Source organism: Vulpes lagopus, chromosome 12 (assembly GCF_018345385.1).
Source record: "Vulpes lagopus strain Blue_001 chromosome 12, ASM1834538v1, whole genome shotgun sequence".
NCBI lineage: Eukaryota > Metazoa > Chordata > Mammalia > Carnivora > Canidae > Vulpes > Vulpes lagopus.
In genome coordinates, this window is record NC_054835.1 from 61,250,032 (window position 1) to 61,826,747 (window position 576,716).

At 45.1% G+C, this 576,716-nt stretch overlaps 3 protein-coding genes, 2 long non-coding RNA genes and 2 pseudogenes across 8 annotated transcripts; 5 read left to right on the forward strand and 2 right to left on the reverse strand.

The window, feature by feature from the left end:
• Nucleotides 1–3,878: 3,878 nt before the first annotated feature.
• Nucleotides 3,879–33,834, reverse strand: BEND4 (BEN domain containing 4). Its single transcript, XM_041726463.1, has 5 exons — nucleotides 33,313–33,834; nucleotides 25,684–26,250; nucleotides 13,786–13,877; nucleotides 8,104–8,344; nucleotides 3,879–4,705 (listed from the first exon to the last, which is right to left on the reverse strand). The coding sequence occupies exons 1-5, from the start codon at nucleotides 33,803–33,805 to the stop codon at nucleotides 4,488–4,490; spliced, it is 1,611 nt and encodes a 536-aa protein (XP_041582397.1). The 5' UTR covers nucleotides 33,806–33,834; the 3' UTR covers nucleotides 3,879–4,487.
• Nucleotides 33,835–161,508: 127,674 nt separating this feature from the next.
• On the forward strand, nucleotides 161,509–161,608 carry LOC121474324 (annotated as a pseudogene).
• Nucleotides 161,609–199,431: 37,823 nt separating this feature from the next.
• SHISA3 (shisa family member 3) lies at nucleotides 199,432–203,845 on the forward strand. Its single transcript, XM_041727210.1, has 2 exons — nucleotides 199,432–199,834; nucleotides 202,426–203,845. The coding sequence occupies exons 1-2, from the start codon at nucleotides 199,558–199,560 to the stop codon at nucleotides 202,863–202,865; spliced, it is 717 nt and encodes a 238-aa protein (XP_041583144.1). The 5' UTR covers nucleotides 199,432–199,557; the 3' UTR covers nucleotides 202,866–203,845.
• Nucleotides 203,846–207,303: 3,458 nt separating this feature from the next.
• Nucleotides 207,304–430,717, reverse strand: ATP8A1 (ATPase phospholipid transporting 8A1). Of its 4 annotated transcripts, none has more exons than XM_041727158.1 (37): nucleotides 430,556–430,717; nucleotides 396,251–396,365; nucleotides 394,195–394,294; nucleotides 393,195–393,293; nucleotides 387,199–387,244; nucleotides 372,129–372,169; nucleotides 362,626–362,699; nucleotides 360,097–360,166; nucleotides 358,811–358,938; nucleotides 354,910–355,021; nucleotides 353,477–353,642; nucleotides 352,029–352,156; nucleotides 349,040–349,117; nucleotides 347,970–348,058; nucleotides 342,094–342,138; nucleotides 333,703–333,775; nucleotides 331,092–331,197; nucleotides 329,524–329,606; nucleotides 325,841–325,890; nucleotides 321,664–321,733; nucleotides 316,097–316,181; nucleotides 313,462–313,601; nucleotides 299,545–299,683; nucleotides 296,023–296,087; nucleotides 279,069–279,241; nucleotides 262,492–262,675; nucleotides 262,272–262,382; nucleotides 254,438–254,512; nucleotides 254,162–254,284; nucleotides 250,868–250,946; nucleotides 245,475–245,536; nucleotides 242,821–242,877; nucleotides 242,151–242,258; nucleotides 223,467–223,555; nucleotides 222,362–222,454; nucleotides 213,104–213,195; nucleotides 207,304–211,882 (listed from the first exon to the last, which is right to left on the reverse strand). In XM_041727158.1, the coding sequence occupies exons 1-37, from the start codon at nucleotides 430,602–430,604 to the stop codon at nucleotides 211,785–211,787; spliced, it is 3,495 nt and encodes a 1,164-aa protein (XP_041583092.1). In that variant the 5' UTR covers nucleotides 430,605–430,717; the 3' UTR covers nucleotides 207,304–211,784. The 4 variants fall into 4 exon arrangements, with proteins under 4 accessions (XP_041583092.1, XP_041583093.1, XP_041583094.1 ...); XM_041727159.1 differs by lacking the exon at nucleotides 362,626–362,699 and adding an exon at nucleotides 366,195–366,268; XM_041727160.1 differs by lacking the exons at nucleotides 342,094–342,138; nucleotides 362,626–362,699 and adding an exon at nucleotides 366,195–366,268.
• On the forward strand, nucleotides 259,259–266,723 carry LOC121474228. Its single transcript, XR_005983292.1, has 3 exons — nucleotides 259,259–259,415; nucleotides 264,323–265,480; nucleotides 266,116–266,723. It is a non-coding gene; the product is annotated as an uncharacterized LOC121474228 (long non-coding RNA).
• Nucleotides 430,718–432,561: 1,844 nt separating the features above from the next.
• On the forward strand, nucleotides 432,562–437,648 carry LOC121474173. Its single transcript, XR_005983278.1, has 3 exons — nucleotides 432,562–432,621; nucleotides 433,057–433,155; nucleotides 437,514–437,648. It is a non-coding gene; the product is annotated as an uncharacterized LOC121474173 (long non-coding RNA).
• LOC121474389 lies at nucleotides 436,256–436,387 on the forward strand (annotated as a pseudogene).
• Nucleotides 437,649–576,716: the final 139,068 nt, after the last annotated feature.

Below are 576,716 nucleotides of genomic sequence, written 5' to 3' on the forward strand. Positions count from 1 at the left end.
TTCTAGTCAACATGGACTCTCACGCAAGTCAAGTCTTACGTGGAAACCCAGGCAGTTACCAGAACAGGTATGGTTTCTAGGGTCCTATTGAGGCGTCAACACACTTTAAAGGTGGTTTTTAATAACACAAATATCATCTTTCCCTCAATGCCATAAATCAAACACAATCCATTCCAGACTGTTGGTGGGCTTTGAGAACTCTGACTACTGGGGAAAACTGAACTAGTCATCCTGCTTCCTGAGCCCAAGGGGATCACTTACTAGCTGAGTACCTTGGGCAGCGTCCTTAAACGGATAAACTGGGGTAACGAGAGTAACCGCCTCGGAGGACAGTCACGAGGATCAAAAGGAGACGATGCGTTAAAGTGCTTTGTAGAGAACCTGGCACACGAGAACTCAAGGAGTATCAGCTGCAGTTAGTAGGGTGGTTGTTAGAGGTTTGGGGTGGGCCTGAAGGGTTTTCCAACGTGGCCAACACCCACATGGCCACTTGTACTGGGGCAATTATGCTGAAGGGGGAACTGTGACTCCGTGAACACCCAGACCTTGTATCAGTCAGCTATGGATGGTCACCAGGAAAACCAACCTGGCCACTTGTACCACAAAGATTTGGTAAATTTAGTGCTATAGGAGGCAAAGCTGGCCGTTTGTTAGACGGGCAAAGTCCAGTCCTCTCACCGTTGCCTGCAGTTGAGTTCACTATGGAGGGTGAGGTGGCCTCTAAGGTGTAGATGGTATCAGTTACGGTCTTGGGTTTTACACACTAGAAGGCAAGTACTGGGGCCTTGGTGTACGTGCACCCCGCCTTGTCTGGCATCAATCCTTCAGCCTCTAGGAAACACAAATGCCACTGACAATGCAAGTAACTGTGCAGAGGGCCACCGGCAGGGTAGCGTTTTCCTGCATCATTCCAAGGGAAGTGATTATTTGTATTCAGTACTTACACGACTGTAAGAAGCCACGGCTATGTTTACAAAAATAGATCATAATGCGACATAGCCCTGTCTAGACAGATTTACATTAGGGTTCTGACTCCAGCGTTCTAGTTGACATGCTTTGCCAAGCAGTTATGGCAAATGTTGCCACGTTAAACACACACCAGCGAGGCTTGCACCATATGTGCACAATCGTTTCCCATTACATTTCTTGAAATTTGTGTAGAAGAGCTGTCAAAAACCATAGATCTCTACTGTGAAATGACACAGCTCTGAACAAGAAAAGTTAGGTTTCAGTCTTTTCTACAAATAAAGTTATCCGAGACTGAGGTTTTAACAAATGACTGAAATCTAAGAAAAAACTAAGGAGGTAGTCCATGGGTATTAGGGTTAGAGTCTAGAGCATGGGTCGTATAGTAAAACCCAAATGAGGGCGAATGTAGGTTTGCTTTTCTGAAAACCGTGCGTGTTTCACCTCGCGTAATGCTCCGTCCGGGTTCTGAGAGCAGCAGGGAGGAGGACTAGACCTCAAAGGCGGGGGGAGAATGCAGAAGTCACGAACCTGCGGTTCACCAGGTTGGGGTTGTTGTCTAGATCTGGGGAAGACGTCAGGTATCACAAGAACAGCTACTGGGCCGCATACCCCGTTCTACCCACATCTGGCTCTCGGACGCGCCGGGCCAACTCCTGCTTCTAGCAACGTGTCCTCTACAAGGCTGACAGTCCCCCAGGCCGCTGTGCTTATGGCCGAGGAGGGGCCAACGAAGATCCGGACCGAAGTGCACCCGCCGGCTCTGCAGCTGTGAAGCAGCTCCGCGGGTCTCCCAGTTCCCTCCCGAGGAGGCGCAGCCGCGTTCTGCAGCCGCCATCAGCGGCCTCTCAGCGTCGGGCAACGGCGTCCGGCGGGGCTGCTCACGCCCAGAGGCCCTGCCCTCCGCAGCCTCCGGCCTGCTGCCTCCCGCGGGTCCCCCGAGGGCCTCCTGTGCCCAGCGCCGCTGCATCCGGGGCTTCGGGCCGCTTGGAAGGTAGGCAGAGTCCCTGTCCTGTCCCCTTACCTCAGGGCAACGAGACACGTCGAGACTGTCACCGGCGGGCTGTCGGGTCACGGTGGTCACGGAGCACACGGAGCGCTGGGCAGGCGGCAGTGAGCCTCTGGGGCCAGGCCAGCCCTGGGTAACCCCCCCGCCCCCCCGAGCAGGTGGCGCCGCCGCAGCCCGGGCTGCTCAGTCCGTCGGTGCCGGTGCCCAGCGACTCGGGGATTCCACGAGCTGACGCGACACTTTCTATCTAGCCATGAGCGATCTGCCAACTGCCAAAGGGGCCGAGCGTAAGCCACGTCCTCAGGTCTCCAAGGACATCAGGGCAAAGGGGGACAGAGCGGGGACGGCCCCCGGTCTTGGTGGTGGTGAGCTTTTGAAACCTCACTCCACACTCGCTCCACACGGTCTCACCACAAATACACAAACATCCTCTGCACACCCCGATTTAGGGATGAGGTGGCCGAGAGGCAACTGCCGTGAGCCCTTGCACAGCGGCCCCCGACGGCGGCCCCCGAGCCCCGGGGCTGGGCCGACCCGCACCAGGACAGCCAGGCCGTGAGCAGGCGGCACCCCAGCCCCACTCAGCCTAAAGCGCTCAGCCAGCTCCGGCGAGCGCCTGATGCAAAAAAGCAAGGGTGGAAGGACAGAGGAGGTTGCGGGGACAGTCTGCGTCTGGCCAGGATTTCCTGCCACCAAAGAGTCTTATAAGGCACTGACTTCCCAGACCTCTGAAAACATTTTAAGTCTCCCCTTTCCTTGGACCGCCGAAGGCAGCAGTCTCCTGGTTCCCTTAACATCACATTCGCCATCATCCTTTTACTTACAAATCTAAGCCAACGTGCCCCAAACGGGATCGAGATACTAGTTCTCCCCACACGACTCAACAGATCCGACAAAGGACCACCTCTATGAACATTAAACCCTTCAATGGATGAAGCTAGTAATAACAGAAGCTAAAGGAGAACCTACTTCCAGGGCCGTGCATACAGCTGGTGCTAATCACTGAACATAAATGATAATTTACGGTCTCATAAAAAACCCTCTTTATGAACGGATGCTCATAAACCTTCAATGAATTTCCGACCGATTTTCAAAACCCTCACACGTTGGTGGACGACGTTAGGAACCTTCAGCAACTCCTGCCCACGCAGCCCTAGGCTCTACAAAGAATGTTAATACGGAGGTCGGGGTGACGGAGGAGGCTGCTCCTCCCCCCGAACCTCAAGCCCTCAGAACCAGCTTCTAGCATCTCCAGTCTGTGGGGGAGGAACGCTCCCAAGGACAGTACTAATTTCACGGACGGAGCTCAACAAATTCAACAGGACAGAACACGTGGGAGTGGTTCAGTGTTGACTTAGCCAGAGCCTGTGTTCAACAGATCGGGTGGGGGGCCTGGGGGGTGGGGGGAAGAGGCACAAAACAGCAAAAACAGTCGGGATGAAACATTTCCAACAGTGACAACGAGAAACAAAAGCTTATGCAAAGTTGACACGTCTACTCAGAGGAAGACCCTCACGTTTCAGGGAAATTACAGACGAGCCCGTTGCATAGTTGTCAGAATGGCCTTGCGGCTGTGTATGCGATCCCAGAACGTCCGGTCAATCGGCGACCACCAGCAGTCACACCACTTGTCTGGCCTCCAGTGACTGAAATCCTCGTTGCTCAACCCATCACTTTGGCATCGCGTCGACAAAGTCTGAGTTAAGGCTGTGGGGACGGTGGGTCGGTGGACCTACGAAACCGAGCAGCTGCAAAGGGTCTTGGATCTCTGGCGGTTTCCCGACTGAACAGAATGATAACTTACTGTTTGTGAACTCCAGAGCCTTTCTGATCAACAGGGCAGATTTTTGGGCTGGGGGGTGGGTGGGGTGGGGTTCATAAAAAAACTGAAAAAAAAAAAACCAAAAAAACAACCAATCCCAGCGGGTTTCCAACGAATCGTTGTCTAGCAGCGACCTCTGTTCTCAGGCTTAATACAGGCTTTGCCAACAGGCGACAGGGTCGCCCGCCCTAGGTCTTGGCTGAGAAGTAGGAATTCAAGTCTTTGGAAAATGGAGAGACAACTTATTTGAATTAAAATAAAGAAAATGTTCATTGTCCCTTAAAATAACTGCACGTCTGTCTCTTCTCTTACGGGCAGGGCCTCTAACCCCGTCTTCTGCGGGGACGGGCTCTGCTCAGGAAGCAGTGCTTACGGGAAGATTTCAGACAGGTGACCAGTAGCTCACCGATTTTTCTTCACCCTCACTGTCTAGCTAGGAATCAATTAAATTCAATTGTTTTTTCTTTTTATAATGTACCCAAAGTCTGCTGTAGGTTCCATAGACTTCCCAGACAATCCCAAAATGGATTTCTATTTGGGAACTGTGGCAGTAGGTCAAGAGAGTTAAGGTTTGAGATGTGTACAGTCTGACAGAAGGACATGCTCTGGACTCTCAGGGGACGGGGACAGCACACGGACAACTGGAACTGTTGAGAGGACCAGCCGCTACGGTGTAAAGATTTCTGTCCACTAATCCCCAGGCCCATCCTGGGAATTTTTATTGAAGACCTCATCCTGGGAAGCCTGGTGATCGATCCCTTCATAAAACGAGCCACCGTTGTGCAGGAAAGTCCCCACCGCCCGCCCCTGCCGGGCGTGACCCACAGCGTCGCTGAACACTTTGTTTATTTGTTCCTCCGAGGGCATCCACCAGTCGGGGTTGGAGGTACAGTGCATCCTAATGAATTCTGTGGGAATATACACAACAATAAAGAGAGAAAAACAGCTGGTTTTTATGGAAGATGACAGACAGGCTGTTTAAACATTTACAGAAGCTCTATAAGAAGAACTGTATGGGAAACCCAACGTAATGCTGTGATGATGTCACTTCTAGACCCCACTAATCACACGTAAGCTTTCTACCCACGTGCAAAAGTAAAAACCACGCCAAGTGAGAGGGTGATCCTCCTAAGGAGGACCTGCCATCGAGTGGACGGTACATCTGAATGGTGAGAGGGGCCGCGGTGGACGTTGCGGAGTACGTCTGGAGCCCGTCGCACCCGCTCACGTTTCTAGGATGTCAACTCTTTCCGGGAACGTTACCTAACTACCATCAGCACGGTACTCATTAGCCCGCGAGTGATCTGCAGACTAAGTGTAACAGGATCACAACACCTCAACGACCGAGAACCTGTCTGACTGGTGGTTCCGAAGGGGTCCCCACATTCTTCCCGCGTATTAGAGGTCGTGCTTGGTTCTCTAATCGGGACACCTGCACGTGTACTGACAAGTATCTCTTAAGTGAGATTTCCTCTAAATATTTCATTTCACCAGAAAGCAATCAGCATGCCTGGAAGGGCGAATGGGTAACAGGTAACTAAGACTCTCAGGAAACACTCAGCCTCCCTCTGGGCGGCACATGGGATCCTCCCCTGTGTGCTCGGGGGGGCTGGGCATGTACACAACTCCCGCCTGGCTATTCTGACACGGACGCTGGGAAAATGAAGTGAGCAATTTTGAAAAAAGTCCTAAGTCAAACTCTGTCCTTTTTGCACGGCTGACTGGAAGCCCAGAGCGCCTATTATACACCCCGGCTCTTCTCCAACACTGCTCCCTCGACAGAAGCAGGTCTGGTCGGAGGACTGGGTTTGTCTGAAATGACTGCGTGGAATCTTGGCCCCGTTTGCCTTTAGGAGAAGCTGATGCTTCCCAAGTGTTTGGACCCCCAAAATCCTGAACTGAACCTCGCCCGTCTCGGTAGACAGAGCTTAGCAGAGAAGCGGCGGCACCGCCGACTTTGTTGGCATCCCCTTCGATCCTGAGCCTGAGGGAGGAGCCTTGCTCGCCTACCTGAGCCCCAGCCCTTTACTGAAGGGAAAGAACAGGGTTTACTCAGCATCTCATCCTGCCAAACTGTCAGGATCAGACGGCTGAGCAGGGGCCCAGGCCTGGGAAACACTGATGGGGAGCCCCCTACTGCTCTTCTGTCCCCCCCACATCCCTACTGTGTTCAGCAGGTATCGAGTAGCTGTGGTGGTTTCCCGGTCTCTGTCTGGATTCCTTACTCACACCCACACAAGGAAATAAAGGCCAATGGATGAGGATGCTGTGACCCTGCGACCCCAGGACCGTGCTGCTCTGTGATGCCTCTCGACCCCCAGCCCCGGCTCAGCGTCTGCTGCTGACACAGGACCTTCTCTGATATTGTGGAAAAGACTATTAAAGGCTAAACGCAGAGCTCTTTCGGTTACACAGACTGGACACATGTCCAGTGGCCCTCTAGGGGGGAGGTCGCCCTGAGTTTGGTTCCATTCCCCAAAGCGCCCTGCTTCCCATCACTAGCGTCCAGAGGCCTGAGGTTCCCTGGGCTGTTCCAGTCTTGCTCGCCACAACGTGGACGTCCTCTCCGGGGTTCTCCAGGCCTAAGCCTTTATGTAAAGAATCCCATCTGGGTCAGAGGAAGGGCCTGGGATTTCAGCTTTTGGGATTAGTATGTAAAAGTTCCCATCACCCTTTTTGCCTATGAATTCTCCACCTGAGGGCACAGGGAGGCCTGTGCGTGTCCCCAGGTGAGGATGAGCTGGAGAATTCAGGTTCTGGTTAGCTAGCCTGGGCTGTGTCCCTGTCACAGCAGCTCAGGCAACGTTCTCAGGGCAAAGCACTAGTGCTCTGGGATGTACGTTAATCCCTGTTTCACAGACTTGCTGGTTAAAATGTAAAACATTTAGTAAAAATTCCTGGAAAGGGATACAGCTGTGAGGCCCCTTGTCCTGATGCCCCCTACGGGCCCCAGAGCCACTTGGGGTACAGTGTCCCCAGGAGAGCCCCAAGCTCACGGCTGCCTCGGTTACTCTCCGTGAGTCACTGTCAGCTCTGATGATATTGAGGAATAAAGGAGGCTACGGATAGTTTGCTAGGACAGACCTGGCCGTGCCCATCGCCCACTCTGAGCAAGGGGAACTTTCAGGCTGGTGCACCTGTGCCTGCTTGACACAGGTGCTTTCACTCCAGATGGTTTTCTCAGTATGGGCCCCCTGCACCAGAATCACCTGGAGCGGGGCAGATGGGCAGCAGTGCCTGCCTCTCCCCTGCACACCTGCTGAGTCACAAGCTGGGGCTGGGCCTCAGCCATTTCGGCTGCTCACAAAATCTCCACGTGCCTTGGGCACGCTGGTGTTCCAGGATGCTGTGGGCCTCCCATGAGGGACTGCTGGAATGTCCTTTCTGTAAACCAAGGCCTTATCAGTAATACTGTTTCTGCGCTGTGACCTCATCAGGAAATATTTTGATCCCTGTCCAGAGTAAATTATTACTAAGTTTTCCCAACCAATAAAATTACTATTGAACCACGTACAGGCTAATACTTGAGCTTTTTGATATGGATTTTTCAGGTGTGAACAGTGTTCTCGTCGGCGCTCTAGCGCCTCTACTTGCCTACGTCTGTTTATGTGCACCTGCCGAATCAGCCGTCTACCCCCCCCCCCCCCCCCGCCTTCTCCTCCTCTCCCTCTCCTGACCTGCCATGGTGTGGATCAGCTGTTAATACTGGTGCAGCGCTATTCTCTGAGCAGGATCTTTAACATAGAAACTTAAAAAAAAAAAAAAACTAGCAGAATAAAGCTGACTGGGCAACAGATACTTGAGACAACCCAATTTTAAGGAAAACTAACTAAATAAATTTAAGGAATTGGGGCCGAGTCCTCTGGAGGAGGTAGCTGGGTGGGGGGTGGGGGCCCAGGCTGCAAATGGCAAACGGGATAGATTATTTCACTAATTTTTAAAAATATTCCACATCTCCCCTTCCTCTTGTGCGTTTCCCAATGCTCCAGTTTGCTGGCGGTGGCCTTCTGTGGCAGCAAAGAAAATCTGAATTTAAAGCGTGAAACATGAGGTGCTATACAATGCTTATGTGCCATTAAGTGAGAACGCCAAGGCTAAAGCAAACGAAGAGTTTTGAAAGGACTTCTCCATACCAAGTAGATGGGCCACATGGAAGCCTATAAAGATCTCAGCGCGGGAAAAAAAAAACATCAAAATACAGTAAAGGCTGAACACTTGCACGGGGGGGGGGGGGGGGGGGGGGAGCCACAGCCAATGCGGTGAAATGAGACCACAGATGGTGACGCTGAGCGGAAGGATGCAGTACCTCGGAGGCATGTTACTTTAACTGGATCCAGAGGGCGTCTTTCGGGACCTGTCTCTCCTGACTGCACTGACCTTTTCCTTTTCCCAAGGCCGCATGAGTACTTAAGCTCATCGGTTGTGAAAACAAATCTGATGAGGTATCGAAGGAGCCGTCTCCCGTCTTTCTTTGAAGAATTTACAGCCTCGTCCCACTGTTTGCTCGTTATGTAGACAGGATAGTTGTTCAACAGCTGCTTGCTTCCCTGGAAAAGCCAAAGTATTTTCTCATTACCTTCTTAGCCAGCCAGCCAGCCAAGGCGATCTCCATTTCAAAGGCAAGACATGCTTTTTAACCAAGTGGCTCTGCTGACAATGAACCAGGTAGTGAAGAGCACAGGTAATTGCTCACACTCAGAACGGGCACTTTTCAAATTACATTTGCATTTTCTATAACAAGAGCCAATGAGGTATAATGAACACCTCTGAAAGAGGAGCTATTTATAACTTGCATTTTAACAGGTAGGTTAAAATGTGTCAAGATCCAATGACAGGGAACACTATTTAAATATAACCCGCAACTTTCCTTTTCAATCTATTAAAATATGCAAAAAAAATGACTTTGAAGAGTGTGATCAAACAGGTCTCTCTTCATCCTTTGGTTGGCGGTTAAGTATTTTTAGAAATGATGCTGGTGGTCTAATTTTCGTAAAGGTACTACTCGTGTTTAATTTGCTTGTGACACCTGATAGCCATTGTGTAACAGTGGAAACAGCATTAAAAAGCGAATTTATAAAAGGGGGAAAACTGTGAACCCCACCCCCCAAGTCATCATGGATGATAATAATGCAAACCAGCTTTTGTCAAATTACAGCTTCTGCAAATGCCACTGTGTCAACTCAAAATTTTTCTTCCTTTTCATCTTCTTAATTTATGTCTGCTGTAAAATTCCCAGACTCAATAGCTGCAGTGGGACTAATTACAGGAATTTCTGTAACATTTATAAGGCATGTTTAGTCAATTCCACCTACACAACCATTACTTTAGTTCCGGTTGTCCATAAAATTCTACAGTCCAGGACAAATTAATTAACCCATGATCTTGCTTTTAATGTACTCCCTTCCTCGGTAATTCAGGTGTTCAAAATAAAGAAGGAAAAATTCATTCAGTTTTACAACTCTGCAAATTGACTACAGGTTATGAATTGGGCACTGTTTGGGTCCGATAGGGGTTTATTTTAGTAAGTGCCGTTAGTAAGCAGGGAGAGGGTGATGGGCCAGGCCGGAGCCCCCGGGGAGGTGGCCCCCGGGGAGGCGGCCCGCGCCGGCAGCACACGGCTGAGCCTCCTCGGGGGAGGCCACGGACGCCCGTGGTCTGTGCTCTGCGTGTAGAACAGCGGCAGCTTGCACGGAACCTGGCTCTGCGGCTCCCGTGGGTTCCTGAGTGACCTCCACTAACTGGGGGGACCAGAACTCCCCTGCGTGGGAAGCAGGAAGAAGTGAACGGTCGTGGGTTTAGGAGTGAGCACACGGGCACCACAGCAGCCCTTGGGCTGGCGCCGTCGAGGGCCAGAGGGCGGTGGGGCTGACGTGGGCCCAGGCCACTGTCTTGGGGGGCAGGGGCTGGTGGGGAAGCCAGAGGGGAGCTGTGGGGCCCAGGGGCTGGGGGCGCGTGGAGGATCCCCACGCAGGACAGCGGTGCCCCTCCCAAAGACAAGGGCCAGATGGCCACGGCGGGAGGCGCTGGCGAGCGAGGACCCCCAAGGGTTCCCACACTCGGGGAGGAGGAGCTGGGCCCCAGGGCGGGGGAGGGGGGGGCTTCCTCAGCCCACAGATGGTGTCAAGGTCTCTCCGGGGAAGGACCCACCAGGATCTGTCACCAGATCCACCAGCAGCCGGCCTGCAGGGGCACGGTGTCCCCATGGGAGACGAGCCCACGGCCGGGGCCCGGTAACAGCGGCTAAACGGGGACTCCCTTTCCTTCTTTCTACTGCTGTGGCACTGGGACGTTTGAAGAGCCTCCGACGGGTTTTCGCTGGCAACGTGAGAGAACTTTAGGGAGAGGAACAAAGACGGGGAGCCGTGGGGGGCTCCCGGGGGTGAGGGCTCCTGCCAACGCGCGCCCTGGGCGATCGCTCAGCCGTGCTCCTTGCAAGCACACCCGGCAGCCCCAGATGGGGAGACAGAGCGGCTCTTGGCAAACCTTTTATTTAATGTTGTGCAAGTTTTTTTTTTTTTTTTTTTTTTTAAGATTTTATTTAGGAGAGCAGAGCTAGAGTGAGCATGAGCACGGGGAGCAGCAGAGGGAGACGCAGGCGCCCCGCTGGGCAGGGAGCCTGAGGCGGGACTCGATCCCGGGACCCCAGGGTCATCACCTGGGCCGCTCAACCACCGAGCCTCCTGGGCGCCCCCCAGTGTGCAGGTCTGGATGTAAACCTTCCCCGTCGGCGTCTGAGTTCATCGGGCAAGCCCGGATGCCCACAGCGGTTTGACCGAAGACGCTAACTCCTTTTCCAAGGTCTCACGAGTCAAAAGGCAGAGGGGGGAGCCTGGACCCCGAATTCACAGCTTGCCCCTACGACCAGGGTCGAACCGGTTTCAAAACGAGAGGGGCCTGAGACGAAGGAGCTCCCGACCCAAGGAAGGAGCTTCCTCGAATCCTGAAGAAGAGCGCAACAGCTCTCCGTAAGCGGGGAAATACCGTGTGGAGGCGATTTTCTTCCAGAAAAAAGGGAAAGAGAGAAGAAAGTAACAGACAGCCCCCCCCCCCAACCCAGACGCTGCCCGTGTGGACGGGACTGACCACGCCGCTGCAGTCTGGCTAACAAATAAAACGGGTCAACAGCGCTAGTGAGAAAAATGCCCGAGCGCCTGAGACGGCGGTAGAACAGCGCAACGGCGATGACGGGCAATGAGGATCTAAACGTTCCCACCCCGAGGACATGTAGATGCGTCCCCTAACGTTTCGGGGAATTCTGATCGCATAGTCTCTTCAATGAACCAACAGCAGAGGTTATTAAACTCTGATCTAGGAGTCACTCAGAAAAATAAAAACCCCAAGATGAATCGCGCTCACTTCCTGCATTCACAGACCCACAAACCAAAGAAGACCAAAGTCTGCGTGAATATCTAAGTAACTTCGGAATTACTCTTAGGAACAACGTGCTGTGTGGGCACAGAGAGGGTGTGGCTACCGGGGAGTGCTGCTCGGAGGAAGCGGGCTTTTTGGAAGTATTTTTGTTTTTGTTTTTTAAAGATTTATTTATTTATTTATTTATTTATGATGGGGGGTGGGGCAGGGACCCAGGCAGAGGGAGAAGCAGGCTCCATGTAGGGAGCCTGACACGGGACTCGATCCCGGGACTCCAGGCTCACGCCCTGGGCCAAAGGCAGGTGCTAAACCGCTGAGCCACCCAGGGGTCCCAAGTATTTTTGTTTTTGTACAATAGAAATGTCAAGTTCAGAAATGTGGACCCTATTCTGGGAGCAAAAATGAGAGAGGGGGAGGATGTGCTGCCATGGAGCAGGGACAAGGGCGGGGAGGGAGGCAGAGGGAGGAGAGGCTCCTCAGCGAGGCTGCAGAGCAAGCAGGCGTCAGGGCCGAGGAAGGCGCAAGGCCGTGAGGGCCCAGGGAGTTCCGCGTGGGGTTGGTGCTGCCTTGACCCGGGAGAACCGGGTGGGGCCAGAGGGTGCAGGGCGTCCACGGTTGGTCCCAGTGGCTGGCAGCGGGGCACCCGGAGCCCAGATCTAGCTTTGGGGCCCGTTACCTGCACGGGCTCGTGGTCACAGGGAACGGACCTGAGCGGAGAGGGAGGGGACGAAGGCTGGCGCCGGACAACAGTGCACACAGGGCTCCTTCAAGCATGACGAAAGCCCAGGGAGCCAGAAGGTTCCTGACCCCAGGGCCAGAGAAACGGCGCACGGAGCAGGGAGGTCTCCCCCCGCCCCCCGCCAACAGCCGGAGCTGGGAAGGCCACCGCCGCCTGCAGACGACTCCAGCAGTGGAGGCGCAGCCAAAGGACGGGGTGAAGGCGGGACGGCGGGGGGAAGAGCAAGTGGAAACCAAGAGCGGGGTCACCAAGTCACGAATGCAGACCGATCTTTCAAGGGCTTAATGACTAGGAGAAAAATGAGGTCACCAGTGTGCAGGGGCCTTCGACACCAGGCCTGCGGGGCACACGGGAGGCCACCTGGGGAGCAGGGGCACCGCGGCGCAGGGTAAGGGCTGACGGGCCGCGCCCAACGATGGAAGCCGAGGGAAGGCAGACGATGGGGGCGGAGGGAGGGGTCAAGGCAGGCCAGTCTTCAGGGGGGGATGACTCAAGGGTGTGCACGTAGTGACCCAGTAACCAGGTGACAAGGGACGTTGGCCGTGGGAGTCCTGGGAGGGGAGTGCGGTGCTGAAAGAACGGATGCGGGTCGGGCTGGTGCAGGTGGCAACGGGGGGGGGGGGGGGGGGGGGCCCCCGCCGGGGCGGGGCAGGTACACGGACCCGGAATCCATGTGGTAGGACTCGCAGGACCGGGTTCCACGGAATTCAAGAGGCAGGGTGGTGGGGCCAGGGGCAGGGCGCTATGAGGAAGGGGCAGACAGGGACGGGGCCCCTCCTAACCGCGGGGTGGCAGGTGACCCCACACCCGGAGCTGGGAGTCCCAGGGTGTGAGACCCACTCCGCCCTTTTCACCCTCTGGTGTCTTCTGTGCAGACGTGTGCAAAGCAGCGTGTCCCCATGTGCCCTTGGCCGCGAGGCCCGGGTCAAGGTGGAAGAGCAGGTGCGTGGCCGGACGTGCGCCACGGCTGGCCCGGGGACGGAGCCTCAGGACGACCAGAACTGGGCACAGGAGTGCGGAAGGATGTGTGACGAGGACACGCGAGAGGGTCCTGCCTCGACTCCCCTTGCCACGTGAGGAAGACTTAACTCCCCAAAAGGCACTTCTGTACTGATGTCAACCCAAGACGTTTCTAACCACAATTGCTCTTCCACTGGGTGTGGGTTCTGAAGTCCGGAAGATAGGGCAGCCCGGGGGGCTCAGTGGTTTAGCGCCGCCTTGGGCCCTGGCCATGACCCCAGGGTCCTGGGTTCGAGTCCCGCATCGGGCTCCGTGCATGGAGCCTGCTTCTCCCTCTGCCTGTGTCTCTGCCTCTGTCTCTGTGTCTCTCATGAATAAATAAAATCTTAAAAAAAAAAATAAAGCCCCCAAGATAAAAATAACACCTGTCCAATCTGAGCCTTGGCAATCTGGTAAGAACGTGCCGTGTTTCACCCGACCTGTGTCCCCGCGCCCCAGCGGGGCTGTGGTGCTCCTGCGGGGCCTGAGCAGCGGCCAACGGAGCCGCGGTGCAGAGATCGTGCACCTGCGCGGGGGAGCTTGCTCCAAGAGCACCAGGGCTTTCTGGAAGCGGCTCCAGCCGGGGGAGGTGAGGCGGTCAGTCCCCGGCCCGTAGCAACGCCGCGAGAGCGGCCTCCGCCCTGTTCACTGCTCTTCCTTCCTCCCCCCGCAGCACACGGCGTGGAACCTGGCTGAGGCTGGACACCCGCGTGCTCTTCCTTCACGGGAGACCCACGCACAGGCGGGGGAACCACCAACCTCAGCCCTGCGCGGGGCTCACCGGCCCGTTGTGCCGTGTCCGCCTGCGTGAGCCATCAGGACGCCGCACCTGCGGGGCATCCGAGCGGGACCGCATTTACCTTCCTGCGAGGAGCCTACCTCGGTGGGCTGGTCTGCAGGCTGAGGGACCAGGAGCTGGTTGTGGTGCTGCAGCACGGTCTTCAGGTAATCCAGAACAGTCTGGCAGGGCACTGCGGGGAGAAACGGCAACCACGACACATTAGCTGGCTCGTGACAAGGAAACGAAAGGGCCTAAGGCTCAAAAAGAGTTTGGCTGTAAACTTCTAAAAAAAATATATATATTTTCTAAAGGAACTAGAATCTTCTTTGGTTTGACATCCGCAGTTATTTCCGTTTGTAAATACACAACAGATGCCTACAGTCTGGGGAGAATTTTTCGGCTCAGCACAATTCACCGAGAACTTTCGAGTCACACGCGCTCCAAGATGAATTTGGGCCGACAGTGACGATCATTGAGGCACTCACACGAGGGGACGGGTCCTGGAGCCTTCAAGCTGTACCGTTAGCACCCAAGGTCGCCGCAAACTAACCTCCCCAGTTTCAGATCCGTAGTACAATACTCGTTTTTTTTTTTAAATAAATTTATTTTTTATTTGTTCAATTTGACAACATACAGAATAACACCCAGTGCTCATCCCATCAAGCGCCCCCCTCAGTGCCCATCACCCAGTCACCCCCCCCGCCCACCTCCCCTTCCCCCACCCCTAGTTCATTTCCCAGAGTTAGAGGAGTCTCTCCTGTTCCATCTCCCTCTCTGATATTCCCCACCCATTTTTTCTCCTTTCCCCTTTATTCCCTTTCACTATTTTTTATATTCCCCAAATGAATGAGACCATATAACGTTCGTCCTTCTCCGATTGACTTACTTCACCCAGCATCATACCCTCCAGGTCCATCCACGTCGAAGCACATGGTGGGTATTTGTCGTTTCTAATGGCTGAGGAATACCCGTTTTTGACGACAGAGCCATTCCTAGGTCAGCGGTAGGCGGGACGGGCACGCGGGGGACACCTGCTTCCCGACCCGGAGAAAGCCGGCCAGAGCTCTCACCCCTCGGGGCCCAACGCAGATTTGGTTGCTGTGTAGCTCGCCAACTGTTGCACTAAATTCTTGGGCCTTAATCTCATCCATTCGTTGAATAATTACAATAAAACCGAACAGATATTAACCCGACATGGAGCCTTGACACCTTTTTGTACCACTGCATAAATAATTCCTATGGCGTGAGATTTATGTAAGAGCCCTTTCGGGAACAGTATTAACTAATTGCTTTTAAAGGTCTTGGTAGCTTAGTTAATAACCTAATTTATAGGAATTATTGCCACTGTGTGTCTCAGCTGTGGGGTTTTCTTAGGCTGTTTTTGTCACATTAAAGAAAATAATAAATATTTAACCTAAACCCCAATTTTAAAGTATCATTGCTGCTTTCTGCACTTTTTCCTCACTTTTTTTTTTTTTAAGATAGCATCTTTATCCACACTGCTAATAGCTTTGGGGTTTTTTTTTAGGGGACATCACACTGTGACGTAACGAATCAAAATGTCCATCCACATCCTTTCGAAGGATATGAATGATAGGAAGTAGTTGTACTTTGGCAATTTTTTCTTCTTGTCAAAAAAAAGAAAAAAGAAGTATTTTGTTGAATAACCACCTTTCTGGACCTGCGTCCCACTGTCCTTGGGTGCAGTCTTCGCGCTGGAGAAGCACTTGCTGCACAACCACGAAGCCCACGGCCTCCTGTCAAACCAGAGCCTCGTAAAGGAGGACGTTGAATTTCACGCCTATTAAAAGTCGAAGCCACCGTACTGATGCCTCAGGGAGGGAGAATGAATTTTGCTTAATGGCAGTAACGGGGGGAAGCAGAGGACCCGCGAAGCTAATGGAGCCAGGAAGCCATTCGCTGCTCCAGTTCTGGGTTTTCACTAACCGCGTGGCCCGCGGGCCCCATTTCACTCCTGTGTCCAGGTCTCCCGTACCCGGGACTGCGCGGGAGGTTCCCAACAGCAGCACTGCCCCTTCGCGGCTTGCGATTAGAATCACACGCAGCCGCACGCACGTCACTGATTTGCCAAGTGACTCGTGCAAGGTAGGACTCTCGCTTTCGTTTGTTAAGTTTCAGTAAAAGTTGCAAAAACACTGGGCAGCCCGGGGGGCTCAGCAATTTAGCACCTGCCTTTGGCCCAGGGCGTGACCCCGGGGTCCCGGGATCGAGTCCCGCATCAGGCTCCCTGCAGGGAGCCTGCTTCTCCCTCTGGCCAGTGTCCCTCATGAGTAAATAAATAAAATCTTAAAAAAAAAATTGCAAACACTCATGGACTGATTGGGATTTGAATGAAACTCCTTTGGATCCCTTACCCATATTTTATAGTCATTAAGACGTTTACGAAGGGGCGCCTGGGGGGCTTAGTCGGTTAGCATCCGACTCTTGATTTCAGCTCAGGCTGTGACCCCAGGGCTGGGCGATCGAGCCCCACACCGGGCTCCGGGCTCTTCTGTGCTCCGTGGGGACTCTCCCCTCCCTCTCCTCCTGCCCCTGCTCGTGCGCACACACTCTTTTGCGCGCTCTCAAATAAATAGATCTTTAGAAGAGATATTTATAAAGAAAGTGTTTAGACGAAGCGTTTAAAAACGCTTACGACACGGAATATTCAACATGACCTCCACCACGTTACGAATAATTACGTACATAAAGAGACTGGAAAGAAATACGCTGGAGCGTTAATAATAATAATTAGCGATGATTACGTTTTAGTAGCAGGATCAGGGTAGTTATTATTCCCACAGTCGTTGTAAAAACCAATTTAAAAAAACTTCCAAGGGGGACCCCTGGGTGGCTCAGCGGTTTAGCGCCTGCCTTTGGCCCAGGGTGTGATCCTGGAGTCTCGGGATCGAGTCCCACGTCGGGCACCCCACAGGGAGCCTGCTTCCCTCTGCCTGTGTCTCTGCCTCTCTATGTCCATCGTAAATAAATAAAATCTTTTAAAAAAATAATAAAAATAAAAAAACATCTACAGTGGCCATGTGTAATAATAACGTAAAAGTTGTCTGAAGCACGTCGATAGGATTGCTGCCCTGGTTCCCTTGCTGGTCGTCCGCACAGCCCTGGGAAGGCCCGCAAGCCAGCTCCCCCATTCCCCACACTCCCAATACTTGGGCAGCAGTGCTGAGCTAGGAGCGAGGCCGGCGGATTCAAACGTTGGGAGAAAATGGGATTTCACGTGCATTTACGGGCTGTAGGGGCAAGTGGGTCCTGTAGGTGGGTACCTGGGTCCAGGCTGAAGGCCAGGAGGCCAGGACAAGGCTCTTCCCCAGCCCTTACGATGTACACCAGCCCCTGGGTGTGGTGTGGGGCCCTCCCCGGCCCTGATGCTCACAGAGCAGAGGCCTCCAGGCCCCTTCCCAGCCCCTGCAGAGACCGCGGCCCTTCGGTGACAGATCTGGAACGTCACCCGAGTGGGCTCTTTGCAGGGCTGCCCGTGTTTATGCAAGGAAGCGGCAGAATCAGACGAAACTGTGTGTGTGTGTGTGTGTGTGTGTGTAAAACCCCAATAAAGTCCGTATGGAAAGTGGGGATAGTTGGGTCTGTTCACGAGGGAAGACCGTGGAAGGAGAGACTCGATCTTCCCCGCAGCCACACCATGCTGCCTCCCGGGGGAAGCAGTGGCCCCGAGAAGAAATCGTGGAAACGCCCCCACGGCGTGGCCTGCTGCTCTGCAGACGCTGCTCCCCTGGCTCTCACGGGGCGCGGCCGGGGGTCAGGGATGGTCCGGGAGCTGCGATGCCCCAGCCGCCTCCGCATCCCATGGCCCCCCACGCACATCCTGGACAGTAAGCAGGACGCCCGCTGCTGAGAAGCTGCGGCCGGAGACCCGCTGGGCGGCTTTCACCTACTGGCCGAAGCCTTAGGCCGAAGAAAGGCCGCGCCCCGCAGGCTTAGGGAGACCCTAGCCGAGCCAGAGCCTGTCAAAACTTCCATGAAAGGGGAGGGAGGACGTAAGGCAGCCCACAGGTCCCCAGGTGGGTCCTGCCGTCAGTAATCACGACTTCCACCCCCCCACCCCGTCCCGCACGCACCAGGATGTGGAAATGCAGAGTCCTGCAACGAGTACAATGCCCGGGAGGGAGAGAAGCTACAGGTTCGTAAGATGTCCCGTGTCCACTGAGACGGGGGGGAACCGGGTTCCAAACACCCCCCTGGGCATCCACGGCCTGCCGAGGAACGTCCTCCCCTGGGACCCAGGCCGGTGGCCTCGCCCGGATGGCTCCACTTGGTCCTGTCGGGGGGGTGGGGGGAGTTCGCCAAGTCCACACCGGCAGGGCCTGCACCACACTGTCCGCCGCTCCTAGTGCCCATCAGTTGGCTGCAGGGCCCTCCCCGCGGACATTGGTCCTCGAGTAAGTCTTGGGTGGCTTTCCCCTTCATGGTCTCTACCTGGCACTAGGAACTGTGATGGTGGGCAGGTTGGTCAACCTGTCTTAGCCTGTTACCTCCTCTGCAAAACAGGGACAATTACCTACTGCATACAGGTACTGGGGGGGCCGAAGCACCCCCGTCAAGCGGAGAGCCCCAGTGACTACCGCCCCACGTCAGCTGGTCTTGTTTTACCCCCAGGAGCCTAGCGAGTCCCCTGGGGGTCACCAGATGGACTCTGTTGGGACGAGTTAAGAGGGGCCAGCCCCAGCTCCGCGTATTCCCATTAGGGAGGCCTGGCTCTCGAGCACCTGGTTTTCACGGCACATCAGCACGTTAAAATCCCGAGCAGTTCCTCCAGCACTATTTAATTTACTTCACTGTGTAACTGTCTTTAAAGATTCACAAAATACACCCCGCCATGATTTTACGGGGAAATTGAAATGATCGACTGTCCCGATGACCACGCCGTCTGGGCGCTCATGCCATCCTTCAGTGTCCTGCTTATGCGGTGTCTGAAGCATAAGCCCCTGAGCCGTGAACACGCAGGGAGGAACGACGAGCTTTCGGTCGTACGCGGCCCTACGGGGCCCTGTGTGCGTGATGTCAGCACCACGTGCAGATGCCACGTGCCCGGTAGCGGGCTAGGCTCGGGGCACTTGGAGGACACTGACCTCGCCGGTCCTGTCAGGACGCCCGGGAGAAATGGGCAAATGCACAAAGTAAAGACCTCCCCGGACACGGACTTTCCCGGGAGCGTGTGCAGGACGGACTAGGGAGAGGGTCCGCCCGGGGCCGGGAGCTGGGGGAGAATTCGGCGCAGAGGCGAGTGTCCTCTGCACTGGGTCCTGGGGGATGAGGCAGCGTTTCTCACGTGGGGAAGAGGAGGACGTTCTGGAACCGGGAGGACAGCACGAGCAAGGGAAGACCAAGTGCCCCCTGGGGCTGGGGCTGGAACACCTGGTTCACACGTGGCGGGAACGGAGGGAGAGTCTCCAGGTGGACGGGAAGACTCGGGCAGCGAGGGCGCCGTGGTCGTAGGGCTGCTCAGCTTACCTACTGCCCCCGTGACGCCTGGAGGGGGCTTGCCGCGGGGGTGATCGGGGCTTTTCGGTCGGGGAGGCTGGGGTCTGGGAGGCCTGATGGCTACTGCCCAGGTCCATGCCCGTGCTGACAGGCCCGGATGAAAGCGGGGGCGGGGGGCAAACTGAGGAGTGTTTGAAGGGTGGAGTCCAGGGGGAGGCTGACCCGGGGGAGGTTCCTAACCCGGGGAGCTGCGTGCGGACCGCTTCACAGCCGAGAATGCGACTCACGCCCCAGGAAGACCGCGTAAGACGTCGGCGTTGCCGGGTGCAGGACAGCCCCCCCCACGGCCCCGTTCTTACCGTTGAGCACTAATTAGGGGCCCCGGGAGGCACAGCCGCTGCCGTGAGCTCCGTGCCGACACCCCAACAGCGCTACTGACCTCGCCGTTCGGAAAAAAGCCACTCAGGCTCGGAGTGGGGAAGCCGCTCGCCAAAAAGCACAGGCGGCCGATTCCAGAAGCAGAAGTCCAAGCAGAAGTCCGGCCGTGCCTCCGAGCCCATTCTTCCACCACACGTCGGTCCGTCTCTCTCGATCTCGCGGCCACCGCAAGGGCTGTGACAACGTCTACCAACCTCCAATAAAAGGACCTCAATCCTCGTACTCCGCTGTTCCCCTCTGCTAGGTTTATTCGCACAATATATTCCTGGGTCCTCCTCCTCCTTAGAACCCCCACTAAAATCTGGTTAACGTGCTTCTGAGGACCCAAAGCCACCCTGACACTTCTCCCCAGGCACGTCCGGGCACCTGCGAGCAGGAGGCTGGGAGAGGGCCCCGGCGCACCTCCACCACACTCACTCCACGGCCACTGTATAAAACCTGATCCAAAAAAGCCTGACATTCCTGATTTAGCCTTTAAAAATCATCTTAGGAGGGACGCCTGGGTAGCTCAATGGTTGAGCATCTCCCTTGGCTCAGGGTGTGACCCCGGGGTCCCGGGATCAAGTCCAGCCTGTGTCTCTGCCTCTCTCTCTCTCTGTCTCTCGTGAATAAATAAATAAAATCTTAAAAAAAAAAATCTTAGGAAATGACAACTGTGGACTAATGGGATCAGAGCTGCATAATCCAAGGTGAGTTTTCTGGTTTGTACCGAGTTAGTATGGTCAATCCCCATCATCCGCAGTTTCCACGTTTTTCCCCAGCGTGCGGAAATGTCTGTGGGACCGTCCCCGACCCCGGCCGCGGCCCCTCACCGATCATCCCAGCTGAGGCCCGGCGCCGCCTGCCTGGTTAGCTCTCGCGCCGCAGCAAGTGGGGCCCCGTGCCACATTTTTCGTACTTTTGGTGCTTTACGTGGGGGTTTTCCTGTGTCGAAGGGCTGAGGGCCACGAGGTGCTAAGTGAGGGAAGGCTGTGAGGGCCTCGGGGGGCGGGGGGGGAGGACACGGCTTAGAGGAGCTTCAGGCGGGTGGGCCAGTCAATCCCACAGCGCCACGCGTTAAATAGGCCTCTTTAAGCAAATGCATACGTAAGACAAGGCTATGTGCCTTGTTTTGATAGATTTGATAGATTTTGATCAGTTGACAGAAATGTGACCCGAGGTCCTCAGAACCCCAGCTATCACCTGCCCTGGGGGCGAGGCTTCCGCAGGTGCTAACCCTGCGTTAGAGACTCCTCCGCTGCATCTTCGGGACCCAGGGGGTCATGAACTCGGTCTGGAGTCAAGAGCTCGGAGGACAATCCTAGCTCCGCCACACACTTTGCCTGTCCCGCTGTCGAGCCCGCCTCTATCAAGGGGGAGTAGTATTGTTTGTTCAGTGTCAACGAAGGGAAGTTGAGATAATCATAAATGTGTTTTTAAAAGGCAGAAAAGCCCTTTAATAACGTCAGTCGTAGATTTCGGTATATTTGGCACTTAGAATGGCTCAAGGTAGTTTCAAGGAGTCATGATTATTTTACTTTGGAAGCTATTTTTGAAACTGCCATATTTTATGATCCTGAGACCCACATTTTTTTATATTCGCTCGTTCAAAGATAATTCTAAGGCGCAACGACGATTCACTGTTTTGTTTTTTTTTTTTTCTTAGAGGAATGTGGAGTGCTGGTGCACCTTGGGGGAGCGGCAGGCAGAGAGAGAGGAATCCCCCCCCGCCCCGCATTGTGGGGCTCGAACCCAGGACCCCAGGACCAGGACCTGAGCCAAAGGCAGATGCCTAATGGACTGAGCCACCCAAGTGCGCCTCACTGGGGTCTTTTTTTTGTTTTTAATTTTTATTTATTTATGATAGTCACACAGAGAGAGAGAGAGAGAGAGAGAGGCAGAGACATAGGCAGAGGGAGAGGGAGAAGCAGGCTCCATGCACCGGGAGCCCGACGTGGGATTCGATCCCGGGTCTCCAGGATCACGCCCTGGGCCAAAGGCAGGCGCTAAACTGCTGCGCCACCCAGGGATCCCCTCTCACTGGGGTCTTAGAGGACATCTATTTTTTTTTTATTACCCTCCCCCCCTTATGAGTTCTCTCCCCTCCTGCTGACTGTGAGCTTTCTAAACAAGCGCGCTGGCTCTAACCTGATCCCCTCTCCACTGAGGCGTTTCCCCAGTACTTTCTTTTAGTAAGGTCTCGGCTTTCTGGATTTCCGACCCAAATATCATTTCATTCCGTGGCTTTTTAAAAAGATTTCATTTATTTGAGAGAGCGAGAGCACGAGAGCAGCGAGAGGGGGTGGGAGAAGCGGGCTCCCCGCAGAGCAGGGAACCCCATGGGGGGGCTCCATCCCAAGACCGTGACCTGAGCTGAAGGCTGACGCGTCCCCCACTGAGCCACCCAGACACCCCTCCTTCTGTGGCTTTTCACTTTGAATTTATCTTCACTTTCTTTCTGAAAGTTTAGACTTTTCAACTGACTTTAATTTCTGGTGTGATAATCTAACACAAAAGAGTAAGTGCTAATGCTTGCCCCTTAGGACAGTTACCTGCCCCCGTCTGCAAGGAACCGTGGGACAGGGAGTCAGTGCTATTCTCCAGAAGCCCCGTGCTTGCGTGTGATCATCAAAACGCCTTTGCTGACTGTTTGACAAATACTACAGGAATCCAGACCCTGTCTGGGTCCTAAAAGAGCACCTTCTCCAACCTCTTTTTTTTGGGGGGGGGGTAAAATCTGCACTTTCCTGTCCCCTTTTTTAACTGCCCAAGTGAAATAATCCCCCACTGCATCCTAATAGGCTCACGTGAAGTCCTGCTTCAAGGAAAGCTCCCAGGGACGAATGGTTTATTTCAGGGAAAACCCCAAAACACCAGGAATCTCAAAGTCACTCAACAGCACAACACCGGAGCAGCCGAGAAGGAACTAAAATCAGTGTCTCAGCCGTGACCTGGGAAGGTGTCCCTACTTTTTGTTACCCTTATTTCCTCTGAACGCTTTCTCCTTTGTAACTCGTCCATCCGCTTGGCTGTTAGGCAGACTGATCCCACAACATAAGGGTACTTTCTACCACAGGAAGGCCCTAGGTCCTCCCATGGAAATGCACCCACCTTTAGAACAACAGAGGCCTACTGGGGCCGTTGGAAACCTTGATGTTGCTTAGAGAAATCCATGCCGTGTTATACAGGAGGCTACTGCTTACAAAACACTCTTGTTACATGCAAAACCAGAGGACTACTCGCTATGCTTTTCTTCAAATGGCTGTCTAAAAATAACAGATTCCCCCCAGCTACCCGGATTTGTAGCTAATGGAGTGAAAGGTGGATTCTTAAGTGACACCCACAATCTGGTTTGTTGTTTAGCCAAAGATGGAGAGTGGGTGATGAGGGCAAGGGCATAGTGATGCCTTCTCTTGCTTCAAATTTTTTCTTTTACTTTTTTTTTTTTAAGATTTTATTTATTCATGAGAGAGCGAGAGACAGAGAGAGAGGCAGAGACACAGGCAGAGGGAGAAGCAGGCTCCATGCAGGGAGCCCGACGCAGGACTCGATCCCAGGACCCCAGGGTCACGCCCTGAGCCAAAGGCAGATGCTCAACCACTGAGCCACCCAGGTGTCCCCTGCTTCAAGTTTTCATTGTTAACTGACATGTTCAACAGGATGCTCAATACTAAGCTGTCCCTAGGTAATGAGAAGTGTTAAGTAATCACAAATAAGCTAATCTTTCTTCTGTTTAGAGAGAGTGAGAGCACACAGGGGAGGGAAGGAGGGCCAGAGGGAGAGAGAGAATCTCAAGCTGACTCCAAGCCCAGAGTGGAGCCTGACACGGGGCCTGATCTCATGACCCAGGCTGAAGTCAAGTCAGATGCTCAACTGAGCTACCACCCGGGCATCCCTTAAATAAGCTAATCTTTCTTAAATTTGACACTAGTTTTTTTCTACTCATAGCTGACAAACTGATTTTCATTTATACAGTTGGGTTTCACTATGGATTATTATTTTTTTTTCCCACTATGGATTATTTACAGCAATCATGGTTCTCCACGTGAAACGGCTACTGATTCACGTTTACAGAGGGGACTGCCAACATGGCTGGAATGTTCACCCTGAGGGTGGTGACCACAGCCTCATTTCAACAGTGTCATTCAGTACTGGACCATCAAGAAGGCTCAAGAAACTGCAGCATTAAAAAAAAAAAAAAAAAAGAAACTGCAGTATTTTCATCTTTCTGGGAAACAGAGACAGGGATTACTGGAAGATCAGCAAGGAGTCATCTGCGACACAGACATTTCACCTCATATAGATTCTGAGAAATGGGAGGAGGACTACATCCCAAACTACACCTTGGTATTTGCCAAGGACAAGTATTTAGGACTGGGAATCAGACAATACCACCTGGACATCTGTGTTACTTGTCCTTGCTCTCTGAAACTCTTAGGCACAGCTCCGAATGGCTATGTCGATCTCCAGGACACTACTTGCTCCCCCATGCAAAGAAGAGGATGGGGAGCAAGATGGAAAACACACCTCTGGAGACGAAACCCCTCCTTGATCAACCATAATTTATGGAACTGTGAAAGCTGTGCAATCCCACAGTGTGTCTGCCCACCCCACTCCCTTGGACTTGGGAGAACCCAGTAGAGCGCTGGTTTCACTGCATTGAGTTCTACCCCAGTGTCTGTTGCAGCTGCTGCCTGCCTGGCTCGGGAAGACACCGCAGCCCTTCATCTAACCCCAGGGCTCAAGTGCAAAGGGAGAGACTGGATTAACTTCGCCTCTTGCTTCTCCCCCGCAACACAACTGCACTCAACCTAATTACAAAATATTCTGAACCAAACCTCAGGTCTATTTGAGGAATGTCTTTAAATGAAAGGATGGAAGGAAAATAAATGTCTGATTTGGCCATTCTTAACACCTGCTTTTGTTTTTGCTTTGTATGCGTACCAATAAACAAGTGGATAGTGTTTTTCGATATTTCCTTCTTTTTAAGTCGGCTGCCAAATTGGGTGGTTCAGAGACACTGAGTTAGGAAAAGAACAAGCTTCCTATTGATATTTATGTATCAGCCTTAAAGTTTTTTATTTTTTTATTTATTTTTTTTAGCCTTAAAGTTTTTTAATGTGCTATATATGCTTTATTTTGAACATACTATATTAGTTATAATAAACCATGTATGTAATTAACCGATAACGGTGTACATCGGTGGATACGTGCTCAAAATTTTTTATCAATGGGCTGCATGATTAAAAAGGTTTGAAGATACTGTTCTAATGATCGTACTATCTTTTGTAGGTCACAGACACGCAGGAGTGAATTAAAAGATATAAGCAAAATTGGCACCTTTTTAAGTAGTAAAAAAAAAAAAAAAAAAGATGTTTTGCAACCCAGAGACGATCTTGCCATAAAGATGACTTTACTCCACAAATCTAGTGTCTCTAAGAGGCAGAAATTGCCTGCTTCGCCAGGGGCACAAATAGTTTGGGATCAGCTTAATTACTGGTCTGTCTTTGATCTATTCCTTTCAGTTTACAGTTGCTTATTAACTTTAACGGGGAGCCGCATGCTAAAGAGAGACTGTGCCTGGTGAAACCTAACAAGAACGGCAAGAAATGGAACGGAACAGGAGAGACCACTTGATCAGAAATACTCGCGTCCCCGCTCTGGAAGATCAGTCCACTTTACTCTCTCTAACTACTGAATAAAACACATATAGCCAAGTCTTTAAATATACAAAAGCTAAAAAAATAAAAATAAAAAAGATAATAATACAAAAGCTGCTTTTAAAAAAGAGGGCCACTTTTTGACGCAGACTCAGGCTCATGGCACTTGGCCTATTCCAATCTTCAGTCTAGAATGGACATGGATAGAGATCTTTGAACAGGACAACTTAAACATACACAGGGCAAGGCTAGTAGTAGTTCATCCTGAAATTTCTGTTTGGCACCGGAAGACTAAGATCACCCTGTGCATGCCTGTTTTTTTTTTTTTTTTTTTTTTAAATAACTTTTCTCCCTCGCTGGCCAAAACCAAAACCAGAAACATGCATACACATGCACGCGGACACACAAACAGATGAGACCGGGAACGATCTGCAGGTGGCTTGTAAGAATAAGGCACGGTACCTGGTATGCTCTCTAATTTCCGTCTGAGCTCTTCATTTTCTTGTTGTAGTGAAATAACCTCCTGCTCCAGCTCTTGGCATCTAGGGCAGTAGCCTTCCTCTTCCTCCTCTTCTTCCTCCTCCGGCAGCGTAGAAGAGGACGGGTGACCGTGGGATTCGGAGGTTGCCGGGGAGGTCCAGCCACCTAGTGTATGCACGGGGGAGGTTGACAGAGGATCCACGTCGGCCAGCTGGCCATACTCACTGACTGAAGAGGTGTTTGGAGTTGGAAAGCTCCCTGAGAGCAGGTAATTCTGTAGGGAGTCAGTGAAAACCCTCAAAAAGGCAGAAGTCTGTTGTTTCCTTTGCATATATTGCATGTCTACGTCTATGTTATCTGAGGTCTGACTGTGGACCCCTTTCCCGATGGGACACTGCTCCTGTCTTTCGGTATAACTCGAGCCTTCCTGCTTTACACAAGAAATCATGGATTGAGAATGGTTGGAGTCCAGAAGCTTTCCTCCACAATTTAAGAGACTAAGAACTCGACTGCATTGCTGGGCAAAGGCATCCAAGATCATTCGACTCTCTGAAACACACGAAAAGACACATCAGAGATGGACAGCCAAAGACAAGGGAGAAGTAAGGTCCTCAATTTTGAGGTTAACGTTCAAAAATGTCAAAGATGTGCATTTCTGTCCTCCACCCCCCAACTACGGTGACAAGGCAGGATGCATTGGCTTCCTGTCATGCTGTAACCGGGTGGGTGCCCCAAGAGTTACCTCCACCCCTTACTCTGGGAATCGGCTGGACTGCGACTCTGGGCACCAGAGAGACCTCTCCCTCGCCGTGGCATTAACTGGCCTGCACAGGCCTGAATTCACACCTTTGGTTTCATTAATATCGTTACTCTAATGAATCGAGCCGGCCACTGGAGACTCAATTCCTCATTGATAGGAGGGCTCACGGCAATCATTACTTCTATTTCTGGAGTGCCCTCATGCCCTTGCTATTAATCAGCTGATACAATCCCTGCCGAGAGTACGTTGCTCCCAGATGCAAACTGGAGAAGAAAGAGAAGTCCTTCTGAAGAGCTCACTAGACCTCTGCGGTAAAACAGAGAGTGGCCTATAAGGCAAACGATGACGAGCCCGAGAGCAACACGGTGCTATCCAACATCTGTGCTCGCTACGCTTTCTTTCCATTGATCTGCGGACTTGGATTTCTGGTGAAGGCCAATGTTTATGCCAATCCGTAAGAAGCATCATGTGGAAAGCAGCAGTGCCTCTTCTGACAGCCTTCCATCAGATTGCCAAACCTCTTTAAAAATGGCACGCACGCACGGAGCGTGCTGGTTAGTTCACGGAAACGCCTTCTAATGCATATTAATTGTCAATCAGAGGAACGTAAAAACCAAATAGAAACCAATCAGCTTAGAAAAACAAACTAAAACCTCTCAAGTCGTGAAAACGTGTTTTCATGACGTCAGCCTGTGGGTCTTAAAAATTCACCCTAAATGCAAATGTCACAAGGTACATTCTCTTCTTTCCTGACCACCACCTGAGACAAGACTATCTGTACATACAGAGGTACGCTAGAAGGCTTACACAGAGGTAGTGGAGGCCTCTCATTTTCTTCTCTGCTCTACTCAGAAGAATGGCCACAAACAAAATACTATAGATCTTAGATTCCAGCAACTATTTATGATAGAAATTTAACTACCTACTTGCTATTTCTGACCATGTTGATCAGCTGTATTTTTGAGGGGGGACAAACTTTAGAAATGAAAAATGGTGAGATGCTGGAGGGCTTTTATGGGGACAACGAAATCTTTACTGAATATATGCAGGGCCTCTTGTTAAAAAAAAATAAGATTTGCGTTTATAGCATTTCATATTTCCTTGGCTGGGGTGGCAAGAGCACTCTGGGCAGGCTGTGAGTCCACAGGGCTATTTTCCTCCTGGCACAGCACATTCCCGCTCCTAGGAACAATACTGCCCTTAGGCACAGGCGGGGGGGGGCTGCCCTAACCGTCCTCCTCCATCCCACCCTCTCCCCATGGTGAAGTACCCAAGATCCAGGAGTTCCTTACTCAAACTGCTTCGAGGGCCTGTGCTGGACTCTTCCCTGAGCCATTCTCCCAAAGACAGACCATGGTGCCAGAGCGTGGAGGTTTGGACTGGGGCATCCATTCGTGTGTATGTGAGGTTCCTCCTAGTGGAAGAAGCTGGGGGTGGGGAGAGAAGGCCATGGGCTGGCTGAAAACTCCAAAGTCAAATCTGATCGTTAAGAAGGCGTCTTTGTCAGGGTAGGTGGATGGAACATATTTTATTTACCAGTTTGTTAATTATATTTAGATACGTGGTATGTAGGCCTGCATTTGTACTTTTGTTCTAAACCCCACAAATGTTAGGCACAGGCCTGTTTTTAACACAGTGATTTTTGAGTCCTGAAGAAAGAACGAGAAGTCAAGTACACGGTCAGGCTAGAACTGACCGATGGGCTGGGAACTGCGTTGAATAGGCCGGCAGGATAAAAGTCCCCTTGCTATTTTGGAGGAAAATGGATATGGATATGGGAAGTATCTTTTCACACCAAAACACTAGAATTGATGCCTCTGCCCCTGCCAGGTAGAAGGGAAGAACTGTTTGAACCCATGATTTAAACCAAAAAGTAATGGGAAAGACCTGAGGCATTTGGGTATTGACCCAAACCAAATAAACTGCCGAACCATATAAACAGGAAGACTTGAGATGTTGCATTGTCATCTTCACTTCCGGGTTTTTGTTCTTTTACTAGTAAAATCAAAGGATGATATTGATTGGGAATTTTCAATTCTAGCACACTAGCAGTTTTCATTCATTTTAATCCTATAATCCCATTCTAGACCTGAAGTTGTATTTACCGTTTGCATTTTAATCAGCACAGTCTCAATTGATTTACATCCTATGCACCTTTACCATAACCTTGATGAAAGGAACAAAATATGAAAAGAAAGGCGAAAACAGAGGTGCCTACAAGGAATTGCCCGAATAGCACACTCAGTAGCTTTCATCATATTGATAAATCACATCAGGGTATAGATTTTAAGGGAAAAAAAAACCTGATTTAGGGACAAGCATGATTTGTTTTCTTAATTGAAGGATAAATTTGTAACACGCCGAAAAAAATCATCATGCAACACACTACATTATGAAGATAATGTATTAAAGTGCACTCACAATATTAGAGAATAGCTTTAACCATAAAACAGTTCTTGCCTTCAGTGTTTTAAAACGCTTCATTCTGATTTTGTTCTAAGAGCTGACAGATGCAAAAATAGCGACCATAAGCCTTAAAGTCAAACTTCTCCTCTTTTTGGTACCTTAAGATATTTAAATAGTGTCTTAACATCAATACAAGGAAGAACATGATGAAAAATGTTACTATTACACTTGGCATTAAACAGCACATCTCTCTACCTACTACACAGCCCAGCCAGCAATACTTCAGCTTTCCAGACAGAATGTGATTAGAAATGCAAGTACTACGCAGTGCCCATTATTGCTAAGAAACGGAGAAAAGTTCTGTTTTTATATGAATACAATTGAATGGTCACTGACCCATGATTCTTAATTGAGCAAAGTGAGAACATGAACATTTTGAATTTTTTTAACTTTTTTTTTCCCCTAGTAGAACGCTGCACTCAAGCGATGGCAGGGAAGTAGAAAGTCAACAGTCTACAAAGGGGCTTTATAAAACTACCTGCCGTATTCCTAACTTCTCTAAAATCCAACACTGCAAAATGTAGATAAATCCCAATCACAAAGCACTGCAAAGTGACCACCTGTAATTTATTTTGCTCTACTGTGCAATCTGTTGGGATAATATCACGTTGCAAATTGTGCCGAGTCTTGATTCCAAAATCTGAACCCGTGGTTATCTATTTTTTTTAATTAAAAGCTTCATTTCTAGAAATTCTTGTGAATTTAAGTGGTTCAGTCTATCCTAAATCTGATAAGTGAATAAGGAGAGGGATGGGAACTCGGCAACCAAACACAGGCGCCTTTACTTTTAATGGCCTTCTTTGTAAGTAAAGCCCTGAATGGAATTTGCCCATCACAGCGGATACCCAAGAGTATTCTGTTACTATGAAGGAGATCACAGTCTTCGAGATTAGTGGTAACCTTTTGATTTTAGCCCAGTGAAGGGTGAAATATATTAATATTAAAAATGCAGAAGCAGAAAAGATTTTTTTTTTTTTTGTGATCCACTATCCTGTATCCGTACGTTCTATCTGCCAAAAGGATTTCCAGCTAGTTCAAGATAGATGGTTCCCTTAAAACATTAATGTAACTTAAGAGAGGACTTCATGCCATAGAAAATAGAAGTCAGAAAATGAAAGCATCTTTGGGAGCATCACCCTCGTCTTAAATCAGTGAACTAGGTCTTTAAAAAAAAAAAAAAACACCATCCAATTTTTTCCCATAATGGCAAACATCAACACAGCAAAACAGGATGCAATTTTTCTAAATAAATAAATCAATGATGTGTCAAAAATTAACAGATGAGTTAATATACTCGGTGCTATCAAAACCAGATGGTGCTTCCTAATATCCATCCTGCTCAGTCAATCCCTGAATATTTTCTGGACCATCGGTATATAAAATAGGATGCTGCTATTTGTGATGGCAAACAAAAGCAATCATGCCTGCCAAGCACATACTATAACAGGCAGCATTTCAGCTCTGCTAGACAGAAAGTAATTAGAATGCTTTTAATGTCCAAAAGAATGATGCTGATAGGCTGCCACAGATGTGTAGATTTATGAATATTTATATGGTGGTTTATAGCTGACACTTTTATCAGTTGAAGAAGATAAAATATCTGCCTGACTCAAAAGCTTGACAGTCAGGTTAATAAAATCTCATTAAAGAGAATGACCTATGCAATTATATAGGATTTATTGTAATTCATTTTTGATTGTACTCTGCTTAAAGATGCAATTTCCCATTTCCTGATGCCAAATTTAGGCTGCATATCAAGATCTACGTGGGTTTTAACTCTAAGCCTCCCACAGAGGGAAAATATGCTTTTAAAAACCATGGTATATTACCCCTTTTAAGGGAAATTTTACTCTCTGTGAGATTTTATAAGAATCCTGAAAAATCTATTTTTAATCACCTATTTCTCCTGTCAATGGTTTATGGCTTTTAATGGCAAATAAGATTCACTTCAACCTTTTCATCTTTTCCCTGTATTTACTCTGGACACTCAGCTGTATCTCTTCTATCCTTGGCGCGATTCATCACATGGATGTCTTGACTATTTTCCCTTTACTGGGTGGCTGGAGACGCTGCAAGAACACTTTTGTGAGGGTGCAACAAGCAACTTAACCTCCCCAGCCCCCTCCCCAATACGCTTAAATGGCGGCTGTCTGTGTGCACACAGGCTCATTGGTTCAAAGTGGAACCATTAGTTCCTCCAAGAGCCAATCAGCTCTTCAGGTGACTGTCCCTCTGATGGCCACTCACATCTCTGTGCCTGTAAAGAGCCGGCTTTGTCCATCAAGGATGAATTTTATGAACACAATTCATGAGGTCTAGTACTATGGCCTTTTTTTTCCAGCCAGACCATTTTCCTCACTGCATGGAAGGAATCTACCAACCAACCCATCTTTCCAACAAGCACATGGCATTCTGTCTTTGGTGCTATCAAGCTTACCTCTCTCTGATCTTAAAAAAACAAAAAGAGCAGCAGCAACAGCAGCCTTGAGAATAAAAGAAAACAAAAAGATATAGGGAGTTTGAGGGTGCATCAAACAAAGCCCCCTTTCACTCTTTTAGATTCAGTAGTGTGATTTCCACCTGGGAACAGAGACAAAATTAACTAAGAAACACTGAAAGAGAACATTTAGAACAAGGCGAAAAGCAAACACACACAAACTCCTTGTGAAGGGAAGACCGCAAGGGCGCTGCCAGAGTGGGAAGGGGCATGGAGAGGACATCAAGTGGCAGGTGGAGAAAAGAGACACAATGCAGGGAAAAAGAACAGGAAAAAGCAACGTTAAAACTGGCTGAAAATGGAAGTGAGGGAGCAGATTCAGAGCGTAAAAAAGAAAGTAAAAGATTGAAAGATAGCGAAGACGGAAAGGAGAAAGCAAGAGGGGGCTAAAGACAGAAAGGGGGAAGACCCTGGGGGAACGTGGTGGAGCTAAGGTCACCCAACGGGCAAGCAAAAATATTGGAAAATGGGAAAAGAACTCGAGCTGGGCAGAAACAACATAAAAAGTAACGCCAAAGCACAACTAGGGAGTGAACGTGGGCATGAATTACAAGAAAATAAGAGTCTAGCCGCAGAAAGGAAGAACACAAAGCTTCCCAAGAAGGAGAGAACAGAAGAAAAATAATGGGAAAGACGGAGGCGGGTGAGGAGCCCAAACACAAGAGAATACGGGGTGGAGACCTCAAAAAGCACCCCCGGAGCAGCAAGGAGCCCACAAGGTGCCCCCTTAGAGTCAGGCAGGGGGTGATGGAACCAGGCTCACTATTACCTGCAATCAGGTTTTCTTTCTCAAAACCAATCCTTCATGTGTCAAAATATTGACAAACAGCGTAACGTTGGCACAGGCGCCTCTAACTCCTGTAGAGACGAGCGAGGCTCCTATTTCCATTAGGACAAAAGCCTCGGCCCGCGGACACGCAGCTTCGGGGGCTCTGAACCGCCCTTTGGGGCCCGAGGAGGAAGTTTCCGACCTGGGGGCGCCCCGGGGGCGCGGGGGTGGGGCCAGGCCCGGCTCGGCCTCCCCGCCCGGGGCGCCGGCTGCGCGCGGAGGGTCCCGCAGGGGGCGGCCCCAGGTGCGGCCCCCGCCTCCCCGCGGAGCCGAGCGGCCGGCCGGGCTGGGGGGGCGCCCCGTCCCCGGAGTGCGCCGCGGGGCCGGCAGGTGCGCACCGAGGGGCGGCGGGCAGCGGGCAGCGGGCGGGCAGCGGGCGGGGCGGGAGCCGGCGGGCAGCGGGAGCCGGACGGGGCGCGGGGGGCGCGGGGCGCCGGGAGGGGCGGCGGCCCAGGGCCCAACGCGGCGGCCGTCCTGGATGCCCGGCGCCCCGGCCCTCCCGTCCTGCCCCGGGACCCGGGGACCCCGCCCGCCCTGGGACGCCCGCCCCCGCCCCCCGCCGCCCTGGGATGCCGGGCGCCCCGCCCCCCGACCCTCCCGGGACCCGGGAACCGCGCCCGCCGCCCCGGGATGCCCGCCCCGCCCCCCGCCCCGGACCCGGGGACCCCGCCCGCCCCGGGATGCCCACCGCCTCCCCGCCGCCCTAGGATGCCCGGCATCCCCGCCGCCCCGCCCCCCGCCGCGGGACCCGGGGACCCCGGGACCCCGCCCGACTTGGGACGCCCGGCGCTCCGCCCCTCCCCCCTCCCGTCCCCGGACCCGGGACCCAGCACCCCCGCCCCGGGATGCCGCCGCCCGCGGGGTCCGAGCGCGGAGCCACCTGTTAGGAGGCGCGCGGCGTCGGAAGCTGCGCACGCGGCGGCAGGTGGCGGCGGCGGCGGGGAATTCTCTAGAAGTTGCGGCGGCGCGTGGAGACCCGGGGCTGCGTAGACCCGGGGTTGCGCCCCGCCCGCCCGCCCCGCCCGCCCGCGCGCGCAAAGTTGCGTCTCGGCGCGGTACCTGCGCTGAGCTCCAGGCTGGCGCCGTCGCTGCCCGCGCTGCTGCTGCTGCTGCTGCTGCTGCTGCCCCCCGCGGCGGCCCCCGGGCCCGGGCCGTAGCGCACGACGGCGGCGAAGGACGAGCACGAGGACGCGGCGGGGGCCGGCGGCGCCGGGGTCCTCGGGGGGCCCTGGGGCGCGGCGGGCGCGCAGGACGGAGACGACGACGAGGCGGCCCGGCCGGGCCCGGGGGGGAAGGGGCCCTGCGGCGGGAACGGCGGCGGCTCGGCCGCGCTGCTGCTGCTGCTGGAGGCGGCGGCGGGCGGCGCGAAGGGCGGCGGGGGCGGCGGCGGCGGCGGGCGGGCGAGCGGCTCGAGCAGCGGGGCCCGGTCGTAGCGCTTGGCCAGCGCCGGCCGCTTGCCCGGGAACGTCCTGAGGACGCCGTAGGGGCCGCGCTGCCGGTACATCCTGGGGCCGCTGGGCCCCTCCTCCGCCGGCCGCAGCGCCCCCTCCATCCCGCGCCCGCCCTCCCCGCGCGCCGCCCGGCTCCGAGGGCGCCTCCGCCTCCCGCCCGCCGGCGCGGCCCGAGTGCGCGCGAGCGGGGGCCGGTGCGCCTGAGCCCGAGCCCGAGCCCGAGCCCGGGCCGCCGCCGCCGCCCGCCGCCGCCGCCGCTGGCATCGCTGAGCCCCCGCGCGGGGGGCCGCCGCCGAGCGCTGATTGACAGCGCGTCTCGCCAATGCCTGCGGGGAGAGCGCGGGCGCCGGGGCCGGGCCGGGCGGGGAGCGCGGGCGGGGCGGGGCGGGGCCTGCGCGGGCGGGCGCCTCCCACGGGGGAGGGCGGCGCGGGGCCCGGGGCGCGCGCCGAGGGGCCCCAGGTGCGCGCAGGTGCGGCGAGCCCGGCCTCCCCGGGGCGCGCGCGCGGGGCGGGGCGCGGGGGCGACTTTCGCCCCATTGTGCGCACGGGTAAGCCGAGGCTCTGCGACGCGGGTGCGCACCGCCGGAGCCTCCGGAGCGGGCGTGGCCGAGGGCGCACGCGGTGGGAACCCAGACCCCCCGCCCCAGCACGTCCGCGCTGGGCGGTGCAGGGAAATCTGGGACCTGGCACCATCCAGTGGGGCGGCGACGCGCACCTGCCAGGGTGGCCCTAAGACGGGTCGCGCCCTGCGTGGCCCGGCGAGCTCCCCCGTGCTCTGCGGCCACGCTCCGGGCGCACGCGCCTCTCCAGTACTTGCAAGGCGGAGGAGCCCCTGCGCTTTGGAGGAGGCTCCCCGGGGCGCACAGATGGATCTAGAGGCTCCTCGCAGGGGCTCCTTGGAGGGAGCCATCCCTCCCCCCAACCGGCAGGGAATCTGGGTGCATCTCGCCCCCGCCCCCGCCCCCGGGGGCATGACCCTGCTTCTCCCCCCTAGAGTGACATTCCTTTCCAGAGTTTTCCTTTTACTCCTGGGAAACTGACCCATTTCCTTTCTGGGGGTTCAGGGCCTCCGCCTCTTATGCCCCATCTCGCCCTTCCCTCTCTCTGCTGCTCCAGCTTCCCTGTTCCTCCACCCAGGACGGTGCCCCTCTCTCCTGCAGCCTCCTCAGATCATGCCGTGGGCAAACCCCCCCCTTTCCATTTATTAGAGATGAAATAAATAATGCCATAAATAAAAGTATTTGGGAGTCCAGGAACTGTCAGAGCTGATTAGGGCATAGAGGACATTTTCTTTCTCATTATGCAAAAGCATTTCATGGGGAAATAAAAGAGGTTTCATTGTAACTCATGCATGTCATATTTCAAGGAATTCAAGATATTAATCATATTTAACATTATTTGCAACGTTTCTCCCTGGCTTCTGAAAACTGCTAAATGAGGACACGTGGATCACTAGGAGAAAGGGAGACAAGCATGAGAGGGACAGTTAAGAAATAATGAAATGCTGGTAAAAGACGGGGAGAGAGAATGAGATGCCAGAGGGATGTTTCTTAGGGGGCACCTAAGTGAGAAATGGGGGAGCTGCTTCTGAGATGGGAGGCAGCTGAAATTGAATGATATACTGGAGGAAATAAATGATAACAAACCTCCCCACACTTTTCTCTCTATAAAGCGGTTCTGAGTTTTGCATTGACATGTTTCCCTCCCACTTTACTCCCAGATGATTTGCCAGTAGGTCCCGGCGGTTTGGAAAGAAACCGAGGTAGCGGCAGTGTTGGCGTGGGGTGGCTTCGAGGGGAGAAGTTCACGAGGGCTTCTGCTGGAGGAGTCGTTTCCAGCCCCTGAGAGCTTCTCTTTGGGTCACGTATTTTTAGTTTGTGTCATCCTCGCCGCTTAAACCCCCGGAGAGACTGGGAACAGTACTTCTGTTGTTGTATTTTACCAACTGGAAGGACCTGCCATCCTATACCTCAGAAAGTGGTCATTTCTGTAAATCTCAATGCTAAGATCAGTGATTTCGCTTTAAAAGGAAAGGTGGGGTGGGGGTGGGCTCCTAGCGGAAAAATATTAGAAATTTAGAGATGATCGATTTCCGGATCCTCATGCTAGCAGTCACCTACATCTGGGTCCGTGGAAAAACAAAGTGCTTCATAATCACCCTCGGGAAAATAAAATGGGAATTTATTCCAAGTGTGGAGTTGAACTCAATTTTAAAATTGTGACTGACCACGAGTCCCTGCCTGGGATTGCAGTTCGCTGGGTATTGCGCGTAAATGTAATGTACTGAACTGTTTATAAAATCACTGGTAGCACTTTGTAAGCATCTTTCTGTAAGTTATAGTCTAAATGATCAGATGGTGACTTTGCTGATAGCTTCTCTTTAGGGTCTCCTAGGGGCTGATGGGATGGTAATTACACCCATGTTTTAAGTCTCCTTAGATATTTACTCTTATCTCAAAAAATAAAATAAAAAGGTAGTGGACTTTTAAAAGCCAAGCGGCTATTTATGGACAGGGTGATTTTTGATTGGCAGCATGTCAATTCCTTGAGCCTTCCAGAATATAGCTCTTAAATAATAAGCCAGCCATGGGAAATGCTTTTTATTGCACCAATTTCAATGATATTTAATGAGCTTCTGATTGACTGTTTGATCTCCCAATGTTTTGTGCTACTTTTAATTCATTTCGTATAATAGAAAAAAAAGTAATTGGAATAAAATTTTGTGACAAGATAATGACCTTCTACTTTGAAATTAAATGTCTGATTAGCTTCAACATTTTAATGCTGAGATGATATTGCAGCAGGAACAGGGGTGTGCATACGATCATTTGGTGGGAAGGGCTGAGGAATACTCCTTTGCTTTTCTGCCCGCATGGCAGCGAGGGTGCAGTGGCCACAGACTCATAGCCTGGTGGTACTAGAAGGGACCCTCGTGGCTTTTTATTCTCGAGACTGACCTATGCCTATAGCTTTTCTGTGACATTGCTAAGTGTTGGACAAACCATGCCTAAATACTTCCGGTCATGGGGACCTCACTACTTCCAGAAGCATCATTCAGCCAAGGATTTGTTTGTTTGGTTTTGGTTTTTTTCAAGTAGACCATGGCAAGTTTCACAATGGCAAGATTGCGTGCTCGATGGACTGAGCCAGCCAGATGTCCCTCACCCAAGTATTTATTCAACGGGTATTTATTGAGTGCCTACTATGTGCTGGCTACTGTTTTAAGCACTGGGGGATATAATGGAAGCAGAATCTCAGATCCTACTATTATCGAATTGGGGTGGGCAGGTGATAAATAAGCTAGAAACTAACCAAATGATATATTTTTTAAATTTTTTATTTATTTATGATAGTCACACAGAGAGAGAGAGAGAGAGAGAGAGGCAGAGACATAGGCAGAGGGAGAAGCAGGCTCCATGCACCGGGAGCCCGACATGGGATTCGATCCCGGGTCTCCAGGATCGCGCCTTGAGTCAAAGGCAGGCGCCAAACTGCTGCGCCACCCAGGGATCCCTACCAAATGATATTTTACATTTATGTAATATAATAAGTAAGTGCATTATATTAATGTGCTTATATGGTTAACATTATACTAATGGAGTAAATATAGCGTATGAAACATGTATAGTATAAAATGCTAGTATTGATCATCTTGCAGATACAAATAACATTGAAAAAAATAGGACGGGGTGTTACTTTAATAGAATGGTTTGAGAAGACCTCGGAGAGGGCACCGTTGAGCTGAGAGTTTACCGGTGAAAAAGAGCCATCCATGAGAAGAGGACTCCACGTTGAGGGACAACAGGTGCAGGACACGTAAGGTGGGAACAAGTTGGAGGTCCCCGGAGGCTCAAGCAAGGGTAAGTAGTCGGAGCGTCCTGTCAAGGGGCAGGGTGAGGAGATGAGGCCCGGGGGCAGGTTGGGCCCAATGGGTGGGTGCTGTATCCTGGACCCCTTGGGAAATGTTGGGCTTTTATTTTACTTTATTTTATGTCTAAAATATTTTATTTATTTATTCATGAAACACATACACAGAGAGGCAAAGACACAGGCAGGGGGAGAAGCAGGCTCCAGGCAGGGAGCTCATTGTGGGACTTGATCCCGGGACCCCGGGATCACGCTCTGGGCTGAAGGCTCCACCCGGCATCCCTTGGGCATTAATTTTAAATGCGACAGGAAGCTTGGAAGTGGTTAAGATGGGGAGTGACATGACCTGATGGGTGCTCTTAAAAGATAATTTTCAGAAAAGATAAAATTCTGACTCTCCTATTGTACACCAAAAATGAACTGATGTTAATGATTTTATTTAACTTGTTCAATGTCCTCATGGTATTCAAAGGAAAAGTCAAAAAAGCACAACTTGATACGGAATAAAGGAATGTTGAATTGAATGTGTAAATGGTTTTATCATGCATAAACTGGTGTTTGCACAGGGTTGGAGGGGGGTGCACATGGGGGGGGAAGGGAACCTTTACCAGACAGTATGCATGTCTGTCAGTTACCTAAACTTTCAAAGTCATAAAAATAGTTCAAAGTCAATGAAAGAACAGAATCAGGTAACTTGGAGAAGGGTGTATCGCATGTAGACAATGCATGATTTTTCACCAAAAGACAATTTCTTTTCTTTTCTACAAATGCTTTTTTTAAAAAAATTTTTAAGAAAACACTTTTTGCTTTGCAGTAATTGCAGATTTGCAGGAAGTTGCAGAGATAGTACAGAGAGGTCCTGAGCGTCCTTCGTCCATTTCTTCCAACGGGAACATTCTATGTAGCTGTAGTTACAGAGATGGAATCCTGCAATATGTGATCTTTTGAGGTTTTCCACTTAGTTCAATGCCTTTGAGATCTTTCCATGTTGTGTGTAGCAAGTTTGTTCCTTTTTATTGCTGAGTAGTACTCGGTGCTATGGAGTCCCACGCATTCAACTAGGACATTCTGGTTGTTTTCCGTTTGGGGCTGTTACAAACAAGGCTGCTCTAAAAAGTCATGTACAGGTTATCGTGTGAATGTAAATTTTATTTTTTAAGGGAGTAAAAGTCCGGGAGTGGGTTGCTGGGTCACTATACGGAGTTTTAAAGGAGTCATTTTACCCCATGGGCCGTGCACTGGAGAGAATCAGATTGGCAGCCGGAGGACAATCTACTACTTTCCAAACTGTGACTGAGTGACCCTTTTGAAATATAATCCTGTCTCTCCACTGCCCTGTGTTGTTTTTCTCCTCCAGAGAAGAAAATTCAGAGTCTATGCAGTTGCCTGCTTAAGACCCTTCGTGATCCACAGCCTCCCTGCCTCTTGGCCTCGTCCCTTCCACGCTCCTCCGCTCCGCTGCAGCCTCGGTGGTCGTGAAGAGGCCCTAATGTCCTGCCTCCACACTTTTACTCTCAATCTTTCTTCTGCTTAAACCGCCCTCTCCCCAGATGTCTGCCTCATCCCCCATCTTACCTCCTTCCAGTCTTAGCTCTGGCATCTTTTTCAGTGAGGGCCTCACTGATGACTGTCTCTCTGCCGTAACCCAGCCCCCCCCCGCCCCCCACCCCACGCTCCCATCTCCCATCCTGCCTAGCCCCTCGCACCATCTGTCATGCTGTATATTGTACAGTGTTTGGCTCCCCGGTCTAGAATGAGGACTCCTTTAGGGCAGGGATTTTTGTCCATGCTGCTGCCTCCCGAGTCCTCCGCATCTAGAACCGTGCCTAGACCGAATAGAGGCTCGATGAACGTATGCCGAGTGCACGATGGACTTGAGGAGGCTCGGGTAGTGGGTGGGACGGGAGCTGAGGTGAGTGGGACCGGTGCGGAGGCAGCGGGGTTGCAAGAAAGTTAGGCATATGCGGGACACATATGCCCCTATGCGGGCCCATTCCGTCTCACACAGCTCTGGACGGCGGGCAGGTGTCCTTACCCTGAGTCCGAATTTGCTTCTTCCAGCTACTGACCCTTGGGCAATTCAGAGGGCATCTAATCCCCTCTCTTTCCTTCCTGTGACCACTTCCAGCACCTTTTTAGAATGGGCACATCATTTCAAAGAACAGTCATCTTTGATCGAATTACTATTTTTTCTTACTAATAGGATTCCATGTCTTTCTTAGGACTCGTTTAGTAGCCAGTGACAGAAACCCAATGCAAATGGATTAAGCGTAAAAATGCTTTTGGCTCACGCGACCCTGAGAATGAGAGGCATATCTGGTGCAGAGATGCTCCTGTGGTGTTAAGAATCTACCTATCTCCATTTCTCACCTCTGTGTTTTTTTTTCTTTCCTTTTTTTTTTTGTTCTCTGGCAGGCTCTGCCTTTGTGGTGTTCATCTGGCCACCAGCAGTGGTCACTTGTGTGGAAAGAGAGCATCACTTTCCATTGGCTCCAGCAAAAGTACCAGAATGGGCCAGCACCCTAGACAGAAGTATGAGCTTGAGATGTTTATGAGGACAAAGTTGGGTATTAAAGCCAGGAGGGAAAACGGTGCAAAGAAAGAAGGCATGAAGTGGAAGGTGAGGAGATGTGGTAACAAGTCAGGTGACGGGCTCAGTTTCTGAGAAGAGTTGGTTGGCACTGTCTTCCAGCAAGATGCCTCCTCCCTCTTTTCACCGCTTTGTACGAATATTGCAGTGCAGCGGGACAGGATGAGGTCGTAAGCTCATTCCAGACCCGCGGGAGGACCAGCTTCCGCCAAGAAGGTTCTGAAATGAGCCAGTGACGAGCAGCTTAGATATGCACAGCCTGAGGTTCTTCTGACATCACACGTTCCACAGTTTACTGGGATCTCCACAAATTAAGCCAGCCCAGTTGCCCTCAACCAAGAAAGCCGTTGGATTTGACCTGACCGATGCACTGGTTGGTTGGAGTATTTTGTGGTTTGCTAACAAAGCTTCTCTAAGTACCCGTCTCTGAAAAACAATAGAAATAGGGTTTTTTTTTTTTTTTCTGTAAAAATTGTGATAATTTTCTGTCCAGGCAGTTGGGCTTTTGGGATTTCTTTTCTAGGCCAGGAGAAAGGGAAGTTTTGGGTTTGGTTCCTCTTCTTTGTCTTCAAAAGGCAGCTGGTAATGAACTTCATGTGTTGCATAAAGGTCAACGATGACCTTTCACCCATGGTTGCTCAAACTTCTGGGTCTCTCCCCCCACCACTACAGACAGCATCAAAGGTGAATGATCATAGAATCACAGACTTGTCTTTTCTGCAAGGGGCTGTATTTGTTTTCTAGGGCCATCATAACTAAGTACCACAAACTGGGTGGCTCGCACCTCAGGGAGGTATTGACTCTGGAGATGAGAAGCCCGTGAGCACGGTGTCAGCCCGATTGGTTCCTTCTGACGAAGGGTGTCCCAAGACCCTCCCTTAGCCTCTAGTAGATGCTTTGCTGGCAATCTCTGGTCTTCCTGGGCTTGTAGAGGCATCACCCCCACCTCTGCCCTCATCTGCACTTGGCACACTCTGTGTGCCACTTTCCATCTGTGGTCCTGCTTTTTGGCAGCCCTAGCTAGCTAATACATATGCCATGTAGGTGGGTTGTGTGATCATCTTCATTAACCAAAATGAGTTTTGACAGAAGACTCAAGTCAAGTGTCTGATTTTTTTTAACCTTTTAAAAAAATTTTAAAATTTTTTTTCAGAGTTCAATTTGCCAACATATAGCATAACACCCCGTGCTCATCCCGTCAAGTGCCCCCCTCAGTGTCCGTCACCCAGTCACCCCCACCCCCCACCCACCTCCCTTTCCATTACCCCTTGTTTGTTTCTCAGAGTTAGGAGTCTCTCATGTTCTGTCTCCCTTTCTGATATTTCCCACTCGTTTTTTCTCCTTTTATTCCCTTTCACTATTTCTTATATTCCCCGAATGAACGAGACCATATGATGTTTGTCCTTCTCCGATTGACTTACTTCACTCAGCATCATACCCTCCAGCTCCATCCATGTCGAAGCAAATGGTGGGTATTTGTTGTTTCTAATGGCTGAGGAATATTCCACTGTATACATAGACTTCATCTTCTTTATCCATTCATCTGTCGCTGTTTTGTTTTGTTTTAAAGATTTATTTAGTTTAGAGTGGGGCCAGGGGCAGAGGCAGAGGGAGAGAGAATCTGAAGCAGATTCTGCACTCAGTGTGGAGCCTGGAACGGGGCTTGATCTCACAACTCTGAGATGTTGACCTGAGCTGAAACCAGGAGTTGGATGCTTAACCGGCTATACCACCCGGGAGCCCCAAGGTGGACTTTTTTTTTTTTAAACAAGTCTACCAGAACTTGAGTGATTTAATATGTATAGACAGAGGACCAATGCACACAACAGCTACGCACACTTGCACTAGCAGTGAGTTCCCGTGAGGCCACAGAACACAGGGCTAATGTGTAAGCGGTATTAAGAACAGGGCCTTTGATCATTCCTGTCATACCCTAGGAGATATCCACTGTGGTTTAATGAATTTTAGCATACCTTAGGAGATACTGAAGGAGAGTTATATAGGGCGAACCCGTCTGTGCCTTTTCCAACCCCACCCCAAGACATAGTAGAGAACAAGTTATTCTAGTTGCATCAAACATAAAAATCCTTAAAAACATGTATAAATGTATTTTTAGTTAGCCAAACTTAATCTTGGTTGACTTAACCTTGGCTGGGAGGATTTGGAAAAATCCTGATGCCCAGGCCCTTCCCCAGACCAACCAATTAAAATAGAATCTCTGGGGCAAGACCTTGGCCTTATTTTTTTTTTTTTAAAGAAAAATCTCTTCAGGTGATTTGAATATACAGCTATTCTGAGAACCACTGCTTGAAGCAATGGCAGTGTCACTGGAATAAGTGCATCATGGTATCAAGGTTGGAAGATGGTTCACATTGGGGTGCTTGGGCATTTCGCTGTTTATGAGCAAACAGGATATGCCCTTGCCGTCCCAAAGACAGACTAAGTTACTGCAGTTAGAGGGTAATCACACTGGCCTGAAGTCCGGGCTAAGTGGGGTGTGAAAAAGAAAGAAATGGATTAAAGTCAGGAGATGATTCAAACTAGCAAGACGACAGGTTTATTGGGTATAAAAGCAACTTGGTATTTGTAAGAGAGGGGAATACATTCAGCTCAGGCAGGCACCTTCAGGGAGAGGTCAAGGCAGTGATTGAAACTTTCAGTCTTTTATACTATGACTCATTTGGTTGCTAGAGACAGAAATCCAACGTGGGCACAAAGGGAAATTTATTGGCTCATTCAACTCAGAAGGATGCTAAGGTATCTCACAGGAAGGAAGGAAGGAAGGAAGGAAGGAAGGAAGGAAGGACGGATGGACTATGGGGATTCGAGTCTCTGAGATTAGGAAAAGGGGCTCACTGATTCCAGAATTTTCTCATCTTCCACCCAGGGAAGATGGCCTCCAGCACTCTTAAAAGTGTCATCTTTCCAAGATAAAATCTGCAACAGAAAGAGCTGTCACATCTATCCTTGGACTAGTCTTTTATTGCTTGGGAGAGAGGGTTCCGTTATAGGCTGGGCCTGGAGCACGGGGACTGGAACTGCACATGGGAAAGTGCTTCCCTAAGTAGGGGATGCAGACTAGACTAGAGCTCTTTTGGAGAGCAAACTAATAGCCCTATTTCAACCTTTAATAAAAACCATTTCTGTGGGATAAAAATGTTCCCTAAATCAAGGAAAAAGCCTTCTTTGGAATTGTAAGGGTAAAATGAAATGACAAAGGAAGACAATCTTGAATGTCAAAAGCCAGTTTCACGTTTTACTATCTCTCTTTTCTAGTTGGTGAATTTAGGAGGATTGATCTGGACTTGTTTGTTCACGGACAGATACACCTGTGCAAACAGTGAGTTGACTTGACTTGCCGCACAGTCTGCTCTGGAAAGCAAGTAATGTATTTTCTGTAATATGCATGACAGCAGCTGTTACTTAGCTGTTGCTTTCCCTTTAGTGAAAGAGCCTAGTGGTTTTGTTCTGTATTTTTTTCCTCCTCCAGCTAGGATTCTAGGCTTCTCAAGAAAGGTCGTTCATGAACCCAGAAGATAAGAGCAGATGCAGGGGTGTGACTGCCGCTAGCAGACCACCCATGTTGAACCTATCGGGGCATTTGTTTTCAGTCTGTTGACATTATCGTAGTTTTTTGAGATTTCCAAGAACATAGATATGGTTTCAAGTGTAGGCTTTTTTTTTTTTTTTTTTTTTTGGTGGAGGCAAGTTGAAAAAGAGCCAATTGTTTCCCTTAGAAATTTGTAAGTTGGGAAGTTGGGGTGCCTGGGTGGCTCAGTCAGGTAAGCATCTGTCTTCGGATCAGGTCATGATCCCGAGGTCCTGGGATCTAGCCCCCTGTGGGGCTCCCTGCTCAGTGGGGGAGCCCGCTTCTCTCCCTCTGCTTGTGCTCTCTCTTTCCCTGTCAAATGAATAAATAAAATCTTAAAAAAAAAAAAAAAACAACTTGTAAGCTACTCCATGTTCCAAGAGTCTCATTTTTGCCAGTACAAGGGTAGCATGAGTGTTGTTCTGAATAAAAGTCTGAGTGGCACTTTGTTGAATTAGGAGGTTGTAGGCTGTGGTAACTATCCATTATCCATGTATCTTAGAAGCAGGAGAACATAGAACTTAGGAGTTCTGGAGCTGGTTACTTGGGTTTTATGTTGGCTCTTCCACTTACCAGCTCTGTGTCCTTGTACCCGTTAGGTAACCTTCAGGACCTTGGTTTCCCTGTCTCTGAAATGAGGTTAATAATGCACTCGACAGCATTGTTCAAGGAATAAAAACGTGGTGCATGAAGTCTGGCACAGAGAGGACACTCAGTATATCTTAGTCCTTGCCATTGTCTTCATCATCATTAGATATAATCAAGTGACATCTTTGTGTGTATCTTAATCCCAAACAATCGCCCGTGAGAGGGCTCTGTGTGGCTTAGGCTAGTCTGCTGGCACCACTGTGTGAAGAGCGTAGACGTTTGAACCAGCACCCTTGGACCCATATTTAGGCCCCACCACGTATTGGCTCTGAGAGGGTGGTCAAGTTGTGTGACTCTGGGCAGATTAGGCACGTCTCTGAATCCCATTTTCGTCAATTCTGAGCCATGGAAAATCACACTCAACTCCTTCCTTTGCTGGCTGGGCCGATCGAGGGGACCACATTCGCTGGCTGCCCCAGGCCGGAGGCCCCGCGCCCGTGGGTGGCCCCCGGCTCAGATGCGCTCCATCTCTCCTTTCCCTACCCTGGTGATGTTTCAGTAATGGAAGACACCCTGCAATGCACGGTGACTTGTTTTTAAGTCTCCCATTTGGTCCTTGTCTCGTCCCCAAATTTTTGCTATTCTGGATTTCAGGAAATAGTTCAGTTGCCAAAATTGGTTGAATGAGCTACTTTCAAAATTAGTCAAGTGATACAAAGTACTGCTTTTCAGAGTGGTTCTAGCAATTTCCTATCACGGAGCCATTCTGTAAGAGAGTGTTTTGACAAAAGGGGAAGACTTATAAAATTCGCATTATGAGAACTCGAGAAAATCCCTGTGTCATATAAATCTCTTCCCTTCCTAAACCAGAGCATCAAGATAAATCAAGGCAGGGATCATCTTCAAGTAACCTTACACGGAGGTATCCAAAGATAGAAATTTTAAATTTATTATTCCTTGCTTCCACAGTGAGGTCCTCTCGGCCTCCCGGTTTAGTCCTATCTGTATGGCCCCAGGTTCTAACCTTAGCTATTTAATTTAAACTCAGTTCAGTAGCTCATGTTTATGGATAAATGAGCAAAACAGTAAAGATCAAAAGCAAAAAAAAAAATTACTATGGAATTCAATATTTCAGAAGCCGGAGTCGGGTAAACGGTAGTGAAGTGTGGCGTTCAGGACGAAAGGCCCTCACTTATGATAATGCGCCTAACAAGGAAATGAGATTGACACAGCAATTCTCTGTTTTTGTTGTCCCCTGAGGTTAGAGATTATGCAGTGCGTGTTTCTGTTTTTAGCTTCTTTGGTAATTCCTATGGTGAGAGACTACACTCTGCATATTTGTCAGGTCGGCTGCTGTGAGGTGCTGGGTCTGGAGGGAGTGCGGGAAGCACTGTGCCCAGCTGGGCCTTGCTCCCAGCTCCCCAGCTCCCCAGGCCAGCTGCCCCCAGGACGGCCCCCTCCTTGTGTTCAGTTGCCGGGGAGTCCCACAGAGGAAGCATTCGTCTGTCCTAGCAACAACTGTCGCCATGAGAAATGTTGAAGGGTAGCTGGGGACACACTCCCGTCCCCTAGTTGACGTCCCAGGGCGATCCTGGAGCCTTCCAGCGCCCACTGGAAGTCAGCTGTGCACCGGGGACTGGGGGAGGTCAGCATGGGCGTGAGTGAGAAGGAAACTGGGGAGCCTTCTTTCATGTACGACCAAAGATCATCCGTCCCGTGGCTCTGGATCCGAGCTGGCATAGCCGGCCGCCGGGGTAGCGTGTTGGCAGCAAGGCCGGCCAGGCCGCGCGGGTTCGGGGTCACAGGTTCCCCGGAGCAGCGGGGCTGCAGCAGTGGGACCCAGGCTGGGTGCTGGCAGGACGCCTTCCTGCCCACCGTCTAGCCACTCCTGCATGTCTCCCCTCCTCGCTGGGAGTCGTTCTCGGTCCTGCCCCTCCCCCTCCGTGAAGGTGCACCTGCTTGCGTGTCGGGCGCACACACAGCCACCCTCAGCCCCAGCTGGTACCCGGCCAGAGACGCTGCTTGCACCTGGTGCTTGTGTGTGGATCCCAGGCCGGGACGTGGATTCCCTCTACTTTGGGGTGTGTGCCCACCCCTGTTGTTAAAGAGGATAGTACAGTTGGCAGCTCTGCGTCCTGGCCAGGGCCAGGACGGCGTGTTCTCAGGAGTAGGGACTGTGAGATCATTGTCGCTGGCGTCCAGGACAGTCCACCGTCTAACTACGTGTGACATGCGTGTCATGAGGTCACAAGATTGCCTTCGTTTATCATCACTGCCCCGTCTTCAGCCAAAATACGCTCACGTGCTCCCTAGCGAGAGAGACAGCTCCGTGTCACATCCTGTTGTTACACCAGCTCCCGGGGTAGCACTCCGGGCATCACCTTTCCTCTAGGACACGCTCAAGCCTGGCTCTCTACGGTCTGGCACCCCGTGGCTAACCGTCTCCCAAATACCCAGTGTGTGATGATGCAGCTGGAGGGGTAAGTGCGGGTAAAGACTGTTGGTAAAAAGGGAAAGGGGGAAGTGGAACGCAGCTAGCCAGCCCTCGGCCTTTCCCCTGCCCTGCTAGACAGGGAGAGGGGGCTTCCTTCTCCAGCAGTGAGGCCGCTGCACAATCCCGTCACCTGCTACCAAGGGGCTTCGCTGCCAGCTCACAGTGTCTCTGCCTCTGTCTGTGTCTAGGAGAGGCGTGGCCCACTTCTCAGGGGACGCGGAGGTCATACCCCTGACGTCTGTGCCGTCCTCCGACCAGTCTTTTTCTGGTTGCGTGATGCTGGCCATACATTCCAAACCCCGGCCTGGGCCTCGTGGACCAGTGATGCCGGACCTCCCTTCAGACATGTCTAGCAGTATGTGTTTTTTTTTTTTATTATTTTTTTAAATTTTTAAAGATTTTTATTATTTATTTATTTATTCACGACACACACAGAGAGAGAGAGAGAGAGAGAGAGAGAGAGAGGCAGAGGGAGAAGCAGGCTCCACGCAGGGAGCCCGACGTGGGACTCGATCCTGAGTCTCCAGGATCACGATCTGGGCTGCAGGCGGCGCTAAACCTCTGAGCCACCGGGGCTGCCCCAGTATGTGGTTTAGATGACAAAACATTAGCTTTTTAGGGACTTTATTTTGAAACTTTTTTTTTTTAATTTGAGAGTAGTTGATTCACCGCGTTACAGTAGCTTCAGATGTGTCGGGGCCTTTCCTTTTCATGCGAACCATTTGTGTTGGAAAACTTTCTATGGTCTAACACGCACTTCTCAGCCTCTAAGAAAAATGTGAGTAATCCGGTTCATTGCGGAAAAGCAAAAACACAGAAGCATTGCCCGTGATAGCACAGCGCGGGGATGGCTGTGAAGGGCCGACCTGGAGTCTTGCGACGTCCCTTTTCACTGTATGCCTGGCGTTTGTGTGCACGTTGGGCAGGAACGGATCCCACCGCACAGCCCGCTGCTGTCCCCCTGCTCCCCGACGCGGGATAGGCCGGAGCGGGGAGAGCACTGGCCTTCATGACGCCCCGGAGGAGCCCGTCGTCTCACTCAGGATTATGAACCCAGGGGCGTAGCGGCAAGTGTTGGCCTCAGCGAGGACTGGCCCCATGCACGACCGAGCCTCCCGCTACCCCCTCCTAACCACTCCCCGGAATTAGTCCCCCTTCCCCGCCCCGGGTACAGCTGCCTTCCTCCAGCCTTCCTCCTCTTCCCGTGCTCTGTGACAGAGACCCCTGATGTTTTCCGTTTGCAGCTTTATGGGAAGTTCTCCAGGACATCCTATTGGTTTGTGGGGCCAGTAGGATGCGATATAGGAGACCATGACTGTCCTGGAATGTGTGGGACCAAAGGTCACCATGAAACGGAGATAGGGAGACTAGAGGGACAACACTTTGGTTTATTTTATTTTATGTTTTATTTTATTTATTTATTTATTTATTTATTTACTTACTTACTTATTTATTTTTTAGTTATTTTATGATAGTCACACACACACACGGAGAGAGAGAGAGAGAGGCAGAGACACAGGCAGAGGGAGGAGCAGGCTCCATGCGGGGAGCCCGACGGGGGACTCGATCCCAGGACCCCGGGGTCACGCCCTGAGCCGAAGGCAGATGCTCACCCGCTGAGCCACCGCGTGTCCCAGTACCTACTTTCGATGATTTATGCAATAACACTTATTACTCACCTGTCACTCGCCTCTGGTCAGACCCTACCCGGGATTCCTGAAGAAACGCGTAGCTGGACCCCTTGTATGCACACCCCACCCTGCGGCGAGGGCGACGCGGAGTCCCCTCCCTCTGAGCCCCGCGGACGCTCGGTCCCCTGTAATCTTTCCCCCAAAGCCATTTGGTCGACTCTGCCTTTACTTCCCGTGCCTCGCCCTTGGTGTCCACGCGTGAAGCCAAGGACCCTCCTGCCCGGTCCTGCGGGCCCGCGCTGCCCCGCTGCACCCTCTGCGTCTTGGTCACGGAGCCTGGTTCTTTCCTCAAGATCGAATTTAGGTTTGGGGTCAGATCCGGTCCTTTTGTTTCTTCCTTTTTCCTTCTCCTCGTGTTGCCCTGAGCCACGGCATGCCACGCGTCCCACGGGCCTGAGCTGTGGACACAGGCGTACATCTCGCCTGACCCGTGGGGAGGCCCCCTCTTCCATCTCGCTTCAGCCCGTGCACCTCTGCGGGGTGCTTAAAAGGACAGGACTAGGGGATCCCTGGGTGGCTCAGCAGTTTGGCGCCTGCCTTTGGCCCAGGGCGCGATCCTGGAGTCCCGGGATCAAGTCCTGCGTCGGGCTCCCTGCATGGAGCCTGCTTCTCCCTCTGCCTGTGTCTCTGCCTCTCTCTCTCTATGTCTATCATAAATAAATAAATAAATAAATAAATAAATAAATAAATAAATAAATCTTTAAAAAGAAAAAAAGGACAGAACTGCTGTTTTCCCTATTTTTGCAAAAGGAGCCCTCCGCCCAGTTGTGGGAATCTCAGTGGGAATATGGAGTTGAGGCAGTGGGTGGGTAGGAACCCCTGAAGCCAAGTCCCAATGTCTCTGGGGTCTCAGGTCATGTATGTCTGGCACCCGTGTGCCACTGCCAGAGGAATGCTTTCTAAGGGCAAGCGGGTCGTGCCGTTGCCTGGCTCGGGTGTGCAGTGCTGTCCCCTCTGCTCCCACGAAAGCCCCACGAGGCCTGGAAAGGCCTTCCTACCTGCACCTCTTTAAAAAATTTTTTTTTTATTTTTAAAGATTCTATTTATTTACTCATGAGAGACACAGAGAGAGAGGCAGAGACACAGGCAGAGGGAGAAGCAGGCTCCATTCAGGGAACCCGATGCGGGACTCGATCCTGGGACCCCGGGGTCATGCCCTGGGCCAAGGCAGCCGCTCCCCTGCGGAGCCCCCAGGCGCCCCTGTCTGTCCCTCTGGTACCAGGCCTCTGACCTCACGTCCCCCAGCCAGCACCCTCCATCTGCACCAGCTGCGCTTGTCCTGGGGCTCCCGCCCAGCAGCCCCACTTCAGGGCCTGTCCACGCGTCCACGCGTCCTGCTCCTTCAGCTTCCTCGGGTCTGCAATCTTTTTGTCAGGTGCGTGGGCCTGCCCGCGGAGACCCAAGTCCCCCTCCTGGTGAGGCCGGCCCGCGCTGCCCCCGGCTCACTGGCTTCTCGGGCCCTCGGAGCAGTCCCGTCCGTGGGTGGGCTACTGCTGCCCCTGGGCCGCAGGCCGCCAAGGCGGACTTGTTGGCTGCAGTGTCCCCGGCGCCTCCCCAGCGTCCAGAGCCTTGGGGGTGAGTCCGGTGTCCACTCCCCGAGGGAGATGATACCTTGTAGGAAGTTGGCTGTAAGATCAAATCTATTTGCCACTTGATTTTCATTATGAAATTAAAGATGCATTTCTATGAAAAAACAAAAAACAAAAAACAAACTCCCATGGAGATTAAACAAGGATTAGGAACGCTTCCAAGCTCTTGACACTCTGGGCCTCGTTGTCACGCTGGGTTTGCTCGCTGCCTTGGCGCCCACCCTCAGCTCCTACTCCTGTGTGACATTTGCAGCCCGTGATGGGGGTTCTAATGCTGGGTATCTCTCTCTCTCTCTCCAAGGACGGGATTTTTTGTTTTTTTTTTTAATGCCAGGATCCCCTCGCTTCCTACTCCCGATGTCCTGAACTTTCTTCTCTCCCTTCTCTTTCGGCCTCAGGAGCGTGGCATTACCCAGAGGTTGCCACGCGCGGCACCTTCCAGGTCCGGTGCGGTCACGACGCGGCAGCTTTGATTCCCTGCTGCGACCTCCCTGGAGTCTAGCCCTGAAAACACCTCGTGAGATTGCTGGCAGCCGGCAGGGCTGAGGCCACCACCTACGGAGCAGAATAGACGCCAGTTGGTGTCTGGCACCTTCTTCTCTCCCTTTGGATCACGTGTCACAGTCGGGGGGGGGGGCCGCAGCCTGCTCTCGGGCCTCCCCGGCGTGGGTGCTGGTGTCTCCTTGCAGCTGCTGCCCCTGATGCCCCAAGACCCAGCGCCTGGGATGCCGCGGCCTTGGCACCGAAAGCACCGCCCGGGCTTCTCTCTGTGGCTGCTCTTTGCTTCTCGTCTGCCTGAAGCTTTGGAGTCGTGGTTGACCCGACGGCTACCATTCCTACTCGTGGCTTTTTTTTTCTTCTTCTTCCTACTCATGTTCTAAACATTTTAAGGTTGAGTCTTGGTCAGAACTCAAGCCCAAGGTTCCACGAGCCTCCTGACCCTGTCGGTGTACCCGAAAGGATTTGAATGATCTCACTAGGGAGGTTGGGGATGGGAGCCTGAGAAAATGATCCACATCTTGTTCCAAGGATCACAGCCTTTTTTAAATTTTTAAATTTTTTTTTTTTTTAAACTAAAGCAACAAGTTACTAAAGAGGAACTTGTTGCTTTAGGAAAGTATCCATGGTAGTTTCGGCGCATAGTCAGGGTGTGTTCCGTTCCTTCATTCCTTTATTCACCAGATCCAGCAAACGGTCCATGCGAGGTGTTGGGGATACGTCACCGAGGCAACACGAACATGCCTCTTGCTCACCTGTGGCTCACTTATAGTCTGGTAAGAGGGGCAGATATTAAGCAGGTAAATGCACATTGACTGCAGATGAATTAAGAGTATTAAAGGAAAGTGCAGGTTTTCTGAGACTGTATGGAAGGAGGCAGGGAGGCAGCCTGCAGGGATTGGGAAAGGAGTCAGGGACAGCCTCTGCAAGGGACTAACGGTGAGGGAGGCTGAGGTGTGAGACGTGGCCAGGAGTTCTCCAGCAGTACAGAGGAGAAGAATGTTCCAGGCAGAGGAAACAAAACAAAACAAAACAAACAAACCCAAACCAAAATTTCTTAAGATTAAGGTTTTAAGGGTCTATGCACACATGTTTTAATTTTTATTATATTTATTATAAATATATTATAAACTTATTTTATTTACAATAATATTCAATATAAAACAAATTATATTTAATTTACTTATAAGAAAATGGCAGACTGGGGCATGATAGCTTGAATTTAAACGTGGATTGTAATAATATCCAAAATAACACATCTTATTGCCTGTGACTGGGGCCACATTTCTTTGCATCTGTTTCTACTCCGATAATACCAGTGTTATGTGGATATTCATGAGAATGCCAGGACTCTTTGGTTGAGCAGTTTTTGGGGTCCAGTTTTGTTTATTTAAATCATTCCTGGGCAGCCTGGGTGGCTCAGCAGTTTAACGCCTGCCTTCGGCCCAGGGCATGATCCTGGAGTCCCAGGATCGAGTCCCGCATTGGGCTCCCTGCATGGAGCCTGCTTCTCCCTCTGCCTGTGTCTGCCTCTCTCTCTTTCTCTGTGTGTGTGTGTGTGTGTTTCTCATGAATAAATAAATAAAGTCTTAAAAAAAAAATCATTCCTGAAGCTAGTCATGTGAGTAAGCCAGAGGGTTTCATGGTTTCTAGGTATGTTTTCAAAGTGCTCACCAGCCTCGTGCTTTGGTGGGCTGGGTCAGTCCGTGGAGCCCCTGCAAGTACACACGAGGGGAATCCCTGACCCGAGTCACAGTTGAAGAAAAAAGCAAGGCCTAAGAAAGGTGCAACGAGAAAAAAAAAAAAAGAAAGTTGCAACGAGGATTCCAGTAGCGAGACCCTGGATGTTGGGCCTTGGGGACGTGGCTTGATAATAACCAGAACCAAGGCCCTGTACGTGGGTACAAATTGTTTTTGGAAATTGATGTGACTTTTCTGGCAGGGAGTGGGTGAAAGCAAGAAGCCAGGGATCCCCTTTGTGTGGAGACCTTGGGCCCTTCTTCGTTTTTCACACACCATGGACCGCAAGCTTGTGAGTAACAATAATCCGCTTTCATGAGATTCTTTTCTACCATTCACAACCCCATCTCTGTTTCTTCTGAATCTCAGTCTAAGACAGAAAATATGGATGTCAAAACCACTTGTACTCTTGGGTGTTATGTAGGTGGCACCTTCAGGGTCCCTTGTTTGTGCCAGTTTTGACAGTATTCCTGTATTTGCTTAGGAGAGTGTGGACTTGCACATTGAAGAGATTTAAGCCATGCACAGGCGTCTCTTCCGTTCGTTCAATCAGCACATGTTTACTGAGGACCTACCATGTGTCAGGCACTGTTTCATGAACTGATGGTAAACCAAATGAATTTCCTGTCCTAATGGGCTCGCATTTAATTGAGAGACACAGGCAATAAAAGAGCACGTGCACAGGGACGCCCGGGTGGCCCGGTGGTTGAGCGTCTGCCTTTGGCTCAGGGCCTGACCCCGAGGTCCCGGGATCCTGTCCTGCATCGGGCTCCCTGCATGGAGCCTGCTCCTTCCTCTGCCTGTGTCTCTGCCTCTCTCTCTCTCTGTGTCTATCATAAATAAATAAATAAAAAACTCCTTTAAAAAAGTACATGCATAAATAGAGGAATGTGTTAATAATGTAAGTGCTAAGAAGGAAAAATGATGGGAGATAGAGAGTGATTCGGGGGTGGCGTCCTGCTTTGTGCAGGGTGGCCAGCAAGACTTCTCTGAGCTGAAAACAGTTTAGCAAAGATCTGAAAGAAGTAAGGGCTTCTTGGAGCATCTTACGCAGAGGAAATGGCACATGTAAAGCAGGGAGGAGCAAGTACATTTGGCTTGTTCAAGGAATAGTGAGGACTTGAGAAGTGATAGAGCGGGGCATCAACACGGTGGCTGGGGTCGGATGCTAAGTGAGCAAAGAAGGAAAATGTGTTAGGACATAAAAGACTGAGTGGTGGTCAGAGACCAGACAAGTTGGCCAAGGTTTTCTCTGTATGAGTAGCAACCATTGAAGGGTCTTTTTTTTTAGATTTTTTAAAATTTTTTACTTATTTACAATAGTCACACACACACACACACACACAGAGAGAGAGAGAGGCAGAGACATAGGCAGAGGGAGAAGCAGGCTCCATGCACCGGGACCCCGACGTGGGATTTGATCCCGGGTCTCCAGGATCGTGCCCTGGGCCAAAGGCAGGCGCTAAACCGCTGCGCCACCCAGGGATCCCCCATTGGAGGGTCTTGAACATCATCTATGACATAATCTGACTTTAGGTACTATTCAAGAGACTTTGGGGGTGGCAGAGACATTGGTTATTGGCCTGGGAATGGTTTCTAGAAGGGCTTCAGGTCTCCCAGTGTTTTTCAACCAGGGAAACTTCACTTTGACTTATTTTATGTATTTGGTTTCTGGAAAGATTAAAAAAAATTTTAATTAAAAAATTTAATTTTATCTTTATTTTTAAAAATATTGTAGTTTTTAGAAAAAGATTTTATTTGAGAGCGAGGGAGCAAGAGCGAGCAAGAGAGAAACAGAGAGAACATGAGTTGGGGTGGGGAGCAGAGGGAGAGACAGGCTCCCTGCTGATCACAGAGCTCAATCCCGATCCCGGGATCCCAGGACTCTGGGATCATGACCTGAGCCAAAGGCAGACCTTAACTGACTGAGCCACTCAGGTGCCCCGATTCATTGTATTTTTAAAGTAATCTCTACACCCAACATGGGGCTTGAATTTAACAACCCTGAGATCCAGAGTCACATGCTCTACTGACTAAATCAGCCGGGTGCCCCTGCATAGCCTTTTTTTTTTTTTTTTTTTAGATTTTCTTTTTTAAAGGAAAGGGGAAAGGTTGTTATTGTTTTAAAAACTTCTGAAAATTGGGATCCCTGGGTGGCGCAGCGGTTTGGCGCCTGCCTTTGGCCCAGGGCGCGATCCTGGAGACCCGGGATCGAATCCCACATCAGGCTCCCGGTGCATGGAGCCTGCTTCTCCCTCCGCCTGTGTCTCTGCCTCTCTCTCTCTCTCTGTGACTATCATAAATAAATAAAAAATTTAAAAAAAAATAAAAAAAAAAATAAAAACTTCTGAAAATTATTATTTTACGTAGCCTGTGATTTTTATAAAAACAAGTGGCAAGTGGGAAAATTAAAGTCATAGGAAATAAATATCATAAATTTTATTGCATTAAGGCAAGGAAGGAAACTACTATGAAATCAAGAGGTGGTCAGTCTTCACTTCAACTGGATCGCCTCCTTTTATGCCAGTTGAATTATTCCTTTGTATTAACTACAAAGGAAAATGGCAAAATTACAAGTGAGGATTATTTAATTAATTTATTATTATTATTTTTTAGTAGGCTCCATGCCTTCCATGGGGCTTGAACTCTGAGCTCAAGAGTCACAGCTGTACAGACTGAGCCTGCCAGGTGCCCCCAAAGTATGGATTATTTAGAGAATTTATAATAATTTTTTAAGTGGGTGGGAGTAGAAGTCTGATTGTTCACATCCATCTTTAGGAACATGCGTCAAGATGGTGAGTGTCTGTAGAATTTGAAGCCGAGGTTTAAAAACATACACTGTAAATAAATATCATACGTGATAGAATTAGACATTTTTTCTTCTTTCCCTTTGTGTCATGTTGGCGAATAGGAAAAAGCATATAATATTTGAATTTTAAAAAATTGATATCGGTAAGTTTTCAGGAATTTTAAAATTCATTATCCTGGAAAGGTACTGCCTTATTAACTTGTTGCCTGACATTTATTGAGCAACAACCGTATTCTAGGGCCTGTGATTTAATATTGATCTAAAAAGACATAAATCCTTTAAACCTCAAAACCCTAGTAAAAGCGTGTCATTATTTATAGGAAGCCTGCCCCTGCTAGGTTCTAGGTTGAATACTTTGCATGCGTTCGCCTCAGATTCCCACACTTGGCATTAGTTTATCCATTTCATAGATAAGGAAACTGAATCACGGAGAGTAAAGCGACCGGCCTGGCGTGAAGCAAAGGAGGAGTGGAGGTGAGCTTGGGAGGTGGGTCTGTTGGCCACACGGCTGGCCCTTTTGCTGCTGCACGCAGAGCCACCTCCCAGGGTGGGAGAGGCAGTTGGCTTGTTGAGGGAGGAGCCCAGATCTAGGTGGTAGAGAGAGAAATTTGACATCCTCCCCCTCCTGCGAGGACCGGTCTTCTTGAGCCTGTCATCTGGTGATCACATAGAAACTGTTCCTGGTGCTCCGGGTCATGGTACTTGAACTTGTCAGCACTTTTGTGGTTTTGGGGTGATGGATATTTACCATCTGAAATAGACTGCCTGAAGCATGACATAATAAAACCTCAGAACTCTGATATCCATAAAATAAAATATTAATGGTGCTTGTCAGCAAAGTATGTCCTGGGATGTGAATGAATCCCTGCTACGGAGACGTGTTTGTCAAAGTCTTTCTCCTCAAGAATTAAGAAATCTTGGAATATCTGTCATTAGGATGTTCGCTGTTCTAATAACGTTACTTCCTAGTCCCGAAGATATGAAAGCCGTATCTGTATTCATTCGACCTTACAAAGTGTTAAAGAAATTTGATTAAAGTTAGATATTGACATGAGGGGGGGGACTGACAGAACTTAGGTGATTGTGCCTACGTCCCGTTGTATTCATTAACTGTTGTTGGAAACCGAATTTCTTCAGCTGGAGTAAATCAGGCTGAGGAGGTACTAGAAGAGTCTCAGGTCATTTTATCTCCCGTGCCCTCTCCCTACCTTCTCCTTCTCTCTCTCCCTCACACTGTTGCTTTCCCTTCATCAGAAAGAAAAAAGAAAGTATGAGGGTAACCAATAAAATTTCAAACATTAGGATTAAAAAATGGGGTCCCAGCCCAGTAGCTTTTAAAACACGTCGTAAGTTTACGAATATTAAAACGGTGCTTGGCCAGGAATGAGGAACCCGCTGATGAATCAGATGAGAAGGTCCATCCGCTGGATGGATTTTATTCAGAAAATAATTTTCTGATTCCCTAGGAAAAAAGAATGACAATGTGTTTTCTTACGGCATACATCAAAATGCATTCAATTTGGAGAAGATTTTTCATGTAAAAGCAAAACTCCCTAATATGTTAGAATGAAAATAAATACTTTGGGATGGCAAAAGGCTTTTGAAGCATAATCCTGAAAGCAGAAATAAGCACAGCTGATCTATTTTATTAAATTTTAATAATTGAGGACTTCTATATGATTAAGAATATAATACCCAATTGAAAAGCGTATAAACTTGGACCAAAATGTACAGTCATATGAAAGTTAGTATCTTTATTATACAGAAAGCCTTTGTGAGTTAGAAAAGATCATCATAAAAAAAAGAAAAGATCATCATCCCAGTATCATAATTTAAGTTCATGAACAAAATTTCACTGAAGATACAACTATTAAGTAAGCGTTTTAAAAACTACTTTTAAGGTCACAAGTGTTGTATTTGAAACAAAGAAATTCCAGTTTTTGCATATCAAACTCCCAGAGATTATAAAGCATAACTTCCAGTCTTGCTTTGACTAAAGGGAAACTGGCACCAGGGATGAGAAGGTTATATAACATTTCTTTTTTTAAAAATTTTTTTTCTTATTTTTTATATAACATTTCTCATAAAAGAATTTGATGGTGTGCATCAAACTTTAAAAATGTTTATAGCTTTTGACCCAGTAATCTCAAAGTATTTGTCTTAAGAAAATAATCAGAAATGTGTACAAAAATGTCTTTTACAGATATATTTAATGATGGCTTTAAAAGTCATAAATAGTGCTATAGGAAATTGCTTATGACAAAATTATCAGTAAAAAGAAAAAGGAATTCCATTTGATTAAGAACAAATATAGATATACACCTATGGATACCAAAAGACAATACGCCAACTTGTTAATAGTGATTATTTCTGGCATTATAGATGATGTTATTTCTCTTTTTAAAAACTTTTGGGAGTTCTCTGAAATTCCTACAATGCTTATGTATTTCCTCTATACTTAAAAAGGAGCATTAAATGGTAAGAAAAAGTTCCATCTCTTTGACTTCGGACGAGTTTGAAGCAAATCTTCCTTGGATGGCTACCCAGTAAATTATCAATCTTTAGTGCTTCAGCGTCAATTAACTTATCTATTTTTTCCTTTGTGGCTACAAGAAGGGCCCTTGGCAAGGGTAGTCAGAGAGGGAAGGTTGACAAGCAGGCTGCTTTGTCCCCTAAGTATTTCTGCTTTGTGGACTCCTTCCTCTATAAAATAATATGAAAAATCATACTTTATGATGGCCCTGGCATAAAGATAAATACAGTCCACCCTGGTAGATCATATTCATCTTCTTCTTCTGACTTGAAAAGAATGTAAATTAAAACATTTTAGTGGGTTCCTGAAAGGATGGTGGTCCTAGGCACTGGCCCGGAGCCCAGGCAGGAAGCACAGAGGTGCAGGAGCTGGAGATGGGGGGGGGCGGGGGGCGGGGGGGGGGGTTGCCGCATGGAGGAGTGGTTTCCTCAAAAGCAGGTAGAACAATGCCATCGACTCCACCGAGCGGCCTTGAGCAGCTCAAGTTTCTTACATCCTTGTGAGAACAACCCAGATCTCAGGCTGCTAGGGAGCCCGCTTTGAGCTCCGTTCTGAATCGTGCACTCAGGCCCCGCCTTCCTTGGGAGGCAGTACTGGAATTCTGTGAACTGGGGCGCCTGGGTAGCTCAGCTGGTTAGGCGGCTGCCTTTGGCTCAGATCCCGGGGTCCTGGGATCGAGCTCCACGTCTGGCTCCCTGCTCAGCGGAGAGTCTGCTTCTCCCTCTCCCTCTGCCTCTCCCCATGCTTGTGCGTGTTCTCTCTCTCTCAAATAAATAAATAAAATCTTAAAAAAAAAAAAAGAATTCTGTGAACTTCTGTTTGGGGGTACGAGTGGTTAACAAGAGGCAGCTTGACTCCCAGATCTCCCATCGGGGCATCTGGCTCGGTGGCGCTCTTCAGTGCAGGTCACAGGAGGAGGAGGCTTCCTATTTAGGTATGCCGAATTTTAAGCGACTTGAGACCCGCAGAAGGACGTGGAAAGTAAAGCTCTTGGGTATGTCCCAGAACTCAGAGGGGAGCTGTGTGCCCGATTAGGCGGCTTGAGCCCCCAGCGGACGAGAGGAGCAAGGACGGGTGACTGGGAGGAGCCGGGTGACATGAGAACCGAATTCCCAGGCTGCTCCCAGAGCATGCGGTAGGGGACCCCTGGGAGCACGAAGGAGGCAAAGCTCCGCGTAGAGATGCTGATGCCAAGAGAGGATGTAGTTTCCGAAGGAGGACATGATTCACAGTTTCGGAAGCCACAGGGAGGTTTAGCAGGATCAGGATTTAAAAAGGAAGATGATTTAGGGGCCCCTGGGTGGCTTAGTTGGTTAAGCGTCAGACTCTTGATCTCAGCTCAGATCTTGAGCTCAGGGTCGTGAGTTCAGGCCCCACGTTGGGCTCCACGCTGGGCGTTTAGCCTTCTTAAAAATAAAATAAAGGGATTCCTGGGTGGCTCAGCAGTTTGGCACCTGCCTTCCGCCCAGGGCGTGATCCTGGGGTCCCGGGATTGAGTCCTGCATCGGGCTCCCTGCACGGAGCCTGCTTCTCCCTCTGCCTGTGGCTCTGCCTCTCTTTCTGTGTCTCTCAGGAATAAATAAATAAAATCTTAAAAAAATAATAAAATAAAAATTGAAAAAAAAACCCCAAGTAAGATGATGTACAAGTCAGGTGGTTATTGGTGACGTTCTGAGGATGTTTGGCGCCAGGCCAGATTGAAGTGGGTTGAAGAGTTAAGTGGATGGAGAAATGGAGAGATTACTCTTTTCGGCTGTGAAAGGGAAGAAAGAAGGGAGGTCATAGTAGGTGTTGGTAGTAGCAGCAGTGGTCGTAGTTTTATTTATAACAAGGAAGACAGTAGAGCGTGCTTGTACGTTGAACGGGTGGGAGCACTGTGGCCTGGATCGAATGGCCCAGAACGCACGTATTGAGGTCCTAACCCTTTGTGCCCCCGAATGAACCCTCTTTGGAAACAGGGTCTTTGCACAGGTCGGGATGAGGTGATGGTGGCGGGGAGCGGGTCCCCTGCGCAACAGGCCTTGGGGCTTATAGGCAAGGAGAGTGTGGACACAGCTGTGCAAACGGAGGCTGCGGAGGGGAGCGTGAAGGCGAGTCGAGGGATGTCTACACCGACGGCTTGGTGGCCTGTGAGGCACCAGACGCCAGGGAAGGGGCAGGGGTGGCTTTCCTGTAGGGCGCCCAAGAGGTCCCAGCCTCTGGCCCCAGAGCCGCCTGGACGAGGCACCACGAAGAGGGCCACGTCCCCTGCTGTGGCTGCGGCTCCTACACCCAGGAGTCGTTCCTCCGTACAGCCTGCTGGAGGCAAAGATTGTCGTGAGTGGTGCTGGTTGGTGGTTTTTTTTCTCCTTTTAATTGATCACTTCTCTATTGCATAAGTCCAATAAAATCTAACATCACGCGGCATAATTCATAGCGCTCTCGGCGATAACAGTTACAGTAACTTGGCAATATAAATCTTGGTAGTATTGACAAAAAGTGTTCATATAGATATTTCCAAGTACCCCGACTTGAGCAGAAAAGAGGGAGTGAGTAACAAATTGCACTCAACAATATCTTAACAGATTGATTTCCACTAAAATGAAAATGAAAAAAAGATTCCTATCTCGGCTGAATATTAATTCTTATGCTCTTTATAGAGAGCCAAATTAATCTTTAGGGCGAAATTCATAAGTCAGCCCAAGGAAAACTATATGCGTCAAGAAGAAGAGCTGGAAGTGTAGTCAATGAATGCAAGTGCTCTTGAATTCCAGCATGATCTTCACTTATTTATTTTTGGGGAGCAAATGCATTGTCTGACAAGCGCTACCTTATTTACTTTGCAAATGACTTTTGAGAACGTCAATCGTACTAAAAGGATATGAATAATGTGTCAAACAGGAGAAGGGCTCCTCTGTGTTTAGGGGTCGCTGGGAAAGGCTTTGTGTGGGAAGAGGGAGCAGGAGGTGGAGAGGGCGGGGGAAGGGGCGGGATGGCGGTTGCAGCCTGCGGGGCGGGCGCCCCCGGGGCAGGTCACCTGTCTGGGCCTCAGGCGGCCCTCGCTGTCTGTCGTGCGCCAACGCGTGTAGCAGAGCGTCCGGGGCAGCGTGAAGGCACAGCTGACATTGGTGGCATCAGTTTTATCCTAGAACCCGAGGCGGGAGGCCGCGTGGGAGAGCATGCAACAGGAGGACTTGCGGAATTGGTTTCCCCGGACGCAGACCCAGCTTCCTGGTAGTGTGTGCTGGAGTTTGAGCACGTCGCTGAAGTTCTCTGAGCTGCTGCTGCTTTTTTTTTTCCTTTTTTTTAAAAAAAGATTTTATTTATTTATCCATGAAAGACCCATGAGAGAGAGAGAGGCAGAGCCACAGGCAGAGGGAGAAGCAGGCTCCCTGTGGGGACCCTGATGCGGGACTGATCCTGGGACCCCAGGGTCACGCCCTGGGCCCGAGGCAGACGCTCACCCCGGAGCCCCCCGGGAGTCCCATCTGAGCTTCCCCTTCTTCATCCTAATACTCTTTATTTTATAAAGTTGCATATTGATTAAGTGAAGTCTCGTGCTCTTACTTCCGCTGGCTGACTTAAATCACGGAGATTAATTTCTTGTGGTCCTCGGTTCTGGGAGGTCGAGGTCGCAGTGCCGGCAGGGCCGCCTTCTCCCGAGGCCCCGTTCTCACCATCCGCGCGGGGCCTTTGCTCTGCACACAGCGGTGTTGTCGCCTCCTCCCCTTTGGGGACCCCAGCCCTCTTGGATTAGGGCCCACTTAACTTCACTTAACTCTGCGTCCCCTGCCAATGCATACGTTGAAGCCCTAACCCCCGCGTGACTTGGACACAGGGCTTCCACGTATGCGTTCGAGGGGGACACAGTTCGCTCCGCACACTAGTCTCTGCAGGAAAGTTGTCAGAATATATAAATGTATGGGGGGTACCTGGGGGGCTCAGTTGAAGAGCTGCCTTCGGCTCAGGCCATGAGCCCGGGGTCCTGGGGTGGAGCCCCGTGTCCGGCACCCCGCTAAGCAGGGAGTCTGCTTCTCCCTCTGCCCCTCCCCTTAGACAAACAGATAAATCCTTTAAAAAGCTCATTAAAAAGAATATATAAATATCTACGCTTTGAACAGAGTGCCTTGTGCAGTGCGCAACCTGTGGAGCCTTACGCAAGCCGGGCGCATGGCAGGTCCTGATTTCATGTGGCTCTCCCCCTGCTCCCTCTTCCTCCTGCGTCTTCCTCCTGAAGTTGCCGCGACCTGTACACCTGTACGTAGTGAGGCGGGTCCCAGGGAGCCAGACTTGTTGAGACGGCTCCCCGGCTGGTTTTCTGGCCCCCACGCCACCCAGAGGCAGGGGTGCCATTGCCACCCTCCATTTTTCTCTCTCCCACTGCCTCCTGTGTCCTCAAGCCGGCTTCCCCGGAGGGGGGAGGGTGCGGGTGAGCCAAGAAGGCTGGGCCTGGTCCGGAGCTGCCCTGCACCTGTCCTGCCCGGCCCGGGGCCTGCAGGTGGCCAGCCTCTGCGAGCTGGCCCGGCTGGGCCGAGCACCCCGGAAGGCGCCGGGCGGCACCAGGTCTGGCCCGTTTCCAGTACTCCCAGCCCCGCTGGCTGCCGTGGGCTCCCTGGCGTCGCTGCGCCGTCCAGTGCGCGGGCAGGGCCCTCCCTCGGGGGCTACTCCTTGCCCATAGCATCCCTGATGGCTGCAGTCGCTGTCACGTGGATATCCCCAATCCCCTCGGCTCCGGGATCCTTTTTCTGTTCTGTTTATCTGGCAAAGCTCTGATCTGGACCCACACGTGTGCCTTCCCTGGGCGTGGGCCCGAGCAGCTGGGCGCTGGCACGTGTGGCACGTGGCGGTCCTGTGTCACCTGGAGGTGGCCCGGCTTTGTCCTCGGCCCCTGGCCCCCGGCCCCCTTTGCTCCCTCATTTCTCCCAGGCAGCTGCGGCCCACGTTTTTCTCGGGCGATAGGAGCCCTTGGTGGCAGCGCCTGCCCTCACCATCACTGCTGTCACCGCATCGGCCGCGGATCTTCTGTGTCCGCATCTGCCCCTCGGCCTCTCCCCTGTCTCGCCCTCCTTGCACCATCACCTTGCACCCTCCCCTTTCTGCTGGGCCGCGGGGTGTCCTCACGCCCCTCCCTGGACCCCACTGTGTCCGTGTCTGGGCAGCCTCTCCGTGTCTCAGCATCTCATTGTGGTCAGACGCGTCAGCAGAGCTGCCTGGCTCTTGTCATAGGTGTCCACCAGGGAGACGCCGACCGTTCATATTGTCGCCCGGGGGTCGCACCGTCTCCAGCCCTCCCTGCGTGTGCTGAGAGCCACGGTGACCCCTGGACGCCCCTCCTCCTTCACCCGGGCACCGCTTCTCGTTTGGTACCCGCCCCCCAGGCCCTTCTCCTCTGTTCCACCGTCACTACCAGGTGGCCTCAGGAGCTGCTCATCGGTCCCCTTTGTTGTCCACAGTCTCTTTCCTGGGGACCCTCTCCTGAGGGTCCCAGGTTCCTGGCATGTGTGTGCTGACGCTTCCAGTGCCTGCCTCTCTTCCGAGCTGCAGAGCCCACGGCCCGACCGCTGCCCTGCATGTCCCACGAGCGTCCCAGTAACGCGGCGTCCAGGCCCTGGCCGTGTTGGGAGGTGCTGATTGCCCAGCAGCCCCCCTGGAAACCGGGAGGCGCTCCTGGATCTTCCCGGGGCCCCCTCTACATCTAGTGCCTAACCCGCCCCCTGGGACTTCACGGTCTACTTGGGGGGGTCTTCACCTCCCTGCTTCTCCTGCCCACTGCGCCCGCCGTCTTCCCCACCCCGTCCTCGTGGCTGCCACCCCTCTTGGGGCCGACGTGCATGTCCCCCTGCCTCCCCGGTGAAGGGCGCTCTGGCAGCAAAAGCTGGAGGCCAGGTGCCTTGCACGAGGCTGTCCCGCATGCATGGCTCCTGCGGGTGTCCCCGCTGTCCCGCTGCGCTCCTCTCCGCTCCGGCCTGAGCACCCCAAGCACCCTGAGCACCCCGATCGCCAGACGGCCTGCCCCGGTCTCCCGTTGGCACCACAGCGCACCTGCGCTGGCACCCAGTCTGCTGGCGCTTTGGCCCCCGCCCGGCCTCTGGAACCCTGACACACACGCCTCTGCCACCCGTTAGCCAGCCAGTCCCGGGCCCAGACCCCTTCCTCGGGGTTGGTGTCCGGGGTTGGCTTCTGGGCGGTCCCCTTGTCTGGCATCAGCTCCCCTCCTGTCCCAGGGAGGCTGTTTTCTCCCCGACGCGGAAACCTCTCCTGCAGTGTCCCCCTCCCCTTGTCACAGGGGGTCTCGTCCACCCTCCGCCAAGTGTCTTTGCCTCCACACACTTATCCCAGGTGGAATTTTGTACTTACTTCTTTGTCACTCATTTCAGCCTGTGCCCCCCACCGGACCATCAGCCGGACAAAGACAGGGCCTGTATTGGGTTTTACCCCCCTAGAGAAGCCCGGCCCTCGGCATCACACGTGGCTCCTCATAGGCACGTTTGCTGGATTTGTGATGGGATGAAGCAGCTGCAAAGTTTTTTATTATTTTATTTTATTTATTTTCATATTTATTTATTTACTTATTTATTTATTAGCGAGGTTTCTGGTTAAGTCCATTATCCCGGATTTGAGCTTCCTCACCTATATTCCCCGAAGTGTCACTCTGGGATTCAGGAGATGATTACAAGGAACATCATGAGTCATCATGGTTCTTAAAAGTTTCCCCTTTAATTAGTAGCTCTTCCTTCCCTGCCAGGAAGGGTGGAGGACGCAAGCACCCCCACTTCCTGCCACTCTCCCTCTCCACCTCCCGTTTTCCTTCTGGTACCTGATTACATCCTGGCAAAGCCTATGCTGTCTACACCTGTTTCGCAGCCCTGACTCCCTCAGTTACTTGATCATGGTTTTCTATCGAGATGGGGGAATTGCTCACTGTCCACATCACTTTAGGTCCTTGGTGTTAAACAACAAAATTCAGTCTTGGCTGATGCGAGCAGAGAAGGAATTGGCCGGGTGGGTGTGGGGCGACTCACAGGAGGGAAGAGGGAGGGAATTGGCTGGAAGTTGGGTGGGAACCAAGGGACATAGCGATAAAAATCTTAAAAAAAAAAAAAAAAGAAGACCTGTCTTCTGTTCTGTAATGTGATTTTGTCAAATGACCTCTATGAGAATCCACTCCAGGGTCAGAGGGTGGATTCTGTTCCATGCGCTGGGAACATTCCCTAAGTTCCAGATTATTTACCCCCCACCCCACCCCACCCCACCCATGGCCCTAGGTTCATTGAAAGGTCCTGACACCTTCATTTCTGGCGGAGAAAACAGGCCACAGGCGTCTCCTCTCTCACCCGTCCCTTCTAAGGAGCCGTTTCTATTTTCTGCAATTGGATGATGGGAAATACAAAGATACACCCTCAGTTCACCTCTGTCCAGATTTGGAGTAAAGTGGTTGCAGCGTAGGATTTTTTTTTTTTTAGCGTAGGATTTAAAAAAAAAAAAAATTATCTATTCATGAGAGACAGAGAGAGAGAGAGGCAGAGACACAGGCAGAGGAGAAGCAGGCTCCATGCAGGGAGCCCGACGTGGGACTGGATCCTGGGTCTCCAGAATCAGGCCCTGGGCCAAAGGCGGCGCTAAACCGCTGGATTTTTTTTTCTTTTTTTTTTGGTCTGGTGGGCCAGGGAGGTTGGTGGTGGAGGCTGGAGGGCGTGGGGGGAGGTCGTACTCAGGAGCTGTGCTAGGCCAGAAACCCCTGCTTGTTCCTAGGCGGCCCCTCCCCTTGTTTTGATGTGTGTGAAGTGTCTGCTAATTGCTCGACTCTGGACGTTGGTGGAGGGAGAGGCCCTGAGAGTCTCCACGGGCCCCAGCATCCCGATATTGCACCTGTCACCTCCTCTGGCTCAGGTTGGGTTTCTGTCACTTGTGAACTGGACGGTGCACACACGGGCAATGCCCTAGGTGGAGGAGGCAGCCGTTTCCCGTGCGAATGAGGGGCCCAGCCTGCAGCCTGGGAGCCTTGTACCTGGTCTGAAAGAGGCGGCCGGTGGGGGGCCGGGGGGAGGGTCAGGAGCATCTCTTTCTTCAGCGGCTTGCTGGATCTTCTGCTTAACTGCTCCCCTTGCAACCTCGTGGAGCGATGACAAGCATAAAGCGACCCGGCCCAGACTGGGTAATTTTAAGAGCGCCGTGGTGCTCGGTGCGATGCGCCAACTTGGCCAAGCCCAACTATCTGGTCAAATACCACCCTAGATGTTGCTGTGAAGGTGGTTTTGGATGCGATCAACACGGCAGTCAGTAGATTTGAGTGAAGCAGATCACCCTCCAGGACGCGCTCGGGCACAGTGGGAGGCCTTCAGGGGAGAGACGGAGCTTCCTCCCTCCTGACCGGCTGCCCCACAGTGCGGGCCTCTGGGCTGGCCGACCTGCCACCTCCCACCTCCGTGTCTGCGCGGCTGCTTCCTTAGCGTCCCCCTCGGTGTACCTGCGCTTGCACCTGCCACAGCCGATGGCTGCTGCTTCCCTGGAGGACCCCACTGAATACAGGTGGGAGGACTGCATGCCACGGTCACCACGATGCCCAGTGGGTCTCCTAAGGGGCAGGTGACTTTGCCTCCTGTGGACCCGTGTGGGGTTTGCCGAGGTGAGTTTGCTGCCGAGGGGGTGCCGACTCTGTGGTCGGGCTGCCTGGTTTCAGTCCCCAGTGCCCCCTCCTTGCTGGCGACTCGGGCAGTTGACGTGGCCTCTGTGCACCCCGGTTTCCCCACGTGTGAGATGGGACGGAGGTTCGGATTGTGTGCAGATCGAGGTGACACCTATGAAGGGATTGGAATAGCTTCTGATACAGTAGATCCTGGGGACCCTCGCAGATGCCCTGTGGCCCCGCATCCGAGCCCCGCTGGGCCGGGGGCCACCGCCACCGCCAGCCTGCCGTCCCTGTCTAAGTGGGCTGCACCCAGAGGAGGAGGAGACGCAGGGGACAAGCCCCGCATGCAGGTGGTGTCACACTTCACCTCGGGCGTGGGCTTGGGGCTCCACGAGCAGGGTACCGGGCTGCAGGGAGCGTGCACCCCGCCCCAGGCACCGGGCACTGTCCCGTGGGGCGTCGGCGGCGAGGCCCGAGGCAGCCAGGCCTGGCAGCAGCAGCTTCTGCCCAGAAGTACCCTGAGCTCAGGGGCAAGGACCCTGGTCAGCCGGGGCCCGGGGCGCGAGGCGGGGCTGGCCACCTGCTGCCTCCTCGGCCCAGCGCGGGCACCCCGTGTGCCCCCCGGTGCCTGCTGGGGGTGGAGGCCAGCCGGTAGGCGCGGGGTGGGCCGCGGAGCTCGGTGCGTTAGGGCCCAGGTGGCCGAGCCGCTCCCCTTAGGCCGGCGGTACTGGAAGCCTGCACGTCGGGGGCACCCGCTGAGCCGGCCCTCTTTGGTTTTAATAGTAATCCCGTTGTCACTGTGATTTGTGGCATAAACCGATGCACAGTTTATTCTAGAGGCTTCCCAGTAGTCTCTGTTCCAACTAGAAATACTAAGTTGCAGTAAAAAAGGGGAGAGAAAGGAACATTTAGTATGAGAAAGAATAACAGAAAATCACCAGGACTCAAAGGCAACCTGATACCGAGTCCGGGGACTCGTGAGGGCGCCTGAAATGTGACTGAACTCCCATCATCAAGGCTTTCATAAGTGACATTGTGAACCAGAATATTTATAAAGCAGTACAAATTGACTTTTTTTTAATTCCAACGTTGTGCTTATTTATTTATTAAAGGTTTTATTTATTTACTCACGAGACACAGAGAGAGAGGCAGAGGCACAGGCAGAGGGAAAAGCAGCCTCCATGCAGGGAGCCCGATGCAGGATTCGATCCCCGGACCCTGGGGTCACGCCCTGAGCCAAAGGCAGGTGCTAAACCGCTGAGCCCCCCAGGGGCCTCTCAAGGTTGTATTTAAATTCAAGTTGGTTAACATATAGTGTAGTGTTGGTTTCAGGAGTAGAATTTAGTGATTCATCACTTACACGCACCACCCAGTGCTCATCCCCACAAGTGCTGTCCTGAGTGCCCGTCACCCAGTTACCCCACCCCGCACCCCGCTCCCCTCCTGCAACCCTCAGTTCTCTGTAGTTAAGAGTTGCTTGTGGTCTGTCTCCCTCTCTGTTTTTATCTTATTTTGTTTTTCCTCCCCTTGCCCTGTGTTCATCTGCGAAGAAATACAAATTGACTTCCCTGTTCAATTTCAGTTAAACGAAGGCACTTCACAGTCCTATTATTTTGTAGGAAAATACTCTTTATCCGCTCTTCTCACAGCCACGTGGTATCTTCTCTTCCAAATGTGGGAAGGCCTGTGAACCACCACATGCTATAATATAACTAAGGTGGCTGGCGCTAGTACAACGCATTTTTCTTCTGCTGAAGTTTCAAGGGAGTATGTGTTAAACCAAGTTCTGGGATAAAGCTTGCGCTATGGTCAGGAACCAGTAAGGTCACGCCGGTTGGCTACTTTTCTGTTTTTATTTTATTTTATTTTATTTTATTTTATTTTATTTTATTTAATTAAATAAATAAATAAATAAATAAATAAATAATTTTTGGCTACTCTTCTGTTTTTATTTTATTTTGCTTTAATTAATTAATTAATTATTTTGGCTTCTTCTGTTAAACTCATTATTGCAGGGGAGAAATGGTCTACCATGTTTTTTCAGGCACAGGTGGGTCTTGTCTTCTGAGTTTCAAAGCTGCCCAGGGCCACCTTTTAGAGGATTGGCACTTCTAATGTAGTTAATGGGCCAATCATCACTTTCACCTCAAGGGTCACTGCAACTTAGAGCTCTTTTGTGGTGATAAACATCAGGCTTTTTTTTTTTTTCCTTTTTCATGCATAGCTTCTGTAGTGACAGCAGGAGCTAAGGACTCCAACCCCATCACCCCGTAGTCCTTGGGTGGCTGGAGATCATTCTTTGCCGTTGCCGAGTGATTATTGGGCAAAGATGACAGTCTTCGGCTCGATGGTGTTGCTGGAATGGCCTGTAGACTAGCGGCTACGGTAGGAACACTGCATTTGAATATTTTGAAAAACTCTCATATGTAGGACTCCAGGTGAGGCTTTGGCTGTCCCTTTGGGGAAACGGGGGTGTTTCTGTGTTTACCAAGGCCAACAGACCCACCTGTGGAGGAAGGCTATGTTTCAAGTTGTTTGTTACAGTAGGACTTTAAGTCTGAAAGCTGAGCAGTCGTGGTGCCGGGCTCTCCCAGAGTGGCCCTGTACAGTGGAGGGCTGGGATTAGGTCAAGGAGATCACAGGATGGGTTCCGCTGGTGGCGTGGGCATCTTCCTTCTAGTTCTTGTTTTGTTCCAAAATCCTTTGATGTTTTCTTTTTTTTTTTTTAATGTTTAATGATGTTTTTTTTTTTTTTTTTAAGATTTTATTTATTTATTCATGAGAGAGGCACACAGAGAGGCAGAGTCACAGGCAGAGGGAGAAGCAGGCTCCATGCGGGGAGCCCGACGTGGGACTCGATCCCGGGACTCCAGGATCCCGCCTCGGGCTGAAGGCAGTGCTAAACCGCTGAGCCACCCACGCTGCCCCCTTTGATGTTTTCAAGTAAGGCTGTCACATCCAGGGACATTTAATCCATTAAATTAGCTCAACGGTGACATCTGCATTCTCCACTACCGTGAGCAGGTCCACCATCCTGTTCTGCGTCTCCTGACCCATCGTATAAGGTTTCCGCAGTAGCTCTGTGTCTTCATGGTTTTCAGACCCAGAAGACAGTGGGTCTGCCTCAGTCGGGCGGACAGCACCGTCACGTTCATTGTCACCACATCCAATTCGCTGTGCAGTTGTCTAGTCTGTTCGGGACCGATGTAACAGTAGAGCTCTGGAGAGCAGTTCAAAAAGAAGGGCTGGTGGGGTAGGAGTCCGTGAGGTCTGGGCGGTTGCTTGTCTTGCCGATTCAGCCTCAGCATCTGAGGGAGGGAACTGAACCCCTTGAGAAGGTCGGGGTACACGTCTCTCACTGCCCTTACATCTGTTCCTCCTGGGAAACGCTGTCACCAAATCTTAATGAAACTTAAAGATTCTATCCTGAATGTCTAATAGCAGAATGTATCTGGGATCCAGTAGCTCAACTAGATTATCTTTAATGAATTCCTTCTTCACAGATTGGAAACTTGGACCACAGTCCTGCACGGACGGGCATGTCAGTAAGTGACCAGTAAGTTGGAGTTCGTTATGATTGTGGTTTTTGGAAATCCTTCACTTCAGAGTTCTTATTGTATCTTTTTGCCCATGATGGGCAGTGCTGTTTATGTCACACATGAACTGGCCCCCGTCTTCAGTCTGAATGCTAGCATATATGGCCTTTCTGTATTTTGGGGTGCTCTGTCCATCATTTGTAGGCTACGGATATAGCGCACTGTTTCAGAGGCAGGATTCTGGTCCTATGGTCGAGTCACTCAACATAGAAGGGTCTTCGTAGAACACCACTTAGGGATCCAGCCACAAAGGACATCCTTGGTGGGAAGTGTGGTTGGGAAGAAATGGAGAGTCAGAATCTTGTTCTTCAGCATGAGGCCCTACTCCTGCAGAACTCTCGTGTGTGGCTTGTTCCAAATGCTTCAGATGGTTTGCGCTCCAGTTTAACTTCCAGACTTGAGCTTTGCAGAGTGTGCACTGCTAGAGCTCTTTCACGGGAAGAAGGCTCCTCTTGCTGTGCCCTGGGGTGGTAGCAGGTTAGGAACTCCTTCTCCCCTGGTCACAGTCCTGCAAGGCCCGCAGATGTGAGCTCCACTGGCCACCTGAGCCCGGACATCTAGAGGTGCCCCTCGGCTGGTGTAAAAATCAGGGTGCCAGAGGAGGGCCTGAGCTCCTTGATACCGGTGAGCTGCAAGAGGCAGAGGGAGAGAAGGAAGACGGGCCCGCCGGCCGCCATCCCTGGAGAGCATTTCAGCAGGCTCCTCGCTGTATATTAGATTAGCTGCCTGCCCCTCGGGCCACTGCCTTCAGTCCAGCAAATATGCCTCCTTTTGAAGAGAGTCTGGGCACTTTTTAATCTGGACTCTGGGGCAAGATGAGACCTCTAGAAATGTTCTCAGTTTGCAGTATTGCCTTGTGGGTCCAGTCGATGCGAGTTCTGTTGATTTTTGAAGCACCATGCTTTGGGGCTTGTCTCTCAGGCGCAGGGCTTAAGATGTGGGGTTCCCTACGTTAGAGTCAAACCTTTTACTCCTCAGGAAGAAGCAGCTGAGCATTTTGAGTTCCTTCCATGTTGTGAGTTGTCACCCTGGAGTATAATTTATGGTGAGATTTGTCTCAGCTTCTCCTACCCGCTTGGATGTAGGTTTCTTCTCATTTGTTGGACGTGTAGGAGTCCCTCAGCTAGCTTTTGGTTTTTTTTTTTTTTTCAGAGGAGGTTGTGCCATATGTAGGGGTAGATTTGGCATGTCCACGGGAGGAGGCAAGTTCAGGATTTTCCCACGTGACCATCATGAACCGGAATATCTGTAGTGTGTACACATATTTGAACCCATAAAGGTCAGATGGTTTAGCACTCATTGGTGCCAGCCATCAAAATAGGATTGAAGTAGCTTTGGCAAAACATCTTCTCCTGGAACTTGTTTCGGTTTAAGGAGGTTAATCAGAGATTTTATTCTTCTTCTGTGGAGGCTGTGCAGCATTGCCCAGGTCCCTGCTTGAGGTAAAAGGGCTTAGTCCCCTGGCTACTGAGAAGGTTGTTGGCTAACATCTGTCTCTGGAAATTGCCACCTGCTGGAGAAAGCCTTCTTGCCCAAGGTCACACCCCTTTGGGGGCAGCCCTCGTCCGTGGTGCTGAAATATCCACGTTCCTCCCCTGCTTTCCTGGCTGGGGCTGTTCCCGCACCAGACTCGCCTGTGGGGTTGGCTGAGACCTTGTTGTACCTGCTCCATAGCCCAGCTTCTCCCCTGCCCTGTCCTGCTTCCATCCTTTTCTTCCGTGGGTATTGAACCAAAGGCAGTCCCAAATATGCCTCTGTACCTAAGTCAGCCTCTCAGAATTCGCTTCCTGGGGAATACAACCAGGTCTCAGCGGGAGGTGAAAAAATATAGTTCTCAGATCCTTACCGTGTGAGAAGATACTCACTTTAAAAAAAAATATTTTATTTATTTATTCCTGGGAGACACAGAGAGAGAGGCAGAGACCCAGGCAGAGGGAGAATCTGCAGGCTCCATGCAGGGAGCCTGACGTGGGACTCGATCCCGGGTCTCCAGGATCATACCCTGGGCTGAAGGCAGTGCTAAACCACTGAGCCACCCGGGCTGCCCGAAGATACTCACTTTTGAGACACTCTGCCTTTGATCATTAAAAGGAAAGAAAAGAAATGACTCTTTTGGAAATTTGCTGGGTCTTTCTGCTGAGCTGCACGCTCTGCTGTGTACTGTTTCCCTTTACTTAACTAACTTTCACCCTGGTTTTAATTTATCTCAAAATACGAATAGCCAGGCTGACTTGAACCCTTTTTGCAAGTGAAATTTGTTGCAGAACAGAAAATTACACGAGGAACCGGGAGCACAAGGCATTTGTTGGAAGGGGAAACTCAGAATGTTATAGCAGAAGGGAGTACTCCTGGTAATGATGCATGGGGTTGAAGCGACGTGAAAGGGAAATCATCTAACCATGTAAATTGAATGAAGAAGCATCCCATGAGAATGACCCCAGGCCCCAGTTTTCAGGAAATGAAAATGGTGGGTATCGGAATGAGGTCACCCCGGCGCATGTGGGACATTGGGTCTATCGGTCCACTTGGGTTTGGCATCCTGGTTTAATTCTCTACTGGAGCATGAATTAGTTTTCATCTCAACAGCCCTCCAGCTTCTCAGAGGGTAAAAAAAAAATAGGCCCATTTTATGATAGACTGCAAGATATCTCCGGGTAGGAGCAATTTTAGGGAAAAAGGATTTTCGCAAACAAATTGGCGACTCCATTTGACCTGGAGTCTCAATTAAAGGTTTCAGTAACAGGTTTAAACAGTTGCATTTGCTGGAGACAAGGAAGAGGAGGAAGAGCTGTTACTGTTGTCATTGTTTTTTTTTTTTTCCTAATATTTCCTAACCAAGCAACTGCTTTGGGATAATAACAAAATGATTTCACTATGGAAAAAAATGCAGAGAAGAGAAACTGGAGCCGTTTGATTGGCTAATAATGAACATAAAGGACTTCATGCTTGTTGAATGGCAGATTGAAATCCAGTGTGTATTCATGCAGATCTTATGGGGGTGGTATTGGATTGGACCACAAATTAGTGCTGGCATTAATGAGATGGAGGCTGTAAAATACAGAGAGTTCCAATAACCATGATCTCTGATAAGGCCCGATTGAAAGCACCCAGACCTTTCAGACAAGTTCTGTGTGAGAGCAGAGCAATAAACAACAAAGAGACATTATTCAAAATGGGGAAAACTGGGGATTATATAACGGACTGAAGTGGTGTTAGGACGCTTGGTTAAAATGACACAGCACAGCTGAGTGACAAACATAGCCTTGCCTAGAATAATGATTTTTAGAAACAGACACTGTTTAGATGCTACTCAAATGATCAGAGAGAAAAATTATGCCTTTTTATTGTAGGGAAGTTGGTCTAAATGAGGAACTGCTCTGTGGCAATACCACCGCTGCTACCCTTAATGCTAATCACCTTCCATGTGATGTGTATTGTGATTTATGGTTTATGACGCTCTTAACATTTGTTATCCTGTTCTGGCCTCACAATGTTTGCACACCGATAGTTGAATACATGTCTGTGCACCCGGTTAGCTCTTGCATTCCATGACTGCAGGAACTGAATCTTACTCATTTTATGAAGCTTCTCCTCTTTTGTTTGTGAATTCTCCAAATCAATTTGTTTCCAAGAACACTGTCAGGTGAAAAATCTCTCTTTTCCAGCATTTCCGGGATTAGCTGGCATACATAACAAAGACTATTATGGCAAAATCATATTACGTAATGACTTTAGGTTGACAAATGAACAGAAGACGCCATGTGCTGTTAACGTGGATGGCTTGCATTTGCTTGAGTGGAGTTCTGGGGTAACCTCAGTCTGCAAAACTCGTCCGTACCTGCTGTGGGCGTGTTCTCTTTCCTAGGCCGACCAGCAAGGTTTCGCGATACGCACGTGTGCCCCTCGAGGACCGCGTGGCTTCCCGGAGCTCTGTCAGGAACTTTTCAGGAGTTTGTCTTCGTGTTGTCTCAGGTGAACTGGCTGGTGGCTTTCCTGCTGGAGCTCCCCGTGCTTATTTGCTACTCAAACTCCCGTCTTTTATTTCCTGAGCCTCTAGCAAAGCCTTGAGTCCTAAAGTAGCTGTGGCCTGCTTTTTGTTGAAGGCACACGCAAGGTGTAGCTATAGGGAGAACTTATTTCATTTCCCTGATGGTCACTATCTTGGATTTATTCTTCCACATTCTCATTTTCCACGTAACCCGAGTTATTTCTGTCTTTCAAGGGCCTCATCAGATACGCTGGCCTTTAACCTGCCTTTTTGTAATCTCTCCTTCCTGCAGAAATTTGTTGGGTGTTTCAGCACAGAGCCTGACATACAGGGTTTGTTTATTTAGTAAATATTGAAATGAGTTGAAGTACCCTCCACGAGAGGCCCTTCTATATTCATTGAATATATAAGAACAGTTAAAACAAGAGAGATTATGTCTATGACCTTAGATAAAAATTTACAGCTTGAGAAGACCCTTAGAAATCAACTAAGCTTCTCTACTTCATCCCCATTGTTTGTTTTGATAAGAAAATTAAGTTAGAAGAAAATTGGCTTTGCCAGTATCTAGCACTCAGGGGGTGGTTTCATAAAGGCTAGAACCCCGAGCAATGGTTATTGTCTGTGTCCCCATATGTCTTCCTCAAGGTTAAACACAGTAGACATAGAGACACTCCTGTGTGCATCATATTGATCTTGATTTCAACATCTTTCTCCCAGGCGTGGCGTGCCAATGGCTTTTTATTTACATCCCTTGGTGATTTCATGTCTTTCTATACCAGGAATTTAAGAAATGTCAGGGAAGGAGAGGCTGGAAAACTTCCTGAACTGGCTGTCATGGAATCGTAGAATCTTGAGGTCAGAAGAGGTTATACAGGTCACCCAGACCAGCCATGCTCTAAAATTTGAACCCCCATCTACGACATTCTGACAACTGGTCAGTCAGATTCTATCAGAACATTCCTAGCCTCTCTCTTTGGGCAGAGCCGACTCTTGGGATTTTGCCTGAAAGCCGTCTTCCTGGAGCCTCCACGTGAGGGCCCAAGTCTACCCCTTTGGGAACACTCAGAAATACTGAATTTCTGGTCCCCATGGCAGTTCTTCCAGTGTGCTTCTCCATGATGTTTCTCTTTCTATATCAACGTTTTTTTCTTTTCTTTTTTTTTCCTACCACTGTTTCCCAGCCTTTTGAAATCCAAGGTAGACATTGAAGATATTTGCAGAGCACCCTGGGGTGAACCCGAGGGGAATTAGGGATGTCTGTCTGGGGAGTGGTGAAAAACTCATTACGTTTTTTCACTATAGTATATAATTATGATAAAATAAAGTACAAACGATTAGGGAACATGTTAAATATTGAAATTGTAGGAAGCTTCCAAATAAAATCTTTTCAAATGTTTGAAAATGCAACTTAGCTTGATTCCATGAACATAACCTTTAATACCAGGTTTTATGTTTGAAATGGCTACTTATAATTCCCGATCAAGTCTCGTTAATGATGAATTCTTCAAATTTTCAATAGTCAAGATGGACAAGAAGCTGTGATTAAGAATTCAATACCGTTTTTTTCCCCACCTATGAAAAACAGAGTAGTTGAAATTATACTTAATTAAAGACTCTAATACCGCTCTCTTTACTTTCATTGACAAATATAATGTTGAAATTTCTAATGTTGGTGAGAAAGGACTTCTACTCTGATTGCACTTTCATGTTAAGTATTTCAAAATATGCTGGAACTCTGCTTTGCAGAATGCACGTGCGTTGTTCGAGCAGACATCCAGCAGTACGGAAGCCTCCCGGAGGGGTACATCGGTGCACAGACACAGAGGGAAGTAGTTGCATGTGAAGGAAGAGACCCTGAGCAGCATGAGTCATACCTACTGGAGCAGCCGGCAGGCTCCTCCGCCTCTGCCCCCCACCCCCACCTCTAGCCAGGAGCAGGTGGGTAACTGTGCTCTCTGGGCACCTGGAGCGGGAACTACTTCGGCAGCAGCATCTCCATCTCTCTTTCAGGATGGGCAGCTGTGCTCTGCCTCTGGCTGCCAAGGTAGATGTAGAGGTGATAGATCTGGTTTATGCTCAGTACATCCAGGCTGAGTAGCAAGTACCAAGTGTCACTTTTAATGTTTTCCCGTTGGGGGACCGTGAAAGACATCCTGACCCCACTGTGCTTGGACAGTGCTTGCACAGACCGACCAGAGCTGCCTGGGCCGGAGCTGGCCGGCATAGGGTCTTCGGCTGTTCAGGTCCTGCTCAAGAGCTGAGTGATCCAGCTCCAGGCGCAGCTTTAAACGGTTCGGAGCACACCATGATGCCAGAGGCGCGTGGCCTGGGAAGATCTCTTGGACATTGCTTCCATGGTGTGCATTCAGATTCTATCATCATCATGGTCTTTCTCTGAGGTCATGTCTGATTGATCTCCATCCTTTTCACAGCCTGATGCCCAAACTTTGAACACTAGGTGCAAACTAATCAGCAACGGAGAACCCCCGTCCACCAGCCCCAGGGATCTTTACCTCTTTAGACATTGATACAGTGCTTCTAAGACGCATTCCTGGCACCTACATCGTGCTGTCTCGTATTAAGCTTCTTGAATATTTTAGCTTTTAAGCAGTTAAATTTGTCTTAAAAAAAAAAAGCCTGCTCCCCTGGCCACAAACGATTAGGCCAGTGATTTTTGTGAGAGTTAAAGGCAAAATTTTGGTTGAATACAGGGAGACCAGCTGCCTCTGAGGTGACAAAACTGAGCCACATAGATGGCGGCATGTCCTCTTGCTTTGCTTAAGGAGGGTGAGTACAAATGCTAGGTACATGAGGAGGAGGCGTGTTACTCTTTGTGAACCTAAAGAACCTTCGGGTACTCCATGACCAAGAGCTTGGACATTTTTCTTTTTTTCTTTTTTTTTTTAAATTTAAAGATTTTATTTATTCATGAGAGACACAGAGAGGGAGAGAGACAGAGACACAGGCAGAGGGAGAAGCAGGCTCCATGCAGGGAGCCCGATGTGGGACTCCATCCTGGGTCCCCAGGATCACGCCCGCCCTGGGCTGAAGGCAGCCCTAAACCACTGAGCCACCGGGGCTGCCCTTGGATATTTTTCTGTAGGCAATAGCAGTCATTATGTTTGGAAAAGCAAGTAGCCTAATCTAGTTGTACACTTTTACTTTGCTTTAGGTTAGGATTTTTTTTTCCCTTGTAATTTCTCTTCCTCTTTTAAAATAAGCCAGTAGTGTTGGAATATGTATAAAGAAGAGTGCACCAATCATACACGTACTCCCTAATTATTACAAAATAAACACACAAGTCAAGAAATAAAACATTACCAGGAACCTAGAAGATTTCTTACTACCATTTACCAACCACTTCCCCTCCTCCTTGTCCAGATGTAACCACTCTCCTTACTTCTAATATATAGATTAGTTGTGCCTGTTTGGGATGTCCTACATGGACTCATCAAATGTATATTCTTTTGTGTTCGGCCAGTGTGTCCAACATCGTGTCCACAAGGTTGATCTGTATTGTCGAGATAGCCGTAGTTTGTTCTTTTTCATTACAATGTAGTATTTCAGCGTATTGAATATACCACATTTCATTTATCATTCCATTGTTATATGGATGTTTGGGTCGCCTCCAGTATTTATCTCTCATGAATAATGCTACTAAGAGCATTTGTATACATGTCAGTGGCCCATATTTATGATTTTAAGGGATTATCATGCTTTGCTACCACTTGGAACTGATCTGCTCTGGAGCAGAGCCTAGGCGTTCTTCTCCCTGGCACAAAGGCAAGTAGTACAGATTCCTTCTCGAACCACGAAGCTATTTTTCCTGATGTATATCCCAAAGTTGTCCTCGGTGAAATAATAACTCTGAACTTCTTCTTCTTCTTCTTCTTTTTTTTTTTTGGTTTGATGCAGTATGTATGCATGTATTTTAGTTCCAGTGTAGTTCACACACAGTGCGATATTGGTTTCAGGTGTGTAACAGAGCAATTCACCAGTTCCATATATCACTTAGTGTTCCTCGAAGTAAGTGTACTCTTAATCCTCTTCAGTTTCTTAAGGTGTTTTCCTCTCTTTGAATTCCAAATGTACAGTCCACACCTGTGCAAGAGAAGAAAACACAAGACTGAGTTGTGAGATGGTGACATTGGAGGTTCTTTCCTACTCTGAGACCTACAAAGCAATGAGATATTCTAGAGGAAGGAGTGAGAGCTCAGGAAACTTGATCTTCGCCTCTGTCTCCATGGTGATTGAAGCCCAGCCCTTTCTTACCCTGTAGCACATTGTATCCCAGTCGTCTGTTTATGCTCATCTCTCTGGCCCCATAGGATCTCCTCAAGGATCCAGATGAAGTCTTCTTCATCTTTTTGGCTCCTAGCATGGCACCTGCACATGGTAGATTCTCTGTGTGAATTCCATCCTCAGGGTTACCACTGGACAGCTATAGAGGGGAGGCTGGAGATTGGCCCTGAGAATAATACATCAGAACTGCTCTCGCACCTCTAGATTTTTCAAATTTGTTTCTTAGCGTTGATGATCCAGTATTAGCACTCAGAGGCACAATGTGGCTTAAAATAATAAAAAACACATAGTTAATGCTAATTGCATCTTTCTCGTGACCAGACACCGTTCTATGTGTTTTACGTTTATTAGCTCATTTAATCCTAGCAAATCATCCCCGTCTTCAGGTGAGAAAGTTAAGGCTCCAGCAGTTAAGGCTTTAAGTCCTCCAACTAGAAGGACAAAAGCAGGATGGGAACCCGGGCTGTCTGGCTGCAGAACCCCTGTTACAGCCATTCCTCTGTGTTGTGTCCACCAAGAGACACGTAGGACAAATACCTATTGATTAGTTTTTGGTGGAGATTCTTCACCCTTTAAAGAACGAAACCATTTCCTATGTTAAAAGTTCTCTGGATAAATTCAAATGTATTCCAAATGGAAGTCTTGCATGGTAGTCGGGTACAGAATCCCAACCCGCGGTGGAGTGAGTGAGAGCATGGGCCCTGGGGACAGATGCCATGGATTTGAGTCCTCGCTCTGCCTCTTATTCCTTGTGACTTTGACAGTTTACATAACTTCTCTGAGCCCCAATTTTCTTATCTACGAATTAGAAATAGTCATTTTTACTTTAAAATTTAAAAATTTTTTTGAAAATGAAAAAAATATATAAAATACTTAGCATTACTAAAAAATAACAACAAATGGTAGTAATATTATTGGTAGTATTAGTATTTCTGTTAGTATTATTCGCTGTGGCACCACAAAGGGTCTTCATAGGGATGTTTCTTTTCTGAAAACTTGTTCATCTCTAGTCCTCTACAATCAGAACCTTTTCTCTCTCAGGCAATCTTAGAAGGAAATAGACTCTATCTTCTCCAATACCCAGTGTTGTCTTGTGGCAAAATATACATGAAATTTACTATTTTAGCCACTTTTTAATACAGTGCTCTGGTAGGAAGTACACTTAAGTTGTTGTGCAACCATCACCATCTCTAGAACCTTTTCATCTTCCCAAACAGAAGCTCAGTACCCATTAGACAATAGCTCCCCATTCTTCTTTGCTCCTGGCTCTTGGCAACCACTATTCTATTTCCTTTCTCTATGAATGTGACCACCCTAGGAGACTGGTGTAAGTGGAATCACACAATATTTGTCCTTTTGTGACTGGCTTATTTCATTTAGCAGAGTGTTTTCAAGGTTCATCCAGGTTAGAACGTGTGCCAGCATGTCCTTCCTTTTTAAGGATAACTAATACTCCATTGTGTGTATATATCACAGTTTCTTTATCCATTAATTCATCAGTTGGTTGCGTACCTTTTGGTTATTGTCAATAATGCTGCTAAGAACATGAGTATACAGATACCTATTTAAGTCCCCATTTTCAGTTATTTAGGTATATACCTAGAAGTGGAATTGTTGAATCATATATTAATTCCATGTTTAATTTTTGAGGAACTACCATGCTGTTTTCCACAGTGGCTATACCCTTTTATATACCTACTGGCAACACACTAGGGTCCCACTTTCTCTACATCCTCACCAACACTTCTTAGTTTCTGTTTTTTTTTTTTTTTAATAACAGCCATCCTAATGGGTATGAAGTGATAGCTCTTGTGATTTTTTTGTTTGTTATTTTTTATCATTGTGGTTTTGATTTGAATTTTCGTATGATTGGTAATGTTAATCATCTTTTCATGGGCTTATTGGCCATTTTTCTCCAATATCCAGTTTTATTCTTTACGAAAAACACATGCTCCCACTCAACTCTAACAGTCCACCAATTCATACCAGGCAAGTCACCATACGATATACTAGGCAGTTGTTTCATATTTTCATGATACTTCAGTGTCCTCTTAGAACGTTGCTGGACGATTGTAGGGTGAGTTACTTGCGATAGATGACTAATCTGAAATGCTAGACATTGATCTTTTTTCACCATCAGTTTTAGGGCGTGCTTTTTCATCCATCTGTTGCCTTATCTGATGGGCAAGAAAGCTTTCAGTAGGAATTACCCCTGTGTGCAAGTAAACCCCATTGAATGAATGATGAATGAATGATGCCTTTCATCCCCAAATGTACTGAATATATCTTGAGCAGTCCTTGACAATGTTGACTACTCTGTCCTTTTGAACATGTCTTCTCCTTTGGCTGCCCTGACATCATCCTCTCTGGTTCTCAGTCTACCTCTCTGACATTCCTTCTAAGTTTCCCTCTCTTTTCTTTGCTCTTTTAAATATTGGTGTTTTCCATTTCTGTTTTGGCTCTTTTGTTCATCTCCATGGTCTTTCTCCCTCACCCACCATTTTTACCTCCATTTATATATGGGGAACTTCCAAACATGTCTCTTGCCTAAAACTCAGAGCTCCAGGGTCATTTATTAAGCTCTTCATTAGAAAAATCCCACAAGCACCTCAAATTCTACATTATCTAAAAGAGAACCCAGATTCCCCCCCCCAAATAATAATCTTTCTTGAATCTTCCCTAAATTGATGAAAGACATTGCCATCAAGTCACAAAACAGGGAAATCATTCTGCATTCCCCTCTTTCCCTTACCTCCCCACATCCAGTAGGTCTCTCAGTTCCCCTCCCATCTCCTACCCAAGATTTCTGAACTCAGTAAGATGATGCTTGCAGTATGTTGGCTCTGTGCCCTGCACACCGTAAGCATGCCATTCATGATAACTTTCCTGTTAGTAGTAGTTGTTTCCAACCCTTGTTACCATCCACCAAGGCTCTTTCAATGGTCACCTCTCCTCCTGCTTCCAATCTTGCCCCCATCAACTCCATCCGTTAAATTCCTTCAGTCATTTTTAATTTTTTTCATAGCACACATCTTACCATCTCACATCCCTGCTTAAAAATGCTTTACTGGCTCCCTAATGCAATTCAGTTTTTAAGCTCAGCACACAAGGTCCTCCAGCATCTGGCTGCTGGCTAAAGTTGGATCCATCTTTGGTTGCTTCCCCATGGAACCCGATCCTATGTTCTGGCCAGAGCAAATGCCTATGCTTCCCTGAACACACCCTGTAGCTGCACAAGTTTATGGCTTTGTGCACACTCCTCCCTGTGTACAAAACGTGTTCCTCCCTCCTTTTCCTCCAACCACAGTTCATCCTTTGAGACCTCACCTAGTGACTTCTCTTACCTGTTGTCTCCCCTGAGCTCAGGTTTTCCAGGAGGGTTGGCCATCCTCTGGCTTGTGCTACTGTAACTTGTACATTATCACAGGTAATTCAGGAGTCTGATGAATAAGACAGAAACTGCTGACAGCATCTTAGATGGAAGGTTTTCTAGCATTGAAAATAAAATAAAATTTCAAGGTCTAGTCTCCACTGGAAATCCTGTCACGGTATCACTTTTCTCCCCAGATTGCTTTGTAATTGTTATTTTTTAAAATGTCTGCCTCCTGACTAATGGAAGACACGGGAAAAGGCCTGGGTCATAGTTGCCTTTACCTGGCTCAGTGTGTGATACCAGACGCTTCTTGAGCACTATCTGTGCGCCAAGCACTGCTGTAGGCACTGTGCAAATTGTAAGGAACAAAAATCCCGGCATCCCTGAGGGCAGCCTGTGCACTGCCCACCATTTCCCAGTTTCCCTCCTACCCAAAGGCTGATGTTATTCACAGAGTTTTCTATGATTAGGAATATAAAGGGGGGAAAAATCACTCAGAGAGAAAATAAGAACTGTCAGATGAGAATGAAATTATAAGTGGTAAAAGGAGAATTAAATTAAGAGCAGTAAGCATCATGGATTTATAAAAACAAGTCATGTCAGACAAACTTAATTGCTTTTCCTGATAGAATTACCAAATTAGGGGATGGCGGGATACAATATCCTGAGAGCAGTTTCCTTCAACGACCAGGTAATGAATATTATTTTTGAAGTTAGCAGAACCCTTTGAAATAGTATCTGTTGAAATTGTACAAAATGAATTCAAATTGACTTTGATGTGAGTCTGGTTCACTGACTTGACAGCAGATTGAAAAGGAGAAAAGCTAAGGCAACTACAAACAATATGGCACTAAGCTTAAAGATATTGCCTAGCAGGAGCTTGGGGGTCTTTTTATTTAGATGTGTTTATCATGATCATTATCAGGGGTCAAAGTATGATTTTGTGGCATTTAAAAGACATTGAAAGAAAATCATAGTACTTGGGGGTAGTCATTGAATGGAGCACAGAAATGAGATGGTTTTATATTACCATTCTAATGGTATGGCCCTTGGAGTGATAAAACCCAATATTTTGCAGAGTGCTTTAAACCCTTGCTACTCAAAGTGTGGGCTACAGATAGCAGGAGCCCGGAGAGCCATTATGATCTGGGAGCTTGTTAGAAATGTAGAATCTCAGTTCCCACCCCAGTGATTCCAAATCTTCATTTTAACAAAGATCCCCAGGTGATATTTGCACGCACATTCATTAGAGAAGCACTGCTAAGCTTATTTCAGATTGTTCTACATGATTTGAGTTTTAGACCCTTCTCAGAGGTGCAAGACATTGCATTCATCTAATAAGTGGGGACTAAGTCCCAGTCTCAGTAATCCCACTTATTTACCCTTTTTACTTTGCTTAAGAGCAAGCCTGTGTAGCTGATGAAGCTGTGTCCTGGGGGCAGTTAACTTCAGTGGGTCACACCATTGTCGTCTGTAAGGAGGAGCTACCCACCTGTGCCTCCTCACAGTGTTTCTGTGCGCCATGCATGTGTGCCGTCCCTTTGCATCCTTTAACATCACGGAGAAGTGTCTTACTAGTCTCATTTCACAGATGTGGACTCTGATGTTTGGAGTGTTAATATAATTGGCCTAAATTCATGTTTTTAGTAAATGGCAGAGCCAGAGCCAGAATTTAAACCTAGGCCTGTCTGATTCCCAAAGCCTTGGTGTTTCATATATAACGGGCTACATCATGGCTAGGTGTGATAGGGATTTCAGAAGATGGCACAGAGAAGGGGATTCACTGAAGAAATATTTATTGAAGGGACGCCCGGGTGGCTTAGTCAGTTAAGCCTCCGACTCTTGATTTTGGCTAGGGTCATGATCTCAGGGTCGTGAGATCTCGAGCTCTGTGTAGGCTCTGTGCTGGGAGTGGAGTCTGCTTAAATTCTCTCTCCCTCTTCCTTTGCCCCTCCCCCCCAAAAAAGAGAGAGAGAGAGAGAGAAAAGAAGAGTCTATACTCAAAAAAAAAAAAAAAGTATTGAACATCTATGATGTTGTAGGAACCTTGAGAATTTTATTAAGGAATAAAACAGACCTAGGCCCTGACTTTGTAGAGTTTACAATCTAGTAGAGATGGGAAATTGTGTGTGTGTGTGTGTTGAAGTGGGAAGAATATGAGGAATATTGCTTCCAAACGTGCCGTTTTTGGGATAATGCAGATATCAAGAACGACTTGATATGGCATTGATGATTGGTAAACATGAGGGTATGAAAACAGCTTAAAATACATAATATACTATTAACCTATTAACGACAAACTTCTAGGTAACCATTTTGCTTTTTAAGAATTTCTTCCAACTTTGTAAGGAACCTTATTGGGCTCTTAGAAAATTCTAATATCAGTGTATGTCCCAGTGAGAACTTTGGGAAGGAGAGGTGAAGGAGGAGACTGAAACGCCATCTCTTTCATCTGACCTTGGCCCCGTGTCTAGGTCCCACTCCCTTTTGGTATTTGAGGTTGAACCAAGAGAAAGATGTTTGTCTTCCATGTGAGTCTGGTCTCTAGAAAACTGCTGAGTGACAAGCATCACAGAAATGTAGACTCCAAGAGTGGGGATCCTTAGTGGGGAGGTGGTACATTGAGACATGTGGGACCAAGCATCGCTCAGAAGCTTTTCTCCTAGTGAACTGTCCTTTATCCCTCAAGTTTCTGATCCTGCAGACCTGGTTAGGAAGGTGATCTCTGCCACATGGTCCTGCACAGCTTTTCCTTTTCCTTAAAGTCCTCCTTAAATTGTATTCTTTTTAATATCCATTTCTTCCCACTAGTTCCCAGCTCCATTGAGGGTAGAGCATTTTCTCTTGGAATAAATACTACATCCCCAGGATCTAGCAGAGTGCAAGGCATATAATAGGTGATAAATCAATGATTCAATAGTTGTCCTATTTAAATTTGAAAAGGTGATATTTTTAAAAGTCTTTTCGGTTTTAAAAAATGTGGCTCAATAAATATCCTTTGTGTGTGTGTGTGTGTGTGTGTGTGTGTGTGTGTATCAAAATGCATGTAACATAAATTTACCATCCTGACCATTTTAAGCATACAATTCAGTGGCATAAAGTACATTCAGATTGTTATACAACCATCATTACTACACATGCACAGATGGATGCAAAAACGAAACTCTGTACCGATTCAACACTGACTTCCTGTTTTCCCTTCCGCCCTGCCCCTGGCCACCACCATTATGCTTTTTGCCTCTATGCGTTCCACTCCGCTAGGCACTTCACACTGGTAGGCTCGTGCAGTATTTGTCCTCTGAAGACTTTTTTACTTTTATTGTTCTGAAGGAGCAAGGAACACAAACTACATGGTGGTGTTTGTTGGAGTGAGTCTATTCTCCATCTCATTAGAAAGAAATATGCTTATTCTTGGCCTGTTCACACTGAAAGAGCCAGAGACTAGTAGAAGAGGAAGAGAAGTGGATGGATCTTCTCCAGGCTTCTTACTATTAAACTTCACGTAGAAGGTTTGTGGCTACACTGAAATTCAAGGGTGTGACCTATTGAATGTGAGAATCCAAGGCAATGGATTTAAGGTAGGGTTTCCCCAACATTACTTATTTTCACAGCTCACCTAGGCTCCTAGCATAGTATTAAAGAGAAGGCTGAAATGCAGATAATAAAGAGAAACAGAACGAACGTGGCACGGATCCTCGGCAGTAATTTAATACCTGAATCTGGGGTGTGGAGAAGGGACTGGCTCTGGTCTTTTCGATCTACCAGGGCCAAGCAGGGATTATGAGGCCTGTCTGTGTTTTGCCTGGGATATGCTTACCACACACACAAGTCAGTGGTTTAGAGATGACAGAGAGGGCTTGCGGAAGTCACATTTACCTTTGCAACATCTCTTGACTAGCGGGTGAATTGACAACAAATAGCAAGTAAAGATGAGACTTCGGGGATCTCTGTTTAGATTAGCTATCTGTACTACTCAGATTGGCCTTTCCATGGTACAGGGAGGGCGGTGTAGAGTGATGTTTGGTGGGGGCTCAGCACCATGGCTGGGACCTGAAATGGGATTCTCCCTCAAGGCTTTGAGCATCATCACATTCTGGGGAGCACATGGAGCCAGGAGCTGAATAAGACACCAGAGTCCACTAAGCCCATTTAGGAAGTGGGAAGGAGTACAAAGCATGAAGGGAGTCGGAGATTGTTATCAGAACGAAGAAGCTGAAAGATAAAGTACTCAGCATTTAAAGCATAAGTGGGCTGAGGTCTGGGGCAATAGCTGGGACGGGGTGTTTTCTGTGACCATGGCCCATCATAAGGATCATGTAGGCGAGTTTAAAGAGCTAGGAAATTTTGCCCAAATTGCTAAAGAGGTCACATTTATTTTACTGGGTAGACATAACCAAAGTGCCACATTGATGTCTCTTTCCCCTAAACCCCACCTCCTCCACATCCTAGATGCTGGCCAGCTTTATATCCCTATTACAGACCAACCACCTGGATGCCAAATGATGTACTGGTGTAATAGTGAAGGGGGCTTCTAGCAAGATAAGCTCTCTATCTCCAGTGATTTCCCTGGGATTAGAAATGTGCATTCCACTTGGAGAGCCCTGCAGGTTTCTGAGAAGCTTTGGGTCTTACACAAAACCATTTTGCATGTCTTAGGACGCGTTTTAGCTTTTACTTGTGCAGAGATGATAATGGTTTTATTTATTCCTTCAACTTTCTTTGACTATTGAAAGAAGTAGTTACAGAGTTTGCTGAGAATCTTTGCAGCCCAAGTGCAAGTAAAAATACATATATCATGAATCTGTGTCTCTCTCTCTATATCATATATCAAGTATATTTTTATCCATGAAAAAATGGCTTCTGAAATTAGTGGATGTATTTGTCTTAGCTTTTGCAACCTCAAGCCCTGCTGCCAGACCAGGTAATGCTTTTCTTCTTGGATCATATGGTATGTGCTTCAGTCTGAATAACATTAAAAATATTTCTCTTAGCAGGATGTGGTGGAGTTGTTTTCTTTTTTAATTTCAAATAACACCACTCCTTGAACTGGGAACAAACAATTCACTTGCAGCTCAGCTCTGCATTTATTTGTAATTTTCACATAAATCAACTTATATGAAAATGTATTCATAATTTGAGCTTTCTCTATAGCGATAAAATGTTTCTGCTTCTGTGGTAGAAAATAGCTTATTATGCAAACAACATTGCCACTCTTACATTATGCATGGGATTTACCTGGAGAACATCACAAAAGCTTCAAAAAAGGGGGGGACGTCCAGGGGAGGATGTAGGGTACTTCATTTACTGCACCATTTACCTATAATAATTAGCTACAAATGAGCTAATATCTGTATTTAGCAACTTATTTAATATTGCTTTGGTTAATTCAGTGAAACAATGGAGGAAAAAGAAAAAAATACAAGGGATGTCTTCTGATAAATGGTGCCTTTCAGGATGTCAGCCCAGTGAAAAATGAGATCTTGTGGTTTCAAACTTAGGCCAGTGGTGGTGAGTAATTAATGGCCAACTCATTTGAACTTGTGTGCTCGATCTAATTTGGGATATTGAGGGTTCACACTGATTTGCCTTTAAAAAGAATGTCACTGTCAAATAAGGTGATTGTATAAGATTGATATGGAGAGCTCTGTCTTGGATGTATAGCACAATTTATATTTAGAGAGGCAGCAGCAGTGTTATTCCAAACCGTGTGTGTAGTGTCACCACCATATCTGGATGGAAAGCTGGTGTTCTTTCTATATAGGATTCAAACAGGGATCACTTTAGGGTGGTATATGGTATTTATTTTTTTCAGCACATAACAGATATGTTTTAAATGTGTTTTTGCTGTGTTTGGGTGTGTGGATAAAGTAGTAATACACAATGGCCTCTGCTTTTATGTTACCTTATTGTGATTGGGGGGGGGGAGTGGGTAGGCAAAGCATAACACAAGTAAATAATTGCAATAAGATTGATAGATGCTATGAAGGAAACATACAAGGAGCACAATTTAAGGAGTATTGGGATGGTAGAGATAATCTTTGACAAATGATTTAACCTTTCTGAATTTGCTCTTTGTAAATTGTGAAGGACTATATGTGAATTATCATTACTTTACACAGTTACATACAATTCTACATGGTTGCCTCTTGTGAATCTGCCATCTTGAATCACTGTTAGTAGTCCATTTGCTCCATCTGGGTGATCCCATTTCAAAGGACCAAAAAGCAAGAAGATCACTCTGTGGTTGTGGCTTCTCAGCGGTTCCTAGCTCTTCTTTGCAAAGGCTTATGACTGTTCTATTGGGTGTTCTCCAAAGGGCAGGTTTCTTTTGTTGGTCCTGCTATAAGATTTCTGCTAACCTTTGTTTAGGGCTGAATTAGAGGCTCTTACTTGGAGAAATGACATGGTAGATCAAGATTCAGGCCTGGAATCAGAAGCCTGGTGTTCCATTCCTAGCTCTACCCTTTAATGGTTGCTTGACTTTGGTCAGCTTACATATTTTACTGAACATCTATTCCTTGTCATGTTTAAAAACTATATTACAATAATACCCTCCCTAATAGTATCTAATAATATCTTTCCAAGTTATCATAAAGTAAAATGGAAACTCCTGTTATTTAATAATTTCAGGCTTTAGAAAAAAATAGATAGTTCCTTAGTACATTTTACAAAGCCAATATAATCTGATAATTATGTATTGATTTCACTTATAAATATGGATGCAAAAAGTAAAACTAAAACTGTAGCCCTGTATAAAATGAATGACATACCATGACTAAGTAGGATTTATTTCTGTAATGTAAAGGTGTTTTAATATCAGAAAATCTACATGGTAATTCTTTAAATCAAACTAAAAGGGCAAAAAAATCATGGGATTAAATCATTGGATACTATAATGTAATTTTATAAGATTAAATAGCCATTCTTGGCAAAATAGGAATATAGGGAAATTTATTTAAGCATAAAAAGATTATCACATTATTTTAGCAAGTATAATAAGCTATCCAATGATAAAGTTATTTTGTTTAAAATTAGGAACAAAATAGGGCTCCTCTCTATGACCACAGTTATTTACCTTGATTTGAAGGTAGTAGCAAATGAAATGAGAGAAGTAAATAATGGGTATAAATATTAGAAGAGATAAAATTGCTGTATTTGGAGATAGTATGGCTGGATACTTAGCAAACCCATGAGATTAAAAAGAATACTAAATTTGGTAAGAGGTTTTGGTAAGGTGTTTGGTTATTTGATAAATATACAAAATCTGTAATTTTTTTGAAAGATTATTAATGTGTTTATTTGAGAGAGAGAGTGAGCAGGGGGAGGAACAGAGGAAGAGGAACAAGCAGACTCTGTGCTGAGCCTGGAGCCCAATGCAGGGCTTGATCTCAGGACTCTAAGATCATGACTTGAACCAAAATCAAGAGTTAGATGCTCAACTGACTGAACCATCGAGGCACCTCTGTAATTTTTTTTACTAGTGTTAGTCAACTAGAGGTAGACTTTGAAAAAAACATTCCATTTATAATAGCAACAAAAATTTAAAATACATAGGAATAATTTACAAGATTTATAGTCTTCCTTAAAAAAGCTTAAAAAATCTTGAATAAATTGAGAGACATATGATCTACATGCAAGACTTAAAACTGTAAAATTTTCAATTCTTTCAAAATCAAACACATATTTACAATTTCATTTAAAATCTTAATGGGATTTTTTAAAAAAGAAAATAATTAAGTATCTTAAAATAGTCAAGAAAATTACGCAAAAGAATAATAAGACATACTTACTAGATATTAAAACTAACTTCAGAGCCATGGTAATAAAAATTGTTTGGTATCAGCATCAAATCAGATAAATAGATCAAAGAAGCAGAGTAAAAACTCCGGAAAAAGATCCAGGTATTTATAAGACCTTACCATGGCATTACGGGGTGCCTGTGTGGCTCAGTTGGTAAGTGTCTGACTCTTGATCTCAGCTCAAGTCTTGATTTCTGGATCATGGGTTCAAGCCCTGGGTTGTAGTCTATGCTGGGTGTAGAGCCTACTTTTAAAAAAAGGTGGTATTGCAACTTATTAGAAGCTGTTATTTAATAAAAATTGCTGGCAAGAGTGGCTACCCAAGTGGAAGAAAACAAAATTTATAATCCTTACCTCATCATATAAAAAATAAAGTCTGGATGGATTAAAGAAAGTAATATGTCAATTTTTATTAAAATGAGTGATGTACTTAAGCTTTGACCTTGCAAAGTGAGTGGGATTCTAGCCAATAGACATAAAGCACGTATGTAAGGACATGTATACTAATATTTATTACAGCATTGCTTTTATTAGCAAACAAACAAGAAAACTGGAGACAACCTTAGTTTTCATCAATAGAACTATTGAGTAAGGAGATCCATTATTTGGCATTTTGTTTTTTTGGGGTTTTTTTTATGTAGCATTTTGAAAGAATGAATTCCACCTCTATTTATTGGTTTGGAAGGATGTCTTTTTTTTTTAATTTTTTATTTATTTATGATAGTCACAGAGAGAGAGAGAGAGGCAGAGACACAGGCAGAGAGAGAAGCAGGCTCCATGCACCGGGAGCCCGATGCAGGACTCGATCCCGAGTCTCCAGGATCGCGCCCTAGGCCAAAGGCAGGCGCTAAACTGCTGCGCCACCCAGGGATCCCTGGAAGGATGTCTATAAAGTAATTCAAGAAATAAAAGCAAGCTGCAAAATTATGTGACGAGTATGATCTAGTTTCTGTATCTATATTTTTATATTTGCCCAAAAAGGTTTGAAAGTGCTCACCTAGCTGTTGACTATTGGTTTTCTCTGGGAAGAAGGCAAGGATGGAGGGAAATGAAGAGGGGGATGTATATTTTCTTCTTTGCATATTGTTAGATTTTGTCACATGTTAAAATGAGCACATGTTCCTTTCAAAATTAAAACAAAAATCATTAAAAATGACCAAATGAGTTCATGGACACAAAGGCGTACTGTCTGATTGGCATTACTTTTTGCCTCTCCTTTTTTTTTTTTTTTTTTTGCCAGAGAATACAAAACTAGCTTATTGAGAATGGGCCAGTTCTCATCTAATTAGATAATATTTTTCCAAAGATACTCTAAGAAATAAACCTTCCCAAAGATCCCTAAAAGCCCAGATCCCCAAATCACAAGCACTTTCCTTTATACTCAAATAACTAATGTTTTAACAAAATACATTTGACAGTAAGAACAATTTATAAAAGTTAGATCAAAAAACCTTTGGTAGGGCAATTACATGGGGTCAGCCTCCAAAAGGAAGAGGCCTGGGGCCTAGAAGTTCTCAAAGGACACCAGTCTCATAGCTAGTAATGCGAGGCTCTGACTCTCCTTATCTGACTTGGGATATGATATCCTTTACTGCCTCATAACTGCCTCTCAATATGGTCAAAGGGCACTAAACCTATTCCAAATGGAAATGATTTTTTCTCCCACCGATTTAGTAGACCTTTGAGGACTTTACAGGCTATTGTACTAAACCATATGTATCAAAATGTTCTGCTGTTTCATAGACTGGCCATGACCATTTCTTGCCAGATCAAGTCAAATTGATGCCAGCTTCTACCTATCTCATTCTTCATTTTACTACTGTCCTAGTAAAAACTAAAGTTGGCTTGCAGTCTAGTGATAACTGGGCATCTATCTCTTGGTGCAATGCTATTAAGCTCCAGGTATCTGATGTGGGGTGAGTTATTTAGGAGATGCAAGCTGGTGGCATGGACAAAGCATACTCTCGGGTATTAGCATAGTAGCCCAGTCGTGTGTGTGTGTGTGTGTGTGTGTGTGTGTGTGTGTATGTGTGTGTGTGTGTGTGTGTGTGTTTGTAAGGCTTAGAATTGCCTCAGTAATGATCACAAGCACTTTTTTGATGTTTGCAACCTATGAACACATGCCAACAATTGACTGGCTGGCTGAGTTGGATGAGTGTCCCAGAGGACGGGTTGTTGGCAGCTGTTCTTGGTGTATCTTCAAGCATAGTTACTTGGGAGAGAAGAAATAAGATTGGAGCAAGAGAACAACTTGGCTTCATTTCTCTAGTACGAGAAAGGGTTGTGACTTGAAGTCATCTGTATGTATCCTGATGTTAAGAGTAGCTCAGATGTAAATTTCAAATTAAATAAGAAAATCTAAGAGAATGCATTATGAGCTCAGTGCTCAATGAACAAAATAAAAAATGATTTCACTAAGGGAGTTAATTTTACTCTGTGGATGAGTTTATATGTTTCCCCTTTAAGTATACTTAGAATTCAGTCCTGAGGGTCAAATATTGACATTAATGAGACGACTTCTTATACTATATGGCAATGATAATGAAAGATTGTACATGAAACATTGTGAGTGAATCTCACAACATAATGTTAAGCACAAGAAGCCAGACACCAAAGAGTATACTGTATGATTCCATTTACATAAAGTTCAAAAACAGGCAAAACTCATCAATGGTGTTAGAAGTCAGGAAAGTGGTTGCCCCTTGGGGCAGGGGTGAGAGGAAGGAGCATGATGGGAGGTGCTTGCCATATTCAATTTCTTGATCTAGGTGCAGAGTACATGAACATGTTCAATTTTTGAAAAATTCATTGACCTGCATGATTATAATAAGCATACTTTTCTCATGTATATGTCAATAAAAATAAAAATAATTAATTTCTTGGGCCTTTCTTACCTGCCCTTTCTTTAATTGGCTTTTTTATTATCCTTGGTAAATGGCAACCGTTCCTCCTCCCCTATCTCACTTTCTTCCTATGGGTAAATCTTTAAGAAAGGTTACAATTGATTAGCATGAAACTGTTTTTGAGTCCTTGACTATTTAGAATGGAGTTCTTTTTTTTTTTTTAAGATTTTATTTATTTATTCATTAGAGACACACAGAGAGAGGCAGAGACCCAGGCAGAGGGAGAAGCAGGCTCCCTGCAGGAAAAGCCCGATGAGGGACTCGATCCTCGGACTCCAGGATCACGCCCTGGGCTGAAGGCCGGCGCCAAACCATTGAGCCACCCAGGGATCCCCCAGAGTGGAGTTCATTTATTGTAGTCTTTTCACCTGACACTTACTGAGGGGGCAGCCTAATAAAACAGGTGCAGACAGCTTGAAATAAGTGTTAGGCATGAGGAAAAGATGGCCCATTAACCTCACACAGTGAAGGGTACCCTAATTGCAGGTTGAGAGGCAACTTTCACCCCGTTCACAGATTTGCTTAAGGTCTGGTCATCTAACTAAGCTTTTAATCTCTGTGCTGGGTAGTTTGCTTATTTATTCTGTCTAGAGGCAGGGCGTTGTTTGGGAAACCTCTGGAGACATATTCTGGTCTTTTCATTTCACATTAAGTCTATCAGGGAGCATGGTAGGAGATGAGGACAACTTGCATTGTGAGTGATCCAAGCAGGGAGTGCCCAGGAATGAATGAATGAAGGAGGGGATGGAATCTGGTTGACCTCTAGGTCAGGACATCCCGCCTTCAGCTCAGTAATGTCCCTACCCCAGACCCTTCCTCCTGAGTCCACTCAAGCTGCCCAAGGCTGCACTCATCTTTGGTTTGTCTGCACCTCTGCTGTTCCACCCCTACTTCTGTTGTGACCCCCTGGTACCGACCCATCTCTTGCCACCAAGTGGTGTTCCCAGGTACCATCCCTCTCAGTGAGGGATGGCTATCCACTCGCTGGCACTTCTCTACCATTATTCTCCCCTCCTTTCTGCAAGGGAACTCCATCGGAGCCTACCTTTGGATGTTTTCTCGCCACAGCTTGAACTGCCCCTTGCTCACGGATCAGTGGCCCTGAGCTGGCACTGAACAGACAGAAAGAAGGGGGGAGGGTGGGAGGAGCAAGAAGAAGGAGAAACTCTGATAAAAGTTGCTCATCTTCAGGGTGCTTCAGTTCAAATGTTACTTCCTTAGAGAAACATTCTCTAACCTCTCTTTCTATAGGGACCCCATCATTTTCTATCATATTACTCTTATTTTCCTCCTTATTCCTGAAATTCTCTTGTTCATTGTTTACTTGTTTGCTAGCTAATTCTCTACTTCACTACGACTGTGATCTCTGTAAAGAGTCCCTTACTTATCTTGTTTGCTGTGACATCCTAGCACTGTGATAGGACTCAACTCACATTTAATGAATGAGTGAATCTTTTTTTTTTATTTTAATTTTTATTTATTATTTTTAAATTAATAAATTTATTTTTTATTGGTGTTCAATTTGCCAACATACAGAATAACACCCAGTGCTCATCCCGTCAAATGCCCCCCTCAGTGCCCGTCACCCATTCACCCCCATCCCCTGCTCACCTCCCCTTCCACCACCCCTAGTTCGTTTCCCAGAGTTAGGAGTCTTCATGTTCTGTCTCCCTTTTTGATATTTCCCACACATTTCTTCTCCCTTCCCTTATATTCCCTTTCACTATTATTTACATTCCCCGAATGAATTAGACCATATAGTGTTTGTCCTTCTCTGAATGAGTGAATCTTTAAAAACACTCTGAAACTTGAAGAAAGTTTGAGTGACTCCCATTCAGAGTATAATATGTGAAAGTAAAATGGCCTCCATCAATATGAAATCCTTGTGGTTTTGTCTTGCAAAACCCAACTGGCCAAAAACTATTGAACACTTGCTCGGGTTAGTTACACTGTGATGCTGGTGTAGACTTTGTTGGGCTAAGTGTAGATCGTTGGCCTATGATGGTGATGCTGCTTCTCTAGGCTAGCTTCTGGCTCTGGCGAGGAGTGTGGCTTTTAGTTACAGAGTTGAGAAGGCATGCAAGGTTAATTCTGAGTTAAACCTTAGGATTCAACTCCCCAGGGAGACCTAGAAATGGCTAAGATCTTACATTAATATGTAACCAAAATTTAAACTCATATTTCAGCAACAAGGGATAGTAAATAATGCATTGCTTCATGAAGATTTGTTTAGTTTATTTACTTACATTATTTATAGGTTATGTTGGGAATAGACTTGGCCTGCTCTGCTTTGTTCACAGTAACATTCCATAAATATAACAGCAAGCAATAAAATAGCATTGATTCAGAAGTGAGCTCATAGCTTTGTATAACATCAAACATAAAAGCTGTGTTACAATGATAAATACTAAATCTTTAAAATATCTTTAAAATATCATTGGCTTTTTACTGCCATTACTTATGCAGTGTGTATTGCAGATTTTCATATTCAGTATTGTACGTTTTATGTGTGAGTTATGTCCCGAAGCTTTTGGTGTAGTTTGTACAAAACCGGCATTTTGAAGTTGTGGATGGGTGGCGAAAGAACTTGATTCTGGTTCAGAAGACCATTGTGAGTTGTCCAGAAAGATCTCAGTGAGAGAACAAATGGCGTTCTCTCTCTCTCTCTCTTTTTTTTTTATGTTCTCAAAACATATTGGCGTTTTTTTTTTTTTCTATGAATGTGAAGTTCAAGCAATTTAGAAAAAAAAAAGTGTGGGTTTAAACAAAACTCTTTTATTCTTCCTATAGTAGGAAGTGTCCTTGTTTTCATATTTGGCATCTAGAATTTTCTTGTGATTCTAGAGTCTCTGCATGGCCTGCTGTTGGTCTGATGGACTCCAAGATGGTGCTTAGCAGAGGCTGGGAGATAGGTATGTAGTCGTGTTAATATCTGGAATATGAAGTCAAGTAGCCCTGGCCTGGGGTTCTGGTTCTGCTGTTAACAGGTTGTGTGTTTTGGGCAAGAGACTTAATTAACCACTTGAGCCTCAGTTTGCTTGTCTGTCAGAGATCATACCATATACCTAATAATGTAATGAATATCCAGTAACATAATGTTTGTGGAGCACAGTGCCTGACACATACCGAGGGCCTTTATATGTTGCATCACCTTGGGGAAGGGCCGATGAAGAGGAGGGGGAGATATTCTGGCCATATAACCAAAATAGAAGTTGCAAATTACCTGGTATTTATGGGAAATGGTTTATATGAAATAGTCATAATTATACATCGAGGCCTCACCTTAACACTATTTGGCATAAGGCATGTCTTGGAGACCCCTTTCAAGGAAATTTATGAAAACCAGTATTACAAAAAGGCCTGCCATAAAGTACAGTTATACACATCTATTTCCCTGGCAAAGGCCTGAGGGCAGTGTGAATATATTTAAAAAAAAAAAAAAAACAATCTGCAGCATTGCTGACTCTGAGTGTTGGGTAATTTAAAAAAAAATTTTAAAGCCCTTATGAAGGCACAGTTGTGTTTTTAATATAGTGACAGACAGAAGTAGGAATGGGAACGATGGAAAAAGCAAGCCTAGGGGAGGACGGAAAGGAAGGGGGGCTGACAAATAGCCCTCGGATGGGACAAGTTGGAGCAGCTCTCAATTTATGGGCCACCACTTTCAACCCTGGGTCTGTCTTTGACATGCAGATTGGAAAGCAGTGGCTCAGATGGTTAGATCCCCATGTGAGGTGACCTAAATTACAGCCTCAGTACACTGGGACACGGGAGATTTGTTAGAAATGATTTTCTGTCTCTTATGGTACCCTCAAGACTTATTTAATCCTCTCTCAAAGTTTGAAGAATACATAAGAATTATGGTATCTTGTTGAGAGTATCTTTTTTTAAAATTTCATCTTTTAATTTGAAAAAGAAAAGTACTGAAAAGTTGCAAGACCAATACAATGAATACCGTACATGTTCACCTAGATCCACCTATTATTCCTATTTTTCCACTTTCACCTTATCTACCCATATCTATGATATAGGATGCATGACATATAACATTTTTTATTTATCCTTCTGCTGAACCTTTGGGAGTAAATTGTAGAAATCATGGTCGTATCAGCAAACATTTTCTAAGACCATAAAATGCATCAACATCATGATCCCATCAAATCTAGAAAGTTTCACATTAATACAAGGCCATTATCTAACATATGGTACATATTCAAGTCTTGTCCATTGTCCCAGAAATGTCCTTTCTGGCACCTGTTTTTTTCCACCCCAGGATAATTTATTGTATTGATGTGCCATGTTTCTTTAGCTTGCAATCATTCCGTGGTTTTTCCTCTGTATTTCCTTTTTTTCCCTCTGTATTTCCTGACAGTGACATTTTTTAAAAATATCAGCCCCTTGTTTTGTACGATGTCCTCCAATTTGGGTTTGTCTGATTGTTTCCTTATGATCCATTTCAAGTTCTGCATTTTTGTTACGACTACCACTGACATGATGTGGTGTCCTTCTCGGGGCCTCAATGCAGGTGATATGCAATGCCAAAGTCAAAAATTTTCATCAGCACTAAAATATATTTTTAATAATCTTATTTGTTAAAATGAAGACTTTGGAGTACTTCTTAATCGGAAAAATCTCCTTGAAAATCTTACTTTATGGAACATTACAGCCATAAGATCTGCCACCGTCTCTTGGAAGAATGGTTGTGGAGTCATCTTTCTAGTCTTCATCACTCGGTAGAATGACGCTGATGTGTTTAAATGTCAAAATATCTTAGGGACTTCTCTAAGATGCCTTGTTATCAGGAGAATCCAATTACGTTGGAAGTCTGAGGGTGCAAATTAATCCCCATTCCCTTTCCGCAGGTGTTTAACCAGTTGAGAACACAAGGGGCAAAATGATGATCAGCTTTATCACCAGGAGACCCGGAGCATATGGGCAAGCCTTTTCCCTCCCTCTCCGAAGCAGAACCTTCAGTGCTTTCCCAGTCCTGACCTCACCATTCTCAGCCCACATTTGGAAAGGTTGAGACCTGGCCAGGCCTGCCAGAAACTGGTTGGGAGAGGAAACAGCTATCTGTGTTGTCGAGCATACATGCAGATCTGAGAGGCCACGTGCAAATGGCAAGAGGTGGGGGCCCTCGCTGGCTCCCCACTGCCTGGAATGTGCCCACGACTGCTCTCTGTTTCCAGTCCTATCCTCTTCTGTGGAGAGGAACCAGTGACAGAGGAGAGAGAGGAAGTACAGGTGTTCTCCCTAACATTCCCCTAGAGGACGAGAGGTGAAGTCTTGTCCCTAGTGTAGGGTGGCAATGTGGGGAAGAACAGAAAAGGACTCTTCCTATAACATTGCCCACATTTATTTCTTGGGTTGCACCAAGTGGAATGGAAAATATGAAGTCTAATTGCAAAGTGAAATCTCATCTTTCTAATTAATGCTGCAGGCTGCCAGGGATGTCAACTTGCCTTTTCAACTCTGGAAAACTCATTGAAGAGCAAAACATTTGTCAGCTTTGCCAACCTAGACTGTTACTAAGATAGACTCTCCTACACTGTTTTTTTTCCCCCCTCTCTCTCTTTTTGGAAGAAATAATACATTCACATGGTTAAAAGTTTTAAAGTTACAAATTTTACAGAAATCTCCATTTCACCTTTTCTGTCTGTTGTTCAGTTCTTCTTTGAGGTTCCAGGGCTATTGCTTCTTGTTTTTAAAATCTGTTCTTCAATGGTGTGGATCCAGCATTCATTTTTCAGACAAGTCATTATCGCCTGAAGCTTCCTCACCCTTCCATCCCTCCTGTCCATCTTGGTTCCCAGTCTTTTGATATTAAAGCCAGATCCTGGAAAGGGGTCAGTACTAGACAGGGAGAAGATTCTAGGCATATGTGTATGCATATTTATGTGTCAGCATTTCAAAGTCAAATATAAATGATTTAGGAATTGCTCATTTAGTCAATAAACCAAAATATATTTATTATTTACTTATCATGTGCCAAGGATGATACAAAGAGTACAAAGAATGGTCCCCTGAATTCAGAAAGCTCCAGAGTTTACTTGTGGAAGCAGAATTAATAAACCTGTTTGCAGACAACTTCTAAGCCGTGTGGGTACTGGGGTCTTCTGGAAAGGAGAGGATTGGTGTGAACTATGGGCTCTGGCGAGAACTTCATGGAGGAGATGGGATTTGAACAGCCCTTTGAAGGACAAGTGGTACCCAGTGGGTGTTGGGGAGGAGGGGCTTTCTAGACATGACTACCTAAGTCACACCGGCCCCTCTTCCGTTCCCCTCCCGTGGAGGCTCATTGCTGACATGCACCCTTACCGTTTCCTCTGCCCGGATCCCTATCCAGTCTGCTTAGCTAATTCTCCACCCCTGGGTCACTGCTCTAATATCACCTACCTGATGACACCCCCGCCCCAACCTCCCTATTGAGAATCAGAACCCACCTCCATGCTCTGAATGCCCCTTATTCTGATCTAGTCTTTCCAGGGCTGTCAGCAGTTTATAAGACATTCTATCATTTAATTTGAGATTATTTATTTATTTATTTGAGAGAGAGAGAGAGAGAGAGAGAGAGAGAGCAAGCAGGGGGAGAGGGAGGAGCAGACTCCCCGCTGAGCAGGGAGCCGACTGCAGGGCTCCATCCCAGGATCCTGGGATCATGACCTGAGCTGAAGGCAGATGCTTAGCCGACTGAGCCCCCCAGGCGCCCCTATCATTCAATTTTAAAAACTCTATTAGTTGTTCATTTTCTGTCTACCCCCCACTAGAAGGTAAGTACTGTAAAGGCAGAGATTTTTGTTTTCTTCCCTGTTTTCTGCTAACCTCAGCCCTTAGACATTGGCCTGTCATAGGCAATCTGTAAATGCCGAGTACAAGAAGGAATAGAGCCATCCCTTCCTTTCTCTCCAAGAAATTGTGGAGAGAGAAAGCCCACGTCAAAAAAAAAAAAAAAAAATTAATCAAGTCATCCCTTTGAGCTCCAGACCTCTTTGCATTTCCTTTTTTGTGTGTGTGTGTAAGATTTTATTTATTCATGAGAGACACAGAGAGAGAGGCAGAGACCCAGGCAGAGGGAGAAGCAGGCTCCATGCAGGGAGCCCGACGTGGGACTCGATCCCGGGCCCCGGGGTCACGCCCTGAGCTGAAGGCAGATGCTCAACCACTGAGCCCCCAGGCGCCCCACCACTTTGCATTTCTAAGGGACAGTTATTGAAAGTAGGTGGCTCAACGCTGGGCCTCTGATTTTCTGCAGGCCTGAACATACACAGTTTGGAAATAGAAAATGAAGGGAAGAAAGTAAACATTGTTCCGCATATTAATGTGACACAGTGATGCTACTGAGAGAACAGCACCTTGAAATTTATGAGCAGTTAGAAACTGATTCCTCTTCATCTCTCCGGGTCTAGACGGTCTAGACGGTGTTGCTGAACTGCTTTCCCTCACTCGTTCAGCCTGGCCCTCCCCTCTGCGTTGAATCCCCCTGGATGTGCTGGTGACACCCACACTTGCATCTCTTAGCCTGACAGCCCCATTTGCATGTCATGTCTAAGTCGCCCCCGTCTTCTCCGTCTCCGTTAATGGCACCATCATGTACAAAGGCTCCGGCCCCAGGCCTCCTGGTCATCGTCCATTCTTCCTTTTCCTCCCTGCTCACATCTCATTCAGTGGCAAGTCCTGTGAGTTCTTCCTCCAAAATGTATTACATCCCAGCGCTGTTCGCCGTCCCTCTCCACCACCATCACCTCCTCCTCACCTGCTGCTGGAGACTTCCACGGATCTTCCTGCTTCCTCCCTTGTCCCCAAGAACCTATTCGCACAGATCAGGCTGCAGTAATTCTGTCAAAGATATAGCTCCAATTATGCCCCACTCCTGTTTAAGCCCTTTTAAGGTCATTGGATGGGACTTAGAATGGAATCTAAAGGGGATCCCTGGGTGGCACAGTGGTTTAGCGCCTGCCTTTGGCCCAGGGCACTATCCTGGAGACCCGGGATCCAGTCCCATGTCAGGCTCCCAGTGCATGGAGCCTGCTTCTCCCTCTGCCTATGTCTCTGCCTCTCTCTCTCTCTCTGTGTGACTATCATAAATAAATTAAAAAAAAAAAAAAAGATTGGAATCTAAAGCCTTACCATGGCCCTGGGCTTCACCTGATCTGACCTGGCCCTTGCCTGCTTCTCCATCCCATCACCATCACGCTCCTCCTTCACGATGTTGGCCTCATTTTCCTTCTTTGAATATACTGAACTCATTCCCGCTTTGGATCTTTTGCAATTGCTTTTCCCTTTGTCTGGAAGTCTTCATCCCAGGGCATTGCTGGATTCTGTTCGTTAGGTCACCCACTCAGAGAGCCCCTCCTGACTGCCCTGTATGACGCCTTTCTGCCCCCACCCTATCTCCTAGGTCTTATAAGCAGGAATCATTTTGATTGTGTGTCTGTTTCTCTTAAAGAGGTCCCACGGAAGACAGCCCGGTCACATGGGTGGATAAAAGGACCATTTACAAAGATTTAGGCAGATAAAGGGAAACGAATAAGTGATGGAAGTACTTCTTATAGCAACAATAACAGAAAACTGTTAACACCCCAAGGCCTGAATGGGGCAGGAGGTGAGAGTAGCTACTTGAACCTGGAGAAAGTAGCTGTAGTTTACAGGAGAGGCCATTTGGCACGTCTTTGGCCCAGCAGACAGGGTATCAGGGGGAAGAAACACTCAGACCTTACTTTCCTGCTTCCATCCAGACTTTTACTGCTGCTCTTCAATGACCAGATTCAACCAGAAGGTGAAGGGCATGACTACCAACTGATGCAATCCATAAAGGACTGTCTCCAAGGTGTAAAGTTGGCTTGAAAAGAGAGGAGAGAGGATCCGGGAGGGCAAACAGAAGGTATCCACACACACCCCTTACTAGAATGCATGCTTTATGGGAGAAGCAACTGTCCTCCGAATCTAGGAGAGTTCCCGGCACACATAGATGCCCAGCAAATATTGGTAGAATAAATGAATGAGAATTCTTTGTCTTTGGAGGATGTGTCTGTTCCCCCCCCCCCCCAACCATTATTAGCTATAAAATTGGAGAGAGTAAATAGATGTGCCTTCAGTTCACACTGCCGGAGCGGGAAGTTGGGAATGGATTCACTCTGGCAGGTGTGTGTCCTCCCAATGCTGGGCAGTGCTGTTGCAGCTGGAAGCCTGCCCCTCCTAACCCTCCAGCTGAAGCCCTGGTCAGGGTGTTGCTATACGCTTAACTACTCAGACTTGGAGAAGCATACCTTGGACTGGGTCGTGGGAGGGGATTGATTCTCCAAAAGGAGAGCTGAGGTTTCCCAAAGGATGGGTTGAGATTCACGAAGAGGAAGCATGAGGGAAGCACTTTTGTAAGAGTGTGTAAGTCTGAGGGTAGGAGTTCCTTGAGAAGGATGTAACTTGTTACCCTCTGTATGTGGCACCTGAAGCCCTTTAGCTGTCTGTTATGCAATCTTTTTCCTTCAAGTTGAAAGAGAGAGTATTAATATTAATACCCCCTTTTTCTTAAGGAAGATACACTAAAGGGCCATTGCACATGTGCTTGTATTAAGGAATAATGAACAGCATCTATATAGATGTGTTATCAGCAATTCTCCTCTCTTGACACCTCCTAATATATATAATGAGAGACATGTTCCTTTGTTTAAGGCCTCATGGAATTTCACCAGGCCAAAGTCTAATAGAGCTTTGTCTTGAGTAAAGGCCTAATAGGATTAGGCCTGGGGGAGAGAAAACTCATTGTGGGCCTTTTAGTTTGTGCCTCCGGAAAAGTTAGGGGTGGGGAGAGAGACGGAGACAGAGAAACTGAGAAAGGGAGAGGAAGGGCAGATGGACCAAACTTTTCAGAAAGAGGAGATAAATTTTACTACCTCCTTTGGGCCATCTCACACATACGTGATTTCATTTATCCCTTAGGACAATATTATGATGTCAGGAGTTTTATTGTTTCATTTCTACAGTTAGGTAAACAGATTAGCCAAGAAATTGAGTTCCCCAAAATGAGAAATCTGGGAACAGTTCCCTGCCTTTTTAGTCTTGTACCTCTCAAATCCATTCTGTCCACCAGTAGAAAGAACTCCAATGAAAGGTTGCTGGGAACTCAGTTGTGACAGGAGGAGTTCTCCTTTCTTTCTCTTTGCCTTGGCATTTTTCTGATACAGTAGACTTTGCCCTGGACAAGGTTCCAGGTGAGCATGAAGGATTGATGAGGCCCAAAAGGGGTGAGAGGAAGGGAGTTGGTACATTTGTATTTCATACTCTTTCTGATGTGGAGGACATGATAAATGTTTTGGTTTAAGAAAAACCTTCCATAAGAAAACTCTTCTGAGGCGCCTGGGGGGGCTCAGTCAGTTAAGCATCTACCTTCTCAGGGTCCTGGGATCGAGCCCGAGTTGGGCTCCTTGCTCAGGGGGAATCTGCTTCTCCCTCTCCCCCTCCCCCCACTTGTTCTCTCTCGTGCACCCACTCTCTCTCAGATAAATAAATAAAATCTTAAAAAAAAAGTCTCTTCTTTTAAAGAAGAGATAGCGAGTTAATGTGAAAACTATCTTCCTAACCTAATAATATCAACAATGATTAGGAAGCAATACAGATAACGCATTGAGGGTAATCAGGAGTGAATATTGCATAAGTCAGTGTAATGATCATCATTTCTTGAATTTCAAGAAGGAGAAGGAACAGAACTTTCTTAGAGAACATGGAAATATTGGCACAATGGATTATCCCCTTCTCCTGCTGTTTTTGTAGTCAGAGAACAAACACTCTTTGTGTAAAGGAAATTTGGGGTTGAGCAAGGAGAAATATGTTAACTCAGACCTTTCTTTATTACTGGGTAAAAATAAGAGAGAAAGCATGAGAGGAATAATTTTTGGAAGAAAGGTTTATGCAGGAGAAAACACAAAGCCATGCCTAGCTGTATCTGGGCTATATCGTGAGAAGGATTTATTTACTTTCAGACTGATCCTGCCCACAGAGCATGAGAGCATGAGGTGAGGCAGACCAACCCCATGTGTGATAACACTCTTGTTCTAGGCTCGATTATATTGTTTTTGAAACTTAGAGAAGATTCCACTGCCCTGGTACCAGTACTGTGTACTTACTAGTTGTGATAGATATCACTATTTTTCACTGATATTTCCAGTTTTCCTCTCCTCCTCAGACATATGAAAGACTATGTTTTCTTGCCCCTCCATTTGTTGGGTGGGACAATGTGACCAGTTCTAGCCAGTAGGCTAGGAATAAAAATGGCACGTGTCCCTTTTGGGGAAAGCAGTTAAATGCTGATGTGTTATTTTCTGTCTTTCTCTTAGCATGGTAGACCAAGAAGTATCACGTTGAGATGGAGAAACCCAAGATTGAAGCCTGGAATGCTGAGCCACTACATGGAAGACAAATGTCCCCAAAAGCCACCAGGACCTGCAGTGAATTTGTGTGAACAAATCTTTGGTTGTGTCCATGTCTGAAGATTTAAGGAGATGTTTATTACCACAGTCTAAACTAGCCTATTCTTAGAATATCTGATGGGTGGACACACACAACACACACACACACACACACACACACATATACACACACAGAAGTCAAGAAGAATGTACAAAACTGGCTCTTCATTCAGTTTCTAATTATATCTCCTAAGTCCCACAAATTACATAGAATATGATGGTCTAGAGATGACACTCCTCTCCCTTTTGCCACCAGCTACTCATCTGGGGTACCTGTAACCTTGGCTCTTAGGGCCACCTCTTGTGCTTGCTTCTCAGGTGGTCATTGCTCAAACTAGTTGTTCTAACTCCCCTCACTCCCAGAACCTGGCAGCTTCCCCTTCCTAGCCTCTGGTGTGCATTTTAGTCATTCCATTTTGTTCTAAGGCTTAAGGTATTTAGGATTCTTGCGGAAGGATCATCATTAGGGCGGTGAGGATTTTCCCATCAAGATGTCTGCTATTAGCAGGAATTCTTAGAGTTATGAGGCTGAAAGAATCCAGTATTCTGGATTGTGTGTACGTTGGTCTGCAGTGTGTCGCAGGAAGAAGTGTTTGTGTGTATGGGGAGAGGTAGCAAGAGGAGGGAAACAGACCACCTTTCCCGCCACACTAAGAGACAAGAAAATGAGGCCTATCTCTGGTAGGATTCTGTGAATGCCCAGTAAACGCCAATAATGATGATGCCTGACTTTTCATTTATATGGTCTTATTTTGTTTCTGCCCTAACCTGAATGTGGTGTCAAGGGAACTATTAATGGCTGCTATTCAGGGACATGTGACTTGGTATTTATATATTACCTGCCCACTTCATAAAGTGCTAATGAATGTTTGCAAAGCTCTTTGAAATCCTCTGGTGAAAGGTGCAACGTTAAGTAAAAAATATTATTATTATTATTAGAAGGTAATAGACAGCTTTGAATGATTGGTCATAAGAATAACTGACATAGCATTAAAAGAAGTGCCAGAAATCATCCAGACGTTTTCAGCTCCTCCGGCCCTATCAGCCTCCACATTACATATATTACACTGTTTCCCTGACACCCATTCTAATAACTGTATAATTCACACATTAAATCACCACTTCCAGGGAAAGGTTGAGCTCACTCACAGCTCTATTGATGGTGACACTGAGAGGATATTAAATGTTGGAAGGTCTAAAATGGAGGCGAAGTGCTCTTAGGTGGAGAGGCCAGATCTAGCCACTGAATGGCCACCATGTTTAAGAGGATATGAAAAGAGAATGAATCAGAGACACCTTGGAAATGGAGAGAAAACTTTAAAATAGATGCAGGATGGGAAATCCATGAAAACAATCAAAATCTAAAGTGAGATAGCCGACACATAGCCAAATTCTTTATTGTATGCCTTCTCTGGTTTGAAAAGTAGTGGCAACACAAAAGGATTTGGGTTTCCTAATTCCTTTAGCTTGGAGTTGTTTAGTATTTCTATCTTCTGCATAAAACTCAGTCTTGGTTAGGGTTGGCAAGTTACTTCCAACTTTTCTCACTAACTCTGGTTGGATGGCTGGATGGATGGCTGGATGACGGTAGCCACCTAAAGTACGGTATTGAGAATTATGGGGGCACATTTGGCCTTGGAAGGAAAGAATGCTACGATCCATTAGCAATGTCTGCCCAGGCAGAGGGAGAAGGAAGACTGGCACATATGGGGACTAGGCCCCACAGCTTGGGCTTAGTTCAAGGCTGCTTTTATTGTGACTTATAACCAAAGTTATTAAAAAGTAGTCCAGGAGATGCTTCTTGATCACCTGCCAGCAGAGGCCAGAAAAGCTTGTGTTCCTGGTCCTGTAGGAACATAATAATCCACGTCTCCTGGAAAGGAACTCCTACGTCTGTCTGGCACCGTGATCTTTCTGACTTATGTCAGGAGACACCTCTATATTGCCTGGCTTTAGTTGCCAGTGGGACTTATGCTTATGAATTCCATAGGACTGTAACCAGCCAAGAAACATTTCTTAAACATCTACCATCCTAAGGCATAGTAAGAAGCAACCAGCCCAGGAAATTTGTTTTTTCTGTGATGGAGGCCCATTAGTTTACCATCATGAATGCAACCAGGGGTAGGCTTCTGATTAGGCATGCATCTTGAGGTGGACTGTAATCCTTTCCAGAGACCTTGAAGAGCGGGTGCTGTCTTTTTTTTTTTTTTTTTCCGAGCAGGTGCTGTCTTCATGCTCACCCTCTGCTGTGCTCCAGAGTGCCAGCGTGAACTGGAGGGAGTGTTACATGATTTTGGTGCTCTACTTTTTGTGTCTGGAGATCAAGTTTTTGCAGTTGCCACCTGGGGGGGATGCCTCTTAATTGCCTGGTTCTGGTGGCCAGGGGCACTTGCATTCCTGGGTCCCAAGAGACTGTGACAATCAGAGGGATGGTTCTTGGCAGGCAGGCTATCATCCCTATGGCACTGCACACATGGCAGACCATGGTACACTCCCCAGTATTTCTGTGAAAGACACTTGTCTTGGAGGAGTTTTGGTATGAGGTGCAAGATTCAGGTTTGGCACACATTTAGTGGCTTCTGGAATTGCTCTCAAAGAACATAGGCTATGGATGCCATCTTGCTGCTTTCCCTCTGACCTGCTTCACCTCACCAGATCACCCAGAAAAGAGTTTATCTACTCTTCACAAATTATGTGACTGCTGCTCAGGGGACACCTCCAGATCCCTGGTTCTGGTGGCCAATGGGGCTTGCACTTGTAGTCCTATAGGACTGTATATATCTACACACTTCAGAAAGTTGATGCCTGAGGGTCTGGTTTTAGTCAGCCTGAATCTAAATGCTGAGATCCAAAATAAATAAATAAATAAATAAATAAATAAATAAATAAATAAATCCATGCTGAGATCCTCCCCTTTGGTACATTGACAGGTTTCGGCACATTCTCAACCACTGATAGCTATTTAAGATGTAATAGGCTACTTGGAAAAGCACAGAGGTTTGGGAGAAAACCAAGAGCTGAGGCAGGGTTAAACCAGGGTCATCTCCTATACAAGGCCACTTCTCCAAGACTGGAAGAGGTATTTGTTTCATCTACCAAATAGAAACCAACATAGAGAGTCAAGCAAAGTGAGGAAGTAGAGGAATATGCTTCAAATGAAAGAACAAGATAAGACCTCTGGGGAAAACAAAGTTAATGAAATAGAAATAAACAATTCAAGTGTTAAAGTGTGCTAATTAATGGTGATAAATATGCTGATCAAACCTGGGGAGTCAAAAGGATGAACACAGTGAGCACTTCATCAAAGAGATGAATAATATAAGAAAGTACCAAATAGAAGAAGTCCTAGAGTTGAAGAATACAATAGCCGAAGTAAAAAAAAAAAAAAAAATATATATATATATATATATATATATATATATATATATATATATATATATACTAGAGGGATTCAACAGCAGACCAGATGAAGCAGAAGAAAGAATCAGTCAACAAAAAGACAAAACAGTGGAACTCAACCAATCAGAGCAGCAAAAAAGCTAAAAGGATGAGAACAGGTGAAAATAGTGACTTACAGGGCAACATCAGATGTTCCCATCATAGGGTCCCCAGGCAACTAAAGGGAGAGGGGAAGAGAACCAAAAATCTTATTTGAAGAAATAATGGCTTAAAACTTCCCTAACATGGGAAAGGAAACAGACATCCAGATCCAGGAATCCCAGAGAGTTTTATATAAGATAAATCCAAAGAGACCCACAAGAAGACATATAATTTAAGTGTTAAAGGTTAAGGACCAGGAGAGGATCTTAAAAGCAGCCAGAGAAAAACAACTCGTCACATACAAGGGAACCTTTGTAAGACTAGCAACAGAATTTTCAGCAGAAACTTTGCAGGCCACAGGAGAGCAGTATGATATATTCAATGCGCTGAAATAGAAAAAAAAGGCTTCCAACCAAGAATTCTCTGCTTGGTGGTTATCAGTCAAAAATGAAGAAGAGATGAAGAGTTTTCCAGACAAACAGAAGCCAAAAGACTTCATCACCACTAAACTGACCTTACAAGAGACAGCAAAGGGATTTCTCTAAGCTGAAAATTAAGGGTGCTAATTAGTAACAAGAACACATGAAAGAATAAATCTCACTGGAAAGGCAAATATAGTAAAGGTAGTGGAGTAATCTTTTAAAGCTAGTATGAAGGTTAAAAGAAAAAAGTAGTAAAAAATAACTATAATTACAATAATTACTTAAGGGATACACAAGATAAAAAGATACAAAATATGATCTTAAACACGTAAAACATTGGGAGGAGAGCTTTACAATGAGATGAAACTTAGGTTGCTATCAACATAAAATAGACTCAACTATAAAATGCCAAGAGTAAAAGAATTAATCTTATATCATTGTTGCAAAGATTAAATGAGATGATACATGTAATTTAGAATAGTGCTAGACACACAGTAAGCTTTTATAATATTTTTAAAAATATTTTATTTATTTAATTGAGAGATGGCAAGCACAAGCAAGAGGAGGGGCAGAAGCAGAGGAAGAGGGACAAGCAGGCTTCCTGCTGAGCAGGAGCCCATTGAGGGGCTCCACCTCAGGACCCTGAGACCAGGACCTGAGCAAAGTCAGATGCTTAACTGACTGAGCCACTCAGGTGCCCTAATCATAATCATAATCATGATCATAAAATTTATTTTAAAATTTAAAAATATTATTAAAAGTTTATGATTTATTTGTACTATTTTGTTTTATATTTTGTTTTTTGAGGTTTTTTTTTGCTTTATACTTTGAATTTGCTTCATTTTATTCTTTTTTTACGTTTTGCCTCTTATTTTTGTTCTCGTGCTCTTTGTTAGTTTAAAGGTACACACAATTTGGCTGTAAATAGTTAGAATGTTCATCTGAAGCCTATGCGAAAACGTACTAGAACTTTCCCTATTGTCCTAGAATTGCAGCTAAAGCCCAATAGGCCATGTTGGAAATGTGCTATTATTGAGGGATGATCTCCTCCCTCCGGGGCTTACAAGAATTGCCAAGAAGTATGTTTGGCCTGGCCCTACAACCGCCTGCCTCCTTTCAAGTGACCCTAGTCAATATAAAGCGAGGATTAAGAGTGAGGAGTTAGCATTAAGGGGGTGAAGTGTTTGAGACTGTTCCCTCCACTGATCCTAACAGGGACCTCAAGAGACCCACAGGTCAGGACAGGGTGTCCTGAAGGAAGAGGAGACTAGCCTTTCATTCTCCAGTTATGATTGCATAGCCAGGAGACTTGTGATTTGTCCCCAGGGCTTGTGACCATATAGAAGATAATTATTATGAGTCAAGGCACAGAACATAATCAGTATTTAGACACAAAGAGTGCATTAGTAGCAAAGATACTAAAAAGATACTGAGGGGCACCTGGGTGGCTCAGGTGGTTAAGTGGCTAACTCTTGATTTTGGTTCAGGTCATGATCTCAGGGTCCTAGGATCAAGCCCCATTATCAGGCTCTATGCTCAGTGTGAAGTCAGCTTGAGTTTCTCTCTTTTCCTCTTCCTCTCCCTCCGCTAATGCTTGCTGTCTCTCTCTTTCCACTAAATAAATCTTTTAAAAATCTTTTTAATGTTTTTTTTTAATTTTTAAATATCCTATTTATTTATTCATGAGAGACACAGAGAGAGGCAGACACAGGCAGAGGGAGAAGCAGGATCCCTGTGAGAAGCCTGATGTGGGACTTGATCCCAGGACCTTGGGGTCATGACCTGAGCCCAAGGCAGACACTCAACCACTGAGCCCCCCAGGTGTCCCTAAATAAATCTTTTTAAAAAAGTAAAAGAAAAAAAAGGGATATTGAGCTAATTTTTGTAATTAGCATCCCATGTGTGCCAATTACAAAAAATGGTTTTTAGGCTACTATAGCAAAATCTAGAAATTTGAGGTGTTTAGCATCATATCCTTCCAAGAGATAGTGCAAGTGTAGTGGTTAAGCATTGATTTTAGAACTGGATTATATAAGTTCAAATCTTAGCTTTCTTTTTGCTTGTTGGTGGCCATTTACAGCTGGGGTCCCCATGCCTCAGTTTGCAGTAAGTGGTATTCAGCTTGAAGGGGGTGTTGGCCGAATTAAGAAAGTTGGTGTATCTAGAGCTGTGCTGTCAAATGGAAGAGACCAATGAGCCATATATGTAATTTAAAATGTTCTGGTAGCCTCATGAAAACCCAGGAAAGGGGAATAGGTGAAATTAATTGTAATAATATATTTCATTTAATCCAGTACATCCAAAATATAGTTTCAATGTGTAATTAATACAAAATTATTTTTTTTTTTTTTTTTTATTTTTTTTAACTTTTATTGGTGTTTAATTTACCAACATACAGAAAAACACCCAGTGCTCATCCCGTCAAGTGTCCACCTCAGTGCCCGTCACCCATTCCCCTCCAACACCCGCCCTCCTCCCCTTCCACCACCCCTAGTTCGTTTCCCCGAGTTAGGAGTCTTTATGTTCTGTCTCCCTTCCTGATATTTCCCAACATTTCTTTTCCCTTCCTTTATATTCCCTTTCACTATTATTCATATTCCCAAAATGAATGAGAACATACACTGTTTGTCCTTCTCCGATTGACTTATTTCACTCAGCATAATACCCTCCAGTTCCATCCACGTTGAAGCAAATGGTGGGTATTTGTCGTTTCTAATTGCTGAGTAATATTCCATTGTATACATAAACCACATCTTCTTTATCCATTCATCTTTCGATGGACACCGAGGCTCCTTCCACAGTTTGGCTATTGTGGCCATTGCTGATAGAAACATCGGGGTGCAGGTGTCCCGACGTTTCATTGCATCTGAATCTTTGGGGTAAATCCCCAACAGTGCAATTGCTGGGTCGTAGGGCAGGTCTATTTTTAACTCTTTGAGGAACCTCCACACAGTTTTCCAGAGTGGCTGCACCAGTTCACATTCCCACCAACAGTGTAAGAGGGTTCCCTTTTCTCCGCATCCTCTCCAACATTTGTTGTTTCCTGCCTTGTTAATTTTCCCCATTCTCACTGGTGTGAGGTGGTATCTCATTGTGGTTTTGATTTGTATTTCCCTGATGGCAAGTGATGCAGAGCATTTTCTCATGTGCATGTTGGCCATGTCCATGTCTTCCTCTGTGAGATTTCTCTTCATGTCTTTTGCCCATTTCATGATTGGATTGTTTGTTTCTTTGGTGTTGAGTTTAATAAGTTCTTTATAGATTTTGGAAACTAGCCCTTTATCTGATATGTCATTTGCAAATATCTTCTCCCATTCTGTAGGTTGTCTTTTAGTTTTGTTGACTGTATCCTTTGCTGTGCAAAAGCTTCTTATCTTGATGAAGTCCCAATAGTTCATTTTTGCTTTTGTTTCTTTTGCCTTCGTGGATGTATCTTGCAAGAAGTTACTGTGGCCAAGTTCAAAAAGGGTGTTGCCTGTGTTCTCCTCTAGGATTTTGATGGAATCTTGTCTCACATTTAGATCTCTGATCCATTTTGAGTTTATCTTTGTGTATGGTGAAAGAGAGTGGTCCAGTTTCATTCTTCTGCATGTGGATGTCCAATTTTCCCAGCACCATTTATTGAAGAGACTGTCTTTCTTCCAATGGATAGTCTTTCCTCCTTTATCGAATATTAGATGGCCGTACATTTCAGGGTCCACTTCTGGGTTCTCTATTCTGTTCCATTGATCTATGTGTCTGTTTTTGTGCCAGTACCACACTGTCTTGATGACCACAGCTTTGTAATACAACTTGAAATCTGGCATTGTGATGCCCCCAGCTAAGGTTTTCTTTTTTAAAATTCCCCTGGCTATTCGGGGTCTTTTCTGATTCCACACAAATCTAAAAATAATTTGTTCTAACTCTCTGAAGAAAGTCCATGGTATTTTGATAGGGATTGCATTAAACGTAATACAAAATTATTAATGAGATATTTTACATTTGTTGTTGTCTGACTCTTCGGCATCTGTAATTTATACTTACTGCACAACTCAGGTTGGACCAGCCTCATCCCATGTGCTTATAGCCATGAGCGGCTGGTGGCTACTGCGTCCGACAGCACAGCTGTAGGATGTTTAGAAGAGCGCCGGGTGCATGCAAGCTGTAATACGAGGCTTATCAATTCTTTTACCTTTCAAATATTTTTCAGATGGATCACCTTTCTCCTTCTCCACTGACATGCCCGAGACCAATTTATCATCATCATCTTTGCCAGGAAAGATGGATTAGCCTCCTGCCTTGGACCCCCCCGCCCCCGCCATATTCACTAGCCACAGCCCTTTGCTCTCTGTTCTTCATACTGAAGTTCAAGGCATACTTTCAAAATATGGGTCTGATCATACCCCCACTCCTTTGCCCCCGAACCTTCCCTGAGCCACGTTCGTGCTCCTCTGAGCTTTGCCACTAACCTTTGTTCAGTTCCTTGCGGAGTCCTTGGACATGTACCCCCATCTGTAGCCTTCCCTGCATGTCCCCCTTCCTTTGTATCTTCTTGGAAAGCCCTTTCTGGTGGCTTCGGTCTCTGTCAGATAACTTTGCTAAACTGCAGGCATAGAATCCTGTTCTTTTCCCAACGCTTTTTTCTCTGTTTGTAATTTTGCTTTCGTTAGTGCAGTAAATTAGTTAACCTGCCTGCTGCCCCGTGTAGACCATAAATTCTTTCAGGGCAGGCACTTCATTGGTCTTTGTTCACCGTTTTGTCCCCTCCATCTAGCTCAATGCCTGGCACTTTGTGGGCCCTCATGAAATATGTTTAAATGAATTACTGAAATAAGTAAACATGCAAATATTGCCCGACAGGACCCAGCAAAAACAGAGTGAGGGGAATTTAAACCAAGGAAGAAAATGACACAAAGTCAGCTTTTAGTTTAAATTATTAAAAGATAAGAACAGAAGGATTCTAGAGTAGAACGATGCACCATGTAACAAGATGCAGAAGGCTTCACAAACATGGGAGTACCAACGTTTGGACTGACGTAGACAAAGCCGTGAGCAGACGGTGTCCTTAACCACCCCAAGTGTATAAAATCAGCCTGTAAGGAAGAGAAAGAAAAGGAGGTGGGGAGCTTGGAGGAATATTGTGGGCCATCTTTTACTTCTCTGGTGCCTGAGAAAGTAAGTGAGTTGGGCATGGGGGAGTATGGCTGGAAGAGGGAGCTTGGGGCCTTTTGACCCAGATTTTACACGATAGACCTGTACTCTCTTCTCTGTAAACAGCTGAACTATAATGGAAATTCCAGGATCTCAGCAAACAGTAATGAAATGGGGCTGGTCAATGAGTCAACAAATGTTTTTATTTTCCGTAAGCTGCGTGCTGGGAACACTGTGGAAAGCAAGACAGCTTGGTGTCCGTCTCTTTGGGTCTAGGGATGACATCAGTTTCATACTTCCTTTTTCAGTTCTCTGTCAACTGAGCTCGGACCAGGCCAAGTAAGGGTTAAAGTGGAGTGTCTGGACACGTAAAGTAAGTGACAGTAAAGGTGGTTCAATGGATCCTACCAATAAGGCCGTCTACTATGTATTAGAGGATGGGGGAGACCCTGAGTTGAAGAGTTCTCCAATATTGCCCCCCTCTGGAGAGTAGACGACTACTCCCAAGAAATCACGGAAAATGGATGAGAGCGTCTACTCACTGCCGACGTGAAGTTTCTGTCCAATCGGTTGAGTGGAGTGAGAACACCAGAGAGAGGAGCAAGTCGACTCCGTGTTGGATGAGCCACCTCGTGCCCCTCCCATAAATTCATCGTGGAGACCCAGTAGGGATTTAGGCCGCGCTCACGTAGTGTCTGTCGTGCATCTGGCGGCTCTCTGGAGCAGCACGCCTTCAAGCGGTGAAAGAAACCCCGGGCTCTGTTGTCTCAGCACGACTTCCAGACCTCCAGGTGACCTCTAGGTGGCCAGGGCAGTGGAAGAGAACTGTGGCACTCACTCCCTCAGCCTGCGGGGGACATATGTCACCGTCATTCACAGCCCCCCGGGGCAGAGGGAGTCACCGTACAGCCCCTGACTGCAAACAAGTCTGTGACGGGCCAGCTTCCGTGTGCCCAGGAAGGAGGGCGACTGGATGCTCGTGAACGTGAGGAATGTCCACCACGCAGGAGATGCCCTTAGGGTGCCCCTGAAACATCCGAGTGGGACTTTCCGATAGGCAGCTGGACACAGGGGTCTGGAGCTGTGGGCCTCAAACTTGACTGTGCGTAAGAATTATCTGGAGGAGACGGTTATAAATTCAGATTCAGATTCCTAGGTCCTCCGCTCAGAGGCTCCACGGCGGTAGGCCTGGGGTAGGCCATGGGTCTGAACGTTTAGTCCCCGCGGAGACTGTAATTTGGCGAACACGAGTAGAGACTTAGAAGCTCAGCCCCGTCGGGGTGGTCCCAGGCTGCCAGTGGAGGAGACAGAATATGGGGGGGGGGGGGCAGATAAGGAGAGAAAGATGCGGCAAAGTCCAAGGGGAGAGGCCGTGTGGAGAAGGCAGCAGAGGCGGCTTTTATGGCCCGTGTGGGGTGAGGCTCAAGGGTTTCGAGGGCCAGAGCCCGAGGTCGACCGCAGCTGTGCTCGCTGAGGAGTGGGTGGAAGTGGCGGGCAGCGTGGGCCCCTCCTCGAGGTTGTTTGGCTGCAAAAAGGGGAGAGGGTAGCGGCTGAGGCGAGGGCGCGAGATCAGGGGAATCAGGAGCATCCATCGGGTGAAGCTTGGACAGGTTACGGGCTGACTGGAAGGGGCCGGGGGTGAGGGTTCAGGTGGAGGGACGGGGACCAGGCCTCAGCTGCATCTTCCCCGTGGACGGAAGGAAGGACGGACCCTCCTCCTCTGTGGTGGAGGGAAGGGGAAGGGGTGCTTGTTAGCTCCGGCCCGGGAAGCGCCAGGGAGGTGGACACGCAGGGGCCTGTCCCCTGTGACAAGCCGGGACCAGAGTCCTGCGCAAGCTCTGCCCATGGTTGGGACGCGCCTCCGACCCTTCCAGACGGCCGCTGGCTTCGAAGCAAGCCTGGTCACTAGGGTCGCAGACCCTGCTCAGACCCCAGCCCTCAGCTCCGGGACCTCGTCTAGGGGCCTGTCCCCGCCATCCCCTCTGTCCCCTCCGTCCCCACTGTCTCCACCGCCCTCTCTGTCCTCGCTGTCCCCTCCATCCCTGCCATCCCCGCCGTCCCCTCCGACCCCTCTGTCCCTGCCATGCAGTCCGTCCCCTCCATCCCTGCCATCCCCTCTGTCCCCTCCGTCCCCTTGGTCCTCACTGTCCCTGCCATCCCCACTGTCCCCTTCATCCCCTTTGTCCCTGCCATCCTCCTCCATCCTCTGTCCCCTTTGTCCCCACCATCCCTTCTGTCCCCATCATCCCCTCCGTCCCCTACGTCTCCGCCATCCCCTCCATCCCCTCTGTCCCCGCCGTCTCCTCCGTCCCCACCGTCCCCTCTGTCCCCTCCATCCCCTCTGTCCCTGCCGTCCCCTCTGCCCGGTTTCTGCTGGCTCCCCACTGGCGAGCAGGGCCCAGGCCGTGGCAGGACAGCGGAGAGGCGGGAGGGACCCGGGCCTGGCCATGGGGGCGGCGGGGGGGGGCACCTGCAGGTGCAGAACTGGCCGAGGGCGCCGACCCGAAGGCCCGCGTGGCCCACCACCCACACCGCGCACGTGGGCGCTCCCTGTAGAGCCCCGCGTGGCTACTTTGTCGGAGCCCGAGGCTGCTGGCAGTCCAGAACGAGCCCCTGGCCTGTTGGCTGCAGGCGACTATGGGGACTAGACGGGGCCCCAGGCCCGTCGCAAGCCCGTTCAGGACTAGAGCTCCGGAGGGAGGCGTCGCGGTCGCGGGTGCGGTGCTTGTGCCTCAGCCAGCAGGACACACTTTGCTCACAGCCAGACACCTGTTATTTCTTTTTTTTCACCCAAGAAGTCGAATCCTGCGTGAACCCATAGTACATACGAATGAGGAGGCGCTTGTAGTGTATGTGGCGAGGACCCAGGAAACCACGGACCTCACAACCCTTTTTAGGCAATGTTTTCCTAATTGTGCCCCCCTAAACTTTTCTTTTATTATTTACTTATTATTATTATTTTTTTAATTATCGGATTTGGTTGACGTACGACGTCACGTTGGTTTCCGGTTTACAACAAAGTGGTTTAATAGGACATCTGTTCCGTCTTCAGCCTCCATCCTGCTAAGTGGGACCACCGACCGACGCGTGTTACATGGCTGGTGGGCGGTTGGTATGGATGATGCTGCGTCATAATTATATCACCCCAGGGTTTGCAGACTTTTTCTGTACACGTCTCATGTTTTGTGGGCTGTCCAGTCTGTTGCAGCCACTCAACTCCGCTCTTGTAGCCCCAGAAGTGTCTCAGACGATAGGTCAGTGAATGGGCACGGCCACCATATTGCTTTTCTTGCTGTGTCATAAATCATCACAGACTTAGCGGCTGAAAGCAATGCGCATTTATGGCCTCACAGTTTCCGTAGGTCAGGAGTCCGCTCAACTGGGCCCTCTGCTCGGGCTACAATCAAGGTGGTTCAAGGGCTGCAGTCTCATCCGAGGCCTGGGATCCTCTTCCAAGCTCAAGGGCCCGCTGGTGGGATGCAGGACCTTGTCCGTCTAACTCACGGCTGCTTGAGAGCAACACATGAGCTCTCTACTCATCTTACTCATCTCAGCCAGACACTTGGGGAAGGCCTAAGGCATCCTTCAAGGGCTCACCCGGTTAGGGCAGGCCCGGCCAAGGCCGTCTTCCTTTGGTTACTTCACAATGAACGGATTGAAGGCCTTCATTACACCTACAGAGTATCACATCCCTTCACCTTTGCTATGCAAGGTAACATAATACTGGGGCGGCGGGGGGCACCTCATCATAGTCACAGGTCCCACCCACACTTGAGAGAAGGAGAGATTACAGAGGGAGTGGGAATACGGGGGGGCTACCTTGGACTTCTGTCTACCCCACCTGTGTCCTAACAAAATGACAGAGGTCCTGGGAAATGTGAGCGTCAGAGCTCTTTTCCCCTGTCACAAAAGTGGTATTCTTCTCTTGATTATTTTTTCGACCCTTTAAATATGTAAAAGTCACTCTTGTGGGCTGGAGAAAACAAAAAGCCAACATCATCAGGCACTCGGCTGGACCTGTGGCCTCTGGTTTGTCACAGCCTGATGCCGTCTGTGGAACGGAGTGAGACAGCTCTCGTGGCCGAGAGGGAGGTGGTTTCCAGAACCAGATGCTGGATCCGGATGTTAGGGCTCTGCAGTGTGCGGAGCAGGGCTGGAGTTTGAGGGTGACCTGTTGGGATGGAAGACGCTTGATCCCTCCAAGACCTAACAGAGAGCAGAGCCACAGCCCTGACCGTCGCCCGCACAGGGACGCGTGTGCTCAACCAGTGCTCCGCAGCCTGTGAGGCTCCGTTACCCCGTGAGGACGTGTTCTCTGTGCTTATTGATGCAAATTGTCGCTTTCCTGCATCTACCTGTTCCAGTGCTTATTTTCTTCAAGGCTTCAGTGGGATCCTCTGTGGGGCTGTTGCGACTTCACATAGTCAATCAGGGATCAGCTTGCTCTTTAGTGTTACGGAAAATAGAATTCTGCTGAAAAGGAATTTATGGCCAGAAAAACACCAAACAGAATAAAACAGGAAGCCCAAGCACTGCTTTTCATATCACAAGGCACAATCATAGTTTCAAGTATGTGGATTGTATGTCTAGGCTAATTTTCATATTGTTTAAATCCAAATTTTCGCCTGCACAAACAAAAAGATGAACAACTGTGAAAAACGTCCTTGTTCCGGAAGCTCAAGAGAACTCTGCTCGTATTGTGTGAGACATTGGATCTTAGAATCATGATCTACTCATCTAGCCATAAATATACTTAAATGCGTATATGGCGCTTACTATGTGCCAGGCACTGTTCTAAAGATTTTATTTATTTATTCATGAGAGACCCAGAGAGAGAGGCAGGCTCCATGCAGGGATCCCAATGTGGGGCCCCATCCCAGGACCCCGGGGTCACGCCCTGAGCCGAAGGCCCCCGGCGTCCCTGCCAGGCACTGTTCTAAGCCCTATGCAAGTAGTAATTTGGTTAAGCCTGGTAATAACTCTTCAAATACAGTATTATTAATATCATGACAACAAACCGAGGCACGGAGCAGAATTTAGTCACTTGACCAGTATCTCCTGACTAAGGAGTGGCTGAAATGGGTTTTGAACCCCAGCAATTTCCATCCAGGGCCCGTTCTTTCAACCACTATCCATAGTACTTCCCCAGCATATAATAATAATTTCTAAATGTCTCCTGAATATGCTGTTGTGATTCATGATGCACAACTAGTTGATAAGATATTTAAATGAAAACACTGAAATTAGTGTGAAAATTCTTGCCAGGTGACTGAAATGGCCAATTAAATGACCATCTTTCCCCTGGTCTCAGCCTTGGCAGCCTTGTTGATTAGCCTGTCAGGGTGTCCTGCGATATTTCTAATGCCAGCTTTGAGATTCTTTCCCAATAATGGCGATATCAGAATCTTGGTAAGGATCAGTTACATGGCACACATTTGCAACGACTGTATTAATAATTCATCAGATTTTTTCAATTGATGCAGAAGTTGTTATTGTAAAATTATTCAAAATTTGTTACATTTCTATAATACGAGTGAAGACATTGAAATAATTGTGTGATTTTATCAAAGACAAATTTCGTCCTATTCAAACATAAGATTTCTGATACGGATGCCTGTTCTCAGAGAATACTAATAATGTCTCGATCATCACGTGCTTAGTTTTTATCAGCTGAAAAAGTTCCATTGTCAAGACATTTTCCAAAGACCCTAAATCAAAACAAGGCCATTGCAATTTTCCATGACACTTTTTTTTAAAAAAATGGAGAGGCATAAAGTTTCTCCATGTGAATCTTTGCATTTTAATCAGAATTGAAGAGAAAGATAAAAATGTGAATGGTTTCCTTCTAAAAATAAAAGAATTTCAGAAGAAAATCGCCAGTAATGTTAACTATTTGTTGTGATGTGGATTTGGTGAAACAGCTGAGGGGATGGGAGTAGAATTACCCGCCTTGAGAAGGAATATATTGAAAAGCCTTGAACGGTTTTGCTTCACTTGGAAAAAACGACAAAAACTTGTTAAAAGGCCCTGGAAAGGATTATCTGAAGAAAGCAGGGAATAATTTCTGGGATATTTTGTTTTCTGTTGCTGCAGAGACTTTTCAAAATGGGATCCTTAAACTCTCGCTTGAATAGTTGTTTGCTGAGTGGAAGCAGAAGAAAACAAAATTCCGCAGAAAGATTTCCATGGAGAAACATTGTACTATTCCAGGGTTTCACACCACATGGTATATGGTTCCAGTTCATGAGACCATTTTTGCTGACAGCTTTTGGAGGATTACTAAAATAATTGATATAAAAATCTCTCTTGGTAATCAAGTGAATTAGACTTTCCAAGAGCTGTTTGGAAAAAAAAAAAAATTCTAACTTCACATGTTGAATTCTACAAATGGGCACAGACCCTGTCATCAGCTTTGACAGAGATGATGAAATTATATTAAAGTAAAATCATATTAATCCGTCTGTAATTTTTTTGCAGAATTTTTAATTAAGCCCCACATACATGTACCCGTGTTGGTAAAAGACAATGGGTTAAATGTATAACTCGTAAAAGTCATTTTTTTTCTAATTTCTGAGGCTTCTAAAAATAACTTCACAAATGCAAAACACTGGTTGTCAGAACATGAATTTAAATTCGGGGTCTGTCAATATGGTCACCATATGAATGTTCTGGACCAGAACGAGTGTTCTGAGCCAGAAAGAACGAAGCAGAGCAGTCACAGAGTGGATGTAGATGAGAGAACGATGAAGTGTGGGTGATTTGAGGATTAATGGGGCCTTTTTTGTGTCCAGAAGGAAAACAAGGCGGACATAAGATGATTCTTGATAAGGTAATAATCACTCACTATCATCAAAGTGTAAGTACTTCAGCCAGAGACTGCTGAGCCCCAGGAAAGGGCTATTAGGCCTTGTTAAGGCGATTGGCCGCTTCCATCATTATGTGCGTGCCTGGCATTTCACAATCAGAACTCGGCATCCGTGTTAGGAGGCCGCTGGAATTCACGAATTTGAACGGGACAGATTGGCTGGATGACGACAAAGCGGGAAGCCTGTCTCTTATGCGCTGAACCTCAGCAGAGAGTGAGAAACACCGTGAGGCACCCACGCTAGCCCGGCGCTGCGCTCGATGATGCTTCCCAAGCCGGTGCTGGGCGCGGAGAAAGGGATCCGGGGAAAGATGTGGTAGGTGGTGTTTTGGGACAACCAAAGGTGAAACACACGCCTGTTTCCTGAATAGAAAGTTATGAAATGGCTCATTTGCTCGTCCAACAAGTACTGAGTGTGTCCCGTGTGCCAGGCACCATCCCAGGCGTGACAGATAGACCAGTGAGCAAAGATGGGCCACAGGGCTACGAGTCCAGCAAAACCACAGGAAAGGAGATAAAACTATTATGTGCAGGGCAGCTCGGGCGGCTCGGCGCCTGCCTTTGGCCCAGGGCATGACCCCGGGGCCCTGGGATCGAGTCCTGCGTCGGGCTCCCTGCGTGGAGCCTGCTGCTTCCTCTGCCTGTGCCTCTGCCTCTCTCTCTCTGTGTCACGAATAAATAAATAAAATCTTTAAAAAACCTATTATGTGCAAGCTGGATTGACTGTGTATAAAAAGGCCACATACATATTAGGAGGAGGGATCTACTACCCGTGTTGTTACAGTAAACACTACTGGATGTCGTGTAAATACAGTCCAACTGCTTTTTCCTTTTAAAGACTATTTATTTATTAGAAAGAGCGCACGCGTGAGAGAGATCACGCGTGGAGCATGAGCGGAGTAGGGAGGGGCAGAGGCAGAGGGAGACTCCCTGGCTCGATCCCAGGACCCGGAGATGGTGACCTGAGCTGAAGGCGGATGCTGCACCGACTGAGCCACCCGCCCGCCCACAGTTCAACTTCTAATTAACGTTTCTTTTGCATGGAAATTATATTTGACTAATACATGCCAGGGGAGTCCGTGTGCTTCTTTTTAAAAAACAAATATTAACTATCGCATAATCCCAGAATTCTGTTCATCTAGTTTCTAAAGAAAATTTAGGTCATTATACACAATCGACCAAATTAAAACTGACTTGCAAAAAAAAAAAAAAGTGTTTTTAGCATATGTAACCTGGGAGATTTCCAACTTTGAGGAAAACTCAGACTCCATATAGTTCCACTTTAACTGCACTTCTTGTAGTTAAAAGCGTTTCCAAGAGATACACACATTTAGGAAATATTTCTCACGTACTGAATTCTAGATGTTTGCATGACTTCTCAGATGGACCAGGAAAAGATTCTGATAGTTTCCTATAAAGGAATAGCCCTGAAAAGCACATAAAAATTCTGAGCACTTTACACAGCGCTTGGCACATAGTAAGTACTCATTAAATACTTGTAGACATGAGCAAGCAAATTGGGCATACAAGTTAGCATCACGATAATTAGATAGTAGGGGCCGTCTCCGTTTTGTGAAATCGGAAGCTTTTGCAATTTTGGGAGTCCTCTAAAAAAAAAAAAGAATTCAAAATCATATGTATAAAATTAGGCATGAAAGTGAATATCCATTTAGAATGAGAAAATAAATCACTACAAATTATAATATTTAAAAGGATAGACAATTGTGAAAAAGCACTCCTTCTCGCATGTTTTTGGCTTCTCCCAGGATGTTTCATTTTGTCATATTTAATCAATAATCTGCAAAAATACACAAAACGAATCTGAAATTAAGGCATACAAAGGAAGAATGCAAATGCGTTTTTTTTTTTAATGCGATTGTGTAACCAAGTCACTGAGACCCTGGAACATGCCCCTATTGCCCTTCGGCCCCTGGCCCTGGGCTCTCATGTCCTGACGTCGGGAGAGCCAGTATGGGGGTGGGGGTGGGATGGGAAAGAAGCCAAGTTGTCCGATTCTGGGGCCCCCCGGTCACTCCTCCATTTCCAGGCCTGGGGCCGAGCACTGGCACTTGGGCTTCACGGTGTTGGGACTGTGGCCCGTGACTGGCACCACCTGCCGCGTGACGGACTCCCGTCCCCGACCTGCTCTCCAGCCAGGACAACTTTACCAACAGGGGGGCACCTAGTGTGACCTCTGATTTGCACAAATGGTGTAATAAAAGGGGTCCTTCTGGTCCTTTCTGCTCGCAGCTTCTCAGTAAAGGGACATCAGAGCTCATATGGCAACTTAGTGACCGAGGCACCTGTGACCAGTGACTGTCCTTACGGCCTCGATGCGGACTGGGCAAGAGCAGGACATTGTCGGGAGGACTCTAATCCTAAAAGGTCAGTCCTTAGCCCTGCTGTCCCGCCCGGATCCTCTGGCCCAGACCCGCCGGGGCCCTGCCTTTCAGAGCAGGAGCCTCTTCCCCGGCCCACGGGCCCTGCGGGGGCCTCTTCCCTCCCAGGGGCACCGCCCGACAGCGGCCGCCCTCCTGCCCCGGACACTCTGCTAGCTTCCCCAGCCTCCAGGCCACCGGGCCGCGTGGACCCTGAGTTCCCGGGGGTCTCTGCACTGAGGCCAAGCGGCGTCAGTTAGTTCCCCATGGAAAGCAAACCTGGGGCTCAGCTTGCCTCCCGAGCCCGGGCACTCCCCTTCCTCACCGAGTGCGGTCCTGGTTGTGGGATCTCTGGGGTTAAGGCTGGGGGGGGGTGCTTCTGGGCTTCCTGATGGGCCCCGCACTTGCTCTCCTTGCACCCATCCTTGAGGCTGGGCTCTGGTGAAGGTGACACACGGCCCCCAGGACCCAAGCTTGACCTTCTTAAGGCTCCCTGCCGAGCTAAACCACAGCTTGTCCACATGTGCAGGCTCAGGGGGGCCGCAGCTGGGGGGGGCACCCGCCCGGGGTACCAAGGGCTGAGGCCAGGCTCAGGGCTGGGGGAGCCGGTGACCTCATTACGGCGGTGGTGGCACTTCTCTGGTGTTGGAAGTGCCAGAAGCCGGGAACCGCAGGACATGTCGCACTCCTGGTTCAGGGTTCCTGTGACCACACGGGTCTGTGTCCCTGTCGTGCTCACATTTAAAACTGGACTTTTTGTGTGGTTTTTTTTTTTTTTTTGTCTCTTCTGTCTCCCTTTCCTTTTTTTTTTCTTTTTTTTTCTGTCTCCCTTTCTTCATCTGGTTGATATTTCATCCTTCAAAACACTCCGCACGCGTCGCTGCTGTAAGGAGAGCCCTCCTGATGCCCCCAGAGTCTGCACCGGGCCCCCCAGGTGCTCCCGCGGCAGCCCGCCTGCCTCCACTGTGGGCTCCCAAGGGGTCTGTGCTGTCTCGCAGGAGGAGCTACGTCTTTTGTCTTGCCGTTTCGATGTCTCGTGCCCAGTAAATATGCAATAGATGCCTGTTGAATGAATGAGTGAGTGAGAATTATTGGCTTTTGGGGCATCAAACTATTCCAGACCCTGGTGATCTCAAATCCATCATCATATTCTGCACAAACTGATTGAATATCGATCCCTTGACATTGCTTTGAGTTTTTTTTTTTAAAGGCCTTTTGAAAATATGATGCGCAACTGTAAAAAAAAAAAGAAAACCAAAACCTGTTTCTACAACACACACGTAGATACCTGTCTTATTATTTTATGATTATCCTTTGCAGGTAAGATGTGAGATGCCCAAGCTGCAGGCAGACCTGAACACATGCTTCACGAAGCTTCACTTTGTTCGCTCATAGAAGACAAATAGTTTCGATTGAAAATCTTGGAAAGAAACAGCTTGACCAGGAGAAGATTTGCAAATAGTCTTTTATTTCACTCCCGCCAAGACCCGACAACCCGGTCTGTGCCCATATGCTAATCTTCAAGTCCTGCTCTCAGTGGCCCTACCCCCTTGTCCTGGGACTCTCTTGTTGACACAAACCAGTCACACACCTAAGACGCTCGCAGTTTATTCACTTCCACGCAACTTTACTGAATACGTACTCCTCACATTCGCTGTTGTTGAGATTAGGTCACGCGGTCAGGGTACCTGTATCCAATGGTTTTTTCTTATTCTTTCGTTTCTTCAACAAATACAAAGCTTTCATGTCAGGGCACCGCGCGCTCCCGAAGCCATGAGAGGGAAAGAAAGGTCGATGCTTTCCTGATTTCAGAGAAATCTTAATTTAATTAGGAAGATAAGGGACACAGGCGTAATGTGTTGAGTATGAACGGGAGCCAACACTGTCAGGGACAACCCCTGGGGAGGTCTCTCGCTGTCCCTCCACCTGCCCCTAGGATTTTCACCCTCACAAAAGGCTGAGTTGGGTGTGAGGGCGAGGAGACGTGGGCGGGTGGGTGTGCAGGATGAGGAGACGTGGGTGAGTGGGCCAAGCCCGGGGTATGGGGTCGGGGGGAGCCAAGCCTGGAGCTCCCGGGAGATGGGGTTGGGGGGGCCAAGCCCAGGGCCTTGAGGGATGAGGTCTGGGGGAGCCAAGCCTGGAGCTCCCGGGGGAGGGGGCGGTGGGGTAGGGGGGAGCCCCCCGGGGTCCTGCTGGGCCACAGCCCAGGTGCTTCCAGGAAGTGGGAAGGGAGGGCCATGGGGGTGGGGGAGTGGGGCAGGGGGGGTGCTCAGGGTGTGACCCTGGGTGTGCGCTCAGATCCGGGTCTCAAGGTGGTGGGATGGAGCCTGTGGGGGCTCAGCGCCCAGCCCAGAGCCTGCTGCAGGTTTTCTCTGGCCTGGCCTGCCCCACTCACAGGTGTGCACTCGCTCGCCCTCCCTCCCTTCTTCCCTCCCTCCCTCCCTCCTTCGCTCTGCTCTCTGATTCTCACACACACATAAATAAGTAAAATCTTATAAAAAGCAAGTGGGGCAGGGATGAGTGAGCAAGTGAGCCGGGGAGGGGGTGGCCGGGGAGAGCCTGGCGCAGGGGCGCGGTGACCCGCAGGCTCCAGGGGAGGAGGCGCAGGGGCCTGCGGGTGCTGGGTAGCAGGTCTCAGGGGGCAGGGGCCCAGCACCCCACTGCCTCCTGGGGACCAGGACAGGAGTGAAGCCGAGCAGTGCCCAGAAGGCCGCGTCTATGCAGGAAGCCGCCAGGCGAGTACAGCCAGAGTCACAAGGAGTCTTGAGCTTGTCCTCACTGCAGGGGCCACCGTGGGGGCTGGGGACGCTCTGGGGCGACGCCACCTGCACCCCGATGTCCTCCCCGGCTCTGCGGGGACAGCTGGTGGGAAATGAGACTCATGGGCCTTCGCCGTAACCTTGACCCGGGCCTGGGCCTCTGACAAACGAGCAAGCGGAACGTTGGTTTGCGCTGCGGGATGGCCTTGTGCTCCAGGTGTGGCCTCGTGGGGGGCCGGGGTTGGGGGCTGGGTACAGCACAGCCAGGAGCAGCGAGGGGAGGGGACAGAGCGTCTCTGTATTTGTGCCGCTGGGAGCCCAGGCTCGCCCAGGTCACCCAGGAGAAGAGCGGCCGGGGCGCCCAGGGGTTCTGGCCGCGGCCTGCAGCTGCCCTCCGCCAGCTCAGCGTCCCTGCAGGACAGGACCCCCCACCACCCGCGCAGGGTGAGATCCCCGGGGCAGATGGGGCCTGGAGCCCCCTGGAGCCCCTTCGCTGGAATTTGAAGGGCCCACCCCCTACCCGACCCATGTTTCCAAGCTCAGTCTCTCTGCCTCTAAGCGGGGGGATGAAGAACTCGCCTCCCAGGTTTCCTTGGGGTTGCTTCGGAAAGAACGGAGCTCATGCTTATAGGGCGCTTAAAACAGTGCCTGTGTACAATCCCGCAATGCGTGTGAGCGTGGACGTGACTTCTACACACACTGTATGGGCACGATGTGCGCCCACACGCGGGTCAGGTAACGCACATGCGTGTGTACACATATAGATCACGAAATACATAGATAATGAGATGTTTCCTGCGTGTCCCTGCTCATAGACTGGGAATCCCGCCTGGGCCCCCCCGGTTCCTGGGGTGGCACAGTAAGAGCTCGGAGGTCGCCAGTCCTCTCCAGCCACAAGGAAACCGCGCGACGAGCTGGAAAACAGTAACTTGGCTCGGATTTAGCAGAGAAGAGCGGTCACAGGGCCGAAGCTGTCCTCAGAGCTGGAGGACAGACAGACAGACCCCTCCTGCCAGTAGGGCTGCTGCTTCCCGGGGCTGCACATACACCTGGTGGCCTCGTAGGGAGGCTCGGCGCCTTGGCCGGTTTCCCGCCCCCAGAAGGGCATTGGCCACAACGCAGGGAACGAGTGGCGAGTGGCGGCCTGCGGAGCCCAGGTAACCTTGGAGGGAACACCCGAACGTGCATATCGACACAGCCATTTGAGGAAGTATCGATTCCTGGTAGCTGGGGCCCGGATGCTTAGCTCGCGCAAGAGGTGCGAAGGGTTACCTACACATCAGGGCATAGAAAGCTTAAAAAAAACAACAACTCGATAAACCCTTGGGGGATCTTGTCGTTTTTTTCTTTATAGATACTTAGTTGATGGAGAATGCAGTGGGGCCTGTGGCTTGGTGGTTATGGATCCATAGGTATGATTAAAAGAGCCTATAGGTAGCTGCGGAGACAACCCTGAGCGGGGAGCAACCGCGATTCCCTGGTAGGAAATTGATAAGGCAAAGAGGAATTCGGAAAGGGGTGCCTACTGGACAGGAACCGGGCTGGTTTTTCTTCTGGAAGGAGGGGGGTGCAGTTTTATGAATTTATACTCTAAACCAGATCAAGGGCAAGAACCAGGGACAAGACTGAATGTGATGGGCCCTGGATTCTGCTTCTACTTCTCTTCAGTCATCCACAATTAAGCCACTTGCATTTATTTAATATCTCACGCTCTCAAAATACACTTCCAAGATCTTTTTTTTTTCCCCAGACACTGTCATACCATGAAGGAGACAGAAAAGTCTTATTTTTGGCCACACATGAGAGCAGAACAAGGCTGAGAGTCTACTGGTGGGTTCCAGGGGAATAGACAACTAATGATACCACAGTTAGAATGTCCATCTGTCCACCTGTCCACTGTCCAACCGTCCACCCATCCATCCATCCACCCATCCACTCAACCACCCACCCACCCATCCATCTACCCACCCACCATCCATACCCCCACCATTCACCCGCCCACCATCCACCTATTCATCCATCTACCCACCCACCCACCCACCCAGTCACTCACCCATCCAACAACTCATCCATCCATTCATCCATCCATCCATCCATCCATCCACCCACCCACCCAGTTCACTCACCCACCCACAACTCATCCATCCATTCATCCATCCATCCATCCACCCACCCACCCACCCATCCATCCACTCATCCATCCACTGTCTACCCACCCACCATCCACCCACCACCCATCCATCCATCCACCCACCCACCCATCTATCCACCTACCCAACCACTCTCCCACCCAACAACTCACCCATCCACCCATCCAACCATCTATCCATCCACCCACCCACCCATCCATCCACCCATCCATCCACCCATCTACCCACCCACCCAGCCACTCACCCACCCAACAACTCATCCATCCATCCATCCATCCATCCATCCATCCACCCATCCATCCATCCATCTATCCGTCCACCCAACCACCCACCCATACACCCACCCAACCACTCACCCACCCATCCATCCACCCACCCACCATCCACTGCCCACCATCCACCTGCCCACCATCCATCCATCCATCCATCCATCCATCCATCCATCCATCCTACATTTGCTGAGTGTCAGGCATTGTGTTTATGTCTGGAGATTCATAGATAAGCAAAACACAAGTCCTTAGATCAGGAGCTCATGATCTTGTAGGGGAAGAGGGAAGACAGCTGTGTAAACAAATATAGGCATCATCATTATCCACATTTAATTTTTTAAAGAAAAGTGTTGGATTGCCTATTTTCAGCAGAACCCAAGCTCTTTTGTTTTAAATTGGAAAAATAATGTGTCCCTATCCCATTCAAAAATGTCAGTTTCTCCAAGAATCTTTCAAAAACCCTTGTAAACACCTATACAACTATCCAATAAAAATGTCTGGTTTAGTATAAAACACCTTAAACAACAATAATCTAAGTTATAGCACTTCATGGATTTCTTAATCATCTTCTTGTGCAGCATACAATGATACTGAAGAGCACTAGATAGATCATGTTTTACCCCATGATATTGTGTTCAGGGAACTGGAAGTATTTTCACACGGCTGAAGTGTAAGGCACAAAGGGCCGTGAGACTGGAGAACGAGGCACGAACCTGGATTGGACGGCCTTGTCTGGAATTTATTCTGGAAGACTTGGACCCTGTACCTGAATGCCTTGGGGCGAGAGTGTCAACATCCCCTTCGAAGTTTAGAAAAGTCCTAGGGAAACAGAACAGAAGCAGTTTCTGGGGCCAGAGACCTGGGGCCCCGAGGTGATGAGGTGATGCAGCCCAGGGTGGGGGCCACTGCAGAGGGGACAAGAGGACGGGCTGGTCTGCAGCATCCTGAGGGTGGAGCTGGTGGGCGTCCTCGGTCTCTGCACTTCCCCGTGCTCGCCGTGCCCAGGCAGTTAGGATCCAGGGTAGGTCTGTTCCAGGTAGTGCCTCCCCAGCAGCCGCTGGCAGAGCCCAGCGCGACACCTGGGTAAATGCTGTCACTCAGCCAACGCGCCTTCAGCGAGGTGCTGAGGAAGGAGTCAAGTAGCCAATCCGTGAGTGAATGAGTCACTGACTCTCTTCTTGGCAGGGTCTGGGCTCCCCCCCCTCCCCCGCCTCTGGCCTCCGTCCTTCATTCCTACCCTGTCCCCATCCCGGGGAGCGCAGAAGTCTCAGCCCAGGCATCGTGAGACCCTCGTGGGCACCCTGCAGTCTCCTTTCTCCTGCCCCAAGTCCCCAAGCGCCCCTGTCTGGGGGTGGGAGCCTCCCAGTCTAGGGTTTCCTTGACCTCAGCTGAGCCCCAGGCACTCAACTGTTTTCATCATCTCTCCGTCTCCGCAGTGGAAATAATGATCCTTATTCATCCCCCTCACACGGATGTCGGACAGATTGATTATTTAATGTGCAAAAATTGCTTGGAGGATGAAAAGTGCCTATTATTATTTTTATTATTATGTTGTCCAAGAGAAATTCTCTGCCTTTTAAGGGGAGCCCCGGAGTGGTCGCTGATGTGTCGTTGGAACGCTCTGCGTCTCACAGGTGGAATATTTATTTACCAATAGAGAGAAATATCCGCGCGCAGGATGGCTCCCCGGAGCGCGTTCATCCACTTCCAGAGGAGGTGAGCGGATCGCTCCCGTGGAGTGTAGACGGGCTGCTGGGTCAGGGCACGTCTGGGCCGATGTCCGCGGGGCTCCGTCAGGCACTCTGACCCAGCTTCGCCTCTCATCTGCCACTTGTCATCTCAAGTGCCACGATGGCCTCAGTCACGGAGGGGGCGTCTCATCCATCCGTCCGTCCGTCTGTCCATTTTTCCCCCTGAACGCTTTGGACTTAGAAACTTTTACCTTGGCCGGAGGTGAGTGACGGCTTCCCAGGGGCATCCTTTTCCAGGTGCTTCTCTACGGAGGTGATTCTCATGCACGCACCTCAGGAATTTCCATATTGAACAACAACAACTAAAAAAGAATGTTTTGATTTTCTTTTTTTTTTTTTTTAATCCCTTTTTTAGTTTACGGCTTGATAGAAAGTCAGGGAAAGTCGTAAGAAAAGTTTCAATTGCTTTTTAAGTAGTGGGAAGGGGGGGACCCTTAATTCAAAGCGTGTGAATGTAGAATTGATGCTGGTGGCTTGATGTCCCAAGCTTGATTTGCTGCTAGTTTTCTTTAGCAACTTGGGCTTTTAGTGTGATTTATGCCTAAAGTTTTAGAGTGAAATTTATGAACTGCATTAAATGCTAAGGAAGAAGCATAAAAATCAGTAATTTGAGAGTCTGTGGCAGGAGAGTGCTGTAGCCTACAAATAGGCTAAATGGAAATAATAGACTAATAGATGTATCGGGGAACAGCAAATGGCTCTCTGACATCAAGTACCCAGAGCTTTGGGAAATTCTTTAATTACCATCTAATTGGCTGGACGAGGTGGCGCTGCGAAGGCTGTATGGACGCGAGGGGTGCCCTTTGCAATGGGCAGGCTGGGGTGGGGGGCGGCCAGGCCCAGTGGGGGGGCCACGGGCTCCGCTGTGCGCCAAAGCCGGGGTGTGGGCCGCCGCCTGCCTTTTTCTTTTTCTCATTTGTTTTTATTGAAGTTCGATTTGCCAACATCCAGCATCACCCCACGCATCAGGGCCCTCCTCACCCCGTCACCCGGAGCCCCATGCCCCCACCTCCCCTCCCCGACCCTTTGTTCATCTCTGGAGTCAGGGGCCTCTGTGGTTTGTCTCCCTTTCTGACCCCTCCTGCCCGGGACCCCCTGCCCCCTGTGCCTGGCTCCCCTCCTTGGGAACCCCCTGCCCCTGTGCCCGGCTCCCCTTCGTCCCCGTGGTGGCACCTGGTCCCCCCCACCCTGTGTGCGGCTCTCTCCCTCCCACCTGCGCTCCCCGAGGAGCTGCTGCGCTCCTCTGCCCTCCACTGTGCCCCCTGAAGCGCTGGCGGATGAGCAGGGCCGGGGTGCAGCTGGAGGCTGGGGTGCCCAGCCTGGAGCTCCTGGCTGCCCCCCGAGCTCCCGTGGGACAGGTGCCTTCTGGCCTTTGACTGACGGGGGCCTGAGGCTCGGGGCCCTCGGAACTTCCCCTGGGGGCGGGGGGCGGAGCAGCAGCCCTTGCCCCCCCCCCCCACCGTGCACCTCCTGCCCAGGCCCTCCACCCGGTCCCGCAGGCCCCACACCCGGCGTCCTGGGCGCTGGGCTCCGGATGCACCTGATGACCCACGTGGCTGCGAGCAGAGCCCTGGATGAGGCAGGGCGGGCGCGGTGGGGGCGTCCCGGGGGGACAGGGCCCCTTTGGGTGGATGGGTGGGGTGCACAGGGTCCCTGCCCTGAGACCCAGAGCCAGGAGGGCCGGGCCCTGAGTCCTGGTCTGGGTGGGAAAGCCCGAGAGCAGCAGCTCTGGGGTCGAGGGCCGAGGAGAGGCTCCACCGGCCACTGCGGATCTGAGCATCCTTCGCCCTTCCGTTGTGCACGGGCCCCCACCCACGGTGACACCCTCCGTGCCCCTCAGCCCAGGCAGGTGGTCGCAGTGGGCGTGGGGAGAGGAGGAGGTGGGGAGACCCGGGGGCTCAGATGCTGAGGGGGCCGTGGGGGCTAGGGGTGCAGAGCGGGGGAGTCCCGCTGGCTGGGGGTGACCCCCTCTCTGGGGGCCGCGCCCTGAGGAGCTCGACTGCGGGATGCTTGGGAGCCTGCTGATCCCCCCACTTGGGACTGATCGGTGGGAACGTGGAGGCTCTGGTCAGAGGCTGCGAGGTGAGACAGCGGGAGCTGGTGGGGCCGGGTGGGTCCGCGGCAGTGCCGGGGTGTGGATGCCCTCGGGGAGCCGAGAGGGAGCATGGGGGGGGGTTGTGCCCCCTGCGGAGTGGGCTCCCCACGGGAACACCACCCAGCAGGGAACTAAAGGTGAGGGTCTCCTGCAGGGGGCCTGGGGCCCAGCTTCCTGGCTCCAGCCACGGCTCGCGTGTCCCCCATGTTCCCCCTGGGCAGCGGTGCCACGGGACCCAGGATCCCACGCCACCTGGAGCCTCGGTGTCGCCACTGGTCCCCAGCCCTCAGCATCACACTCGGGGACAAGTGCGCTCGTATCAAGGTTGTGCTGGCAGGTGACCCTCACCCCACGGCGGCCCAACGCGCGTTGCCAGGGTTTCCTCAGCGTGTGTTTTAGTAGGCGACAGGCCCTGCCTGGAGCCGTGCAGGTGGCCTGGACGGGGTGACGGGGCCTCTGCCTCAGTGGGTCCCCTCTCTGCCTAAGGTCCGGGGGGCCCACAGCGCCTCCCCCACTGCGGGATGGTGGCTCGGCAGCAGGGACATGAGGACCGTGCACACCCGGACTTGCCAGGCCTTTTCCAGGTGGGATCCCCCAGCGGGGCTCCAGGGGTCACCCCGCAGAGGGCAGGGCCGGCGCCCTCCAGGCTCCGGCCGTCGGCCTGGCCAGCTCTTACTCTGATTACGCCGCCGGCTTGGGCCCTGGCTGCTAAGCCACGTGCAGACAAAGGGACACAGGGATGGACCTCTGAGCCTGACATGTGTCCCCAAGCGTGGATGCCCTGCAGGAGACGCGGCCTCCCCCAGAGGGCGCTCGCTGCTGCTCCTGGAGCTCCTGCAGCCCCGGCCGCGAACTCCGGCCACGCAGCTGAGGCTTGTCGTCACCGGCACCTGATGGCCCTGGTGCTTCGGGGGCACTGGTGGGCATGATGCGTGCGTGGGAGCGTGAGCTACGGAGGGGTTCCTGCTGTTTCTCTTGTGAACAAAGCCGCCCCCCGCCCGGGGACTTGGCCGCCGTGCACCCCGTGTCCCGTTGACAATCATCAGGACAGGAAGGGAAATGAAGGGCGCCCACAGCCCGAGGTCCCCGCGGTTGAGGCTGGCCCTGGGGACGTGGGGGACGGCGGAGAGTCGGCAGGCACAATGTGCTCCCGCAGCCCAGGAGCCACGTGCGGGGCGTAGAATGTGGCCGGAGCCCATGTCCCCGGCGGCTGAGCGAGAGGCCTCAGGGCCACCTGAGGGCCCGGCAACACCCCTCTAGGAATCTCTCTTCTCAAGCCCGCGAGTGGCTTGGGTCGGAGCAGCGTGGAGGGAAGCGAGTTGGGGCCTGGGCACCCGGGTGACCGCAGCCCTGCTTGTCACCCCGGCCCCGCCCTCGGCCCTCCGTCCCTGCGCACCCTGCCCGCCTTCCCCGGGGCCTGGGGTGCTGGGCGGGGGGCTGGGGCCACGGGCGGCGGGCTCCGGGAGGCCTGGGTCCCCGAGGCTCTGCAGCGTGACCTGCTGGTCGGGATGATCCTGAGGGCTCTTTTCTGCCCTTAGGGTCCAGGGCCACCAACTGGGGGGTCCTGCAGTGAGGAGAACATGGTGTGAGTCCCTGTGACGCCCGCGTCGGGAATGGGACAACTGCTTCCCGCCCTCGAGTCCAGTCCCCCCAGAAGCATTAGCCACTCGCTTTAAAACAATGTGTACTGAGGGGCCCTGGGGGCTCAGGGGTGAGCGCCTGCCTCGGCCCAGGCCGTGACCCCAGGGTCCTGGGATCTAGTCCCACGTCGGGCTCCCTGCATGGAGCCTGCTTCTCCCTCTGCCTGTGTCTCTGCCTCTCTGTGTGTGTGTCTCATGAATAAATAAATAAAATCTTGAGAAAAAAAAATAAAGAGTCCTTTCAGGGCCTGCCCCTGTCCTCCTCAGGGCCTGCCCCCGTCCTCCTCAGGGCCTGTCCCCATCCTCCCCAGGTGGCTCTCCATCCTCCTCAGGACCTGTCCTCCCCCGAGCCTGTCCCTGTCCTCCCCAGGTGGCCCCCATCCTCCCCAGGGCCTGTCCCCGTCCTCCCCAGGGCCTGCCCCCATCCTCCCCAGGTAGCCCCTTATCCTCCCCAGGGCCTGTCCCATCCTCCCCAGGTGGCTCCCAGTCCTCCCCAGGGCCTGTCCCATCCTCCCCAGGTGGCCCCCATCCTCCCCAGGGCCTGTCCCCGTCCTCCCCAGTGGCCCCCGTCCTCCCCAGGGCCTGTCCCATCCTCCCCAGGTGGCCCCCATCCTCCCCAGGGCCTGTCCCATCCTCCCCAGGTAGCCTGCTGTTTCCTCTGCTCCAGGCTTTGCCCCCCACCGCCCGCTCCATTGCCGCGGTGAGGCCTTGTCCCCTCAGCCCCACACACACACGATGCTCTGTGACCACGCAGAGGGGCCGCAGCCCTGAGGACAGTCCCCCTGAAGCCTCCTCCCCAGCCACCCGGCATCCGTCCCATCCGTGGGGAGCGAGCTGATTTTAAGTAGCGCCACAGGCATTTGGGTCTGTGTGTATTTATTTCCTGGTGTCCCGAGTTCTATGAATATGTTTGTTTTAATGTGTAATAAGGGGAAAGTACGGCAGGCCCGCGGAGTCCATGGTTCCCGTGATGTGTGTCCGTCTGGGATGAAGCCAAAGCACGTGGAAGTTCAAGGATGAGTTCATTCGTTTATTCACTTACTTACTCATTCATTCATTTATTTTAAAGATTTTATTTATTTGAGGGCGCGCATGAGGCAGGGGCACAGGGAGCTGCAGGCTCCCCCCTGAGCGGGGCCCACCCGGACTCGCCCCCCTCCCCGGGTCAGGACCTCTGGGGGGTCAGCGGGGACCAGGAAGACGGGGTCCCCTCCCCTCGTTGCTCAAGCAGGAGGAGGTTCCCGTGAGGAGGCCGCTGTGCGGGCAGCAGGGGTCGCTCGTCGCCTGGACTCGCCATCATCCTTCCCGTGCATCTATTTTGTTATTATTTTTTAATGATTTTATTTAGTCATTCATGAGGGACAGAGAGAGAGAGAGAGGCAGAGACCCAGGCAGAGGGGGGAGCAGGCTCCCTGCGGGTGGCCCGATGGGGACTCAATCCCGGGACCCCAGGGTCACGGCTTGGGCCCCCTGAGCCCCCCTGCACCCCGGCGCCCAGTGAGCATCCTCCCTGGTGCTGGTCCTTTCCTCGCTGTCCTCACAGGGTCCTCTCCAGCACCTCCCTTCCCTGGTCGCCCCAGCCACCTTGGCCTTTCCGAGCCTGCTTTGCCGCCCGCAGGATCCTCGCCTCGGCCTCCCAGGGCGGCTTCGGTCCTTGATGTGCACGAGAGGCTGCCAGGCGCTCCTGACGCTTGCCGAGGGGCAGCGGACCTGTCGCCTTCTGGCCGCTCGGACCGCAGGCTGCAGTGTCCGCGAGTGCGGGTGTGCGACCCCCAGCTCCCGAGCTGGAGCGGCCGGCGGGGAAGCCGAGGACCCATGCGTGATGCAGCCGCCTCGCCCCTCCAGGCCAGCCCCAAAGGGCTGGTGACCCACGGAGCCCTGAGTCGCCGACAGACGGGTGTCACCCGAGGCCGCGGCGTTGGGGTGCTGTTACTCGGGCAACGCATCCCTGCAGCCCCGCTCTGCTCCCCGTTGGGAGAGGACCTTGAGGGTGTCCCCATGGGACCTTGCACCGTGGACCTTGAGGGTGTCCCCACAGGAGAGCCGATGACACTGCGGTGTAGTTTCCTAGTATGTACCGGTCTGTCTTTCCCAGTAGGAAATATGAGGGTACGTGATGGTTGAGGTTTTGCCGCCCATCGTGTTTCATATATCTAGTGTCATTTCTGCAAAAAAAAAAGATATGAGCTCGATTATTTTTGAAAATGTGGGTTGAGTCGAATCAACAAAGCGGACCGCAGGGGGGGCGTGCAGGCCGCCGTGTTTGCCGGAGACCTCTGGGGCTGGTGTGGTTATCGCTGAAATCCTCCTTCAGTCTAGACTTTGAAGGATAAGTCCTCCGGACGTCCCGTTGGAGGGGCCTTCGCAGGGTCTGGGAGGCTTCCTGCGCGGTGTCCGTAGGTCTGTACGGATCCATAAGATGCCAGAGGTCGGGTTCGGCTCCGGCTGGAGAAGGATGTTAGATTTTTATTTTAATGTTTTTAAAGATTATTTCTGTATTTAGAGAGAGAGCATGAATGGGCGGGTAAGGCAGAGGAGAGGGAGAGACTCTCAAGCGCTGAGCTCAAGCCCGGCCTGTGGCTCGGCCAACGCTGGGCCCGATCCCACGACCCCAGGATCATGACCTGAGCCAAACCCAGGAGTCGGTCGCTCAGCCAGCTGAGCCACGCGGTGCCCCAGTAATGTTGAAATTTTATTTTATTTATTTATTAATTTTAATTTTATTTTTTAAAGATTTAATTTATTTATTCATGAGAGACACAGAGAGAGGCAGAGACCCAGGCAGAGGGAGGAGCAGGCTCCATGCAGGGAGCCCGATGCAGGACTCGATCCCGGGACTCCAGGGTCACGCCTGGGCTGAAGGTGGCGCTAAACCGCTGAGCCCCTGGGGATCCCATTATTTTTATTTATTTTTTAATTTTTTATTTATTTATTTGTTTGATTTTTTAAATTTAATTTAATTTTAATTTTAATTTTAATTTTTTTTAACGTTGGAATTTTAGACGGAACTTCGCAGGGGCCTGTCATTGCCCCCGTCACCGTGGTATTGTGACCACGTGCTCTGGTTAATGCTGAGAACGCGCGTGCGTGTTAACTCTCGACGGGTGTGAGCGCCCACCCTCATCCCGCTGCGATCACTCTTGGTAAAGATACTGACCCCTCTTTTATTCTCCTCACAGAATTCCTCCTCTAACTATGCTTCGGTGCCCTCTTGGCTCCGTCGTAATGTTCGGTCGCTTTGCGTGGCTCCAGTTGCAGCCTTGGGAAGCTGTGGGGCCCCCGCCCGGCGTCGTGAACAAATGTGGCAGCAACACCTGCCAGGGTGTGATGCTCGCTGCTACTTGGGAGGCCGGGGGTGGGGGTGCTCAGCGGCTTAGCATCACCTTCAGCCCAGGGTGTGACCCTGGGTCCTGGGTTCGAGTCCCGAGCCGGGCTCCCTGCGTGGAGCCTGCTTCTCTCTCTGCCTGGGTCTCTGCCTCTCTCTCTGTGTCTCTCATGAATAAATAAATAAAATCTTTAAAAAAAAAATAATCGGGATCCCTGGGTGGCGCAGCGGTTTGGCGCCTGCCTTTGGCCCAGGGCGCGATCATGGAGACCTGGGATCGAATCCCACATCGGGCTCCCGGTGCATGGAGCCTGCTTCTCCCTCTGCCTGTGTCTCTGCCTCTCTGTCTCTCTCTGTGTGACTATCATGAATAAATAAATAAAATCTTAAAAAAAAAAATTTAAAAAAAATAAAAAATAAAAAAAAAAAATAAAAAAAAAATAATCATAGCATGACTCCGAAGGGAGGCTGTGGGTGATGTGTGTCCACAGGGTGTCCTGGCGGGTGCTCCTGGCGGGTGCCAGCCGACACACCGGAGATTCCAGCGTTGGTGGCTTCCCCGCTCCCTCCCGAGTGCCCGTTGGCGTCGGTGTGAGCTCATGCGGACCGAGGCTTCCTGCTGCCGATGTCCCGGGGTGGGGGGTCAGGAAGGGAGCAGCAGCTGTCGGGGCTCGGGTGCTGGGGGACGACGGGGATGGCGGGCATGGTGTCCACTGCCGTCCGGGCCCCGGGGCACCATGTTGGTGTCGTCGGGCTGGCAGCGGGCCTGGGTGGGGGGGCGAGTTCCAGGGAGGGGTGTCTCGCCCCCTTCTCCACGGGGAGCCCGACAGCGACTCAGGAACCGCATGGCACGAGGCCCGTGGTTTGGGACACGGTGCACAGAACCGGGAGGTGCAGGTCCCGCATGCGTGGGACCCCGTGTCAGCCTGGGCCCAGCGTGCAGGTGTGCGCCCCCAGTTCTGAGGCCCTCGCCCCGTGCCCAGGACTCCAGTGCTGAGCAGGGCTGTCCTGGGGCGGGCGGTGTCCCGGGGGCCCTGGAGCGTGGGCCCTGGCACCTGCGGGCAGCCCTCCGCGTACCCCGTCGTCCCTGCCGATGCTCGCCCCACCGGCACCGCTTTTCTCTTTTTCCCCAAGATTCTAGTAGTTAACACACCGGGACGTGTGTTCCCGTGTCCGGCCCCGTGACTCCCCGACCCCACGCGCGTGAGCTGCAGGCCCGCCCCCCACTCTCCTGCCCCAGGTATCCGTCAGCCTGTTTGCCAGAGTGAACACTTTTTTTTTTGTCTCTTTTTTTCCTTTGTTCACCGGTTTTGTTTCCTGAAGTCCACCCAGGAGCGAATCACCTGGCATTTGTCCCTCCGTGACTGGCGTCGAGCGTCCTGCTCTCCAGGCCCGTCCACGTGTCGCATACATCTGGGCGATACTCCGTTACACACGCGCGTACACGCCCACGCCTTCCGCGTCCAGTCATCACCGGTGGACACTGGGGCTGCTTGCACCGTCGTAAGCGGGGCTGCGGGGACACGGCGTGCGTGCATCTTCTCAAGCGAGCCACCGTGAGTACGCTCATCGTGCTTACTTTTATGGCGGGAAATGAGGCAAGGAAGGATTGAGCACCGTCCCCCGTGTGGCGGGGCCAGCGTGCGAATCCAGGCCCGCAGGTGCCAGAGCCTCCGTCCTTAGCTGCCGTCCCACTTACCTGCTCAACACAGAGACTGGAGGGTCTCCGGAGCCCAGGTGACCTCCACCCTGCACCTGGGGCCACGCTCGGCCCGTCCTTCCCCCGCCCGGACCCCTGGCTCACAGGCCTGGGACCCGGCCCAGGCCGGGCAGCCCGTCCAGGGGCCCGTTGTTGCCGCGGAGGCCTGTGGGGCTGTGTGTCCTCCAGTCACCCCTCCAGCGCTGACAACGCGGCGACCCCCGCGAGCAGACCTGTCCCGTCCAGCATTGCGGCGAGCGTGTCCTGTCCTGCGGGGTCAGTGGCCACTGGGCCACTGCCAGGCCCAGAGTGACCACCCCGCTGCCGCAGGCTACCAGGGCGCGACCCGCGACGGGCCAGCACCCCCACTCTCGCCCTCCACGGAGAACCAGGCACCCCGGCTCCCCATGCCGACTCGGAGGCTTTCTTTACCATTATTCTATTTTTTTTACGACTTTTGGAGTAAGACTATAGTATTATTTCTTTAAAAATTTTTTTTAAAATTTATTTATTCATGATAGAGAGAGAGAGGCAGAGACACAGGCAGAGGGAGGAGCAGGCTCCATGCAGGGAGCCCAACGCGGCTCTCGATCCTGGGACCCCAGGGTCACGTCCTGGGCCCAACACAGGTGCCGAACCGCTGAGCCATATTATTTCTAAATGTTCAGGACTTTCAAACTTAAGAGGTTACTTTGTTCCTTACGTGGGATGTCAAAGATGTCTCGTCATGCGTGGACTTAAAGGGATGTTTTCCCTTGAAGGAAATACCGGAAACTGTGGGTGACGGGAGAATGGGTTATTTAAACTTTGTTCTCCGTCCTTCTCAGTAAGCATGTTGTGCTTTGATACTATGAGAGGAACTGGATTTTATTTGTATGTGTGGGTGGGTTGGTTTATTTATTTATTTATTTATTTTTTTGCTTTTTGGTTTTTTTTTTTGTTTTTTTTGAGCTTCGCTGTCTCCTCCAGTACAGCTTTATTCTATCTGGTGCAAGCAACTTGTTTTCTTAGCAGCAATTATGGTTTTTTTTTATTTTATTTTATTTTAAAAAATATTTTATTTATTTATGATAGACATAGAGAGAGAGAGAGAGGCAGAGACCCAGGCAGAGGGAAAAGCAGGCCCCATGCAGGGAGCCCGACGTGGGACTCGATCCCAGGACCCCGGGGTCACACCCTGGGCCCAAGGCAGGCGCTAGACCACTGAGCCACCCAGGGATCCCCCAATGATGGTTTTTGGTTTCTACTTCATTTTACTCCCCAAAATTCCTCCCAGACAGACCAGCTGAGAGGGAGGCAAACTAACGGCACCAGACGGCGAGGCCTCGGGGTCCTCCTGCCCCGTCCAGGGCTGACCTGTGGGGACCTGCGATGCCTTACGGAGGTCGTTATGGGAAACAGGAAAACCATTCGCCTGCAGCTCACTTGCTGGGTTCTAACAATGTAATTACCTGAAGATCCTGGTATTTCGGGGTCCCCGGGGGGGCTCAGCAGTGGAGCGTCTGCCTCTGGCCCAGGCCGTGACCCCGGGGCCCTGGGATCGAGTCCCGCATCGGGCTCCCCGCACGGAGCCTGCTTCCCCCTCTGCCTGGGTCTCTGCCTCTCTCTGCATGTCTCAGGAATAAATAAATAAAATCTTTAAAAAAGAAAAAAAGATCGTGGTAGCTCTGACTCAGTGTGAAAAAAAGGCCTTTTCAGCTTCTGGGTAAAGGTGGGAAGCTCAAGTGGTGGCGACCTGGCCGGGCAGGATTTCCAGGAACTGGTAGCGGGAGCGGTTGCATTTGAGGTCGTGTAGGGTGCCATGGGGATTCAGAGGAAGGGGGGCGGTCTGGGGCTTATGGGTAAAGGGTTGGGGCGGAAACATCCCATCCAGGCGGATGATGAACCGGAGACAAAAGGCCAAACCACAAACGGGAAGCTGGAAACGTCCTGGCTGCGGAAAGCACGAAGCCGTGGGTGTTGTCTTCTCCCTCCTGGCGTCCCCGGTAGCCACCGATGGCACCCCCCGTGGGACCCGTGACAGTTCACTAATCACCTCTGCTTTTCTTTCGTTTAGCTGTAAGTTTAAAGTAAATATTGATGTTTTCTAAGATATAAAACCAGTCACTCATCACGACGCATTTCAACAAAACCAAACGGCTCGAGGGCCTGCACTTCCAGAGGTTTCTCCTAATTGGATAAAACCATGAGGTCTGTGCTTTTTCATTTGCCTGATTAATTACTGCTCCAAAACCCTGGAAAGCAGACATGGTCTGTAAGTGGTATCTGTTGTTTAATCGGGGACAGATGTTTTGGGGCCCGGAGAGTTACTCTTAAGTGAAGTGAATCATGGAACTGTATGTTTTGAAAGTGACGGTCCCGCAGCAGCAGGAAAAAAGCACAGTGTCTTCTGAGGCTCAAATCACGGCCGTGATTGTGGTTTATCCCGAATCTAAGAGCACCAAGAAGTGGCACGGAGATGACAGTGGTAGTAACGGGTCCCCATCCACCCGGGGCCTAGGAGAAGCCCCAGCACTTGGACCCATCCACCCGGAGCCTAGGAGGACCCCCAGCACTTGGTCCCCATCCACCCGGGGCCTAGGAGAACCCCAAGCACTTGGTCCCCATTCCCCGGGGCCTAGGAGAACCCCAAGCACTTGGTCCCCATCCTCCGGGGCCTAGGAGGACCCCCAGGACTTGGTCCCCATCCACCCAGGGCCTAGGAGGACCCCCAGGACTTGGTCCCCATCCACCCAGGGCCTAGGAGGACCCCCAGGACTTGGTCCCCATCCACCTGGGGTCTAGGCGAACCCTAGCACTTGTCTTACCTGCACTCCCCTCCCTGGTCCCTGCTGAGCCCACGTCCCGTGGTCAAGCCCACCTCGAGGCGTCTCTCCAGCTGTTTCCCCCATCAGCTACCATCCTCGTCTAAGCTAACCCACCGTAGCCGTGGGCCTTGAGGGGCACTAAGTTCACTCCCATTGGTTTGAATGAAGGCTTTAAGGGGGAGGCTGTTTTGGGTGCGCGGTCAAGGCCAGGGGCCCACGCAGGGAACATGGGGCTCCCAGGGACCAGGGATGCTCTATGCCAGGACCACTCTTAGGGAGGGACGGGGGGACGCTGCTCCTGGCGCTGAGAGCTGGGGGTAGGCCGCTGTGTCAGGGAGGGGTCGGCCGCGAGCTGTGGCCCTGCAGTCCCCGATGGGGGGTGTTTACCTCCAGCGCCCCGATGCATCTCCTCTTGGCCCAACCCGCCCGAAGGCCAGCGGCGAGGGGGCCCTGGAGACGCAGCACTGGGGCCCCAGCCTTCCGGAGCGCGGCGCAGGGCGGGGGCAGGTGCGCACGACACCCCAGGTGACTCCCCATGGTTGTCAGGGTGACAGTAGGACTCCCCAACTCAGAGCCACAGAGGAACGTGTGCGCGTCCCCCAGTCAAGGGTCGAAGCCTGTCCCCAGGTGATGGCATCACAAGTGGGCCTTTGGGAGGTGGTCAGACCACGGGGTGGAGCCCCAGTGAGAGGGTCAGAGCCTCTGTGGGGACCCCTTCCCCGCCTGTGACAGCAGGTGTGTGGCCCCCCGTCGGCTGTCCTAGGATTCAGCTCCTTCTGACGCCATCCCCCTGAGGTGGCATCGTCCCCGCAGGCTGGGGGTCGGGTCTTAAGGCGCTGCCGCCCCCCGCCCCCCAGACCCGCCTGTAGGCCTGGGTTGGTGACTCCTGTGCCCAGCGCGCTGTGATGGAGCTTCCCACGCCCGCCCCCCGCCCGGGCAGCTCGCAGAGCAGCAGTTTACTCCTTGCACCACTGGTTTATTGGGAAAGGAGGGACGGCGGGACGGGTGGGAGTGGGGTCGGGTCAGCTGCGGGAGGCGGCCCCCGGCCCCCTGCTTTGCGGACCTCATGGCTCTGGGCCCCAGGCCTGCAGCCCCACGGAAGCGCTCCGAAGCCTGCCCTTTTCCTTTTTTTTTCTTTTTTTAAAAAAAGATTTTATTTATTCACGTCCTCTGCGGGCACCCCGCCTCCCGGCACCTGTCCCGCCTGGGCCTCAACGACAGACCCGGATCCCCGGGGAGAGGGCAGCGGCACCGAGGGAGCAAGTGCGTCCTGGGAGCCGCGTCTTCACGACCTCCCTGCCGGGGGCACTGGGTGCAGCTCCCTCCCGACACCCAGCCCCGTCTACACCGCTCTGCCCTACCTTACTTCCTTACTCTCCATGGCTAAATCCTGTCCCGGTTGGTTTGTTGGTTTTTTTATTTTTTGTTTGTTTTCAGACTGTCTAGGGTCCTTCATATCTTTTTTTTTTTTCTTTTTTTTTTTTTTTTGAGTTTGTAAAAATGGACCTTAATTTTTTTTAGAAGAGGTTTAGGGTCATAGGAAACTGGAACAGGAAGTTCAGGGCCTCGTCCACGTACCTCCTCGCTACTGCAGCCGGTTCCACCACGGTGGCACCTCGCCCGGTACCCGTCCCCGCTCACCAACCAACAGCAATACCTTGTTATGGACTTGCCCCACCGTTTGCATCGGGGCCCACTGTTGTGTTGTAGGTTGTGTGGCTCTGCCCAGCGCAGGACGTCGTGTCCCCGTCACTGCGGGACCTCATGGGACAGTTCCACCGCCCTGAAGTCCCCTGTGTGCCAGCCTGCCGTGCCCCACTCTCCGCCCCGAGCCTCGGCCGCTCTGGACCGTCATGCGGCCCCCGTGAGTCTTGCTCCCAGAACTTCACGTGGTTGGAGTCGTGCCGCACGCAGGCCTGGCCGGCGGGCCTCCCTCACAAGCGATTTGCACTTAGGTGTCCTGCGTGTTTCTCGTGGCGCGGTTGCGGGGGATGCGGCTCGGTCTGCTTAGCCGTCCACGTACCGGGGGACAGCCTGCTTGCTTCTCGGCTTGGGCCGTTCGGGAAAGAGCTGCATTAACCTCCGTGCGCAGGTTCTGTCCGTGGATAAACACCGAGGGCGCGGTGGCGGGACTGCCCGGGGGACCGTGCGCAGCTTCGTGAGACCCGCAAAGCTGCCCAGAGTGGCTGTGCCCCCCGGCGCGCCTGCTAAGGGTGCTCGAGGGCTCCCCTTGCTCCGGGTCCTGGTTTCTGTTCGTTGCCGCAGGGGTGCACTGGCACCGGGCTGCGGTTATAGTTGGCCTTTCCCCGACAACGACGGAGCACCTCGAGCATCTCTCCGTGGGCTTAGTTGCCGTTTCTGCTCCAGGCCGGACTCTCGGCTTCATCGACGCTTCTGCGGGAAGGCTGCTTTCCTCCACGGGCGCCAGCCTCTGCCATCTGACCAGCCTCTTGACACTCGGTAGCTGGAAGCCACAAGCGTGTCTCTGGGGGTCATGCGGGCTTCGGGCAGGGCTGGGTGGGCTGGGTGGCTGTGCTCCGGGGCTCGGGGTGAGGGCTGCTCTGCTCCCCACGGTGGCCTTACACACTCGCCCCACGTTTCACAACCTCTCTGGGACCAGTGGGAGAGCCGGCACCCACGTTCATGGCAAAGGCAGAGGTATGAGCGGGTGAGCGGAGACACGTGAGATGCCCCAGGACCTGGGCTCACGGGTACGTAGCCAGAGGAAGCCCCGTGGCTAGCCCACAGTCAAAAGCCAGGATGAGGCCCTAGGGAGGGTAAGGATGCACGGGGGAGGATAGAGAACCGGGAGGCCATTGGGCAGCACGGGCCACCCACCGTCCACCCTTTGGGTCACAATTACTCACCCCCCTCCAACACGTAAAACGTCCTTAGCCTTACCCAGAGCTTCAAAGAGTGTCACTCAATCACGACATCACGATGCCATGATCTCCACGGTCCCCACGTGCCAGAGGCCTCTAGACAAAAGTGATCAGTTATCTCCTGTACCCAAGCTTGCAGAGCTGGACAAGCGGGAATAAAATAACGGAAATAAATACTTCCGTGGGAAACGCTCCTGTTTCTGCCCACATCCCATTGGCCGTATCAAGGCGTGTGTCAAGCCCGCCGTCAGAGGGCACCCATAGCGAGGCCGTGGCAGGGCAGCGAGAAAGAATTGGGGACGATACGTCAGCCCAGGGCAAATGGCAGTGGGAGAAAGGTTGTCCTTCATTTCCATCATCTGGCCACTCTGCAAAAGGCTTGAGAAAATATACCCTTTTTGGGGGCATCTGAGCAAATTTCTCAGAATGCTTCCAACCTGGAGTCCACGGGGCAGCTCGCAGGCCATCTGACGTTTCCCATGATTGCAGTCGGTTTCAGTCAAGGCCTGAAGTGATTCTGCCCATAAGACTCTCAGAAAAAAACCTTTCTGAGTTTTTTTTTTTTTTATAAAGTGGCAAAATATTTTAATGATAATAAATACCCAGTGTTAGGAAGGTTTCAGAGAACCTTTCTGAGTTTACAAATGAAAACAAACAGGGGCAGCCTTGGGCTCAGGGCGTGACCCCGGGGTCCCGGGATCGAGTCCCGCGTCGCGCTCCCTGCATGGAGCCTGCTTCTCCCTCTCCCTGTGTCTCTAATGAATAAATAATAATAAAAAAAGACCAACTAAAATTTGATTCCATATATACTTCCTTATGCATCATGGTTTTAGGAATTTCAGCAATTCCAGGTTTGGACCAAAATATGTGTTATTTAGAATAATTTATAACAGATATTATCTTGGTAGTAGCAGTAGATTGAAATTGGTATTTTAATTTCCCCAGATCTTCCTGAGTATGTCAGATTAAACAAGGTGTCCCTCAGTGAAAACATTTGTGTAATTAGTATAATTTGTATAATTAGTGGTTAACATATTAGTCCAAGAAAAATCTGTTTAGAAGATGTCAGAAGCACGGAGAAAATGAAAGACTAATGTCTGGGTACAGGCTTTATGCAAGTCTGATGGTTCCTAATTGTTTTCATTTAAGAAAATTGCAATAGGGTTTAACTGGGTTTTCAGTTGATAGAACTTTTAAATCTAGCTTTGGTAAAAGCTTACTCTGTGATTTTAGCATTTACCCCAGAAGTTCAAAGCTTTGAATGACATGGTTCCAACCAAATTCCTTCCAGTCTCATTACATTTTAAGGGCACGATTTCTCAGCACATAGATCTGTGGTAAACAAGATTTTTTTTTTTTTTTTGTAAGCAAGAAAATTAAAGGAATACAGTGGGGAAAACATCTTTATGAGATTTTTTTTTTTTTAATTTTAGTCTGCCTGTGTGTCAAAGTTCATTCGGGACGTGCTTCTCTGTCCCCGACGCGGTCTCTCCGTCTGTCTGTCCGTCTCCGTAGTTGCCGTCAGTCCGGGCATATTGGGCTGCGGTGGGGTGATGCCCTTACATCTTCTAGGAACCCGGTTGTCCAGCTCCGAGGATCTCCTTGTAGACCAGGGTGACCCCAACGTGCAGCATCGGCATCACCGGGAGCCGCCTGGAGCCCCACGTCCTTGGGCTCCTCCCACACCTGTTGGTTCCCACCCTCCGGGGGTGGAGCCAAAGTACCTGTGTGAGCAAGGCCTGCAGGTGGCTGTGCAGCAGGTTAAGGTCTGAGAACCCTGCCCCAGCTGCCACCTTGTTTCTTCTAGAGTTTGGTCATTGCCTTGAGGACCTGGCGGACCCGGCAGTGTCCAGGGCTGGTCTTTGTCTCTAAGCCATACCTTGAGGGCCAGACCCTTGACCTCATCTTTGTCTCCAGGCTGTTCTCTTACTTGAGAATCTTCTACTGGCTGGGAAGTCTGACAATAAAAAAGGAACCATTTTCCAGACCAGCTGGTCCAAGTTCCCTGGGTGCTGTCGAAATTGTCACAGCCTGACCAGTTCTCTGAAGGGACCGGCTGCAGGCTGCCGGCTCCCGGCCGGGATCTTCGGGAGCCTCCCCAGCTCCCAGGCTCCTGGGATACGTTTTTCCGTCTTCCAGCCTCACTCCAGGGGCCCCACCCATCCCGAAAGTTTGTGAGAGGCTTAATGATTATTATTGTTCCCAGGCCCGAGGGGTGGCTGAGGTTCGGGGTGGCTCTGCGTCGCCCTGCAGGCAGGTGGGAGCGGGGAGGGCTCTCGGGTCCCGGTTAGGCCAGCAGGTCACCCGTGAGCCACTGGCCAAGGCAGGCCACGCAGTCAAGCCAAAGCTGATGAAAATGCAGCGGGAGAGCGAGGCTCTCATCTCACGGAGTCGAGGAATCAATCTTGCAAAGGAGAGTAAAGGGATAGAAGTCGATTAAGCAAGGACGCAGAGAAAGCTCTGGGGGGTGAGGGGGGTTCCCACAGGGTTGCCCACGTGTGCCTCCAGGGACAGCCTTTAATTAGAGCTGCCCAGGGAGCCTGCGGCCTTATCCTTCTTGTGACGTCCCGGACTGAGCAAGGACTGGTGAGAACATCCTTAACGGCTTCCTTCCTCCTGGGGTTCTGGTTATTCCCTTTTTTTTTTTTTTAAAGATTTATTTATTTATTTATTCATGATAGACCTAGAAAGAGAGAGAGAGAGAGAGAGGCAGAGACACAGGAGGAGGGAGAAGCAGGCTCCATGCACCGGGAGCCCGACATGGGACTTGATCCCGGGACTCCAGGATCGCGCCCTGGGCCAAAGGCAGGCGCCAAACCGCTGTGCCACCCAGGGGTCCCCTAGGGTCCTGTTATTCCTTGTTGGTTGCAGGCGACCATCACAGGAAAAGTATCTTCCCCCCCACACCCAGGGCATGGTGGTCTGGTTTGTCCCCTTATCTCTGGTTTCCTTACATCTCAGTATTTTTTGGACTTTGTTTTGTAAACAAGAAAATTAAAGGAATACAGTGGGGAAAACATCTTTATGAGCTTTTTTTTTTTTTTTAATTTTAGTCTGCCTGTGTGTCAAAGTGAGCCTGATTCCATGCCCCTGCCCGTCCCTCCCTGCCCAGCCCCGCGTGTCCCTTACTCAAAACCATGACAGTAGCAGAGATACAGGGAGGGCGTGGAGCGGAGGGCAGTACTGCAACCTGGTGTCACCCCCACCCTCCAGGGTGAGGCTGGGAATCTCTCCTATGAGCTGCCATGACTATAAAAAGTATTCTCTTTCAGAATCTTTCAACAATAAATAATATTATTGTTTTTTGTTTCTTTCTACCACCAATCAGACTAAGTTTCAGAAGCTTGGGGTCACGTCGCCATCGTGCTCTTTGAGCCCAGGTGGTGCCTGGGGTACGCAGATGCTCAGTGACTGCCCGGGGAAGCCGCACGCGACCGGATGCGCGGGCAGTGGGCCGAGATCCGCAGGGACCGGGAAGCGGGTGCTGGCTGCAAGCCGGTGGGCCTCTTGGCAGGGGCTCGTCCTGGGAGAGCAAGAGCCCGCCTTGCGTCTGAACTTCGGGGGAGCAAAGGGACGCTTAGCACTTGGAAGATCCCGAGGGCCAAAAAAGGGTAATAAAGGGGGAAAAAACGGAAGCAAAGGGAAAGTGCTGAGTGGGGAGAGCTGGGTGGGTTTCATGGGGCTCTCTCTCTTTTTCTTGAACCTTTTCTTTCGAAAAGGCTGAGGGAAGGTGCTCTGAGTCGTTGTCCCCGGCGCAGCCTGTCACCGCCCGTGTTTCGCAGCCAGGGCCAAGCGTCCACCGGGGCGGGCTCGGGGGTGAGGCCCACCTGCCCTGGGACAGCGAGTGGCGCCCTGGAGCACCTGCCCGCTTGTCCCCTCCACCCCGCACGGCTGCGCCCAGCAGGCAGGTGGCCGGGCCAGGAGCTCCCTTCCTCCTGACCTTCGGGCAGGTGAAGGGTGCTGACCCCGTGCCCTGATGACCCAACCCATCTCCCGCCTCCAGGCCGCCGGAGGGAACCTGGGCCAGGCCTCCCGAGTCTGCAGCCGCTGGGCCGCCACGGCCTCTTGCCCGGCCTCCTGCCCGGCGTCCCTGGTCCAGCGGCCCCCCACCAGGGCCAGCATTCGCGAGGGCAGCACCCGGAGGAGCACGGCCAGGAGCCCGCGTAGGCCCAGGGCTGGCTGCTGACCGACGGGGCCCCGGCCCACCTGAGGGAGTTCCCGGTTTCCCACTGGTGGCCTGGGGAGCAGCAGGGCGAGGCCGGGATGGCGGTTCAGGCCCGAGGTGCTCAGGCTGTGGGAGCCTCACGGCGGGAACTTCCACGAGGCCACGTTGGCCGTGTGACCACTGTCTGGTGCATGCTCAGGGTCGGGGGTGTCCTCTGTTGGGGACCCCAGAGGGCATGCCAGGGCCTCCTGTACACTCCTGGGGAAGGCCGCTGGCTGCCACCACCTTCCTGCGTCCCGCGAGGTTGTTCCTGCTGCCCCCAAACGGCCCAGGGTGCTCGCAGCGGCTGGCGGTCCCCACCGTGGGCCCAGGGTGGTCCTGCGAGTACCCACGACACCCACCCGAGCCCAGGGCACCCGGCGGCCTGGCTAGGCCACAACACGTGGAACCTGCCTCAGGAGGTGTCCACCTGTGGCTGCGAGGGCCCCGCCGCTGCTCCCACAAGGTCAGGCCCTGTGCACTGGCCTGTCCTGTGCCCCCTGCGCACCGTGTCGGGCCGGGGCTGCCGAGGCCTCGCTGCTCCACTGTCCCTCCCACAGGGCCACTGCTTGATGGCGTCTGCCAGCTCTGACCCCATAACACAGGAGCTCCAGTGGGGCCGCGGATGGGCTTTGTGGAGTGTGTGGGCCCCGAAGCTATGCCCGCCTTCCCTCAGTGGGGCCAGGGCATTCGCGGAGCTCTGGGACCCCCCACCCTGACCCCCTCCCAGGAAGCTCTGGGACCTCCACCCACGAAGCTCTGGGACCGCTCCACCCCCTTCCCCTCCTGGGGAAGGGTGCTCCCAGTGGAGAGTGTCCTCGGGGGAGGGTGCCCCTGGGGGGAGGGTGCCCCCAGGGGAGGGTGCCCCCAGGTGGAGGGTGTCCTCAGGGGAGGGTGCCCCTGGGGGGAGGGTGCCCCTGGGGGGAGGGTGCCCCCAGGGGAGGGTGCCCCCAGGTGGAGGGTGTCCTCAGGGGAGGGTGCCCCTGGGGGGAGGGTGCCCCCGGGGGGAGGGTGCCCCCAGGGGAGGGTGCCCCCAGGTGGAGGGTGTCCTCAGGGGAGGGTGCCCCCGCGGGGGTAGGGTGCCCCCGGGGGGAGGGTGCCCCCAGGTGGAGGGTGTCCTTAGGGGAGGGTGCCCCGGGGGGGAGGGTGCCCCCAGGGGAGGGTGCCCCCGGGGGGAGGGAGCTCCCAGGGGAGGCTGCCCTGGGGGGGTGTCCTCAGGAGAGGGTGCCCCCAGGTGGGCGCCCCCGGGGAGGCCGTCCTGCATCGCTGCCCCGGTGGGTGCCCCCGCAGCACGCGCACTCGCCCTTTCTCGACGCCCAAGGCCCTCCCCGGGGTGGGGGCCCGGGGTGGGCCGGACGCGCCCCGCGGCTGGGTCCGCGGCGTCCTGCGCGGTGACCGCCGGCCTCCTCCCTGCAGCCGCGCGTCCCCACCCCCGGGGCTCCAGCCCGCCGGCTGCCCTGACCGCCCTCCACGCCCCTCGGCGGATGCTCTGGGCGCCGGACACGGACAGCGGAGCTGCGCTGGCGCTCCACGTACTGCCCGAAACCAGCGGGGGGAGGCCCGTACGGCTGTGGGAGGGCAGCGCCCCGGGCCCCGGCCCCCAGCCCCAGACGGCGGAGGCGCCCCGGGCAGCCGGTCCTCCCGGGTGCACACTGGCCGGCAGGGTGGGGGGCGCTAGCCCAGCCCCGCGGACACCGGGCCACCCCCCTCCCGCCGTGGCCCCGCCCACAGCGACACCGACCCCGCCCCTTCCCTGTGGCCCCGCCCACAGCGACACCGACCCGCCCCTCCCGCCGTGGCCCCGCCCACAGCGACACCGGCCCCGCCCCTCCTGCCGTGGCCCCGCCCACAGCGACACCGGCCCCGCCCCTCCCGCTGTGGCCCCGCCCACAGCGACACCGGGCCCCGCCCCTCCCCTGTGGCCCCCGGAATCCCCGTGCGACATGCCCTGAGAGGTGCTTGGCCACGTTTGTCGCTGCCGCGCCGTTCGGGTTGAACCGCGTTCCCCAAGTGGGTTCAGGGCCTACTTCCCAAGGCCTGTGGAAATGGCCTTCTTTGGAACACAGGGTGTTTGCAGGTGACTGACCAACCTAAGGCCCTTGGGGTGGCCCCAGCCGCTCGCCCGGGGAGATTCGGACGGAGGGAGGCGTGCGGGGAGCGACCGCGCTCCGAGGGCGCAGGGAGGCGCAGGGGGGTGCGGCGCGCAGGGAGGGCGCAGGGAGGGCGCAGGGGGGTGCGGTGCGCAGGGAGGTGCAGGGAGGCGCAGGGGGGTGCGGTGCGCAGGGAGGTGCGGCTTGCAGGGAGGTGCAGGGAGTCGCAGGGGCGTGCAGTGCGCAGGGAGGTGCGGCTTGCAGGGAGGTGCAGGGAGTCGCAGGGGGGTGCAGTGTGCAGGGAGGGCGCAGGGGGGTGCGGTGCGCAGGGAGGGCGCAGGGAGGGCGCAGGGAGGGCGCAGGGGGGTGCGGTGCGCAGGGAGGTGCAGGGAGGCGCAGGGGGGTGCGGTGCGCAGGGAGGTGAGGCTTGCAGGGAGGTGCAGGGAGTCGCAGGGGCGTGCAGTGCGCAGGGAGGTGCGGCTTGCAGGGAGGTGCAGGGAGTCGCAGGGGGGTGCAGTGCGCAGGGAGGGCGCAGGGGGGTGCGGTGCGCAGGGAGGGCGCAGGGGGGGCGCAGGGAGGTGCGGTGCACAGGGAGGTGCAGGGTGCACAGGGAGGTGCAGGGAGTTGCAGGGGGGTGCGGTGCGCAGGGAGGTGCAGGGAGGTGCAGGGAGGGCTCAGGGAGGTGCGGCGCGCAGGGAGGAGCAGCAGTGGAGCCGCCGAGGCTGGGGCTGCGTGGCGGGCGGCCCGGGCGCTGGGGTCGTGAGCGTGTCGCTGCGCGCTGCCCCTGCGAACTAGGGAGGGTGTGGTAACTCAGCTGACATTAATAAAGATTCTGAAAAAAATAATAAAAGTGCAAATGCTAAGGGGACAAACCAAAGCAGCCGCAGCCGGTGGGAGGCCTGCGCCGGAGCCCGCAGTCCGTGCGGGAGCGCAGACGCTGCAGGAAGCTTCTCGGACCCTTTGGCTGCTGAGGGTCCCGGGGCTCCGAGCCTTTGCCGCCCCGTCTTGGGTCTTGGTCGTCGTCACCATGCTGAGCCCAGCCCTGTATTCAGTGCTTTATTTCCATTACTCCGTTTCTTCCTTAAAAGGGTGGGTGTCAACAGACCCACTTTGCTGGAGGGGGTACTGGGGTCACCTGTCGGGTCCGCGATGGGATGCGTCGAGGGGCCAGGACCTGGCCTGTGGGCCCTGAAGGACTGGGGGCAAGTGTTCAGACTAAAATACACCTGCTTGTGGGTAAAGGAGTCCTGGGGCGGGGGAGGGGGGCGGGGGGGGGGAGGGTCCTAGGAATCTTTTTTTTTTTTTTTTAATTTTTTATTTATTTATGATAGTCACAGAGAGAGAGAGAGAGGCAGAGACACAGGCGGAGGGAGAAGCAGGCTCCATGCACCGGGAGCCTGACGTGGGATTCGATCCCGGGTCTCCAGGATCGCGCCCTGGGCCAAAGGCAGGCGCCAAACCGCTGCGCCACCCAGGGATCCCGGGTCCTAGGAATCTATCCACCAAAGAAAGATTATGTTTTCGGGCAAATATATCCCGGGTTTTGTAAAATTGACTAGCTAAGGAATCTTCCAAACACGTTCCTTCCTTGCTTGTTTACAGATTACCCGAGTCACTAAATTGAAATACTGCTTTACTTATAACAATGATTCAGAAGTTTTAAACATATGCAGAGATGTGTTTGTTTTTTTTTTCTTTTCTTTTTTTTTTTTTGCTAAATAATGTCAGAAGATTCAAAATCTATCTTCTGTTGCTAGAGGAAGCAAAGTGCTGATGGGCTGTTTGATTAGGGATTAGCAGGATGGGAGCTAAATGGGGGGCCGGGGATGAAAGTTACAAATTAAAAATAGGGGGGACAAGAGAGAAATCTCTCCCCCCAACACACACAAAATCAAATAACCATCCTTTTGGGACTGATGAAGATGGCCCTCTCCATTCCCCTTTCTCCCCACAAATGTTTGATTCAAAATATGGAGCGTAATCATGACACATAAATCTGCAGAATTAGTTTTTTTCTGACTTAAAAACCCCATTTGTAGAACTACCGCAGGAAATTATCATCACAAAGTTGCCGTATGCTTTGATTAGTTATAAAAGTTACTTAGTAGATAATCAAAAGACACCTATTTTCTAGTTTTCTTGATCAGCGTAGTCTCTGTGGTGCTGTATTAATCAGATCTCAATGACATACAAGTATGAGAAGCTTGAGTCAAACTGGCTTAAAAGGAGGACAGAGTGGGATTAATCCGTTCACCTAATTGAAAAGTCTAGGGGCAATTAGTAAGGATAGATTTACGGACCTAGAAGATAACCAGTCTCGCCCATTGCTAATAAACATGTGATGTGAATATAAATCTAAATCTCCTAGTTCTCTGTACGTTGCCTTCGGATCGTGATGGTTTGAAATCACTCAGTGGCAGCCTGAAGATAACAGTCCTTGCTGTGTAATTATTATTATTATTATTTTTATCACCGCTAAAGGGTTGTTTGCTTCTGAATGCCAGGAGAGACATTTTTAAACTTGAAAAATTTAAAATTTGCTCATGATGTTTATTTTATCTTTGGATGTTAAGAAGAATGGAAAACGGACCCAAAGTTAACCTAACAGCCCCTCCAAATAAAACATGCATGACATCCCCAGATAGTACTTGACCTTCACTGTGTGCCTGAGGATGGCCAGCTCCGATGGAGTTGCGCTTGGATTGCACAATTCTCGGCAGGCCTTTATCTGGCCTGTTGGACTGTGTTGGACTCTTGTGAGCAAGCACGTGTTTTTTCCGTCCTACCTCCCAGACTCCTGAATGTCCCATAAGGGTGATGTGGGAATGTCCCTACATGCTAAAATGAGGCCCAGCGTCCGTGCTCTGGATTTAAAAGTTGGGTAAATACGAGTTAATGGGTAGACCTTGCCATTTGATGGCAGAGAAACACCTTTGTCAGGTAAAGATATCGCTCTTATTTTAGAACCATGGAACTTGAGAGAGCCAAATCCTCCAGACCCCACGTGGCAGATATTTTGGTCAGGCCTGATAAAAACTCCCCGGTTGGTAGGTGACAGTGGGATGATGTGGAGAGAGTACAGTCTGGATTTTAATTCCCATTCTGACACCATCTTGGTGGCTTTTCTGGAAGGATGGCGATGCTGGTCACCAGGGCCGAAGGTGCAGGAGGGAGAACGGGAGGGAGTTGGGAGTCCCACACCCACAGCAGAGCTGCCCAGACTTCCTGCTCGTTGCTACTTGAGGTTGGGGTTCTGTTCCCTGGATTGTCACAGCATGAAGAGAGCTTGTGAGTCCCTTTAGAGGCGGTGGGAACAAGTCTCCCTCCCTCTCGTATTGCGCTAGGCCAGGTGGTAACCAGAGGAGAGCTGCGTGGGCCCCAGGGTGTCACGACTCCCTCAGTAGTTACCTGCCCACAGACAATTAGCCCGGGCAGACGCCCATTCCTGGGTGGCTGTGGCGGGTTTCAGTATCGGCTCATTCAGAGGCCTCCGACCACAAGCTGTGACATCCTGGGTGAGGTTTTCTGAGTAGAAACCGGGCGGTATGTTCTAATAAGCAAGCCTTTAATAGGGCTGAAACTGGTTCATTGTTTTGCATCTTCCTGGTAACGAGGACAGGGATTTAGAATCTGAATTCCCTTTCCACCAGCAGGTGCAACAATGCTTAGGAAATCTGCGTGGGCACATACGTGTATGTTAAGAAGAAACGTAGCCCGTCTTCGTTCACCATCAGGCATCCAGGTCCCCAGTGAAAACAGGTTGTGAGAGATAATTCCAAATCCACCGTCAGGACCACCCTAGGCCCAAGGTCTAGCAAAAATATCCTTTTAGGTTTGTTGTCAGCCTCAGAAATCCCTCAAATGTGACCCATATGATTCTGATGAGAAGGGTCAGTGGACTCCTACAGGAGAGGCACCTTCACCTCTGCAATGTGGTTTTTTCCACATTTGTTAATTTTGAATTCATTTTTTAAAGATTTTATTTATCTGAGAGAGCTTGAGGGGTGGGGGGAGAAGGAAAGGGGGAAGCTGAGTGGGGAGTCCGACCTGGGGCTCCATCCCAGGACCCCAGCATCACAACCTGAGCCGAAGGCAGGTGCTTAACCGACTGAGCTACCCACAGGCACTCTGGTTTTCCAGGGTTTCTCATCCTGCTGTGTAGTCACTTGCTCTGGCCGAGCGCACCCTACAGCCTTGCGTGGAGCTGACAGCGACTATAATGCCGTGGGAGGCCAAGCTGGGCGGGCGGAGCGAAGACAGAGACGTTGCAGTCTTCACCAGGATGCAGCGAGTATGATTGCTCAGAGGGGAGGGTAACCATATAATGCAAAGACCAGGAATGTCGCTTCTCGCTGAAAAGATTGCACAAATCTCTCAGATTTCTCTCCAGACGGTTGGGCATGATGGTGATTGCGCTGTAATCTGCGTGTGGGTCGTTGTTGTTCTTTTTCCTATTCTTGTCTCATCCTATGGCATTTCTAACGGGTGCTCAGAAAAATACGGTTGGGACGGCATGGGCACCCAGAAGCCAGGAGTCTGAGCACCCACTACCACGTGTCAGCTGTGTGACGCTGAGCAAGTCGTTTGGCCGTCCCGCAGATTGAGGGTGATGCTTTCCAACATCCCATGTGGTGGTTGTAATCCGATGAGGGGATGTGCGAGAAAGTGATTTGTAAAACGGAAAGCCCCGGACGGATGCCACTTGCTACCACGGGTCCCTTCACCAGGGAAGTGATGCTATGCACTTAACTCCCATTGGCTTTCTCCGCCCCTCCTTTGGGTTCGCTAACTTCGAGAAGCCCCAGCAAGGTGTGCCCAAGCATAGACATACATCATTGCCCACCCTAGAAATGGTAGGAAAACACCCGGGCCCTCGAGGACGCATTCGTCGTAACATTTCTGGGCTTTGTATCAAGTTGAGAACTCACGTCAAGAGGCCTATGCTTGACCAAACTATTTTTTTTCTCACTCTCCCCAGTACCTAAAAAGGATCATATAGTCCTAATTAGGCCTAAAGAGGCCCACAAAACAAATGTGTTTCCAAGAGCTTTGGATTTATGAACTAAAGACTGTAGGCTACTGTGTATTTTAATATATTCAGAGAGACAATTAAGATGACTTTACTTACGGTTCTGAAAAACAGTCTGGGCAGCGTTCAGCTGAGCGTATAGCCGTTCTCTGTCAAAAACCAAACTGGAATGACATTTTTTGGAATCAGCTCGCTCTGTTAAAAGCAACCAACCATCTGAAAACACTCCATGAATTGGGATGAAGTCGTGTAAAGTTTTGTGATCCTCAGGAGAGGAACAAAAATCTGGAGGAAAGTTCAGCTGCCAAAGTGCAGGAGCAGACACCTCACAAAGGAGGGAGTGAAATGGCCTGCGGTGCGTGAAAGCGCTCGCCCTCACCGAACAAAGAGGTGTCCGTTGAGACAATAGCAGAATGCCTTTACCGGAGATGGACACGAGTCATCTTAATGGTCCCGTGTCCTATCCTGTGCGTGAGAGCGTCACGGCGCAAGACCTCTTTGGATGGCAATCCGGCAAGAGCTGAAATGTATAGATTGGGAAACACCATGAATGAAGGCGTTCACCGCAGTCTTGTTGGTGGTAAGGACATTGGATACACCTAAATTGGGAAAAGCCAAGTGGTCTTCGGTGCTGGGGCCTGGCTGGATCCATGGGGTGGAGCCGGGTGCCGTGGGCTGCACGCGCAGTCCAGTCATCCCCGCGTTGAAAGCCCAGCCCCGGGGATGTTAGGAGGGGGCTCTGGGGAAGTGATTCGGTCAGGACCAGGACGGTGGGGTCCCTGCGGTGGGATTAGCACCCTCATTAAGGGGGGGAGAGTCAGCGCTCTCTCTCTGCACCCCACGAGGGGCCAAGGCCAAGACGTGACTCTGTACAGCAGGGGGAAGGCCTTTCCCACATCTCAGCTGTGTTGGTACCCCGATCTTGGAATCCCAGCCTCCAGAGCCGTGCGAAACACACGATTGTGGTTTGAGCCCGTCGGTGATGCTGTGCATGGCAGCCCAGGCCGGCGCAGACCCCGACCCGACGTGAAATGTCATGCCGTCCATAAATTTCATTGTTTTGAAACGTACTTGATAACATGAGGACTATTGTTCTAGAACATTCACTATAATAAAGACAGATTGACAACCTCCATGTCGTGCGTCATGCTGCCTGGGAACTCTACGTAGAAAAGGAAGCGGGAAAGAGAATATAATAAAACGTGAGAGTTACACCATTAGGTGAGGCTACGCGTGGCTTCTGTTTTCTTTATGTATTTTTATATTTTCCAAGTTCTGTATAATTAGCAAGGACACATTGTTATGTTAATAATCAATAAAAGCGCCGTATTAAGTAGAGCAAATACTCGGCGTCCTCTCAAAACTGTCAGTGGAGCCCGACCTGCAGGTGGAGTCCCCACCTGCGCGGCAAGGGCGCTCGGTCGGCCGGATCTCCGCCTGTTTCTCCGAGAGGGATTCCAGCTGGAGCAGGACGTGTCGTCGGAGTGAACACAGGCCTTTCAGTTCTGTCAGCATCAAAACCCTATTGAGTAAGTACAACAAGAATTAAAAAGGAAGAGGGTGAAAAAAAAAACAACCCTTATGATTTTCCTATGCTTTTTCCGTTTTTTTTTCCCCTTTCCCTTCGCTGTAAATTCTGTTAAGTTTTACCTGTACATTCTGCCCAATTGATATTCCGAAAACGAAGATAAAGAGAGTCAGGCATTTGGGACTTTTTTGACAATGTTAATTAAAATGGCCCAGGGAAGACATGACTGAGACATCTTTTTATCTAAGATGGAGATGAAAACCCCGCGTGTTTCTAGGGTTTAACGGCACCTGTGTGATCCCATCGTTTCTAGTTCTGCTGACAGAATGGGCTTTCTCCTTGAAACCAAGTAGAAAGCCACTCAAATCCTATCCAGTTCCCCCTCAAAGTAGGCTAGAAATCACAATGCAGCATCAAGAAGGAAAGAGCTGGTTGGCAGCGGTGCTGGATGTTTCCTGACTGTGTCTCTACGTGCATTTTGCATCCGTCACCCTGTCCTCTGTCCAGGACTGGCCGTTGGGGCCTGCGTGGACGGCCCATGCCCCGGGGATCCCGGTTGGGTTTGGCCGATGGAAGGCCCCGCAGCAGAAGGGGAAAGACCTTCGGGTACTTCCTCCCTGGCCTGTCGGTGGCTGTAGGGCGCAGGGCCCCAGCGCTCTCCGGGCCCGGGCTCGTCCGTCGCTCTCTCCTTCAGAGGCGGTCGGAGCGACCTCCTGTTGCCCCTAGCCCATGGGTGTCCTGCCATTCCCTGTTGGCGGGGCCTTGGTAAGTAGTGGCTTCGCCAAACTCTCTTTTATCTCTGTTTTTGAATTTGCCCTCTCTTTCCCGCCAGGATGCCGAGCCTTCCACTACCTCCTGAGACGGCGCAGCCTCATTCTGTGTCACGGCTCGCCGCGAGAATATTCTGATAGCCCATTTGACAAGCCCACTTTTCATAATTGTATGGTTGGGGGAAGAGTCTGTGGACATCTCACAGTGTGACAACGGTCGGTCTCAAGCGCTTGTCTGGACGATGATGGATCTTAGCAACTGGGTTTCACAACACCCTGCTGGGTCGACACAGAGGTACGCCGCAGTCCTTGATGAGTACTGACGAAGAGCTGAGTTCTGTGCATTAAACACGTAATAAGAGTAGACGTGTTATTTTAAAAACTGTGCCATTTTTACTCACAGACATTCCAGCATGCTTTCTCCAGGCACAGGGAAAGGAAACAGAAAGTTCCAGCAAGCGTACCTGAAATTGCCTGATCCGTCATCTACGACACAGCTAGTCCAGAGGAATGGCCCTGGGAATGTGCTCCATATCCTACATGTAAGGGTGGGAAAAGGATGGGAAACTAGTGTTGGTTCACATAGCAATTTATTTATTTATTTATTTTAAAGATTTATTTATTTATTTATTTATTTATTTATTTATTTATTTATTTATGAGAGACAGAGAGAGAGAGAGAGAGGCAGAGACACAGGCAGAGGGAGAAGCAGGCTCCATGCCGGGAGCCCGACGCGGGACTCGATCCCGGGACCCTGGGGTCATGCCCTGGGCCAAAGGCATGTGCCAAACTGCTGAGCCCCCCAGGGATCCCCTACATAGCAATTTATTAAGGAATTCCCTGGACTCAGGAGCTCTACTGTTCGTCATCCAAGGTTTTCATCGGCCTGTGCAGTATAGGGTCACTAGTATTTTAATTAATATTCACCAATAGGTGCTTTAGAGGCACTGTCTTATTTAGTCCTCATACCTATTCACATCTCACCGATTAAGAGTTCGTCAGTGGGCTGAAAGGGAGACGGGCTTTGAAGCACGTGGCCCACCTTGACCAGGGAGCTCTGGGTTGGGTCCCTTGGTGCAGATGTGATCTGGGTGGAACTCAGCTCTGCCTCCTGCTGAGGCTGCGACTCATGGATCGCAAATGGTGGGTAGAACAACAACAACAAAATTTCAAATCCCTTTGGTCAGTTTAATTCAATTACGTTGCTGGATGTGGTGGATGCTGAGATGAATGAAATACGGTTCTGGCCTCCGGGGATCTGAAGCCTACTTGGTAGACAGAGATATAAACAAATAATGAGAGAGCTGTCATAAAATGTGATTCAGATGATAAAAGAAGTATGCTTAAAATTTAATGGGAAAACAGACGAGGGAGCAATTCTATCTCTGGGATGTAGAGGAGTGTCGGGAAAAATTATGCACCAGAGGTGACGGTTAAGCTTGACCTTGAAGGGTGTGTAGGAGTTCAATAGTGGAACTGGTGGAGGAAGCGGTGAAAGGGCCCGGCAGGGGTCTTCATTCTCATTCCTGACAAAGGCTCGGAGTCTCCAGTTGCCTTCGGCCTCCAGTTGCGTTTCCAACATTGGGGACTTCCTGTGACTTGTCCAGATTTCTCACTCAGTCCTGTTTGGGTCTAAGTACCATTGGAAGAGAAGCTTTGGGAGGAAGGAGAGCTGGCTGGTCTGGAATAAAATCTAACCATTGATCTTGATCTCAGCAGGACCATGTACTAACCTGAGAAAACCATCCAGAGACCCCGAGTCTGAAAGCTGACAGCCGCGTACTGTGTGAGATGTGTGCGCAGTTTGCAGGGCCTGCCTTTCGCTTGGTTTTACAGATTAATCTTGGAGACAACTATCTCCCAGAGACCCCTGTGGCCGCATGGAGTCTGGATCATGAAAGTATGAGGGAAATAGGAAGAAAGGAGAATTTATAGAAGGGATTTAGCAACTCAATACTATTACTCATTAAGGATGCTGTATTATATCAGACCCAGACGAGAGAAGAGGATTTAGAAGATTGTCCAAGATGTCATGGAAATTGATAGAGTTTACTTGACTGAGGAAAGCAGACAAGTTAAATCCAGTTTTAGATTTTTAAATATGTGAGAGCCCTGCAACTCTTATCTTTGCCCCCAGACAGATGTGAATTCTTTCTTGCTAAGACCCAAAGACCCTCTTCACCACTGTCTTATGTCATCTTGTCTTAGACCTACCGTTGTTTCTTGTTCTGCCGACGTGGCCGATGGACACACCCTCAAGTCATGCCAGTGAGACCGGTGGCCTGGGCAAAGGGCAATGAAGAGAAGAGTGGGAAGAGTGTGTTACTCTTTATTTAGAACCCAAAATCAGTGCCTGGGTGTAACAACGAAAAAAGTAAAAGGACGTAACAATGAAAAAAGAGGTGACACTTAGACATAAATGTGCAGATTTTATAAGGGGAAGAAAAAAGACCTTTAAGACACTCTTGGAAGACGTAAAAGTAAACTTGAACAAATGGAAAGAAATCCCTGTTCTTGGATGGGTAGGAAGACTCGGTATCCTGTGTTCAGAGAAAATATGGCTAACTTCCCCTATAACGTAGGCATGAGAAGATCCTTTCTAAATGCAGCTCAGAATTCAGAGAAAGACAAGAAAAAAGACAAATAATTCAAGCTGCCTGGAAATGAAATATAATTGCATGGTAAAAATTTTAAGAAAGTCATGACAAGGTCCTGAGATAATTGGGGGAATACGTTTGGAGCATATATGACAGTTAAAAGGCCGATCCCCCTAACATACGCAACGTAACCAGGTGTGGGAGGTGAGAATGCTCGTCCAGCTTTCTCCTGGCTTATCGGCCAGTCTTCACCCTGAGTTTTCCATAGAGGCCTCAGCAATTAGCTGGCTGTGGGGTTGATCTGATTTAACATTTCATGGTTACTTTGTTGTTATGTTTTCACTAACTTCTTGTACTTTCACTCCCTGGGACCTGCTTGATTTATGTGTTTTCTCAGATCACATTCTGAGCTGTGCTCTGCACCTGGTGTTTTTCCTGGGCCAGCCGTGATGACTGGTTTGCCGGGCTCTCGTTTCGTGGGTTCCTGGTGAGATCCGCCCCTGTGTGGGTGGTAGGAGGCCCGGGGAGGGGCGTTGGATTGAGGGGATCCTTCAGGAGAGATGAATACACTCCAAAATATGCTTAGTTTACAGTCTTGGGGCTTTCCAGGTGTTATTAGACCCAGAGGGCCCTTTCTGGTGTCTCAACAGGAATGGATATGTTTTCAGAGGAGAGGGGTAAAATAAATAAGTCTGAGGTTATAGATATCTAAATCAAACCTCCATTTCCATTGTTGTTATTTGAGTAATCATAGTTGAATGCACACAGACTAAATTTCATTGTCGTCGAAGTAATTAAAGTGTCACGGATGGACAGCAGGAAGATAATGGTGTTCTGGAAAGAGAATGTTCTGGAAAATTAAAGGAATGGTGCCCCCACTGCCCCACCCCCACCCCCTCATGGTGCTGGGGAGCAACTTCAGCCAGAGATTCGTGCTCGCATCAGGACAGAGGAATGCATTTTCTGGAAGTGTGGTCTTACAGATCTCTGGTCTGGATTCCGAGCTAGAGCCACAGCTGACCTGCTACTGCCACCACCACAACGCTTTGCATGAGTAGAGGGATTTCTGTTGTTTTGTCTTCAGAGAGGGAGTGAGGGTGGAGGGTGGGGCGTGCAGAAGGGCAGGAGAGAAAATCTTGGGCCTGCTCCACACACAGCAGGGAGCCCGAGGCGGGGCTCGATCTCTCAACCCTGAGATCCTGACCTGAGCTGAAATCAAGACTTGGATGCTTAACCGACTGTGCCAGCCAAGGGCTCTGAGGGCTTTCCGGTTTGGGACTGATCTCATCTGGTCTTCGTGTGGCTCCATGAAGCAGGCAGGGGCGTGTATCGCCGTCCCCGTTCTGCAGGTGGGATCATCGAGGCTGAGAAAGGCTGAGATGCGAAGAGACAACCCAGCGGATGACTCTGGATTAAGAACCAGGGCACCCAAGATGGGCTCATCTTACCACTCACCACCTGCAACGTCCTGAGCTCAGCTCCTGTGGTTTCCGCGCCCCCACCCCCACCCCCACCCCAGCTTCAACTAAATGAGAGGTTTGTGCAAGATGGTCCTTGAGGGCCCTCCCAGGGTTACTGGAGCAGGATCTGATCACTTGCTGGGCTTCACCAGGAGCTGGTTAGTGGAGGTGAAACAGTACTCGACACCCCTGAGCTGCCAAGGCCTCCCCCTACCCCACACAGAGCAGGACCAAGAGCTCACCGGGGATGGGGGAAGCCTTTTCCTTCTGTGGACCACAGATGGAAGGCATACGTTCTCCTGTGTGATTCCAGGAAATTTTTAAAGTTTACTATTTTCTTGTAATGTTTTCCAATGCCTCCTGCATACATTTTATTAATATTTTCCAGCTTTACTGTGCTCACTTCGGCAGCACATACACTAAAATTGGAATGAGAAAGAGAAGGTTAGTGTGGCCCCTGCGCAAGGTCCACACACAAACATTTTTAGCTTTATTGAAGTATGATTTGCGTGCCATAAAAATCCAACTGTTGTAAATACGTAGTTCAAATGCTTTTTAGTAAATTTATGGACTTGTGCAACTGTCACCATAATCTAGGTTGGGAACCTCTGCTTTATCTTAAATCATTCCTTTGTGCTCCCTTACATCAGCCTCCACTCCCTTCTCCAGCTCTGGGCAACCCCTGATATGCCTTCCGTATCTATAAATTTGCCTTTTTCTGGACAGTTCACAAAAATAGAATCATGCACTATGTAGCCTTTTCCATCTGGCTTGTGTAATTTAGCATACTGTTCTTAAGGCTCGCCTACATTGTAGTCCACGTCCGTAGTCCATTCCCTTTTTTATGACTGAATAATATTCCACGCTTTGGGTATAGCATAGACCATATTTTGTTTACCTGGCCATCAGTTGGATAGTTGGGTTGCATTAAAATGCTTCCACATTTTAATGATGGTGAGTAATGCCGCTATGGACACTTAAGACTGAATCTCTGTGTAGACATGGGTTTTTTATTTCTTTTGGGTACGTTCCTAGGGATAAAAATGCAGGTTGGTTTTCTTATGTTTTTATGCAGTACGTGACCCTCTACTTTTAATCCTTATACTTGAGTGAAAGATTCACAGGAAATGTGTGGTGGAGCCAATGTGTAGCCTGTCGTAATGGGCTTGCGATGCCCGGTAGCTCTTACAGGAGTGTATCTGTCTCTGGAAGTAACGCAACCACGCAGAGTAGCCGTGGTTACGGTTTGTGTCCAACCTTCGAATTCGTAGGTGGAGGCCGTCACCCCCAGCGCTCAGAATGTGACTGTCTTTGGAGACAGGGCCCGTGGCCCAGTGAGGTCTTCAGGGTGCGGCCTGCACCCACCACAGCTGCGGTCCTCCGAAGGGGGGAAGGGCCCCGGGAGCCTGCGCACAGAGGCCGCAGAGGACATAGCAAGATGGGCCATCCGGGCGGCAGAGTCCGGCTCGGGGGAGGCCAAACCTGCCTCACCTCGGGCTCCGACTTGAGCCTCCAGAACTGTGAAGAAATAGAGGTTTGTTGTTTAAGCCGCCCGGTCCGTGGGATTTAGTCTTGGCAGCGACAGGCCCACACACGGTCCCGGACTTCAAGGAATTTGGCCCAGTGCCTTCGGGAGGCTGTCTGCGGGCCGAGCCTTCACCCAGAGCAGCCTCCAGTGGCGCTGGGCTCCGTTGTCCTTCGTGCCCTCCGGCGCGGCTGCCTTCTGTGCTGTAAAATCCCGGGGGGGGGGGGTGGTCCTTGCCGTCCTCCAGGTCACAGTCACATCGCCGGCTCCCCGAGCGACCCCGAGCTGCCTCCTCCCTGGATGCCTCCTACTGTTTGGAGGCCGTTGGCCTCTAGCGACCAGCTGCCTCCACTTGGCCCCGCCACCCCGTCTGCCCGCTGCCGGGCCACCCTGTCCCTCACGTCACCCCGTCCCTCACGTCACCCCATCCCTCACTCCACCGTGAGAGCCCCTGGTGGCCAGGGGGTGGGCTTTGCATTTGCTGCCCTCTGACCTTGCCTCTGGCTCAAGGCCTGACACAGAATTGTGCCAATTCCTTAAACCCGACAACTCCAACTACCAAGATGTTCGTCAAGTTCCAGAAATGTGTCGAGACGTGAAATACTGGTCAGTGCAGTAGGAGTAGAACAAGAATGGCTACAAGCATGGGAAGAGCAGACCCAGCACGTGGGCAAGTGACTGCAAGGGCCTGGGGCCAATGACTCACCAGCCCCAAACCTTGACTGCCTTACCCCTGAGTGAAAGGGTTGACCTAGCGAGGGTCTGGGGACGGCGAACCCTCAGTAGCCACCCAACTCTTGGTGAGTTCTGCAGGACGTGCCTCCCTGGGTACGTGGCTGCTTGAAGACGCTCAAGATCCAAATTACGTCGCTCTTTGATTAAAACGAACTTAGAGTGAATTTTGAGTGCCTGGCTTCCAAGTATATGGAATTTAGAAGTGTTAGTTATTAGCCTCTGGGGGCCCAAACCCTTGAGAGGGAAAGAAGGTAGAGGAAGCTACATCATCCACCTTTTGATAATGGACAATTTAAAAAAAAAATGTGTACACGCACGCACTCACACTCGCACGCATGCACACGACTAGCTTGGATCTTTAGAGCTTCGTGTTCAAATCAGACCCCACTGGGAGAATAGTTTGTGTGGGAATTCTACCGTAAAGCAGAATAAAACACACAAATTCCCCAAATGATAAGAAAAGAAGGGCTTATGTGGTAAACAGCCCCAGAAGGGCAAGTACTTCTGTGCAAGTGGCCTCTGACTTTCTTGTCCCTAAGTTTTCCCTTTTCCCTTGGGTTACTTTAACCTCTTCCTTCACTCTCCCTACCCCACGGTCTCCAAGGATTTGGAGATCTTGATTGCTTTACGCTGAGCACAGACAACAAGTCTTTTCTTTCATTCACTCAGCAAATTTTTGAGAAAAACAAAACAAAACAAAACAAAACCAAGGCACAGAGAGGGGAGGGTGGAGGAAGGAAATGCTCATACGGGTGAGCATTCAGGATAGGGTCTCTGATCCCAAGGCAATTAAATCCCTACCCCAGGCTGGCAACCCCACCACCAAGCCCATACACCCATGATCCTTTTCTCCTACTCTTGTCTCGTGCTGGTCTATACCATCTTCCTGCTTAAGCATGAATCTACCTCATTAGCCTGAACCATCAGTGGCAAAGGAAGACCAGTTATGTGGCCTTTCAGAAGTTCCCTGATCCCCAGAAATGTCCCACCAAATTGCTTTTCTTTTTCTTTTGCTTCTATTTACAGCTGTTGTTTCATCTGCTGAGCCCTGATCGTTGGTGCCACTACAGCCCAATCTCAGTTCTTTCTCAGCTCCACGTCTCAGGTACACATTCTGGTCGGCAAATGGTGGGAAAAAGCAGATTTCCAGCCATAGTAATCATGGCAAGATGTTATTTCCTTTCTCCCTTGCCCTATCTCTGATGGGAAGGGTCTCGGTACCATAAAGAGTGTGGGACTTTGTTGGTATAATGATGTACTGAGGTTAAAGTAAATAGATGGCCAATATTAGGAGGGAAAAAAATGGACTTGCTTAGAAGAAAATGCTAGTGGTTTCCCCAGCTTTCCACGTGTCTCAGGATCTGGCTCAGGCCTTCTAAGTCAGAATCTCTGGGGATACAAAAATCTGCATTTTAATAAGCCCTCCAGATGATTCCGACACATGCTTTGGGCCGTGGAGTTACACAATATCATCCATTCTCCATTCTTCTCTTTTTAAAATATATATTACTAAGGGAAAGAAGTTTGCTTTTTTTTTTAATTGGAGTTCAATTTGCTCTTCTCTTTTTTCATAACAATAAAGCCCTCAAGGCAGCAATGTGCCCGACTAAGAGGTAACATTTCGTATCATCCTTGCTGATAGAGCTGGCGCATGAGATGCAAACAGTAGTCATTGGGTGGGGCTTCTGGGAGATGCCATGAAAGGGAGCTGCCTCCCCTGGCAGGAATCCCCTTGTTGCCTTTGCCTCCCCCTTCTTTGTACTTTCTGCCAGCAGCCGCCTTGGACCATGAGGTGACCTTGGAGCTGGAAATGACTATCATGGAGCAAGGAGACTGAAGGAGCATCGGCCCCTGGTAGCGAGGTGCTCCATATCAGCTTTGGACTGCCCTCCTTCATCTTCTTTAGAAGAGAAAGAAAAATTATCATGTTTAAGCCATGTGGGTTTTCTGTTATCTGCAGCTGAACCCAATCCTAATACATCGTGTGTTGTTTTGGATTATTTTTGTATCACCCCTCTGAAAAAAGTAGTAAGAGCTAAAAGCCTTCTCCAGCAATGCAGGACAAAGAAGAGGTATCATTTTCCAGGTTGAGGCATGGATCTCGGAGGCATGGACTGAGGATTAGGAGGAGAAAAGACGGAAAGGACAGTAGGGAAATAAAAGCATGTGGGGCAGGACCAGAGAAGGGGGTCATTCTCAGATGCTCTCCCAAGGGGGACTCTTTGCAGACTGATAATTGACTTCCTCAATAGAAGGATTATCTCTCACCAGCCTCTGCACTTTATACTTTGTATACTTATAATGAGAAATGCCTCCCAGTAATGGATGATACTTAAAAAATATAACTAAGGGGTCGTGCACTTTTATTTTCTAGCGCTCCTCTTATCGGATGCTTCGACGCCAGAGATTGTGACGGGAATATAAAGACGAATGTTGTAAAGTCTTTGCCTTGGAGATACTCAAGATTTAAAAATAATATGCAAGCTCAGTAGGAGGAAAGTCATTGTCTTTTGTAGCTGTTCAGAGACTTCGCCTCAAGCATATTTAATGTGAATTTTATTTTTTATCTTGGGCTGGAGCAGTGCCGCGTCTTGCTTAAGGTTGGCACAAGCCATCTTGCCAAGATTGGCACCATGCTTCCAGGGGTTTGCCTACATAGGTTAGGGGTTGTTTTGTAAGGTGGTCCGAACGTGGCTGGACACCTGATTCAATTTGGGATCCAAGTTCATTTCCTTCGTTTAGAAAACAATTCAGGGATTGTTTCACACTGTCCTTCTAAGTGCTCCTTGGGGTGACTTCCTCCGGATTTGGCCTTAGAAACAGCCCACCCAACCCACTTGGCTGGTGCACCCTCTTCAGAGGTCTCCCTGAACAGTTCAGAACCAAAGTAGCAAAGAGCTTCTCAGAGCAGTTTGGCTCACCAGGCTTCTCTGGAGATGATGGTCACTCATTCGCTCGTTCATTCAATAAAGGGATATTTCTTGAGTGCCTATTATGCGCCAGGTGTTATCCCTAGAGCCCTGAATTCAATTGGCGAGACCCAGCCCTTCCCTTGGAGCTCAAGGTTAGAGTCAGCAGAGAGACCAAAAGAAAACCAAAGACAAATAGTAAACTCAAGGAACTGAAAATAAATGGGACAATTGCAACTTGTGACGTGAGCTAAGAAAGACACAAATAGGATACTGATAGTGAAAACCAGGCTTGGGGGCACGGACCTCTGATGACGGTCAGGAAGGCTTCTCGAAGGAGGAAAAATTTGAACTAAAGTCAAAAATTAAGAAGAAGGCCTCCAACCTGGGAACCAGTGAAGCAGTCTCCAGGTGCAAGGAACAGCGTGCTCAAAGGCAAGGAAAGGGCTGTCAAATCCCAGGAAGTGGAAGAAAGCCAGGGAGGTGGGGCTTCAGGAATGCTTTGCTCCCTTGGGCCTTGGGGGCCTGCAGGATTAAACACTGGCCAGTTCAATTGCCTGAGGTCAGGAGTTGGGACCAGTGTCTCTTTCTCTACCCACCTGTACTTCTTCCTGTGCATTTTGTTTCAGATACACTTACTAAAAATCATGAAAGGATTCGCATGTGTACACGGAAGGACATAAAAAATGAAAAGAAAATTAGAGATGAGAGATGGAAGGAAAGAATAATTGGAAGTAGAGGGACATATGGCTTCTCTGTCTCAGAGAAATCGCAAAGCACAGCCCTTTGAAGGTATACTCTCAAGGTTCAAATCTTATTATTTTATTTTCTTAAAGCTCAGTTTGTCAAGTAGGCAATTAGAAGACTCAAATTAAAAGGCCAAAGTAAATCACAATTATGAGCTCTTAGTCTACTTAGATTCCCCTTCCCTTAAAATGCGTAATTGTGTTTCATGTCAACTTCCGTCGGAATCAGAACCAACAAAATTGTTTTCCGTGGAATGAAGGCGGGGAGGGGTCTTGTCACAAAATGTCCCCTCAACCAGAGTCCTAGGAGGATCACGTATGGGACACTATGATCATTCATATGGACAGAAGTCTAGAGAGGAGTTTTCAAATGAATTACAACAGTCAAAGAAAAGAGAAGCTGTTGGGAAAGGTTATCTTGTACCCTGAGCAGGGTAAGATGTCAGTCATGTGATTCATCAGATCTGTAAAGGGACAGCACAGTCTTCATTGGAGATTGCAGTGGGGAGACCTCAGATTGCCAGGGTCCATGGAGGGCAGGGGAGGGTTTCACCCAGGTCAGAAAGAGAGGGTGTGGGGGGGCAGGGGTGGGTGGGTAAGGACTGTCTAATCCTCTCTGGCTGCTTCCCAACCAGATGCACGTTCAGGGGAGAGAAATCGCAAGCTGACCGATCTCCACTGTGGCTGAAGACAGTAGATCACTGGGCTCAGGAAGGATCAGGGTAGCCAGGTGAGAATCAGGGTTCCCCAGGTTCTGCCTCTATGTGCCTTTTCACCTACATTAGAATTTGACTCACCACCAGAGTCCAGTCACCTAACACATTTCGAGAGCACCTTGACTTAATTTCCAAATTGCTCTTAAATCAAACCAAATTCTCAAAAAGCTGCCGACTTAGACTGTGTGGTCTTTCACTGTTTTAATTAAACTATTCCAGTTAAACTTCTCACCACTGCAGGTAGAGCATGTGGTCTGGGGAACCAGATTTAATTTGATTTATTAAAATACTCTGCTTTTGAGGGATGTTTATATCCGTTTCATTATAAATTACGATTACGAATTATATCTGCTTCATCTCTGTCGATGGCTCACCCCAAAGTCTGACCAGGAGAGGGCTTTCCTTTTCGTTTTTTCCTCATAAGCAAAGGCTACGTAGCTTCCTGCTCCCGTTTTCCTCGGGGGAAGCCTGAATGGAAACCAAAGCCAGAAGTGAAGCAGCAGGAGTGACCACAAGGCCAGGGAGGGAGGGGGAGAACCAAAATGACCTACAGGACTATGGGTGGAGGAAGAGAGTGAGAGAAACCAGCCAGAGGGACAAGGTTAAATTCAAGGGGAACAGGAGACAACTCTTGCAACACCTTCTGAAATCTGTGTTTAGCGTGAGTGTGTCATAGTAAGGCTTTCTGTCCACCAATGAACTAGACCTTCCCAGCCTTGCAACCTTGCAGTCTTGCAGCTGTTAGGATGACACTGGGTCATCAGCCAACTCCTAGAGCCCAGAGGGTGGGGCCTATTGTCTGGTCAAGCCACCGTTTCCCTCCATGTGTTGGCCTCCTTCTTGCCAACTTCCTTTGGCCCCTTAGCTCAGCAGCTCTGGTGGGAAGAAACTTTGCTCTCTCAATATCTGTTTTATAATCTCAGGAAAGCATTCTGATTGCCCTTCCTTGGGTAATGCAGGAACAAGAGCTCCCGAAGTCCGCTGGCCACAGCGAGGACGCTGGCATGGCTAGGATGGGAGGTTGTGGGCAATTAAGTGGGCCGTACCACTCAGCACAGCTCTCGGAGGCTGAGGAGTGCTAGCTGTTGGTGGTGCACGAATCCATGGTAAGAATCCATGGTAAGTTCTAACCAGAAGGAGGACCTGAGAAAATGATACCAGGGAAGCTCATTTTGGTGGAAGTATTTTGGTTTTATTAGAGGGAGAGACTACTGGAGGTCCATATGCGACAGACGAACCTTGCCCATACTTCTCACTTGATACACAAATTAACTTAAAATGGATCATGGACCTAAATGTAAAACCTAACACTTTTATAACACTGCTGGAAGAAAACATAGAAAAACACCCTCGGGACCTTGCATTGTACAAAGATTTCTTAGCTATGACACCAAAAACAAGATCCATAAAGGAGAAAAATTGGGAGACGAGGAGAGCAGCATGCTTTTCTTTCCTTGGGTTTTGTTTCATTTAGTTATGAATAATTTGACACCGCCCTCACCTTCGAGGGTGATGGAGCTCTCTGCTCTTGGAGAGCTGACGTGGTAACTTCAGGGCCTGGCCCTGGACTGGGCCCATCACAGACATGCAACAAATACTGGTGAAATAAATGAATAAGTGAAATGTAGGATGATCGCACGATAGCCAGGAGGAAATTCTCTGAACAGAGACATGAATCAGAAGTCAGATGAGCTGTCCATACATTTCAGGGCCCACTTCTGGGTTCTCTATTCTGTTCCATTGATCTATGTGTCTGTTTTTGTGCCAGTACCACACTGTCTTGATGACCACAGCTTTGTAGTACAACCTGAAATCTGGCATTGTGATGCCCCCAGCTATGGTTTTCTTTTTTAAAATTCCCCTGGCTATTCGGGGTCTTTTCTGATTCCACACAAATCTTAAAATAATTTGTTCTAACTCTCTGAAGAAAGTCCATGGTATTTTGATAGGGATTGCATTAAACGTGTAAATTGCCCTGGGTAACATGGACATTTTCACAATATTAATTCTGCCAATCCATGAGCATGGAATATTTTTCCATCTCTTTGTGTCTTCCTCTATCTCTTTCAGAAGTGTTCTATAGTTTTTAGGGTATAGATCCTTCACCTCTTTGGTTAGGTTTATTCCTAGGTATCTTATGCTTTTGGGTGCAATTGTAAATGGGATTGACTCCTTAATTTCTCTTTCTTCAGTCTCATTGTTAGTGTATAGAAATGCCATTGATTCCTGAAATGTATGGACAACTAATATTCGATAAAGGAGGAAAGACTATCCATTGGAAGAAAGACAATCTCTTCAATAAATGGTGCTGGGAAAATTGGACATCCACATGCAGAAGAATGAAACTGGACCACTCTCTTTCACCATACACAAAGATAAACTCAAAATGGATGAGAGATCTAAATGTGAGACAAGAGTCCATCAAAATCCTAGAGGAGAACACAGGCAACACCCTTTTTGAACTCGGCCACAGTAACTTCTTGCAAGATACATCCACAAAGGCAAAAGAAACAAAAGCAAAAATGAACTATTGGGACTTCATCAAGATAAGAAGCTTTTGCACAGCAAAGGATACAGTCAACAAAACTAGAAGACAACCTACAGAATGGGAGAAGATATTTGCAAATGACATATCAGATAAAGGGCTAGTTTCCAAAATCTATAAAGAACTTATTAAACTCAACACCAAAGAAACAAACAATCCAATCATGAAATGGGCAAAAGACATGAAGAGAAATCTCACAGAGGAAGACATGGACATGGCCAACATGCACATGAGAAAATGCTCTGCATCACTTGCCATCAGGGAAATACAAATCAAAACCACAATGAGATACCACCTCACACCAGTGAGCATGGGGAAAATTAACAAGGCAGGAAACAACAAATGTTGGAGAGGATGCGGAGAAAAGGGAACCCTCTTACACTGTTGGTGGGAATGTGAACTGGTGCAGCCACTCTGGAAAACTGTGTGGAGGTTCCTCAAAGAGTTAAAAATAGACCTGCCCTACGACCCAGCAATTGCACTGTTGGGGATTTACCCCAAAGATTCAGATGCAATGAAACGCCGGGACACCTGCACCCCGATGTTTCTAGCAGCAATGTCCACAATCGCCAAACTGTGGAAGGAGCCTCGGTGTCCATCGAAAGATGATGGATAAAGAAGATGTGGTTTATGTATACAATGGAATATTACTCAGCAATTAGAAACGACAAATACCCACCATTTGCTTCAACGTGGATGGAACTGGAGGGTATTATGCTGAGTGAAATAAGCCAATCGGAGAAGGACAAACAGTGTATGTTCTCATTCATTTGGGGAATATAAATAATAGTGAAAGGGAATATAAAGGAAGGGAAAAGAAATGTTGGGAAATATCAGGAAGGGAGACAGAACATAAAGACTCCTAACTCGGGGAAACGAACTAGGGGTGGTGGAAGGGGAGGAGGGCGGGGGGTGGGGGTGAGTGGGTGACGGGCACTGAGGTGGACACTTGACGGGATGAGCACTGGGTGTTTTTCTGTATGTTGGTAAATTGAACACCAATAAAAATTAATTAAAAAAAAAAAAAAAAGAAGTCAGATGAGCGAACTGAACACAGCGATAATGGAGTCAATTAGCATAGAGGTGATGGGAGCGGCTGCAGGAGGCCACGCATTCCCAAGGGAGGAGTCTAGACACAGAACAGAGAAGGCCCTGGGGTGGTCTAGTATTGGAGGATGGGAGGGCTAAGGGGTGTAGTCTGTGGAGGAGACAGGGAAAGCATGATTGAAGAGGGAGGAGGAGGGTTAGGGCCACGGAGGGTCATGCAAACCAAGGGAGGAAGCGTTTCAAAGAGTGAAGGGTCAATAGTATCAGTTGCAGAAGAGAGGTCAAAAAAGGATGAGATTGGTGGAAGAAACCAGAGTTTCTCTCAAAGGAAGTCACTGGTGAACTTAGAGAGCGATACTTTCTACCACGTGTAGAATTTTGGTTACTATCCTACAGAAAACCTATCAAAATGGCTGAGGCAATATGGAAATTCACAAACTATCAGGCAGGTGTCTGCTGATTTATGGCACAAACATAACCGAGAGCAAACTTTGTCCTCTAGTGTCACGGTCAAGAAAACATCATAGAGAACTCCAGGGACAACCGTCATTGTAAAAATGGGGAAAAATTAGACGCTGTCACCTGCCTCAGACACTCTGTATTTTTTTTCTTGTTTCATTCTTTTCCCGCTGGGAACAAAATCTGTATGTTCGCAAATTGAACACCAATAAAAAATAAATTTATTATTAAAAAAATAGATAAATTTAAAAAATGTGGATTTTGGAAAAAAAAAAAAAGAAAGTAGCTACAGAGAACTCGGGCCGAGAAGACATGTGTTTGGGAAGCAGAGGCCACCTCGACGCAGTTGACGGTGGGTTGATTCACAGAAGCAACTGTAACTGGACTCGGGAAGAGTCGTCCAGACGGAAAGTGCGGTTGCAGGTGGCGAGCGGAGGGCGCAGTACCAACGTGTGAGCGCGAGGGAACTTGGGGCGCCCTTTAAGGAGGATGATTTACTTTGGGGACTAACCCAAGGGCGCATACGGAGTGTAGGGCTTCATTTATTTCATAGAGAGGGAAAAAGCCAATGCAGTTCGCCGAGCTCTGTGGCGGATCCTGAAGAAGGACCAGGAAGGCTTCGTATTTGCCTGCAAACTGACCCCGAGCTGTCCCAGCGAGTGCTGACCTCAGACACACGGCCAGGATGCTCCGGGGCAGGGCTCTGTCCACGCGGCGGCTGAGGCCCGTCAGCCTAATAAACACCGTGGGGAAAGGAGTCAGAGCAGTGGCCTAACGTTCACTTAGAACAAAATTATTAGTGACTTAATAGTAACAGGGGGAAACGGAACAGTAACTCCTTAAAGAGGATTGACCAGAGTCTCCCAGAAGAGCAATAGAACATGCACATTTGTTTCTTGGCTTCTTATCGCTATAAATGATGGACTATCAAAGCAACAGCACACCCATTAATCAAGACTGTAAACAATTAAAATCTTTCTCCAGATCCGGGAAAGCATCAGAATGATCAAGACTGTGCCAAAAAAAAAAAAAAAAAAAAAAAAGGAACATAAATTTCAGCCAGCTCTTTGGATCTGGGAAGTGTTTGGGCTACGCAGCCAAAAAGTCAGAGAGCAAAGAGTCTAAACTAAGCTGATAACAACTGATCATTAATTAGAGCTGAAGCCAACTATCTCAGGCCAGAGAAATATCTTGGCTACTCAGCTAAGAGCCAGAGAGCCAAAGGTCCAAGTTGGGTTCGTGATAATTAATCACAGGCAAGACCACGGCCCCGAAAAGCCCCTGTTAGGGACGGGGTGCCTCTGAGAAGAAGCAGCCCCAAGAGAAGCCGGCGGGGCGGCTCCTGCTCCGGGTGCCCCCGAGGCTGAGGCCCTGGAATCAGCAATCAGAGCAGATTCCAGCATCTAAAGACAAACTGAGCAGCTGATAACTCATCCTATGGCAAGGATTTTCTTTTTTTTCTTTTTTCTAATTAGTTAACTAATTAATTTTTATTTTTAATTCATTTATTTTTTTATTTTCTTTTTTTTAAAGGGAGATTCAAGTCTTTAAACTTCATTGAAATAGGAGGAAGGCACACGAAGGAGAGCAAGCGGAAAATAATGGAGATTATTTATCTAAAGGGTGTCCAAGGGGAAATTAAATGTTGATTAACACCAAAAGTCAGTCACCAAATGGAAATGTGTAAAAATGGAAGCATGTGAGGGGCGGGGGGCGGTGGTCACGGCGTAAGGATGGCTCAGGGGGGTCGAGGATTGGATGTCACGCGGAAGTCGATGCACACAGATGCTTACCTTCCTTTCTGCATCTGCAAGGAAGCGTTTTTCCTATTTAATCAGAGAAGGCCCCAGCACCTTTTGGCACACACGTCCGCTTTCTTTCTACCGTCGTATCTCAGGGTTTCTCAGCTGCCCGTGCCCCCTCACCCCCCGCTGCCACGGAGGACCCCAGTCCTTGCCCTTGGGGTCTGCATACAGCAAGCCGGGGACCGCCTGAGGGCCCCTGATGGACGCACAGCTCAGCAGCTGGAAGAAAGGCGTGCAGGTGCCTAATACGGAGGCAGCCGGGACCTTCCGGGTGTGTTCCCGGATCTTTGCACGTAATGCAATTTTTGGCCTTCCAGCTCATTCTGTATGGAGCCCAGGTTCTTCTTGGGAACCTGGGTGAGGTGCTGGGCTGCACTGGGATCATTCTCTCACACTAAGCAATGATTTTGTGCTAATAACTCATTAAACCCTCAGTAACACAGTAGAGTTGGCAGTTTGTAGCCTTCCCATCTCACAGATGAGGAAATCTGGGTTCCAACAGGGCGGGGAACCTGCCAAAGGGTCACTGCTAGCAACTGCGGAGGTCAGTACTTGAACACAGGCCCACGTGGCTCCAGAACCCGTGGGCTCGACCCTCGTGTCACGCTGACTCTACCAGGACAGCCTTTGGACAAGAAATAGTACCGGCGATTAGAAGGACGGGAGAGGGAGAAGAGAATAGGGACAGCGGATGTCAAGCAGAAGGGTAGGTACACATGGGGGCCCGCTCGCGCTCAAGCTTTGATCCCGCCTGCAACTGCGTGTTTTCACCCCTTGAAGGCGGCTTTGTGAACCGTGGGGCTGCTGGTACCGAGCATACGGGCCCTACATCCACGTGTTCAGATCCCAGGTCCCTAAATAAGCAAGCTCTTGGCCCCGGGGATTCAGATGGTGTGGTTTCTACCACTGAAAGATTTATAAGTTATATTCCTGGAAAAGTGGATTGAAACCCTCAGTGTCTTCATTGTCCAAAGAAGGAATGACTCAGACACTATATTCGGGCCTGAAATCCCCGAGTGAACGTATGTGGAGTGTGTGTGTGCGTGTGGGCGCGTGTGCACCCTCAGAGGCACCTACCATTTGAAGAGCTATAAAATAGAATTACCTGGGTAAGCTTTGGACATGTGTGATGGTTCACGGACCCCACTCTGGGAGATCTAGGTCGTGTTTACATATTTTAAGACACATTAGGGTAATTCCCATTGGAAAAAAACAAAACAAAACAAAACGTGTATTTTCCCCCAGATTCTATGCAAATGGCGATTTTGAATGCATAAGTACATTTTCGGTTAAAGAGAACATCACTGTCACTTAATATATTACTGGAGATATGCACAGATGTTGTTTATGTTTGCACTTTATGTAAATTGCCTTTCAGTGGAGAAGAAATGTATACATAAGATTTAAACTTGCTGTGTTTTACATATTTAGTTTGTGTAGTTTGTTTATATTTCACAGGAAGCAAATATAGGAAAGCATAGAAACCAGCATATTGCATCAAGCTCTTGCGATAGTTTTAAACGAAATGCCCCGAATGGATTAACCTTTACAAATGCCGAGAAATTAGGGGACAATTTCAGTGGAGTGTGTCTGCCGCGGCTGTCCCCGCAAAGCAGTTTCAGTGCTTAACTTGTCGTTTTTCACCGTTGGCTGAAAGCAGGCCTCCCCACCATCGCTTCTTTGCTGCTCCCCCTGTCTCTTCAGATCCCATTTCTTTCTTTCCTTTTTTTTTTTTTTAATTTTATTCTTAAATCATCTCCGCACCCCACATGGGACTAGAACCTGCAATCCCAAGATCAGGAGCTGCCTGCTGCACGCACGGGGCTAGCAAGGCGCCCCCAGACAGTGCTCCTCTTAACATGGGTCGACGGCCGGCAGGACGGAGAAACAGGAAGGCCCGCTCCCCGACGGGTGGAAGGGGCAGCCAAGGCAACGTCCCCCCAGCTTCTAGAAGGAGCTGGTCCGAGGGCCGGCCGGGGGCCCGGCAGCCCGCGGTGCAGATCTTTACAGGGTAGAGGGTAACGCAGGTCGCAGAGTCAGACCAGAGACCTCGGGGTGGCCGCCGTCCGGCCTGTTAGGCCACACCAGCTGTTCCCCTAACCCGCCTCGAGTCCCGCCCTTCCCGTGAAGGCAGAGGATGGGAAACGCTCTGACGCGCAGACCAGAGGCGCTAACTTGCTGTCACTTTGGGCACCTGCTCCTCTGCACCTGCACGTCCTTGAGTGTGAGATACGTGGTGGGCTGCATAGCATTTTGTCAACAGGGCTGCCTCGGCGTTCTGGAGAATTCTTCTATGTGAAAGACTTTACTACACTTAGCATCCCTGGCCCTAAATAAAAATAGGGTCCCAGTCACCATGACGTCCCCACCGGTATTTGCCAGTACTCTGGGGTGGGGGGGATGATGCTGCCCCAGTCGAGAGCCACCAACATGAGGCAGCTCTAGGATCCCTTTTCTAGACAATGATTTATTTATTGATGATATTCCCCTCGGGGTTAGCAGCAACGTCATGCCGATTAAAAAAAATACTGGAAAATAGCTTAAGTGCCACCAGGAAGGAAAATCATCCAAGACAGTTGCCATCAGCGGTTTGACCTTGTCCATCAAGTCCCTTAAGGGTCTATTTCTTCTTTACATTTTAAAACTCAGATCGGATCTAGCCCGACGTTCTGTTTCGTGATTTGTTTGTTACCGGAAACAGTAAACTATGAACACTCTTCCACTCATGAAATACTCTCCGGCGACGATTTTTAATGAAACTTGTGAAACCTACTATTTCATATACGTCATTGATGTAACATGGAGTCGCATCACTCTCATCCCGTGAACGCCGTGCGTCTTTTCTGTTTTTGGCACCAGATTATATCGTGCTTCTTATCCTCCTTTTTTAAAAAAATGATTTTATTTATTTATTCATGAGAGAGAGAGAGAGAGGCAGAGACACAGGCAGAGGGGGGAGTAGGCTCCCTGCAGGGAGCCCAATGTGGGACTTGATCCTGGGACCCCGGGGTCACACCCTGAGCCTAAGGTGGATGCTCAAGCTCTGAGCCCCCCGGGGTGTCCCTTTATTCTCCATTTTTAAAAATAAGTGTATAAAATCACAAATTCCTTGAGAGCAAGTACTGGAGAAAAAAAACTTATTTGAACAAAAGAAATGTTGGAAGCACCTAAAAGAGCTTTAAACACTTCCTATCGAAGTGGGTGCTCTATGCTCTCCCTCCCACCCTGGGGTCCCGTCCTGGAGGCGGAAGGATCAACAATAATAGAAATTAACTCTTACCTAGCATCTTCCTGTGCGAGGCACCGTCTCAGAGCTAGTAAGTGTCTGGACTCTTTTTTTAAAAAAAAGATCTTATTTATTTTAGAGAGAGGAGAGAGAGAGAGGAAGGGAGAGGATCCCGAGCCAGCTCCACGCTGAGCACAGAGCCCAACACGGGGCTTGATCCCAGGACCCTGAGGTCATGACCTGAGCAGAAATCAGGAGTCAGATGTGCAACTGACTGAGCCTCCAGGCCGCCCTTTCGTAGCCTGTAAAGATCAGCACCTCGGGCTGCCGGGCCGCTGGCTGACCCTCGGACCAGCTCCTTCTAGAAGCTGAGGGGACGTTACCTTGGCTGCCCCTTCCACCCATTGGGGAGCGGGCCTTCCTGCTTCTCCGTCCTGCCAGCCGTCGACCCATGTTAAGAGGAGCACTGTCTGGGGGCGCCTGGCTGGCTCCGTGGCTGCAGCAGACAGCTCCTGATCTTGGGATTGTAGGTTCTAGTCCCACGTGGGGTGCAGAGATGACCTACGAATAAAATCTTTAAAAAAGAAGAGAGAGAGAGAGAGAGGGGAAAAAAAAAAAAAGAGTGACTCTCTCCAAACTAGGGAAATGGATGGTGGATCGTCAGGCCAAATATTTAAATGGCAGAAAAATGCTTCAAATTGGGAGTCATTTACAAAATGTCATGTGTGTTGTTACAATGTCAGCCGTGAGTGCTTGTTCCTTCAGGGACGGCGTGGCTCTGTTTGCAGGGACCGCACGAGGTCGGCAGGTGCACCAAGGATCTGCAGCATCTCTTCGGGCCTCCCTGCCTCCGCTCACCTTGCCTGTCTGTTCCGCATGCAGCCTCCTCTCGCCAGTAGCTCCCCTTGTGGTGTCACCCCAGTCATTGGTCCCGGGGCCGGCTCTGGCTTCCTGGTGGGCCTCGGGGGCGCCCTGGGTGCGTGGGCCTCGGGTGCGGGGCGGGGAGGTGAGGGCAGGCGCTCTCGGGGTGTCGGCCCGTACTCCTGAGCCGGGGGCTTCCTGGGTGCGCCTCAGTCATCGGCTCTCCTGCGAGGTGGGACAGCTTGGCTGCGGGTGGCTGCCATCAAGCGTGTCCCCACCCAGGTCCCTGGGACTCTGGGTGACCGACTCCCTGGGGAGGCTTGGCGTGGTGGCCCGACTTCAGAGTGGTTCCTCTCCTCCTGCCCCCGCGAAGTCCGAGGAGTTTTGTCTGGTCTGGGGGGCCAGGTGGGCACCAGGAGGTCATGGGTTGGGGGAGGCGTCCTTGTCGCTGGGTAGCCCCACAGGGTTTCCATTTCTGTTTCTGTTTAAGATCTTATTTATCTGGTTTGAGAGGGAGAAGGACGGTGGCCGCCGGCTGGGACGGCTGAGCAGAGCCCGGGTGAAGGACTGACCCGTCGGAGGGGCCTGGGGCAAGGAGGCCGGGTGCCCCGTGTGCCCCTGGGGCAGGGAAGCAGGGGCTGAGGACCTGACGGCCCTTCTATGCACCTGTCGTAGGGCCACGGGAGGGGCAGGCCTTGGGGCACAGCCCGGCGGGGCCACGCGGGTCAATCCCGAATGTGCTTTTAACGGGATGAGCACTGGGTGTTATTCTGTATGTTGGCAAATTGAACACCAATAAAAAACAAATTTATTATTAAATAAATAAATAAATAAATAAATAAATAAATAAATAAGGAAAAGTGGGGGGAAAAAAGTGGATCAGATGGGCAGCTGTGGGGTGAGGGAGGGAGGGAAGTCAAAGAAGCCTTCTGGGTTTTGACGCCTCGGGACAGACACGCTGGGGATGGAGGCCAAACGCCACCAAACCCGACACCTGGGGGGCCTGTCAGGTACCTAAGTAAAAGGCTGAATTAGCCCCGGGGCCGCAGGAGCGGGGGGAGCTGCCCCTGCAGACCTAACCCGGGCGCAGAGACAGGATCTACACCCCGAGATACGCGCGGGCCCAGCTCCCGCTTCCCGCCAGGGTAGCTGCTGGAACCACACGCGCCTGCTGAGCCCTCGAGCCGCAGCCAGCAGGACGAGGAGCTGAATTTTATTTAACGTTCATCAGTTTAAATTTAAATGCAGAAACTGACACTCGATTCGGTTATTGGAAGACTTCAAGTGTGTTTGGAAAAACACACTGTAAATATTATAACATCAGGCATTTCCTAGGAAATGGAATCTAGGCATTTCCTTGCGAAAATGCAACGTCTGAATTAAGATGTGCTGCAAGTGTAAAACCCGTTACTACACCTCAAAGACCTGGTACCCCAAAGGTAAAATAATGCATTAATAGTTATAATATTGATTACATGTTGACACGATCATACTTTGGGTATATTGACGTTAAGTGTGCCAATGAAATTAATTTCACCGGGTTCTTTTGCTTTTTTTTTTTTTTTTTTTTCAAAATGTGGCTCCTAGGAAACCAAAGATTATATATGCGGCTTGTGTGACATCTCTATCGGATAGTGCTTAGCCCGTAAAGAAGAAATGTCTGAGTGTGGCTGGAACTAGAGGGTATTATGCTGAGTGAAGTAAGTCAATCAGTGAAAGACGATCCTTATAGGATCCCACTCGTATGTGGAATTTAAGAAACAAGACAGAGGATCAGAGGGGAAGTGAGGGGAAATAAAACAAGGTGAAATCAGAGAGGGAGACAGACAAGCCCTAGGAGACTCTTAGTCATAGGAAACAAACTGCGGGTCGCTGGAGGGGAGAGGGTGGGGGACGGGGCGACTGACATGGAGGGGGCACGTGATGGGATGAGCACTGGGTGTCATAGAAAACTGATAGATCGCGGCCCTCTGCTCCCAAACCAATCATGCACTCCATGTTAATTTATCGAATTTAAATAAAAATAAAATAATGATATAGTTTGAAATTAAATAAAAAGAAATGTCTGAGGACTGACCCCTTGGGGACCTTTACTATTTAGAGATTTTGGAAAGGAGGATAATCCTATAAAGAAGCCTCAAAATAAAAAAAAAAAAAAAACAGCCTCCTAGGGAGACCGGCCAGGAGCGTGAGGTGTTGGAGAAACCAGCTGGAAAAAAATATGTCAAGAAAGAGGAAGTAAAGCAAGTGTGCTGGGGCGGCTGAGAGCTTGGGGATAATGTAGACGGGCAAGTGGCCATTTGATTTGGCACCATGGTGATCGTTTGTGAACGTGACGGTTTCACCCTGTGTGTGTGTGTGTGTGCATGTGAAGGGGGCACAAACGGCTGATGGAGGTAGATTATTTAAAAAAAAATCGATTATAACCTAGTCCTTCAAGAAATTTTGCCTTCCGGGGGAATAGAAGGATAAAAGTATTGGAGAATAGGGATAAGGGACGGTTTTTTTTTTTTCTTTCTTTCTTTTTTTTTTTTTTAGTTAATCCAATGGGAAACATATTATCATAGCACCTACTAGTTTTTTTATTCTCTATTAAGCTTTTGACCTAAATAATTCATCTTGCAAATATCTATTAGCTAGTTAGGATGATTCTAATCTTATTTAATGAGAGTTAAGGAATGCTAAGAATTCCAAATAAATACCTGTGTCGAACTTGGCCCATGAAGTCATTGTGTAGAGGTTGGTCTGGAATTGCCAAATCCCTTCCTAGGATTACTAGACTGAGTAACACTATGGATTGAACACAGTTCCCTAGAATATAGAACCGTGACATCATCTTTATTGCAGTAGAAGTGTGTCTGCCTTCTAGAACTTGAGAACAGAGCCACAGGTCCCAAACTCGTATTAAATTTCGATTGATCATTGTGTCTCATTTTAATTTCCGCAGTACTTAGTTGTCGATTTCGGCACATAATTAGCGCTTAGTATAATTGACCGAATGAGTGAAGATAACCTCAGCATCCTCAAGTACCAAGGGGACTAGCAGTACCCAAGGATTCACCGACAGATGGCACCATTCCATTCTTAATTTCAAGTGCCCGATGGATGGGGGCGGGAAGTGGAATCTCCGGTTATGTATTTTGCTACTTCAAATTTCACAATTGAGTAATTGCAGCATATTCACCTGTATTTATTTGTTGCAAATGTCTGTGTTTCTGCTCTGCATCGATCCTGTCTTTAGCTCAGATCTTGAGAGACAAGGAAACGAGATTGACCTGTAGACAAGAGAGGAAATCTCTATAGGGTTTGGCTAGTATAATACTTGTGGACGCCAAGAAGTCAGGTCCTGCTCATTCATTTCCCCCGAAGAGGTTACTGTCCCTCGGTGGCAGTAAAAGCAAGGCTGTCTAGGGTGCATCCGGGGCACCCGCGCAGCACTCCGGGCAGCACATGCTGCGTTCAGCAAGTTGGACGAAGTTCGGCGGGACAGGTGACAAGGCCTAAGCACACCCCGTGCTTCAGAAACACGAACCCATCCAACGAAGCCCCATCCGACGTGGTCTGCACATGCACAGAGCGGAAGAGTCTAGGGCCCCCTGTAAGCACCCTGATTCCTCCCAACTTGGTTGGTTGTGACTTCCACGAGCCCCCGTGCTCCTGGTCTTATCTGCAGGCCCCGTGCAGTGGTCGGCTGTGTCGTAGGACCACAGGCCTGGGTCACAGCAAGTCAGGTGGGACACAAAGACGGCCCACGCAACCACTCGGGGTCCCCCACCTACACCTGGAGGAGGGGGCTGCTGCCACGATGGTATTTTTAGACTCATCCAGAGAAGTGTCTGTGTCAGACCAGGGCAGCTGGTTTGCCGTGAGCCTGGCCGGGTCCTGCTGTCGAGGGGCCAGACGTTGCCCAGTAGCCCCCCAGCTCGTGCGGAGGGAGCCCTGTGAGCCTGCTGCCCGAGGCCTGGGGGGCATCCGTGTCGACCTGGGCCTCCCCAGAAGGGCAGGGAGGTCACCAGGCTCTGGTGTATTTGAAACAGCCACCACCTTGGGGGGAGGTTATCGCCTCGCTTCCTGCGAACGGAAGCATCGCTGTGAGCTTGGAAACCTTTGTGCGTAAGTCAGCGCATCTTCAAATGACACATCAGTTCCTTTCTCCACGGTTTCTTCCACCTGGACACCCCCCAGTCGCCTTTGTGGGTTTCTTTCATCCTCTTTTAATTGGCATTCACCGCCTTGGCAGTGCCTTCCCCGGACCCGTGACCGTGACCACGGGGGGACGGGGACTGAGCGCCGCAAGCCTCTTCCAGGCCCTGGCTCCTGCCACCTAGGAACCTCTCTCCCTGCGTGTTGCCTTAGTGCCTCCAACACAGTACGTGTGGGAAGAAGACCCCCCAGTATTCTCTTCCCGAACCTGCTGCCCATCTGCGTTCACCATGTGTGCCTGCGTGAAAGTGTTGCGGTATAATATTTGACATTTCAATGAAAACACGACTTACGGAAGTTGTGAAGCATCGTCATAAAACAGATATTCATGACCCTGCCATGTGACCTTGGAATCGGCGTTCACCTACTGTGCCGGCGTCTGCGCAGAACCGGAGCGTCTCATAGTGTGTGAAGGTCCCATCGCTGCCGTAACCGACGGGCCCAACTGAGGACCCAAAGGGGGGAGATGGGAAGTGTCCAATGGGCCAGGGGGCTGCAGGAAGAAGCTGTGCCCTGGCCTTCTCCAGCTTTTAGAGGCCGCCTGCCTTCCTTGGTTGGTTGCTCCTTCCTCCACCTTCAGAACCAGCAGGGTCACATCTTCCAACCCTCCTGTCTCTGTGTGACCGCTGCTCCTCCCTCTGATCTCTTCCCTTTCTCTTTAAGGACCCCCGGGATTGTAGGGAATCCACCATATAATCCAGGATAATCTTCCCATCTTGCGATCTTTACTTTAAATGCCTGTTTGGCCTGCAAGATATTCGCACAGCTTCTGGGGATTAGGACGTGGGCCTCTTTGGAGACGGGGGCATCATTCTGCCTACTAGCTGTGTAGTTTCTTTAAGAAGACCTTACCAAATAGGTAGATATCCATAAAATTTGTAAATTGAATTTTAAATTAACTTTCGAAGTTCATAAAAAGTATACATGGTTTTCAGTTTTTTTTTTTTTGACTCATGTTATGACTCTAAGGTCCACCTACATCATTTTAAAGTCAACTTGGTTGACATACCTCAAATCGCGTATCCATTCCACAGTTGATGCAAGGTGTCCTGCTTTGCATAGTCTTGATTCCTGGGGCAAGAATGTGCATGGGGTTCTTGAGTGTCCTCTCTCAGAGGTGCACCCTCATGGAATGTGAATTTTTCCACGTGTAGGATTTCTTTATATATTCTGTAGATTAATCCCTCATTCGTTGATTGTATTTCCAATAAATTCTGCCCCAGTGATGTCTGTTTTTCCCCCTACCTTCTTTTTTTTTTTAAATAATTGTTTTTTTATTTTATTTTATTTTTTTTATTTATGATAGTCACACAGAGAGAGAGAGAGAGGCAGAGACACAGGCAGAGGCAGAAGCAGGCTCCATACACAGGGAGCCCGACGTGGGATTCGATCCCGGGTCTCCAGGATTGCGCCCTGGGCCAAAGGCAGGCGCTAAACCGCTGCGCCACCCAGGGATCCCAGCGCCACCCAGGGATCCCTTCCCCCTACCTTCTTTACGGTGTCTGTGATAATACAAAGGATGAGCTGCTCAGATCTCACAGGAATGAGAAGTCTCATCCGGCGTTAGACTTTTTTTTAAAGCTTTATTATTAATTTAAAGGATACAGGCAATTTTGTAATAGGTGAAGCGGGAGGAGGTCTGGGACCATCAATATCATTCTTTAGATCCTTTCTCATAGGCAATCTGTGAGATTCACATCACTTCAACACCAGGAGGTCATTTTGAAAGTAAAATGTCCCCGTCTGTGCACCATCAATCCGTAGATCTCAAGTTTGTTTGCCACGATCGGTTTTAGAGAATCAGGTATATCCTGCTAGAAGCATTCCGTGGATAAAGACCTTTCCCTTCACAAATTCCAGTAATTCATTTGCCAAGGGGTCTACCATCGGTGTGTTTACAAGGACATTAGATTGGGCTCTTTCTTTCCTGGTATCATTACTCCTCACTCCCTAACTGGAGAGACTGATTTACAGACCTTCTGTTTAACCATTTATTTCCCAGTATCTTCCCTCATGTTACGGTGTGAGGTAAAGAGCCAGTGCATTTTACATATGGGTAACCAGTAACCGTCTCAGTAATGTTTATTGAATTTCATGAAATTTTTTCTTCAAAGAGAACAATCTATATGAGACTCAAGTCTTTGGAATATATGATAATTGGAGATTTAATTTATGAATTAGTATGCGGTCAAGTTTTGAAATACTCTATACATGGGGGGAAGCCCGAATATTACGGAAGTGTCCGAGAAAGGGTTCTATGACTGCCGAATAATTCTGGCCGGCTAAGCGTGTCGTTTTCAAATGGCTACTTTGCAAATTTTCACAGATTTATTGTGTTCGTGACTTGTGAACAATTGAAGTAGACGTGTTGAAATCTCCCAGTCTCTTACCTGCCAGTGTTCTTCTGTGGTTCTACTGGTTTTTCTCTCTTCATGAGAAGGTCTCATTACCGAGTGTATACAAAGTTTAGAATTATTCTGTATCTCTGTGAACTTATCATAATGTGGTGGCCTTCTCATTTCCTAATTATGCCTTTATCTCTAAGCTTTTCTTGTCTGATAGCAATATAATTATGTCAGCTTTTCAAAGTTAATATTTGCCTGGTCTTTTTTTTTTTAAAAAAAATCTTTTTATTTTCAACATTTCTAAGTCCTTATGTTTTAAGGGTGTCTCTTGTAAAGAGCCTATAATTAGTTTTATATCTCCCAGGGGGAAAAAAACCCCAAACTTTCATTGTTTTAATCAGTTTATATTTATTGTGATTGCTGACATCTGTGAAGTTATTTTTATCATTAACTTTTCTCCTTTTTCCTTTAAAAGTTGATGACATCTTGCACTTATTTTTATTTATTTATATTTTTATTTTTAAGAATTTTTAAAAAAGATTTTGTTTATTTATTCATTCATTAGAGACAGAGAGAAAGAGAGAGAGAGAGAGAGAGAGAGAGAGGCAGAGACACAAGCAGAGGGATAAGCAGGCTCCATGCAGGAGCCTGACATGGGACTTGACCCCGGGACTCCAGGATCACACCCTGGGCCAAAGGCAGGCGCTAAACCGCTGAGCCACCCAGGGATTCCCGCACTTATTTTTATTTGTTTCATTTTTTCCCCACCTGCTGGATTGAAAGCATGGATGCTTCTGTTCTTTAGTCAGTACATTTGAAACATTATTCATATTTAACAAGTTTGACTAAGTAGGGATTAAGTTCATGTCTTAGCCTTTCTTCTGAACAACACAATTATTTTAGGACATTTTATTTTTTTTATTTTATTTTTATTTTTATTATTTTTTATTTTTATTTTTTTTAGGACATTTTAATTTCAGTCACTCAGTTGTTTTTTTTTTCTTGGAATGTCTTGTTTTTTCCTTATTATTGAAATATAGTTTTTCTGGCTATACAACTTGAGATTAATTGGCATTTTTCTCAATAACTTTGAGATTTTAATTTATGGTCTTTTGACTTCCAATATTGCTATTGAGAAGTTGGCTGTAAACTAGTTGTCTTCCTTTTCTGTAAGTAATTTGTTTTTTCTCACCACCTGCTTTTAAGCTCTTCTCTTTTTCTTCGGTGTTCCTCAGGACCATTGCTATGTGTGTAGGTGTGGATTTCATTTTCTTTATTCTGCTTGATACACATCATGCTTTCTGTATATGTGGACTTGTATCTTTCATTGTCTTCCTGGAAAACTCTCAGCCTTTATATCTTTAAGAGTTGCTTCTCCTTCATTATGGCTAGCATTTCATTCTGGGGCTCAAAATAGGTGTAGGACATCTTGGTAAATCTTTACTATTTCTTACTCCTTTGTTCCTATTCATAGCTCTCTGTGCTTCCATCTAAAAATGTTTTAAAATACACTGTCCGGTTTACTAGTTCTTTCTCTCCTCACCTGTGTCTGATCTATTGTTTAATACATCCATTGTATTTTATAGTATGATAGTTTTTACTGTAAATAAGTTGTACTTGATAATTTCTTAAGCCTACTTGGCAATTTTAATAGATTCTACTCTTCTTTTTTAAAATAAGTTTTTATTTATTTATTCATGAGAGACACAGAGAGAGAAGCAGAGACACAGGCAGAGAGAGAAGAGGGCTCCCTGTGGGACTTTATCTTAGGACCCCAGGATCACACCTTGAGCAGAAGACAGACACTCAACTGCTGAGCCACCCAGGCATCCCTAGGTTCTACTCTTCTTAACTGCTTATTTTTTACTTCTATCTTCTTTCTTTTGAACCCAACATACACATTTTAAAGATATTGTTTCCAATAATTCCAAATTCTGAAGTCTTGGGAGGTCTAAATTAGATGTGTCTGTTGACTCTCACTCATAGAATCTCCCTCCACAATGTTTGACTTTGATTGTGAGTTCATATTTGTTTGAAGGCAGTTTTCTGATAGGATATGCATTTGCTTCTTCTGGTTACTGGGGGATCTCAACTACCTGGGACAACATAAGCCTCCTTTCAACTTTTCCAGCCTAATGTGAGAATTTCCAGTTCTGCTCACTTATTTTGTAACCAACACAGGGCTTGGACTCACCAAGACAGGACTTCAGGGCAAATTTTGACTCTGCCCCAGAGACCAATCATTTTCAACCCATAGCATTTAGTATGACTGGAATATCACGCAAGTGTGAATGAAAGAAATCTCCAAAGTCCATTTTAATATACTCTATAACCAATCTACTACTGAAAAAACTCTTTTTAATTGCAGAAAGAAATATCCAAGGATGAAAGCTTAATTCAGTTGTGATTCTTGGAATCTGAGCTTTTTAATTAAAAAAATGAGACTGTGGAATGGCATTCACTCCAATACTAACAAGTTTAGACTACCAGCTAGGCTAAGGTGTGCATAATATTCAGCGTAAAGGGGCTGCTTGAGAAACCTAACTCTCTAGCTTTCTGCAAATCTGCCAAGTGACTATGGGTCATAGTCACTTGGCAGATTTAATCAAAATATTAAATCAAAGTTAATCAAAATATTAAATCTCAAACTATGTTGGGTGAATTGAGTGAAAATGAAAATCTGTTTATTGAGAAAATGAATCAACTTGGATTTTTGTATCACATAAATAAAACAACCAATTGATTCAATAAATATTTCCCTATTGTTCTTATTGCGCAGCTGTCTCATAATACACAGACTACCCAGCAGATAGATTTAGACCCTGGAGTTGGTGAGACCATTGGGCAAGTTTCTTAAATTGGAGTGTTCTCATGGGATTGATGTGACCATTAAACAAGTTAACACATGGCAAACACTCACCATAGCACCTAACACAAAGTAGGAACTTAAAAAATTATTCACAAAGACCCTCCACACTAAACTCATAAAATGAATTGTCATTTTGTGACCTTTATTCAAGGGATTTTCTTTTACTTTTTTCTTTTCTTTTTTTTTTTTAACCTACAGGAACAACTTAACGCAAATAAGTTAATGTTTTATCTGCAAAAAAGTGATCACAAAGTTAATTTTAATGAACCAAAACCCCAATGTTCACTAATAATCGCCATTTTATATGAAGTTCCCCTAAACAGAGTGTTTCTTGTGTGAATAAGTTATTTTTCTTTCTTATAATGAAACCTCAGAGGTCTAGGTATACCATCAAGATGTTAGAATATTTTCATTCAATTAACTTAAATTATGTAATGTGAAAATGAATGATGGCCAGAAGGCTGATGCCAGTGTAATTCTGGTGAGAAATTATATTTCACACATTGGTTTATTTAGTTAGAATTTTCTTTGGGTAGTAAAAATAGTGTTACATAGAAATTAGTTGTATCTAACCTCACACATACTGCCATAAATGACTCTTGCAAATCCTATACTGAGTGACAGTGACAAATCTCCCAGAAGGCAATTTTACAGTAAAATAGGGCTATCCCAGCCCCACTCAGAATGAGGTGTTCTCGATAGCTGAATGTTCCAAATAGCTGATTTAAAATAACAGAACACTGAACATTTCCACTATTTGGATTGGAACATTATCTAATTGTATCATTCACTTATTTTTTTCTTAAACAGATTATATATGGATTATGATGCAAGCTTTTCTTAGTGACTTATGATACATCCTTCTGGTCTGGATGTTAAGGAATCAGACCTAGGTCTTGGTATTTGAATTATTCCCCCCATGTCACTCTTGGGTTCGCTTTTTTTTTCTTATGAATTTACCAAAAGCCCTAGACATAATAATTCTAATGACCTGTCACAAGACATTGTTCTGGCAGGAAAATAATTTAGATCAGCAAAGATGGTGGTCTCCGCAGAATGATCTTGATCTTGCAGGATCTTTCTCCTCTTGCTATTTATGCAGCATTCCCCCAAGATCTGGCCTCTGCCATCCACTGTGCAACCAGGAAAGGAACTCAGAGGACTAGTGAAGGGACATCAAGAATTGTGGCCTTTGTCTTCAACCATTTTTGTGGCTCAGTTGACTGTGTTTTGCAAATCTGGAAGGATGTCACTCAAGATGTCCAGGTCACATACTCATTGTTTAGTGCAGGTGTCTGATAGTATTTCTTCTAAGTGCCAACAAGTAGGGAGGGGGGTGTTCCAATCAGGAAGTTAAAACTGCTCATCGCTTGCTGCCATTGCTACATTAACTTGCCTCATAAATGGGAAGAAAGAGGAAATTAAAATACCTAAATTTAAAAAGGAGATCTAGGATAAGGGTTGTCAAACTACTGCTGATGGGCCAAATCCAACCCACTGCCTGTGGCGTATGGCTCACAATTAAGAATGGCCTTTACCTTTTTAAATGGTTGAAAAAAATCAAAAGAAGAGTGTTTTGTGACAAGTGAAAATTGCATGAAATTAAAATTCCAGTGCCCATAAATAAAGGCTTATTGGAATATACAATAAGCCATGCCCCTTCATTTATGTTCATCTATGGCTTTTTTTAAAAGATTTTATTTATTCATGAGACACACACAGAGAGGGGCAGAGACACAGGCAGAGGGAGAAGCAGGCTTCCTGCGGGGAGTCCGACGTGGGACTTGATCCCAGGACCCGGGGTCACAGCCTGGGCCTGGGCTCAACCACTGAGCCACCTAGTTGTCCCCATCTATGGCTGTTTTTGTGCTGTAACATCAGAGTCGAGTAGTTGCAACAGAGACTATGCAGACTGCAAATCTTAAAATATTTACTATCTGGCTTTTTTACAAAAAGGCTGCTGACCTATGGTCTAGAAGAATAAATTTTGTCTTCTGCCTAGAAAATTCATTTTTTGGACTGAGAAGTGGAGCTATCTCCATGCTTACAAAGCTTACGAGCCCACCCACTCTTATAAATAATGGTGAGGAATTCTCCTGAAATCTCATGGCGGGAATCCCAGGGATGTATGTGTATGTGCGTGTTTATGTGTACGGACACTAAGTACTTAAAAAAGACCTGAATGTAAGTTGACCACCACATGTGATGATAATTATGATCATAAATTGTTTTTGTAAAAAGGTATTTATTAAATTATGTCAATAATTTAAACAATATATCTTAAAAATGTTTTGTGACTTTCTCCCCAACCAGCTAAGGACATCCATTTACCTCAGGGCGTTCAGAATTCGTTAAAACAAGAAAAAAAGAAAAAGAAAAGGTAATGCCCAGGTTTAGACGACCAAAATGGGAATCTTTTTAAGTCCGTAGAAAGACAATTGGTTTGAGAATCTTGAGGATTTTTGAAATTCCTGAAGCTTTACTTAATAAGACCTCTGCTGTGAAACTTCAGGATTTGATAAATCATCGGTGGAGAGAATTCAGTAAATGATGTGAGGGGAAGACTCTGACCCATGGGAAAAAGGGAAAACATACCCCTTGGGCTCCAGGAGAGTATGGGTAACACAGGGATACACAGCGAAGAAGCAGTTGGTCTCCTGCCTCACAGTTAGGTCTTTGGTCCACGCCGAGTTGCTCTTCGTGTCTGGCGTGAGAAAGCGCTCCAGGTTCACCCTTCTGCGTGGGGCCGTCCAGTTTTCCCCACACCGTTTGTTGAAGAGACTCTTTCTTACTGGATAGTCTTTCCTGCTTTGTTGGAGATTGGTTGCCCACCGAGTTGAGGCCGCATTTCTGGGTTCTCTATTCTGTTCCATTGATCTATGTGTTGGTTTTTGTGCCAGGACCACACTGCCTGGATGACCACGGCTCTGTAGGTACAGCTTGACGTCCGGGATTGTGGCGCCTCCAGCTTTGGTTTTCCTTTTCAACATTCCTTTGGCTATTTGGGATCTTTACTGGTTCCATACAAACTTTAGGATTATTTGTTCCAGCTCTGTGAAAAAAAAGCTGATGGCCTTTTGCTAGGGATTGCATCGCGTGTCTAGGCTGCCTTAGGTAGCGCAGTCATTTTAACAATAGTTGCTCTTCCAATCCATAAGCATAGGGTATTTTTTGCATTTCTTTGTGTCTTCCTCAATGCCTTTCATGAGTGTTCCATAGTTTTCAGTCCTCTTTGGTTAGGTTACCTTTCTGGATTTATTCCAGAAACCAGGTCAGACCAGCAGCCCCGAGAGGGGTGACAGTAAGGACTGGTATGTGCATCCTAGACCCTCTCGGGCCCTCACAGCTGGGGTAAGCGGCTTCTCTTCCTCACCCCTCACACAGCGGGAGGACGGGGGCAAGCGGCCCTGATACAGAGATGAGCTCCAGGGAACTGAGTCGGTAGCTCGAAGGGAGCAGCTTGCACCAGGCTGCTAGGTCTCCAGCTGCCTCCGTTCCCTGCGCGAGCCCGCCCGGTCTGCCCCCATGGGCTCACGTAGCCAGGGCAGGGCCGACTGGTCAGTTATGGAAAAGGGGCAGCTAGTTTTTCTAGAACACGTTCTTTTTTAGAACATAGGAAGAGTAATGCGCTAAAGACGTCGACCCTTTTGCTCCCTTCAACACATTCAGCGTGTGACTGCAGGTTTGCTGGAGGCCTGACCTCCGGATGCCGTGACCCTGCCCTCAGCAACAAAGGCTGTGGCGCATCACTGTCCGGACATGGGGAGTCACGCATCGCTCTGAAATAAAATGCCATGAAATCAAACTTACCTTTATCACGTGTGATGTATTCTTTGCTTTGTGTCCTACTCTATCTTTAAATAAATGCCATCTGTGGGCCAGTGAATCCATTTCGTGACCCACTCAGGGTGTTCCGACTCACAACCTCAAATACGCTGTCCGAAAGCCCTAGTGAGGTGAACAGAACGTTTGATTTTTCACACCGCAGCTCCGGATGCTGTGCTTTCGTATCAACCTGTCCCGAGAACCTTAGCAACCACCCAGTCCCCCTCGCTTTCAGGCAGCAGCCAGCCCTTCATGTACCCCCATAATACCCCTGCAGCATCGGATCTGCGCTCAGGTATGTGTGATCAGAACGTAACCCAAACTGGCGTAAGCCAACCTTAAAGAAATTGGATCTGCGTGATTTTTCCTCCAGATTGTAAGTTTTTAAAAATACCTTTTGTTCTTCTTTGAAAAAGTAGTGAGGATCTTATTTTATTAATTACATAGGTACCAGCTACAGAAAATAACTGATAACATAGACCACACAGAAATCTTCGAAATTTCTCAAATACTTACTAGGCGGGTATTTGTATACATACTCTACTCTGTTGGTGTGTCCTAATCCAACCTTGTGCTTTTTTTTTTTTTTTTAATTTCCAGGGACTTTTCAAATTTGCTTCTAATCTTCGTAAGACTAAACTTGCAGTCATGTGGTAATTTTCTAAAAGGGAATTTGTTATAGGTTAACTTGATTTAGTGAAAAAATAAAAAATAGACATTTTTATTTACACTAAAAACACCAGAGGTGGGTTGATTAGTCATTATAAAACTTACCATGTGATTCTATTACGTAGCCGATCAACAGAATGTGTATTAATTCAGGCAGATAGGTGGATAGGTAGGTAGCTAGCTTTTGGGTGATTGAGGCATGCTCGTATTATGAAAAAATCATTGGTAATATTTTTTAACTCATTACTAATAAAGATAAATACTACACGTTCATAATAAAAGTTACAGTTTTCAAGAAAAAAGGCCATTTGTGAGGGCATAAAGCAGTCTCTTTTTTTCTTACCTAAACATCTAATGTTTCATAGCACTTAGCATATTTTATATTTTAATTTTTTTATTAGTTTCATATAGAAAATTCATGTAGAATGTAGTGATCCATCAGTCTTATATCACACCCAGTGCTCATCGCATCACGTGCCCTCCTTCGTGCCTGTCACCCAGTCCCCCCATGTCCCCCTCGCCCCCTCTCCTCCAGCGGCCCTCAGGGCGTTTCCTAGAGTTCAGCATCTCTTACGGCTTGTCTCCCTCTCCATTTTCATCTCATTTTATTTTTCCTTCCCTTCCTCTATGTTCATCTGTTTTGTTTCTTAAATTCCACATATGAGTGAGATCATATGGTACTTGTCTTTCTCTGGCTGACTGACTTTGCTTAGCACAATATCCTCTAGCCCCATCCACGCTGTCCATAAAGCACTCTCATCAATAAACTACATTTAGTACCGGACTTTGTGATTTTTTTATGCCTTCTTAGGAGAGGGTGTGGGGGGGCAGGGGGGACACATGTAGGTAGGGAAGGTTATTTCCTGCATTTCCCATCTTCAAGAGAGCTAAGGTTGCCAAATAAATAAGTTCTAAATGGAAGGGGCGTAATGGCACATAAATCAAAGTGTTACCGACCCCCAGCTTCTCACAGACTCCACTGCACAGGCCGCAGCCGGGCGCACAGGCCTGTGTTTCAAGCCCAGGCCAAGTGGAGAAGCCAAAGAAAAATGCAGAGGGTGAGTTTTCTCTGTACCCTGGATCACACAAAGTACGGTGAGGAAGAGTAAAATGAAGTGACCGTGCAGAGTGAACGGCTGGATAAAGGCAGGGGGTGGGGGAGGTGCTGCGCAGAGCTCCAGGGCCCAGGTGTGCGGTGGGAGGAGGCGCACCTGTGCGCTGCACACCCGGACTCCCAAGGACAACACGGGGAGCCCACTTCCCAAGCCGCATCTGGTGGTGCCTGTTGGATCCGAGGTAGCGCTCTGGGTGAGGCCTTCAAATAACCGATGGCAGGTGGCTTTTTGGTTTTTTGTTTGCTTGTTTTTAAAGATTTTATTTATTTATTCATGACATACACAGAGAGAGAGGCAGGGACCCAGGCAGAGGGAGAAGCAGGCTCCACGCAGGGAGCTGGATGCAGAACTTGATCCTGGGACCCCGGGGTCACGCCCTGGGCAGAAGGCAGGCGCTAAACTGCTGAGCCCCCCGGGGATCCCCCGAGTGTAGGTGTTTGCACGCCGGGGGCCGAGTGTGCATTCTGTGTTCCTGCAATGGAGGAAACTCAGTTGTCCCATGGGGCGGGAATTAGGGCCCTGGCCTCACCGCCCCTCACCCCTCACATCACCCGGAGAGCTCATCACATACAGGCTATTTGAAAAGGGGGCAAAATTAGAATAAGAGGTAACTCTGACAGCAACTCTGTAGCAGCTTTCCAAAGAATTCCAGATGGTTCACAAATGTTATGGGTGACTTCAAAATTTCCCAAGCATTCTGTGTGGCTGGTGAAGGTGAGAAGGAGGGAAATAAGCAGCACTGTGTGTTTCTTTGTCCCCTAAGAGCCTCTCCGTCACCAAAAACACGTGGCCACCGTCGAGCTGCTTCCCATGTGTCCAAAGCCAGAGCCCGCTGAAGGCCAGCTCCTTGGGGAGCGTCAGGGTTGGGGCTGGGCGCTCAGAAGGAAATGCCCCTTGCTGAGAAAGGAGTGGTGCAGTGGGGGGGGGGGGCATCTACTCTCAAGGAAGTTTCAATTAAATACGGATGCCAATTAATTTAATTTATATTTCTGCATGAAAAATGTCATTCCATTACACGCACGCTGGAAGGATGCCAGGAGCCCAGGTTGGTAAATCACGTCTCTACTGACATAACACGGAATCGCAGATGAATGGGATACTTACTAGGTGCCCCGCTGCGCTCGGGGGGGCGGACCCTGTAGAAACCCAGCGGGGGTGCAGCCTGTCCTGTCCCTGCGGATGGACACCCACCGCCCCCTGCTGCTGCTCCTGGCCTCCGGCTGTGGGGAGAGCAGCTCCCACGGTGGTGACTGGCAGCCCCGGGACCCCCAGCCTGGCCACCCTGTCCCAGCCCTTCCCTAGCCCTTCCCTAGGCCACCCCTGGGCCTCCCCTAGCCCTCCCCTGGACCTCCCCTGGGCCCTCCCCTAGCCTTCACCTAGGCCTCCCCTAGCCAACCCCCCCCCCTTCCCCTGGGCCTCCCCTATCCCTCCCTGGGCCCTCCCCTAGGCCTCCTCTGGGCCTCTGACGCAGGGCCAGCTCCCTGCGGCCAGGCTGGCAGGAGACCACGCGCCACGGCTCCCGCACCCCCAGGCTCCCTGGGCCTCCCCCGCTGCCCTGCGTAGGGGTGGGTGGGGGTTTGCAGGGCCTGGGGGACAGAGGTGCGGGGCCTGGGGCTCCGGGAGTGCCGGGCTGGGGTGCCAGGGGTTCTGGGGGGGTGCCGGGAGGTGGGGCCGCAGCCCAGGCGGTGGGGACTGAGTCTGTTGAGGACTCGAGGCGGGGGCCGGGCAGGCGGGGGCGCACAAGGCGAGTTGGCTGGGAATGCGGGACCTCTGGCCTCTCCATGGACCTCGGGAAGAAATCTTGCGTTTAAAAAAATGTTTTAAAGATTTTATTTATTTAGTAATATTTTAAAATTTGAATTCCATCACCTCCCATACAGTGTGGTGTTGGTTTCAGAGCTACAGGTGGGTGATCCGCCCGTCTTCCATCACACCCAGCCGACCTCCGGAGCTCTCCTTCGTGCCCCCCACTGAGTTCCCCTGGCCCCCCCCCAGTCCCCTCCACTGGGGTCCACCAGTGGGTTTCTTACCGTTGAGTCTGTTACGGTTTGCACATGTTAACAAGGTCCCAGGTACCGCCTGGGCACCTATGGTTAGAGACGCACTACTCGCGGGGCGGGGGGCACTATGTCTAATCTCCTCTTCCTAAGTCAGGTACCACCTGGACACCTATGGTGAGAGACGTACTACTCGGGGGGCGGGGGGCACTATGTCTAATCTCCTCTTCCTAAGTCAGGTACCACCTGGACACCTATGGTTAGAGACGCACTACTCTGGGGGTGCTATGTCTAATCCCCTCTTCCTAAGTGAAGCCTCGGCTGCTCCACACAGGGCAAGGGAAGGGGCAGTGGGGTGCTGGGCTGCTGGGCTACTGGGCGCTGGGTGGATGCTTCCGGGCACCCTGTTCTCCAGTGGCGGATCCATGCCCAAGCAGGTTGGAGGGAAACTACCTTTCCAGAAACTCAGATCCATGGGGCCTGGAATAATAGATCTACAGTGAATGATTCAAGAAAGGAAGTTCCAAGGGAGGTGGGCGGGGTGGAGGGGTGGAGGGGTGGGGGGGTGGGGGGTGGAGGGTGGGTGGGGGTTGGGGTGACTGGGTGACGGGCACTGAGGGGGGCACTTGGTGGATTGAACACTGGGTGTTATGCTACATGTTGGCAAATTGAACTCCAATAAAAAAAAATTAGAAAAGAAAGGAAATTCCATGAAGTCCTGGGCAAGGTTATTAAAGGAAGGTTAGTGATAAGAAGTCACTGCACGAAGGAGCTTGAGGGAGGGTTGAGAAACTTTTTGTTTTCTAGTTTATTTCCAGATCAAAATGCAAATAATGGCGGGGGGGGGGGTGGATTTCCAAAGCCAAAGTGAAGTGTCCTTCTTATTAATTAATACATTTATTTGATCACTTATTTATCTTCACTTCCGTATTCCTTTGGCCTTTTCTCCTCCTTTTCTTTAGTACATTTTGCTTCCAACCCTTTCTGGTGCATTTATTTTGCCTGATTTTTCTTTACCTCTCTGCCTTTGCTTTTCTCAAATCTTTTCTCCAAAGACTATAAAACAAGAAGGAAACAAGACAAAGTTTAAAAGTATGGTCCAGGGGTCGTTTCATGCTGCTATCAATTCTTACCAAGAAAAAATTTTAAAAATGTGTGTATGTAGTTTTTCTTCTTACATAAAAAATAGAAAGAATTGCATTTCCGTTGTACCAGCACCTTCATGCAGCTACGATGATTAGCTACTGTCCATGGTGTTCCAGTTGTTTCTATTCCATCTTTCATTTCTCCCCTACCCTCTTTTTTTTCCTCCCTTCTTTCTTTTCTTCCTCCCCCCCTCCCTGCCTCCCTCCCTCCCTCCCTTCCTCCTCCCCCTCTTGCCCCTTCCCTCCCTCCCTCCCTCCTTTCTCTCTCTCCCTCTCTCCCTCCTTCCTCACTCTCTCTTTCTCTCCCTCCCTCCCCTTCGCTCTTTCTCTCTCTCCTGCTGGTGTGGTGTTTATTAAAGCAAATCCCAGACATCATATCATTTAACTCATTTCCTATAGAATTTCCTGGAGGCAGGGCCACAAGAGAATGTAGGCTGAGGAAATGATCCCTTATAATTGTGTTATTCACCAAAATATGGAATTTGTGTTACTGAGATAAGGAAAAATATAGAATTTCCCAAACCTCCACATAATACCCCAGATGGTATAGATTTTATTTTCCATCTCCATGTCTTCCCCCTAGAGTCTTCGCGGGGGGTCTATGAGGACTTTTTGATCTTCCTTTGCTATTAAAGTAATAACAGAATAACAGAACATGTGGACGTTCATAAACCTAAAAAGAGATGCATATCCTCTTACTATTCACTAAGAGCGTTCTGAGAACATCACTTTTGGAGTTAAACTTTGTCAGTGTAGATTTTAGGAGCTCTCCTATGACAAAGATCCACCCCCCCCCCCGGGGGGCGTGCCCCCTGAGCTGACCCTTTTAATGGTTTAGAGGCACCTGGGTCTGGATGGGAAAGCGAGGCGAGAGTTGCTCTAATGCTCCCACACATCAGATCTATAGAGTATCAAGTGATTCGAAAGTCAGGTTATTTCCACTGGTAAACATCTAACTAAATTCGAAAAAAATGCCCTCTAAATAAGTCAAATGGACAGGGGCTTTGAATGAAGGAATTAATTATCCTTGGTGTCCTAAGGAAAAAGAATCCCACTGTGGCACCGAGAATGTAATTAATGGGAGGTAAGCGCCAACAAATCACTCCTTAAAATATTAATGCTATCAAAGAACAGCTGGATAATGAGCGAAACTTGACCCTTGGGGGACCAGCAAACGGTCCTGTTGCAGGACCTTTTGCAGTTGTGATGTAATGGAATTCCTTTAAATTGAACAAAAATAACGCAAAGAGGTGTGGTTCTGGGCAAGTTATTAGCAGTAAACATGTCTTTGTGGTTTTATCATCTTATTATGATCAGGGGAGCTCACTTTTGCTGTGGTTCTGAATGGCCTTTCCCCTGAGTTGTTCAGGATATGCACAATCCAAACAACGCTCCTAAAAAAACAACTTGAAAAAAACTTTAAGTCTGGCAAGAACTTTTCTTAGTTTTTGGGAATAAAAATATAGCACCCAAGAAATTTTTGCAAAAACAATCTTCCCATATGCCGAAGTCAAGAAAAACTGTACCATTGTTTGTTTGTGGATAAAAGCCAGAACTTTATTTGGTTTTATTTAATAGCTTATTATTGTCCCGAGCAGTATCTATTTCTAAGAGAGCAAGAAAGCTAAATATTTACACAGTCCTACTTAGCATCTGACATGCTGGGCATTATTTTTACATTTTCCTACCTAAATGCTAATCTCAATATTTAAAAGCAAAAGTCAGAAGTAATTTTTCTTTTTAACTTGGAATGTATTTTAACTTGGATTGAAAAAAAAAAAAAAGAAACCGTTTTATTCAGAGTTAAAAAAAAAAAAAAAGCAGCTCTGAACCGCCTGGGGACCATGGGGAAGCTGCGGGCGGGCGTGGTAGATGCTTTTGAGACCCACACTTTTTATTGCCGGTGCACAGCTCACTTTTGTCTCTTTTGTTCCACTCAACTTGCCAACATCTAAATCAGTGACACGGGCATTCAGAGTGTCTGACAAATAGGTCGGGGTACGTGGAACACATTCACACCCACCAGCGGACGAGGAGAGGAAGTTCAGGATGCAGTAAAAATAAATGCCCGCGTTTAGCCTGGTTTCACATGACGCCGATGTCCTAAGGCCCTTGCGCCACCGCCGAGGGGGCCGCGGCCCTGCAAATGGCACACAGGGGACACATCCTTTAAATAAATGTGTTTCTTTGCCCCAACAGAAGTTCAGATCGGCTCAATTGTCATTAATTTTGTTCTTTTATTTCCTTTGTGGCGTGAACGAAGTCGTGCTCTTTGAGGGTTTTGGAGCTGCCCTGGGCTGGTGGAGGTGACCGGGGAGGGCGGCACGCGGAGGGGGGAGGGTGTGCGCGCGGGTGTGCGAACTGCCCGTCCTCCTCCAAGTGGAACCTAAGTGCACAAGTTGGCGGCCCCTTGACCTCGCATCCTGAGCGCCCAGAGCAGGTGCCGCAGGCGGCGCAGGGTGCCCCTCGCCGCGGCCATCGCGCCCGCTCTTTAGCTCGTTGTCCCGAGGGGCGCGGGAAGGTCGCACGGGGTTGGTGGCCTTGGCCCGGGCTCCGTGGAGCCCGTCCCCGCCCTACCCCGTGCGGGGCGCGGTCCTGGGAGAGGGGGATCCGCGGGGAGGGATGCGCGCGCGGGGGTATGCGCGGGGGGGGGGGATGCGCGGGGGGCGATGTGGGGTGTGTGTGTGGGGGGGATGAGCGAAGCGGGGATGCGTCGGGGGGATGGGGGTATGCACGGGGGGGCATCCAGGGAAGGGATCCGCGGGGGGGATCCGTGGGGGGGATGCGCGGGGGGCGGATCCGTGGGGGGATGAGGGGGGTGGATCCGCGGGAGAGATGGGGGAGATCTATGGGAGTGATGGGGGGGATGCGGGGGGGTGATGGGGGGATGTGCCGGGGAGGGGATCTGGGGGGATCCGCTGTGGGGGGGGATCCGCGGGAGGGAAGGGGGAGATCCTGGGGGGGGATCCGCTGGGGGTATGGGGGGGTATCCGCGGGGGGGATCGAGGGGATGCGCGAGGGGGGATGCGCGGGGGGTGGATGGGGGGGATCCGCAAGGGAGGGGATTGGGGGGATCCGCGGGGTGGATGGGGGGATGCGCGGGTGGGGGTGATGCGCGGGGGGAATCCAGGGGGATGCGGATGAGCAAGGGAGGGGATGGGGGGATGCGCGGGTGGGGGGGATGCGCGGGGGGATCCGGGGGGGATCCGCGGGGGGATGAGCGGGGGGATCCGCAGGGGCGCGCGAGCCGAGAGCGGGGGACGGGCGGCCGCGCCCGCGGTGATGAGCGCCAGCGGCGACCCGGGAGGGCGGACTCTTCCCGGAGCGTCGCGGCTCCCCCGCCCTCTTCCCTTTAAAGGGCGCCCCGCGGCCGGGCGGCAGCATCCCGGGGCCGTCGGTGCCAGGCCACTCGCAGGCGGGCCGACGGCGGCGGCCGAGCAGGGGCGCGGGGCCGGGACGGGGTCGCGGGCGCGGAGGGGCGCCAGGCCGGGGCGGAGGAGGCGGGCGGCGGAATGAGCCCCGCGGCGCTGGGCCGCGGCCCCCGCAGCAGCGCCCGCCCGCCCGCGCCCTTGCCCGCGCCCTTGCCCGCGCCCTTGCCCGCGCCCCCCATGCTCACGGCCCCGCTGCGCAGCCCTCGGCGCGGCCCCCGCCGCCTCCCCGCGCCCCGCTAGCCCCGCGCCCGCGCCCGCGCCCCCGCCCGCCATGAGGCCGCTGCTGGCGCTCTGGCTCGTCCTGGGCGCGCTGCGCCGGAGCCCCGCGGCCGCCCAGCAGGCGGGGGAGTACTGCCACGGCTGGGTGGACGCGCACGGCGGCGACCACGACGGCTTCCAGTGCCCCGAGGACTTCGACACGCCGGACGCCACCATCTGCTGCGGCTCCTGCGCGCTGCGCTACTGCTGCGCCGCGGCCGACGCCAGGCTGGAGCAGGGCGGGTGCACCAACGACCGCGGCGGGCGCCAGCCCCCGGGCGTCACCGCGCGTAAGTGCCGGCCCGCCGGGTGCTCCCGCCCGGCCCGGGTCCCTGATCCCCCGGCCCCCTCCCCGGTTCCCCGGTCCCCGATGCCCCTCTCCAGCCCCGGGGCCCCATCCCCGGCTCCCGGGTGCCCATCCCTGGCTCCCGGGTCCCCATCCCCGGTTCCCCGGTCCCCGATCTCCCTCTCCAGCCTCGGGTCCCCATCCTCGGCCCCCGGGTACCTGCCCCGGCCCCCCGATGCCCCTCTCCAGCCCCGGGTCCCCTCCCCGGCTCCCGGGTCCCCCTCCGCCCCGCAGTCCCCGACCCCCGCGTGCGCCGCGGACGGCCCCGGGCCCGCGCCCCTCATTCCTTTGCGCCCCGACTCCCGCCCGGCGGGGTCTCGGCGGGTGCCCGAGCGAGGGTGGCGGACGGCGAGGAGCGCGGGCCTGCACCGGGCGGCCGCGGGAGAGGCGGCTGGAGCTCCCGGGGCCGAGGGCCGAGGGGAAGGGCCAGGGGGCGGCGGCGGGATCGCGGTCTTGGGGCGCTGGGGCCCCCGGTGCGCGCCCTGCTGGGGGGGGCGACGCCCCTCTGCAGCCCCGCGGGGCCGAGCGGCTGGGCCACGTCCCTCCCACCCGGGGGCGCGCTCGCGGGGGTCCCGAGCCGCGGACTCCCCCGCGCTCCTCCGCCTCGGGTCGGCCCCGCGGGCAGCCCCCCTGTCGCGCCCTTCGCCCGCGCGGGGCCCGGGGCGGACACGCAGAGACGCGGTCGCCCCCGTCCTCAGGCGGGAACGCGCGGGGCAGATTCCCGCTGAGTCCGGAGCGAGCGAACCCTGGCCCAGCGCAGGAACGTTACACCTAAAAGAAAGAAAACAGAAAAAAGAAAAGAAAAAGAGGGAGAGAGAGAAGAAAAAGCCTTGCACCCGAATGGGAGCGTCAGGGAACCGGGTGGGAACCCGGAGCGGGTGACACCCCAGAGCCCCCCCTCGGGAGCGGCCACGGAAGGTCCCCGGGGAACCGGGGAAGAGGGTGGATGGCGCCGGGTCACCCCGGGTCACCGTCCGCCCAGCGCCCAGCGCAGCCCCCAGGGAGCATAAGCAGGTCGCGGCTGCAGGAATTGCACCTCCAGGGGCATCTGGGGGCTGCTCTGGGGGGAAAGGGCGCTCGGGGCAAGCGGGGATCCCCAGGCCGCCCGGCTTGTTAAAAAAAAAAAAGACATACAGACCCTTTCCTCGGCTCAGCACTGCCCCTGGGGCCCTGGGGCCTGCGGGCTTGTCAGTGCGCAGTGTGCAGGGGGCTCCCCCAACCCCAATCGGCTTGGCCGCCCCAGGACAGCGGGCGGCTGGGTGACCTGGGCAGGTCCCTTAGCTGCTCTGGGCCTCGTGTCCCTCTAAAGTGGGCGCGCTGTTCTCAGGGCAGTTGGGCTGAGGACGGAGGGGGCGGGCGGGGTGCTTAGACAGGGCACAGGCACAGGCGGTGGTGGGCAGTCACTTTGCCTTTGCCTTCTTTTTTCTCTTTTTTTCTAAAGATTTTATTTATTTATTCATGAGAGACACAGGGAGAGAGGCAGAGACATAGGCAGAGGGAGAAGCAGGCTCCATGCAGGGAGCCCAATGCGGACTCGATCCTGGGACCCCGGAGTCACGCCCTGAGCTGAAGGCAGCGCTAAACCGCTGAGTCCCCCCCCCCCTCGCCCGCCCTGCCCTCACCTTCTACAGGGCGCTGTGACAGCAGGGTGGTGGGAGGGCAGGGTGCTAGACAGTGGGGTGCCGGGAGGGTGGGGGTGCTAGACGACAGGGTGGTGCAAGGGCAGGGTGCTACAAGGGGCCGAGTGGGTGGGAGGTGAGGCCGACATGCGGGAGCCACCAATCTCTGGGTTGAGTGTCACCGTCACCCAGGCTTGCACACGCGTGTCCTGGGAAGGTTAGACCCAGAGCCACTTGGGTGCGGGCCAAAGAGCCCACAGAGGTGGCTCTCCCAGATGGGGCCACTCGGAGTGGGGTCTCCTGGGGGGCAGGGGGCGGCTCAGGGTGGGACCCAGCCCCGTGGGGGCCACGGTGTGGAACGGCCACTGACTCCCACTCCCAGCTGCCTCAGGACCTAGATGAGCCTGACCGTCCAGAGCCTGGGTGGGGTGCGGGGGGTAGAGGGGTGGCGCTGCAGGAAGAACCCAGAGCTGGGGACTGCTCTGCGGGCCAGGCCAGCGGGGCCCCGGAGGGTTCCTTCCGGGGCTCCCTGCTCCTGTGAGGATGCGGCCCATGCACAGGCCAGGGTGCGCGGGCAGGAGGCGCTGGGACCCGAGGGCGTGTGCACCACCCGCTCCCACCCTCTGCCCACCCCGATGGGGTGTCCGTCCAGAGTCCCGGTGACCAGCCCGCTGGCCGTCCCCTTGCTGCAGGCAGCGGGAGGAGGCCGTTCCCCCGGGTTTCCACGGGAGCCACGCGAGGGCAAGCTGTGGGCGTGGGTGTGGGTGTGAGCCCACGTCCCCCCATGAGGAGCCGCCGGCGGGTTGCCCGGGCTGGTGGTGGGGATGGCGGGGGACAGCGGCGGGTCTGGGGCTGGGGGCCAGGCCGCCTGCCGTTTGGGGGACTCTGCTGCAGCCCGGGTGGCTTTGCCTTTCAGAGCCCGTGTACGTGCCCTTCCTCATCGTTGGCTCCATCTTCGTGGCCTTCATCATCCTGGGCTCCTTGGTGGCGGTCTACTGCTGCACCTGCCTGAGGCCCAAGGAGCCGTCCCAGCAGCCCATCCGCTTCTCGCTGCGCAGCTATCAGACGGAGGCCCTGCCCATGATCCTGCCCTCCGCCGGCCTGCGCGCGCCGTCCCGCCAGTCCAGCACGGCCACCAGCTCCAGCTCCACCGGGGGCTCCATCCGCAGGTTCTCCTTTGCCCGAGCGGAGCCCGGCTGCCTGGTGCCCTCCCCGCCCCCACCCTACACCACGGGCCACCCCATCCACCTGGCGCAGCCGTCGGGGTTCCTGGTGTCACCCCAGTACTTCGCTTACCCGCTCCAGCAGGAGCCCCCGCTGCCCGGGAAGAGCTGCCCGGACTTCAGTCCCAGCTGACCGGCTGCAGCCATTGGGCCTGCGGGTGGTGGGCCCGCCGTGGGCAGGTGCAGGGCGAGCCACCGCCGCGAGGACCTCCGGGGGCAGTGTCCCGGGACCTGGCCACGGCCCAGACGAACGTGCGAGGAGAACGCCGCACCCTCATAGCCTCCAGCTTCCCGGGCCCCGGTGCAGAATGGGGGGTGCCGCCGCCTCGGCTTTCACCCCCAGAACTGGTGGTGATGGCATTTCAGGCTGTGCTACTTTCATGCGACACGTGCAGCAGGTGGACTGCAAAGGTGCAGACTGGCTGAGGCGGCGTCGGGACAGGCTGGCTGCGCTGCCCAGAGGAGGCCGGGGCGTCCTTTGGTCCTTGTGAGTTGTTCAGTGGGTCCTAACGCCGAGAGCGTCAGGAAGCCAAGGGAAATACCCGACTGCAGTCACTGCAGCTTCTCTTAAAAGAATTAACAAGTGAGCAGCCCGAGGTAGTCGTGATTCGGGGAAGCAGCCCAACCACCAACGCCGTTAGCGTCGGGAGGACAGTTACGTGTGAAGTTAGTAACTAGACTTTGTGCATTTTCAGAACACGAGATTTCACTAATCACACGAGCAGTTTAAAGTCTTAAATCTTTGCTCCAATTTCCATCCTAACACAGACCTTAGGTCAAAGCATTTCCCCCACCCACCTGAGGGAATATTTATTGCTGGACCCTTGGTGCAGCGATGTAGAGTGTTTAAATGAAAGTCGGACAGTCCGGTCTCAAAGCATTTATTTGTAAAATGACTTATGTACAAATGTAAAGAGTTGTAACAGTGTATTTACCACGTGGACGGCACTAATTATTTAGCAGGCACACTGATTATTTATGTTGGTCACTGTGGACTCGAGGGCCCAGCAGCCGGTGGCCGCGTTCTCCGTCCCTTCCGCCGCTGCGTTCTGTGTCTGTTGATTACACACTTGGGCATGTATCCTGCTGGGTTAGAATAAATAAAATACTTTACGTTTTCGTGAACTTCATTTGAGATTTAAGATCAAAGCGCTTCGTTTTATCTTCCTAACGAGATTGTCTGCTATTCAAGAAAAAGAAATGTCTTTACATAGCACTTCAGATTTTGAAATTAAAAAAAATAAAAATCCCACGTGGATGTTGAATTACACACAAAAGCTCTTTTCTGCATCAGGGCCTGTGAAGGGCAGGGAAGGAAGTGAACTTTTATAGATTTAAAAATCGGGACATTTCTCATAAGAATCTGGCTTCTTGTGACCCCAGGAAGATGTGGCGCTGGGGGTGCCCAGTGGCCCGGGTTAGGCCGCCCACTGCTGGCGATGCACCGGCCAGTCACCAGCTCCGGCCTGGTGTCCCCAGCCTGGCCTGATTCCCTTCGTTTTGTTTTGTGACGTACCCGGCCCCTGGGGCTGTTTGGGAGCCAGGTTTATTTTTTATTTTTATTTTTTAAAGATTTTATCTATTTATTTATTCACGAGAGACACAGGGAGAGAGAGAGGCAGGGACACAGGCAGAGGGAGAAGCAGGCTCCACGCAGGGAGCCCAACGCGGAACTCGATCCCGGGCCCCCGGGGTCACGCCCTGGGCTTAAGGCAGGTGCCAGAGCGCTGAGCCACCGGGGCTGCCCTGGGAGCCCAGGTTTCGATGAATTCAGGCTGCCGTACGTCACCCTCGGTAGCTCTTTTCATTTTTATTTATTTTTTAAATACAACCCATTTTCATTTACTTTATTTTTTTTATTTTTTTATTTTTTATTTTTTAAATTTTATTTATTTATGATAGGCACACAGTGAGAGAGAGAGAAGCAGAGACACAGGCAGAGGGAGAAGCAGGCTCCATGCACCGGGAGCCCGACGTGGGACTCGATCCCGGGTCTCCAGGATCGCGCCCCGGGCCAAAGGCAGGCGCCAAACCGCTGCGCCACCCAGGGATCCCTACTTTTTAATTTTTGAAGGAAGCTCTTAGCCCAACGTGGGGCTGGGGTTCGGGGCCCTCCAATCAGGGGGGGCGTGCTGTCCACTGAGCCAGCCGGGTGCCCTCACGTGCCCTTTTTCAAGGCTTGCCCCGAGCCAGAGTCCCCACCCAAGGGGGCCGTGCGGGGCCATGTGGGGCCGTGGGGGTGCCGTGGGGTGCCGTGGGGGGGCCGCTGGGCCTGCCTTGGGCCTCCCCGCTGGGAAAGCCAGTTGAAGGTTCTGGCCTTGGGCCTTGGCCCCGGCTGATGGCCGAGGAGCTCAGACTGCTGGTCCCCAGCTTCTCCTGTGACCGAAGTGGTGGCTTCACATACGCTGTGGTCACGAAGAAAGGGAGGGAGGGAGGGAGGGAGGGCCTCCCGGAGGATGCACGGCTGAGCCCCCCCCCCTCCCCCCGGGCCCTGCGTCCTTACACTGGTTTGGGCCAGGAGACCCCGTGGGGGAGGGGGAGGGCCCCGCGGGGGCAGGAGGAGGCTGGGAGACCCCGTGGGAGAGGGAGAGGGAGGCGGAGGGGGAAGACCTGGAGGGCCCCGTGGGGGGAGGGGGAGGGCCGGGAGACCCCGGAAGAGCTAGTGGCAGGCGGGGGGGGGGGGGTGGCTGTTGCACGTGCTCTGCGACGGGCACCCCCGCGTGTCCCCTGCTTCCCGGGAGCTGGGTCACGCGGTGGCTGAGCCCGCAGCGACACCTCGGGGCGGTCTAACTGCCGCGGGACGGGCTGCGTAGACTGCGCGGAACGGCCTCCCTCCGCGGGGTTGAGACCCCCGAGCCCCGGGTAGGGTCGGGGGGGCGGGGCAGGCGGTGGCCCGGAGGGGCCAGGGCTCGGCCACGGGGGGGCGGGGCGCCCTCTGCCCCAGGTCAGCTCCCCTGGGGGGCCCCGGGCCCGCGCGCCGAGGTTGTCCTTCCCGAGCTTTCTTGGGGTTAAAGCCGCGCGTGGGGCTGTGCAGATGGACCCACAGGCCCCTCCTCCTCCCCCACCTATTTATTTTCCCTTTTCCCCGGGGATATTATTCGTCAGGTCGCAGAGTGGGGACTTTGCCAGATGGATGTGAGTTCCGCAAGAGATTGTCTAAAATGGGAAAGCCACACGGTTCCTCAAAGCAGGCACCGCCACTTAGGGATCTTATCCTCGCGCTGGGGTCAGCTCACCTTTGCATGACCGAAAAACCTAGCTCAGTGTATGTTCAGGACAACCAGGGATGTAACGATGCATTAAACTATTTTTTTAAAAAAGATTTTATTGACTTATTCATGAGAGACCCATAGAAAGACAGAGGCAGAGACCCAGGCAGAGGGAGAAGCAGACTCCATGCGGGGAGCCCGACGCGGGACTCGAACCCGGGACCTGGGGTCACGTCCTGGGCCCAAGGCAGATGCTCCACCGCTGAGACCCCCGGCACCCCAAAATGCATTAAACCATTAAGGGGACAAACTGTTGACCTACACTCTGACCTATATATGGCTCCTTTAAAATTGCAATTAGACATTCGTTATTAATGCAGCTGTTCCGACAGCGAGCCCTTACCCGAAGCCCTAGGTACAGCGTTTGTGCTGGAACGAAAAGCCGCGGCCACCAGAGCCCCGTTTCCCGGGAGCCTTGTCGCAGCCCATGGAGCATCCGCGGCAGGAAGAGCCTTCTGGGTGTCAAGGAGCGGCGCTGCGTGGGGGAGACACGCGGGGTCGGGGCAGGTGGGCCAGATGGGCCAGGTGGGCCGCCCTGCAGCCTGCAGGTGAGGTCGCCCAGGGGTCAGTACAAACACGCGAGGGGGGGGGGACCGTGTCATCAGTCGCTGGGGCCACAGGTGACTCCCACGCACCTTGTGCTGCTGCGGTTCCACGTGGGAGGCCCACACCTCGCAGGTGTCCCCGGGTTGGCCTGGAGGTCTCCGGGCCCCAGTGACACTGCTCACTTTTTTTGGAGCCTGGTTTTTGCTCAGCCTCTTAGCCTCCTTTCCAGGGTTTCTCGTGCTTTTGTCTCCCACGGCATTTCTAATGTTTTTTGGTTACTTTCTTCAGATGTTACTGGCTCAACTTAGCCACTTTTTCAGGAACTTAAAAAGAAATGTGGTGGGTTTAGAAAACTTAGGAAATTTAGGAAATCCATCCATGTTACAGGTGGAGCCAGCAATCAGCTGTCGACTTGCAGGCTGATTTAAATACCTAATGGGGACATGGGGACAATCCCGGGAGGCTTTTTGGACTGAACAACCAAAGTACAGGAATTTTGTTTGAATTTTTTTTTGGGGGGGGGGAATGCTAATTAACCATGCCTCTCCCCAAACTTGACTTCCTATTATGCTCCACTTCATGTTTCCTTTCGGTGGATTACAATGAAGGGCCATTTTCTACATCACTGGGGTGGTCAACGAAACGTTAAAACGCCATTAAGTGGATGGACCTTCTCAGACTATAATTACAGTGGCTTTGAAGGTTTTATAAACTAATCCAGTTTCTAAAATTAGCAATTAAAACTGCAACAATTTCTTTATGTAATGGTACGGTTTATTTAATTTTTAATAACAATGAGAGGACAAAATGTTTAAAATTTGCAGTTTAAAACATGCACATTCACAAAAGGCCAATGACACATAACACTGCATAGAACTGAGTATTACTCAACTTTAATAACTATTTATAAAACACAGTGCATTGAACATCGAGATAAACAAACCTGAGAAAACTATAATCACAGATTCAATAGTCTCCACTCATGCAGCTTCACAATTTCGACAGCAGTTTCAGCAGGAATGGTTTTTCATGGAGCTGAAAAAACTATTTTATCTTTAATGCAAACTTCGATTTTCCATAGTAGCTGCCTTCCAAGGCTGCCTTTTTTTTTTAAACTTAATAAACTTGAAAATGTGAAAAATGAAGCTTGAAGTAGCTAAATAAACAGCAAACAGTATTTACTGCATTTATGGCTTCTATTCTAGAACCATGAAACATAAAGATATTATTTTTTAATATTCTGCTCACGTTTTTGCAAGAGCAGATTTACCTATGGAAAGTTGCTGTTAATTCAAAGTAAGCATGTATGAAATCTAGCTTTTTTCCTACTTACGGGAGATTTATTTGCTGAGAAGTTTTGTGAGCTTTATTAAGGAAAGTTCTTAGAAGCAAGCTAAACAAAGGTTGCAGTTAAATTTGTTTGTAAAATAATTTACTTATTAAAAAAAGTTGTGCAAAGAACCAATTAATTTGTCCACTGAATATTAAATTCCAGGTAGGCCATGATAGAATTTTATAAGGCAGAAATAAACATCAAGATTTACAGCAACAGCCATGCATTGGCCCAGGCCAGTTTAAATATTAATTCATGCAAACCATAAACCTATCAAAAACACAGCTGCTTTCATACAGAAAATAAATCAAGACGAAAAATGGAAAACATTTATTTCCTTTCCTTCAAAGTTTAACTTACATTCCATTTTAATAGCCACTGAAGGTTAATTAAAATGCAGCAAAGTATAACTAAGTCTCACAAGTGACTTCAGTTATTTTAATGTGAGAAAAATCAGATTGTGATCTCTTAAAGAAGCATTATAGAAATGTTCATCATTAAAAAGCATTTATTAGGCACCGAACTGCATGGTGTTTATGAATTTACAAAAAAAGAACTCCACAGATCTGGTCCATATGATGTGAATGGGGTGGGTGTCGTCTCCATAAATTTTATAAATGGTTATTTATAAGATTATAGGCTTATTTGATAAAATAAGTTTTAGAACCAAGAACTGTCATAGGGCAACTGCACAAAAATATACACTGATGATCATTTAGTATGGTAATCGTTGGGACATTGCTACAAATAATTTAAAAACTACAAATATACAATCTACTACTTTCAGACTAGCATCCGTTTCCTGGAAGGATGTTTTAAATGGCAAGTGATAGGTGATGCACAGCGCACACACCGCGGAACAAATTTATCATGTGATGTTCGTATTTGATATTTAGAATGCTAAATGGCAAAATTAAAAAGTACAGCCTAACAATCAGAATAAATGCTGATTTCTGGAATTCAGCTTTCCCCCCGAAAATTAAGAGGAATCACGGACTCCATTCAGTGACTATATAATTCGTGTAAGTGAATAATATTGTTGACTAAGAATCCACGTTCACCTGACTTGATTAGGAAAAAGGGTTTCCGTTAGCTTTGCAACACTGCCGAGCCCATTCACACCAGCCTCCGAGTGGGGGGGTGGGAGGCTTGGGCAGCACAGAGAACATCTTAAATTTGCTACATTCCTGAGAAACAGCCATTCTCCAGTTAACAATTTCTGCCCTATTCTAGCATCTCTCTGGGTGTGAGCCACCAATATATTTTTATGTGTAAATATAAAACATTTAGAAAGTTCACGCTCGATATCGCGGTGACTATTCAACATTAAAGAAGCCAACTCGCAGCTTTTCAATGTTAAATGAATGAGGATTTTCTGCCGTCGTATTTTCTGAACTGTAAACATTGTAAAGCAACGGTGTTAGCATTTGCCAAAGTCCCTACAAGGGGCTTTTTAATTGAAGAGTATGTGTCCTCTATTTCAGAAAATACAAGTTAAAAAGTCACTTCAGCTATTTCAATCCTGGCAAAACTGCTACTTTCCCCCTCCTCTTCGGAAGGTTAAAAAATCAGAGGTTTCCTCTAACGGGAGGAAAACTGCAGTGCTGTGTTTTAAGTTTTACCAACGAGGTCACTCCCTGCTGCCCAACCCCCTCTCTCACCCAGGGACAGAGGAATTGACTTAATAATTCAAAAATAGGACTATGGAACAAAAAGACCTAAATTGGCCCTATTTCAGACCACGATCTCATGCATTACATAACCGGGGGCATTTTACTCACGTTGAAGAGCTCCATAGAAATAATCCATGTTTTAAGATCAAAAAGAAAATTTTTACTTTTTTTTTGGCCAGAAAATTCATTTCTGTCCTATTTTGATATGAAAATTTTAGAGAAGGATGCCACTGATGAGATGGAGGCAAGTGGACGTAGCTCTTGTCTGTAACTGCTCTCCAGTGTTTCTCTGCAGGGATGCACTTCATTCTTGTTTTTTGATTTGTGTCGTTTGACCTTGACTGTCATCACTGGGGGGCCCAGGAGCCTCTCTGAATATTCATTCAGTAGACAAAAATCTCCGACTTCAGAGTTTTGAAGATGGTCTTAGGCTGTTAACACCCCTGGTCTTTCTAGGTGTTTCGATTCACGGTTTTCTTACTCTCAGCTCTGAATGGGAACAGTCTGGGAAGTGACCTGTGTCACCTCCCTGCCCCCTCTAGAATTATGTATGTGTTATGACCTCTCTTATTTCAAGAAAACGGGGGAGGACCAAGTAACTACGAATACAGAGAAGGAAATGACGTGGAACCTAATTCTAAATCTAGACTAAGAAAAAGTGTAAAAAGAATGTGGAATTATATTAGACTCAAAGTCCGACCTGGAAAATCACCTCTCTTCACAATTCCAGTTGACTTTTTTTTTTTATTTGAAAAGAGGAAGTTCCACCTATTTTGCTGGTAAGTCCACTTAAAGGCAAACAGGCTTCTGAATAAAAGGCAAAAAGTTTGCTTCGATCTCTGAAGTGTATCTGAAAACTAGAATTCCTTTTTATTTTATTTTCTTTTAAATGAGAGCGTTGTTTTAAAAATAGTATAGAAAACTGGTTACGGTTTTTAAACAGCCCCTTCACCATTTATTGTCGGTAGCAAAATAGGCATTTGCAGGAAATGCCGAAAATGCTTAAACTGAACATACATTTAAAGACCTAGTAACAGAAGCTACTTGGGGTGAAGACCGACTTTGGCGGTAAAGTTACGGGTCTGAGTCCGACAGGTGTTCCTGTGTCCCACGGATCTGTCCCAGTTAGCAGCACATTAGTGTGAGTGGTTCTGGGGAGCCGCCCAACAAGCCCGGGGGGTGCTACGCACACAGCAGGCAACACGGGACAAAAGCCGAGCCCGGGGACATCACAGAAGCCCATGCACTTATCCCAAGGGGTCCCTGAAGCTCCCCGTGGAAGCCCACGGATCCCACACCAATACAGAAGCGTGTTTTGCTCGAGGGGGAAACCGTAAGACAAAGTGACGGTGCTCAGTCTTCAGCAGAAGCCAGATCTCTAGAAAAATCTACACGAGGAGGACGCCTCCTCAGAGCTGATGGGGAGACAAACAAGGCTTAGAAACCAGGACTGCGAAGGCAGCATCACGTTGCCCGTGGGCCCTCCAGCGCCGACGAGAGAACAAGACAAACGAGACAGAAGCATCTGTAAGGCCAGAGGTGCGACATCACAGAGGTTAGTAGCAAATGCCTTGAAATACTCATTTTTGCGGATCACTTCTCACATCTGAAGAATCAAGCATGCGGATCTTACAGCAGAACTGGAGGTACACGCTCTCTTAGTTTCTGGGCAAATGACTACGGGGTGGGAAATACACGTACTGAGCGTCTTTGGCAAACACTGATCAGGACGGTTTTTGACACAAACACTCATTAATGTCTTGTTTAGAAATTTTGCTCAGTGAGGGCAGTCAGTTCCTTAGAGAAGAGCGCGGCTTTTTTCAGCATGTTCTGGAATCTAATCTGGATATCAAGAGTCCCTTTAAATTATTACCACTTTAGAGGGTTTTTTTTTTTTTTTTTTTTTTTAACGGTCGGTCACCTTGTGGGTTTATATCTGCTGAATTGACAGTTACAGCCCCAGAGCAACGGCCTAAGACTTACTGACCTATCCTCAGCTTAGGAAAACGTTCGGGCAAGGTACACGGTCATTTTCACCTTCTGCTTACAAAGACTCAGCGAACACTTGAAAAAATCTGAACGAGATGGTGTTAGAGTGGCACAGGGTACTGTGGGATGGGCACGGATCTGACGGTCGGCCGATGGGATGAGCTCAGATCTCCTTCCCCTTCCTTGCGCCGGACTGGGATCGGCCGGCAGGTTCCGGAAAGACCTGGGAGCTCCCCGTGCCATCACCACTCGTCGGGTCTCTGCTTCGTGGTATCGTAGGCTCTGATCACCTCAGACTGGGACACGATTCCGTTCTCATCTTGTGAGAAAGCATACCCGTCTGTAAGTGGAGGACAAGACAGAAATGATCGCTGGGAAGTCACTGGGCAGGTCTGCTGTGGAGTTCCCAGGGCTCTTGCTCTAACTCGGGGCCCCATATGCCCGCCTGCCTTCTGCAGCACGAGGGAGACGCAGGTTTTCTTACGTCCCCCAAAGATGACCCTACTGCACCCTGAGGCTCGGGCTGGCGGAGAGGCTGTGACCGCTGTGCCCCCCCCACCGCCCTGGGTGGCTGAACAGGTGCTCGCAGCCCCCCCCACCCCCGTCCCGGGTCTCCTCTTGGCATCTCAAATCCGAGCCATCCGACTTCTGCTCCCAGGCCACTGGAGGGGGTGTCGGCTGTAGGGGTGCACGCTCTTCCTCCATCCAGATCACTGGACCGGAGACAAGCGAGAATGGGAAGGAGGCAGAGATGAACTGCGGGTGCCGGAAAAGGGGTCCCCTTCCTCGGGACGACACCGTCCTCGGCTCTCAGCATCCACAGAGAAACTCACTCTTGCCCCAGCATGGTCAGGGATAAGCCACGACCTGCCCCCACCCCCCACCCCCTGCACCCGGGACGGGGTCACATCTCTAGAAAAGGCCTCCTGAAGTACAAAAGGCAAGGGCATTAAACATGACTATAAAGATAAGTGAAAATAAATCACACGTGGAAACAACATGAAACAAAAGACAGATCACTAACACGAACCCATGCGCCACAGGGCTTTATATATTATATTCTTTTTTAGATCCTTGAAATGCTAAGAGGGCCCGATACCTAATAATTTCTTACAGCTCTGAAGATTCATAAATTTTTTTTGGGGGGGTGGGAAATAGATGTTTCGCTGTGCTGAGCGAAAGCCGCCAAAGCCCTTGCAGAGTTATTCAAGTAGAAAAGATAACAATACAGAGGGGGCTTTTAGGAGTCAAGATTTATTCCACTAGTTCTTTTTTTTCGGATTTAAGGAAGCAAGGGGGCATGTGGAAATAGTATTTCTTCCAGGGCCAGCAGCAAGACGCTAAGCTGCTTTGTCTTTGCTGCTGTGAGGGAGCGGGCTGCGGTCACAAGCTCTCCTCACGCCGGCTATTTACCTAAGTAAGGGTCGCGAGTCGGCAAGGCCCGTGGCAGGTATTAGGTAGTTGGGCGTCCCTCAAAACCGAAACGCTGCGCCCCTGAAAGCTGAAGCCCCACGATCTATGTACGGGCAATCTACCTACGAGTCACGGCTCAGATACTCACGGAGCAGGTTTTGTTGCAAGGACTCCGAGCGGTACAAGTTCACGTGGTTCTTCTTAAAGACGTTCTTGAGCAGTTGCGCCCTCTCCGTGAGGCTGTGGAGCAGGTGCAAATGTGTGAAATGAATTATCGACTCGCCAGAGACCCGGGTGTGCCCACAGGACCACCAGAGAGAGTCAGCCTTAGACAAAAGCTTGCCTGAGAAGTCCGCGGCCTAGGGATTCTTTTTACCCCATTTTCTCAGATGGCAAATGAGATTTAAAGTATTTAGATACTTTCGAGGGCGGTTTTTCCCATAGCTGAGGAGAGTTTTGTTCCCAATAATCCAGCCAAAAGATTTCCCCACCCCCCAGTTATACTGAAGTCAAAGGGGGATACAGAACCCGTACAACACAATTAACAAAAAAAAAACAAAAACAAAAAACAACAAAAAAAACAAATTGGCCAGGAGTGTCGTTGACCTCTAAAAATCTCGCTTGACTTACCACGTACGTTCTGAGCGTGGCATTTTTTTGAGTTACAAAAATGATTACCGTGCATCTTTTTACGACTTTGCACGTATTTCGGGGTAAGCTACTATTTTATTTTATTTATTTTTTTAGTTATGTAAAGAAATCCTAAAAAATTACACAAGGAAGAAATTTCATAGACTTTTTAACCAGAAAAGTTCCATTACCACTCCAATAGGAAATGTGTTCCTTGATTTCATAAAAAAAAAAAAGAAAGAAAAAAAGAAAAAACTATTTTCAGAAAGTACTAGGTAAGATGACAAGGAAAATATTTATCTTTCGATAAACGTTTAGAATCATCTCCACAGAAACAAATCCATGTAATTAATTATGTGACTTCTAAACGCACACTGCAAGAAATAACGCATCTGGTTTTTTCCACGGCACATAGAACGGTGTCTCCCACAGCAGGAAGCCAATTATTTGTCAAATAAATGAATCCGACCAATTATTGTGAAACACACTTTAAATATCACCAGTCCTCCCAATCATGCCACTTCTCCAACGGTTTAGAGAATTTTGCTTTGATACCAAAGAACGCTAATAAGCCTAAAGAGCTAATAAGTAATAATTCACATGTGTTACAGCAAATGTTTATGCAATTTTGTTTTAATCACTGGAATGGACTCAGCTGAAAAATTTCCATCTTGTGTTTTTCCCACTATGAAAGTCTCCGTTAAATTGTTCTTAGTTATGTCAGCTCTGTATTTTGCCAAATTTTTCGAAATCCTGAAAGCGAACAGTTTTCATCACACACACAAAATAAAAGGATCATCTGCAGAACGAACTTGGAATCACACAAACATTTAGGCGTTTGCCGAAGTAAAATATTTAGAAACGCTGACATCTGTAGTTATCGTCCACACATATTTTTTTAGAATCTAGGGATGTTAACTGGCACTTATTAGGCATACTTCATTGTCACTGGGAATTAGCTACGTTAAGGCAAAAAAAAAAAATCTAAATAATCTAAAACGCCAGTGGTTTTGCAAACAGTTGTAAAACTTCGTTTTTTTATCAGTGAAACAAACAGACACGGGGAGCGAGAAGACGGGCCGTGTTTAGAGTCCCTTGTCTTACTCTGTTCTTAACATGATCTAACGTTACAGACCCGGGGACCCCGAGGAGCACTAAAATATCTAAGTGCTTTGAGGAACTCGGCAGCTTTAGCAGCAGGTGGTCTGCTTTTGTTCATGGCAGACGACGGGGTGCTGGGCAGTCTCGGGGCTCAGGAGGGAAATGACTGGGGCCGCGCCAGGATGGCCACCTACGTCCTGGGGCCGCTTCTCCCCAAAACACATTTTCCAGGTTTCAGGCTGGCCTTCCTGCGATGCCCAATACTGGAATATCGTAACACGGAATGCTCAGGAGACAGATGGGAGAGCTTCGTCGCGCACGCTGGGAAACCTCCGAGTGAGATGTGGCACGTAGGGGGCGACGCGGGGCCCCGGCTGACTGTCCAGGTCACGTCTGGGGCTCCGGAAAGAGAGAAAGCGCAGCAAGAAGGCTTCTTTCTTGGAAAGGAGCACAATACTGGGGACCGAGCCTGGGCTCTGGAGTCCTTCAGCCACCCCCGCCCGCCCCGGCAAGCCCCCCGACCTCTCATCCACACCGGGAAGACAATCGCCGGCCCCAGGCCAACGGTGGGCATTCGGCGTGATGGGCGCTCGGAAGCACTCAAGGAACACTAACCCTCTCCACCTTTCCCACGGCCCCAGCTCCCGAGGAATTTATCACACGCACAAAAAAATCACCCAGAACAGAGATGGCCCCAAAACAACAAGACGACTTTGTAAGGATCCTTCCCAAGGCCCCGGCGTGGAGTCAACGTTGGCTCCACACGCCGCGCCTCCTGCTGCACCGGAGTTTTAGTCTAATGTCCCCACTAGGAAAACTACTAGGGTTTCTGTGTGTGTTTTTTCCTGAGCTCACCAAGCCCCTTGCCTTAGTTCTTGTAGGGCGGAGTCCCTCCTGCGAAACCCAAGTGCCCCCCACGGGATGGTGCTGAGTAACAAGGAGTGATGATGATGATGATGACGATGACGACGACGACGACAATGGGGCTCTAGCCTTCTCCTACCCCTTTCGGGAGCGACTCATCGTTTTAAAATGACGTAGTCCTCAGCGCTTCTTACGGGCATCGCTGCTCCTGTCAAGTCACATTATACGGTCTACGGGCAATGCGGCAACATTAACACACACGTTGAAACTCGGGTCTTTCTAGACTAGCTTAGCGCTGCGAGAAGGAGAAAAAGACTTGGAGAACTGCTCGTGTAAAGACCCCATCTAATCACGGCTCTGAGTCCCTAGTGTTAATTTTGTGTGGTCTTTCATTTACGTGCCACGCTACGCAAATTCAAAATTTGCCCAATGCAATTACGCAAGTGCCACTTAAACACCGTCCCCTTATTTCCAAGCCCATGAAAATGTTTTAGCTTCAGAATCCGGTAGAGGTAAGGTGGCTTTTTTTTTTTTTTGAAGACTTTATTTATTTATCCATGAGAGACACAGAGACAGAAGCAGAGACCCAGGCAGAGGGAGAAGCAGGCTCCACGCAGGACTCGATCCCAGGGCCCTAGAGTCACGCCCTGAGCCAAAGGCAGATGCTCACCCCCTGGGCCCCACAGGCGTCCCAGAGGTAAGGTGTTTCAAAACACCGTGTTTTAACATAAGACTTCATTTAGAAGCATTAAGCATAGGCAAAAACCTATTTACAGTCCCAGAACACGTTGCCTTCAGGTATTTTCAGTAGGTTTTGAAGAGCGGTTAATTCGCGATGGTCTTTATGCTGGGCTGGCAAGCTCTTCTGGTTGACTCATTAAAATGGATCCCCCGAGAGTGGAGGACGTGCCATCCGCGGAACGTGTAGGGACAGGACGGCCGCCCTGGTCTGTGCTCCGGAGGAGGGAACACGTCACACTCCTCCACTTCCCTTTACAAATGCCGGACACAAGGGCTCCCATCGTGGGAAGGTGTTGGGAGAAGAAATGCAAGTCTTCCCTCTGACCACTGGTTTTGGTGAAGAAAACGACGTCTATGCTATGAATCCCTGTTTTTGCCGTTACTTTTTTGCAGACAGGCTCCAACGCTAGGGAACCTAAGCATCTATAATTCCAAGATGCAAAAAAAAAAAAAAAAAAAAAAAACCCCACAAAAAAACCAAAAAAACAAAAAAACCCCCAAAACTTAGAAATTCCATTTTTTTTTTCCCTGTAGGACAAAGCTTTAGCTTTAGCTTAGGGCAAAACGCTGGGTACGTGCTCCTATCCTAGACCTCTGCCGAGATTCCGTATGTAACACGGATACAAATCCATGGGGAAACTGAGCAATATGGTTCCTTTTCTGTTGGTTGGGGAACAATGTAAAAATGGCTGTTTTGAAAGATAAATAATACAGATCAAGGTTGAAAGAGGCCACCGTCGCCGTCCGCAAGGCCAAATGACCTGACTTTTAGCCTTCCGTGCTCTGTCTTTAAAGCTAAGGGCACAGTGATGGACAAATTAAGGAGGAATGACCCGAAGACCCTAAGGTAAAACTATTTGTTTAGCAATGGCTGCTGCTGCTGTGCTGGATGACGTCTACAGTCAGATATAAAAAATTATGGGGGCGCCCGGGGGCTCAGCGGTTGAGCGTCTGCCTTTGGCCCAGGGGGTCCCGGGATCGAGTCCAGCATCGGGCTCCCAGCAGGGAGCCTGCTTCTCCCTCTGCCTGGGTCTCTGCCTCTCTCTCTCTCTCTGGGTCTCTCAGGAATAAATACATACAGTCTTTAAAAAAAAAAAAAAGATGACTCTCATGATGGTATTTGCCTGTCTGTAGGATGCCCTCCTTCCCACACTCATGAAAGGCGTCCAGAGGTGGCTGCCCTGCCCAAGCCCAGGGTCTACGATTCCTTATTTTAAAGCACTGGGGTTTTTGAATTCACATTTGTTTTTGTTATAGTTTTGTTTCTAGAAAAAGTGAGATGTCACATACAACTTATAGATGTAATACCCCCAGTGAGATCCCAGAGGCCCATATTCCAAAAAATTTACATTTTCTGCTATAAAGTGCATAAATATTTACACTACAGAAAGACATAAACACCATTAATGCCTCTATATTTATAGAACAAACAGTTTTAGGTTTTTCCAGCAAATGTTTGCTATGAACCTAAGGGGAAAAAATTGAATTCCAATTTTTTTTTTTTTTTTCATCTTGGAATTATAGATGCCTAGGCTCCCTAGTGTTGGAGCCTGTCTGCAAAAAGTAACAGCAAAAACCGGGTTTCATAGCATAGACGTTGTTTTCTTCACCAAAACCAGTAAGCCAACAGCTACACAGAGGTCAGAGGTAAGACGTGCATTCATTCTCCCAACACCTTAAACTGATTTCTACCGTGACCCGAGGTTCAAAAGCAGTTTTACTGTACTTGGGCGATGAGCTACATCTCCCTCCCCCCAATTCCCATGTTCAATTGGAATGAATATATGTAATTCTCTGGATAGTACGGTGAGGGTCCTAGCATTTCTGCTAACACAAGATTGTTTTAACCAAAACGTTTTAGTTCTTGAACACGAGCACATACGAGAAATACATGATCGTGAAAGCTAATCTGGACACAGTACTTAGAAGTTACGGTTCCTCTGATGCAGTTTCCCTTTGGGTGGAGCCCGACTCCACTGTAGCGCTTGGTGGAGGCGGCAAAAAACTGGGGCTGGGGCGCCTGGGCGGCTCCGTGGGTTGAGCGTCTGCCCTCAGCTCAGGTCGTGGTCCCGGGGTCCCGGGGTCCCGGGGTCCCGGGGTCGAGCCCCTGGTCGGGCTCCCTGCTCCGCGGGGAGTCTGCTTCTCCCTCTCCCTGCACCTGCTCCCCTCTGCTCGTGCCTCTTTCTCTCTCTGTCAAATAAATAAAATCTTTAAAAAAAAAAGACTCATAGTTAAGAAAAAAGAAAAAAAAATCGGGGCCGATCAACTTACAAGACCATTACCACTTCCGTCTAGGTGAGAGGTCAGCCACGGCTACCTCGGATGACTCGTTCGGGAGATGGAACCTATGTGGGGTTCTATGTTCTTCTGAATCGTGTTTTTACTGAGACTACCCACGGGTCAGTCATTTATTTACCACCCACTACTCAGCCATTCTTTCACCTGTTTGTTTGTTCATTCATTCATTCATTCATTCATCCATTCATTCACTCCTCTGTTCGTGCCCTGGACCATCCGATCGCCCATCGCGCTATACGGTGCTCCTGGATCTGCGCTAGGTGCTGGGTCGCGGTTCAGACTGACAAGGAGGCTGCTTCTTCAAGGCCCTCAGTCCAGTGGGGGGAACTGAGACACACGGTAAACACACACACTGTAATACCTGTAACGACAGGAGCACGAGGCGCTCAGACAGCAAAGGAGGAACTAACTTCACCCCAGGAAAGGCGAGGTAATCGCACCTGAGTTGAGTTTTGAGAAGTGTCGGGATTAGACCGCCCGTCTGTAGGAGGGCGTCAGCTTCTCAACACGGGAGCAGCAGGTGCGAAGGCGGGGGGTGTACAATAACCCGGTGTTCTGCAACCAAAATAGGTCTGATTTCGCTCGAATACGCAGAAATCACGATTTCCTCCTCCTTGGAAACGTAGATAAGATGAGCTAACTTTTTTGAGATTTTACATCAATCTCATTCTCTGAGGTTCCTAACGTCACCGTGTCCGCGGGGCACCTGCGAGTCTTGATCTCGGGGCTGTGAGCGCGCGAGCCCCACGTTGGGTATAGAGATTTCTTACAAATAAAGTCTCAAAAAAAAAAAAAAAAAAAGATCCTGGCAGTGAAATCCATGTGACTATCCCTAGTTGCTCTGGAACGTCGTTATTCCGAGCGGAGACTTTTCCAAGCAGTCGCCGTTCTCCTGCCCTCACGGGCCCCTTGGTTCCTCTCTGGCAGCCAGCGCCCCGCAGGAGGGCGCAGCATCCGCATCGGGGGCCGTGGGGCCTCCCCGGGTCTCGTCTGTGGCCTTCAGCTGACAGCAAACTCGTTCCTGAGAAAGGCTGAGCCGTCACTGTAGGCAAATGACGCAGCCGCGGAAACTTACCTGCGCACCCTCTATGGGAAGGCTGCTCGTTTACGGTGGGGCTCATGTCACTCCTTTCAGGCTCTCCCTCTCTTTTTTATTAATCTCTACACCCAACGTTGAGTCCAAACTCACAACCCAACATCAAGAGCCACATGGTCTACCTACTGAGCCAGTCAGGTGCTCCTCTGACTTATTTTTTAAAGATTTATTTTAGAGAGCGAGCAGGTAAATGTTGGGGGGGGGGCAGGAGGAGAAGGAGGCTCCCTGCCAAGCAGGGAGCCCTGATGTGGGGCTCGATCTCAAGACCCTGAGGTCATGACCGGAGCTGAAATCAAGAGTTGACGCTCAACTGACTGACCACCCAGGGGCCCCTCTGACTTATTTATTTTTTTTTCGTGGCAGGAGTGGCCCACACGGCAGAGCCACTGAATCACCAGGACACGAGGACACATCACAACCTCAGCTCGACTCCTGCACTGCCGGAGTCGCCCACGTGCTAGGAGCCGGGACGAGCAGGGATCGCACGCAGGCCTTGACCCGGGCCTTGACCTAGGCCTGTGCGCACGCTCCCAGGTACAAGCAATGTCCCGCTAGGGGCAGTGACAGCACAGGCCCCCCTCACAGTCCTCAGTCTACAGTCTGAGTCACGATTTTGTGAGCTCGGGTCCTGCACGTCCCTGTTGCAGCTACAGTGAGAGAGAGAAGGTTGGCGGAGCGACCCTCTGTGGCAGCAGCGGACCAGATGGGGACGGCTGGGGGAGCGGAGCTCAGACCTCTCAACGTAGGGGTTTTCCTTTCTCTCTCTCTCTCTCTCTTTCTTTCTTTCTTTCTTTCTTTCTTTCTTTCTTCTTTCTTTCTTTCTCTCTTTCTTTCTTTCTTCTTTCTTTCTCTTTTTCTTTCTTCTTTCTTTCTCTCTTTCTTCTTTCTTTCTTTCTTTCTTTCTTTCTTTCTTTCTTTCTTTCTTTCTTTCTTTCTTTCTTTCTTTCTTTCTTCTTCTTTTCTTCCTTCCTTCCTTCCTTCCTTCCTTTTTTTTTCTTCCTTTCTTTCTCCTTCCTGCCTTCCTTCCTCTATTTTCTTTCTCCTTCCTTCCTTCCTTTTTTTTCCTTCCTTCCTTGCTCTTTTTTCTTCCTTTCTCCTTCCTTCCTTCCTTCACTTTTTCTTTCTTTCTCTTTCTTTCTCTCTCTCTCTCTCTTTCTTCTTTCTTTCTTTCTTTCTTTCTTTTCTTCCTTCCTTCCTTTTCTTTTTTTCTTCCTTTCTTTCTCCTTCCTGCCTTCCTTCCTCTATTTTCTTTCTCCTTCCTTCCTTCCTTCCTTCCTTCCTTCCTTCCTTCCTTCCTTTTTTCCTTCCTTCCTCTTTTTCTTTCCTTCCTTGCTCTTTTTTCTTCCTTTCTCCTTCCTTCCTTCACTTTTTTTCTTTTTCTTTCTTTCTTTCTTTCTTTCTTTCTTTCTTTCTTTCTTTCTTTCTTTCTTTCTTTCTTTTGTTTTCTTTTCTTTCTTCTTTCTTATTTAATTTATTTATTCTTGAGAGACACACAGAGAGAGGCAGAGACACAGGCAGAGGGAGAAGCAGGATCCCTGCGGGGGTCCGACATGGGATTTGATCCCAGGACCCTGGGGTCACACCCTGAGCCCGAGGCAGATGCCCAACCACTGAGCCCCCCAGGGTCCAACCCAGGGATGCCAACCCAGAGGAGGGCAAGAGGTCAAGCACGCGGCCAGGCTGGTGGGGGCTGTTTTTGCTGGTATCCCCCAGTCTTGGAAGACAGCAAAGGGGGGAGAAGAGTGAATGGGTAGGAGCAGGGGCCCCAGAATTGGTCATTGTGGGCTCAAGGCCCTGCTTTGTGACTTCTGAGTGAGAACTGCAAGTCTCAGTTTCCTCCTCTGGGAAGAATGGGGTGATTAATCTGCCTGGGATCCTGGGGGGATCCCATGGGCAGCGTGTGTGCAGCGCCCAGCACCCAGGGAGTGCTCTGCGAGTGGCAGACACACACGTGTTGCCTGCGGTGTAGACTAAGCCTGAGCCCCCTTCCTGCGCCTGACTCCACCATCATCTTCGCAATCGTGTTACCACGGACCGTCTCTGAATCCTTAGATTCCTTTCCAACAATGTTTTGTGACCGCGGTGAACTTGATCAGTTTCCGACCCTGTTTGGCTGCGGCAGCGGTGGCGCGGGAGGGAACCGGGCGACAGGCCACGGCACCCGGATGCACGCGGGCTCCGTCCCCAGCGCAGCACACGCTGTCCTGTATCCGCGCTCATTTCCATCACTTACTATTTTGTTACGGAAATTGTTTCAAGCTAAAAGACTTTTTGTTTTTTACACCCTTTCATTTTAATAATACAATAATATTTGTAACGACCATTAATTTAAGGCTCATGAAGACCAGACACCTAGATACCTGCTTCGTTGATTATATCTTATTTAATTCTAAAAATGAGCCATGAGGGAAGTATTATTATCCCCATTTTATAAGCGAGAAAGTTGAGGCTCAAGGGCATTGAGCCACTTGGCTCAGGTCACACAGCTCAGTGAAGGACGGAGTTGATCTCAATCCACGTCCCTCTGATTCTGAAATGGGTCATCGACACTGCCAGCCTCATGTTAGGTGATAAATAGGAGTTTTACCACTTACTTCTAAGTTTCACCGCCTATTTCTTACCACCAGTAAAACCTAAACTTCTCTTGGGGAAGAACATGTTTGATGGGCACTTTACCTTTTTCCAAGCACAACTGCACCTGGGTCTTGAGATTTCGCCTCCAGCTCCTGAACCTCATCTACTAAGGTTTTAAAAGCAGTCCTCTTGATGCTGGGAGGGACAGAAAAAAGCATTTGCATGTAAATCTTTGTGTGCAGACTTTGTAACACTTTGCAAAACTGGTTTATTATGTGCTGCTAGGTACAACAGGAACCAGAGTACAGGCAAGTATTTTTCAATAGAATCTAAAAAATAAAAAATAAAAAAAATAAAATAAAAATCACAGTAATTTGGAGCATTATGTAATTACAGAAACAACAGTCTTCCAAGGAATGGTTTAGATTTATACTATTAAAGCTCTCACAGTTGTTTTTGTTTTTGTTTTGTTTTTTTTTTTAGCTCTCACAGTTCTTAGAAAAAGTCATGTAATTAACTTTAATGATATCTTTTTTTTTGTGGGAAGAGATACAATTTTTAAAACTGATAGTCCTTGAGGAAAACTAAAGTTTTTGGTTCATTCCAGTTTCTTCTGATCAAGTTTTAGTTTCTTCCAATCTATATTTTCTTGCTTTGAAAAAGGTAGGTAAAAACCTGTTTTTTTCCCCACAACTACTGTTCATTAATAAAATATATGTGTTTTGAGATAACAGATTTTTCTTCTACCTTGAATGGATTTTTTGAGCTGATTTCTTTCTTTCTTTTTGTTTTTTTTTTAAGATTTTATTTATTCATGAGAAACAGAGAGAGAGAGAGAGGCAGAGACACAGGCAGAGGGAGAAGCAGGGTCCCTGTGGGGAGCCTGACACGGGACTCGATCCCGGGACCCCAGGATCATGCCCTGAGCTGAAGGCAGACGCTCCCAGGCGTTCCTCGAGCTGACTTCTAACAGTGTACTGTTTAATATTCATTGAAAGTACTTGCTTTACTTCTCATTCCATCTTCACACTAATTTCCTAATTCCTTAGTCACTCATTTCTTCTTTATTTACAGATGCACAATTAATTGATATTACTAACTCCCACTTTGTGAACTCTACATCCTCGGCCTGATGTTATAAACTGGAGACCTCTGAGGACTAATATACATCTACATTTTTGCGTATATAACTGAGAACTATACTCACACTTTGTACACCACATCAAGAAGTAATGATGCCACAGGGATGAACAACAGGCCCATCCAGAAGACGCCAGAACTGAACAGCATGGCAGCCTGAGGAAACCATCAGAAACGACATTACCTGAGCAACCAAGACGCACGTCATTCATGTTTAGTTTTCGTACAATTTTAGGTAAAATAATTTTTAAAAATCTCACTCTGCGAGAGGATAAACAAGGACTTTAAATCCAAACTTGTGCACGATGTGGAATTAAAAGCCAAATGTGTTAAGACATGTCTTTACTACATCTATTTGTTTCCCCCTTAAGCAGCTAATAGAGCAAGGTTTTATCATGTGCCAAATGTTTTCATACTTTTTTACGTGAGGTTTTTATTACTGCGGTCAATATGCGAAGTAATAAACTCTGACCTTTTTTTATAACATAGAATATCAAAACCCAATCTTTTGGAGCAAATTTCAAATAATACTCTGGCTTACATTCTCTTATAATACAACATGTAAATTAAATCCTACTTAGAAACCAAATTTTCTATTCCTGGCAAATAAAAATTAACTTTTGTAAAATATTAGACAAATTTAAAAAAATCATCCAGATAAACCACGATACAGTATAGTCAAATTAAGATATCTACATTAGAATAAAATTTTGTTCAAAGATTTACATGACTCCTATTGGTATGTCCTGTTCCTGCGAAAGTCAAACCAAGTATCTAGTGTGTAAACCCCAAATAACAGTGCATTAAAAATAATTTCAACCATTCCTCTGTATTAAATAACAAATCACTATATCAGAAACTTTCAGGTTGCAAAGAAAATGATTCTATGGCTAAAAAATTAATAAATCTATTAGCTATTTGCAATTATAATAAAATAAAATTCCTCCGTAATTTAATCAGATTACACAGAGTTTAAAAGGAGTATGTCGTATAATAAAACCAAAAGAAATATTTTGTTTCACTTTGAGGCTATTTATAAGACTAAATTTGCAGTGCCCACTCAAGCGCATAAATATATTGCTGCGACTCCGTTAAAAAGCCGTCAACTCATGCATGCACATTTATACTCTGCTCAAAATCACAAGAATTTTTTTTCTTTAAATTAAGTGTGGTTCGGGAGTTAAAAATGACCTAGAGTTTCTTATGGTGTTAACGATTCTAGTCAATCTTTGCGTAATATGAGGATCACTAATTTTAAATTAAGTTTGAGATTTTTAAACTAAGTTTGAGATTACCTATCCGTTTTGACGATCAACGGAAGACCAGGAACGGTCGCTCGATTGTTTTTTTTTTGCATTAAACAGGGCCTCAATGAGATAGCCTGTCAGTTCAAGGATGTTATGGTCTTTTTTCCCCCCTTATATAGGATTAAATAGCTCTGAGCATGTTTAAAAAGATGCCATTACAAAAGAATTTCAGAAAATAAATGTGGCCACGTGGATTCAGTGAAACAGCAACTATATTCTAGACACCAACAAGACGAAAAATATTCACATAAAAGTCACTTTATTTTATAAGCAAAACATGATATTCAACATGTTTGCTGACATCTTCAATAGTGAAAACCAACAATTACTATGTAATAGGAAATGTCTATCAAATCAGTGGGTTTTGTTTAGATTGAAGGAAGCTTTTTAGTGAGGTAACTGCAAAAAAAAAAAAAAAAAAAAACGAAGCTCAAACACACACAAACCCAACCACATTTCTTTTTCTTTCTGGAGTGAAAGGTGGATAAGAGTCTAAGTCCTGCAACTGAAAATGCCTCATTTGCTTGCCTTCATTTTAATCTATTTTAGTTTAGGGGCAAAGGAAGAACGATTTATGCCTGCCTTTGCCACCTTGTACTAAACGTCGCTGGTGGAAAAGGCAAAAGTGGTGGTGGAGTCTCTGGGCTGCTAATTCTGACCATTGTGATGTTAACTATGAATGGGAAGCAACTGGCGCCCACTATTCAGTCCACCAGCCTTTGGCTTTACAAATGAACAACGTGAATTGAGGGGAAAAAAGTTTTTCTGCGTCATATCTGAAAGCCTGTCAGATTTTTTTTCTTTTGCAGAGTTAATCCAAACCTAAAAGATTTAAAGCCGACATTCGCATTAAAGACAGAGTCTCTTTGTATTTTTTGGATGGAGAAGGGAGGGGAAGAGAAAAAAATAAAATCCCACAGAGGTATTTCCTTCCTTTCTGTAGAGAAAGCTCCCCCTCAGTCTGTGGAGACCAGTTTTGTCTTTAACTTTTCACACGTCGCCCCGCAGGCAGGTCGGGGAAGGCGCCCAGACAATGGGGCCGCGGGCTCCCCCCACTGTGGGGGGCTGGGGGGTCGTGGCCAGCAGCCCCCCCACCCCCCCAGGCCCCTCTGGCCAAATGGAATGTGGGGGCCCTGGGGGGGGCCCCCAGCAAGGCCGGGGAGTGGAGGCCCCGCCCCTGCCCCAGCCACCCCGGGGCTGCCGCGGCCCAGATGGGGTGCCAGGGACCAGGGGTAGCTCGACCCTGCTGCCGGGGGTGGGGGGCGCTGGGGGGGTGGGGGTCTGCACAGCAGAGCACGGGCCTAGGTGCCTCCAGGCCAGGCAGGGGCCCTGGGTGGGGGCTGCCCCTCCGACCGCACCACGGGGCCCCTCGGCCGCCTGCTTTCCCACACCGCAGACGACTCTCCTGCCCTTCGCAGGGTCCCAAGGTCAGTTGTATAGGACACGCAGTCTACACGTGCCACCTGTCTGCACGCTCCAGGGATGCGCTGCTCACCTCCAGCCCGCCTTTCCCACCCAGGGCAGGTGGCGGAGCGCGGCCCTGTGGCCAGGATCTGGGACCAGGTGAGCCTGGGATCTGGGGCCAGGTGCAGCCCGGCTCTGGGACCAGGTGCCGTCTGGCTCTGGGACCAGGTGTGGCCGGGATCTGGGACCAGGTATGGCCCAGCACAGGGACCAGGTGTAGCCCAGCTTTGGGAGCAGGTGCGGCCTGGCTCTGGGAGCAGGTGCGGGTGCTGGCCAAAGAAGGCCCCTCGGGGAGTCCTGGGGTGCCCGGATCTCCCTGGAGCAGTCCTGGCACTGCCGTCCTGCCCGCCTCAGCCTTGGGGAGAAGCGCGGAGCCCCCGGTATTCAAGCCCCGCGCTGCGAACCGGCCGCCCTGACGACTGGCAGGACTAAGCAGCTTCGCTCGCCTCATTTAATTTTCACATTTCTTAAATCGCCCTAGGCCTCTTGTTCTTTCTGGGGCTCGCCCCCACCCCGAGCTTCAAGGAAGACCCGTTTTGTCACACTATCGAAGGAAGCGAGCGGCGGCGGCTGGCAGGTGTCCCGGCCTTCCCCACCTTACGGCTCGGTACACGCGGCTCAGCACTGCCACTGACCCGGGGACTGACCGCTCACCTCAGTTTGTTCATTCCGGAAATGGACACAAATTATCTTTCTCGTAAGGATTATTAGCGACTGCCCGGGCATAATATATCCCTTTAGGAAGGGGAAATTATTCCGAAAACAGCCCTGTAAATCTTGCTTAGTTGTTTAGCACAGGGGAGGGAAGGGCAGCGAGATAAATTAACACAAATTCCAGGGAGGTGAAGAGTTCATGCCAATAATAGTGAAAAACCAAGAGGTGATTATTAAGTGTCTAGATAAAGCTTTATGAAAGGACTTTCTAAGCTTAAGAACAGTAAAAAAACAAAACAACAAAACAAAACAACAAATATAAAAAGAGGCTTTAAAGATCGGATTCATAAAAATGTATAAGCTCCACACGTTCGAAAAGAACATAACGAAAAAGCAAATGGTAAGAAACTGGGCGAATGCCACAAATATATGAAATCCAGCTTTAATATCTGCTTATAAAAATAGACCATTTATCTTCATAAGAATAGCTAAGGACCCGACACATTAGGCCAAAAGACCAGAGAAGGTATTCACGAAAGCAGCAGCAAGTAATCAATACCACGGTGTGTCGTCATAGAAACAGGACAGATCAGATCAGATTGGAACAATTGACTGTCACGGTTGGTGTGGGAGAAACAGCCCTTTGTAAGGATTTATATTTCTGTTGGCCACGTCCTCGCCTCTGGAGAGGCATTTGGCAACGTGCATCAAGGATGTAAACATTCATTCCTGCTAATCGGATAATTCAATTTCTGGAGCTGCGTGTCGGAACTTGGGACAGCTTCTGCGGATAGGTTCGGATCCCGTGGAATTGCTCTGGGGTTACCAGGCCTGAGAGCAGGGCCCCCGAGAAGCCCGTCAGGGCCCAGGCCGTAGTAAGGGGATAACCGAACCCCAGCAGCACCCTCCTGACGCGTCACACTGCACGGCAGCACATCTGAGGCTTTGAGACACCACTGCAAAGGACCCTACTGAACATTACCTGTTTACTGATTTATGGCTTTATTTAAGTAATCTCTACACCCAACATGGCGCTCAAGCTCATGACCCCGAGATCAAGAGTCACGTGCTCTTCAGCCAGCCAGCCGGGCGCCCCTCAACGGTTTTCTAAGTCCAGGTTTCTAAATGTAGTCATCCACCACGGGGCACTTTTGCCACGTTTTGCTTACGCACGCCTCCCCCCGAAGTACTTGTGGGGAACGCGGATAGTCGCTGTGGGTTCTGGTAGGTAGGAGAGCAGCCGTGAAAGCCGTGAAAGCCGACAGGTCACCAGGCGGCTGCTTCCGATGCGCTTCCGTATGGCAGAGTAGCAGCCCAGCTGTTCAGGAGGCCGGGCAAGGCCGTAGCTCTTACACGATGGACTGTGATTGTCCAAACGAGCCCTGAATAAAGGGGAAGTAAGGGCTCCTCGCAGTGTCGGGCGGCTTCCATTACCAGTAAACATCCCCGGGAAGGCTGGCGGCTGCTCCTCTTACATGGGGACCAGTCACAACCTCGCCCTGGGGTTCCCATCTCTTGCGTGTGCTTCAAACACACCGTCCAGCTTTGAACTTGACCACCACACGGGGACTTGGAACTCGACACATCTCAAACCTCACGCACGCTGCTCCCCACCCCGCCCCCCAAACTTGCTCTGCCGTCGTGCGAACTGTCTAGGGAATGGCTTTATCACCAACCGTGTAAGACACAGACACAGACCCGGCCTCCATTCTGGTCCCTTCACACCATCGGGTTCCGTGCTGCTTGACATCTTCGGGCCTATCGGCTTTTTGGCAACCCTGCTGCCATCATCTCCATCCAAAACGTGCCCAGAAAAACAAAAACAAGAACAAAAACAAAAACAAAGACGTGCCCAGCCTCCCGACAGCCTGCAAGCTGGACTTAGTGATGCCCGTGATGCTCGGCTTCTAGCCGCGTCTCCACACTGCAGCCAAAGGGATACTTACCAAGTGCAAATTAGATTTTAGCGTTTCTTGGATTAAACCCATTCGGTGGCTTCATACTGCCCCGAGGGTAGAGTGCAAACTCCTTTATATGACCTTAAGACCCCGCCCATGTGACTTCTGCTTGCTTCCCACGTGCCATCTCTGAAGCCAGCCCCCAGCCCTTGCTACACATGGGTGCTCCAGTTCTGGGAAGGTGCCCATGCTTACTCCCATTCTTGGGCCCTTTCCTTAAAAGTAAACAATTTTCCCATCAGATGGTACCTCCCTCCTTAGACGCCGCTTAGCTGGCCCTACCCTGGGCTTCTATTTCTATCACCCATTTTCTAGGTGCTCCTTTGTCTTCCAATTAGACCATAATCTCTTTAAGAGGAAGAAGTATATCTTGATGAATTCTCACAACCAAAGTGCTCAACCACCAAGCAGGTGCTCAGTAAATGACTATTGAATAAATAAATTCTTACAACCCAGTGTTTGGAGAGACTGAAAGAAACACCAGAGCATTGGGACCCTGCTCCCGAGATGTGGCGGGGACAGTCGGCTTGGCTTTCCTGTGTCCTGGCGTGGAGCAGTTACAACTGGGTGTTTATGTGACCTGGGGAGCTGGGATAAAAGGTGGATCCATCTCCTTAACTGTCCTTTTTCAACACAGGTTGTCTTTTCTGTTAAAAAAAGGCCGAACAGCAGGACTGCCCAGCTGGCTCAGTCAGTAGAGCGTACGACTCTTGTACTTGGGGCTGTGGGTTCGAGCCTCCTGTTGAGTGTAGAGGTTACTTAAAAACAAAATTTTAAAACGAACAAAGCCGAGCAACATTCACTAAAAGCGAGGCGTGTTACACTACCCCCTGCCCCAGCCGAACCAACAGAAATATTTTAGTGAACCGGGGAAAGTATAACCGGAAATGCTGTAATTTTGAGGGGGGGGGGGTCAGGAGAGGACATAGAACGGGCAGGAAGAGAATGAAAGTCTCCTCCCAACATTAACGAAGCCTTTTATTAGCTATGTGAATCCTTTGCAATGTCAAATAATTAGAAGAATCTATTCCCCCAGTCTTCCCCATCTCAACAAACATAGACTTTATCCTTCTAGCTGCTCTGGCCAAAAAAACTTAGAGGAGTCATCCTTGCTCCCCGCTTTTCTCCCAAACTGCACATCCAGCCTTTGGCAAATCCCATCTGCTTTACTTAGTAACAAAACCTGCATCCATGGTCACAGCAGCGTCATTCACAACAGCCAGAAGGTGGAAGTATCAATAGATAAATAGGTAAGTGAAATGCGGGCAAATAGGTAAATGGATAAATGAAATAGATAAGTGGATAAACTACATACAATGGGGTATCAGTCTAAAAAAAAGTTTTGTTTTTGGACACATGCTGTAACAGATGAACCCTGCTATGAAATTGGCCGGACACAAAAGGGCACATCTTACAGATTCCATGTCTGTGAGGTATGCGCAGCCGTCAGATTCAGAGACAGAGAGTAGAGAGGTGGCTGTCAGGGGTTGGAGGGAGGAGGGAACGGGGGTAATTGTTTTCTGCGTCTGCAGTTTCAGTTTGACGCGATGGAAAAGTCCTGGAGACGGATGGTGGCGATGGCCACACAACGCGGCGAGTGCACCCCCAAACCGTACACCTATAAAGATGTTTGAACTGATCAACAGTCAATTAGGTACATTTTGTCAAATAAAAATGTTGAAAGAAATTAATAAAAACCGTCCTCCCCACCCAAATCCGGACTCTGCACACTTCACAGCCCTTCCACCCTGGCCTACGTCCCTACCAGGTCTTCTGATCTCCGGGCAAGGCCACCTTTCGGTGGTGCCTCCATGACCTCTCCACCTAGAGCTGCACCCCACTCCCACTCCCACGTCCTTCCTACCCTACGGTTCTCCGTGGCACTTGCTACCGGCCAACGCACTGCACAACAGGCCGCTGAGACGCACCCCCCGCCCCCCCGCAAGAATATAAGAGCCTGAGGGCAGGGATTTTATCTTTTGTTCCCTGCTGTATCCCCAGCAACTAGAAGAGCCCTTTGCTGTATCACTGTTGAAAGAATAAATCATTTGATCCAAGGTAAGCGTACAGATTAAGGGTAAACCCCCCGCGGGACTGGCATGTTAACGGTGCCTACCTCCGGGCAAGGGGCAGTGCTGCTTTTTCCCTCTATTTTCCAAAGTGTATTTAATGAACTCTCAGCTACTCACATAGATGAAAATCATGAATTTTACCTTAAAAAGCAGAAATACCATCAATTTTCACCGATGGGTGAAACATTCAAAATAGTTATAATAAAACCGCTATTTTCAATTAGCCCCTAGCCTCTCTTTCCACATTTAGGATTCTTTTCCTAGGCTCACTTACAATCACGCAGAGAAGATGTCTTTTCTTTTTCTTTTTCCCCAAATGGTTCTCTGATTGGGAAGAACGGATGATTGAATAGCGATCCTCCCATCCAGGAACATGGGATGTTTATTCAACTTTTTTTTAAAAATATTTCTCTCACTTCTCTAATTTTCTAGCTTTCTTCTCACTAACCATATACACAACTGGCTGAAGTCTCTCCTGTTGTTGCTGTGAATGGGATCTTTCATTTTCTTTGCAGAGGAGGGCTTATTTTTGAAGACTTAGGGCTTTTCCAAGGGAGTTAACAAATTTTGGGGAAAAAAATCCAAACGCTTATTATATATAGCTTCTATATCCCATTATAGAAGGCGCTTCTTAGGATTTTGGTCAATAGGGTGTCAGACCCAAGAGTGTAACTGTTTTTTCTAGCCACAGCATCTTTGAAATAGTTTGGTAGAGCCACCCTGCCCATGCAGGGGTGGTCTGTGCGATCATGTGGTCATCCTCACATCTCACGACCTCCTGCCCTTTTTTTTTTTTTTTTAAAGCCACCCACCGAGTTATGAGCTTGCTTAATGTCTCTTGCCTCCTCCTCTGTCTCAGTTAATCCTTCTGGTCTCCTCTGGAAGCATCTTGTTCATGAAATCATTTTCATAAAAGAAAAGTCAGTGCTCAACTTTAGGTTTTTAGGGACTGTTCCCTTTCATACAAATTTTCTGGGTCTTTCTAACCACATCGCGGCTCTCTTCTCCCTACGGCCCTTCAATGCTTCGTCTCTGCCCGGGATGCTGGACACTTCGTCGGAGAAGGCAGACTCTGTGTTGCTATGTTCCACTTTCACTCCCATCTCACCCGTCCTGTTACTCAGGTGGTCTTTCCTCCTTTGGTTCCTTTTCTCAGTCCCTCCTCTCAGGGGCCTGGGAGAGCCGGTGCTCTGAACCTGAGGTATGACGGTGACTTTTGGAGCCCTGAAAGCTGAAACCCACAACTTTAACATCTGTATTTTTATGGCAAAATAGAAATTTTATATCAACGGGACACTAGTGTATCAAGATCGTACTTTCTCCTGGCAACAGAACCACTGACGTATGGGAACCTCATATTGGCTCACCAAAATCAACGTTGCTTTCAGACAGTACCGGGCTATTTGAATTTAATCTCACAAACATTTCTGAAAGGTGTCTTTGGGTCCAAGGCCCGGGAGACACCGTGGTGTGGCATTGCCAGGGTCTCTAAGTTGTGCGAGCCTTTTTCAGAGGCTTGAGCCTTTCTGTCTAAATTAATTGTGGTTCCTAGCTCTGGGGTTGAATCTGGTGGTACCTAAGTCATCACCGGGCAGCACTCTGTCGTTCATTCACACCACTTTGTACCTTTACTGGAGACAAATTTCAAGTCCATAGAAGCGTTGGCTTGAAGACACGAACTTCCACTGAAATCCTTCAGTGGCCACACATCTTGGGTCGTCAAGCTCCACACCTCCCTCTGATAAAACCCAAAGATGGAGGAATGCACATGCCAAGGTCCACATGGGGCTTATCACTGAGAAAGGCCTTTGATGTCTTATTTTAGCTGAAAAGAAATTCTTGCAAAACTTAAGTTATGTCATATTTATGTCAAGATTTAAAATGTTTTTCCTCCTTTACTAGTTTATTATTAGCATTTATTTGTCAGGTCCTCTGACCCAAATCTTTATTGTACGGCTCTCAGATACCTTCTAGAATACTACGTATTTCACAAAGAAAAGCCATCCACCCAGGCTTAAAGGAATGACGTTAATGACATGAGAGTAGCTTTCTGTGACCTGGTCTTTGCTTAACTTTTCAGTTTTAGCTCCAACCATTTCCTGTGAGCGCGACCCCAAACCCCTCCTTTGCTTGGGCTGTTTTTTTCCTTGGAAAGTCCTTCTCCTGCTTGCCTTCTTGGACAGGCTGGGAACAGCAGTAGCAAGAAACTATCCAAACTACAGCCTGGGGGTTGAGGGTCCCCTCCTCTGCCAGCCCCTGTGCGCCGCGGGCACAATATTTAACACCCTCTGATCGGTTGTTTGGTCCGTAAGACTCAACCAACCTCAAGAGGACCCTCTTTTTCTCACCTCGTGATCCACTGACACCCAGTATAGGTCCTGAGACACGGGCGCTCTGTAAATCTCAGTTGTGTGGAGCCAACTTGGGCTCTTCTTACACAAGATGAATTATTACTTTCTCCATAAAAACAGAGCAGAACACCCAGAAAATAGGAAGGGTGTTTTGAATAAACTCCAGTATGCTTGCAATTATTCCCAGAAGCTCTTGATTATTCAGAGACAAAGGAAACCCTTGGCTTATTCCAAACAAACAAACAAACAAAAATCTGAGAAAATAGGATTGTTCCAAATCATAGAAAAAACATGCAGATCAGATCCCAGCTCATAGAATTTATGTTATTTTTGCCCCCCCCCCCCCATGGACATCTCCGGATGGTGGTGAGGGGCTGCAGTGGGAGCGATCACTCTGAGGGACTCCGAACCCATATCCAATCTAGCTGTATGATGCAAGGAGCAGCCTTTGCATCTCCACCCTCTGGCAAAGGGAAGAATGAGAAATGATTACGAAAGATGTTCAGAGGAAAGGGACAGAGAGTGAGTTAGTTGGGACCTGAATTGATAAGTCAACTTTTTTTTTTAAAAAGGAAGTAAAATTTCACTATAGACCAATATAGACCGAAAACTGAAGACGCAAAATCCTCTTTCTAAAAAAGAATAGAGACTGCCAGGATATGTGTGGCTCTGAAACTCTATTTTCTGGGGATCTAGTTCCCAGAATAGTGAAAATAATTAAGAACAGAATTTGTTTTATTTTGATTGTCCTTATTGTGCTATTTAAAAAAAAACTGAAAAGTAGAAAAATGAGGGCAGAGTTAGTAACCAAGTATTCTTTTTATTGTAAGAAATATAATTGAAAAATGTCATGCTCCTGGATGAAGTTGTGGGAGACAGGGTCCATCACTCCAGGGCTCAAGCTCCTCACTTCCTCTATCATTTCTGCAGTTCTTTAGAATTTCGTGATGGCTCTTTATTTTATCTCAAAAACTATCTCGTAGAGCATCAATTCTTCGATCACTAGTAGTGCAATCTGTGACACTGACCTATAGATTTCAAATTGTAGAAGATCATTTCTAAAAATTTTAAATTTACTTTAAGCCTTACTGAGCTATCACCGAGGTATAACATTAGGTAAGTTGAAGGTGTGCAACGTGTTGATTTGGTATGTTTATAAATTGCAAAATGCGTACCGCCATAGCATTAGTGAACACCTCCGGCCTGTCACATAGTTCCCATCTCTTTTAGGAGATTATTTTTAAAAAACTCAAAAAGTAAAAAAGCACTTAGCTGTAAGAAAGGCCTGTAAAAGCTGTTAAATGGCTTATTTTGAAAAATCACTAACTTTCATGGTAAAAACTCCTCGTTTTTCCCCAGTGCATCCCCTCTCCTCTTTTTAGGTACAGACCTTGGGTTCTTGGCTAGACACTTTGTCCTCCAGCTCTGACTATATTCCCCTGGCTCTCCTGTGGCAGCTAGCCATGGTATAGCTCTTGGCCAAGGACACCTAAGTGGAAACGTGGTGGGCAAGGTCTAGGAAAGAGCGTGAAAGAGAGAGGGTTCATCTTTCTTCTTCTCCTTCTCGTTGGCTGGAATGTTGGTAAAACAGCCAGAGCGGAAGCAGCCACTTTGGGCTGACGAGGTTGGCAGGGCAGCCAAGAGCAGAAACCTGGTTTCTTGGCGACTGCGTAGCTGCCACAGCGGCCTTGGACTCCATGGCCATCACCAAGCTTCTTTTACATTTAATCCACAATCGCTTTTTCACTGAAGCATCAAAAAATATGCCACGAAAGAACTTGGTGCAGCTGATATGTGCTAGGAAGCCAAAGTGAGAACATGGAACGAAGCGGCTCCTGACCACTCCTGGGCGATCCCTTTATCTTACTCTAACCCAGAACGCCAAGACTTGTGTTCAGTGATAGGATTTATTGAAGCAGATCACACAGCGACATGTGGTTCCCTTCATGAGCCCTTCGGATGGAATCTCTCGCTTGTCCCTCAGAACCAAGCCACACTGGTCTTAGGGGTGGGGATGCTGAGCTCGTGGGGGTGCCGCGCCCTCTGCCTGCCTCGCAGACTCCTCACAGTACCCTTGGGCGCCCTCTCGGCTCAGCATTCCTGCCCCGGGGCACAGGTACCTGCTGCTCTTTCAGTCCTGAAACGCTCTTCACACACGCATCATTCTGACTTTCAGCGTAATCTTTCCTTCTTCAACAAGACCTTCCTGGGGCGGCCGTTGTCCGTCTCCCATTTCCCACAGCCCCCCGTTTCCTTCCTGCCACTTTGTGAAATTACCCTTAGTCGCCTGTGAACTGATTTAGCGAGGGTTCCTCCCCCCACTCCCTGGTCGCCCCAGCCCTCATGCTAGCGGGGATCCGGCCGCACCAACACGTCCTCACGGGCCAGCCGGCTGGCGAGAAGGGGCGGCACTCTGCCCTACAACAGCAGGTTCCCTCCGGTCTCCTACGGTTTGCTCACCAGAGCCGCGGCGCCCCATGTTCTGACATCAACGTGCCGCGGTGGGCAGGGAGGGCCTTACGGGGACAACGGGTCGCAGTCTATCCTGCGCCCTGCTGCCCGACACGGAGCCTGGCCCGGGAAGACGCCGGGCCCACGGGCAGCAGGCCGCCCTGCAGAACGCCGACTTCTGAACGGCCCGCGTTGCACTGCAGTGTCACAGCAGCCTCTCTCCTCCCCTCCTACTGCTCCCACACGGGCTTCTCTACGCAATGGGCTTGGAAGTGGCTATGCAGCCGGCCCCTTCTGCGCTGCGAGAACCCGGCCGGCCTCCCTCTAGGCATGAGGCCTGCCGACCAGCGGCGCGTCCTGCTGCAGGAGCTCCCCACCTTTGGCTCCCTGAGGAACATCTGACCGAGTTCAGGGTACTGGTTCCCTCTAGGCTACTTGGCTCCCCCAGTAACCTTGGACGAACCTCCGTCGCATCATGACACTGCCCCACCCCGTCGGCAAGAGCTGGACTTGTGGCCTATAAATTATTTCATGCTATCTAGGTGATTAAAGGCGGACAGATGAATACAGGCTATTTTAATCAGGAAATTCCTCATATGTAAAGTAATTTATTGTGTTGGTAAAGGGGGCAGTGGCGAGACTTGGGAAAATCATGTCACTAACGTAGTGTATTAATACCTTTCCTGCGGGGGTGACACCAAAGGGCTCAACAAAGATTTTTATTGTTTTTCAGAGAGACTTTACAAACCTCAATCAAGAGATCTGAAATTCTGTAAAACACATGCTCGTTCCTTAACTTCAATTTCCTTCGGTAGTTTTATAGATCCCTTAGGCCAGGGAGAGCAGAACCAGATGGCGCTCGGGGGGACCTTATGGTGCACGTCTACAAAACCACGACACATGTTAAAGTCTTGCCGATACTAAGCTTCTGGTATCAATCGTGATATGAGATGATCCTTGATGTACGCAGCTTGCTTTTTTTTTTAGTTTTTAATCTGGTGTACTAGTCATCCTGGCTAAAATATTTTCTTCTGGAAATTAAAAAACAACAACACCCCCCAAACCCCAGTAACATCATCTAGGCACGTCGCAAAAGCAGGCCAGCATATGTTTATATAACATAGCACTTCTCACCGGGGTCTCCCTTGCCCCATAAATTGTTGTCCTGGTGTGAAAAAAATACAAGTCAGGTCTGAAAAAAAACAACAAAAAAAGTCCTTCTCTTAAATCACAACCATATTTGTGAGAGGAAGCCGGCGACATATTTAAAGTCGCAGCCGAGCCTGTCACACTGTTTTTTTCTTTTTCCCCTTCCTCGATGATTTCTTAGTGTCGCATGTTCTATCTCCGTATCATCCACTGCCCTGCCTCGCACCCCAACGGCCGCTTTTCCTCGGGACAGTTAAATATTTCAATAGTCCGCGCTACCGGGACACTCGTCAACCACCCTCGTCGAATCGCCATCCGGGACAGAGACGTAGAACGGCGGTAATAGCAACAAAAGTGCGAAACTATCAGAGGGAAGGTTCCCACAAAGAAACACCCCGGCCACCAACGGGGGGCCACCCCATCTGGCCGTAGCTGGAGACGCCAATGCCGAGGCGTTGGGCAACAGATTCCTGGGCGTTCTCGAACCATGGCAGTGGCGTTCTCGATGTTTTTTTGAATGAGAGGGGTATTATTTATACTAATATTGGTGTTAAGAAGAGGCAAGCAGCCAGGATATGGAGCGGGATGGAATTTCTTTATTTTTATTTTTATTTATTTATTTATTTTTTTGAGATGGAATTTCTAAGCATGTGTTAGGGAGTCAGGCAGGTATTGCAAAAGGAGGACTGGAAACCCAGGTGCTTTGGAGAAGAGATGGGATCACGTCTGTGACCGGCTAACTTGGGGAAACTGGTTGGGGCCGTGGGTGTCGTGGGAACAGCTGCTAAATCGGGGAAATCAGTGGAATGCAGGGAAGAAGGCTGCGGGAAGGAAGAAATTAAAAAAAAATTCCCACCTGGGAGCAAAGAATAGCAAAGGGCCCAAAGGGAAGGTGTTTAGATCACAATGCATTTGAGACAAAAACCTGGGATGAAGTCTCTGGGCCACCTGCCGTTGCTCCGCTTGCCACAAAGGTTCGTCATATGGATTTCAATCAAACAAGGAATGCCTGGGAGCAAACAGTGCCCGGCGAGCAGCGTGTGTGAGCCATTGTCCCCCCTCCGTGCTGCAAGGATTTTCCTTCTGTCTTCAGCAGGGGCTGCGGGGTGAACCGTCAGATCCGGACCCAAGTGGGAATGTGCGTCCAGCCGAACAGAGAGGCATGAGACCCGTACCTGCAAGCTGCCCGATTTGTGGGCGGTTTGCACCCTGAAGTCCCGTTGACTAGAGCGAAGGAGTCTGCGCCCCGGCGACATTTACGATGTTCCGTGGAGAGAAGGGAGTGAGGGGAAGCCCACGGAGGATCTCAATCGCAGGAGCTGGAAGGCGGCCGGGGAGACGCAGGTGAGCTCCTGCCTCAGGGTCACCAGGCCCGACCGCACGGAAAGGGTCGCTGCAGGGAGTGTGGGATCCTGCGCTGCCGCCAGGCATCACTGCCTATTGGCTCTCTAGACGCTGGAAGAAGTCCTAGGGGCGCGAAACCTGCCTCTGGGTCTTCTCTGCGTCTCGGTCCGGTCCTCTCACCCGTACACTGGTTACGACCAGTCTGCAGTGAGGACCCGGGGACCCGAGGCCCGGCTCATCCTGACAAAGTTCACGGACAGCACCGGGTGGCCGCGTGCTTTCTTTCCCTCTCGCTTCTCCCGTCCGGCCCGCGGGCACAGCTTATCCACTCTGCCTCCAAAGGGCATTGGGAGTCTGGCCACGTCCACGGCTGCCGTCCTCCTGGGCCACGCACCACGATCTCCCGCCGGGCTCACGGGGTGGCCTCTCACACGGGCTATGACCCAATAGCCACGGTCCTACCATGAAAACCTAAGTCAGATGCCCATGCCCCTCCCTCAAGTCCCTCCAATGGCTCTCGACCTGACCAGAAGTGAGAGCCACAAGGCTGTGTGGGGAGCACGGCTGACAGCTGGGTTCTCCACCCCCTTTGCCTGCTATATTTTCCTCTATATGCTCATCTCCGTTTCACTTCATTATTTTGTCTTTTTCAACCAGAAAAGTAGGTTGAAGAACCTGACGTTTTGTCTGTTTTATGCACCAACGAATCCCCAGTGTCTAGAACCGTGCCTGACACATTGAAGAATTTCAACAAACGGTTGGTGAGTAGACTACATGAATACCTCTGCACTACCCTGTAAGCCCTTATTAAGCTCTCAGGCAACCAAAACATGCACACATATTTAATTAATTGCTCTGTCTTAGGAGGGATTGCTGCCCCATTAATATAGGAAAGGACTGGAGTCCTAGGGCACATGCAGCGTTGGCATCAGACACTGAGACCCAGCAGTGGCTTTCCCAGGAAGTCAGTTCACACCACGCCACACATCCTGCAGGGTAGCCCTAAACCCCGGGGGCTGCCCAGGCCATGCTGCATTACGTGGGTCCTGTAAAGCATGTCCAGCTGAGGAGGGCTAATATTTACACTTATCCCGATCTTATTTATAATAACATATGACTACATGTAACACTCAGTAATATATGTGATCTACGACAGCATTTTGCTAGGAAAGTTAAGAGCTGAATAAGTAAGTGTTATTCAAGATGGTTGGCCAACTACGTACATGCACGTACATGCAAACACTGGCACATAAATGCATTTCTCATATATTTGCTTGTTTGTATGTATGCACGTGTGAATGTGGCTATATCTTTAAAAAAATCTTTATTTTTTGAGAGAGAGAGAGAGAAAGAGAGAAAGGAGGGGGAGGGAGAGGAACAAGCAGATTTGCACCAAGTGTGGTGTGGACGTGGGGCTTGACCCTGAGGTGATGACCTGAGCTGAAACCAAGAGTCGGCCGCTCAACCCACTGAGCCACCTGGGCGCCCTTGTATCTGGCTCTACTCTCTTTATTTATTTATTTATTTATTTATTTTGGCTCTACTCTCTTTAAAAAATTTTTTTAAAGATTAAAAAAAAATTATTTATGATAGACATAGAGAGAGAGAGAGACAGACAGAGACACAGGTAGAGGGAGAGGCAGGTTCCATGCCGGGAGCCTGACACAGGACTTGATCATGGGGCTCCAGGAATGTGCCCTGGGCCAAAGGCAGGTGCGAAAACCCTGAGCCACCCAGGGATCCCCTCTGGCTCTACTCTTGACTGAAATATAGAATTTTAAGCTTCGAAATACGTAAAACCTAAGGGTGGTTGCCTCTTTATGAAATTAACTGGATTAGAGAACTAGTGACTCTACATACAATAAAAAAGTTCAGAAATCGAGTGCTGCTACACAGATTTCTTGGCATTTCATACCCAAAGCCCAGGAAACAGTAAATGTAGACGACTACCTATCCTCCCTGAGGATCTGAGTGGCATTTTGGTTACATGCTATTTTGGGAGTTGTGGGGCTCATTTGCACGCACGCACACACACCCACACATCGAAATGCTTAGTGAGCATAAGTACTATATAAATTTAAAGCATTTTCTCTGAATAAATTCAACAGACTCACATTTCACACAAGTTAGTCAAGCCCGCAGGTAAATTAATCCACTCGTCGTATTTTCAGTGGAGCACCAGCTATTTAAACATTATATTCGAGGAATCAGTAGCCATAAAATAACAAGAAAAAGAGCCGCTGTTAGCGCTTCCCACCAAACACGAAGTGAACAGAAACGTGATGGAGTACTGACAGTCATTTCACTTTGAATTAGACACAGCATCACTGCAAGTCTCGGGAGATGATACGAAGTTTTGTGTCTGAGAAATACCAGGAATTCTACAGGCAAGGGGAGGATTATATGTGGTTGGCAAGAAGCCAACCCAACTTGACACTTGTTCTAGAAGTAGGCGGTCAAAAACTCAGCTCTTGTCATCAAAGCTGTTGGCTCCAGTTGCTTACACTACCTGACTCTCAGCACCTCTGGTGTTCCCCATCTTGAAGGTAAAACATCAAGAAATGAGACGGAAAAAAAAAAAAAAAAAAAAAAAAAAAGAAATGAGACGGAAAAGTCAGGTCTAGTGAAAATGATCTCAAATTGAAATCAGCCTCAGGGAAAAGCAGGTCCGACCAGACAGCAAACGTCAAATAAAAATAAGGAACAGAACCGACTTGCCAAGTGGCATCTTCAGACCGTGAATGGTTTTTGATTTTACTTCTTCAGGGAAAAGGGGCTCAAGCCAAGGTAAGGAGGAGATGCACTCAGAGCTTCCTCTCTGCTTTCCTCAAAATATATGCTGTGAATTTTCTAGAGTTCGCAGTACATGTTTTATCTTTTTTTTTTTTTTTTTTTTTTAGTACATGTTTTAAAAAGAGGCCTTCACTCTGGGTGGAAGGAAGTGCTTGCCCTTGATACGTCTGGTTTCACCGTAATAGTATATAATGCCTCTCTCCAATAAATTCGGCCACAAATTTTTGTTTTTAAATGTGTCTGCATTCTGCTAATTTATAAAAAGCAGGATGCTGTCAGATAAAATTTCATGAAAATGATCTATAAACCAGACTGTCAAAAGTGAAAGGTACTCAGGCAGTACTTAGGGGCAACAAATCCATGGAAACCACAGGAAAGCTTTCCTGTGGCTGCAGGACAACAATGTACTGTAACGAAGCTCACGTTTCCTTGACTTGCAAGTTACTGTGAGGTCACAGGAAATCCTGAAATGTTTTCCACATTTTCTTTTATACATTTTATGTCAAATTTCCTGCAATTGAAATCATAAACCCTCCTACTGCTGGAATCTCTTCTGAAGGGAAGGAGATCTTGTGACACTCCCCCCATGAACACCTAATAACTCAGTTCCTACCAGCGTAACAAGAAACCGAGAGACAGGGTTGAAAATGGACTGTGATAAGGCCAGAACGTCAGATGCCCCGACTCGTTCGAAACGAAAAGCAAGCCGGTATCATTAGGATGATTCTCCAGGTGCACTTAATCCAGCGACAGTAGACTTTTCTTTAGAAGAAGAGACAGCAGAAGAAATGGTGGGACTGTCCCAATGACATAAGTCCACCATTCCCCAAATCTCTTCTCCAAAATGTATTTTGTAAAAAAAAAAAAAAAAAAAAAAAAAAGGATTTTGTGCATTTACAGCCAACTTTTTTTTTTTTTGGCCAACTTTTGAAATGGCATCTTCTACGTGGAGATTCTTAATGCGACTCAAGCTCCTGATGACATTTTATCGATCTAGCTGTGCTCATAAAAGGGTGAGTCAGATTTAAGTAAAATGCCCGAGTTTAAAACATTCTCCCAAGATTCGTCCCGCGCAACTATGGAATTTAAAAACAGCGTTTAAACGGTCAAATACTACATTAATATACATCTGGGCCGAACAATCAAGGCTCATTAATGAACAGCAAGTTTTAAGATTTGTTGGGTCGTGAGCTCCTAGGACACGTTACCTCTCCTGACATATCGGGGGCCATTGGAACGGCGGGCCACAGGGAGGAGTAGATGCCGAAAAACACCACCCAGAGCGCGATGCTGCCCCAAATCGCTATGTGGCTGAACTGCGAAGGAAGGGAACACGGGTCACAAGACGTGTAGTCACAGGGCTGCGTGCAGACGCGCCACGACGCTGCTGCACCTGCCCTTAGTAATCCTATCACTACGTCCATAAAATATCATCCGTGGGAATTTCCAGTAACAACGCGTGCGCGTTCCAACTGGACCTTTCATCAGCGCCAACGCTCCTGTCCCCCCGGTGGCGGGACGTCTGCGGTTTGACGGGCATTCCTTGTCTGCTCCCTTTGGGGGCTCCCTCCTCGGACTCTCCTCTCCTACCTGCTACCATCTTCAACCTCTTTTATGTTTGCTCTGCGTGCTCTCCCCGGGGAAGTCACAGTAAAACCTTAAAGGCGCTGAAAATCTTGTGGTCAATAAACTTGAGTTTTTTTTTTTTTTTTTTTGACTCGCTGTTTCCGAACTAGACAAACTAGAGTCCCCAGCCCTCCCCACCTCCAGCCAAGACCCCTCACAAGGAACAGCCTGGGGAACAGGGCCACATAAGTTAGAATGAAGAGCCATCGTGTCAACGTGCCACGGCCCGGTGGTGGTCAGGGATGCTCTTACCCACGTCCAGTACGACGTCTCCAATCCAGCTTTCAAACACACAGTTATCACCACAAACTAAAACAGAAGGGAAAACGTTATTTCACTTGATATGTGTGAGAGTTTAAATGTTAAAAGTGAGGTGTGTAAAGACCAGGTGTTCACTGTGCTACGGGACTGGTAGGTTCTGCACAGCTTGCCGTGTGTGTCCACCGAGCAAAGGAACAGGTGAATGAGCCGGGGGCTGCCCGGGATGGCCGTGACCTGTCAGGTGGGCCCACTAGCAGCGTCCCACCACCACCGTCACCCCAGCCCTCCTCCCCGCACGCCCTCGCAGTCCATCCACGGGGTTTACGCCCGCCTGCTTCTTGCACAATTCGTGAACTGTGAGTGTATGTCTGCAGTAACTTGGATTTTTAAGCTTGCTTTCATTTTATTTTATATCAAGGCCCCCCAGGTGGCTCAGTGGTTGAGCATCTCCCTTTGTCTCCCAGAGTCCTGGGATCGAGTTCTGCATCGGGCTCCCCGCATGGAGCCTGCTTCTCCCTCTGCCCCTCTCTCTGTGTCTCTCATGAATAAATAAATAAAATCTTAAAAAAAAAAATCATTTCATATCATCTGGAATGCTAAAGCCCGTACTTTCCAAATTTTAGAGATAAATTCTAAAGATAATGTAACTGGACGTTTAGAAACCTAATAAACACTTTCTCCGTAACTTTACTTACATACGACCCCATGGCTCAGGATATAAAAGCCTGTTACATTCTCCATGACGTACACACCCGTTCCCATCGCGGACTCTGCTGCTAATTCCCAAGTAAGGGAACTAGTTTAACTAAACTAGTTTTTAATGCTTAAAAATGTAAGCACCCCTGTGCTTTCCTTTTTTAAAAAATTTATTTTTTATTTTTTATTTATTATTATTATTATTATTTTTTACCCCTGTGCTTTCCATAGGGAGGCACAAAAGTTAGCTGGGCTGGCCCTGGAGTCAGACTGTTTGTGCTCAAGCCTCCACCATTTATTGGGTGTTTTGGTTAAGGAACAAGGCAAGTTACCCAACCTCCGTGTCTCAGCTCCTTCATCTGTAACCTGGTACCTACCGCACAGGGGAGGGAGTCTAAACCCCAGTGCTTAGCACTGCACTGTTATCTATTATTATCTATTCATAGGTAAAAATGAAATTTTAAATATTGTCAGTAGTCAAGGGAACTCTGGACACTTTGAGCAGTTTGGGACGGTGGAAGCGTGATGCGGGCCTCGCACCACTGATCAATACATGCCTGCCTACCTAGTTCTACTTCTGTGTTTGCACAGCATTAGGGGCTTCCCCACGGGGTCAGCGTCAGGCTCGGGTGAAGCATTTGGGCTTTCTCAGCAAGACATCTAAAGCCAATGTAGGATTAATATCTGTAGAAATAAAACTCCTATTAAAAATCTAAGTACTCATTAACAAGCTATATAAAAAGTTTAAAACTAAGAGATATATTTTGACATTGAATTAAACAGTAACACACCCCCCCCCCCCCCCGAGACCTGAGTATCTTAATGTGTCCTTAAGGAATATTCCTGCTATATATTCGGATTAATTTCTTTTTTAAAAAACTTTATTTATTTATTCATGAGAGACAGAGAGAGAGGCAGAGACACGGGCAGAGGGAGAAGCAGGCTCCCTGCAGGGAGCCCGACGTGGGATTCAGGGTCATGCCCTGAGCCGAAGGCAGATGCTCCACCGCTGAGCCCCCCAGACATCCCTAGTTGGGCTAATTTCTAAACTTACCCTAACTTACTTATTTCCGTTGATGTCAACGGAAAGGACATCCTGGGAAAATAACTTGATCTCTCTGTTATTTAATGGCCTTACTGTCCTATCATTCAGTAGTTTTAACACTTGATATTTAAACATCACATTCTAGTTTTCTTGCCAACTGAGTCAGTCACGTTGATATCTGCTTAGTATTTGAAGCAGCACCCCGCCCTCATTCGGGAAGGAATTAGAGAAAGGAATGTGGCCTGAGAATTCAGAGTTGAAGGTTATAGTAAACGTACTAGACACCCAACTACTGACCTCGGCCTTTAGCATTCAAGTAGTGCTTTTGACTTCTAAGGGAAAAGTGGTTTTCAGACATTTTTTGGTCCTTTATGGCAGGCATGGGCTTGCACTCATGTGTGTGTCCTCCACAAGTGTTTGGATAGTGACTTAACACAGTGGGTTCCATGCCTTGTGTGGATGAAATGTCCCCAAAGAGTGATTTCTCTCCCATTTTAGTTATCAAGAGACCCTAGAATCATGACTGGCTAACCGCCCAAGAACAGTATGATAATATCTGCCATAAATTCAGGAAAGCAAAAAGAAAAAAAAATTAACAAGGGCAGTAAAATAAAAATGAAGAAAAAGAGACAAGGAAGAGAAAAATGGGAATTGGGGGAGGGCGCTAAGAGTAAAGAGGGAATACTGAAAATAACAGCAACAAAAAGTCCTATCAAGTCAGTGAGCCTAAATGACACATTAACAACCTCACATAAAATAAGCTCCTAATAGTCAAAACATCTTATATTATTTTTAAACGGAAGTGCAAGCAACCCTACGTTCAGAAATGCCCACAGTTAAATTTGGAAATACAGTGAAAGGATTTGATTTTTATATACAAACTAGGCAAGTGCTCTGTACTTACAGTGTAAACAAAGTTTCCCAACAGCAGATAATCAGAGGTTTTCCCATTTCCAAATACATTTCCTGTATGACAAGAAGAGAGGCTTATTAGAAATGAAAATCAAAGCGGTCCTTTCAGAATCCTTTCAAAGACAAATCAATTTATAATTGTTGAACAAAAGAAGGGAACCAAGGATTACAGCCTAAACTAGGCTAATTAAAAAAAAAAGTTATGAGAAGTCTCACAAAGTTGCTATAAATGTGGGTCAAAATGAAAAGCAATTTTCTAATAGCCAACAATGGAGGAGGAAACCTGACTTGTTAACCAATTCTCAGGATCCATAAGGTAGGGGAAAGAAAAAAAAAATCAAACTAATTGTTCAAGGAAAGACCAATTCTTTGGGCGCTGAGACAGGAGAAGACATCCTGAACCCTCACTAGAGACCTTTGTTAGCAACACAGGCGAGAGTTTTAGGGAACCTTCTAACTTCCTCTCAATGAAGTTGTTGGCATCAGACCAGACAGGATTCATGAATGCACATCACAGAAGACTGAGGAGCACCAATATGTGCTAGGCACATGGCTCTTGGAAGGTTTGGCTAATTTGGGGGGAATATTTTAAAGTATCTTGTCACCCAGCAATGACTAACAAATGTGGCTCTAGATGAAGGGAGTGGTGGCTAACAAACACCACGGTTACTGATTAAAAAAAAAAAAAACTGAATAACTGAATAATTGGCACCCATTGGCACCATGGGAAAAATTAAGACCTGTGGTACAATACTCAGTACAATATTTTACTTATGCAAATATTCAACAATATTTATTAAAAAATCTCGTATGTAAGGACAAAATCTGGTAGAATAAAGTATGGGACGAGACAGGCAGCGTGGCCCCGGTGTGAAGACAAGGAGTAGCTGGGTGAGTCTGGGAAGCACAGACCAGGCTCGGCGTCTGTGACTAGCTGTGCCATGTTGGTTTACATAATCAATCTCCAAGGAGACTGAGCTTCTTCACTTAAAAGAAGGAGTGGAACTACCTACCCCCAGTGGAGTTTTGCTATTACAATGAGGTCTCATATGTAAGGCTCCAAGCACAGAGCCAATGCTGGGTGCATGTGGCCCGTGCTCCATGCTGTGACCCTACTCTCTCTGGAGTTTTTGGTGAGAAGTAGTCAGGAAGGGCTGCCTCATAACAGCCCAGCCACCTAGAGACCCCTCGTCTTCATGGGGGTATTCCATGATTAAGGATATAGGATTTGGTGTGCTAGGTCTCATCTAATATATTATTAATTAAATTATTAATTAAATTATTAATTAATATATAATATTTCAAATAAATAAATAACTTATTTATTTGAAAGAAAAAGAGAGAGCAGGGATGGGGGGAGTGGCAGATGGGGAGGGAGAGGAAGGGGAAAGAATCTCAAGCGGACTCAGCCCAGAACCCAGTGTGGGACTTGATCCCACCGCCCCCCGGAGATCAGGACCCGAGCTGAAACCAACAGCTGGTTGCTCAACCAGCTGAGCCACCCACGTACTCCCCGATGTGCTGGTCTTACGAGCACAGTATTTACAAACTCGTACCTGCAATTAATCTGCAAATTTCCATGCAACCAAATTAACATACTCAGCAATCTACAGAATAACTGAAAATATCTTACGATCATTTCTGACTTGCGGGCTTTTACGCAGGTCCTTTAACCCATGTACACAAGTTATCAAGAATAATATTTGGGTCCGCGTAAGCTGCCTTCTGGTCATGACTGGTTCATCATGAAGGACCCAAAGATTCATTTTAAGATCACGCTGAGAAAAAAAATCTAAAGGCCTATTGTGGGATTTGTCAGATTCAGCATTTGGATGATTCAGGTACATGATTCATTCTCACACTTTCTGGTCTCTAGGCTCCTTTACACTTAAAAATTCTCGAGGATCCCAAAAAGCTTTTGTTCATGTGGTTATATCTACCAATGTTTATTTACCAAGTTAGAAATTAAAGCAGAATATTCAAAAAAATGTACCGATTTATCTAAAGATAATAGCAATAAACCCAATACACATAGCATGAACAGATTTTACTTTTCTCCCCAATAAAAAAGGTGAGAAAACTGGCATTGTTTTATATTTTTACAATCTCTTTAATGCTTTGCTTACGAGAAGGCAGCTGGATTCTCAGAGTCAGGTTGAAATACGGGGGAAATCCTACTTCCCAGAGAAAGTTGTAAGGGAGGAGTGTTCTAATCGTCTTTTCTCATGAGTGTGGATATTCTTTGATACTACATCAAAACTCAGCAAGTAGTTTCCTAAAGGTCAGGGTGTGGAAGCTGAAACTTGATCAGTGAGCCCTCAGTACCCTATTACATCACAATCAATGGCTCCACTGGACACCCTGATGGATCTTAAAATTCCTGCAGGATTCCGTGACCTCATGAAAGTAGCTGGTTCAGCTCACAAAAATAAATTTTTATTTTATTTATATTTATTTTATTTTTATTAAAAAATAAAAACAATGACTGGCTAATACTGCAAAAATTATGAAACTATGACCTTGGGTTCCCTAAAAAGGTCATCGTGGGTATTTATAAAGGGGTCTATAGGGCATACTTTGAGAACCACTGGAGTGTGTATCCAGATGCATCTGTAGCTGCCCTTTATATACTTCCATTTCTTGCGTACCTCATCCTTTCAAAAACCTAAGAAAAACCCCCAAAGCCTCTCCTTATTTGAAAATCAAAAACAAAGCAAAGAAACAACAAACCCCTCAACATTAGAATGTTGAGACGTAATTTACGCCACATGCCACTGACGTGTTAAGAAGAGACAGCACGTGCGCTGGGCCTCGGCGAGGTGTGGGTCCTACAGGCGGCACCCTTTCTGAACTGCCGGGGCTGAACGAATGCAAAGAGGGCCCCAGGATCTGCTCTCTAGGAGCTGGAATTACTCCGGGGGGTCTGTCCTTTCAAACCCTATTCAGGCATTTCACATGCTATTTGGCTTGAGATAACCTTTGAGATTACATTTCTCCTTTTTCTAAGAATGGCAAGAGACAGACATGCTGAGTCTCTCATAACCGTATGGGTTCTGCAATTCAAAAATAAACTTCACCTAGAGAATTTGGCTACGGTCCTGTATCATACCCTCAATTTCAATAGAGTGGAAATAATCTAAATGTCCATCAACAGACGAATGGATACACAAAACATGGTAAATCTATACAATGGAGTATCATTCAGCTATAAGGAGTGAAGTAATGATCCGGCCGTAATATGGATGAACCAAGGCCACATATGACAGGATTCCATTCTTATGAAATGTCCAAAATAGGCAAATTCAAGGACAACAATCAGTGGTTGCCAGGGGCTCAGGGCAGAGAGTGTGGGGAGTAACTGATAATGGGTATGGGTTTTTTTTAATGGGGTGATGGAAATGTTCTGGCATTGGATAGTGAGTTTTTTTTTAATAAAGATTTTATTTATTTATTCATGAGAGAAAGAGAGAGAGAGAGGCAGAGACATAGGCAGAGGGAGAAGCAGGCTCCATATAGGGAGCCCGATGCAGGATGCGATCCCAGGTCTCCAGGATCATGCCCTGGGCCGAAGGCAGGTGCTCAACCGCTGAGCCACCCAGGGATCCCCTGGATAGTGAATTTGTACAATTCTCTGAATATACTAAAAAAAACACTGAACTGTATAATTTAAAAGGGGCAATTTTATGGCATGTGAGTTATTATCTCAAAAAAAAAAAAAAAATCCACTGTGGTTCTCCCGGCCTACTGGAGCCAAGAGGCTATATTTTAATTGGGTTCTCTTACCATCATTTCTGTGGCTTAGAAAGTGAGAACCATTCAGGGCACCAGCAGAGAAATTAATGACGAGACGAGACCCTGGGGTCAGGACCCGCAGCCCGCACCCCGCCTGCAGCGCCCACCCTGCCAGGCGTGGCTCCACCGGCCAGCCGCGCACCCTTCCCTGCACTGCATGCACTCCCTGCTCTTCTGAAGTCTCATTCTTTCTTTTTTTTTGTTTTTTTAAGATTTATGTTTTGAGAGAGAGTAGAATGAGAGCGAGCTCAAGGGGGGGGGCAGAGGGTGAGGCAGGCTCCCCCAGAGCGGTGGGGCTCGATGCAGGCCCCAGGGTCACCGTCTGGGATGGAGGCACCTGACAGAGCCACACAGGCGCCCCTGCAAGTGGGATTCGAACCCAGGACATGGAGCGGCCCCGGTGGCTCAGTGCATCAGGTATCTGCCTCCATCTTCAGCCGTGACCCCGGGGCCGCGATTGAGCCCCACGGCCGGGCCCCAGCCCCGCTCCGCGGGTGAGTCTGCTTCTCCGCGGTCCATGTCCTGGCTCACTCGCTCTCCTGAAATACACCAATAACACCTTGGAAGGAAAAAAGGAGAGGAGGGAGGGGAGGGTCTGCATGGGGGAGGGACAGCCTGTGGGGGGGATGATCTGCATAGGGGTGGAATGGTCTGTGGGGGGGGTAGGGATAGTCTGGGAGGGGGGGAGGGGGATGGCCTGCGGGGGGGATGGTCTGTGGGGGGAGATGACCCTGTCTGGGAGGGGACCGTGTGCAGGGAGGGGACGGCCTGCGGAAGGGGGAACAGCCTGCAAGGGGGGCAGCCTGTGGGAGGGCCCGCGTTTCCCTCGAGGCAGAGGTCTGTGGGTTTCTGGAGACAGGCACCTGGTGGACTTACCATGTGCGGGGCCTCCTGGCAGGTGGGGCAGGACTGTGGTGGGGGGAGTTGTCCCCAATTCCCCGGTGCAGGGTGGGGGCCCGGGCAGAGCAGGTACGGGGCGGGGGCCTGGGGCCTGAGCAGGTGTGGAGCAGGGGCGCTGCGGGCAGCTCTGTGCTGAGCGGCCACCTGAGCACCTGCCCGGGCGTCGGGATGCACCGGCTCGCCCGTCTCACAACGGGCAGAGTAACGTCACCCCTCAGAACAAGCAGAGCGGACGCTGCTGCTCCGGGGAGAGCATGAAACCCTTAAAGTGTCATTGCAAACCCGGGCTCACGGAGGCGGGCGGACACTGGCATTCCTCATCAGCGTGGGGATGAAGAGCCGGGGCAGGCCTCACAGGTGTAAAGAATGGGCTACATAAAACATTAGCACTATTATGTTCAAACTACGCATCAACAGAGGAAGGAGGGAAAAAAAGAGCCCTAAAATCTAACTCTCTGCAAGTTTGGAAAACATGAGAAGTCGAGAGGAAGGCTTTGCATACATTAAATCACTTTGCTCCCAAAGGAATAATAAAAATCTTTAAAGTGTGTACAGCTTTTGGATGCATGCATTTTAGGTCAAGGAAAACAGCCTACAGTGAAACTGCTATAATTTTTAACATATATTGACAATGAGTTATTTTTCTGAAAACGCAGAAAGTCATCTCTTAGCATTCATATCCTTTCTACTCACCATACTGAAGGGCTTTCAGTGGAAACCAAAACAGAATAACTGAGTGGAAGAGGCCATTTAAACAATGAACCCAGAAAACCTGAGGGAAAACAAAAATCCATGAGAACCACTTGCGATAAACTAGCTCCATGAACTCTGACCTTTCTTTTTATCTGTGAGCTGGATTCACAAAACGTGTTTCTGTCGGGCCACGGCTGTGAATTAATAGAACTGACACTTTCTGCCTCTTAGACCTTCATGGGTCATTTATTTATTTTTATGTTTCTCAAAATGTTTTTTCAGCTTCACCGAAATTTTTTCCTGCTTTTTTTAAAAAACCAAGTACGAACAGTTTAAATTTCTGCCCGACCAAGAAAATAACACGTAACGGGAACGTGTAGCTCCGGCGATTCCTTAGGTGGGGTCGTTTTCAGAATTCTCGGAGAAGAGCCTTCGGGAAGACACAGCGATGGGGCAAGTCCCTACTTTCCCCTTCCCACGTGCAGCAGGGGTGCCAACCTCCCGAAGGTGGTAAAGCATCCCCTCCCCCCTCCCTCCCTCTCTCCCACCTTCCTCTGCACAAACTAAGAATAACGGGGTGGTGCGTAGGCCATATAATCCCTAAAGGCATCGTCGGGTGACTGGATTCCTACGAGGCTTCCAGGATTTCCAACAATCAGAACCCCATCTAATCGTTACTCCTCTTCTATACTGCATTTTAGGAGCAAAGGGAGCAGGCACCGCGGGTACTTTCTTTGTAGCCGGGATGGGAAAGATTAAGTCATAGAAAAACTGTTTAGAATTCTCATGGCCCTTTGAAGAGTCGCAGTTTTGCCATTGAAAAGGGCTGCTTGCGAGCAAAACTCACGCTAAATAAAAATCGGCATGTATTAATAGTTTTAAGCTGTTCAAACAACAGAAATTAAGTTGCCTGCCTCCCCAAATTTTCCACTGTGATCTCAATCCGCCCCGTTAGCTCACCCAGCCACCCTGGACGGTATGATCCAATTTACGCTCCAATACATTACACATTTGAACTTGTGTTACTCATTAACCTTTGTCTCTTCTCCTCACTATGTCATTACCGCAAGTTTTTATTTGACAGAAAGCACAGGTGGGTGCAAGAAAAATTAGTTCTACTTTTCCATTTTCCTGACCGATACTTATTGTCACATGCTAATCCTTTAACCCCTGTCATGACCTCGGGACCTCCGACCCTTTTTACCATAACAAACGTAATCATCGTCATTCAGGGCAACAATGCTTCTACACTGGGGACCCACAGCAACTGCTGTGTGTACAACTATGCATTTTGTAGCCATTTGTCCCTGAATTTTAAAACACTTAGAAGGGGTTTAATCAAAGATTTTTCACCGAAACCACTAGAACATCCACGTACACTATTAAGAAATGGTTGGCAGCTTGTGTATAAGTATTGAAAGGGAAGAGAAATTAGTTGCATGATCTATTGGGTTGATCTGATGACTTTTCGAAATGCACAGGCTCTGCGGATAATGAAATACTCTGTGAACAACAAAAGGACAGCAAAGGACACAAGGAACGATGCTTCCACGTGAAAACTACGGACTGCCTTTTCCTTGGCCACCAACCGTCTCAGTGGCCATGTGCGAAGGGTCTGAAACGATGGGACTTTCCAGGAATGGCTCTGGATAATCCTGTGAGGGTCGATTTCTGTTTATAAGCAAGAGTTCCCCGGCCAAGTTTGCGGCTGGGAAGCTAACACGGTGGGGAGCCTGAGCCCTGGTAGACCGCATACTTGTGGCTGAGGCTGATACAAGCCTCCAGGTCGGTGAGAATTACGGCTAGTACCCCAGTAGGCCTGGCACTTTCTCAGCTCTCAAATCTGTCTCTCCAGGAAAACAAGAGTTCACCGTCCATTGTATCTGTCTTGTGACTTGAAAATAGCCACCAGAGATCATTAAAAAAAACAAAAAACAAAGATTACAGCAAGGTGGTCCAATTTAATACAAACTGGACATAAATAAATCTTGAAAAAAATCTAAAAATAAAATGTTAAAAAAAATAAAAACATAGATACCGCATATTATAACTTACTAATCGTTTTAGGAGAGCATGGTCTAAGATAATTCTCAGCTTTTTAAATTTTTTCCCCTTTTTTTCTAAATCAACCAAGCTCAGTTATTTAAAAAAATGGCAAGGAGTTGTGTGTGCATGCCTGGACACGCATGCACGAGGTCTCCGAGGACGAACAACACCCTGGCTATCCACCGGGCACCGGCACTTACAGCTTAGAGGAGCTGGGGCATCGGTTTGCTTTATTCTCTCGGTATGCTGAGGATGAACATCAATGAGGGCTCGGCAAATTAACAGACATTAAAAATATCCTACATTAACCTTCCTAAATGGGAAGAACTGGTTACATCTAAGTATTAGTAACAGGCTAACAAACATGCACTGTATTGGATGGGAAAAGTCCTGAGAAGGTGTATTATTGTATTTGTTGCTTTTATTATTGTTTCAAAGTGGCATCGCCTTGACTGTTACGAGACTAAGCACTTTTTTTCCCTGAACTGAAACCTGAATTACTAACAAATACCAGTGGAAAGACTTTTACAACACAAACTTCGAGGAAAATAAACTATGCAAAAACAAACAAACAAACAAACAAAAAGCAAAAAAAAAAAAAAAAAAGAAAAAGAAAAAAAAGAGATTTTTGTGGTTGGTTGGGACCAATAACTGTCACGGACCCCAAGGGATCACAAATCACAAACAGTCCATGACGTGTTTTGTAGGATATAAATTCAGAATGTGATTTTAGATAAAATGTCAGATATTTTATCTTGTATTTAAAATTTTATGGCTTGGAATTACTGAGTATTATGACCTAATGAGTTATTGACCAGAGACTATAATGCAAGCTAATACTCTAATGGGGTCAAGGTGACTTGATGGAACAGAAAACCACCACTTTGCACGAGGAAGGACAGACCCTGCTGGTCCTGGACGACCCGTGTAAGGAGTGAGCCTTTCCCCAGGACGCTGCAGACACAGAACGGCGAGGGCCTGAGGACACTCATGTCTGTCTTTCAGACCCGATTAACTGCCGTCTGGCAAACTCTAGTGAACTGTGGTTATGTGTTAATTTTATAAGAAAACAAACCAATAGAAACGCTTCTGAGTCCGCATCCGAACCTGCGGCAAACACGACTTGTCACGGTCGGAACCCTGGTGTTTGTGTCCTTAGCTCTGGGAGGCCAGACGCCCCCTGTAATCACAGCAGTCGAGCGAGTCCCACCGCCCGCCCCAAACACGTGTGGGGCCGTCGTGTCCTACCTTGGTGTTGAAGTCCAGGGCGTTCTGGGAGGTTTTGTACAATTCAGGATACTTCAACATGTTCTCTTTTCTGCAGGATCTCTCAAATATTCCGAGAGTTAAGGGAGGCATTGCTGTAAACATCTAAAGGGCACACGCTGGTCATTACTTCAAGGAGCCTAGTGCGAGGTGAACTTTAACCTCAAAGTATTTAATATCATATATTAAATTATTGTAAAATTTAATATTAAATAATATTTAATAATAGTCAGGAAAAATCAAACGTCTTAAACTTACCACATTATAAAGACCTATACACCATCTCTCAAAGAGGATCTGTCCAGAAAAGCCATTCACAAAGGCAAACCAGATCTAGGAAGAAAACAACCCCAAAGCCCCCAAATTAGAACATAAAAAACATAAGTGCATCCCTTAGAATCCAAAAACTCAGCCGTTGCATTACAGCAGTGTTAACATATGATTTTCACAACTTTCTTGAAAATGGCATTTCTTTGTTTTGCTTTCTAGCCTGAAGGGGTGCTTTCAGAAGGTATTTGTTATTTAAGTCAGAATTAGTTGCAGTTGTTGAGTCAAAAAAAGAGTCATATTAATAGGCATCGTACATTTAAAGAAAATTAAATAAACCTTATTTTCTAAAAGGCACTTCGGGGAATATATTTTATGTCACTAAATTTTTAGAGCTTTAGCTCCTTTTTAAAATATGTACCTCTTGCTAATTAAAGAGATAACTATGTCCTGGTGATTAAAGAGATAAATTGTTTTGGTTACACAAAAAAACATGTTTCTGTAGAAAATGAATGACTTTCCTATAACAATATAATCATAATTATTCCATGCTGGCTGCATTCAGATAGCTCATTTATATACACTCCCAGATTTACTCTACTGGAGACCTGTCGTATATAGTGTCAGGTCCTGCTCCTTTCCCTCTTAACAGTACATAACTTTTCTTAAGTTGTTACATATCCTTTAAAATGAGATTAATAGATGTATATCCCCTACAGTGGGACTATAACCATTTCGGGATATTTAGTTTGCTTCCAGTTTTTGCCATTCTACTGAATTCTGAGCCAAATATTCTTGTTCAAAAATCCTGTACATCTTTATTTTCTAAGGACGGATTTTTTTTTTTTGTAAGTAAAAGCTACGTTAAGGTATGACTGACATACAAAAGACTGCGCACAGTCAGGGTATATAGTTTGGTAAGCTTGGACATATGTGTACGGTCGTGGAACTGTCATCGTAATGAAGGTGATACACATATCCGTCACCTCTAAAACTTTCCTTGGATTCCCTCCTTTTTTTTTTTTTAAAGGATAAATTCTTAGAAGTAGAATTAATGGGTTAAAATTTATAGACTTTTAATATTTCTTGATAAGTCTAGTCATTGGAATGTGAAATTTGAATTTATATAGTAAAAAAAACCTTGATATCTTGAGTTTATGCTTTCATTAAGCATAAATCTTCAAGTAATAAGGCGTAATGTTCTCATATATTTTGCAATTCTCTTAAAAACAAAAGCCTTCGCTTTGGATACAAAATGAAAGATGCTATCTTAAAAAAAAAACAAAAACACCCGTCTCTAACATGCTTAAGACAAATGGAAAATTAAAGTGACTGTTAGTCAAAAGCACATATATATTCTTCTAAGAAAGCAGACCTAAAATGTGATTAAAAATCAAAAAAAAAAAAAAAATCAAGCTGGTCTGGAAGAGTAAAAAGTCTGGCCTGGCAACGAGATTACATAAACGCACACTCACAAAACCAGAGCATAACGACGACACAAAACCTGTTGGAGGAAAGCAGTCTTGACATGCCAGTCAAGTGAATTTCTGAATCAGAGTTGCAGGGACTCTGCTACACTTCACGTTTCATTTAACCTCATTATGGAAGCATGAATTGCTACAAATTCACCATTTATCAATATGTACCCAGGCTGGCCTCCCTATGAACAGCTTCTGTACCCACATTGATCTTTTTCCTTTTTATAGTGGGAAGGAATGATTGAGCATATATAAAAACGAATGTCTGCTTCATGAGATGGAAAAGAACACAAAGGAGCGATAGCACATGAAAAATAAGTCCAAATTGTGTCAGGGTTGTAACACGCATTACCAACAACAATAACAACAGCATAGGAATCGGAGTCAAATCTGAAATTCTTGTGTGCTTTGCTACATCTGTTTATTGAAAAAAAAAAAAAAAAAGAAATTGAACATTTGCCCTAGACTAGGAGCCGGGTCATTCACTCGTACGTGCTTTAAAAGAACTTAGTATGTTTATGCGAAGTTAACTTTATTCTTCGGGTGGTGCTGCTGACTTTACACCTTTTTTTTTTTTTTTTAAGGGTAAGTAGACACAAGGTGACAAAACAGGCTTTAATTCTCTGTATAGTGTTTTCACATTTGGCCTTTTTTCAGATGTGGATTATGTCAATACATATTTGTGATACTCTGGGTGATGGTAATGTTCTCCCTGGAGGGGACTGTGATTTACTGCAGCAATACATGCTGAGAAGCTCTTTGAGATATCTTAGGGTATGATGGAAATACAGGGAATTTTTAAACACAGAGTTTTAAATTATGGCCTCACTAGTCTATGAAGATGTGATCCCATCATTGTTGGCCTGAAAAAAAGATGCGTACCAAACTTACCCAATGGACATGACCTGGCTCAAAAGGCTACAGTCATAAATGTATCTGCACTCATCAGTGCTATATACAATCAGAAAATTACGTTAAATTTGTGCATGAGTAAACATTTGTGAACGCGAATGGTCTCCTAGCTTTGTACGTGACATTCGGTGCTGATTCAAATGCCACCATGAGCTTGAAATTTAAGAACCTCACTCAAAAAAAAAAAAAAAAAAAAAAAAAAGAACCTCGCTCAAATCAAGTAATATTTACAGAAAGCTTAACATTCAAAATAGTTTGCGAATAAGTGAACATGTCTGCATTCAAAGTTCATTTAAAAAAATGCCCACTTTAACTGCTTTATGGAAGACATGTAGAAATTTTTAAGCGGAAAGCTATCAACACATTTTTCCCTTTTTACTTCCCCTATTGAGAGGTAGGTGAGTATGTTTTTATAAATTACCTTCCTGCAATACAAAATTCCTATTCTAATTTCTTCTTTAAAAAAGGAGACATGACTAGAAGATGAACAGAATCCTTCGATATAGTACCCTACACCTTTACAGAAATATTTTGGCGTTCAAGTTTACATATTTCAAAGGTGAAAGAGAAGGTCTTTGATAGTGAAGAGGTCTACCAAACGGCTGACTTCAAGCCCGTCCGATTTGTATTTAAAAGATATATTAGAGAGAGAGAAAAAAGATATATTAGAGACACATCCCATACTAAGTAAAACAGCACCTCGATGACTATTAACACATAAAAGCCCCTCCACTGACTCAGTCGGAAGCATGGATACAAAAATAAAACACCAGTCTTTCTGGGGAGGTGTGGAGATTATTTAAAATTCATAAGAAATCCATATCCCAGCACAGCGTGCTGGCAAAGTATCACCTCACTGACTTTAATCAAGGCTTCTGCAACTTAGAGACACTTACATTGTTTTGGGATCTTACCAGAAAACCTGGATGCGATCAATCATTTGAAAGAAAAGGTCCTATTTTGCTAGAAGGGAGTCAGATATTTCAGAGAGAGAGAGAGAAAAAGAGAGAGAAAGAGAGGGAGAAATCCCTTTAGAAAGAGCCAGTAATTTCAATGAACACCTAGGGCTGCTGCGGGGCGGCCACCTGCGTCCGCGTCTTACGCTGCCACCTGCCAAATCTGTATTTATGTGTTTGGCTGTAACTGATGGCAACAGAGGAGCTGGACAGGGACCTTCCTGGCGAGGCAGCCACGGGAAAACCCCTGGCCGCAGATAGTCTATGAAACGCACAGTGTTCCAGGCTACTCCTTTATTAGCAAAGAAACTGCAGACCTGCGTCTCCCGGTATTATTTTCTGAGTTCCACGTCCCAGCAGAGGCGTGGCAGTTAAAGCCTCACAGACTTTCTCCTCATGGACCATTTCTGCATATTAAACAGCAGCTTACAAACGGTCAATGAGTCCTCTGCTCCCACGCCTGGTCAGCACAAAACACTGAAAGGCGAGATTGGAGACTGGCAGTTGTCCTCACCAGAGACACCCCGTGATGTGTTCTCTATTCATTCACGGCGGTGACATGAGCCATTAACATCTGCAGAACTTGTTTTAGCTGGCAAAAGTTGGGTATCTGGGAATGGATTTAAAAGGTCAATTCCTTTCCAAGACAGTTGAACTATATTCAGCATATATTTCTATAAAGTGCTAAAAGAAAAATACCTTAAAAGCGAGATTTCCAGGAGAGTGTAGGACTTAACTTCCTTTCCAATGTGTGAAGAATTTGATCAGTGCTAAATATCTCATGAAGAGGCTTTAAATCCAAAGCCAAGTGAAATTCAGGGCTAATCTAACACAAATCGCATAACCCTGGGTCTGAAACAGAGCGTGCAGGCTCAGTCTTTCATGTGAGTTTAATGTATTTTATTTCCCCCATTAGTACGTTTCCCTCCACCTCATCGTCGATCATCAAATAATCTAGATTTTTAAACAGCAACAGGTTGAGCACTCGCTTCATTTGATAAGATTAAGTTTTTGTAAGAAGGATTACTCTGCCAGTGGCTTTAAGATATTTGTATAAACCGATATTCTTTTCAACAGTATTTGTAAATAAACTGTATAAAACGATATCCTTATGAATATCGGTGTGTGGGACGAGAAGAAAATTAAGAAAAACTGGGACTATAGGAGGGGATTGGGAATCGAGAACTATTAATTCAGAAAAAGAACCACAAATTTGCACATTCACCGAAGACTGCATTTCTGGATCTTGCAAGCTATTTTTATTTTTTTATTTCTATTTTTAAATTTTTTTTTGCAAGCTATTTTTAGAAGTGCATTTTGCTTCAAAAGACAAGACTACCCCGCCGAGAACTGAGCGGTAATGAACAATGAGCTCACAGATTATCCTGTTTACGTCTCCAAGGGTTTGATTATTTTACCTGACGGGTTGTAACCTAATTATAGAACCAGTGACCAGTAAATGAAACTGCCCGCATGCTTCGGAACTAAGTGTCAAGGTTTTCCTAGCTGGACTCCTAAGAACTCTGCTCCGTCAACAGCTTAATAAGGACAGAAGCATTCCGACAGAGGGACAGAGGACAGCCGGACGAAGCGGGCGGCAGGCCCCGACCGACGAGCACTGGGGTAACTGTGAAAGCCACTGAGGTCCTTGTTTGTGGTGTTTCTTGGTTGGTGCAAACTATCAGCTCTTAGTGCCCCCTGGCAAATGGTCAGGTTGTGACTCTGGGGACAGAGGTGCAGAAACAGCAGACCAGAGGGCAACGAGTGCGGGGGGGAACCTGGGCGGGCTGATGCAGGGGAGGGTGGGTGCTGTGACAGGAGAGGGAGACCAGGGCTCCCTAACCAGCTACGGGGCCCTATCCGCCTGCCGCGGAGCTGCTGGGGCAGCAAGACACTGGTAACGCCTAGAGTTTAGGACTCACAAATACAGCTGCTGTATGTATAAATGATGAAAAAATGGCTGTTTCAAAAAAAAAAAAAAAACGGGGGGGAGGCCGCCCCGGTGGCTCAGTGGCTTAGTGCTGCCTTTGGCCCAGGGTGTGATCCTGGAGACCCGGGATCGAGTCCCATGTCAGGTTACCTGCATGGAGCCAGCTTTTCCCTCTTTCTCTCCCTTTCTGTCATGAATAAATAAAATCTTAAAAAAAAAAAAAAAAAAGAAGCTAAGTCACATATCCATCATGTCCCAGTGAATCATTTAGTTTAATTTATCCACAGGCGCTGTGCTGTCCAGGATGGTGACCGTTGGCCACATGTGGCTCTTGAACACTTGAAATGGGATTAGTCCAAATTGAGATGTGCTGCTAGTGTAAAATACACACCAGAGTTTAAACACTTAGTACGAAGAATGTGAAATACTACGTTAACGATTTTTATAGCAATTCTGTGTTGAAATAGTTTTGAATATACTAAGAAAATATTATTTCATTATTTTATTTTTATTTATTTTTAAAGATTTTATTCATTTATTCACACACACTCTGTGTGTGTCTTCACGAGAGACACAGGGAGAGAGAGAGAAAGGCAGAGACACAGGCAGAGGGAGAAGCAGGCTCCCTGCAGGGAGCCCGACGTGGGACTCGATCTCGGGTCTCTACGGTCACACTGAAAATACTATTTTAAAATTAGCTGGGGCTTTCACTTTTACTTGTTGCTAATGTTAGAGCCTAGAAAATTTGAAATTACATATATTTATTTATGCACTGTGTTCCACTGGCAAGCTCCTGGAGGACGGGAACCATGCTTGGTTTACTTTGTAGTTGCTGTGTTTAAGCCCGGCGCTCGGCACCCAGTAGGTGCTGCAAAAACATTTATAAAGCAGAAGGCCGCCTTTTAGAGGTGATGTTGCTGACTGGGGTTAAGTTTTAATTTAAGTTTTTAAATGTTTTTGATTTATTCATGAGAGACGCGGACGGAGAGGCAGAGACACAGGCAGAGGGAAGAGCAGGCTCCCTGCAGGGAAATGGGGGACTCGATCCCGGGACCCCGGGGTCACATCCTGAGCCCAAGGGCAGACGCTCAACCGCTGAGTCACCCGGGCATCCCAAGTTTTAATGTTAATAATAATGTTATATTTGGCATCAGGAAAGGAATACAGAAATTCGTTGCTATCCAGACACAGGAACTGAATATTCTGAGAATTTCTAAGACAAATTTCTCATTATACCCAGCAATCAACTCAGAAGCCAAAACAGGTCTGGATAGCAAGCGATACTTGTATATTAGTAAGTCTGAAACACAGCAGGAACTACGAGATGACCAATACTAGCAAACCATGTGCGGATCCTTTCTGATTCTACCCCTTAGAACTGCTACCCTCGATTCTATGTCTGTCATTCCCGGACTTTCCTTCTAAATGGTTTTCCATGCGAGTATCCCTAAACAGTAGACTGCATTTCCTGGCATGATTTTGAGATTCATAAAAAAATGCTACGTAGTCTATAGTCTTTTAAAAACACTGAAAACAGGGGATCCCTGGGTGGCTCTGCGGTTTAGTGCCTGCCTTTGGCCCAGGGCGTGATCCTGGAGTCCCGGGATCGAGTCCCACGTCGGGCTCCCGGTATGGAGCCTGCTTCTCCCTCTGCCTGTGTCTCTGCCTCTCTCTCTCTCTCTCTCTCTCTATCATGAATAAATAAATAAGATCTCTTTTAAAAAAAAAAAAACTTAAAAAAATTAAAAAAAACACTGAAAACAGCTGAGTAATATGTATACAATGGAATCTTATTACTCAGCTGTTTTCAGTTTTTTTAAAAGACTATAGACTACATAGCATTTTTTTATGAATCTCAAAATCATGCCAGGAAATGCAGTCTACTGTTTAGCCATTAGAAACGACAAATACCCACCATTTGCTTCGTTGTGGATGGACCTGGAGGGTATGATGCTGAGTGAAATAAGTCAATCGGTGAAGGACAAACATCATATGGTCTCATTCATTTGGGGAATATAAATAATAATGAAAGAGAATAAAGGGGAAAGGAGAAAAAATGAATGGAAAATATCAGAAAGGGAGACAGACCATGAGAGACTCCTAACTGGGAAACGAACTAGGGGTGGTGGAAGGGGAGGAGGGCAGGGGGTGTGGGTGACTGGGTGATGGGCACTGAGGGGGGCACTTGATGGGATGAGCACTGGGTGTTATTCTGTATGTTGGCAAATTGAACACCAATAAAAAATAAATGTATTATTAAAAAAAAATAAAAAAATAAAAAATAAAAGCACTGAAAACAAAACCAAAAAAATAAAAACAAAATAAAAACATTGAAAACATTACTTGATTAATTCTCATTCAACATACCTTACCGAAACCATGTGACATTTTTAGCCAGAAATTTAAACATTAATTATTCTCTGTGGCCAACAGACTTCCACGTGTTTGGAAGTTGTAAAAAGTGGGCCAATGGAGGATTCACCCAAACAACGAGAAACTTTTGAAAATAACTATGCACCCGACAAGAATTTTAAACAACCCGCTATTACCTCAATAATATAGAGGACTATATTCTTGTAGAAGCAGTACAGAATGCACTTGGAGACTCTGTTATAGTTCCAGGCACCATGAACCATCAATAAATTCTTCAGATACTTGAACTAAATGAAACAAAAGCGGAGAAGAGTTAGGATGGAAAAGAATTCGTATTTTTCTCTTCATCCTGTCAGCTGAGACCAATGGTGTGTTTTTGCAGAAATGCTGCTTTACCTGAGCTATGGAGTAGTCAGAAGAGTTGGCGGCCTGCAGGCCTTCATTGCCGCTTATGCCAACTCCCACGTGTGCCGTCTGTATCATGCTGACGTCATTGGCTCCATCGCCAATCGCGAGCGTTATGACTTTGACTTGTTTCTTGACCATCTCAACAACTTCAGATTTTTGAAGAGGAGAAACCCTTAAATCAGAGCAAATGATCAATTACCTCTGCTTTCTGGAAAAAAGAAAAAAGGACTTTTGAAATGTCTTTATCTTTTTTTAGATAATCCTGGAGACCCGGGATCTTTTTTTAAAAATTTTATTCATTTATTCATGAGAGACCCAGAGAGAGAGAGAAAGAGAGGCAGGGACACATGCAGAGCGAGAAGCAGGCTCCATGCAGGGAGCCTGACGCGAGACTCGATCCCGGGACCCCGGGGTCATGGCCTGAGCCAAAGGCAGATGCTCAACCGCTGAGCCACCCGGGTGCCCTGAAATGTCATGATCTGGAAGCATAAAAGAAGCAGAAGATCCAAAAGGGCAGTTCTATGAAGTACCATTATGGAAAAGTCAGTTTTGAAAACGTTCAGGTTCCCCATTAACCTGTTTGCCGCTTTGAGAGGAAAAAAATGAAGTCTAAGAGGCAAGGCTCTAGGTCGTGGGCAGAAGCGGGGACGCCCTGTTAAACACTATTTTACCAGAATAGCTGCATTAGTTTGTTAAAGAAATAAGCCCGGGGTTTAGAAATTCCATTCCTTCCTAACAAACAACGCTGACGTTTCAAGGGCTTCGCGTCTGTGCGGCCAAGGTCAGGGAGGCGGCCGGGCCAGCCTCGGCCCGTACCAGCCCCGTCCTGTACCCGGGGCAGATCCTCGACGACGTCCCGTCCGCCTAGGACGGCTTCCACCCCAGGTTCAGGGCAGGGGCTCGGCCGCCCCCCGGGCCTGCTGTGGCCCCCACCGGCAGCTGCCCAACGCTGGGGGCTGGCGCGGGCCTCCATCTACCTCGGAAGGTCCTACGAGCCAAGGGGGTCCCGCAGCCTCCTACACCGGCGGGGGTCGAGGACAGAGGCGGCAGCACCCGCGGGAATGCCGTGCTGGGTGCTCACCTCGGACCCACGCATCACAGACTGTGGGGTCACTTAAGAGACAGACCCCAGGGCTCACGGGCGGTCGGCACCCGCGTGGTCACCATACCCGCACGACGACCGGCGACCAGGGGGAACACGACACAAGTGACACAGGGAACGAAGACGACTAATTAAATGCAGAGCAACGACCAACACACACAGTGGGAGCGACAAGGAACACAAGCCAGGTCCAGGCCTGCGTCGAGGCGGAGCGGAGCAGGTGTCCGACGCGCATCAGCCGCAGCATGCCCGGGTCCTCCGTTACTCTACGTGAAAACGGACACCGCCGCTCTGCGAGGCCATGTCTGGGGACCTTCCTGAGGCTTCCCCAGGAGCAACTCCTAGCGGCGCATTCTCTGCACGAACATGTCCCTTCCGGAGGCCTCTGCCCTCGGAGCAGCCTGGCTGTTATGTCACGCTGGAGAATCATGACATGGGCCGCGAGCTGCTCGCAGTGAGCCAGGCCCCTCACCGTGGCGTTGCCGCCCGGTCCAGGCCAGGCCCCGACCCCCGACCCCCGCCGCCTGTGGAGGAACGACGTTCAGCCCCCTCTGGGTTTCCCTTCAGAGCCCGGCAGCTGCACAAAACGACCCCACAGTGACCACAGCAGGGAGTGGGGGGAGTGTCGGCTGTCACGGGCTTCAGCGCTCAGCCCGCGTTTTCCTTCCACGCAATTTTCCCTTCGTTTTCACATTTTATTCCATTTTTTCCTAACAGGCTGATATAAATTGGCGAGCGCGCTGGCTCCAGGCCAGTGTTTAAACACGGGCCACCGCGAACACTTCGTGAACGTCAGCAAGGAGCGCTGGGCGAGAAATGGTCCAAGCAGCAAGCGGGGAGCAGACACGGAAAGAGAGCAGCAGCCGGCAGCATTCATCAAGTTCCCGTCGCAGTGTAACAGGCTCACCATGTAAGTAAGTGGGAAGTCACACCATGGGATCGATGGAGCTAGAAAACGGGGGTATTTTTTTCATCGGCTAAATGGGTAATAAAGGAGAAACCTCTGCACGGTGAGCTAACAGTTGTGACTTAAAGCAGCGTCAGAAAAGAGCTGGACCTAACTCTGTTTTCTCTTCTCATGGTCATTACAACCAACTGCTGTTTCCTCCGCCTGATGCTGCAATTTTCAGTGCCCCCAGATTAACGCTGGCTGAGGACTTTCGCCCACCTCGTGTCATTAGCTCAGGTATTAAAAATGGGAATATTAATCTCCTTTGGCAAGAAGGGGTGACGATGTGGTAGGAGGCCTCCCCGAGGCCCCCCTGCAACCGTCGCTAGCAGGGGCATCCGCTTCCTCGACAAGCTAACAGCAGACAACAGGCTTGGACGAAGATTCAAGAAACAGTGGAAGCCTTTACATCTGATGTGTTTGACCTGCCTAGGAGGTGGTTGCTTAAGAAGAAAAAAAAAAGATGTCTGATTTAAGGGAGGATTCACAAAAAAGCAAAATACACACCCATCGGACATTTAACTCCTAAGTGTACAAGCCTGTGACGTGGAGTGAAGACCCGACTTTGCACAGGGGCCTGCAGTTTGAGGTTCTGCATGTTTTTTGTGGCAAAAACCTACTCACGCTGGTTCCATCTAAGTGGAGCTCAGAGCATAATGAGGCCTCCACCCCAGTTGACGGTTCTCTCACCTGCTCTACATTAAACAGCATTTTTTATTTTTGACCACTCACAACGTCTCTCTAGAGCATCACACCTGGTTCTCCTAGCGACAGTTTTGACTGATTCGTAGGAAGCACCCAGTCAACTCACAGACGCAAAAGCGCAGGTGTGTCCTGTAGAATGTCCTTCCAGCTCTGGAGTGATGCGCGGTGGGCACCAACGGTGTGTCTTACTTAGGGAGGGAATGTGGTTCACAGGGACTCAGGTGAGTCAAGCTGAAATCGGTTAAAAATATCTGTTTTTATAGCATCCACTTAAAAAATTTTTTTTCCCTTGCTATCGGGGGTTCCATGATAGCAAAAACAGACTTACAGGACATTTGACAGGAGTGTGGCATAGAGCTCTTTGGTGTACTTGCCAGCACTCCATAATTTCAGAGGATGCGCACATCAGAGTGGGCCGCAGGAGGCTTCCTTGACCAGTTAGAATCTGACGTGGCCCTGACGAGGGGAGGAGAGCTCACGTCAGGCAAAAGGAATAGCACACACTAAGTTTCTTCACGTTCAAAATTACCTAGAATGTATTCCTTCTACCATTGTCCTTCCATCTAACCGAAGGTCGCTAACTGAATTCACACGTGACAGTTTACTTTCTTGACTTCTGTACGCATGCTCCTCTATTTGTACACTTTCCAGAATAGTCTAGAGCAACCTTACTACATGCTAATTCTTCCAAATGTCTATAAAAAAAATCATATATCCACAGTTGGAATACCTGAAACCTAAATTTTACAAATGCCAATAGTGACCCAATGTGTAATTCAAAAATATCACAAAAGCACAGCTTTCTAATCCAGATTTTTTTTTTTTTTTTTTTTTTTTTTTGGTAAACCACGCACAGATCTGCACCAGGATTTAAATTATACTTAGTCCTCTTCTCCTCCACTGTTGCTCCTTCATCTTTAGGAGAAGTCAGAGCCTCTGTGGAAAAAGACTACGTGCCCAGCCTGTGCTGTGAAGGCCCCGCAGTCTTCCTGTGACTACACAGAAGGGGGTTCTCCGTGGTGCAACCGAGCCGGGCTCTGAGTGCAAAAGTGCTCTTCAAAGAGGATTTTGGCTGTAGTTTCTGCACATGCTGTTCATTATTTTTTCTTATTTGCTACGTAATAGCTCTCATTGCCCTGTGAACATTAGATCAGAACACTGGAAAATTTTCCCATTTAAGCAGAAGGTATATAGGGTGGCACGTCTTAAAAGCCTCACTCTGCACTCTTTCAATGGGATTAGCTAAACGAGATCACCCTTTCAAATGGAATATGGATAAAGATTGTATGTGCAGAACACATAATAAAGAATATTTTAGGGGACTTTTTACAGGTAGCCAAAGGGAGTACAATAATTTACCTTACTGTATTGTGTTTTTAGGTTAATGACCTAAAAAATCTCATAGATACACTAGAAATTATGTTGATAATACATCATCTCAAAAACATAGGGTGGACTTAAAAGTTAATATAAAGTTGTCATTAGAAGTGAATCTGGAGGGATCCCTGGGTGGCGCAGCGGTTTAGCGCCTGCCTTTGGCCCAGGGCGCGATCCTGGAGACCCGGGATCGAATCCCACGTCGGGCTCCCAGTGCATGGAGCCTGCTTCTCCCTCTGCCTGTGTCTCTGCGCCTCTCTCTCTCTCTCTCTCTCTCTCTCTATCATAAATAAATAAAAATTAAAAAAAAAAAAAGAAAAAAAGAAGTGAATCTAGAAAAAAAAATGTTAAGAGCATGGAGGAAGATAGTATTTAACTATCCTGAGATTGTTTTTATAGAGCCCCCGTGTTTACTAAGCTTGGGGGCTGCTCCTAGTGACTATCTGGAGATCAGGATCATTAATTAGTGGGGGCTCTGCTGTATTTTCCTACACAACATACTTCCTAAGATTTCTCCTTGTGGATATTGGTCTGTTTATTCCCTACTGAGTCCTATTCTGAAAAAAAAAATCATAAAAAGAGAGGAAAAAAATCTAACAGAAAACCTTTTTGAGGTCTTGACTCTTCTTCGAACTAAAATGCATTAGGCTCCTTTGTAACGTTTTGAATTGAAGAGGAATTAAAATTTGGCAAAAAAAAAATTGGTTATTTGTACCAGAATCACATCAATGTGGTAACATTTCTAGAAACTCATCATCAATTTCCTTATTACTGGAATGAAAAGAGCCGCTTACATAACATCCCCCAAGCTATACTTGGCATATGGTATGTAATGAAACATTCTACCCGGAGAACTGTGTTATTCAAATGACTGGAGAGTGAGTACTTCCTCGCCTCCAAAGCAACATCTGTGGAGTCACTGTGTAGTCAGAGGCATCAAGGGGGCCTTATAATACGGGGAGTGAGTCTATGGGAATAAAATACAGAGAGCCTTTCCACAAGATAAAAAAGGCAAAGTAACTTTTAAAAAGATGTCTTTTTGCAATGCATTTTCTTTATTCATTCATTTAGTTAGTTCATTTGTTTGTGAATTAGTAGGCTCCATGCCCCAGGGTGGGTGGGGCTTGAGCTCATGACTCTGAGATCAAGACCTGAGCTGAGATTAAGAGTCTGATGCTTAACCCACTGAATCACCCACAAGCCCCTGCAATGCATTTTTGGATGCAAAACTACTACTACTATTACTACTACTACTACTACTACTACTTCTTTTTTTTAGAATTCAGGTTGTTATAGGTAAACTACTACTGTCTCCACTTTAAATGGTTCTGATAAAATTTAAATAGGGACTGATTGTATGGATAGTGGACATTTGAATACAATGTGTGTGTGTGTGTGTGTTCACACCAAACTACGAGCTGGCAACTATACCTCATACAAACCCCAAAAAGAAAATTCCTGATAATAGAAATCTTTATTATTGTATTCACACCAGAGAACCATCTGTCCACAGTGAGACTGTTTATTTTCTTTTTTTTCTTTCTCTCTCTCTTCCTTACTTTCCTTACTTTCTCTCTCTCTCTTTCTTTCCCTTTCTCCTTTCTTTTCTTTTTTTTTTTTTTCTCTCTCCTTTATTTTCTTAATATCATCTGGTTATCTGGAACCTAGCACTATATTTAGCCCAGAGCAGAGGTAAAGATGGTACTGGAACTGGATAAATGGTAATTTTGTAAAAATAAGAAATTCATCATCCTCTTATGTTATTATACGAACACTACGACTCTTACTCATTTTTCACTGTGCGCTGCTAGGAGGCCAAGTATGTTTAATCTGCTTTGTATCTAGATGGCAGATGAAGTGCATAAAGGAGATTGGATTCTCCAGGCTTTCTCACAGGGATAGGAAAAATTATTTCAATCAAGATTGAAAATTATTAAGTGGAGAAGAAACATACCACTTCTTCAAGGGAAAGTGGGCATATTCAGAATGGGTTAGAGCCAGGTGACAGGGGGCCTCTGCATGTCAGGATAAGAAAGTCTGACTATCACAGCTAGCTCTAAGCAACAGGAGATACTGATTAAAAAGCATTTCTGCCAAAAAAAAAAAAAAAAGAGCATGGGACAAGCCTTGCTTTAAAAATATGAGTTTGGGGGCATCCTGGGTGGCTCAGTGGTTTAGTGCCCCATTCAGCCCAGGGCGTGATCCTGGGGTTCCGGGATCGGCTTCTGCATCGGGCTCCCCGCAGGGAGCCTGTTTCTCCCTCTGCCTGTGTCTCTGCCTCTCTCTCTCTCTCTGTGTGTGTCTCTCATGAACGAATAAATAAAATTAAAAAAACGAATTTGGATTACCCACCAAAATGTACCTTTTTAATATAGGTAGATACCTATACCTATCTGTATATATGTATCTGAATTGAAAATGAAACACAGGGGGTGGGGTAGGGGGTTTTGAATGAAACTGGAATCAGAGATGACCCTGAGTTTTCCAATGTGAGTGACTGAGAAAATAACGGTCTAAACATTAATAGAAAAGGCCGAGAGATTTACAGAGGAAAATTCTTAGGGAAGTTCAGATAGCAGTGGGATATCCTGCTGGCATCATTAAGTACTGACTGAAGAGTCAGAACTAGGCTCAGAAAAGAAATGCAGAACTGCAGATGCGCATTCAGGCTTCACTCACTCATCAAGTATCTAATTATCCCTTAGGATGTGATGAAATTTCTGTGGAAGAATATAAAGGGCGGGAAGGAGAAGAAAGTACAAGATCTTAGGACCTTCCTTTTGCCCCTAAATGTCATTCATTTAAGAACTTTTATTCTTAAGAACTGCTGCATCAGGAGTTACTCTCATGAGCCTACATATAGGACAGTGGTTCTCTACGGACTCTTGCTGCACGGAGGCACGAGTGGCGGGAGAGACAGAAACCTCTCCGGCACGGTTCAAGGTCTAGCTACCTTTCTCCGTCTACAGAAGAGCTGTGCTGGCCGCTGGAAAGTGTATCTCCTCAAGAAGGACTAGAGCACTTCCCCTTTCTAGCTCTGTCCTTCTGTGACCTTGCTGTCAGAGTGGGGAGAGCTACGGCCTCCATCTCTTCCCATTCTCAGCCCTTGGTTGGAGCCCACGTGGGCATGGGCTCTCTTCCCTTTTCTTGTGACTCTTTAGGCTGAAAGAAAACCAGCTTTCCTTTCCTTTCTTCCTTCCCTCCCGCCTTTTTAGGAATTCTCGCCTATGTAAAATGAGTTTCACCAAATTTTCTCTCTCCTTAGAAACACCTAGTAGAAGATGAAACAAGGGGTCGTGCTGGCTACTGACAGAAATTGAAATAAAATCCTGAAGATGCCAGGAGCTAAAGAAGCTTGGTTAAAAAAAAAAGAAAAAAGAAGAAGCTTGGTAAATTTGAGGGTCACGACTAGTAAAACTCTATGAGAAACCCTTGGAGAGACATGGAGTAGAGGATACCTGTTGGGAGGTAAATGGCTTAGAAGTAAAGAGTGGTGTGCCAGGGGCCACAGATAAACAAATAGGCAAGCGAGGTTTTCAGCGGGACTGCTCACTCCCTGTGCCTGGGTAAGCCCACCTGACCAGGGGCAGGGAGGTGAGACTGGGCTGGATGGAGCAGAGGGGCTCCTCTCTCACTGTAACTGAAAACTTTGGTGTAGGCTTGGAGCTTGTGGAAACTCAGAGTCCCCCAAGTCACATGCCTGAAAGGCTCCCCAATTCCAGGAGTGTGTCCAATGCCCTAAATCCAAGACCCCAGGAAAGTTCCAACTTCATACCTTGGAACCGGAAAGTTAGAGTTTTCTAGTCAACCTTGGGGCATGGAGCCAGGCAGGGACAGGTGCCAATGACATGGGTGTGTTAACAGAGCCTTCAGTGTTGCCTTACCTGGGTAATTCCACCAAAACGTGGCTGCCTCTCACAACAGCAATATTGGGCAAAGGAACAAGGGGAAAACAGGCATTCATGAAGCTCAGACTGAGCCTGTCTCCAACTTTACCGCAGGCTGGGATGTTGCTACCAACCTTCCTCCCAAGGACTTTCCTGCCACCAGGGAAAATGAGGAACAATATGGCACAGGGAAAACAAGAGAAGATTATGAATACAAATCAGTAAAAACAGAAAGAACAAGAATTTTTAAAAAGCATGATAAAAAAAAAAAAGCCTTGGAAAGAGTTGGGAAGATACTGAAAACATCAAACTGGAAAAAGCAGTTACAATGAAGAACCAGTTGAAAATAAGTAATATAAAGATATAACTGCTAAAATAAAAAAGCCAGTAGTAAACTTGATAGTAAATATTAAACCTAGAACTTTGAATTAAAAAACTGTCCCAAAAGATATGAGGAAATTAAATGAAAATGAAAGATTCTGAGAAAAATGAAAAGAAATGGAGCAATATGGGGGACGATACATAATAGGAGTCCAATAAGAGAATAAAGAAGGACAGAATGAAGTAGAACATTTTCTAGAAGAAAGACACGTCCTTCTATTAAAAGTGCCAAAAAATAAAAAAAGAAAAAAAGAAAAGAAAAAGGGCAGCCTGGGTGGTTCAGCAGTTTAGCGCTGCCTTCAGGCCAGGATGAGATCCTGGAGACCCGGGATCGAGTCCCACATCCGGCTCCCTGCATGGAGCCTGCTTCTCCCTTTGCCTGGGTCTCTGCCTCTCTCTCTCTCTCTCTGTGTGTGTCTCTCATGAAAAGATAAATAAAATCTTTAGAAAAAAAAAAAGAAATATAAGAAAAAGGTACTTATCTCCAGACACATTCTGGTTAAATTAAGATTAAGAAAAATTTCTAAAGATTTCTAGAGAGAAAAAGTAGATTACTTACAAAAGAAGTAAGATCTGACACTAGACGCATACACAAAATTACCTTAAAGTCTTCAGTTCTCATCTCCTCACGGAGGGGGGCAGGGGAAGGAATACATACTAATCCAGAGACATTAAGCAAATACATGGTTATCAAAACCTTAGAAACAACCAGACATAGAATATAGATTGTGAAGCTTGCAAATCAGCAGAAGAAAATGTGATTTAGACAGTGGAAGGCAGGGGGAGAAGAAACAAAAGGCATAATAAATGAAAAACTCAAAATAAGATGAAAGAAATGAGGCCAACATAGTAATAATTATAATGAACGTGTAAATGTGTTAAATTCACTGACTGAAAGGGATTCTCAGCTCAGATTAAAAAAAAGAAAAAAGATCCAGCAGTATATGATGTCTAAGAGACATACCTTATAATGACACCTAGTGAGTAATTAAGTGTTCTACTACGTTCTAAGCTTTTGTTTAATTCATTCACTTCTTGGGCAGCTCCGGTGGCTCAGCGGTTTAGCGCTGCCTTCAGCCCAGGGCGTGATCCTGGAGACCCGGGATCGAGTCCCACGTCAGGCTCCCTGCATGGAGCCTGTTTCTCCTTCTGCCTGGGTCTCTGCATCTCTCTCTCTCAGTATCTCTAATAAGTAAATAAAATCTTAATTCATTCAATCCTCAGAATAGCCCTAAAAGAGACAGGTTACTGTTACTGTCATTTTATAAATGAAGGCACTGAGGCACAGAAAGATTACATAATTTAGGGCAAAAAGCAAGTAAGCGGTGAACCCAGGATTCGACCCTGAGCGGTGTGGACTGAGAGACAATATTCCTAACCACTATATTCTACAGAAGGACTGAACATAAGGGTTTAGGGAAAAGGAAAAGAGAAGACACGTATGAAACCAAGGAAAGCCAGGTTAGCATTATTAACATGAGACAAAACAGAATTCAGATCATGGAAAAGGCCGTGATGGTCAAAGAGAATATTTAGAATTTGTCGACATCCAATGAGGCCATATAAAAGAAGATTTGATAGATTTCTAAGAGTAACGTAATTTTTAATAATAGCTACCAATGCACTGAACGTACATATTAACCCATTTCTTCCTCATAACTCTGTAAAAGCGATTAATTTTAACTTTCTTTCAAGAACAAAGAAACAGCTAAAGCTGGAGAAGTTAGAGAACATACTGCTGTGCTAACGGGAGGTAGGGCCTGGACTTAGATTCTGGAGAGAGAAGGGGCAGATTGTTTAGTAGGAGGCACCAGGAGAATCTGCTACATAGAAATAACACCTGAGCCCTTCTTCCTAAGATGTACAAGAACAATCGTCGCACGGATTAAAGACCTATAAGGAAAACAGAAAGTTGTGAGGTTAACAGAAGAAATGTATGAGAACATCTTTATGAGTGGGAAGTCCTTACTATTCAAAAAGCATAAAACATACAAAGGAGCATTGATGGAACTGGACTGTGTTAAGGTCAGTGGTAGATCGTAGCTCCCCCTACTATCATCTACGCTTTGTCCAGAGCTGCTTTCGTGCCACAACGGCAGGGCTGAGTAGCTATGACAGAGACTGGACAGCCCAGAAAGCCCAAAGTATTTACTATCTGGCCTTTGGCGGAAAACGTTTGCCCACCTTTGCTCTACAAAATACTCACTTCCTTTTGGAAAATGCTATCCGGAACCACCTCCTCTTTCTCGCCTTAACATAAAGCTTGTTTTATGTCCACTGCTTGTCTCTGTGTCTGCTCCCTTGGTAATATGCCAAGGGGATGGCTGGATGGGTTTATGAGAAAGAAGGTAATCACTAGCAACCTCATGGGTTCAAGGAGACCCAACTACACCAAAGTAATTCTGTTTTCCTTTCCCCCCAAAATCAGGTCCGTAGACAGACAGATGGAAGAAATGTTGTAGGTTACATATATCATGTCTTTAAGCCGGAGAACTAAGACCTTTATCCTATCGCCGGAGAACCGCGCGTAATGTGTCAGGTGGACTTGTTTTTGACTGAAGAATGCATTAGAAGTGCTGACTTACTGATTTATGTAAAGCTTCAGGGAGTCCTTGGTGGGAAGCTGCAGAATCTGTATTTTAAACTGCTGAACAGAAGAGAATCATCAAGCATTTGAGTGCAGTGACGGAGGATACGTACACTTATTCCAAGTTGGCAAGATACAAGACAGAAAAAGAACTGAAATGAATAAGACATCACTTAGGAGGCACGATCATGGAAATCAAGATGCCAGATACTCTTGGGAGGATAATGACGCTACAGGAAACACGAGGGGGCTTCTGAGGTGCTCATTATGCTACGGTACTTGGTACAGGGGTGTATTCGCTTTATGAAAATTCACTAAGTTGCATGCTTACACATTATGTACTTTCCAATAGAGGCCAAAACTGTGTTTTATTAGAATCATACGATCTGCAATTCTAACTGGTGTGTGTGTGTGTGCTGGGCGATGGCAGTTTTCTCTAAACCGATCACATCTAAAACTACGTAATGTTGAATTACAGTGGAATTCTCAAGTGTTGAGATTTATCAATCTAAATTTAACTGTCAAACATGGACTTCCCTGGTGGGGACGTGCACATCGTAGGTGGCCAAAAGGCCGTAACACGGCCTTGCTGCTACTCTTAACATTATTCAGTAGAGACAGAGAAGCAAATGAGACAGACTGGGCTGAACCAGCTTATTATATTATGTCAAAGCAAAATATGGCTGTGTTATGAAGTTATAAAATTTATTCAGGATGTCCTCTTTTAGCCATACATGTATGAAAGAAATATTCTCTCAACATTTCCAACATTTATTCATGTTTTCTTGGACGCAAATATGGGGTTGACATTCATTAACAGTTTGTAAGTCTTCTCAAAGCCAAACATCTGCTTGGCATCCAATGGTGCTCGCGAATTTTTTTCCTTAAAGGAATGTCTGTTGAGCATTTATTAGCTTCATTTGGGCTTTATGACTACCCTTTAAGTAAAACATTTATTTAGAGAAATCCTTAAAGTTTAAGACAATCCTGAAAGATTTGAGAAGTAGATCTGTCTTGACCCTCTACTTAACGTACTCATGCTATGACAGCAAGTATTCGAAGCGTCCCCTTAGACCTCCCCTTCTAGGAGGACCCGCTGATCAGACTAAGGTGAAAGGTTTTGCCTGGAATGCCACTCCCGAGAGACGACACTCACTGAAGTCAAGTGTTTTTTTTTTGCGCTATGGGGAAAATGGCCTAAAAGGGGGTTAAACTTTGATTAGAGATGTTGCAAGTAGGGAAAAATGCTTACTTCAATTTAACTTCTGCTTTTCAGAAGACATGAGTACATAAATTATGTAGGAGAACGGTGATTGCTAGACAGTCTAAAAGCTGGAGGCTCTAGGCCAATTTTCAACCAACTGTCACAGAACATAAGTTTCAAAATATGTTTAAACTAAACTGACAACTACAGAAAAAAAATGTAAAATTCTTTGAAAGGCTGGGTTATGTGAACTGATGAGGATCTCAGAAACCACATGCTATTTAACACACAGCAATACTTCACTGCAACATTCCCACCCTCTTCTGGAGGGAATATTAAAAGAGGTAGAACAGATGCTTCCCCAAATTAAGCTGATCCGAGCAGTAGACAGACGCTTCCCAGCGGAAAGTGGCCAAGAGGAGTAGGGTCCAGAAGTAAAAGGGCTAGCGGGGGTCCTCTGTCGCGGCAGCTTTCAAGCTGGAAGGAAATTACCAAGGAAGGGTGCATGTGTGCATGCGTCTCCCACCTTTCCATGCCAGAGAAGCTCTACTCTTAGCTGCTTAGACTTCCAGGCTCTGTGAAGGATTTGAATCGCCGCTATATGCCAAGCTCTTCATTTTATAGGCCACAAAACCAAAGCCAGAGAAATTCCATTAGGTATCCAGAGTGCCAGCGAGGTAAAATTAGAACAAGAATTTCATGAATCCTCAGATAAAATGCCACTTTGCAGAACAGTTCTTGATTTTAGCTGTGTACAAAAATCTCCACAAGTCCGGGAGCAAGCTTTTCCCTTTTCTACCTACCTGTCCAGGAGTTTTAGGGGTCTGTGAAGCCCCTAACATGGTGCATTCAATTTTACCCATTTGTGTGCAGTGTTTTTGTTTTTGTTTTTGCAGGGGGGATTGGGGGGAATGATCCACAGCTTTTATGTTCTTCAAAAGTATCTGATCTCACCAGGTGATAAGATTTGGTTGTACTCGAGCAAGGGAAAAGAAGGGAAGAAGGACGACACGGAGATTACATTTATAACCAGGAAAACTTATTCGAAATTCCTGTGACATTAGATGCGTATTTCCTCTGAGATCGCTCAGGCTGTACAGGTAGATGTGCAAGGAAGTAAAAACAAAAGCTCCCTGGTAGCTATCAAAACACGGTCCTTGCTGGGCTGATCAAGACAGATTTCATTCTACTTCTTGTGTTTTACATACTTAGAAAAAATTACTTGAGGTATAACATGAAATCTCCCCTTTGTAAACCAAAACCAGGACTCCAAAGCCCCAAATAGTTTTGGAACGAGGGGATTATTTCCGTCTCTCAATAGTCCCTTCAAAAAGTGGTGGTAAGAGATATAATGATGACGGACTGAGAACAACTGTTTCTTTCAATTCTGCTGTAGGCTCTGTAGGGAAAAACGCTCATCTTCATAACCGTGTCAGTTAGACAAACACTGAAAACTGCCTTCTGCCCTTTATGCTGATAATGTCAGGGAGGAAAGTGGCTGATGTCATCCTGAAGATGGAACTAATATCGAGAGCCTCATTATCCATTATGGGAAGGCTTTCCCCTCCACTGCCACTCTAGCTGTGGCACAGAGAAGCCTGCAGTGGAGAGCAGACTCTGAATTATCTTCACGTGAGGACAAAAGGAAAAAAAAAAAAAGATTGCAAAGTAGCGTGAGGGGAAAACCCATAAAGCCAGAATGGACACAAACAAAGTGTGTGGAACAGCACCTTATTTTGAAATAATATTCAGTATTTATCTGGAGTGTCTGTTTTAGTGGAGTAAAATAGAGAATTTCCTGGGGCTCGGGGATTGTAATCCTCTGGAAGCCTGGAGTGACACTTGCATTTAATGGTAAAGAAAGATATACAGAATTGCCCACCTATTCCTCACAAGTGACAGAGCATTATCATGGAAATTATACTTCAAGGTCAGTAAGCTAAATGACAAGAAAATGGTCTGGGCCAGTAGTTGAAATGCCAAGAGGCACCAGGCCAAGAAGGTGCACAGCCGTAACTCCAGCGGGGGCACTGATGTAATTATGGGCTTAGATGAATTCTCAACACCAGACCGGAAGCTGAGCCACGGTCCTTATGGGAAAAGAGAGAGTATGAAGGCAATTAGAAGAAAAAAAGCTGAAGAAAGATATTTTACTTAAAAAAAAAAAAACCCAAAAACAACAAACCCTGAAAACTCTAAATAAAACCCAGTGTCTGCATAGGGACCTTCAGGTCCTCCAACATGCATAAAACAGGACGGAGGGAGGAAGGGGCCACACACATCTTTATAAGCTCAGTTTCCGAGCTGCTCTGCACGTGCACGGCCGAGTGTGAGTCCCTCCCCGGGGCCTGGGCCTGGTGGGGCCCTGAGCTCCACGTGACTCGTGAGCATCCAGAACAAGGATCTCGGGAGGGAATTTCACAAGCGCACAACATATTTTTTCTCCCTCGACTCCGCTTTTTACTTCTTCTCTCCCTCTGCTATTGTTTAATTTTGTGGTTCCACTTTTTGAAGAATGGTGGGAGGTACTGTGTTAAGCAATGCTCTAAGAATGAGGCTCAGCTGCAGTGACTGCATTATGAAAATTGGCCTCCCACATCTTTCAAAGCAACTGTGATTCTACTTAAAAGGCGGGGGGGGGGGGGGACGCGAAGGAGAGCAGGCAGGAAGTCTCGCTCAGCCTTGCACGCCCAGCGCACAGTAGGCCTGGCACAGGTGCGGACTCGGAGCCCGCTCACTGCATCTGGGCAGCTTTGTATTCTCTTTGGTTTTCAACCAGGAGCCAACAGTCCTAGCACTTGATGTGCTTTTGGGCAATCTTTTGTCGATTCTCGTGATCCCATTAGTAAAAGCGATTAAACAACCAGAGCTGGCACACAAGCACGCTGATGGCAGAGTGTCAGAGTTGAACATTACTAAGACGTGGTCAAGAGATTATCAGCAAGGAATCGAGAAAAGTCCCTGGAAAAGCAAATTTTACAAAATGCAAATGAGATCTCTGAGATAAATTAATTTCTAATTCTTCATCATTCAGCCTGATTATTACTGATGTTAAATACGTGTGTATGTTAGGCTCTCCAAGGGCGCTACGGGAATGTTTATTAACACACGCTACAGTGAAGAAAAATAAATGGCTAAAATAATATGGTTCCTGGAATAAGCAACTTTTAATTCTCTGAGTAGGATATAATTTTATAGGTCAAGATGATGCTTTATAAAAGGTACTTATTAAATTTTATTTCACAAACTTAGGAAATATCTATAAGGCATGACTTATAAATTATATACAGGATATTCAAGTGAATAACCCTAGACAAAGAGGGTTTAAAAAAAATAACATTCTTTTATTAGTAAATATGTTTTTAAAGATAATAATAAGATCTTAACAATAATGTTAAAAGAAAAAATTCTGGGAAATTCTTCGGAAGCCTTGCTAAGATTTCATCTCCCTAGGGGAGAAAGCAAACTGGAGACACTGCACCCTAGACCTGGGGTGACCAGCTGGGTCTAAGAGTCTCAGTGCATTGATGGCAAAGAGGGAAACCCTTAGGTTTTTCTTCTTTCTTTCTTTCTTTCTTTCTTTCTTTCTTTCTTTCTTTCTTTCTTTCTTTCTTCTTTCTTCTCTCTCTCTCTCTCTCTCTCTCTCTCTCTCTCCCTTTCTCTCTCCCTTTCTTTTCTTTCCCCCTTTCTTTCTTTCTTTCTTTCACCCTTAGGTTTCATAGTGAAGACAGCGGGCAGAGTCATGAACACACTTGAAATTTCAGGACGACACAGTGTGAACAATTTAGACCAAGATATGGGGAAGACACTTTGACAGGAAGTTCTGGAAGGACGAGAGCTAAATAGCTTACAAAAATGTAGTTCTGTGGCTTAAGCCCTGATAACGCAAAACCGATTCTCATTTAGGAAATGGGCCATATTATAAAAATCACAGGAAAGAGGAACGTCCAGTCAAGAACTCGTCTTCGGGAAAATGACTCGGCACCTCCAAAGTTAAGTCCCCGTGCCAGTCCCCAAAGTTAAGTCCTCCGAGCAGGATCAAAGATTGATGTGGAGAAAACAGAACCGTTATGGAACTAAGTCTCGATGGAAATGTGGGTAAATGACCGATGTGGAACACAGGAGATTATGAACAAGGATGACTAAGAGATCATCAGTAGGACTCACCTAAAAACAACAACAAAAAAAATCCCCAAAACTCTGCAGCTAAACTCTATTCTGGGCTGTGAACCTTGAGTGTCGAGTGAGCGGAAATCACAAATAACCTGACATGTCCAAATTCTGGATAGAATCGCTTGGAGGAAGTTTAAAAATCAAGAGAAGAGGGTCCAGGTGCTGTTCGCTGCAACCTGACAATATTAGGGAGAACTTACCTGCAGCAAATAACAGCTTTGCATGACAAAGCCAAGTCCAGGAAATACTGTCTGACTCCGAAAGTTAAGGCGTACTTGAGGGTTTTCCCATCGATTATAAGAGCAAAGTCATTCTCTTTTCGCAGAGCATCGCCGAGGATGGTGCAGTGGCGACCGAGTGTCTCCCTTGTTGCCTGCAAAACCACACAAAAGCACCCGCAACGTTTACACCCGTTTGTTCTACCGAGATGCCTTAAGGACGCTGGGCAGCTACAGCTAGTTCATCTTAGTGCTTTCAACTGTTTTAAATTGCTTTCACAGAACTCTGCTCGTTTTATTCTCGCAAAAGCCCCTCAAAGGAGATTGGACAAATGTTATCAGTAAAAGCAAATTACTCTATTAAAGTCACAGATCTGTGCCCACCAAGTCGGGCATCACAAACCACGGATGCCTCTGCAGAGGCTTTGCTCGTTATTCCAGCCACACGCTCACAACCCTGCCGAGATATTTTCGGTAAATTATCTTATTACGAGACAATCACACTGTCCTAATTTATGAACGAGTCAGAACTGCTTAGCCAGGAACCCACGGTCGGAAAAGTCGAGGAATATAATATAGATAACTTACGGGTATTTTTTTGGAATCCCTCAAATGCTATGGAAGCTTAATTCCCAGGAACCAAGAGGGGGGAACACAGTAGCTGCAATCTTTGGCCACGCCAACAGTTGGTCTCTGTGACTTTGGTCATGATTTCACGACGCTGTATTTTCGTTGGGGCTGCGGACATGTGGCGTGGTGGTCTTGATGGAGCGAGCAGAAGAACCCCTTCCATCAAGGGGTTCACCTACTGTCCACACGTAGGAACGTTCAGCCTCAAGGAAAGCTCTGCTCACCTCACCGACAGAGGCGCCGTGTTTATCTCCCCCTATCAAGGGCCGCTTCCCCGCTCCTCGGGGGCACAAAGCTTCGGGATGCTTAGGTTTGCTCCCCAAACCCCACAGACTCTGCCTGTAACCCGGTGGGGACAGCTTCCCCCCTCACTAAAGCCTGGGCGCCGCGGAGCAGCCCAGCCCTGGCTGTGCCCGGAGAACACAGGGGCGAGTCCCCTCCGGCCGGGGTTTGGTTCGGAAGCCCACGGCGGGGCAGGTGCGGGGCCGTGTACCCGGGGACCCGCGCGCACCCACGGAAGACGCTGCCATCGCGATTTTGGCCATGTCCGCGGGAGAGCGCATAGTTGCCGCCACCTGTCAACGTGGCCCAGTGGCTTCGGTCACGTTCACGAAGAGGGAGGCGCGGCGAGTGGTCGAAATCTTCGCTGGCGATTTGGGAAGGTGCTTCTGCGTTGGACTCCAACGCTGTGGGCGCCGAGCCCTGGAAGGTCGGAGTCCGTGGAGCAGCAGGCCCGGCCCCACGCACCCGGCCTTGCACCTGGCCCCCGGCTCACCTGCCAGCCCTCGCAGCTCAGTCCACGCGGCCCGCAAGGCCCCGGGGCCACCAAGGTCCACCCACGGGGCACATGGGGCACCCACTGCTTACCGACATGCACGGCACCCACGGATGCCCAGGAAGAGCCGGCTCGAGGAGGGCACCCACGAACTCTGATTTCATCCCGCCCGCGGCTCTCCAGCTCCCTGTTAGAATTCCTTTTTTTTTTTCTTAAATATTTTATTTATTTATTCCTGAGAGATACAGAGAGGGAGGCAGAGACACAGGCAGAGGGAGAAGCGGGCTCCATGCAGGGACCTGGGGTCACACCCTGGGCCCAAGCAGGTGCTCACCTGCTGAGCCACCCAGAGGCCCCCCTGTTAGCATTTCTGACTGGAGAGTGAGTGTGAGAGACAGACAGACACACACACACATGCAGAGGGAGTCCTGCGTGTCCTGCTTGCTCCGTCTCGAGAGGAATCCATCACCTCGACAGCCTTTCAAACCCAGGCACTGCTCCCTGCAGTGCCCCTGCAGGAGCCACACCTTTGCCACGAGAGTCCTGAGCTGAAACCCCACATGCAAGCCGGGGCGGCCCTCATGAGAGCTCCCCACCCTGCGAGGTCAGTGGCAGGGCGCATGGCCCAGGGCCCCCCAGCTGGTAACCCCATTCTCCCCTCTGCGAGGCATCTGTCCTCCGACCTTGCAACGGCCGCCGACTCTCTCACTTGCAGCATCAGCACCCCCGGGTTCCCTTGGTGGCCCTCACAGGTCCGCAGCAAATCAGAAGGTGTCAGGACTCGTAACAGAGGTGGCACTTCAGACGCGGGAGTCACACGCCTCCCCCCGTGACTCCTCCCGTCTGCCCGCCTAGACGGCCAGGTGACGGCCACTAAGGTGCAAACATTTCCTTATTTTAGTCCAGAGCCCTCTTTTGTAAGTGGCTCCGTGGTTGGCTGTGTGTTGCCAGCTACAAGTTATGTTTTCCTCTTATTTAGACTGCCGGGAGTATTTTAGATTATTTTATTTATGAAAGTTTATTGCTTCTCCCCTAAGCCTAGGAGCCATACTTCATGGCCACATTGCACTGAAGCTTATCTCCTGTAGCCAGAAATAAATTTATCACTATATTAGCTGTTGCTTTGTTTTCTTTTGAGCTACTGGAGGGGGAAATGTTTAAACATTTAAACTTAGTGACATGTGAAAGTGAAAATATATAAATGAGAAGCTAAATCAGAAGAAGGATAAAAGAGCATAGAGTAGAACAAAATGAAAGCTCTGTAATCTCCTTATTCTACTCGGTCTTACTTGTGGGCTGAAGGAAAAGGGGCAAGTGTTGCTATACTCGGAGACGGTGGGAGGTAAAGGCAAGCTGGGGACACAGCGTAGGCCCAGGGCCCTCTCCCGGGCAGCCATCCAGGTAAGGGAGGGACCGAGGATGTGGCCGTGCCCTGGAACCTGGCCCCATGGGTCCCTCCAGTCGCTCCGCTCAGCTCCTGCCGCCCCCGCCCCGCGCCCCGCCGGGTGCTCATCAGGGGCTCTGGGGCGCTGGCCGGCCTGCCTGCTTCCCGCCTTGCTGCTCACCCTTCGGGCCACAGCCGACGCTCCCCTCGGTCCTCAGTCTCGACAACACACGTCAGCACGAGGTCAGGCTCTTGCAGCCCTTTCTTTCTTTCTTTTTTTTTTAAAGGATTTTTTTATTTTATTTTTTTTAAAGTTTTTTTATTTTATTTTTTTTTTATTTATGATAGTCACACAGAGAGAGAGAGAGAGAGAGAGAGGCAGACACAGGCAGAGGGAGAAGCAGGCTCCATGCACTGGGAGCCCGACGTGGGACTCGATCCCGGGTCTCCAGGATCGCGCCCTGGGCCAAAGGCAGGCACTAAACCGCTGCGCCACCCAGGGATCCCCTCTTGCAGCCCTTTCTGTCGCATGGGTGCTCACTGCCCAGTGGGCGCCAGAGGCCCACCGGCTACTCCAGACCTTTCCTTCTCTCTGAGATCCCACGTTCGGCCCTCGTCACTTCGGCACACGTACACCTGCTTCACCGAGAACACCGATGCCAGGGAGGATTCCCTCAACCTCAAAACTTCCCTTCACCTCTTTCTCCCCCAATTCTTGAGGCAGGGGAAGAAATGAATTTCTTTCCCCTCGGTTTCCCTCCCTTTTCTCTTGCATTTTCACTCTCCCCGTTGTCAAGATCCGCCCTCCCCTTAAGACCAGACCCCGAAAACAGTGGACAAGTGGACAGACACGGCTCTATTTCTCCTGAGTGCTCCAGGTACGGGAGGACTTCCATCTTTTGGATTTCCCACATCCTTGTTCACACTTCTGCAATGGAGCAGGCTGTATAGTCGTTTGTTTGTTTATATCTCTTTTTCTCTTTGGGACTGAGGCCTCTGATGAAGAAATAAAAGCTTTGTAATAAAACACCAAGCAAATTATTAATGGTTACAGGATACCTTGTGGGAGGTTACAATGGTTCTTGTGTGACTATTCTGAGGATTGTTTTGCTGACTATAAAACTCCAAGAATATCTTGGATATTTTTTTTTAAAGATTTTATTTTTAGGGATGCCTGGCTAGCTCAGCAGTTGAGCGTCTGCCTTCAGCTCAGGACGTGATCCCAGAGTTCCAGAATCGAGTCCCACATCGGGCTCCCGCACGGAGCCTGCTTCTCCCTCTGCCTGGGTCTCTGCCTTCTCTCTGTCTTTGTCTCTCATGAATAAATAAATAAAAATCTTTTTAAAAAAAGATTTTATTTTTTAGTAATCTCCATAACCAGCGTGGGGCTCAAAGATCAAGAGTTGCATCTCTACTGATGGTGCCAGCCAGGTACCCCTTTGATATTCTTAATTAGAACAACAACAAAAAAAGTTAATGTGCTTATTTTTTTTTTAAGATTTATTTGAGAGAGACAAGGAGAGTGTGTGCTTGAGTGGGGAGAGGGGCAGATGTAGAGAATCTCAAGCAGACGCCCTGCTGAGCGTGGAGCCTGACGTGGGGCTTGATCCCACGACCCTAAGATCATGACTTGAGCTGAAATCAAAAGTTGGATGCTCAACCGACTGAGCCACCCAGGTGCCCCCAACGTGCTTATCTTATTATAGAGGAAATGGAGAACAAGCTGTTAGTGATGATCTAACATCTCCTTCTGTCTCAGAATATAAATCGTCTAGTAAAAATAATAAACATCTAGAATATTTAGTGATCAAACCAGGTTTTAGAACAGTGGGCCAAGTAAACAGTATTTATTTGTTTTATAAGAAATATGCTTGGAAAAGAAAAAGATGCTTGGCAGATAATGAGGCCAGGAGAATTCCTCATAAAGATGACTCTGACCAGAAGCCCCTAGTGGAGTTCTATTTCAATCTTTAGGGGATAGCCTGGCGAAACAGATAACGTGTTCATAGAATACCCTGCAATGAAATAAAATACAACAACAGTCCTTAAGAAATCAGAGACCTGATTTACGGCAATCTTTTTCATTGCTTTTACATGACTTTTACCAGGGAAACCCTTGATAAAAACCACACAGGGCACCCTAGACAGGGAAATCTGACACAGTTGTATAGTGAGATAAAGTGAAAGCCCTGATTTGTTTGGAAAGCGTCATAGCATGCAACATGTCACTTTCACTTTGGCAAAAACTCTGCCTGACGTAGTTGGAAGAACCCAGAGGCCAGATGTGCAAAGAACACGTTAGGCCACCAGAGAACTATGTTTTTGATGGCCCAAAATGTAATGCTGCAGAAAGCACCTACATAAAAGATGGCCCTTTCCAGTTTCTAGCCTTGGGTTACCCCCCACCCACTGATACTTCTCAGAGATTTATTGTATGGACAGTCTCCCTTGAGAACACATCCATGGAACACCCTCATAGAGAGATATCCCTAAGGAAAGCAGAATAAAAGCCGTTAGCCTTTGACTAGAAGACTAGTTAGCCAAGCCTAACGAGCAGAGACGAGGGAGAGATCACAGCTAAGCAGTCCAGCAGGCACCACCACATGGTCGTGGCTTCCACGCCTTGCCCAGGGCTGCAGTTACGGTGATGGGACCACTTTTCTCTGTCCCAGAGGGTAGCGTCCGCAAGGCTCAGCCCAAACGGCAAACGTTAAAGGAAAGAAGTGTACTTATTTATTCCAAAGTATTTGCTGGTGTTTGGGTGTGACAACAAACAAGCACTTGGCATTTGTATTTCTTCCCGGGAATCTGTTAAAATATGTGCGGGTCAAATGATAAACTTCTGTTTTAAGGAGAATTCTAGTCCCAGAAAGGGACTAATAATACATCAAAACTCTGAATTACACTTTGACTCTCAGACACAGTATTTAACAATGTACCTCATTGTTCTTGGATTTATTCTTTTCCTTCATGAGCTCATCACTGGTTAAGTGAAATAAGCATACAATTGGGGCTAATGATGAATCACTTTGGGGAGACACTCAACTCTCGCCCTTGTCAGGAAGACTTAAGTTTACGAAGCTGCACTTCCTACTTTCCTGTAAGCACCACAGGTTTCTGTTTTCACTTACTTTCCATAAAAAGGACAAAATGCAACACAATGCCGCAGGAAAACACCTGCAGGAATCTTGCTGAACAAAGCTGGGGACTCTGCTAACACAAGCTAACTCACTGGAGTGAGCCCCTACTGTAAACTAGTCTTCAGAAGTTGTCAGCTGATGTGCAAAGTCACCAACTGACCCAGAGAAAGCAGGCAGGGAGCTGGAGATGGAACCCAACCTCAGGACCCCGGGATCATGACCTGAGCCAAAGACAGATGCTTAATTGACTGAGTCACTCAGAAGATTTGGAATCAAAATTTTCTCATTCATAAGACTGAGTTAATATCTGTTTTAGGGTTACCGTGAGGACAAAATAACTCCTCCACTTGTGAGTCAAGTGCCCTGCCTCAGACATCCAAGGAAGACTAGTTCTTTCCCTTCCTCTGACATCAGGTTTAACGGAGGTACCACCATCTGATAAAGAAGGATCTGCAAAGCGTCAGATACCGTATAATGTTAGTACAATTCACATGGTTCCACAAAGAGAATCTTGAGTTTCCTTCTGAAATCTCCCGTTGGCAATTTATTTCAATCCACCTCTGACTGTTAATACTCAACCAGATACTTCTACTACATAAAAAGCATCTGGAAACCTGTCTTACCCTCAACTCTAGAGAAATTAGCATTATCTCTTCTCATACAACCTATCGCTCTTGGTACATGGTAGGAAGACAAGTATTTATGTAACGAAACTAGGCTGTTTTTCTGTATCTCTTAATTCTGTCTCCAAACTGATACAACTCTAGAGTGGAAAATAACTTGAAAGTTACAAATCGATTTGTCATTTTTCTATTGTTTTTTGTATAGATGACCACCTCAAGGAATATATTAGGCTTTATGCTTCCATAAAGAATGTAAAACTGTATCTATGTAAAGTTACATGCAATAGTGTTGCATATGCAAATGAGTGCTTCCTAAACACTAGGTTTAAAATAAGTAATGATAAAGAAAACACAGACGCCTTGTTTTGCTGCCATTTTCTTCAGATACGGCACCATAACTTAAATTCACAGATACTGATGGTTTACAATAGCAGAAAAATAAATATTCACAAGGGTGTGTGTGTGTGTGTGTGTGTGTGTGTGAAAATCTTACTATAACTTGCTAAAGGTCTCTCTTTTAAGACCCATTATAAGTTAATTTAAAATGTCAAATAAGAGGATATATGTAAGAATCTTAAACTAACACATATTAGCTGCTTTTGAGGTTTGCGGCCCCACCTCATCGTCATTTAAGCCATGAGGTATTTACAAATTTATGGTCCAATAACATTTCATTCTTTCTCTACTTTTACACTCTTCAAGTGTTCACACCCTAAAATTACAAATTAACAGAACATTCCAAGGACATTCTAAAATAATACGTTATGACCATATCAAGTATGGACAATGTTAGCAAGTTCTTAAAGAGTGAGTTACGGCTCCCATAATAGCAACATGGATAAACCGCTGGTTATTACTTGTTTTTCGACAACGTGTTATTGATTCAGTGGAACACTGGACGTTCCACATGCGTCTGTGTAACACATACATCCACTATTCCATCAGCTAGCGCAGGCGGCAGTAAGCTGTAAAAAATGTAAGCCTGAGAGTAGAGAGAAACTACATTTATATATAATTGGTCCATTTAGTATTCATTCCAGTAGGATCGCCAGCTTTCTTGGACATGGTTTTTGACCAAAAAGCTCTGGTGTTTTTAAACTCCCAGACGATACAAGAACATAACCTTAAAAAACATATTCGTATAGAACCAAACTAACATACGGTAATTTTTCCAAAGTGGATAAGGGCAGACAGAAGGTGAAATCATTAAAAACATATGGGCAAAGAGGTCCTCCAAAAACAGCATAATGGAAGGCAGCCAAGGGAATGCATTTAATCAATACATATTGCTAAATATAACGAAGAGGGGAAAGAGACCAAAAAAAAAAAAAAAAAAAAAGAATTCCCATGCTTTGCTGTTACATAGATATGGGCTTTTTATATGCATGGGAATACATATAAAACACAGTAACTGAGGAAGCAGTCCAGTCTCCCAGTAGGGTAATGCCATCAGAAAGGTCAAGGTTACAAAATGGAAGAAGGAAAGAAGAGGAAGTTGTAGTGCTGGATAAATTGGCCTCTGGGCAGAGGTTTGGGATGTGGGATTATGATAGGTTCCATCAGGCAAATAACTCCTTAGGAGGCATCGAGTCTCACTTGGGCTACACTGAAGAGAGGTGGCGCAGAGTGGTGTCGAGTCTGGGTCCGAGGCTAAGTTTCAGTGTTGGGGAGGGGCACGTAGCAAAGAGAAATCCAGAGAAAGGAAGGAAGAGTGAAGTAGGGGGTATAATTATATAACTTAAGTAGTTTTGTGGATGAAGGCTTTCTCCAAAGCTCTCATGGTAATTATTTTAAACTACCACTGAACACTAAACACTTATTTTGGGCTTGGTATTAAATATTCTCTGGTGGTGGCAGGGGCTCAAACGCAGAAGGAAGATTCCAGAGGAACCAGGTCAGCAGACATCCAGTCTCTCATACTGTCTTCAATTTGACCAGGGAGAGGCTGCTTGGAATACACAGCTGGTTTTTTGAAAATAAGCAAATTACCAAATCAACGATTTAGAGGAAATAACAAATGGGGCTCTGCGAGAAACTGTCACCCCCATAAAGCAAGAACCAAAGAGAAAGCTGATGTTGGGCCCATTTTCCTAATAATTTGAATTAATTAGTATAGGAATGCAAAAGACTCCTTATCTGCTGTATGTTCTCAGTGCAAATCCCAAACGCACACCACTTCCATCACTTTATATGGACATTCAATAAAACTTTACATGCAATTGTCATGTTAGTAAAAGGAAACGTAGAGTCTTTCCTGAACCCCATAAATGCAAGATGCTGAAACACTACAGTTTTCTAAAAGGGCATCCCGCTTTCAGTTGCTTCTGCAGTCCTGGTGGTGAGTGGGAAGGGAGAGAAGGACATAGTAGGAAACATGGGGGGTTCCTCCCAGAAAGCTTCCTCCTGGGACTGCGTCTCTGCCACCACTGGAGGAGGTATGGTTATTCAAAAACAAAAAGAAAAAAAAATGGTTTTGGACTTAGAGCGACCGAGGTTGAAGTTCAGGATTCTGCACTTGCTAGGTGTGCAAATTCAGTCTCTCCCTGTAAGCGAAACACCCAAGCCCGGCCCCGTGGGAGCAGAGACACCTGGCACACAGTAGGTTTCCTCTAAACTGTCAATTTTATGGCTGTGATGACTCATCAGAAGGAATGGGTGGTGGGGATGCAAAAAAGTCACAAGGTGTGGCCTGTTGCCCCCCAGAATGTCAACAAGCTCTGGGGAGAGTGGCAGGGATAGACTGGTTAGAAAGCATTTACCTGTAATTCTAGGACTTGAGGAACTCTTGGAGGAGTTCAGATGTTCAGAAAAAAAAAAAAAAGTGAACGAGCTAAAGAATATTCAGGCTTGCGGATAGGAAAATTTTCTCAAAACAGAACTACTATGAATTCGTGAACAACTTCACTTAGACTTCCGCACGCCAGCCAAGATCACTGAATTTTAAGGAAAGGGGTCACATTTAGTTTTTAGGAGACCAAGCAATGTGCTCGATGGAACTTTCTCAGCCACATAGTTTGGCTTGTGGCAGGTGGCGTCTCAAATCAGAGGAATATAGAACAGATTATTTGTTTAGACGCTATTTTCATTTTTTAAATCATGTTTACTTTTTTTTTTTTTTTTTTTTTTTACTAACTCATTTCTTTCAAATGTAACAAAATTGGCTTTCTTCGCTGAGAGCCTCTCAGAGTCAGCGGTGTGCCAGGCACCACTTGAACAGTCATCCTGCAACGGGACATTTTAAAAACATAACTTGCCTTCTGATAGGGATATATTAACACCTCAAAAGTTAAACGCAGATCTTAAAATTTTCCGGCCAAAAAGCTGAGACAGCTTTGCTAATGGTAAGAGAAAATTCACAACCCTGAAGCTCCCACACTGGCAGTGGAGGCGAATGCAGTGTGGTTTAAAACCTGCCTAAACTATTTTTCAAAGCAATACAAAATGTATTGTATTGGGCTCGTGGGACCCATCAAGACAAAACCTGAGGTAGCCCCAATTCTCTTTCTCCCTCCTCCTTTTTCTGCAGTCAGGTCAGTAACTTGCTTATTCTGGATGTCTTTCAGAGGCCACTCAACGGTGGCTGGTTCCCCAAACAGTGAGGTTTGTCTGCATAATACATACAAGTCGAGCTTAAAAGGATACAGATGACAACCTCACCCTTTATGTCACGAAGGCCCTGTAAGTTATATTTGAAGGTTACATGGTGTTAGAAAATCAAATTCAGCTAGAAGGAAAAAAAAAAAAACCCAAACCGAGCAATCTCATAAGGTGCTTTATTTTACCATGGTGTTGAAAAATATATATTCTTATGCTTGTGAGTATCAAATGCGGTTAAGAATTCATTTTCTATGAAATATATCAGTGGGGAAAAGCATCGGTATCCATAACCCAACCGGGCTGGCTTGAGGTCATATTCTCCAAGTAAGCAGAGAAGTGTAAGTAGTGAGAAGGGCAGCTGTTGGATATCATCTCTCTCTCTCTTTTTAAAAATATTTTATTTACTTATTCATGAGAGACACAGAGAGAGAGAGGCAGAGGAAGAAGCAGGCTCCCTGCAGGGAGCCCAACGTGGGACTCGATCCCCGGACCCTGGGGTCACGCCCCGGGCCAAAGGCAGACGCTAAACCACTGGGCCACCCGGGGATCCCTGAATATCATCTTTTCTGAAAAAAAAAATAAATAAATAAAATCACTTGTTACATCAGCTGGCAATGAGGACCACCTTCCCTGGGAATAGTAATACTAAGAGAACTAATAATGATGATGATGATGGTAATGGTCTGTATTTTTAAAGAGCTTCGGCACGCTAGCCATTGTGTAGTATTTAGAAGGTACTGTTTTGTTTAATTCTCACCACGTACCCCTGAGATGGACATGATCACCACTTTAGTTTTACAAGAGTAGCGGGTCACTGAGGCCCAGAAAAATCTATTTGCTTACACCTCGGAATCCAAGGCCTTGGACCCATCCTCCCATGGCGGTGAGCACCAGAGGTCAAGTTAGACTTCTAGAACGGGCGTGATAGTATCTGCCTATTAATGTTTTCAGGGGTGTGATCGTCCCTATAAAGTCTTTAGTCCAGTACCTGGTACAAAAAATAAGCACTTCATAAACATGAGCTGGTGTTTTTCTTATGATGGTCCCAGCAATGCACTGAGCTCTGCAGGGACAGGAGGGCTCCCTTTTCACAGAAAGTCAGAAAGCTGCATTTTGCTTTGGGAGCCTATCCCTGCTTCCCACGTATCAGGTGCCGACCCCTACTCAGGCTGAACGTGAACGTCCTAGGACTGCCCCGATGCTCTGAAGGAGAGGCAGGCAGGGCTGCTCAGCTCAGTCAGTGAGACTTGTACACGCTGGAAGCCTGCTGACTCTGAGGGCAGGGAACTTATTTCTCCAAGCTCTCTATGTGCATAGATACACATTTAACCATCATTCCCCCCGATTAAACACATAGATAGTAAATAGTTTTCTCCTCTGCCCTTTTTTGTTCCCTAGGGAAGCCAGACACTAGAGAGGAAGAGGAGGGAACAGTGAGAACGGGTTTAAGATCCCGCGTGGGACAGATCCCAGGACAGATCCAGCAACTCCCCACATAAAAGAGACCAAGTTTAAGAGTATATCACGCTGTAATACAGACACTAGGTTATATTATGGAGACCAAATAGATTGTTCTGGAGCCCACGGGGTTAATGGCTCAAGACATGATGGTCTCTCCTATCCTCCCTGGACTTGACAGATGAGGATGGTGGCATTGGGATTGGAAAGGCCTTAATTAGACACCGGCTGCTGAAGACAGATTGAGATTCCCTAGTTCTTAGCTCACATTTTTAGACTTTTCCCATTTTAGCAGACAGACTTTGAACAAATCATGACCAACTAAAGATATGAAAGAGATGTGAGAAGAATCCCTTGGACCTAGGTCATGAAGTGGCCGGGGCTTGAGACGTCTGTGGGATACTTCCCAGGCATTGCTGGGAACTGACGGAGGAAGTACAGCAGTTTCGAGCCAGCAATCTGAAATTCCTGCCCTTGCAGACCCATAAGGAAACGTCTCCTGCCAAGGACATAATCAGAACTAATAAAGGGGTTCACAGTAGCACAAGAAGAAATGGTACCAATTCCCTGAATGATCAGTGTATTACAAATACCCAATAGATTCTGACCAGCTTTAGATGCTTCTCAGTGGTGCTTACCTATGAAACTCCTATTTTCTAAACTAAGAGAAAAAAAATGATTAAGCTTTCTAGGAAACTCTTTTGCTGATGCTGTGGATATGGGACAACAGGTGGCAGGGGCCTGGGCGTGAACACCTGCTGTGCTCTGGGCAGCCTGTTAGCAGGGCTGCTGCTGCTCCTGCTGTGAATGTAAAGGGAGCCATGAAGGGCAGAGGCCTGTCCGATTTCCAAATCAGATCTTTAGAGCAAGACTTTCACTCTGCATTTTTTTTAAATTTATTTTTTATTGGTGTTCAATTTGCCAACATATAGAATAGCACCCAGTGCTCATCCTGCCAAGTGCCCCCCTCAGTGTCCATCACCCAGTCACCCCCACCCCCCGCCCTCCTCCCCTTCCACCACCCCTAGTTCCTTTCCCAGAGTTAGGAGTCTCTCATGTTCTGTCTCCCTTTCTGATATTTCCCACCCATTTTTTCTCCTTTCCCCTTTATTCCCTTTCACTATTTTTTATATTCCCCAAATGAATGAGACCATATAATGTTTGTCCTTCTCCAATTGACTTAGTTCACTCAGCATCATACCCTCCAGTTCTATCCACGTCGAAGCAAATGGGGGGTATTTTCAACTACGGTTTGGTTTCATACTTAATGGTTTTAAAAAATGCCGAACAGCCGTTAATTTTTCAAGAAGGATAATTGTATGCAAACTCCAAATGAGAAAATCAGAAAGCCAAATAACTTTTTTTTTTTTTTTTTTTGACATGAGCTAGAGATGGGAAGACAAAAATTCCCATTATGGTGACTGCCAGGAGAAAGGTTTTTCTACGTGGAAACGGAAGAGCCCCAAATATATTATTTTACGTGTACGAGTTCAACATAAAAAAAAAAAGATTCGGTTTTAAAATGAACAGTTAGCATTAGGAATATCTCAGTAGAAAACGTGCACGGTTCATAGCAACATGCGTCACTTAGACAAAAGAAGATCTACATTTATATCTTGCATATTACATATTATACATATTATATATTATACATATTATATATACATATTATACATATTATATATATTAGATATTATTTATATTAGAAGATGGTGAAATAATAGATCTTTCGTAGTGAAAATGATCATTCCGCAAAACAACTTGCAAGCTGCTGAAATACTATTTTTCTACGAAACTTTACACCGTGTCTTTCTTCAACACGCCGTGCCCGGTATGACCCATACCAGTCCCGTGCCCAGGGTGATGTTATCCTCCCTTTACAGGCAGCAAAACTGGCTCAGAGACGTGACCTAATTTCAATTTGCCCAGGGTCTCCGTTCAGAATAGGGCACAATTGTATCATTTTACAGAATAATCTGAGCACGCTCATTAGAACTGTCACTTGATGAAACACACACCCACAATGCATTTCCTATTGCATGATTTCCTAAGATATTACCCTCCTGCCAAGTTTATCACCTACACATTAGTTGTTTGTGCTGATGGAATGGTAATCCCATATTTTATCAGGCTCGGTAACAATCTGAACACACAGGATGCTTTGCTTTCCCACGACAATGAAAAATAAATCATGATTTATCTACAGGCTGCCTAGCACATCTAATGATTTGCTTGAAATCTCAGCTGTGGATTTTACGAGGCAAGATCTGAAGGAGCTATGCAAAGTGATGTTTCCTTTCCTGCTGAGAAGCAAATGAGAGCACCACAGCGGGTCTGACCCCAAACAGCCAGATTTGTAAAGTCACCACTTAACTCCCTGGGAGAAAAACCTTCCCCAGATGCAGTGAGAGAAAAAGCAAGGCTGCGGAGAGCTGGGTACACTCGCGTTAATCCGTTTGTCTCCCACCGCACGTGGTCACTTGGACAGCCACGGGCCTTTCTAAACACCTCATCAGACAAGATCAATACTGCTGAATTCAAAACCGATATACAACTTTAAAAAATTTTTTTATTTTTATATATATATTTTGATTTTTATTTATTTATTCATGAGAGACCCAGAGAGAAAGGCAGAGACATAGGCAGGGGGAGAAGCAGGCCCCATGCAGGGAGCCCGACAAGGGACTTGATCCGGGGACCTCGGGGTCACACCATGAGCGGAAGGCAGACGCTCAACCGCTGAGCCACTCAGGGGGGTCCCCAGCTTTAATTTTTTTTCCCCAACTTTATTTTTTTTTAAGGGAAATCCTTAATTTATAATTACTCAGTGACTTAATTCTCACATAGAGATGGAGGACTCACCGTGTGGTCGGCAATTTGCTGGGCATTGCTGGAGAATTAGAAAGCAAAACAGGCAGGCACAGACCCCTGCTTTAACTGAAACTACTGTCTTGGGAGCCCCACCTGGTTGGGTGCAGGGACTTGCCAGGTGCTCATCACTTATGAGTTACCACCCTGAAAACTTCAAAATGAAAATAAAGGCCCTGCTCTTAACCATCATGATGCGGTACACTGAATATTTTTGGCATTTCAGTTTTCTTTTTTTCTTTTTCTCCCCTTGGGATTACAATTTCTATTGCTCACTACTTACGACACTGGGCCCCCAACCTTTCTTACCTACGTCTCCCGGCCCGATGCCTGCACCCCATGCCTCACCACCCTTCGGACCCTTGTCTCCCATCCCGCCTCTTTGAAGAGGCTGATGAAGTTGCCTCCCTTGCCCGGTGGTGGAAGCAAGTCCTCAGTGCTGGCCCAGACCCCCACAGCTGACCTGAGACCACCTTTCCAGCTTCCGCTCCTCTGTCATCTCTCCATGGGCTCCTTATAAACACTGTGTCGCCGTTGGAGACGACCTGGGTGGCTTCACCTATGCTACTGCAGAGCAACTGCTAAGGAGAGGAAGTATAAAGCAGCGTGAACCGCATGTTGTGACTTGTGTTTGATAACAGGGTCTGTGCACCGACAAACACGTGTGTAGCCCCCAGCCGTAGCACAACATCCCTGGACGAACCCTCGGACACTGGAGCTGGTGGCCATCCCTCGGGGCAGAAACCAGGGAGGTTGGGTGTGAGGGAGGCGATTCACGTTTTTAACACGTGCACTTGCCCCTTTCTATAGCTTTAACTTTACCCCTTACGTGCCTACACTTAGTCCAAGAAAACTTAAAAAAATTAAGACCTTGTGTTCAACGCTCCTCTTTCATGCCCCAAATATACCCTGAACTGATTTGCATTCAGTTTCTGCTTCAGGTGTTCCTCCATCACTCAGCTACTCGCCTCTAACTAAACGCCGCTTACTTTAGCGCAACACCTCCCTGAGCTTCACAATATATAATTTCATAGCAAGACACCTACCTTATGTCTGTATCTGTTTTGTTCTTCATTTTTATTTTTTAAAAAAAGTTTTGGTATCTGTTTTGTTCTTTACTTGTTTGCATTTTACTTATTATCTGTGAGGTTTTGAAGGGCAAGGCTAGCACAGTCATAATTTTTCACGACATTGTAACTTGAATAAACCAAAAAATTAACAACCTGAGGGGTTAGGGAACAGAGACAACAAACCAGAAGGGGCGGGGTCCCTTGAGTGCTCACTTAGTGGCATATTCTTGGTGCTTGTCAGAGGTCTACTGAATGAGTAAATAAAAAGGAAAGTCTTCCAACCACAGGCTAGAATTTTTTTTTTTTTTTTTTTTTTTTTTTTTTTTTTTTTTTTTTTAGTTTGTGCTTGTAGGATTAAGGCATGGTTCACAAAATGTACTTATTATTAAGGATGTGAACAACTTTCATAGTTTCAAAAATCATGTGTTATTCTTTAGGCTACCAGTGTCTCAAAGGTTTCACAAGAAAGGGAAAAGGGTCACAGGGATTGTTTTTGAGGCCAAATCATGAAGAGACCATCAACCAATCCAAAAATCAGAAGTCCAATCGCTTCTTACATATAATTTCTGTTCTCCTCCTGACCTCTGAACATTTGCCTCTTCACCATCCCTCGAACACAGTGGCCTCTCCACTTCACTCACATCTTTAACAACAGGTTTTTCTCTGCTCCGCTTTTTGCATCACAGTGGCTATTTCAAGCAGCCGTATAGTCACCTCCCTCGTTCTGTCTTCCACCTTAAGTTACAAACACTCACCTTTACTTTAAAATTCTTACAGGTCATTTGACCTGCAATTTTTTTTTTTTGGCGTAACTTCTATTTTACACTGTACACACAACAAATCTTCCCTTCTTTCCCAAATATAACTTCATGTGATTGCAGCCCTGAAAAAAGGACATCCTAGGGATTTACATTTTGGCCCAGAAATTAGGACACTAAAAAAACCCAAAACAGAACAACATGACTTTCCTATAAGGAATGGTGAATTCATGCCATTTAATAGGTTCCACAGATTTCTTTTTAAAGAAACAAAATATATATGAACCCTGGAAGCTAAAGCAGATATTAAGCGATGAATATACAAAATTCCCAGGTAGATATGAACAAGCTGCAATCACTCAGTAACCTCCTGACATGATGCTTTTGTAAAGCAGTTTTGTCTCACACCATCAAGCAAATCATTCAGTGACTTGTTTTAGCTGCTTGTGGACATAAAACTGGAATCTATTTACATCAACATGGTTCAGACCAGTAAACGTTACGTGACACCAGAGCAGGAGCGAGAATGATCTTTTAACCTGAGGAAGATCAAACATTTCCAAAGCTATTTGAATATAAAATACTGCAAGATGATTAATTTGTTAAAGGATTAAAAAAAATGATTTTACTTACATCAAGAGAGCCTTCGTTTATAACGATCATTCCCATGTTCTTCCTCAACAGTTTGCAGGAGTGTCCTATGTCCAAACACAGAGTAGATTAATTGATAGAATCCATTTCTCTAGAGAGAAGCAGGGAAGATGCTAAAGTGGTAACACTCTAAAAATAACCTAAATCTTATTTATAGATAAAATTAAGGTTTTGTCTATTTTATTAGGACACTGATGAAGTCAGCGGTTTCCAGGTTTGCAGGACGTTGAAGGCACGTTCTTTCTTCCTTCTTATAGGAGGGACACAAGGGTAACACTGGGTGTGTTAAGGTTGTCTTGATCAACAAGTAGGGAAAGACAATATGGTAATGACTTTCAGTGTCCCAAAACCTAATAAATTCATGTGGAATAGCCTTCCTGATGACCAACACGAGGAGCAGAAGAGGGGCTGGTGATTGTTCCTGGGGAAAGTGCAGGAGGGCTACCTGGCTATCTTTTGGACCGCTGATCCCACACCACCATGGCCCTGCCCTTGGACTGTGGTCCTGCCCTCTGAGGTCCCGTCCTCTTGCTTTGCTTTACTTACCGCAGAGCAAAATCACCTACTGGTTAAACTACCTCTGCTGCTCTGAACCCATCTGCAGACAGACGAACGTGGCTGGAGCCAAACAAGCCACCCTGCTGACTGGTGTTTAAAATATGACCATCGCACGTAAAATAATATCACCTATACTTGCTCCTTTTGTGAGCTCGTTTGATACAATGGTTTGTTTGTTTATTTTTAAAGATTTTATTTATTCATGAGAGACACACACAAAAAGGCAGAGACCCAGGCAGAGGGAGAAGCAGGCTCCCTTCGGGGAGCCCGATGTGGGACTTGATCCCAGGACGCCGGGGTCACGACCTGAGCTGAAGGCAGACGCTCAACCACGGAGCCACCCAGGCACCCAGGTGCCCCAGATACAACGGTTTTTAAATACCACCTACACCTTGTTCATTCTGGGACTCACATCTCCCACTTAGAGCTCTTTCCTGAACCCCAGACTCTCACATCCCAGTGTCTGTGTTAACAGCAGACGCTGAGGTGCAAAACGGGCATCTCAAACTTAACATATCCAAAACCTAGATTCTTGATGTCCTCCCAGAGCACCTGCTTCTCCTCAGTCTTCCCCATTTTGGTTAACGACCACCGCATCCTTCAGTCACGATGGCTAAAATTCCTCGGAGTTATGCCTGAGTCCGTGTTTCTCTCAAACCCGACACATCCAATCTATTAGTCAATCCTTTAAAATAATATTCTGGCCATTTCTCATCACCTTCACTGTTACCACCCAGGTCCCAGTCACCACTGTGCCTCACCTGGATTAACGTAACAGCCTCTTCTCTGGTCTCCCTGCTTCCACCCCTGCTTCCCTTCCAGTCCATTCTCTGCCAGCCTACAGGCCAGACTGTGGAGTCATTTTCATGGGAAAGCCAGTCCCCATCTTTCCTCTGCTCAGAACCACCCTGGGGTTGCCCATCTCCCCAGAGTAAACACAAAGCCCCCCTCCCTCCCCGGGGCCTGGGAGGCCCCATCCAATCTGGGCTCGGTTACACTATCCTTTTCTCCTACTCTCCCTCTCTGCATTTCTTCTCTTTCCAGAACAGAAGACAGCTTTCCCTCATCATCCGAAGGACAAGCTCTATCAACTCTCTTGGGTCGTTTCTCAAATGTCACCATCTCGATGAGTTCTTTCTGACCTTCTCACTTAAACCTGAATCCTTCTGTGCAACGCACCGTAACCATTTGTTATATGAGTGAGTCTCACCAGCTTTATTCTATGAAAAAGGCCCCAAAGATTATGGCCCAAGACTCTACAAGTTAAATGTTACCAGATGCCACCACCGTACTCTTCACAGGAACTGTCGTCATGGCTACACACCCTGAACTTATTTTCCTCAGGTATCACTCTGCCACCATACAGTCTCCCTCCACCTGTAGCCATGTTTTCAATTCAGCATATTTGTCTTTTTCAGGTCTCCCAACTCTAAAGCATTCTATATCCTTTGCACATTTTCTTTCCATTTGTCTCTAACACCAGTGATAATTTTTATAACCCAAATTAACCATTTGCATGGCTTATAGATTTAAACTTCTACTAGCTGGTGTCTTTTAAAAAATAATTTTCCTCTACTATCAGCCATTTAGTATAAATCTGGGGTTTTATATATGAGGAATACTGAGATTACTAAAACTTCTAAAAGGAGTATTAGCTAAATGTTTCTTAAATAATGATATTTGACGGTGACTTTCTAAAAATGTGGTTTTATGCTGTCAATGCCTCTGAATGGTTTCTTCGACTTTGGGAGAGTTTTGGATGTAATTCATATCATTAATATCCAGAGGCCGAATCTATGTCAGGGTTTACAGAGTGCAGGCCACCTGCTATACTGAATGTGGAAGAAAAAAAAAGTGACGTTTTCCTGCACATTACTGGTATAATAGGCCTCACACCAAATATTCACCTTCTTCTCAGTAAGACCTCTATTATGGGTTGAACTGTGTCCCCCTCATTTTACATGCTGAAGCCCTATTGCACAGTATCTGCAGAACCTGCTTTTAAGAAGTTAGAACTAAATGAGATCAGAAGGCAGGTTCCTGATATAATAGCAACGGTGCCCTTCTTTTTTTTTTTATTTTTTTTTTAAATTTTTTTATTTATTTATGATAGTCACACACACACACACACACAGAGAGAGGCAGAGACACAGGCAGAGGGAGAAGCAGGCTCCATGCACCGGGAGCCCGACGTGGGATTCGATCCCGGGTCTCCAGGATCGCGCCCCGGGCCAAAGGCAGGCGCCAAACCGCTGCGCCACCCAGGGATCCCCGCAACGGTGCCCTTCTAAGAAATGAAAGCAACACCGGGAGTGTGCATCCTCTGTAGATACAGAGGAGAGGTCAGTGGAGGACAAGGAGGAAGGTGGCCACTGCCAGCCAGGAAGAGAGGCTTCGGGAGACCCCAAACCTGCTGACACTTGATCTTGGACTTCCAGTTTTTAGAACTGAGAGAAAATAAATTTCTGTTATTGAACTTGCACAATCTCTGGTATTTTGTTATGGCAGCGTGAGCAGACTAATAAAACCTCTTTCTGAAGAATGAATTAACTGCAGGATGAATGCGGGATGAACTGGCAACCTTCTTATTTCCCTTCCCAGAAATCGCCTTTGGTCACATGAACAACTGCCAATACCATACAAGCCTGCCATAAACCCAGTCTCCAGACTTTCACAGACAACTGCAGAGATGTTACCTACACGCGTCAATTATGGATGGAAGGTAGAGGTAGGTAGAAATACAAAGGTGAGAGAGGGTTATTTTGTGGTTGTGGGAGACTTGTTAAATGCAAAGGGGCCATTAGTAAACAGGTAAGCCCAATACTATTACAAATGGAGATCTTACAAAACCACGTCCTTCAGATCTTGAAATATCTCAAGTTTGTCTTCTAAAATATGTCAACGTGTTAAGCATCAAAATTTAGAGTTTGAAATTAGGTGAATTACCAATGTTGATGGCAGTTTCCTGCTTGTCCCCCGTGAGGATCCAGATTTTGATATCTGCTTTCATGAGAGTTTCTATAGTTTCAGGCACTTGATCTTGTAATTTATCCTCAATGGCTGTAGCTCCAAGTAGCTGAAGATTCTGGAGAAGATGAGAGGAAAAAATTTTAAGAGGTAAACCAGTTTAGAATCTTTAAGAATTGAAGTGTGCATATGTCTTTCAATCAGAGACTAAACGGTAACACAGAGACGTTGATGTGAATTCAACCATCCCACTGAATTTTCTCTTAAGGATCCCCGACTTTGAATCCAGTACTTCGGCATGAACTTGAAGATATCTGTACTACCTTATTCCTTTCTAAGGCAGGGGATGGACTCCTATAAAAACAAAACACAACAAAACACAACAAAAAATCATATGGCAGGGAGAAATCAAAAGGGAGTTAAAGAGGAGCAGGTGGCTCATAACAAACAGCAACGACAAAAACTAAGGAAGATCAACCCAGCAAAGAAGCAATCCTGCTGACCTGTTTGAAAAAGCATTTGAAAAAAAGCTTATATGATTAAATCGTAATTTGACGCAGAAAATATACACACATCATACAGTTAGAAACGACAAGGAAGAGAGGATGAATCCAAGGGACGGCCTCAGTCTCTGTAGCCAAGAGCAGGTTGGGCACTTCTCACGTTGCTCCCTACTTGTGTAGTAGGAGGCCAGAGACTGTTAAAGACTGCTTGCTCGCTAGGTGGTGTGTGTCATACAAGAGCGACCACAATCAACATGTCCTGCAGAAAGCTCTTCTCATTGTTCACCAAGAAGAAGAAGGGTTTCTACTCTTGTCTTCTTAAACGGAGGAAAAAAGAGAACAACTTGGTTGTTAGGGAAACTGGCTCACCATGTAGATAGACGCAATGGTTCTTGGTCTTAAATACACAGGAATGCACAGTGACCAACTAAGCCACAGTCGACCGATTCCTGGATTTCCCCTGTAACCTAACCACCAGTATGATCCACCCCAACGTTTATCTTTCTTTTTAAGCTTTTTCCTCCCTTTTCACTTTTGTTTTATTTAAAACACCAGACAAGGACAGTACAGATACAAGGAAAGTCAAGTGCTAAGGAGAGTGTCCAAATTGGTAACAACAAAGAAAACATTCCATAGTCTGTCTTCCTTCTAACATTAAGTTGTTTACTATTTACCAAAAACGTAAGTCTAAACTTAGTCCTAAGTCTTGATAGGCATTGGAAATATATGCAAACACATATGAATAAGCACGAGAGAGTTTATGGATGTATTTGTTAGGAATGCTTTTGCCTGTGAGTAACGGGAAAAAAAAATCTAACAATGGCTTAAAAGAAGATTTGATGTTCCTTCCATAAGTAGTCCTGGGACAGGCAGTTGTGGGCCTGAGACCAACAGCTCAACTCCCTCTGCAGGTCTCTTTCAACACCTCCAGGAGGCTGCTACGACTGTAATTACATTAGCCACCACCTGAGACAGGAGTCCGGGAATAATGCCCACTGTATCCATCTCTTATTTGAAAGTAAAAGTGTTCCTAAAAGTCCTTAGCAGATTTCCAAATACCGCCCTATTTGGTTAATTATATTTACACGGCCATCCTTAACTGTTAGTACTTAGCTTTCCCAGCCTTGACTGTGGGATGGCAAGAGAGAAGAGGAATGGGAATGGGCGTTAAATTAGCCAGCCAACAGTCTTTGCCACAGCGCTTACAGATAGGCATGCACGTGCATCGGTGATTCTGTCCATGTGTATCTGTCTGTGCGTGCATGTTTATAGATACACACCACACGTTCTCCCTTACTTTGCCTGGAGAGACTTGGCTCCTCCTGCATGGCCAAACTCAAAAGTTACTGCTTCTATGAAGTTTTATTTCTAAAACGAGTTTTCCCCTCTGCAGTGCCTTGATGGAGCTTTACTCCTATTCACATCTTAATTTATCATATTCAGATTAACTATTTATTTTTTTTTTCATGAGAGATACACAGAGAGAGGCAGAGACACAGGCAGAGGGAGAAGCAGGCTCCCTGAAGCGAAGCCCAATGTGGGACTTGATCCCAGGACCCCGAGGTCATGCCCTGAGCCGAAGGCAGATGCTCAACTGTTGAGCCACCCAGGTGCTCCTCAGATTAAGTGCTTAAATATACAACTGAGAGTTTTGTCAAGAGTAGGGGCCATGTCTTGTTCATGTTTATACTTCGTCTCCAGAATACTGACATCAACATTCAGTGTTTGGTGCGTTAGTGAAAGTGAGTGAATGCTAAAAAAAAAAAAAAAAAAAAAAAAAAAAAAAAAAAAAAAAAGAAAGAAAAAAAAGAGAGAGAGAGATTCCAAAACCCAAATATTATAAAGTACTGTTTGTTGCAATCTAGACCATATTCTTTTCAATATACTCCAAATAAGTTATATAGCTATTAGATTCACTTGATGCGTGACTTCTTAGTTTATAATACATAAGACAGGAAGGCAAATTCTCTTCCTTAAGGAGATAGTATTATTTTATTATCTTTAATGGGAAGCAGATTTGAAATCTATCATAACCTGATGAATAATTATCATCAAGAAGTTCAGGAATGAAAAGGAAGAACAGTTCAGCAACAACCATGCCAACACGACAATTGCTGTATTTCAAAGTTTAGACGATGATTTGATCCATTCTTTCAGCCATTTTTGGGGCATTTGCAGCTAAACCATCCTGGCCCCCATCCCAGGGAAGATCAGAATATAGCTGTGTTCAAATAACAAATATTCCACAGAAGGCATGATGAGATTTTTTTTTTAAATGAACATGGGGCCAGTCCAGTAAAACAAGCTCTCAAAATTTTCTTTTTTCTTTTTTTTTTCAAAAATTTCTAACCTAAAAATTATGATTTTTCATAATGTCTCACAAAATCCTTGGGTACCTAGATAATAGGAGAGCCAAGGTGTGAACACATTCATTAGAAAAACAAATATATTTGTGGGTCTTGTAACGTGAAGGGGAGAATTGAGTTCAGGAAGTATACAGGTCTATGTATCATCATGCACAAATCCAATAAAAATAACATGACTGCATGAGGGGGATCACACTGAAGCCATCTCTGAAAGAAGGAAAGCACCTGGTTTTGCACAAGTAAAAAAGAAACACTTTTCAAACCAGGTGAAGATAATATTAAGGACTAAACAGGTAGGGCCAGCGACGTGGATGTGGAGAAAAAGCCAACAAGCAGGCTACCCGGGTGTGTTGGTGACTATCCTAACAGGAATTTCTAAAAAGGGTAATGAAACAGTTCTGAATATTCAGCAAAACTGCAGTGGGTCTACTTGGACGTCTACACAGGAAAAACTGTGTTCCCAAGCCTGTTAATCTTCCTTTTATCCTAAGAACTCCGTGGGTTCAGCACTTATTAATTTTAGTAGAAGGCTCTACAGCCTCCTTTCCTTTGGCCCCGGTGTCATTTATTGTGAGATTAAGATCTTGAGTGATAGGGTGTGTTGGCCCTGGAAATTAATATCTTTAGCTACATAAGGCCCATTAGAAGAAAAGATTTGAACTTTGCGTGCTTTTCCTGATCATAACACAGGAGTGTTTAAGCCATAATCAATTTCATCCCAAACATGTATTACCTTACACAGATGGCCACTAATGGGCACTATGGGAATTACATATTCCGCAAGTGTTGAAACGTGATAAAATTCCCATGGCATTTATGGAATTAAAAAAAAAAAAACCACCTCAAACACTAATTTTACTTTCAAAATGTCACTATGCCGAAAGTTATAAAGGTTTCAGGTTGATGACTCTTCGACATAATGTAGATTTAATTATCACTGAAAAATCATGGAATAATATTTACTCACCTAGTAAAGCCCTCAATAACCTCATTTTCTCTTTCAGATGTTCATAATGTATGCAGAATTTTTTAAAAGGCACATAAATGTCGAGTTTCTACCCGAATAAAGATAAAAGGCTTCATGCAGCGTATTTAAAAACTGTACATTAAATTGTATTATGATGGATTTAGAAATTATGTTTTTCCCAGTACATGTATATTTTGCTAAATAACAGAACCTCAAAATGACTTATTTCCATATGAGCAAATGTTTGGTTAGTACTTAGATTATTTTGTATTTTTTAAAAGCCTGTGATAATGTTCCTAAAAGATAAAAAGCATAATAATCAAACTTGTATCAACTTGGGCTTCAGATTACAACATGGGCTATTTGGCAGAAGTTTCTTTAAAGACAAATAAAGAAAGAACGTCAGTAAGCAAAGTCTTCCTACCAGAGTCAATATGGGCAAATATGAGCAACATTTGGTAACCCCTATTTCTTTTCTTTTTTTTTTTTTTCCCCTATTTCAATATAAAATAAGATTGGGACCAGGAAGATTTCCTTACTAGAGAAAATATATCAGATACTGCCAAGTGCTTTGCATGTATTAATTCAGTTAATAGCCTTGGGGAGGTTGAAGTAAATTATCCAAGGTCAAAGAGACGTGCAGCTGAGCGGATGGTGAGAACGAAATCCCAGGAATCAACAAACACCCAAAAGGCAGCTAATGAGAAGTTAACGAGTAAAACCGAGATTAAATGAAAGTTAGAATTTTATTCAAATCGTTAGCTTCTTAAACATTCGTTTCGGTCCTCAGTCTTTGGTAGTAACTCTGCGTCTCTGGGTCGGTTGCAGACTCGGTCCTGAGTGACACCTGCCAAGTGCACCTATTTCCCAGTCACCTTTTGGGGCTGGCGCCTCTCCCCGCACACAGGCCTGCCCTCCTTCTCCCACAGACACGCTCCAGGCAAGGGGGGGACACAACGAGTCCTCTCCTCTGTGCCATCTGTGGTTTAGAATGAGCCAGCAGAGACTCCTCTCCGGATTCCCCACAGCTTTCGGACTGCGCCTCCTCTCCTGTTACCGGTGTCTGCTTCCCCGAGACCCCCAGTCATTAGCCACGGGGCCGGGAGCCTACCGTGGTGGTCTTCAGAGTCACCCGGAGAACCTATTACCCACAGATCGTTAGGCCCCAAGCCCAGAACTTCTCACTGAGTAGGCCTGGGGTGAGACCAGGTGCGACGGCAGCAGCGCGGCGGGCTTGAGGGCCTACAGCCCTGACGACTGCCTACCAGAGCGCGGCTGACGACGCTTCTCCGTGAAGGGGCAGGCGGTGAATATTGTATTTAGGGTTTGAGGGCCGTGCATTCTCTGCTGCAATGACTGTTCTGTCATGGCACAGAAATAGCCAGACTGTGTGTAAACAAGTGGGTGTAGCTGTGTTCCAATAAAAATGTATTTATTTATTTAAAATATTTTATTTATTTATTCATGAGGGACAGAGAGAGAGAGGCAGAGACACAGGCAGGGAGAGAAGCAGGCTCCCTGCAGGGAGCCCGATGCAAGACTCGATCCCAGGACCCCGAGATCACGCCCTGAGCTGAAGGCAGACTTCAGCTGTGGAGCCCCCCAGGGGCCCCCCAATAAAACATTATTTACAGAATTATGCAGTGGGTGCCTTTGGCCGTTGTGCGGGTTCGCAGACCCCTGGTGCATAACGCCTGTGAGCAGCCCGTCTCTGCACTGGGCCAGAGCCTCACTGCTCTGGATAGTTCCTTGTCCAAACCCTACCCTTCTTCCTCACCATGGTCTCAGATCCTCTGGTCCCATTTCTTTCTCCTTGAAATCCCAAACCACAGCCAAAATCTTGTACCTGGAACACAGGGCTACCGTCAGAGTTCTCCCCAGATAACATTACCAAATGCCACATACACTATCTTAAAAGTAAACAACACATACTCTCTGGGAACCAAAGAGACACACAAGGAAGAGATCTCTTTAGTCTGGGTGGCCCAAAAAATCCAGTCCAACACGAGTGAACACTTGACCTTAAGTCTTAAATGAAGAATTAAGACTTGGCCGTGGTGTGCAAAGGATGGGCAAAGGCATTGCAAACAGGAGAAATCTGACGCGCGAAGGCAGAAGTATGCAAGAGCGTATTGTGCTTGAGAAGTTGCCATTGAGACAATATGGAAATAATTCACAGAACGAGGTGTGGTGGCGATTTAAATAATGCTAATTTAGTAGGACGGCTCCAGGGATGAAATTGGATCAGTCATCTCAAACTCTGGAGCAGTGAGAACAAGACGAGGCTGGGAAAGCCAGTAGGGCCTGGAAATGGGAGGGTCTGCGGATTCCAAGACAAAGGTTATTTGAGGAGGCGGTTTTAGCAGAGGGTTGGGATCAGATTTACGTTCCAGAAGGGTTACTGGTGGCCAACCAGGGACGGGTTAGGAGGGACAGAGGCCTTATGACCAGGTAAGAGGCGACAGCAGTCATCACCCCATTTAGCTTGAAGATATGGGAAGTGAAGAAGGACGCCCGGTGGGTGTGTATCCTGGGCCACCTGACAATGGTGGCCTGCAAAGGTCGCGGGCTCCCCTCTGTGGTGCATTCGACTGGTCAGCACTCCCTCCTGTGGCTCTTCTTCTCAACGTCTTGGCGCACGCAACAGTGGGCTGTTATTTTAAGAAGGCGGAGCTCGTACTCCTTTCCTTTAGTGGGGTTTCACGTGGGGCTACTGAATGCTAGGCCTGCGAGCATCGAACCCCTGGAGAAACCAGGCCGCCGCTTAGCTTTTCTAAGGCCTAGAAGGAGATTTACCCTGGTGCTTTCTGAACCACGGAAATCCTATCCCAAGTGTCACGCAGCCAAGGGCTTGCCCAGTAAGGTCAGCATTCACACCCCCAGCCACAAGGGATCGGGATCCCAGAGGAGACTGGGCGTAACCTGCAAAACCACCACCCATCTTCTCTGCGAGGGCAGACAGCAATGCCCCCCCACCCCCGGGGGGCAGAGGACCACGGAGGGAGCGCTCACAGCAAGGGATCCACGAGGCCAGAGAGGAGAGCAGGTGGGAACGGGGAGGCCGAAGGGAAACCGGAGGACTTTAAACACGATTCTGAAGATGAGCTGATGGAAAATCATGAAAAACAAGGGTCTGCCTCCAAGTTTTAAAGAAGACAGGATGCACAGAGGCGACCCCCCAGCCTCGGGGGACGTGTCCTGGCCCCGCGCCTACCTCTCAGGTGCCAATCGGGAGATTACGCGACCACATGCTTGGGGGCATTTTATTTTTCAGGGTCACAGCAATTCACATACAGTCTTGCTTTCTCCTAAGCCAAACCCACAGAATAACATACGGATTATTAACACGGGATTTGGAATTAAGACAGAACTGGGATTTGAATCCCCGCTCTGCCAACCACTGGAAGTGTGTCCTTCAGCAAGTCTACTTTCCTAAGAATTTCTACATCAGCAAGAGAAGACTAAAAACACAGACTGAAAAAAAAAAATAAAAAAAAATAAAATAAAATAAAAATAAAAAATAAAAACACAGACTGAATCGGGTCATTCGGAGAATGGAATTAGATCAGTCATCTCAAGATTTTTTTTTTTTTTTAGTAGTATTTTAGGGAAAAATGTTGAGTTCTTACCTAGGACGTTGCTGTATTTTTGTAGGACATGTTTGTTCTGTTTACATTAATAAATCCTGTACTTTGCAGAATGCAAAACCAGAAAACTATTTTTTAAAAAAAGTGGAGATAAAATGTAAATAGAAACAGAAGCTATAACATTTTCCTGCTCGCCCCAATGGATCATCTTCTGTAGCCCAGTTTATTGGCCCTCGATCTAAATAATCAGGATAAAGAGCAGGACGCTTGGAACGTGGTCAATGCTCAAAACGCGGCAGGTCTTATTATTAGACAAGCTGACAGACTGCAAATATTCTTAAGCAAACAGTAAAACAGGAAACTACTGGAATTTTAAACCGTGAAATCACTAGTACACCATGTAAATTCTCATCCAGTACATTTCGTTTTTCAGTACAAATGAAAGTGATATTTGCAGCTACCAAGAATAAAAGTGGTGGTTTTATCTGAAAAAGCACTCCATTCTAACACAGAGGCTACCGTGAACTTGGCAGTCAGACACGCTCAAGAAAAGTCCTGTTTTCCATTAAGTTTTATATTTTTCTAGGAATCCTCCACACCACTCGCTGCCACATGTCGTGAAGGGCGCTAAACTGTTGTGCTCAGTCATGCGGAGTGTGATGGCTCATCTATACGATGCCACATCGAAGCAGTCCTTAAAAAAATCCTAGAGACGTCAACCCCATTTGGGGGGAAGAGTAAAGGAAATAATGTAGAAAAGCTCACGACCCCTGCCTGTCCCGTCTCAGGGACACTCAGTCCTGTCGGGAATTAGATTTTTCAGTTTCCAAGTGTCCTATCTCCACCCACTAAGACTGAAGACAAGGAGCTGGTTCCCAGGCTCCGTCCCGTGCTGCACCCCACGGCCCTGAACGGAGCCCGCTGTGTGCTCGGGCACATGCTGCTGGATCTTTCCAACCCTGTGCTTCGCACGTTCATAGATTACGTAACTTAGAAGACTCGTCTTTAAAGTGGCTGCGTCTACACTTCTACAGAACGCATTCCTGAAAATTACTAGCTCTTTCCCCCGACACATCCCTAAATTAATCCTCAGTGACAAACATGAAGCATTTCCCTGATGGCCAAATTGGGTTTTTTTTTCTATATTTTCTTCTTCTTGTTATGAGGCAAAGATTATGAACTATGTTTTTAAAAAATGATAACTGACGCAGTCCTTTAAATAGATTATAAGTCAGAGAGGAGCTTAAGAGTAATCAGATGCGATGCGAACATCCTCGCCGTGTAGAAAGCATGGGCTGTATTAGTAGTGGGGGCCAGGCTTTTATTAAGCAAGCACCTACCAAACAAACTTCGCTTCTGGATAAACCATTTAATTGAATCATTTATTATTTTGTCAAGTATTTATTTATTTATTTAATTTATTTTTAAAGATTCTATTTATTTTTTCATGAGGGACACAGAGAGAGAGAGAGAGAGGCAGAGACCCAGGCAGAGGGAGAAGCAGGCTCCACGCAGGGAGCCCAATGCGGGACTCGATCCCGGGACCCCGGGGTCACGCCCTGGGCTGCAGGCAGCGCTAAACTGCTGGGCCACCCGGCTGCCCTTGTCAAGTATTTATTCAGTAGTTAACACAGGCTAGATGGGCAAGTGCTGGAAATTCTGTGATGAATACCTGAAAAACAGTCCTTGCTCTCATGACGCTTCAATCTAGGAGATGCTTAACGCTAATCAAAAGTCACAAAATGTGTATAAAACACTCTTACCTGATTTCAAAGGAGAGCTAGATTGTCAGAGCTACTGTTTTCTGATTACTCTTAAGCTCCTCTCTGACTTATAATCTACTAAAAAACTGCATCAGATAAGTTATCATTTTTTAAAAATATAGTTCATAATCTCTGCCTCATAACAAGAAAAAGAAAAAAAGAGAAAAAACCCAATTTGACCATCAGGGAAATGCTTCAATCACTGCCCAATCTAAACTCCTGCTATAACCCACTCTGTTTTCTGTTATTGCTCAAGATAAATAATTTGCTTTCTTAAACATGAGATGCGATTAGTAGGTGATTTGTGCAATGGTGAAGATACAGCTGCACTCTTCTGTTGAAGCAAATAAATATAAAACGTTTTTAAAAAACCCTGTATTTACCATAAAGGCACACTTTCCTATTTTAACCAATGATTTAATCATAAAAAATCTTCCCTGATAAGATCAGAGCCCTCTGCACTATTAATTTTCAAAGGAACCCAGCAGCAGAGTTTGAATAGGAGGTAAAAAAAAAAAAAATCTGCTTTAGAAAGATGTCAGAATAAATGTAAAGTGACAGATCAAAGAACAAGGTGAGAAATTTCAGGGAAACCACTGCTAATGAAGCATAAAGCTTCATAATTATTCTCTTATCTGTAATTTTCCCGACCAAATACATGTAAATTAATTCTAAATTTCATTTTAAAAATTGGATTTTTAAAAATGCAAACCAACACTAATAGGTGGTTTCATGACCTAGAATTACAAGTCCAAATACATCAATTATCTTTCAAAAGAACAAGGTTAAAGCAGGTAAAGCAGGTCAAGAATATTGTCTGATGGGGATCCCTGGGTGGCGCAGCGGTTTGGCGCCTGCCTTTGGCCCAGGGCGCGATCCTGGAGACCCGGGATCAAATCCCACATCAGGCTCCCAGTGCATGGAGCCTGCTTCTCCCTCTGCCTGTGTCTCTGCCTCTCTCTCTCTCTGTGACTATAATAAAAAAAAAAAAAAATTAAAAAAAAAGAATATTGTCTGAAAGGAGACAATTAAGTTCTCTGAAGTGGTGACGAAGACATGAAGAGGCATTTCCTTCCATAAACCCGAAGCGATGCCACAATCCCCTTCCTAAACTAGGTCAAGACACCTGAAGGGCCTGATAGGCTTCTAACAACCCCTTTTGCATTTTAACTATGAGAACCTTCTCGTTCCTGCATGGTTTCGTCTCTCTGGGAATAAATGCTGCCTCTTGGCCTATCTTTAGTAATAGAAAAAAGATGTTTCGGGAACATCTTGCAACAACTCAGAGCATCAGAATTATTATTATTTTTTTAATCTTGAAATGCTGACCACCTGAATGCAAGTGATAGAGCTCAGACCGTCCCGCCCGATGGCAGAGATGATGCTGTTATTTTATAGATGGATGTGGAAGTCCTCAATCCTCTCCTCGGACAGCGACTGTCGATAGGGATACAATAACCAGAGAACTTTTTCAAACCTCTCACATTTCATTCTTAGTGTCCTGGAGGGTGGAGTGAGTACTTTCTAGTGCTCAGACTGCTGGGAAAGAAAAGTGACAAAGCACTGTGGCAAGGGACCAATGTCATTATCTTTTTGGATGTTCTTGGGTCTCTTTGGATATTTTTGCAGCTTCTGCTAGGGGTTACAGTGGGTTATACCCGAAGGAATAAGCGTTGGATCAAATTTCAAAAACCGAATAACTTGTTTGAACAATGGAGGGATAAGGCCGAGAATAAGGTTTAAAAGTACAACCTTCATCATCTTTTAAAGAAAAAAAAAACCCCAAAAACAAAAAGAAAAATAAAGTTGTCACTTATTTGGTAACATTAAAAACATTCTTGTTTTCAGGAAAGGTTCTACGAATCCTTCAAATTTCAGATGTCTTTAGCATGACACTACCACCAACATGTCAGGGGCATTTTGTATCATTAATGCAAATATGCTTAGAAACACCTTGTATACAGGACCGCGAGGACGATCTGGTCTTTCATCGAGAAGCGAAAAGTCTTGAAAAATCTATAGTATTCTGAGGAGCACATTTTCTAAAAATTTCACAAATAGATGGAATATTTATATGGTTTTCAAATGGTGCTCAGTGGAGCCGCCAAATCACGAAAAGCTCCTCCCAGACCGTGCCTAGGGCAAGGTGCTGAGGCTGAGGGGACAGCCCACGTGAGGCTCCTCCCTACTCCTCCATTCTTTAAAACAGAGCAGCTTTTCTCTATTATATATATGATGATTCAGGCAATATTTTGTTTGGAAAATGTGTTCTGTTCTTAGAAAAAAAGAAGGACTTAAAAACCATTCTCATGGTTTAAAATTCACTATCTTCTATGCTAAGCCCAACATGGTGGTCTACTTAAAAAACAGATTCCAATCACATTAAAAAGATTACATCATCAATACCACTCACTAAAGTAGCCAAAGAGGCCAAGACGTTGACCCGTACTGCTATGGCAGCTGATTGTCAAGCCAGGGCAAGCCACCTGCAGGATCTGCGCTCGGACAGGCCCAAACTTGCCTCAGTAGGTGGTTTTTGGGGCAGCCAGTTCTGGTGCAACACTAATCTTTGATGATTTTAGCAAACAATGGAAGCTCCGGCCACACAAGGGGTCATACTGCCCTGGCTCTAGATACATGAAAAACCCTATGGTCTTCAAATGATCGGGGACGGGACAAGCATTTGTCTGAAAAATAGCTCTCTGTTGCCAGTTCTTCAGTATCTTTGTGCCTGGGTCTCCCCCCCCCTAAAGACTTCTGATCTTTTGTGTAAAAAAAAAAAAAAGACCTCTGATCTCCTTTAACTGGTAAAATAATAATCATCTGGGGTTCATCTGAAAAGTCAACACTTCCCTGGAAGCTTCCGTTGGACCAAGTGTGTGGGGGCACCACTCTGGGTTCCTTTCGATTTCCTGACTCCAGAAATTTGTTAGGCCGGCGATGCTCAGAGTCTCAGGGGAGCGGGCGTTGCTGGCGTGCTCGAGCTTCCCTGATACCTAACATCTAGTAGCAGCCCCGGTAGCGTCAATGAACCTAATACCCGAATGAGATTATGGTTTCAGGGGTCGGGAGGGACACAGAAGTCCAGTCCTTTGGAAGCTGGATGAGCAAGGGAACCAATCCCTTCATCATTCTGGCTTTTAGATTTTTCATTAAAACGTGGAGACCATGGCTTATCAGAATGCAAAATGGAACTAGCTATCCACCCCTCTTTTCACTCGGTGTAGACAACAGGCCGTCCCAGGGAGGCATCTGTATCTGTAAGCTCAAAGTACACGTGCGGCTAAGGCCACTTCCCCAGGCAACTAGAAGTTCAGTGACTCACGACTGCCACCTGCTGAAGGAAGGCTGAATATCTGTTTCATTTAAAAGATGGAAATAAAAAAATAAAATAAAATAAAATAAAAGATGGAAATCACAAGGCTTTTAATACCAGACGTTATTATAAACATCTCCCCCCGCCCAAAAAAAAACCAACAACAACTGTGAAACCTATAAAATCTAACCTATAAGCTCCAGGGCATGCAGAGTCAGCATGTTAACCAGCTACATTTAACATCCAACCTCAGAATTTTCTATGGGGCGCTTCGTGTAGACACAAGACTTAATGTTCAGGATCCATTTTCAAATACCTGATGGTAACTCATCGTGTATTAATCCTACCACACTGCCACGGAGGGTAAAGGCCACATCACATTCAGGCCGCGTACGTCAGGAGACAGGAGAAAAGTTGTTTCCAAACAGTAGTCTTTGGAAGAGAAAACTTTGTTTTAGTTCTCAGAAGCCTAAGAAAAGCAACGAATAGGGCTAAGGATCACGCGAGGAGGAAGTTATGTGCTGACAAGGGGAAGGGGAGGATGAAGCTGCCTAAGTGGTGAGGGGCATGAGTTCTGGAGCCAGAAGGAGGGTCTTGCCTCGCCCCCTTACGAACTGTGTCATATCAACCGAATTACTTGACCTGTTTCCTTGATTTCTTCATCTGTAAAACTGGAAAAATAAATAAATAAATCGTGCCTACCTCAGAGGGATGCCGTGAGGATTAAAGTCAATCCTCCAGACATCACGTGGCACGCAGTGAACAGCACACAAAAACGTCTGCTATTTTTAAGGAAGCACAACTTCCTGCTATTCATACAGCATCACTCACAGCATGTCCGTCACTTTTTGGGTGAACAGCCTTGCTTGTCTGTAAAATGGGAGTATTTTCAGCTGTGGCACAGATGAGGGATGCGCACGTAGATGTGTAGGTACGTATACAAATACACTGGATCGTTCACTTATATATTCTTTGTCATTAGCTACAGAGCCCCACAGCTGTGTTTGTGTTATATTATGTTGTATTCCCCACCACACACCTCGATTACCTACATGCACACGCAGCTGTACACATCGCTTGTGTGCAAGTGTGCGGGGAGGAGAGCATGCTTCTCTTCAGTGACGCAGAAGAAACAGTACACAGAAGCAAGAAGACAGGCTGACCTCACGGATCCAAAATCACAAAAAAGAGTGAAGGTCCACGTAAAGCAATTCCACAGACTTTTCGGCAAAAGCTCTAGCCACGGCCAACATTTGTTCACGCTCAGACCAGGGGAGGCTCGACAGTAAGCCGTGCGTCCAGACATTCTGATCTTTATTTATTGGCTCCTTGAAAAGACTGAAGTTTTCTGGAAACCAAACTTTCCATACGAGCAAAAGTAATCCTTCACGTACCTTTTCAATTAGCTCGTAACTCTCTTCGAGCTTGAGCAGCCGGTTCTGCACAGACGTGGACGCGCGCTGATAGACCGCTCGCCACTCCTGGAAGTCGCTCTCTGAGATCTCAGCCACGGCAAAACATAAGGTTCTTAACCCTGAAAAAAGCAGCACATGTCCCAACACCAAATACGGTTTCGTTTTGAAGTCTGACCCTTCCACTCGGATACAACTAAGTCGCATTTGAAAAGACTGGTTCAATTCAGACAGTATGTTGGTCTGATTCCGTTAGGATGTAAACTTGTCGTAAAATGCGTGCCAACGCTCCCCTCACCTTTGACTGGAGCTCTGCCTTCGGTTCCCAGCTCTCTCAATACATCCTTTGTGACTTTTCCAAAATCCTAAGCTTATCAGGTTATTCTTTTGTTGGAGATCTCTCAATCGTTCATCCCCGGGATGAAGTCCAAACCCCAAAGTCTGGCTCACTCGCCCCGCACACCAAGGACCTTCGACCTCCTTCTCTGCCATCTTCCTCTTATTTCCCCAGGCCTGGGCACATGCCGGTCACTTTTTTCCCCGTCTTACTCCCTCCAACTCCCTCCACATCTGCCTTGCATCTACGTGAAGACTCAGTTCTTAAAATCATCACTCTGATGATTCTCACCTCGCTCAGACCCTAGAGGCAGAGATCCCCAAATGCTCGTATGGTGTGAACGGTTTCCAATCGTGTTTCCTGTGGGTCTCCATCCGGGATGAGCGTACCGCTCTTGCAGGGGATGGGTTCCTCCGATCTATAGCCTCAGCACTGAGCACAGAGGCTCGCTTATAACTGCGGCTTATGAAGAAAGAGAGGGACTCCGACGGGGTCTACCTGGAAGGCCATCTGCCTCCAGGGCTGCAGGGCTCTACTTATTACAGCTCTTTATCGCTGTAAATTTATAGTATAAAGAGTCTTAAAACACTGAGGGATGGTGACTAAACAAAGTACTCATCAGAACTACCCTGGGAAACCATTCAAAGCTGCTGTCTGAGGCGGCCTACGCTCCGTGCTCCATGCCTATCAGTTTCATAATTCACCAGGAAGCTACCCTCAGCCAGAAAAAAAAAAATAAATGGTGGACTGGAGCAAAGCAGCAGCAAAAGCATTTCTCAGCCAGGACAAACGCAGTTAATCAGGTTCCTGAGAAGACAACACCCTCATTCAAGGTCCTTAGCTCTCAGAACAACGGGGGGCTACGGACCTCAGGCCAATCGACTGTGGCCAGGGGGCATGTCAGGAACGAGCCGCAGGGGACACAAGGACACTAAGGGCCCAGAGGACTCCGTCTTCCAAGGAAGGGGTAGGCTTGCCTACCGCCAGCGCACTGAGCGGAGAACTTAAGCCTTTGGGGCTATATCAGGACATGTTTTTCTCTTCTGGAAACTTGGCTGGAGACTTAGACTCTGGGGTAGCACGGAGTCAGACTGTTGTTCAGCCGAGGGCCAGGAATAAAAGGGTGGAGGTGAAGGCCAAGCCAAGTCAGCTCTGCCCAAGAGCCGAAAGGTCTTCCTATCACAGCCAGAGGAGAGGGTGATGCTCCTTCCGTCCCCCTTCCTGAGACGGAACAGGTGCTGGGTGCCAGCTAGGCTGCCCTGCCAAGTCCAGCCGAGGACGCGCCTCCAGGCATCTGAACTCTACGGACACAAGTGTCTCCGTGCTGTTGCATTTTTGGAGGAGGGAGAGAAGGTTCCCTACGTCCCTGCTTTTCAAAGCTTCGTGCTTTTTAAGACAATCCTATTTTTTCGTAGCCTGGATTAAGAGGAACAAGGGACGCAGTCGGAGGTCAAGGCCTGCTGCCTACTGGCGACAGTCCTGGCTGATGCACAGTGAAAATTGAGATGGAAGATTCAGGTACAGCTCTGGGTACTTCTGTTAAGTTCAGAGAGAAGACTCTACAAACTCGTGTAGTAAGTGGCCGTACTGCTTGAGGACTCTCGCGTCCTCCCATCTAACGCAGATCACCCCCTGGACTACGTGCCCCGCCGGGCTGCACAGAGCACGCATTTCAGGAGGATGGAGACAGGCCTTTGCACGACTTCCTGGCCTCGCACAGAGCCTGGCGTGGGCTAGGGGCTTAAGAGGTGGTCAGTTGGAACCTACACTGTGAATAACTATTTTAATTGTTCTAAAAGCTTATTTTTAGTTTTTTTTTTTTTTTTTTTTTTTTAAAGATTTACTTATTTGAGAGAGAGAAAGAGTGTGTGCACGAGAGAGCCAGCACAAGCAGGGGGCGAAGGGCAGAGGCAGAGGGAGCAGCAGGGAGCCCGACTGGGGCCTGACCCCAGGACCCGGATCACGACCTGAGCTGAAGGCGGAAGCTCTACTGATGGAGCCCCCCGGGGTGCCCCAGCTTATTTATTTCTTATCTTCTTTCTTACCGAGAAACTGTCCAGTTTTGGACTTCTTTTCCTTCTACACTTCTAGAGATACACCGTATTTACACAGGAAAGCGAAATGAAAATAATGGGAACGGCATAGAGTACAACCTAAGTTGTCAACACTGTTATCTTACTTTCGGGGTTTCCAAGTAAGATAACAACAATCCCGCAAGACTTGAGGCGGGTATGACCCCCTTTCTGCCGTAATCATGCTTTGTTGCCGCATTACGCTCACCTTCTGTAGCAAACTGCTCTAAATGTTTTAAGGTGATTTCTTTGTATTTTGAAGTCTCTGCCAGTCTATCGTATATCACGGTGTCCTGGAAAACAAATAGAAGGCACGATACAGTTAAAATAAAGCATTTTGAGTTCAGGAATGTTGATGTTGGCAACAGTATTGGCGGCAAATCGGTATTAAAAAAAAAATCACCTTGAGCATTAGTTTTAAAGCACAAAATATTTTTTCCCCCCTAGTAAGACTGTTTCCCCGATGATATGACGAAGCCAGGGTCAAGGCCGATATTTCCATCCTTCTCCCTCCTGAATAAATCTTCAGTCACTCCAGTGCTCAACGTCTCGCATCCTATCGGTACTTTGCGGACCTTGCAAGATGCCGCCCCCCACCTCTGAAGGTTTTGCAGGATGCTGCAGGGTATAGGCACCGTATGAATACTCAGGTGCCACAGGGGAGAATGGCCCAGTGCTCAGAAAGTTTGGGAAATGCTGCTTTGAATAAAGCCCGCCTTGCGCCGACGCTTCTGGAGTCTTTACAACGCTAACGTGCACAGTGGGTCTCTGGGGCGCCATACGGTGCAGGCCCCAAGCTCACGCAACGTGGATCTGAGCTGGAGATCGGGGCATCTGTACGGGACCGGGGCGCACGCACAGCAAACTCTGAGAAACACAGGTCCAAATGCACAGAGAGGCCTGCTGGGCATTATAGGGAGAACTTCCAACAAACCGAGCATGGACCGATAGCTGCATATTTCTGACTGTCACGTTAGCCTCAAAAACCTCAATTCACTTAGTTTGTAAAATTCAATTACTGGGTGATCCTCACAGTCCCTTTCAGCTTGAGTGTTATGTGCCACTTAGGTTTTCTCTGAGTTTTGCCCCTTTAAAAAACTGCTTATTGTTCCTTTCGTTACTCTTCAGCTTGGGTTTAACGTTTTCAGGATTTTAGTGTTTGGCCTCCACGGTTTTATTAGACTAGGAAAAAATAAATCATTTACCTGCAATTACTTTCTCAGTGGTATTACCCATTTTGGGGTCTCCAGTCTCAGGGCTGAGATTTGGATGCAGACTAATGGAGTATGATTTAGAACCCTTGAGAGAAACAAGAACTTGGTGACCTCAGCACAGATGGAATATTCCGGGCCCCAATTATGAATTTCTTTTCATTTTTCAGGGGTGGAACGGGAAGGGGGGGGGAGAAAGCAAAAGGAAATGATAATTTCCCCTCATGGCTCCCTTTCTAGGAATGAGAGGTATAACTTACGAATGCTACTTTTTTTTTTCCCAGAGGCTAATGACATTTTCAGTGAAATTAAAAACAGGGGTTTTAAAACTATGAAAATCTTAAAAAAAAAAATCAAAGTCAAGAAGTGATAAGGGAGAGGAAATTGTACCAGGTAGCCACGTTTTCAAAAAAAAACCGATGCTCAAAATAGAATTTTCTACTTTATGATATCCAGGAAAGCAGGGGCCAGAATGCGGCCCTTTGCAGGAATTAGGTAGTATGTAAGTGACCGTCACAGCTGGCCACGCGTAGATGTGAGCAATAAATACGTGCAAATAACCTTTTTTGCCCAGAGTTAACACTCACAGATTCAGAGAGCTACCTCAAGTGTTTGGCCCATGGTTAGGACCAAAAAAAAAATTTTTTTTCACAGGAACTAACATGTGCGTATATGTCTTATTTCCCCTAAGATCAGATTTAGAACCTACTGAGTCTACATTGGCAGAAAGCCCTAACTGGATTCACGTATCCGGTGTCCTAGTGTTGGGTCAATTTTCACTTGAAAAGTCATTTTCCTATTCATCTCAAGTTCTTCAGACTCAAGTTCCCGCACTGCTCTGTCCTCACTGACCACATCCTGCACGTGTTCAAAACACATTGATTACGTGACTACACCCCCTGAGGTCATCCCGGGTCATTCCTGGGAGAGCGGACGATTCCAAATTGCCACATAACGGAGGACGGCACAGGGGAACGGGAGAGTCAGGAGTAAGAAGGCAGCCAAGAGAAGAAAAGAGGTTTTACGCAAGTAACCGGTGAAGCACTGCCTTTTACACTGAAGTTATCTGGGTGATCTTGCCAAGATGAAGCAGGTGCCCGCAAGGAATCGGATCCTGCTGTCGGCTCAACGGGGAAGGCCGACACACTGCGTGAGGCCCCTGCGATCTGGGACACCTGCTGAAATCACCAGCCGCAGCCACACGTGAGTGTAGACAGACGTCCTCTGGGCGTGTGCGTGCCACTCAGATTTCTCGGCTCTCTGCCGCTGGCCGGGAGCTGAAACGCTGAACACAACTGACGTCGCATGTGGTCCTCCTTGATCCGTGGCACGGGATTTTATTATTTTATTTAGGGGGCACTTAATTAGAAGTTTTCTTTAAGCTCTCTAATGCACTAAGTGTAACAGGTTTCTAAGTTCTCCTCCACTAAGTAAGTATCGGGGTAGGGTTTTCATTTCCTTCAACAAGTTACGATTTTGTTTGTGTAAATGTGACTTTTCTTAAATCAGCCACTATCTCAGACATAAACTGTACTTCTCCTTCTTTTTTTTTTCATTTAAAAATTAATAAAGCAAGGCAACCTCACTGCAGAAACCCTGGAAAAAAGGGAAAAATGCAAATCATCCATATGCCCGCACACACACAGCCACAGTCTCCCCATGTTACGTTCTAGACGGACTCTTCGGTACTGTTCTCCGATCCACTAACTGCACCCCTGCCACTGTTTAATTTAGACCGTATTCCATTTATCTGATGTTTTCTTTTAAATTTATGATTTCCAATTTAGCTCACACATATGCCCAAACCTCCCATTTATTTCTGATTAAGAATAGTTGTGATTTTTTTAGAAAAATCATATTGAGCACTAAGCATCCTTGGTCAGCCAGGTCTATACACATGATTTCACCTGGCGTGAATCCACGTCCAGTTATTTACGTGCTTGTTCCCTCTTTGGCAGGAGCTTTCCTCTTGTGTCTCCACGTGTTGCGCCGCCTGGTTGTGCACAGCCCTATCCAGTGGTTTTATATAGAGCTGGCATGAATTTTTCTCAGCTTCTTCTCATGATTAGGAAGCTCACCACTGTCTCAGGCATCAAATAGGGGAGGCTGGCTCTCATCCACATTTTACAGAAAGCACTATTTGCCCCCACTAACACTTAGAAACAAAACTCCAACCACCAACCCCTGATTCTGACCCAGGGCCTGGGACTCCCACCCCGCTCAACCCTCTTTATATCCATCTCATGGATTTGGAATAGAGGATATATGTCAGAGTCTGAACAGACTGTGTCAACTGGACTGGAAAGTATTATCGCTGACTCCGTAATGGACGTTTCTACTAAAGTCTCTGTGGCACTCGTCACTGTTCATTATTCACTCTACCAGGGAATCAACACTCCTCAGACTCTTCTCCAAGTCTGATCTCTTTTCCTAGATCCTCTACTCTTCACCCTTCGCCCTCCTCTTCTCCATGTAGTATTTCCTTCTTACAAGGTCTCATCCATCCCTTGCTTTCACCTTCCAGCTACACTGGTTAACTTCTAAATTCGCATCCACACTCCAGATTCCTTCCCCTGTGAAATCCAAGCCATCTCTGCCTCATGGCCCAGATGTGGCTCCCAACCCTCTACGGTGGGAAGTGGCTGTCTACCTGGCCAAGTCCAAATTGGATCATAATTCTCGGTCATGGTTTCCCTACCATGTACATGTAATTAGTTACCAAGTCCTAAATCTCGGTCTACTCAATCCTCTCTACAACTGCCTGGGTTCAGATCCTTATCAACTCTCGAACTGTGGTCGCTAGCGTCAAGGGTAACTCAGTATGCAACTTTCTGTCTTCAGTCATCTTCCTAAATGGCATCAGAACAATTCAGAAAAAAGTACAAGTTATTGAGCATGAAAAAACCCCCAGGACCTAACACACGCCCACCTTTCCAGCCTTGAGCCTGCTATTCTCTGCCAAACTACATGCAGTTCTCAAGTGTACCTTGCCGCTTTGCATGTTTCAGCCCTTTTAGTAGTCAGCCACGTTTCATGGCCAACTTGGGAGGGAGGGGAAACAATGCAATAAGCAAGTTAATGTATGCAGACCACCTCCATGATTAGTCAAAAAGGAAGTCCAATGTTTTTATTTTTTATTTAATGCTTTTAACTCCCTAAACAGAGGTTCTAGATGGAAGATTACTCAAAACTAAGAAAGGAAGGATGTGTGTTGGGTGTAAACCGGGCGCATAATTATTTAAAGGAGAAGGTCTTAAGGCTCTTTATTCCCTTATCACTAAATGCTATCACTGGAACATGGAAGAGCTTTACAATACACCTCAATATTGTATCCTAAACTTCTCTTTATATATATAGGTATTATATATAATATATAATTATAATATTTTATATAATTTATAAGTTAATAAATTTATAATGTATATATAATTATAAATTATAATTTATATATAATATATAAACATATTTATAATATATAATATATAATAAATTATATATATAATATATATTATATATATATTATATATATATATTCTGTGACTAGGCTTAGTTCCTGACAAATGTTGGGTCTTATCTTCCTTTCTCCAAAATCCAGTTTCAAGCCTGCTAGATAAACTGCACATAATGAATAAATATTAGTTGTTTCTATCAACGACCACAGGAATTCTAAAACTAAATTTATGAGACATCATTAAATAATCCTACCAAAATGCTTTAAAACTAAGGCATCCCAAAATGGCATTTTAATGCTTTAAAACCAAGGCATCGAAAAACATTTTCAACAAAAATTTAAGTTAATAAGCTTTGGTTTCCTAATAAGTGCAGTTTCCAAGTTTCATTTACTAGATCAAGGTTGTCGATTCTATTTAAAATTGGAAAGTTCCAAGTTGGTTAAGTTACCTGACTAGTCCAAGTAGACCAGGTACCTGGAAAGGATAATTCAGAAGGAAAATACTAATTTTAGGAATAAAAGGCAGGCCTGGTCAGGAGACTCCTCATTTTTCCAAGAGCATAAACAGATTTTAACTCAGAAAATTCGCTCTGAATGACATTTTACTATTTCTGTCACTATAATCTGCCAATATACCAAAGCCAACCAATAGTCAGAAATTCCGTTATAATTAAAACATGCAAGACAAATGGTAATGACCCTATGATGAAATTACAGTAGTAACTATGATCCATTCCCCCCTCCCTTTTTATGGTTTTTAAAAAATTACATTCAAACTGGTATGGATCCCTACATTTCTAATAAAATTCCCAGGCATTTTCTGATTTAATTGTCTTTTAATATATTTTATAACATAAACCTCAAAGATTGTGTATCAAGATTGAATTATATGAGTAAGCTAGGCCAAATTTTTTCAAAGCACCAAATTTACCCAGAAGGAATTCCACATTTCACCAGAAGAGGCTCAACACTATCACTATAAAACACCAAGGAAAGTGGATGTCAGCAACTTTATGCTAAACATCTGTGTTACATTTCCACAGCAGAATGCTGAACGTATACATTATAAACCATCATAAATCAAAACTGTAAAAGGCAAAAATAAAAACTTACAGCTCCTTTGCAGTAAAGTCGTAACTTCCCGGATGGTGTGCGAACAATCACGGACATTCTTTTTCTAGCGCTGAAAGAAAGAGGTTTTCCATAATGTGTCATCGTACCGAGGATACGCATATGTATGTTTGTCACACCTCACATATTTTAATACTCGCAGTGAAAAATAAATTTTACCAAATTATGAGCCCTGTCCTTCCACATATACAAGCCATCCCCTGGGTGTGTGGTGGGGTACCTTTGAGACTTACATTATGTTTTTTAAGGCACCAGGGTACCAGCTGCTGCCCTAAAGGAATCATTTACAAAATGCATCCTGGGAAACCTGCAGGAGTTAGTACCCACCTGGGCAGAAGAATGTTCTGGTTCAATGTTTTCGGATTTAAAAAAATATTTGAGTCAGTATCTAAGGGTGAATTATACGTTATGGCTTTTAACATACACAGAAATAATGATCCACCTAGAGCATATACCCAAATCACACAGAAAGGCAAGCGTGGGCACTTAAAAACTGACTTAAGCATGCACCGCTATTATCTTTCAATGATTATTAGTGAACCCCTGGCATCATGTAAAAAAAAAAAAATCTATTTGCATGACAAAGCGAAGCTGATGAGCACAGACATTTTAATACCGTATCGGCAATACAGAACTGGGCGGTGACACGTAGGGCATCTCTGGCAACAACGAGGCAGCAAGTAATGGTGAACAACCCACCAGCACCGCACCGCACAGGACGAGCCTCACTTGGAAGGAATGGCGTTTAGGCATTCTTTCCAGAAATCAGGGCAATAAAGGACTTCTCAAGTGTCTGTATCTATTTGTTTTACCTCAATATTCTGCCTAAAAACGGAGATGAGCCCAGTATGAAATAGCATGTTAGACAGGGAGTCCTGGCCCCAGGACAGTCAAGGGTTTCTTTCCGAGGCATCCAGAAACATCCAGTCCTCTCTCTCTCCATCTCCCCTCTACGTTAGTGCCTCCGATCAGCATCCCTGCGCTTGGGGAAGACGTATAATTGGAGCCTTCTCGTTATGGCCCTGCAGACTCCACCTTCTGTGTCAGCCCTCCTGCGTGCCTCTCTCTAACCCAACTTCAATGACAGGTGGCCCCAAACTCATCAGCTTTCCTGCTCTCATCTTCTCCAGGCAAAACTCCCAAATCCTGGGTAAATGGGAACCTTTCTGCGGCATCACAGAGGATGGACACAGGTGGGGAAAAGTCGCCTGGCCACTGAGCTTAGGAAAGCCAGGGCGCAAGGCCACCGTGCTCCCCACTGGCCCGCAACTCGCCACCTCCGCAACTCGCTACCATCAGGCCTACCTGGCTTCTCTCCTGACCTTCCCCCGAAGGGCTCCGGTCAGCAAGTACTGCCCACCTTCAGCTCACCACCCCTGCTGCAGTCTCTGACATGGATGATCACTGCCACCTCGAAAAGGATCCTCTTCTCTTGGCTCTGACCGTTCCCCTCTCTTTATCTTCTACATCACTAAGCACGAAGCAGTCTCTTTTGCTGATTCCTCTCCTCCTAATCAACTCTTAGAAGCTGGGACACAGTCACAGGGCGATCTTCGGATTTTCTTGTTCCCCTCACCCCCTATATTTTATATCCAGGAGATTCAACTCGTTTTTGTGGCTTTGATTACCATTTACAGGCCAACAACTACCAAGTTAATATTTTAGCCACAGGCATCTCTCCTTTCCTCCCAGCCTTCACCTCCCACGGCCCACCTGTGGCTCCTCCATCTGCGTATCTCACGGGCACCTCATCTAGTCACTACTCCTCCTATACGTACCATCTGTATAAACGGAACCTCTTCCCACCCAGCTGTTCAATCAGAGACTCTAACCCCTCCCTCTTTTCTGCTTTCACCTCCAACCCATCCCAAAGGCCCCCTGACATTCTTCCAAAAGGTATCTGGACTCTATCAACTTTACTTTCTTTGTGCTACCATCATCCTCGTCTAAACCACTAATGTTTTTTTCCAGAGTCTCTTTTAATACCACCGTAGTCACTTTTCCCCACTTTCATCCTCACACCTACTCCCATCACTGAATCCCAACAAGATCTTAAACCCCCAATCTTCTTTTATTTCTCTTCGTGGTGCTTTAAGGTATGTGCTGATAAACAAACATACCCAAATGCTAACTGATATACTACTTATAATTATCTGCTGGTATAATGCAAGTAGACTTAGGAAAAATAGCCACTTTGACATGAAAAAAAGAAAAGGGTGGGGGATACATTTTGGAAATACTCTATTACAGTTTACTCATCAATGTCTTATGCATTTTCCCTTGAGTCCTTCGGTGCATACAAGTGAGGAAAAACAGTGTTTAAGTAACACGTTAGACCCTATTATTTTTGATATTAACCAATGGCACATGGTCACTCCCAACCAAGACAGCCAGCAACGCTGTCATAGAAAAGAAAATGCCAAAAAGAAAGAAAGAAAGAAAGAAAGAAAGAAAGAAAGAAAGAAAGAAAGAAAAAAGAAAAGGAAATGCCTTTTCCTTTTTTTTCCTTCCAAGAAGTTAAATGTCTTTATCATTTTCTTTTAGTTTTTATGTAAATTCTAGTTAGTTAACATACAGTGTAATATTAGTCTCAGGTGCACAGTTTATTGATTCAACTCTTCCATACAACACCCGGTGCTCCTCACAAGTGCCCTCCTTAGTGCAATCTTACTTATTAACCCATGACCCCAGCCACTTCCCCTCCAGTGACCATCAGTTTGTCCTCTATAGTTAAGATTCTGTTCCTTAGTTTCTCTCTTTTCCCCCTATGATTGTTTGCTTTGTTTCTTAAATTCCACATATGAGTGAGATCATGTGGTATTTGTCTTTCTCTGACTTATTTTGCTTAGCATAATACCCTGTAGCTCCATTCATGTCACTGCAAGTGGCAAGATATCATTCTTTTTTATGACTGAGCATTATTCCATTGTGTATGTGTGTGTGTGTGGGGGGGCATCTTTATCCACTCATCAGTTGATGGACATTTAGGCTTCTTCCATAATTTGGCTATTGTTCATAATGCTGCTATAAACATCAGGGTACATGTGTCCTCTTAAATTAGTATTTTTGTATCCTTTGGGTGAATACCTCGTAGTGCAATTACTGAATTTAGGGTAGCTCTATTTCTGACTTTTTGAGGAACCTCCACACTGTAAGAAATGCCTTTTCTAGTCAATGTACAAGCTTGCCTTATGGAGAAGAAAGTTCTAGGTGAACATTTATTTCCTTGAACAGCAGGGTTACTTCCTGGTTGTGGCTTGGCTTTAAGTGTCCTGTTAATAGTGATGCAATCTTTAAAGACCATCCTGTCTGTTAACTGAAGCCCATTTACCATTAATAGGTTATCTAGGCCCATAACCTAGAGTGTAGGTTAGTTCAGAAACTACATAGTCAAGCAAAAATAAAAAACCGAACTCATAGAGATGTCACTGATCATTAGAAGGTCTGTATTATTTGACCTTAAAAAATAAAGTTAAGTAGGATATTCTCCTTGATTTCTGATTTTTCCTACTAGATTGTAACTGGTTTTATACCTAACAGAGAGATGGATATGGTTTCTGAAATCCCAAAGATAATTAGATACAATGAGCACAGAATTAGACTGCTGGGTTCCTAACTCTTGATTCAGCTTCAGCACACATAAATCCTGCAGCCTCTAAGTATAATGATGTTTCCAGATCACCAGCCATAAGATTCCTGGTCCTATACCCCACAGTTGTGATGCAGACCGGCTAAGTTCAAAAATATTTTTACACTGCCTCCAGGAATCATGTCTTGTAATATTCTGAAGGTAGGTGTTAATGATTTATAAGCAGCTATGACAGTTACAAACTATACTGCAGATTTTAACTTAATATCTTTTCTAAATAAATTTAGTTAAATAAAAAATAAAACAGGGACGCCGGGGTGGCTCAGTGGTTGAGCATCTGCCTTTGGCTCAGGGCGTGATCCTCAGTCTGGGGACCAAGTCCCACATCGGGGTCCCCACAGGGAGCCTGCTTCTCCCCCTGCCTGTGTCTCTGCCTCTCTCTCTGTGTCTCCATAAATAAATAAACTTAAAAAATACAATAAATTATACCTTTTAGTTATTTAAAAAGGAAAAAGCAAAAATATACAGAAATTTATCTTACAGATAAAAATCACAGAGCACATGCTTTACCTGGTGAACTCCAGAACATTGAGTAATTCGTATCTTTCCTCTTGCCCCAGCTATAAAGGAAAGGAACACGTGATTACATCCAGTTGGAAGTATCTTTGGCTTCTTGGAAATAAACCCTGCATGCATGAAGTTTTAATGTAAAAAATAATACAAAGCATTCCTTCTGAATATATCCTCTTTAAGTGGATTCATTAACTTTCGGATTAAGAGAGAAGACTGAATATACACATTTAGTTTCTGTCTTTCTCAAAGCCTCACTAAAACTATAACAGGCACTTCAAAAAGAGGGGCTGGCGAGCAGGTCCCGGATGCCTCTCCACTTTAATTTCAACACCAGACTGAAGTAGTTTGTCACCCGTGTCATATGTGGCATTTTCTGTTCTATTAGCTGGATTATTGTGGCTTTCTGGTGGCATGAGACTTTTTCACAGTGTTTCATACCCTTGGAAATACTGGCTGCATTAGCCAGTATATGCTTTTTAATGGGACTCATGAAAAATTGGGAAACAGTTGTTTATAATAATTTTTATGTTTTTGTGATTAATGTTTACACTCTGGTTGCTTCTCTTTGGTCGTATGGGAGGAGACTGGCCTTATTATTCTGCAATTTGTGTCAAAAACCTGGTAGAGTCTACTATACATCCCATATACAAGGGACACAGTAATTAGATGCTGCTCCGTTCTCCTCAGTGGAAAATGAGAAACTTTGGGAAAGAACATCTGAAAGTTGATATTTAACTTTTGGTGAAGTACACTTTTCCCAAAACCAAAACCACTGCAGTGACAGTTTGAGACCATTTTATATTCTGGTAAAAACTATAGTTCAAGTAAAGCCTTATAAATGTTTTATAATTAAAAGCTTTGTTAAACACTTGTAAAAATTTTTTTAAATGAAAATTTCAAAAAACTATTATTATTTCTCTCAGAGAAGTAATATAAGTTTGACTTTCATGAAACAAGAACAGGATGCTATTAAAAAGAAATACTGAAGGAACAACAAAAGCCTTTCAAAACCAAAAATACAGAGTAGAAATAAAAAAAAAAAAAGAAAGCTAAGACAAAGCTGATGAAAACTTCCAAAAAGCAGAGCAAAAAGGCAAAGATACAAAAAGCAGAAGTGAAAAGTTAAAGATTAGTTCAAAAATTCTAAAGAGAGACAGCAGGGCAAAGAGAGGGAAGGAAAATGGAATTATTCAAGAAAAATTTCCCAGAACTGAATTTTCCAAATGGAAATGGAACCACCAGTGCTCAGTACAGTGGGTTAAAAATATTCCCACTAAGGCACACTGTCATGAAAAACCCAAACTCTTGGGACAAAGAAGATCCTAGGACCTTCCAGAGTATGGGGCAGTGGGTAGGGCAAGTCACAAAAGATGTGGAATCACAATAGCTTCTGATTTCTCAGGTATACTAGAAACCAGACAATAGTGGAAAAATAAAAATTTCTAAGGAAAATGATTTCAATCCTGTAATTCTATATTCATCCAGACTATCAATTACATATAACAGTAGGATGGAAAATGTTTATTTATTTATTTATTTATTTATTTATTTATTTATTTTTTTTTGGGATGGAAAATGTTTAGACTTGAAAGGACTACAAACTAAATTACTCTCCATGTAAGAGTAAATCCACTCTGTGATAAAGAGTGGATTTCCCCCAAATCAACTAGAGGATGTATTTTAGTAAGAGTAAACTAAGAACAAGGCAGACATGGGATTTAGGAATGAAAGATCTAACACAGGAAAGAAGTAAAGAAAGTCCTCAGGGAGGTGATAAAGCAATCCCAGGATGATAACCATGAACAAAATGGTGACCCATCAGCCAGTGCATCTCAGAGCTGGAGATCAGGAGCGTGACCTATTTAGGGCTATCGTTACCATGTCCTCTGCTTTGGGAGGTACTTTTTAACCTAAAGAATCAAACGTGACACGTGTTCCATCCAAACAAGGTAGCTCACTAAGAAAGAAGATTTGAGATTCAGGAAATAATCCCACACAGAAGAAAATCCAAAGGGATTCCAAGTATTGTAGAAGTATTAGAACTGGCATAGACCAAAAAGAATGGTGGACTTCTAGAGGCATGGGGGTGTCTCAAGGTAGGAACTGCCATCTGACAGACTACCTGGTGCGACTGTACTTGTAGGAGTGTACTAGGGAGATATGGGAACAATCACGAATAGGTAGAAAGAAAATTAGTCAACTGAAAAAAAAATAAGGGACTTCTTCTTTACTTCTTTAGGAAACAAAGGAAAAATTATTTTCAGGAAATAATTTATATCAGGATATATAAAATTAAAAAAAGGGAAAAAAATCCTGAATACAAAAATGTTCAACTATGAATATTGGTTTAGGCATAAAAAACATTAAATAATGATTTTTTAAAAAAATGAAATGCAACTTATATACAAAAAGCACATAGACCTTAAATGTATAATTTAGTGAAAACTGTGTCATTTACAGTGGAATGCTGGTGTGACCACTATCCCAATTGAGATGTAGAACATTCCCATCACCTCGTAAATTCCTTGTGCTCTCCTCCAATCTATCCCCTCCCTGACCCCGAGGCAATCACCACTCTGAATTTTATCCCCACATCATTCCTGTCTCATCTGGAGAGAGTATGCACTCCTTGGTGTCTAGCTTTTTCTGCTCCACATACTGCTCCTGAGGTTCATCCATGTTGTTGACGGATCAGTAATTCCTTCCTTTTTACCGTTTGGATATTTCATTGTATATCACAATTTGCTGATTCCTTCTCTTATTGATGGATGTTTGGATTGTTTCCAGGGTCTGACTACTCTGGATAGAGCTGCTAAGAACATTCCATCAGGTATCTGTTTGTGGACAGAAACTTTCATGTCTTCTGGGAAACTATGAGTAGAATTGCTGGGTCAGCGGCATGTTTACCTGCGTTAGGGAGCTCTACGAGGTCTCCCAAAGGGCTCACGCCTTTGGAATGACTAACAACATACAGGTGTTCCACTAGCTCTGTATTCTCACTAACATTTGGTGCTGCCAATGTTTTTAATCTTGGCCATTTTGGTGGGTATATAGCATCTCACTGTGATTTTATTTTCCATTTCACTGATGACTAATGATTTTTTTTTAATGTGCTTAGTGGCCTTTCTTTTTTTAATTTATTTTTAATTAATTTTTAATTTTTTATTGGTGTTCAATTTGCCGACATATAGAATAACACCCAGTGCTCATCCCGTCAAGTGCCCCTCTCAGTGCCCGCCACCCAGTCACCCCCACCACCGCCCACCTCCCCTTCCATCATATACCTTCTTCTGTGAAATGTTCATTTGAGTCTTTTGCCTATTTTAAAAATTATGTCTGAATATGTGTTTAACTAAAAGCGGTAATATTATTATAGTAAATATATACCAGGAAGGGATAGTGGGTCAAGAGAGATAAGTTCTCATTTAACATAACAGAACAGAAAGTCAGGAGTTATAGTCAAATGGAAGAATCAAAACATATTAATCACATGTTTCTGAAAATATGAGATTCATAAATGCCTGAAGAAGAAAGAGATAAAAGGAAGTGGTTGCTTCTGGAGAAGGCAACTGGAGTAGGGAACCTCTACTTTCTTATCATCCTTTGATATTATTGTATCTTTGAAGTTATGCATATGTTATTATTTTGATGAAAAAGAGACTTAAAAATAAATAACTTACTGAATCTATAATCACCGAGTCTGGTGTTCTTCCAGTGAAAACAAAATTCAGTTGCTTGGCTGCTCTGACCAATGCTCCCTCATCTGTTTTAGGAAAACAGGTGAAAGCAAATACATGGTGAGATGAAAAAATTATCCCTATTACAACCGAAATACATTATTATAATTTCTACTTAATTGTAAAAGAATTAAAATTCTGTTTATTCTGGCCCCTGTTACTGAAATCCATTTCTTTCAGAATTATATGATAATGCCAAAGGAACGAGTACAGTCATTTTAAGGATCTGAGACATGTATGGCACTGGGAGTCCTATTTCACTGTTGGTCAACTCACCTAAGAAGGAAAATTTAAATGTCACGTTGGTTCAGAATATTCTCTAAAAAAAACCTTTCTCAAAATAAATGCACAAGATTGTTTTACGTTTTATGCTTTTCCTCCTAAAACACTAAATGTAGAAAAATACTAATTGAGGACTCTATTTAGGTGGCTCAGTGGTTTGGCACCTGCCTTTGCCCCAGGGTGCGATCCTGGGGTCCCGGGATCGAGTCCTGTGTCGGGCTCCTGGCATGGAGCCTGCTTCTCCCCTCCTCCTGTGTCTCTGCCTCTCTCTCTCTCTATGTCTATCATAAATAAATAAAATATTTTAAAAAATGGATATAAATGCACTAGGTTATATACCTGAAACTAACATAGATAACACTGTGTGTCAACACTACTCAAAAAAAAAAAAAAAAAAAAAAAAAAGGAGCTTAGACAAGGAAAGAAAAGAAATGGATATAAATGAATCGATGTTTATTTTATTATACATTAATTACTTTCATTGCCATATTGTATCAAACTTTCTTGTTGCTGAGGGTAGGGTGTGGGATTAGGAACATTCACATAGTGTCCATCCTAAGAATATGAGATATAATATTTTTTCTGCTTCTTAGGAATTTAGTACATTCTGCAAGTTCACGGGTGCTGGTTTAGAATACAGTTAAAAGATTTAAAGGTCTTTAAAGTATGTTCCTTCTTTCCTAAAATCTTGCAATTATCATATTGACTGCCCAATTTTACACTGAAAATAGGTTTAAAATCAAGCTGAGACATTAAACATTGATAACCATGCTAATATGCATTTTATGGCATCCCTTTCAAATGGGTGAACTTTCTTCATCCAAAAAAAAAATACACAAAAATTCCTTGATTATCATTTCTAAAAGATGGAACAGATTATTATTATTTCCAAAAGAGGAAGGCAAAATTGTTATTTTCAAAGAAGAGAATAGTTACTATATGTATAAAAAGGTACTTTATATTTGTGTGAATTTTCTCATTCAAATTTCTATGCAATTTATGTCATATGCCAAAAATATATAACCTTATACACATAAGGTTATATATTTTAACACATACATACTTAATTCTGAAAGCTACGTTATTCTAATTGATAAACACATTGCTATTATCTAAAACATACAAGTTGGCTATTTTGCTTTTTCAAATTAAACTGATTTTTCTCTAGACAACCTCAAATTTCAGAATAATTCCCACTGTAAAACTACATTATAAATCCTTCCTTGTACCTGGAGATGCTGCTTGGTAAATAATCTTGTCGCCTTCTCGCTCTGGCACTGCTGTGTGACAAACTGCCATCATTGTAAGAAATTCACATATTATAGGTGCAGTTGGCTGTAAGAAATAAACACAATTCAACCCTTTCACTTAAACATTTTGACACTAATGACAGCAACATTACTTCATGTCTATTAAGACTGGCTGTTGAGCACTGAGGTGTGAGGTTATTGACAACAAAGAAGTCAACATCTATTATGAAGAAAATACATTTTTTAGCCAAAATCATTCGCTCTTACAGTCTCTCTCACTCATTTTCCAAACATTTACACAAAACAACTTGGTGGTGTCAAATGAAAATAGCACAGTGATAAAAAGGCAGATAGGGTCAAACCCTGTCCTCAGAAAATAGGGGAGAAATTCTAAAATGCTCATTTACCTGGATCTAATTCCTGATTAGATTTAAACTTTGGCATCTGTTCTTACTGGGGTTCCACCACTTTGTGTTGGGGTGATGACCTTAACCTGACACATATTTTACTAAATAAAAAGAAGTGGCTGAACAATTGCTGTGTACAATGGATTCTCAGAGACTGAGGAAGACATAGAAGTGGATCCTTTCTGCAAGGAGTTTACATAAGAAAAGAAGCCAGATTTTTTAAAATTTTATTTTGTATTTATTTATTTATTTTTTTTAGGTAGGCTCCATATCCAGTGTGGAGCCCAACACGGGGCTCAAACTCATGGCCCTGAGATCAAGAGACAGATGCCCAATGGACTGAGCCACCCAGGTGCCCCAGAAGGTGCAGACCTTTTAAATTAAATATCTTGCTGCTAATGAAGAGAAATATCAAATAAAAAGATTCTTCTATGCTCTTGGACAAAAAACAGAAACGAAAACAAAAACAAATGGGAGTGATTGGAAAGGCAAATCACAACGAAAAATCTTTTTCAGGTTAGTACAGCAGAGAAAACAGACATGGTTCCTGCAGTGCGAAGTGTAACTTGTGGGGATGAGAGAACGGAGATAAATACACAAATATTTACACACAGTGTGAAAGGACTACAAGGGAGAGAATGTGCAAATACCATGCGACGTGATTTGGGCCAGTCTGCGGTTATTCTCAAGATAAAGTGATACCTAAACTGAGGTTTTAGCTTCACGAGGAATTGAGCCAAGAGTTTTGCAATCAGATAAGACTGAAAAGATCCTACTGAAGGGAAGAATGAAGGGTGTTTGAGAAAACAAAAGCCAGTACGGGTGTGAGGAGAAGGAAAGGAAGAGAGACCCAGGCGAGGTTGGTGACTTGCCAGGGGCCAGACCACGTACCTCTGGAAGGTAGGCGGGAAGCCAGAGGATGGTTTTAAACAGGGAAGCCATGGGATTTGATTTCCACGTCCATCGTTTCAGTTGCCACGTACAACAAGAATCGGAGGGAAACAAAAGGGTACAAGGACACTGGCAACTGTACTGGGACTTGTGCACTGGTGCAAGGATGCTGGCCGTCTGGACTAGGGGACGGAAAGTGAGAATGAAGTCAAGAAGACATTTAAGGTATATTCTAGAAGCCACTACTGACAAGGGCTTGGCCACCCTATGCAGCTGGAGATGGACGGAAGAAGAGGAATCCAAAGCAGCTCTTAAGTCCCTAGAAAGAGAATTAAAATAGGTGACGAAGCAACGTGACCCTGAAAACACAGAGGGGAAGAGGTGGTGTAGGTCTCGTGGGTCCTGAACCCCATATTCTATTAAAATCTCTTTTAAGAAGAAAGGCGACAAAAAAAAATACCTGTAGGGACACCTTGCTAGAGCTCCACCCAGGGGCACAGGTTAGTAAGACCACCGGTGCTGAAGGACCATGTTTTGAGGTAGTGAGTTCAAGTTCTGACAGAGCGAACTTGAAGTGATGATGAGGGCAGGCTCGAGGCTTATCCTTTTTTATTTATTTATTTATTTATTTATTTATTTATTTATTTATTTATTTATTTATTTATGATAGTCACAGAGAGAGAGAGAGAGAGAGAGGCAGAGACACAGGCAGAGGGAGAAGCAGGCTCCATGCACTGGGAGCCCGACGTGGGATTCGATCCCGGGTCTCCAGGATCGCGCCCCGGGCCAAAGGCAGGCGCCAAACCGCTGCGCCACCCAGGGATCCCTCTCGAGGCTTATCCTCCAGGAAGCCAAACCCTCTGATCCGATGGAATTTTACTAAGTGTCAAGTAACTTCGTAGGTACAATGGTCACACTGGGTGGAAATTTCTGGAGTTCTTATTGTGTCGATTGGGCACTGGCCTATCATTTTGAGCAGGTAATTCATTTCTACAGATATTCTGAGATGGTAAGCAGTGAGCTGTTTCATACACACAAAATTCTATTGATTATTTAATATAAGACGTTTTGAAAAGATAGAATACTGATTAACAAGATTTTCAAAACTAAATTCCTAACAGCCATGAATTTGTGTGAGCCGAGTAAAAAAGATTAAACAAGAACAGATTTTGGTAAGTATTAAACATGATCACGAAACAAAAAAATATATATATAAACATGGAAGATAATTCACAAAGAGACTCACTAGCTTTCACTCATTAACAAAAAGATAATGGTTTTACGTTGCTTACATGATTATTTTGGAGGTTTTCCAGCAATGACGAATCACTAAACGTTTTTTCGTCTCCAAATTGTGAGCTCTGCCTGAAGGAGAAAATGGAGCAGACCTGGTTCATTTATACAAGCCATTGATCTATTTGTAACTTACTTCTTAAATAAATCATTATTCTTATTAAATAAATCATTTATTCTATTAAGCAAACGCTTAACAGATTAAATAAAATTTAGTCTGCATTTCTAGACAAGATACCATCAATTTCACAACCAAATCATACATTTTCAAGCATTCTGAAGTGGGATAGACTTCTGCAGTGTAATAAAAAATAGTATTTTATAGTTTGTTTTTCTGGAGTGGAATTACATTGTACCTATATGAAGCTTAAGAAAATTTTTGTAAAAAGTAAAAACACCGCTAAATACCTAGAGGTCTATTCCTTCTACTTCCACAATTTCTTCAAGTTTTTAGAATTTGATTATAAAGCTACTATAAAAAAACAATATTGATTCTTTTACGTTACTCTATGAGAAATCTTTATTTGTAGTAACTAACATTACACGATTATCGTATTCAATATAAAAATATGAGCAATAAGCTTTTAATATATTTCATCAACATCTAACACTAACAGATATCCGATACTATTTATGTAAATATCACATTTATTCTGTATATAAGGACAAATCATAAATACGTTTGGGAGTTTTTGTGTTGGGGCTGTCTTCAGATGAGCAAACACTTCTGTGCTTCATAGGAAATAAATGGAGTCAGAGTTGCCTCTGTAGTCGGGCTATCATGGATCTCATGGCCATGCAATGTAATATCAAAATGTCGAGATTAAAAGGAAGAACAAGGAGCATTTAAGTGGAAATGTCAAACCCAAAAGTGTATTTTGCAATGTTCAGTGAAAATATACACATTCAGGCTTTTGTGCATAGAAGAAAATTCTAGAATTCATTCGCCAAGGAAAAATAATTCATCCAATACAAAATAACTGTAACTGAAAGCTTTTCATCATGTGATTTACAGTTACAGAATTATCAATGCCAATGCACGAAATATCAAGAGCTTCATATTTTAAAGCTAGCAGTTCGAAAGGAAGGAGAAATCACTGATGAAAAAAAGAACCTGAAATAACTAAACATACACATTATCAATGAAATATATTTTTTCCATGAACCAAGAATGTTTATAAGGTACATCCTTATGCACATGTGGTAGTTTGATCTATGAATTCTGAAAATTACAATAAAGTATGTCTTCATTAGCATGTAGTAGTTTAGAATTCTCAAAACCACCCTAGGAAGCAGAATAAACACATTACTCTTCCTTTAGTTTTTTTTTTTTCTTCCTTTAGTTTTAAAGATGGAGGGAAAAGTCCAAGAACTTTTAAGTGACTTATCAATGGGAACGCAAAAAGTTGGCATACATTTCTCCTCCAAATGCTATTATCATTTCTTAAAAATAGTTTATTACTGGGGCTCCATGAAGTCTCCCTATTATTAAAGTGTATTCATTAATGGTTCTTAGTTATACATTCCTACTTATTTGTTACATAAATTGAAATGTCAAGGAATAATCACAGTAACATGTGGAGCATGTGGAGGTCTATTTTCTTTCCAAATAATTCCAAACTAAAAGCCTTTGCAAATCTGAAGATGTTTTATTAATCTCACCAGAAACCCTTTTATCTCATAAATCACAGTTACCATAATTGATACAACATTCAAATGTATTTATAACAAATAACACTAGATACGCAATTTAAATCTTTACATGGACACAACCCACCCTCCATTTACCAATGAAGCTTCTACCACGAATAATGCTAAATAAGAACTCTTCACTCAGAAAGTAGCTTCTTTTCCAAGATCATAAAAACCATAAACAACTCATCTGCTAATCCACACAGCCTGGGTTGGATAACTCAGGCGTGGAGTTCTTGCCACCCCTCTCTGAAATCTTACAAAAAAATGTTCACTTTTAGTAAAAGTAAACAGATAAAATTAGGATGCTCATGTCATTTCAAAATAAGAACCAACTACATTAAATAAAAGTGGTAATTTAAACTCAGTTGACAAAACGATGAATTTGCAAACTGCTCACAAAAACAAATGCAAGCCAACATCAACATTTTGTTGGATTTTCCCATAGAAATTTTCAAGTGGCACGATGCACACAGGAGACAAAGGAAATCATAGTATTTTGCGAGAAGGAATAAGAGAAGGAGGGTAACATTAAGGTGAGGAGAACAAGGAGCAGGTCACTCACAATGCCACATAAATGGCAGCTTCTTGCAGGCTGATTTAAATAAGTATTTAAATTAATGTAAATAATTATTTACACTGTAAATAATTAGAAAAAAATGAAGAATCCCCATTGCAATAAAAATTAACATTTAGAATGTGTATGGCTTAATCCGTATTACCTATTTTCATATATGACAATATGGATTATGAAATATTTTTAAATTCAAAATTCATGCCAAACAAAAGAATTGTTAGGGAAAAAATGGAAAAAATAGTTGGATTTATACTTTTCACCTTAAACCACATAAACTCCAGGTGGACGAACAATTTAGTAAAAGCACTAACGATATGGGAAAAATGTTTAAATAACTTAAGAGTGGAAAAGGCCTATGTATCAAACATCATCCAGAAAGCAAGACAGATAAATCTGTAAACAACTGATACATTTCTGCACAGCAAAAACTACCATAAGCAAAATCAAAAGCCCAAACAAAAAACTGGGAAAAACTGCTTCCAACTCATATCATGAAGGTTAGAACAAGAAGCCCACGAGGAAAGATGAGTGCCTTTAAATACAAACTTCAGTTTAGCCAATAATGAGAAAAATGAAAAGGATCAATTTGGCAGAAATAAAGTTTGACAACTCTGTGCTGTTGTGGTTATGGAAGGAGATAAATCATACCATTGGTGGTTATGAAACTGGCGTAACTAATTCTAAAAAGAACAATTCTATCAAAAATTGTCCAAAAAGGATAATTTCTACCAAAACTTAAAATGCCACATATCATCCCTTTGATCCAGTAATTCCGGTTCTAGGAATTTATACTAGCCATCTACCCGGTGCAAAATATCATACACACAAATTCATTCTTTGCAGCACCGTTTTAGGAAGATTTATTTATTTGAGAGCTGGAGCTGGAGCTAGAGCGTGTGCGCACCTGCTTGCTCAGGAGAGCGAGGGAGGGGCGGAGCGAGAGAACCCTGAAGCAGCCTCCCTGCTGAGCTCGGAGCCCATCGGGGCTGGATCTCACCACCTATGAGGTCATGACTTGAGCCAAAACCAAGAGTCAGATGCTCTACTGACTGAGCCACCCAGGGGCCCCCGCAGCACATTTTTTTTTTTAATAGCAAAAGATTAGAAATAACTCAAGAACTTGAAAGATACTGCTTTAGAAAATTGTGGTACATCTACATGGCCAAACCTATACCAAAAATAGGAAGCTCTTCAGCTGATCTTGGGAAGATCTCAAAGATGCACTGTCAAAAGAAAAGATGGTACAGAACAGGGCATACGGTATATGGTATATGCCTCGCTTTCATAAACATAGGAGAGAAAAAAAAATACACGTATGTATATGTGTAGACCCGATCTGGAAGGAAACACCTGAAACTGTTGACACTGCCTGCCTCCAGGAGGAGAAATGGAGGGTTCCAAGACAGGGAAGGGAGAAAAACTTCCTGACACCCTCTAAATTAGCAATGTTAATACCTTATGAACTTAAAAAAAATCAAATTTATTTTAAATATTTTATTTATTCATGAGACACACACACACACACACACACACACACACACACACACACAGAGGCAGAGACACAGGCAGAGGGAGAAGCAGGCTCCCTGCAGGGAGCCTGACGTGGGACTCGATCCCAGGACCCCGGGGTCACGCCCTGAGCCACAGGCAGGTGCTAAACTGCTGAGCCACCCAGGTGTCCCCAAAAAATCAAATTTAAATTAAAAATTAAACACAAGCACAAAATCCATGCCAGCCACCTGAAATAGATACACAGCCGACACATGAACTGAATGCATGCATCCACACACTACACACACCACACACAGGAAGATAAAGGTAGTGTGACTCTAAAGCACCATTTCTGGAAAGGACCTGCAACTCCTGCTTTTAAACGATGCTACTGGTTGCAAATCAAAATCCCTTAAAGGGAGATTTAATTTTTAGAAATGAGTTTGTTATTCAGAGTCATGTCCCATCAAGTCCGAGAATATAAAAAAGTGATCATACTCAGTATTTTGCTCAGACGTTGGTTTTAACCACAGTAATGAGACCTGCCTCTCCTTGTGGCTCAAAGTACTTCTGAGGGCAATCACAAAAGAGGAATTCCAAAAACACTCCGCGAAACGGCTGCATCACCGAAATAAGTAAACGGCCTGTCAACGTGACTACTTTGAAGACTAACACTAATTTGGATGTGTTAGGTCTCATTACTACACAGTCACACCTGGAAGGAGGTTTTCGTGAGCCTCGTGGCTGCTGCACAAAAAATAAATATCACTCGTTCCCTATGTAATTATAGGCCAGAATGAAATGAGAAGATGAATAAGACCAGGAAATAGCAGCATCCACCGTTACTATGATAATCCCAACCACCACAGTGAAATGACTAAGCACGGAACGCATTAAGGAAACCCTTTTGGAGAATAACCTCGCTAGCACTAACTTAAACAAACACACCAGCACAGTATGGAGTCTATACTGAAGAGTCAAGAAAAACATATTATCCGGGATTTGCTTCAAAATAATGGTGAGGGAAAGGCATAGATGACACTGGTCCTGAGGGCACATTATTGAAGAGAGTGAATGAGTAATCGGCCTACTTTTGTTTATGCTTGACATTTTCCACAGTAAACGTTACAAAAAGGAAAAAATGGCCATGGAAATACAGTCTTGAAAACAATCATATCTTAAGGGCTGCACGGATGCTGAGAATAAGCAGATCTTTTTTCCAATGGTGGATTTTTAATATTTTAATAGAAAAGAATTAATCTGTAAGGTTGTATGTTAGCCTAGGGTACTTCGTAATAATATGAAGACCGTACCAATTCTGGAGCAAGTGGCTACTGGCTGGGGAATGATCTTATCTCTATAAACTATTTATACTAATATATTTGAGTAAAACTACAGCCATCATCCAACTATCTTTAATGCCAAGAGTATGTTTGAAAATACTCTTGAGGGAGTATCATAGGTTTGCCTTCAAATTCCACTAAATGTAAAATAATCTGTACACATTTAAGTGTTAAATATTAAGTGTTTTTTAAACTTGACATTTTTGTGGTGAATATGGTTCAAGCGGGGCAGTAATATATATATATATTATATTATATATATACACACATATATATACAATATATAATATATATTATACATACACATATATACAATATATATTATATATATTACATATACACACATATATACTATATATTATATATACACACACATATATACTATATATGTATTTTATATATATATATACACACATACACACATACACGTTACAGGGTTTTTATGGAATTCAATGAACTTCACATTGAAATGTAAAGCTGCTGAAAGACAGGCATGAACTTTGATTTTGGATTTATACAGTCATCTATATTCTCAAGTTTATCCCCGAAGAGCAATAGCATGAAGATATGGTCAGACGCCTGGAGCATAGGATTCAGCTAGGATCACACTTTTTTTTTTTCCTGGATGGCGCTTTTGATCTTGGTTTCCTTGGCAACATGAAATCCATTGGAGGAGGCTTTGGGGGAGATGCCAGATTTATGAATGTGCAACATTTCTGCTCCCTGTGCTAACTTTTCTCAAGTCAGTTAAACTGTACCTGAAAAAAAAAAGAAAAAAAAAAAAAAACAGTACCTGGTCTTGCTACCTTAATAAGAAAAGAAAAAAATGGACTGAAATGGTAAGGATACTTTATGCTCTGAAAGCATATATTCTTTAAAATTCTTTAAGGTTTGTAGGGTATAAAGTGACCAGCGCCCACTTTATAACCAGGCTGAGTGAGGTTTTAACTCTGGCTGGCTTCCATGTTTCCTGGTTGTGTAGTTGGTGGTGGTGGTGGTGGGGGAAGTTACTTATTAGCTTCTTTGCCTAAATTTCACCAACTTTAAGACGGTCATGTCAATCACAATTCTTCAAACATATCATGAGGATTGAGTAAGAGACATCAGGGCTAATACTCTCTGTGAGTATACAACGTCTAGACTGTTCTAAGCGCTTGAAAAACAACTCACTCAGGGCACCTGGGTGGTGCAGTTGGTTGAGCATCGGACTCTTGGGTTCAGCTCAGGTCACGATCTCGGGGTCATGGGGATTGCCCCACACTGGGGTCTGTGCTAGCGTGGTCATGTGCTAGCTTGATTTTCTCTCTCCCTCTGCCCTCCCCTCACTGCGTGCTCACGCGCATGCACACACACACTCTCTCCCAAACAAATAAATTAGTCTAAAGAAATAAATAATTAATAAATAAATAAATAAATAAATAAATAAATAAATAAATAAATAAATACAGAACTCAGTCGATCTTTACAACCTCCCTATGACGTCCACAGTCTACCAGATGAGGACAGGTAGGCAGAGAGATTAGGTCACTTTTTCCCAGGGCACCGGTAGGATCAGGATGTGAATGTGGGTGGTCAGACCCCAGGTCTGCACCCTCGACCCCTGCAGAGCACCAGAGAGCAGCTCAGGGAGTGTCTTTTCCTTCATCTTTGCAGGCTGACAGGTGACTGATAGATGGGGCGTCTAAGAAATATTTAGAGTAAAGCTCACTTTATTATAAAGGTGGTAAATGCCTTTCCTACTGTGTATTTTAAAAAATACTAATAATTAAGTGGAATCGTATAATTTATTGAAAAATCTGGCATTTCTTATTTGGATTTATCTAGTTTAGAATATCAAATATCAAATTTTCCAAACGGGTGTTTTACAAAAAGAATTTAACTGGATAATATAACATCCTGTCTTTCCAAGAGTGAAAAAAGTCATAAGATAACCTCTAATGAAAGTAGGATATTTTAAATGACCTGAGTAAACACACAACACTTTTTTTTTCTTACATTTCCATCAACGAAAATATGGTCACGGTAATTTCCTTCTCTTAGGAATAAATGAGTTCTCTTAGAAAATGTGTATTAATTCCATACTGGTAAATAAATTAATAGCATTACATTAACGTTACAGAAAATCATTGGAGGTAGCCAAAATTTCACTACCTTCTGAAAGGATTAAGTAAAAGGGAATAGCTACCACATTAAACTTGAATTATCCACCAGTAAGAAACTTTGGAATATTTTTAAAAATGCTAAAAATTATTCAGTTGCATGTAGGTGTTGAAACTAGATGGAGCTCCAAGCAATGAGCTTAAATGTGATGACTCATTAACTGCCTCTGTCATTATTATGGGTATGAAGTTTACTGCCAATCGTTACCAAATCTCCACTTTACTGAAATAAAATTCAAGTTGAATATATTGAATGATGATATTGGACTTCCATGCATATTGGAAATGTAGCTAAATCCTACAACACATGTACAACCTGAAAATAAAAATATAACCACTTATGAAATCACATGTTCTACAGTTACTGGCATTAAAATAAACCTGTTTTCTGAAGCTTCATTGGCCACCAAATCATATGAACTACAGAAATACCAAAATAAACTTATCTTGCTCTAAATGAAAATATAAATCCATGGAGGGGGGATTTTAAGAGAAAACAAACAAAACCCCTCAAAAGTACAGAAATTAAAATGACAGAATGGTATCTTTAATAATTCCAAAATTAATTATATTCCAGGTAAATGTAGTCTGGGGAAGCACAGTATTCCAATATTTGTTCCAGACATTTATTTTTTTTTTAATTTTCATTTTTCTAGCCCCTAAATAGATTTACTAGACTAATGAAAAGAGATATAATGGAAATTTCCAGTCCTTGGGTAGGTTTCAGGAGCCTCTTTTGGTGGCTCTGTAGAGAACATGAATAGCAGCGGAAGGTGGCAGTGCTGAGCTAGAAAACATAAACCTTGGGCTTTAACAAATCTTAGCTGGTTCACTGCCCAGGGACCCCAAAGTGATCATTACAGACTCTGTCATCGATACATAATGTAGAGCTCTAGCAAGCCTAACCATTAAACTAAATGTCTGTAAAATGACCAAAGGTCCCGCAATAAGAAATCAAAGATATTCAATGGGTTTCAAGAAATAAGCTCTTTATAAAGTACTGTTACCCGACCTGGACAATAATGCTTTTTTTCCCCCCCAAAAAGTAGTGAATTGTGTTTATCAAAAAACAGTGAAATGCAAGCCTTGTAAAGGAATCAATGAGGCAGAAAGGTCCATGCAGCTTACCATTCGTCAGGAGAGCAACCATAATCCTCAGGTTCGGGGACATGGCTTCAGAAAGCAAGAGGAGGGGGAAGAGAGGGAAAAAAATCATCATCACAGACAGGCCGGAAACAGAGGAGCATGAATAACGGAAGGACTGAAAGACGGATCTTGAAAAGGTTAAGAAAAGGAACTTTTAGTTGATTCTGAAAGAATGGCAGTTGGTGTAGTAAGTAGGACATGATTTATGGTAAACTAAGCAAGTCTACAAAATTATTCTGTAACAGGACAGCTCACTTGCCTCTCACTGAGGAACTGATTCATTTTATTCAAAGAATTCAGTATTCACCAACAAATATTTTAACCTGGAGTTTTAGATACATGCTTAAACCGATGGAAAGTTACATATTATATAATTATATGTAATTATAAAATTAGATATTATAATCATAAAATTACATATTATATATGTCATATATAACAGTCACAAAATTACATATTATATATTATATTATATATATATATATATAAATGTTTTAATGAAACAAACATAACTAATACCTAGGGACAAACTATCACATTGATGAAATCTGCCAGATCACATCAGAAATAAATGTGACTACCATAAAGTAATGGATCTTTAAACAGGCACACTGGAGTAAAAGTCAACTAGATTTCTATAATTAATTGGAACTGCGTTTTAAAAGATTAACTGATACTCAAAATTGTTCACTTAAATCATAATTCACTCATTAAGCCATTTGTTATCTCACTCAGAAAATACCATTCATCAATAAGTTTAATTTCCTCCTTTAGCTCATTTGAGCCCCGGGACAAGTCCGACTGACACGCAGCCTTTGTTCTAAGCAGCCAGTCACGTATTTGCTCTGAAGTGGCCCATAATACGTGGCTGAGCAGATTTTCTTTTCCTTCTCTACGTATTTATTAAATTTTTCTTCCTATTGTCCAATGTTCTCTGGCTTTATTGAGATATACTTGATGGATAACACTGTTCAAGTTTCAGATACAACGTGATGGTCTGATCCACTTCTGTATATACTGCAATAGGACTACCACCGCGTAGCTAACACCCCCATCGGTCACGTAACTACCATTTCGCGTGCGTGTCGTGGGAAAACTAACCTCTACTCTCTCAGCAGCGAGGACAGATCTTATCTCTCATTTCTTTCACTATATATGACCATTCAATAATTTTTCTTTTCTTTTTTTCTTTATTTTTTTAAAGAATTTATTTTTAAATATTTTATTTATTTATTCATGAGAAACACAGAGAGAGAGAGAGAGAGAGAGAGGCAGAGACACAGGCAGAGGGAGAAGCAGGCTCCATGCAGGGAGCCCGATGCGGGACTCGATCCCAGGACCCTGGGGTCATGCCCCAGGCCAAAGGCAGGCGCTAAACCGCTGAGCCACTGGGGCTGCCCTCTTTTTTTTTTTTTTAAGATTTTATTGACTTAATTTGAGAGAGAGAGAGAGAGTGCCAGCACGCACAGGAGTGCGGGGGCGGGGGGGGGGCAGGAGCAGCAGCCGCAGCGAGCCTGACCGCCCCCCTTCATCCCAGGAGCCGGGATCATGGCCTGAGCCGGGGGCAGGTGCTTCACCTACTGAGCCGCCCAGGCATCCGGCATCCCAATATTTTTTCTTTTAAATTTAGTAGCTACCAATAGAGTCTAAAGAAATGCAGAGTTCAGTACAAATATAAAGTCATTCATTGCTTCTGAGAAACATAACCCCCCTGAAAACTCGTGGAGTCCCTCTGGCCGCCACCGCCCACGCACTGTCTTCACCCTCCAGCAACTGGCCGGCGAGGCCTCACCGGGCCACCTCCTCCAGCGCACCGAGTCGCCTCCGGGCAGCGCCCGCCACGTCCAGCCACACTGACGGCGGTGCCCTCTACCCACTAGTCTCCCTTCTACCAGGTGGCTTGTTGATGCTCCAGGGGGAGGCGAGCCGAGCCTCCCGTGGGCTGGGCTCCCAGACAAAGACGCCGCCCTCGGCTGCAGGCCCGCGCGTGGGGCATCGCGCTGATCGGTCGGGCCGGCCGGGGACCACGGTGCCCGGGTTCTGGCCGTGCAGGCGGTCCCACAGGGCTCGGGGCCCTTCTCCTGGGCACGCGCGGGCCTGGCAGGGCTGGGCGCTGTTCGCACCCGGGGAGCCGCAGGGGCCCCGCGCACCTGCTCCTGAACCTGTGTGCACCCTTCCCCGCCAGCGCGGCTCCAGCAGCTCTGGCAGGTGCTGGGGGTCGCTGGCATTTGTGAGCGTGTCGGGACCCCGGTCTCTGCCCGTGGAGCTCTTCACTTAACCAAATCCCTTCTTCTAGCGCCACTCAAGCATCTGCTTCTCCTGGCGGGGTCCCCGGCCTGCCTGATGGGCTCGAATCCCCATCACACACTCACCCGGTCCTCCCCCTCCGTGCAGCCTGTTAGCCTTGATTACTTATTAACACCCATTTACCTCCAATCAACCACCAACTTCAGGAGGGCAGGAGCCATAGGAGCTTTCACCGGTTATTACAACCCCATCATCTAACAAGGTGCCACGTACAGAAGGAGATAAAATTATTTGTGGAAGTCTGTAAATAAACAAACGAGAGGTGTCTCCCCAGCTCTTGCCCAGGTGGGCAGTAAGATAAATGTGTTGGTTAGCATCTAGGCCTCAGGGCTAAGTTTTATTAGCCCTGTGATTGTGAGGTCTCTTTTCTTTCTTTCTTTCTTTCTTTTTTTTTTTTTTTTTTTTGATTGTGAGGTTTCTTGTGGTGAATCTCTTCTCAGTGTGAAGCATGGATCCTTTTAGCAAACATACTGGTAAACAAAATATTGTCGGGTTAAGCCATTCGCGTATTGTATTTATATATACATAAGGATTGTTTTTAAGGAAGTTTCATTTTTTTTACTCAAAGGGAACATGTCAATGAAATGTTTTTGGCGTTGATTAAACGACTAACCCAATAAAAATCACTATTTAGTTGGCTTACTAGAATTTTTTTTTTTTAACTTTAGAGCTTTGTACTGTGTTAAGCTTTGCCCAGCTCATCAGCTCATTCTAATAGTAAGGTCTAAATTACTGACAAAGATTATACTTAGGATAAGAGCCTCTTATATTCACTGTTTTGAGAGTCCTAGTCACTGAAACATAAAATTTTGCCTCCTTACTCCTTCCTGGTATTCCAGTTACTTTGATAAAACCAACCCACTTCCTATAGGAAGGAATTTGCTGAAATGACACTTTAACAAATGTTTAACAGTAGAATTTCTAGTCTCTAATAAGTTAAATTTACAAATGACATCAATTTACACTTAATCAAAGAAAGATCTAATGAAACAATCTAGTAAGTTTAAACATAGTGGCCTCACGGATAAAGTTGAACTTGACAAAATAATCATCACTACGAAGTGATGGACAAATCTTTATTGTGTTGCCCATCACGAATCCAATTTGGCCGTGGATATGTGAAATGAGACAAAAATTGCCAACATTAAATTTGGAAGCATTGTTTTAAGTGTTAAATATTAGCATCTGCCTTTGGCCCAGGGCATGATCCCGGGGTCCTGGGATCGAGTCCCACATTGGGCTCCCTGCATGGAGCCTGCTTCTCCCTCTGCCTGTGTCTCTGCCTCTCTGTGTCTCTCATAAATAAATAAATAATAAATAAATAAATAAATAAATAAGTAAGTAAGTAAGTAAATAAATAAATAATAGTGTCTTACAAATCTAAGAAAATACAAGGCAAAAATGAAGACAAGTCTTGTTCTTCGAACTCATAAGAGCCAACAGATTTCAGCCCTGACTCTACCTAGGGTAAAACCAGGCTTTCTGTTACTTCTTAAAAATGCTGAAGGATCAGTTCTGAAGTTGTAACCCCAAAAGCATTTGTTAGTATATGATGATGTGTGGTGCTCTCCTTTGTTTTGCTAGTCCTGGGGGGATAAACACCATGCTTTCTTCTGCTGGAGTTAAAAGGAACTGATATGTCATAGTTGCCCATATTAATCAAGTGTTAACGCTGCTATAATGCAAACGGATTGCAAAACCATGTAATTTCCCGGCCTGGGTTCCGATAACCCAAAAGTGACCAGAGGAAATTCCACAGAAAGATGGCTGGCAGTAATGACTTTTCTTGCTGAGTTTGGTGGAATTAAGGGACAGTGGTGTGTCTTTTACTGTAAAGACCTAAGCGTCTGAAGTTTCCTTTATGAAAGACATTTATCACCACTCTCTACAATGCTGACAACTCCAGTTGTCCATCAGGATGTCTGGGGGAGGGGACGTTGATGAAAAATCAGGATTAAGGATCGTAAACGCACATACACAACACTGCACGATTACTGGAAGCAGTTTAACAACCAGCTTCACTCAGCAAGGCTTCTGGTATTCTCAAAAACATGACATATCACCGGGGAAAGGGATGTATTTCTGTTTACATAGTTAAATTTGCAAACAAAGGAACACCTTTCCTTTTATTTCTAATAAAACAAGTTATTATGTTTTTTTATATCCAGAATTTTATATCTGGAAAAGAACTTCAGAGATCATCTTATCTCACTATCCTCATTTTAAGGAGTTTGGGTCAAATATGCAGGATGTCAAAAGGTGTGGATGCATCTGCCCCACAAAAGCAGCTAACCAAATTACAAGGCCAGAAGCAATTGGTGGGGAGGGAGGAGTTAAGGACAGCCTTTTCTAGGGGAAGAGAGAGAGCTTCAGATAGAGGAAAGATGCAAAATGGCATCCAGCCCTGGAAACAGTAAGTATGCTTCTTAAATTAACATCCTGTCTCTGCAAGTGTGAAAGAGCCATTCAATCAAATGTCTTTTCAGCTTCATTTACACACGTAGTTTGAAGTCATTTTAGTCACATTCTCTGCTAACCCAAAGAATAAGGATATATGCCCCCATCTACTTCTCTTTGTAGACCTTTGTATATGAGCAACCATTTGCTTTTACAATTCTTGGCCGAATGGTTATTTATTTATAATTTTAACTGAGGCATTTTCAAAATTCATTATTTTTTACTAGCTTACTGCTTGGAGACAGAGTGTTGAGTGGGGAAGAGTGGGTATAAGCCACAAAACCCAAATGCAAGTGGCCTTACTTGAATGGCTAAGAGATCAGTATTTCCCAGTCTCACTTGTTAGATAAAGTCAGTTGGAAAATTTGGTAATAAGTAATGGTCAAGGTCAGTCTAACCAAGGAGATCATGTCCTTTTAGGAAACGTACAGATTAATTTTCTCACATTACCCTCCAAAGTATTTCAAAAAGAAAGAAAGAAATGGGTTTTTAACAAGCATATTCTAAAGGACATTAGAAGCCTAATAAAAGTCTCTTTTAAAAATTTTTTAATTCAATTAACATGTGTTATTAGTTTCAGAGGTAGAAGTCAGTGATAAAAGTTTCTGATGGTAGCCATTACACACTGGATTTAAGAGTTTCATGTCTTACCTCCTTCCTACCATCAGAAATTTAGATTTCTCTGTGACAGCAAAGAGGTGAGACAATATAAGAAAAAACATATTGAAGGGATAACTATCAGAGAAAAACGATATTTTAACTTGAAAAATGCCCAAGGACATTCTGCATGTTATTACGACGCTGTACTCTAACTTCATGGCAAGGTAGAGGGACCTGTGTTTGTACTTCATGACCAGAGCCAGATGGAGACCTTTAGCAACTCTTAAAACATGGAAATACTACCACCTTGTAGGTAATTCCCAATGAAAACCAATTCCAAACTGTAACACACAAAACATACATGTATGTTGAAGTCAGAACAGGGGCTTTTTATAGTTTAAAAATTTCCCCTATAAGAACTCTCAAAACATACCAAGCTTTTAGCACTAATTAAACATGCATGTCATATTCTAATTAAAGGAGAAAAAACTTACCCATAAGCAACTCCAGCTATGGTGCACTTCTTAAACTGCATTACATTGCAGGTCAGAGTACCGGTTTTGTCAGAAAATATGTATTTTACCTAAAAAAAAAAAAGTTTAAAATTTCCCATCAAATTTCAGAATTCTTTTTATGCCAATCTCTCACAAAGGGGGAAAATACCCCTTGCACAATTACTTTTCTTCAATCTTGTTACGTTATGGACACAACAGATGCTATTAACTGATAAATTTCTTTACATTCATTAAGGGATATGTTCAACTGTTTTTTTTTAGTGTTTTAGCAATGAATCATTTCAAATATGAATAACGAACACTATCAAGATATTAGGGAAACTGCAGCCATACAGAAATATGCCTTGATATGGTCTCAATTTCCACTAGAAAGTGACACTACGGCTATTTAACATTTGTGGTGTCCTAAAACATCTACCAGTATTTCTCAAAAAAACAATTACAGAATTGGTGGTGGCTTGTGCAATTAACTTCATACATCTGAATTGGTAAGAAAAAGGATAATTCTGGCCAAAATGCTATTTGAAAAGTATGAGTTAGCAAACGGCAAAAATACAGAATAAGAACTGCTCCTCAGCTAGTATGTAAATATGGATTACAAATACACACATGTGTGTGTCACACACACATATGTGTGAAAACAGTATGAATTATACATCTAAAACTCTGGTTTGATTACTTTCATATATTGACTTACACAGCCTCATTGATCAATTTAACTTTTTCTCTCTTTCTGGTCAAAAGCTATGAGCAATTTTTATGCTAAGAGTTTATACTCAAAAATAGCCAGTACTTTATTACTAACCAGGTTATATACTGAGGGAAATCCCTTAGCACAATACCTTATTCTGAGAGCAAAATAGGTTTTAAATAATGTTTTTAAAACTTCGTTACCTAAAAATTAAAATTGATAATTATGTACTATCATGTATTTATGCTGATTGCTCAAGTAATGGGAAATTAGGAGCTAGCAATTCATATGCAAATATGGCAGAAATTACAACAAATCTGACCTCCAGTTTAACATATCACCTAGAAATTCAGTTTACCTGGCCAAGTTCCTCGTTCAGATTAGATGTTCGAGCCATAGCAGCAGTGTCTGTGGGTTCGTAGTGCATGTCGAGATCCTATTTTTTTTTTTTTTTTGGAAAAAAAGTAAAAGAAATTACTAAATGCAACTGGTAACAAGAGATTGACTGAAATTTTATTTAGCTAGTCAACTGTATATGCAACCACTCTCATCTATTGCCATCCCTATGCCATTTCAATTGATTTCCCTGAAAAGTACTTGGTATAGAATATTATATTTCACAGTAAGGGCAGGACAGCATGAAACTTAGAGCATATCTCTGCAATCAGGCAATCTTGATTTTCTATAATCTATCTTTTCTAGATATGCGACCTATGGTAAGGATGAAATAAGATAGTGTATGTGAAGCGCTTCCTAAGGTGTCCGACATAGTATAAGTACTTAATGTAGCTAAATAACAGCAACTGAACATTGCTCAAATAACTAAGATTTTAAATCCCTAGAAAAATTACCCAAGAGATCCTATCTGGTTATATATACTTTCTTGACTCAAGTTCCTTCTACAGTATATACTCGAAAGCAAAATGAGTGCACTTGTCAAAATCCAAACAAAAATGTACAGCTTTTGTACTAATTTGTACTTGTTTTGTACCCATACATTATGAGGCTTGGCTATTAACCCTGTAAGAATTAGTATTTTCTATAATATACCATTTGATTAGCAAGTTAGAGTTTAATGATTTTCACATGTCAAAGGAAAAGGACGAATTTGCTTTCCCACATTTGCATTTCAGACTGATTAGTATCAGTTCTGAAGCAGGCTGTTGACTTATAGGTGTCATGTTTTAAGAAGGATATTAAACAACTGAGCAATGTTCAGAGAGGAATGAATGAAATGGGGAGTAGGCTGGAAATCAAGTCTAATAAGGAACAGAAGGAGACAGGGAAGATGTGATAGAAGAACAGAACATAGTAGCCTAGTTTTGTTTTGTTTTGTTTTGTTTTAAAATATGTATTTGTTTAGAGAGAGAGAGAGAGAAAGAGAGCACATGTGCAAAAGGGGGAGGGAGGAGACAGTCTCAAGCAGACTCTGCACAGAGCATGGAGCCTGATGAGGGGCTTGATCATATGACCATGAGGTCATGAGATCATGACCTGAGCCGAAACCAGGAGTGAGATGCTTAACCGACTGAGCCACCCAGGTCCCCTGCTGAGTTCTAATATTCTGCAAGGCTATTGTCCAGAAACAACAATAGACATTTTCACAAAAGTTCAGGTAGAGCCAGTATCAAAGGGGGGTGGTGGTTATTAATCTCATTTCCACACACAGAAAAGCTGCCTGGGAGGAGGAGAACTGTCAGGAATGTTATAAAATCTCTGTATAATAGAAAGGTGGCTGAAAAGCATAAGCCTGCTGGGTTGCTCCAACACTAAAATTATGCCATTATTTAAAGCAAATATTATTATCGAAAATCCAAGTAAACAATAATAAAGTGACTAGTTATTTGATTTTCATAATGAGTCATCTTATCATTTCTTATTTTAAAGTGGGAAACCTCGATAAGTTTTAATTGTAGTTACACAAATTTTATTACATAATTTTTCAGCAACATATTTCCTGTATGAAATAAACCATATCTGCAGCTCATTTTAGATTTCTAAATTATACTGGTCACCTACCAATGAATTAGGCAATTTGACAGCTGAGGTGGATCATTTACCATGGGAAGATAATGAACAAAGGCAAAAGGATCATCAGTTATATTTTTTAAAATGCTAATACTGTTCATTTGAAAGACTTTAAAATAATTTTAAAAAATAGCATCAAAAAACAATACCAAATTTTCTCAAAAGAAAATTAAATTAAATTTTTTGGCAGAGTAAGTCTGAAGGTTTATTTAATTTACATAAATTCATTAATTTTAGCTTTGGTAAAATAAAACTAAGAACACATTTTATAAACAAAATATTTATGAAACAGATGTCCAGCACATTTTCCCAAGACTTAAAAAAAAGTCTGAGAAGAAAAAAATTAAGAAAAATTCAAGCACAGCTGAATTTGTTTACAATGTGGAAAAATAAACTACACAGGTGTATAAAACATGACCGACAGCTTTGGTTGTTATAAGCAGTGAGTACAGTATTATTTGTACAGCACTCAACTGTTTAGGAGGCTGCTTGCGATGCTCCTTTGCTATATATTACCATCATGAGATGCTGGTAAACCATGTTTTATCATTCCTATGTAAAGGTCCAAGAAAATAAGTTTCAAAGAAGTCAGGTGGCTTGGCAAAGTTCACACAGCAAGTAAATATAGAACTACAACTATAAATCAGATATTTTTACATCAAACCCCATGGTGCTCCTTTTCCCCAGGACCACTGTGTAACCCAAAATACGTTTCCTTAACTGGGGACCTACTTCCCCAGAATGTCTGGTCTATAAACTTGTATGATTCTGAGATAAGAGTTTTTACTATAATTTTTACATGTCCAATGAATTTGTTACAATTATATTAGAGTAAAAAATATTTTGAAATGTCGCCTTGTAGTCAATAAGAGATAAGGTATCATTAAGATTTTGTTTCTGAGGGATCCCTGGGTGGCGCAGCGGTTTGGCGCCTGCCTTTGGCCCAGGGCGCGATCCTGGAGACCCGGGATCGAATCCCACATCAGGCTCCCGGTGCATGGAGCTTGCTTCTCCCTCCGCCTGTGTCTCTGCCTCTCTCTCTCTCTCTCTGTGATTATCATAAATAAATAAAAAATTAAAAAAAATTTAAAAAAAAAAAAAAGATTTTGTTTCTGAGAGATCAAAGTACCCGATCAGGGGGTTGCCTGGCTGGTTCAAATGGTGGAGTGTGCAACTCTTCAACATGGGATCGTGAGTTCGAGCTCCACACTGGGTGTAGAGATTACTTAAAAAAAAAAAAAAGTCTTCAAAAAACGCTACTGATAAAAAGACAAAACATTTATTTAGAATGATGAAAAACAATAATAATTTATATTTACCCAATTTATAAAGTATGCCTGGGTAAATTTCACCACTTCTAATGTAACCAACAAGCTGATAGGAATGAGATTATTGAAAAGGATGATGAAGGTCAAGAAATTCAGTCCAAAATTATTAGCACCACCATCTGTTGGGAGAGGTAGGAAGAAAGTCATTTATAGTCTTACATATTCCATTTGTATTGATCAGAACTTTAGTTTAACAAAACTTTTCCGTATTACACAACATATCTAGATAGATAGGGAGGAACACTGTACCGAGAACATAACCTTATTCTCAATACATTCAAGATGGAACAGCACTTTTTGTGTGTGTTCAGTATGTTGCTGGTCCTATTAAGAACTTCATAATGGTACTAAGAATGAAAGTACTACCAAATATTTCAAATTCTAAACAGAAGTTTAGAAACTTCCTGTTTCTAAACAGGAAGTTTAGAGCTATCAGAGACAGGACTGTGGGTTTACACATGTAAAATCTCAATTGGGTAAAATCACTTTTACCTAAATTCTTGAAAAGCACTTCCAATTTGAAGCATGCCTTACAAGAAAGCAAACAAAACAGCAGCAGCAAAACTAACCCAAATAGCAAAAAACAAGGTAGGGCTGTATCCCAGGCAATGACACCCTTCCTCTCCAATAATGAAAATAGAACAGCTATCCCAGACATGCTGTAAAGTATGTGAAGAAGCAAATTGATGGTGGTCATAACAGTTCTAATGTTGAACTAGTAAATCAATGCCAAAAAAAAAAAAAAAAAAAAAAAAGTTGGAATGGCCACAAAACTAAATCGATGTGATATAAACTAAAAAAAAAAAAAAATCAATCCTGCTACAAGGTTTACTAGAATTTGTTTTCATGCCTTTGGAAATTAAGTATTTACTAGTTAAGTACTCATCAAAAGGCAGTGCAGACTTATTTTCCAGAAATATTCAGGGACAGTGCATTAATCTTATAATCATAAAAGGATAGATGATCCAAAAAGGACTTATTTAATAGGACTTTCCCTAAGACAAGATGACCATTAACATGTACTGCATTTGTGAGTTCAAATGACAGTACATTCAATTTATACATTTTACAAGCATGTGCTCTACCTTCTGGTGCTTTTACTGTAATCAATCTGCTTTCTTTACCAGGTAGCTATCTAACCACCTGTGTTAAAATATTTTTAAAGAATGAATAACATTAAAAAAAAATTCATAAAAAATAAAATCAATAAACATTTTCTACTACTATAGAGTGATCATTGTATTTTTAAGGATCCTGAAATTTTAGAGACTAACAGTTTACTTTTACTGGAAATTGCACTGAAAAATAAAAATTAAATGCCCAGTTATCTTGGCAACAAGGTTTTCTTTTTAGGAATTATAGGAAATCCCATCAGCCGTGAAACAAAAATGTGGTTTAACGAAAGAAAAAATAAATGTAACAGGCACTTTAATACTTACAGTTTAGGTTGAGATACCAGTCCTTTCCAGAATGCCTCCGATTCCAAATGGCTGAGCCCACAGAACAGATGAGAGACATGGCAATTAAGATACAAAATAAAATCAAAATTTGTACATTCGTAATCCGTTCCACGTTTGAGAGTTTAAGTGGTGGACTTGTTGAATTCTGTAAAAAGAAACAAGATGAGCAATAAAAAATGTGTACAAATTGGTTTTAGTAATGTATATTCGGTATTTTGGTGAAGATGACAAAGTAAGTCACAGCTCAAAATCTATTTAGACATGGGTAGATGCCTAAAAATTATACAGAGAAAAAAATTCCACAGACTTAATAAGCTGTCAAATGTTAATCATCTTTTTTTCCCTAAAGGCCACTATACCACCAAGGCCTTTTTCTAAGAGGAGGAAATAATATTCCTCTTACAGACATAACTTCTGCATCATGGGAGGGCAGATGAACAGTGTGCATCACTACTTTAGCAAGTAGGGTAGACTAGAAGCACAGAGCATCTCAGCTCAGGAAGAAAGCCAGAGATGGTGGCCGATGTGCCCAGAACCAGAGACTGGAACGTTCCAAAGCAGGAAGGCCACAGTGAAAGGATGTCTGGTTTCCAGATTTCTGGTGGCATCCCTGACTGTTCTACCGAACGTAGCAACAATCTAAGTAGTCTTGGCTATAAAGAACAACAGAAGTAAGTTTCCTCAGGTATAAAATAATGGTTTACAAAATTTATAGAATGGTGACGGGTGGAAGCATCATGGTTAGGGTGGAGTCCTTAAAAGGATTGCCTGTTGATAACGTCTCTGCGGCTTTACAGTTTACAAAGTTATCAGACCTTGAAACAGATTTTCCTGTAGTATCTTAAAATAGTTCTTCGCCTGTGCATCTACCCACTGAACACTCAACGATGTTATAACCGAGAGAAGAAGCATCCACAGGCCACGTGTAAACATTACAAGGGCTAAGACCAAAGCTGATTGAAAATAGCTGAACATAACAAGGATACCAAAAAAGGGTCAACACTTGACTCACAAATTCTTAATTTTATGAAAAAAAAGGAAAACAGTTGTAAAACTTGATCACTGCATTAGAGTAAAATTATAAGACAAGTACTTTAATGCAGAGCACTCATCATTACGTAGACAGCTAGTACCAATCGCTTCAACAGCTACTAAATGCTGCCGGGGAACCAATACATAAAATCAGGAAGAGTTCATGCACCACTGATCTCTGATGAACTCCCCAGGATTCCCGTGTGCATGAGCCACTGTATAGCCCCACACGCCGAAGAACGAGATTCTGAATGTACAGAGTGGGGCTCAGGAATCTGTGACAGATGGTCTGCTATGTTTGGGATTATTGCACAGAGAGCTACAAATAGCACATTTTCAAGAGAATAGATCCAAAAGGTTTTCATAGATAAAAATCCCACCTGCATCAGTTTGGTGTCATGTCCAGTGTAGACAACTATTCCATGAACCCACTGTGTATTTCTCAACTGGGCGCCTCGAAGAAGAATCTGATCTGCTCCCAGGGGGACAGTGCTATGGCAGATGATGTTGACATTAGAAACAACATTTTTTAAAACGCTTAAGAATTCTATAGCTACTACATAGTTTCCACGGAGGTTCTGCTATTAAAATAGCCCTTCTCACATTTACTTTATTTTTAGAAAAGAAGAAATTTTCCTACCAGTAAAGAATTTTCTAACACGAGGACAGCTGGAAGGAAGCATTTCAGTTGCTTCTCCTTAGCACCAAATCAGCCATTTCCTACAACTTCACTATCCAAGATAGTAGGCAATGTTTTGGAATTCAGAGGCTAATTGTCAAACCTATTTAAGACTTTTCCTGATTTAGTCTGTTTAGGTTTCTGAGATGTTTGGAAGTGGTAAGATTAAGGGATATGCTCCCCCTCCCACAGCTAATTAAAAATAGCTTGGTGCATGATAAAGGTTCAAAATATAGACAAGGCAAGGTAAATACACAGATCTCATCATACATTCCTGTTGCCATCCCTGCCCCACAGAGACAAGTCCCTGTATTTAAAATCTGTATGGGAATTTATTGTATTTGGATATCAATTCTCCAAGAAATGTAAGTATCCAGTAAATGGTAAGCATCTAACAAATCTTAACCATTCCTCAGAAATGACAGCAGATTGAGGATTATCTATTCCATATAATCCTCAAATCCTTTAAACCACATTTTTTTTCAAGAATAAAGGCCAAGTTGGGTCTTTTGTGGGTTCTTGGTAAAACTACCATTACGGTAGGCTGTCGGTTGACACAGCTTCATGCAGAGACATCTGAAAGATACAAGCTATCACAGACATAGCGGGATTCTTGACGGAAATGTACTACACAAAATGTAATGGCTCAAGGATTCCTATTAGTATGTCTTTACTTTAGTGAAAAAAAAAAGAGCAAGAAAGAAATGTCAAGTATAAAGAAAAATATATTAAAAAAAAAAAAAAAAAACTTCTGTAAAAAGAAGGAAACTATTTTCCTAAGAAAAGACTTCAGAACTTTTTGGCCGTAGAGGCAAGGTGAGGTTGAATCTTTCATTTCTGATGGGCGTTTAGGTCTAGAGCTAGCAGAGGCTTGGACCTCGGATCTTCTTTCAGGAAGTACACGAATGTCAACTGGCTCAGGTGAAATCAATTCAGATGTGTGGGTCATAACAGCACCTGAAGGCCTCCACTTAAGCCCTCTGGAAATGGTGTATGCCAACTTAGAAAAAGAACACAGTGTCTATAATCCTATAATTCTTATTCTTTCTGCACAACGGGATGCCTTTCAGACCCGTCTGGAGAAGAACCCCCCTTGTGTATACCTCAAGATTTGCGGCGCACTTCAGAGCTGGGAGAGGACCTGAGGCCTAAAACACATTTCCAAGAAATTCTTGGGAAGCTGTTAGACTATGCTCTGGGGTACACATGGGCCAAGTGTTCCTCACATATACAACAGGGTAGGACAACTGTCATCTCAGCATTTGTGGTGTGGATAGATTGGAATTAGATACAGGCTCATCAAAAGCAAAAAACAAACAAACAAACAAACAAAAAAAAAACGAAAAACAAAGAACAAAAACAAAAAACCAAAAAAACCCCTTTTCAATTACAAAGACTCAACAAGAGTTAGTTATTAGATATCATCAGAGTTGGAATCCCAAAGCTTCTGGCATTAGACAATGACTCTCATCCTTAATAACGGAATCAAAGTCCGCTCATTCCAAACCGAGGGGCTCCAAGAGCTCTGGGTAATCACTGTAAAAGTTAAATGTGCTACAAATACAAAGGTATCTGTTTCCACCTTTCATATATTTTAAAGCATATTATATACATTCTACCTGTACCCTGTACCCTAAATCTTGGCGCTATAATACAAAGCTTCTCTTTGCATGGATTTGCTTGGCATTGATTTTGATGGGGAACCGATAAGAGATGGAAGCTGGCCAGTTAGGAATGTCAGACTACAGAAACATTACTTATACACATGGCCAACTCTATTATTAGTCTACAACCATATGTTCACTCTGTGAGGTCACTCTGTGCAAATTTTAGAACAATATATAATTACTTCACAAATTACAGGAAAGCTTTCGGTGGATCTGAACGGAGGATGACAGTTTAGGGTCTCTTTCAAATGTCCTTTAGACTTCAAATACTGGAGTAATGCAATTACAAAACAATGAGGCCGCTGATCATCTCCCTCAGGCTGGTGGGATGATCTAGTGCACTGAGCGGGCCTCTAGGGTGAGGCAGGGGAGATAGGGAGAAGGGAAGGGAGCACAAGAGGAAGAAGAGGGAGATAGGAAAGACCCCACCCTTCCTGCCAGGTTCTGCTCCATTTCTGCTCCCTTTTGCAACAAAGCTCCCTGGACAATCTGTCTACACCCCGTATTTTCAACTCCTTCCACTATCTCAGGTCCACTCATTCAGGCTCCACCTGTTCTAACCAAGCTCAAGGATTTCTACTTTGCTAAATCCAACTGTTCATTCTCAGCCTCATTGCACTTGACCAGCAGCAACATCTGACCCACTTTAGTCACTTCCTCCGCCTTGGTAGAGTTTCTTCACCCTATCTCAGCTTCCTTCCAGACCAACCCAGTTTGGGTTTCTTTTGCTGGTCCCTCCTCTTTTCCCAGCCTTAATGTTGCAGTCCTAGGACAGTCCTTGGGACTCCTCACCTTTCTATCCATCCCCTTTCATCCTCAGTGATTTCTTCCACGTCCATGGCTTTAATTATCTATGCCAACTATCCCAAAATTTATCTCATGATCCAGACCTCTATCCCAAACTCCAGGCTTATATATTTACCTGGCTCCCTGACACAAATTTATAAGTTCAAAACTGAACTGCTGGTATCCCCCCTCCCCAACCCCTGAAAGGATCCCCATTCCACTCAGAGTAACACCCTACACAATGGCCTTCAAAGCCTTGCATGGTCTTTCTTTTATTACTCTGTCTTGGTGAGATTCCAATCCAACCATACTGGCCTCCCTGAAATTCTATAACTACTCCAGGTGCTTCTTCCCCACTTTAAGATGATGTAATAATAATGCAACTAATGATTGTAATGACTATTCCTTCTGTCTAGAATCCTCTCCCTCTAGACATATAAATGGCTAACGTCCTCACTTCCCACTCACCTTGTTCAATTATTACCTGCTGAATGAGACTGTAAGGATCCTAACTCAGAGTGATTCCCTCCCAAGGACTCCCAGTCTGCCTTTCCTGGGCTACTTTTTCCAAAGCATTTATCATTTTCAAACAGTATAAAATTGTCTTATTTATCGTTTTATTGTCGGTTTGCCTTTCTCTTACTGCAAGAAAATAAGCTCACTGGGGCAGGTATATTTATCTCTTTTGTTCATTGGAGTCTCCTTAACACCTGTAACTAGCTTAGGCCACTCGACAGAGAAGAGGACAAGAAATTTGTCTTGTACAAGTACGATGAACTCCCTGAGGCACCTATAGGTCACAGGTAAGGAACCGCACCATGGAGATTGCAGACAGGCCTACAACATAAGTATTCTGGCCAAAAAATAAGCCACTACACAATGTGCCAGAAGCCTGGCATGTCCCTGGAAACATCTAACTGTCCGTTTGTCAGGAATCCCGAGGAAGCTGTCAGCTGTACCACATGCGTAGTGTCGAGAGCTAACGTTTCTGCAAAAAAACTCTTGGTGGAAAGCAATATAGAGCTGCTTAAGAAAGAGGTTTTGAGCATTCACACGTAGAGCATGAGAAAATAATACGTTCTCAGGCTTGGAAAACACTTAACCAATACACCGGGACACTGTGTTTTTATGAAGACCACTTTTACGTACCTGTGTCCATCAAGCCTGATGTTTCCCACAAAATCGTACAGATGTCTGTTTGGACTTTCACATTCAATTCTGCCAGAAAGTCTCATCAAATTGTCAATGTCTTTTATATCTGATGTTGCTGGTAAGCCCTGTTTAGAAATTTTTAAATACGCAAAAGAGTATATTAAATGAATTGTGTGTGGGAGGGCAGGAGGGAGGAAGAGGGGATTCTGAATTCACCTAGGCCTGAAGCTCTAAGAGATCCCACTATTTTATAAGCAAAGCTCCCCCCTTATACAATACTCTTTGCCAAATCATATTTAAGGGGATACCTTCCTATCTGCTTGAGCTTTTGTGAAAGTCTGAACACATATTTGAGACTATAAACTTTTCCGCAAAGATATTTTGAAGTCTTCAAAGATTATTTTGAAGTCTTCTTTTATTTTTGCTTCCAAAAATAGAATTAATATTTAGCACTATACAGTCTGTCTGCTGAATCTCAAAAAAGAGAATGCGAAACAAATAGAATCTGCGTCCAAAGAAGAGTCATTATGCTTCTGTTCTTCTAATCCACAGAGAAGGAAAACTCAAAAATAGTTCTTCCCTCTGGCCAAATAGATTCGACCAGCTGGAAGTGGACAGGCCCCTGTTTCCCCAGGCATGTGGAGTCTGGGTGCTAGGGTGACCTGCTTCCCCCACATCCAACCTTCCCACGTGTCATTTCCATCATTTACCTAGAACCCAAGAGAGTACGTTTTGTGAAGTCCCTTTATTTTTTTATTTTTTTTGAAGTCCCTTTAAATGATCTTTGCTTTCTGTCAGGGACGGTAGGTGAAGCAAACAAAGAAATCTAAAACTATTCCCTGAGATTAGTAAGCTTTTAAGAACAAGCAATGCAAACTCTGTCTTTTCTTTTTCTTTTTTATTTTTTTATTTTTTATTTTTTTTAAACTCTGTCTTTTCAATACGGCAAAGCCAAATCATAATTTGGCCCAGGGAAATAGGGGCAATAAACAGGTGACCCCATGTCAAGGCACTTAGAACTATTAGTACTATTATTATCAGATTGTTGGCTACTACTACATAAAATACTAAAAATATTACAAAGAGTATCTAGATGATGGACCATATTTCATCAGGCAAATAAATCTGAGTCTTCCATTATACTTGAGGATACCTCTTCATAGTGGCTCATTGAGAAGGCATTTGCAATTAGATAGAATTACTTCAAGACAGTAACAGAAATAAAGCTCCTGATTTCATGTAACAAATCAGCAAACATCATATAAACCCGAATTAGATCTTACCTGCCTAATTTTCAGGTTTGTTTCACCATCTAAATTGGAAGTCTCAATGTAGCACATGGCCTGGGGCTCACTGTTGTTTAAAATTGAAAAGCAGAAAGATTTAGTGGGGGAAGGAAGCATAATAATAACTTATTTAAATGCCTAGATTCCCTGAAGCCTTTTGTTCTAAACAAAGCTCTAGCCCTCTAGTTTGATTTTCAATCTAATTGCTCATGTAGGACAACCCATGGATCTGCTTTTCAGCTAGAAGGACCCAAAAGCAATTTCCTGACCACAATCAGTACTGATCTTCAGGATAATGAAAATGATTAGATTTGTCATAGGATACTAAATTTGCTCATCCATACAGACACAACACAGACGGCATCGGAAATGTAAAGCAGTTTGTGTCCAGATTTGTCTCCAGCTCAAAAATATCAAGTGAGATTTCATGCTTGTAGCCCATGTATAAATTGATTAAGGAAAGTGTTTGATTAGAGGACTCCGATTGCTGCTTGTGCAAACTCGCATTTACTACCTTTTAAGAAAAGATGAATAGGATCATATGAGTCATAATATTTACATTTTAAGGCTACTTAAAAAAAAACGTATGAACATATTTTACAATGAAAGAGGATATCCACTTTTCTCCTCCTATTTTTTGTTTTGTTTTTTTCCTGCTTCTGTTCTATTTCTTGAGGTCCTTCGAGAGATTCTCCTGGTAGAAAACACTAACACTAAAACCAGCCAAGTTGGCCATCCTATCCCTTGACCTAAACCCAGGAGATCCACCAGAGTGGTTTCGGGGAGGCCTTCATAAGCTGACTTGACATGCCCAACAATGATAGACAGGAGAATTTGCCTTCTACTTGTATAATAGGATCTTCAAGTATAAGGAAAAGTGTTCTCAAGTTATATCGATTTCATTAACACTTGGCTGTACAGTAAGCCTAATTAATATCACATAACTCTGAACGTAATCTCAGATTAACATATGTATTCACAGTTAGGAAAAAAAATGTGTCAGTTACAAACATCTGGAATCTTCTAATCAACTTTCAATTTGTACATGTGCAAAACACACTATTCCAAGTTTCAGAAATAGGCCAGTAGCTTAGTTTTGTGGCCTTGAGGTTTGTGAAAAAGGCTGAAACATGGTCACTGATCAAATATTTTACAGATTTTTATTTTCTTATTTTTTAATTTTTTTACAGATTCTTTTTTAAAGTAACTTTGCAAGTTCTTCAGTTTACTGTATGGATTTTCTGTTTTCCCTCCCATAAAGGCTGATGCTTTTATTCCAATTGGAGAATTTTTTCGATATTTATATTTTCACGCTATCACTTATTCAACATTTGGCTTTTTATTACTGTCACAGTAGTAATTTGGCTCTGGTAACTGCTGCTAATTTGTACGTTATGTATACCTTTGAAACATAAATGGTTTATGAAATCATAAAACATATCTTCTGAATATAGAAGCACAATGAGAAGCAAATGCTAACTGAATGATGTGGATTCTGTATTTTGGCAGTAAAATGCATTAAAATATTACTGATCAATATATCCAAGGCCATTCTCACGTTAAAATAAGAATAACATTCTGGTTTTTCTTATTCGACAAAGCAATTTTTCTAGGACTTTAAATGGCTGGGAAGTTAAAAAGTCAAATTGCTGACTTCTATTTGAAGCGGGGCAAATAAAAGGCATCCAAATTCAGAACATTCTCAATCCCTTAAGACAGCTGTTACTGAAGCAGTGCTTAATAGTGCACGAAAAAGCAGCAAGAAGTCTTACATGGGGAATCATGCTGGATAATAAATATTTCAGCAAATTACGTTGACATCCAAAATGCAAACCACAGAGAGGCAAAGCAGGCGTTTTGATTAGTAAGTGGAAAAATGAAACAAGATGCACATCACAATACAGACACTAGTGGACAGCTGAACTTTATTACAGTAACATGCACTTTGTCACGAATTATAAGTGGGATAAAAACCGATCCCAAAGCATGCGGTACAAAATGTACAACATCCAGCTTGGTGCAGGGGGTCCTCTGTAAACCCTATATAAACCCAAATTAGAGTCATAATTGCTGAAGGGATTCTACAGAACTTATAGAAAATTTTGAATATATGAATAACATGAAATTTCTCAATTACTTCATTTCATGAAAAGCTTCACACTGTTCATTCAAAAGAGCATCCTGGAGAGGTATTGGATTCCGCCTTCATATTTAGGCATGTTGTTCAATACGAATATATGTTAATGATGTAGAGGAAATTAAAATCTGCCTTTACAGTCATGCCTCACAGACTCCTATTGATAACAATAGGAGCTGAATCTGCCCACTTGAGGGACAAACAGCATCCAACACTGTATTCATAAAAGGCCTTTAAAACATCAGTAAAATGTCTATCTCCAAGAAGTATAAAAATTTTTGTGTTTTAAAGGAAGAGATGTTGAACTCAACCATCTTTGGGTATAATTGTTCTCTGTTGTAGGGTGAGGATCCACATACACACATCCTGTATGACTCAGTGGTTCTAACCTTGAGGACAGGCTGATGAGATCTGCTGGGAGATGTTCCCCATTGGTCACTTTCACTATTTCCCCTACTGCCACCTACAGGTCCCAGTTTAAAATAATTAAAACAAACAAACAAAAAAAAAATGAAAAACAGAAAAAAGAAAAAAACCAAACAAATGGACAAAAGAGACAGAAAGTTTGAAATTATTATAGAAAATAATACGTGTTAATAAAAATGTCTAATGCCAATTTTTTCAAAATTTATTTTGATCAGGTCTAAAGGCACAAGAAAATGTGAAGGATTATTTGCTTTTAAGTCCAATTTTCAATTTTTAACATGGAAACTTTTGATTTGTCACAAGACTCTCTTATCAAATAAAAACAATTTTAAAGAGAGAGCTACTTTATCTGATAAATTTTCCTTTCTCCAATTCCTCACTCTCATGCCATCTACTGTCTGTTTACTACCAGCCAAGAAGGAAAGAATCGTGGAAACCATGTTTTAGGCTTTTGAAAAACCAAGCATACTATACTAGTCCTCTGGGTGCCGCCCCCTGCCCAATACAAGAAAAGTATTAGAAACTTTCTGATTCCAAAATATTTTCAAAGTTAATTGCATACATATCATTAACTTTAATGCAAAGCTATAAGGATACAGATCTTAAGATGTTAGAAGGCATAATTGCAGCCTTTTGAGTTGTTTAATAATTAACAAAAGTCTTGGTGACCTGGTGATGCCTGGTCTTCAAAGGGTAAGCCTTTGAACTCAGGGAAAGTTTCTCAGAGGGTGTGAAACAGGTGTTCCAGGAACCTGTGTGGACTTGGATTAACAACCTGAGACATTTAGCTCTATTTTATTCTTTCTCAACTCATATATGTATTTGTTTGTCATATGCTAAAACCTCAGTTTCTTCACGTCAAAGTGATAACCAATCAGACACTAACTTTCAATCATGTTCATGCTTTAATTTCAGACTACTTCAAAGAGGGTGCACTCTTAGTAATTAATAATAGAAAAATATTTGGAAATTAAAATATTATAAACTGTTGTTTATGCTTACTATTAAAGGTGTTCACCTACAGGCAAAAGTCACCATGTCCTTATTTTGACAGTGTGGCATACTGAAGGTATTAGATGAGGCCTTAAGGATCTCAACGCTGACCTAGCATTAGCTCAAGTTAAATAGCAAAAAATAAAACTTGAAGTCAAGATTCTGCTTTCTGTTAAATGATGACAAAACTCCTATTTCTTTTTTGTTTGTCTGTTCGTTTTTGTTAAGTAGGCTCCATGCCCAGCATGGGGCCCAACGTGGGGTTCAAAATCACAACCCTAAGACCTGAGCTGAGATCTTGGGACACTTAACCGACTGAGCCACCCAAGCATCCCAAAACTTCTACCTCTATTTCTTAAGGCTAATGTAGGTTCACAAGAGTAAGGCAAAACTTTTTGAGGGGGGCGGGGAAAACCACCCTGAAAAGTGGTATTTTGCCACTGGGATAGAAATATGTAACTGTAGAACCTGTATACTTTGAATTCTACTAAGTAGTTAAATGCAATGAAATCAGATAATGTCTTTAAAAATAATCATCTTTGGAGCCAGTTCATCTCTGTGGATGCTATATTAGGATACAGAAACTACTGGGGCACCCAGCTGGCTCAGTGGATGGTGTGTGACTCTTGATCTCTGGATTATGAATTTGAGCCCCACACTGGATGTAGAGATTATTTAAAAATAAAACCTTGAAAAAGAAAAAGATGTAGACACTGTTTTGATCGACCATATGTATAGCTACACTACAACTATCTAAAAGTCACCACTGAATCTTTTTAATGTTGAGAACTCCTGGAAAAGTGCTCTGAACTTTAAGAAATTTGAGCATCAAGCTTTCTGGGAGACCTTGAGGTTGGACAGAGACAGATGAAAAATATTTTTAAAACTTTCCATCCATAATTAAGTATAAAGTCAGGGCAATATAATCAACTGTCTTCACACTTTTGAGCATATAAAAAATAAATACTGTAATTCATGGTTTGCATATATGATACTCTCTATGATAAATTAGGTCTCTATGATAAGATTAATCAGGAAAACATCATTACTTTCTTAAATTGCTAGAATGCTTTACTACCATTTTGAACTTCATCAGATGACATTCAGATGGTCAGTCATCTGCTACACTTATCAAACTTTTACTGAGTACCACCAAGTAAGTGCACATCGGTCTGCTGGCTAGACATTCTTAAAACTTAAATAAAAGATTACTGAATTTAAATAAAAAAGAGAAACAGAAGATACTAGAGTTTGGTCATTTATTCCATCTTCCTCACTTTAAAAGATGTGAAATCAAGGCCTGAGAGGTTACTATTTTGTTCAAAATCATGACACCAGGATGGGTAAGAACCCTGGCTTAATGTCTTCTCCTGAGCAAAGCTTTCTCTAGTATCTGATGTGAGACAATGACAGTAAGTTCACTGTTAAACTTGTTCTCTCCCAGCCACGTGTGGACCAGTATGTCTACTTCAGTTTTAGAACTTACCCTGATCAAAGCTGTAAGCAAAGGAAACTAATAACAGAAAGGTTGATTTAAAAACATATTAATTTTAATTTTTCTGAAAACAACACCTATAGGTAAGTGACACAAAAAGCTCCCAACTATAAAATATGAAAGCAAAGCTACCCACAGTTACTCAACTACCCACAGGCTTACTTCTATAAATATCTGGATAACTCTTATTTGCTCCGTTAAGTTTCACTAACTTGTTACATATCCAATCACTTTAAATAACGACCTGATTAAACAGATTTTGAAAAAAGGACACTGTCCATAATTATATGTGGATTTTACAAATAAAACTGTCCAAGGAAATGATGATAAACAACCTCTAAGATCTTAAAAAACATTTTTCTTAATTTATATTAGGACTAGTTTTACAGTTTTTAAACCCCAAACCATTTGAAAATCACATTCTTTAAAGGGTAACAGTGCCATATGTTCTGAATACTAATTCATGACTATCTTAAATATGAATAAAACAAAAATTATCTAAAATTCAGTCGTAGAAAGAACTTAAGAGAGCAATTAATTTTTTTGTTGGAAGAGTATGGCATTTCAAAAGGTATGACGACAAAAAAAAAATCATTCATCCATTCTCTTGTACTAATGCACCATAAAGATCAAGGAACTTTGGAGGGATATACGAATGCATCATAAAGGAATTTATCATGAACAAGGATTTGCAAGGTAAAATCAATAGAACTCAATCCATGTATTATATAAAATAAATGACAGGAAATCTTAGGAGTTAGTGGTCCACAGAAAACGATCTGGACATATCCAGAGGGAGAGGGTAGACTCCTAACTGTAATTATAATTTTTGAATTACACGGTATGGTACCTATCACTTATTCTACATGGCAAGCATGAAAGAGTCCATTAAGTCCAATCATATTTTTTTAATGTTTAATTCAAAATCATTAGAGAGGTTTAAAATTCTTCGTTTATTCCTTATTTCCTTGGAGAAATCACAAGGTCAATGCAGGGTAGAGAAACCATCCTCTACACTGTTTGAGCATCAGTAGGTATCTCTACCTTGATGAGAGAAGTACAGTGTCAGCAGGTATATACTCTTTGCCTTTTATTATAACTATATCTCCAACATTTACCTGAAAGAAAACTGGGAATCGGTTAATTATCTGCATTGAAATATAGTTACAAATATACAACCCACTGTATTTAAGCATAGAATACAGTAAAAAATGGTCACTGGCAAACAAGAACCACTTATCTTCACAACATGGCATAAAATTATCTAGGAGTGAGGCCAAGGATGGGGCAGTCCTTTAAAATATGAACACCGTATCTTTGTTTTTATCAACTATAGGACTTATCTTAATAATTTCATCCATTTTATCCACTTAATTGACATCTCAACTTCTCATATTCTCTCTCTGTGACATAAAAATAAAAAGGAGGAATTTACCCAATGAGATTTTTTCCTTATTTAAGGAAATCTCAATGCAGCTGGAAAAAACAACTTTTATACATTTGATCAATACTCCTCACAATGACTGTATGAAATAGGTGTGATATACAATTCACAATTTAGAGAGGAAGAAATGATTCTCAGCTTCTAATTTATTTGCCTAAGATCATAGTAGGAGGAAGAGCTTACTTACACTCAAACCTCTACCTAACTTTCTGCAAAGCCTGATTTTGCATAAGTAAATATACTAAAATGACCCCTTATATTAAAAAAAAAAAAAAAAAAAGCCAAAAGAGCTTAACCTTTTCCTGGTTTTACTATCTGGTAGCATTTTTGTGAGCAAGGCCTAAGGTCAAATTAAAGATACGATAAGGCCAGAAACCCTTTAGAAGGGATTCAGGTGACAGGCTTGTCACAAAACTTTTAGCAAATGATATAACCCCAACTAAGTAAGGACTTGACCAAATTACACTGATAACCACTCCCATTAAATCAGGAAAGTGCCCTCGCTCTTAGTAGCCAGATAAACCTACGAATCCATTTCAATCCTTAATCGAGAGAAGGCTTCTTTGTTGTTAGAGTCTTTTTATTCTTTCTTCTTCCTACTTTTCCCCGAACCCTAACATAACATTTTATTGGGAGGAAGGAGAGCACTGGTGTCTTCAGTGGGAATCATAACAAAAAAAAAATTATTTCAGAGACAGCCCACTGTAGTCTGCTTTATATACCTGGGGGAGGAACCATTAGGGAAGGTTGGAGGGGGCCTTCTAATTTATGGTATATATGCTGGTTACCCAGGTAGGGAAGCTCTGATTCAAAAGAGATGCTAGCTGAAATGTGGATGGTTTGAAATTGACAAATTTCGAGGGACCTTGGCATCAAACATCCCCTCCCCAAAAAAGGGCAAATTGGAAAATTAAAAAACAACCAACCAACCCAGCAAGTATAGGTGTGATGTGGCCCCATCACGTGTTGTCACATTCCTCTGATAGCACCCAAGATCAAGAAGCATAAGGCTACTGGGGCATTTAGAGACTGCGACCCAGGCTCCCATTTAAATGTTCTTTCATCTTCTCTTGTGTGTTAATGTTTGTTCTCCAATTAGACTAGAAACTTCGGAAAATTGAAATATTTGTCTACATGATAGCGTCAGAGTTGGATAGTTAGACTTAAAAAAAAAATCCCTAAATTGATCCTTCTGCTTTCCCACATCTTTATTCATTGTTAAGGCAAAAGCAAGGCCTGCAGTCATTAAACTGAAGACTAAAACAACTATTAGCACCTTAGAAGGTATCACCTACTTGTTTCAATGGCCTGGGAAAACCAAGGGCTCACTGAGAGCTAAGGTAGTTCTTGCAGTGGTAGGAGGAGAGCAGGGAACCTACTCACTCCCTGCGTAGGATTCGCATGTTTTAGATCACTTCTGAAATATATCCAAGCACCTCTCTTTCTTTTTTTGGTTCTGAGCTCCTCATGTGGCATTCACCCCTTCCAGCCTGGTTTGCACGTAAGAGTAACAGAAGAGAAGATCAAGATGGCAAAAACTCCTCGACCACATGTTCTCATTTTAGGAACATCACTACAGAGGAATTTTAGTTACCCAAATATTGGCATTAAGGAACTATTTAGGGCTTTAGGCTTCTACCTTGAGCCTTCTCAAATCACTGACACTAGTACCTACAACTGAGGATTATCAAAGTATGATAGGCTGATTTAAAAATCTTTGCCCAGTTGTAGGCCCTGACATATTTACATTTTTAATAAGGAATTTTTGAAGATATAAATTCTTAATCCAAAGAAATACATTTCATGCTGGAAATTTCATGCCTTAAAGCGACGTTAGAGAGTGACTGGTACACCTGCACAGAGCCCACCACTCTACTAGGCTTCTCTATAAAGCCAAGGACATTGGGTGGAGTCTAAGATTCCTCCTAAGTTCTCCACCTGCTACTATCTCCAAAGCCTGGAAACAGTCTGAGCTGCATCTCAATTTGAAGAATCGGACTTTGTGGTAAGGGCAGTGAAGACAGTAGCTCACATGTCAAGAGTAGAGATGCAGTGCCTCGTATGGGGCTTTGCAATCACGGTATTTTCTTTGAAAACCAGACACTGGCAATTTAACCTTAACCAACAGAGCAAAGGCTTCCGGGCAACACCAGAGGGATGAGCTATTATGTCTGAGAGCTGAAGTCTGCCCGTCTGTGAATAACTGGATGTCCGCTGTGCAAATTTGTAGGTCCTCTGAGGACCATTAAAAGGCAGCCGCAGTAGCCGCACATTCAGGAAAGCAAAGAAGGCGGGCCCTGAACGAAGGCCCACTTGCACTAAGGTTGATCATATTACCTTGGCATGAGGATCAGGCTTTTGGTTTCCGTTTATCGATCTTATTTCGGATTGCACAAAAGACGACAAAGGCTAAAGAAAAGACTTGCCCCACAATCTGGCGAACCCAACAGGCAAGCCTGCTTTCACGCCTGCCGGTTCAGCGTTCCAGAAACCCAGGTGTACTTGGCTGAGGTCTAGGTGAACAGGGCTCTGTTCTTTCCACCTATGTGTAGACTTTGTGACACAGGAGCCTTCGTAGGTCTTGCTTGCTGCAGTGAGCTCACTGCTTGGCACACGCACTCCATAAATATTTGCTGAATGAATAGTATAGAATTTCTCTGTGATGCCGCAGTATTTGAAATCACAGCTTTTATACATCACAAAATGTGCCAGAATGGAGAATGCCATAATTTAAAAAAATGCTTTCCCTGTTGTTGGATATCCACATAGTCTAACTTTTCATTACCATGAATAATGTCATAGTAAACATTTTAATACATGTGCAAATATTTTCCCCCACCTCTTGATTATTTTCTTGGGATAAATTCCCAGAATCCCCCTTTTATGGTTCTCAACATGAAGACCCAAACTGCTAATCCATGACAGTACATGAATGAAATAGTCCATAAAAACAAAAATTCTGATGTGGAAGTAAAGTATGGCAAATGAGACGTCACTACGGTTTAAATCTGCCACTTTCATTACTAGGTTATACTGAGTCTGGTAGCTTATTTTATATCTCCTTGCTTACTCCCAACTTTTATTTCCTATTTATATAACATTTTCGATCTTTTGTCATATTTGGTACAACTATGATCTTCCATATGGTGCCTACTTATTTGTGATAGTTTTTGTTCTGTAATTCTCTTAAATTTTATATGATCAAATTCCAGAGAGCTTGAAATCTTGCTCTCCTCCAAATAGTTATTAAAGTCTTTATTCTATTTGTAGGTTTTTCAAAACCAATGTTTTAACATTTGACTTTAAGCCAGTTGGAATTTATTTTAGCATGGGATGTGACTTTATCAACTGCACTATTTCTTGGAACTGCAAATCTGTCATCCTAACATTGCTTATTAAATAATTCTTTTATTAATGATTTTCTCTCTTTTATCACACATTAAATGAGCTTTATTTCAGGGCGCCCTAGCCCCTTTTCTTCCTTTCTATTTTTACTCTCTCTGTCGATGCCTACTTTTGCAACAGATCCACACCAATTTTAATAACTTTTGCTCTCCATTTTATGCATCCTTGCACACCGTTCATTTTCCCAATATATTCTATTTTCTCAACTGTACCAAAATATTCTATCTTCTCAACTGTTTATTTTTGAAATTAGGATGAAAAATTTAGTCAACTCTGAGGAAAAGATAATAATTTCCCTGGGATTATATCAATACTTTGGAACAACTGGTATTTTTAGTTTCTAGGTATATGACATATTTGCCATTTTTTGTGAATTTTGAACACCTAAAGTTTTGATGTTTTCTTTACGAAGGTCATATACATATTTTAAATTCATTTATAAGTATCTCACATGCCACAGGGAATGAGACCTTTCACTGTATTTTTCTAATTTGATAAAAGAATGCTGTTAATTTTTGAATATTTATCTTAAATTCATCATTGAACAAATTTTTATTAAGTTTAGTATCTAATTATTAATTCTAGCATCTAGTATTAATTCTAAGTATCTAATTCACATTATTAAGTAACATCAGCTCTTTTTGGCCGGGTGACTTTTGTCAACACTTTCATTTTTATCCCCGAGTCTCTCAAAGCGGGATGTGCAGGTAAGGTGCGGCCTCATCTCCTAGACAACGAAAACCGCCAGCATTAGGAGTAATCATGAGCTGGTAACTTTTTGTCTGTGAAAAATTGGAAAAGTTACAGTAATCCCCTCAATCTTGAAATAATGAAATAAGGTTACAGTAAGCCACTCATAAAATATGTATATGACATTAGGAAAATAAGCCACTCTAACAGGTTACCTTCAGAGTGAAGTTGTGGATCCTTATCTCCTGACTTCATGACTGCTTATTTTTTGAACAAGCACTCCGGGTAAGATGGTAAGAAATCGCTATTATCAGTTTATTAGGATATGTGTTTGTGCTAATCACCCTGACAAATCCAGTAAGTGAAGAAATTTCTTTTGGAACAGTTCTTTGAGCATTCTCATTTTTTAGCTTGCTTCTCTGAGAGGTGACTGTCACGGAAATAAAGAGAGCACGCTCGAGGTATTTTCCTCTTTGTTACTTTTATGTTCAAGACCAGAGAGAGAGAGAGTAGTGAGTTTCCAAACATCTAGAAAAGGAGATGTCAATCTCTTGTTCTGGCCACTGATTTAAAATGAACAAAAATGCAATTACCGGAGAGGGAATCCTACGCCTGCAGGGACCCAAGGTAACTACGGACATCTCAGGGCTGAATTAGGGGCATGGCCTTTAACCTGCGAGGAAATCCTGGAGGGAGGAACACTGACTGCGCCACACCTCCGCTGTTCCCGGCAATCTCTGAAAACAAAACCTCTTGGGTAGAGTGGCCTTGTCTCCCAAAGTCTCACCAAGTCACAAATATTCAGGTGTGAATGACCAGAGGTCATGGTCTTCCAGGACTGAGGGAGAACTGGTACCAACTGCTTACCTTTTGAAACTGAGGTCTGAAAAGCACTCAGATAACACTTGTTAAATTACGACTCGGCTCACTGAGTGTCACGTTACGTGTCCTGTGAGCCTATTAACCTCTTGATATTACGAAACTGACTTCCAGCTCATTAGAAAATGATGTTTAGTTAGTAAGCTTTTTTTTTTTTTTAAGGAATTAGCAGTGTAGTCATAATATATGAATTTGAAATCCAATTTGCAAAAGAAATATCAGAATTCCGATTTTTATTTTTACTTGGACAGTAGATGATTAAAGTAAAAAAGTTTCAACAGAAAACAGTCCATGGTTAAATGAAATCTATGAAAACAGTACTCAAAATACACTATGAAAAAACAAAGAGTTCTAAATACTACTTTTCAAGTCTTTCTGGTATAATGCAGAACTATTAAATGGAAGTGAATAACTGAAGTCTCCATGTATGTTTATAACATTAATTACTAAATAGCTTTCATATTAGAATTCTTGACATTTGTTTATATTATATACAAAAATTACATCTACTAGAGTGCATATCTATGCCCTTCTGGAACAAAAGAAAAATCAATGCATACCTTTTCCCAGTGCACAATTTCCCAAGCACCATTTCTCAAAACTGGAAAGAAAAAAGGTGACATTTTAAACAACATTTTTACTACTTACCAAAAGTCTGCTTCTGAAGAAATCATTTTAAATGGATAGCCTCAAAGACACTGAGTAGCAGCAATTTTTACAGGTCTAAAAATTAATTATGACAGCAAAGATGTATGAAATTATACAAAGAATTAGAAATGACCAATGCACATTTTGGATCCCACAATAAATTATTACATTACTAGCAGAGGGTCATCTCACTGGTGCTACAAAGGCTTTCTTCACTACACAGAAGAATTACAGGCCATGGCTGGAGGAGGAGAAAGCCATAAAAATGATGTGAAAGGGAGTGACAAGTTCAAAAAACATCTCAGAAGCCCTAATAGTAGCAATGTTAAAAAAAAAAAAAAAAAAAAAAGGATTTACAATCACAGGAGAAATAGATTTCAAACTGGCTGGTAAGAATTGAACACATACACAGATAAAGAATCTGCAACCTTTAGTTTCAGAACAATACAAAATGCAAGTTTCCATATTTGGTTTACCAAGAAGAAATGAAAGAACCTATTATTAAATCATCCTAGAGGGGTCTTTGACTGGTGCTGTATTTCTGCATCACAGCTGAAGAGTTGCTCGGTACACCTTTTTTCCTTCCCTACCAGTTGTCTGGGGCATAATACTGAATACACCACTAGACACTAAAAGATAAAAAAAAAGAAAAAAGAAAACCAATATAGGCAATAACATGAGGTAGAAAGCACAGCCCTTAGTACTTAAGAAAAGGAGTAAGTCGATGTTGGTTGACAAATTGTCTTGACAGCAAATTTCATGAGGGCAAAGCTAGTATTTGCTCCGTTTAATACAATATTCCCTGGAAACAGCACGGTCCCTGGCACCAAGCAGCGACTCAGTAAATCTTTGCAGGATGACTAATTTATAGGTGTAAAACATCAGATTTTTTTTTTTGATATCAGAAAACGTGAAGCCTGAACCCTCAAGTAAATCATCGTCATAATAATAATCTCCAAAATACTAAATAGCAAATCTAACATTAATTTCACACCAACTGGCCTTGCAGTATCACAGCATACATTATTTTAACATGAATGCAATCTTCTTTGTGTTTCCATATTCCCTGAGCACAGCGCTGTGCCTTATTCATCTCTCCATAAAACCTCCCACCGCAGAAGACACTGCGATGCTTGTCAACCAAATGAGCGAAGTGCACTAATGAACATCCTGCGGTGCGTTTCGGGGAATCAGCTTCATTAGGTTAAAAAAATAATAATTCCAAGCTGAAGCACTAACAGGAAAGTGTTTCCAGTACAGCATCTAGAGCTGCAGTAGTTCAAGCTCCGATCTTTACACCTCACATCCTAGGGTTGAGGATCGCAGGTGCAGGTGTCGGGAAGCCATCCGACGTCTCCTACCCGAACCCTAAGGCCTGCGGGGTTCGCCAATCTGACCCCAGGAGTACACCTGCCCTTGATGTTGCTCTGGGAGCAGGAGAGGGCCGGGACGTGTGGAAAGAGGAAGCAGCCCAGGCCTGGGTCATCTGCTGAGCAGAGACTTCCTCAAAGTGGGCCTCGTTGAGAGTGAAGGCAAGCGCCCCGCCGGCGGCCGGCTTGCCCGGGGGGTCCTGCGGAGCAGGCTCGGGGGCAGCGGCAGGTGCCCGGTCAACGTCGCCGCGCCGACGCCCAAGTCGGGCTACACCGTGCAGGACCTGGAGCCAGGACAGTGCAGCTCAGCAGGAGCTGGAGCCCTTCACCGCAGCCGACTTTCTTCCGATGCAGTCTCAGGTTAATCCTTCCTCCCCCCACTGCGATGCTTAGGGTGGTTGTGTTTTAAGATTTTATGTATTTTTCATGAGTGACCCGGAGAGAGGCAGAGACACAGGCAGAGGGAGACGCAGGCTCCCCGCAGGATTCGATCCCAGGACCCGGGGTCATGGCCTGGGCCGAGACAGGTGATGCACTGCTGAGCCCCCGGGCACCCCAGCGATAGTTAGGTTTTTTTTTTTTTAAATCAGTGTCCAACCTTTGTACAGCCAAGATCTGGCAAGAAAACAAAGGCTTGGGCTCCCCTGGGGAGCAGAACAGGCGGCCGCCTGCCACCTGTCGCCGGGGCCAGCGCTCTCACCCGCAAGGTCTTCCGTGGCTCACGGACATGGCCAGAGCGTCGCCGCAAGCGACTGTCCCATGAGAGTGAATCCGCCACTTCTAACAAGCCAGGAAACCCCAGAAGGGTTCCCGTCGCTACTCACAGCGCATCCCCCCACATCCAGAGGCACATGTCCACCTGTCACCAGGTGCGCACCGTACGCACCCGCCGCTCGGTCTGGGGTAAGTGAGGAGTCACTAGATCCTACACCTGAAACTGATATTACACGTATGTTAACTAACTGGACTTTAAATAAAGATGTGAAGGGAAAAAATACATGTATCTCTCCTTAAAGGGAAAATTAAAAAAAAAAAAAGCAACCTTTTTTTCCCAATTAAACTAACACAGTGCTATAGTACAGAGACTTCTAGATTCTGTATTCATGTCTTTGATCAATTTGTGTATCTTCACATCAATATGCACCATCTTTTTGTTTGGCTATTCTAAGCTCTTTGCATTTCCATATACATTTTAGAATCAAATCATTAATTTTGGGGGACTTGGGGATTCCTGGGATTTTGATCTGGGGTAAGCCTTTCAATTCATGGACAAGTCACATCTCTATGTTTATTTGCATCTTCATTCATTTCTCTCTGATATGTTTTTGTAGTTTACAGTGCATGGGTCTTTTATTAGATTTATTCACTGATAGTTGATACCTTTTTCTTATATTGTAAATGCTGTTTTTACTCCATTCCCCACTGGTCCCTGGTAGTATACAGAAACTGAATTAAACTTTCCTACAATGGCCTTGCCATCTTAAAATTTTGTTAAACTCATTTATTCATTTGGGTGGGGGTTTTCTCCTTGTTGTTTTTGTAGCAATACTTCTTAAGACACTTAAATTCTTCTCGTTAACCAAGCCCTATTATGATTTGGGGTGATTTTATTACACTCCTGTGCCTCACCGTTCCTCTCATTTTTAAAACTCTTCTGCTTGTATCCAAAAACTACTCTTTAAAAATCAGGAATAATTCTTAGAGCTAAAAATGCCGTAGATTTTATGCCCTAAGCATTTAAAATTCCACCAAATTATATGTCCTCCACCATCACCAACACCAGCACCCCTACCTCAAACCACCATCATGTTCCAGCTGGCCCGAACACTAGTTTTCCACATTCCCTCTTGATCTCTTTCAAATTTAGTTTCTACAGCACAGCTACAGTGATTATATATAGTGATCTTACTTATATGCACAACTATGGGTTATTGTGCATGAATCCATATATCCTTACCCATATATAAGTATACACATATATGAGATTAGGTCACCCCTTGCTCAAAACTCTTCAACTGGCTCCTCCTGGCTCATAAAATAAGTTCAAATGTCTAGAAGGCCTTTGATTAGCAGTGCCTGACTACTCCCCATGCCCCCTCCCCATGCCCTCCCTATGCCTACTCTATGCCCCCTCCCTATGCCCTCTCTATGCCCCCTCTCCATGCCTCTCTATGTCCCCTCCCCATGCCCTCCCTATGCCCTATGCCCCCTCCCCATGCCCTATGTCCCCTTCCATGCCCCCTCCCCATGCCCTATGTCCCCTCCCATGCTGCCTCCCCATGCCCTCTCTGTCCCCTTCCATGCCCCCTCCCCATGCCCTATGTCCCCTTCCACGCCCCTTCCCATGCCCTCCCCATGCCCTATGACCCCTCCCCATGCCCTATGTCCCCTTCCATGCCCCTTCCCATGCCCTATGTCCCCTCCCTATGCCCCCTCCCCATGCCCTATGTCCCCTTCCATGCCCCTTCCCATGCCCTATGTCCCCTCCCATGCTGCCTCCCCATGCCCTCTCTGTCCCCTTCCATGCCCCCTCCCCATGCCCTCTCTAGGCCCCCTCCCCATGCCCTATGTCCCCTTCCATGCCCCTTCCCATGCCCTCCCCATGCCCTCTCTATGCCCCCTCCCCATGCCCTATGTCCCCTTCCATGCCCCTTCCCATGCCCTATGTCCCCTCCTTATGCCCTCCCTTTGCCCCCTCCCTATGCCCCCTCCCCATGCCCTATGTCCCCTTCCATGCCCCTTCCCATGCCCTATGTCCCCTCCCATGCTGCCTCCCCATGCCCTCTCTGTCCCCTTCCATGCCCCCTCCCCATGCCCTCTCTAGGCCCCCTCCCCATGCCCTATGTCCCCTTCCATGCCCCTTCCCATGCCCTCCCCATGCCCTCTCTATGCCCCCTCCCCATGCCCTATGTCCCCTTCCACGCCCCTTCCCATGCCCTATGTCCCCTCCCTATGCCCTCCCTATGCCCCCTCCCCATGCCCTCTTTATGCCCCCTCCCCATGCCCTCTCTATGCCCCCTCCCCATGCCCTCTCTAGGCCCCCTCTCCATGCCCTATGTCCCCTTCCACGCCCCTTCCCATGCCCTCCCCATGCTCTATGCCCCCTCCCTATGCCTTCTCTATGCCCCCTCCCCATGCCCTCTCTATGCCCCCTTGCCATGCCCTATGTCCCCTTCCACGCCCCTCCCCATGCCCTATGTCCCCTCCCTATGCCCTCCCTATGCCTCCTTCCTATGCCCTCTCTATGCCCCCTCCCCATGCCCTCTTTATGCCCCCTCCCCATGCCCTCTTTATGCCCCCTCCCCATGCCCTATGTCCCCTTCCATGCCCCTTCCCATGCCCTCCCCATGCCCTATGCCCCCTCCCTATGCCCCCTCTAGGCCCCCTCCCCATGACCTCTTTATGCTCCCTCCCCATGCCCTATGTCCCTTTCCACGCCCCTTCCCATGCCCTATGTCCCCTCCCTATGCCCTCACTATGCCCCCTCCCCATGCCCTCTCTATGCCCCCTCCCCATGCCCTATGTCCCCTTCCACGCCCCTTCCCATGCCCTATGTCCCCTCCCTATGCCCTCCCTATGCCCCCTCCCTATGCCCTCTCTATGCCCCCTCCCCATGCCCTCTTTATGCCCCCTCCCCATGCCCTCTCTATGCCCCCTCCCCATGCCCTATGTCCCCTTCCACGCCCCTTCCCATGCCCTATGTCCCCTTCCACGCCCCTCCCCATGCCCTATGTCCCCTCCCTATGCCCTCCCTATGCCCCCTCCCCATGCCCTATGTCCCCTTCCACGCCCCTTCCCATGCCCTATGTCCCCTCCCTATGCCCTCCCTATGCCCCCTCCCCATGCCCTCTCTATGCCCCCTCCCCATGCCCTATGTCCCCTTCCACGCCCCTCCCCATGCCCTATGTCCCCTCCCTATGCCCTCCCTATGCCCCCTCCCTATGCCCTCTCTATGCCCCCTCCCCATGCCCTATGTCCCCTTCCATGCCCCTTCCCATGCCCTCCCCATGCCCTATGCCCCCTCCCTATGCCCTCTCTATGCCCCCTCCCCATGCCCTATCTATGCCTCCTCCTCATGCCCTCTGTGCGAAAGTAACATGCTCTTTCCTGCCTCAAATCCTTGGCACGTTTCCATGATTCAAACGTTATCCCCCCAATCCTCACCTAGATGGTACCTACATAAATTCCAGATCTTCAGCTTTCTGGGAACTTTCGTGATGCCCACTACCCTCAAGTCTACATAAGTTTCTGGCACTTTTCTTTCAGTTTTACTACATATTTAGTTGAGAAATGATTTATGTGAGGGCCGTCTCCAGGCCTGGACCGTAAGATCTGTGACAATGGGAACATTCTCTATTCTGCTCACTGCTCAATTCCCAGTATTACATCAATGACACAAAGGTGCTCAGTGAATACTTGCTGGATGGAAAGCCAGATCCACTGGTGTGTTTGGACCATATGAAGCCACGGTAAGAGTTACATAGATCTACTGAAGATATAACCCTGCCTCCCAGTAGGTCTCATGTTAAAAACAACACACACACAAGGTTTAAAAGACTACCTATAGAAAAACACATTGGAAGTTCCTCAAAAAGCTAAGTGCAGAACTACCGGGACCCAGAAATTCCACCTGAGTATCTCCAAGAGAATTAAAAACGTATGTTCCCAAGAGAACTTGTACACAAATGTTTATCGTAGCATTATTCATAGTAGCCAAAAAGTAGAAACCACCCAAGCATCCATCAATTAATGAATGATTACATAAAATGGGGTACATCCAAATGATGAAAGATTATTCAGTCATAAAGAGGGATGAAATGCTGACACGCGCTACACCATGAACAAATCCAGACACAAAGGCCACATAGTGTGTGATCCCACTTGTATTAAATGTGAGAGTAGACAAATCCATAGATACAGAACGTGGACTAATGGATGTCGGTGGGGATTGACAGCTTACACAGATGAGTCTCTTTCCGGGTTGACGAAGATATTCTGGAATCGGGGGTGATGGGTATATAACTTTGCAAATACTAGAAAAAAACACTGAAATGTATACTTGAAAATTATGAATTTCATGTATGCGAATTATAACTCAATAAAAAACAGCTACATGAAAGATGCCAATGAACTACTTAAACATTTGCTTAAAACAGACTTCTCACTTTTGTAAGTTCCTAAAACGATCCCAGTGGGGGCCGTTGGAAATGTTTATATAACCATCGGATGCACCAACGTGAGTGTCCTTGGAAGTCTGCTCCAGGCCACCCCTTCCAGATCTGTGATCTGTGATCTGTGCCCTCCCTGGGGCACCTGGGGTTCAGCTGGTTAAACACTGGACTCCTGTTCTCAGCTCAGGTCATGATCTTGGGGTCCTGGCACCGAGCACCCCCCTACCATGGTCTCTGTGTTCAGCGGGGGCGTCTGCCTGAGGATTCTCTCTCTCCCTCTGCCCCTCCCCTTCACTTAGGCTCTCTAAAATAAATCAATCTTAAAAAAAAATAAAGAAGAAACAAGCCCTCCTTGAGATGCTGCTACTTGGCCAATGTTTGTTAGTTTACATCTAGAAACAGCCTGAACCACGCCACGGGGTCCCCTGTAGAGGATGATGTGTCATGACAGGCCTCCTAAACTCAGCAGACCTCGCCAGGGAGTCTTCGCTCCACTAATGAGGGTGGAGACCTGTGGCATTTTCCCAGAACCATGGAAAACAATCCTCCAAATCTGCTTCCTGTCTCCATTTTCCCTCAACCTTGCTCCCATCGCTTCTTTCTGCACATTCAAACCTATCGACCTCCTTCCCCTAACCGGTCTTTCTGCACTTACTTGCCTCTCAATTCACCTGTCTTCCCACTACTGGGACTCTCTGTCCCCACCCACACATTTCCTGAAAATTCATCACTGAAGAGAATGCGGGAAATGTGGTTTCCTGCAGAAATCTACTTGTCAAAGAAACATTTATTTTTTGTTATTTTTTTAAAAGATTTATTTACAGGGATCCGTGGGTAGCTCAGCAGTTTGGTGCCTGCCTTTGGCCCAGGGCGCGATCCTGGAGTCCCGGGATCGAGTCCCACGTCGGGCTCCTGGCATGGAGCTTCTCCCTCCTCCTGTGTCTCTGCCCACCTCCCCCCTCTGTCTATCATAAATAAATAAACAAACAAACAAACAAATAAATAAATAAATCTTAAAAAAAAAGATTTATTTACCATTTATTTAGAGAATGCGTGTGTGAGCAGGGGGAGAGGGAGAGAGAGAGAAGCTCAAGCTGACTCCACGATGAACCCTGAGCCAGAAGCAGGGCTCAATCTCATGACCCTGAGATCTTGACCTGAGCTGAAATCAAGACACTGACCCTTAACTGAACCACTCAGACACCCCTAAGAAATCTCTAAATACATATTCAGTGAACAATGTTTTGTTTTGTTTTGTTTTGTTTTGTTTTTTTAATCAAATACAACATCAATGCATGTTTGGAACCAGCCGACCAGAGCTATATAACAGGAAAATGGACATGCTCTCATCTCATACTACTTTTTTTTTTTTTTTTAAGATTTTGTTTATTTATTTGAAAGACAGCGAGAGCATGAGCAAGGGGAAAGGGAGAAGCAGACTCCCCGCTGAGTGGAGAACCCAACGAGGGGCTCGATCCCAGGACCCCGAGATCATGACGTGAGCCGAAGTCAGATGTTCAACTGACCGAGCCACCCCGGCGCCCCTCATGCTACGTTCTCAACATAAGGAATACTCACTGATGCATCCTCACAAACCTTTTTCTAGACAAACATGGACATATGGACTTTTGCTTTCTTTCCCCTGAAAATTCAGTTCTCTGCCGCTTGGGATTCTACTTAATACATCACAGATGCTTTCAGGACAAGTTGTAGAGATGACCCATTCTTTTTAAATATTTTATTTATTTATTTGACAGAGAGAGAGAAAGAGAATGCACACAAGCAGGGGGAGCGGCCTCCCCGGGGGCGTCAGCCTCACGGAGAGCTGAGGTGCTGGGCGGGCTCAGGCCATAGGTGTCTACCTTCGCTGGGGTCCAGCCCCAGGGCCTCGGGACTGAGCCCTGCAAAGGGCCGCCTGCTCAGCGGCAAGCTGCCTCTCTTCCCCCTCCGCCTCCAGCCCTTCTACTGCTCTCTCTTGCTCTCTCTCAAATAAATGCATAAAATCTTTAAGAAACAGGGAAAGGAGGAAATGCTGGGGAGGCCTACGGGAGCTCCACGGGCACGTCCTGAAAGCTGTGTGCCAACTGGCGACTCATAAAAACAAAAGCACGGGTGAGATGACGAGCTCAGAGCACAAGGGTCAGCGATCCCCTTTCCTCCCCCTGGTTCTCCTCAGTCCTGCTCACCGTCCTGCCTCCTTCGCTCTTTCCTGCACTTTTAATCAGACAGTTCCTTGAAAGAGAGGTCTCCCTCCCCCGCCTCGGCCACCGACCGTCCCGGCGGGCGTGCAGCGGGCCTGGCCTTGCGGCTCTGCTGCTTGGAGCAGAGCGCCCTGAAGCACGGTGCCTCCTCCAACGCTGGACGTGGTGGGTGTCACGGCCTAGCTGGGCAGCGTTTGGCACTTGACAAGCTTCTCCATCCTTTGCCGCGTCCAGCTGAGTCTACGTGCCGTGCATTTTAAGTTGCCTTCCCATCCTCACCACCCTAGCCCAGCTCCCTAGTTAATCAAAAGTCAATCTCCCCCCCGAGCCCCCAAAAGCAAAACAGAAAGTCAATCTCTCTGCTCTTCCCACTTCCCCGTCTCCATACAGCTGTCAAATTCCTCTTTCAAAAGCACAAACTGGGGATCCCTGGGTGGCGCAGCGGTTTGGCGCCTGCCTTTGGCCCAGGCCGCGATCCTGGAGACCCGGGATCAAATCCCACATTGGGCTCCCGGTGCATGGAGCCTGCTTCTCCCTCTGCCTGTGTCTCTGCCTCTCTCTCTCTCTCTCTGTGTGACTATCATAAATAAATAAAAATTAAAAAAAAAAAATCAAAAGCACAAACTGGGAACCCAGCCACACTCTTCGCTGATTCTTTCCAACTTCCCCACCCTGGTTTCCAAAACCTCCAAAAAGCCCCCCCTCCCGCCTTGCTAGGCCTGCCTGCAGTGTCCCTGATGGGTATTCTCTGGTCCGGCCAGAGCGGACTATCTGCTCTTCCCAGGACACAGCTGACACCTTCCCACCTCCTCCTGGACCACCGGCTGCCGCCGTCCCTGAGGCCCTCGTCCTCTACGAGGCCTGGAAACGGTTTTCGGCATTGTCAGCTCTCTCGTTTGGCCCCCGCTGGTTCCATCCTGCAGCACGGCACTGGTGAGCATCCCATCTCTCGGCCACACCACCACCACTTCCTGGGGGAAGTTTCTTTCTGCGTTTTCTGCACCGGGTCCTGCGCAAGGGAGATGCTCAGTTCTTGGCTGCGAGCGTGGGACAGGTGATGCTCCAACTCTGACTCGCTGGTTTTCCCTCTCTGACGTAACCGTGGCCCCAAGTATCCTTAGAGGGTTTCCGCTTTTATACATGGGACAAACGAAAGATAACCTGGGGTTGTATTTCCCCTCAAATAGACACCTGCTCTCCACCTGGAGCTACGGGTGAAAATACCTGGCCAGTTCGATTCACATGACCCTAAGATCTTGGCAATGATTTGAAAATATGAACAATCTTAACATGGGTCTGAAAACATTATCTAGGCCATTCGTGTGCTCAGTTTCCAAGCCCGACGTTGGAGATCACAGAAACGATGCTTCCCAAGAACTATCTTTGGTAAGACGATGCACATGTGGCGGAGCATATGTTCAGGCCTACTGGGTGGGTCTGACGCGCAGACACCTCCAGGGAGACAAGAAGGCAGTCGGCGTACTGGCTTTTTCAATAAGCAGGAAACTGGCGCTGTCCTACGTCCCTTCGCGGGGCATTAACACATCCAGATGGGCTCAGCCTGTTAGTAGGCCATTTCAGGCTTAAAATCTCGAAAACATATTCCACCCGGGCGACTCTACCCCTTTCTCATGAAGGGTTTTAGAGGTGAAATGGTTTCCAGTGGGAGAGAGGTCACTGCCCTGCAGGGACGCAGCCTCCTTAGTGACTACGGGTTACCACCAACTCAACTCCATTCCCGAAAAGGCTGATGTCGCTCCCGGGAAGGGAGATACAGCTAAAGATGAGATCTGGTATTTTTAGCCACATACCTAGTTGCTGTTGTCCTTTTCTAGATTAAAACAGAGAAAACCAGCTGGATTAAAAGCTCTATCTTTTGTTTGCTACACAGTAAAGCAAGGTGTGAAACAATCTAGTGATTGATGGTGACCCTTGTTCAACCACGGCATCAAATCAGGTGACGATGGGCTTCCATGTCACAGGTAACCCCCATCTATTTTCACTGGTGGAATGTATACACACCATCCTTCAGGGAATAGATTCAAACCTGGGATTTTTTTTTAATCTATTCCATTAGATTAATTTTAATTTAGATTAATTTTAAATCTAAATTTTAATTTAGATTTAATTTTAATTTTAATTTAGATTTTAATTTTAGATTAATTTCAATTTTAATTTTTAAGATCTTAAATATTTTTCTTAGTCTTCACGTGAACCCCATCTTTTCCCAGACTTCCGTATTGTGATTTGAAGGAAAACTACCATTCTGCATGAAATACTGGCACGCGAGCCAAAATAGCAAACTCATGTAAAGAAATATATGTTACGATTTAAAAAGAGAACTAGGGGATCCCTGGGGGCTCAGCTGTTTGGCGCCTGCCTTTGGCCCAGGGCGCGATCCTGGAGTCCCAGGATTGAGTCCCACATCGGGCCCCCGGCATGGAGCCTGCTTCTCCCTCTGCCTGTGTCTCTACCTCTCCCTTTCTCTCTCTACATCTATCATGAATAAATAAATAAATAAATCTTAAAAAAAAAAGAGAGAGAACTAGTTCAGCCACTATAATAAAATCATACAGACTGCCTTCAATTTACATATTATAATGATAATAATGAAGCTACAATTTATGAATGCCCGCAACACCACCCAAATGAGGGAAAGCAGTGAGAGACTGCCCCCAGTGTGTGTGCAGACACATGGAGAGAGGTGTATCAAAGACCCCGAGTTCAAATCTTGAGGAAGAAACCAGAGAAAATGAAGGTAAGTTCAGACGCAAAGAGAATCAGGGCATCCTGAATTTGGATTCTGGTGTGTTCTGGTGCTTTGGGGAAGGCAAGTGATAGGTGGACACAGTACCGTGGCCACAGCAGGCCAAAGGATGATATGATGACCTCACAGGGAAGGTAAAGAGACAGAAGAGCTTCCATCATATCAGTATTTTATCAGCAATTGTCCGGGACACAGTGTTTTGGAAACACTGCCTTTCTTGCTCATACCCTAGATAATGAATTTTCAAGAAGTCTCCTTTCATTTCTGGTTTTTTCTTGTTCTTTTGTCTGTACTCAAGGATCTCTATGGAGAGTGGTGCATTCACCCATTCCACCCCCTGGGCGAAGAGGAATGGGGAACACAAAGATGAGTAAGAGGGCACACCTACCAAGTCCACACAAACCATCATACAAGAAAAACATGGGAGCCAAGAGAAGGAATTCCAATTTATGGGGAGGAGTGAACCACAATACTAGAAAACTCATACTCTCTGGACTGCTGACCATCAGTTTACTCTGCTCTCCCTCAGCAACTAGGTCTTTAGACAGCAATATACAATTCTGCATTTGCCAGCCCACTGTACCATCTACCTAAGCACCTCCTATATCCGCAGGACGAGACGGCTTGTTGCCGTAAGTATCGATGATAGATAGGCTCAAGATGTAAAGTTTATGAAATTGGGAGTTAGGGCCCAAATCCATGATTTAATCCTGATTGGATTCATTAGTTCATGAAAATGAGGCATTGGATAGTCAGTCTATTGTCCAATGGCTGAAAACAGTTTTGTAAATGAAATTATGAATTTACATATATATATATATATATATATATTAAAGATTTTATTTATTCATGAGAAAGAGAGAGAGATGGGCAGAGACACAGGCAGAGGGAGAAGCAGGCTCCATGCAGGGAGCCCGACGTGGGACTCGATCCCGGGACTCCAGGATCAGGCCCTGGACTGAAGGCGGCGCTAAACTGCTGAGCCACCCAGGCTGCCCTGAATTTATATTTTTGAAGTCATTAGGGAATGACAGAAAAAAGTCACTCCGGTGCTTCAATGAAAAAGAAGGAGACACAAAATACTCATTTCTGTAAGAAAAGAGGATTAATATTTGAATCTGACAGAAAGGTGTCCTCTTACATATTACATGGTCTTGGTAAACATTTATAAAATGAAAATTTATGTCAAATATTTCAAAGGTCTGTCAAAAATTAATTATCTGTCAAAAATACCCCCCTTTCCACTCCTACACCCATTCTTTCCTCAATTCAGGGAAGCAAATTCAATTTCATTCTGGTCTAATGACAACAGATGGCTTTCATATTAAGCAATTCGAGTTATCTGACAGCAAACAGTATCCTACTCAAACATTTCTGTTATCTCCTATTAACTGCAAAACAAAAGACAACCAACATTCAGTGAGGCAAAAAAAAAAAAAATACTATTCCCTCAGAAAATAAATGTTAATTATCAAACTAAAAGAATTTCTTGGATATAGAATTCTCAAGTTCTGTGCTGATTTAAAATAGTTTTGATAGCTATTAAGCTCCAGTATTTTATTTTTGACATGAGTTTTATATACTATTGAAGCTTTCCCTCTCTCTTGCCTGTTCTTCATTTTTAGTCATAGAGTTAATCTTGTTAAATCCTGGATAAACTGATGAACCAAGAAAGAACGTTTTCTCTAAATAGGAGACAAAAGTGAGTATTTTTTGAAGTAGGTAAGCACCTGGAAAATGGGAGAACCCATCAGTACAAGGTAGAGCAGCCTAAAATCATCATAGTGATGGTGGTTGCTCTTTAGTCATACAATATTGATTTCTTGGGCCAAGGCTTGAAGATAAATGACTGCTAGTCCCTGAAGATAGCAGTTGTAGATAGCTATGAGACACATTATGTATTGGAAAAACATACTTTTGGTTTAAAAGTGGTTATTGAGTATTCTAAGCAACACGGCAACAAACGCAAATGTATTTTTGCATATTGTCCAAAATACCAGTATCGATAGCATTTGGATTTTTTCCCCTTTCAATTCCTATGGCTGTCTCTTTCCATCCAATTCTTAGATGTCCTCTGTCTCCTGGCTTCTATAGTCTCCTATTCCATTCCACTCTTTCTCCAACTTTAATCTGGATGGTCATCCTCTTTTTGGCTTGTAAATCTTCAACAGCTACTCAGTGTAGTCAAGAAAAATTGGAATCTCCTTGGCTTGGCATTCAGGGCCTGGAAACTTTGACCTTGGCCTTCCTTTTTAATTGTGTGTCTGCTTCCCTTTGACATGAATCTCCTTTCAACAAAGCAATGCAGCAGCCTTCTTCATCCCTGTTCAGGATGACTTCTCTTCTTCCCTCTTTCTATGAAACACACGCGTAATGTATTCCCACTTAAATGCCTCTGCTCAAAGTGTTCCCCAAGATTCAAGATCTACCTCCAATTACCCCACAATTTTCTCTCCTTCTCTTAGATCCATATAGGATTTGACATAGGGACCATTATTTGCCACAAAAATCTAGAGAGACATTGAAATCATGTAATCCAATTCATTTTGATCCATACAAGATCATATCTTGTGCTTTTATATAGTTCCCATCTCATGTTTTCTCACATGCCCCGTAATAAATAATATAATCTCAGTAAATATTTTGTTAATTTATTCAGTGATACTTTAATAAATGTACCTTCCTCAAATGTATCAAAAACCAGCAGATAATCCTTCTAGTGGAAGCTATAAGCAGATGATCCCTTTGGAAGACAAGTAGCGTATTTGACAGGGTCCCATAAAAATCACAGCAGTATAAAAATACTGTTTTTAACTAACTGGGCAAACTCAGGGGTGGGATAAGATGTCTGTTTTACATGTTCCTGGGTATTTTTTTTTTCAAAAATCTAAGAGCATTATGGTCTATTTATGGTCTTATGCTAAAGGTCATTTTGGGTTTTGCTCTAGCAAAATGAGACAGACCCACAACAAAAGAACCATGTTTTAAAGTGCCATGTGCTTTCCAGAAGTTGGCCTGGTTTCTGTTTTATTTATTTCTGGACATAGATCATTGGTGTGTACAGTATAACACAAAGTGCTTCCAACACGCCTTTTAACAAGTAACATCACATCTGATTATTTTCTCTAAGTCTTACCTAAAGTAACATCTATTGATCAACAACAAAATATAGACCCCTTGCAGCATGAACATGTCAAAACAACTGCTGATTTCATGGACAGTATTTTGGAATACATTGTTACGAGGCATCTAAATGTATTAAAAATGTTACCTTTCAAAAGTATTACCACTGTAAATCAATCTAATGTGAATTTAAGTGTCATGCTAATAAATGTTACGAGAAGCTCTATGCTGGAACAAAAACTTAAGATGCAGACAGTATGTTCAATTGAATTACATTTAATTGAAGTGATTTGTATATATTACTATGAACATATTTGACAGATATGAGAAATAAAATGTAAAATTCCTACCTTGTGTCTGTTTCTTGTTCACTGCATTATCAGCTTTATGTCGTTTCTAAAGTTTAAAAGCAGAAACAAAAACTGTGAAAAAGTGGATGAGACTAATAAAACAAAGTAGCACCTACAACAAAAAAGACTTCTTTCAACTTATGTTTCTCAAGGCTTTTATCCTTTTATACCCATGTCAATTTTATAGGCATGCTGGGGTGTGGTGATAAGAAAAATCAGAGGGTCTGTGGGAATTTTAAAATTGAAAACACAATCTATAGCATCTTCCTACAGTACCCCTCTTGTGGGAGCACAGCTGTGTGGTCCTCAGAAGGATTGTACATTATTATACAGGTAAGATTAAAATTTTAATGTAATAGAAAAGGCTCATTTAGCTTTTTGCTTAAATAATTCACTTAAAAAAGAAGATTGCCCAAGAGAATTATCTATAATAACTACCATTTAATAGTGGTACTGAGATATTTTCAGCTTCTTGTAAAATTCATTATCTAATTAGGCTGAGTACATCTTCCATAATTTAATGACATGCTGATGTCTGTCAATGAGTAGAACCAAACACATATACCATTTGCATAAAGCCTCTTCCATCCACTGCTTCTCAATGGTCCCTTCTCCCCGTCCGAAGACACTAAATCACACAAACCTATTCTCCTTCCTCCCAAAAACACGAAAAAAATTACATACTAAATAGATGAGTTAGCCTAAGTCTGGGTGGGTGAGTTTGAAGAAGTCACATAAGCCAAGGTTTTGGACAGAGTAAATGAAACGATAGGTCGGAGGAAAGGTGAGAATTTGAGCGGCCAGGAGAAGCTATCCTGTCTACAGTTCAACTACAGGTTTTCCTTGGCTTCTGTCTAAACTTACAGCATCAAGTGTAGCACATCAGCCTCTGTTGATGTTACAAAAAAGTATTGACTGTGTTCAAAAATCCTATCATTAGAGCTCAAGATCAGATTTAGCTGCATATACCTGACTATAAGGTGGATTGGAATGAATAGAAAAAAAAAGAGTTCCTAATTTTTCCATTTGAGAAAAAATATGGTTTTTAGCATTATAGTGCACATATGATAATAGCCTCCAAGAGAAGAGGCCAGAGTTGTGGATTAGCACTCCTCCAAAACACAGCGACACTCAGGAGGAGTGGCATAGTGGCTGGCAGCGTGAACTCAGTTCATACAAACAATGAGCCACTGAACTGTACAAAATGCAAATAGAGCATTCAGAATGCCTCTGTGGAAGGCTTGTAGAAAATAATTCTTGCCACATCCATATGCAAGAACACGCTACAATTCTTTCTCAGAACAAAACACTCATTAATAAAACTGTAAAAATGTAGACTTTCATCAGGCAAATTACTGCTTCCAAAAGTAAGCTTACGATTTGCCAGCAAATGCTCTTAAATGAATTTTTTAGGTTTGAATTCGGAGCAGCAAGTAGAGAGTATTTTAAAATTGATGAGACTCAAAAATACTTCCTCTTTTTTATTGTTAATAAAGATCTTAAGAAGATTAGAAATAACCCCAAATAAATTTTGGTCCAAAATAATGGTCCAAGGCAAATTTAGATATTTGAAGGAGGTGCAAATATTTCCAAAACAACGCACATCTATGATAGGCAACAGTTAGACTTCCAACTGAAGGAGACAAATAAAAGCTAATTAATGAAACATTCCACTTAAACAGGAAATTTAATCTTAGTGAAACCTAAGGAGATCCTGAACATTACTTTCCATCTACAGAGAATTCTTGTGCAGGAGCATCTCTTTCCTTGGCCTTCCCGCCATAGAATGAATTAGGTTGCTTGTCAAGAAATAATTGTGTTGAGTATACATAGGGATCCACCCAGCTAGGCAGATCCTAATCTTATGACTATGAAAAGAAAGCATCTCTGGATCCCAAGCACATTATTATTCCTTCTAAAATGAATAGTTCAGAAAACATTAATACAGTTATTCTAGGAGTTGAAATGCCTCCACTGTCCTGGAATGAGAATTCATTTCATTTCACTGAGGGCTGGTAAACTACTGAATATTATCAATATTTAATTGACAGTGCACCAATGAACTGTACTGTACAAATGGCGCCATGAACTTTAGGGTACTTAAGTATGTAATGCTGACCACTGCCTCCTGGGAACCCTCCCCCCCCGCTTCCTGAGCATTTCTTATCACATCTTTGCCCAGGTGGTTCCACCTGTACCTTGGTCCCTTCTTGGTCTCTGGTCTTGTTACAGAGCGATGGAATTCCTCCGGGCTTACTCCCTGGCCCTCTTTGCTTCTCACTCTATACTCTCTCCCCAGCTCAGCTCACCCATACCTGCAGTTTCAATTATAGCTGATACATAAACATATACCAGCCAAGACTCTCGTCTGAGCTCCAGACAGTTATACCCAGTGGCCCCCTTTATATCCGCCTCTGGCAGTCTCAAAGCCACCTCAAGTTGTGTCCAAAAGGCAAACTAGGACTTTTAACCCCCAAGACTTGATCCTTGTTCTCAGACATGGAACCATATACCATCCACTTGCACAAACCAGGAGCTTGAGAGTCATCCTTAGCATCTTCTTCTCCCTCGTACTCCCATCCAATCCTTCTTTATGCAATAATGTTTTCAAAACACCCTGAGCCAGGCCCTGTTACTGCTGGTGAGGATACAGCAATGAATAAGAGACAAAACCTTTACTCTCCGTGGAACTTACATCCTAGTGGTTGGAGAGAGAATGTGAACAAAATATGGTATGTAGCATGTTGGATGGTGAAAAGTCTTGTCAATTCTACTCCTAAACAGATACTGAATTCATTTTTCTATATTACTTTATCTACAATGCCACCTGGTCTAAGATCTCTTCATTTTTTTATACCAGCTACTAGACTATACTTCTTACTAGTGTACCCAATTCCTGTGTCCTCCCAATCCCATTTTCTAAGTTTTAGTCAAAAGGATAGTTGGATCATGATAATACAGTCAACGTTTATCCATCACTTACTATTACGAGGTACTGTTCTAAGGACTTCAGTGCATCACTTAATTCTTATAAAAGTCGTCATGGTTACTTGATTAACGTCCATCTCCTCTACTGGACTGCCACTCCCTCGTGGCTACTTTTACTCACTAACCTCTTCTTAGCATCTGGTCTCTAAACACTGTAGACTTTGAAAAACTATCTGTTTTATAATGAGTAACGTTTATCAGAGTTTCAGTTAACAAGTGGATGGCAAAGAAGGCATGTTTCTTATGGTGAATATTATCAATTTAACAACCAACCTTGATCCTTACTATAAGAGTTGGCATGTGACAAGAGGCAAAGTTTTTTTTTTTTTTAATTCAAAGCTCTCCACCAATTTTAGAGTATTTTCAAGTAAGTATTTGTCAGTTGCTACTTGCACATTAAAAACAGGAAATCATATTATGTTCAGCTATGCAAAGCATCAAGAGTTAAAATGCACTGGGTGGGGGTAAGTCTTAGGTGTCTTACCCAGAGGGAATTCTTACTCTTTTATTGTACATGGTCAGTATAATAAAAAAGACGACTGACTGTAACGTCAACTGTGTTTTATTCACTGGCCTTGGAGTGGTAGACATTACCAGTTTTCACCAACATCTAACTTTCTTCTATTTCTGTAGACACCGAGATGAACTTCCTTTTTGTCTTGTCACTAGTTCTAATATTAACCTGTCAGCAGAGGTGATGTGCGCCATTTCTGGGCCACAAATTTCTGGACCTCCATTCTCTCCTCCTCTGCTCTGGTGACCACCAATATCCCACCCAATGGACCCTTCTTTCAGCTGCATCCCTGAGCGACTGCATGAGTAATGGTGCCTGCTGCTCTGGCTTCCTCCCAGACAAAAACCTGCCGTGTCTTTGAGTACATGAAAAACAAACTTAGGTTTAAGCCACTGACATTTGGGATATGATAATAATACTGTGGCAAAAGATGAACACATCCTAATACGTATCTTAGTGAATTCTTGGCACCTAAGCACTGCTTCATAGATTATGTTGAATGAATGGACAAATATATGCAGTCCTTATAATTGCTGATAAAGATATTCTTTGAGCAATCATCTAAACTACTTGATATTTTTCCTTTTCTAGGGAGTAACTTTTTAAAAATTTCTAACACCTATAGGTTGATACAAACGTCTTGTTAAACCTCTCTTAAGTAGCTATTTTGTCAATTTCTTGATAATGATTTTATTGGAAAAGTACCCCACACAGCTATTATTACATCTTCCAGGAATTGCTTGATAAGCTGCTTTCTGAAAGTACCCAATTATTGCCTTGTGACGTTAAGAGTTCTTTTTTGAAAACAAAACCAAACAAAAACCTCTTAGATATAATTTTATTTACCATTTATTTTCATAGAGAAGGGTACTAAAAACCATAGCTAGAGAACTTATAGTTTTGTTAGGGAAAAAGAAAAAAAGACAGGACAGGCAGCTTAGAGCAGTGATAGTAACACAGAGCTCTGGAACCAAATTGCCTAATTTTGAATTCTGACAGCCCCAGTTATTAACTGTGTGACCCTGGGCAAGTTACCTTGCTCCTCTGTGCCATCACCCCCTTATCTGTCAAATGAGGATAATTCCAGTAACCCTTTAAGGAGTGTTTATAAGACTTAATAAATGTAAAGGACATAAAACAAGTACATGGATCCCAGAAGCTCAATAGATGTGATTAACACTATTGTTAAGTGACTTGTCACGATACAGAAAAAGAGCACTGGATGAGATAGATTCTGGTGTCTTGGACAGGTCACAGGATCTCTATGAGCCCCAGCTTCCTTACCTTTAAAATGAGATTAATGTCCAACTTGTAAAGTAGGGAAGAAATCAAATGGGAAAAACATTTGCAAAAGTAACAGCACGACGTCTAATAAACAGCATATGCTCAATCGAAATTATGTCAAAGAAAGAAAAGGGAGCATAGAAGGCAAAGAAAGAGACAAATTAAAGATCAATCCTTATGGATTACTAGATGCAAGTACAATCGAAAGGATGGTAAGTCTGTGTGGAACAGTCTAGGTGAAGAGAGGGTCTCCTCAATTTCCAGCGTGTGGTCCCCAGCAAGCAGGTCATTTCCTATCCAGAGGACTGTGATGTTTCACACACGCAGCCATACGACCTCTGTCTGTACTCTTAGATACTTGGATGTTTCTGAGACTGGATGATCTAAATGGCCACTTGACCCATTTCAGTTTGATTCTCTCCAGAAATAATATAAATGGTTGTGCAACTTTAATTTGGAGCTTCCTAAAGAATGTCTCAGGCTTTCCTCACCTTACCATCTGACTTGCCTCAGGTTCAACAGAAGGTCATTTCAGATAGGCCAAGTATCTAAAGAGCACAGGAAAAAAAATAGCCTTCCTCAACTAAGGTAGCTAAAATAGCAGTAAAATAGAGGAAAAGAAACATCTGAATTTATTTTGGGGAACTTATTTTTATAAACTGTAAACTGACCTCCCCTTTTCTTAGCTAGTACAGAATAATAAAAGTAGTGAGTGTCCTTACTTTCAATAAAATAAAGGGAAGCTTAGAACTACTAAAGATGAAGAGAAATCAAAGGCATTTAGTAAAATGAAAATGGTGCATACCAATTAAAAAATATATTAAGAGACCCTTTACATTTAGATAATTTGGAGGTTATTGTGTTTAACTTGAAATAATGTTCAAATTGAAAATTGGGCACAACTAAAAATAATGTTGAAATATAGTTTTCTCTCCAAGCCAATTATTACATTTAAGTTAACGTCTTTCATTCCTCAACTATAAACACAGAGAACACTCTCACAAGCATTCTGTAACAGCAAACCTGTAGAAACTAAGAGGAATGAACTCGAGAGCACATTTTATATATTTTTAAGTTGGATGGGCATTTTTTTTTTTTTGGATGGGCATTTTAACCAGCCCGTGTCAAGAATGAAAGAGAAACTAATATTTCAAAAATACGTATATCTGGTAACAAGCCACATTTATTTATGAAAAAATTAAATACTTACAATATCTTCTATTATCTCTTTGATAGCTGCCACAGCTAAAATAAATAAGAGAGGAACCAGTGTTGTGTAGCGACCTGTTGGTGATACATCAGGTATTTGCTATTTGAGGGGGAAAAAAAAAAGAAATCCAGTGAGAACTTTGCAAGTTTATAACACGTTTAAAAACAACCAAGTCTTAGTGCCTCTTAAGATACGCCTCCGTGATCTTACCACTGAGGCAAGCTAACAGTGAGTGAGGCATTTGCTCTGATCTAGTAAATGGCTGGCAGACAGTGTTGCCAGCTTCCTGACACCTAGAGAAAGGGGACTCAGTTCAATACCATATAAACCATTAAACACGATATTCTAAAAACACACCAAATCACATGGGAAAACATCCACATAGCATTACATGGTTAAAGCGGAATATAAAACATTTGCATTCCGTGATCGTCTTCTTGTACACTAAATCAATAAACAATACTTGGAGTGGGGGCGATGGAAGACCAGAAGGATACACAGCCTGATTTTACGAGTAGTTGCTTCTGAGGAAAAATAATAGTTTTAATTTTTTTTTCTTTAGGCTTTGTTGTGTTTTCTAATTATTTTTACAATGAACGTATGATTTTTTGTTTTTTTTTGAATGTATGGTTTTTTAATAAAATGAAAAATTTTCCCCTGATTAACTCAAATACAAGCTTTAAAATGGAAATCCTTATATTCTAAGGTTCAGAACTGACAGTTACTGTTACCAAAATAAATTAATATTTAATTAATATTTGAAGGAAAAGTTCCATCTCCCTTTATCATCAAATTTCATCCCTGCCATATCAAATTTACAGAATGTTTAAAATAGGCTGATAAAAATGAATCAAATGTCAGTGAAATTCTGACATTGCTTGCAGCAGGAGCTGGAAATGTCCACCCAAACCAGCTTGTCTCTCTATGTTTAGATAAGCTTCAGAAGATTGGTCATGGGCTTAACAAAAACATTTATTAACATCCAAACATTTGACTTTACCTGAAGCAGTGCAATAAAGAGAAAAAATGAGTTAGCAGCTCTTCTGAACTGAGAGTAGAGAAATCTTGGAAGGAATGTGATTATGTTGTATTTTGCAGTGCTAGAAAACAAAACGAAAAGTAGCATAAAACTTAATTACTCCATAATTAGCACCCACATTTACAAAATTGTATTATCATCATATTAAAAATCAGATAGACACTTGCCCTCTGTTTCAAACCAGGAAAATATTACAAATGGTCATTAACCTACATGAAAACGAGTAAAAGGAAATGTCAAATCCTAAGAGTTCAATTTTCTGCACAATATCTTTTGTTCTCTTTGGCCAATCATCTTTTTTTTTTTTTTTTTTTTTTTTAACATACTAAGAGTAGCCTACAAAGAAGCAACTTAAATTAGGAGAGTGTATAATACATTAGTAAAAAAAAAAAAAAAAAAATCTTACAAAAGAATCAAATTTGAGTAAGACCAGTAACTTTCAATAGAGACTTCTTCACTGGATAATTTCAGAAAAATGGGAAGTGTTCTAGGGTTCTGTTAAAATTTTCTTCATGGTCCCTCTAGGAACTCCACACTGGACACACCCGCAATACCCACAATCAGTCAGAAATCAACACTTAGGCCTCTAAACCATCCAACCTTCCTCTTGTTATTTAAATAGAAAGGAGATTATATGAGTTGATGTGATGCTGGATGATGGGTAGAAGGCGGGTCGTTGTGCCATTTACTTTTACTTTTAGTATTTTCCACAATAAAAAGCTTCAAAAAATTTTAAAAATAGGAGTTTACAGGATCACATACCACAATCCCCAAAACTGAGAAAGCTACTCTAGAATTTGAAACTGCAAATATTAATTTTAAACAGGCACATCTCAAATCCAGGAACTCCCCCTCAGGAGGAACCCTGGGCTAGCGTCAGGGGGGACAGGGCGTTCACGCTAGCTCCAGTCCAGGGGCCACTTCGCCAACAGGGCTTATGGCAGGGAGGCTCGTGGAAACAGTGGAGTAATTCTCACAGCCCTCCATCCCTCGACACCATACTCGATCTTACGACTTTCAAAAGCCAATATTTAAAGACTATTTAACAAAAAGAGGAGTTCTTGGTGAAGAACTGCAAAGACCTCTTTTAAAATGTCAAACCTTGTTGGCCAAAACCACTAATTCATCACTCTGTTAACAGGTGTAAGACAAAGGCATTTATCCATGAGCAGCTTTCACTATTCAGACACTATAGATGGAGAGGGAGAGAGAGAGAGTTGGGAGAGTAGTATCCTTTCTGCTCCTCCCAGCTTCCAGATCCTTACTAACATTTCGTCATTAGATAGAAAATGGAGAAAACAGCAGATTCAAATTGCCCCCAGGAAGCTCTCCAATGTTAATGGACTTCACTGAAAGCTCTCCGTAATCATTTTTGTCCTGGCCGGAGAGGTGAGATGGGCCATGGGGTGCTGCTGTGATGCTGCTCCTGCGGGGTCTCCCCCAGTCCCTACCTGATGTGATTTTTTTAAATAATAAATTTATTTTTTATTGGTGTTCAATTTGCCAACATACAGAATAACACCCAGTGCTCTTCCTGTCAAGTGCCCCCCTCAGTGCCCATCACCCATTCACCCCCACCCCCCGCCCTCCTCCCCTTCCACCACCCCTAGTTCATTTCCCAGAGTTAGGAGTCTCTCATGTTCTGTCTCCCTTTCTGATATCTCCTACCCCTTTCTTTTCCCTTCCCTTCTCTTCCCTTTCACTATTATTTATATTCCCCAAATGAATGAGAACATACCCTGTTTGTCCTTCTCCGATTGACTTACTTCACTCAGCATAATACCCTCCAGGTCCATCCACGTCGAAGCAAATGGTGGGTATTTGTCATTTCTAATGGCTGAGGAATATTCCATTGTACACATAGACCACATCTTCTTTATCCATCATCTTTTGATGGACACCGAGGCTCCTTCCACAGTTTGGCTCTTGTGGACATTGCTGCTAGAAACATCGGGTGCAGGTATCCCGGCATTTCGTTGCATTTACCCCAAAGATACAGATGCAATGAAACACCTACCTGACGTGATTATTGCAGAATTTTGTCAGCTGGGGCTGGTTGATGAGTATCGTCCGTACTTCCTCCTGGTCGGCCAGCGAGGTCTTCTCAGAGACATCATCGGTCTTCTCATAACCTGAAAGACAGACAGTCTCCTTATTCAATAAGAAACCGCTACAAAAACACACTTCGCAACTACTTGGGATTCTAAAATACATTAAAAGCTATATGCTTCCCCCCCGCCGCCTACCCCGATTGGTGGTGTTTCTTTTAGAAAGAAAAAAAAAAAGGAAAACCCCCACATCTGATATTTCTACTAAAACTGAAAGGCAGCATTTAATAGTCATGTAGAACCAACCATTTCACAAACAGTAACATCCTTCCTTTTGCAATTTTTCTCATCGTTCGCCCATAAATGTTCGACCAACTTCCCTCCGTTCTGCGAGGCTATATCCGAAAGCAACAAACAATTGTGAACCAGTTGCCACTGCAGTTGTTGCAGTGGAAGAGGAGGTTGCATCGCAGCCTCTTGTGTGGCAGAGGAGGTTGATAAGACAGGGGTAATTTAAAATATATTTTTACAACTTAAGTTTACACATGTAACGCCTCTCTAGTGTTTGGTTTTGTTTTCCTTCTTGCGCGAAGACTGAAAAAGGTTTACAGAGGCCACCGCCACGCTGCGCTGTGACCACAGCCCACTGCCATGCTGCGCTGTGACCACAGCCCACTACGATCCTCTTAATCTTTCCCCTAATTACGATTTATGGTTACAATGAATTTTAAATTTCCTGAGGCCATCTCAAGATCATTCTAACAACGCAGCAGATTCCGGCAATTTCCATGCGGTAACCTCTTGTCACCCTGCGGATAACGCTTTTTAAAAATACGAGTTCCAGAAGAACGGGGAAAAAAAGAAAAAAAAAAAAGAAAAAGTGAACTGCTTATTTTACTGTCCAGTGAGAATTAAGTGAGACTAGATTAAACCCATCCCTAGCCCTTTCCCTGAAGGGCCACCAACAGGACCCCCTATGAGATGCTCACTTTTCTTCTTATCCAGCCAAGCCAACGCCTCCCCCAGGGGCTGCACACCCCTGATGGCTCCTCTGGAATGCCCTGGGGGGCTCAGTCGGGGTCCCCGGGGGCCCCACAGCCCTCTGCACCTCCTCTCCTCCCCAGCAAACGCTTGGCGCAGGTGCAGCAGAGCGGGACTCCCGAGGCCATGGGGTGCCCCCCTTCCCCACCTTCTCAATACCTGCACCAAGGAGCAGCAGGGACCCAGGGAACATTTACTGACTAAAGATCAAGTGACAAAGGAGTGGCTATTCAGTTGGGTTTTTTTCTTTTCCTGAGGGCAAGTAAATTCCTCCCCACCCAATGATAAGGACACTAGTGACAGCCAAGGGCTGGTCACCACCTGGGGGGTTTCGCCTCCTGAAACCAGTTAGTTCCTTAGGCCTAGAGATGGGGACAGTGCAGCCCTGTCCTGGGCAGGTGGGGGCAGGCCCCCTAAGGTGGAGGGGGGGGAGAGGGGTGCTGTGCTGAGCAGCCCGGCCGGACCTGGGGAGACCTCTCGGGCGCGTGCAGAGTCTGGGACGGCCCTCGGCTTGGTGGCGTCACTCTGGAGCCCTGACCTATCTGCTCTGCAGTTACAGACCCACTGGCAGCGATGCCTGTGGTCACACGGTTAATGTTTATCTTTTACTCTTACAAACTTCCCTCCCCCCTAGTTTTACATCATCAGAATTCTATGTATGGACTGTCACAGACTGGATGTTCTTGGCTTCCCCAAATTCATACATAAACGTGTAGTCCCCAAGCTGGGGGTGTTCGGAGGTGGGGTATTTGGGGGCTGATTAGGTCATGAAGGTGGAACCCTCATAAATGGGATTAGTGTCCTTATTATAGAAGAGACCTTAGAGGTCCCCTGTCCCTTCCACCAGGTGAGGACACGGTGAGATGGACGTGGGCCCTCAGGGGACAGTGGGTCTGCTGGTGTCTTGCTCTTGGACTTCCCAGGTTCCAGAGCTGTGAGGGATGCATCCCTGTTGTTCGTGGCCCACCCAGTCTACAGAACTCTGCGACAGCTGCCCCAATGGACTAAGACATGGGAGACCATATAGAGGGATATAAATTTCTTTTTTTTTTAATTTCTTAAAAATCTTTTTTTTAAATTTCATTTATTTATTCATGAGAGATACAGAGAGATAGAGGCAAAGACACAGGCAGAGGGAGAGGCAGGGAGCCCGACGTGGGACTCGATCCCGGGACCCCGGGACCCCAGGGTCACGCCCTGGGCCAAAGGCGGCGCTAAACCGCTGAGCCACCCAGGCTGCCTGTAATTTCTTAAAAATCTTTTATGAGATTTTTCTTAATGACAGCACAAAATTCATCATGTACTGTTTCTGGCATCTCGACTGGACAGAGATCCTTAGGAAAAAACCAGTTCTCTGCTCTGAACTGATGCCTGTCACATTGTATTTAGTTGATGTGGCTGGACTTTTGAGGGCCTGGCCCTTGGTTCTTAGCTGAAGAGTCACACTGGGGTCTCCAATGCTGCCAGGTGGCAGCTGACATCACACCTCCCCCTCACATCCTAACGTGTATTCAAGAATATCTATATAAAATCTTTAGAAAAAAAAAACTGGGGGTGGGGTGGGGAAATTCCTGGGTGGGTCAGTGGTTTGGCCCCTGCCTTCGGCCCAGGGTGTGATCCTGGGATCCCAGGATCGAGTCCTGCATCGGGCTCCCTGCAGGGAGCTGCCTCTCCCTCTGCCTGTGTCTCTGCCTCTCTCTCTGTGTTTCTCATGAATAAATGAATAAAATCTTTTTTTTTTTTTTTTTAAAGAATATGAAGCAAAGGAATCTCCTGGGACAAAGGGATTGGAATCGCCCCCCACCCCCACCCCTGCCTTAAATGGGAGAGTCATTAAAACAATCCTACTAGACCAGTAGGGCCCTAACCCAGGTCTGAACATAAAGAACCTCAAAAGAAAAAAATAATTTGCCAAAATTAGGGGGAAAGTCTAGACCGGTGACCCGGTCTTGTCCAGTAGGGGAGCTGGACAGCGCTGAGCACAGGACAGTGCAGATGCCACAGGCCTGGGGCGTTGGGGTACTAGAGACCAGCGTGTTGGCAAGCTGGCGCATGTGCAGCTGCGTACACAGAGCTGAACCCCTGGGGCTCAGGCGGCGGGATGCCGGGGCCGGGTGGGACACTGGACGGGGAGGGGGGGGTTCTGCGCTGCAGGCGGGAGCCAGGCGCCCAGCCAGGGGGAGCTGGTGGTCAGCCCTGCTGGCCCCTCCCCGGTAGTGACAAAGGGACCCTGCAGGCCCCTGAGCCCCCTTCCAGGCCTTTGAAGGCCGGAGGGTGTAGGTTGCACCCTGTGCGTGCCCCCAAATCCCCGGCGGCAGCGAGCTGGCAGGCACAGCCGTCGCAGGCGCACCTGGGCCGACGCAGCTCAGTCACAGGCCGGCAGGGATCATCCCCGAAGGCATCCGGGAAGAAGCCTGGCGTCCTTAGTGGCCGCGGGGGTGGCACCGCAGTCCCAAGTCCCTGAACGTGCGGGGCGTCAGCCCACGGGGGATGCAGGAGCCTGGGAGCTCTGGGCCGCACAGGCCAGAGGGCCCCAGCCACAGGGGCACAGACCTTCGAGGCTGCCGGGAGGACACCTTGCCAGCGGCCACGCAACCGCAGGTCACTTTGACGCGATTCTCTTCCCTCGCAGAGAAGGGGGCCACCAGGGCTCGACCCCGACCGCCCTCCCGAGCGAGCCGTCTCCAAGGTCTGATCTGCCAACAGGGCCCCGCCGTCAACCCCGCAGGCCTGGAGCAGGACGGCGCTCCCCGTGGCGTGGGCTTCCGGAGGCGGCAGAGAGCCAGCCCGTCTCCCGCTGCCCCCCAGGTTCTGGCGGGGCACCCCAACGTGGCCCCGGGTGGCGACCTGCGGCGCCGTGACAGACACCCCGCCCACCCCTTCATTCTGGGTTCTCGGGAGAACCAGTCAAGCGTTCGCCCCAGCGCCCCGGCACCGGCTCGGCCTTCCGACCCCGCGGCGGGCGGCCTGGCTCGCCTCATCTGTCAGTGTGACAGGCTGGAGAGGCCAAGACGTGGTGGCGCGGTGGCTCGGTGGCGCAGGGGATGGAGCCGGAGCCACCCCGCTCCTCTCTCTGGTGGCTGCCAAGTGGTGGAAGCAGCGGCAGCAGCCCCGTCTCCTGAAATCCACTGCTCTGTGCGGTTTTCTTGACGTGAATGAGGAGAAGACCCTTTGTCCTTTGTGCGACAGGACAGACAGCGACGGGCAGCTCGGGATGGCAGGTGCCGCAAAGACGCCATCCGCTCTGTCACCACCCCCTGCAGGGAAGCACCTGTCTCCCGAGCACCTGTCCCCCGAGCACCTGTCCCCCGAGCACCGCTGTCCCCCGAGCACCTGTCCCCCGAGCACCTCTGTCCCTCGAGCACCTGTTCCCCGAGCACCGCTGTCCCTTGAGCACCTGTCCCCCGAACACCTGTCCCCCGAGCACCTGTCCCCCGAGCACCACTGTCCCTCGAGCACTGTCCCCTGAGCACCTCTGTCCCTCGAGCACCTGTCCCCCGAGCACCTCTGTCCCTCGAGCACCTGTTCCCCGAGCACCGCTGTCCCTTGAGCACCTGTCCCCCGAACACCTGTCCCCCGAGCACCTGTCCCCCGAGCACCTGTCCCCCGAGCACCACTGTCCCTCGAGCACCTGTCCCCTGAGCACCTCTGTCCCTCGAGCACCTGTCCCCCGAGCACCGCTGTCCCCGAGCACCGCTGTCCCTCGAGCACCTGTCCCCCGAGCACCTGTCCCCCGAGCACCGCTGTCCCTCCAGCACCTGTTCCCCGAGCACCTCTGTCCCTCGAGCACCTGTCCCCCGAGCACCTCTGTCCCTCGAGCACCTGTCCCCCGAGCACCGCTGTCCCCCGAGCACCTGTCCCCCGAGCACCTGTCCCCCGAGCACCGCTGTCCCTCGAGCACCTGTCCCCCGAGCACCTGTACCCCGAACACCTGTCCCTCGAGCACCTGTCCCCTGAGCACCGCTGTCCCTCGAGCACCTGTCCCCCAAGCACCTGTCCCCCGAGCACCGCTGTCCCCCGAGCACCTGTCCCCCGAGCACCGCTGTCCCTTGAGCACTTGTCCCCCGAACACCTGTCCCCCGAGCACCTGTCCCCTGAGCACCTCTGTCCCTCGAGCACCTATCCCCCGAGCACCGCTGTCCCCACTGCGCCTGACGAGGGGGCGCTCAGAGCTGCTGCTGAGCGGACTCCGAGTGCGGGCGAGGCTGGGCTCCCCTGGGGCCGAGCTCTGCAGCCCCGCGTCCCCGCGGCCGAGGGCCTGATGCTGCTTCTGGACTTCGGAGGGGCCGAGGGGCCCACTGGCTCCTCCGCCTCCCGACTCGGTGCAGCGTGAAGCCGAGGGGCTGGGGCGGGCCGGGCGCTCCCGCTGCCCAAGGCCGCCCGCGCTGTGCTCGGCCCTCGCGACGCGCCAGGAGGGCGCACAGGGCCCCGGCCTTCCCGGGCAGCTCCCAGACCCCGAGGCGCTGCTGCCCGCCGGCGCCAGGAGGAGGGCGGTGGCGCAGCACTGTGCAGAGCAATGACCAAATCAAAGACAATCGAGATCTCCCGACTGGCGCCGGTGGCTGCGACACGGCGACGGCCGCCTCCCGTGACCTGCAGCACCCGGTGCTCCGCGCGTGACGAGGGAAGCAAGGGAAGCGGCGACTGTCCCCTGTCCCCGGCACCCACCTGGACCCGCCAGCGGCCTGCGAGCAAGCCCAGCCACCCTCCCCGTGACACGCGTGCTCACGCGCCTTAGGCAAGACGCTCAGCGATTACTGATGTGAGGGCTTCGAGGCCTTTCCACACCGTTACCACCCAAGCATCATCTTCCAAATTCTTCTTTTGCTCGTCACGGATATCACGGTCTACTCTGGCCGACGGTTCATTCGTTCGTTCATTCATCAGTCAACACCTTTTTTCCCCCGCTTTTCTGTAATGAGTTTATTTTCTGCTGTTCTGAAGCTCTGATCCTTTAAGGCCCACAGCATTACAAACAATTTAAACTTTTTTTTTTTATGCTGACATCATACTCTCGAGACAGCACAGCCACCTCGTCACTTCTCTTAGGGCATGAGCCGCGTCTTACGCGGACCCGTGTCCCCAGAGCACTTCCTGCCACGTGCACAGGAGACACAGGAGATGCTGGCTAAGCGCGTGAGGGCATGAATTCGAGGCTCGCCACGGTCAGTGCCGGGGCTCGGAATGCAGATGGCCAGAGGCCTCATCGGTCCCTTTGACAGTCAGTCCCTCATTCATCATAGGGCGCGCCTCATTTAGGTTTCCTGAAAGAATAAAATGCAACGACTTTGGGGCAGTCGACACCTTTCAACAGGAAGTGCCTCCTGTGTCCCAGGCTTTTGTAAGGAAAACCCCGAGGACCAGCAGACGAGGCAGTCACAGACCCCGGCAAGTGCGAGGAAACCGAAACCCGCGGTGGACCGGAAGCCGGACAGAGAGGTCCCCGGGCCTCAGTTTCACCAGCTCCACGACGGAGACGACAGCCGCGTCTGCCCTAACGGGGGCACGAGGCCCCGCGGGTTAGTGAATGTGGCGCACGGGGCTCGGCGCAGGGTCGGGGCTCCCTGCAGGCCACCTGTCCCCACTGTGGCCGCCCGCGCCTGGGCAAGGCCGCCGCGAGGACACGCCGAGTAGGGACCTCAGGGAGGAATTCCAGAAGGGACGGTGCAAACCGGCGGGGGACGAGCGGGACAAAGCCCTTCGGCTGCCATTTGCAAGCGCACGAGGATCAGTGCTGTGACCTTATTGGGGTGCATCCAATAAGGAAGGGCAGGGCCACGTCGGGAAAACCAGAAGAAACTTGGATTGACACCCTCTATGCGGCCGGAACCCACCGCCGAGTTCTAGGCGGGAAGAGCACTTCAAGGCTCCTGTGATAATGGCCCTGGTGAGCCAGGGGGACAGAGACGAAATGGATGTCTACACGATGGGCTTTCTTCTTGGGGGTGGGGGCTGCTCTGACCCTACAGCCTCTCCGTGCCCAGCGCCACCAGGCCACCGCTGTGCGACACCACGCACACCCACGGACTGGTGCTGCTCTGAGCCACAGCCAAGGCTTGAGGGAAATTCGGGATTTTAAATGCAACAGATAATTAACCACTTAATGGAATTCTCTTTCCAGTCAGCCAATCCTATCCTTAAAAACCATCCAGCTTTTTCTTTTCGTAACATCCCAATAGATAATACTGCAAACTCAAGGTGTAGTCAGGGAAGGCGTTCTAGAAAGGTCACTCAACTGCGGAGTGAGACACGCCAGTTGTGAGCTACGGTTGCCTCAGGCAGGTTACTTAACCTGAGCTGCCGACCTTGCAGGTTTTTGTGGGGATTAAATGAAATAATGCAGGTGCACAAAGTACTTGGGACAGAGCCCGGCTCCTCCTGCACCTATAAAAACTCTAGCTATTATTTTCATTACTGTAAGCAGAAGGGGAGACAGTGGGGAAAAGGAACAGGCTTTATGGTCAGGTCTGTATACACATTTGCAGATGACACTGTGCAAATTATTTTATGTCTGAGCCCCAGCGTCCTCATGCATAAAACAATGATTAAAAGGATCAAATGACATTAGGTGAGCAATGTAGCACAATACCTGTCGTTCATACAGTTCCCGTCAGCCTGCCCTCTATCCAGATACGCTAATCTCCCCTTCAAAATACTCGAGATGAGGAAAACAAGTCTTCAAGACACTGATGCAGGTATTAATATTTGTAAAATGTTTGGGAAATATTTAATTAAGGTTGTGACCGGCGACTAGATCTAGACAGTAAAATGATGGATTTTCCCTTACGATTTTTATAAATCAATATTAAATCAGTAAATGTTTTCCCTCAAATTGTCATCTGTGTGGGGGGTTATGCAACAAAAAAGCAGGGGTGGGTAGGTGGGAGGGAGAAGAGAACAAAATACAAAGTCATTCTGTTGCCTGGTAATACGGTTACAGAACCATTGAGTTTCTGCAGACCCAACTTTATTGCAATTATAAGCAAGGCTAAAGCAGGAATCAGCGTATCTATTACATTACCTCCTAACATATTCGGGAGAGTCCAATTGTGTGTCCTTTTGCTCAGTGGTCTCCAATATTAGACATTAAAAAGGTCACAGTCATTGCTCATGGTTTTTGACATAGCATGAGGTCATCAGGCAAACAGTCGTGCTTGCAACAGTCATGGAATCTAATAAAAGATTAACTGGAAAACTAGCAAGAGACTTGAGAGGCCCAAAGTGAGAAATCGGTGTGATTAAAGTGAGGGGCTGCTTGTTAAGAAATCATAAGCATCATCCTTTCCAAAATTTCACTGTTTCTGTGTTCTGATTAAAATAACAATTAGAAGGCCTCACGTAACAGGCTTTTTGTTTTTGTCTTAGCTCAAGTTTCTGGAACAAAGCAATCTTTAGCTAAGTATAATTTATAGGTCTGTATTTATTTTGTTTTTGCTGGTATCTTACCACATAAATAGTTAATTTCATTAGAAATATCGAGGCAAAAAAAAAAAAAAAAAATATCGAGGCAGTTACCAGAGCTGCAAAAGAGATTTGCAATCCAGTATCCTGCATTGTCAGAGCAGAACAGTGATTTCAAATGTTCAATTGTGAGCTTGACAGCAGCTGCTTAGAGAGGGCACAAAAGGAAGAAGCCACCACTCTGGAAAACAATGAACTGGGTGCTTTAAGGGTTAAGACTCACACTACATTTTCAAAGAAGGAATTGAAGAAATCAAACACCTTTGAAAGTATGGAAATTAAACAGAAACTATTTAGCGACCTATCTCAGATTTCTAGCCCGTGACTACAACAGCCAGAAGGGAAATTAAATTTTCAATTGCATCACTGTGCCTTCCTATGCAGGGTGTTGATTTAGGCTCAGCGCAGTGGACATCTGCTGCTCATTTCAGCTCAGCATCTGCTTCTCCCGAAAAATCCTGTGCTTTTCTTTGGAGAACTCGCCTTCCCCAACTGCAGACAGCCCTCAGGGACTGAAGGATCAAGACACTATTCCGATTTTTGACTTAAAGCTGGGGGACAGGATCCATGGTAAACTAATCACAGTCGATCTGCAGCCTGGACATAAGAGCCCAGATAAGATTGGCCTGAACTAATCGCCTATTAGTCAAGCTGTCCTGGATCATCTTTGATCTTCCTGTAAAGCTTCTCGTTTTGATTCTAGGAACTACTCTCCCTAAAGAATATGCTCAGCTTCCATATTAGGGAATTTTATTATTTATTTATTTATTTATTTATTTATTTATTTATTTATTTATTTATTTATTTATATTTTTTAAATTTTTTTGTTATTTTGTTATATTAGGGAATTTTAGCAGAGGCACCTCTGTCCTTTGCTGGAAGTTCTCCCCCAATGCCCATCTAATGTAGGATATCGACACCATACCTGGTCCAGGCCACCAATCTCTAGCTGACTTCCCTGCTCTGCTCTGCATGGCACGAGGACCTGGTACCATAATGCAACCACCCTGCCCCACAAAATCAGCAGACTGCCTAGAACCTTCCCCCAACCGGCCCTACTTGCTAGACCAGATCTCCTCTGATGTTAATAGCTGCCCTAACCAAGCCTTGAGTCCAGCACATTCTGAACTAACGATGTGTTGTCAGCCTAAGGAATCTGCACAACGGCCAAAAGCTTTCCACATCCCTAGCTTCCTCTCCTTCACTTCCTTGTTCATGCAAATGGGAAGGTAGCTCATGACCCTCAAGACCAACTGAGTGATAACAAAATGTTGTAACAAAGGACATCCACTTACCCCAGTGATTTAAAACATGGTTACCTGCTTCAAAACAAATTGGTTGTTTTCATCTTACAGAAGGGTTCACTTCTTTTTTTAAAGAATTCTTCTCAAATGATGAAGATAAGGAAACTCCGTCTCATGGAGAACTGCTCATGGTCAGAGAGCCAGTGAGTACCATAGCTGGGACAATCCATGGACACTAAGGACCAACCTAGCTCCAACACTGATGGATGCATTCGTTCATGCAACAATTAAGCTTGACCTAACTTCTAACTCTTTTTCTTCTCTACTGGGCTTAATAGGTTTTCCACCCATAAACCTCTCCTACCCTCATGGCCTTGTTACGATGCTACTTAGACGTTAAAGCACTCTCGCTGACCATTCCTATTTGAAGTGTCACCTACAAAAGTTTTCAATATATAGTGGTCTTTTGACCACTCTGATACTAATCTTTTGATCTATACACTTGCACATAGGAACTAAGAATAATCATAGGTGTTAGAGATATACCAAACTTACGCACTGAGACAGGACAGGCATACGGGCACAGGTCAGGTATGTTACTCTAATATGGGGAAGTGACAAAGAACATTTCAGGAAAGTCTCCTGCATGTAATAAATGTTCTCTACATTTTCTATTTTAATATCAGGCATCCAAAAACTCCCAGAAGTTCTGTGCCTACCCTGATACCCACTAATATATCCTATCAGGACCTGTCATACAATACATGATAAATGGTATTTTCCTTTAAGTGTCTTTGTGGGAACTGATCTAAAAATAAACAAGTACGAAACCACACAGACAGTATTTCTTATCTAGAACAGGAAAAAAAAATAGCTTAATACTTCCTGAACTCATGCTGAACTGCAGCAAGCTCCAAAACTAGTACTATGAACTGTAAGTGGTGGACACTAAAAAAGAAAAAGAAAAAGAAAAGTATTCCTGACATTAGGAAGAAAGGCTATCCTTCAACAGTATCACACGAAAATCAATGGCATGCCTGGTGTTGAACCTCACACATGGTAAGCACTCAATTTCCTTGGCTGCCAGCCCTGGATATTAACCTAGAAAAAATAATCATCTTGGGCATGCTTAATTGCTAGAAATAATAATAGAAATTTTGATTAATGCCAAATCATGCTCAACAGGAAAGGAAGAAGAACAATAAAAGATGGAAGGAATCTAATGACATCTCCCCGGGAAGAGCCCATAGATCATTCGGTCAGATAAAAGAAAGAAATTGTATGTTCCCAATATAGATTTAAAAATTGGCCCAGAAACAGACTGCATTAGCAATGAGGGGTTTCAACTGCCAGACATCTACGAGGCATCTCCTCGAAGTCTCAATTAGCTAAAAGCACCACTGACTTGTCTTGGCATCAAATTCATCTCTGAGAAGATGCAGGAAACAAGATGAGGAATCGCTACCATGGACTGGACTCTAATCAATGTCAAAGGGATAAAGTGGACACAAATTTGTAGAAAACACAACTGTATCAGAGAGCTTCTGACAGGCAAAAGGGGAATACCACACTAAGCCACACATGGGTTCTAGACTTTGGAGGGACACACCTTCAAGTTGTTATCAAGACCTAGAAAGGGCAGGAGTCCAGAAGGCCGTCACCTAAAGCAATGAGCTGGGGCTCCTGGGTGGCTCAGTCAGTTAGGCATCTGCCTTCGGCTCAAATTGTGATTTGAGGGTTCTGAGATTGAGCCCCAAATAGGGCTCCCTGCTCAGGGGCAGTCTGCTTCCCCCCCTCCCTCTGCCCTCCCCTCCTGCTCACTCTCAAATAAATAAATAAATAAATAAATAAATAAATAAATAAATAAATAAATAAATAAATTCCTAAAAAAAAAAAAAAAAAACAAACAGCACCATGCTGACCGACTGTGAAAGGTCCTGATGAGGGGACAAGGGAGGCGTCTTCATAGAGACCAGTGCTGCTGCACACATAAAAGATGACAAACAAGATGATGCAAAAGGCTGGAAATCGGCTCACATGTTTGAGAGCAAATAATAACAGATGCACGCACATCTGAGAAGGAAGGAAAGGTGTTTTACACAACGTTAGAGATTACGGAAGTGTTCTCTTCTTTCCATTTGGAGCACAAGGAATCGCTGGGATAGGTCTGCTGCCTGCGACTGATGGTATAATGTAACAGATAATAAAATAAAAACAGAACGTCTCGACTCCACTCCATTCTTTATCTAGGGTAATTGACTTAAGACTTTCTTAGACAAGGGATCCCTGGGTGGCTCAGCGGTTTATCGCCTGCCTTTGGCCCAGGGCATGATCCTGGAGACCCAGGATCGAGTCCCACGTCGGGCTCCCTGCATGGAGCCTGCTTCTCCCTCTGCCTGTGCCTCTGCCTCTCTCTCTATAGTAAATAAGTAAGTAAGTAAGTAAATAAATAAATAAATCTTAAAAAAAAAAAAGACTTTCTTAGAAAAGTTAGAACAAACATTTGTTGGAGGAACTAAAGCATGAATGAAAGTAGGGGCTCACACCTAACTGCTCTAAATGGACTCGTATCTTGTAGCATACCCATGTCTGGATCTACACACACACACACACACACACACACACACACACACACATTTTCAAACCTACAGAACTGTGAGAACCTGCAGAATCATGAAGTGAATTGTCACTAATCTCAGAAGAACCATCGTGAGTGAGAGAGGTTCCAAAGGTTGGAGGCAAGAAACTACTGTCCCGGCGCTCTAAAAGGAAAGAAAAGGAATCCTGTGCATTAGAAACTGAATGAACATAGTCTACAGAAGTGTTTTCAGAGTTCACAGACTTATATAATGGGAACTACAATTTCTAAAGGATTTACAGTAAAAACCTGAAAATAACTCAAAGTCAAAAACAACGCTCCCTTGAGCATTGAGAATTCGGTTAACATTGAATAGGACCTTCACTGTTTTAAAAGTGGTGTTTCTCATAACGCAGGATATAAAGTCAGAGATTAAAAAAAAAAAGAGTGGTGCAAGCTTTCTTGCTTTTATTGCTTTCTTAGCAAGAAAGCACTTGCTAGGAATTCGACTTGGCTGAGAATGGAATGAGCTATTTTACAAGGGGGCACGATTCCCATCACTGGGAGGTATTCAAGCAGGGGCTGGGTAACCAAAGGCTAGGCAGGCAGCGCCAGGGACTGTGTTGTACTCTATGATCGCCAGGTTTCCTCCAACCCTACAAATCCCACAAGGCTATCTTCTTAAAAAGATTTTTTAAAAAAGGAAATTACGAGGTCATCAGAGAACCACAAATACAGTACCAATGTGCAGCCAAGCTTTAATCACTTTAGACATGGAGAAAAGCGTTACTGATTTGATGAAAATCCTTGCAGGCCAGTTAACCCTATGGTCTTCAGGAGCGATGCATTCATAGGAAGATACAACTGAAATATCATTCTAAATGAGCCGGCCCTCAAAACACACAAGGGGGAAAAATACAAATAAACCACCATGAAAATTATCTGAATTATTTCAAGTTTCATTTTTAGAGCAAATAGCATTTTATGATGTAAAAATAGGTGAACACATGACAGTTTCCAACAGACTAGTTCTCATTTTATTTAAGGAAGCAGAAACAGTCAAGTAACATCATTTTGCTGCTGTTACATTTTGTTACTCAAGGTGAGTCAGTGGAGTTTGACAGGCACCTGCTTCTTACTTCCATTGTGACTTTGCAAGAGAGAAATAATAATTCTCCTTTGTTTCTTAACAAGGTCTCAACCATCAGAAACACCTAGCGAGGAACCTAAAGCCTACCTGCTAATTATGACTTTGGTGGAGAAGTCAGTGCAGCACACACAGCAACATAAACTGCCCGTAAGCAAGAGCATTTTACTCTAGAGAACACTGCCCAGGGTGAGAAAAGGGGGGACGTGCATGCTCATCTGCCCATTGAAGACAAGTGGTGGCACAATCTGACGAGTAAAATATCTCACGAGACCACTGAACAAAGCTAGAAAAATGGGAAATCCATAGAGGAGCACCTGAGAACTCACCACATACCAACATGACCTTAGGAAGGACGTGGCTTGGGGATGGCTTGTCTGCCATAAGCACTCTGGGCGGTATTAAAGAATCCACCAAGACTCGTTAGACAAGACAGGCTCAAAGATCTAGGAGTCACTTGCACAAAAACCAGTAAGGCATGGCTGGCTTCCTTTAGTATGTCAGGATGTGGCTAAAGAAGACAGAAACCTCCGCCGAGCAGATTAAACCAGGATGTGTGAATGACAGCTGGTGGGCTGCAAAGGCATAGAAGACCCAGCACCGAGCTCGATGACATTAAAGCAATGACACCTACACATGTGTGATATTGCCATCAGCCCTACCCAATTCGCAGGTGGAACAAAAATGATGCAAGGATGGGTTGAACAGATGCTTCCAGAACCTTCTCACACCCTAAATAAAAATCACCCGCTGCAGAGGGAGCCTCTTAATTCAACATGTGTGCCTCCACATGTTACCACCACTAATTAGAATCACAAAATCAGTCCTTCAGATCTGCTGGGATACCTTGGCCATTGTTGAGCAATGTGGAGAAAACTCCGTGAGATTTTAAAACCACTGTTAAAACCCCAGCTTCCAAAATCTGAACAGCTTGAGCTCATCCCAGTCACTCACCAGACACAGATTCAAGTAACATTTGCTTAGCACCTACTTTATAGCAAGTGCTTCCCGTTCATTTCTCCGCTCTGAAGGATGTCCCTGCAGCCTAGAACACCTCAAGTGCCAAGAGAACATGATGACATGAAAGTTCTCATTAACTCTGATTATGGAGTGAAAAGTTCTACCAACAGAAATATCAACCCCAAACAGATTCAATCCGTACAGTTGCCAGAGGCCTAAAATCCACTGCGACAGATAAGACACTACTAGTTATGTGCATCAAAACTGAAAAATATTCAAAGAAGATGAAGTGGAAGACGGAAATCCTGATTTTAGAATAAATGTGATATCTAAGAAAAAAACAACAAACAAAGCAGAGAAACATACATATTAGTCACATATTAGTGGATCTTCCCAATCTGTTCTTACACACAGGGATGCTCTTAGGCCTTCATGCCAGTGTTTTCTATCTCAGGCAATGGCACCACCATTTTGGGCTCAGGGCCCAAACTTTTATTCATTCTCCACTCTGCTTTTTCTTTAATGCTCCACCATCCTCCCCATGGAGGATGGCAGAGCATTGGATCTACCTTCAGACCATCTTCAATCTGCCCCCTTCCTGTCACCTCCCCGGGGGGCTGCCTAGCAGTCCACGCCATTATCACTGCTCCCTGTTTCATCTCCTATGTCCCAGCTGAAGTCAGAATCCCTGGGGGTGGGACCCGGGCACCAGGGTGTTGAAAGCTCCTTGGGGGGTGGGGGGAGTCCAGTGTGGCGCCAGTCTACTCTCCAGCCCACCCCCCAGGCAGGAGCTGGTTTACAGGTAGGTGTTATTTACCGCCCTGCCAAAGGAAAATGGGGCCTCAGGTTGGAAGAGCCAGACGTCAGTTATCACTCCAGGCTTACTGGGAGCCCAGATGCCGCATCTCATTTTCTCTTAAGTCAACTATTGTAAGGTGATAGCTTAAGATGCTGAGGAGAGTAGGGACAGCGCTAAGAAAGTTAGAGTCTCCAATTCTGTGGTTGGGCCACCAAAACCAAACTCACTCTACTTTTTAAGTAGCTCCCTTGTCAAATAGTCTGGTACCAAATAGACTAAAAACACACGAAGTATAAGCAGTAAAGATGGCGATTCTAGTTTGAGTCCATGGAGTTTTTATTTTTATTTATTTTTTTAAAGATTTATTTATTTATAGAAACACAAAGAGAGAGAGGTAGAGACCCAGGCAGAGGGAGAAGCAGGCTCCATGCAGGGAGCCCGATGCGGGACTCGATCCCAGGTCACGCCCTGGACTGAAGGCAGGTGCTCAACCACCTGGGCCACCCGGGCTGCCCGAGTCCATGGAATTTTTAAAACAGGGCAATTCCAGCTGAACATATGGAAAAATGTCTGATATCTTATAAGGAAAAATATTATGCAGACTAAGATCTTGGTATTCAGACTTCGTTAAAATTAAAACATGTAAGGGAGTAGTCCACCAACCATAAGGATACATTCCACAGGGAAAGTCACTTAATAAGATCAAGGAAGATACAACTTGGCATTTGAGAAAATTGAGATTTTTTTTTTCCCCTTCTTTCCTAATTGCATTTACTAAAGAAGTCAACAAAAGGCCAATTCACGTAATGATTCTTTCACTGAACTTTAAACAAAAAGACAAGAATAAGTAGCCATCTGGGGTTAAATTGAGCCAACAATTCAGAACTTCCTCTCCCCTCCTAGGTTACACTCTGGCTTTTAAAAAAGACTTCCATCTGTAGAGGAAAAGTCACATTATCACCTTAAAAAAACCCTCAAGTCTAAATGTAGAAACAATAAGGATAGCAGGGAACTATATATAAAAAAGAAAAAAAAAACACAAACAAACAAACCCAGTCGCACAATGGTCAGACACAAAGCACAGGCTCCAAGGCACTGTGGAGCTTGTCTGCTAAAGCTCAGAGTTTGAAATTATCACATCCCGAAGCCAGCCCTCAGCACCCATGCACGCGGCCACAGAGAAAGCCCGTGGGCTGCATTAAGTCTCAAAGATGGGTTTCACTTTAGCAACCAGAGAAAAGCAGGTAAATTAGGACTTGTGGTGAGTTTGCATTTCCTGTACATTACCCTGTCAAAGACTTCACATCACGGTAAGATAAATCCAAGAACACAGAAATACTAATCCGAAGGGTTGCCCCGCTGCTTTAGCTGCATTATCAACAATAGCTAAATTGTGGAAACAGCCCAAGTGTCCACCCACTGAAGATGCATTAGGAAGACGTGGTACGTGTGCACAATGGAACACTATTCGGCCGTACAAAGAATGACATCTTGCCATTTGCAACGACACGGATGGAGCTAGAGAATGTTAGGCTGAGTGAAGTCAGTCAGAGAAAGACAAATACCGTAAGATCTCACTCAGACGTGGGATTTAAGAAACAAAACCAACCAGTGAAGGGAAAAAGAAAGGGGGCAAACCAAGAAACAGACTCTTAACTCTGAAGAACACACTGGGGGTCACACCACAGGGCAGGTGACGGGGGTGGGTGAGTTAGGTGATGGGGATTAAGGAGGGCACTTGGGCCAGGAGCTGTGTGGAAGTGTTGAGTCACTGTTTTTTATACCTGAAACTAATATTACATTGTATGTTTACTGGTAGAAATTTAAATAAAAACATTAAAAAATATTATAAACTGGAGGAAATAATCCCCTTAACATAAAGTTGCGCCAGAGTTTCAAACTTACCAAATCACTGAGGTATTTCCTATAAATTCAAATGATTACATATGAAGCCTACAAATATAGGATGAACAAAGAGATTAATTACGAGCTCGTACTAAAAGTACGTAGGCTAGCAAAAAAGACTAGTCATGACACTGCAGAAAGGCTCAAATTCATCACGCTCCCAGAGTGGATATAACACCAGCTAAAAATAAACTAAGTGTGTTTACTCATCTGGTTATACTGACTTAAGTGTTTAGAATTTTAAAGCCTTCCAAATCTAATAATCGAGTATCAGCCCAGAAACTTTACCATTTCTGAGCAGGGGAGGCGACAGGAGCGTAAGGAGACCCATGAGGTAAACTGAGCAATGTACAAAGATTCACCGAAATATCCACATGTACTTCGTTCCCGGCTGGCAACCTATACATGGCTTTACACGCTCCATTCCCCATCCTCTCTGCGGAGTAAGAAAATCCAAAGATCGACACCAGTGTCTTGCAGTGTTGCTGCCCTTCAGCGTCTCCCCGGAGATACCACGTGTCCAAGCTTGGTCCCTAAGCCCAGTGGGGCAGACTGACTGCATGGGTCTGGGATAGGTCTAGGTATCGGTACCACTTAGGAGTTCCCAATTTGGTCCACTGTGCAACCCGGGCTGAGCACCCCAGAGGTACACAACGTGGCCCTAAAACCATCCACATTACCCAAGGCTCCCTCTGCCTGGCCACACTGGACACACTTTACAGGAAAGACGGCAGCCAGAATCAGTTCTTCTTCTTCATGTCGTCTCCCTGACCGTTACTCATAACTGTGAAAATAAAGTCAAAAAAGTTGAGTAAGTCCACCTGAGCACATTTATGACAACCACCTGGCATCGATGGTGGGATGGACTTGACTTAAGGTGGAGAGCACGTATCCAAATTGGGCAAAACCTATCCACAGAGATCTATTTTACTTCTTTGGTCGGGGGTAGGCCGCGGCCTGAGCTTAAAAAACCTAACACTGGAAGGGGACTGGAAGGGGTCAACCAGTCACAGACATCGGGAGGACAATCTGGTGGCAGAGCAAAGGACCCGGGACAACTGGTCGCGGACAACAGGTACACCCAGAAGCAGAGCTGCAGCGGGGAGCAGCACGCCGGTCCGGACAGCTGGCCAGGAGCAAGGGTGGGGGTGGGAGCGCGGTCCGCAGGGTGCCCGGGGCCTGGCCCGGCGTCGGCGGTGCCCAGTGCAGAGCCCGCCCGTGCAAGCTGTGGCCGGGAGGAGCGTGTCCTCTTCGGGAGCGAGGCCGGGCCGCAGCTCAGGGGCTCCGAGGCCCTGTGACAGGCACTCGGGCCCCGGGAAGCAGCGACGGTGACTCCCACCGCGGCCCCAGGGGGTGAGGTCATCTCCTATGGGGGGCGCCGGGGAAGAGATGGGCCGCAGCGGCGGCAAGGGGGCCGCCCGTGCACCGGGCTGTGGGGCCACCGGGGCCGAGGCCCCGCGGCCGGCGCTGCTCGAGGTCGCTGTCCCTACAGCACCCTCCGGCCGGCCTGGCCTCCCCGCCTGCCGCTCCCCTGGCGAGGCCTGTCCCGGGTTCTAGTAGGTCCGGCCACCACGGTGGCCGCCGGGTCCAGGCGGAGGGGGCTCCGGACTCCCCGGGGACAGTCCCTGCCTCGACGCCCCCCGCCAGCCCGGCTCAGGACATGGCCATCCTCGAGGGTGGCTCCGGGAAGACGCCCCGCGGGGCCTCCCTCCAGAGCAGCGCTCCGGGCGCCAGGCGGGGTGAAGAGCAGCAAGCCAGGCCCCACCGCCCCCTCGGACCCACAGGTGACGGCAAGTGGCATCCCAGGGCCCGCGTCAGCCCACCGACCGCGTGGGGCCTGGCGGAGGCCAGGGCGGGAGGGCTTCTGCTTGCCAAGTCGCCCTAAAAGGAGAACTTAAGAAAAAAGAAAAACAAACCCGTAGCCCCAAACATGCCATGATGAACCCACGTGAAGCCCTGAAGTGCCAGGAGGGCCGCATCCCAGGCGGCGCCCGGTGGGCCTCGCCAGGTTCCACGAGGGCGACCGCGGCGGCGGGGAGGAAGGCCGAGGCCCCAAGGCAAGGGCAGAGCCACACGGACAGCCTTGACATGTCACTTCGAGCCACGCCTTCCATCATCAAGTTTTATCCTGAAGAACACGTCAGCATGCGGTGGAGTGTCACCGGCCCCGCGTGGCCCGGAGCGGCAGCCACCAGCCGCAGGTGGCAGCCGACGACACAAGCCGGACCCGGCCTGACCCAGAGGTGCTGGGGATGCAGGACCTGCAGCCGTCGGAAACGCACTGCCCCAAACTGCACGCAAGCGGTCTCATTCTGAGTTTTTATACCAGGAATCTGATAAAATAGTACTTTGGATATGTTGAAAGACAATATATTGCTAAAATTACTTTCACCAGTTTCTGTTCATTTTTGTAATGTGGCTCCCAGAAAATTTAAAACTATCTGCGTGTCTAGCATTTGCAGCTCACATTTTGGTTCTCCTAGTATTGCCCTCAGATATCGCAATATCTGAGGCAATTTGATGTAAACCGAGTCCATGGAATCTTTAGTTACATCTAAAGATTTAACTGGTCTAAATAGGTCTAAATTCTGGTCTATGCTCCTAACACATGAGTAATATCTCAGCTATGTTTTAAGGCTTCCTATATGAAACCTTAAAAGTAGTATGTTGGAACCAGAGTCCACAATACTTTCAGCAGATAAAAATGAACCAATCTTGCTGAAAAAATAGTATGACCAAAATATACCCGGTCGAGTCTAATGCATTGAAAACCTCATTTAAAAATACTCTGTTGCACGACACACAATTTTAAAATTTATAAAGATGAAAATCAACTGAATAACTATTTAAAAGGGAAGAATGCAGACGGACGGTCAACATCAAAATCAAACAACTCACATGTGCTGACAGTAATATAGAAAGGATTCTAGCCACAGTATCTTCCTAAAATTTAAATCATCTATGAACAAATTATTAAAGTAGAAAGGATTTATCTTCAGAAAGCTCTACCCAGCACAGGAAAGAAATGGCAACAAATAGAGAAAAGAAACTAAGCTTTAAAGACTCAACATATGAGGGACGCCTGGGTGGCTCAGTGGTTGGGCATCTGCCTTCAGCCCAGGGTATGCTCCTGGGGTCCCGGGATCGAATCCCGCATCAGGCTTCCCCGCAGGGAGCCTGCTTCTCCATCTGCCTGTGTCTCTGCCTCTCTGTGTCTCCCATGAATAAATAAAATCTTAAAAAAAAAATACTCAACATATGAAAGATGTCAATTCTCTCAAATTCATAAGCTTAATGTAATCCCAAGAAACATCCCAATACATTTTTAAATTAATTGAGTGATGAATTCACTGGTTCAAGTAGGAAAAATAAAGATGAAAAATTAACAGAAAAAATTAGATAAAAGAGTAGTGAGAGTTGGATAGCTATGAGGATAGTTCTTAATTGCAGTAACAGCATTTGATACTAAGGGCCAAAAAAGACAGACCAAAATAGAGGCGGCAGGGGGGGGGGGGTGGCAGTAAGGGGGAGGAGAGACTGCTTCCAGAAATGACTCAACTATAGAGGTCAATTTACTATTTAAAAGAAATAACCTCAAACCAATATGAGAATAATATAGTGTTAAGTATATGATGATTATTTCAGGTGGATTATAATTTCAGGAGAAAATAAAACTGGATCCCTACCTCACATCTCACAGCAAAATAAACCCTGCAGAAATCGCCCATGTAACCAGGTTTAAATTGAACCCTAAAAATACTAGAAGTAAAATGCAAGTGATAAATCATCATTATCTAGAAATGAGAAATATGACACAGAAGCAGAAATTTTAATGGCAAAAAAAAAATGGAAGGTTATACATAATAAAAATCAACTTGGCTACAGAGAAGGGTCCTAGAGGGCAATGTAGGAAGACCCTGAACTCACCTCCTCTGTGGACATGGTGAATCTACATCTACATATGGGAACAATTCCTCCTGAGGAACTGAGAGACTGAACAGCTTCTGCACAATAAAAGATAAACTATAGGGAGGTGGCAGGAAAGGCAGGACATGGTGACAACCAGGAAGCCCTACCTCCAACACCACAACTACAGTACTGAGGGACTGTACGCAGACGCATCTGTCCTGGGACACAGAGAAGAGAGCAACTAGATCCACCAAGCACTCACTGCGGGGTCTGCTGGAACTCTGTCTAGGTAGGGGGGCTGGCAGCCACCAGCCCTGTTCATGTTCCCCCTCCATCTTGATAGGGCAGACAAGATCCAGGGTCTGGGCACCCTGGTTGGCCTGCTGCCTCAGTGATATGGGCCCTTAGGTGACCCCAGCCCCAAGCCATCCCACCAAAGTGGGCCCCAATGCGGTACATGCTGGGACACCCCTGCACAGCACCCATTACGACTCTAGCCATCTTGCCAAGGACACACAAAGGGGCAAAGCGTCCCAGAACACTTGAGGCCTACACAGCTCCAGCTCCAGCTCCAGCTCCTCACTAGGGTACCAGCTACATGGAGCCCTGCAGGACCTTTCAACCCAACACTCACTTCAGCTCTAGTTGTGCCACTAGAGCCCTCCCTATGCAAAGCACCCGGAGACCTCCCAGCCCTGCCTTGGGCTCTAGCCATCCTGACAGGGTGCCCTCTGCTCAGAGAACCCTTTAGACCAGCCTGGCCCACACCCACTTCAGCTCCAGTTATCCTACCAGAGAATCTTAAAAGAAGCAAGAGAGAGCCAACTAGGTAAAAGGGAAACCCCATTAGGCGATCAGTTGTTTTGTTTTGTTTTGTTTTGTTTTGTTTTGTTTTTTGGTAGCAGAAACTTTGCAGGCTGGAAGGGAGCAGCATGATGTATTCATAATGCTAACAAGAAAAAACCTACAACCAAGAATACTCTACACGGCAAGGTTATCATTCAGAATTGAAGGAGAGATTAAGAGTTTCCCGGACTAAGCAAAGTTAAAGGTCATCACCACTAACCTGGCCTTATTAGACATGTTAAAGGGACTTACTTCTTTAAGTGAAAAAGTGAAGGCCGTAATTTGAAGAAAATTATGAGAGGGAAAATATTTTGCAGGGAAAACCAAAGACACAGTAAAGGTAGTAAAACAATCACTTTTAAGGCCAGAATGAAGGTTAGAAGACACAAGTAGTAAACTTGATTATAACTGAAAGATTAGTTAAGGGGACTCAAAAAATTTTAAAAAGAGGTAAAATATGAGAACATATATATAAAACACGGAGAGGGTAGTAAAAAAGTGAAGTTCTTTCAGAATATGTTCCCACGTGAATAACCACCAACTTAACATACTCTGCTATCTACCTAGAATGTTACATATGAACCCCATGGTAACTGAAACCGAAAACCTATAACCGATACACGCACACAAAAAGAGAAAAAGGAAGCTAAGCATAACAATAAAGAAAGTCATCAACCACAAGGAGAGACAGCAAGACAAGAAAGGAACAGAGAAAAAACTATAAAGATAACCAGAAAACAATTAACAAAATGGCAATATGTACACACTAACAATAATTACTTTAAGTGTAAAAAATAATAATAATTCTTTAAGTGTAAATGGTCTATATGCTCCAATCAAAAGAAAAAGGGTGGTGGAATGGATAAAAAAAAAAAAAAGACCAACATATATGCTACATACAAAAGATTCACTTCAGGCCTAAAACACAAACAGACTAAAGGGAAGGGATAGTTCATGCATTGGAAGGAAAACAAACAAACAAACAATACTTATGGGAGACAAGATAGACATTAAAACAAAGACTAACAAGAGGCAAAGAAGGGCATACATAATGATAAAGGAAACAAACAGGAGGATATAACACTTGTAAGCATCTGTGCACCCAATATAAGAACAGCTTAATACATAAAGCAAATATTGACAAGCATAAAGGGAGAGATTGACGGCCATACAATAATCGTAGGGGAGTTTAACACCGCGTTTACATCAATGGATATATCATCCAGACGAGAAAATCAAAAAGGAAACCACGGCTTTGAATGACACATTAAACCAGATGGACTTAACAGATAGACACAGAACATTCCATTCACAAACAGAATATACATTCTTTTCAAGTGCACGTGGAACGTTCTCCAAGACACTGAAATCAGATCGAGCATCTTTTCTGACCGCAACAGCATGAAACCAGAAATCAATTACAAGAAAAAATTTGGGGAAAAATGCAAACTAGAGAAGGATAAATAATAGGTTACTAAATAACCGATATGTCAGTGAAGGAATCAAAGAGAAAAAAAAAATACACGGAGACAAATGAAAGTGAAAATGCAATAGTCCCCAAACTTTGGAACTCAGCAAAAGCAGTTGTTAGAGGGAAGTTTAAAATGTTACATGCTTACTTCAAGAAATAAGAAAAACCTCAAATACACAATCTAACTGTATACCTAAAGAAATCAGAAAAAAAAAAAAAAAAACAAATAAAGCCCAAAGTTAGAAGAAAGGAAATAATAAAGATCAGAGTGAAAAATAAATGAGTTTTTCCTAATTTTTTGGGTCTCCTACTTCAATGAAACTGAGATGGTTCTTTGAAAAGATACACAAAATTGATAAATCTTTAGCCAGACTCATCAAGAGAGGACTCAAAATCAGAAATGAAAGAAAATAACCAACATCACAGAAATACAAATAAGAGACTACTACAAAAAGTTACATGCCAACAAATTGGACAACCTAGAAGAATGGGGAATTCCTAAAAACATGTAATCTTCCAAACCTGAATCAAGAAGAAACAGAAAATCTGAACACACTTATTACTAATAATGAAATTGAACTGGTAATCAAAAATCTCCTGACAAACAAAAATCTAGGACCTAAAGGATTCACAGGCAAATTCTACCAAACACTTAAAGGAGAGTCAACACCTATTCTCAAACTATTAAAAAAAAAAAAATAGAAGAGAAAGAAAAGCTTCCAAATTCATTCTCCAAGGCCAGCATTACCTTTATACCCAAACCAGACAAAGACTCTACAAAAAGATGAAAACTGCAGGTCCACATCTCTGATGAACATAGATGCAAATATCCTCGACAAAATGTTTGCAAGCCACATTCAACAATACATTAAAAGGGGGATCCCTGGGTGGTTCAGCGGTTTCGCGCCTGCCTTTGGTCCAGGGCGTGATCCTGGAGTCCCGGGATGCAGTTCCGCGTCGGGGTCCGGCATGGAGCCTGCTTCTCCCTCTGCCTGTGTCTCTGTCTCTCTCTCTCTCTCTCTATGTCTATCATAAATAAGTAAAAACAAATCTTAAAAAAAATACAATACATTAAAAGAATCGTTTACCGTGATCAAGTGATATTTATCCCAGGGATGCAAGAAGAGCTCAATATCCATAAATCATTCAACATGATGCATCCCATTAACAAAATGAAGGAAAGGATAAAACCCATATCATCATCTCAATAGATGCAGAAAAAGCGTCTGACAAAATTCAACATCCATTCGTGATAAAAACTCTTAGCGAAGTGGATTTAGAAGAAACATCATAAAAGTCATGTATGACAAATCCACAGCTAACATCTCCATAGGGAAAAGCTGAAAGCTTTTCCTCTCAGATCAGGAACAAGACAAGTATGTCCACTCTTGTCACTTTTACTCAGTAGAATACTGGAAGTCCTGGTCATGGCAATCACACAAGAAAATTAAATAAAAGGCATCCAAATTGGTAAAAAGTAAAACTATTTGCAGACTATATGATACTATATACATATATATATACACACACATATGCATATATGTAGTATATATGCACGTGCTTACACACATGCTATACACACACACCCTAAAGACCACCAAGAAACTACTGGAATAAATGAAATGAGTAAGTTGTAGGATTGTAGGATACAAAATACACAGAAATCTGTTGCATTTCTATACACTAATAAAGTAACAGAAAGAGAAATTAAAACAGTTCTATTTGTGATGGAGCCTCTCCCCAAATACCTAGAAATAAATGTAAGGAAGTAAAAGATCTGTACTCTGAACACTAAAATTTCGATGAAAGAAATTGAAGATGCCACATATGGAAAGATATACTATTCTCCTCGATCGGAAGAATATTTTTAAAAGCCCATACGACTCAATGCAATCTACATTTTCAATGCAATGCCTAGCGAAATACCACTGGCATTTTTCATAGAACTAGAACAAAGGATCCTAAAATTCATATGGAACCATAAAGGACTCTGAAGGCCACAGTAATCTTGAAAAGAAGAATAAAGCAGGAGGTATCACAATCCTAGACTTCAAGCCATAGTACTAAGGTATAGTAATCAAAACAGCATGGCACCGGCACAAAAATACAGAGATCAATGGAACAGGGTGGAGAGCCTAGAAATAAGCCCATGCTTGTATGGTTAATTGATCTACAACATAAGGGGCAAGAATATATGTGGGGAAAATACAGCCTTTTCAATAAATGGTGCTGGGAAATGAGACAGCCACATGCAAAACAATGAAACTAGACCACTTTCTTACATCAGACGCAAAAATAAACTAAAACTAGATTTGAAACAATAAATATGTGTGAGAACTCCTTAAAGAAAATATAGGTGGTAATCTCCTGGACATCAGCCTTCGCAACTTTTTTCTAGCTATGTCTCCTGAGGCAAGAGAAGTAAAAGCAAAAGTAAGCTGCTGGGAAAACACCAAAATAAAAAGATTTGCACAGTGAAGAAAGCCATCAACAAAATGGAAAGGAAACCTAGTGAATGGGAGAAGATATTTGCAAATGACATATCCGACTAGGGTTAATATCGAACATATATAAAGAACTTACACAACACCATACTAAGAAAACAAATAACCCGATTAAAAATGAGCAGAGGACCTGAATAGATATTTTTCCAAAGAAGACATACAGAAGACCAAGAGATGCAATGAGAATAGCTCAAAATCACTAATCATCAGGATAATGCAAATCAAACCACCATGCACTATCACCTGACACCTGTCAGAATGATTATTCTTGAAAAGACAAGAAGCAGTAAGGATTGGTGAGGATGTGAAGAAAAAGGAACCCTCATGCACTGTTAGAGACTATACATCAGTGTAGCCACTGTGGAAAACAATATGGAAGTTTCTCCAAAAAAAAAAATTAAAAATAGAAATACCCTGTGACCCAGTAATACTACCACTAGGTACTTATCCAAAGAAAAAGAAAACACTAATTTGAAAATATGCATGCATCCCTATGTTATTTTTAATTTTTTTAAGATTTTATTTATTCATAAGAGACAGATACAGAAAGAGAGAGAGAGGCAGAGACACATGCAGAGGGAGAAGCAGGCTCCATGCAGGAAGCCCGACGTGGTACTCGATCCCGGGACTCCAGGATCACGCCCTGGGCCGAAGGCAGGTGCTAAACCGCTGAGCCACCCAGGGATCCCCCACCCTTATGTTTATTGCAGCATTGTTTACAATAACCAAGATCTAGAAAGAGCCCAAACACCCACTGATAGATTAATGGAAAAAGAAGATGTGACACTTGTGCATGAGTGCACATACATACACATGCGTACACACACACACAGGATATTACTCAGCCACAAAGAAGGATGCAAAAAATAAAATAAAAAATAAAATAATAAATAAAATAAAATAAATAAAATAAAATAAATAAAATAAAATAAAAAATAAAATAAAATAATTAAAATAAAATAAAATAAAATAAATAAAATAAAAAAAGAAGGATACGATCTTGCCATTTGAGACAATATGGATGGACCTATGGGGTATTATGCTGAGTAAAAAAGAGAGAGAGAGAAAGACAAATAACATACAATTTCACTTATATGTGGAATCTAATAAACAAATTAGAAACAAAAAACAGAAACAGACTCGCCAGTACAAAGAACAGGGGATGGGGAGGGGGAGAATGGGCAAAATGGGTGAAGGGGAGTGAGAGATTCAGGCTTCCAGTTATGGAATAAATAAATCACAGAGATGAAGGGCACAGCCTAGAGAATACGGTCAACTGTGTTGTAACGGAATCGTATGGAGGCAGGCGGCAGCCACGCTTGCGGCCAGCAGAGCATAATGTAGAGAGAAGCTGCATCACTGCGATGCCACCTGAAACTACTGTGATGCTCACTGTGTGTCAACCATGTGTCAAAACAACTTTTTTTAAATTAATGAGTATTATATTACATAAAATAAATGTTTTATGGGATTGAAAGTTTTAAACTCATGGGATTTCAGCGCCTGCCTTTGGCCCAGGGCATGGTCCTGGAGTCCTGGGATCAAGTCCCATATCAGGCTCCCTGCATGGGGCCTGCTTCTCCCCCTGCCTGTGTTTCTGCCTCTCTCTCTCTCTCTCTCTCTCTTTCTGTCTCTCATTACTAAATAAAATCTTAAAAAAAAAAAGAAACTGGAAATGACCTAACCACCCTAAATGTCACAGAAGAAATGCCAAGCTTTCATAAAATTAATGATCTATATATGGATTCAACAAATAGTACCGAGTGCCCCTTCTAAGTTCCAGGCTCAGTTCTAGAGGATATAAATGGTGACAATAGGTAAAAATTCTATCCTTCATGCAGTTTACTATTTGATAGCCAAGGATGAAAAAAAAAAAGATAAAAAATAATGTCAAGTATGATCTCATCTCTCTTAACACACTTATTTCTCCTATCCTGGAAAATAGCTGGAAAGGATATACGCTAAAATGTGAACAGTAGTCATATTTGGGTGGCATAGTTTGGGGTGATTTTTTACTGTCTTCTTGACACCTGGTGCCGTGTGCGTTTTTTCCAACGAGCAAGTGTTACGCTTCTACGATCAAGAGAACAACACTAAGCTCTTCCATTAAAAACAAAGTTCAGAGTTATCATTCATGTGAAGAACAACCATGGAGGGCCACAGATCACTCAGTGCACACCGTCTGTTTTTTGTTTTTGTAAACCGCTCCCGCCGTGGTGCTTGGGCCCCAGGAGGAGGGTGTCAAGTAGGCCGGACTCAGGCATCTCTGGATCATCTTACGCCCGGATCACAAGATTCCTTTATCCCCTCAACAGCATCTGAGCTGCTACTACACCCCGGGCAACGTTCTCCGTTCTCCGTGCCAGCCACGTATCAGCAAACAAAATAGACAAAACTCCCTGCCTCTAGTTTGGGGAGCTCACAATCCACGGAGGAGCAGCTTTGGAAGCCGTGGGCTCCGGCAAGTCGTGAAGAGTGAAACGTTGCCTCTACAACATCTACGTTCTCATGAAACGCAGTGGAGACAAACGCAGGCAGCAAACATCTCACCAACTGCACAAGTGTACTCTGAGCCTGCAACCGTTCCCTCGGTCGTAAAGTAGGCCCGTGATTCAATTCCGCTTTTGAAATAATACAAATGAAAACGTGAGTGATGGGCTACAGATGAGAGAACCCTGAAACCCTCTGGTGGTGCCCCACTAGGTATCTCCACAATCACACCAAGCAGATGTGGATTGGGGATGCTCAGATCTGGATCCCGCGAGGCATCACTACCTACACCTGTGCACCCTCTGTCTCCCGATGCCGGGCCAGTTCTCAATCTCTAATCCATCCCCAGGCTTCCTTTGGGATCTCCTTCCTTCATTCCTTTGGGATCTCCTTCCTTCACTCCTTTGGGATCTCCTTCCTTCACTCCTTTGGGATCTCCTTCCTTCACTCCTTTGGGATCTCCTTCCTTCACTCCTTTGGGATCTCCCTCCTTCACACCTTTGGGATCTCCCTCCTTCACACCTTTGCGTCCCATCACCCAACCAGCTGGCACGCAGCAGGCATACAACACATGCCTGTTCAAGGGAACAAATAACCATAGTCATCCTTCACCTAGACAAATGAAACTTCCTCCCCCAAATTTCCCTTTAACAATTCTTACAGAAACTACTTGAATGCTCCTTTTGTTACCTTTTAAGTAAATAAAACACGACATTCTATAAAATCGCAAACGTTTTAAAATTGTCATCTACGCAGACTGGTTTAGGAAAACAATGCCTAAAACAACCAGATTTGTCAGTTAGCACATGATTTATACAACCAAATGAAACGTCTTACGTTTTAGCACAATCACATTCAGCAGAAGGAAATGCAAACTATTGGACACACACGTGTGTATGCATATACTTCCTTAGTTTTGAATATTGTAATGATTTTGTGAATCATTTAGTAAATTGTAAGCTCTAGAACATTCCTTCATTTCAAGCCGGAGCCTTGCACAATCTGAATACCTGAAGGTGACAGGACCTGTTAGCTGCCTCCCCCCTCCCCCCACCGGCTATTCCTCCTTTTTCCCTTTAGTGCTAAAACCCTGAGTAATGGGCCCAGCCAGAAAACCACGCTTCCCAGCTTCCCTTGCAGACGGAAGCCAAAGTAAAATCAGGAGAAGTCTTTGTGTGGCACTTCGAGGAATATCCTTTGGTCTTTCATCTTTCTGTTGTTTTTTTGTTTTGTTTTGTTTTGTTTTCCCCATCCCTACCTGAAACTTTACCACGATGGCTGGAACCCCAGCAACTATGCTACGACTTCATGGAAGATGGTGAGGCTGAAAGGCATAAAGAACATGCCGCTCCTGACTCCAGGTCCCCCCCGAGCTGACCTGCACTGCCTACCTCCATACTAGTTGTACAAGAGTGAGAAAATTTTGTGGAAACCACCATAACTTCAGTCCCTGTTTCTTTCGCTCCTGATGTTGTATTCAGAGACCCATTTGATTTAACTGGAGGTAAAAGTGCAGAAATCCTTCAGAACGTCTTAGCTTTCTGCTTTATTCTGTTTTGCTTTCTGGAAAATTTATCTACTATCCGGGTTTTCACTATTACCCTTGAACTCAAGACCTCCTCCCCTCTCCCCGCCCCCTTTGATTTTGCCCACATCTAACCACCAGTTCTAAGTATCTTCAAAACATGTCCCTTTGTGTATCGCACAGTTACTGCTTCTTTTAGTATTGACCCTCCTTCTCAATTTCCTTATTTTTTTAATAGATTCTTTTTCTCCCATCAGGCTTAAGACTAAAGCAGAGTTCCTCAAGGTGCGTTTCGCCTACATCAGAACATCCTGGCGAGTTCAGGAAGCACGCAGATTCTCAGTTGTATTACAGATCTGCTGAAGAAAATCTTCATGCGTAACCCAGGAAATTGCAGTTTTAATGACATATCTGAGATCCCATAAACATTAAAATTCAAAATTACCGCTTGAGAACTTCCTTTCACTTTAATCCATTTCTCTCCTGCCCTGTATTGCCTCAGTCTTACGATGTGACCTTTGCGACCTCCTTTCCTAGGATTCCTACGACCTCCTCCCCCATAGGATTCCTTTTGCCCTCCTGCCCCTCCTGCCTCGGAGACCTCTGCTGTGACTGTTCCCTCTGCCTGGAACACTCTTTTCCTGGATCTCCACAAGGCTAACTCCTTCATTTCCTCCATGTCGCCTTTTCAGTGAAGGCCCACCTAAGCAACCTATTTAAAATCGCAATCCATTCTCCAACTTTACGCATCTTACCTGCTGGTTGTATTTCCCAGGGTACTTACTACATATCGTATCGTGTGTATCTGGTCTTTTGCCTCAGTACAATGTAAGCACTTCCAGGGAAGGGCTTTTCCCCTATTCCGCTCACTGATGTATCCCAAGTGCCAGGAACAGTACTTCTAGGAGGTCAACAGAGATCTGCTGAACGAGTTCATTTTACTTAGAAATATCTTTGATTCTTCCCTTCCTGTTCACTCCAGCTCCACTCCAAAGCTACTCCTGGCCTTTGTCATTTACTAGACTTTTCTTTTCTTTTCTTTGAATGATAGAGGCTGTCTACAGTGCCACTCTGTCCAAACCACCCGACATGCTTCCCGAGTAGCCCTCTAAGACACTTCTTTAGGGACATCATTCTCCTGTGATGATTCGGCTCCTAACTGGCCCTGTTAGATAGCACGTGCGGGCATCATGCTCAAATGAGAAATAGGTTAGATAAACTCTAAGATCCTCAAATACTTGATTCTGTATCCAAAAGGCACCTTTTGGCATTTGAAATGCCCCGTTATCTAGCAGGAACTTACCTATCCAAATTTATATCCTACTCCTTCCAAGTATCCCTCCGCCCCTGGCCAATTTCCTTAAGATCTCTCAAGCCACGTTGTTGTTCACCATTTTTTTCAACCAGTTACTCTCTACTACCTTCAATACCCTCCCAACTATAGGGGAAAAAAAAAAAAAAAAAGCAAACTCCTTTGGAATCTTGCTACTCAGACCTGAAGGCAGGGCCATGGAGCATTATCTGTTTGTCAGAAATGCAACAACTGCAGCCCCACACCAGACCTAGATTTAGGATCTGTACCTAACAAGATCCCCAGATGATTCGTGTGCACTTTAAAGTTTGGGAAGTGCTCATCTCTAATTATTCCTCAATGAAGCATTCACTGGGCAGGCTCCACGCTCCATGTCCTGACCTCCAGTGGGACCTATGTCACCCACGGCAAGCACAATGTTCTACTAATAACAGCTCCCCTTAGACTATTTATTCTTTATTTCACGTAAGTTCTTTCGCTCCAATCTGGATGTAAATAACTTGCACAGAGGACAGCCACACGTGTGGCCCATCTGGATTCAGGTAACAGAAGCCCATTCAAGTCACTTGAAGGAAAAAAAAAAGAGCTTATTCTAACAGTACTTGGGAACAGGGACTAGAAAACTCCGGGAGGAAGGATTTCCAGGGTCGGGCTATCCCTTCTCAGCATCTGCGTGTCGGCCCCATTCTCTCCATTCAATCCTTTCTCTCTCCTATTTTTTCTCTGTTCACCGTGGTTCCTGCGTCCTCCGGTCAGCAGAATTCACACGACCGTCCTCTCCTCTACTGGCCTAGTCACCTCTGCCCCTGTTTCAATTTTCCCCCTCCATGGAGAGGCTTAACTCTTCCCACAAGAGAAACAATAACCACAAAGAATCTTTTTGAGCCAAACAACAAGGTTACAAGTGTCTGCGCCACCTATGGATTGTCTGCCCCGGAGTCATGAGTCATGAGCCCATCCCAGTCCAACCCGCTGGGCCAAAGGGCTTGCAGTTCAGCACAAGGCCCTTTAGGCAGCAGAAGCTGCCAAAGGAGAATATTCCCTAGGAAAGAAAAGTGTGGGCAGGGCGGGCAGTGAGCCACATCTCCAGCCCACAGTGTCATTATCTACGCTGTCCTCACAAAGTCCTGGGCAAAATCCGGAGCACATAATAAACTGAAACCAACCACTATGGGAGGGAAGGGTCATTCACCGAGCTCCGCTATGGCCCTGACACTGTGCTGGTCGTACAGCGAATACAAAGACGAGAATAAAAACACAGTCCTTAGTTTTCCAGGTCTCTAGACCCAAATGTGTCACTGAACTAAGCTACTTGACCTTGGGCAAGTGCCTCCACCACCTGGGCCACAGTTTCTTCAACTATCTGATGAGACCACCTTCACTCACCTCCAGGAGGGTCGTCAGATTCCACTAGACAACCCCAGAGGGGAAAAAAAAATTAAAAAATGCTTTGAGAAATACACAGAACAATCAAAAACCATACTGCAGCCTTTTAATACTAATAAAATCCTCTCACATGCCACAGGTTTTGCATTGTTTTCTGGTCCTTTCTCTTTTTTCTCATTTCCCACAATAGATGATTCATCAATGGCTGCTGTTTGGGGGGAAAAAAAAACAATCCTGATTATCACCGCCGTATGTTATCTATAAGGTTTACTGGGACAGCGGTTAGCAAATTCATGCATTTCACTCAGAGGCATGAAACAGAAGAGACTAAATTGTGTCCTGTGTACTTTTAAAAAATAACACTATCATTTGTTCACTCTTGTGTCTAAAGCTGTAACCTCTTGTATGCCTTTTTCACTACAGCACAAAAGCAAGAGGTATGTACTAAATTGCAGTGCAGGAACACAGGTCAGGTGTGATTCCTGCCTGGCCACCCACTCAGGGCATGTTCATTTAGCATCGCCTAAGCACTGTGATCCGTGAACCATACCTATTAGAACTCAAGGCCCCCATTTTTTGACGTGAAGGTTCTACGGAGGGAAAAAACAGTAAAATGGCTTGTCTCAAGCCCTGGAGTCCTAGTCTCCTGCAGTATCTTTTTTTTTTTTTTTTCTAAAATCCACTTTACCACCTGCCTCGCATGAAAGGGGGGAGCGGGGTGGAACCAAGGTAGATCAGTTCTCAGACACAGGTGTGCCCTTCCAGCCTCCGCAGGGTTCGGCTACTGCTTTATGGGACAGAAAACCAAGAACACAAAACTCTGGATTCGTACAGCCCAGGCTGTGCCCTCAGCAAAACCGGGGAAGCTTTCCGAGGGGCCCTCGGAGGAGCGGAGCGGCCGGGGTGTCTCGGCCCCGAAGCCGCCGCTGCACCCGGACATCTGTTGCGCGGCGCTGACAGGTGCAGCCGTCCCACAGCTGGCGGCGAAGGCCCAGCTCCCACCTGCGGGAGGCGGGGGCGCGGCCGGTCGGGAGGGCAGCAGGTGGCGGCTGCGGCGGGAGCTGCGGAGGGTGCAGCGCGGAGCTCGCGGGGCACCAGCGCGGGGGGGGGGGGGTCCTGCGCCCCCGGGGAGGGCGGCTGCGGGGGGTCCTGCGCCCCAAGCGGCTGCGGGGGGGGTCCTGCGCCCCAAGGGACCAGCGGCTGCGGGGGGTCCTGCGCCCCAGGGGCGGGCGGCTGCGGGGGGGTCCTGCGCCCCAAGGGACCAGCGGCTGCGGGGGGTCCTGCGCCCCAAGGGACCAGCGGCTGCGGGGGGTCCTGCGCCCCAGGGGCGGGAGGCTGCGGGGGTCCGCACCCGGGGCCTGCGGCGGGGCTGCGAGCAGCCGGGTGCGGGTGCGGGGGGGGCGCCGGGGATCCGCGGGGCGAGGCAGCCCGCTGGGGGACGGGAGGCCTGTGCGCGGCGGGGGAGCCGGGTGGGCAGAGCGCGCGCTCGGCGGGCCCGGGCCGAAGGGGACGCAGTCCCCGCTGCCCCAGCTGCCCCCGCTGCCCCCGCAGCCCCTCGCTGCCCCCGCAGCCCCCCGCTGCCCCCGCAGCCCCCCGCAGCCCCCGCAGCCCCCGCTGCCCCCGCAGCCCCCGCAGCCCCCGCAGCCCCCGCAGCCCCCGCAGCCCCCCGCACCCCCCTGCGGCGGCGGCCACTCACCCTCGGCGCGCGAGCGGATCTCCGACACGGTCCTCCGCATGGTGGGCATCGCGGCCCCCGGGCCCCGCACCTGCCGGCTCCGCGTCCTCCCCGCGGGCACCAGGCACTGGGCGGCCGGCGAGCGCTCCGCGGGAGAGGCGGCCCGGCCCGCAGCGGCGCAGGGGCGGGGGAGGGGAGGAGGGAGGGGGAGGGGAGGGGCCGCCGCGGGGAGGAGGGGCCGCCGCGCGCGCTCTCGGCTCCTGCGGCCGCGCGGGGAGGGCGGGGAGGGCGGGGAGGGCGGGAGGCCCCGGAGGCCCGCCCCCCCCCGCGGACCGTACCATCCTGCGGGGGAGCCCCGCCCGGCTCCCTGCGCGCCTCCACTCCGCCCGCCCGACCCCGGGGGGAGCGCGAGGTGGCTCCTGCTCAGGTCCCCGCCGCGCGCCGGGGAGGAGCCGCGAGGTGGCCGCCCCCCCACCCCCCCGCCTCGGTCCCGGGCCCAGCGACGGGCTCTGAGGACGGACCCCGCACCCCACCTGCACCCCCGCCTGCACCTGCACCCCCACCAGGCCCCGCCGACCTCACCCCCACCCCCACACGCACCCCTGCCTGCACCGGCACCCCCACCACCCCCCGCCGCCCTCACCCCACCACCCCCACCACCCCCCGCCGCCCTCACCCCACCACCCCCACTTGCACCCCACCCCCACCGCCCTCACCGCCAACCCCACCTGCACCCCGACCTCCACCATCCCCTGTCGCCCTCACCACCAACCACCTGCACCCCCACCCCCACCACCCCCTCAACACCCCCCACCACCTGCACCCCCACCCCCACCACCTGCACCCACACCCCCAGTCACCTCTACCCTCACCACCCTCTCAGCCTCACCACCACCACCTGCAACCCCACCCCCACCCTCTCCCACCTCCACCTCCACCCCCACCACCATCACTCCCACCATCACCCCCACCCTTACCACCCCCTCCCTCACTTCCACCCCTACCCTCTCCCCACCTCCACCCCACCACCCCCTCACCCCCACCCCCACCACTCCCACTCTCACCTGCACCCCCACCCTCACCCCCACTCTCTCCCCACCTCCACCCCCACGGAGCTGACCTGACGCTCCTCCCTCCTCCCGCTGCGCTCTGTGCCGCCCCAGAAAGCTCGGGAGGTGCAACAAATTCAACTATTGGGCCAGATAATTCAAAAATCACTATTTTGTTGTTTGGGGTTTTTACTTCAGTCAAACCTGCAGGCAGTGGGGACCCGAAGGGGGTGAGTGTCCTGCTAGGAAACCCAAGAATAGTACATCTCAACGTGCTTCCGGTCCTAGAGATCACTGTGACCTCACTACCTTGTACTTTACACGCTGAGGGCTACGCTAACGAGTCATTGAAGCAAGGACTTTTTTTTTTTTCCTGTAACCTGTTTTATCGTCGAGTTAGGATGTGAGGTTTTCTGTGCGTTCTGGAGCTGCTGAAATGGCAAGAAGGAACAGATCAGAAGCGCTCAGCCTCTCCCCTCACCTTTGCTCTTCCTCCAGCACCCAGTGGCAGGGAGGCCTTACCTACACGGAGGCCTTTTATGTGAACCGCTTGCAGATCCTGAAGGGAAAGATCTCTCGAGGTTTGACCACAGGGATAAGTGATTATTCCCAAGCCTCAAGAAAAAATTGAAATCTAATAGCATCCTCTCCCCACTTGCGGCATTTCCTTTGCCTCCGCAGGTAAGTTAGCTCATCAGGGCCTGCCCACATTAATACTCCCGGCAGGCGGTCAATGCATATTTATGAAGAGCCCACTCCACCTGGCCCTGATTCAGAGGCTGGGGTTAGAACAAAGAAAATGTACTCCCAGTAGTCATGAAACACCAGCAAGGGTAGAGCGGGGCTCAAGATGAGGGTGCTCTGGTGATGGCCAGGATTTGCAAGGATGTTCTTCCGAAAGTAAGAAACGAAACGAGCACACAGTCCTGTTAGGACAGTTTCCACTAGCCATTTTTAATTCATCCAGGTCCAGAACCTCCTGTGTAAAGCAGGTGTCCTCCGGCTTGATGAACATGAGTCTGGAGCAAAATGAAAAAGGTAAGTACAAAGTGGAGACAGTAAAAATAAACACAAAAAAACAACCAAACAAACAAACAAAAACAACCCACCACCATCAACAACAAGAAACACCTTTAAAAGTAGCCAGAAACTAGAGATAATGCTGTGTTTTTATGATTAACATTTTCAGGAGTAATTTTATATAAAGCCAGAGCCAGTTTTTAATCAAAATCAGTGCACACAGGCATGCCAGTTTTTGATTTATGAACAATCACCTCTGCAATTCCTAACAAGCCCTCAAATGAAGCTCAATTCTGCTTATTTACAAATAATAATTAACTGAAGGGGGTTCCAGAGATTACCTCTGTTTTCCATAAAGCGATGCATTTTATGTTTCTGGGTGTGTGTGTGTGTGTGTGTGTGTCCCATTAACAAACCCATCAGCAAAACGGACAATGCTTGCCTCTCTTACAGGAAATGACAACTGCCTTTCATGCAGAGATCGTTGCACGGTGTGTTCTGAAGCTCACTGCGCGTCCTCTCCCAGATTATTCTATCACTGTGTCCATAATGGTAAGAGTATCCGAACTAACTCAATTCTGAAAAACCACTCCTTCCTGATTGCTAGAAATCACACGCTTTTTTATTGGGTCAGAAACCTGGTGGATTTAGAATATGACACTCATCTGCATCTGCTTGATTTCAAAGCCTTCTCAGATATTTTCATCTTCCATCGATGAGCAGAGTGCAGTGCCCAGCCCCTGGCAGGGAACTCTGGTTCTAGCAACGCGACCTTGTTGCAGAATCTGTAGTACGATTCGGATGTCAGCAAGACCACTTTAAAGTGTTAGGATCCCATGACTACACTCCTGGCAGATTTAGGAGCAAGAGGGTTATTCAAGGATAGCTTCTCCAAGGACCAGGTTTTATCATCCTCTACAAGATCTATAGTAAATGCATAAAGCGTGTGAGATGCCAAGCCAGAGTGCTGGGTGACAAGGACCACGCACATGCAGAAGTTAACCAGCAGTGTAGCCAGATCGCTGAGGCTTAACATCCAGTAGACTACAGACGTTGAGAGGAGGAGAGAGGCCAAGAGTGGAGATGATCATGATTAACTTGGGTCATACAGTTGGAGGTAAGGCTGTGGAAATGAAAAGGAGACATTTCAGGAAGGAATGCTTGGCATATAGTAAATGCTCAACGATGATTGTTTCGCCGATGTTTACGGTAAATGGACGATGGAAAAGCGTATATCCTTGGAGGAACAGAGAGATCAATATATGACAAAGATTTTCCTTGGGAATCTCTACCCTTTAAATGGGTGAGTTGTATGCTATGTGAGTTATAGTTTAATAAAGATTAAAAAAAAAAAAAAAGTCTCCAGAGTTGTCAGCCAGAAAATGACCAAATCCAGAAAGTCAAAAAGAGATGTCAGAGGATATGGTGGGTTTTCACTTACCTGATGTTTGCCTGAGTTGGTTGTTGTTTGGGGCCACCAGGCATTAAGAATTTGGTCTCCTTCGGGAGGAACTCATAGTCGTATAGATGAGAGAGGAATGCTCACACATTTACTGATTTTCTGTGAACTTGCGACCTCTACAAGGTGGAGACATGCCTGCGAACCCCGTTTAGGACCAAGGTGTGGAAAGTTGATTTCCAGACTCCCGTAAAATACAGATGCTGCATAGTGTGGGCCATTATATTCTAAATACTTTTGCAGATACACAAAATAACCGGATAAATTAATCTTAAATTGTACATAATTCCATCCTTTAGCTTAAAATTGAGCTTAAAATATGACTTAAAATTGCAAAGCTCTCTGGTGATTGTAAAACAAAAGATGCTTATTAACTTTGGAGCATGTCGGTGTTCTGCTGATTCAACAGATAGTGTAGGGTTAAGATATTATATTATTAGATTTGTAAGGCGTGTTTCCCAAGCCTTCCCATCTCACTTGCTCCCTTTCTGTCACCATCCCTTACATTCACACCCCTCCGGTGAACCAGCAAATTCTTTAGGCTCCGTTTCCAAAATATATCTCAATTCTATCTGCTTCTCTTCATCGTTGCCACCGTCGTCGTACAAGTCACCACGATCTCTGACCTATCGTAACCTCCAAACGGGATCTGTCTGCCCTTATTCTTGTCGCCCGTTCATCTTCTAGAAGCCATGGTTATTATTTTAAAACACAAATTGGAAATAAATAAATAAATAAATAAATAAACACAAATCGGCATATATTATTTCTCAGGACTCTTCAGTGGCTTCCCATAGCACTTGGAAGGAAACTCAAGCCCTTTGTGATTTTTCTCCTTGCCTGCTTCTCGGACTCCTCTCCTTTTGCTCCCTCATTTGGTCCCTGGGCTCAGATTGTTCCACCCCCCACCCGCTCAGCTTACATTGCCCCACCTACCCCAGGGCCACCCACCACCACATTGTCTTGTTCCGTTCTTCTCAAAGCCCTTATCTCTATCTGAAGTTTTCATATTTGCTTGTTTACCTGTTTAGGAGAAATAAGTCTTGCTGCATTTGTCTATTCCAATCTGTGTCTGTCGTATGGCACAGTATCAATAAACATTTGTAGAATGAATGAGTGAACTGAAAAATATGTGTACATATTTTTGTATGAACCAGATCTCTCTCTCTCTATCATGAATAAATTTAAACAAATATAAACAATTTAAAAAATGAAGAGATCATGAGGTATACCCTTCATAAACATATATGCGAGAACATATTACTTTGTCACATGAACTAATTTACAGCATACTTGCCACGAAGTATTTGAGATCTGGAAAATCTTGTGAATACCATATTGGCTTTTGTCAAAATTAAGTGATGAAATTTTAAAAACAAACCGATTTCAACTAAAAGCTCTAAACCCATTGTCATTAAATAATTCAGGCACTTGTTCTTTCTCATAATGATAAAATCAATAATTTCTCTCATGCCCGTGATTCATTTCTCATGACTGTATCATCATTCTTTTTTTTTTTTTTTTTTATTACTTATTTATGATAGTCACAGAGAGAGAGAGAGAGGCAGAGACACAGGCAGAGGGAGAAGCAGGCTCCATGCGCCGAGAGCCTGATGTGGGATTCGATCCCGGGTCTCCAGGATCGCGCCCTGGGCCAAAGGCAGGCGCCGAACCGCTGCACCACCCAGGGATCCCTGTATCATCATTCTTTTTCCAAACACCTGAGCAAGGTTTTAATTCAAAATTATAATGTCTTTAAACATTATCATCTTTTTCATATACTGGGAATTTCTGACAGAAAAAGCACAATGATGTTTTTTCTTCACTGTAATTGAAAATCTTCTACTCCTGTTTAAATGAAACTAGAGTTTTAAAACGTGGATTTGTATTATATGAAAGGACTTTTAATAGCGATTCTAAAAACTATCATCCATTATGTTTAAAATAGCATTCAGTGCACATACAATCTTTTAGGAAAAACGTTACTGGATATTTTACTCAAAAAGTAAATGGACATTTGAGGGAAAACAGTCCTAGTGTTGAGATCTTAAGTTCATACCTCTTAATTTCAAGCTGAAAAGAGATTAATTAAATGGTAAGATTTTTACTTTAAAAGTTTCTTTTCTATCAGACACAGGAATTGTAATTAGTAGTTAATCAGAAGTGCTGTTTTCCCCCCAAAAGTTAGCAAACAGCTTTGGGCAGTGGCAGTATCATAGCCAATGAGGTTTATCCGAGGCGTGACTATTGCTAATTGAAAAGTTAGCAAAGAACGTTCCATAATGCTGATCCTGTGGAAAATATCATTGTAATATAATCCATGAACTTTACAGATAATACATTTAACATGATATTGTCATGGATTTTGACATTTTAAAAAGCAGCTTTATTGAGGTATAATTGACATACAATATGTCAAGCTTCATATGTTGAATTGAAAATATTGAAATTTGACAGTATTTAAATTGAAAGTATTTTCAAGTATTGAATTTGACAAGGTTGGACATATGTATGCACATTCAAGATAATGAACGTATACCTATTACCTTCAAAAGTTTTCTCTTGCCCCTGGGTATGATTATTATGTATAGCTTGAGATGCTTTTTCTCCATGCACACGCAATACAATTTATTGAGTGTCTACCATAGTCTAGATACTGAGCGGAGTATTGGAGGTTCAGTTAAAACAAATAGGTTCCAGGCAGAACTCATGACATTGACCAAATAATTATATAAATAAGTATAAAATCAGAACTGTACATCATACTCTAAGGAAAGATAGTTTGCACCTTGATGTATTGATTGCACTACAAAGTCTTTCTGGGCTTTCACATTATATCTGGAACTCTTCAATTTGCTTGTATGTGCCTTTGTCATAGATCTAAAGAAGTATGTTAACATTTTGTTTGTACTGGATGCCATGGCTTTTATCTTGAAAAAAGTATGATATTTGTTATGTGGAAAAGATAACCAGTGAAGGCAGGAGATTTTATTATAATCCATTTCTTTGGTATTGCCCAGAAAGCAATATAGGAAACAAAAAGAAACACCCAAGTAAGTCTCCCTTTTTTTCTTGCCATGTCAATTAGGTGCTGTTTGAGGGAGGAAAGATGACGATACTGAGGAAAAATGTATTGAAGAGATGAAAATCTCAGAATTTTCATTAAAAATTAAGTGTAACAGTAAATAAGATGAATAAGTATAATTATCAAATATAATTTTGTGATTCCATGACTTTTAATTGAGAAAGAATGCTGAGCTTAAAAAAAAAATGGTTTCCTGGTTAACTGAAATAATGAATGAAATAATGAAATATGAAATATTTGCCAATTGTATTTTGGCCTCTTGGATGGTGTATCCTCTGCTCAAGTTCATAATTCACTGCAGCGTTTAGCAGATTTACTGGAAAATCACAATGTTTTTCTTTTTTCCCTCTGATCCCAAAAAATCAGAAACAACATCTGCTGGAAAGAGGAATTATTTATCACTGTAGACTCTTGCCAACTTTGAACCCTGAGGAAATCCACTAAATGGAGAAAGTGAATCAATCCGGGATTACATTTTAGTAATCCCCCAAAGGAAAGAAGAGAGGGGAAACACTATAAAGAAACGAAATGAAGAAAGTAAACTCACTACAGATTCAAGATTTGTGGGCACTGGAGTCATTGGAGGTAGGACTACAGTGAGCTGTGCCAGCGGGAGAGCAGACACTTGGGCCTTTTGTGCATAAGCCTTGCTTATGCCAGGCTTCGAATGTGGGCTCCTCTTCCCTGCCTGTATTGTCTTGTCTTTTTTTTTTTTTTGGTTTTTCTCTTAAATCCGACCTCAGTCTGTTAATTGGAACCTCTTTCCCTCTGTTCCTGAACCCATGCTGTTCCAACTCCACTTGGCTCCCATGCTTTCAGAAGGCCAAGCCCCCTCTAACTGAGGCTGCTCCAATCTATTGCCTGCTTCGCCCCTCCGTTTTCATTTTTTTAAATTATTTTTTTTTAAATTAATTTTTATTGGTGTTCAATTTACCAACATACAGAAAAACACCCAGTGCTCATCCCGTCAAGTGTCTGCCTCAGTGCCCTCCATTTTCAGTTGACAAGGCCGCCAAGCCCTACTTAACTTTTTTCCCCATCCACTTTACAGAAAGTTAATTTATGTAAAAGAAAATTCAGCCATTTAAGGGTACAATGTGATGAGTAGGACCTGTGTGACGCCCACATATCTACCACCATGGTCAAGATGCAGCGTGGTCCCGACGCCCGTTGGCTTAATCTTATACCCACTTCTGTTTCCTGATTGCGTCTGGCTGGTTCTTGTACCATGACAGTGCAAGAGGCAAAGGGAGACCTATAGGTTGGGAAATACTAAGAAATAAGTTTGAATAAGTAGAGGAACCAAATTAGGGAGGACTATGCAAACCAGCAAAGGTGATGGAACATGCACAAAGTGGATAGGAGGCAGTGCAGGCTCTGGGACATGATAAAATTGTGTTTTCTTGCGATAATGAATGCAGAGCATGAATTAGAAGCAGGGACACCAAGTTTGAGATGATGAAGATCTGTTCCATTAGCAGAGGAAAGGGGTGATTTTTAAAAAATCAACATGGCACGTTTTAGTAATACTGATGGAACTGTGAAGAACAAAGGACATGTTTATCTGAGAAAAATAGATCAGCTTCTCTGTATAGTTATAGTTACTGGCTACATTTGAACTTTTTAGATGTTGAATCAATTTCTTATTGACTCAGTTTCTGACATTCAAAGAGGGGAGATTGCCTTTGCCACTTTCTTTGAAAGATGCCACACTTACAATTAAATCTCAGAAATCATTCTTTAGGTTACATTATTAAAACCCTAGAGTTAAAAAACAAAACAAAACAAAACCTAGAGTTCTTCATGGACATCACAGTGAAACTATGTCTTGTTCAAATTGTGTTTTGAAACATTTATAAGAAAGGAGAAAAAGCATTTGCTTCATTTTTAGAAACAGGCTTGGTGAAATGGGTTTCTACTGAAAATACAGAAAATGTATTAAATGCTAATTGAAAAGAATATTGAATTGAGTGCTTTAGAAGTCAGAGAGGGAAATTAATTTAATGAGGTAGTAGCTTAGTTATTAAGGTGACTTCCTGGTTAAAAACTAATAGAATCTTAGAGGTGAAAAAGAGACAAAACAATGGATAAAGTAGAAACATAGAAAGATTTCTATTTTGTTTTTTTTCTGTGTTTAAAACAGAAAAGGGAAAGATCAACAAATTAGAGGTTTCTCAAGAGAATTGTTACATAATGGCATTTTGGGAGCACTAATCCGTCAGTTGTGCATGGACTGTACTTGGGGGAAGAAGCCCACACCATGTCAATAGGAATTTTCTGTGTTCCTGACGATGGCCTTTTGGATCCCAAAATGATCATTGGGAGGAAACTTTATTTTTTAAAATTAATACTTAATGTACTAAACACATATGTAAGAATATATTTCTTCCTTAAGCTTTAAATTCAGCATGATAATTTTCTTCTATTTAAAGATCTAGCACATTTTAAGAATTACTTTTTAAGGACGTGGTTGATTAATGTTTGATCCCGTTCATAAACTAAAACTCCCTTAAAGATTTTAAACTACACTTAACAAAGTTGAATTTTATTTTCTTTTTAGGTAGCTTAGTCATTTGTAAGAGTCTTTCCAGTATTTAAGTAGCCATTCTAATAGGATACGTTTAACCTATAAAAATAAGTCTTAGGCTTTCTTAAATTTTCTAAAACTGATGGATTTCAGCAAAAAATCTTTGATATCAATCAGTTTCCCAGTCAGCTTAATTTGGAATCACAGGCATGATGTGTAATGGGTCAGATTTTCTTGATTATTGATTATTTGTAGACTTTACTAAAAGATATTAGTACTTATAGGTTTGACTTAATCTCTCTCACACACACATTATTTATATTTATATTTATATTTATATTTATATTTATATTTATATTTATATTTATATTTATATTTATATATTTATTTATATTTATTTATTTATATTTAATTTTCCAAATTTAAAGCTACTAATTCTCTTGGAAACAGTCAATTATGCCATTTAAATAATTTTAGGGTTGGCACTACAAGTACTTCTGGAGGTTACATTTTAGATTAGCTGAAGCTGAATATTAACCAGAGCTATCATCTAGGACATCTGAGCTCTGGAACTACAAATACCCTTGAAATTCGTCTCACATCTTTGGCTGTCAATGGGCCGCAATCCTTGAGATTCAAGTCCTCTGTTACATCCTACTTCTCTTCATGTATGCAAGTTTACATTTCGTCCATTTGATTGGCTTCAGCTCATCTACTATGTATTTTTCTAATTCAAATTATTTTCATATTCTTTGCTGATAGTACTAATGCGTATAGTTCTTAATGACGTTGGATTGGGTTTTATTTATATTCCATGTTTTTCTCCTAATTGGTTCCATTTAATTTTAAGGTCTAAGCTTCCAGTCGAGGGAATCTGAATGAGGGTGGTGGTGGCAAATAGAATGGGAGCAAAGGGAGGAATGGAGAGATGTCACAGGAGGAGAATAGAGGGGACAAGTTGAGATTAGGGAGTGAAGGAAGATTAGAAGAGGAAACATTGAACAAAGACCCAAGAGGTAAGGTGGAGACCAGCAGTGCCAAATCTTCCTCACTCCATCCCCTGCAGCTCTTGTGGTCCTACTGACCCCCGTGAGAACTCATAACTAGACTTATCTAGATGAGGGTATGGAAAAGCTGTAATCCCAAAGTTTCTCTTGGGTCCTCTGGTAGCCATAGTTTGGCAAGCAAGGACAGATAACTGTTGTTTGACACAATGAATTTTTCTTTCTCACCAGCAGGCTCCTCTCTGTGTTTAGGAAACTGGAAGATGAACATGAGAGTAGTAGTTGGAATGCACATTAATAGGGACAAGGGCCATCTTCTTGCCGAAAGAGGGATGGCGGGAAGGTTATTCAATTTTTAGGGAACTCTTTCTTTTTCGATATGAACCTATTTCAGCTTGTCTCAGAAAGTCACTCCTTGTTCTCAGGGAGTGTGCGTGTGAGAAAAAGAGAGATGTGCAAGTTTGATACAGTTTTTATTTTTTAATGGAGCAAGAAGGAGGAGGACTGTGGTTGTCTCCCATCGATGGAAGGATGTCCTACTGGGCAGGTCCTTAAAGTATCATTATTCATCCATCTACAACACTCACTGTTCATTTCATTCCAGATGGAGTTATTTAGCATTTGGAAAATGGGCTAGTGAGTCCAATATAGTGCCCTGGCTTCCAGAGAATGGGGGTTTTCTTAAGTAGAAATGGAAGTTGGCACTGAAGGTGTAAGCATTTGTGAAAAAAAAAGAAGCGACAGCGCGACAGGGAAGCAAGTCTAGAAACTAAAGCATTCCCTCAAAGAGATTCCCTGTGCATGGATTAAGCTATTTTTTTCCCTTTCCCCTGGGACTATGGGACCATATTTATCTTCATGTCTTATATTACAAGTTTGCAACATAATTTTGATGTTTGAGACTTATAGGGCGCTGTTAAAATAGAACAATTTTACCATATTTGCTTTATGTTCTGTATTGTTTTTCTGAATAGTTTGAGAGTAATTTGTGGACGTGATATCCCTGACGCCTAAATAATTCCGTGTGTTGCTTCGCAAAGTAAGCGTGTTCTTTTACATGACCACAACACGGTGATTGAAGTCAGGTGTTTAATATGAAAATGGTACAAGCCTCTGATCTCTAGGCCTTATTCAGATTATCACGACTGTCCCGATACTGTTCTCCGGATAGAGTGTGGCATTCAGTTGTCGTGTCCCTCCTGCCTCCCGTAATCTGGACCAGTTCTTTCGCCTTTCTTTGTATTTTGTGACCTTGACATTTCTGAAGGGTACAGGCCAGTTTTGCAGCTGCCTGGATGCGTCTGATGCCTCCTGGGGGGTTGGGGGGGAGCTGTGTTCTCCTCCTCAGGGCATCTTCTCAGAAGGCCCCCCACGGACACCCCAGTGCTGTCCATGGTGACTTTGACCCCATGGTTTCAGTGGAGACGCCCCTGTAAGGGGATGCGTCCTCCTTTTGTAATCAGTAGTTCTGTGGGCGAGACTAGTTTTACACTTTTTGAAAACGTTTTTAATTCATGGTAGAGTGTGATTCTCCTCTTTCGGAAAAGGATTTTTGTTTCTTTCTCTTTTTCCCTAGATCTACTCTTAGCTGTCCACTTGCTGGCTCTCCGCCGTGTCCCCGGTGCCACCCTTACGTCTCTGGTCTGGGCCTCGTGTCGAGGGGGAGAAGGGAAAATCCACAATTCCGTCACTCCCCCACTGTTCGGTTCGCAGGATACAACTGTGAAAACAACATGAAATATCCTTTGTTGAGCATTTTGGGAGTTTCTGAAAGGGGTTATATAAAATGGAAAATAAGAGGATATTTCTCACTCGATGGCATTTCAGGAAGTTTTTTCTGCTGAGTGATTTCCTGGATACCTTTCTTACAAAAGACACAGGCATTTTTTTTTTCTTCTGTGGACCTTATGTGTTCCTCCTTTTCTGTTATGTAGGGAGCTTAGTTCCTGCATGAGATCGAAGTCACTGAACTTTATTTATTTATTTTTTGAGGTCACTGAACTTTGAAAGTGTGACTATCACACCTAAAAATGAATACTAGTGTGTTAGCATTATTGCACATCCAGTAAAAGCTCAGAATTCTTTCACTTTCAGCCACTCTTATCCGTTGAACATGAAGCTAGGGAGAGTGTTCTCATTGTACAAAACCCCCCAATGTTAGCATAACCACCAGTCCTGGGGAGAGGAAGCATTTTACTCTGACCTACCAAACCCTCTGTTGCTTGGGGTTTTCCCTTACGGATTAGTTGGTGGGAAAATGTAGAGGGTAAGACAGGAGTGTTTCCTTTTTGGTGTCTCTTTCCATAACAGCCGAGATAAGACGCTCAGGAGACGTGTATGTGAGAAAGGAGATGCCACTTTCCGGGAGCGGTAGGTAATGAAAGGAGTAGGGCGAGCTCAGCGAAATTTCCATTCTGCCAAAAGCCTGCTCCAGTGAATGTTTCATTCTAAATAATAGGAGGAAAAGCCCATCTCACGTTCTCTCAAGTCCATTTAGAGTGTTTCCCGGTGTTAGGCAATAAAGACAGAGTCTTGGTTTTGTTTTTTTTTTCTTATCCAGACACAGTGTCTTGGAACCACGAGAGCTCAGACACCGGAGGGAGCGCTGGGCCTGGTTTCCTGGCTGGGCCTGAAGCTGGGGGGCTGAGAGGGGTGGGGGAAGGTTGGTCTGAGGGCAGCTCCGACCCCAGATGGCCTCGGCCGCCCAACCAGGCTTCGGAGGCTGCAGCCTGCTGTTGGGCACTGCCCGGCAGGTCCCGGTGGGGTCAGGCCACCGAGGCCCAGGGCCTGTTGCTGTCTTGCATGCGCTGAGCGGACCTGGAGCAGCACAGTCCAGGCCCTTGGGCCCAACCCTGCTCCACCTGCAGGGCGCATGTCCCCCGCCCCTCCCGGCCCTGTGCCCTGTGGGGACCGCCGCCCTGAGGTCAGGGTGCCCATGTCCTCCACTTGCCGGGCCCATGTCCCCCCAGCCCTCCCCCTGTGCCCCATGGGGACATTATCTGTATTTAAGTCCTAACCCTACCACTTTCGAGCTTTATAACCTTTGGCACCGTACTCACCTTCTTTTGCCTCAGTTACCTTATCTGTAAAGTGAGGGTAATAATAGCTCCTGTACAATAAATATATTGTTGCCTTTTTTATTATTTTAGAGAGAGAGAGAGAGAGAGAGCGAGTGCCTGTGCCAAGGGGCGAGAGGGGCAGGGTTGGCAGAGAGGGAAAGGGCAGGAATCTCAAGCCGACTCCACGCGGAGCCCCGAGCCCTGAGAGTCTGGTGCTCAACCGACTGAACACCCAGGAGCCCCAGACTCTGTAAAGTCATTGTGAGAATCAAAGAGCATTAGATGCATTAATGTACCTAAAGCATTGAAAGCAGTGCTAAGTACGGTGAGTCCTAGAAGAGTTATTATTAACTCCAGCATTCGTATGCAAATCTTGCTATGTAATTGTACCCCTCTTCTTGTTTTAATTTTATAAAATAATGGAACCTTGAGTACTTGGTGCCTTCCGACCCAGAGAAACAGCATAGTGATGCCTTCAGGTCCTGCTACGACGATGTGGATGGTGAACTAATACTGTTCAATGAGCGGCCTTCATGGATGTTCATGGTAATCCCTACAGTAAACCTCTAAGATAAGCACCCTCCCCCATAAATAGGTGGAGGAGATTCAAGGACTTGCCCAGGTTCACGCCACCAGAGGTGAAGATTCGAGATGCAAATCCAGAGGCGGCGTGACTTCAGAGCTGGTGTGCTGGGCCACCTCACCACACCGCCCATGGCTGGGTCTTCTCATCCCCACGTTGGGGGTTCTTGAACTTGAGCGGGCACTGGAACCCCTGAGGCCTTGTGTGAGAACACCCCCTAGATGGCTGGCCTCCCACCCCAGAGGTTCGCATTCAGTAGTGCTGGTGTAGGCTGAGAACTAGGTGCTGGGTTGCTGGGTGCTGTTGCTGCTGCAGGCCCAGGGATGCGATCCTACATGGAATGACTCCAGATGATTTTTAATTCTGATTATTATTTTTGTTTGTCTCATTACTGTTAGCTGCCACTCGACACCATCCCCATGTTCTTTTGCTCCCAAACCCTATTATACGCACATTAAGCTGTTTTAGAGCTCTAACCTGCTCACCTCCTGTGGTTTTGAATGTGTGGACGTTAGGGCAGCAGCTGCCATTTGGAGGCTTCCATCAACCCTGCTAGGAGCTTGACTTACGTCTTCGCATAGTGCTTCCTTTTATTTTAATGTAAGAAAAGCGATGAGTAACTAAGCTTAATAGATTTAAAATTTCCATCACGTGCCACTTTTTTCCCCTCCAGGCTGAGGGCTTCACACCCATCAGAGGATAGTCTCTGAAACCGCGGAGTGCAACCCAACACACCATTGACTTGGGTTTTCAGACTCCTCAACTCAAGAGTCTTCTCCTTCCAATGACCTGGTATTTTTGTATCTACCTTTTTTTTATTATTATTATTTGCTTCTTTGAGTCTAGTTTATATCCTTTATCCATATAGTTCGAATCCTGTGTGAGACATGGAATGGTCACTGAATTAGGTTAAGCAAGATTTTTTTCTTGGTAGAACTTTATGACTTACTTACTTATTTATTTATATATTCATTCATTCATTCGTTCGTTCATTCATTCATTCATTTATTGACCACATAGTAGTAGATCCTTGATTCCTGGGCTGCTTCTCCTTAGCTTCATGGACTAAGAGATAGGAAGCTGACAAGTCTGGCCTCCTCCAAAGTGATGGGTCCCTCACTCTGTTAAAGTATAGATAACTGGGTGCACTTTTGTGAGAAATCGGGTCATAATAGGGAGCGATGTTGACTCACTTGTTCCCTGACCTCATGTTTATCTTTTGCATTGCTTTTTTGGCTGGTTAGTAAACTGCCAAACTGAGGTAAACACAACCTTAACCATAGTCATCATTTTAGACCATACTTGTGTTCCGGGTAATTCATGTTTCCTCACATTTACTTTTCATGTTATAAACCCATATTTAAATTTCTAGATTGCTAAACACCTTTAACATAGGCCCTTTCTACACTGATGAATGGCAGTCATCTTCCAAGCTCTGGACTCATATTGAAAGAGAAAAATAATATTTATTTGTTTAAACCCCTATACATTGAGATTTCTGTTACTTTCAACTGAATAGATTCCTTAGTTGATTTTTCTCATATCATCAGAATTCTGTAAGGTAGGACTCTTCTAGGTGGTTAATTCAGTGGCTCAAAAATGTCATCAGAAGCTCATCTTTTCTGTTCTTCTCTTCCCCGCATGAGAGCAAACTACCTCATGGTTGCTTTATGACTGCAACAGTGCCAGACATCACGTACTTTCACATCAATATCAAGAGGAAGGGAAAAAAGAAATCCTTTTATCTTGGGTCTCTTTTCCAGAAAAGGAAAATGCTCTGTAAAGTCCCTCAGCAGACTTCTCTCCATGTCTCTTTAGGTCACATGCTATGACAAACCAAATAAATGTTTGCCAAGGGGGATAAAACAATTATGATTGGCTCCAGTCAGTCGGGAGTCACCTGCTAGGGAGGGAGATGGATCTTATCTTCCCCGAAAGAAATAGCTACATGGAGAGCAATTAATCAAATCAAGGTTCTGTTAGAAGGAAGGAGAGGAGGTGCTGGGATAGCAACTGGCAGTGTCTACCGCTGAGGTACGACTGGCTTCCTGGGCCTGGGTCACGCTCATGGATTCTTGGACCGCTTAGGGGAGAATGGTCCTTAGAGAGACTTTGGATCTCCTGATACTCTGATATACCAGGAACCGAAACTAGTTTCTATTTGGACAAGTTAATTTAATTGGGAAACGAATATTATATAATCATAGGAATAATACAGGATGATGAACTCCAGCCCAAGGGAGAGAAATCTCTAATTAAAAAAGGAGTTTTGTTTTTAAAATAATATCAAAGATATGCTATGAAGCAGCCCATACAGAGGACTTCCTTTCATTACCTTTGAATAACATGAGCCCTTTGGAGAATAATTCCACTCTGAGGCAGGTGCATTCACACACATATCTGAAAAGCAGGAGCTGTAAAGCATGAAAGTGGACTCGGGGGACTTCCTACTTAATGTTTACATTTGAGGTGATGGTACGAGCTGATTCTTAATTTTCGCAGACTGTTGCTGAGAAATTTGATCTCAATCCTCGGGTTTGTTCCTTCGCAGGAGCTCATGAGCTTTAGGGGTTTGTTATGATGAGTGGAATCTGGCAACCTCACAACCATAAGGGCTGGCTGGCTTCAAAAAAAATGCAGAGAAGGCGCTCTAGAAGATAACTTTTAAAAGACATTTACAAATGACTAGAACTGGGTAAAGAGAACATGAATAAATCCGGTAGACCTATCTGAGCAAAATTATAAGGATAATAAAGGATGTTTGTTTATTTTGGAGACATCAACTTGAGAAAAATAGGCATGTGGCATCCAGCTATCACTCAAGACAGAACAAACAATAATTAATTTTTGCCTCATAAAGAGATGGTTTTTTTTTCCATCATCAGTGGTTTGCGGTAGCAGTCTGTGTGACTTCCGTAAAGATCTGCGTTGGTGTATTTAGTGGAAGATGTGTCCTTTCCCATTAGTATGTACCTATAAAACCTTGGAATGCTTTGTACTTTCCAAACATCATTTTCTTATTTTTTCAGTTCTTATTAGATGGCCAGGCAGCTACAAAATGATTTAATATTCTAGAACAGCAGAATTCTTAAGGGGATATTTACCTATTTTGTGCTTTACTTAAGGCCTTCCATGAGGCACCCTACTGGCAGCCTGATGGCAGGGCATCATGATTCTTTTATGATTTTAGATACACACACACACACACACAATCCTAAATATGTATATTTATACATTGTGACTCGAGGCAAGATACTTAGTCTCTCTGTGTCTCAGTTTCTTTTCCTGTAAAATGAAAGCTAAGAATATTATTTATCCCTCACAGTAATTATGAAGTTTAGATTAGTTAATATAGGTAAAATCCTTAGATTTTACCTTAATAAGCACTCAATAAACACTAGGTAGTATTATCCCAATAATCATAGAAAACATCTTGAGAACACAGCTCTTGATGCTGGCAAAAGCTATTAGATGGCTGACATATGTTAAAGATCTTTATGTAGAATATTATAAAACATTAAAAAATATTAGATATTTTATATATTAAAAATAAGACCTGAAAATGGAGACCTGCTATGTTGATGGATTCAAAGAATCCCATATCAGAATGATGTAAAATCCTTTAAGTAAAATTATAAATTAATTTATTTTCAGGTAAAATACCAATTAAGCTTGTTTTTCTATTCTTATTTTCTTAACATGAAATTTGATAAACTGATCTGAAAACTTACCCAGAATAGTAAAGGTGCAAGAATAACCAAGACGAACAAAACTGGGGAAATTGCCTTACTAGGTATCAATATTCCTTATAACACTATGGGAGTTAAACAGTGTGCTATTGGCCGGGGATAAACTAAGAGGCCACTGTATAGAAGAGAGAATTCAGGAGACACTAACATAAATGGAAACTTATATCTAAAAAATGTAGGGATGCAGAAGAGCATGTGACTCTTGATCTCAGGGTCCATGAGTTCAAGTCCCATGTTGGGTGGAGAGATTACTTAAATAAATATTAAATAAAAAAAATAAATAAATAAAAAGTGTAACATTACAAATCAATGTGAAGGATAAACAGCTGGCTTTCCATATTTAAAAATTAAAATGTTTCTCTACTCAAACTCTCTAAGAAAGAGTGAAGATGAATAGAAGATCTAAATGTAGATGTGCTTTTAGAAAGAACTGTAAGTATACAGCCCAAGATCATGATAATGAAGAGATGGAGTATGGGCAGGAGAGTAAAATGGACCCGGAGAAGTTAAAGTGGACTTTGGTTATGTCTGGACGAATTTCCTTTTCAGAAGACTGGTTTACACCCACAGATTGCTGGAGCTATCTCACTCATTGTATTTTTGTGTTTTCAGAATTTCACAAAATAAAAGTATATATATAAAAAAAGAAAATGATGACTCTGCAATTGGAGAAGATTTTTCATTTTGGAGACTAAATCTTTTAGGATACTCACACAAAAAAATGTGGAGTACCCTGCACGTATCATGTCGGCATTTATATCACAAAGGCTGGACCACCATGGATTGGGAGTGGGATCTGCGATTGGACAGTTAGATAATGAGAGCAGAGGATCTGGACCAGGATCGGGATGGAAGCGTTGCCAGAGGCATTCCTGGCTGAGGATTTCATCGTTGGTCCTGTAAAAGGAGTTCATGCAAACACTACCATCAACCTGTATGCTTTTGTTTATTCTATCTACTGAACACCTATGTCTTGAGTGCCCGGCATGTATTAGGCACTAGGCTAGGCCTTGAGGATTCAAGCGTGCTGGGCAAGAGCCCTGCTCTGAAGATTAATCTCTACTGAGAAAGACATGCTTTAAAATAAGAATTACTTACATACATGTATCATGACGAAATTTGATCTTGCTATAAAAGATAGTTAAAACTTGTGTGCTATTTAGAATTTTCTACATTCATCATCAAATTAATCGAAGAAAACACTTTATAGTTAAATTCTGGCAGTTATCAGATTATTGCCTCTAATCTCTAACTCCGCCCATCATAATCTTCTATACAACTGTGAGTAAAAGGTGCTGCATGTTTTCTGAGATTGTTTGTGATTTGTCAAAAAAGGAAGATGATGCTTTTCCTGATACTTTGTTTTAGAGTTAAAACAAAGTCCCTGTGAAAACAAACAAACAAACAGACAAAAAACAAAAAACAAAAAACAAAAAACAAAGTCCCTGTGGTAGGTTGAATGATGCCCCCCCCCCCCCAAAGGTATCCTGGTCCTAATACCTGGATTTGTGAATGTAACCTTATTTGGAAATAGGGTCTTTGCAGATTTAATCAAGTTAAAATGAGATTATATAAAAGAAATAAATAAAACGAGATGATACTGTATTGGAGTGGGCCCTGAGTACAATTTGACTGGTATCCCTATAAGAAAAAGGACCTTTGCACAGGAATTTCTCAAAACACTTGGACACTAAACAACTCATGCTAATCAAGCAACACGCTTCTAGATAATCATAAAGGAAATCTCAAAGGAAATGACAAAAGTGCATTGAGCTGAAGGCAGGGGAAGGTGCAATATATCAAAATGTGTGGGGCACAGCTACTCAGAGGGAGATTTATAGCACTGATGGCACATGTTGGAAGTGAGAAGTCTCAATAATCTAATCTCCACCTTAGGAACCTAGGAAAAGAAGAGCAAAATAAACCCAAATCAAACAGAAAGCAGAAAACTATGAAATGAAATTGTAAATAGACAAAGATGGGGCACCTGGGCGGCTTGGCTGGTTAAGCGGTTGATTCTTGATTTCCGACCGGGCCCTGATCTCAGGATTATGAAATCCAGTCCCAAGGGGGACACCGTGCTGACCCGTGGAGCTGGTTTAAGATTTTCTCTCTTCCTCTCCCTCTGCCCTCCCCCCGCCCCCCAAAGGAAAGTCAATTAAAGAAAATCAATGAAACAAAGAGCTTCAGCTTTGAAAAGATCAATAAAACTGTTAACCTTCCAGCAAGACTGTCAAAGTTAAAACGAGAGGACGTGAATGAGCAATATCAGGAAATAAACAGAGAATATCACTACAGACCAAGCAGACATCAAAATGATAATAGAATAAACAACTGTACACACATAAACTTGACAATTTAGATGAAATGGACCAACACAACCCACCACACTCATCCACTACGAAATAATTTGAATAGTCTTATCGGTGTTAAATAAATTGAATTTGTAATGAACGACATTCCCTCCAAAGAAATCTTGAGGCCCCAGTGGTTGCGCTGGAGAATTCTACCAACAATTTAAAGTAGAATTAATACGAATTTTACATCATCTCTTCTAGAAAATAGAAGAGAGGGAACGCTTCTCAATTCATTATGAAGCTAGTATTACCCAGATACCAAAATCAGACAAAGACCATACAAAAAAAAAGGAAACCGTATAGAATAGTCTTCATGAATATAGACGCAGAAATCCTCCACAAAATATTAGCCGATAGAATCCATCAAAATATAAAAGGAATTATACTGCATGATCAAGTGGGGTTTATTTCAGGATGCAAATGATGGATTTTTTTAAGGAATTGAGAATAGAATAATTTCATAGCTAAATATAAGATTACGGAAAATTTTTGTTTTTATTTCCTTTCTTTAAACACAGAATGTGTTCCACAGTGCTCAGAAGCACACCATGCTGTGTAGTTACTGTGTGAGCTGCATGCACTCAGAAGTATCATTTATGGTATTGATTCTATTATCTCTTACTAGTTATATACAGTTTCACCTAAGACAAACTTAATAGCAATTTTGTGTGTGATTTTTTTTCATAAATAGCATTTACAAGAGAAATAAAACAACACTGTTTTCTTTTTTTTCTTTTTAAAGATTTTATTCATTTATTTACAAGAGACACAGAGAGAGAGAGGCAGAGACACAGGCAGAGGGAGGAGCAGGCTCCATGCAGGGAGCCCGACCTGGGACTCGATCCCGGGACCCCAGGATCACCCCCTGGGCTGAAGGTGGTGCTAAACCGCTGAGCCACCCAGGGATCCCCAGACAACATTGTTTTCAAAATGAAAACCTAAAATCACTGCACTGCCTTGTTAATGATATGCACATTATGGCTTTTTTTTAAAAGATAATTTCTTAGTGAATGATTACACTTAAAAATATAACTTTAGTTAAATTATTGACTCTATTGAACACCACGTAATCAAAGACGGTCGGTTTTAAATTTTTTATTTTTTTTATTTTTATTATTTTTTTTTTAATTTTTATTTATTTATTATTATAGTCACAGAGAGAGAGAGAGAGAGAGAGAGAAAGAGACACAGGCAGAGGGAGAAGCAGGCTCCATGCACTGGAAGCCCGACGTGGGATTCGATCCCGGGTCTCCAGGATCGCGCCCTGGGCCAAAGGCAGGCGCCAAACCGCTGCGCCACCCAGGGATCCCAAGACGGTCGGTTTTAAAAGGCCGTTATATCAAAAGTCTTTTTCCTACTCCTCCTTGAAACAAGTCATGAAAGTGGAAGGACATGCAATGTGCTTTTGTCTAATGTGAAATTAATAAGTCACTAGAAAATTATTTTTAATATTCTTCTGAGAGTCTTATTGCAGTCAGAATCAAAGCAGCTTCAGGGCTCCTTAGCGTGTAATGTGCCGGTTCCACGCATCTGCTTTATTTTCCCATAAAGTCTGTGAAGACTTTATTTCTAGAAGTTTCTACTTCCTTGTGGCAAGATTACTTAGACTATATCCCAATGACTCGATCACATAAAGACACGGTTTACACAGCTGTATATCAACATTTTTCAGTGGAAAAAAGTATAAATGAAAATAGAATAACCATAAGCACCTGGGTGGCTCAGGGGTTGAGCGTCTGCCTTTGGCTCAGGGCATGACCCTGGGGGTCCTGGGATCGAGTCCCGCGTTGGGCTCCCTGCCTGGAGCCTGCTTCTCCCTCTGCCTGTCTCTGCCTCTCTCTCTGTGTCTCTCATGGATAAAAAAATAAAATCTTAAAAAAAAAAACAAAACCAAAACAAGAATGACAGAAGCAATAGCAAAAACAAAAACAAATTAAGAATTACATTTATCAAGGGAAGAGTTACTCATCATTTTTCCCGGAGATGAGTGAAATACCGGTAGGCGAGAATACACTCGCCTACAACAAAATACAGTTTGTTGTCATGTTTAATATTCCTTTGTATAAAAATATTGGCATTCATATTCATAGGACCACTGTGGGGCTGAGTAAGTAGCAAGCACATCCATAACATGCGAGATTTATATTCAATTCCCTTTAGTAAAAGCAACCTAGTGCACAGAGCTTATTAACGCATCCTCAGCTGATGTATAAGTGATCGAACTAATGTTGATTTGCCTACTAAATGGAATATGAGATCTCATCAGGCGATATTTAGTAATTTTTACATTGGGCTTTCTATCCTTCCACGCTGCTTCTGAAAGATACAAAGAGGAAATTACAGCTTTTGTGGTTTCTTAAGGAATGAGTATAATCTGGTTGGTCCTAGACTGCAGAATAGGAATTAAACTTTAAGATTTCTTTTGTGTTGCCGTACCCTATAAGAAGAACATGCTTTCTGATTCATATTTATACTTTCAGATGTTGATCCATCCTCTTCCTTCCTTGATTTGGTTTGTTTCATTGAAAAAAAGGTTTCTTTCGTGAATGAATTGTTAGAATCATGCATTCAGGCTTTCTTTTTCTCGTATCACAGTTTTTCCAGATAATGCCATTATGAGATTCCTGGTGAACGATTACATTGGCAAGTAATTCAGACAGATGTCAAAACATGTATCAGTAGCAAATTGGAAAAATTCAATGCATATAATAATACCAAAGAGTAGCAAGGGCTGGGGAAGATGAAATCACATACATGGTGGGTGATGTCTAAATTGGTTTGATGACTTTGGAGAGCAATTTGGGAATACTTTATAAAGTTGAAGATGCATCTCCCTCACAAGATACTTCTCTACCCTAGAACAACCCAGGCACTTGTGCGCAGGACGATTCTTTGAGGAAGTTTGTAATACAGGATACAGTCCACTGAACAGTGAATAAATATATAAACCATGGTTTATTTAAATCATCAGTATGCAAGATTTATAACGAATGGTCCAGGCTTTCATGAGCAGACAGTTCATTTCAAAAAATGCAAAGCTGAGTTAAAAAAAATCAGTTGTAAGGGATACTTGAAGTTTAATTTATGTAAAATTTAGAAATAGCACTAGTTATGGACTCAACATACATAATAAAAGTAGAGAAACATCATGACACTAATATGCACCAACTTTTGGGTAACGGTGACTGCTGGGGAAGAAAATGACAGGTTGAGGATGCAGATGAACCTATAGCATTTCACTTTTTGGAAAGCAAAATGAGAGAATTGAAGTAAAGAAAGTAAAGTATTAATGTTAATACTTTAATGTTAATACTTTTTAATGTTATGTTAAACTTAGTATTCGTTTCATCGTTTCATTTACAGGTGTCTTTCGTACTCTTATATGTTTACATGGTTTCATGGTTAAAAAGAAAAAGGATTTCTAATTACCCACTGTGAAGGGCTGAGTTCACCAGGTGAGTGTTAACTCCCATATGGGTAACATCCAGTGAAGGAATTAAAGAGGTTTTTCTCTTTAATTTTCTGGCCAAAAGAAGTAGCAAGAGGAATCATTTGTTAAGAAATGAAGTTTGAAAATAGACCAGGATACGTCGTTATTTTTGTGGGAAATTATTCTGATACAGTCCTCTTTTAAAAAACCTTGAGGAATCAACTCCTCCAGGGCTTACATTTTCTCAACAATAAAAATAATGATACTAATATTGCATAACATTTAATAAGCACGGACTATATTTGGAGTCTGCTAAATTCTTTATGTATATTTTCTCATCAAATTCTCATAGTAGGTATTATTATAAACCACTTTTCAAGATGGGCTGACTACGTTCTCTATTCACGTAGCAAGGCCAGTGCCTTACTAGCAAGAGTAACCACTAGAATCCTTGAATCTGTGAAAACGAGTTCGTATGTAAATCAAGGAAATATTTAAGGTGATGGAAATGTTCTTCCAACATCCCTCCACTCTCGTTGTATAGTGGGCTGCTCCATCAGTCGCTAGCTACGTTGTTTGATATTTAACTGTAGGAAGAGTACACTTATGTGCTACTAACAGACTCTCTGCCCTGTCCTTTAAATATTCTATTTAACAGTCTTTTTTTCTTTTTTTGTTTCAGCGTTAGGCACTTAAAAACTAATTTTTCTGAATATGTAAACAAGAGTTTACAGTCACAGGCATCTATCTGAATGAAAAAAACATGCCTACATCTAAATTGTCTTGCTCAAAAAATTATGTGTTCATATAGTTAGATTGATTAGATACTAATTCTACTCCTGAGAAATAGTAATCTTTTAAATAAGAAATAGAAATTGCTCATTTGCACATTTAAAAGATCTCCAAATTGAGAGACAGGAGGGAGAGTCTTTATATGTTAAAATCAGAGCTGAAAAATTGCCCAGGATATTATTCAAGTGTATATATATTTCTCTGAGAAATAGGGAAAAGCTGGCAAATGGGACCGGATTTGGGACTGGATTGTGGAAGCTTAGTTTCTGTAGTTATTTGAAAAGGAGCATAATTTTTATTGTAGAATTAATTATAGTTGAATTTGTTGAGCTATCAAATGCTCCAATAAGCACTGGTTGTTTTTCAGGTTCTGGACTATGCCTCGTATTTACAAGGAGGATTTCATTTAGTCCTAGCAACACGGCTCGTTTTACAGATGAGAAAAGGTACGAGAGGGTGAGTGAAAAGCTCTAGGCTGCACAGCCTGAGGATAGCAGAGTCACGATTCAATCCAGAGTAGAATTTGCATGGCTGTTGTCAACGCTGCTGCTTTTCTACCTTTAAGGTGTTGACGGGACTCAATGTAAAAACCCCCATAACTAGTTTTAGGAAAAGCAGGTGAATCTGAGCTCTGAAACCTGCAACACCTTTTTATGGCAGGCTGAGCGCATACTTATTTTTTATGAGAAGCAGACACAATTGAGGATATTATCCCAAAGGACCTCCAAAAAGGATTTTTTTTAAAAGATTGGAGGTAAAGTTTAATGAAAAAAAAAATTGTTCTCTCTGGGAGATATGCTATGGAACTATGAATGGTTTTTTTTTTCATGAAAAGATTAGAAATATAGTATTCTGAATTATTTTCCAGGCAGAGAAACTGTAAAAGAATACAAGGCAGAGAGAGAAGCAGGGTCCAGAATATTACATATTGCTCGCTATTACAAAAGCAATTCGTGCATATGGTAGAAAATTAGAAAATATTAACAATCAAAGGAAAGGAAACAAATTTAAAGATCTTTAACTGTGACTGGGTAATAAATACCATTCATAATTACCTAGGTGTGTACGACTCTATAGTCTTTAAAAATCAAATCATGCTGTTCAACCTGTTTTGTTACCTGATTATAGCTTTTTTAAAGGTTAAAAGCATTTATTTTCATTCTTTAGGGCGTAAATGGAGCTACAGAAATGTCAACACAGTAAGTGTGTATATCCATGAGGTTTTTGACTACCTTTCCATAAAACTTAGTTTAATGAAGCCTGATTTTCTTCTGTTCTCTATTCAAGGTGGTTCATTACAATCACAGCCTCGTCTTGATGCCAGCTTGTGGACTTTCATGAGTTGAACAAACCTATATGTCAATCCTATGATTCTCCTTCCAGAGGAAGGCTCCTTCTAACTCAGAGCCAAAGTTTAAACAGAGAGAACCATCATTTGTGAAAGGTAGACGAGATCCCACAGAATGAATATTTATTTGACTCCTGGGGAAAGTGAGGACTCTCAAATAATGTCCAAGGCCATACAAATGATTGTTGGTGAGCACCTCTGACTGAAACCCAGCTGTGCCAACCCAGTCCCTTGCTGTGTCATCGACTGCATATTGTCTCTCACTCAGGGTCCCATCTCATGAGACTGCAGAAGAGAGCACTGAGTTCTAGCTTTATTTGGGGCAGTGTTTCCAAGCTCCACACTCAGGGTCCTCCAGGAAGAGGTCCTTAGAAGCATCTCCACCATTAAGAAATTCCATGAAGCCTAGTAGTTGTTCCCATTACCCTTTAAAAATCCTTCCTTACCAGTGGAAGGACAGAATGACCATTCATTGATGTTAGGATTTAAGACAGCCATTGGAATTAGTATTCGAAATCCTATTACTGGGCTATGATGGGAGTTTAAGGTAGAGGGATAAATGTAGAGCAGAAGCTGGCCAGGAAATTGCAAAACGTTTAATTTCCCCAACACGTACGTTCTTCTTTTCCCTGCCTTTATCCATTGTCATTGTCCTCTTCATCATCAGTCTGATTTTTTTTTTTAAACCTAACATTTCTTATGCTTACCATAGTCAGATACTGAGCTCAGTGTTTTGTGTACATCACCTCCTTTAATCTTATGAATCAAGATATGTTTTTCCCATTGAACAGATTATAAAACTGAGGCTCAAGTGACCTCAGGAGTCTCCCAGCTGGTGGTCATACTATCTTTGAGTCTCTGGAGCCATATTCTTTATAGTCCATTATTCTATTCTGTGATAAGCATTCACGAGGGGTCGGGGCCTCAGAACTCAAATCAGAGAGCAGAGTAAGCTTGGATTTGATCTGGACAGTGGTATGAAAAAGGAGGGTCTTGGTTTTTTGGGGGATGGGGTACCTGGGTGATGGGCCTTAAGGAGGGCACATGATGTGATGAGCACTGCCAACCATATGTTGGCAGATTAGATTTAAATTGAAAGAAAAAAAAAAACAGAAAAGAAAAAAGAAAAAGGAACCTAAGCTGGGCACATGGGGCCTATGGCAATGAGTTTTCTAAGTCTAGTACTAAGGACTTTGATTTGTCTGCCCGTCCCTGAGGCCATGCCCCAGGCGTGGGGCAAGGAGAACCCAGTATAAACAGGCCGACAGTCACAGCTGTACTTTCCGTTCGGCAAGAAACAGGCGAAAATTAGGAATCGGGGCCGACGTCCAGCAGGTGACCTGGCTCTGGGATTTAGGCTGGAGGTTCATTGCCGCAGGGTGCAGTCACTCTGAGCATCCCCTACACAGGCACGAGTTCCACAGCTCATTGGCCTCCAGGTGCTCCCTTGGGACTGGAATCTAGAGAAGGTTGAGGCAAAAGGGAGTGTGTGACTCAAGGCTATTGGGAGAGTCAGAGGCGGAGGGAAGCCGACCTCACGTCCCTACTGGAGCAGGATAAAGAGGCACCGTCGCAGGGGTTTGGGATTCTATGGAATTACTTCTCTCTCTCAGTCCAAGTTTATTTTTTGTGTGCATTTGTATTTGTCCCCCCGCCCCCCTTTAAATGTGTGTGTGTTTCTTGTTTTGTTTTACCCTTCTTGACATCTGCTTCCAGAGAAGACACAGAGGTGGAAACTAAGTCTGTGCAGTTTACGTGCTACGTTCGGTGCTTGGCAAGTGGGAGGATTGTGTATGTTCCGGATCAAGGCAGGGATGGAAATGGTAAGGATCTTCCAACTGAAGAAAAAAAAAAATGCAAGTCCTAGGCAGTGAAGGAGCACCTTCAAGGCCATAAATGCCACTCTGAGGGGTGGGGGGCCAGCGTTCTCTCTGTATTGCTGCTTATGGACTTGGCACATTTTTCGATTGAATATCTACTGGCCCTAATTCCCAAAGTGTGGTCTTCAGACCAGCAGCACCAGAATCACCTGGGAACTTGTTGTAAATGCACCTTCTGGGGCTCCGTCCGGATCTGCTAAATTAGAACTTGGAGGGGGGACAGGCCTTATAGATCCAGGTGACCGGTGCTACTCACCTTTGAGGCCCACTGCCCTGCAGCATTACAACATTTCATTGTCAGAGTAGCCCTATGGGTTAAGCATTATTATCTTTGTTTTACAGAAAAGAAATCCAAGAAATGTCCAGGTGAGGCAGGGTATCATGCCCACCTAGTAAATAGAACTGAGATTAAAATTCACTGTTATGTGATTGTAGAATTTAGGGGCCGTGCTGCTTCCAGGTAGTTTTAACGGTTAACTGAATTTAATTTTCGAGCTAATCTGTGTGAACATTTTCTTCTGAGGTGATTATACTTTCATATTATATATCATATAATAACACATCATAATATATATTGATGCTGCCTCTAGCATAGCACTGAAATGATATAATAGGAACTACCTTCTTTATGGAATTATCTGGACGCACGTCCAGATTGATTAACTTTCCTTCCTTTTCCCTTTAGCTCCTTTTCTTCCACAGTTTATTTTGAGAATTCTCAATGCCATGAACGTCAAAAGAATAGTCCAACAAGCAACACTACATTCTCTGCTAGAGTCACCAGTTAATATTTTTCCACATGTACTTCATCTCTCTCTTCCTGCCTATATGTGTCCCCCTATATATATATGTTTGTGTATCCCACACACATTCTTCTGACCTACCTATGTGAAAATAAGATGCAAATGTTGCAACAATTCGCCTCTAAATTATTTAGCATGTGTCTCCAAGAAGAACTTTTCTTATATGATACTACTAGTACACCACATGGAGTCAACATTGCTCAGTAGTATAATCAAATATACAGTCCATATTCTAATTTCTTCAATTATTAAAGAAAAGTCCCTGATAGTTTATTTATTTATTTATTTATTTAATTTATTTATTTGAAATATTTATTTATTTATGTGAAATATAAATATAAATATAAAATAAATATGTGAAATATTTATTTATTTCTGTGAAAGAGAGAGCGAGGACGCATGTGTGAGCACAGTGAGGCGGGGCTGATGGAGAGGGAGGGAGAGTCTTGAGCAGACTGTGGGCTGAGCACAGAGGCCACCGCAGCAGGGGCTGGATGCCACCACCCTGAGATGGTGACCTGAGCTGAAACCAAGAGTCAGATGCTTAATCTACTGCACCACCCGGGCACCGCCGCCCCTCATGGCTTTTTGTTAAATTCAAGATTCAATAGAAGTCATGCAATGCATTTTGCTGTCATGTCTTTTTAATCTCCTTTATCTACAATAGTCCCTCTGTTCTTCTTGTTTGCTTTCATGCCCTTGACATTTTGGGAGTGTGGGCTCATTGTCTATAAGAATGTCCCGCTTCCCGTGTGTACTTCCTGTTGCATCACGTTAGGAAGCACATGATGTCTGTTTGTGCCGCTCCTGATTATTAACAATTCGGTTATTTAGTTAGTTGGTGTCTGCTTAGATCTCTGCAACATAAAGGAACCGCTTCCTCTCCTAAATGAACACTGATATGCGAGACGGTGCCCTGAAACCTGTTCTTCAGCTTTTCACGGAGTGACGTTAGCATCAGTGTCACATAGAGGGGGGCAAAATGGTGATCTTTCTAATTCTGTTATTTCTACATTTATGAACAGGCGTTCTTCTTTTCCATCATTTTGCCCTTTTACTCTCCTCCGTATTTTGTACGTGTGATGTATGAGGTATGCATGTACCAATGTACGCATGAGTGTGTGTACGTGTGCATGTATATGCTATCACCATTTACTTTGCATTATTTTTAACATTAGCTTTTTATTTAACTCTAAAATTAATCTATTTCCAGTTTTTGAAGCATAAATACATTATAATTTTTAATGAATGATACTAACTGTATGGTCTCTGTGTCACCTAGGTAGAAGAAATAGAAAAGATTGGATGATTTGTGTAGCCAATGGGATGGTCAGGTCTTTACTGTTCTAGTCTCTGTTACTCTTTAGAACTTTGTGGATATATTTGGGGCAGGGTGGAGGGAGGCCAGAGAGGATCTTTTAGATCTGATTCCCCCACCTCCACATTTCTGTATTTGTAGCCTACTTTTAAGAGCAATCTGCTTTGATTTGGGGTCAAATGTTTGTTCTCTGGTACATTTTTACATCTTTGTGAGTTCAGTGGTCTTATAACAAGTATTTTATATTCATGCGAATATAGCATATGTTATATTATTATGCTATATATATATTTATACACATACATAGATATTCAGTTGTTGTGAGAAGAGGATCTTTATATTTTCTCTGATAATATGAGTCATCCTCAGGTTTTAATATTGCTACGGGGAAAAGAAATGACTAAGACTCAGAGAATCTTATGTTTCTTGAATAAAAGTCATAAAATAGGTCACAATGTTTGGAAACAACTTGTAGAATATGTGAAAAAATATAAGCATGATGAATTGGGAGAAAACAAAATTTCATCTGTGTTATGGTGAGTAAACTGAGTTAAAGTAGAAAGTTACATTCGTTATTCTAAAGAGACCACAAACATTCTTTCTTTCTTTCTTTTTCTTTCCTTCCTTCTTTCTTTCTTTCTTTCTTTTTCTTTCTCTCTCTCTTTCTTTCTTTCTTTCTTTCTTTCTTTCTTTCTTTCTTTCTTTCTTTATTTCTTTCTTATTTTATTTACTTACTTTTTAAAAGATTTTATTTACTTATTCATGAGAGACACACAGAGAGAGGCAGAGACACAGGCAGAGGGAGAAGCAGGCTCCATGAAGGGATCCTGACTCGGGACTCGATTCCAGGACTCCAGGATCGCACCCTGGGCCAAAGGCAGGTGCTAAACCGTTGAGCCACCCAGGGATCCCCCACAAACATTATTTAAAAAGTAGTCTTGTTTTAGATAAAAATGCCATGCTAAAGTTAAATTATTAAAAAGATCTGATGATCATTTAGACCTAGTCTTGTGAGTTAATATTATATGTACTTTAAAAAGGATGATAGGGAAAGAAAAAAACTGGGGAAAATAGGATTATTTTTTAAATGGAGATTAAGAAAAATTAAAGTAGCTGAATATAATGATTTTTGAGCTGTGTTCCTTCTGGTTTTCTTGAAAATTGTGCCCTCTAAGTGCTGGGAAAGCTCAGAGAAAGCCTAAATCAGTGGTTGAGTAAGTGGTTTGGACGATTAGAAGCACATTTGCAAAACTTGAGAACAAATCCCCTGTTGCTTTAAACGAAGCTCCCAGGAATTTACTTCTTTAACTTTTCTCCCGATTCTTCCATTGGAGGCTGTGCAAATGCAGAACCACTTAAGGGAGGAAATATCGCAGAGTTTTCTGAGATAAGAATTTGAGGCAAACCTCTTTGAGGTGCAAGCGGGGCTGCCATGGGCGGTGGGACCAGTCGTGCCCTACCTGTGCCAAGTGCCTGGCCGGGAGGAGGGGGCCAGGCCCTGACTGACCAGATAGGATCAACTGCAAAGATCAGCAGACTTCAGTCTGGAAGAAATAAATAAATAAATAAATAACAGGCACAAAGGATACATATGGGCGGGTGAAGCCTGGCAACAATGTCGGTGAAATTTAGAAATCATTGTCGTCGTCGTCTTCTTCTTTCTTCTTTCTTCTTTCTTCTTTCTTCTTTCTTCTTCTTCTTCTTCTTCTTCTTCTTCTTCTTCTTCATCTTCATCTTCTTCCTTCTTCTTCGTGTTCTTCTTCCTTCTTCTTCTTTCTTCTTCATCTTCTTCCTTCTTCTTCTTCGTGTTCTTCTTCCTTCTTCTTTCTTCTTCATCTTCTCCCTTTTTCTTCTTCTTCTTCTTCTTCTTCTTCTTCTTCTTCTTCTTCTTCTTCTTCTTCTTCTTCTTCTTCTTCTTCTTCTTCTTCTTCTTCTTCTTCTTCTTCTTCTTCTTCTTCTTCTTCTTCTTCTTCTTCTTCTTCTTCTTCTTCTTCTTCTTCTTCTTTTCTTTCTTCTCCTCTTCCTCCTCCTCCTCCTCTTCCTCCTCCTCCTCCTTCTTCTTTTTCTCCTCCTCCTCCTCTTTCTCCTTCTCCTCCCTCCTACCTCCTCCAAAATCCTTTTTTAAATTTTTAATATTTTATTTCAAAATCTCTTTTAAGTGCTGTTCCCAATGACTGTTGTCAGAGGAAGATGGAGGAAGGAGAAAGTAAAGGTCTAAAAGCTCTACCCCTTGATTAAAACGACAGGTGTCAATGATCATTTTTTATTTTTTCCTGATCTCTCCAGAAGAGGAGAGTGATCTTTCCAATCCCTTTGTGATGGGAAGCACTTGCTTATGTTTAAAGAAATATTTCTGGTGTTCAGGGTGAGCAACACATTATTCATGGAATCTTAGCTTGGGGCATGTCTACTTTCATTTTTAGTTCCTAAATATTAGGATTTCAGAAGAAAATAATTTAAAAATACTATTTATGGTAGTTTTTCTTTTAATTTTTTTTTTTTTTTTATTTATGATAGTCACAGAGAGAGAGAGAGAGGCAGAGACACAGGCAGAGGGAGAAGCAGGCTCCATGCACCGGGAGCCCGATGTGGAATTCGATCCCGGGTCTCCAGGATCGCGCCCTGGGCCAAAGACAGGCGCCAAACCGCTGCGCCACCCAGGGATCCCTTTATGGTAGTTTTTTTTTTGTTGTTTTTTTTTTTTTTTTTTAATTTTTATTTATTTATGATAGTCACATAGAGAGAGAGAGAGGCAGAGACACAGGCAGAGGGAGAAGCAGGCTCCATGCACCGGGAGCCTGACGTGGGATTCGATCCCGGGTCTCCAGGATCGCGCCCCGGGCCAAAGGCAGGCGCTAAACCGCTGCGCCACCCAGGGATCCCCCTTTATGGTAGTTTTTAAACTACTTTCAGTTTTTTATTCTTTATATTCATTCTCTGTGATCATGTTAAAATAGCTTGTAAAAATCAGCAGCTTTTGAGGGACCATAAAAACTTAGCTGCAAAAGGTTACAGGATTCAAAAAAAGACCTTAAGGAGACATTTATTAATAATAAAAAAGAGGCATCTATTACTATTTTTTTCCTCATTCCATTTGTCAACATTAAAACAACTTATTTTACCAGCAAAATGGGCTTATTCTGGAATAGCAGAGGGATTGCAATTTGGGACTAGCATACTATAGCAAAAGCCATCGGCAAGTCTGGGGAATGTAGAGGAGAGTGGGTGTTCGGAAAGGACTGTTAGGAGCAAAAAGTCCATTGGAGCAAACCGAGAGCTGGAAGTGTAGTGGTTTCCCATTGGCTGGGGTGTTGCTAGATAAGAAGGAAAAATCTTCCTTCTTCCCGCTAGGGTAGTAACCCTTTTTCCTTTTAGGAATGCAAGATCCGTCTCTTTGTCTTTCGGTTGGGCCTGCAATTGGTGACAGGTGGTGATATATGGGAGCGCTCCCTTCTGGCCTCCTGACTCCACTTTATTTATTTATTTATTTATTTATTTATTTATTTATTTATTTTTCTCATTCTATTTTATTTTTATTTTTTTTATTGGAGTTCAATTTGCCCACATATAGCTTAACACCCAGTGCACATCCCATCAAGTGCCTCCCTCAGTGCCCGTCACCCAGTCACCCCTTAAATGAGGTTTATTTTCTTCAGTTTCACACGTTGCTATCTGTTTGTTATTCATGTGGCTGTTTCTCACTGTCACTTCTTGATTTTTCTTTTCTAGAGCTTGTGAAAAGTATTCCCTTTGGAAGGAAGCGAGGTGGAGCAACAGTTAACTAGTCTAACTAGTGTATTTCTTTATCAGACGTTAATATTTTAACAATTAAGCAATTTTTATATAAATTGGTGTTGCCATTATTGTTATGCTCGGAGTGATTATTCATGTTTAGCAACCTACGAATTGCCCTGAAGTTAGTTGTCTTTGTGTCTCTTAAGGAGATAGATGGCTGGGAAATTGGGAAATGGTGGTGGTTTACTGAAAATTCTCATTCCACATTCTTTTTTTTGAGACATACCTGTGGAACCTTTTTCTTTTTCTTTTTTTTTAGCTTATTTGTATGTGAGTGGCAATATTTGTAGGTATAGGTCATTTATAGCTAAGTGCCCTTAATCATCTGAATTCCCTGTTCTCTCCTCTCCAGTAGCTGTGCCTAATCCATTTTGACCGCCACTCCCACCAAATGCTCCACTACCACCCCAGATGGGCCAGATGGCTTGTTCTCTTTGACTCCTAACACGCTGCCCTGGAGACAGACCTAAATTCTATCATTCTTTGTAATTTTTTTTTTGTGGCTCATATACCTGAAGCAAGTGCTAGAGTAACTAACAGTCACCTTTTTGAAATTAGTTTTTCAGCAAGCAATTTCTCTCCGGAACTCAAGCGTGGAGAGACTAGGAAGGATATACAATAGCTCTTTCTCCTCACACTGTCCAGCTGGGGCATGTTTTTTCTGGTTTTAACAAAATATTCAATACATTTCAGTCTGGGCCGTTTGCCAGGTTTGTGATGGCCCTGTAGAGCTCTACCATTGATTTTTGGAAGTCGCTATATTTTTAATTTTCTCTTATAACAGGAGGATAAGTTAATTCTCTGGAGGACACTATACAATATCAAAGCAGTGATTTCACTTTTTTTTTTTAAATGAGTCAGCAGAGAGGCTGTGACTGGGGAACTTTTATGGATCGCAGGATTTGCAATCTGGAGAACCAAAAGAGGAGACAAAGAAACAACTAATTGATGTTCTTGAGGTACTATAAGTGCTGCTGACCTGTGATAATGACTCCCATGTTAAATTCCTTTAATTATGCATTGATTTTTCCATAGTAATAGATTTTGTATTCTTGTCATTCCCTTCTGATGCTTTTGGGGACACAGAGTAATGATGTTTCTGATCTTTTAAGGATTAAGAGGAACCCCAAAGTGAGAGCATCTTAAAGAAGACAGAGGTTCATTTCTCTTTTCTCGTAACAGGAAGCAGAAGTAGATAATCCACAACTAATGAGGAAACTCCACAGACATGAGGGACTCGGGTCCCTCCCATCTGACCCCTCCGCCATCTTACCGTGCAGCCCGTAACTCAAGGGCCTAGTTGGCTGTTCTAGACACAAGCCTCCCGTCTGCTCTTAGGCAGCATGAGGAAGGGTACACACTTCTCTTTGAGGAAGGACACTTGCTCAAGCTCGCAGAGACCCCTCTGCTTCTGTCCCATTGGCCAGAATCTAGTTATGTTGCCATGTCTAGCTATAAGGCAGTGTGGAGTGAAAATTTCATTCTGGGCCAGCCTGTTCCCAGTTAAAAATTAATGGTCTGATCATCAAAGGAGTAGAGGAAGATGAATATTGAGGCCCAATTAGCAATTTCTGCTGTAACTTTTTTTTTTTTTCTGCTGTAACTTTTAATAGTTTGCTTTGGAGGCTTTATTTATGATTATTTTCCCAGGGGCAGTTGTCAAATTCTCCTTAAGACCTTGATCTGTTTCCGAGCACGTGGGTGGCTCAGGTCATGATCTTGGGGTCCTGGGATGGAGCCCCGAGTTAGACTCTCTGCTCAGCGGGGAATCTGCCTCTCCCTCTCCCTCTCCCCTTGTGCTCTCTCTTCCTCTCTGTCTCTCAAATAAGTAAATAAAATCTTGAAAGAAAACCAAAAACTTGATCTGTTTTCTGGAATAGTTAAATGCATTTTGTTAATGACACTGTTCTAAAGTATAAGAAAGGGAGCTTCTGATCTTTCTTACATGCTCTGAGCCTGGGGCACACATCTATCCCCCGTTTCTCTGCTCTGGTACACAGAGGTGCCCAGGCTGTCACAGGAGTGTTGCCAAATTTTGATCATTGAGAAAGACTTATTAATTTTTGTGGCTGATGATGTGTGTAGTTTTGCAGTGTAGTCATCTAGAACATTGCGTTAGGTAGGTACCGGGGGGCTGTAAACAGCAGGTACAGAAATCAGAGGTGGTGTGGGGAGGTTTGTGTGTCAGAGAGGCGGGCTCTCCCTCGAGGACTTCCTATCAGATCACGCTGCTGCCGTTTTCCACCATCGCTCCCTTGTTCCCGCCAATGGGAAGGGAATTAGAGGAGAGCCACCACACCTCCCCTTTACAGGTCACATCTCGAATTTGCACACATTGCACAGGAGATCGATCAATCAGCCTTTCCTTCTTTATTTTTTATTATTTTTTAAAAAATATTTTATATATTTATGCATGAGTGGCCAGAGACCCAGGCAGAGGGAGAAGCAGGCTCCCTGCAGGGAGCCCAATGCAGGACTCGATCCCAGGACCCCGGGGTCACGGCCTGAGCCAAAGGCAGGTCAACTACTGAGCCCCCAGGTGTCCCATCTTTCTTTCTTTATTTGATTATAAACATCTCGTACTCTCAGACTTTTACATTGATTGAACCTAATTACCTCTAAGTCTTTTACGTTGTTTGCTATTTTTTGTGTTTATAAACAGCGCTATATATATTTTGAAATATATGAATCTCTAAATGTATTTAAAGATAAGTGTTTAAGTGTTTCACAGTATAAATTATTGTCTGCATTTTGAATGGTTTCTTTAGATTTTGTTATCAGAATTGGGACAAACAGATTTGATAAGTATTGCTTATCAAATAAAGCAAATAAGTGTTGCTTTGATAAGTATTACTTTTTTAAAAAATTAAAAATTTACATTCTTAGCAGCTATATTTGAGTGTTGATTGCAAACTTACTAGCATTGCTTTCTCATACTGTTTTTTTTTTTTACATTGGGTCTTTAAAAAAAACCATTTAAATTCAATTTGCCAACATACTCTCATACAGCTTTTAACAATATGTAAAATATCTTCATTCTAAGAGAAGATAAATATTTATTGCCCACGCCTGGCTTCTTCCATTTCATTTTTTATTAAGAAATTATATTAGATATTTATATTTAATGTTAATTTTTCTGCAGTCATATTCATTACTTAAAAATGTCAATGTGTCCTAAGGCTTTGAATTCTTATTGAAGAAATTAATAAGGACTTAAATTTTACTCTTCTTATTGAAGGAGATATAAAATGCTTACATAGTTCAATTTATTAATCATAAACATTGTGATTGTCTTTTGACTGCTTCTACGCATACAAGATATTTACCATCCTGACATTCAGAATTGCATAAATACCTTCATTTTCTTCTATTTTATTTTTCTTCAATTTGATCTGGCATATGAAATGAGGTAGGGCTCTCAATCCATATATTTTTCCCAAATGGCCAATAGTGAATCCCTGCTGTTTATTAAATAATCTTTTTCATGTGAATCCTTGTGTCTTGTCTCTATATTATGTAAATACACAACATATAATCTGTATTTTCCACCTTTCTCTTCTGTCTTACTGGTGCCAGAAATGTTTTTGTCGCAGAATATTTGTATGTGAGGAGAAATTTTCTTGGAGAGAACATTTGAATGTCCCTACAGCAGTTATTGCCATTTTGAGCCTAAAGGCAAATAAAAGCATTTTTTTTTTTTTTTGGAATGTGAATTTAGAAAGTGCTTTTGCACATGAATGTCCTGCAGGCACTTCAAACTCCGTACGTGCACAGAAACCCATATTGGTAGGCCTAGCACACTCTCCTCTTCTACGGGTCCGAGCAGCTAAGGGCTCAGCCTTCATCCAGCCTCCCTCACGACAAACCCTGGCACAGTGGCTGACTTTCCCTCTGTGTGTCACCCCACCTACAGCTCGTCCCTCGTGTTTTCTGACTCTGTCCTCAACTATTGCTAGAATCGGTTTCCCCCTTTGGCTGCCACTGGGTCTCCTCTCAGGGCTATGCCACCTGCCCCCAGACACTGAGGGCAGCTCCAGGTTCTTGCTGCCCCCTTGCATCTGTCCGCCCTCCGCGTGGGAGCCACTCATCTCTCCAGAGGACGGACACAAACACCTTCCTCCTTGGGCTGTTGATCCTTGGGCAGGCTTCCCATTGTCTTCCCAAGGGGCTCACACTCATTACCGCGCTGTTCAAAGCTGAGCAAAAGGGGAGTCTCCCTCTAACTTTACTTTGTCAGCTCCCTTCATTCCGGGCCACCTGCAAGCGCTGGGTCTCTGCCACCCTGGTAAATGGCTCACCTTTACTTCGAAATGTTTAAACATCCTTTTCCTTCAGGCTGTTCTGTCTATAAACACCTCACTCTGTTTTCATAATCCACACGTGAATTCCCAGATCAAGTATCATCGGCTCTGGAGCGCTCCCTTATCTAGGCGGTCAAGCGTGATTGGCCTGCACCCCGCACTCCTGTTGAATCCGGGTACACATTTGTCACAGCCAAGATCACTTTCTAGATTATTTAAGACGCGGTATATCTGGTGAGACTACATTTTAAGGGGACCAACTTAGCCCATCTGTCTTTGTAGACGCAGAATATGACCTTCCAGAAGATTTTCTTAGTCCTGGGGGAATACTTTGAGCATTCCCTTTTAGTTGTATGACTGAGGTGTGAGTTTGCACCCCCAGCATGGACAGTATCTAACCCCCCAGCCCTCTAGAATTCCTAAACATGAGAACCAGTCCCTGAGGAGGATTCAGGTATGTGTGCAGAGAGCCAAAGAAGACCCTAGAACACATGATGAGAGACCACCCTCTTTCCTCCCAAGGTTTAATGGGGTAACTTTCCTGATAGATTGAGAAGATCCTGATGGGTTTAATGGCCCTCTGTCACTAAAGCTTATGAAGGACCTGAAGGGGAGCTTGCTGTCAGGGAAGATGGTCTTGATTAGGTTTTTTTAAAGATTTTATTTATTTATTCATGAGAGACACACAGAAAGAGAGAGAAAGGCAGAGAGAGAAGCAGGCTTCCCATAGGGAGCCTGATGTGGGACTTGATCCCAGGACTCAAGGATCATGCCCTGGGCCAAAGGCAGGCACTCAACCGCTGAGCCACCCCCCCCCCCCCCGGGCATCCCAGATGGTTCTGATTAGTGACCCAGATTCACCACCACTGTCCCTATTGGTGGAGTTTGACTGTTTCTGACAGAGCTGAGTTGGGGCTGGCAAGCTCTATGACCTGCATTCTGGCTTGGCTCCTGACCCCCATCCATGGTGGGCTAAGGGAGCCCAAGCAGAAGTAGAGTTGCAGCCTCTGGGAAGGATCGGGCCCAGGAGGATGCCTTGGGAGCCAGAGGCCAGGATGCATTTTCAATTTCATTGCAACAGAAGTAAGGAGAATTACAAATTGAGGCTCATGGCGTCCTGAGCAAACTCCCCAGTTTTCTCTTGTGCACTTCAAGTGGTCCTCTTTAGACTGGGTGACCCCCTCCCACACGCACACCCTGATTTCTGCTGGGGAAGGAGCGCAGATAAATCGAGCATGGCGTCATTGGATTATTAAAGGAGCAACCGCATTTGTACTCCAAGCTGGTTAGGCAGGTTATCCAGGTTACACTTCTTTGTTGTCTCTGCAGTGACGGTAAATATCTGCAAAGTGGATCTCCCCGGTGATGAGAACAGTTATTTGAACATTGTAAATATGTATATTTCATGGCTTCTGCTCTATGTTTATTTCAACGTTTGTAGCTACTGTCCTAACAGGTGACATTTTAAAGTTCTGTATAAAAAGTCACTTTTTATTTGCAGATATTCTCGGGGATCCCTGGGTGGCTCAGCGGTTTAGCTCCTGCCTTGGGCCCAGGGCATGATCCTGGAGTCCGAGGATCAAGTCCCCCATCGGGCTCCTGGCATGGAGCCTGCTTCTCCCTCTGCCTGTGTCTCTGCCTCTCTCTCTGTATCTCTCATGAATAAATAAATAAAATCTTAAAAAAAAAAAACAAAAACCTAAGCTATTTGCAGATATTCTCGTGGAAGGTATAGACTGCCTGGAATAACGCATGAGGTAGGGCTGCCTCTGTTCCTTGGGGTCTCAAGCTATAGTTACTGCTGCATGTTGTCATCCAAACCCAGAGATATGCAGTGTCATTACAGTTTTTAAAAAATTATTTTGTCTACTTAGGTTGGCACTGGAGAGGATTTGCCTCACGAAATCAGCCCCCAGTTTTGCAGGCGACAAGTTTTGCAAATTTGCTCCATCTTGCTCTCTGACACAGACATTGGTTATTCTTTATTGCAATTTAAAATGTCATTTTTCTTATTTAGAAGGGAGGTTTCTAAGTACATGCTACTATTCGAGAATGTGCTGACCACCGATACTTTAGAATACAGAAATGCGATAAACATACATAAAAATGCTATAATCTGATTTTATGTTTGTTTCTATGGAATAATTCTCTTCCAAGTTGTCAGAGTAGAACGATCGGAGTTTTTAGAAATGCCTCTGTTGCCTAAGACATTGTATCGTGTCATGAAGTATTTGATGCAAATCCCTTCTTCCATTTCGCGTATGAAATGGGACTTGTGCTAGCTCAGCATCTCCCCCCAAATTCTTCGAAGAGACTTTTGCGCCAGGTCTACACAGTTCGTGTTGTTAGTACCTTTCCCTGTTGTTGTCTGTTTATGTGAAAGGGGGATTGCTTGAGTTTCACTTTTCATGTCCTGCACGAAACCATGTGCTCTCACATTCCAATGGGAAAGACATGTAATATGTGGTAGTTTCTCTGAAATTTGTAAGAATTTTTCTTAAAATATAGAGGTATTTTTCTAAGGAAAGCAGTGTAGACCTATCTATATACCTTTGTGTGTGTGTGTCTATGTGTGTACATCGATCTACCTATCTATACCTACCAACTGACCGTCTAGGGTTATGCTAAATGTTGAGCAGTAGGGTCTCCAGGAAGAAATAATGTCTAGTTTCTAACTCTTGCCAATTTCTGAGGCACAAATAATCCACCATGACTCATTTCACACTACCAATATGGTGCCATTGAACCCAGAATAGGGAAGCGATGCACAGTATAACGCTTTTCTGTAGTATTTTCACCATAAAGATATGACAAATGTAAATAATTTGAAGATCATATATAATGGTAACTACAGTAAAAATAACTAGGAAGTAATCAGTTTTGATCATTTATTAGCTTTGTTTTAATGCAATTTTGTTAGTTGTAGGTTTATGTAACTTAGGTTTTAATGATTCTATTTAAGAACTCTCCCAAAATTCCTGAAAATGTAGCAACCTTGCAAACTAGTGTAAACTGGCTCCACTACCACACTGTATTAATGTATTTACTTCTATCTCTGTCTTTCCCTTTTCTAATTAGAGCGGGCCCTGGGGATGGGGAGATCTTTGTTTGTTGAGCTTCATCTGGGGGAGTTTAGGTAAGCAGGTTTGGAGGCAGGAGCAAGAGTAAATTGCAGAGTATAATGAAGGATTCAAGCCTGTGTGTGCTGAGTGGGTGGATGCTAAGATTACAGGGCACTGAAGGCAAGGGTTCGCTTGCGCCGTGGTACAAGAAAGGAGAAGAAAACTATTCTTATTGAGAAAGACTCAATATATGCCTTTTATTTATTTTATGTAATTCTGAACGACTCGAATCTGAAAGTGCTATGAAAAAATAAAAATCGCCTCTTCTGTCAAAAAAATTATGATACTATAATCTGATTTTACTTTATTTCTATGGAATACTTGTCTTCCACGTTGCCAGAGTAGAACGATCGGAACCCTTAGAAATGCATCTATTGCCTAAGACATTGTATCGTGTCATGAAGTATTTGATGCAAATCCCTTCTTCCATTTCATATATGAAATCTTTGGTAAAATTGAAATTGCTTAGTAATGTCTTCAGGGGAAATGGATTCTTTTTGGAGAGGAAAATAATGTGGAGGAAAAAAAAAGAAAATAATGTGGAGTGTGGTTGTTTGTTTTTTTTTTTTAATAATGTGGAATTTTATGTCAAAGTTGAGGCAAGCAAAAATTCAGACTGCAGTCTGGCTTACATGAGGTATTTCCAAAGAAGGTATCTAGGACTGAGCGTGAAATCACATTACATGAAGTACAGAATCATTTGTTAAAGTGTGAATGTAGGAAGCACAGCATGGTGCTTCAGGGCACACAGTCTACGGCCCGACTTTTGGAGTTTGATTAAAAATTCTACTTCTTGTCTGTGCGACCTTGGGCTGGTTATATAACAGCTCTGTGTTTCAGTTTCCTTGGCTATAAAATAGGAATTTTCATAATACATATTACATCAGCTTGAGGATTAAATGAGTTATACATGAACACAGAATAATTCTTGGCACAATGCAAGTTGTAGGGTCAGCTATTATTTTTAATTGATTCAGTGACTTAGGGGCACAATGAATTAGAATATTATACATACATACATATATGTACATATATCTGTCATGTATATATATTTATGTATATAATGTAGGCTGGGTTTCTGAGAAGTCCTGATAAGGACCCCCTTTCCCTGTTTGAGTTTTGCACTGAGACATAAGAATCAAGAGTAATAGAGATGAGAGAATCAAAATATTTCCTCTAGTAATGCTGATGTAGCACGATATGCTTGCATCTGCAGGCAAGTGGGTTTCCTAATCCAGAAAGTTAAAATTAGGCAGATTTCTACAGCCATAGGCAGCTCTGGAAACCTAGAAGGATCCTCTTTAGGGCCAGACCCTCTTATCATAGGGCCGAGGACAGAGTAGAACACATGCTGAGTGAAGGTGAACTGACTCCCAGAGGAAAGGGGAAGGGGAAAGGTCAGGATCTCTGTGCCTGGTGTCTCCTTGCACACTCATCACTAAGCTCATTTCCTCCTCTGTGCATGGGTAAGTGGGTACAGGACCAAGAGAAGCCAGGATTCCTTCATGACTGGAGCTACCCCCATGTGGCAGGGAATAATAGGAGAAAGCAAAGCCTTCCTCTCCCTATCACTGTCCAGTAACACAGAAACTACTTCTGAGGCTTTTAACCAAGGACATTTAATTAACTGAGGTCAGGAAGGAGTTGAGAGGCCCTACTGGGGATGGTGAGATAACTCAGAGGTTCCTAGCAACAGGAAGGGATTACCCTCCTCCAACAAAGGAGGAAGTGCTGTTCCCTGACCTGGGGGCTGGAATCACCCAGCAGAAGCCGGAACCCTGGTAGGTCTGGGTACGAGGAACTGGAGCCACAGAGACCCTGACCAAGGTGGAGAGACAGGAAGGGTTCACCAATGCAATCATACACGCACCCTTAAACACCTCCCATTTTGTACCACTGTGTTGGTGAACTCTTTAGGACGAGATAGATCAAAACATTCTTGCAGATGCTACGATTTTAACGTGGCCTAGAGACACTGTCTACGGAAGGAAACTGAGGGAAGTTGAAAATCAATATACAATCTGGCCCATCTTGAATGTGCTGGCAAACATCCTCTGTAATATTCCTAGATAATAAATCTCCGGACTACTCCCTGACAGCGTCAGGTTATTGCCTAAATTAATTTCTTTCTTTCTTTCTTTCTTTCTTTCTTTCTTTCTTTCTTTCTTTCTTTCTTTCTTATTATTTACTTATTTATTTATTTATTTCTGTCCTTTTAAAGATAGACTTGGGTAAAATTCTTCACCTGGAGTGCAACTTGATACAAATTGAGCAACTTTGACTCTCTACTTATTCACCATCTTATATCAGTTTAGAATTTTTATCAGTTTCGGGGGGTGGGGGTGGGGGCACCTGGGCAGCTCAGTCAGTTGAGTGTCTGACTCTTGGTTTTGGCTCAGGTCAGGATCTCAGGGTCCCGGGGTGGGGTTGAGCCCTGCATCAGGCTCCATGCTCAGTGGGGAGTCTCCTGGACAGTCTCTTCCTCTCTTTCTGCCCCTCTCTCTTTTTCCAAAAAATAAAGAAATAAATTAAACATTTAATAACTTACATCAGTTAACAAGCAACCTCCAGCCTTGATTTGTCCGTGAAGCGTTCACGCGTGCCGCCCTCAGGGAGGTCTGCATCCACTCGCCGGCACTCACTTTCTATTTTTGCCATGTGCGGTTACTTGCTTTGTTTGTCTCATCTTGTGTGTCGATCTCCTTAAGAACTGGCACTGTGTCCTAAAAGTCTGTCCTACATTTTTCAAGAAGCTAGCTGGTTAAAGCCAAATTATGTGGGCCTAATTTGAAAGTCCACTCTTAAGCTGTTGCCGAACCAAGTTTTCTTGAAAGCGTTTTATTTTCCTATGTATTTAGTGCTCACAGGCCACGCCTGAAAGTGTTGAACCAAAACAATTACAGAAGTGGGAGCCTTGGATTTGCTTTCCAGAGAATTGTGAGGACGCCAGATCAGAGCTGTTCACTGTCAAGGTCTGGTGTGAGAATCTGTCTGTAGTAGAAAGATCAGAAGCCAGATGGCTTGGGATTAGCTTCTGATGTAAAGTGAGTGAATCACATAGCCTCTGCATGCCTCAGCCTCCTTATACAAAATTATCATGTTATATAAGACAGCCTGTGCTTATTGCCTGCATCCATGCCTGGCCCTCAGTGTTAGTTATTATAATCCAATGTGTTGTTTGTTAGAAGGTCATTTTTAGGTAAACTCAGAAATATTAAAAGTTGATTTCCTACTTTGTGTAGAACAATTTCTCTCAGATGCTGGTGTGCAGGGCTGCATCAGGGGAGCAGAGAAGCTGAGGAGCTGCCTAGGGCACCAAACTCCAGGGATGCTAGCACATCACTGGAATAGGAACAAGAGGGAGAGAATGTGATGATGATTGGAATTGCTTTTGTGGGGCTATTGCGTTCTAATGGAAGGGGGCTTAAAGAGGGCGCTTGGGTTGGGGGGAATGAGGAACCCCAAGGGGTGTGTTTATGTAAGGCTAGGTGGTTGCTAAATCACCTTTTCAGGAAAGGGCCCAGGTAACCGTAGGGATTTTGCTTTGCTGATGCAAATTTGGGGCATTTTAGAGGAATAGTAATAGGCCCAGAGTCCCCATATGTACTCTTTTCCACCCCTCCGCCAAGCACCATTAAGCTTTAGAGTTCCTCAAAAAAATAATCTAAAGCGGTGTTTCTCCTGAATGAGACACCAGTGTATTAGCTCTGTGATGTATCTGTTTAATGCCATGGGTTAGTAAAGTGGGGGAACTTTCCATTGTATCAGTCAGGGACCGGAGAATGGGCACACTGAAATTCAATATAAAAAATTGTCAACTAGGGGTAAGTTTGTTAACTAGGTAACTGAAAGGGCCAAAAGAGGATTTTAAGGTATTCTAGAGGGAGCAAATGCCAAAACTAGCTAGGGTCCAGGGAGCAAGGGAGTGAGGCTGGGATGTCTGACATGTAGAGTCCCAGATGACACCCCATAGAGCAGGAAGTCGGGCCTCAGGGGGAGCAGTTCTGCTCAGTGGGTGCTGGTTTCTCTGAGCATGGAGGAGAGGCCTGAGCAAGAGGTGCTGGCCTGCCTGGTGCTGGTGCCTCGAGACAAGATGGGACTTGAATGTGGCTCTTCAAGTGTTGGAGAAACTGCCAGTTGGGTTCTGCTGCTGCCACAAGAAAGAAATGCTCACAGGATTAGAAAAAAACAAAAACAAAAACAGAAAAAACAAAAAACAACAACAAAAAGGAATGGAAAACAGACAGGAGAGAGCAAGCCTATTCTTTCTCGTCCCCCACCTTACAGCCATCTTCTACTGTCCTTCTTAGAAGAAGGCAAAAAAGGATATATGGAAGGGTGAGCCTGGAGCTGAGAAATAGCTCCTTAATAACTGAGACAGAAATACTGTGAAAGGCGGAACAAGCTGCGTAGCAGACATTGGTGACTGGGTCTTGGGCAAATACTTTATGGAGTATCTACTACGTGCTACTGGGAGTACGGAGCAGAATAGGACCTCTCTCTGCCTCAAGGAAGAGGGAAGGAGGCTGATGGATCGTATCAATTATGGAAGTAATGTGATAAATGGTCCCACACGGTTATGACGGGGGCACGGAGAGAGGAGCCAACCTAACAGGGAGTGAAACTGATCACCGTTTTTCATTAATTAGTTGCTGTTTCAGTAGCTTAATTATATGGAAGCAGAAAAGCAGCATCTGTGTTCATGCTGGTTAAAAGGTAATCGGTAGAGCTTGTGTGGCACTATTTCGAATATTTTCCTTCTGTTTTCTCCAACCTCATCTCCCCGGATTTGTCAAACCAGTACAGTCTGTTGGGTGTATGTGTGTGTTTAAATCTTAAAGATTTCTGATGCTGTCTGTGGGAGTGCTGACAACACTGACTCCATCTTCGGCCCTCCTTCTTGCCCAAGTCCGTGGAGTAGCCTCCCCAAGGCTCCGCGTTCCAGGCTCCATGGAGGTTAATGTATGCCCTGACTGGAATTCTTTTTTTTTTTTAATTTTAATTTTAATTTTAATTTTATTTATTTATGATAGGCACACAGTGAGAGAGAGAGAGAGAGGCAGAGACACAGGCAGAGGGAGAAGCAGGCTCCATGCACCGGGAGCCCGACGTGGGATTCAATCCCGGGTCTCCAGGATCGTGCCCTGGGCCAAAGGCAGGCGCTAAACTGCTGCGCCACCCAGGGATCCCAGCCGTGACTGGAATTCAAGAAGGCTTATTCTGATCTTCCCTCAAATTTGCACCCGGAAGGCTCTCTCCTTCAGATAAGTAGTAGGGACGACGGGTGCATAGCAGGCCCTACTTTAGGTAATTCAGAGAAGTGACTGGCACAAAGATCCAGTTTATTTATTTATTTTTAAGATTTTATGTATTTATTTGAGAGAGAGAGAGAGAGCGCAAGAGCAAGAGCAAGCATGAGCAGGAGGAGGGGCAGAGAGAGAAAGAGTCCCCGCTGAGCAGGGACCTTGACCTGGGACTCAGTCCAAGGACCTTGGGATCATGACCTGATCCGAAGGCAGACGCTTACCCGACTGAGCCAACCCAGTACCTCAAAGGTCCACTTTAGAGAATTGCCCTGTGATCCCTCCACCATGCCCCTCATTCCATAAAAGCTTGGATTCAGGTCTGGACTGGGTCGAGAATAGCCATGAAGAGTGGGGGCAGAGAATGGGTGTGTAGTGCCTGGATCCTGTGTCTTGATCCTCCCTATTGGTAAGTTACCCTAATGGTAAGTTACCCTAAAATAAAGCTGGTGTAAATGGCATGGAGTGGCTTGTTTTGTTTTTGGGTCTCAAAGTGCCTTCTCTGCCTAGAAGACATTTTCCCGGCCCTCCTCTGCCTTCTAACACTATTAAATTTAACACTATATAATTCGCTCAATGAAGTAATTATAAATGTATTTTGTTGAGTGTTGCCTTTTTGTATTCTAATAATAGGATATTTCATAGTTCCTGAGTTATCTTAGTACATATAATGTGCCAGGGATATTTTTACAAAAGTATTCCAATATTTGTTCTAATTTATTAACTTAGGCTAAAATATTTGCTTTGTATTTCCCTAGATTCTGGGGAAATATAAATTGAATGAGACATGATGGGGTAGACACGTGGTTGCTGACACATCAACCATTCTACTGCTCTTTCTTTGCCAACAGAACCTGGATTTTTGTCCAGGTGTTTGGGGAGCAGTAAGCTTAGCCCAGGAGCAAAGTCGTGAAAGGTTTAAGACAATTAGAGTAATCCTGTTCCCCCTTACTAATAGTTTGGAGGGGAGGGGTTCTGCTATTGGGGTTTTGGAAAACACTTTCTTTCCTGATAAAATGTCCTATTGGGCATTGCTGTCAGAGGAAAGGATATTTGGAGTTATGACAGCTATCTGAAAGCGTGAAGAGGAGAGCCCCAAAATTCAGGGATGCGACCTAGAGTCCCCTCGTTATTGACCTACTAAATGAATCACCCTGGACCAGCGTAATTTGCTACTTATTTTTGAGATAATAACATCTTCATGTTTAAGCATTTTTAGCAGGATTCTGTTTTAGATGAAACCGAAGTAATCCTAAATAATGAACATGGCTTTTGTCTCACACAGATCTTTAGTGTTTTCCAAAGGGTTCTAGAAGTGAAGTAGCATTTTGTTGCATATATATTATTCTAAGCAGGCAAGTGGAAGTCTCAGGGAATAAATATCTTCTAAAAACTATCAGTAGAGTATCTTGTCAATAAGGGACTTTCTTTCTCTCTTTTTTTCATGATTTACATTTTTTTTTCTTTTAATTCTCAAGTGGATGAGATTTGGATCTGGGAAACCACCTGGAGCTCTCCACGGACTCCATCCCCACCCCCACAAGGCTGTAATTCAATGTTGAGTTTTATTTTTATGAAATCATCCATTTGCCTTTATTTAACTGCTGCCAAGGAAAAACAATCAAAACAAAAACAAACCCCGTGTGCTTGTTACCTTGTTCTTTTTTTTTTTCTGCTGCTTTATTCTTAAGTCAAACCAAGCTCATTACAGGGTGAAGAGTGAATAGACAAAATACTCAATGAAAACTCTATGAAGCTACTCTACAAATATGGAAATAGTGGAAATATGGAAAAATGTGGAATAGTGGAAATCCATTTGTGATTCATATTCTGGAGAACAAATAACTGGTGCAAGTCAGTTCTCCATGTGACAGTGGCAGCTCCTAGGGACCCTCTCTCTTAAAGAGAATCATCTCCATGGATATCCACTAGATTGGGAACGGTGTCTCTCTACAGCATGTACCTGGCTGTGCGCTGCCTCCCTGCATTTCCTTCTGTCAGAGATCGCCTTGATAAGGAACAGCTGGGCCTCTTCAGAACCACCATCTTGTTCTTGAAAGAGAATTTTTATGGAAGTGTTGATAGTGATTTCTTTCTTGCCATTCACTAGGCATTTTCTGTGAGAGCCAACATTGAGTTAGGGGGTGCTATTTGAAAGGGTTTCTCTGGGGCAGAGGTCTGGGTCTCCACAGAGGGTATGTGGTTGGTACCACTTGCTTGTCAGGGAAGATGCTCCCTGGGTATCTCTGATCGGAAACGATCGTATCTCCCCTGCCTCTCCTGTCATCGTGGAGATAAGCTTGGTGCAGTTTATTTGTCATGGGTTCTGTGCCACCATGATAATCACCCATCTCTCCCCCACCGCACCAAACAATCCCACACATCATTCAGTGCTCATTGTGATAAATGTACTCTTATATGCCTCTGTTTTGATCATTTCTTCACCCACCTCCCTTATAGAAACCACCAGTTTGTTCTCTGTATTTGAGTCTGTTCATCTCTTTTTCTGTTCATTTGTCTTGTTTGTTTAAATTCCACATATTTGTGAAATCGTGTAGTATTTGTTTTTCCCTGTCTGACTTATTCCACTTCACTTTATACCTTCTAAGTCCATCTCTGTTGTGGCAAATGGCAGGATCTCATTCTTTTCATGGCTGAGTAATATTCCACTCGCTGTGTGTGTGCACTAACTCTTCTTTATCCATTCATCCATTGATGGACGCTTAGGTTGCTTTTAAAAAAATCAAGAAACTTAAAAATATGGCAATAATACCCAGTACTTGTAAGAGTTGGTGAGACAGACTATCTCAAGTGTTGCTTGAGGATAAATATCTATATCTATATCTATATCTATAATTGTATTATTATTATAATATATATATTTTAGAAATATGTATTAAATTCTCAAAAATATTCTTACATTTCAGTTCAGCTAGCCCACTTCTAAATTATTTTATTATACTTCTATTGATCCTAAAGAAATAATTCTTAATGTAAAAAAAGTGTATAAAACTATTTTTTGCAGCAGTATTCATAAATACCAAACAGTTAGAAAATAGCCTAATGATTTGACAGTAGAGAAAGTAAATATATTTTGGTACAACCACATAATGGATGCAAATATGAAAATCATACAATATAGAAATTATGGCTGTACAATTTTACAAGCTGAGTTCAAGGCTATTGTTTTAATGTTAACAGAAGGAAGCTAAAATTTTTGTATAATACATAAAATTATACCTTTACTATGAAAAAGCCCTTTATAAAATGGGAGAAAACACGGCAAAAAAATTTAACAGCAGTTTCCTCTGAACATGAATGGTTAATATTTTTGTTTGGGTACACTTCTGTATTCTCTGAATTTTCTACAATGAGCCTATATTACTTTCATAATCAAGAAAGAAATCTACAATTTAAGAAAAAGCTAAAGTAGACACTTTCCTTATAAGAATGACTTAGCTTCTGTTCTTTAAATATTTTCCAACTGCTTTTATTCCTCATCTTTAGAAAACATCAAGCAGCTACAGTGTACAGGTTTTTTAGGACTCTGGATTGCAAAGGTACAATGAACCACCAAGGAATTGGGTCCAATTTCATCCTTTTTCCGATCGTCATCATGACAATGCAGTTATAACAGGCAATTTTCTCTTGTCTGGAAAACTAGATGCATCACGTTAGAAACAGATTTCTTTCGGGTATCTCAGAACATTCTCTGCTGTTCAGACAAGGGTGCTGTATCGGCACCTCTCTTTTTGATACGTTTTCCCTTTTTGTAGTCTGATTTTATTATTTATTGTAGAATCTGCACTTCTGCTGAGGGCTGGGTGTATTTGGATGCCTGTGGTGCGGCAGGTGAACAGCGAGGGCAGGAGTAGACTAAAAACAGTGCCAGGAGGAGGGGAGCATGCGCTTGGCCTCGTTGTGCCTTTGAAGACTGCCCGTGAGCCTGGGGGCCGCGTCTCTGAATAATCACAAGGTAATGGTGTACAGCACCTCATGCACGCACCTCACACGCACAGGCAAGTGTAATTTAGTGCCCTGGTTGCCTTCCAGGTTTGTGTGTGTATATACATGTTTTAATCTTATTTATTTTTCTGTTTGTTGAAATAATATGTACATTCTCATTATTCAACACATGAATGTATTAGTGTCCCGTGGCTACAAATCACCACAAATTTAACAGCGTAAAACAACACAAATATACTATTTAATTTAATTTAATTTTTAATTTAATTTTTAAATCTATGTTTATTGAAGTTCGATTTGCCAACATACAGTAGAACACCCAATGCGCATCCCATCCAACGCACTATTTTAAATCCTGGAGGCCGGAGCTCCTAAGCTCCTTCCTTTTGGAACGTTCCAGCGCAGAACCTGTTTTCTTGCCTTTTCCAGCTTCAAACCTGCAGTAGCCTTCATGCATCGTCCCCTTCCTCCTCGCCCCACCAGCTGTGGCCTCTTGAGTGCTTCTTACATGGCATCACTCTGCCTCTGACTCTCCTGCTTCTCTAGTCCACGGTTAAGGACTCATGTCTATACTGGATCAACCCAGATTATCCAGGAGAATCTCTCTATTAAGACAACTATTAGCCACCTTCATTCCATCTGAAACCTTAATTCCTCTCTTCTCTGTAATCCAATATATTTATTGATTCTGCAGATAAGGACACAGACATCTTTCTTTGCAGGGTGGGGAGGAGGAGTACCCTGCTTACCATGAGAGGGTTCCAGAAAAGTAAAAATATGTAAATAAAGTCCTTCACTCAATCACCCAAAGACAACTACTGTTAACATTCTGGAAAATATTCTCTGTACAATTTTGTGAAATAATAAATGTAACTGACAAATGTGTAATGGGGACTTTAAACATTATTTGACTAGATAATATATATTCACATGATTCAAATATATAAAATGTATTTGCTAAAAAGTGCATTTCCCTGGGGCACCTGGGTGGCTCAATTGGTTATTTATCTGCCTTTGGCTCAAGTCATAGTCCCAGGGTCCTGGGGTCGAGCCCTGTGTTTGGCTCCTTACTCAGTAGGGTGGGGAGCGTGCTTCTCCCTCTCCCTCTGCGTCTCCCCCTACTAGTGCTTACTCTCTCTCTCTTCCAGGTGTTCAGTGTAAACTCATGTGTGGTCACATTGTTGTTCCTTGTCCCACCTTTGGCCCTGACCTTATTCTGTAGTGGAAGTGGCATAGGAATTTACTGTGCACCAGGTAGTGCACTAAGCATAATACGTTTAGTCTTAACACCCTGAACGTGGGTACAATTCACTGTCTTTATTAAGATGGAAAACCCGAGACAAAAAAAGTGATTCACCTGTGGTCATATACCTGGTAAATTATAAGGTGGGGCTGGAGCCCGGAGCGTCTGATTTCAGAGCCTTCTCACCTAATTACAATTCTCTATTCCCCATCCTACATGGCTTGCTAATTGTCATCTTAGAAGCCCCATGTGTAGTAGTGGCCACAGCCGTGTGTTTGCCTCACCATGAAGGTCACTGTTTCCGGGGAGTTGGGCTGGACGCTCTTGACCGGCTGTGCAAGGCCTCCCCCCGACGGCCTACGGTCTGCTCTCTCTTGCTGGCACCCACGCCCCGGCTGACAAAGCAGGAGCACCCTTCCAAAGCCTCCACGGATCGAGGAGTGGCTCTGTGGCTCGGTTCTGGCCCAAGGGGCTACGAGAATTTCTGAGCTACTTCTGGGAAATGTGTCCTTCCCGATGGCATGACCAGGTTAGCCAGGAGCCTCTGTCACCCCTCCTTCTACTCCTTGCACCCCCGGGGACATGGCCAGCAGAGAAACATTCAGCTAAGGTGGTGCTTTTGCCACCACTCAGGGGTCGGTAAGAGAACTTCAGAGATCGTGAAATGACTCCTGGCAACAGGAGTTGCCAGACTGAGATGCCCGGCTGTCCCCAGGCATCTAGCCAGACTATTGCCATCTGCTTCTCAGCCCCCGACCGTCGGGTTTTCTGTTACTCGCAGTGAGATGCAGCCTGACCAATACAGAGCTCAACAGCACCACTAGGAGAAAGGGTGGGGACAGGTAGTGAAGTCACCAGCCTGGCTTTTCAGGGGGACGTGCACAAGCCCTAATGTAACGAGAGATCGGCCTACGTGCAAGGGGTTTTGAGACCTTGTTTCAGGAGGTGGGAGGGATTGTCCTGAAAAGGGTGACGGCCTGGGGACATTGTACCACAGACACTCACCCGACTGAGCCCCCCAGGTGCCCTCTCCTTTTCTTCTTATAGGATTTATGTCTTATGTGATTAAAGCCCCACCAACCTCCAGTATGACCTCACTTTAACTGCACTAATTACATTGACAGTAACATTATTTCCACAGAAAGTCACACTGTGCAATTCCGGGTAGGACGTGAATCTTAGTGGGGACACCATCCAACCCAGTATACTTGTGTGATTTGCTTTGGCCAAAAATATATCAGCAACCGCGCTACATCAGAGGCTGGAAAAGCATGGATCTTAATTACCTTGAATGAAGAAGCCCAGGGTGCCAGGCCCCTCAGCAGAGGTCGCCTCTAGAACCAGCAGCCTGGTAACTGCCAGTTGTTTGGATCAGGCCATTCTCAACCATCCTGCCCCAGCCCGACTGGGAGAATGACCCAGCTGACCCTCAAAATCTGTAGGTGTTTGTTTGGGACGACTTGTTCCTTAGCAAAAGCTACCTAATAAGGGTCTAATGTGGAAAGGAGATTTGATTTGTTTGTGGAGATTCTAGAGAACAGAATAGTCCAGATTCTTGCCGACTTTGAAGAACTTTGGTTTTTAGGATTGATTTTCTGATCAGCACCTGAAAGTCACAGAATAGCAGATTTCAGCTGAACGTAGCTATGGATTTTCTACAAACTGGATCTGAAATGATGTATCTGACTGGCACTTGAAGGGAGTGTTCTAAAGGTTGATGTTATTGGGATACTGAGTTAGAACCTCTAATGTCTGTTTTGAATTTAAGACCAAGGAAAAAAAGGTTTGGATGTTGGAGTTTTAGAAATGAGAAGAAGAATCATTGATGGTTTAATAGTGTTTGAATGCACTGTTTATGCCAGAAATTGTGGAAAAGCCAAACATTACTCAGCAAGCTCTGTAAAATTCCCAAAGTCTACTAGCAAGATAGCACATATTTTTCCTAAATTGAATCTTGTACCAAGAGTTGGAAGTGAGCCTTCGATTTTGAGTTTCTACATTTTATCACTTGTAGTTCCTAGAGCTAGAAACACATTGGTTTTTTGTTTGTTTGTTTGTTTGTTTTGTCAACTGGTGATTCAGTATGGAACTAACCTGGGATTGGGACAGGAATGGAAGGGGTAGTGCCAGGATACAGCCAGAGATAGGACCACCAGGCAACACTTTAGAATGATGCCACCATCCTTTGACATAACACCGAAAGTAGGATAATGGAAAAAGCCAGAGGGAAACGAAGAAGCTGACATAGTAGGAAGCTTGGGATAGCTTGTAAGAAACGCAGGCATCTGGGATGGATGCTACACTGAGTATAGGTAAACCGATGAAAACAAAAGAAGGTTTAATTCATAAATGTGCTAGTTCGGTTTTGTTGGCTGGTCTTAGAAGTTTGTCTGACTTTAGCTATGATAAGATTTTCTATACTATTTCAAGCAAATCAAAAACTTCTTTAAACTTCGCTTTCTTTGGGGCACCTGGGTGGCTCAGTAAGTTAAACATCTGCCTTCAGCTCAGGTCATGGTCCCAGGGTCCTGGGATGGAGCCCCACATAGGGCTCCTTGCTCAGTGGGGAGTCTACTTCTCCCTCTCCCTTTTTTGACCACCCCCCCCCTTCTTGCACACACACACTCGCTCTCTCTGTCAAACAAATCCATAAAATCTTAAAAAAACAAAAGAACCCACTTAAGTTTCTTGGAGGAATTATTCTTAAATTCTCTCTAAACTTTTATCTAAGAGTGAAATTCGATTACTACTGATAGGCAGATATCAAAGTGAGGCTTAAAAAGGCCCTTAATTCATTTATATTTCATTCACAATGTTGAGATTATAATTGATTGAATTTTTCCTGAACGCCTGGCACTGAGAAAGGAACTTGGTATTTGTTATCATCTGTATTCAGCACAATGACCATATTGTATAAATAAAACACCTGAGGCTCAAGATGATGACAAGACTAGTAAATAGATTCCTGGTTTTCAGTTTTCTCATCTTTAAAATAGATGTTTATCCTAGTTAAATGTAACAATTTTGCATGTATTAACAATTATTGGGAATGAATGCATAGAACACAACACCCTAATATTTTATAGTCTATAATTTACTTACCTGAAATTATTTCAGGATAAACAGGGTTATTTGGATACATATTACAAGTAAAGACTGTATACTAGGGACTGCATCTGAAAGACCCTAAGAAGAATCAACAAGCATCTAGAGGTAATTACTTCATGTCTCAGTTAGTTTGGGCTATTACAACGAAATACCATAGATTGAATGGCTTAAATAACATTTATTTCTCATGGTTCCAAAAGCTGAGACATCAAAACTCAAGTGCTAGCACATTCTTTGTCTGGCTAGGACGCTCTTCCTGTTGGCAATGGCCTGCCTTCTTACCATGTTCTCATATGGCAGAGACAGATAGAACCCTGATTTCTTCCTCTTTTTATAAGGGCACTAATCCTACCATGGATTAGGGCTGTATTCTTATGACCTCATCTTTACTCAAGGTTCCACTTCCAAACATCAACACAGTGAGGATTAAGGATTCTGTTTATAATTTTTTTGTGGGGGTCACAATAATGGAATCCATAGCACTTAGCAATTTAAATATCATTATCAAAGTTGGTACCCAAATGATACCTCCATTATGGAACACAGTATACAGGTTTCTAAACAAACAAACAAACAAACAAACAAACAAACCAAAACTACCATATGATCCAGCACTCTCACTTCTTGGCATATATCCAAAGGAAACAAAATTGGTATCTGGAAGAGATGTCTGCATCCCCAGATTTACTGCAGCCCTATTCACAATAGCCAAGATATGGACACAACCTAGGTGTCATCTGTCACATGTAGTTCAAAGGGAACAAACTTGAAGTTATAAGATAAATAAGTTCTATGGTTCTAATATACAGCATGGGGACTGTAGTTAATAATACTGCATTATATACCTGAATTTATGGAGAAGAGATCTCACATGTTCTTAATGCACACCCAAGAAAGGGTCTAACTATGAGGTGATGGATGTATCAATTAACTCGATTGTGATAATCCCCTCACATTGTGATCATCACATGTACACTTCAAACACATGCCATTTTATGTCAATTATTCCACAATAAAGATGGAAAAAAGTTTATACTAGAGTTCATAAATTGGCATAAGGATAGTAGAAATAATTTTTCCTTGATGAGTGAGTGGCATTCAACACATTTGCATGAGTGCCGTTCCCACCGGATGAGCTCAGCTGTGTGGCCACACCTTCAGTAGTGGAGGGCGAGGTCCTGGCCTCTCACTCATTGTGTGTCCCTCCAGTTCATGGAAGATTTGGTCCTCTTATCCAACCTCAAGGCTGAACAATTCTGCCTTTAGCATATCATTATACTGGGTGCAGACCGAAGTTTTCATTCAAGGAATGAGTCAGTGTGTTATTTGAAGAGAATGAGAGAAACCAAATAGAACAAGGTTATAAATTTGCTCCATTGCCCTCCATTGTGACAAATGTCCTATTTCTTTATTTTTCCAAATCAGTTTTGATTGATATGATCCCCACCCAATAGGGTTTATGGGGAGTGGGGGGAGAAACCACCTTCAATGATTTTAAGAAATCCTCCCTACTTTATTTTTTTTAAAGATTTTATGTATTTATTCATGAGAGATACTGAGAGAGAAAGACAGAGAGAGACAGGCAGAGACACAGGCAGAGGGAGAAGCAGGCTCCATGCAGGGAGCCCGATGTGGGACTCGATCCCAGGTCTCCAGGATCATGCCCTGGGGCAAAGGCAGGTGCTAAACCGCTGAGCCACCCAGGGATCTCAATCCTCCCTACTTTAAGAATCACATGTGAAGATTACCTCTGGTCTTATTTTCATGATCCCTAGCTGAGCTGCCTTTTTATCTCCTTAAGTGTCAGGGGATCCAATACCCACAGTCCCAAAGTCTTTTGTTGTTCCAGTCTTGCCCATCAGGGCATCTTGCTCAGTGTCCAAGATGTCTATGCATGCCAAACTCGAGGGGGTCCTGTGACACCCAGGGATACTGGTGAAACACGAGAAGCTCTGCCCTATGTTGTTCACAGAGTGAAACTTCTTCTCAATCCCTTTCCTCTTTGTGAACCAATTCTTCCTACGTTGTACCCTCTCTTTCTACATAACCATCTGACCCCCTCCTTCTCAGATAATCAGATCGGCCTTTGTACCTAGACTTTCAAAACAAAGCCTCGCTAATTTTTCTCTGGTGCAAAAGACGTCTAGTCCTGTAGAATTCCTGAGCAAGGTGGGTCTTGCAGAAAAGGTAGGGGGATGAATATGGAGGAAAACTTTTCTTATTTTCAAGTTTCTTACAGCATGATTTATAGGAATTGCTCCCTCAAGAAAGTATCTAACCATACATGTCATGCCATCCAAAGGCAAATTTACATAGTTTTTGGCTTATTTGATATTTGGTGTGATTTGTGCTCCCACTCATTAGAGCAGGTGAGGCTGCCTAAAACCAAACCAAATCAAACCAAACCAACATAGACTCTCTATATTCTGCTTGGAAGGTGTCAGTGATTCTTTCTGGACAATAGGAAAAGTCCCAAATTCCCAAGTTTCACTTTTCAACCCACCTAATAATCTAATAAGACCCTTGTCTTTGGCCTCCTCATTACTTTCTTTATGTCCTCACTTAGAAAGGTAACTCTCTTGAGCTGACCTTTCTCAACTGTATTCTTCTAACTATAAAGAGACTTAATATAACTGCATATTAAATCTCTTTTTTCTTTTTTTCTTTTTCTTTTTTTTTTACACCATGCCCAGTATGGTGCCCAATACGGGGCTTGAACTCAGGACCCTGAGATCAAGACCTTTTTTTAAAAAAAAATATTTTCTTTATTTTTCATGAGAGACACAGAAAGAGAGGCAGAGACACAGGCAGAGGGAGGAGAAGCAGGCTCTGTGCAGGGAGCCTCATGCAGGACTCCTTCCTGGGACTCTGGGTTCAGACCGTGAGCCAAAGGCAGATGCTCAACCACTGAGATGTCCCCCTGAGATCAAAACCTTAGCTGAGACCAAGAGTCAAATGTTTAACTGACTGAGCCATTCAGGTGACTCATTAAATCTTTTCTTTTCTTTTTTTTTTAAATCTTTTCTTTTTTATGTAAATAATGCCGCTTTTTCGAGTTCTAACCCATGCCCCTTCTCCTGTGACAAGGTCTGCTATTGCTCCCACCTGCAGAGGTTTCCCTCAGTAATACTGTGATGTCTAGCACTCATTTTGACATTTAATTGTGTGCCATCGTGCACGGTGATTACTCTTTCACAGATACATGTCTTACCTTCCCAAATAGATTTTTATCTTCCCGGCAAGGAGGCATAGAATTAGGCACTGTATATCATCTGTCTCTTATATTTTTAGAAGTGTCATCCCATTGTTGCACACATGACTAAACGAATGTGTAATTGAGAATTAATGCTACTCATCCCTCTCCACATGCACACCACATGTGGGAAAAGGCAATAACCCCAGACTTCGGTATTTGCCAATCCTGAAAGTCAGGGGAACCATTTCTTTCTTGGTAGTTGTGTTACTATTACCTCTGAGCATGATAGGTCTTGTTAACTGACAAATTTTTAAAAAGAGATTTAATTATGGTGGGATATGCGAGGTCATAACTGACATGAATGGCAAATAAAAATCATTCAGTGTAAAGTTGTGAAAGATAGGCTATTGTATGCTTGAATATTTTTATAATCTAAATTCTCATCTTTTAGTTCTAACCACACAGACTCTAGGTCTGTGCTCATGTCCATTTATCATGAGATAAATAAACGTGCATCTGTACCCTTTCCATACCTTTTCCTTGCTTTAGTGATTCTGTAGAAGATGGGTGTGCAGGGCTTAGTGAGCAAATAAGTGGATAAATCTGTTTCCAAACCATGAGTGGCACTCTCTTCCTATTATACTGTTGATTCTAGAATAGTCACTGCTATGGTGAGCTGTTTTTAAGGTTAGAAATGGGTCTATTCCTCACTCCCTTCAGGGTGGATCAAACATTGTAAACTGTTGTAGCTTATTCTTCAAGACACAATTTGTATGCTTCCACTGTAGAATCTTCCTAACCCTTCGTCCCTTTCCTCTTGCTTATCTACCTCCTCCAATACATGGTCATTTCCCTCTCTGCCCCACCCCTATGAACTTTTGCTCATCTTGTGGAACTTATAATTTGTGGTTTTTGATTATGGTTTTCCAAAATTATTTTTCCATTTTGCAGTTACTGATAAAGGGATCTCTTGAGTGGCTGGACTAGAAGAACAGTTTAAGGTCTCTGTTAGAGTGGCTGAGGGCCCTGTGTTTTCAGGTTTTTGTAACTTCGGTTGTGTCTAACACAAGACACCCCTCCACACATTGTTTCAGGTTGAACAACTACAACACAACAATGAGATTGGTTCTCATCCTCTCTTACTTGAGAGGGAAAATCCCTGATAAATGCCAGTATCTGCAGTCTGAAATGTCTGGCAAAAAGAAGCCTGTGCATGTTAATTGAGGGAAAGCAGGGGGCTGACTTGGTCAAGCTGTGTCTGCACTAGACTGCTCTTCTGTTTGTTTAGCAAAGTGCTTCCTATAACATTTCTGACAGGATCAGTGTGGTCGGAGAACCTCTCCCTGGGGGGGCGGAGCTACCCTGGAGAGAGAGATCAGTGTTCGCCTTTTAGGAATCTAATTGGATAGACTGCATGCCCAGCTACGTCTCTGCCCACTCCATGTCAACAAAGAAACTCACTTGTTTAAAGTTCACATCGACACTTACCCTCACAACAAAATAGTTTACTGTTCAATAATGTTCTAATAATGTTCTAATAATAATAATGTTCTAATAATGGCTAGCATTTGTGTTTGGTATGTGCCAGGCATGGTTCCAAACAGACTACAGGTGTTAGCTATTTAATCTGCACAAAATTCCATGAAGCAAGCACTGTTGTCACTACCACTTTGTTCAAGGGGCAAGTGAAATACAAAAAGGTCAAATGGTTTGCTCAAGGTCACATAGCTAATAAGTGCCAGAAGTGAGATTTGTACCCAGATATCTAGCCCAGAGTCTGTTCACCACACTGTTGAACAGATGATCTCCTGGTGCAGAAAGCTGGGTGAAGACACACTACAGGGTTGTTCTGGGTATTTCCTCTAAATACTGGGTATTTCCAATCTTTTTGTGGTGATTTATATGGTCATTTTTCCTACTCATTAGCAAAACTAATTAAAAGACATATCAGAGAGCTTCCTGGGGCTCCAATTCATCAGAAGATACTAAAATCTGACTAGAATGAATGGGAAATATGGTGTTCATTAAGTCACAGTTCCATAAATAATGCCTTAAACAACCAGAAAAAGACACACTGTTCTTGCTCTCTATCTCTGAATATACAGGGCCAACAGATGGAAAATTTTAAGAGGTTTCTCTTAGGTGTCCTTTGTCTCCATCAGTTTGGGATACACGGGTACATTGAATTGTGCCACCCACTCGGAAACCTGCAGTCAGCAGTCACAGCTGGAAGTCTAGTAATAGTACTATGTGATGAGAATGAGTGATTTATTTTTTAATCTAGATTTTGCACCTTTAAGTATACCTCCCAAGGCTTTATCTAGTTTGAAAATTGCAAAAGAAATCTGAGAACAGATCAAGAACTACAGAAATATAGAAATTATTTTGTCAAAAAAAAAAAAAACGCTTTCAAATATCTGTCGAACAATCATCTGTAACCACAGTTTTGTAACCTTCCTTGATCCTTAGTGAGTCTGAATTATTAACACTAATTCAGGTATGAATGACAGAAAACTGTGAGTGGGGAGAATTTCCCAAATAGAAGTAAATGTTATTTTAGATTTGATGCCTGATTCTGAAATGAAAAAAATATGCATTTTTAATAGGATATCAGTTTCTTTCCACTGATGCTAAAATAAATGTTCAATGAGAATTTGAAGCATTGTTAGTCTGTGCAGTGCATAAAACATGAGTCAGGTTGTTCCTGATGAAGCGTGGACTCCTTTATCTTCTACTGTTCCTATATGTTATTGCTATTTATTCATTGTTTTCTTGAATGTGCGCACAGATGAGTTACTGAAATGAAACAGATCTATACAACTTTGATATGTAGAGTTCCTCCTTCTATTTTTTTCCTGCCTTGTGTATGCCCTAGATGATGGAGTATGTACACCACATGAGCAAATTATCTTAATTCCTGTTATTCATTGAGTTGTTTACCCCCAAAACTCCATGTTGAAATCCTAATCTCCCATGCCATGGGAGGTGATCTTATTGGAAATTAGGATCATTGCAAATGTAATTAGTTAGATGATTCATACTTGGGTGGAGTGGGAATCCATTCTGACTTGTGTCCTTATAAAAGGGGGAGATTTGGGCACAGGAATGTACACACAGATGGAATGCCACATGCCTTCCACATGGAATGTACACACACATGGAAATGCCTTCATGAAGATGAAGGCAGAGGTCAGGTGATGCTTCTCTAAGCCAATGAATGCCACGTATGGCTAGCAACCCTTCAGAAGCTGGGGGTAAGGATGGGAGGGTACATGGAGCAGATTCTTCTTCATACCAACAGGAAGAAACAACCTTGTTGATACCCTGATGTTGGGCTTTTAGCCTCTAGAATTGCAAGACCACTCATTCCTATTGTTTATGCCACTGAGTGTGTGGTACTTTATTACTGCAGCCCAGGAGACTAAGATTCCCATCATTTAATGACAGGAGAGTAGATTCATGTGGTTGGGGTAGACTGGGATTTTCTATTCATTTTGTCTGGGACATCATGTGATAAGAGAACTACATTCAAACTACTGTGGGTTTTAAGAATTGAAGTAAAGTGGTATATACAGTTGGGCAGACTGAGTGCTACTGAGAAATTTTGAGGTTGAGCATTTAAAGATACATTTTTAGGGGCGCCTGGGCGGCTCAGTTGGTTAGGCTCCTGACTCTTGATCTCAACTCAGGTCTTGATCTCAGAGTTGTGAGCTCAAGCCTCATGATGGGCTCCACACTGGGCATGGAGCCTACTTAAAAGTAAATAAATAAAAATAAAATAAAGATACATTTTTATTTTCAATGTACCGGTTGTTCCAAAATTGTTTAGTATCATGTATTTTTTTTAAAGAAAGTGTGTATAAAGCCTAGATGACTTGAAGTCTCTAGTGATTTATATTATGATTATTTAATCTGCTAAAAATAGGAATGTTGGCTGTTGATTTGCTTTCATCTTCTTAGAAATCTAGCATTTCAAAGATTTTAATCCAGATGAATGATTTTATGGACTATAAAATTTAACAGTGCAAATGATTTGAGCTTGAAATGTATTTGTAGCATGCATGGTCAAGGGACTGGGAGCCTGAAGAACATAGTACACCACCAACCAGTTTTTGAAAATACCATAAGAACACTTTGTTTTCTGAGGGTTATGGCTAGTGAGCCTAGATCTCTCACCAGGGTTTCTAAAATCCACCCTTTCCATTATACTTTGAAAATAGTAGAAGGGTGCATAAATTAAAAGACTGTGGTCTTAAAATGTCTAGCCTGCAATGGAAATGAACAGGTACTCCTCTCACTGATTCTTGTTTAAGACCTCAAGGTTCAGTATTAAAAAATAATAAGTTTCTACATTTTGTGATTTCTGACTCCTCAGCTCTTGTTAGAACTTGTGATCATCTAAATTATGCTTGTGATGGGAGAGTGTTAAGTTACTCCATAGGGAGCATAGCATATTCAAGAATCTTCTACATAACAATTTTTACTATATTTCATATACTATGCTTATATTTTCCCACTTCCACCTCTACCTCTCTGAGCCCCTTCTTGTCTTTTTGAGGAAGATTCTCAGACATGTCATTTCACCCACGAATATTTCAGGCTGTATTTCAAAAATATAATGAATTACTTAAAAACATAGCCACAGTACCATTCTCAGGCCTAAACAATTGGTACTAATTCCTTAATATAAACAAATACCCAGTCAGTGTTCAGATTTCCCAATTGTCTCTGAAATGATTTTTAAAAATCTTGGTTTGTTTGAATCAATTTCCAGTGTTCTCACATTCATTGGGCTCTCACATATCACATAAAAGTCCCTTTTAATCCATAGATTCCCCATCTCTTTTTTCCCTTCCCAATATATTAAACAAATGAAGCAATTTATCTTGTAGAATTTCCTTAATTCGGACTTTGGTGTTGGCTTCCTTGTGGTGTCCTTTAACGTGTACTTTTGACTCCTGTATTTCCTGAAAACTTGCAATTAGATCCAGAGGTTTGGCTTAATGGTTTGATCTGATTTAGGTTCTCCACCCTCCTTTTAGGAATACATCATAGATAGTGTCTGTTTGTCTTTCTCTTTTTTGTGTGACGTTAGTAGCCATTGTTGAGTCTTGTCTAGATTCATTATTTTATTAGGGTTTGAAAAAACATGATGCTCTACCATTTATTCAGTATTTAATAGCTGGGATATTACACTTTGTACTTTGTACTGCATATGATATTAATAGAACTACCCAAAATTCCTTGATAGATCCTGGTGTCTTTTTTCACATTTATGTAATCTAAATTTTGATCCTTAAAACAGTGCTGAGAAGTGTTTATGGTGAAGAATTACTACCCTCATTTTACAGAGAAGTTAAATCATTTGTTTAAAGCTCCAGGGCAGAGCTGGAGTATTTGGGACCAGGTTTCCTGCTCTTTCTATGCTGCTTCACTAATGAGACACAGAGATCACGACCTTCCATTTGAAAGGGAATGAACAGTTCTGTGCTTCTGCAGTGCTCAGTATGTGCAGCGTGTGCTCAAAATTACTTATAATTCAACACGTGGAAGGACATACTGTGTATCTTGAGAAAGCTGAAAGAAAATAAGGCAGGCTGACTCTAGAGTCCCTTGATTGCTTTCTCTTCTGCTGCCCTTCTGTTGGGAAATGACAATTTTTGCTTTTACGGCGTTGGCTTTCAAGGGAGAATGGAATTTGGTTATCATATGCTCAGGTGGTAACACTATAGCTCTCCTTTACAATGCGTTAATAAGAATACTGAGCTGATTTCTCATTGTAGTTTTGATTTGTACTTCCCTGATGGGAGTGATGTTGTGCACCTTTTCATACACCTGTTGGCCATTGGTATGTCTTCCTTGGAGAAATTTCTGTTCAGATCCTTTGCCCATTTTTAAATTGAGTTGTTTTTTGTTATTGAGTTGTAGGAGGAATTTACATATTTTGGTTATTAACCCTTTATCAGATATATAGTTTGCAAATATTTTTCCCATTCCATAGGTTGTCTTAGGACTTTATTGACTGTTTCCTTTGCTGTGCAAAAGCTTTTTAGTTACATGTAATTTCATTCATCTATTTTTGCTTTTGCTGCCTGTACTTTTGGTGTTATATCCAAGAAATTGTTGCCAAGGCCAAAGTCAAGAAACCTTTTCTCTGTTTTCTTCTAGAAGTTTTACATTTTCAGGTCTTTTGTTTAAGTCTTTACCCATTTAGAGTTGATTTTTTAAAAAAAGATTTTATTTATTTATTAATGAAAGACAGAGAGGCAGAGACACAGGCAGAGGAGGAAGCAGGCTCCCTGTGGGGAGGCCAGTGCAGGACTTGCTCCCAGGACCCAGGATCACACCCTGAGCTGAAGGCAGATGCTCAACCACTGAGCCACCCAGGTGCCTGGAATTGATTTTTGTGTGTGGTATATAAGATAATGGTCCAATTAAATTCTTTTGCATGTGGATATCCAGTTTTTCTAACACCATTTCTTGAAAAGACTATTCATTCCCTAGTGTGTATTCTTGGCATCTCTGTTGAAGATCAGTTGACCATATATGAGCGGGTTTATTTCTGGAGTCTCCATTCTGTTCCATCGGTTTATATGTCTGTTTTTATGTAAGGACCACGCTGTTTCAATTATTGTAGCTTTGTAGCAATACTGTATGGTGTACTTAAAAGTTTTCTAAGAATGGTAGATCTTATGTTAAGGTATTATTATACATGCAAAGATAAAGAAAGTGGGAGGAAACTTTTGACAGTGGTAGATATATTTATGGAATTGTGATGTTGGCTTTAGGGATAGGTATATACTTATCCCCAAACTTATCAAATTGTATACATCAAAGATACACAGTATCTTATATGTCAATTATACTTCAAAAAACATTTTAAAAAGAATATTGAACCAACATGTGTACAACAAATGCTAGTACAAGTTATGTTTGATAAAGGAGCACAGGAAGGAAATCTTAGATGATTTGTATATAATATAATTTTTCCTTTTATCTTTTTTATTTATTTGTCAGAGAGAGAGAGAGAGAGAGAGAGAGCAGTAGGCAGAGAGAGAGGGAAAAGCAGGTTCCCCTCAGAGCTGGGAGCCTGATGGGAGACTCGATGCCAGGACCCCAGGATCATGACCTGAGCTGAAGGCAGCAGCTCAACCGACTGAGCTACCCAAGGGCCCCTCTCCTTTATATCTGAGACTATTATGCCTCTTTTAAAATTTTGGATCCTTGGTTCCAATAGTTCTAATTCATGTATATGTATTTTTTGGATCATTATCTTTTGTTCATTCTTGGGAGTCTCATTATTTTGGCCTGTGGACAAATGTATGTACAATTATTCTTTTTAATTTTGTAGCAATGGAGTAATAAATACTCTACCAAACTATATATAATTTAAAGGAAAAAAAAAGATTTCTAACAATTTCCCTTTAATAGTATCAGAATCGTTCCCTATGTCAGATTGTCTGAAAAAAGGCTCAGTATACATCAATTCAAATTGCTTTTCCTTTCTGAACTATTCTTTTAAGAGGAATTTTTCATTTTTACTGCTCCTTACGGGTAGGGTAGGTTGAGTCCCTAAAAGTGACTTGGATATAGTGGTACTCACATAATACAAACACGAGAGTCAAAAGGAAAAGGCATCTTCAAGTAACATGTGCAAGTGTAGGAGCTGAGTGGGCTAGAGTTTGGCTCTGTACCTCTGGAAGAAATTGGTTCACGAGATATCTCCTTATAAAGACATAATGTAAGAGAACCAACAGTGTGAGTCCATGAAAACAACATTCTTTATCACATAGAAAACTTTTTTTCATATGAGAGTGGATCCAAAATGAGGACATCTGCCCAATTGTGCATAATAAATTACCTGGGTCATGCTGATTTCTAAGTGAAGAGCTTTGCGCATTCATATACGACCCTGGATCTTCCAAAATTGTTTCATGCTCCCACTTTAACCACTGCCCTCATATTTACAGAGAGGTGATTAGCATTGTTTTTCAGTCCAGTTTTGTAGAACATAGAAAAGAAAGCTGTGCTGTCGAAATAGAAAACTCACATGTGTTAGTGGTTCCTCATTTCAGCGTCCACTTTGAAGAATCTATAGAAGTAAGAAGAAGCTTGTATGTAAGGAATTTTAAAGAAAAAATTGAGAAAAACTAACATGGATACCAAAGGCTTAGGCTCAGGGTGACCAGACAACAATAGGCAGTTAGACTTGGGGAGAACACTTCAGTTGTGCTTTGCCTCCTACTCACATGGCCTCTGGACATTCCTTACCTGCCCCATAGCCACCCAAAGTCTTTAGCAACAGCACAGCCCCCCCCCCCGGAGTGGCTAGTAGGCAAGGTCCCATATCAGTTCCTACCAGGCACTCCTGGTACAAAGAAATGATTCAGGCAGGTGTGGAATGACCACACCTATATGGTTTTATTCCCCTACCTCTTCCCCTTTCAAACCTCAGGACCTGGGGCACCTGGAGGGGTCTGTGGTTGAGCATCTTCCTTTGGTTTAGGTGGTGACCCCAGGGTCTTGGGATTGAGTGTCCCATCGGGCTTCCCATGGGGAGCCTGCTTCTCCCTCTGCCTATGTCTCTGCCTCTGTCTCTTTGTGTCTGAATAAATAAATAAAATCCTAAAAAACAAAAACAAAACCCAACAAAACCCAAAAAACAAAAAGCAAAACCTCAGGACTTCTCCCCAGTGTCACTTCATTTTAAGAGTCAGGCCAGTGCCTGAACAGAGGAATTTCCTTATAGATCATCTACAGTGAGTCTGTGGTGTCCAGGCTCTACCTGTGGGTTAACACCTCTGCTCTTTTTTTAAAGTCCCGTAGAGTGATGCAGACTGGGGACTAGGCTCCTGTCCTCCAGTTCACATTACCATAAAGACTAGCTGGGAGCCACAGGAATATAAAAGCTCACAGAAAAAAAAAAATAACTAGGTTCCCAAAGAGTTCATGAATGAACATAGTGAAACATTATACACCACTCGCAGTAGAAGTATGAGGACAAATAAGCCAAGAATTTAAAAGAAATACACTAAAGATCTTCAGAGAGATCAGGGGGTTGTATTTACATTCCATGGCATATGGTTCCTTCTTCTCTCAATTTTCTTTTTTTTTTTTCCTCTCCATTTTCAAAGTCAGCTGCGGAGTATCTTCTCTCTTCTCTGACCTCCTACTTCTTCCTTATAAGAAATCTTATGATGACCTTAGGCCTACCTGGATAATCTAAGATAATGTAATATCTCCATGTCAAGATATTTAAGGTAAACACATATTCAGAAGTTCCTTTTGCCATGTGTTCTGGGTTGAATAGTTTCCTCCAACAAATATGTTCAGATCCTAACCCCCAGGATTTGTGGGTGTGACTTTATTTGAAAATAGGATCTTTTCAGATATGGTCAAGTTAAGATGAAGCCACGCTGGGTTAGAGTCAGCCCTAATCCAGTGACCGATGTCCTTATAGGAAGAGGGAAATTTTAATACAGAAGCAGACACACAGGTACAAATTGATCACATAGGTATATGGGGGTGATGTGTCTTGAAGCCAAAGAGTTTCAAGGATTACAGGCAGCTGCAGAAACTAAGAGAAAGATTTGGGACAGATTTTCTCTTAGAGCCTGCGGTGAGAGCATGGCCCTGACACACCTTGATTTTAGATATCTAGCTTCCAGAATTGTGGGAAAATACTTTTCTGTTATTTTAAGTCCCCCTCCCCGCCCCAGTTGTGGTACTTTGTTAAGGCAGCTTCAGGAATTGAATATACCAAGTAAGGGAACATATTCACAGGTTCCAGGGATGGGGATGTGGACCTCTCTAGGAAAGCCAACACTCAACCTACCAGAGGAGTGTGTTAGTAACACAAATTCATGATAACAAAACCCAAAGAACCAAGTAGGAATATTAGAAATGAGAAAGAGTTGATATAAAGAACCCATTAGATGGAATAAATAGCAGGATAACAAGAGCTAGAGACTGTGGGCATGAAGATTGGAAATATTTCAGAAGGAGAATAAATAATGACGGAAGGAATATAGAGAATAGTAGGAGACATCCCCAAATCTGGATAATGGGATATCTCAGCAGGGGCAGAAAGAACAGAGAGGGCAAAATAATTATGATAAGTATCTCAGAATTAAATAAAGATGTAAGATTTCAGATGAAAAGGGCCCAGAGATTCCAATACAGAATGGCTATAGAAAAACCTTTGTTTAGACACATGGTATGAAAAGTTAACTCCCTTAATACAAAGAGAAGATTCTAATAGGCCACAGAGAAAGAGCAGATCAACCTGAATAGAAATCAGACTGACACTAGAATTCTCAGCATCAAGGCTGTCTATAGGCATCAAAGAGGAAAACTTGATCTAATTAATGGAAAATATGAAAGGAGGAAAAAGATACATGGGGGAAAGTACAATGATTGGAAAATATGAAAAAATCTTAATATAATAATAATTTTAATAGATGTAAATTGGTCATCTCATGAATTAAAAAATGGAAGCTTAGATGATATTTTAAAAAAATTAAACCCTAAACATCGACAGTGCACTATTTAGATTCTGTTCAGGCAAAAAGACACTGGAAACCTGAAAATAAAAGCATGCAAACTCCTATTGGCCACTATGAACCAAAGAGAGTGGCCATCTTAATAACTGAGTCTTAATATTAACATCTTAACTGGGGGCACAGGGTGACTGGGGGATGGACATGAAGGAGGGCATGTGATGTCATGAGCACTGCGCGTGATGTAACACTGATGGATCACTGACCTCTGCCTCTGAAGCTAATAATACACTACATGTTAATTAATTGAATTAAATAAATAAAATAACAAGAAATTCACATCTTAGTATTTGATACATTAAAGCAAAAGATGTTATGTGTGGAGAAAGGGTGATGGTGACACATACTGGTGAAATCATAGAGCAAGGAGGTATGATCGGCCTGGATACATATGCTTCACCAGTATAGCCTCAAAGTATGCACAGTGTCAGTGGTGTCGTGGTAGAAATAGAGGTATCAATGTACGTTGCAAGAGATTTTAACGTACTTTCCTCAGAAATTGGTAAGTAGACAAACATTAATAGAGACATAAGAGAACTGAGTCATGGAATAAAGAAGCTTGAACTATTTAATACGTAGATACCCCTAGATGTACACGGAAAATGTACTAGACGATAAAGGCCGTCTTAAATTCCAAAGAATCAGTATCGCGCAGACTACACCGTCTGACCATAACCAGCTAACACTAGAAATTTTTAAAAAGAAAAAGATAGTTTACATAATCCTAAATGTAATGTCATATTTTATATTAATAAATAATCCTGAGTTAAAAGAGGGCCCTGATGGGAGTTATGAAGTTCTGGGACTCAATGGTAAAACCTCATAAGTCACTGTAAGACATGGCTAAGGTAGTCTTTGGGCGGAAATGTGTGGTTTCCAATGAATTTGCTAGACACAACAAGTTTGAAAATGAATAAGCTAAAATTTCAGTTGAAGAAGTTGAAAATGTAGCAGAGCAAATCCAAAGAAACCAATGGAAAGAAACAAGGAAGAAGAATGGATAACAATAAAAAATAAATTTTTAAGATAAAGAATTACAAATAATAAAAACGTCAACAAAACTAAAGGCCTCTGGCAAAACCAAGCAAGAGAAAGAAAAATGAAAATGAAAACAGAAACATGCAATGGAAAAGAAAAATAGCTGCAGATATAACAGAGTTTAAATAAAAAAGCATTATGAGTAACTGTATCAGAATATACTTGATAACTTACAAGATCTTAGTCATAAACTATTTGGAAAAATAGAAAGTGTTCAAAGTAGAGAAATTGAATAGGTCAAAAGAGGTAGAGACATTAAATGGTCACAAAAGACCTCCCTGCCTCCAAAACTTTGTAGCCCTTGGTCTGTTTCACATGGAATTTCTACTATACTTTCATGGAAAGGCTAATCTCACAATTTTTTTTTTCCAGAAAAGAAGCACTATCAGCTTATCTAATGAGATTAGTACAACCTTGATTCTAAAATCAGATAAAGGCAATACAAGATGATAAGCCAGTTTCACTCATGGTTGCATGTTTCAGTATTCCAAATTAAATATCAGCTAACAAAACATTTGATCCTTAAACAATAATTCACCTATGAGATCACGTGCATCCCAGGAATGCATCACAGTCTCCACACGAGAAAATACGTTAAGAGCATTCACCATATTAATAGAAAATAAATAAATAAATAAATAGATAGATAGATAGATAGATATGACTAAGTTAATTTAGATGCAGAAAAAGCATTGGATAAATGTACAACACCTATTTGTTAAATAATATGCATCAGAATATGTTAAAAGCTGGGGGAGCCATGCTAATGTAATATGCTCTAGGAATCTGGGGCACGTTTTGTTAATGGCTTGGCCCCTCATAAATTCACTGCACCATTCCTGAAGCTGATCTTCCACTCCTAGGGGTGCATTAAGGAAGGAGCAAGAGCTTTGCTGAAGCATAAAGTGACTGGGCAGAAAGATGGTCAAAACAGAGGATGGGTTTTAACTGCGGCTTTTCAAATAGCCTGGGACCGAGTAGGACGAGAACCAGGGGGATCAATACAAAGACGGCCGTGAGCCAAGGGACAGACCACGAGTTGCCTGGCCAAGTTTGCTCATCCATTTCCCAAAGGATGACTTTTGATTTTTGTCCTCAAAAGAACAGTAGAACTTTTGGCAAAAAGAAAAGATGCTACCGTTTCAGTAGGAAAAAGATCTTCCTTCTTTGTAAAGAGCCTACAATCCCTGTTAACACCTTGGTGAACAACCAAATATGTAATAGTATGAAAGAGGAAAGGGACGTCTGGGGGGCTCAGCGGTTGAGCATCTGCCTTGGGCCCAGGCCGTGACCCCGGGGTCCCAGGATCGAGTCCCACATCGGGGTCCCCGCAGGGAGCCCGCTTCTCCCTCTGCCTGGGTCTCTGCCTCTCTCTGTGTGTCTCAGGAATAAATAAATAAATAAAATCTTTAAAAATTAAAAAAAAATGAAAGAGGAAAAAAAAAATCCACAACCACGATGGACTACCAATTTTGTTTTGTTAACCAGAGAACATCACAAAAAAAATTATTGCCACCAGCATTTACTCTAGCAGTTTTTCTTCTCTATCGTCTGTGCTTTTTCTTGATTGGGGGTCACAGACTCAAATGACTGCAGAGGGCAGACAGGTTTGAAGAGACGTGCAACGCTATTAGGAGTGGCTGCGTTGTGTGTTCTAGAGAAAGTGTGACAGTCGAGGGCGTCTGAGACAGAGCACATCTGGGGTCACCAGTTTGCCCTCCTTACCGTCCTTACCCTCATAGCATAAACTATGTGGCTGGGGAGACAGACATTTATGGGTGAGGGGAGTGTTTGGCAGGAGACAACCCTGGGGTTTACTGTGTGGGGCTGTTTATGGGGCTCCTGAGGACACAGAGGAAGAGAACTCTGTTGTGGTGTTAGGGGGTTTGTATCATCATCACCATGATCCTTCTTTTTGTAGATATCCTTTTTTTTTTTTTTTTTTAGCTCACAGAGTGTTACTAGAATCTTCATCCTATTGTTTTTCACAGGAACCTTGTATGGGAAATAGGAACAGTGTTGTCCACATGTTACACGTGTGGAAGGTCAGCATGAGAGAGTGGGAGCGATCTACCTGTAGTGCCTCAGGTATGAAGGAGCAGAACGGGTACCCACAGGCCCTGTGCTAGGACACTGCGGTGGGCACCTGCAAAACGTCAGGTCTCTCACTGGGTTCAGTGTCCCTCCCTATTTGGCACGATGCCTCTGAAGGAGCCTAGAGACAAGTTGACTTCAACCCTTGGCCAAGTTGGCCGGTAATTCCATCCCTAGATCTTGGGGAATCGGGACAAAGGGATGGCGTAGTCTCTCTGGGGAGAAGGAGCCGTGGTACGTAAATGTTTATAACTCTTGGCACCTGATGGAGTGAGGGAATCTGTCATCCATCCCACGAGAAATAGGGGACAAAGAAACACACACAAAACAGTAAGGAGCAGCAAGAGGTGGAGTGAGAAATTCTCTGGCATTCCAGCCCCGGGGTCCACTCACACCTAAGGGCCAGTTGGTTTCCTATCCAACCCATAAATGCTCAGCTCTCAGCTTTTACTCAGATTATACTTTTTTAAATTAATTTTTAAATTTTCATTCCAGTATAGTTAACATACAGTGTTATATTCATTTCAGGGGTGTCGTATAGTGAGTCAACAATTCTCATGTGCTCCTCACGATAGGTACGCTCTTTAATCCCTCACCTATTTCACTCATCCGCCCACCAACCTCCCTTCTTGTAATCTTCAGTTTGTTCTCTACAATTAAGGGTTTGTTTCTTGGTTTCTCTCTCTCTGTCTTTTCCCTTTGTTCATTTGTTTTGTTTCTTAAATTCCACATATGAGTGAAATCGTATAGTATTTATCTTTCTCTGACTGATTTGTTTCACTTACCGTAAAACTCTCCAGTTCCATCCATGTTTTTGCAAGTGGCAAGATTTCATTGTTTTTTATGGCCTAGAGATATTAAATATATATATTGCATCTTCTTTATCCATTCATCTACTGATGGACACTTGGGCTGCTTCCATAACTTGGACATTGTAATGATTGTAATTAATTATTAACTTGGACATTGTAAATAATTCTGCAGGAAGCATAGGAGTGCATGCATCCCTTTGAATTCGTGTTTTTCTATTTTTGAGGTAAATACCCAGTAGTGCAATTATTGGATTATGGAGTAGTTCTAGTATTAACTTTTTGAGGAACCTCCATACTGTTTTCCACAGTGGCCGCTCCAGTTTGCATTCCCACCAACAGTGCACAAGTGTTTAATATTTCTCCACATCCTTGCCAACATTTGTTGTTTCTTATGGCTTCTATTTTAAGATAGATAGATGATAGATAGATAGATAGATAGATAGATAGATAGATAGATCTATTGATTGATTGATTTAGAGTGTATGTTTGTGCATTAGTGGGGGAGGGTCAAAAAGAGAGAGAGAGGAAAAATCCTCAAGGAGACTCCCCACCGAGTGTGGAGCCCCACTTGGGGCTCAATCCCAGGACCCTGAGATCATGACCTGTGCCAAAATCAAGAGTCAGCTGCTTACCTGACTGAGCCACCTGCTTATCTGATTTTGATTTTAGCCATTTTGACGGATGTGAGGTGATATCTGCTTGTAGCTATGATTTCCATTTCCCTGATGATTTGCATTTTGAGTATTTGTTCATGTGTCTGTTGGCCATCTGGATGTCTTCTTTGGAAAAGTGCCTATTCATGTCTTTTGCCCATTTCTTCTTCTTTTTTTTGGGGGGGGGTGTTGAGTTTGATAAATTCTTCATAAATTTTGGATACTCATTATCTGATATTCCATTTGCAGATATCTTCTCCCATTCCGTAGGTTGCCTTTTAGTTTTGTTGATTGTTTCCTTTGCTGTGCAGACGCTTTTTATCTTGATGTAGTCCTAATTTATTTATTTCCCAGTTTATTTTTGCTTTTATTTCCCTTGCCTCGGAAGACATAGCACTAGAAAAGTGCTATGGCCCATGTCAGAGTAATTACTGCCTGTGGTTTTTTCTAAGATTTTTATGTTTTCAGGTATCACATTTAGGTCTTTAATCCATTTTGAGTTTATTTTTGTGTATGGTGTAAATTTTAGTCGTTTGCTCGTTGCTGTCCAGTTTTCCAACACCATGTGTTGAAGAGAACATCTTTTTCCCATTGACTATTTTTCCTCTTTCGTTGAAGATTAATTAACCATATAATCGTGGGTTTATTTCCGGGTTTTCTATTCTGTTCTATTGATTTTATGTCTATTTTTATGCCAGTATAATGGTGTTTTGATTATTGTACCTTTGTAATATACTTTGAAGTCTGGAACTGTGTTACCTCCAGTTCTGTTTTTCTTTTTCAAGATTGCTTTGGCTATTCAGGGTCTTTTGTGGTTCCATATAAAATTTAGGGTTGTTTGTTCCAGCTCCTTGAAAAATAGTGTATTTTGATAGGGATTGCATTAAATGTGCAGATCTTTTTGGGTGGTATAGACATTTTTGTAATATTTATTCTTCCAATCCAGGAGCATGGAATATCTTTCCATTTCTTTGTCTTGTGTTTAGTTTCTTTTATTGGTGTTTTCTAGTTTTCAGAGTGCAGGTCTTTTACCTCTTTGGGTAAGTGTATTCCTGGATATCTTACTGTTTTTGGTGCAATTGTAGATGGGATTGTTTTCTTAGTTTCATTTTCTATTGCTTCATTGTTAGTGTGTGGGAATGCAACAGATTTCTGTGCATTGATTTTGTATCCTGTGGCTTTACTGAATTCACTTATAAGTTCCAGTAGATTTTTAGTGGAATCTTTCAAGTGTTCTCTACATAGTATCATGATATCTGCTGATGGTGGAAGCTTTACTTTCTTCTTACCAATTTGGATTCCTTTCCTTTCCTTTTCCTTTCCTTTCTTTATTTATTTCTTTTCCTTCCTTCTTTGCTTTTTTTTTTTTTTTGTCTGATTGCTGTGGCTAGGACTTCCAGTACTATGTTGAATAAAAGTGAGAATGGACCTTGTCTTGTTCTTGACCTTAGGGGGAAAACCTGCCATTTTTCCCTATTGAGTCTGTTGCTGGACTCAGCTGTTCTCCTTTGCTTCTGCAGATATGCTCTTACCCTCAGCCACACCCAAGCACTAGCAGAGCTAATTTGCTGTGGGGTTTTCTTCCTCAGATTATACTTAAGGTTTTCCAATAAACTCCCTTTGTACTTAAGCATTATATGCAGGATATTTTTATTAGACTTAAAATGACTTAATAGGCCTTTGCACTTACTGGGCTCAGCAGGCGTTTAAAGGTGAATTTTGCCCTCATGAGGCTGAGACTCTATCACATATTTGGGGACTTCTCCCTTGTAGTTATCTTGTGGTAAGTGATGAATTTTCTTCTAGCTCATCACTCAGTCTCTCCTCCATTACTAGGATACTAGTAGGCCATATGATGTCAGTCTTATTGCCCTTCCCAGTGCGTCTTGTTGGATAGGACATGATATAAACCCTCATATGTTCTCTTTTTTATGCATGATCCATAACCAATGTACTGAATCTTTCATGTACCCTCTGACCTGATAAACTCTGGGGTGCAAGTAGATTGTACAGTCATTGGATTCATTCATCAGCAGGTAAACACCTTGCCTCTGGTTGTTTATATTTGTCAGGTAGGAGTCAGATTCCAATCTATTGAGTTTTCTAAACTACAAGTTCACATATTAAGCTCATATCAAGTAGAAACATAGACTAGTTTGCAGGTGACACTGGATACAGTAAACCACTTTATTACTAATGATTCATTAACAGAGCTCTTAACTAAGAAATAGTCTTCAAAAATTCTTTCCCAGCGGCACCTGGGTGGCTCAGCTGGTTGAATTTACAACTTTTGATTTCAGCTCAGGTCATGATCTCAGGTGCATGGGATTGAGCCCCCTATTAGGCTCTGCACTGGGCATGGAATCTGCTAAAGATTCTCTCTCCTTCTCCCTCTGCCCCTTCTCCTGCTCATGCTCTTGCCCTCTCTCTCTCAAAAAAAAAAAAATTCTTCCCTATCAATAGAATCAAGCATTTTATTCTGCTTTCCCTATATGAACTATACCTCAGGATAGTCAAATTATTAATGATGGTAAGTTTCTTTCTGTGAAAGTATTATGGTAAATAAATGAAGAAGGAATATTAGGATGTGAGTATTACCATTTTGTGAATCAATAGTGACATAATTAATCTAGGAAATTATCATATATAAATAACTGTTACTGCCACAAAAAGAGAAATGGCCAGACATTATATATTTCTTGGTAGAAGTATATACCACCACCTATAAAGTATAGTTGCCAAAAATTTTACCTCAAAACAGATCGGGCCCAAAGACTTAACTACAGCCTATAGGAAATACGGGGCACACAAGATCATGTTAAAAGATACCACGAGGAAGCAGGCATAAAAATCCAGAGTGCAAATGATCTGATTTCTTTAAACAAATAAATACCAAAAGAGGAGAGTGGGCTTGGAAAATTCTTGAAAGATATAAGAAACACAGAGTCAAGGGCAATGAATGGTTCTTATTTGAATCTTGATTTAAACTAAACACTTTAAAATGTATGGGAATTAGGGACACTTGAGCACTGCTTATATTAAGGAATTACTGTTAATATTTTAGATGTGATAATAAATGACATCATATCTGTGTTTTTTTAAAAAGGCTCATGCCTATAGATATATAATGAAGAATTTATGGATAAATTGATACTGATAGCTGGGGTTTGCTTCAAAATAATGCTGAGGAACTTGAACCCAAGCAGTGTCTCTCAGAGCCTGATGATGAAATTATTCGGTTGTAGTAAAGAAATAAATGCAGAGAAATAAGATATTTGTTGGAGAAGAGTGAATTGCCCAGTTTCACTGATCTATGGGGCTCATGTAGGGATTGTCAGAGATGAGCTTATAAAGGTATGTTAGGGCCAGAGTTTAGAAGGGCCTTAGAAAATAGGCTAAAGAACTTGAAAAGAAATCATTATTTCAATACACAGGATACCGTCATGTTCTGTACCAAAACTGTGATAAGATTTCATACTAATTTAAGTGCTAATCACGATAATTGGTCAAAATATTGGAAACTCCCTTTAATGGAAGATGAAATTTGATAATACTAGATTTATGGAAGATGAATAATGAATTTTAATAACATTGTCTTAATAGTGATGGGGCACTTTTTTCTGTAATTTTATTTTGGTCAGCTAGATTATAAATTTCTAGTCTTAAAGTCTAAGAGAACCAGAGTTAAAAAATAATACACTTGCTCTGTGTTTCGCCTGAAGAAGAGTTAAACCCACCAGCTTTCCTACTATTATGTTTACCAATTAAGATTTTGAATTCTCTGCAGTGAATTTTTGTTTTTTCCTTCATCTAATGCTTTTGGAATCCATCATATCATTTATCATTTCTAGAAATATTTCCCTCTGCAGTAAAATACTAATTTGTCACTTTGTTCTGCAATGTTTTTTTTTTTTAATTGGACTTTTGAGAAAATCACCTGAATAATGATTAATAATGAGCAGAATAAATTTTATGTGAAAATTATCTCAAAAGCCATTTCTTTCCATTGTAGGTAACTGCAACTGCAATATTCTTGGCATACAAACCAACTAATTTAAAAGTGAAGCTCTTTGTGTGACTGAATGTTTCCTGCCATTAGAGTAATGAAGATTTTGGAAAGACATCATCAAAGCAAAAATAGGAAAATCCCTGAGTCTTTTGAATCATTAGTGCTTTATTACATTTACCATAAACTCTGGTTTCCTAACTTAAATAACATGAAATTTATCCAGTTACAACAGTGTTTGTGTTACCTACAGATTTCAGTTTAACAATTTGCTTTCAAGCTTCATATCTGATGGCCATCTACCAAGTTCCCCAAGGCTAGTGTCGCAGAACAAGGTTGTAGGACATGATCCCAAGTGTCTTAGCTTGAGTTTTTGGAAGCAGGGTGTGGCTTATAATAAAAGCATTTTCAGGTGAAGAGAATTGAGGAAAAACAGGATAAAACAGGAAAAAAAAAGACAAAGATGCTGATTTAGAGGGTGGTGGACTGAGCTGGAGACTATTTTGTTTGATCCCACAGAAAACTGTGGAGGACAGATTGTACTGGGAAGTCTTTCCCATCCAATGGGACTGGCTCCTGCTGGGCCGGAGGTCTTCCTTTGGAGGGTGGGTGTCGTAGCCTCCTAGGCAAGGTGGTTGTGCTTGTGTGAGGGCCAGTGTCCAGAGGCAGGGGTAGCTGGGAGGGATCGACTGGTCCAGTTGCTGGTGAAAAGCTGACCCCCTGTTTGGGTCAGAAGGTGCCTTCCCAACAGCACCCTCCATGCCCCTCCTTTGGGTTTGGTACCCATGTGTTGTGGCGCAGCCCCCCGGACTTCTGATGGGATCAAATGTGATGGAGCACTCAGAAGTCTGATCTGTCGAGTTTACCCCCTTCCTCTTTATTTATTTTTTAACCAATTGCATTATTTCTTCCTTTCTGAAGTGACTTGCTTTTTGTTTGGAGGATTCTCTGTAGGCATTCTCTGCGGGGCTCTGCTGCCCTTACAGGTGCAGATTCCCTGAGTTTTCTGTCATCTGAGAATGCTTTTATTGGCCTTCATATCTGAAGGATTTTTTTCACCAGGTATAGAATTTAGGGTTGACAGGTTTTTTTTTTTCTTTCAGCATTTGAATAAGTTGCTGGTTGCTATTTAATATAATATCAACCAGTACTCCTAGGGCTGAACTTTCATTTTATGATTCTAGCCTAAATAACCTGTTTTGATTGAAAAAAGAAAAAAAAGGGTACAATTTTGCTCCTTGCTGTATATTGCAGAAAATATTTGTTTTTGAGGAGAAATGCACATTAAAGCTTTTTTTTGGGGGGGGGGACACCTGGGGGGCTCAGCAGTTGAGCATCTGCCTTCAGATCAGGTGGTGACCCCAGGGTTCCGAGATCAAGTCCCGCGTCGGGCTCCCTGCATGAAGCCTGCTTCTCCTCCTGCCTGTGTCTCTGCCTCTCTCTCTCTCTCTCTCTCTCTCTGAGTCTCTCAGGAATAAATAAATAAAATCTTAAAAAAAAAAAAAGAAATTTTTTTTTTTTAAAGCTGATCCCGATGGTAATTGAATTGAAGTCTTTCTTTCTCTCTCTCTCTCCCTCCCTCCCTTCCTTCCTTCCTTCCTTTCCTTTTCTTCTTCTATTTAATCTGAGACATGCACAGAGAAGTAGCAGCTGTTCTAAGGGCAAAGACGATGAAAATCCAAACAATTCTATGCAAATGAGCAGCCTCCTGTGTCTGCAGCAGAGAGAGGGGATCCAGGGACACAAAAGCAAAAATCCAGTTTGCAAGGCCCTCCCAGGTGGAATGCAAGGAGCCTGGAATCAGGCACACCAGGCTGTAGATCCCATCTCCTCAGTTCACTAGGTGCGGGATCATTGGTGAGTGATTTAACCTCTCTAGGTCTTGATTTCCCCAAGATAAAATCAAAATAATAGCACTTCTTTGAGTCATTGTGAGGATTTAAACTAGATGAGATACACAGGCCTGTAGCAACATGATTCATTCATTCCCAACTGTCTTTCCAGGGTTTTTCAGTTGTATTTCTTCTTCTGCCTTTCACACTGAGGCAAATGTAAAAGTTAAGGAAAACCCACCAGAAACGATGTCTGGCTCTGTCTTGGGAAACTCGGTGAACTCGCAAAGTTAAGAGTTACTGCGGAACATATAAGGTGAACCTTTCATTTCTTTAAAAGTTGTGATGTTATCACCTCCAATATGTATAGTGAGCTACTGTTATCTGTTTAATTTATTAGTTTCATTATTTTGATAAAGGTAAATGTAAAAAAAATTACTAGTCTGGGTCAAATCAAGGGAGAGCTATTTTATAACAACGCTAACAAGGAAAGTTCCATATAAAGAATTATTAACGACCACAGGACATGGAGCAATGAGTGATTTGCTAGTAAGAAGTAAAGAGAACGTTAATGAACGCAGTGTAGCAGACACCAGGGCTGAGATAGAGTCCACGGAATAGATCCCACTGCCCTCCTCCTCCTCCACAGCTGAGATCTGAACCCTGTGGGAAAAGGCATAGCTCCTATTGGATGTCAGAGAAGTCACGGCGATGGGACCCTGGGGGAATTTACTGGAAATCTGCCCTCAGGAATTGGCGAGAATTGTGCCCTCAGTGCTCCAGGAAAAGTTAAGGAGGCCTCTCGTATCAAGCAATGTCACAAATCTGAGAAGGTGGTGATGGGCACGGTACCACTGCCTTCCTTGTACCTCAGGGGGCTGACTCTGGAGGAGCTACGCACACAGCAGGAGTCGGGAACCGGCAAGCAAGAGCCTTACTCCTGCCCTGTCTCTCCAGCATCCTCTACCCACAGAGTTTGACATTGTGTGGCCCACAGTGGAAGATGGTTGAGGGGCCCAGATCCATTTTCACCAAGCAAGCAAAAAAGGAAGAATTTGGAGATAACAGGTAAACATTGGTGACTGGCACATAGGGATGGAGAATTCATGATTGAAAATCTGTGTTAGGATCTTATATAGAGTGCTTGTCTTAATCTTATACAAAGCATTGGCTCAGTTCTTCAAATCATGGTATCAAGGCACTTGGGATCTTTGGTGATCCCAAAGATTTGAAATTGCATTTGAAATCTTTGTGCCAGTTAGATCTTTTATACTTGAAATTGTATAACATACGCTATAGGGTTGTGGCCAACGTACCGCTCTATATCCAGAGTCACTAAATTATAAATTACCGTCAAAAATCTGTTTCTAGGCAGATGTACTTAGACTGCACCACAGTTATCATTGTGTACATTTGAATATGATCTGATTTGATCTTGAAAGATTTGTTTTAGTATTAGGGTCAGGGGTTCAAATGATCGCTACTCCAACCTCAGATGATTCAGGTGTAAGCCCTGCAGGTGGGTTTTAGGCTTGCAGAAGGGGTTAGCCGCGCAGGTTCTAGGGTAAGCTCACGATCCTACTGAGAAACTGCTGAGCACACGCAAAGGATTCACAGGACTAAGGAATATTATTCGTGGACTTTCCTGAGAAGTAGATGCCATGTATAGTGTTTTTCCCCCTGGATTTGTATGAATATAATTTTTTGTATGTGTTTATTTTTGCCTTCTCTGTGACATTTAGAATGTTTATGAAATTCAGGTACTGTTGATAGACAACATTGTATTATTTCCAGGTGTACAACGCTGTGACCCAACAATTACATCCGTAGCAAAATGTTCACCGTTAGTTACCATCTGTCACCAGAAAAAGTCATTGCAATGTTATTGACTGTGTTCCCTATGCCGTACTTTTCACTTTTGAGACTTACTTTTTATTTATTTATTTATTTATTTATTTATTTATTTATTTATTTTAAAGGTTTTATTTTTTTTATTTTTTTTTTAAGGTTTTATTAATTTGAGAGACAGAGTGTGCGCAAGAGAGCATGAGCAAGGTCAAGGGGTGGAAGGGGAAGCAGACTCCCCACCGAGCAGGGAGCCCGACGCAGGGCTCGCATCCCAAGGTCCTGGAATCCCGACCTGAGCTGAAGGCAGCTGCTTACCCTGCTCAGCCACCCAGGCGCCTGTGACTTATTTATTTTACAACTGGAAGTTTTGTACCTCTTAATACCCTTCACTTTTGACGATAACATTTCTTCTGGAAATTCTTCTCTCCTTCGGTTTACACGACCTTGTTTATTCTCCTCCTAGAGGCTTTTGTTGTTGTTGTTGTTGTTCTGAAGCATTTAATGGGTCACTATTCCTAAGTTCCATCTTTGATGCTCTTTCTTCTTCTGTGTGCTTTTTTCCAGGGTGGCAGTGTAACATCACACTTACCAGCACAGAGCTTTGAGTTAGAGATATCTTGAATATTAGCTCTGCCTCTTCCTGCTTTCTGATCTCAGGTCACTTAATACCTCCAGGCTCACTGTCCTCAGCTGTAAAAATGAGCCGTCCTCTCTTACCTCCCGGACAGTTGAGATTTTGAAATGAGATAGACATAAAGCCTTCATCATAGGGCTTGGCACATGGAAGGTGCCAAATAAACAGTACTTTTGACCATCTATTTTTCTACTTCAAAGAATATGTTGATGATTCCAGATATTTAGCTAAAGTTTCTCTATTGGGCTCCAAATCTCTCCGTGTAGTAATCCATATCAGTGGTTTCATTTTTTTTTTCATATCAGTGGTTTCAAATGTCATTTGTGTAAATCAGTGATGAGGATTACATTGGTATAAGAAGAACTGAAAAAAAGAATAAGGACTTCCGTTGAGTTTTAAACTGAAGGTAAGTTAATTCAATGAATTGTCTTTTATATCAAGGTTCACGCCTTAACGTTTGGTGTTGAAACATCCTTTTATAAGAATGGAATGTCAATGTAAGTCGATGATCTTTTTTTTTTTTTTTTTTTTTTTTAAGAAAACACATTCTGACTTAGCAAAAGAAAGAACTGGCAGTCTTAATCTGGTTCCTTATATTTCTTTGAAAATATAGCTGGAAAAAAAAAAGAAAAAAAAAAAAAGAAAATCTAGCTGGAGTGTGGAACCTGAAAGCCTGAGAATCCCTGATCTGTTGGATACCTTTACTTGAATGAACCATGAGTGCCTCAAACCTGACACTACAAAAAGTGTATTTATTATCTCTTTCTTTCCCTCTATGCAAAACCCAACTCCATTTTATTATATATTATAAAGGATGTCATAACTGTCCATCCCAGTTGATTATAGGAAGTGAGTTGTCCTCCCACTGTCCCTGGTGCTGTTACTCTTACATTTAATTGTTTGCTAAATCCTTCCGTCTGCCTCTTGGTATTTCTTGATTCCTACCCATTGCCGTGGTCATCTTTTTTTGTTGTAATTGTTTTCTTCTTACCCCAGATTCCTTTCATTCCAATTCATCCCATCCTACGCTGCCAGACTGATCTTTTACTTTCTTGTCTAACCTCCCCCCCCCCCCCCCAAGATCTGGCTACCTCCTTTGCGGTTCAAGTTTTTAGGACAAAGTCCCTCCCTTCCCACCTGCTGCTCCTCCTTCACAGGGACCCTCATGCCTGCCACAGTTGACTGCTTGCATCTCTACTGCCTAGGAATCTTCGTACACCCAGTTCTACCTGCTGGCAAATATCCTCTCCTCATCCAGAAAACTCCAGTTGGTCCTTCTAGGTTCCGTTCAAGTTTCTCCCAACAAGACAAATGCATAAAAACTGTATATGGCGTGTTGGCCCATTTTCATACCATTTAGTTTCATTATTGGATAAAAGGATACAGCTAATGGTGTGACTGGGAGATGTGCAGAAGGACCAGGACGTGTGCTGGTAACACCTGTGGCTCCTGTGCTGCTCTGCCACCAGGAAATATGGAACCTAACCTCTCCTCCTAGGCACTTAGGTTGTCTTCTGTGCTGTGTGTAGCAATAACCAGAAATATAAATTTAAAAAAAAAGATTATCAGAGGAGATCATCTAAAGCAACAGCTTGTCTTCTTGAGGAAAAGCTCTTAAAGCTTAATCATCATCCGCTGTTTCCTTAAGGACGGTTCTTACCCTTAAGAAAAGGATAGTTGCTTACCCTTCACCATGCCTTTCACCTCTGCCGTCCAGGGGGCCCGTCAGAGAGAAGAAACTCCCTTTCCCACTCACATAGGGCAGTTGGGCTTCAGGAAAGGCTTGTATTACCTAAACCTCATCAAAGGCTCCATTGTGCTTGTGATGCTTACGTCACATCCTATATGTTCTTGATGGAATGAACGTGCTTTGACACTTCCAGTGAGGATGCTAGGTCTGCCATTGAATAGACTGGGCATTTGAGACGTTTTATTCCCTTACATTACAAAAGGAACGGAAGAGGCAATACATCTAGTTCATCAGCTCTGTGATACCATCAAGGACCCACTGTCTCTGCACTTTTCTTTGGGTCGGCACATTTAATTTTTCTCTTCCCTTTTTGAATCAGGTGGCAAGATGGCTGCTGAAGTTCTAAGCATCACTGTGACATGCCATCGCCCCAAATAGGGAAGAATCAACAGGAAATATTAAAGTCATGATTGATTAGACTGACCATAATCCAATCCTTGGAGCCGGGCACGTTCCCAGCCCAAATACAAACAGGTTTTGTTAGCAAGGAAAAAGGGAGAGAATGGCTATTGGGTAAGCAACTGACATCGTCCCCTACCCGTAATCCTTCCTTTTTAACCATGTGGAGTACAACAGTGGTGCATAAACTTTCCACTTTGGGTTTTAGTTCTGTCTGTATCCAGACCAGTTTTCTTTCTTCTCTCATTTCCCCTTTACTCCCCACAATTTAACCTTTCCTTCCCCTGGTGCCTCCCCATCAGCCCCAGGGGATTTAAGAAAGTCTTACTATATATTTACAACTCTATGTTAGGTTGAACAATGTGGACTTGCCAGTATTAACATGTTTTTCCCCCCAAATTTCACAACTTACCCAAATAATTTGGGACGAATGGAAAGTAAGAAATAACTATGGAAAGTAATTATAGAAAAGTTGCTCAAAGCCACCAGAGAATGTTTTGGTTGATGAAAAAAACAAAGGGTAATTTGCAGCTTAAACCAGTGATAATTTACACTGGACATCTTCATTTGGAAAAGAGGAAGAAAGAGTCACTTGCTAATAACATTGAATCACATTCCTAGTGACTGGCAACGGTGGACAAGATGCCCCTTTTTATTTCTTATATTTGATTAAGGTAATCCAGTCATATCCTGGAGAGAGAGAAAAGATATTATCTTATGGCTTTCTTGTGTAGTTTGAACTACTATTTACCTTATGCCTTCCTACATCCCACGTGGGTAGATCACAGTGTCTGCACAAATATCGAAAAAGGAATGGAACTCAAAGGAGGAGAATTAATCTTCCTACGGTAGGACTCTTAAAAAAAAGATGAGTGGAAAAAGCCAGTACAGAGGGAAAGATAAGATAAGTGTCTCACACACTCGCACATGGAGAAGATCCAGCACTTTGCAAGGAGCCATAGCCAGACTTTGTAACAGGAGAGGAAGTCATCTGGAAAATGGCATTTCTCACACACCAGCTGTAAGTCAATCTCCCGGGTAAGAGAACCAAGTCAAACAAGCCTCGCAGGTCTCTCGTGTCTATGAATGTAATAAGATTCCAGCAGTAGAATCATTCTTTCGTTCAGTGGTTTCCCACTTGCTGCTCACATCCTGCTAACGCCTTCCTCTTCTCCAAAGTCTCCTCCACCAGGTTCCAGGTGCTTAGAGTCCCGTATATCCTTTTCGTAGACAGAAATGAATCAATAGTGTCAGAAGTCGCAGGGAGGTGTAACCAAATAAAAAATAAAGCTGAACTGTGATCATTAAAATGTAGGCTAGTGGATGGAGACAGCATGAGAGATTTTGAGGAATTAAGAAGTGAGAACAAAACAAAGAAAGAGAACTAAATATAAATACACAAGCGACAAAAAAAAAAAAAGGAAGATTATCAGAAAATAAGGGCACTAAAAACATACAAGGCAACAGCATAGGGAGAGAAAAGATTTGTACTCGTTGGGAAGATGAGGATGCCAGTTGTGGCTTCACTGGCTAGTCATGTATTTTTTAACAAGTCCCTAAATCTTTACTTTTCAAAAACAGCTTCATTGCAATATGATTTACATTCCGTGCCGTTCACCCACTTAAAAGTATACGAGACAATGCTTTGTAGTAGATTCACAGAATTGCACAGCCATTGCCACAATCCAGTTGTAGAGCCTTTTATTACCCCCTGAAGAAGTCTCATACCCATTAGTGGCATTTTCTCCTCGTCAGTGTTGGCAGCCACCAAGCCACTTCCGTGTCTGTAGATTTGCTCTTCTGGGTTCCTTACATTTCACTTATGTAATGAGTTCAAGGTGCATCGTGTTGTGACATGTACCCGTTCTTCATTTTTACTGCTGGTTTGCATTGTCACACTTTATAATTTAAAAAACAAACAGCCTAATATTTTAGGTTACTCTGAAATTTTTTTTTTGAGTTAATTATCCTTGAAAGAAAAAGAAAATGCCATCCCTTGTCTGGGAATGAGTAAGATCATTATAATTTACTTTCCTAAAGCAGAAGTAAAAACTGAAAAGCAAGTAAATATCTTTTTTTTTTTTTTTCTGAAGCGTAGAGGAAACTTATCTCAGACCTTGTGATTCTAAGGATTCAATGCTGACTTTTGCTTGTTTGTCATGAGTTCATTCATTCAACGGGTATTTAGACTTCCGTGTGCAGAGAACAACGTGTTCCTTCGTTGCCCCTGAAGAAGGGGTATGTAGGTAACTAAGATATAATTAGTTCTCATCATCCTTATCAGAACCACCAGTCCTAGGAACAAAGTGTCTTCATCTAATGCCTGCTGAGGTGTGGCATCCCCAGAAATGAAGAGAGGAAGGAGAGACAGAGCTAAGGGCCTGGGAGGCATAGTTTTCTTCTCAAGTCTTATGGGCATTGAGGCCGTTTGCTCAGACGCTTACTAGAGGCATAGAGTCCTTCTGATTAGAGTTATTGCAGGTACATTCCTTATTGTTTTTGCAATGCAGACCCATAGGAAATCTTCATGGACTGGGGGATCGCTGGGAGTTTTGGGGGTTGTGGAAGACTGGAAGAGGAACAGACAAGAAAGCAGCCAGACGGTACATCTCTGAGGCCTTAGTAAGAGAATGGGTAATAAGGAAGCTCATCGGAAGCAGCGATTACCTCTGGGTAGGAGACCTTTGCCTCCACTCACCCATTTGTGTGATGTCCTTTTTCAAGGATTCTGGACCCATACTGAATAAAGATAACAGAGTGGATATTTGGGTTCTAAGATAATTTTTTAAATTTATATACCATGGAGCAGATAGTTCTAGAATCTAATATTAAGTTTGGTGTCTCAAATCTAAAAGATACATAGAGACCCTAGAAAGAGCTCAAAGGAATACCTTAAAGAGAAATTTAGAGTTTTTGAGTAAAGATTCAAGAAGAAAGACTCTAAAAAGGAAATCTCATGCTATTCTTGGCCACGAGGCCAATATTGGATATTTATTTCATAAAAATGAAAGAATGGCTGCTCCAAGTCTCAACACAGAATAATTACAGATACACCTTAATAGCTGAGAAGTTTAATATTAAAAGAATAGTTTACCAATGAAAGGCCCATCATTTTGGGGGCAGTTTTATGCCTTTTTGTATAAAGCCAAAATAATTGACCAGATTGATTCACATTGTGAGAAAAAAGCTAATTTAGGCAAAGGATATATTCTGTACATACTCTGGTGAAATTTACCCAGGAAATGGGAGAGAAAGGGACATATCTACAGATACAAAATAAAATTATAATACTGTGGAGAATGAATACTCCTGTATAAAAATACTTACTTGTAATGGAAAATTTCACACACAAAAAATTACTTAGCAAAACCAAATGAAATAGAAATAAAACCCAGAAAGTCTTAAGAGACCCATAATATCTAAAGAAATTGGATCAGTATTGAAAAATCTAGCCCCTTCCTGTTAAAAAAGCCAAAATGAAAACCAAAATAGAAAAAAAAAAAAGACAAATAAAACAGATTTAGAAAGGTTCGAAGGCAAGTTATAACACATCATCAAGAAACAAATAATTCCAAAGCCATAGAAATCCCTCCAGAGAATAGGACAAGTAACACTTCCCAAATAATTTAATGAGGCTAATATTGTCATGAGGCTAAAACCAAATAAGGATTTTTTTTTTGAATAAGAGATGATTAAAAGTCCTTACCTTTGTGAAATAGAGATGCAAAATTCCTAAAAAAATTATTAGCAAACCAAAGCTCACAATGTGTTGGAAAAAATACATCATAAAGAAATTGGGCCTTTCCAAGGAATTCAAAGAAGGCATAATGTTTAAAACTACACTGCAAAGCACAATACAATTGTTCATTTAGATTATTATTATCAAAATTATTAACTTCCTGATAATTCAAGATCCCAATGAGGGCAAAATTGTGTCTGTTTTGTTCAGTGTTTTATTCTCAGCTCCAAACATATGTGATCTTGGTAGGCACTCAAATATTTTTTTTCCTCTTAAATTAAATGGCATGTGGTTGGATATTAGAAAAATTTAGTTTCAGAGGTATTTATAGAGACCAACATGTGTCAGAGGTTCTGAGTCATTTTAAAAGTGTCATAAAAATTTTTAATTTTTAAAAAAGTAGCGATAATGTTCTAAGGAAGCCTCTCCAGTTCTTTTACATTCAAGATGACAAAAGTATGTGTTCAGTACTCCATTCTTGGCTAATATTGGACTGACCCTTCCTCACAGAGCCACAGATCCTTCCTCAGAGACCTCCACAGCGTCCTAGAGTTACGCAGTGTCAAACAATTGGAATAGGCACATACAACATAACCTGGGTGGTATTTCTATATTGTCTCAGGGGGAAAAAATCACATTTTTTACTCTAACAAAATATTTAATTATATATTGACTGATGATGCTCGAATAAAAACAGCCTCAGGAAAGCCTACCTTTTCATATAGATTCAATATCTCCACTTTGCTTTCCCATTGGAATGAATGCAGGACCTAATGGCAACAGTTTAGGACAAATTATCATTTCAGATGCAGCCAAAATCACTTTGGGTTTTTATTCTGTAAAAACACCTAACGATTTGGCGAAGAATGTGGATTCTAACTTGGTTTTGGCAAAGCCAAACAAAGGTTATACACATTCACGTGTCTAGATGCTGCATCTCAACTTACTGCCCTTAAGCCTCTTAACTAAATTCCAGCCAGAAAAAGAAACACATTTCTCAATTACGTTTGAAAAGTCATATGTTAAGTGGCCAAGAGGTTCAAGATAGCTCCGATAGATCACATAATAGAGGCAGTCTTACTTAAATTGTAGACAATTATCTTGCAAAATTAATTTGAGGTTCAGAGGCAAGATAATCAGTGTCATTTTCTATAATATTCAGGCACTTGTAACTGAGCAATGCTAATCTATCCTTAGGGGTCCTTTCTCCAGTTTGAGCAATCCTACTGTTACAAGTGTCAGTTTCAATCAGTCTTGCACCAGAGGGTACCATTCGGCCATATTAATATTATCGAAGAGATCTAAAGATGCTTTTTCTGTGAGGGCTTAGATATTGAGCATCCTGATGGATTTGCCTTTCTGCAGACAAATCTCATTTTCTCTACAAGCAAAGTCTGAAATGTGTTTTCCAATTTTAACTTACCTTATTATTTACAGATATGATGCTTTTCTTATTAAAAAAAATGAACTACCAAAGCTTCTCATTTTTTTGTCTCTGTGTATGGAGGGATAAAGTATATTTCTTAGCATTTTTCAAGTAGTTGACTTTAAAATTTTTTTCTCAGAGTTAAATGAGAAGTAAGTATAAGTAATTATAAAACTCACTAAAGACAATGGCAGCTCTTAGAAATATAGCCCTATAAAAATTAGAAAGATTTTGAAACTTCCTGAAAATAATTAGAAGCATTGGGTGGAAATAGGATTTGAGTGATTTAATAAATGTGCATTAAAATCACAACAGAATACAAATAATGCAAATCATTAAAAATATCAGCATTTTAATATTAAATTAGACTTCAATTTTTTTATGGGTCAGGTTTAAAAAGATTTGGTTACATAAATTTGAATAAAAAATATCAAGAAATTACTTGGTCCATCAAATTATAAAATAAAAAGGTTCATTGATAAATTTGTGAGGAGTTAAACTTTCAAGTAGGGATATTATAGAGGAATGGTAAAACTTAACTGAAAACATCAGTGCTTGTAGGAGGAGCTAATTCTATGCCTTGGGAAGAGATATTTCAAGATTAGGCTAGAAACTTTTGTTGCCAAAAAGCAAGTACACTTTGAAATGTTCTGATGTGGTGTTGACAGGACTCCAAAACCAACTTAAAAAGAGCTTTCATTGGCCAAGCTGTGACAGTTTGAGCATAAAAAAAGATAAAAATCAAGCTGATTAAAACAGCAGAGCTTTGAAGAAGCCATTATTTGTAATTATGCTTAGAAGAAAATAGGACTTTGTCTTCTCTTCATACAAATAATACTATATTCAGGTTAATTTCTTTAAAGGAAAATAATATTTTTCAAGTTAAATTATGTATATATATATATAATTTTTAGGATGGGTAAGATGATACCCATACACAAAGGATAATGGTCATGGTCACCACGATCATTATTGGTATTTTTTGGAATCTACTTTGCCCAAATTCGTGTGTACTTTTTGATTTCCCTTCAGGGATCATTTGTTTTCTTCTAGAGTTATATTTTTAAGTGCTTTTATTTAGGATGTATTAATAGGGGAATCTGTTTTCATCAAATAACTTACCTGTTTTGCCCTCATTCTCAAATGATAATCTAGTTAGATATACAAATCCACATTGGCTTGTGAATATATTTTTGAATAGATTTTCTCAACATTTTTCTGGCTCCCATTGTAGCTATTGGTCTGTTGTTAGTTGAATTGTCATACTTAAAGATACTCTTTGGCCTGTTAATGCTTTTAAGTTCTATTTTTGTTCTTTATATGCGAACAGTGACTTTGTGTTTTTTGTTTACTCTTTATATCTTCAGAGCTCAGAATAGTGTCTGATAGTACTTGCCCAATAAATAATTTTTGAATGAATAACTTAAAAGTTTTCTGACCTTTGTCATGGAGTTCTCTGTCCATCAGTAAAATGAGACAAAGTGCCTGAAGGATGTAGTGTGGTACCTGGCACGTAACTACTACTCAATAAGTGATAGCTTCCGTATGATTGAGAGAAAAAGATGATTAATCTTTGTAATGGGAAGAGAAGGAGCTATCTATTACTCCTAGAGGGTAGGCAACACACACATGTGCACGCATCCTATCTTCTCATTATATTTCCAAGTTTAAATACAAACATTCATTTCATTTCTTATTTTTCCCCTCTTTGGCACCCACCAAAAGCATGTGAGTAGTAAGATTTACAACAAAAAGATTTACAAAACGAAAAGAGTCACCTCACCAGTTCTGTTTGATGGTGCTGCAAGTATGAAACAGGGATTAGGAGTAGGATAGAGTCTTTACACAGTGAAGAGAAGTTTATTCTGTAAAAAGGGCATTTTGATGAAAGTTTGCTCATGGAGTAAAAGCATTAGACCAACTTTTGAAATAAATCATAAGTGAAACGGTTAAAAATAGTGACTCTCAGGATAAGGGTGATATTTTTAGGCCAAGTTGTAGATATTTTTTCCTATAATGTCTTCATAGAAGGGACTGAGACTTCTGAACTTCTCTCTGAATACCTTCAAAGAAGTAAATAGAAATTTCTCTAATTATGTTCCAAATCCATCAAACAACTCCATTTGAAATTTCTGAGGAGATTCTATGCCCATACCTTCATTCTTCTAATTTTTTTTGGATATGGTTATTCAAATCTAATTGGACAAAATTCAGTATTTTAGATCAGGTATTTTTAATAGTTATAGGAGTCTAAAGTCACACATTCAATAAAAATCATCATCAAAGTAATTATTTGACCAAATTGTCTTTATTTACTTTGCTAAATTTATACTTTGATTAAATTTATAAAGCCTACTTTCTGATAATGTCTTATATGATGAAATTCAGCATTCTGTGGTTCCACTTGGGCATATGCAACCAAATTGGGTTATCAGCATTAGTAGAAAGACTCTTTTTTAAGATGGTCCTTTGGCTTCCAACTTCAGAATGGGTGAGGTATTGATTTGAGCTCAAGGGATGCTTAACTGTAGGCCTCGAAGTCTCAAAAAGTACCTGCTGAATAAAAATCCTTCAATCCTGGAGTGGGGAAAATGATATTTAACAAATGTGAGGGCTTCTATGCATACAGCAGGGACTTTTGTGAATCTCACTTGGTCCTGTGTGCATATTCCAAGGTGTTGCACGTGTATTACCTTTTGTTTCTTTCTTGGAGGACTGACCATACCTTGGGGTGAGTGGTGACAGCTCCCAGTAAATGTAGGAGCCCATTGCTGTGTTCCCTTTGCCTCTCCCACATGTAACATGCACAGTCTTACAGTCCCTTCTTTAGAAAGTTGCAGATCTAAGTGCCCAGATCAGTTTATGACTCCTCTTTTTCATCTAGCACAGCTCAAACAAAAAAGTGTCAAGAGAGTGGAAGAAAGCCCTTTTCCCAAGCCTCCTGGTGAATATATGTTCTTTTGAAAGCGGACAGGAAATTAAACTGTGGCTGAACCATTTTTCTTTTTTTCTTTTTGAAAACTCTGTTGTTTGATGTTCATGGTGATCATTTACACGATGAAGGCTGCTGTAATAGTAGACTTACTTAGCAGAGCCTGGGTATTTCTTAAATCTGAAAAAAGACAAAGCTCAGAAAGGTAAGTTTTGTTTCCGTGGTCCTTGTTTACAGTTTGTATTTGGTGAGACTTGCCTGCAATGCATTGCATCTAGGCCGTGTAACGGTTGCATCTTAACCAAATTAAATAATGTTTAAGCCTGCCAGATGTGGTTTTTATTAAATTATTGACCTTTCTCTTTATACAAAGGTAGGTGAAAATGATCTCATAGGTTCTTATCAGCTGTACAGCTCAACTTCCCAACTGACTCAATGATTTCACTTTAAATCTGTGCCCTTAAGAGAATGTATAAATTATCACTTGAGAAATAATTTTTATATTTATTTTTTATAAGGTAGAAGTTATATGAATTAATAAGTGGGTCATGGATTAATACAGCTCTTGGTTGGAAATGAGAAGCACTGTCTGTTTTAATACTAGAAGTGACCTATGAAGAGGTGGTATCATTAATTGGTTCCCTGCGTGGGCTTTGGATTTCGTGCTACTCTGGGTTGGGATCCTGTCTTGGTATATTGGCTTCTTTTGATTGCAATATATATATATGTGTATATATATATATGTATATATACACACACACATATATATATACACATATATATACACACACATATATATATACACACATATGTATATATATACACATATATATATATAGGCTAACTTAAGCAAAAAATAAATATAATGGCAAACTGTCAAGATACATCAAATTTAAAGACTGGAGAATCATATCCTGACATAGGCAGAAACCAGTAGTTGGGGGCGAATCAAGGGAGCAAGAACTAAAGGAAATTTTTCAAGATAGAAATAAAATAGATTAAGATGCTGCTTCTGATTGAATGGGACCTCATAGTTTTTTAAAACCTCACGCTACTCCTCAGGGGTCAGGGTCCCAGAAAAGAGAGGCTACATTTTGGTCCCTCTTCAGTACCCATGTAATGGAAAGAAGGATCTAGCCCTTCAACTTTTATAACGGAAGTCAATTATTTTCTACATATGAAGAATATTCTTAACAAATGAGAATCGAGTCCCTAGGAGGAAGCTGGAATGCTGTGGGGAAGAGACAGTGATTCTGGGGACCAAGAAATAGCGCATGTGCATTGTGCTTGGCTGCTTACTGATGATGTAACGTTGTCAAGTTACTCAACCTCTCCCAGCCTCACTTTCTGTATCTGTAAGATAATGATCATAACCCCTACCTTACTGGGTTACGGTGAGCATAAGATCAGGTGATACAGAGGAACCTCCAAGTACATAGTATTCACTCAATCAATGTTGGCTATGGCTCTCATTATTTTGTTCTCCCTATAGTTCTGTCACATACACTTGCTTCTTTAAAGCCTCACAGTATCTTGTCAGGTCGCTGTAATAGATTTTATTATCTTTGTTTTATGGATAAGTAACTTGGACTTAAGAGGCATTGCCCAAAGCCTAAAGCCTGCTGTTGTTCCAGGTGCCCCGTGTTTCCTTCTACAGAGCGCAGCACATCCCTGCAGGAGCATCGGTTCGGAAAAGAAGATGAGGCAACACCACCCAGCCAGAGTTTTCTTTCTGAGACAGAGATCTTGATGAGATCTAGAGAAAACTCCTTCAGCAAGAGGATTGTTTGTTCCCTGCTTGGCTGCGGGTTAGTCTGGCTGTCGTGGAGCGCTGTTCTGAGAGAGAAATCCTGATGCACAATCACAGGGTGGCATCAGCGTGGCCTTCGGTCCTGTGATCTTGTGGTTTCATTACAAAGATATGGAGGTTTGTAAAACTACGTTTCGAGAATGTAGCTGTTAGCCTGTTAAGATGTGAGAGTACAGAAAAGTCACCTGTCACACACCGTGGGATTTTCCAGAGCAGTTCAGGGCCATGCGTGAGGGCAGATCTGCGTTTGTCTTCCCTTTCAGGCTGGCACCTGGGCACCTACTCAGAAGAGTGGGCCAGGCTGTTTGATAACAAGCGTAGTTTTGGGGCTTGATAGTTTTACTATCTCTGCAAGGTGGCATCTCTGCTGGTGACTTACCCAGTCTAGGAGGTGGTTTCCAGAAACCATGAGGAAGCTAGCATGTTCCAGCTTCCTTCGCTGGGGTCCATCTTCCTTTACTGCTGTCTCTGCGACAAGAAAGCAGAAGCACGCTGGTAATAGTAAACAAAATCCTAATTCTCTAATGCTAAGAAAAGAAGCAGAAAGGTGACAAGAAATCTGAGAGAACGTATTTAGTTTCTTTTGGGACCTATTGACTGATTATTTGGTGGTCTTTCCTATTTCTTTTACATCACTTAAAGCACTTGAAGTGAGATTTTGAAAACCACTCATGTTGCAAATTTCCCACTATGACCTGCTTGGTGTCCATCATTCTCTTTATTACTCGCCCTTTGCTGCTTTGAGTTCTTACAGTTTAGATCTGTGCCTCCTGTGACACTGTTTACTTTGTGAGAATTGGAGACTATAGCTCATCCATTTTTTTGCATCTGTTATTGCTTCTCAAAGCACCGTCTGTGGACCAGCAGCATTGGCATCACCTGGGAGCTTGTTAGAAATGTGGACTATCCAACCTTGCTCCTGACTTACTTCATTTTAACAAGATCCCAGATGCTTCATATGCGTATTATAAATTGAGCAAAATGGCTCTTTAGCACTTTTATCCAATGCATGTTAATTAAAAGGAAAGAGAATAAACACATGGGGCCGGTAATTATATATCACTTATAGAGTCCTTAACATTCTGTAGTGACCTCAGGATCCTAGAAGCAATGAACACTTGATACTTCTGAATAGAGATGAAGTTGGCAGTTTCAGAATCTACTTGCCCAACTCAAAACAAAACAAAACAAAACAAAAACCCCAAACAACCCACTGAAATAAGTGATCATGCAGTGAGGAGGGATTGAGAAACAGTCATTCATTGCACATCAAATTTGGTTAGGTGCTCCAGCCAAGGACACGCCTGGCTGCCTATAGATGATTGCCATGGTGAGCTCCAAGGAGCAGTAGGAGTTCTGAGGCACTACATCCGTTGTCCTCATCACTACATCTAGTCTCAATTACCTAACCCACTTTTAGCTGTTTCATTTGTTGATTTTTCTGCTCACATTTTATTTAGAACAAAAGAGATCATCTCAAAATATGTACATGAAAGATAAATACTAAACAATCTCCCCCTTAAACCCAAAAAGCAAAGTAGTTTGAAACCACTTTGCTAAGCAATACATTATATCATCAAGGAATAGGTTATTAATGTGTTCTATGCACAGTATACAAATTAAAAATTTTAATTAAAGGATGATAAGGAGTGACTTTAACAGGAGATTGGCAGTGGGCCTTTCTGTGCTCCTCAAATTCCCTGTGTCAAAGGCAGCTATTGTGTTTAGCCACAGAGTTCATATTGGGGGTGATTATGATGGTATAAACTCAGAGTTCTGTTCCAAGAAGCTATCTTAGTTGAGTTTCCTGCTCAATATTTAATGATTACAATGATTACGTGCTCTGTGGCAAAGATTGAGGTAGGAGCTGGATATTTAAAGCTGAGTATGACATAGTATCTGCTCTCGAGGAACTTTTAGGCTGGTGGGCTGGACAGACAAATAGATCATTTCAAGAGACTAAGTGCTTGATCAAGGATGCTCAGGGAGCTGTGGTCTCAGTAGAGAGGTGAGGGGCATTGTGTGGTTGGAGAAGAGTCAGGATCAAAACTGTACTTTGAGTGAGGCGTGAGAGGTTGGTGAAGAAAGGAATGTTGGAAATACATTCCAAGTAGAAGTTGGAATGAGACTAAAAAATGCTGATGTATGGTTCTGTTTTGGGAACATTGACAAGATGCAAATTATAATTCAGGAAACACAGGTGATACCGATGAAGAGATAAGCCAGGGTGTAAATAGAGAAGTCTCTGGCAAGTATCTGCCAAACTTTCCAGGCCTAAACTCGTCTACAGATAACTTGTACCATGAATTCTACGTTAGGAAAAAAAAATCTAAACATTTGTTCAAAAGAAAAGTGCACTGATTTTCAACTTCATTGTAAAAATATTTATTCTTTTTCATTGGGATGTATTGATCTTCCTCAATGGGGGACTGTCTTTTTTTTTTTTTTTTATAAATTTTATTTTTATTAGTGTTCAATTTGCCAACATATAGAGTAACACCCAGTGCTCATCCCATCAAGTGCCCCCCTCAGTGCCCATCAACCAGTAACCCCCACCCCCTGCCCACCTCCCCTTCCACCACCCCTAGTTTGTTTCCCAGAGTTAGGAGTCTCTCATGTTCTGAGTGGGGGGCTGACTTATGCAGTTATGTCTCTTCACATATTGAGGGAAAGAGACATAAACACAGTGGGAAAGAATTATAATCCAAAAAGATAGTATCTAAGTCAGCCTTGCATTTATTGGGGGTATTAAAAGGAACACTTGACATTTTGCATGGACCATTGTGACTGGAGGTATGTATGTGACTGGAGTGGTGGAGTGGTGGGCGGACCCCTGGGAAAGGGAATTAACATATACATAGTCTTGGCTTTTGCACAAACCACTATGATGCATTTCAATGTCTAGAAATTTACAACAATGGTTATCAGGAAGAGGCATATTATTACTTACATCATAAGAGGAGGAAAGGAAGTACTTATGTATTCCCTGTATATTCTCAACTTTCTTCTTGGTAAAGGGAACTGCTGCTTTACAGTAAAAATTAAACTGTGAGGGTTAACATGGTTGTTTTCCCCCCTTCTGTTGAATTCATAACATTTAAACACATAATAGGGTTCTCAAGAACTATTTGTTGAATAAACAGATGCAGGAACTCATTCATTAATTTGAAAGGGAGTAGACTGAGTTTTTCTTAGAAAAGTCTTAGTTAGCTAGATTCCATCATTGATAAAAATAATGAAAACTAGGGGGAGTAATGCCTCTAAGGACATGGAGGTGAGAGCCATCCAAAGGTGGGAAATCCTGTTGGTTAGAGGACTCATCATCTATTAGGCAAGGTGAGGGAGTTGGGGGGCTGCATAAAATTTGAATTGAAAATAAAATATAAAATATCATTGGAGAGTCTAAGAAATCCTCAGTAATGTTTAAAAAAATATATAAAATAAATTAACACATGCTTATTGATAAAATCCAAGCAACTATAAAGACACGGTAATAAACCAAATAGTGGACTTATGTTGGACCCATATACACATGGGACCCAAAATAGACTTACTGTGAAGCAAACAAAGCTTTGCTTCAGCGCTCCCTACTTGCTTTAGGAGGAACCCTCCTACGACATTTACATTGTTATATGCTTTAGGAACATTTTAAGAGTAAGTTATTTTTACCACAATTAGTGAGGACCACAAGTTCTTGCTACTTTGGCTGCCCCTTCATCGCACTTCCCTTTTTGTATTGTGGTGTTTGAATGGCCATGGACAATTTTGGAATTCAGTTAAGAGGAAGTTGAGCTGGGAACATACCATTTTAACTACTATTTGAGAGATGTAGAAAGAATATGAACAATTTAGAGAAGAAGAAATTCAAGAAGGTTAACAAGCCTATGTCAAGATACTCACAAGGACTGGTAATTAGAGGATCCAAAACCAAATGAGACGTCCCTGTTGTAATGGTCACCCCTGTCAGTTGGGTAATGGCAGGTGTTGGCAGGAATGTGGGGATATAGGGATCCTCAGGCTCTGATGGAAATACAGTCTGAATGTATTTATTTGGGGGATAGTATTATTTAATAAAACAAAGTGTATTTGTTCCCTATGGCCCAGGAATAATGCTCTGGATTACAGATCCTAATGAAATTCTCATATCTAAGCATACTGCCTACAGCATTTTCTCTGGTACTAAGGAAGTGAGGCAAGCTGGCTGTCCATCATTAGGAGAGATGGTAGATGGAACAGAGTAGTATGCGGCGGTTAGAAACAATGGCTTAGGTGTTCATGTAGCAGTATGGATGGATTCTAAAACACAGGGCTGAAGGAAAACAAATCAGAATTTTAATTTGAATATGTGAACTTAAGTACATATTGAATGTAATCGTGTGTACATACATGCTCACAAAATATGCATGCTGCAAGAATGCATCAAAATAAAAGGTAAACTTTAAACACTATAAAAGGATACTTGGTTCCTTTTTCCCTGCCTAGGTGAGTCCTGCCTTTAGCCAGACCCCTTTGTTATCAAATTAATGGAATTTACTAATTGGAAGGTAACTGAGGCTCTTCCAGAGGGTGCTATATCCCGATTTCTTATCTAAGGAATCTCTATAGAAGAAGGTACCTGCTATGTCTTGACTGTTTGTTAGAAAGTAGTCTCCACTTCATGGCTTTATGAGCCATAGCTGGATTGAATAATGGAAGTTAATTTGCATAGCATTTCTTGCTTCATGACTAGAAAGTATGAATGTTGACTGACCCACAAAACTATGAGGCTTTCTTGGCCATTTTATATTGCCCTAGTGCTTGCTTGTCACTCTGAATCCAAAATACATTCCAATGTGAAAAAAGGATTTAGAAAGATGTGTTCCGATGTGATAGGACTCCTTTCTTGTAAACTTGAATAATCATTAGTAAAGATTGGTGCTGGGTAGGACTCGGTTTTTGTGAGTCTGATTGATGATTCAGCACACTATGTTGGTATAAGCACATTGTAACAGCTCTCTGTGAAGTATGGAGATAGAATTAAGAAGATAAAAATAAGTAGGTAAATATTGATAAATAATATAAATAAGAGAAAGCCTTGCTAGGACAAATACTGATAACATGTTATGAATTGAGGATGTGATTTAGTGAACTCTCATCAGTGAAGGTCCAAGAAAAAAATATAAACGATTTAAAGGTATAGAAGTGAAAGTCCTTTCCATATCCCTTACAGTAGGTAAGAATTTAGTTTGTATGCTTTTATATAATTTATATTATATGGTATTTTAATGCTTTTACATATATACCATATATAGACACACAAATATATCCAGTATATACATATAAATATATGTCATCTTTTTATAGCATTTTTTGGGAACTTCTATAGACTCATTTTTTGTTAAACTACATGAAAACAGGAAGTTTACATATATGGAATATTTGGATTGTTGCACCTAAGCAACCTACCTTCATCTCCCCACAACCAAATGTTCTAGGACTTGGGGAAATGATCCACTTTTCCTCATTGGAATTGAAAGGCCTTCTTCTTCTTTGAAGACTATGCAGAGACTTCAAATAAGGCAAATGCCCTTAAAAGGAATGCTTTTACTCCTTAAGATCGGTCCCTGTCACCAGACTCATCTAAGCTAAGATCTCAGTAAATCCTAGTGGGAAAATGTAGATCCTAGGAAAGGGGAGAGATTGTACCCAAAGCAGCAGTAGGACAGCCTAACACATGCCAGCAGGAACTGCGGAAGTTGGTCTAGGTGTAGATCCTGAATGTGCTTGGGGACTTTGTCTAGGAGTGGACCAAGCAGTTGTAGGATGTAACATTGGGTAAGGAGAAGTTTGGTAATGACCCTAGGAAATACTCCCAAGATACTGCTGGAATGAATCTTGGAAAAGGTGGTAAAATATTAATTACTAATGTGATGAAGTCAGTATTAAATGAACTACAGATATAAGAAATGTCATAGCAGACTGTAGAGGAAGGGATCAAAAGGCTCAAAGAACCTACTAGATATACCCTGTAAGACTGGAAGATCTTCAGCTGATTTCATTCCTTGGGAGAGCATGACAGGTACTCATTCTTACTAAGTCAGTGAGAACAATAGTGCAGGAAGCACCAGCATCTCCAAGAAGCTCAGTATCAGCTCTCTTCTGTAGTCCAGGGCTGGTGGGCTGATGGCAGGAGATGCTCTAAGTCTGGGCTCCCCAATGACAGTAGAGAGGATGGAATCCCAGAATACAGAGCCCAGATGACAGCACTTAACTGTCAGAAGCAAAGTGGGAATAATAACTGTGATTGGCAGTAAATTAGAAATAAGGGTCAGCAAAACTTGACCCAGGAAGGTAGGGCTACTTGATGGATGTGTGAGTTGTGCTTAAATGGGCTCCCAACTTTGTTTAATGTTCTCCTGTCACCATCTTGAATTTCATCGTAATTCTTCAATTTTTTAACAAAGAGCCCCACATTTTCATTTTTCATTAGGTCCCATAAATTATGAGGTCACAAGGATTTTACAGGAATTTATGGAAATGGTGCATAGAACATGGTATTCCTAGGGGCAAGATATAGGGGTAGCCAAAAAGGGGTATTGCATAAAATATGTATGTAATTAGAAGACATCAAGAAAAGATGGACAGAAGACTTTAATGGAAAGTCATGATCTCTTACCCAGATTTTAGACCTTAGTGATTTATCAGCCCTAGAACTTATCAGTGGTGGAGAGACCAAATTCCCATCATGAAAGGCCTTTTAACACCAGAGCAAATATATATATATAGTACTGATTCCTTTAGTCCTTTAAAAAAGGACTAAAGGAATTCATCATCATTTTCTTGGGTAACTAAACATTGGAGTAAAGGGAATACCCAGATTCTTTAAGGGTCCCTTTGGTGTTATATGCAGAAATTATAGAATATAGGGTCTGTGTTTTTGCTGAAACCTAGAAACCCAAAGTGCCATCACAGCTCCCTTTAGAGTAGAGACGATTGGAGGTGGAGGTGTTAGCAAATAGATGAACAATAGCTTAGTTGTTAGGTTTGAGGTATGAAAGAGAGAGAAGATTAGGAGGTCAGGGATGAGGATGTCTGGGAGCAAAGGTATGCAGAGGGAGTGAGCACAAAGGTGAGGATCTTTGTGTTGCATGTTAACACTCACCAGAGAGAATTCACCGCAGCAGAACCACTACACCACCAAACAGACAGCTCGGCCTTTGTCCTCGACTATCCCAGTGCTTGTGCAGTGGGTTCAGGAATGAACAGCTACAGCCTCAGAGAGGAGCCTACACATGGGCACAACCACACAGACCTTTTCTTCCTAAGTTTGCTATACTACTTTTGGGGCAGAATATTCAGACTATAAGCAACAAGAACCAATGCTGAACCTCTAATATGACGTCATCATTCTAGGAAACTAATTGGTTTCCTAGCCCCATCAATTAGTCACATCAAGACAAGTTGATTACATCAGGCCCCTTCTGCCTTCATATTTCATTCATCAGCCACATATGAGAATGAATAGGCCTGCAGAAATTGAATTCATTGCCCTTTCCCATACCTACTTCCTTCGAGCTAAGCTAACTTTGAGAAACAATAGCCAAGGCACAGTACTGACAAGCGGAGATGATGTGATGCTGGTACTTGGTGATAATTCATCATGATTGGGATTGACACTTTTGTCCCTGCCCACAGTGCCTCAGCCAGCACTAGTAGCTCAGGGCCACTGAGTATATGGTCTACCAACATGAGATCTTCCATAGCATTGCCTTGGACCAAGAGACCCAATTTAGGGCAAAGGAGGTATGGTGGAGGACACATGACAATGGGACCTACTTGTCCTACTCCATATTTCACCATCTAGGAGCTCCCAGTCTGAGAGAGTTTTGGAAGGGCCTCTTGAATACCCAGTTGGGGCACTAGCTTGGGGTTCATAATCTGGGTAAATGAAGTGCTTTTAGAATGTGGTATGCACCTTAAACCAGTATCATTGAATGATGCTTTGTCCACAATAGGTAGACTATCTGGTCCAAGAATCAAGAGATGAAATAGGAATGGCTGCACTCTCCCTTACTCCCAGTCATCCATACCAGGGAATTTATATTCTGGTTTTATACGTTCAGAAGTTCTGGTTTATACTCTGGTCAGCCTAAGGCAGTAGGGTTGCTCCTTTCTAATAGGGGCATAGAGGAGTATATATGGCAGTCAGAGGATCCACTGGGCAACTGATGGAACCTCCAATCCCAGTTTTTACAGTAGATAGACTAGTAGAGCAACCATAGAGTAAACAAGGGCTTAGATTCCTCAGTGAGGAGGGTCTGGGTTACCCCACAAGACAAGCTACCTTAACCAGCACTAGTGGGAAATCTAGAATGGGTGATGCTTATCAGTTAATGGCCTTGGGACCACCTAAGCAGTGGCAACTGTAGTTTGTCCCACTACCTTCCTTTGGTTAAGTTTTTCCAGGAATTGTGACCAACCAGCATCCTAGAAAAGCTGTACCTGGATTGAATGAACTTAATGAGAGAAGTAAATGAAACTGATGGATGCAAGTGTTGGACTCCAGTGGGTGTTATTAGACTCCTGCTTAGGTCTCCTTTACCAGACCAATGAACCCATCCTCTAAATGCTATGGGTTTAATCTGCTAGTAGCCTAAGCCAGTCCTTCTCTGCAGCTGAACAGGAGCCATCAGAGTTTTCCTGCTTTTTCACTAGGAATATTCCTTAGCTGGTGATGGATAGATACAGGCATATAAAAGGCCAGCTGTAAAATCTGTATGCTCCATAGCTCCCGGTGGGTTCAGACTGTAAGTTGGACTCTGGGTGAGGCTATACCCTTGCTTAGCTCCTTTACCTGTTCTCTTCTGCTCCTTTTGTTCCCTTTGTCTGGAAAGCACTCTCTCAGTATATCATGTGCACTCACACCCCTGTCTGAGGCTCTTCTATGGAATCAGACCGAGGTCTGCTTGAGCTAGGCGGGTATTTATTTCACTCAATAGAAAGTCCTGAGGTAGGGGAGTTCTGAGGTTAGCTCTGGATCTCACTTATATCATCAAGAACTAAGATTCTTTCCACCTTTTTGCTCTTCTAAAGAGTTTAGGGTTTATTAATTTTAGGGTCTCATAGTTGCAAGATGGCCATGCAGCTCATAGCATCACATCTTTGCAAAACAAAGTTCTAAGGATAAAGGGTTGTTTCTCCCCTCTCATGATCCTTCATCTTTTAATCTCAGATCTGAAAGGCTAGAGTTGCTGTGTACTTGCCCATTCTTAAACCAATCACCAAGAAGGAAGGCAAATTTGGCAAATTTACCATTATTAGCTTAATCTAAAAATAATTACCCCTTGGGTGAGAAGAGTTCTAATTTTCCTCTGAAGCTTATGAAAGTAATGGGTGGGAATAGGAGGAGAGAGGCTAATATTTGGCTGCAATCGAGAAGCATCTGCTCTAAACTCTAATTTATTAGCTATATCTACTCTTGTATAAATACCGCAAAAAACATTGTTATGCATATATATATTTTTTGGTTGTTTTGGGGATAGTGAAAGTGAGACTCTGAAGGTAATGGCAAAACATCATTCTCTTAAGACTTCAGGAATCTTCAAGTTCGTCATTGTATATTTTTTCTTACTGGTATGTAACAGCTCCATGTTTTTTTTAGAGTTTTGGAGGAAACTTTTTGTAGTATTTCTCAAAGAGGCTTTTTTTAACCTTAAAAAAAGTACTCTTTAAATCCCCTGAAAGTATATTCTACTGAGTCATTTCTTGGTGTGGGGAGGGAATATAACAAACATTATTAAGTACCTATTGTATGCTAGAAGATTCTTATTGTGTTAGTTTATTTAATCATCACAACAACTCTCTGGAACACATTTGCATATAATCAACTAAGTATGGCAGATTGTTTTTTTCTAAGAGATGGCCACAACCATATTTTCCATCCCACATTTTTTTTAATAATCTGATTTTGACACTATTTACATTAAAAGATAGGTTTTATATCTCCCCTCCTTCACACTGGGTGGTCTTTTGTGATTGATCAATAAAATATGAGGAAGTGACACAAGGGACATGACTTCTGAGGTAGGTCCCAAAAGGCAGGGTGACCTGTACCTCATGCACTAGTGCGCTTGCTTGTAGGACCCTCCGTCACCATGTAAATGGTTTGGCTGCTCTGAGGCCGCAGAGCTGGGAGGAAGCCCAAACTATCCCATCCACAGAAGCCACGTGGAAAAGCTCGCAGACAATAGGGGATGAGAGAGATGTCTGGTTAGTCCCCAGATGTTCCGTGCTCTCGCTGTTCCAACTCCAACCATCATCTGACTGCATCCGCCCGGGAAGTACTGAACCAGAGATGCCTGGGCAAGCCTTCCTCCAGTTCCTGCCCCCAGGAAACCACAAGACATCAGAGAGTGATCGTGGTTTCAGCTGCTGAGTTTTGCAGTGAGTTGTTACAGAGCAGTAGGTAACAAGAACAGGTTTGGGTATTTGGAGATTGGAAGCTGCCGTAAGAAGACTCTGAAACAGGTGGACCGGGTGGTGGGCAGACTTGAGAAGACTGTTCATAAAAATCTGAAGTGTCCCCGAGGGTCATGTGAGCAGTCCCTAAAAGGACCTCATGTTCCTAGTGGTGAGGGATTAGTGGAGGGTGAGAAATGTAATTGGAAGCTAGATGAAGAGGCCCTTGCTGTAGAGTGGAAGAAAGTGTATCGGTGAAGCAGGAGAGCTAGGTTCTCCCTACCTGGCCTCACCTGCCTCTTCTACATCAACACTGTTTCCTGCAGTGATATGGACAATAGAAGATGTATGTACTAGTGAGCCCCGTGACCTAGCTAAGAGGATGGCCATGCGGAACGCTGGAAGAGCGGCCTTGCTCCGTCTTACTGCCTCTTATACAAAGAGAGAGGGAGGAGTTAAAAAGGAAACAGCTCAACTTTCAAAATTTAGAGGACACGTGGGGGGTTAAGTACTTGGAGAATTTGAAACCAGACTTTTCACGCCAGGTCTGTCCACATGCGGGAGATACTCAATATAAGAAGGTTCATCAGGCCAGACTTTAAATCCAGAGAGCTGTCAGAAAATCTAAAGATAAAGCAAATTGCGTGTGCTTTGAGATCCTTTCTTAAGTAGGATGTGTTTCTTCTCTTCAAAAAGTTTGGGTTCTGCTATAAATTCTAAACAGGCAAGTAAGTAAATACTTGGCTCAGAGTAAATAGAATAAATGAAATAAATAGAATCTAAAACTAAATAGAATCTAGTGCGCCAGTAACCCTGATAAAGGGAAGCATGGGGTGCTGCAAGAGCCCGTAACAGGGACACTTCACGCAAACAGACAGGAGAATAGCAGCAGGATAAGACTTCCTAAGAAGGGGCAGGTCGAAACTAAGCAGTGAAGAATAAATAGGAGTTAGGGAAGGTGGGGGTGGAAGAGGAGATCTTTTCAGGTAGAGAAAGCTGAACGATATTATAGGAAACCCACAGAAAAATCTCGTAAAGGAGACCTCAAACCCTTGACGTGTCTTGTAGTGGTTTTCCCCTTCTATGGGAACACGTGGGATCAACCAACTATAAAGAGTCTCTCTTTTTAAAAAAAAGGTTTTAGATACGGAGTTAAAAAAAAAAAACCCAACATATCCAAAAGAAGAGAGAATTGTATCACGAACCCTCATGCACTAATCACCCAGTTTAAAAATAATCAGGCTTGTGGCCAATCCTGTTTCATTTGTGATCCCCCCTCCCACATTGTATTATCTTAAAGCAAATCCCAGGCATACGTAATTTCACCTGTGAACACTTTATCTAATGCACAAAGACTCTTTTTGATTAATAATCAGATTATCACACACCCAATTTAACACTAACTATAATATCGATGCTTCCTTTTGAGCAAGGTAGGCCAGGGTTGGTGGATGCTTCTGGGAAATAGGTCACTTAAATCACTCTAATGCAGAAAGAGAATTATTCAGTATCTGAGGTCCTTTGAAAAATTCATTTTCTTGGAGGAGGTGAGATGAGGAATTCCGCCAGCTTCCTTTTTGATAGGTATTTTGGGCTGGTAGGTTAGGAACAAATCTGTCCTCAATGCCCCAAGAAGTTATGAAAATGTGAGAAACAGAAGTTGCCACAGGCTCTTAATTTTGTTCCTATGTACTTTTTTTTTTCTTTTCTGGATAGTTGTCCAACTTATAGAGGTCTAGCTGCTGATTTCAGGCAGTCCCTCTATGGTCTAGCCTTAGTGCTAAGTAACTTCTTCCTAGACTAGGCTCTGGGCTGGTCTGGGTGAGTGGATGAAGCTCTCTTACCTTTACAAGGAGGAGCAAAATTCAGTGCTGCCAATAGCCCTGTAAATAGCAGGAAATAAGCAGAAAGGACAAACAGAACCAGACCCGGTACCGTGGTACCTTGGGACTCGTATTTAAGTATGAATTTATAATCGAATGCCGTCTGGCCCTAGAGTAGTAGCTACAGGAGTGGATGCCCCAGTTTGGCTGATCTCAGCATACACATGTCAAGACTCAGAGACTTGAGAGCACGACAGCTTCTGAGATCTGCAAGGACTGTTGCCACGTATGGGGTTGATAGGGCAGGTGCTGATGAAGTTAGTGGACCCCAAACTGTAAGTAAGGAAAGTAGCAATTACTGGAGTATTCCAAGTGGTGGATCTGTGCCATCTGTTCTGTGTCAGAGCAGGGCAGATAGGACGGCACCAGAGCCGGTAGGAGAGCATTTCATCAAAACAAACGAGCTGCTCAGTGCACCAATGAACAGTACCGTGGAGCACCACGACTGTGGACAGTGTGGAAAGATGCTGGCAGAGGAGTCTATGATCCTAGGAGGCCAGTCCGACGGAGGCTGGGAGGAAGGAGTGGGGCATGCCTCCAAGGCCTGGAGCCTTGTCGTGGAGAATCGCGGTGCAGAGACTTCCAAGGGCAGTGTTTTTTGGTGGCTGTGCAAGTTCTGTGGCATCACCAGTCAGCGAGCGCTGGGTTCTAGACCTCCTGCAGTAGGCTAATGGTCACCTTCCCGGGGTCAGGGCGGCAGCCCTACAGCCAAGAGGTCACTGGAAGCTCGGGGGCTTCGTAGGAGAGCTCGGCATTTATTCATCGACGTGTCCTTTGCTCAGCACAGAGAACAGTTCCCCAGTTCCCGTGTTCATCTGAACTTCTTCATGTTCCCTAATGCTTTACATTCAGGTCCCCTTACCGTGACTCAGGCTCTGTTCGGTCTATCCGTGTTGGAGCCTACTTGATCATATATCGTGATCTTAGCAGGTTATAACAAATAAAAACCAAACACACTCTGATCTCCAGGCTACTGCATCCTAAACTTCAAGCTAACACTTCCATAATTTGATGGGACTTCATGTGCGAGATTTGTCCTATATCTTATGATCGATTATTAAAATCTTTGATCGTTAATCTCTCTTCGAGAAAATAAGTATAGCTCTTGGGCTGTTTTCCTTCTGGCTAAGCCTGAATATTTAATAACAGATTGTTCTGTGGCCCAGGATCTCAACAGGCTTTATCAGCTGGTTCTCTTCTTTCCCAGTGGGGATGGGCATTCACATAGTGGCACACGGATGTGGGAAAAGGGTCTTTTGTTCTTCTGAAGAATCATTTACTCCAGCATTATGGACTGGAGGAGTTTTTTAGGCACCTGTTTACCCCATAAGCTGTTTCAAACCTGCGTCATACAAATTCCTACACCTGATTTTGAAAGTTAGTCACCTACTGTGGCTGGACAGAAGCAGCACAATGTGACATGTACTATCGAGAAGACAGGCACATCTTCCTCATATCTCTAGCGTCTAATAATTTTTTTCTATTTTTCAAGTTATGCAGCAGCAGCAGCAGCAGCAGCAAAGTGCACCACATACCTGGGACAAGTCTACTCACTGTCAAACATGCAAAGTCCAGAAAAGAATTTTTGGTGATTTTTCTAGTCATAGAACAAATATTTAATGATATTTTAATTTATCATCTTGTACCCAGAAGTTAGTTTTACTGGTGATTTACTACCGTCCATAACTTACTGGGCTCTGGCACTGATGGTTGATTTACTGTCCTATCAGTTACTTAATTAGAATGAATTATTCATAGTTTTTCCTGATGAACGACCTAATTATTATGCTAATCATAATAATCTAAGTCTTCAATGTTTTCTAAAGCATTCTGCCTAATGGGGTTATTAAATATGTGTATAATTATAGTCATAAAAATTCAGAAACATGCCTTGACAGGCATTTTTATTTATATTTAGGCTTTCAAAAGCATCAAATGTTAAGATATCTTTCACGCTGCACTCAATTAATTTCTTAAATGTCATTTTCTTTCCTTAATATAAAACTGTGAATGAGTGTGATAAATAAAACTACAGTCAACTTTATCACTAATACTAAGAAATGGAACAGGATTTTATACCCCGTGTAGTCCTGCTTTGGAAGACTTGGCTCTCACAAGCTTTCCCTTCTTGTATTCTGCTGGAGGCAAAGGAGTGATCTGACCTGATATTTATTGTTATATTGTCAAATCTTTATTGTTCACAAGAGAAGCAGCTGTATTTTTTTTTAAAGATTTTATTTATTTATTCACGAGAGATACAGCAAGAGAGGCAGAGACACAGGCAGAGGGAGAAGCAGGGAGCATGCGGGGAGCCCAATGTGGGACTCGATCCCGGGACCCGGGGTCACAGCCTGGGCCCCTCCGGGGCGTCCCTGAGAAGCAACCGTATTGTGGGCCAGTTCACTATTAACTGTTCCTACCTGGGATGCTCTCCCCCTACTTCTGTATGTGTTAATACCTCAGGCCCAAATTATTCTATTTGCATGTCCTTGTCTTACTTCAGGGCAAAAGTCCATATTGGAAGGTGTTGGGATATCCCGTTGCTTTCAGTAAAAATAACTTTGTGCCAACCAACTCCCCAGCGCATCTAAAGCTTTAACATCTGACCCACAATCAAGGCAATAAAAAATGATATTTGGCTGTTAGATCTCAAACCAAGCATTTGGTGGCCCATGGCTGGGTCTATGCAACCAAGAACAAATTAGGGTTAAAACATACATTCTGCTCAATCTTGTTGCAGTGTAGTTGTTAGAAGGATTTTTTTTTTTTTTGAGACTTGGCAACAATAACTCATGGATTTTGTGAAATGTTAAGATTATTCTAAGAAATAAGACAGGCTTCTTTTTGGTCACAAGTCATGTTGTCTTTGAGCGCACAGGTATGGATGATGAAAAGCAACGTTTCCCATTATTTGGTAGTTTGTACTCCTGTTAAGGTTTTTGTTTTCTTTTTCCTTATTTTTAACTCCCTTATTTTCTCCATCATTTTTAAACCATCAATTTCCATTTCAGGATCATCAACTGTGTCCTCCAGGACTTGCTAGTGGACGACTTTTGGGGAGCTTTTGGGCTTGCTTGTAATTCTCTTCTTTGCTCCTGGTCGTTTGAGAGCTCTCTGGCTGCCTGCGATGCAGAGCCGACCTGTGGGCTGTGGGCTGATCGGAGCCTTTACCCCCGTCTCTTGGACATGATTTCGGACAGGCCAGCCCTTCTCGTTCCCTTTCTGCAACGATGTTCATGGTTGCGTGATGGGGGGCGTCCTTCTGAAGGAAAGGAAGGAGGGAAAGCCAACATTACACAGTTTCTATTCTGTTTGACTTCCATAATTTTTGAAGTTACATGGGATATAAATAAAGGAAAATTCCGCTAAGTCCTATTTCCAGCATCTGCTGAGCCAGCTTCAGCCTGACCTCTGGCTCTGACCTCCTTCCTTCAGGATCTGTCTTAGTCTGTTCAGGCTGCTACAGCGAAACGCCGCAGACGGAATGGCCTGAAACAACAGAATTTGTTTCTTATAGTTCTGGAGGCTGGAGGTCTGATGTCAGGGTGCCAGCCTGGCTGGGTGGGCGCAGATTTCTCATGGGTCCTCACCTGGCACAAGGAACAAGCAGGCTCCCTGAGCCTTTTTTATTAAGGCAGTAATCCTACTCAGGCGGGCTCTGGCCTGGTGATGTAATCGCCCCCCAAGGATCTCCCCTCTTTGTACCATCACCTATGGGCTAGGATGTCAGCATCTGCGGTTTGGAGGGACACATTTACACTAGAGCGGGGGGGGGACTGTAAGGAAGTCCATACAGGAAGGACTCCACGGAGCTGAGAGGCGTCTTAAAGACTCTTTCTCAACTGCCTTGTGTGCTTCCCTCCCTAGAGGGGACTTGATCTCAGCTCTGGTTGCCCGGACGGTGGTGGGAATGATATTGCCCGGAGATACCCCCTCTCCAGAGTCTCTTTAAAGTTCAGTCCCTCCATGTTGCTGGAGTAGGAGGGAGAGGAAAAGAGGTGGTTCTCTCAGCCTTCACTGATCAGTGCTGATGCCTTTTTTTTCTTCCTGCTCTTTGAGCAACAATAACTTGTGATCATTGCCCTCTCCGTGGCAGGTAGTCCAAGACTGGCTCCTGCTAGGACGTACGTATGTGTCTTTGGATGCGTTTTAGGGGACGATGCCAACACTGCACTTTCCATGACGAGAGCCGGCTCTGGCCCCAACAAGCCATCCTCCAGCCCCTAGGGTGGGAGATTGTCAAGAGAGACCTGAGCCTCGGGGGCCTTCTGCCTACATGGCCCACGTCCACCTGCCTTCCCTTGGAAGGGTCCCACGACCCCTGGGCAATCCGGGCATCCCTGCCAGGCGGCGGTGAGCATCTCCGTGCATCTAGGCCTCGCTTGGAAATACACTGAAGCACTGATCATGTGATCCACGTATTGATTTTGCCTGAAGCCAGGCTGCTCTCCAGAAAGCCTGCCCTCCTCTGTCCTTTCACCAGCGCCCACAGAGGCTCCTACCACCGGGTGTTGCTAGGAGGGGTTAGCAGTTCTCAGACTTTTTATTTTTTGCTAATCTATCCCTTATTTTAATTTGCATTGCTCTAATTATCACTCACTTCGACGTGTCACCTCTTGGATTTCTTCTATATATCGGGTATTCATATTTCTTCATCATTTTTCTGCTTTCTGCTTGGGTCGTTGTTTTTCTTTATACATTTGTGAGAGTTTCTAAATTAATATTAATATTCTAAATATTACTCCCCTGTTGGTTTCGCACTTGGTGAATATCTTCTTCCCTTCTGTCAGCCATATACTAACTGCATCCATAGTGTCTTTTATGGACCAGAAATTCTCCATTCTGATGCAGATAATGTAATCTTTGTTTTTTCCTTTGTTTGTGCTTTTGAAGTTTTGTTTAAATAATCCTTCTCCTCCCCCAGTTCTGTGGCTATCATATATTTTATTCTACCAACTTTCTAACTTAATTACCTTTAGATGTGTATTTTTGCTGTTGTCTCCTTCGATATGGAATGTAGAGATTCACTTTTCCCAAACCATTTTACTAAATAACTCATAGTTTTCCTATGAATTTGTGACACTAGCTTTATCTTATATAAATGCGTTCCATATACATGTTTTTGCCCTGAGCTCTCTATTGTGTTCCGTTGGTCAACTTGATTGTTCTTGTGACAATATCTTAATTTTTAAATTATGATTTAAAAGTATTAATATCTGATAGCTTGCCCCTCTTTCCCCCCCATCTTTTATAAGGTTGACTTCCTTTTATTACATACTATAATAAATGTATTTAATTCCTTAAAAATCCAGTTGGAAATGTGATTGATCTTACATTGGATCAGTAGAATAAAATTATGAAGAATGAGTATGTTTGTAATGTTAAGCCATCTTATCTAAGAGAATAAAATGTCCATTTAATTTTATAAATCATTTTGTATGACTTTTATTATAATTTTTGTTTTCTCCTGAGTTATTGTGTTCTTGGTTAGTTTCTAGGTATTTTACAGTTTTTTTCTTTCCATTTCTTTCTTCTTTGCTATTGCTATATTTTCTAGTTGGTTATGGCTGGTGGAAGTTAATACTCTTGGTTTTTTACATTGTTATATCCAGCAAAATTTCTGAAATTTCTTGTTTTTAAATTGCTTTATATGGTGATAATTCTGTGGCTAAATAGATGATGATATGTACAGTGACTTTCTCTTTCTCTTAGTTATTTTTCTTTTCTTTTAGTATTGGCAGGACTTGTAGAACTGTATCATTGTGATGATACTGGATATTGTTTCATATTTTAAAGGGTATGCTATCTATGTTTTTCCATTAAGGTAGTATTTAGTGTTTGCTATAAGATTTTGATATATAATGCTCAGCAATGTGAGGAAGTTCCCTTCCAGTGTTAGTTTGTTAAGACTTTTGAAAAAATAAATAAGTCCTGAACTTCGTTAAAGTCTCTTTGCGTCATTTAAGTAATAGATATTTTTTTTTCCACTTTGCTAATGAGATAATGGCATTGGTGAGTTTCATGCAGCATAACTATTTTTGCTCGTTTGAGGTTAATGTGAATTTTTTGTTTTAGTTAGCTAGCTGTACGACCTTGGGTAAGCCACATAACCTTTGCCTGCCTACATTACTTATCAGTAACATGGAGATAATAGTCAAAGGATTGTCTTTGAATTACGTATGTTCAGCATTTAGATGGGTGCCTGACACATAATAAAGCCTATGTAAATGCTCTAAGTATACTATAATTTTTTGCCATCAGTTAAATGAGATTTAATTTTCTTTTATTGTACGATCTGACTTTGTTAGCAAAGTTATACTAACTCCCAAAGGGACCTGGGCACCTTTTGGCTTTTTCTAAGCAAATGCATTTATTTTTTTAAAAAATATTTTATTTATTTATTCATGAGAGACACACAGAGAGAGCCAGAGACACAAGCAGAGGGAGAAGCAGGCTCTCTGCGGGGAGCCCCATGGGAGACTTGATCTCAGGACCCCAGGATCACCACCTGAGCCAAAGGCAGATGCTCAACCTGAGCCACCCACCTGCTCCTCAAAGCAAACACATTTAAATCAACAGAGTGCTTACATCTTGGTCCTAGAGTACTCCCCCCTACCACCACATTTTTTAAGATAACAAATATTACAGTATCAGTTTCCAGGGCTGCCATAACAAATTTCCACAATCTGGGTCTCCTAAAGTAACAGAAATATATCATTTCACAGTTTCAGAGGCTAGAAAGTCTGAAATCAAGGTGTTGGAGAGCCATGCTCTCTCCCCTGACTCTCTACTAGCCTCTTGTGGCTGCTGGGAATCCTTGGCATTCTTTGGCTTTTAACAGCATCCCTCCATTTTCTGCTTTTGTCATCTTCCCTGTGTGCGGGTGTGTCTGTGTATCTTCTGATAAGGAAATCAGCCATATGGGATTTAGGGACCATCCTGATCCATTATGACCTCATCGCAACTAATTACATCTGCAAAGACCCTGCTTCCAGATACGATTATGTTGTGAGGTTCTGGGTGAACATGAATTATTTTGGGGCACTAGTCAACCTAGCACAATTACCCAAAGATTTCACCCCCCCTTCTTGTATATCTTGCAACAGCACATCTTGTGACTCTCCTCCCACTGCTGTTACTGTTTCTGTGAACAGTGTTTTTACTCTGGATCTTAGTGTGGTAAACCATCTGAGGCCTTCAGTGCCCAAGAACACTTTTTATTGTGCTCTTATGTTTGATTTATAACTTGGTTGGATAGAAAATTCTAAAAGGGAAGTTTTTTTCCTTTAGTATCTTCAAAATATGATTGTGTGGAATTTTTGCATTAGGGTGTTGTTGAGAAGTCAGATGGCAGTCTGATTCTCTTTTGTAGGGGAACCATTCTTGCCTTTTGTAGGTTCTTATTATTTTTTCTTGCTATGTCCTTGATAGTCTTCATTTTAATAATAAAAATGCCCTTATGTATGGATTAGTCCTTATCGCTCCTGTTTAATAACCTATGAGTTTATGCCCCTTTTCATTCTGAGGTCTTTTCTTTCTTGAATTATGGCAATTTTACCCTTTTGTTTCTTCAAATTTTTTAATGCATTTTTTTCTCTATTTATAGGAACTCTATTATCTACAGGTTACCATCATATATGTATGACACGCATACATATATATGTAATTTTCAATCCTTATTTGCTGCCTTCTGAGTACATTTCTTTTGTACAACTCGCTAATTAATTCTTCAACTTATTTAACTTAGTCTAACTTTTTTATTGTGTCTTTATTTTAGCTATGTTTTTCATATCTAATATTTCTATTTGTTTCTTCCTCATAATTTCACATTACCGCCCCATGTTACTATCTTCTCTATTTTCTTAGGCTTATTTTGAATTTTTGACCCATATTTCCAATAATTCTGCTTTAGATAACATCTGTGGTTAGCTTATTGTTCTTTTTAGCAGTGGTTGCAGTGCTCAGGTATATGTTTTTGCTTTTTTTTTTTTTTGACAAATTGAATCATATTTCCTTAGGTCTGGTAATGTGTATGGGGAAGAACCAGACAGTAGGCTCTTATCCAGGATTATGTGGGTGAGTTTAAAGAGAGGGGAGTATATGATCTCCAGGTTCCAAAAACTACTGCTGGTCTCTCTCCCATTTGCTACCATTCTACTAAGCAACTCAAGAGTTGTACCTTTAAATTAATAAGGAAAATAAATGATTAATAAAGAGACATTATGCTAAGTGAGATAAGTCAGATGGAGAAAGACAAATACTATATAATATCATTTATATGTGCAATCTGAAAAAGCCAAACTTATAAAAGCAGAGAGTAGGATGGCAGTTGCCAGGGGATAAGGGGAGACAGGGCATAGGACAAATATTGAAGAGGATAGACTTGTCCCAAGTAGCAAGTCCTAGAGATCTAATGCACAGTAATGTGAACATAGTCAACAATATTGTATTATAACCATCAAACTTGCTAAGCGATTAAATCCTAATTATTTCAACCACTAAAAAGAGATGATTATTGTGTGATGTGATAGAGGCACTAATTATAGTTACAATGGTAATCATATTATGATAGGTGTCAAATTAACATGCACACCTTACATTTACACAATGTTATATGTCAGATACACTTCAATAAAAGTTTATGTCATATTACAAAATTTTTTATTTTTTAAATTTTTTTGAAGATTTTATTATTTATTTATTTTAGGGGAAGAGAGAGTAAGAGCAAGCAGGTGGGGCAGGGGGGAAGGAGAGGGATAAGCAGACTCCCCACTGAGCTTGGAGCCTGATGCCTGTCTCCGTCTTAGGGCCCCGAGATCATGACCTGAGCTGAGACCAAGAGTTAGATGCTTAGGCAACTGAGCACCCTATGTTACTATGCTAACACAATGTATTGCTACATCATATTTTGTTCATTTTTTGTCTCCTTGTTACTAATGAGAGAACTTGATTTAACTTGCTCACACTGTGGTGTCTTCTTAGTCTAGAAAAGCTCCTGGCACATAGTAGGTGCTCAATAAACATTTGTTGTACTATTAATTAATAAGTTCAAGAGCATATTTTAATGTCATCTCTGTAGTGGAGCCACGTTAGCTGTTCTTCTCATCTGGTGAGGGTGTGCATGTGAGAGTAACCATTTAATAATTGTAGGCATGTCATCCGTGGGATTCCTGGGCAGAATTGATGTCTATCTACATATGAGACTTCGCTAAACCTAATTGACGGTCTCAGGTGGAAACATTCCCCTTTGAAATGAACCAAGAGAATCACAAAGCGCACAAAATAAGAAACGGGTCCTTATCATCAAAAAGAATGGTGATGAATGAAAGAAAAAACTCAAAAATTTATATTTGGAAGAGATCAGGCAGGGGTGAAATAAAACCACATTATACCTCTTGCTTTACACTTCCACACACACCACAACTCAAGGTCTAATACCTTCTGTGAAATAATGTATTGGTTCCATCGATAATTGCTAGTGGCCATGATGAGCAATATTTTATATATATGCATCAAGTCTAAACCAAGTATAATAGAATGAAAAAAATTCAGGATATTTTAATTTAGTTAAGTGACTGATTATTTTAGAGTCTGCTTATATAACTAATGTAATTAATGGCAGCTTCGAGGATACATTTGAGTTGAGTGAAAAATTTAGTAAGCTCTTCACTAGGGTTGGCAATAAATTCAAAATGTCAGCTTTTCTTTTGCTGAAATGTATTGAGGGAACCCTGAACAATCCACAGTACTTTGTGTTCTCTGTCAAGTGAAAGGACAAGTATACACCGCTTCCCGTAGCACAATTTCTCAAATGTCAATGTGAAAAATATTCTTTTCTTTTAAAATTTCATTTGAGGCTGGTTAATAACAAGGCCCCCAGTCAAAGCCCAGCAGAGCAATCAGCTGTGACTGTGTCCTTTGTCACAGCATTGAGAATGTGCCAAATGCGGAAAGTTCCTCTCTGAGTCTAAATGCTCCCAGGGCATGTCAGGATTACTAAGCCAAATCAGCACATTACCAAAATGAAAGTACAATCAACCGGAATGGGTGGCAAAATGGTAGGGTTACTGGGCTCCTCGACCCAACCCTAGAGGAATACAGAAGCAAGAAGGCAGTATGGGTTACAGGAACTAATACACACAGAAAACACAGATGCTCGAGAAAACTCCCAAGGAACCGAAGCTTTTTCTAACTGGAGTAGGTGTGCTGGAGGTTGATGACTAACTGTGACCAATGAGAACCCAAACCAGCAGGAAGAGGAGAAAAACCTCTCGGTGAGCTCTTGCCTCTCCCTACAAAACCCTGGGAGGGTCGTAGCATGGCATTTTACTTGGGATCACACCCTGAACAGACAGCAGATGCTTAACCCTTGAGCCACCCAGGCGTCCCTATTTACTTATTTTTAAAGATTTATTTATTTATTTTAGGTAGAGATTGCACACATGAGGGCGGGTTGCAGGGGAGCGGGGGGATGGAGCAGAGGAGAGAGAGAATCCAAGCACATTCCCCTCTGAGCACAGAATCCATCACAGGCCCAGTCCCAGGACCCCAAGATCAGGACCCGAGCTGAAATCAAGAGTTAGATGCCCAACCAACTGAACCCACCCAGACACCTCTGGCCTATACATTTTAAATATTTAGGCATGTGGTATGTGCCTTCTTTTGCCCTGGGCTCCATAGCATTAGGGCAGCACCTGAGCATGGCCACAGATGTATGACAGTGCCGTCCAGTAGAGGTTTGGGCAATCCTAGAAATGTTCCTAAGCCATCCAGTACAGGAGCCCCTACTTAGACGTGGCTGTTGAGCACTTAAAATTTGAGGACATGAGCTCCTAATTTTATTTACTTTTAATTAATTTAAATTTCAGTAGCCATACATGCCCAATGGCCACCATTTTTAATGGCTTGTTTCTGTTCCCAAGCATCTTTCAGATGCTGGAGACCAATTGGGTTCTGGTCTCTTTTCAATAATGACTCCATCTCTGTGTCCATGGCCTCCGAGTTCTGGTCAGGTATGACCTACTGGTCTCTGCTGGAGTTACACGTGGTTTGATTCCATCATACAATCCTTTCTTAGTCCAAGTGACCTCCTTCATTTTCCCCAGAGGTTGGTTGATCTGCAGTCCTGCTCTAGTTCTGGTATAATGTTGTAGTATCAACCATATACTACTTCACCCAGAATCTTCCCTTTTGAAACTCAAAGCCTACCCCCCTCTTTTTTGTCTCAACAAAATAAAACTCTTGCAAATCCATGGCTTTGGCTTTTAAAACTGTTGCTTCTGAGGAGGATTTTTGAAAGCCCTATATTTTGAACTTGAAAAACCTTCCCCAAACCTGAAAATTGATTGCTTCTTTCTCTTTGCTTTCCTGTTATATAATTCTCTTTTCAAGGTTATATGAATTCCTTTCACTATCTCCACAAGGATGCACAAACAATGCGCATCCTAAAAAGGAAAGTATAACATTTAATATTTCATGATAAATTATCACAAAGGGAAAGCCCTAGAATTGTTCTCGTGTGTTCACACGAGCCATTATACTGCTGCTCCATAGATGCCCACCACTGCGGTAGGAGAGTGAAGCTGAGGCTACGTAAAATAGAGATGGAAAGATGTAGATGAAGTTGGATCTACCCCATATGAACATCCTCTGTCAGGATCACTGAGGTGTGTGCAAACCCCCACGCTGAAGCTTAGGAACTCCCTGGAAATAGCATGAGTCCTAAACAAAGGTATGAAGGACGTCAGTGAAGATTTCTTTAATGCCTCCATCCTCCAGTCTGAACTCTTGGACCACGTATCCTGCCTGGATCCTAGATGTTTTACAATTCCTCTCATTCCCCTGCTCTTTGACCTCAAAGTGCTACTATTCTACTTGGAGAGCCAGGCACTAAACAATAAACACACAAAAATAAAAATTGTCCCAAGCACAGTGAAAGCTAAGACAGAGTGCTAGCAGAGAAAGTCAGGGAGCTTTAGCAGAGGGCCTGATGTGAAGCGGCATTTACGTGAGCACATAAGAGCTGAGTGGGGCCTGGCTAGGCAAAGAATGGGGGGAAGGAAATTCTAGGCAAAGTCCTTGCGGTGGCAGAGACCAGGTGCGTTAAGGGAAAGGAAGAAGCCAAGCTTGCTTCAGGCAGATGGTGATGGGAAAGGCGAAGTTGGAAAGGAGAGTAAGTCCTGGGACTTGTCTAGAAGTTGGGCTGCTCTTCTAGGCGCTGTAGGGAGACTATTGGACGGTGTTAGGGTGGGAGAGGAGTCTTCATAGGATCACTGTCACATCTTACAGAGGTCACTCTGGCTGCTGGGTGAGAAAAGGAGGAGGGAGTAGGGGACAAGAGGAAGCCACCTGGGGAGCCACTGAAAGAATAGAGGGTGGGGGTGGGGGTCATGAGTTGGACCAGGTGCTGCCAATGGAGATGGAGAGAATCGGACACATTCAGGGCATATTTAGGAGTAGAGTTTTAAACCTTAAGCCTATTGAGATTTGGGGCCAGGTAATTCTTTGTTGTGGGACTCTCCAGTCGATTGTAGGGTATTTAGCAGCATAATTAATTAGATTTTTTAAATTTGAGGTATATGTATATATATTTAAGGAAATCTCATCAGCTAACGGGGGAGCTGATCTGGGCTCAGACAGGACAATCTGCTGTGCTATTGCCATGACTAGTACTGCCTCTAGCGGCTGCCTTTTCTAGTCATCGTAGGAAAAATGAAAGCAGGCCAGTATGATTTTTTTTTTTTTCATTTCTCCTGACTGGTCTTGGAATGGAAAATGCTACCAGGTTCTTGAACTGGCTCCTCTCCTTGGGTATCCTTTTCTGTACCAACCAGAAGAAAATATATTTCCTGCTCTGGGCTAGGTCCTGCAGTTACAGCCTTCCAGAGGCGTAACAATGTCCCCGAAATCGGTTGGTGATGGTGTCATCCAGGGCCTGATCGACCTTGACTTTTGGTTTTCTTTGAAGCTTCCCACATATGGCCTGTGTGTGAGTGTAGATGCATGTGGTTGTGTTCATGGGCTACGGGTATCTTCTGACATCCAAGACCCGTTACAGCAAAATACAACCTTTGCGCATTTTCTGAAGACAAGGGAAAAAAAGCAGTTCAAAATTTTATCTGGACGGGTGTATTTATAGCTGTGCCTTTTTTTATCTGACAATGTTCCTTGGGTAATTGGTTCCTTTGTTAGTTTTCAGAGCGATGACACAAATAAATTAGCATTTCCACCTCAACTGCCTCTTTGGCAAGAATAGAGGTTCTCATGTCAAGGTAAATAAAGAGGGAGGCAGGGATCCAGAAAGACTAGAAAAATGGGAGTCGTACTGAGCAATTTATGTGCCGACATGTCCCTTTCATGTTAACAGCTACAAAAAAGGAAGAATAAGAAAAAGAAAAGGAAAAAAAACATTGCTTTATGGTGAATAAGAAAAAAAACATCCGTGTGGCTCAGATGTGTCGTGTGTAGAGGTACTTGGGTCACTGACGTCTTCCCAGCCCGATCTTCTGAAAGCATCCAGCTTTTGACCTGCCCCTGACCTCACAAGGTGTGACCTGTAGTCAAGGTCTCCTGCAGGTGAGGCCCTTCCTTTCTTTTGCGCTCTCTGGAATCCAGGGTAGTTGCTAGATCAGAAGAAGGAGTAAAGGGAATGAGAGGAGAGTTTGCAGCCCCTGGTTAGGTGGGAATCAGGGAGTTTCTCAAGTCCCATTAGCCAAAAGGCTTCCACGTATCAATGCACATTTTTTTTTTTTTTAAGGTTTTGTTCAGGGATCCCTGGGTGGCGCAGCGGTTTGGCGCCTGCCTTTGGCCCAGGGCGCGATCCTGGAGACCCGGGATCGAATCCCACGTCGGGCTCCCGGTGCATGGAGCCTGCTTCTCCCTCTGCCTGCTTCTCCCTCTGCCTGCTTCTCCCTCTGCCTGTGTCTCTGCCTCTCTCTCTCTCTCACTGTGTGCCTATCATAAATAAATAAAAATTTAAAAAAAATATATTTAAAAAAAAAAAAAAAGGTTTTGTTCATTTACTTAGTTGAGAAAGAGAGCAAGCGAGCAAGCCAGCCCGAGCTGGGATGGGGCAGAGGGAGAGAGCATGTGAAGCAGATTCCCCACCGAGCATGGAGCTCCCTGCGGGACTTGAGTTCAGGACCCTGAGACCCTCCCTGGAACCGAAGTCAAGAGAGGGCTGCTTCTCCGATGAGCCCCCGGGTGCCCGGCCGAGCACGTCTGTGTAGGTGCATCCTGCATCTGCGTGGCCCTGATGTTCCTAGACTGTCCTGTCAACATTGAAGGGAGGTGATCGGCCCAGAGGGTTCTTTCTGTTCTAGAAGCCGACGTGGGGCCCAGGTGGCAGGGCCTGTCCCCCCAGGACGGGTTGTGGCCCTGCAGCCTCAACAGCCAACGGCCTGCTGCCCACCTGACAGGCTGGCCTCCTGCCCTGGGACGGGGTGTTCCCTGACACCCCAGGTCGTATGAAAGCTCAGCTCTGGCAGTGAATGTTCGGGGGTCCTCAGGGGCCGGTGAGCCAAGCAACGTAGCTGATGAAAGGCTGAGGTCCTCCCCTGTGCCGGGGCCTTGTGGTGCCCTGAGCGGTCCACCGTCCAGGAGGCCACCTTTGAATCAAGAACTGGGAACTGAGGCCGTCCTAGCAGGTGCCTCAGGTGCCTCTCTCAGGCCCAGCGAAGTGACCCACAGTGACATGTTCTGCGTGATTGAAGGAAACCTGGAGGACTGGGCCCCGCAGCCATCCTGACCTTATTAGCTTCCTTCTGCAATGTCTGGCTTGCTGGTGGATTTTAGTTTTCCTGAAGGTTTTTTCCAATCTTGGAGGAGGTACTGGATGAGTTTCCAGACTCTCCAATTTGCACTGAGCTCCACTGATCTTTCTTCCTGAGACTTCAAAGGTTCATAAATCACCACAGCCTGTGGTCCCAGAGCCTGCACAGCCCTCAGCAGAGATAAATGTGTCCTGTAAGCTTGTGTTTTGAGAGACTGGATTTTTGTAATCAGCCCTCCAGTTTAGGAAGAAGTAAAAAGAAGCCTTATAGATATACAGAGATAAAAATATGCTTTATAAAATCAAAATGTTATTTATAAAAAAGAAAAACATTCTGGGACGCCTGGGTGGCTCAGTTGATTAAGTGTCTGCCTTCAGCTCAGGTCATGATCCTGGGGTTCCGGGATCAGGCCCCGCATCCAGCTCCCTGCTCCCTCTCCCTCTCCGCCTCCTTGTGCTCTCTCTCTGTCAAATAGATAAAATATTTAAAAAAAAAAAAAAAAAAGAAAGAAAGAAAGAAAAACATTCCAATATTTTGGGTTTAAGCTTAAACTTATGGTTTTAAAAAACCTTAAATTTTACGGTGCTTTTACAGTCTTTTGGTAAAGTTCGACATCTCTCCTCTAATCCTCAGTATATAATCCCATTCATTCCACTTTATCTCTATTCATTTAGTGATAACATTTGGTTGAAGTCACAGGTCCTGGAATTCTTTTTTTTTTTTTTTTTTTTTTAGGTCATGGAATTCTTGAGTCAGCAAGTTCATTCACCTCAGCGTTCCGGGTCCTAACTCTTACCTGTTTGTATAATTAACTGCTAATGTAGCGACGTTCCGACGTGGATTGCATCAGGAACGTGACAGAGCAGTTGAAGAGCCCATCAATGTCGGATCTAACAAGTCATCCGGATTCTTAGCAGCGTTGTCGTTACAGGGTTTCTTTTCCCTCCACGTCCTTGGGTCTCGGTCACACACTTCCAAGAAGGACGAGGTAGACCAGACGAACACTGATGGGCAGCAAAGTTGATCGAGCGATAGTAAAATTTCTCCAGTGATAGCACAAAGCTCCCGAAGAGAGAGGGGGCCCGAGAGGGTTGCCAGTTTGGTGTTTAGATCTAGGGGTGTTTATGGGGTCGTTGGTGGCCTGTTTTCATCTGACTCACTTCTCAACTCACTGGATGCAACTACTACTGGATGCAACACAGCTACTGTGTGCTAGGCGCTAGTCTGGATGTTGGGATGCAACGTTGAACAAGATACAGGTTTTTGTCACCTACCGATCACATGGGAAAGGGAGGAGGGCTCCTTCCAGAGTGGTGTCAAAGCCTTTGACGGGTGGTTTTCTCTTCCGGTGGGAGCCTCTTGTCCCTGCCTGCCTTCTTCCAACTATCCTTCATTAGTACCCTCGAAAGAACACTGATTATATTTGACACTCACGGTGTTAACATGCGATTTGCCTGCATGATTTGACCTTGGACAAAAATTTTTAAACCTCTTTGATTCTCAATTTCAACATCTGTACATCGGGGGAAAGCATTTGCTTTCTGGAGTATCATTTATTCACGGCACAAATGTCATGGAGTAGCTACTGTGTGCTAGGTGCTAGTCCGGATGTTGGGATGCAATGTTGAACAAGATACGCCAAGTCCCTATCCCCGTGAAGGTTGCCTCCTAGTTGGGGAAGACAGACAACAAATAATTAAGTGAAGCGATTCTGATAGTCTTACGTGTTGCGTAGGATCCAACAGTCGGAATGCCTTGGCAGATGGAAGCAGCCCTCCATCAGACAGGGCGATCGGAGCAGGCGTCCCCGCGGACGTGATGTGGAGGCTGACCTGATGATAAAATGGCATCAGCCTTGTGAGGGATGAGACCAAGAGTGTTCTATGGTGGGGAATACAAAATGCAAAGGTCCTGAGGTAGGACAGAGTGTTTAAGAAACAGAGACTGGCTTTACAGGATGGCAAGGTCCCAATCGTGAAATGTGTTTGAGCCGTTGTTAAGGATTTGGACATTCTCTAAGTACTACGGAAATCACTGGAGACTTTGAAGAAGTGTAATTACATGGTTTGACCTGTATTTTTACAAGCTAACTGCCGTGTAGACGATGGACTATGGAACAGATGTTAAGGATGATAGCAGGAAGAACACTTAGGAAGCTTTAGCTGGGTTCTAAGTAAGGTGACAGAGGCTGGGAGTCGTGAAGAAGTCGCAATGGAAACTGATAAACAGATGGGCCTGGAATGTATTTGGAAGGTAAAAATGATAAAACTTGCTGATAGGTTGAATGTGAGGGGCTAAGGAGAAATCCGGGACAGTCCCTAGGTTCTTGGCTTGACAAGAAGATTCCATCAGATAAGGCAAGATTCTAGAAGAAGCTGGTTCGAGCCTAGAGGCTAAGCATTCCGGGTTGGGCATGTGAAGTTTAGGCTGCACGTTAGGATCCAGGTAGAGATACCATGTATGTATCTAAGAATAAGAAGCAGAAAATGCAACCTGGAGCTTAGGGCACAGCTCTGGGCTGGGGGTGCAGATCTGGGAATCACTGGCTTTGCTGGAACAGACGATTCACAGGGAAAGAATGAACAGGGAACGGAAACGGTCCAGGATGAGGCCTGGCACTGCAGCGTTTAGGCACCATCTTGCCAAGAAGGGTCAGCGGGAGAGCTGGGGAAGGAGTAGCCAGCGGAGGGAAAACACAGCAGGGTTGACTCGTCCAGGGAGGAGTTAACTGTGTTTGTTGCTCCTGAGCGGTGAATATGAGGATGGAGAAGTGACTCAACAGGAGAGCATTTCACGAGACCAACGAGGACAAAGGCCATACCGGAGTGGATTGTTGAGACAATTCCAATCCGCACAAAGCCTGTGTCTGGGGTACAGTGTGTGCTTACTGTAATGGTAAAAATTGCTGAGAAAGAATTAGCTGTTAGGTTTCGTGGATCGCCTATAACAGCCATTCTCCTGGCCTCCTTCCTCCCTTTCTCTAATTCCCTTTCCTGGAAGACCCCTCCCCACCGCGTGTTAGGTTTTCCACTCTCCCGACTTCTGAGGATGAGCCATTGTTAGTCTAGGTCATTCTTGGTGATGTCATTACTCTTGCCAGTGACTAGTTTAGGCCGCAGCATGCGACCCTATCGGAGGGGGAGCCTGGTGAGGGCTTCTGGCAGAGGTTTCCTATGCTAATAAACCGATATTCATGGGAAGAAATGCCTCTCTCCCTCACAAAATATCAGGGCATCTATTTGGCTTGTCTGGAGTTGCTGTAGCCATGCGCCTGGCGCTGGGAGGGGAGCCCTCACGGGTATGCTGCGGATGGCAGAGCGGAAGGATGCAAACCGTCTTTGTAGACCTAGATCTCAGTCTCATGGCAGGACTAAGACAATCGTCAAATAAATGCTTCTCTGGATATGGATCTCACAAAGGCCCCGTGTGAGTGCCGATATTACGGATGAAGTACCCACTGCTACACGCCGTCCTAAGCTCTACTTATTCTTTTGCAGCTGAGTAGACTGAGACCAAGGGAAGTGAAGCGACTGGTCTAGGGGCATATGGCCAGTAGGATGTGGAGTGAGGATTCCACCCCCGGGACGGTGGTCATGGTTGGTAGGTCAGACCCAACAAGGCGTCTGCAAATAAACATGTGGTGTTAGCCATCTGTGTTTAAAATGATGGGTTGTTTTAGATTATCTCCTGATGGTGGCAGCTGATGTGAGACCGAGTCAACCAGTGGGCCTGGGGATGCTGAGCAAGTGTGTCAGCAAGCCTTGGGCAGGATGCACACTGGAAATACTGGAATCCAGTTTCCAAAGATTAACTTACTGGCATAAGGGAATGCCCGAGTTGTATACATTGTTAATATTAAAATATTCTATTCTGTGGGTTTTTTTCAAAGATTTTATTTATTTATTCATTTATGATGGAGAGAGAGAGAGAGAGAGAGAGAGAGAGAGAGGCAGAGACACAGGCAGAGGGAGAAGCAGGCTCCATGCAGGAACCCTGATGCAGGACTCGATCCCAGGACCCCAGGATCACGCCCCGGGCCAAAGGCAGGCGCTAAACCGCTGAGCCTCTCAGGGATCCCTACATTGCTAATTTTAAAACACATACAAAATAAAAATAACTGCTACTAATTTAGAGCTTAGTGTCTATCCTAAGCTTCAAGTCCATCGTTTCACCAAATCTTCACTGAATCTTGATCCGTAAGATGTTTTGTACATTTTATCATCGCAGAAAGTAAACCGTGGAGAATTTAAGTAGTTTGCTCCAAACCACTGGATTTTAATCCAGGTTTGTCTCATTCCAGAGACCACACCTTTGTCTACAAAATTAACGTATTAAATTTTAACTAACATTATGGCATAAACCTGGGAGCTCCCTAGCCCACCGAGGTAGCAACGTTGTCCGTAAAAGGGTTCGTTCATGGAGAAAAGCCTCGGAGGAGGTATATATCAACAATCGTGTTGGGAATTATCATCAATTTTTATTCTCTTTAATATGTCACTGTTTTTAAAAGAAAAACTGATAAGTGATTTTTTTTTTTTTAAATCAGATATTTTAGTCTACAGATCTGGGGACCAGAGGCTGGACAGAGATGGATTTCTGGCGTTTCTATGGGATCACTTTGCCATCCACCTCGTGGCCAACTGGGTAGTTTGTTCCTTTCTTTCCCATTCTAGCTTCTAGGTGAGGAGGTACTCACTGCTCCTTCTCTTTTTGCTCAGGGCTGCTTTGTTTTGTTTGCTTTTCTTTGTCGTAAATCACAAATGTCTTCTCTCCGTCAGTGTGGGCAAGCCTGAGTTATCAGATTTTTCGCCTCTTTGCCTCTCTGCTCCTAAAAAAAGTTCTACAGACAAACGGGAACCAGTTGCCCTGCTATTTATTTTGTGTTAGGTTGACTGGTACATTAAGTGAAGGCAGTATTTTCTTTTTTCGTCGTCTGTAGATAAAAGAAGCATGTGTGTTGAGCTGTTGGAGTTCCTTTTCTGTTACCTCTGCAACTGGTGCCACATAGTTAACCACAGAACATTGCATGATTACTTAGTAAATAACCTTGATCACCTCTTAGATTTCTACTTCATCAGTATTTGTAAAGCAAACAGAACCTTGATAAGACCCAGGTTGATTGCAAAATGGATTTCCTGTCTATGTTGCCAACATTTTTTTTCCCCTGACGACCCAGTTATATTTTGCAGGTTTATATTGCCTTTCAGATTTGCAATCTGCCACCTTCATATAAAACTTTGAAAGATATTTACAGAATGCTGTTAGTAATATTGGAAAACACAGGTGGCCGGGTTGGAATGGAAATGCCTTTGCAAAAGAGTGAAGAGAAAATTTTATAACTTAAAAGTACTTGAGACAGGAAAATACAGCCCATCTTGGGAGAAGAGCTGAAACACTATCAAATTCAAGTGATTGTGTTATAAGAAGATGCTAAAATTCCATGAGATGGCCTGAAATCTGAATTATTAAGTGGTTATTTAATGAATGACACTGCCCTTTACTGACATCTGTCTCTCAGATTTACTCTGTTTTGTTAAATCTTTAAATGCACACATTTTTTTTTTTAGAGTTAAATTCAAGTTCTACTAACATATTACCTGTTCTTTATTGACGCATTGCCAATTTTGGTCATTACCTTTTTATTTATTTATTTATTTATTTATTTATTCATTTATTTTTATTGGAGTTCAATTTGCCAACATATAGCATAACACCCAGTGCTCATCCCATCAAGTGCCCCCCTCAGTGCCCGTCACCCAGTCACCCCCACCCCCCACCCACCTCCCCTTCCACCTCCCCTTGTTCGTTTCCCAGAGTTGGGGGTCTCTCATGTTCTGTCTCCCTTTCTGATATTTCCCACTCATTTTCTCTCCTTTCCCATTTATTCCCTTTCACTATTTTTTATATTCCCCATATGAATGAGACCACATGATGATTGTCCTTCTCCGATTGACTTACTTCACTCAGCATAATACCCTCTAGTTCGATCCACATTGAAGCAAATGGTGGGTATTTGTCGTTTCTAATGGCTGAGGAATATCCCCCCCTTTTTAAATAAATTTATTTTTTATTTGTGTTCAATTTGCCAACAAATAGAATAACACCCAGTGCTCATCCCATCAGTGCCCACCTCAGTACCTGCCTTTTTTCCCCCCTCCATCTTTCACTTTGTAATGCAAACCAAAATCGCTTCCAGAAGTACCTAAGAGTGTTGTTCCTCTTTCTCTTTCTCAGATTTTATGACTAAATCGTTCTCAAAGTGAAGTGATTAACAGAGGAATCTAAAAATTGGCTCTGTCTGAAGTGCCTGCTTGTCCTGCCTCACTCAGAGGCAATGACGTTCGGGAAGAAGGGAAATCCTGCGCACAGGCCTACTGTGATGCTGGTGTAGACAGTCTCAGAGAGTTTAGCTCAAAGGTTTATGTCAATTCACTTTATAACTTGTAGGTAGACAAGTGAGCTACTGATCATATGCATTAGGTTTGCAATATCGAGAATCCTGTCATTGGCTCTTGATTTCGGCTCAGGCCATAGTCTCAGGGTGGTGAGGTGGAGCCCTGCATCAGGCTCGGTGCTCAGCGAGGAGCCTGCTTAAGATTCTCTTCTTCTGCCCCTCCCCTCCACATGCACTGGCTCTCTCAAAAAAAAAAGGTAATTCAAAATATTTATATATATAAAAAAGAATAGAATCTATAGAAGAAAGAGGTACATATATATATATGTTACACCACAAGAATTTCCAAGATTTAAGAATTTCAGTGCATTTTTATCAAAATTTTGTGCACATAAATATACAAACACATTTATGTATGTAACTGCAATTTTGCTCTGTTTAAACTTTCGTTTCCTCTTTTTGCATGTAGCACTATTTCATAGGTGTTTTCTTATTTTATTAATAAAGATTTGGAAATATTTTTTTTTTTTATTTATGATAGGCACACAGTGAGAGAGAGAGAGAGAGAGAGGCAGAGACATAGGCAGAGGGAGAAGCAGGCTCCATGCACCGGGAGCCTGACGTGGGATTCGATCCCGGGTCTCCAGGATCGCGCCCTGGGCCAAAGGCAGGCGCCAAACCACTGCGCCACCCAAGGATCCCTATTTGGAAATATTTTAGATGGTTGTTTACTATCCCATTGTATAGAGTGTGACATTTAAGAATGAGCCAGTATTGTGGGGGCGCCTGGGGGCTCAGTCAGTTAAGAGTCTGCCTCCGGCTTAGGTCATGCTCCTGGGGTCCTGATTTTGAGCCCCGCATTGCTCAGCCTGCTTCCTCCTCTCCCTCTGCCCCCTGCTTGTGCTCTCTCTCTCTCTCACCCCCTCTCAAATAAATAAATAAAATCTTAAAAAAAAGAAGTAGCCAGTATATGTAACTATTTATAAATTTTACAACATTTGGGAGTTTACATTTTTTTCTGTTATAAATAATTCTGCAGTATATTTAAGAGCTGGTATTGAATAGCACCAACTACGTGCCAGATACCTCTCTAACCATCTTACATGGATTAAGGACATGAATGCTCCCAGCAGAGCTGGGTAATGTGATGATGTCCATTTTATAGTGGGGGAAACTGAGGCATAGAGAGGCTGGCTAACTTCCCAAGACTACACACCTGGCAATCGGTGGAACTAGAACCCGACCTGGGCAGCCTGGCTCAAAGGCCTCCAGAATCACCATCGAGTTTTCAACTCCTCTCAGAATTTTCTTAAGGGTAGATTTTCTAGAAGCCTAATTTACAGGTTAAAGGGTGTAAACTTATGAGGTACTTAATCCGCTTATAGAGAGGATGTACCAACCTGTATTTTCATATCACATCCTGAGGAGGTTTGTTTCACTACGTTTTTCTCAACCTTGAGTTGCCACCTAAGGAAAAACACCTTTGGTTAGTGTGGTAGGTGAAATTGAGCATTTTATGTAGCTTTACTTACATTTCTTCTGAGCACGGTGTTTTAGACTCTGGTGTGGTCTCTAGTTTTCCTGCGTTTGCATCTGGGTGGCGTCCATGCATAGGGTGGTTATGAGAATTAAACGAAGTGGTATGCGCGAGTGTCCTGGAGCGGAGTGTGTAGACAGGAAGCATTAGGTGGCTGCAGGTTATATTATTTGTAGTGTGGGGATTGGGGACACACTGCCCCGAAATGCGGCGTGCTGAATATTCCAAGCTGAAGGAATTGGAGAAAACAGCAATGCCAAGTGCCAGAAGGACTCTCTGGCCGCCCCTTTCTGCCCAGAGCAGGTCCTAAGACCCTGTTGTAAGAGGTACCTCGGGAAAGGAAACAACAACTTGAAGTCAGAAGCCGGAGGGAGGGAGGCCTGGAGGACCCCAGAGGGGCCGGCCTCCTGAAGTCCCCCGGGTGTATTCCCTTTAGCTCACATCCCTTTTTTCTATCACATTTTGCCATGACTGTTTTCATCAAATGTCATATAACAGCACTCTGGCTTGACGATTTCTTTGGGTCTTCACTTTTTTTTTTTAAGATTTTATTTATTCATTCATGAGAGAGAGAGAGAGGCAGAGACCCAGGCAGAGGGGGGAGCAGGCTCCATGCAGGGAGCCGGACGCGGGACTCGAACCCGGGACCCAGGGGTCACGCCCTGGGCCGAAGGCGGCGCTAAACCACTGAGCCCCCCAGGGATCCCCGGGTCTTCATCTTCTTATGCAGGCCCTGTCACGTAGCAGCTATATTCGGCACATCTGTAGGACCTCCTTCTCTTCGTCGGTGTGTTGTCAGTCCAGTTAGAGGACCCCCGCGGGAGGACCCAGGACGGGGCTGCGGAAAAGATGTTTTTCCTCCCTTACATAGTGCGGTGAACGCTATTTCTTGGGTCAGTTGGCCGCTTGTTTTTGCCTTTCGTAAGTTTCCTATTCATGGACTTATTTCCAGAAAGTTCCCAGACAAAAGATACTCTGCAGTAGTCCTTTAAGATAGTACCGCAGTATTTTTATTAAGGGAGGAAAGGAGCCTGGGTATTGATCAAATCAGACTTCACATTTGACGGAGTCCTGCAACCCACAGAGTCCGCTGAAGCACTGGCAGGCGGTGGAGAGCGGCTCCCTTCGGGTTAGTGATCGATGTGTGGGCCGCAGTGTGTATTGACTTTGTGATTTCAAAAGGAAGATGATGGAAAGAGTCAAGTCCTGGTAGAATACGAACTACACAAATGAATTTCATCACGGAGCTCCGAGGACTACGTGACCTTCTCTTTGAATTACAGAATCAGTGGTGAGCTGGACATTTTGTGGTGAAAACACCGACCCGCTGCAGCCAGTGCCTAGTTTGGGGAGTAATGTGTTTAGGATAGAATTAATAGAGACAAGCCATTATGGAGAACAAAAAATAAAATTAAATCAAATAAGCATACATATCAATGGCTGGGGGGTGGGGAAATAAGAGTGTGAATCACTGTGTTTTGTTTTTTAAAAAATATTATTTATTTATTTGTTTGTTTGTTTATTTATTAATTTATTCATGAGAGACACAGAGAGAGAGAGGCAGAGACCCAGGCAGAGGGAGAAGCAGGCTCCATGCAGGGAGCCTGACGCGGGACTCGATCCCCGAACACAAGGATCAGCCCTGAGCCAAAGGCAGATGCTCAATGGCTGAGCCACCCAGGAATCCCAATCACTGTATTTTGGAAGAAAATCGCATGTTTTGATAACTACAGAGTGAGGCTTTATATGCATTCTGCTGTGGCACTGAGCATCTTTACTAAGTTAAAGAGACTTTAGATGTGACACGCAAGCCATCAATGGAATTAGCAGGAATTTAGAGCCAAAACATGTAAAACAGGAAAAAGAAAAAAAAAAAGAAAAGCCAATTAGCAGGCCTGCCGAACGCACATGAATGCTGACAGGATTACAGACCCTCGTTCTAACTGGGCGTGTGCACAGGTGCCCTGAAGTCCCAGCTGGGGAGGAGGGGACCCAGAAGGGGGCCTAGCACTAGATGAGCAGCAGTCCCAGCAAGGGTGTGGTGGGCGAGGGGTGGAGGGCGCTCCGGGAACTGTCAGGCCTTCCCTGTGCCCCCCGTCGGCCCCCAGGGCAGTGTCCAGGTCTCCACCCCATTCTTTTGTGCTCCTCTTGTGACCCAGTCACCCGCTGGTGCACACACCCATCACCACCATACAGCACCGTTACCCATGCTGCGCACTGTGCTAACATGCTCTCAGTGGACGGGCATCCGGTGCCAGTGTCTCTGCCTTCCATACGACTTGATCAGAGGACGTGAAGAATTACAGCCTCCCACCATGCGCAGCATCAGGTAGCGTCTATTAAACACCCTCGAAGTGCAGACCCTCCTTGAGGCTCTGCCTGTGTGGACTCTAGAATTTTTGCTGCAGGGCTTGACGTGGTGTCATCACCTCCACTTCGCATGTAAGGAAACTGGGCTCGGACGTTGGGGTTGGGTCACGCTTCTCTCAGCGGGAGGTGTGTGATGGGGAGCCAGCCTCAGCCTGAAGGAGCCCCGCCGCCCCTCCCTACACCGCCGCTGCCTTCCCTACCACCTCAACTCTGTGGTCCACTTCACCTCAGAAATACAATCCTCAAGGCCAGCATCTTTGCCTGCGCCGTGTTGCCACTCTCCATCCAAGTCACTAACGTTGCCAAAATTCTCCACAGAAAGGGTCATTTTTGTACGAAGTGATGTGTTCAAAATAATGATGATACTGTCCCCAGTAGCCCCCACCCTCACCTCCGGTTGGAAACACACACATGCATGTGCTCACACGCGTGCGCACACACACACACACACACACACACACACCCCTTGGCCATAGGAGCAGGCAGTAAATGAACTAATATTCAGCATCCTAATTAACCAGCTTCCAGAAAAGTCAGACTATAGCAGCTTTTTGCTTTTCAAGGCACGTTTATGCAAATTTGCAGCAATTTTCAACTGCACCCGCATTAGCCATCACGCCTCTAAATCAGTCTTCCTTTTAGGATGCCTCCTAATCTTGGAAGATGTGACACAACTTAGACACATCTTTCCAAATCACTTCAATCACTCCCGTGAATGTGTCACAACCATATGCTAGCCCCAGTGGAGTGATAAGTCTTCCCTCTACTGTAAACTCTATGCTTAGACTTGTGGGAGTATCTGTTTAAGGAATATTTGGGCTCTAAGAAGCAGCCCTCTCTTCATATACTGTGGGATCTTTGAAGAACATTACAATATTCCAAGGTAGAGTGTCTTAATTTAAAAAGTAATGCAGGTACTGCAGGGTCCCTATCTAGGGGTACAGTTGGTGGCCATCCTCCTCAGGGGTTAACACAGTTGCCTTGCTGCATGGCATAAGTTACTCAATCTCTCCGTAAGTCCAAATTTACATTTTTTTTTTTTTTTTTTTTTAGAGCAGGGATAATATCATTAGTGACTGCAATACTTGACCAAAAATTCTCTGGCATCCTTCCCATCAACTGGTTGAGTCTGTGTCCTCTGCCTTTGAAATGGACAGGCTAGTGATTGCTTGACAAGTGTGGTCAGAATGCAGTGTGGTGACACAATGTGACTCCAGAGGTGAGATCAGGACGTCCATGTGGCTGCCATCTTGCTGTGGGAACACTTGCTCTTGGGGCTCTGTACCCCCTCCACGCACCGAGTACTATGCTTGACAGTCTCGGATGAGCCCAGCCTTCCAGCCGTCTCCACTCGGGTGCTAGACGTGAAAGTGTGACCGTCCTGAGCCCTTCAGACCAGTCTGTCTCTCAGCCAGATACCACTGAGTGACGTTCATTGACATCAGGCAGACCTTTCACCTGGCTAAGTTCTGACTCAATTTCTGATCCACAAAATCAATTATGTATCATAATAATTGTTGCTTTAAACCACCATGTTTGGGTAAGTAAAACACTACTTCATCCACCATGAGGGTTTGTTGTGAGACTCTTAGCTCAGGGCCTGACTTGTAGTGAACACTCAGTAAATGTTAGCTATTATTTTTATTTATTGAGCATCTACTGTGGTCACAAAACTTCATAAAGTGTTTTGAGGCATAGAAAAAGCAAAGACATACTCCTTGCTCTTCTAGTTTTGGAAGTGGTAGTGAAAATGGGTATATATGACAAGATAATGTATGTGTCATTAGAGTAGTGAACATTATAATTGGGGGAAGAGTTCAAAGAAAGGAGAGGGAGTCAACTGTGAAGAAGGTGGTTCTTGTGCTGCAACTGAGGCATCATCTTCAGGGAGAGGAAGGGAATATTTGTTGATCCAGAGACTGTGTACGATAGTTTATCTGATTTGGGGCAAGAGGTTGTATTTGGATTCTTGTTTTATAGATTAAAAGATGAGAGAGGTGATGCATGTGGGCTTTTTAAAAAAAAAATCCTAAGATATCTTTTTTTTTATTTTTATAGGGATTTTTAATTAATTAAAGATACAACATATATTAAAACCATTGAGAATACAAATAAAATCCTATAGAAATACACATGTACATTAGTCTATGCAACCACGCATAGAAGATACAGAATTCTATTTTTTTTTAGAATTCTATTTCTGACAAATAGAGAATATGTCCTTGTTTCCAAGCCACTAGGTATCATTTATAATATTTTGTTATGCATTATTATATAATAAGAACAACTCAAAAAATTCCAAAGTCCAAATATGATACAAGCCACAGTACTTAACATGAAGCAAAAAAGTAGATATTAATAACTATGATATAAGCACAAAAAACTTTACCATTAAAAGGCACTATCTCAAAAGACTGTTGAGTGAAACAGAAATCAAAATTGCAGGCACTGGGTGGCTCAGTTGGTTAAGCATCTGACTTCGGCTTAGGTCATAATCTTGGGGTCCTAAGATCGAGCCCTGCATCGGGTGTCATGCTTAGTGAGGAGTCTACTTCTCCGTCTCTCCTTGCCTCTCCCTGTACTTGTGCTCTCTCTGTCTTTCAAATAAAAAAATAAAATCTTGGGGATCCCTGGGTGGCGCAGTGGTTTAGCGCCTGCCTTTGGCCCAGGGCGCGATCCTGGAGACCCGGGATCGAATCCCACATCGGGCTCCCGGTGCATGGAGCCTGCTTCTCCCTCTGCCTGTGTCTCTGCCTCTCTCTCTCTCTCTCTGTGACTATCATACATAAATAAAAAAATAAAATAAAATAAAATAAAATAAAATAAAATAAAATCTTTAAAAACAAAAGAAATCAAAATGCAACTACATGCTGGATGTGTTCTGTATCTTGATCAATACGGTGATTTCACGTATACCTATGTGTGTGTCTAGTTGGGTTCTTCCCCTAGGAGGTGCCGTGGGCTTCTTATGTTTCCAATTTGTGTTCTTCCCTTACAACTATGATTGTTTCATTATTTCTTAGACATTTTTATTAGAAAGCTGAATCATAACCTGTTCAGCCTGTTGGAAAGGGAGGGATTCCTACCTTAGAGCTACCAGGATGGCGAAACCCAAAGCAAAGGACAGCTCAGATCAACAGCGGTTCATGAAGGGGACCCGGCACGCCATGCAGGGCCAAGCAGGTTTGTGCTCAGGAGCAGAGGAAATGAGCAGGGGCTGTGGGAGTTGGGCTTAGGGACTCCTGGTTCCCATGGGAGGGCGGGACTTCGCTGATTTGAATAATTCCCAGGGTTTACGGGGACCTGAAAGCCACTGCTCATGGATGAGCAAGAACTGTGCTGGTCTTTTTGGTAAGGAGGGTTGTTAGGCTAGGCAACCTTACCTACAGGAATGGGGTGGTGAGGGGAACCTGTGCTTAGGCTATTTGAGGCCCTCCTGATTTTACCAGATGTAAAATTTAAAAGCAGCACACAATACTGAGGTTTAATTTTCCACCTTATACCACAATATAAACCTGCTTAGGATGCCAAAGTCAATGAAGAGTGGAGCTTGGATTTGAACCCAAATGTGTCTGGACCCACGTCTGTTCATCGGGCTCGAAGTCTAGGCACTGGATGCAAAAGAAGGAGGGAGCAAGGGGATGGAAACCACTGAGTGAGTGCTGCTTCTTTTTATGTCATCCTTCTCTCTTTCACTGAACTGAGTCTACTTACAAGGCGCCCGATACTCTAAGGATGCTCACGGGTATGACCCTACAGTCAAAACGATTCCCCATTGGCGGAGGAGTACACAGGTGAAGGGTTCACAGGACTGCTTTTGCAACTTTCTGTGAGTCAATAATTATTTCAAAATAAAAAATTTATTTTGAAATAAAATAATTATTTTCAAAATAATAAAAAAAATCTTGGGGCCTAAGATCCTAAACTATGGTCCTAGATTTGTAGATAGTCGTCGTAATCATTTAGGGCAGCAGAGTCGTGGTTGGTCCTGCCATTATCGATCTGACACTTTCACTCTTTCATGTTTCATGTCCTGGCATCCTTCCATATCAGCCTAATTCCATGGTAATTATTAAAGTCACTCTCTTGTACACACTCCTAGTTCCTTGATTCTTTCTTTCCGGTGTCTTTGGAGTCACGGGGTAAACCACAGCCCTGGTTAAATCCGCCTCTGCCTCGGCTGCATTGTCCCCTGAAGACCTGGGTCTTGCTGAAGAAAAGCACACATCCAGGTCACCTGGTGTCATTTTAAACTCATGACCCTGAATGTCTCGTGGTCCGCTGCTACCTGGTACCATAGAATGTATGTCGGTGTCCCTCCCAAAATTCTTATGTTTAAATGTGACTCTCAATGTCATGGTATTAGGAGGGGGGGACCTTTGGGAGGTGATCAGGTTATAAGGGTGAAGCCCTCACGAGTGAGATTAATGCCATTATGAGAGACCCTGCGGGGCTCTCGCATCCCTTTGACCATCTGAGGACACAGCGAAAAGACACATGTCTGTGAACCAAGAAGCAGATCCTCACCACACCCTGACTCTGCTGGCACCTTGACTTGGACTTTCTAGCCTCCAGGATTGTGAGAAATCAACGTCTGTGTGTATGAGGCACCATATTTTGCTATAGCAGCCCAAGTGGACCAAGACGCCGCCTGGCAATTATGCTCCACTTCCCCACATTCCTTGATGTCAAATATATACGTAGCTTCTCTTTTTTCCTGAAAGCTCCAGCATCTCCTTTCCAGACCCCACGCTTGACATTTTATTTCACTCTTCACATAGACAGAACCTGAGAAGACTCCAGCAAGCTCCTAGGACCAGCCTATTACCGTCAGATTTTACCTTTCCTCCCACTGGCATAACAGCTTCGCCAGCTAAGTGAGACTCCCACGTCTGCCGGCGTGTGAGACTCCATCCCCTTCCACCTGCCCGGGGACAATACTTGGGCAATTATCCTCTCTCTCTTCTAGACCATCACTTCGGCCTTCAACTAGATTATTCCCGTCCACACACCAACATCCTTATTTCCTCCATCTAAGAACAGCCAACTTTGCCCCACTTCATCCTCTGACTTCCTGCCCCCCTTGCAGCAAAAACATTTGGAAAGGATGTTCCGTACACGCAAACTCTAAATCCTCCTCTTTGTCTTTTGAATTCAGACCACCCAGGCTTCTGTGCCCAAGTGCCTCCTATCATGGTCGGCGGTGGCATTTCAGGGCTAACGTCAGTGGTCCGTTGGCCCAGCAGCAGCACTTGAGAGGCGTAACCACTCATTCTTTCTTGAAACACTTCCCGGACTTGGCTTCTCGCACAGTGTCCCCCAGGCTTGCTCCCGCACCAGTGATCGCTCCCTTCTCCACACATCTCCGTGTTGGAACCTCTTCTCCCTTTGTCTATACTCACTTCCTTGGTGATCCTAAGCGATTTTACGGCTTCAAATACTGTGCATGTGCTGGGACCGTCAACATTTATACCTCCAGCTTGGATCTCTCCCCTGTGCTCTAAGTCCAGAGTCCTATGTCAAGATTTCTCTAAGAGGAAGGTCAAATGTGACGCATCCAAAACCAAAGATCCCGATCCTTCTCCTCAACCTCATTGTTTTTGCAGTTAGCTCCTATTCAGTTAACAGAAACCGCCCAAAACTCTCTTTTTTCTCCCACTTCTCATTAAATCAGTCGGCAAATACTTTTGGCCCCACATTTAAAAGTCTCCTCTAACGGGACAGTTCCTCAGCACCTGCACTGCCACCACTCTTGTGCAAACTGCCATTGTGCATTATCGCAGAGGTTCCCTGCTTGGGAAAAGTCCTGTGCCCTACTTCATCTACTCTCAACCTACCTTTTTACTCCACCATTGCTTCCACCCCTGGCTGCTTGTAAGTGTACCCTGGTGGTCGCTCCCCTCAAATTACCTCTAGCTTTCTCATCTCTTGCTTTCCTCCAAGGCTACCTTGCCACCCCTAAATGTGGTATCTCTGGACACTTGCTCCACCGTTCCTTTGCTTTCCATTTTCAAAACTGGAAGCTAAAGGGAGTTACAGCTCCCTGGGGCAATGCTTGGCCAGTGGGGAAGGAGAGCTGGTGGGGAAAAGCTCCCTGTTCCATCTTTTAGGTGGTAAGGTGAGTATCGGCTTTGTACATCTTTGGAGGCTTCTGTGCCTGGAACCCCACCTGCTCCCAGCGGCTAGCTTCGTAAAGCTCTTAACTGGCTCTAGTTCCCCGTTTCACCCCTCTCAGGGGCCACGTCCACTCCTTTGGGATCACTTGACAAAAGAAGCTCTCTGTGGGCAGCCATCGTCTCAAGCATGGCTTTTGGGGAGACGCAGGCTAAGCTACCTTCTGGTTGGTGTCCTTCTCCCATTCTTGCTCCACGCAGTCTAGTCTCAGCTGAACAACTAAAGTGATGCCTTTTAGCACGTTGATCCAATTACGCCACTTCTCCGTTTAAAATTTCTAACGGAGAAATTATGCAGAGTAAAGGTGGAAATGTTTTATAGTGCCTTCCAGGCCCTACTGAATCTACTCTTCCTGGTTTTATCTGACCTAATCTACCTGTGTGTTACCTACTTGGTCACTTCCATCTGGTATCACTGGCCTCTTTGCTGCTCCCTGGACACACGAGGCCTACGTCTACTTCAGAGCCCTCGAACTTGCTCTTCCCCTTCCCTCCAGCTACCCGGATGACTCATTTCCCTCGCCTCGTTCAGATCCTCACTCAGAGGTCACCTTCTCAAGAAGGTCTACCCTAGTTCTTCTGTTGAAGAATTGGAAACTCAACTTGCCAATAGAATATTCTCTTTGCTTGTCTTGTCTTTCTCCACAGCACTCATTTCTCATTTAACATTTAACTATTCTAGCATGTTATTTATTTTTTTAGTCTATTTCCAGAAGGCTGTAAGCTCTAGGAAGGCAGGGATTTTTGCTCATTTTCTTCATCCCATATCTTCAGTGCCAAGTATAGTGCCTGGCACATAGTAAACATTTAATGTATGTGTGTTAAATGAATGGATGAATAAATAGTCATCTCTTTGGTGTTTCAGGCATCAAGGCAGCTATAAAGTTGGTTGCATTAAGGGCAATGGACATATTGTCCACTTATCTCCTTTATCTTTTACACTGTTTCTAGTGTCTCCCGAATTCAGAAGTGTGAGTAGAGCCAACATATAACAGGAAACTCTGATGTTCATTAGCTACGGAATGAAGTCTTCTCACGTGTCACTCTGAGAGTAGAACTAAGCAAAGGGAAGAGTATTCATTACAGACACCATTTGATTTGGGGCTATCTTCTCCTTAGGTAGAAGATTCAATTGTGTAAATGAAATGACAGGAGGCAAATAAGATGCTACCGTCCAAACGTCTTGATTACTTTCTTAAGATTGCAATTCCTAGTGGAGATACATAGGCATTGCAATTTCTGCTAAAATTTATTTATTTATTTATTTATTTATTTATTTATTTATTTAAAGATTTTATTTATTTATTCATGAGAGACACAGAGGGAGAGAGAGAGGCAGAGACACAGGCAGAGGGAGAAGCAGGCTCCATGCAGGGAGCCCGACGCGGGACTCGATCCCGGGACCCCAGGATCACACCCTGGGCTGAAGGTGGCACTAAAACGCTGAGCCACTCAGGGATCCCCAATTTCTGCTAAAATTTAATACTTGGGAGGTATAGCAAGCAATTTACAGTTATTTTGATGTGATTACAAATTGTTTCTGATGATATTTCTACTGTAGTTTTTGCCACCTTCATTTTATTAATGCATTTCATTTTATTGATGAATTCCACAGCTATTATAAAAATGGAGGGACACCTGGGTGGCTCAGTGGTTGGGTGCCTGCCTTTGGCTCAAGTCGTGATCTGGGTCCTGGGATCGAGTCCTGCTTCGGGCTCCCCACAGGGAGCCTGCTTCTCCCTCCCTATGTCTCTGCCTCTCTCTGTGTCTTTCATGAATAAATAAGTAAAATCTAAAAAAAAAAAAAAGAAAAAAAAAAGAAAAAGGAAATTGACACCATGCTTCCCCTCAAAAGCTTACTCTTTCTTAGTTACTATTACTGTGCTATTGCTGCAAGCAAAGCTAAGATTTTCATGGTGTGGTTTTTTGAACCTAGGGCAACCATAAATCTCAATTAGATTGTCACTTAGACTGAAAATCATTTGTATCTATAATTAAATTTGAAAATTAGGGTCAGTAATTTGGGCCTGATTCATTTCAGATATATTTATTTATGTCTTCATAATATCTAGAGCATATTGGCATTCTTCATTAGAACCTCTCTTGATATCGTTAGCCATTGATAGAGAACTTCTGAATTCAGCTTGTTTTACCAATCTAGACCTACTTTGCGATGTATTCAAAGTAACTTTATTTTATATGGGTTATAGGTAGCGAATGAAAAGCAAGCATGAGTTAATGCTTTTGGCTCGGGGTACACAATATTTCAGAACATAAATAAGTTTCCTTAGTGTGTGGTTATAGTGATATCTTAATATATAAAGACAGTTGGTCTAACAAATGCTAATTTTCCTTAAAGGAGGTCGCTTGTAAAGCAACATCATAAAAACACGTTGTAGGTGCATCTTGCAATTCTACAGATTATGTTAACTTCTGAATTTCTACATAAACACGGTAGTAGTAGTATTTTGGACCCAGATCTTGCCCCCTAACTAGCAGGAAGCTCATAAACAGATCTTTCCCATCCAGACTAGAGGTTTTGCGAGTTTCCCACACGCGCTCTGAGCACTGTAGATGGAGAGTACTACAAGAATTAAGGGGAAGCGAGGGAAGGGAGGGTCCAGCTCTAGAGGTGGTAACCTTTACCGGTCCCTGCTCACATTACTATTTATTAGTAAACATTAGAGTGTCGTAGAAATAGTTCCTATCACCAACACGCTAATTACTTCTCCATTTCCCAAAGACCCATGCTTCACTATTCAGCTTTCTTTCACAAAGACAACATCCTGTGGCCCGTATGGAAAGAGCCCAGATGTCCATCGACAGGCAAATGGATAAAGGAGATGTGGTGTATACACTCAGTGGACTATCACTCAGCCATCGAGAGGAACGAAATCTTGCCATTTGCAACGACGTCGATGGAGCTGGAGGGTATTAATTACGCTGAGTGAAAGAAGTCAGGGAAAAGACACTTATCATATGATCTCATTCATATGTGGAATTTAAGAAACAAAGCAGAGGATCATAAGGGAAGAGGGAAAAAATAAATCAAGATGAAATCAGAGAGGGAGACAAACCATGAGAGACTTTTTTTTTTTTAAGATTTTAATTATTTATTCATGAGAGACACTGAGAGGGGCAGAGACATAGGCAGAAGCAGATTCCTTGAGGGGAGCGTAATGTGGGACTCGATCCCACTTTGAGTTCCGCATTGCGCTCCCTGCAAGGAGTCTGCTTCTGCCTGTGTCTCTGCCTCTCTCTGTGTGTCTCTCATGAATAAATAAATAAAAATCTGAAAAAAAAAAAAAGGAAAGACACTGAGGGTCCTGGAGGGAGGGGGTGGGGGGACAGGGTGACTGGGTGATGGGCCTGAGGGAGGGTGCATGATATCATCAGCCATTGATAGAGAACTTGTGAATTCAGCTTGTTTCATTGGTTTGATACCATGAGCGCTGGGTGTTATAGGAGACTGTTGATCACTGACCTGTACGTCTGAAACTAATAATATATTATATGTTCATTCATTGAATTTAAATAAAAAATATGCAAAAAAAACGTTTTTTTAAGCAAAAAAAAGAAAAAAAAAGGCCATCGTGTTACTCAGGCAGGGGTGCGGCCAGGCAGCGGGGGGACAGTGTATGGCACCTTTTCCAAGCTCACTCGATGAGAAGAAACGGGACTTTCAGGCAGACCAGCGAGGGGACAGTTTGGGGGGACAGTGTGATCCTTGACGCCTCCAGAATCCCGTCCCATAAAAGGCCTCTCCAAGGTGTTCAGCCCCCGAGAAGAGGTTTGCCTCAGAGCCACAGGATCCTCCAGCTCCACAGGGACTGTCCTGTCATATTCCCTAACCTCCCGCAGCCCCCCTCCAGCCCCACAGCAGGGGCCACATGTTCCTGGTAAGCGACACTGAGGACACTGACCGAGAAGGGGAATTTCTGTTTCATAATGCCATCTGCTGTCCGGACTGGTATAATCCTTGAAGAAAGAAAGAGGGGAGGAGGCCCAGGTCCCAGGCTTTAGCGCCCTGGGGGGCAGCACGGGCAGTGGATGGCCCCTGTGCTGAACCAACCCCTGCGCTCACCTGCCCCTGTGCTCACCTGCACCTGTGCTCACCTGCACCTCTGCTCACCTGCCCCTGCGCTCACCTGCACCTCTGCTCACCTGCACCTGTGCTCACCTGCCCCTGTGCTCACCTGCACCTGTGCTCACCTGCCCTTGCGCTCACCTGCACTTGTGCTCACCTGCCCCTGTGCTCACCTGCACCTGTGCTCACCTGCACCTCTGCTCACTTGCCCCTGTGCTCACCTGCACCTCTGCTCACCTGCCCCTGTGCTCACCTGCCCCTGCGCTCACCTGCACCTCTGCTCACCTGCCCCTGCGCTCACCTGCACCTCTGCTCACCTGCACCTCTGCTCACCTGCACCTCTGCTCACTTGCCCCTGTGCTCACCTGCACCTCTGCTCACCTGCCCCTGTGCTCACCTGCACCTGCGCTCACCTGCACCTCTGCTCACCTGCCCCTGCACTCACCTGCACCTGTGCTCACTTGCCCCTGTGCTCACCCTCACCTGTGCTCACCTGCACCTGCACCGAGTGTGGTGGTTTGGCTTTGTTGTAGGTCGGAAAGCTTCTGGAAAGCTGGGTTAGCTGAATGGCGGGCAGAAGGGCAGGAGGGAAAGGGAACCCGGGCACGGGGAGACTGAGCAGCCAAAGCAGAGGCTGGGCGCCAAGGCCAGGGCGTCCCTGCTGCACCTGCCAGGCTCAGGGCGCCCGTAGGCCGGGCAGGTGGCCAGTGACCGGTGACAGGGGTGAAGTGTCTGCCTCCCCTGGGTGCCCGTGCAGCTCCCCGCCGAGGCCAGGGCCGCAGGGACCCTCACCCAGCCCAGGCCCCAGAGCCATAAGGTGCTGCCGCTGTGCACCCACTGGGAAGCTGGGCCAGATGGGCCTGGAACTCGAAGGGGCTCCGGGTCAGGTGGGAGGCCCTGGGGACGTGGGACCGAGCCAGCACCCACACACGCCTGGGGAGCCGCTGCTGTGGGCTTCGGGTCCTCAGGGCCGACGCATCCGAGAAGATCATACAACCGGGCAGGTCACAGTCGCGTGGGGCTGGGTGTGCACAGGCTCCCGGGCCCAAGGGCGCAGCACACCCAACGCCCAGACAGCCTTTCTGGGCGCTCGACCCCCGACTCCTCTGTGCTGGGCTGCTCCTCAGCTTTCACAGCAACAGGTTGGTCATAGGCCATAAGTCACTAGCAAGTGGGGTGAGGGTAGTCCTCCTGAGAGGTTAGTGTAACCCTTTAAATTGCTTGAGGTCCGGAAATGTCCTCCCCTTCCAACCGAAAACTCAGGCATCTGATGGACTTGACTCCTTGACCTTGTTTTGAAATGGATGGATCCCCGCGGGGGTGGGGGGGCGGCCTACAGCAAAGCCAGGGGGTCCCTTTCACCTACACTAGGTGGGCATCCCCCATCTCGGGTCCTAGCCTTGAGTTCTTTTATTTCTTTAAAAAATATATTTATTTATTTCAGAGAGCGAGAGAGTGAGCGACAGAGAGAGAGAGTGTGGGTGGAAGGAGCGGAGGGAGAGAGACTCTCAAGCAGAGCCAGACGTGGGCTCCATCTCACAGCCCTGAGGTCACAACCCAGGAGCCCCTCGTAGTGAGTCCTGCTGGTCACATGTTTTGTAAGATTTGAGAACAGGAAGGACTCCCTTAAGGCCACTTGTTCCCCTGCAGTTTCCTATGATATGCTTCCTCTCCTGGTGCCTGGTGTGAGAGAGGCTGCATGCGTTTTGGGGGCAGCGGGTGGGGGGGGACCTGACAAGGGGATTTACGAGCTACTTTCCATAGCTTGCTGTCACCTCAGAATATATCTGTGTGACCGCGCGTCCCCCTGCTGTACTCATGAGCCAACCAAACTATGCCCATTGTACGATGCACCTGGCATCTTGACCTCGAAGTACTGTAGCATGATATAAACCAGCTCCAGAGATAGGTAGGAAAACGGGTGAAACCAGGCTTGGAATATATGGATCCAGAAACTATGGAAAATCCTCCCAACTGTCATTTCGATGTATAAGATTGTAAGTGGAGGACTCAGTTCATCCTGACACCCAATTAAAGCAGAAATTCTTTTTAGTCAGTAACTATCTTCTTTTTTTTTTTTTTTTTTGGATGAGAATTTCATGAAATAGGATTATCAAAATTCCTGTATTTTTAGGATATTGATGTATAGCAGTAGGAAAAACCAGGGGAGTTGCGTATTTTGCACATTCCCGCACATCAGATGGCACCTTGGCGTATCTGATATGTATTACCTTAGTGAAGTCTGGCAATTCCAGACCAAAAGGCAGATAAAATTGCCTTCCATAAAGTAAAATGATCAACTATGCTCAAAGAAAGACTTATTCTGCTGGCCTCTGTATCTGGGTAATGTTTCAAAACCGTTGTATGAAGCGGTTATCAAAGAGAATGTAGGCTCCCCACCACCCAAAAAAATGTAGGAAAAAGTATAGAAGGTATTTCTGGAAGTTGATTAGTGAATATAATAGATTATTTTTCAGGGGTTTGTAAAGATTTTATTTTATTTTTTTGTTTGTAAAGATTTTAAATTTAAATTTAATTTTAAAAAATGATTTACTTATTTATCTATTTAGAGTATGAGCAGGGCGAGGGGCAGAGGGAGAGAGAAGGAGAGAGAGAGAGAGAGAGAGAGAGAGAGAGAGAGAGAGAGAGAGAGAATCTCCAGCAGACTCTGCACTTGAGCACTGAGCCTGATGCAGGGATCGATCTCACAATGCTAATAAGACCATGACCTGAGATGAAATCAAGAGTCAGACGCTTAACTGATTGGCCACCCAGGTGTCCCTGTAATGTTTTCATTTTTAGGCAGCTTAAAAAAATTATAATTTGCTGTGACTTCTTTCCTTCTAACTAAATAACCCTTTTATACATAATCTTGTATTCTCAATTTTGTATTCTTTTCTTAAAGAAGGGGCTTCCAAATTGGGTAAGTAAGTATCAGGCTGGACAAAACCTGGATCTGCCCCTCTCTGTCTGTGGCAGAGATTTTCACGTGGTATGGATAAGCCATACAATATGAGTAGGGAAGAGAATTTTCGTCCCCGAGCTGCTGCTTTTCCACTTGGTCAGGAGTCAGAAGCTGGGTTCCCTTCTGAATTCTGACATTTATTGGCTGGGTGGTCAGACTACATCTCTGAGGGAGCAGTCGGGGTTGGGAAAAGCTATTTATTGAGCATCCAACAGTAAAATGCCAGGATCCAGCCAGTGCTTTTTATTTATACGTTATCTCACAACTTAATCTTCACAACTGGTTTATGAGAGTGAAGGAAGCTGCAATGAAGAGAAAGATGAAGAACCTCCGTAAGTGAGTGCACTGGAATTAGAACATAGATTTGTCTGGCTTTATGGACTGTGATTTTTGCCCTGACTTATGGCTTTAAGATTCTCGCCTTCCTTAGCTATACAATGAGGATAATTAGGTCTTACTTCCCTGCTTCTCGGGGTTGTGTCAGCCATCAGTTGAAGGAGCCTGTTTGAAAGGACCTTCGATATTATTCTATAAATATGAAATAACATTATCGTCTGAGGATCTGAATGCAGGCCCTATGATTTGGGGGATTCAATTATTTAACAGCTCTCAGACACTGCAGCAAGTGGGGATTCTTCAATACGTTTCACAGGTGGTAGGATGGCAGGCGTTCTGTGCCCACTGGGGTTGATTGTTTCCTGCTTGGACCCCAATAGGGATGTGTCTCCTCTTACCATACAGCTTCTTAATTCCACATCGGGGCAGAGAGCAGAAGTGTAGAATGATAATCACAATGGTGAAAAGAGATAAAGAGCTTAGAGCCGAGTTTGGAGAAAGAATGGCACTGAATACACAGCATATGGGAGGAAGTCATCATCCAACAAAAGCAGTTATTAAATATTTAGTCATTTCCATGAACCTTGTACATTTTCAGAGCCTCAGAATAATATGGTGAAAGTATTACACGCTCAAATAACAAGGTTACCACCAGAATTTTCATGAAGAGAAACCCAAACTAGACCAAAACAGAGTCTATTCCCTCGGTGGGTTGGGTAAGGAAGATTAATTCCTTCTAATCCCTGACTGTGAAGGAAATTTGGTTAACCTCAGAATGGCATTGTTAATTATTTAGAGGAAGTTGTGTAGGTTAATGTTCAAGCAAAGGGTATCTTAAGATGTACGGTTTCTTCTGTTTAGTTGTCCTCAATGAAAACACTGCTTTTCGAGAAGTGCTATGAATTTAAAAACCATTCTAGGGGCACCCGGGGGGCTCAGTGGTTGAGCGTCTGCCTTGGGCTCAGGGCGTGACCCTGGGGTCCTGGATCGAGTCCCACGTCGGGCTCCCTGCAGGGAGCCTGCTTCTCCCTCTGCCTGTGTCTCTGCCTCTCTCTGTGTGTCTTCTCATGAGTAAGTGAATAAAATCTTAAAAAATTAAATAAAAATAATTCTAGTTTTTCTATAGGTAGGTGAATGAACTAGGTGGAGTATATCTAATTATTGAGGTCAACATTCTGGCTCCTGGAAAAGTAGAACAGGGCCAGAAGGAGTGCTCAACAGGGCATGTTACTGCATTTCTATGTGACGGGGCAGATTGAGAGGCAGGTTAAATCACCTGATGCCTTTTCAGATGGAGATTTTAAGAACAGATTTTGAAACTTTTATGTAGTGGAAGTGGCGAGAAAAAATTTTTTTCTAAGGAGTTATGTGGACAGAATCCTGTATTCATTCATCAATATCAACCAAAATATTTGTCACACTACTTCCCATATTATCTGCTTCATATCTTATTTCCCTTTTATAATTTTCTAACTTATAGACATTATAAAAGTGTAGAGTTCCCAGGCAACTTCTTAGCAGACAGAGTACTGGTTTCCAATTTAGTCAGCTAAATTATCTGTTCCCTGGAAGCAGAACTATGTCTGACTTTATTTGGTTTTCAAAATTCAGCTCACTTTGCTGACATCTAACTCCCTAAAATTATGTTTGGGTAAGGAAGGATCACTCAAAAGATAAAGCGATGCAGTAAAGAGTGGTTTTAATTTCGACTTGATCCTATCTACTTTAATGGGAGTGAGAGCAATTTACATCGTGCGGATTTCTCCCAGCAATGCTCCAGCAAGCATTAGAAAGCAGCGTCCCAGGCAACCTCCTGGTTAGTGTGCCCATTAATCGGGCTCAGGATCAAAGTTACTTATTTTCTCATTTCTTGTCTAGATCTCCTCTTCATAATTATGTTTTGCTTGGTTCTGATTTTTAATCTCTGTTTGCATTTTGCTGGCTTATTACATGGGTTCTGCTGTAAGTCATATTAAATCTTTTGTGGAAAGTGATAAGGCATAAGACAAATGATACTGGCTCTTTCAATCTGCCTCGCCTGTCTCTTTCGTTTTTATCTTTTCCATCTGCCTCGGAGTTACCAGAATTCTGATGATATGGTGGTCAGTGCCTCCCTGGTGCCCTGACATTCACTTTCAACTCTAACCCAACTACCAGTTATGGTTTTGTAGAGAAACAGGTGCTCAGACTGGAGAGTATA

Excerpts from the sequence above, each read along its gene's own strand:
- BEND4 (XM_041726463.1), bottom strand. The coding sequence starts at position 33,805 with ATGGAGGGGGCGCTGCGGCCGGCGGAGGAGGGGCCCAGCGGCCCCAGG. Across the intron at positions 26,251-33,312 it reads CAGCCTGGAGCTCAGCGCAG|AGAGTCGAATGATCTTGGAT; the intron begins GTACCGCGCCGA and ends CGTGTGTTTCAG. Across the intron at positions 8,345-13,785 it reads CTGCAGACCAGCCCACCGAG|GGAAGCAAGCAGCTGTTGAA; the intron begins GTAGGCTCCTCG and ends TGGCTTTTCCAG.
- SHISA3 (XM_041727210.1), top strand. The coding sequence starts at position 199,558 with ATGAGGCCGCTGCTGGCGCTCTGGCTCGTCCTGGGCGCGCTGCGCCGG. Across the intron at positions 199,835-202,425 it reads GCCCCCGGGCGTCACCGCGC|AGCCCGTGTACGTGCCCTTC; the intron begins GTAAGTGCCGGC and ends TTTGCCTTTCAG.
- ATP8A1 (XM_041727158.1), bottom strand. The coding sequence starts at position 430,604 with ATGCCCACCATGCGGAGGACCGTGTCGGAGATCCGCTCGCGCGCCGAG. Across the intron at positions 299,684-313,461 it reads GTTACGAGCTAATTGAAAAG|AATCTTCAGCTACTTGGAGC; the intron begins GTACGTGAAGGA and ends CATCTTCTCCAG. Across the intron at positions 242,878-245,474 it reads TGGGAAACTTTGTTTACACT|TTTGTGGTGATAACTGTGTG; the intron begins GTAAGTACAGAG and ends CTTCTGTTTTAG.